This window comes from Eretmochelys imbricata, chromosome 1, assembly GCF_965152235.1.
Source record: "Eretmochelys imbricata isolate rEreImb1 chromosome 1, rEreImb1.hap1, whole genome shotgun sequence".
Classification (NCBI taxonomy): domain Eukaryota; kingdom Metazoa; phylum Chordata; order Testudines; family Cheloniidae; genus Eretmochelys; species Eretmochelys imbricata.
In genome coordinates, this window is record NC_135572.1 from 315,487,894 (window position 1) to 316,064,609 (window position 576,716).

Below are 576,716 nucleotides of genomic sequence, written 5' to 3' on the forward strand. Positions count from 1 at the left end.
CTGGTGATCATTTCTGGCAGGCGTCCTCCTCATGCAGGCATCAGGCTGCTTCTGTTCCCAGGATTTCCCCTCACCAAAAAAGGATGCAGGGCTCAAGGTTAGTTATAAGTACACAGAGAGCCAGGAACCTAGGTAAGCTCCTTGGGGGTTACATACATATAGCTAAAAAAATCTTATAATTTATTTTAATTTCCTTGGAAGGAGCCAATTCAGCTAGAATTTTAGCAACTCTCACTTTATTCCTACATTTTCTAATCTCCATAATGTACCATTCTTTGCTAATCAACCCCTTTTTCTTAGGCCCTCTTCTTACTCCTAACAACAATTTTAAGATGGCTATTCATCTACTGGGGTCTGGAGACTTCCCTTTGAAGTCTTTCCCCTTGCTTGGGTTGCAAATTTAAGATAGTTTTTGTATAATTAATTTGAACGAATTCCAAGCTTTCTCCATATTTATGTCCTTAAGTTCTTCAGTCTCAATTACTTTTTTTAACTAATTCCCTTAATTTCCCAAGGTCTGCCATTTTGAAATAAAAAAATCAGAGTTGACAAACTGGTTTTGTTTATTCTTCCATTTAATTTAAATTGAATCTATTCGTAATCATTTGATCCAAAATTATTTCCCATGACCAGATCTTCTATGATGTCCTCACTACATATCAAAACCAAATCTAAAACTCCATCGCCTTTTATTGGACTAGTGACAATATAATGAAGAAAACTGTAGTCTATCAGATCCAAGAACGAGTGGGCCCTAACGGTATTAGTAGCATTTATTCTCCAATAATAAAAAGTTAACGCAGTAATACAGAATTCATGTCACTTTGACTTTCAACAATATGACTTCAAATCAAAAATATCTTTTTATATTGTTTGGACTCCTATAATCCCATACTATTTGTTTTCTCAGATATGAAAAGTCTAAATTATGCAGTATTTGTTTAGATTCATGAAGTCATTCAGAAAACAACACAATCCAATGTTTACCTTTGAATTAAAACAGATGTCACCTGATTCCCCAGCATTTAACCATCACAAGAAAAAGGAAAATAATTTATGAAAAACATTTTTTGCACACGTAGACACTCACAAAAGAAATGAATGTAAATGTTTTCTGTTCATGTCATTTTAAGCTTGATTTCAAATACATTTTTACATAGCAAGATATACATTTCTTAGCAAAGAAGCAGTCATTGGTGCAGTACTGAAGTTCCCTTTTGTTTCCTTTTTTTACATTGCTTTTACTTTTTTAGCTTTTATATATAGCTGAAAAGCCAATAGTTTCACAAATAAAATAATTCAAAATGCTTCCACACTATTGCCACGATATCGCATGACTACCACCTTGTCACACAGCCCTGGTAGAACTCCCGCAACTGGACACTCACCAGGCTGTTGGGTTTGGGTCCCAACAAGCTAGACCTATGTGCTCTTAAGTTGCCCTTGGTCTGAGCAGGCTCCAGCAACGTCCCTTTCCTTGGAACTCCCTGGCACATTTCCTGGGCACAGGCTCTCTGTTACCCCTTCACTGAAATGGGGCCTCGTGGACCACTTGCTTTAGGCCTCCAGGACCAGTGCTGATTCCCAGTGTCCCCAATAGCTTAATCACACCCTTACAAAGTCTGTGCTTTCCTTATTACATGTCCCTAAGGAGGTGAACTGTAGGCCTAGAGTCCCCACATGGTTGGAGCTCATGGAAAGGGTGTGCTTAAGTTACTGGTGACTCTGGGGAGCAATTGAGCCACAAGGCCCCATTTCTGTGAAGGGGTAACAGACAGAGAGCCTGTCCCCAAGAAGTGTGCCAGAGAGGCAAAGGAAAGAGACAATGCTTTAGCCTACCTAAAAGAAGGGCAACTAAAGAGCACACAGGTCTAGCATGTTGAAACCCAAACCCAGCAGCCTAGTGAGCGACCAGCTGGAGAAGCTCTACTAGGGCTGTACAAAACCCATGCAAGCAAACATCTGTGAGTGCTTTGGAGCACCACTGACTTCAGCTGGACTCTGTCTGCCCACATTGTTCCCATTACAGGATCAGAGCCTGTTTTTGAAAGTGATGATCCTAAGTCTTGTCCTCTAAAGAGAGAGAGAGCATTACTGCAATATGTTACGTCTTGGGAACTCAACTAACAAAGCTACAGCAGACAGTTCGAAAATTCATCATTGTCTGAACTGTCCCTGTAACTTCACACTGTGCTGATCAGCTCATTCCATAGCAGGGAAGCCTAGTTGTGATCCAGTTCTGAAGTTCTGATCCTGCTTGTTTTACACATTTGAGAAGTTCCTTTGACTTTAACAGTGTGCGTAAATTTAAGCATCTGAGTCATTGCTTGCAGTAGCAGGGGTTTAGATTGGAAGTTCTTTGGAGCAGGAACAGTATCTCTCTCTATATTTGTAGAGTGACTTCTACAGTGTGGCCTGATCCTGGTTGGTCTCTAAGGCCTACTATAATAAACATAATAATCTAAGGTGGTTAACATTGATTATACTTCTGTAATTGTTATTCCTTTTCACTACACTCCTACTGTGTTAGCAAGGGCCCAGTTTCTAACCTGGCATGTTTACTCATGTCTCCCACAGAAGTCAACAGAATCTGGATACGCACAGCCAAGTCTAAAATTTCTCCCTGAATTGCACTATAAGTTAAACATCCTTGTCCACACACTATTTTTTCATGTTAAGCTCTATTGAATTTCAGGAATTGGATTATTTTATTGTTCAGTGAAAACTGTGGTAGCTGACACAGTATCATGAAACCTATAGTACAGTAGAATAACTTATTATTAGTGGCAGTAGGAAATAGTAATTATATTTAGCACTATATATTGCATGTTATCTATTATATTGCTACATAGAGCTTTACTTATGTAAAGTGCTGTACAAATATTAAAAATCTAATGCTTACAGTGTCTCTCTATATATTCTATACGTTCAGTGGAGCCATATAAACTCTGGGCCAGATTTTTCCACCTTTACTTGCAGAGTAAAGTATTATTCAGTATAAGGGCAGCAGAATCAGGCCCAGAGATACTGAAAGACTTATCAAAGAGCTCACATTGAGTCAGAAGTAGATCTAGGATTAGAATCAAGCACCTACTTCTATGATGAATCCTCTAGGTTATACTGCCTCTCAATCTGCTCGTCCTATTTTTGTTGAATTGGTATTATGTAAAAGAATCATTTGTGATAAAAACGTATTTACTCATATTCTTAATTATTTTAAAATGTTAGAAAATGATGAATGATGCATTTTTATTTACTAGATTCTTTTTTTAGTCATGATTTGTGTCAAATTGCATTAGGATAGAAAGTGGAATTCAATTAAAATGCACAAAAACAACATTTTAAAATTGTTTTTGTTAGTTAGATAAAATTACCTTAAATGTGCTGGTTACAAAAGAAAAAATAAATTTATCAAAACGTGTTTTTTCATTTAAAACTAATTATTAAGGCAAATGAATCAATCAAAATTAGGAACTGAAATACCTTGGAGAATCTGGGCCCACATCCTTCAAGATTTTAGAACTAATAGATCTCATTCTCTCACTCCTAATTTTTATTCGTACATTGAAAGAGGAAACAAAACTTTCCTGCTTTTTTCAATGAGATGAATTAGTCATTGAGCTGAATTAGCTGAAGAAACTGAAATGAAAAATTCTCTTTGCACCTGCAGAAGAGGCTAGTGCTATCAAAAGCTGGTCTAACAATTAAACAAACTCTGGTTCCAGGTGCTTAGCCAGTGACTTCCACTATTTCAGTAGTTTGACTTTCTTTAAAACTTCAGCAGTAAACCTGTATTGCTTGCATTTTTTAAATTTAAATTATTTTAATAAAGTATCATATGTTTAGGCCTTCACATAAATTGTCATCATTCATAATTTAATTCTAAAGACATTTATTTTTCAAAAGAAAAATATAGTTTATTTAAATTAAAATATGATTTCTTTTTTATTTAAAAAATCATTCATTTTTATGTACCCTGATTTGAGCCAATTTAGAAAAGGCAAGTTTCAACTGGTTTAAATCCTTTTAAACTGCCCAAACCTTTTCATACATATAGCCATTACAGATCAGTTGGCCTACATGAGATTTAACATATCGGTCAGTCAAATCAGAGACTCTAATGAGGTATCCAGTACCCAGGTAATAATGTTGATTTGTGACCCTGTGTGAAAGGTTTAAGTTCCAGAAACTAAATTATAGTTTACACAGATTCAGCAAAATAGCTTTTGTTTCTATTTGTGAGAAGTATAGTAATGTTAATATTCCTCATTTTACTGAATTGTTTTGGAATATTATGTGTGAGAACTAAATAAATTGCAAATTGTTTATTCAAAATGAAAGAGGGAGCTGCAGAATTTCATGGCATATGAAAAGCATGTCACAAGCATGGACTTTCAGTCTGTGGCAGCATACTTAGGTTGTGCCAAACTGAAAAGTAGGCAACATACAACAGCTGAAAAGACTAAGTGTGACATGCATATAATTTCACCATGAGGATTGTCATATGCTGTGAAATACTTTAACTCCTACAACAAAATAGCAAATTATATATTGCTTGTTCAGATATATTGTATTGCTGGATTATAGGTACAGTATATTGTGATTATAAAAATTATAAAATCTAGGGAGAGTTATGTATGTGTATGTATATGAAATTATCCAGTGGCACAGGTAAATATATGGTCTGCTGCATTGGTAGTGCACAGAAATCCACTGATATGTTGCTTGGGAATTACAAAAGAACTATAGAACTCTAGGTATCTATTTGCTTTTAAAGCCTACTATTCTTTCAACAATAAAGGAAAAACAAATCAAAACAGATGTTTATGAAAAGCCTAGAATTCTTTCTGCTTTGCTATTGAAAAGTCAGTCAGCAAAGGGAGCCCAAGTCATCTAAAACTCATTTCTGATGTGCTGACATTAATGAAACCAACAACAAAGCTAGTGCACAAAGACAGAACCAAAACAAAACTGAAAAAGTTATGTTAAATTTGCACTTCATTGAAAATAACAGACAAAACAATGCTCTTGCTAAATAGGAAAGGACCGAATTTGTGAATAGGCAATATGAATGTATCAGCAGGGCTTAAAAAAACCCTCAAAGATATTGCGCGTTTTAAGCCTAAATTAATTGTATCCAGTTTGCAAATTAATTCCAATTCAGCAGTGATAATCAAGGTGGGCCATTTCCAGCAGTTGACAAGAATGTGTGAGGAACAATAGGGGTTCAACAGTCTGAACTGGAATTAATTTGCAAACTGGATACAATTAATTTAGGCTTGAATAAAGAGTGTGAGTGGATGTGTCTTTCTACAAAGTAAAACTATTTCCCCTTGTTTATTTCCCCCCATACTGTTCCTCACAGGTTCTTGTCAACTGCTGGAAATGGCCCACCTTGATTATCACTACAAAAGGTTCCCCTCACCATCCCCCCTCTCCTGCTGGTAATAGCTCACCTTTCTGATCACTCTTGTTACAGTTTGTATGGTAACGTTTCATGTTCTCTGTGTATATAAAATCTCCCCACTGTATTTTCCACTGTATGCATCCGATGAAGTGAGATGTAGCTCACGAAAGCTTATGCTCAAATAAATTTGTTAGCTCTAAGGTGTCACAAGTACTCCTTTTTTTTTACATTTATGGGACGGTGTGATGAGCTTGTCCCAGCCCTATGGCGCAAGGACATGAGAATGAGAGCTGGGAGAAGCATGTGGCGATTGCACCATGGAAGCTGGCTACTCCAGACTGCTACCGATCAGTCGCTAACCAGTTCGGAGTGGGAAAGTCTACTGTTGGAATCGTGTTGATGGAAGTCTGCAGGGCCATTAATCGCATCCTGCTCCGAAGACTGTGACTCTGGGCAACGTGCATGACATTGTAGATGGCTTTGCACAAATGGGCTCCCCTAACTGCAGAGAGGCAATACATGGCACACATATTTCAATTCTGGTACCAGATCACCTAGCCATCAAGTACGTTAATTGCAAGGGGTATTTCTCAACGGTTCTCCAGGTACTTGTGGATCACAGTGACATTAACGCAGGCTGGTTCAGAAAGGTGTATAATGCATGCATCTTTCGGAACACTGGCCTGTTCAGGAAGCTGCAAGCAGGGACTTTCTTCCCAGACCAGAAGATCACCGTAGTCAAAATGCCCACTGTGATCCTGGGAGACCCTGCGTACCCCTTAATGCCGAGGCTTATGAAGCCATACTTGGGGCAACTTGACAGCAGCAAGGAGTGGTTCAACAACAGGCTGAGCAAGTGTAGAATGACTGTGGAGTGTGCTTTTGGCTGTTTAAAAGCCTGCTGGCACTGCCTCTATGGGAAGCTGGACCTGGCCGATGACAATATTCCTGTGCTTATAGCCGCGTGCTGTACGCTCCATAATATCTGTGAAGGGAAACGTGAAAACTTCACTCAGGGCTGGACCGCAGAGGCTCAGCGCCTGGAAGCTGAGTTTGAACAGCCAGAGACCAGAGCTATTAGAGGGGCGCAGCGTGGAGTCATAAGGATCAAAGATGCCTTGAGGCAGCAATTTGAAGCTGAAAGCCACTAATATTTGTTGCAATTGTGAAGCAAAGAGATTCTTTTCCCCAGGAATCAGGCAGGCACAGACAATATTGAAGGGGGTTTATTTAAGGTACCGGGAAGACTGACAAGCACCTTCCAAGGCGCGGGGTTACGGTGACTGATTATATACCTTTCTTTTATCACTTCATTTGCATTTATCTTGTTCTTACAGAGACAGACATTGTTTCAGAGACAGAGAAACGCATTTAACATGACAGTGACAGGAACAGAACATACATACCAAACTGTTTTGATTACATCAATTATTCATGACTACCTTAAGGTGGGGGTGAGTGTTTACAGATATCCGGAGGGCTGTGAAGGGAGGGTTTGTTCTGTTCTAAGAGCCGAGTTACTGGGCGGACATTTGACCATATAAGTTTATCAAGTGTTTACAGTTGTCAGTGTCCTTGGGCTTCCGGTGTTCCTGCTTGTTAGTTACGTGGGTTTTTGTTTCAGCTGCTAACTGAATTTTAACTCTTGCCTAACACTGTGCTCAGGAGTGCAGTGCTTGTAATGCTAGGAGGTGATTGTGATTGGTGCAGACGATGCAAAATGTGGGTTTAATATAATTGCCTGTTGCTTTGCAGGGCTCTTTTTGCTTTCAATTAATAGATTAAAGATTGCTTTCAAACCAAAACAATTCTTTTATTACAAAACAATAACCGGAGGAGAGAGTCAAACAAAAAAAAAAAAACATCAGCAGTGAGGAGGACGCTGGAAGGAAAGGTCCCAGGAGGAAGAGGGATACCGGGACGGCTAAAGATTTGTGTATGTCCAGGGAGCATATCCAACCTTCTCCTTTGGAGTATAGTGCAGCGGGTACTGTACTTCAGCAGGGCCAAACTGCAGAGGGATGGGTGTTGAGTGCAGAGGGTACTGGGAGTCTGCAGTGCTGGACTGTGGAGGTGGAGGAGTGGAATGCCACGGGTGTAGACTGGAGCCAGGATGTCAATAAGAGTGTGTTGGCGGTGTCTGTGGGAAGCATGGTAAAGAGTTTTGCGACAGCAGCTGCAGGGGAGGGTGGGCGCAGAGTTGCTCAGTTTGAAGAGCTAGTATCACTTGGAGCATGTCTGCTTGGCACACCATAACCTTTAAGAGCCACTCCGTGGCTTCATTCTGGCATGCCACAAGCTCTTTTCAGTCCCTCTTCTCACTGTCCCGCTACTCCTTCAATTCCTGTTTCTCAGCAACGAAGTGCATCATAACATCATGCAGAAAGTCCTCCTTAGTTCTTCATGGCCACTTTCTAATTCTGCACAGCCGTTTAGCCGCCGATAATGAAGAGGGAGGCTGGGCTCCCAAGGTCATCTCTGTGAAGTTTAAACATAGCATTTTACAGAAGCAGTATTGTTTGCAACACAAACTGATTCAGTGATTGAAAACACAGCCAGTGCTCTCACACCTGACACTAGTTGGCTGACCCCAGGCAAGCACACGAGCCACAAGACCCCCAAAATGGTGAGTAGCCACAGGGGCATGGTAAATCATTCTTCCCAGTTCCTGCTGTAAACTGGGCACGTGGCTCTTGGGGAGAGCCAGCACTGATGTGGGGCCTGATAATCACTCCTGTCCCCACACTTTCCACAGGATGTGATCATTATGGAAGATATTTTGCTGCTGAAGGGGAGCAGGGACTCAAGGGAGGGTCTTCTCCAAGACTGCGGCTTCCACCCTGACCCCTATGCGGCTCGCCTGTGTGCAGCAATGGTCCCCCTGCCCTCCCATGATGGCACAGTGGTGTGGGAAAGTTACCATTCATGGGGCAAGAAACAAAGCAGCTCTGCTGAAGAACCTGCAGCAGTGGATTGCCCAGTATCTCCACGAGAGTTTCCTCGAGATCTCTGAGGGAGATTCCCATGAAGTGAGGGAGTCAATCAACAGCCTTTTCCGCTGCTCAGACTAGGCATGTGGTGGGAGACAAGCCTGCTTTCTGCAACACTCCTGCCCCCAACAACTCGCTTCAGCAATTCCCAAAATCAGATCCACTTACCAGGGGCCTCCTCTCCTGTTTGCGCTTCGCCAACATCCGACAGCTGTGACTGGCTAGTCTCCTCTGGGGTAGAAAAGACTGTATGCATCTCTGACCTCTGAGTCATCCTCTGCCTCTGGGTCCCCATCCTCCTCCTTGTCCAAGATTCCCTCCTCCTGGCTCAGTCCACTCTCAACTGGCACATGAGCCACTGAAGCATCCACAGTGGTCTTCGCAGTGGAGGTGGGGTCACCGCCAAATATCGCGTCCAGCTCTTTATAGAACCGGCAGCTCATGGGCACAGCACTGGAGCAGCGGTTTGCCTCCCGCACCTTGTGGTAGGCGTTCTGCAGCTCCTTCACTTTGACCCTGCACTGTAATGTGTCCCGGTGATGGCCCCTTTCTGTCATGCATCGTGGAATCTGTCCATAGGTATCATAATTCCTATGGCTGGAGTGCAGCTGGGATTGGATATCTTCCTCTCCCCAAATGCTGATGAGGTCCAGCAGCTCAGCATTGCTCCAAATGGGGGATCGCCCAGTGCATGGAGCAAGCATGGCCACCTGGAAAGATGCACTGAGACCACTGCACGCATCACCGAGCAAACAGGAAGGGGACTTTCAAAATTCCAAAGGAATGTATGGGGTGGGGATGATGGTTGGTCACCCGAGGGCAGGGCAGTAAAGTTCAAACTGATGACCAGAGAGGCAAGAACAGGCATTGTGTGACACCTCCCGGAGGCCAACTGCAGCGCTGTAATCAATCACAATGTCTACACTGGCACCGAGGCACTGTAGCCCCAGAGCAGAAAGCTGTACGCCTCTCATCGGGGTGGTTTTTCTAAAGCGCTATAACTCCCCAGTTTCTGCGCACTAAGTGGCTTGGCAGCGTGTACACGTCGGGAGTTACAGCACAGAAAACTGCTTTACTGAGCAGAAACTTGCCATTGTAGACTGGGCCTAACTAACTCTGGGCCTAGCTATGCTATGAACCTGGGCCCCTTCCACAAACAGAAATAAACACAAGATTTCCCCTAAAAGAGGAAAAACAGCTCTTTACCTAGAAGCCTTTTCCTCTCACTGCCCATAACCCTTCTACAGCTTGCTTCTCATTCCTTCATCCCTTTTCTCTTACTGGGAGAGATTTTTAAAGGTCACAGTCTGCCCTTAATTAGAATCAGGTGTCCATAATTAACCTGAGGTAACCTCTTTCAGTTTTTAGAAAAAAGGACTTTAATCCTGATATACCTGCCTTCAGCCTTCCTTCCAGATGTCAGGTCTGACTTTGTTATGCTACCTACATCAAATTTTCAATAATCTGGGAGTCAAAGCAAAGGTTCTCTTTGAAAGCACAACCATAAAAGAGTTTTCTGAATTTGGAGAAGCAATATGTACTTTGCTGAATCACTTGCCTTTAGAAGAGCGACAAGATACAGAATTAAACTTCCATTTGTTTTACAAGACCTTGTATGACAATAGCATTCCTCCCTGGCCAGAAATATTTCATCTCCTGATTTGAGATTTGAGAACAGCTCTACTACATTGTTGTACACAGCACAAGTAACTGATCCATTTCGAAAGGTGGAATTTTCTCTGAACTTTTCAAACTACAGACTTCTGTTTGATCACTTCTCAAGAGAGAAAAAATCCAGCACAATTTGCTGAATACCATTCAGAAGCAATTCTGAATAGCACCCATTTAACCATCCTGATTTCTGGAAAGGAACACAGCCACAGTGGCCTGAATTGACTCACTCTGTATTGCAAGTGTCAACTTTACCTGTGTCCAGTGCGAATGCTGAGCAAACATTTTTAAAACAGTTGTGAATGAAAGCAAGGAGCATGCTACTATCCATGAAGACGTATTCAATGCTTTATTACAGCAAGTTAAACATATAGCATTTTATTTTTATTTTTGATACGTATAGGATTGTGATGCTTGAATGTGGCACTGAAAATTCTTCATCAACAATTTTCTCTTTCTATCTACCAGTGGAAACTGCATTTTTTCCATAAACTTCCATTTTCCTTGAAGATGGAAATTACATCCTTTTCCATCACATTAATATCTCAATGTAGTCGAAAAGCACATTTATGAAGAACTGTAATCTCTTTGGATAACAATATGTGCATTCTTATTACATTATTTGGTATTTAATATTAGCTGCTTTTTATGGTAAATATGTCATCAAAAATGTCTGGCTAGTACCAGGGAGAGGTATATGAAATGCACTAAATATTAAATGAGGGGTTCAATAACAAAGATACAATGTTTAAACTAACATGTAAGTAATTTTTATACATATAATAAAAATTAAAGTAGATCCTATTTAGACAAGAATTTTGGGTAGTACCTGAAGAAATGTTCTCATTTACACTATGTAAAGAGGAAAAAAATTCCCAATTTTTGGACATCAGAGAACTCAAAAATTGTCAGAGTGAAATTAATTAATACTGAAAAAATGGAGCTCTAATTATAATTTATATGAAAACCAGGCAATATACCAAATTCCATGCAAAGAGGTAATGGGTTAGGAAGAATCGTAATAGGCTCGCTCATTCTGGAAAGGAGAATGCTTGCTATGTGAAGAAAGATTTTAGGATCCAAGTTTCCTGTAAGTTTATCACTATTTCACATTTTCTAGTCAGTGTGTCTCATACCCAGTGCAAACAGCACTAGGAATAAAAAACACACTACCCCTTTCACTTCTTTCCAACCAAAGGCCAGTAGACCTAGTTTCATTAAAAAGAGAGTCTAACCATACATTAGAACAAAAGTACTATTCAAGCTAACACCTCATGGGATTATGCGAGTGTCTAACTTCCCCAATTACCACATAATTCCCTATTTGTGCTACATAACTCCACTATTTTGCTATTACTGCTTCTCCACCCAACAATCTGCTCCAACACTTCTGCAATGCAGAAGGATATGAGAACTGTGGGGCTTCTATTGTGGAGCTAGGGAAATGGGTAGTGTCATAGCAGGCTGTAGAATCTGCAACAAGCCTAGGGATATCTGTGCCAGAAAGTACCAGCCCAGAAGACATGAGCAGTCACATACTGTCTTCAGCAAGTATAGGTTCCTAGAAGGTGCGGGGCTGTGGATGAGATGGACTGGGAGAACAGTGGCCTGTGGACTTGAGGGATAGTGAAGGGGAGACAGTCTTAGAGAGATGAAAGGAGATTTAAATGTAAACTGTCTTGTGAACTGGGAGCTATTGAAATGTAAACTAATTTGTTTTCTAACTTGAATACTTATGTACTAATAGTGGAAAAGGCAGGAAACAACCTGATTTTAGTTGTAATGGCTTCAGGCTGCCAAGTTGGTTTAAAATTTCAGTGCCTCCCCCAAACCCCTTTCAAGGCCCCTTACTAGAGTCCAGTACTCTGTTTCCTGGTCTACTGCTGCCCTTAAGTTAGACCACTCACTTCCTTCCTACTGCTTCTGGATCTCTGCACATACAACAGCTCCGACACTGCCGAGCTTAGAGTTCCATTAGGTAAGTACCTTTTGATACAAGACTTCATATCCTCTGTCTTGCTGACCTTTAGGTTCCCAAGCTATTCCCTTCACTTCCCCACCTCAATCCCCTGAAAGTTTAACCATATAAATCGAGGGCCCTTGCTGCATAATTTAATTCTAACGTGCTGCATAGGATATTAGGCCTTAATTAAAACAAATTGGCCTCTCACATCCCACTCTTGTTAGGAGTGTGAAAAGAGTTCCGTTAATCCTTCAGCACAGTCAAGCTTTCCTTGTGCATCAAGAGAAATGGATAAAAGAATGACATTGATTGGCCTGAAAATGGTATATTAAGTATTCTACAGCTATTGCCCATCTGTTATCACACATAAATTCTATTTGGTCTTTACCAGCTCGGGTAAAGGAATTTCAGTCGTGCCTGATACATATTTTTCTCAAAAGTTTAACCAGGTGATAAGAATCATATGTTGGGGGGTCCTTTTTAAAATCAAAAACATGTTGCTCTAAGCATAGGGGGACAGCAAATGGCCCTGGAAATACTGTATTGTATATCTGTGAAAAAACACTGTAAGTGGCATCTTGTTGGAAAGTTAAATGGACCCTGTGATGTTTCATTCCATATTCTTTATGACAATATGCTTATTATATGAATATGACATAACTAAGGTGTACTTTATGCAAGACAGGTCTTGTAAGATATCATTGGAAAGGTTATAATGTACTGAATGTGATTATCCAATTTGTGTTCCTGTATCATTTCTGTATCTGAAGTTAGGAAAATTGAATATGTATCTGTATTTCAACTATGCTACTTTGGGTGACGCCCACTGCTTAAACTTCAGGTACAACAATGGAAAAGCCAGACAGGGCTGATGACCCATCAGTGAGGACAGTGGACTGTGAAAAGGCTTGGCCTTCTTGCGATGCTCCATACTGCCACTGACTCATGGACGCTGTGACACTACAGAATCAGGTGGTCTTGTCACCTAATACTAAACATTATCTGGGACTAAGTGTGGGATTACAGTGGACAAGAAGCTGGATATGAGTCAGCAGTGTTCCCTTGTTGCCAAGAAGGCCAATGGCATATTGGGCTGTATTAGTAGAAGCATTGCCAGCAGATTGAGGGAAGTGATTATTCCCCATTATTCAGCACTGGTGAGGCCACACCTGGAGTATTGCATCCAGTTTTGGTCCCCCCACTACAGAAGGGATGTGGACAGATTGGAGAGAGTGCAGCAGAGGGCAATGAAAATGATTAGGGGGCTGGGGCACATGACTTACAAGAAGCGGCTGACAAAACTGGGGTTATTTAGTCTGCAGAGGAGAAGCATGGTGGTGGTGGTGGGGATTTAATAGCAGCCTTCAATTACCTGAAGGGGGGGTCCAAAGAGGATGGAGCTAGGCTGTTCTCAGTGGTGGCAGATGACAGAACAAGAAGCAATGGTCTCAAGTTGCAGTGGGGGAGGTGTAGGTTGGATTTTAGGAAATACTATTTCACTAGGAGGGTGGTGAAGCACTGGAATGGGTTACCTAGGGAGGTGGTGGAATTTACACCCTTGGAGGTTTTTAAGGCCTGGCTTAACAGACCCTTCGCTGGGATGATTTAGTTGGTGTTGGGTCCTGCTTTGAACACGGGGATTGGACTAGATGACATCCTGAGGTCTCTTCCAACCCTAATATTCTATGATTCTATTACTCTTAATGAATGAGGGAGGCAACCTAGTGTCAGACGATGTGGAAAAAGTGAAGTATTCAATGCTTTTTTTGCCTCGGTCTTCACAGACAAGGTCAGCTCCCACGCTGCTGTCCTGGGCAAGGGGATTGTGTAGGGAGGAGGTACACAGTGTAGGGAGGAGGTAAACAGCCCTCAGTGGTGAAAGAACAGGTTAAGGACAATTTAGAAAAGCTGGACATGCACAGGTCCATGGATCCAGATCTAATGCATCCGAGGGTGCTGAGCGAATTGGCTGATGTGATTGCAGAGCCATTGGCCATTATCTTTGAAAACTCGTGGCAATTAGGGGAGGTCTCAGACGATTGGAAAAAGGCAAATATAGTGCCCATCTTTAAAAAAGGGAAGAAGGAGAACCCAGGGAACTACAGACCAGTCAGCCTCACCTCAGTCCCTGGAAAAATCATGGAGCAGATCCTCAAGGAATCCATTTTGAAACACTTGGAGGAGAAGAAGGTGATCAGAAACAGTCAACATGGATTCACCAAGGGCAAGTCATGCCTCACGAACCTGATTGCCTTCTATGATGAGGTAACTGGCTCTGTGAATATGGGAAAAGCAGTGGACTTGATATATCTTGACTTTAGCAAAGCTTCTGATATCGTCTTCCACAGAATTCTTGTCAGCAAATTTAAAAATTATGGATTCAATGAATGGACTATAAGATGGATAGAAAGCTGGCTAGATCGTCAGGCTCAATGAGTAGTGATCAACATCTCTATGTCTAGTTGGCAGCCGGTATCAAGCAGAGTACCCCAGGGGTCGATCCTGGGGCCAGTTTTGTTTAACTTCTTTATTAATGATCTGGATGATGGGATGGATTACAAGCTCAGCAAATTTGCAGATGACACTAAACTGGGGAGAGAAGTAGATACACTGGAGGGTGGGGATAGGGTCCAGAGTGACCTAGACAAATTGGAGGATTCGGCCAGAAGAAATCTGATGAGATTCAACAAGGACAAGTGCAGAGTCCTGCACTTGGGACGGAAGATTCTCATGCACCGCTACAGGCTGGGGACTGGCTGTTTAAGTAGCAGTTCCGCAGAAAAGGACCTGGGGATTACAATGGATGAGAAGCTGGATATGAGTCAGCAGTGTTCCCTTGTTGCCAAGAAGGCTAACGGCATATTGGGCTCCATTAGTAGGAGCATTGCCAGCAGATTGAGGGAAGTGACTATTCCCCTCTATTAGGCACTGGTGAGGCCACACCTGGAGTATTGCGCCCAGTTTTGATCCCCCCTCTACAGAAGGGATGTGGACAAATTGGAGAGGGTCCAGCGGAGGGCATTGAAAACGAGCAGAGGGCTGGGGCACATGACTTACGAGGAGAGGCTGAGGGAACTGGGCTTGTTTAGTCTGCAGAAGGGAAGAGTGAGGGGGGATTTGATTGCAGTCTTCAACTACCTGAAAGGGGGTTCCAAAGAGGATGGAGCTCAACTGTTCTCAGTGGTGGCAGATGACAGAACAAGAAGCAATGGTCTCAAGTTGCAGTGGGGGAGGTCTAGGTTGGAGATTACAAAACACTATTTCACTAAGAGGGTGGTGAAGCACTGGGATGTGTTACCTAGGAGGTGGTGGAATCTCCATTCTTAGTGGTTTTTAAGGTCAGGCTTGACAAAGCCCTGGCTGGGATGATTTAGTTGGTGTTGGTCCTGCTTTGAACAGGAGGTTGGGCTGGATGACCTTCTGAGGTCTTTTCCAACCCTAATGTTCTATGATTCTATGACTTATTGTAATTTTCCACTAAAAGGGAAGGCACGGGGGTCAATTTTGGGAAACAAAGGATTCCCACCTTATGTAAATCCTATTTAAGAGTGGGGAGGAAGGCAAATGGGACTCCTCCTCTCCATGGCCTGTCTGCCCAAGATGAAAGACTGCTAAAGCCACCTGAAGGGAAGGCAGAGGGGAGTCCATACTGAGACAGGGGTCCAGTCTGAAAAGGAATATAACTGGAACTCCGAACCACAGAAACTTTGCAACCTGCCTAAAATAACATTTAGGGTAAGAAATTACATTGTGTAGCCTGTTTCTTAAGTATATTGAGCTTAGCTTGCGTACATTGCGTTTATTTGCTCAATAATGTGCTTTGTTCTGTCTCTCTTATATTCACTTAACATTCACTTTTTGTAGTTAGTAAACTTATTTCTTGTTTATAATATAACCCAGTTTATGTAATGTCTATCTGGGGGTTAAGGGGGAGCAAGAAGTTGTGCATATCTCCCTCCACATTGAGGGAGGGGGTGAATTTCATAGAACCTTTGAGTTTGTACTCCTTAAAGGGAGTGGGCATTAGAGTTTTGGAGCAAGCCCCTTAGGCTGAATCTTTCCAGAGTGGATCTCTGTCCCTCTGTGTAGTTGGGTGTGGAACTGCCTGTATGCTTGGCTGGAAGAGGCTTGTAAGCCTAACCCAGCAAGGCCAGGTAAAGGGGGCCCAGGCTAGCAGAATAGATAGGCTCAGTGGTGTCTCAGCCCATCAGGTGACATCACAAAGGGCCCAAACCCATCACAGACCTTTATTAGGACGAGAGATTTTCCAGCATTGAGTACTTTATTAGCTTGTTAAACTGCTGTTAGAGAAGAGGGTGGCTCTGATTGTTGGTGCACATTCTAAATAAAGATCTTTTATTTGTTTTGTTTTAAAAAAATAATTGTAAAGTGAAAATGTGATTAGCTGACAGCACCAGAGACTGCATTCATCACATTTGAAATGTGGCTTGTATCACTGGCAATTGCAGCCCTTTAGCATAGAACAGGTCTGGCAAACTACATGGATTTCCTATACAGACTTCCCAACTCTGATCAAAAGGTACCACCCCAAAGGCTGAGATGGTTCAGTTTCTGTGTTCATTCAAGCTTTAGCTTCTTTTCACTAAGGACCTGGTCCAAAGCCTGTTGAACTTGCACCCAATAGTTTTAAAAGAGCTGGCTGAGGAGCTCACTGGACCATTAATGTTGATTTTCAATAAGTTTTGGAGCACTGGGGAAATTTCAGAAGACTGAAAGAAAGCTAATGTGCCAATTTTTTTTAAAAGGGTAAATGGGATGACCCCGGTAGTAATAGGTCTGTTAGTCTGACATTGAACTCAGGCAAAATAATGAAGCAGCTGATATGGGACTCGATTAATAAAGAACTAAAGGGGGATGTGAACCTAGGACCCCTTTATTCACCCCCTACACATTAGTGCAATAATATTTGTATAAAATATGCCTTGGGAGGTATATGAAAGCTAATAACAGACTGGTTATTAATATTATTGTAAAATGCATGTGTTATATATGAAGTTATTAGTTCCCTCTCTAGGATGTGACTGGAACATTTTTAAGACCAGACAGCCTAGTACGGAAAAGATGATAAACAGGTCTGTTCTAGAGAAAGGAATGTGGGTTTACATCAATTTACATATTAGGGGTAAACAAAGCCATTGAGTTAAACTAACAATGGTTACCCTGAGCTCAAGAGACAGAATTAACATGGCTCCTGAACCCCAGAAAGACACAGGAGACTGAATCTCCAGGAGGTCTTTTGGACTTGTGAGAGTTAGGGCAAGTCTACATTCAAAACACTGCATCAGCACCAATGCAGCTGCACTGTTGTAGCCCTTTAATGTGAGGAGAGAGCTCTCTCGTTATCTTAGTTAATCCACCTCCCCGAGAGGCAATAGTTATGTCAGCAGGAGAAGCTCTCCCACCAACATAGTGCTGTCTACACAGGGTGTTAGGTTGCTATAACTTTTTCACACCCCTGAGTGACGTCATTACACTGATATATCTGTAGCGTAGGCCAAACCAAAAACATCCCTTGATGTCTTTGAGAGAGAGACTCTATGTGATGGGCTGGAGGGGTACCCCATCCAGTGCGGGGTAAATGCACCCCATGAGTAAGTGTCAGACTGCCGTTGACCTCAGGACAGTAAAGCTTAATGGTCAGAGACAAAGGCGTTGTCCCTCTTTTTGGGGTACTAAGGCCTAATGGTCAGAGCCAAAGGAGTTGTCCCTCCTTTTAGGGTTGTAAGGCCAAGTGGCCAGAGTCAGTAGAGTCACCCTGGTTCTCAGGGCTGTAAGACCTAGCGGGCGGTTGGGCAAGTGAGCCACCACATAGGGGTGGGTGACGACTGGAGTAGGGGGACCTGGGCCCTCTCTGCTCCACCGGGTCCCAGCCCAGGGCTCTAGCAGTGGCAGAGTGTTCCACCACTGAGTCAGCAGGACTCCAACCAAAACACGCCATTTTCCTGCAGGACTATAGCTAACCCCCTGGGCTACTTCCTACCATGTCTTTTGGAGCTGCCATTGAGGTGTTGACAGGGTCCCTGGGCTTATCGGTGTGTGGGGTTCCTAGTGACTCTGATCCTGCTCAGGCACTTGGGTGTCTGTCTGGTCTCGGTTCGTCTGGCTTCCGCGATCAGGGGTTCCAGCTGCTCCTAGACTGGAGCCAGCAAGGAGCATCCTTCCTCCTCATCAATCAGCCCAGACTGAGCTAGGCTGCTTCCTTTTATACTAGTGCTGCACCTGGTGCACATCCGGTAGGGACGTGGGGGTCTGTGCATTGCAGAGAAACATCTCTGAGGCGCTTAGGGGCTGAAGTTCACTGATTGCTAACTAGTAGGCACGGCTGGGGACAGGAGAGCCTTGAGGAGTTTGCTGGTGAGGAAGAGAGACTGGTGTGGCAGGGAGCTGACACAATCTAATTGCCAGTAAATCTCATTCTTACCGAGGCAGAGGTATAATATGGTGGTTTACAAGTGTGGCTATCCCTACCAGCATGTTACACAAGGTAATGAAATTAATGCAAATGAACATGAGTTTATGGAAAATAGATATTGTCAAACCAACTTGATATCTTTTTTTGATGCAATTACAAGTTTGGTTAATAAAGGTAATAGTGCTGACATAATGTATTTAGACTTCTGTAAGGCTTTTGATTTAATACCGCATGATATTTTGATTACAAAACTAGAATGATATCAAATTAACATGGCACACATTAAATGGATTAAAAACTGGCTAACTGATAGGTCTCAAAATGTAACTATAAACCAGGAATTATCATCAAGTAGGGTCCCACAGGGATCAGTTCTTGGCCATATGATATTTAACATTTTTATCAGCTGACCCGGAAGAAAACATAAAATCATCACTGACAATTTGCAGATGACACAAACATGGTGGGAATGGTAAATAATGAAAAGGACAGATCACTGATCTAGAGCGATCTCTATAGTTTGGTAAAATGGCTGCAAGCAAACAATATATGTTTTAATATGGCTAAATGTAAATATGTACATCTAGGAACAAAGATTTTAGGCCATACTTATAGGATGGGGAAACTCTACCCTGGGAAGGTCTTCTCATGGTTAAAAAATAGGAATAAATGGTCAGTTATTACAATGGAGAGAGTTTTAATAGTGGAGCCCTCACGGCTCTGTATTGGGACCAATGCTGTTTAACATATTCACAAATGATCTGGAAAAGGGATAAACAGTGAGGTGGCAAAGTTTGCAGACGATACAAAATTACTCAAGATAGTTCAATCCAGAGCTGACTGCGAAGAGTTACAAAGGGATCTCACAAAACTGGGTGACGGGGCAAGAAAATAGATGATGAAATTCAATGTTGATAAATGCAAAGTAATGCACATAATCCCAACTATACATACAAAATGATGTGTTCTAAATTAGCTGTTACTACTCAAGAAAGATATTGGAGTCATCGTAGCTAATTCTCTGTAAACATCTGCTCCATGTGCAGCGGCAGTCAAAAAAGAGAAGGGCAATAAAAATGATTAGGGGTATGGAACAACCTCTGTATAAGGAGAGATTAAAAAGCTAGGACTGTTCAGTTTAGAAAAGAGACGGAGGAGAGATATGATAGAGGTCTTTAAAATCAGGAATGGTGTAGATTAAGTGAATAAGGAAGTGTTATGTACCCCTTCACATAACAAGAACCAGAGGTCACCCAATGAAATTAATAGGGAGCAGGTTTAAAGCAAACATAAGGAAGTACTTCACACAACACACATTCAACCTGTGAAACTCATTGCTATGGGATGTTGTGAAGCCCACAAGTACAATTGGGCTAAAAGAAAATTAGATAAGTTCATGGAGGATAGGTCCATCAATGGCTATTAGCCAAGATAATCAGGGATGCAACCCTATGTTCTGGGTGTTCCTAAACCTCCAACTGCCAGAAGCTGGGAATGGAAAAAGGGGATGGGTCATGCAATAATTGCCCTGCTCTGCTCATTTCCTCTAAAGCATCTGGCACCAGTCACTTTTGGAAAACTGAATATCAGGCTAGATGAATCATTGGTCTGATCCAGTATGGCGAGTCTTATGTTCTTATGAAAAAGATTTGGGCATCATGGTGGATAATCAGCTGAATGTGAACTCCTGGCCTGGCACTGTAACCAAAAAAAAAAAGAAAATGTGATCCTGGGATGCATAAACAGGGAAATATCAAACAATAGAGAGGTTATTTTACCTATATTTACACTGGTGCAACCACTGATGGAATATGGTGTCCATTTCTGCTGTCCACTACTAGTAGGCATCCTTCAGTCTCGAGGAGAGACCATGGGTACGTGCCCCTGAGAGGTAAATTATTTACTCAATTGGTTTTATAGACACCATGCTGTGGCTGAAGAAACCCACTTGAGAGAGACAATCTCTGCCACATCTGATTTATTTAAAGATGGTGTTTCGGCCCTTTGGGCTCTGCCTTCTATGAGCCCTTTTCTCCTCTGCTAAGCTGGACTGCTTCCTCTCATAACTCCGGTAACTTTGTTAAGCTCTTGTTTCCAAAAGCTGTTGTACTGAGTGTGATCTTCCCAGTTATCCACATCCATGTCCATTTCTTTGAGGTCTCGCTTGCACACATCATTGAAATGCAAATTTGGGTGTCCTTTGGGTCTTTTTTCCAGATGCCAGTTTGCTGTAGAGGATGTCCTTTGGGGTGCATCCATCATTCATTTGGCACACATGCCCAAGCCAGCGGAGGTGTCTCTGTTTGAGGAGTGTTTGTATGCTGGATATACTGGCCCGCTTAAGCACCTCAGTGCTAGTGACTCTATCCCTCCAGGAAATTCCAAAGATTTGAGGAGGCAATGCATATGAAAGCTGTTGAGCCTCTTTTCCTGATAAGTTTCAGAGTAACAGCCGTGTTAGTCTGTATTCGCAAAAAGAAAAGGAGTCCTTGTGGCACCTTAGAGACTAACCAATTTATTTGAGCATGAGCTTTCGTGAGCTACAGCTCACTTCATCAGATGCATACCGTGGAAACTGCAGCAGACTTTATATATACACAGAGAATATGAAACAATACCTCCTCCCACCCCACTGTCCTGCTGGTAATAGCTTATCTAAAGTGAGCAACAGGTTAGGCCATTTCCAGCACAAATCCAGGTTTTCTCACCCTCCACCCCCCCCACACAAATTCACTCTCCTGCTGGTGATAGCCCATCCAAAGTGACAACTCTTTTCACAATGTGCATGATAATGAAGTTAGGCCATTTCCTGCACAAATCCAGGTTCTCTCACTCCCTCACCCCCCTCCAAAAACCCACCCCCATACACACACAGACTCACTCTCCTGCTGGTAATAGCTCATCCAAACTGACCACTCTCCAAGTTTAAAACCAAGTTAAACCAGAACATCTGGGGGGGGGGGTAGGAAAAAACAAGAGGAAATAGGCTACCTTGCATAATGACTTAGCCACTCCCAGTCTCTATTTAAGCCTAAATTAATAGTATCCAATTTGCAAATGAATTCCAATTCAGCAGTTTCTCGCTGGAGTCTGGATTTGAAGTTTCTTTGTTTTAAGATAGCGACCTGATAAGAGTATAAGGTTCATGCCTTGCTCCCATACAAAAGTGTGCTGATAACATATGCACGATACACACAGATCTTTGTGTGTTCTGTCAGTTTGTTGTTTTGCCAGACCCTCTTGTTCAGTCTAGACACTGTTGTGGCAGCTTTTCCAATGCGGATGCTGAGTTCCATTTCAAGTGAAAGGTTGACTGCAAGAGTGGACCCCAGGTATGTGAACTCATTTACTACTTCCAAGTTCATAGTTGTTGATCTTGATGGAGGGTGCTTCCTCAACTCCTTGGCACATTATGTTAATCTTTTTTAGGCTTATTGTAAGCTCCAAGTCTTGGCAGGCTTTGGAAAAACTGTCCATGAGGTTTTGGAGATGGGCTTCTGGGTGGGGTGTCACTGCGATGTCACCAGCGAAGAGGTGTAGAATGAGGGCCTCCTGAGTCTTGATTTTAGACCTGAGTCTTGCAAGATTGAACAGGTTTCCATCAGATCTTGTGTGCAAGTAGATTTCCTCAGTTAAGAAACCAAAAGCTTGTTTCAGTAGCAAGGAGAAAAAGATCCCAAACAGAGTTGGGGCAAGCACACAGACCCCTCTATGAATCTGGAAAGCCTCGGAGTCTGAGCTATCATATTGGACGGTGCCATATATGTTTTCATGGAATGACCGAATCATACTTAAGAACTTGGGGGGACATCCAATCTTTTTTAGAAGCACAAATAGTCCGCTTCTACAGACAAGGTCAAAAGCCTTTGTGAGATTGATGAAGGCTATGTAGAGGGCCTTTTTTTCATTCTCTGTATTTCTCTTGTAGATATCTTAGACAGAAGATCATGTCAATAGCAGACCTTTCGGCTCTGAAGCCAAACTGTCATTCAGAATGGATTCTGTCTGCAAGGGTTCGAAGTCTGTTCAGGACAACTCGGGCAAAAGCTGGTGTCCACAATTCAGGAATTATGCTGATGTAAGGGACCATGGCATACATTTTGGCCTAGCAGTCCCTGCTCTGCTGGGGTCTGCACATCAGGAACTGAAGTCACTGAACAGGAGTCAGATGAATCGCACAAGGCAGGTTCAGGAAGCAAGAGTTATGGTCAGAGTGAGGCTAAGGTCAGAGACCAGAGGTAGTACCAGGCTGGAATCAGGAGGCAGGAATCAGGGTCAGAGTCCGAGAGCAGAGACAATACCAGGCCAGAATCAGGAGGCAAAAGTCAGGGTCAGACTCAGGCTGGGATCAGAAGACAAGGTGAAGTCTGGGGTCACAGCAGCCAAAGTCTGCATTTCAACTTTGTGGGCCAACCCCTGGGGTTAAATAGGGCACTTGGCCAATCAGAGGGTTGCAGGTTATTGTCACTCTGGCTCCCTTAGGTGGTACTTACTGTGGCACTTACTCTCCACAGTGGTCCCTGGCTGGGGCTCTGCACGGTCTCCTAATGGCACTGTGGGAAAAGCAGGCTCTGTAGACTCAGGTTATAGTCCATGGACCCTAGCAGCTGATAAATGGAACAGGGTTTGGAGAAGAGACATGAGAAGGATTAAAAGCTTAGAAAACCTGTCTTATAGTGAGAGACTCGAGGAGCTCACCCTACATAGTTTAACAAAGAGAAGGTTAAACAGTGACTTGATTACAGTATATAAGCATCTACATGGGGAACAAATACTTAATAATGGGCTCTTCAATCTAGCAGAAAAAGATGTAAACAATCCAACAGCTGGAAGTTGAAGCTAGACAAATTCAGATTGAAATAAGGCATACAATTTTAACAGTCTGGGTATTTAACCATTGGAACAATTTACCAAGGGTCATAGTGGATTCTCCATCACTGACAATTTTTAAATCAAGATTGGATGTTTTTCTAAAAGATATACTTTAGGAAATATTTTGGGGGAAGTTCTAAGGCCTGTGTTAAACTGGAGGTCAGATTAGATGATCATAATGGTCCCTTCTGGTTTTGGAATCTATGAAACTTAATTGCATGCTTGCCCTTCAGGAGATCAGGCCCCTAATCTGTATATAAATGAGCCTTATGTATCATTTTGAAGATATGATATCAGATAAATTACATGCATTTAAAATTAGAAATATCTATTAATCTATCGTTATATATAGTGGATAAAGTTTAAAAGTTTGCTTTTATCTTTTCACTATTAGGTAAAATATTACTCGTTTCAACCAGTACTTCCTATGCACTTACTAAGTGTAATATTTATTCTGGTTTCCAAAAAATTCTAGAACTCACGGTATGTAACAAACATTATGGAAAACTGATTAAATAAGTATTTCTTGGTTGAGAACAGCTTCAGTGCAAATATTTGGGGTCAGATCATCCTTTCTAATGGAAAGACATGGGGAAGATCTTTGAGGTTGTCCTCAGTGAAATTTCCTCCAGATTACTCCATCCATGGGAAAAGGGGATTGTCCTCTCACCCCTGTGCAGAAATGACAAGGTAGTCAGTTCCCCAGAACCTGCAAAATCTCCAAGTTCATCTGAAGCTCTGAGGCTTCTAGCTCACTCACACTACCCTAAACAGGGAAAGGGATGTTTCCAAATCATGGAAAGAGAGCACAAAATTAATTGTGGTTACGTTCAAGTAGACTTCTTGAGGAATTGGTGGGGAAATAGTGAATGTAGTGCATTTTCCCCTATCCATGTCATGCCTTCTCTCCATACATCAATCCCTGACTCCATAGAAGGCCATTTACAAGATCCAGGGATAGTGCTGCAGATTCAACTGTTCTTTTTCCACATGGAAAGTGGGAAATCCATGCACATAGATTATCCTTCCTGCATAGATCTCTGGGGAGTGACCTGAGCCTTGCTTAATAATTTTCCATTATTTTTTCCCCTTTTTATAAAAGTTATAATCCAATTCAAAATATTTTGCTGATCTTGCTATCAGGGCTACAGTCAAAAGACAAACTAGATTTTGATAAGGTCAGAAAATTGCAGATTGAGCTGATATATTACCATAACTATCAGTATTAATCCCAGTCGCCGACTTCCATTTTTCTGGGTGGGTGCTCCACCCCATGGCCTTGCCCTGTTCCTTCCCCCAAGCCTCTCTCTCTCTCTCCACCTCTTCCCACCCCTGAGTGCTTCCAGCCCACTGCTGAACAGCTGATGGGCGGGTGGCTGGTGAGCTCACACTATTTTTTTTCTGTGAGTGCTGCAGGCCTGGAGCACCCATGGAGTCAGAGCCTACGATATTAATTGTATATTCCAATTATTTTCCTAAAATATGATTTATGTGCTTTACTTCAGATCAGATCAGACAGTTTCAACACCCTAACCTAAAGGGGAGACACAGTCACGTGGACGGTGGTTACAACTTATTGAGACTGAATAGGTCCAGCTGCCCAAACAATGGAGCAGCCATTAGAAGGGCATTCTCCTGGATAGACCCTGATGAATGCTCCTGGTCACTGGAAAAACAAAACACAGACCCAGATGAAGAGACTCTCAGTGTCAGAGACAAGCAGAGGTGTGGAGAGAAGAACAGTACATCATACTGTGAATGGTGACCAAGGTGGGTCACAGAATCTCTGAGCTTTCTAGGAGAATGTAAGTCAGGTCACTTCTGTTTCTGTAATTTAAGAGGAAAGCCCATGTTGAAATGTTTGAAAGGAAGAGGCACATTAGATGAGGCTTCTTTACATGTAGGCTTTTCAAAAAAAAAATCCTTTTATTTTTGAGCAAAATATTTTTGAGTAACACTTTGAGCAAATGCTAAATAAAAATACATTTTTTAAAGAAAGCTGTTTGTCAGTCTTATCTGTCACAAGATCCTGAAGGGAAGAAATGCAGGTACCCTGCAGGGTGATAAATTGTTGGTTTCCAAGTCCTGGCCTAAGAGTAAAAGAATCACAAGACTCCACCCCAAGATGGGTGACACCTCAAGGGGTGCCAGAGAGACCAGAAAGGAGGTAGTGGTGCTACCTCACAGAAAAGCTGACAATGTGGCTTTAAATAATTCCATTGTTTTTTATCATAATTTTGTGAGTTAAGGATTGAGTATTAACTTAATACTAAATGAATTATTAAGTGAGAGACCATATGATTTTGTGTACCAAAGAAAGCTTTTGGTGTTAAAACTCTAACTATATCAAGAATGCACTAAAGAAAATCAACAAGTAAATGCAATAATTCTTTGGCATCACAGGCTTTAATCTGCTTAATCCATAGAGACCTCTTGGCACCTCATAAGAAAATTTTCAAAAACTATTTAGAAGCAATTTATTTTATATTTTATTGTTATAATCTCTAACACCATTTACTTCCACATTTCAGTTATTATCTTTAATGCTCCTCCTGCTTAATTCTTATTTGAAGTCATAATTCCTTTTATCACGCCATGCCAATCATGCCAATTTCCCAGTAAGTGATAGTGATGTCACAGAAAGAGGATTATGACTTCAGGAGACAAATTGATTATATGGTAGCTTTTACTTACATGAAATTAGTCTTCCTGAAAGTGCTGGATTAAGAATACTGGAGACTGAAATTCTCTATGTACAGAACAGGTAGAACACAAGTAACAGTTCAAGCTTCTCTCTAAATGCCTTTCATAATATTTTTAATGGATTTCATGGCTGGAATGAGAAGGCAGTAGAATATGCTTACCCATATAATCCTTAGCTTCTCTTCTGAGGATACTATTTCTGAACAGTACCATCATTTCTATGATGTGGACACCTATTTAATAGGAACTGGACTGAAACCATAAACATTTCACATCGTCAGAGTTCTCTGAAAGACATTACTTTCAATCACTTTTGACCTCAAACTTATGACTTAAAAGTGAAAGTTTCAAGATGTAATTATCCAAATATCCTGACTTACCCTATCTTCCAACTCAGCTGGTTTTAAATATATTTGTTGTTGTTGCATCTTTAAAGCAATGTCAAATGTCAGTGAGTTCTTCAAGGGAACCTATCCTCATCCGTGTCTGTGTATGTATATATGGGGAGAAGGGGAGTATGAGTTCTGATTGCACAGTTTAATTTTGTAAGAAAACAACTGCAAAACAAAAATACAAGTAAAGATTACAAAAAGGGCTAACCATTTTATAGGCAAAGGCGGTTCACGTTAAAAAAGGAGATCTATTATATGACTCGCTGCTGAACTATTGAAAACGTCAATCAGATGTTTTGTTAGTGGTCATAATATTACCTTTTGACATTGCTAGATCAGAGGCCATCCCTGTCATTTAGCATTGGGAAATGGTATCACTGACATTTAAAGCCCCTTATATATATCTTGACCAACCTATTGCAAATTGGATATCAAGTCTTTTTATAAGAATAATCATTAACTTATTGCTTTTTTAATAATTAACATGGTGTTAAAGCATTGTCTTATAAAAAGCTCACAATGATTAAGACTTTCTAAAAGGCAAAATATTGAAGATTTTGAAAGCTTTCTCCAACACTAAAAGTCAAACTTTATTTTAAAAAAGCACTGTTACTTCTGCATACATGTTGCTAACAGCAGAAAAATGTAGGATTAATATACTGAGCATTTAGATTTGAATCATAACACTTCTAATAAAATAATGGAAAGGCTCCTTTTCCTTTATCGTTATTTTAGTAAGCTTGATTTGATGCTCTTGATCCAAAGTTCTCCTAATTTAGAAATTAGACAGGTTATACATGTCATGATCCTTATATCTTAATTTATGTAAAAGACTCACTTTTTTCAAATATTTCTCAGGGGAACATGTAGATTTTTCATGCTAGAGTACTCTCTCTCAATAGGAATAAAAAAAATTATAGTTTTACTTATTAAAAGTTAACCGTACTATTTAAAAAATCCAAGTCCACTAAAAAGTACAGTATATACTGTTTTAGACTCTGCTATACTTCCTACTTTTTAATGATTTGCCAGATGTGGTGATTTGTCTCTCCTTCTTATAAGCCAGACTTCTAAGGCTGAGTCCAAAGATATAACAACAGTGAAAGAAGTAGCTAAAAATGCACTGTTTCAGATATTGAAATATGAAGGAAGAAAATTACTATATGACAGATTTGTAGCTCTTCATGTTATTACTAAGCCAAATCAAACATTAGTGAAGAAGAGAAATAACCACCTTTTTGTAAGCTCAGTGAAAACGACTGATTGTTTTAAGCATTTTAATTCTGAAATACAAAGCATTCGTTTCACTTACAGGATACTAGTAAATAGCATTTCAAAATTAGGAAATCATATCACTAACCTCTGTACTTTTTACTGAAAGATGCACAATTTTCTTAAATTTACAATCTCTATTTTTAAAAAAGCCACACCCTTAAAAATTACTGTAGATATTACAAAATAAAAACCTGATGGATTTTTATAATCACTGGACAATTCCTTTCCCCATTGGTAATTTTGGTTGTAACTAGATCTTCTAATAAGAAGGATTAGTGGGGTGCAGATTGCTTCTCTCCCTCAGTCCCTGCAGCAGGGCCGCTTTAGGAAAGGTGAGGAATTAACTTCTCGTCATCCACACGCCACCTAGTGATGAGGAAAGGGTGGATTGTCTTAAAAGGGAACAGAAAGGACAGAAGGATGAAAATGCTCACAGCACCCGTCCCACCGATCGCCTTTCTTGAAAGCTAGAAAAGCAATTTGGATAAGGGATGCGATGGGAACTACAAAGAGGAATGAAGCGGCTATTAAAAAGTCTCGCAACACTTCACTTCCAGTCTGTAATTTGATTTTTTTCCTTAAGCAACTAATTTCTCCCCTTTGTTGCAAGGAACTGGCAGTTCAAAGAGATCACCCTAATTGCCTCTTCTAAATCGTATCCAGAGCTTGACCTCCGCCCCAGGCAGCAGTCAACTAATTACGCAGCCAATGAGGGGGTGGACTGAGCCGCACGGACACGAGCCACACACACCCCCACCCCATGTTCTCGCCTGCACCGCAACCCGGCGTGTAACGATTTGTAATTCTCTTTGTTCCTCTCTCGGATCGATGTCCTCCTCCTTCACGCCACCTCTCCTGGCTGCTTCCTTCGGTGGCATTTGCAGGAGCGGAAAGGAGAAGCAGCCGCCTGGAAAATAACAACCTGCAGCCGCCGCAGCAGCCGCTCCTCTCCCAGCTTTGCGAGGCATGGCCCACCCACTGGAGGGGCAGGAGAGAGAAGCCCTGCTGTGCCCTCTGCCTCACGAGTGCCTCCTCCCCACCCAGTCCGCGGCCATCTGCAGCCCCTCAGCCGCCCGGCGGCATGGGCAGCGGCGCGACTCCCTCCTGACAGGGGCCACCCCGCCGCAAGCTCCGCTCCTCGGGGAAGACGCGCTCCATTAACTTGCCAGGCGCGATTACGCTGCTTCCTCCCCCCCTCCCTGGAACTTGTTGCTGGTGGTGCTTGGCGGCGGCGGGGGAAGCCCCGGTAGCTCTGGCCCCTGGGCTCGGGGCTGGCTTTCCCAGTGGCTCCCGTCTCTCCGCCTTTCCCGACAGGGCCCCGCGGATGAAAAAAAAGTCTCTATGCAAGTGAGCGCTCTGGCCAGACTTTGCCAGGTAGGTACCGCGGGCTGCGCCCGGGCCGGGGGAGGGCGAGCCGAGCCTGGGGCTGGGGGGGTCCCTGCCTCTAGCCAGCAAACTGCACCCGGCCAGGGGAACCAGGGAGGCTCCCTCAGCCTCGGGTCCCGCTCCAAACCTCTCCCTGACACCGTCCGTACCGCGAGCCCCCTTCCCCCTAATCGCACACGAGGCTCACTGATCCCTTCCCTGGCCCCCTCCTCTTGCACTATGGAGACCCCCTCATCCCCCTGCCTCCCTAGCCTCAGCATGCCCCCCCCCTCCGTGCACTGTGCAGACCCCCAGTTACCCTGCCTCAGCATGGCCCCCTCCCTGCACTATGGAGCCCCACTAATCCCCTGCCTCCCTAGCCTCAGGATGCCCTCCTTCGTGCACTATGGAGACCCCCAGTCACCCTGCCTCCCTAGCCTCAGCATGCTCCCCCCTCCATGCACTGTGCAGACCCCCAGTTACCCTGCCTCAGCATGGCCCCCTCTCTGCACTATGGAGCCCCCCAATCCCCTGCCTCCCTAACCTCAGCATGCCCCCCCTGCACTATGGAGCCCCCCTAATCCCCTGCCTCCCTAGCCTCAGCATGCCCCCCCTCCGTGCACTATGGAGACCCCCAGTCACCCTGCCTCCCTAACCGCAGCATGCCCCCCCTCCGTGCACTGTGCAGATCCCCAGTTACCCTGCCTCAGCATGGCCCCCTCCCTGCACTATGGAGCACCCCTAATCCCCTGCCTCCCTAGCCTCAGCATGCCCCCCCTCCGTGCACGAGGGAGACCGCCTAATTCCCCTGCCTCAGCATGGCCCCCTCGCTGCACTATGGAGACCCCCTAAGCCCCCTGCCTCCCTAGCCTCAGCATGCCCCGCCCTCCGTGCACTGTGCAGACCCCCAGTTACCCTGCCTCAGCATGGCCCCCTCCCTGCACTATGGAGCCCCCCAATCCCTCTGCCTCCCTAGCCTCAGCATGGGCTCTTCTTACCCCCGCCCCTCGCTGACCCCCCTGCACTACGGAGACCCCCTAAACCTCTATTCCCACCCAACCCGCGCTTCACTCCAGACTCCAAAACCCGTGTCTCCCCTCCAGGCTCCACAGTCACTGTAACGCATCCACACGTCTCTCCCTCCCCGACCCCAGCCCCACCCCGGCTTTCCCCAAACTTCTCTTCTCCCGCCCCAGCCCCCCCATAAACCGGCAGGCTCCTCCCCCCAACCGCTCCTTCGCCTGGATGCTTAAGCGCCCCACTGGCTAGTCCCCTGCGCCGGGGCCCTTCTGACCCCCCCCCCCCCCCGCCCCCGCCCCCGCCCCCTGGCTCTCCCCGGGCTCTGCGCTTCTCTCCTCCCGGCTCTGGACCCCGCCCCATCACCACAGTCCCGATTTCCCCCTCGCCAGCAGGCAGGCGCCCCCTCCGTCGGGGGTTCCCCCGCGCGTCACTCTCTGCTCCAGCGTGTTTTCCTGGAAGAAAACTTGCCGTGAAGTTTAAGGCTGTCGCCTTGAGCTCCTCCCCCGGCCGCGGGCTCCCCCTGCCCCTTCTCCCGGGGCCGAAATCCCAGGAGCAACCGGGCGGGGGGGGATCAGTCCCGACGTCGCGCTGGGGCTCTGAATAGGAAAGGGGCGGCCGCCTTTGCCTGCCCACTCCCCTTCCAGCCGGGCCACTTAGCGTTGTGCAGAGCGGGAGGGGCTGGGGAGAAATTCTGCGGTAGCCCCCGGCTGGGAACTGTTTGGCGGCTGCCAGCGCCTCCCTCCTGCGCCCATCCCGCCGCCAGCGGCAGCTGCCTGGCTCCTCCGGCAGGAACAGGTGGGCGGAGAGTCGGGGTGGGCGCACATCGCTAGGGCAGAAAGATCTTCCCCTAGCTCCAGGTGGCTGGCCCTAGCTGGCTGCTGGGTGCACATCCTTCGCAGGCTGTGTCTGTATGCAACAGACGGACCTTTCTTCACAGGAACCAGCTGGTAGGGAGGGTGAGGTTTTTTTGGACACCAGTGCATGATGAATTTCCCAATACTCTGATTTATTATCTTAAGCCACTGGGAGGGAAAAGGGAGGAGACAAGACAAGTCTTTAAATAAATACTAATACTAATGAATAAATGAATAATAATGTTCAGTACTTTGATATTGTGTGAGCATTTTTATTTATTCATTTTTTAAAAATTTATATTTTAGTGGCCAAGCCTAGATTGGCTCTGAAGTGATCCCTCAGCAGCAGCTGCACTAGCAGGTTGGACCATGGCAGCAGGAGTAGCAGCTTGGTTGCCATTTGCGCGGGCGGCAGCCATAGGATGGATGCCAGTGGCCACGAATCCCATGCCAGCTGCTCCCCGGCAGGAGAGAAAGCGAAGCCAGGACTCTCTGATTGTGTTGAACGTGAGTGGTACCCAGTTCCAGACATGGCAGGACACCCTGGAGCGCTACCCTGATACACTACTGGGCAGCTCGGAGCGGGACTTCTTCTACCATGCAGAGACACAGCAGTACTTTTTTGACCGGGATCCTGACATCTTCCGTCACATTCTCAACTTCTATCGTACAGGGAAGCTGCACTACCCCCGCCAAGAATGTATATCAGCTTACGACGAGGAGCTGGCCTTCTTTGGCATCATCCCTGAGATCATAGGTGACTGCTGCTATGAGGAGTACAAGGATCGCCGACGTGAGAATGCTGAGCGCCTGCAGGATGATGCAGATCAGGATCATGCGGCTGAGAGTTCCCTGCCTTCCATGACAACTCGGGAGAGAATGTGGCGGGCCTTCGAAAATCCACACACAAGTACACTGGCCCTGGTCTTCTACTATGTCACTGGCTTCTTTATTGCTATCTCTGTCATTGCCAATGTGGTGGAGACAGTGCCCTGTGGGGTAAACCCTGGTCGCATCAAGGAGCTGCCCTGTGGGGAGCGCTATGCTGTGGCTTTCTTCTGCCTGGATACTGCCTGTGTCATGATCTTCACTGTTGAGTATCTGCTGCGTCTGGTGGCAGCCCCCAACCGCTACAAGTTTGTGCGCAGTGTCATGAGTGTTATTGATGTAGTGGCCATCATGCCCTATTACATTGGTCTGGTGATGACAGATAATGAGGATGTCAGTGGGGCCTTTGTGACACTGCGTGTCTTCCGTGTCTTCCGGATCTTTAAGTTTTCCCGCCACTCACAGGGGCTGCGCATCCTGGGTTACACGCTAAAAAGCTGTGCCTCGGAGTTGGGCTTTCTCCTGTTCTCACTGACCATGGCTATCATCATCTTTGCCACGGTCATGTTCTATGCAGAGAAAGGTTCATCGTCCAGCAAGTTCACCAGTATCCCTGCGGCCTTCTGGTACACCATTGTCACTATGACAACGCTGGGGTAAGTGCAGATTTGCTTTGGCAATGGCCAACATTTTAACAACTTTACTGTCACAAAAGAGCAAGTTTGATTTTAAAAACTTCATTAGAAAAAGTGGGAGTACCAGTATTTGTTACAAAAACTTTATAGACACAAGTGGGTGCTTTATACATTCTATTTTAAACCCATGTGAATAGGTAGGTGTAAAAGTGTTGCCAGAGGATAAACGTGAATAATTTATTACAAAATCAAAATTATATGTAGTTTCTTTACTCTTTGCTTTTGCAGATGGGACAGTTAAAGTATTTTTTGTAGTCTCCAGGAGGTGTCAGTGGGTCTTTAATGATGTGATATAAGTCCTAGAAAGATCCTTTACAATATTTGCTAATGTAGTGGCAATTAACAAAAGCGCCAAGATAATCTTACTATATAGAAAACAGTGTAGCTCTGCCATTTTGTTTAAACCAAAGTGATATATAGAAACAGACTTGGATACTATAAAGTCAGTTGAATTCACAAAAGTATAAGTAAAGCTTTAAACTTCACAAAGGCCAAACCTTGATCCCATTAAGTCACTGGCAAAAGTCCCTTTGACTTCAGTGGGACTAGGAATTGGCCAAAAGTGAATGACATGTGTCAACCTACATACACTTATGAAAGTGCCTGTGAAGCTGACTGAGAAAGTATGACTAACGTGACTAATTTAATTCCAGTATATATGTTAAAAGTTGTTCTAGTTATAAATTAAACTTCCCAATAATTTGGAATTAAAATATATCACAGTTGACATTTAAGATCCAATGAGTTTTGGTGGTTAGTTAGGAGACTTCATTGTTTAAAAATGATATTTATGTCATTGTAGCTGTTTATTCTATAGATAAGGTCATGGAAATGTATTTCTCTGTGATGCTAACAGAGATTTAGAAAGGTTGGTTAATTTGAGGAGGCAATTTGTCATTCTAGTCTTACTTCTGTGATATATAGCATGTTGTAATAGCTATTATATTGAATCTGAATAGGAGTTTATTCATTGTAAATTTCTAGTTCTTTTATGACTGGGCGTATTAAGAGACAAAACTTTTCTCTGTCACTAAGACCATCCTTTCATTAATCAAACATTTAATCACATCTTATTTAAATTGTCTGGGTTTATGGAACATGCCTCTTTTTTTTACTTTACCAAAATGAAAGTAAACCTGTATAATGAATTAGTTTATTTATTACCTATTATCATAATCTAGATTTGAAAATCATGTAAAAAACTTTAAAGATAAAAGGGCTGTATTCTTCCATCAGTTTTTGTACAGAGCTTTTATCTTTAGTACAATATAACAAACGAAGATAAACACTGGAAATATTTCATATGTCTTCTGGTATCGGTGTATAATGCCAGAAATGTGTTACAAGCTGTCATTGGTAACAAATTAAGGATTTGTTGTTATATTAGGTAAAATGCTCTTATTACTATAGTTTTTTAATACTATTACATTATTAATTATTATCTAAGCTGTCGATAATTTCAGCAAAATCAGTCATGATCAATTAACATCACTGAGAACATTTACCACTGGAGATGAAATAACAAATGTAGGAGCTGATCTGTATTTGCTTATAATAACTGATATCTCTTCGATAATTAAGGTAGTCAGTATTGGTTGGTAGTACTTGTCCAAGGTACTGAACAGTACATTGTTGTTAACAGTTTATGTCCACCTTATAATTGTCTATGTTTCTGATATAGGAGCCTGTTTGGCACTGGTAGGAAAAAATAAATAAGAAGTGTATTATGTCATGATTCTAGATTATAAAAGTATTTTAGACTGGGTAATGTTATCAAAGCACCTAAGTGATTTAGGAACCCAAATGTCATTGGAAACTAGTGAGACTTTGGATTCTAAGCAATTTTCAAAAATTGGATTTAGGGTCCTAAGTCACTTAGGCTAGATTTTTACAGGGATTTAGGTGCTTGAGGATGCAGGTAGAAACACAGTAGGATTTTTCAAAAGGATTTAGGTACTTAACTCCCATTGGTTTCAAGAGGCCACTTAATAGGTGTTCTGTGACAGAATCTGTAAAGAGGCATTCTGGTAAGGGGCCTAAAAATTAGGAGGAATAATTCTCATGTGTAATCTCCATGACCCAGCAACAAGACCTGTGCATGCTATTTGTGCTACTGCCATGCAGAAGCTGCATAGGACCACTGCTGGACAAAATACATGTTCCAAATACATGTACATATAGGGGCTAGATTCACTTTAGGCACCTAAATCCCAGAATCAGTCCCACGGGGATTTACATAACCCCCAGTCAGCCACTGCTGAATCCCATAGCACCTAAACTCTCTCAGTGCCTAAGTTCCTTAGGCACCTATATTTCTGCCTTTGAGCATACAAACTGCAGTGACATACACGGTGTCTCCATGTCCAAGTCCCAGCACAATGTACAATGAGGGGGAAGTTAAGCATTCCTCTGTCTAACTTGCTTGTGGGACCCAATCTGGCAAGCATGCTCAGGACTCACCTACTAGATCAGTCCCAAGTAGGCAAGCTTAAACAAATGGCAGGGTTGGTTGTGGGGGTAAAAAGGAGAAGGAGGAGGACCACCTCTCTCATAACTTTTAGCCCAGTGGTAGGGACTCACCTGGGAGACCTGTGGTTTAAGTCTCCCCTCCACCTGATGGGGCAAAGAGATTTGAACAGGGATCTTCTACCGCTCAGATGAGTGCCCTAGCCAGTTGACTATGGGATAATCTGATGTGGGGTCTCTCAGGGTCTTTCTACAGTGAAATTAGACATCTACAGCTGGCCCATATCAGCTGACTCTGGCCCGTGGGGCTCAGGCTCTCTTTGGCCTAATGACTCTTTCATTATTTATTTCCTCCCCTCTTTCCCCACCCTCCACATGCCAGTTTCTTGCAAAAATGGTATAGGTACCTAATTCCAAGAGAGGGTTGGCAGCTGAGAATCCCAAGCAGAGGGAGGTGCCTCCCTTCAGGCTGGACTTAGATGCCTATCTCTGAGAGAGGGGTAGGGTTTAGCATGCACCTCTCAGCACCTCCTGCTGGTTAGTTTAGGTAGGAGCCACCTAGCCTAATGGCTTGTGTGAATCCCACTCTGAGGTACCTGTCTCTCCTCATTCATTGTATAGGGAGTCAAGGTGCTGAATTCAGACTTTGCAAATTCCAGTGATAAAGGTTAGGCATGGTGATATTCAACATCCCTACACCTATGTTCCTTTGTGAAACTAGCCCTTACATGCCATTTGGGGGATAGCTGCACAGTCATCCTGAATTTGGCCATTAACATTTATGATAACACATAATTCTGGAGAAGTTTTAAGCAGCATGTTAACTGAATAATGTTGTCCTTTTAATAATATCTTGTTAGCCACGTAAAGATTGTGATTAAATGTTAAATAGTGATGTATAACTTGAGTAGCATAAAAGGCTCAGAACTCTTCTCAGTTTGATAGAGTAAGTGCAGGAAAAGAGAGGAAAGTTACAAGGGAAAAAGAGTAAAGATCAGTGAAAGTTGATTGTTATTTTTTCTAGTAACTTGGATTAGGGATTAGACCCTGCCACCCTTACTTGGGCTACGCTCCCATTAATTTAAATTTGAAGTTTTGTTTGAATAAGGACTGCAGAAACTGGTCTTACATGAACCAAGTTCTTCACCTAGGAACAAAACTAGCTGAACTTGCTTATATTTTAGAGGATGACTGGCCCAACAAGTTATCTGAAATGTTATAAAATTGTAGGAAAGCTAATGCTAAATAATAGACTAACTTTATTTGAGTTTTGAAGACTGGATATTGTCCTTACAATTTGTGAGATAGCTACGGTATTGAGTGTCAACCTTAGCAATTTGGGTAGTTATCTTGGAAGCACAGCCATATTTCTCAGTTCTGCATAAGTGGTAAGCAAGTAAACCATCTTTTAAAAACACAGATTACATTTTTCTCTGTAGAATGCCAGTGACTTCAACTATTGCTACACGTACAGACTTGTACTCCAAGTACATCACAACTATTAACTCTCCTCAACTCCAGATATCACAGTGGAAAGGGTTGTACGTGAGGTGTAGTTATACCAAAAATAAAATAAAAAATGAAAGGAGAAATGTAGTTCTAGGAGTAGAACACGTGCTCACAAACAAGCTGAGAAATGTGCATTAAAGTTTCAAGTCAATATTTTAGTGATTTTTCACTATACTACTACTTCGGCTCTATAAACCATGAAAGTCCTTGGCCGTTCTCACAATTTGCCGCCCCCCCCCCTTCTGTTATGGGTTTGCTTGTTTCATCTGCATCAGTTTTAATTATAGAAAAAGGTTACAAGTGAGACAGAGGTGAGTAACAAGCACAGGGAAAAGCAGAAGGAGGTTGTAGAGATGTGGGGAGGAGGGTTCAAGCTGGCAATAAGGACCAGAGAAGCTTGGGGCCAGCAGCACAAATGAGGCACAAAGGATAAGCAGCTGTAGGGTAGGAATGGAGTCAGAGCAAGAACTGAGGTCTATTGAAACTGAGGCTGACAGATTTACACAGGTGCTTATCAGACATGCACAACTACAATGACTGAATTCTGCCACTTTCTGCTGTAATCCCCTAATTTACTGGTTTTCTTCCTGGCGCTGCTATAGCCAACAAATGAGCTGGAGAAGCCTGGGCCAAGTTTTAGTAGAGTGGGAGTGTATGTTTGTAGATCATACAGCAGTATTTGTACAAATGTATATATGCTGTTATATATTGTGCTTTAAATAAAGAATGTATTGATCTTTTGTGACTGGTTCAAAAACAATGACACAGGCATATGAAATAGTACCTTCATATTTATGGGCATGACATTATATAGTTTTGTCAGATCATATAGCACATCAATAGGTGAATTATAGACTTTGTGGAGGGCTATTTAAAAATGAGGAAATTGATTTTTTGCTTTCATAATGTAAACTAGATGTACAAAAGAAAGTAACAAACAGTTCCATTAATTATTATTATTAATTTATTCATGTGCTAAGCATCTTACAAAAGATTCCCTGCCCTGAAGAGTTTACAGTCTACTAGATGACATGATGATGTAACATGAGAAGGCTACAAATAACAGATCAGGGAATAGGATGATGGGTCTAATGCTATTCTACACCTGCTACTTCCATCCCCTACCTTCATCATTTACCTCCCATTCCTTTCAGGTCCTTGAAGTATGCTTCCTTTAGTTCTTTTCTCCTCACAACGCTGTTCTCTATAGTCCTCCAAGCTCTGATTTTCACTATTGGCTTTCTGTGTTCCTCTATTCCCGCTCCCTTATCCACAGCCTGGGCAAATTTAACTTCCACATGAAAGACCCCTCTGACTTTTGCTTTCATTTGTGTCCTCTCCCTAGCTTTCTCATTCAGCTGCCAGAACTGGATCAAATCCTCCATTCATCACCATTGTCATTCTCCTGACCTAATCTTTACCCATAATGGTTCACTCTCTGACCTTTTCTTGATGAATTGCCTCTTTACAATCATCACATAATCTCCTTCAGCAATGCACAATTCATACCTGATCTACACACTATCTTGTGTTCTTTCTGTGACCTCCAAGCAGTCAATGTCTCCTGTGTCTCTGATCTTTGTCTGCTCAGAAATACCCAAATATCAAAAATAAAGAACCAATAGTTAAGTAAAAATACAAAAAGAGAGCACAATCCTGCAAACCCCTACATCATGAGTAGTTTCATTAAAGCCTATGGGACTACTCATGGGAGTGAGGGCTATTCATGTGAGAAAAGATTTGCAGAATTGGATCCTTATTTCTGTATTTTTACTTAACTAGTTGTTTCTTTTAGTATTTGTATGCTTGATATTTTTTCAAGTCTGTTTCAAATTGAATTTTTCTATTTTTATGTACAATCTTGTGATGGTGCTAGACTCTGTCCTTCCCATTTTATGTATTCTAGCTATTCAGATCCCATTGTGAAAAAAATAGATCAAAACATCTAATGTATTTGCAAAGTGTAATATAACCACCTTCAAAGTATGTTACTTGATATTCAAAATGGGCTCCAGAGAAAATATGAAGTATTTGAAAATAAGGGTCAGTTTGGTGGCAATGAAAACAATTTTTGTTTATTTGCTAGTAAAAAGATCCTTAAAATTGCATTGTGCTATTGGGTGCCTTGTTAGGAAACAGAAGTCATTATATCTGCTTTAGTTCTCTACAGATAGGTCAACTTGCATGACTAAAAGATCATGCAGATTTCTTAAAGGGAAGGAACATTGTTTACTTCATGCAGTTTCCCTGGAGCATGAATTTCTTTACCACAGATACAAGCATGGATGTGGTGGGAAGATGAGTTTTCTGTTGAGAATCTCATTTATTTACTTCTTTTGGTGGAAACAGATGGAATTTGGTTTTCTTGTAGTTACTGTGAGTCAAGAATAACAACACTTGGGTTGGTGCTGAGGAGGTGGCAATAACAAAATATATGCCAGTAGTACCCTGTAAGTGTATAAATTGACATGAAGAATGATCACCACTGACATCTGATTTATTGATTATAGCCCATCATATGAACGGTCCTCAGCTAGTAATGCGAATATGAACTATATGAATGGTTTGACTGAAGTGATAAAAATCCAGGCATTTCAAATTGCCTGGTGACACAAGAGTTAACTCAAACCATTGTGAACTTCTGTACCCCTGCCCAACAAGACATGTTTATAGGGTTTTTTTCCCAGCATTTTCATTGTAAATATTTTTATAGTATCTATAAATACTGTATCTATAAATACAGTAGTAGAGATAGCGGTGCTACATATGAAGCTGTCTGGGAAACAAAATTGTAGTACTGAATACAGAAACTGGTAAAAGAGCTCAAAATCCATCTGAAATCTTGTTGTTATAGAAAACATTTCATAAACACAAGAAAAGACCCTCAATTTACTTTATTTATTTTCCATAATAAACATTTGAAATAATAAAAGTCTATGGGCCTGTTTCTCATTTTATTGAAATTTTATTCCATATAATCCCGTTACTCCTCGTTTACACCAAAAAAAATGAGAGGAGAATTGGATTCTATAAGTCATAAACTGACTCTTTGTTTAAAAGAAGACATATAAAATACAAACCCAAAGACATAATTTAGATTCAGGTGCAGATTCAAGTTTCATCAGTTATCTGACAGCAAAGTTGACACAGTGCTAGAAAAGATCCTGTATATTTCTGTACCTATCATTCATCAAGCGGTGAATGAGAACACTGATTTTTATTTAAGACATAGTCTATAAAACAGTTTTCCTTCACTTCTTATGAAGTGTAGAAAATATTTTTAAATGCCTAGACTGTGCATTAGAATGATAGCTCTATGTTCGGTTACATTTCTCTGAAACAATAATAATTACCATGCTTGGACTGTCACCTGTATCGCAATTACTGGTCAAATTCTATCAGTGGATCTGCAGTACATGGCTTAACTAACATCGTTTCTGGCTGCAATATATGAATGAGAATCTCTCATACTCCAAATAATATTTCTATAATCACCTTGTTTGGTATTAAATGAATAGATCTAAAAAAAGGAGCATTTTGACCAAAAAAAGGAGCATTTTTACCACAGTGCAATGAGAAGTTATATTATTTTTTCCCAAACTGGCTTAAATAAGGGTCAGTTAAGGTGACAAACATATTCTACCTTTTAAGTAGAACAACTGAAGTGCAACAGATGTGAGAATCATAAGAGAGATTGCTGGACACAAGTCTTCACGTATATACTTACTGACATAGGGTCAAAATCAAAACATTAGCACATATAAAATTATGTGGCTTCTGGAAGATTCCCTGAAAGATTTTAGCTCAATTTAAATAGTAATAACCATAATTAATAATAACAATTGATAATTAGTAACTAGTAATTAATAAATAATAATACATACTAACTAATAAAGAGTGTCTTGAGACAGAGATAACTCAGATCCATCAAATTGCAGACTTGCTAAAGGGAAATACATTAGTTTCTTCACACCAGCACAATGGCATTTCAAGAGATAAGAAGCAGCTTGTAGCAGAGATCCCCAGATCTCTGGAAGGGATACCGATACCTTAATGGTCTAAATATCCAGATCTGAAAGTTCATCTGCACCCTACAAACCCATACTCAAATAGCAGCAGTTTTAACACTTCCTATTTCTAAAAGCTGATAAAATAATCATAACATATTATTGTGGCTGTATGAGATCGTAAAAGCCAAGTTCTGTCTATGTGACTATTAAAGATCCAGAGGCGCTTTTCATAAGAGCAGTGCAGTGGTTTGCTCTGAGGTCCTTGATAAAACAATATTTCCTTTCTCACATTGCTGTGTAGCATACTGTGCACTGGTTGGCTACAACCCTCCATCCCTGAGGTGTGAGCATTCCCAGGGTTCTGTATGCATGCTCTTAATTTGAGCCTGATCCTGCACCACTGAAGTAAATGGGAGATTTTTCATTGGCTTCAACAGGGGCAGGATCCAAGCCATTGTGAAGATGGAAGATGCTGTAAAAATATTACTATGAATAATCTCATATTTATGTAATTTGTAATATACGGTCATGCCCACATTTCCAAATCTGGGCCCAGATCCTTCCAAGTGATACATGCGAGTAGTCCCTTACAGCTGATTGGACTCCCACTGGAGTCAATGAGACAACTTATGAGCAAAAGGATCCTCCTGCATGGATCAGATTGCAGGATCAGAGTGCTGTGAGCCAGATTTTAAAGATATTTAGGTGCCTAAAGACACAGGGAGACACATAGTGGGGTTTTCAAAGGTGCCTCACTGCCACTGAAATTAAAGGGAATTATGTGCCTAAGCAGCTAGCTGCATTTTAAGTGCCTAAAGGCTTTTAAAAATCATACCCTTACTTTAGGTTAAGCACCTAAACCCATACTTAAGAACCTAAATAAATGGCCTGATTTTCAGAGCACCAGCTCTGAGCACCAGCTGCTGGTATAGAAATAAATGGGATTTACAAGTGCTCAGCATTTGTGAAAATTAACATTTCTTATGTTCCTATGACGTTAGCAACGCAGAAAATTGTGTATGTGTGTGATATTTTTTATTTCATTTCTTTAGGAAAGGGAGGTAGATAGTTTAACAGGTAAAAGAGGGGAAATAACTTAAAGAGAGATTTTTCTAAAGGCAAAATCTTCTCTTTGATTTTTAATTTTTGCAGTAATTTTCTGTAATTGATAATTTAGCAAGAAGATAATTGTAAGAAGGATTAATTTTGTTATGCAAGTTTTACAAATTCTTGTTTGTTATTCTTGAACCAATTAAAATGTTTTCCAGTAACTAACTGCAACATTTTAAAATGGAGCATATGCAAGTATCCAGTTTTGAAAACTGTCATAGCCTGAAGATCTGATTGACTTCAGTGAGATCAGAATTTGGTTTAGAGACAGTCATTTTAATGAAAGGTCCAGCACAAGCACTTACACAATTGTTGTTACTTTTTGTTACTTCTGAGTTTTGGAAAATATTATGGGCTAATCCATGTGGAAGACTCTTTCAAGTTAACATTTGTGACCATGGCCTTCCAGGAATTCTTTGTGAGGGGATGAATCTCAACCCATCCTAATTGTGCCAGCCTGTAACATTAGCTAGTAATTTACCCCCTACTAATTTCTTTTGAATCTCTATTGTTAGCTTCCTCCAGTAAGCCAAACCAGAAGAATTTTCTATACAAGAAAGGGCACTTAATTTATTTTCAGTTTTATTTTTATCAATCTGTTTTTTTCCTAAAAGAGGGAAACATATTATCATGTTTGAAACTTTACTTTCCATTTCTGTAACCTGCATCTATATCACCTGTAGCCGGTTAACAATTTCTTGAACTTCCTTATCAGTTGTGGGCAACAACTACTGCACTGTGCTGCGCTATTTAGGAATAAAGTGGATGGATAGATTATATGGTGGATTACAGTGGCAACATGCTGGTTCCTAAGCTCTCCTGCTTCCCACAGTGGGCAGAGGGGTTGAAGATGTGTTCCCCTGATCAAACTGTGAACAAAAGTTTGTTTTATGAAGTCTCAACTTTCGTTGAATGAAAAATAAGAGGTTTAAAAATGAGTCTCTTTGTATTGAAGGTACAGCAAAGTTAAGAAATCCGTGTTTTTAGGAGAAGCTTCCTTGTTAATTTACACGAAGAATTATTCTGGATTGATTTAGGGGATTTTCATTTTATAAGCTTTTTGGAATGGGTTTGACTATATTGATTACTCATTTACATCAATAAATCAAATCCAGTTGAGACAAAGATAATAAGAAGTAAGGACAGAGTGGAATAGGTAAGCAGAAGCTACATATACCAGATGGTAGATAGACAAGTTAGGGGTGTTTAAATAATTCAGATAATAAAAACAACCAAGTCATGTTATAATATTTATTAGATGTATTGTAATTAACTAAGTTAATTTTTGTGTGTTAAAACAACTGCAGTGGAGAATTTAGTTAACCTATAATCAGTAGAATTGTTCTTTTTTACCTTTGGGCATAAAACCTCACAAAAATACAAACAATATTCAGACAGAAAGTTAAGAATAAACATATTTACAAATTGCCTTAGTGGTTAGAAGAACTAGATTTTCATTACCTGACGCATGAAAATGAAGTAAAGGCAGAAAAGGCCCTTGATTTGAGTTGCTAGGAGAAGCCTCAAAAAGGCCAATAAGATTTTGGCTTATTTCAAAAGAAACATACCTCTAGGGATACGGTGCTATCAATAAAGCATTACCTACACTAATTTTGGAGTACAATACCCCAGTTTCGGTTTATATGAAGAGAGAGGAGGCAACTGGATTACCTCCTTGTGATTAGAAGCATCCACAACCTTAGTTTCCTGTCTGACAAGTAGTTTCCTGCTCAATGACCACATTGAAAAGGTCCTCTACTTCCAGGGTAAACTGAAGTCCAGACACAACAAAAAGGCTTCCAAACAAGACCTTTGCCCTCCCTGTGCCATAGCCCTTCCCCTTGGTTGTGAACATACAACCCCACAATCTTTAGGTAGTATCTTAGAGCCATAAGGGAGCCCATGTCTGCCCTCTGCCTAGGATTTCTGCCTTGGGACCATAAAAAGTGAAGTAGTTATCCATTCCAAATTCAACCATTCTTGATTCATTTTTGCATCAGGTCCACTTCCTATGTTTGCCTGTTGTTTAGGCCTTTCCTTGTGAATGCAAACAAAATACCCAGTTAAAATCAAGTTTTCAGGTTTATGGTTTTTCAAAGAAAACCAAAAATCTTTTGAAGAAAATTATAAAGAAAATATGTTGAAAGTTTTGTGTGTGTGTGTGTGGTTTTTTTGGGGGGAGAGGGGTGTCAAAATCCCAAGCAGTTCTGTTTCTTAGTCAGCAACAGATCTGAAAGGGATGTGAACTGTTCCCATTTCATATGAATGAGAAGCCTGCTGATGGAGATTTAAATGTCAACATTTTAGCTATTTACTGACCATTTTAGAAGAATCACCAAACTAATGTGCTTATTTGACAATCTAAACTTACCTCCCACACCACTAGTGCCACTAGTTCTGAATCTCCTCTACTGTGATGTCAAAATCTCCAGCTTTTACCATATAGTTGTGCATTGTCAATACAAAATTGTGCAACAGACTGGAAATTTAGAGGAACTTACAATTTTAACTTTACTTAAAACTGCTGCAAAAACTCCAGTCTGTAGCACTGGAGAACTGCAGAATCCTGAGTCCCTTGCCAGGAACTGAAGATAAGTTTACTGCAGAGTACATGAAGCTTTACTCATTTGTCTTCTGACTTTGCCTGCTTTTCTACAAAGTATGTGAGCCTCCCCAGTAGGTGAACTTCTATAATTTGGTCTGAATCTTGTTATTGATGATGGCCTGTTTATTATTACTTGAAAAACTGAAACTTCCTCTTCATGTTTGGCTTCTCTGGAGAATCAAAACTTTTCCAGCTGGCATATTTTTACCATATTTCTATTGTTGATAGGTCCCGTAAAATTACATGTTTCTCTCAAAGTGCCTGTCTTTCTTTTTGTCAGACTTTACCAGTTGAAAATATATGTTTCTACATTAATTTTGTGTATTAATTGGAATTTTATTTTTCCCATCTCTGATTTAAAAGAATTGGAAGAATACTTCCTTAAGCTTTTCTTAGTTTACCTATTCCCGCTAGTGGATTTTTTTTTTTTTTTTTTTTTTTTGCTATTTGTTAGAAGAGTGTGTCCTGGATAAGTTTCTCTCAATGACAGAATTGTCATAAATTTTTAGCGCGAGTTCCAAATCTAAGGTACCAAACTGCAGCTTTACCTTTGATTAGAGGCTAGGAGAGAAATGTGAAAAAATATCTGCTTCTCTGGTGAGCGTGGACAATGTGTACTTCATGACTTCTGGGAAAATACAGTAGAACGTAGTTACGAACACCAGAGTTACGAACTGACCAGTCAACCACACACCTCATTTGGAACTGAAAGTACACAATCAGGCAGCAGCAAAGACACACACACAAAAAAAGTAAATACAGTACTGTGTTAAACATAAACTACTAAAAAAATAAAGGGAAAGCAGTATTTTTCTTCTTCATTGTAAAGTGTCAAAGCTGTATTAAATCAATGTTCAGTTGTAAACTTTTGAAAGAACAACCACAGCATTTTGTTCAGAGTTACGAACAATTCAGAGTTACGAACAACCTCCACTCTCGAGTTCATAACTCTGAGGTTCTACTGTTCTGGGAACCTGCATTAACATTGACCCTATGCCAAAAGAGATAGTAGGGATATCAGCACATACTACTGCTGCTTCTCTTTCAGTTCTTAGGTGCTTGAATCTTGACAGATCTTTACAGGAATAGAAGGATTGTTCAGACAGATTGTTTCTGAATTTGGAGGGATTTTTTTTAGCACTTTTCTGATATCTACAGAGACAAAGTGGGAGTGGGGGAGAGGAAGTGGAACTGTGTAGTGTCACTAGAGAAAAATTATTTTAGCTAACCACTTCGTTAGAAATAAAGAAACAGAGAAAGAAAAACAGTGCTGTAAATCTGAACTGCTTGTTTTACAAGCAAGCAACCTGCTAGTGACAGATTGATAATATGATGTGGAAGAGAAATACATCTTTTTCTCATATTTTGTTTACTATGGTGTTAAAAACTGATAGTTTATTTACTAATTCTGTTTACATAATTTGATCAAAGCTCTAAAATATAAAAAAATACCAAGAGCTTTTAAATTTGTTTTAAAAAAAGTTCTGCTTTCTAGATTTCCTGCCAGCCTATGAACTACATTTTCAATTCAGCAACTAGGATTTTGTTCAAGCAACTCTTGATATCACTTATGGATATTTCTCATAAAAAACTGTCAAAAGCTCTGTCCTTTGACATGCAAGTTAATAGTAGATCTGGTCAGGAATTTTTAGACAAAATGTTTTTTTATTGGAAAATGCCAGTTCATTGAAACCATAATCATTCGGGAGAAAGGGCCAGTTTCAATGAATTTCTTATTTGGAAAAGTTTAAAAAGAGTTGAAATTGTCAAAATGTCCCATTTCAACATTTTCAAAATGAAAATGTTCATTGTTTCTGGTTGAAATTACTTTTTGTTTAGAAATAGAATTTATAGTAATAAAATGTAATAAAAAGAAAATAATGTTTGAAATCAAAACAGAACATTTTAATTGAGCCAATTCAAACTTTTTTGGGGGGGGGGTTGGTTTGTGAAAATTTTTGAAATTTTGACTTTTGTTACAGTTTGGGACAAGAACACATTTTGAAATGTTGACAGTTCTCACAGGATGGGAAAACCACTTCCTGCCTAGCTCTAGTCAATAGAGAGAGTCTCACTGACACCAGTGGGGTTTGGCTTAAATTCAGATTGAGGAAACAAACAGACTATCTAAAGCAAAAGTGTTTTGTAAGTGTGTGAACAAAAATGTTCACATGAAGAACTGATAACTGTAGTGAAAAGGGTTTCTATTGCAACAAAGAATCAGAGGAACTAAGAATGATGCTAGATTTTCAGAAATCTGAGACATGCATCAGGAAAAGCTTGGTGAAAAACCTGGCTTTTAATCACAACTTTAAAGTGCATAAGTTTTGCAAATATCTATCTGACCATACTCATATGCTTGTGGACCCTAGTCTGCAAAGTGATGAGAAAACCTGTGAGGTTCTGAGCATGCACAACTGATTAGGTTTTCAGTGGGAGGTGAAGGCATTCAGTGTCTGCTGGGAGAGTTCAACAACTTGAGGAATCAAGTCCTATAACCCTGATCCAAAGCCCTTCGGAGTCAGACAGAGTCTTTCCTTGGACTCCACTGGGCTTTGAATCAGGCCCCTATATGAACATGGCTGCCAGGATGATGGCTTGAACAGCATTGACTATTTGGGTTGTCAGAAGCCCAAGAGTTTTTAACCAAACTCTTCAAAGTAGTGGCAGCACAGCTGAGATCTCTATTGGTAACATGGATCTTTGTCAATTTAGGTGACATCATCATTCATAGATTTACCATGGAAGGCAACCAACAGAGCTCTGTTCTCTCTGCTGAAGCAGAGTTTATCATCAGTGGAAAAAATTGATAAATGGTTCCAATTCATAATATAACAGACTGTCTCTGCAAATTACCAAGAGGAGGTGGTTCATTGTGGCCAGCAAGTAACACAGTCTCTTTTCTGGTAATTTAGGTAATTTAGTCATATACGGGACTCTTTTTCAGGGTCAAAAATTGGTAATAATGGACACCTGTTGGGAAACTCACTCAAACTTCATGACTGCACAAAAATGATGGGTGGAGTAAGAGAAAAACATCAAAAATAAATTCTTTCCTAAGCTTAGAGCAGTCTAGTTAACTTACCTGAACTTTCAGGGATCCTTGAAAGGACATCACATGATAATACTATCAGACAACATCACAGCTATAAGCCTGGTCAGTACACACTTTTTTTTACTGGCGTGACCGTGCTTGTTGGGGTGTGATTATTTTAAACCAAAATATTTATACTAGTACAATACCTAGTATGAAAGCAGTTATATCTGTATAAAGGTGCCTTATACTGGTATATCTTATTTTCCTTCCCATATGGGATTAGCTGTAAAGCATCTTTATACTGATATAACTGTATCCATGCAAAGGAGTTGTACCACTTTAAGTATACCGGTATACTAGACTTTTATGTGTAGACAGGCCTATAGGTTATATGAACAGACACATAGGACCAAACATTTGGTTTACCATCAGGGACAATCAAGTAATCGATGAGCAGAAAATATAGCGTTCTAAGATCTGTACATATCAAAGGCACTTAGAATTGTATGAACTGATAAGCTTTTTTTGTTTTCTGCAAAATGGGAAATTACTGCCTAGGAAGGAGTACTGTGGAAAGGGATCTGGGAGGTCATAGTGGACCACAAGCTAAATATAAGTCAACAGTGTAACGCTGTTGCAAAAAAAGCTAACATCATTCTGAGATGTATTAGCAGGTGTGTTGTAAGCAAGACATGAGAAGTAATTCTTCCGCTCTACTCAGTGCTGATTAGGTCTCAACTGGAGTATTGTGTCCCGTTCTGGGTGCCACATTTCAGGAAGGATGTAGACAAATTGGAGAGAATCCAGAGAAGAGTGACAAAAATTATTAAAGGTCTAGAAAACATAACCTATGAGGGAAGATTGAAAAAATTGGGTTTGTTTAGTCTGGCAAAGAGAAGACCGAGGGGGAACACGATAACAGTTTTCAAGTACGTAAAAGGTTGTTGCAAGGAGGAGGGAGAAAAAATGGAGTTTTTTGACCTCTGAGGATAGGGCAAGAAGAAATGGGCTTAAATTGCAGTAAGGGAGGTTTAGGTTGGACATTAGGAAAAACTTCGTAACTGTCAGGGTGGTTAAAAACTGAAATAAATTGCCTCGGGAGGTTGTGGAATCTCCATCATTGGAGATTTTTAAGATCAGGTTAGACAAACACTTGTCTAGGTAATACTTAGTTCTGCCATGAGTGCAGGGGACTGGACTAGATGACCTCTCGAGGTCCCGTCCAGTCCTATGATTCTATGATTAAGATCACTGTGATTGTGAAAAGGATCCTATTTTTGTATCCTACTCCCATTAAGAATGGCCACTATTTTAAGAAACTGTTTTGTGACGAATTCATATATTGGTATGTCTACAGAATTTTTGATCTGAGAGAATGAAAATCTCCAGTGCTCTGGAAATCATGGAAGAAGAGCTGACAGGCTGTAGTTTTTATTTACAAATCATGAAATGTTGCAGCATTATAAATGCAGATAAATTATATCAATAAGCAGGCTCTATTAACAATTGAAGTTTTGGAATAGCCTTCCAAGGGAAGCAGTGGGGGCAAAAGATCTATCTGGCTTTAAGATTAAACTCGATAAGTTTATGGAGGAGATGGTATGATGGGGTAACATGGTTTTGGTAATTAAATTTTCATGGTAAATAGGCCCAACGGCCTGTGATGGGCTATTAGATGGGGTGAGATCCGAGTTACCCAGGAAAGAATTTTCTGTAGTATCTGGCTGATGAATCTTGCCCATATGCTCAGGGTTTAGCTGATCGCCATATTTGGGGTCGGGAAGGAATTTTCCTCAAGGGCAGATTGAAAGAGGCCCTGGAGGTTTTTCGCCTTCCTCTGTAGCATGGGGCACGGGTCACTTGCTGGAGGATTCTCTGCTCCTTGAAGTCTTTAAACTACGATTTGAGGACTTCAATAGCACAGATATAGGTGTGAGGGTGAAGTTCAGTGGCCTGGGTTGTGCAGGAGGTCAGACTGGATGATCATAGTGGTCCCTTCTGACCTAAATATATATGAATCTATGATTTGTGAGAGTAAAAGCCTTGATTATTAGAAACTAACCATATAATATATGCCTAAATGAGTGTTGTAAACCAACACAAAGCACCTATCTGAACTGTGGTCATCTTCATCCTAGCATTTTCCATTGACTACAAATTTTTTATTTGTGGTGATTATTTTCTTAATAGTGGTTTCACAGGTGGGAAATCTGCCAACAGAAAATCCATATTGTAGCTTCCATGAAAGAGTTATTCTATACATCTTACTTTCCTTCTTTTATGCCGAAGAAAAACACACACCCCCACACCCTTCCCCCCCCCCCACATAGATTCTAGGAAAGTATTAGGGATTTACCCTCAAATGAACACAGGACATTTGCAAATCTACAGATTTACTTGTATTTCATCCAATTTTTTAGGTTTAAAGATCAGAGTCCAGTCTGCATAATAATGTAATGCAGCTTAATTCTTCATAACTGTTCCTTATTTCCCATTCCAAAATGTCTTGCATAAGATTATTTCTTCTAACCATAATGTCTGATCAACAAGACAAATGCTGTGCCCTATTCACTCAGGAAGATATCATCTGCTGAGGAGGTTGCCTAAGACCTTTAATGTAGTCATCCATGTACTGGCTGATACTCACAACACATTTATGCATTAGGTCTGCAATACTCTATATACACATCTTTAAGCAGAAGGGCACTCCCTGCAGTGATTTCTCTAAAAAAAGTTGGGATGTTAGTGTAAGAATAGGAGTACTTGTGGCACCTTAGAGACTAACCAATTTATTTGAGCATAAGCTTTCGTGAGCTACAGCTCACTTCATCGGATGCATCTGATGCATCCTTTTCTTTTTGCGAATACAGACTAACACGGCTCTTACTAGTTTAAGAATATTTTTTCCTACTAAAAGAATAGTAAGAGGGAAAACATACACAGGAGTGAAAAAACCTATCACTTACACTTAAACAATGCAGAAGTACAAGTGAATTGATATACTAAGAAGTGAAATAGTACTGGGGGAGGTGGGGAGGAAGACTCCAAAGGGCCCCATAGACTTAATAAAATTAATCGGGAGAACCTACAAAACTTAAAGATAAGATATCATATGGTGAACAAGACAACATATTATGAGGAAAAGCTGCTAGAGACTTCAGGGGAGTAGTGTTTATTACAAGTGAGAAACGTGTATTGGTAATTTTTTCTCCCTTTCTAATTTTACAAATAATTTCATGCTAATTAATTGTGACTTTTTTATGGATATGGCATAAAAAAGATATAAAAAGGATGGAGAAGTTAATTATTTTAGAGTCTGATGCAAAGTCCATTTGAATTGATGAAAAGTTGTCCACTGAATGTATCTGATGAAGTGAGCTGTAGCTCACGAAAGCTTACGCTCAAATAAATTTGTTAGTTTCTAAGGTGCCACAAGTACTCCTTTTCTTTTTGCTAATACAGACTAACACGGCTGCTACTCTGAAACCTGTCATTTACTTCAATGGGATTTAGATCAGGCCTCCAGTTATGTTTTACAATATAAACTAATATTTTTATGTCATTAGTTCACGGCTTTCAAAGAAATCATTCTCATGGGAATTTGTGATGTTACATTTCCCACATGAAACCCACAACTAATAGTTTTGAACTGCCTTCCTTATCATCATAGAAGAAGTCAACCTGCTGGAGATGCATTGGTAGAAATGTTAATCAGAGAAAATAAAAACAGTTAAGAATCTTTCTTTTGATCAATATTAAGTGCATCAAGGAAAGCTTTATCTGGTTTATGTAATCCACTTCAAAACGTATGTCATGTCCATCGGATTGGAACATATCAATGTGTAAAAAATGCAATTTCTCCTCAGGATTGAGGCAAGCTCTAATAGTTAGATGCTGTGCTAGCTTCTCAGACTAGATACCATGACAATTTCATAGGCCATCTCATTAACAAATTGTAGCTCTGCAGCATACACTGCTTTACTTATTTATTGAAGAGATAATAGGAAATAACTGGTTTCTTTGTGAAGTCATAAATAATATGACAGAAGGATATTAAGTGCACTGAAATGTGACAGAAAAGCTAAAAACTTGTGAGGTTTAGTATTTTATGGTGTCAGTTCTTTTTTTACTAGTATATGAAAAACAAACAGATATGTTCTAGGTGTTTTTGTGAACAATTATCATTTTAGTGTACTAGCTACTGAAATATGGATGTCTTAAATTATGAATTAAATGTAGTCTTGCTATTTTTTTTTTAGTAATTTTAAAAAATTTAACCAAAGAGGAAATCTTTCTTTTTTTTGCTTCTTCTGATCTTTGCTGTATTTGGGATACACAGAAAGTCTTGGTCTATGTCTTTGTTGTTATACGTTCACTCTGTGGTTGTTTCATTTTCAGTGTGAGTTTTCTCTCTCCCTCTTCACTCACACACACATAAACACAAGCACACACATCTCACTATGTTATTTCAGTGTCTTACAAAGGTAGTTGAAATGAATTTCTGTTTTTCTCTTTTCCCTACTATTTTTTTCTTTTTATGTGGGAAAGCCAAAGAAGGTTATTATGAAGATTTGTTGTCACTTGAATCTCTTGTGAGTTTCACAATGTTGGGCCAGTTTCTAACAGAGCACTGTCTCATGTTCACAAGTTTAACCCTACTGGCTGGGTGACAGATCCACTGTTCCTGATAGTGTAGATATCCTAGGAGATCATGATCACAGAGGAAGTAGTAGTCTGTCAGGTTGCTTGTCCTGTGAAAGACTTTGAATATCATGACTGAAACCTAGATTTGACTCTGGATTCAGAGAGAGGTTAGTGCATAAAGTAGAGCTAGAGAATTATGCATTCTATTCAGGTTTTATATGTTGTTACCATCACCATGGTACCTGTGTGCTTGCTTTGTTAGCATACTGCTAAATGCGGAACCAATTATTTACTTGCCCAAGTGGAGTTTTGTCAGGGTTGGTGACTTCAGCCCTAGCTAAAGACTAGTATTATTGTCACTAATCTGATCACTGTGGTTATGCAATTTTGAAGTCAGTCTTCTATTTTTTACAGTTTTTATAGCACCCACTACCAAAGTACCTAAGGACTAAGGTGCTGTTCTTAGTTCTAGTCTTTTTATTGAAGTTGTTCCAAGCTTTCATAAATATAAAGGGAAGGGTAAACTCCTTTAAAATCCCTCCTGGCCAGAGGAAAACTCCTCTCACCTGTAAAGGGTTAAGAAGCTAAAGGTAACCTCACTGGCACCTGACCAAAATGACCAATGAGGAAACAAGATACTTTCAAAAGCTGGGAGGAGGGAGAGAAACAAAGGGTCTGTGGGTCTGTCCTTATGCTGCCTTTGCCGGGGATAGACCAGGAATGGAGTCTTAGAACTTTTAGTAAGTAATCTAGCTAGGTACGTGTTAGATTATGATTTCTTTAAATGGCTGAGAAAAGAATTGTGCTGAATAGAATAACTATTTCTGTGTATCTTTTTTGTAACTTAAGTTTTTGTCTAGAGGGATTTTCTATGTTTTGAATCTAATTACCCTGTAAGGTATCTACTATCCTGATTTTACAGAGGGGATTTCTTTACTTCTGTTTACTCCTATTTCTATTAAAAGTCTTCTTGTAAGAAAACTGAATGCTTTTTCATTGTTCTCAGATCCAAGGGTTTGGGTCTGTGGTCACCTGTGCAAATTGGTGAGGCTTTTTATCCAACATTTCCCAGGAAAGGGGGTGTGCAAGTGCTGGGAGGATTGTTCATTGTTCTTAAGATACAAGGGTCTGGGTCTGTAGTCACCTAGGCAAATTGGTGAGGCTTTTTACCTAACCTTGTCCAGGAAGTGGGGTGCAAGGTTTTGGGAAGTATTTGGGGGGAAAGACGTTTCCAAACAGCTCTTCCCCAGTAACCAGTATTTGTTTGGTGGTGGTAGCGGCCAATCCAAGGACAAAGGGTGGAATATTTTGTACCTGGGGGAACTTTTTGACCTAAGCTGGTAAAGATAAGCTTAGGAGGTTTTCATGCAGGTCCCCACATCTGTACCCTAGCGTTCAGAGTGGGGGAGGAACCTCGACACATGCACTGGATGATGAGCCTATTGCTGATCCCACTTACATAAGTTTTAAAGCAGTGTAAATCCATTGACCTCAATTGCCACTTATTTTACACATGTATTAGAATAGAAAAAGGCCTCATATGTTATCACTTTTAGTGCTATCACCAAGGGGTCCTTCATAATTCTTTTTGAGGTAGTTGGGTGTCGGGGCAGGGGTTCCAATTATATTGACATATTGAATCAACTATTCAGTTTTTACTGTACTTACAGTATGTGTCAAACATCACATTGTATGATGTTTACTATCGTAACTTAACATTTCTCTTCTGTCACCCTGACTCAGACAGTTTTTCTACTGAAGTAGATGAGAATTTTGCCTGAGTCAGAAATGTAGGATTGGGCTTTTTATAGGCAAAATAGAAAATAGCTACGCTATCTTCTCACTCTTGTCGGTCAGAGTGGAGTTTCCCAGTGTTGCAGATTGTAGTGATGTTTAGAAAAGATTGTATGAATGCCTTCCTGGTTGGATCCTGGAGATGTGTATCTCATGAGACAACCCCATTGAGCAAAAATGTTTGTTTAATTTTCTTAGCGTGCTACTCTATTCACAAACGTTAGCTTAAATTTTTTGTTTAGGGGAAAAGAAAGAATATTCTGGCTTCAGTAAGCTTTTTTATCTCAATTAAAAATACAATCTAAAAACTGTAGGTATAAAACAGGAGCAGAAATGAGAAATTACTATATAAATATATTTTATAACTATCAAACTTCTAAAGGTGAAATGAATGCCTGTGGTTAGGTTTTCAAAACCTTTATTTAAGCAACTAAGTGACCTGATTTCAAAAGTGCTGAGCACCCAGCAACTCCCATTGAAGCCTACTTTTGAAAAAGTTGATCAAGTTAAAATTGACTACTTTTTGTACTAGTCTGTAGTAAGAAAACTGCATCATTTCCCATGAGGTTCTGTTTTTTTCTTGATGAAGGCATGATGAAGTGGGGTTCACAGGATGCAATACTGGACTAAATGCACTAAATCAAGGGAATGAATTTCAACTGTGAAAGCTGGAGTTTCACCTTCAATCTGTCCTAAATGTGACAAGCCACTAGATTATAACTCATTGCCTCCTAGAAAAACAAATTGTGGACACCTTTTTCATCCATTTCAGGGGGCTTGAAAATACCTGGTTGAAGTTTCAATCTAACTTGTGAGTTACCATGTCAACGAGCATGATATCAGGAATGTAGAGAGAGGTTCCATTTGTTTTCATTCATAGGCATATACAGCTTGTCATCCTTTTCTTGTTTATGACCTTGATTGTTTTGAAGTGGTTAAGGAGACAGTAGCATCCTGGCTTCTTGGATAGCTCTGATGTCCTCCCTTTAATTTTTTCCTAGCTGCATCTGATGCACTGGCTCTTTAGATGGTATCCATGGCAAGGCTCAGTTGTACCTTATAGGCTCAGTCCTGAGTTTGGGGAGGTACAGAGCTATAGTGTTTGAGCAGAATATCTCTTGGAGCCCTGGAAGTGCAGAAGCAACACAGTTACTGCTACATACGTATATAAGGTGCAGTTTAGTACCTCTCAAAAGGGGCTGGCCCTAGACCAAATGGTGTCCCCCTTCCATTTGTTAAACTTTTGAATACCTTATTTTTATTGCATTTGTAGCCCATTTCATGACTTTGATGCATGATTTATTCCTGTCACATAAGATGATAAATTTGCACACTAGGCTCTGTAAATCTGTATTTATTCGTGCCAAATATAAACAAATAAAATATACATTTTCTCTAAGCTTATAGAAACTTTTTAATTTTAAGAATAACTGAGGTGTACTAACATCAAAAAATTGAACTGTGCACCAACATTGGGTGGACCAGTATTAAACAGTGGTACAGTGACAGACGTAACCCTAGTCCTTTAGTCCAAAAGGTTGCTTTTCTTGCCTTTGCCCTTGCGAACTGAAGGACCGTGTAAGAGAGATTAAAAGACTGGCCAATGGCATTTTAAAGTGATAAAATAGCAAGTGATGTCAGTCTCTCGTTGGCCATCATCGACTGAAGATATGTTTTAATGATCCTGAGCTTTGAAAAGTTGTGCTCATCACTCATGACTGTGACTGGCAGTGTGAGCAGAATCCTCAAAGCTATCCACACATTAAGAAAAATGTCCTTCAGCTCTGCTCATGAATGAACTGGAGAACTTGGAGTGGAGAGTGCTTCCTGTGTTGCAAAATGTGATGGATATGTCTAATTCGACCTAGAGGTCTTTATCATTGATGTCCAAACATTTTCCATGTGTCAGCATCCAGTGAACGTCTGTAAAATAGGTAAAGATTGTTTTCCTGTCTGCTGGCAGCTTACCAGGTCTTTTCGTGGTGCTTCATTTGTCCAAATGGACACTCGAGCAGCGTCAACTTTGATGAACGCTCCAGCAGTGTCAACGAGTGAGGAAAAAAACTCCCTTTTGAATTTTTCTTCGGAACTTCCCATCACCTAATCTCTGCCCTTGTAATCAAATTATCTCTTCTTCTGATGAATACAAGTTTCCTTGAAGACAGGCTCAACTCCTAAGTTTTCTGCCACTTCTTTGGCAGCACTGATGACATCTTCAAATCTGTTGTCGCTGTAGGCAACAGTGAGATCATGGCAGCTTCTCCTCAAAGTAATAGCGGTTGTGATGTCCATCGCCTGAGTTTGTAATGCCTTGCTTATAACATCTACTTGGAACAGGATATATTGTATCAAACCACAGCTGAGACCAGAAATTTGAAGCCAGTGATCTGGTTTGCCAGGCTTTGCACCTCGTGTCTGATTCCGACCTCAGCTTTACTCAACTGCTCCAGTTCCATTAGGGAATAGTAAACCTCAAATCACTTGGTACCTCACTGGCCTGATGCTGTCAATGGGCTTTCCCAGCGTGTGTCACTTCGTGGCTTCACACTCAGATTTGTAACTTTTGTCTGTGAGGATCTTCCACCTGAAAGTTGATGCTGAAAACAGGACATATATCCTTCTTTGCGATAAGGTCAATCAATTTGTTTTGAATTGTTTTGCTGCAGTAATGGTCCATAGCTTCTTTCTGAACTACTCCACGTAGGTGCTCATGCGTGACACCATTGTATTTCCCAAGGAGCTCTACCAAACTGGGGAGATTACCGTTATGCTCAGTGAATAACTTATCTGCCGAGCCCCGGAAAGCCAAATTATACTTTTCAAGGAAGGGTAATTGAGATCAGACTCTCGAGCATGTTCCTTCAGTGCTGGGTTTCTGCATTAATAATGTGCTAGTTTTCTGAGTCTATGCATTTATTCAGCTTGAGCGTGGACTCACCCTCCATCCACTTGGAGTAGGCTGTAAAATGGCCGGGTGACTTTTCATATTGCTTCAGAGCATTAGCTATGTTATGCCAGTAATTGTACCCAAAAAGCAGAAGCAATGATTTGGCATTCTTATCAAATATTTTGCAACAAAAATAGAACACTTTGTCAGTTGATTTTGCGTAAACTAACTAACGTCGATTCAGTTTCTCACTATTCTCGAGCACTATTTCACAATATGACTTTGAGAAGTGTTGCTTCTGCTCATTTATTGGAAACATCATATCCTTGATTTTGCCCAGACTGTTCAAAGGCAGAGTTTAGGATCACCAGCCATAAAGCAGGATCTGATGTATCGATTTGTGGTGTGCAGTTTTTCTCACTGCTGTTTCTGTCATCATGCAAGGCTGATTGTTCTTTATCATTTCTCTTCTTTTCAAGTGAGCCACATTCTTCTTTGTCATCACTCTCCTTTATGCTGCCAGGGACGCTGGACAATTCTCCATCACTTTCCTCACATTTTCATTCCTTATCTTCAGGTAAATCTGCTAATTCCTTCATAATAGGATTTCCATCATTTACGCTGCACTCCTCAATTTGTTCTGTACTGACACGATTGCTACTGCTGAAAGTATGGTCTATGTTGTTCTGTTTCAGATATTTTCCCATCAGATTTGCCCCTTGCTACTAACTAGATGTCAGCTGAGCTTTTTGTTTCCTATACTGAGCTCCTGAAGGCTTCTTCAGGGGCATCTTTTATTTTCTGTAGGGGAAAACTGACAGTATTGGGGAGGAGCAAAAGTTTATGTTCCACAGTCTTAAAAAGTCATCAAACATTACATGTTAAAACAAGGTTCACAATGTAGCAGCTGTGGTCTCACTTCACTTCATTCTTATATCTCACTCACTGACTGGTGGTACCTTGTCCCTTATATACCCGTGAGGGTATGTCTGACAACATTCTAGGAGGTTCAAGGAAAATGTAGTACTCAGAAAATCTAGAAGGTTCCAGAAGATTCTACAAGGTACAGAAAATTCTAGGAGGTTAGTGAAAAATGAATCCACATATGGAATACCTGAAACGTTTTATTTCAAACATTCTATTTTCCCTTTTGTTGCTAACAACAAAAACAGCACCTCGAGCTACATAAATAACGTAGCTGAAGTTGATGTACTTAGACCTACTCACTGGTGTCTTTACTGAGGTGAGTCGACGGCTACCGCTACCCCATCGACTATGCCCGTGCCTCTCGTGGTGGTGGAGTACAGGAGTCGACGGGAGAGCACTCGGGGGTCGATCTATCGCGTCTAGTCTAGAAGCGATAAATTGACCCCCGCTGGATCCATCGCTGCCCGCCAATCTGGCAGGTAGTATAGACATACCCTTAAAATACAGGTAGAAGCTCTCAGAGTTTGTAGGGTAAGCTGTGAAGTGCCATTCTGAAATAGGCAGTTTTTTTAAGAGTTGTCAGTAAGTTACATCCTTGAGTCCATTACACTCTATTATAAATTAAATTATCATGTGGGGATTTAACTCTGATGAGGATCCTCCTTTTGAAACTACATAGGAGATCTCTGAGACATTTCTATCAGCAATGTGTTCAGAGAGCCACATATGTGCAGGGGTCCTTGTTTGGTGTTTCACACAAGATAAGGTGGTGGTTAAAACTATGTTGTTGTTTTTTTTTGCCAGAAGTAGCCTGTGATGGAATAAAGCACTCCACTACTTTTTATTATTAATACTGTTGCAAGGTATTTTAACAGACATTTAGGAATATTATGTTCAAGAAAAAGCATCCTAACATATTTTTGTAAAGGTTAAGCTATTTTTTCCTGTACATACCATTGAATATCTGTTAAAATACAGTATATCAGTTTTAATTATATAAAGTAGTAGATATACTTTAATCATATAAAGTAGCAGATGTACTTTTTGTAGTACCCCCTTTTGCTCCTTCCCCTGTTTTTTGAGACAGCAATAATAAGACTCAGATAGCCAATAGTCACATTAGATTAAACCACCACACTAATCTCCTTTAAGCAGCTATACTTTGAGCAAAAGCTGGTAAAAAAGGTGAATACACCGGATTTTACTTTGGGAAGTGAAACATATTTTACAATAGTTTAGAAGGTATGTTCTTCATGGAAGTCCTCAAATATATTTACTGATTCAAAACAAATGGTAGACTTTGATTTGGCATACATGATATATAATAAATACAATAAACTCTTTTAAAAATTAATTGCGTACATTCTGCCTTTATGCGGAAAGTGTAAACCCGCAAGGATTAATTTTTAAAACTGTTAAATATGAATGATTCATTAACATTTTCTCAGAGTTATAGTATCTTTCACAAATAAACTGGGGAAGAATTAATGTCTGCCATGAGAACATGGATATCTGGACTCTTTTGACTCTATATACTAAGGAAACATATATACAGCTCTGTTCTGCAGACCTTTATTCACAAGGCCATATTCTGATACCCTTGCCCATGCTGACTAAGGCTCACTGAAATCAATAGAACTACTTAAAGAGTAAGGTCCCTCTTTACGTAAAGGTATCAGAATCTGGCTCATGATTAGTCTTATCTCAGTTGTAAGTAAATTTGATGTTCACAAAAGAGTTTGGTGGATCAGGTCCTGTATTATCTTTTGTTTGATTGATTGAATTAATTTCAATGGCACTTTTTGCATGACTAACAAGCACTCATGTGGATAAGGGTTTGGATTTCTAGAATAAGGCCCAAAGATATTATTTGAATAGTAACTCCTTTATATAGAGTCTATTTTTTTCTTTCAAAGTTGGCACAGAGCCCAATGCTTTTTTTAAACACAAAGCTTGTTCACAGTTTTTAGCCAACTTCTTGTGCTACTTGATCCCAAAGTTAATCGAAATCTCTCCCGTTGTTTAATTCTAAAAGTTAAGCTATTACAAAATCACTTTGAACATTTTGACTACAAATTAAGTTGAACATAAACGACACAAAAATAATTACTTTTAAAGTTTGTGTTCTTCATGCAATTACTAAGTAAATTAAGTCCTGATACAAAGTCCATTCAAGTCAGTGGAAAGACTCCTATTGACTTTAGTGAGCAGTGGATCACACCTTTATCGTCAGTGATAGTTTTGCGGTATTAGCTGCATCACAGCTCCCTCTTCAACCATTGGTTATAATTAGAGTTGGAAAAAATATATTTTAAGAATGTGTGACGTTTGGGCATTTTTACATTTCACAGTGAATTCAAAATTGGTTCCATTTTTATGAAATTTTCATGCTAAAATTTGGCTATTTTCCAGCAATTATTTTTCAAAACATGCACAATTTGCCATTCCTCAGTTTTTTGCAGCCAAGTTACTGCTTTCATGGCATTTAATAAAAATATGAAATTCAAGGTAGCATGAAATGAATGGAATTTAATTGTGGAAAAGTTCAGAAAAGAGAAGGGGAGACTGAGAAACTTCAGAAAGGGGATTGAAGACCTTGGAATAGGCAAGGGAGAGGAGATGCCTGTGGAGGGTTGATTTCCATTTGGTTGCTGAAGACCCTGAAGGAACATAGCACTACTGAGCCTCCTCCCACAAGAACATAACAGATTGGAGAAGAGACAAGGCCCACTGAATGGAAGAAGGATGTTGCAGTCATGATGGTATGGTGTATGTCACCAGATGATGCTGTTGCTCATAATCTTCCAAGTTCTTTACTTCATTGGAAAGCAAATGTTCAGTCTTGGGAAAACCTGCTGTGTCATATTTAATTTTGAGTTATGCAAGGTTTTGTGTGGAGGGAGCTGGTGAGCAGCAGGAGAATTTGCTCTCTGCCTTTGTGTCTTGTTGGAGACAATTCTTGAGACAGAGTTGCTCTCCAGGAATGGGGCATTTTTGTTGGGCTGAGATTCCTAAAACAAGGGATTGCTTGCATGCTGGTTTAGTCTCTCTGTTCCAAGAGAGAGTCCCATTCTGACAACAGAATTGTCCCTCTGCTGAGTGACAGAGGTCATAACAGGACACCGGGTGTCGGAAGAAGAGGCAATAATAATATAGGTTGTTCCTACATTTGCAAAAGCAGCCTGAAAACTACCTCAGAATTGTGTCCGTTTTAAAGGCCTGATCACTAAGATATATTAAAATACTGAAAAATAAAAATCTAAAATTCTCTCTCTCTCTCTCTTGCGCACACCCCTCCCCCATCCTCTGACACAAGGGGCCTAGAGCATTGTCCCTTGAACACTTTTTCAGATGCTGGCTTATTCGTAGATAATATGACTTTGACAGGCACTGTCAGTCAAGCTCATGATGGGAAATCTTTTATAGTAATTAGGAATAGTATTGCCTTATTGACAACAAAACTGGTCTTAAATACAGGTCAGAAATAAATGTGACAAATATCGTACTTGTACTGGAAGTGTAAAATTGATATGGTATGATTAGAAGGTACTTTAAATCCATTTAGCCAGGTTAAATGTTTAAGAATTTGTTTCTTTTAATCTTTCAGTTACAGTAACTGAGTTTTGCATCTAAGTTTTACCCATAAATATCGTTAGGGGTCTAAACATTAAGAAATCTTGGTATAAATTCTATGGAAAGGAGCAAAGCTGTTCATAATTTTTTTCTGTCAATTTTAGGTTATATGACTATGTATGTTTTAGTGCTTCATTAACCCTTACATTTATCATGCATTATAGGGCTTGGTAGTTTTTATAGCTATGTAACACATTACAGCATAATGTGCTAAAATGTAATTATATCCTTCTCAGGTGGGTGAATATTTTTATACTGTCTTTTTCATTATCTTTCAGGTGTATACATAGTACATTGTAAACTTATTTTAAGGAACATTTTGCTGTAATTAAAATAACAATTTACTTTGTTCTATTATTGCTTAAAGTTACAAGGTATACAGAACTTAAAGATTGGTTAGGAAGAAGTGAAAATGAAACAAATAGTGTTAGATTCTTAAACATCATTCCAAATTGATGTGTTTGAAAATGTGATTGGCTCTTAAGATTACAGAACACGTTTTTCAAAATTAAATTGTTTTGAGAGGGTAATGCTATTGTATAAGTGCAATTAGATATAGTAATTCTATAGTAATTATGTGATTGTAAAGCCAATGATTTAAAATCTATCAGTTCAGAAAGAGTTTTTAAAAATTTAAGCCATTAGTTTAACGAACTTTGACACATGTTGCTTTGTCTTAATATTACTGACACAGCTATCAATAAAGTAAAATAAAACAACTTTTGAACATGGGGATTTGGTTAAACCAATATAAATTCTAACATGTAGCAGTGTTTTATTTAGTGCAACATTACATAGCTACTTATAGATAGTATATCTCAAGCTTCATTATAATAACTTGTTTAGCATAGTTTTAGCAACTGCAAAATAATTAGAATGTTACATTAAAATATAATATGTAAAACCTAAATTTGTACTTACAATCAATATGTATATTTATGCCCACCATCAGGCCCATTTACACTCCCATAGCAGTGTAGATGGGCCTTAGTATAACTGAAAATCAGGCGCACTAACTTTTTATTTGTTGCTTAATATTGAGAGGTTGAGCATTAGAAACCTGGGAAACAGAGTTCTGCAAAATATTCATGTGAAACTGAACATATCTAAACTGCCAGTTTTTCAGTTCACAGTTGTTCCATGTAAACAGGGTTTTCTGGAAAATGTTCAAAGTTGGGAAGACAGTCTTTCCATTCCCTGGATGTCAGTGAAAATTTGATTGCATTCTCATGAGGCATTTTCAGATTTTGAGTTTGGTTGGTTAAGATTCCTCACATGGTATTACTTCAGGCTTCCTGATTAGCTGAACCTATGTGCTTAGGAGAGCATCATGATCAAACATGCATAGTCTGCTAAGGACTTTTTTGGCAGCGACAGTGGCCACGGTTGATGGCATTGAATCAGGCATTGCATAGTGAAATTCCCAGATCTGGCTCATGTGAATGCATGAATCTCTAGGGCAGTCTTGCTGGCAGCTCGAGATAGGTTCAGTGAGTGCATATTGGTAGAGAATTTGAGCTCATGGTGTGCTGGGGTGTTGTTGGCCATTCTGGAAACATGGCCAAGGAGTATGCAAAACTGCTTTTTAATTTAATGAGTGATTGAAGGAAGGCCAGCTCTTTGAGAGATGGTGACATTTTGTACAAAGTTAAACCAGTTTATGCTAAGGATTTGGCATGGACAGTGCATATGGAATGCTTCTAGCTGCTCCAACTCTGCCTATAAAAGAATACAGGTTTCTGATCCATATAGCAATAGAGGCACCGCACAGGTTTGATAGATCCTGAGCTTTGTCTAAGTGCAAAGACATTTTTGCATCCATAAGCAAGATATGGACTTCATGCAGAAAGTGGCAAGACCTACTTATTGAAGAACATGCATTTTCCTGCAACCATTTGACCTCTACTTGCAGTGTGGGTGGATGAACTCTCCACAGTACTTGACCTCACCTACACTGCAGGTTCTTGCAGCCCAGCTCTGACATTCTGGACTTTGGTCTTTTGCCATGAGATGTTCAACCCCATACTGAGGACGTGCAGCTGGAATTCTCTGATTGTGTATGAAAATTTATCTTTATCCCTTTTCAGATTCTGCTAGATTCTGTTTTCAAGCAGATGTGTTTTGGGTTTTGGTTAGTTGAAATTTAATTCACAATTTGAATAAAACTTTCCTGAAAGTTCAGACCAAGTGTAGCCAGGAAGTTGAGGAAATAGTTCCCCAAACAATTCCTTTTCTGTTTTAGACTCTTTGCTGGACACCAATTTTCGAAGGGAAAGACATTATTATACAAAATCAGGAAACATTTATTATCTATCCAAATTCAGAGAGAGTCTTCCACTTCACAAAAGGAGCTTTTGACAACATTGAAGACAGATATTTTGACATTGCAGACAGTGATTGCCTATGTAAATGAACTGCTAAAGTTCTAGAATTTTCCATTCTCTCTTCCAACCCAGGATAAAATCTCTGTTCTCAAAAGGGGAAAAAATGAGAACATCCTCTTCATGTTGGAAAGCAGTAGGTAAAAAACCTTCATATACAGCCAGACTGAGGCACTTTGCATGGAAAGCACTCCCTGCTTAAGCTTCTGTATAATTATGTAGACTTCCCAAAGACTGTCTACAGACAAAGAAGGTGGGGGAGAACTGGGCATCAATCCATCTGAAACCTGTTATACTACTTTTGCTCACAATCCTGTTTCCACTGCAGTCTAATGGATAAAGTTAAGCACATGCTTAAGTGTTTGCAGGATCAAGGCCCTAGAGAAGGTCTTTAGAGACTAATGGCATGATTTTTGAATATGTTGAGCTCCCACTTCTGTTGAGGTCAGTGCCAGAGTGCCAGATCAAAATCTTCCACCAACATATTCAATTGAGAGGAAAATGGAATCTTCCATATGAAAAAAAGATGTGAAATGTCAGAGTTCTAAGAATGCTCTACTCGTTTATGCCTGTTGGACAATAATGGTAAGGCTAAAAAAGTTTAATAAAGTAAAACTGAAAATAGGACAGGAAACCTAAAACTTAAATAGATTTCAAAATGTATCTAGTCACAGATTTCCTCAGTCTCACTATAATACCTCAAAGCGACAAATAGAATTTCAGGTTGAGAAAAGTTTTGTAAGCCTTGAAATGGTTGAGGGGGTTTGCTTGCAAACCCAATTGACAGCCTTGCTTGTAAGTGTCTATACAGAGAATATTTGGAAGAACCCTGAAGGTTATATCATAAAATAGATTTCAGTGCTGCTAGACATACAATCACATAATATAGATTTGTTTATTAAAGATCCCTAGCATTTTTAGTTCACATAGGAACCGAAACCAAGTATGTGTAATCAAACATTATTTTTCCTTTTACTCTAGATTCAGTTTGAATAAACACAAGGCCATATCATACCATTTATTTTTTTAGCAGAACCCTTCCCTGACATGGCCCAGGAAGAATTTATTTCAATGTAAGATTATGAGAATATCAGATCAAATTGTGTAAACTTTCAATCTAATTTTTCTTTACTTTTTTAAAAATTGAAAGAAACAAATTTATTCTATACTTCTATTGGAAATTGAAATTCGGAAACATTTATAAAGTCAAAAGTTACTATGGCAAATTTTGCTGTCATTTACATGGCAGCCCACAGATTTCTGTAGTTTCTGAGGCCAGAATTTGATTTCCAGAGCAACTGTAACTTGTCATGTATTCATAGAATTGTGTGTTCCGCTGTATAGTCTGGCTGTCTGTGTGTACTCCAGGTGCTCCTGGGTAGCTACTGCAACGATGCTCCCCAGCTGTCGCCTCTGTGCTCAGAGGCAGAGGTTCACCAGGCACACACATAAAGGAGCAGCTCACACTTGAAAATGACACAAAGAAAACTTTTACCTGCCCCAAAACTTGGAAAAGACAGAACATTAAAGAACAGTTCTAAACCTGGGGGAGCTACAGATTTTTCTTCAAGTGATGTCCCTATTGGTGCTCCACTGTAGGTACAGCAGCACCCCTTGCTCCTGGGATTCAGAGATATTCATCAGCAGTGCCTGTTGGACCGCATATGCATACCTTTCCCCTCTCACGCTGTGAGTTGGACATATATATAGCGTTGTATATATGCCCCCCAGTTTCTTCTCTACCACCTTTGGTCTGAGACGGAATCCGCAACAGAGTCCATTTCTCCTTTTTCCCTCATTAGAAAAGTGCCTTACCTGTCACTGTTTAGTACCTGTTTAGTACTTCTTTGTCTTCTTCTTTCCTCTATCATTTTTGTTTGTTTGTTTCCGCTTTACCTTTATTGTTACCTCATAGATTAGGTTTTTGTTTCCCTGTTTCCTGCCATTCCCACCAGCCCTTCCTCACCCTTATGCCTGGATCTCCTGCCGTTCCATTTTCTTCACTATCTGGAAGAGGGACACATCCCACAAAAGTGTTCCCACTGCCACAATTTGACTGCCATGGCCAGAAAAGACTGCGACATTCAGTTATAACTTACATTAGACCCAGGCCAGGAGTTTCCCCCATGGTTCTTTCAGGCTCTGCCAGGTAATCAACTGTTCTCCATTCCTTGCATCCCTCTAAGACAAAGTTTTCCCTTTCTCGCTTTGATGAGAAAAAATGGACTCCCGGACACAGGCCACCAGAACACCTTCCCCTGTGAGGTCAGTCACCTCAACATCATCTGACAGTGGACATAGCTCCAAGGCCCATCTGAGTATCTCCAGTACTGGCATGAAGCTATGGGCTAAGTCGACAGACCTACAGCCCTCAGTACCGTATCTTAAGTCCAGAGGCTGAGACAGACTGACTTGGGAAATATGGCACCGACAAAACTGGCATCCTTTTCAGCACCACCGAAGTTGTCAGCACCGACCAAGTCCTCTGCACCAATGAAGCCATCAGCACCAAGCAAGTCCTCGGGGATTCTCCAACATAGATCTTTTTGCCACTCTGCAAAATGCCCAACGCCATCAATTCCGCTTCAGAATGGCACTGGGGCATGGAACTCTGGGAGGCGCATTTCTCATCACATGGGATACATCACTGCTCTATGCCTTTCCCCCCTTCCCCTTTTGTTTCAAGTACTCCACAAGATTCAGGGGGCTGAGGCTATGTCATCCTTATTGCTCCAACATGGCCATGACAGATCTGGTATACCTACCTCCTTTGCATGACGGTATGCCGACCGATCTTTCTCCACCCAACTCCGCAATTTTCTCCACCCAACTTTCACAGAATGCGGGTTGTATCCTCCATCCCAATCCACAGATACTCCACCTCAAAGCCTGGCTCCTCCATGGTTCCAGGATTTGGAAATAACCTGTTTGGATGCAGTTAAACAAATAGTCTTGGATAGCAGACAGAGCACGACCAGCCACACTTCACAAATGCACTAGGTTCCAATGCTGGTGCACCTCCCATCAGATTGATGCACTAAGAGCTCTACTACCACTTATCCTGGACTATATTTTACACCTTAAAAGAGCAGGATTATCCCCCAGCTCCGTTCATGTGCATTTGGAGCCATCACCACTTTTCACTGCCACATAGATGGCCATTCTGTCTTCACACACCCACTCATGAAACATTTTCTGAAGGGTCTCCAAAATCTTTCTCCTCTCATATGGGATCCAAACCTGGCCTTGTTCTACGCTCTCTTACTAGACCACCATTCGAACCACTGATGGTGTGTTCCTACTTTTACTTATCAGTGAAAACAGCCTTTCTTGTAGCTATCACCTCTGCCTGGTGGGTCAACAAAATTGGGGCCCTTATGGTGTATCCGCCATACACACTTTTTCATAAAGACAAAGTGTGTAACGTCCACATCCCAATTTTTTGTCCAAGATTCCATCATCTTTCCACCTCAGTGAACCTATTCACCTTTCTTCCTTCTTCCTGAAGTCTCACAGCAACAAACAGAAGGCAGCAATGCACACCTTGGACATCAGGCAAGCCTTTCACCTGGACAGAACTAAAACTTTCCAAAATTCACTAAGTTGATTCCTTTCAAAAAGGATCCAAAGGCTCAGACATCTCTAAACAATGCCTCTCCAAATGGATCTTGCAGTTTATACCTACTACACAACTGACAACCTCCTACTGCAATTAGAGCACATTCCACCTGCTCGCTTTCCACCTTTATTGCTTTTGTCAATAATGCCTCCATTGATGACATTTGCAAAGCGGCCGCCAGGGTATCAGCCCATCACCATGACATTACTCAGTACACTTCAGCAGATACTGTCCTGGGAAATCTGCAGTAAATGCTGCTCTGAAGCTACTGCTTTCCAATCCCCTACAATGGAGCACCCACAGGGACATCACTTGAAGAAGAAGAAAAGGTTACTCAACCTGTGCAGTAACTGAGGTTCTTCAAGATGTGTGTCTCTATGGGTGCTCCACCACCTGCCCTCCTGCTTTGGAGCTGACAAACAAGTTCTGCAGCAAGAAGGAACTGGGGGGCAGTTGGACTGCACAGTGCTATATATACGTCCTGCTCATGGTGCATGAGGTGGGAGGTGCGCATGTGTGGTCCAACAGGCACTTCTGATGAAGATCTCCAATCCCACGTGCAGGGGGTGCTGTCACACCTACAGTGGAGCACCCATAGCAACACTCATCTTGAAGAACCTCAGGGGGAGTAACCTCTTCCCATGTAATTGTACAGTTTCCTTTCATTTAACCAAACTTCTTCGGTTTTAAAATCGTCTTTGAAACTGTTTTATGTTAATCTCATTACTCATGGGGGTTTAGTCTCTGACTTCATGGAGAAAATAGGTTATGGAGAGAAATAGGAATTTCTCATTGGCCATATATAGGTTACCTACTGAAATGTGCCCACAGCTAAACACATCCCATATAGCTATAAGTAGTACTTTATATTACTACTTTGAAGTTGAGAGTAGTGAGTATCTAAAGCACCTCTGGACCTGCTTAGTGCTTATGAGCTTAAGCCAGAGATACTCCTAGGCAATTATAAAAGAGCAGATTGGACCCTTGGTTTACTGTATATATTTCAAAATATAAGGATTGAGACATAATAATTTGCACCTCTAAAATAAATAAATCATCTGAAATATAGGGTCAGCTCAAAATTGAAAAAAAAATGTTTAGACACCCTTGAAGCTTAAAAATAAAGCCCCAAATATTTGCAACCAATAATTAACAACTTCAAGTTAAATATGTGAGGGATTCTGTTGCATTTATAATTTAGTGTGGTTATAAGGCTGAAAACTGATTCACAGTTAAATATTTAGTCAGGAGAGAGGATTTTTATGTTCTGTGTTAAAGCTTCTTTGGCAGGAGCACAGCTTGTACTGCAGTGTTAAATATAATGAATGATTTCAGCATGGACTAGCTAGTTCATAAGCATATAATAAAGGTTACAAAACAGACTAAGAAATTGAGAGTGAAAGCCAAATAAGTTCTATTTTGAATTAAGAGTAATGTGAAAAGATGGCATTGCAGTTCTCAGTTATGATTACATCTGGCTGTTATATTATCCCTTATAATTTGCTTTCTAAGACAGAAGTGAGAAACTTGTGTTTTGGATGGATGAATGGATAATACTGTCAAAGCCATGAGTCTACAGACACTCAGTGTTTTCAGTTGGGAGACAAAAAGCTAAGGCACGTGTGAAATGAAGTTGCAAAATCTCTGCAGAAACATTAAGAATTGTAAAAAATGAAGGCCTGATGATACATTCTTATTTATAACAGATTTTCTGTTTGCAAAAGGCCAATTCATATAGTTCTTGAATTGGAGTGAGCACTTAATTGATGAAAATAGAAGTTTTGCCTCAGTGAGGATTCCAGATAGATCCTAAGAGATTAAAATAGTAGCAGTTAGGGATTTAGGAGTTGTCTACATGCAAAATTGCACTGTTTTAACTAAAGGTGTGGTTTAAAATGATTTAGAAAAAAATGCAGTAAAAAGCTTTGTAGGCTCACTTATTTTTTATTTAAACTAGGTTTAGGTGGGTTTAGCTTAAGTATATTAGAAAGCGGTTTAAAGAAAAATGAAATGAGTGTCCACATAGCAGTTTGTATTGGTTAAACTAAAAAGCTGGTTTAACTAAACTGGTGCAAATTTGTGTGTAGCCAAGGTCTTAGTGGGAGACTTTTAAAGGCAGTTTGGGCACTCAGGCAATGGTAGTTGCATGCCTCGGTTGTTCTTTATGCCTTTGAAAATCTCCCCCACTGGCCTAAAGATGTGTTATAGGAGTTTGGAGTAATTTGAGTCTTATGGGAGTTTGGAGTAATAAAAGCAAAGGGTGCCAAATTCCTTAAGTTAAACCACCCGTTCTACATACACCAATGAGAAAAAAATTCCTTTCTAAACCAACATTAATAGGGGACATTTTTTCAAACTGGGAGGATGCTGTATAGGACTGAGCAAACCAGGCAATCCTTATTGACTTTTTACTCTGGCAAAACTGCCCTGAGTGAGGACTGCAGGATTTAGTTCATTTACTTCAGTGGGCATTTTCATGAGTAGGGAGGAAAGAACTGAGTCCAGAGAAAGGGTGATCTGCGGTAAATTCAAAACAAAGTACCTTTTCTTTTTCCCAGGTTAGACATCTACAGCCTGATCCTACAGCTTGAAAATTACAATTACGATTTGATAATGTTACTCCTTTCAAGTCAAAGTATTCCAGTTATCAGGTTTATACATAAACATAAAGGAGCAGAATGAGAAAAAAAGGAATATTATTTTATGAAGCAATAGCAAATAACTGATTGATGAATTACATGACTAGAGATATGAAACAGGGTTGCTAATTCATGGAAAACAGTGAAAAATGTTGCATTAGTCTGTATTAATGGTGCCAGGCTTCTGGATGGTTTTATGCAAATAAATAAACAATTGGCTTGCTCCTAGACCCACTGAAGTCAATGGCAAAACTCCAATGGCTTCAGTGAGGGAAGGACTGGGGCTAATATCTGATCCACTTGGGAGAGCTTGATAGTGGGACCTAAGTCTAACTAATCCAAAAGACTAATCCCATGTGGAAGTGGTAGCAGGAATGGTAGACACTTCTGATTGTTTCATATACATTAGACAGCAATTGAACCTGCTGTCTCTCAAGACAGATCTTATCTTAATTGGTGACTTTGATTTCTCTCTATCTCAGTTCAGAATTCCCCTAGCTCATGAATTTTTGGCACTCTGATCAAGCCCTAGTCCCATCCCAAGTTCCATTCCAACTGCCACAGCTCAGCTCCCCCTAGAATCTTCTCAGTCAGTTATTTTCAGTCAACAAAGGAGCTCCTGTCAGGGGCTGTGCACTAGATTTTTTTCCTGGTTTCTTCAGCCCTTACTAGGACTCAGTCTTACTTTAGTCTTGCCTTATTCAGTACTTCTAATTAATCAGGTTTTTATCTGGTTGGACACCTTTGGTCTCAAAGTTTAAAGGTGTTCCTCTTTTAACACGTTAGGTTTTCTTTAGTTAAACATGTGGTCTGATGCAAGCCTGAAGCCTGTGGGAGAAGCAAAGTAACTGAGTAAGCTCTCTGTTGGTATCTGTTGGAGAGCAAGGGGAGTTGACTGAGTGAGGTAGTACCTAATTTAAATATTAACTATGAATAGTTTGGAGATATTGGGGTATAATTTGGTTAAAGTTTTATACTTGGGTCAGATATTTTGGAAATCATCCTGTTAGGAACCACCTGTGCAAGGCCTGGTTAACGGGGTTGGGATTACCCCAATTAAAACCGGTGTTTGCCGAGGTTGGGTGAGAGGCCCTGGACAGAGCCAAAGAGTGGGAGAAAAGATGTCTGTTATCGATTTGTTGCTGGGAGCATCTCTCTGTGTGGTAGAGACTCTGCGTAGGGTCCTGTATATCAGTGATGTCTTTGTTAAAGAACTGAGCGGAGAGTAGCAGCTGTATGCTGTGAGGAGGGCACAGCAGCTAATCTGATCCAGATTTGAGAGCTTCCGCCTCAGCAGAGCACCAGATCTGGTCCCCAGCTGACAGCTACTGTATACAGACAGAGTGGAGTAGGAGTTCCAGGCCAGGTGAGAGCTACCAATCACAGCTAAAGGATGGAGCAAAGTGGCAATTTGGCCCATTAGCAGTGCTTAGTGTGGAGCAGCATTACTGGGGGCTGAATGTATGGAGAGTAGCAGATTGGCAATGGAGGGAGCAGATCTCCATCTGCCTAAGAACTCTGGTGAGAACTCCCTAACCAAGCATTACAGATGAATGCCACTGTAGCAGGTCAGGTAGCAGAGTCCCAGATGTACTTCAGTAGTCTGGACCCAGGTTCTCCTTGTGCCTTCCTGACCAACTAACTGTGAGAGGGAAGTTGGGGAGATGACGATGCTGCATCAGCCACTCATGGCTATTCTGAGGACGGGCATAGGTTGTAACTGCTACTCATGTGTCTTGGGGTAGAAGTGGTAGAAATTGTAAAGGTGTAAGGTTGAAAACAAGCTTACCCTGTCATTGTCCTTCCCTCTTCCTAATAATGATTTCCTGTTAAAAAACCCCTGGTCACTGTGCTTGTAAGTGAGGAATAAATTGCCTATCAGTGGCACCTAGAGTGATTTATATTCCAGGTTACTGGGTTGGGGCTTGAGCCAGAGTTATTTAAGTGTTAGAAAAAAACCTAGAAAGTGAGGACCCGCCCCTTTATGCTGCCAGTGCCACTGGCAAAGGAGTTACATCTTGTTGGGTTTTCGGTTTAGTTGATGCTTGGGAAGATTCTTTAAGTGCCTAAAAGTTCATTATGGGTTGTTAGTACTTTAGGTACCCAGCTCCTGCAGACGCTCTTTGGAAGGCTCCACAGCTGGAGCTCCAGAACTCAGACAACACAACTTTAGACACACACGTGTTCCAGAGGGAATGTGTATATCACCTCTGAATCATGTCATCATGGAAATTGCTTTCAGGAAAAGATACCACAGGAAAACCAATCTCTGCTACCAAACAAATTAGTATTTAGTCTAAAAATAAATAACAGACCTTTATGTGCATAGGGCGGAGTACTTCCCAAGCACTGAAAGTGTCATAGATTCACTCCAGAAGAACAATGCTGTCAATTTGTGCCTCACCTTGTGCACTAATACCAGTGTCCAGCATCTTCCTGAGTCAGTAGCAGTATTCTGAGTGCTCAAGCTTGAAGGCCATGTGCCTCCCTGCAGGAACACTGGCTGATCAGGGACACCACTCTTGCAGATGTCAAAAGGTAATCTGTGTCTAAGTTGGATGTTGGAGTCACTAGGAATGATGATAAACTCACCAAAGTCCTAGCTTGTTGCCAGCAGATAATTGGAATAGGAGTCCTTCTAGACAAGGCTTAACTCAACTCTTAACTTAGTATCAGATACAGATGAAACATTATCTGTTCTTAGTATAGAATTGTATTCAAGACCCAAAGTGGGACAATTATAAAATTATTATATTCTCAGTCCTAGTGATCCAGTCTTGCTGTTCCTCTTCAGACTAACTCCTGCTGAAGTCAGACAATTATGTAATAACCATTTACTGAAGTGGTAGTGGTAATAAGTTCAAGGCAAGAGGGAGAATATTCTCTGCAGTGTGGGCCGCTGAAAATTAACATGTGACTTAATTCTGGATGCCAGAGTACAGGGAGATCTTTGAAGGAAGTGACATTGACGCACTGTATTGTTTTGCTTCTGGTCATGTAGCATCCCTGCACTTTGTTTCATATAGGAGCGTAGCTGTTCATACATAGCTGTCATGCAACAAAGGATTGGAGGAATGACACTGTAAATCTCTGGTGAAATTAGGCAGTTCATGCTTTCCAATGGCCTCAAGCTACAGTTCTTAAAAGATACTATTTTGTGGATGGTATATGGTTCATTAAGGATTTATCCAGGTAAGTGGCTTTTCCAAATGCACATGTAGTTTCCAGCTATTCTAAATAAATAAAAGTGTTGTTTTTTGGCAAAAGGAACACCTGCCTATGGATGTCAGTTACTCTTCCTCTTTGTTGCCTTTAACAAACATACTCTTCTGTACTGAATAACCTTTTAAATGTAGTATCATTAATTAATGTTTCATTGCTGTATGTTAGAGGACAGATCAGGAAGAGGGTTTTTTTGTTGTTGTTCATTGACATCTGGTCAAACAAAGCAAAGTGGAACCTTCTGACATTACCTATCCAAGGATTTGAAAGGGAAGGGCTGTTTCACACAATAGACCTCATCACGTATTTCTGCAACTCACTATTCTGGCTTGTCTCAAAATAAATAATCTGTACTGATTAATTATCTTCTTAAAAATAAACTGTAATTATAGCATGAGTCATTTTCAATGTTATTATTATAGTGCTTACTGTAATTCACCTGCGTGTACATGTATTTATATGCTCTCTATCGCTGTTACATTGTAAACTAAACTTATCTTCTTGACCTGTGGGTTAGTTTGCTGGCCAAGTGGACCAATTTAGGAACATTTGTCTTTTTATTAACTCCATCACCTTGGGGCATCATTTCCTATATAAAAGGCCCTATTATACCACCCATTCACTGCTATTCTCTGCCTATAAGCTGAAAAAAGTGTTCTTAAGTGTTTTCTGTACTATTATTATTGTTTATAAAGTGTTGTGGAATCTACCAACTAGTATCCCAAATCTGAAGAGTATACTTCAGGGTCACTGGTAGCTCACAGAGGTAAGTAGTTTGACTCAGGTTGTAAGGACGTCTCTCTGTGAAAAGTATAGTCTGCTTACTTTTGTCACCTAGCCTATGTCTGAATGTTCAGCTTCTGGCAATATAACCCTGTTCCCCATGTGATTTCAGGCAATTTCAGGAGTGGCAGTCAGGGTAAGATGTTTAAAAAAGACCAGGGTCTGGATCCTGCCCTGTGGTAAAACTGCTGTGCCCAACTCTACTTTTATGTAAATACACTAAATTGTGTTAAAGTTGAAAAATACATTGCACTATAGAATACAGAAATCTTATGCCTATTTTTACCCAGAATTGCTTTTGTATTCTGAGATCTTTCTTGTTTAAGAACATGGCTATACTTTTTAAGTAAACAACACATCTCAGGCTAGTCATATTGCTGCTGATCAGAGTAAATTAAATAAGAAAATATTAACAGCTATTTTTAAGGAAATCTAATTGTAGATAAAAATGTATTTGTATATTTAGAAATTATGTTGATGTCAGTCACTAAAACTCCTGGGTTAATTATATCAGTAAAATAATCAGTTAAAATTAGCCAAATGTAACAAAGCAAAATCTCCTGCTTGTTAACAAATCCCTTTCCTTCTCATTAAAGTTCAGCCAAAAAGCTGGCCAAAAATAAGTCTTAAACTATGACTTGTAGGTCGCTAAACTCAGGGGTTGATCTTGGAAACAGTTTTGCACATAGTTAACTTTTTGCACAAGTGCTCCCTTTGAAGGTAATGTCAAGTCCTACTGAAGTCCCATATAGTTGTGTGCATAAAATTAAGCATGGATTGTAGCTTTGAGCTCTTGCAAACCACAGAAGAGTACAGGCTCCAGAGGTGTTGGCCTTGCACTGACAACTATGGTTAGCTGTAACAGTACATATCTTTGGATTATTTATGCATGCTTTTATGTAGTCCAATATTCGTTTCTGCTGTTTTGTTATTGTTAATTGGTGGTTTTGGTTTCTGACATTACTTTATTCATTTTGTTAAATGTTACTTTCTACATTCAGTCAGTTAATTCATTTAATATAAATTCTACATTAGGTTAAATATTTGAGCAGTTATGATTCTATTAAAAATTCAGTTTATCTGCAGATATATCAGTTATTGGATAAACACCAGTCTGTTATTGTGCAAATAAAAATAACACCATCAAAAATTAAGCAACTAGGATGAGGAAATTACAGCTGTTAGGTCCTTTTGTAAAATTGTTTCTTACATAATTAAATTCCTTGGATATTCTTATCTATTAGTCTAGATATTTGATTATAATTTCTTTGATGACAATAAATGGATATGGTGGAAGTATGATTTTTGAGTGATGTAGTTCCCATATGTAAAGAGAATTTGCCAGTCCATAGTCCGTTTCTGTCTGGGTTTGAGTCTCCACTAGCCTGCACATGGTATAATCATTTACAGCTATGTGAAGTAATTGCAAATTGGGTGTACAGTATTACCAGTCTTCTTCACTCACACTTGTTGTGGCATTTAACATCCACTTTGCACTCATAAAGACATAAATTTTAAGGCCAAACCCCACTACAATGTACTAGTCTGAACTCTTGTATAGAATTTCACCCATTTTCAAACCAGTCATAGTCATGGTTTATATCAGTGTGTCACATCTGTGCTAGGGGCTTACATGGATGCGTCTAGCAGAGTGTAGCACAGTGTAAACTCTGCTGATGAGACATACCTTCTTGTAGCCTATTTTGTAGAATTTTTTCCTGTAACCTAATTCAGGCTGCTTATTCCAGTGGCTTTGGCATAAATCTCTTCCTCTTCTTGCTGCATTAGATTAGGAGTCTTGGTAAATGGCAAAAAAAAAAGAGAAAATATGCACAAACCGTGAAAATTTGCATCTAAGGCTAAACAGGTGTCATCAGGGAAAAGTCATTCAGATTTGTCGGGAATTTTATCTGGACTACCGGTCTGAAGAAGAATGGAGAGTACACAAGCATTACTGGGACACTTTGGGTATCTTTACTCTGCATCTGGGATTGAGCCTCCAAACCTGGGTCGACAGATTTGTGCTAGTGAGGATCACACTAGCATGTTAAAAATAGCAGTGTTAACATTGCTTTGATGTTGTATCTCGAGCTGGAGCTTGCCTCCTATAAACAGATGCATACCTGTGTGTTTGTCTAATTGTTAATTTTGTATGATATACCTGGTCATCAAGAGAATTTGTATGTGAGTGAGAAAAATCTTTGATAATTCCAGTGCTTCTTGAATAGAGGTCAGGTGTTCATTCAGACGTGCAGACTTCATCTCCCAATGCTGCAATATGGGGAGGAGAATAAGGGAAATCTTCGGGCCTGCAAGGGGCAGCCCGGAGTGCTGGACAGTCTAGTGGGTAGAGCGTGTGGCTGGGGAGACAGTGCTTTCTCCCAGGTGGCTGCCTTGACAAGCAGGTTAGAGATCCTTCCCCTCAGCTAGAGAGGCAGCTAGCTCCTGCCCCTTTATCAGTCAGCCCTGAACTGACAGGTTTTCTTCTTTTATCTCCACTCCAGGCCTGGAATTTGCTGCAAGCATAACAGGATGGGGCTAGCTGAGTTCAGAGGCTCTCATTAACCCCTGATGTGCTGGCTGGCAGTTGCTCTGTTTCATTACAGGGGCTTTCTGTACTCATGTGTTGTGTGAAAACTTGGGTCTGCCAGTTCCTCACCACCCATTCTACACTCCAGTTTAGGGAGGAGGTGGCAGTCTCAGAACTTTCATCTCCTGATTGGAGTGATGCAATAAAGGGTGTGAAAATCTCCAGTCCTACAGTGCTGTGAGAGCATTTGAGTGTTGCCCAATTTTATAATCCCAAATGTTTACCTTCCGCCAGCAGGTGTCTGCTTCCTGGACTTCCCAGCCCTTAGGTCACCCTACCACAGATCACTATTCATGCTCCCCGGGTTGAAATAATTTTCTGTGCCATGTCATTAAAGGAGTGATTCATAATGAGGAAGCAGAAACATCTGGTAGCTTTGCCTTGTTTCATAAGAAGCGTGAGTAGCTTCTGCTTTTCTCTCTCCACATTGTCGACATTTTTCACCATGGTCAGATGATGACTATTGTACTGAATGCTTAGACTGAAACCAGGTGTATAATCTTAGAGTTTACACAAGTAAATACCAGTCTGTCACTCATAAGGTGAAAAAAAGTACATTCCTTATTTCTGATATTATTTTACTCCATCTGACATAAAAAAAGACAACATGAAAATTCTACAGGTAAGAAAGTATGCTCATTCTTGGTATGGATATCAATAGAGGCTCTCCATTTACTGTATTTGAAGCTTCTGGTCTTTGCATGACCTTTACAGCAATATGCTTCAGAAACAGCAGTGTTTGTATCGAGCATCACTTTTACCAAATACTTTTTATTGGTTGTTTTTTCATGGTTTGGATAAAGAACTTTGTTGAGAGAGCCTGGAAAACCTAGGATGCTAGGTAGCGGGCCAAGGCTCCTCTGCCGAGTCATCTTGGAACCCTGTGTGAAGTGGTGCAGTTGGATTATTGCAAAATCATACAGATAAAAGGGTTCAGTTAGGTGCAGCCATGATATGAAATGGAAAAGACCCTGACTCAGGGGCTGTAGGAGAGAACTAGGGTCTGTGACAGAGAGGTTATGGAGAGAAAACCTTAGGAGCAACCAAACTTTTAGATAAAGGTTATGTTGAGCTCCCAATTAAGCAAGAGCCAAGAAAGAGGGTATATGTTCTCTATATCAGAAGTTTGTGTACTTTTATTAAGAGAAGGATGGCAATGGGACCTCTTTACAATAAATTTTATTCAGGGGCAATATTTTTGAACTTAACAAACTTTGTTGTATCATTTCTATTTTTAAATTCTATTCAAAGTGTAGTACAATGGTTCTCAACCCGCCACCCATGGGCTGCTTGGGGCCCAATCAGTACACAACTGCGGCCCATGTGACATCCTCAGGGCCATACAGGTAGTATATATATTGTGTAGATGCAGCCCATATAACACAGAGAGAGCTGCATATGCGGCCCACAAGGGTAAATAGGTTGAGAACCAGTGGTGTAGTAGCATACTCCAGGGTATATGATTATTATACAATAATCATATTTCCAGGGTGGTAAAGGAAGCAGCTTCATCTTAAACAGCTTGCTACTTGAATATCTTTCATAATATCCACATGGAGCATTCTTTGCTGTTTTTTTCTTTTTTTTTCTTTAAACAAACATAATTTAAAAATATTGATTCTATAAACTGCTTGTACTGGTTTTTTGTCTAATAGTATTTTTTTTAATAGATTGCTCTTGTTTAAAGATGTCAACTTTCATTTGATTTAGGAAAGATACCTGTGTGACCTTGTCATATAATTTAGTAATTTTTAAACCATGTATACATGGTTGGCTTTGAACTTCTCTTAGGATTATTGGAAGTTGATGATCATACCATATGTCATTCAAGAGGACATTTTCCATGAACTCAAAATAAGGTATTATATTTTACCTGTGACCTTAATGTCACAATACTTTTGATATTCTTAATATCCATCTTCTTCAGTGAGTATTTCTACTAGGATAGAGAGATTTCGAACAAGAGGCAAATTGATTCTATATTATTTTACTCGTGTGGTGGATCAACAGAGTGCTGTGACCCAATGACTCTTAATTGTCATCACAAATTACTATGAATTGCCGCTCTGAATGACAATGAATAGTCCTTCTCATCCTTCGCCCTTTTTGTGAATCTAATCATGCTTTGCATTGCTTTTCTCAAAATAACTGAAAATCTAAATGAAATTTTTTGGATTGAAAAAAGGTGTTTTGTTTTGACATTACCAAAACATTTCAACTTTTTCTATTCAGTTGAAGCTAATTTGCAAACTCAATACAAATTTGTGAATGGTTTTGGTCAACCTGAAACTGCACTTTTCAGTGAATAAATTATTTTTCCAAAAAATTTCACACAGCTGTAATTCTGCTGTATTTGTGTTTAAAGTCTCAACCTTAAATTTCCATTAACAACATTTTTCTCTACAGGAAATTACTTATTTGAGTTATTCCTATGTTATGGTTATGTTCTTTCCATCTGCTGTGAAATGCATATCTAAATTGGCTTGATTTTAGTTTTCGAAAGTCCAAAATTAGAAGCAAAACCACTTGTGATACAGTGCTTCATAAGCTTATTTTCCATGATGATATCTCTTCTGAAACAGACATTTCCTGACATTATTTGCTGCTTGTTGTTAATGGGATCTCTGGACTGACAGTAATGATAGATCATTGCTTTCCTTTGCCTAACAAGTAATGTGCATTTTATTCTAGCTGTTCAACCTTAGAAAATACATACATACTTATGCAAACATTTTGTTATATGGTGAGAGAATATTATGAATCAGTTTCTATGATGATGTTAATTCTTGCATATGAAGTTATTTGATTTAGTTTTCAAAGGTATTTGTGGAAGCTGGAATCAAAACTGCAAGATTCAAAGAAGAAAGGTTTACACTGGGTGAAACCCTGGCCCCACTGAAATCAATGGGAGTTTTGGATCAATGAAGCTAGGATTTCACCCACTGCGTGTTAAGTATTCATGATCATTAATATTTTACCTATATAGCTGTCTATGGATGTGGCAAAAAAACCCAGTACCAACTAATCAGCAAATAGTATAGTAACTCCTCATTTAATGTTGTCTCAGTTAATGTTGTTTCGTTATTACATGGCTGATCTATTAGAGAACATACATATTAAAAGTCGAGCAATGTTCGGTTATAACATTGTTTGGCCACCGCCTACTAATAGGTAACTATTTTGTGATGTAAGCCATGTGACGCTCCCACTTCAGTGTGGCAGCCATTGTTGTTTATGTTGTGTCGGTACAAGTATTCCCTGAACATTTCTAACTCGTCGTGATTGTATCACCAGCATCATGAGTCAAAAACACCCAGCAGGTGATAGTGAAGTGCCTAGCAGTAGCAATAACAGTAAGAAAACCAGGAAAACCATTAGTTTGGGTACTAAATTAAACGTTTTAAGGCGTTTTGATGCAGGCAGCAGGTGGTAGACTTTGGCATTGCTCTAGGTCTTACTCCGACCACTCTGAGAAAAATTCGGAGAAATGCTGACAAGATCAGGGCTAGTGCTCAGTGTTCAACACCACTTAGTGCTACTAAAATAAGTCGATCAAGAAATAGTTTGATGGAAAACGTGGAGTATCTTCTCTCAGTGTGGATAAAGGAACAAAACCAGCGGAATATACCTCTAAGTTTTCTAGTGATACAAGCTAAGGCAAAAAGTGTGTATGACAATTTGAAGAGAGACAAAGGTGAAGGATCACAGACAGACACGTTCATGGCAAGTCAGGGATGGTTTGATCAGTTCAAGAGGCACTTCCACCTGCATAACATCAAGATGTCCGGTGAGGCGGCTAGTGCAGCAGCTAAAAAATTCTCCAACTATCTCAAGAAAATAATTGAGAAAGGCAGCTATTCACCTAAGCAAGTCTTCAGTGTCAATGAAATAAGCCTCTACTGGAAGAGGATGCCTGAACGGACTTACATTTCCTGAGAGCAGAAGACAGCGCCTGGATTTAAAGCAGTTAAATATCGCCTAACCTTGCTTCTAGGTGGTAATGCTGCCGGGGACTGGAAGATGAAACAGCTGACAGTGTACCACTCCGAAACGCCAGAGGCTCTCAAGGGATTTTCAAAGGAACACCTTCCAGACATTTGGAGATCCAATAAGAAGGCATGGATAACTGGAGCTATCTTTTTCAGAATGGCTGACTCTCTATACCAGTGGTGGACAACCTGCGGCCCATCAGGATAATCTGATTGTGGGCCATGAGGCATTTTGCTGATGTTGACTGTCCACAGGCACAGTCCCCTGCAGCTCCCAGTGGCTGCGGTTCACAGTTCCCAGCCAATGGGAGCTGTGGGAAACGGCGGACTGCAGGGACATGCTGGCTGCCACTTCCTGCAGTTCCCATTGGCTGGGAACGGTGAACCGCGGCAACTGGGAGCCGTGGGAGGTCGTGCCTGCGGACGGTCAACATCAGCATAATGTCTCATGGCCTGCAATCAGACTACCCTGTTGAGCTGCATGTGGTCCGTGGGCCACAGGTTGCCCACTACTGCTCTATGCCATCCCTGCATGGAAGGAATAGTGTGCCAAGAAATATCTTGATTTTAAGATTTTATTACTTATTGATAATGCACCGGCTCATCAAATCAACCTGGATGACCTATGCGAAAACGTAAAAGTTGTCTTTCTGCCACCTACCACCACATCAGTCTGTGATGGGTTGGGTCACATAAACCCCCTTAGGACTGTGACCTGATGTGCTAAGACTACCTCTGAGCCCGTTTTCCCTGGCAGCTTGGGACTTCAGAACCCTGCCTTGTTGAGCCAGACATATGCCAGTCTGCTCCAAACACAGATCCAGGTCTGAACCATGTCCCCAGCAAGTTGCAGACTTAACTGAAAATGGCTTAGAAAGTGCTCCTGTATCTAGCACCCAGATACCCAGTTCCCAATGGGATCCAAACCCCAAATAAATCTGTTCAACTCTATATAAAGCTTATACAGAGTAAACTCATAAATTGTCTGCCCTCTATAACACTCATAGAGAGATATGCACAGCTGTTTGCTTCCCTGGGTATTAATCGCTTACTCTGGGTTAATTAATAAACAAAAGTGATTTTATTAAATATAAAAAGTAGGATTTAAGTGGTTCCAAGTAATAACAGACAGAATGAAGTAAGTTACCAAGCAAAATAAAATAAAACACACATGTCTTAAGCCTAATACATTTAAGAAACTTAATGCTGGTAAATCTCACCTTCAGAGATGTTCCAATAAGCTTCTTTCACAGGCTAGACTCCTTTCTAATCTGGGCCCAATCCTTCCCCCTGGTCCAGTCCTTGTTCCAGCTCAGGTGGTAGCTAGGGGATTTCTCATAACTGCAGCCCCCTTTGTTCTGTTCCACCCCCTTTTATAGCTTTGGCATAAGGCAGGAATCTTACATCTCTCTGGGTCCCCACCCCTCCCTCTAAATGGAAAAGCACCAGGTTTAAGATGGATTCCAGTACCAGGTGACGTGCTCACATGTCCTGTGAGATGCAAAGCCTTCATTCTTCCTGGCCTGACTCACAGGAAGGCTTGCAAGTAAACAGATCCATCTACAGTCAATTGTCCTCGTTAATGGGAGCCATCAAGATTCCAAACCACCATTAATGGCCCACACTTTGCATAATAACAACAGGACCTCAGAGTTATATTTCATATTTCTAATTTCGGATACAAGACTGATACATTCATAGATATAGGATGACCACACTCAGTAGATTATAAGCTTTGTAGTGATACCTTACAAGAGACCATTTACATAAAGCATGTTCCAATTACATTATATTCATACTTATTAGCATATTTTCATAAAATCATATGGAGTGTAACGTCACACACTCATCCAACCCATGGACCAAGGAGCAATCACTGCATTTAAGATGTATTACTTACGCCATACTTTCTACCAGCTCATCAGAGGCATCAATGGGGAAGGGAAGCCTATGATTCAGCAATTTTTGTGTGACTACAACATCCTCAAGTGCATTGATAACATTGGTGAGTCCTGGGCTGAATGCATGCATGCATGAATGGTGTGTGCAGGAAATTGTGGCCTGAATGTGTAAATGACTTAAAAGGAGTTAAAGATGTTGTACCTGCTATGAAGAAAGATATCCTCGTCTTGGCCAAGAACGTGGGTTTTGATGACGTGGAAGAAGCTGATGTTAGACAACTTCTGCAATAACACAGAGAAGAGCGAACCAAGGAGGATCTGATGCAGCTATCAGTGATGAAAGCACCAGAAGAAGAGGGCCAAGAAGTAGAAGAAAAACCAACCCATCGAATTTTGACTACCCAGCGTCTTTCTGAAGCTTTCCAAATGATTGAAGCTGGCTTGCAGATCCTTAGTGATGACAATCCTAACAGGGAATGCAGCTCCAAAGTAATTAGGGGAGTTGGTGATGTAATAAATTGCTATAAAGAAATTTTCAAAGAAAAAAAAGGAAAGCAAAACAACAATCTCTAGATATGTTTTTTCGAGTTGGGAAAGTTCAGCAAGAACAGCAAGAGGAGCAGCCGGACGATCCACTCTCTTCCACCCTCTGACTCCATCACCTCAGCCAAGCTTCACAATCATCACTGGTGAGTACAGTATTAAATTTTTTTTTAAATTATTTAAAACTTACACTGTATATGTATATAATGTCTTTTCTCTGGTGAAAAAAAATTCCCTGGAACCTAACCCCCGCCCTCCATTTACATTAATTCTTATGGAGAAATTGGATTTGCTTAACATAGTTTCACTTAAAGTCACATTTTCAAGAACGTAACTATGACATTAAGTGAGGAGTAGCTGTATGTTTCATATCTATGAAGTTGTTAATTACTTAAATGTCACTAGAGAAAATGAAATACTAGTGGTGATTTTATTGTGAAGTAGCATTTTTAGGCCAATAAAAATGGGTGCACCCACAGCTTCCATTTCACATTTCATGGCTGCAATCTTGGATGTACATCTTTCTGTCTATGTAAGTTTTATACTACCCAAGTCATATGCTGCGAATTGTACAAACACATAGTAATAGTCAGCCCCTGCTTCAAAGCACTTACAATCAAAATAGAGAAGGCAGATAAATGGTAGGACGTAAGAAATATTAACTACATTTTATAGAGTGAGAAATAGAGGCACAGAGAGATTAAGTGGCTTGCCCAAGTTCACAGAGAATTTGTGGCAGAGCCATGAATTGAATCCAGATCTTCTCAGCTACAGTTCAGTTCTTACCATCTTTTCTCTCACAGATGAAACTAATCCAAAAAGGTGTCATGCTTTTAGTTGTAAAATGCTCTTCAAGCATTTGGAAAGCTTTACAGACAAATACAAATGTTAATCTTATGATATTTAATATTTTTACAATAAGTTTAAAACAATTTGTTCTTCTGTCTTTTAATTATAAAGAACACTGCTCAGGAGATTTGTGATAAGAAGCCTGCAATGATAGAGACTGGTTTGAGATTCCATTGAAATTTTTGCTATCAAGGCAAAAGGGAATAGAAATTAATCTGTGCAACTGTTCCCAACCACAGAGCCCAGACTGTGTCCATCATAATATATGTTCATTTGTAGTGACTGAAGAAGCCTGACCACTCGATCCTGGAGTGAAATTCAAGAAATTTTCTCTCCAACCACTGCAATCTATAAAATTCCACACAAATATATTGTTGGGCTGCTCAAAATAACTAATTGCTCAAATAAGGGCCAGATTTTACAACATGTTCAGCTCCTCCCACAAGTTGTTAATTGGCCTCAACTCCTATTGACTTTAGTAGACATTGAGAGTGCTCAATACCTTGCATTACTAATCCCTAAGAATGGCTGTGTGGACCATCTCTTAGTCTTTTGCATAATTTCAGTGCACCAATTTTTACATACAGATATATTTTATCTTTGCTAATGTTTGCTAATATTGGGCTTTGTGCTTCTTACATTAAGTAGCACTTACTTGCACACGAAATGCCACTGAAGTCAATGGAGAAGCTCACATGAGTATGTGCTACTCAAAATGAGCAAGGATTACAAATAAGGCATGCTTTAACTAGGAATCTTCCATCTGTTGAACTGAAGCTAAAAGCACTCTTTAAACAGACATTTCAACTAGCCAAAAATTGATAAACAAAATTTACTCTTTAAAGTTATATATAAATTATGCGTATAGTGAGTTTAGAATACCAGAATTTGAACAACAGTATAAGGGAAATTTGTGACTGAATGGTTAAATTTGGGTATTGATTGATTGAATAATTTTTATATCTCAAAAAGACACATGGATGAAATATTTGTAAAACCTGTAATCATACATGTTATTCTGTTCATAAAGGACCACAAATATAGGCATTCTGACCACACTTGATTGTATATTTTCTTATTATATTAAGTATATATATTCTCTGTTATAAAATATATCCTGTTAAAAGAAAATTTTGAAACAGCAATAACAGTCTTTTCTTACAGAAATACTCGTGCTTCTTCCCACTGTTTGTAGATTATCTTCAGTATGAGTCTGTCTGTTCACTTCTCTGAGTCTTGAACAGCTGTGTTCTCCTTGCAAGAATATCTGTTTTTATCCATTTTATCATGTTTGGTGCAGTTCTGAGTAGGAGGTGTAGTCTGTTTTTCACAGTTTGTTTTGAAATGCACATCTTGTTTTTGTGTCATCTTTGAAATTCCTATGCTTACTTATCTCTAGATAAAAGAAAACTGTTCATTTAAGCAATAATACATGGGATGCAGTATATTTCTGGGTGATAATTGTATGCTTTGTAGGGTATTGTAAGGCAATAGACACAAGGCCAATAAAATAATAACCCAACAAAGTGAAATCACATGCTAGAAATATATTGCCTGTGGTGTCTAATGGCCACTATGAAGTAATAAGGATATATTTTATTCAAATTGTTTATAGAGATTTACTTTCTGCAATTCCCATAAGAATGGAGTGAATGGTAATATTAATAATAATTCATAACTACCACCCAAATAATTCCGTCTTTCGGCTATTTGCTTACTCTGTGCACGTCTCTACTCCGGAGATTTCAGACATTGGTGACCCACTGTCAGTGTAGCTGCACCAATACCTACCCTAGGGTAGACAGAGAAATACCGATAAGCCATGATTTGCACCAGTTCATTTTATCCCTTCTTGAAACGGGGGTAAATTGCACCAGGCTAAATTGTAGCTTATGATGGCCTTTTGTCTATACACTATATCTTTGCACTGGTGCAGGTACATCAGTTTCGGCTCACCAATGGCCGAAATCTCCACTGTAGACAAGAGCAATGAGTAGACAAGCTTCCTAAAGTGACAGGGGATGCAGCTGCACTGGTGGCTGTAACTAAGGCAAATTCCCAATATAAAAAAAAGGTATGTGTCTGTCTTGTTTAGATTGTAAGCTCTTTGTGGTAAGTTTCTCATGGGCAAAAAGTGAGGCCTGTCTATTTCTTGGGTATTATTAACAGCTTGTCAGCAAACTCCATTTCTGTGTGGAATGTAAATCTGCATTACACATAAAATTCTGTTACAAGGACAATGTTAAAGTTGCAAAATAAAACACTCAGAAGTTAAGAAATGCCAGAATTAAGGTTACCTGTTCAACCTAAATCATCTGTCCCCTCCTTTTGCTGTTTGTTTGCCTGCCTTCCCTGTCACGCCCTGGCCTCATTTGCTGTTTATTTACCTGCTTCCTTCTCAAACCCAAGCCCCAGCCTTTGGTGGTTGTCCTCTGCCCAGGCCCCTTCCACTTACTTGTTTGTCCTCTGCATCCCCAAGCCCCACTTGCTCCATGTACCTGTGTACTCCATGTGCTTGTGATTACCCCCATTTTGTTTCACCCCTATTCATTGCACACACTTACATCACCCCATCACTCAGTGCAGACAGAGGAGCCAGTTCCCTGCAGAGCAACTGCCTATTGTGATCCCCGCTTTCTTTATTTGTTTCATAAATCCCTTCCTAGTTTTGTTTGCCCCTTCCTCCTCCACCCACATAGCTTACCAGGGAGGAGCAGTTAACCTCCATTTTTCCTATCCTCACCCTTCCCTTTATCATTCCTATCCCTCCCTCTGGTGGCTGTTCCCATCCTACCCTCAATAGGACACTGTGCTCTGGCAGCATTGTCCATTGGGGAAAGTGAGGGGAAACTGTTGTTGCCTCACCTCAGCTTTCTCCCCCATTGGCCCAAATGGCAACCACCACCACCACCACTGTTGCCAGTACCAGTACCATCAGCGCCCCCTTCAGGGCACTGGCAGCAAACACAGGAAAGGACTCTGCTGCCAAAACTTCTACCTCTACTAAGGGAGCCCTCTTGGTCAGCAAAAAGGACCAAGGTAAGAAAAAGGGTAAGAGCCTCACCTGGAAAATCTTTCCATGGTGGCAGGTGCTATTGCCATGGCCATGCTATTGGCCACAGCTCTCTCTGCCTTCAATTCCACCAACTTTGGGGGTGCTCCCTCTTGAGCCCCAAGAGAATACACCCAGGTGGCCACAGCCCGGCCCGCTGCCCCACTGCCATCTGCTGCAGCAACTCTGGCCACCTCTGCTGCTGTCGCCGCCATCTCCTCTTCTAACGTCAGCAGCAGCCGGGACCTTTTCCTTACCTTGAACAGAAGGCACAGCATCTGTTGCCTCCTGCTGGCTGCCTCATACCATAGCAAAACCTATGTGCGGGCATTGGCATGAGTGATGCGCCCCTTGGCCATAGTGGTGGCCCCCGAGATGTATGTTGTGACGCTCTGTACCTCAAAGTAGCACCCTGGAAACTCCATATTCACCACCGTCATATAACTATGATATGTTTTGTACAAAGTATGCCATGTGAGGTATCATTTTAAAAATCTTGATCTGTTGAACATTAATATCCTGTTGGACTGTATTTACTGTCATTGTAAGTGAAGTTATGAAGCATTGCTATATGTTACTGAACTATGTTGTGAGGCTGGGAGATGCCCACAGCCAGTTGCAACAAAGGATCAGCCAGACATGCTTATAGCCCATTAAAGGGAATCCACTCTCCCAACGCCCACCCCAGAGTTTTCTCAGAGAGAGCATGTATGCAATGGAGGCTGCTTCACCAATGGGGACTGTCTGATCCCCATGTCACAGCAAAGATCTTTCCAGCAAGCTGGAAGAGAATATAAAAGAGGGGACGTGACATCATCACTTGCCCTCACTCCCCCGCATCTCCATCTCAGTACCTGGAAACCCACTCGGAAGACAAAGATTTTGAACTCGGGAAGTGTGGTTCCAGGCTGGAAAAGAGTCCCAGCCCCATGTATTGAGGAACTGTAACCTATTTGTATCATCTGTCAGGGTGAGGCACTGCTTGATTCAAATCTTGTTTAATTTGTTGAACACAGACTGCGAATTTATTTTTGTTTCTTAAGTAACTAACTTTGGCCTCTAAACAATCAATTAAAATCTGTCTTTCCGTAGTTAATAAATCTGTTTTACCTAAAACAGTGTGTTTTGGTTGAAGTGTTTGGAAAATCTCAACTCAGTTTATAAAGGTTATTGTGTGTCCACTTCACACAGGGAGTGGCGAACTGGATAATGACCTTACACTGACCAGGCCTCTGACCAGTGTAAGATGGTACAGTTCTGGGTGCAGGACTAGGGAACTTGGGGAAATTGGCTGGAGCCTCTCTGTTGTTGGGTCATGAGTGGCTGGGAGAGCATTTATGTAACTCAGTTGGGTGTGTCCCTGCCTGTGGCTGGCTGTGTAAGTGCAGTGCCTGTCAGAGGTTTGACACCCAGGCTGGTGGGACAGAGGGCTCAGAAGTTCTACAGTCCTGGTTGCACGCCAGGGACCCCATCACATACAGGCAGGTCGCCTTCCTGGCATCAGAGGCCACTGCCCACAAAGTGGTGAAGAAAGGCATCTTGGTAGGGGACCTCTTTGCTCCTCTTGAGCTTCTGGAGGACCTGGGTATACAGGTGGTCCTTAACTCTGTCCTTCCTTTCCTCCCCTGTGCTGTTCTTCTGCTTCCCCTCTCTACGTTGGGAAAGGTGGTCTCCACCATCCGCCCTCTGCCGTCCTGTGTCACGTCCTCTTATTTCACGGACAATTCATCATCCAGCTGCCAGCACCTACTTCTTGAGGAGGGGGGAAGAGGCCTCCTCTAAGGCATCCACGGCAGCCACCACTGGGCCTGCTTCCATGTCCCCTCTGCCCCTGCCAAAAGTCCTGTGGATGGAACTGTCCATGGAGGCTCTGGCAGAGGTGGGGAATGAGTCCTTTACGGAGGAGGTCTCAGAGGGAGCTTCCCCTGCCTTCCTGTCATCCTGTTCCCCGTTGGTGCTGAGGTGGAACTTGACTTGTCAGTGACTGGAATGACCCCCTTTTGGCAGGCAGAGGCCTCCAGGCCATCTTCCAGGTGATTGAGGACCTGGGTCTGACCCTGCAGCCCAGTGGGAGGATGACACTTTGCCAGCAGACTTTGGTCTGGACACCGTGTGGCTGCCAAGCCCATTGAGGTGATGGGCACCAAGCAGCCAGGGTTAGAGCTTTCTGTCATGCATCCTCCTGAGATGGGGTAGTTGTTCCTGAAGCAGTAAGGGGACCCCAACCCACTCAGTGTCCTAACTGATGCCAAGGTTGCAAGCACCGAGTCCATCATGGCATCCAAACCCGCTGTCACAGAGCGACCCCCTATATCTGCCCAATCAACCGCTGCATCTGGTGAGGTGGTGCCGCATCCTGGCAGCTCAGCTGGTGGGGACCCCAAACCCACTCCCCATCCATCCTCTCTACCTCTAATGCTATTGCCGCCCCTGACGTTGTCGTCTTCCCTTTCTAGAGGGGCAATTCTTGGGAGGCGGTATTCGTATTCCCCTTCCTTGCTCAACTGTGTGCTCCCTCCACCGTTCACTCTTACGTCAGGGGAGAAGGTGGACAACGTGATGCAGTTGGTGCTGTGCTGAGGTTCTGCTACCATTGAGGGCAGGGCACAGATGCCCTTGCCCGAAGGCTGGGGGGCTGCTTATGGGGCCCAGCTGGATGATGACCAGGAGCCCAGGGGCTCAGTTGAGGCTCTGGAGCTCTTGGCCTCCATTGCGCTGTGGTATGAGTTGTGCTAGTTCCTGGCAGACACACGTAGCTCGAGGGGGAAGCCTGGCCTCTCATCCTGGTGTACCATCCCCTCTGCAGAAACAGTCGGGAGAAGTGGGATGAGCTCCAGGCCCTCAATGACCATCAAGCATAGGGTGCTTTTGTTTGATCCTGTATACAGCTCCTTCGAGAGATCAGTCAAGACTCCACTTTTTCTACTCTCTGGAGAAAAAGAGGAGTGCCAAAAAAGCATATCACATGCCTTCTGGCAGAGGATGGCACCCCTCTTATGGATCTGATGGATGTATGGAAGGGTCATGGCCTTCTGTGCAAGTCTCTTTTCTCCCAAGATTTGATTGATGCCAGTGCCTGCAAGGTCCTGTGGGATGGACTTCCCACGGTCAGCATGGGGGACTGGAACCAGTTAGAACAACTTCTCACTCTGTCTGAGTTCTCAAAATCTCTCTGTCTGATGCCCACCAATACATCTCCAGGCAGCGATGGGCTGACCATGGAATTCTACCATGTATTCCAGGATATCCTGAGCCCAGACCTCACCACCATCTGTGCTGAGTGCTTGGGGAGTGAGATGGTTCCCCTGTTGTGTAGGCAGGCCATGGTTGCCCTATTGCCTTATAAGGGGGACCTCTGCAACCTCAGGAACTGGAGCCCAGTTTTGCTCCTCAGCATGGACTACAAAGTTGTAGTGAAAGTCGTCTTGCTGTGACTGAAGTCTGTGCTGGTGAATGTGATGTACCCTGATCAGACCTACACTATCTTGATCTGGCCTATTTTCGATAATCTCTATGTGGTCCAGGGATGGTCTGTCACTCACCCTCCTGTCCCTGGACCAACCGTGTTTGACATGTGTATCACAGATATCTCATGGGCACTCTGAGGGCATTTGGCTTCAGACCCTGCTTTGTGTGGTTTATTCAGGTGCTGTACATCTCTGCAGAGTGTTTGATCAAGCTCATCTGGGCCTTGTCAGAACCAATCACCTTCCATCGAGGGGTACACCAGAGCTGCCCACTGTCTGGCCAGTTCTATACGATTACTATCAAGTCCTTCCTCTTTCTCTTCTGCAAGAGAGTGATGGGATTGGTGCTTTGGGAGCCGGACTTGCAGGTGTTCCTGTCAGTGTATGCAAATGACATTCTCCTCATATCCCTGGATCCAAGAGATCTGGCGTGAGTGGAGGCCATCTATTCAGTGCCCTCCTCTGCCTGGGTCAGCTGGGGGCCTGATGGTCAGGGACAGGTGGCAGGTGGGAACCCTTCCACCCATGCTCCATGCCATCCTGTGGGGTGTGGGGCCACTTCTCTATCTGGGGATGTACCTTTCTGCCACCAATCATTCTCTGCTGGAGAATTGGATTGATCTAGAGGCCAGGGACTCTGAGCAGTTGTGGAGGGTGCTGGAGGAGGGTGCTGGTCATCAACCAGGTAGTCCTGTCCATGCTCTGGCACTGGTTCTCCCCTAGAGACTGTGTCCAGTGTCCAGAAGAAGATCCTGGAGTTTTTCTGGCTGTGGTTGCACTGGGACTCTGTGAGTGTCCACAGGGCATGGTGTGCACTTATAGCCAGGCCTTCCGCCTTTAGGCCCTGCAGAGACTCATTTTCATAGTCCAGCATGGAGCACGCTGGTGCACTCCTTCCATCACCATCTCCAAGGGCTCTGATATAACCAGTAGCTCTTTTATAACCGGACTTTTACCAGGACCTTCTCTGGGCATGGAAGCTAGTTTCAGCAACCAAGTCAATAGTGGCTACCCAGTGGGGAGAACCTCCTTATGGAATCCCAGCTACACAACCTCTATCTTCATGTGCAGGTGGTGGAGTCCCCCTTGGTATGCCAGAAGATGGTCCTGGCTCATACCATCAGACTCAGAGACCTACTGGACTGTGATCAGAGGGACCGCCAGCTCATGGGGCTGTATACCATGGGCATCTGCTGTTGTGTGCTCCAACAGGTGAGAGTAACCTTGCCTCCTGCTTCTCTTGCTTTTCCTTGAGCAGATCCTGTGAGAGGGTGCTCTCCACCCACCCACCCCTCATCCATAGCCTTCTAGAACTTTCCATCAGGCCTCTGCCTCACAAGCCTCCCTCGCTGCTCCAAACACACCACCTGAGCCAGCTGCATGACATCCAGCCAGTTCACCACTAAACCACCTCCAGAAAACGTCTGTATGTGCTCATGTTCATACCATCCACTTCCTTGTCTTCATATCATGCCCCGACATCAAGTGGCAGGAACCTGTTGCCCCCTGCAGAGGGCAATGAGCCCTGGTTGGCCAGTTTGCAGTCTACTCCATGACCTGCCAGGGATATTAGTTGGTGACTTCTCCATGGTGCTGTGAGCATGGGTGTATACCTGGAATGATTCACAGACTCCCTGGCACCTGTCTCTTCTGTGGTGAGTGGGACAACCTGGTGCACTGGCAGGCTTTCTGGAGTGGTTCAGGATCATGAGTACCAGCCTCAGGGCAAACTGTTACAAAGCAGGGCACACACCCCCGGTTGTATGTGAGTTCTATATGTAGATTTCATCAATCAAGTGTGAACTCCTCAGGCACTACAACAGCCTTAACATGGAGTCACAGACAATCCCGTTGAGTATTCTGATCTGTCTTGCCAGGCAGACACATGTAAACTCCTCAACCACTATAACAGCCTAACCATGGACTCACAGACAGTCCCCTTGGGTGCCCAGGTATATCTTGCCACCTATGGAAACCTGCCTTTGTGATAGATGGTCCCTTACACCAAAAAATCACAACAATATTCAGGTTATTCCCAGTCCAAAAGGACCAGTCACTTACCCCAGGTCAACTGCATCTTAGGGAAGGTCTACTCTACAGACCTGCACCAATGCAGCTGCGCCGCTGTAGCACTTCTGGTGAAGACACTCTAAGCCAATGGGAGAGCTCTCTCATCAGCTTAATAATTCCACCTTCATGAGAGGAGGTAGCTATATTGGCAAGGAAAGCTCTCTTGCTGACATGCCGCTGTCTACACGGGGTGGCGGGGGTTTAAGGTTGGTATAACTATGTCGCTCAGGGGTGTGAATTTTTCACACAATAACAATTTCCCTCAGGCGCCCAGTCTCTCCCCCTCTTCTCATCCTGTTCCAGTCTTTTTGACCACTCAGTTCTGGTTCCCTGCTCCTGTCCCAACAGACTCCTTCTTCCAGCCAATCCCAGTTCCCTCCTCTTGGCTCCTCCTTCAATCTGTCTCTCACCACCTCCTCCCTGGCTCCCAGTCTCAATATCCCTCCCCAGGCTCCTCATCCAATATCAGTCTCTCTTCCACCTTTTCCCAGGCTGCTTTTTCTAGTCTCTTTGCTTAGTCCCACTTTCCCACCCTGCACTCCAGTCTTCATTAGGTCGTTTTCTCCTCCTACTGCTCCTGTCCCCCACACCACCCTGGTTCTTAGTTCTAGTCTCCTTGTCCAGTCTGTCACCCCCTGCCTGCCAGGTCTTTGTTCAGTCTCAGTGTTCCCCGTACCCACAGCCAACTGCTACCCCCCCTTCCCGTTTCCCTCACTGGCTTCTAATCTTCCTCCACGTTCAGCTCCCATTCGTAGCCTCCCCTCCTAATCACCAGTCTCATCCTTCAACTCCCACTTATGGTGTCCCTCCTCTTCCTGGAAATGACTGAACTGTGTGACTGACATTTTCCAAAAAAACACCCTGTCTCTGAATTTCAGACCAAATGGTTAAAGTTTAGCAAAGTTCTAAGCAACTGAAAACAGGGTCTTCTAATGGGAAGGGTGCATCAAAATTAATATAGGCGGAGCTACTAGCCCTACCTATAATGCCATAATCAACTCTGTAGTTTTAATTGAAGTCTGTAGGAACTGAACCTACTTACACAAGGTATGAATTAGGTCCCCAAAGTTAAAGCAGTATTGAACACCTTTTCCCCTCAGCCCCAAGAAGGTATCCTACCAAATAATGTTGACTGTGACAGAATAAAATAAAAACAAAGATATTGGGAATTAAGAGTAAAAATGTGCTGTTACATGAAAAAGAGTGCCTAAGCCACAAAAATAATTGAAATTCACATCACAGAAAAGTTACTTGTATCTATGAAGCCATGCATAATCCAGCAAATTACCCTACAAACCCCAGCAGGATTCAGTGCTCTACACCATGGAAACTTGTGCTTTTAGTTGGCCACATGCTGTTTGGCATCTAAACACTATAAAGTGAATTAGAAGAGCCACTTAGGTGCTGTCTCCTCTTTCCTCAGTGACACAGTGTTTGTGACTCATTTCACTTTCAGTGTAAATGGACTTGCTTTTATTGTTTTCTGTGGAAACTATAACATTTTTAAGTATCAGGAGGTAGCCATGTTAGTCTGTATCCACAAAAACAACAAGGAGTCTGGTGGCACCTTAAAGACTAACAGATTTATTTGGGCATAAGCTTTCATGGGTAAAAAAACACTTCTTCAGATGCCTGAAGTGGTTTTTTACCCAAGAAAGCTTATGTCCAAATAAATCTATTGTCTTTAAGGTGCCACTGGACTCCTTGTTGTTTTTACAACATTTTTAGATTTAAGGCCACTTAAAAACAAAACCTCCAAGCCTAGAGACACAATTCCCTGCAGACCAGGATGACAAATTTGCATCTATAAATCAGGTGGTCAGATGTTTTAAAAACTACCTCTTTCTCCTCGCTGAGGTTAACCCAACCTTAGAGTTGCAGTAACTCTTTTCTGATTTCAGCTGGAGGAGAGATAGTACCTGGCTCCCTACTTTATTATTATCTAAAATGTAAATTTCCTATAGAGAGAATATTTTGGGTTTGAGGAAGGGTCAGGGTCACCAAGGATACTTGTTTTCTTCTTTTTCCCTTTCCATTTGTGAGAGAAGGATGTCTTTGGCGTGGGGTCTGTCTTTTCCCTGGGAACTTCTTCTGTGCAGATAGCTCTGTTTCAGGGGTATTCACCAGATCTGAATTTAAGACTGCCAGTCAGTTGGAAAAATTGGGAGAAACATGCCTCCCCTAATGTTATCCCAGTGTCCAACTGAAAACAGAGGGGGAGATGAAAGCATAGGCCTTTTATGCTTATCTTCGGGGGTGGGAGGCTTACCTTCCCCTCAGCATCTATTTAAACTTCTGTGGCTTTGGAGCCCGGCAGGCTGTGCAGCTCCTGCAGGCTTCACTGCAGATGCTGCTGGGGCCAGGATATAGCCCTCAATTATCAAGCAAGTTAAAATTTACCTTTTTCAAAAGAATGTTTTTCAAATTGAGTATATCACTTGTTTAGTCCATTCATATTTGATTGTCTTCTCCTCTTGAACTGTTATTTTTTAAGTATCAGAGGGGTAGCCGTGTTAGTCTTGATCTGTAAGAGTGGCAAAGAGTCCTGTGGTACCTTATAAACTAACAGACGTATTGGAGCATGAGCATTCGTGGGTGAATACCCACTTTATTGGATGCATGTTTAAATGTGATAGAAGGCATTTATCTGCCACTGGATTCCTCTCTGCAGTGTTTTACAATTCCTACCTATAACTTCACTGGCAGAAGCAATCCCACCAAGGCTGGAATAATTTATACTTTGATTTGTATTTTGATTTTTTTTCAGTGAAGGAGCCAAGTTGCTGTAGGCAGTTTGACAACCATAAACATGTTTAATTATCATAGTGTTAAATTCTCCTTTTTTTGTGTAAGGTAATAGCTTCTGAATTTAGAATGATCAAAAATTACCAATCCGTTTCCTTCAGGGAGCTTTCAATAACTTCGGTAATTCATGTACAACACTTTTGAAGTACTAAAAAGATCTGCAGTTTCACCATGTCCCGATACTGCCAAGAAAAAGACAAAAGTATAATCAAGGATAAGGACTTTGACTATTAAAATACAGAAGCTAATTTTGTCATTGGAAATTTTTGGCAACGCTCTTATACCATCGCATCCCCATTTAATGTTGAGATTATGGCATTACTTCACTTTCAATCTGCCTTTTTCAGGAATTTAGAGAGGATAAAAGAAAAATACAACTTTTTGTTGAGGGATTTATACTGGAGTTTGTTTACTTCATTTTTATGATATTGAAGATAAATAATTACACCAAAATATGCATTTTTTCACTGTTGGTTAACATAATTTAGGCCCTCATCATGCAAACAGCACCATATTGGTGGACCCAAGCCTTAAGGGCCTGCTCATTAGGAACATACTGCAATATTGGAATCATGGGATGGAAATATTTTAATTAGTAAAAACCATTTAAGATAAAAATGAGTGGCTCTCAAATAGTCTTCTGAAGATTTCTCAGCAATGAGAGCATGTCTTAAGTTTCTTTTTTAAAGTTATAAATTCAATTAATGTTTCTAACAGATTGAAATTATTTTATTCTGTTTCTAGAAGATATAAATTGCTACCCATTGTCCAAATTTAATTTCCCTTCTTTCCCCCCCCCAAATCTGATGAGAAATCTTTTTTCATCCCCATAAATCAAAATCCTTGATGATAATGAGAATATTTTACAAGTCAAGGAAAGTAGGCATTTAGCACTATTGTTTTAGTTATCACATGGAGGTTTAAAATCTTCATCCTATTGGCTGAGCTGTTGGAACAGATTAACGAAAGAGTGACAAAAGAGGCAAAACGGTAAAACAGGTTATTATAGCATTAATCTCATATTATGACCATAGATTCCAGTGGAGCTTTACATTTCGAGTGTAGATTGGAAAGAAGAGAAACGTTAGGTATATTGCTGAAGAGGTTATGGGGAACTCAATTTAAACCACACAAGAAGCCTTTTACTGTAATTTTTACTAATTGCTTGGCATTAAATAGAATATACTTTAATGAGTATATTGATGAGCAAAGAGCTATAACCCACAGGAGAGAGGGCTGTGATTAAGAAATAAGATGACAAAATGTGTGGTAGTGCTGATTAATACATACGTCAGACACAAAGAGGACTATTAACAATGCAGAGAGTCCCTAACACACCGGAGGTAAGCATTAATCAGTGCTAAGACATTGTTTGACTGAGATCATCACCTGGCATTTTTAAATCAAGAGGTAACATTTTTTATGCTTAAAAGAATCTTCCTAAGTAATAACTAGTCCCAAGAGAGGCTTTTGTAAATTTTCAGTTCTTTGCAAGAATTATTAGTTTAAATGTTTTATATGATGTAATTATCATTGTTTTAAAGGATCTTATTCTCTCCCCTGGATTGTGGTTATGAACTTTTTCCATCTAGAGATGTCTGCTAGACTTCCATGTGGTGTGTCTGTCATGTCAAATTAATTTTAGAAAGACAGGGTAGGTGAGATAATATCTTTTATTGGACCAATATTTGTTGGTGAAAGAGACAAGCTTTCATCTCTTTCACCAATAGAATTTGGTTCAGTAAAAGGTATTAACTTACCCACCTTGTCTCTCTAATATCCTGTAACCAACAGGGCTACAACTGCCCTGCAAGAAATTAATTTTATGCTGACAAAATTCAACAAAGACCTACTTTGTTTATTCATTACAAATTGAAATTAAGCTTCTGATCAGGCTATGGGAGTTTAACTAGGTGTAATCTGTAATTTCCAGAAAACAAGCTTAGGGAGAGGGAAAAAGCTACTCTTTATCTACCTCACAGGGTAGAGCTGATGTATATTTGTAAAGTGCTTTGGTATCCCTTCTCTCCCTAAACCAGCTAGACCTACTCTTGGTACACGTCACCTTTTCAGGGCTAGCATCAGGTACATGATTACATTTACCAGTTTCCCAGTGCTATCCATCCACAATCTTAAACTGCAACTACTGGAACATTTTCCCACCAAAAGTTTCTGTCAGAAAATATGGTATAATCAGAATTGATATTTTGCATAGGAAATATGCTTTCTGGATTGTAAGGATTGGCATATTTTACACTTAATATATTTGGAGCCCATGCATGAATGCTTTCCCTCAGCCAGTGTATCCCAACCTGTGACCCGTGGCTCCCCAAAGGAACCATGACTGTTTGGGAATTTTATTTTTAATTAAAAAATAACGCCTTTGTTTCTTATTTTCCATGAGCTATTGTACATAATGGAGAAAACAAATGATATTTCATTCTGCCACTTATATTTATTTTAAGGATTACATTAATTATCATAGTTTATTCTATACAGTTATAATCATAGCACTTTGGGATATATTACGGGGCTTTTCTGTAGTATAATTTTCTTTGTAAGCTATTACAATTTAGAGTCTGTTGAGTAAGTACAACTCATTGACTACTTGATTCTGGTTCTGCAGTCCTTATACATCCAAAATTCAGTGATACCAACAAGAGGCTTGGGTGTCGAAGAAATGTAATGATACTCTGCTCTCCTTATACAAACAGAAAGTAGAAACTGGGGAAGAAACTGCAAATGGGAAGTGGTGGCTCTACTTCATAGAGTCATAGAATATCAGGGTTGGAAGGGACCTCAGGAGGTCATCTAGTCCAACCTCCTGCTCAAAGCAGGACCAATCCCCAATTTTTGCCCCAGATCCCTAAATGGCCCCCTCAAGGATTGAACTCACAACCCTGGGTTTAGCAGGCCAATGCTCAAACCACTGAGCATGGTCTTAAATCTCTTGGAACCCCTCTGCATGAGTTGCATATAGTTGGAGCTCCAAGTCTGGAGGAGGCATGTTGGGTCTGGAGATGGATGGAGCCAGTGAGCAGCCATTATCCAAGTAGATTCCCTTTGGTATCTGAGTGAGTCTTCATGGGAGTTAACATTGGTGGAGACATTAATTTATGCTGTAAGCTGTTTCCCTCCCTATGGAGTACAGGCACAGCAAGGATAGTAAAGGCCATATCACTGCACAGTGTATCATAGTATGGGGTAGGAGGTGGAGAGCAGGCAGCACTGCAGAGCAGTAGCCCATCACTCCAGTTGGTGTTTGCTTTCCATATAAATCCCCAAGTTCAGTAGACATGGGAGACCATATCTTCATTGTCCTCCTAGCAACAACCCCCAAAAGACCCTTTTATTTCTGATAATTGTATCCTTTTAGCATGATTCTGTGTTACAAAAGTTGGGTACATATATGTATAGAGTAAGGGCTTGATTCTGCAGTGCCTTGTGCCTGGTGTAATCATTAACATCTTTGCAAAGTGGGCCTGGTTCTCTGCTGCATCCATCTTATGCTGAAAATAGCAAAGTGTGTGTGTGTAAAGGTTATGGCTAGTAACAGCTTCATCATTGTCTACCCAATTTAGAGCAGGAGGGTGCAGGAAGGGAAATGTAGGAGACAGCTTCACCAGTTCTTTGACTGCCCAGGACTCAGCCCTCTAGGAGTCAGAGTAACAGCCATGTTAGTCTGTATTCACAAAAAGAAAAGGAGTACTTGTGGCACCTTAGAGACTAACCAATTTATTTGAGCATAAGCTTTCGTGAGCTACAGCTCACTTCATCGGATGCATACTGTGGAAAGTGTAGAAGATCTTTTATAAACACAAAGCATGAAAAAATACCTCCCCCCACCCCACTCTCCTGCTGGCAATAGCTTATGTAAAGTGATCACTCTCCTTACAATGTGAATGATAATCAAGTTGGGCCATTTCCAGCCCAAATCCAGGTTTTCTCACCCCCTCCCAACACACACACACACAAACCCATTCTCCTGCTGGTAATAGCTTATCTAAAGTGACCACTCTCCTTACAATGTATATGATAATCAAGGTGGGCCATTTCCAGCACAAATCCAGGGTTTAACAAGAACGTCTGAGGAGGGGGGGTGAGGTTAGGAAAAAACAAGGGGAAATAAGTTACCTTGCATAATGACTTAGCCACTCCCAGTCTCTATTCAAGCCTAAGTTAATTGTATCCAATTTGCAAATGAATTCCAATTCAACAGTTTCTCGCTGGAGTCTGGATTTGAAGTTTTTTTGTTGAAGAATTGCAACTTTCATGTCTGTAATCACGTGACCCCCAGAGAGATTGAAGTGTTCTCCAACTGGTTTATGAATGTTATAATTCTTGACATCTGATTTGTGTCCATTTATTCTTTTACGTAGAGACTGTCCAGTTTGACCAATGTACATGGCAGAGGGGCATTGCTGGTACATGATGGCATATATCACATTGGTGGATGTGCAGGTGAACGAGTCTCTGATAGTGTGGCTGATGTTATTAGGCCCTGTGATGGTGTCCCCTGAATAGATATGTGGGCACAGTTGGCAACGGGCTTTGTTGCAAGGATAGGTTCCTGGGTTAGTGGTTCTGTTGTGTGGTATGTGGTTGCTGGTGACTATTTGCTTCAGGTTGGGGGGCTGCCTGTAGGCAAGGACTGGCCTGTCTCCCAAGATTTGTGAGAGTGTTGGGTCATCCTTCAGGATAGGTTGTAGATCCTTAATAATGCGTTGGAGGGGTTTTAGTTGGGGGCTGAAGGTGACAGCTAGTGGCGTTCTGTTATTTTCTTTGTTAGGTCTGTCCTGTAGTAGGTGACTTCTGGGAATTCTTCTGGCTCTATCAATCTGTTTCTTTACTTCCGCAGGTGGGTATTGTAGTTGTATCCCAGGTCGGAGTTCCAGGGGTGTGTCTGTGCGGATTTGATCTTGTGCTTTTTCAGGGAGTTTCTTGAGCAAATGCTGTAGTTGCTTTTGGTAACTCTCAGTGGGATCAGAGGGTAATGGCTTGTAGAAAGCGGTGTTGGAGAGCTGCCGAGCAGCCTCTTGTTCATATTCCGACCTATTCATGATGACAACAGCACCTCCTTTGTTAGCCTTTTTGATTATGATGTCAGAGTTGTTTCTGAGGCTGTGGATGGCATTGTGTTCTGCACGGCTGAGGTTATGGGGCAAGTGATGCTGCTTTTCCACAATTTCAGCCCGTGCACGTCGGCGGAAGCACTCTATGTAGAAGTCCAGTCTGCTGTTTCGACCTTCAGGAGGAGTCCACCTAGAATCCTTCTTTTTGTAGTATTGGTAGGGAGGTTTCTGTGGATTAGTATGTTGTTCAGAGGTATGTTGGAAATATTCCTTGGGTCGGAGACGTCGAAAATAGGATTCTAGGTCACGACAGAACTGTATCATGTTCATGGGGGTGGAGAGGCAGAAGGAGAGGCCCCGAGATAGGACAGCTGCTTCTGCTGGGCTGAGAGTATAGTTGGATAGGTTAACAATATTGCTGGGTGGGTTGAGGGAACCATTGGGAGAGTGGGCACTTTAGATAAGCTATTACCAGCAGGAGAGTGGGTTTGTGTGTGTGTGTTGGGGGGTGTGTGTGTGAGAAAACCTGGATTTGGGCTGGAAATGGCCCAACTTGATTATCATTCACATTGTAAGGAGTGATCACTTTAGATAAGCTATTGCCAGCAGGAGAGTGGGGTGGAGGGAGGTATTTTTTCATGCTTTGTGTGTATAAAAGATCTTCTACACTTTCCACAGTATGCATCCGATGAAGTGAGCTGTAGCTCATGAAAGCTTATGCTCAAATAAATTGGTTAGTCTCTAAGGTGCCACAAGTACTCCTTCCTCTAGGAGTGTCACCTATGGGGCAGTTTTTGTAGATTTTCATTTTCTTTGGGAATGGAGTGGGTAAGAGAATCTGATCCAGGAACTGCAATATCAGAAAATGCTACCTTTCTGATTTAGTTCTCATTTGTACAGGTACACACATTTGTCAATCAGGCCTTGTATTTGTAAACAGTTTAAGGAATACTATATGAAAGGACAATATATAATTAAAGATAATAATTATAAACTGAAAATCTAAGTTATATTTCTAGCATGATTTTTTTTTCTCATTTCCATTGTAAATACTTCAAAATATGAAATCTGGTTACTACAGAGAATTAGTGTGAAAAGACATACAGTATGCTGTGTAACATCTGTCTGCACAAATCACATTCCATTCAACAGCAAGAAGATAAATAGTATTTTTTTCTTTAAATTAAAGGGGCTGACTTTAAAAAAAAAAACTGTTTTCAGATGTATTACTATTGATTGCCCAGGTAAGGTAGATTTATTCAGAGCTTCAGTTCGTTGTTGCCATTATGTCAACGGAAAGTGTATACAATTGCATTCCTTATCCAAGTTGTATACCTAGATTACAAATGAGATTACATTTTAATAGTTCAATTATATAACACTTTTATGAATTTCAGAAGGAGAGTATTTTTCAGGAAAGCTAGTGCATTCAAGACATTACCTTAAAATTATTTGGTAAATTAAGCACCCTGGATTTCTGGGGAGCTGAATAGTTCAGAGCATTGGAAATGGAGTCAGGAGTCTTTTCATCTCAAGGTTAGCATTTAAATTGCCTACAGTTGGTATTGACCACCAGTCATTGCCATGTGAGGGCTATTTAGTGGCCCATTGTCACGGCTAGGTCATGGGCAGTCACACCTCGTAGTCAGAGCCAGAGTCCACAGTCACAAGACAAGAGTCAGGAGGGTCAGGATACCAGGAGGTGAGAAGCAGGAGACAAACTGGAGATTAGAACCACAAATCAGATGCCAGGAGTCATGCCAGGAAATCATGCAAGGGGTGCAGGAGCAGGAAGCAAAAAGGCACATAATGCAGAACAGGGTGAAGCCCAGTTTTTGATACAGCTTCCTCTTCTTGTTGCTGGTTTAAGTAGGGCCAGCAGGCCAATCAGCTGCAGCGGGACTTATCCAATAAGACAGTAGGGGAAGCGCCTAAAATTAGGGCTGGGCTCCCAGGTACATAAGCAGCAGCCAGCTGCTCGATGGAGGGTTGGAGTGTGGCTGCTACTGTAGACCTAGATTTGTGATCGTGGGTCATGACACCCCTGTAGAATGAGATAAAGGCCTCAGTCAACTCTTTAGCATATAGGTGTCCACATCACCCAGGAGGGGTTGCAAGAACTTTGGAGGTCTGAATTAGAATTCACACTGATCTTGATAAATCAGATAATTGGTCTGAAATCAGTAAGATGAATTCAGTAGAGACAAGTGCAAAGTACTTCACTTAGGAGGGAAAAATCAAACTTGCACAAATACAGAATGGGAAAATTGTCTAGACAGTAGTATTTGGATTACAAATTGAATATGAACCAACAACGTGATGCTGTTGCAAAAAGAAGCAAATATTATTCTGAGATTTATTAACAAGAGTGTCATACGTAGACATGGGAGGTAATTGTTCCTCTCTATTCAGCACTGATGAAACCTCAGCTGGAGTTCTGTGCCCAGTTTTGGGCACCACACTTTAAGAAAGATGTGCACAAATTGGAAAGAGTCCAGTGGAGACCAGCAAAAATTATAAGAGGTTTAGAAAATGTGACCTATGAGGAAATGTTGAAAGAACTGGACATGTGCAGTCTAGAGAAGAGAAGGCAGAGAGGGGATATGATAACTGTCTTCACGTATATAAAAGTTTATGTTAAAAATGACGATGGTTAGTTGTTCTCCGTGTGCACCAGGGATAAAACAAGAAGTAATTAGGTTAGTTTGAAGCAAGGGAAATTCAGGTTTGATTTTAGGAAAAATTTTCTCTAACTATAAGGTTAGTTTAGCACTAGAATGAGTTACCTAGGAAGGCTGTGGAATCCCCATCATTGGAGGTTTTCAAGAACAAGTTAGACAAACGGCGGGGGGCGGGAGATTGCCTTTTGAGGTTCATTCCAGCCCTACATTTTTATTATTCCAATATTATTCCAACACTACACCCACAATCGCAATGGGCATAGTTCTGGGCAGTCTCAATAGAGAGGCTGAGTATAGGCCTGGAGGTTGAACTAAGACTTTCACTTACACAGTCTTTCCACTAGTGCAGCAATGGTGTGCTTCCTCCAGTTCTACTGCTGGTGTTGTATCTCTTCTTTGGATAGGTAGGGATTTCAGGGTCAGTCCCTAGCCCCTGGAACCCATCTCTTTGTACCACTCTGGCAGTGCAAAGGGGATGGAGACCTACCCTAAGAGGGTAGCCAGGGATTCCCCAATGTAGAAAAAATACATCTACCTTTCATGTCTTCATCTGTCTACAGTTTTATACTGTGCCTATCAGCATAGTATCTGAATGCCTTCCGCACAGCATCAGTAGCAATAATGAAGTCCCTAGTGAACTTTGTGAAATCCCTGGTTCTTCTTCCTTTTCAGGTATGGTTATACTTGTTTGGTTGATTATTTGTTTGTTTGATCGTTTCAGGTCTTTTGTTTGTTTGTGAGAACAGAAAGCGGTTAGTGCTGTGAATCATTCTTGTTATGGAAGAAAGGTTTCATGAGAAAGGAAGTTTTCTCAGCATTTCCTAAGGACAGTTAGACTCTGGATTTTCGCCCAATCTCCTCTAGAAGTTCATTCCATAGCTGGATGCCCTTGACCAAGACCTCTTTGGCATCAGCTCTCACACACTTCATAGATCATAGGTTTTAAGTCCAGAAGGGACCATTATGATCATCTAGTCTGACCTCCGGCATAACACAGGCCATAGGATTTAACCCAGTAATTTCTGTATCAAGCCCATAATTTCTGGAGGGTTTTGTAATCTTCTCACATCATAATGAAGCAAAAAAGTGAACCCCCCCATTTTCCACTTTGTAGGTCACCTGTAAAGCAGTTTTGGTGGTCTCGCACTCCTTTCTTTCCAGGATGGGAATATTTTTTCCTCAAAGAGAGGGTGGCAGAAGGAGAGTTGGAGAATTTCAAACAGATAAAATGATGAAATAATCAAATTCTTTAAAATGATCTCTTTTCACTTTTTATTACTTGCAGTTATATGGAGGAAGCCTGAACTCCTAATTCCAGTACTGCCACTTTCTTGCTGTGTGGCTTTGGGCAAGTCACTTAGTCCTCCATTGTCTCAGCTTTCCTACTGTAACATAATAATACTGTTAGCAATAATGCTTACCAACTTTGCAGAGAGTTGTTGTCAGGATTAGGTATTGTTTGCATAGTTCTTTGAAAGTGTTAAGTGTTAATTATAATTGAGATACTGGTGTTTAAAACGGTCTCAGACATTGAGAATTTACTGTTTTATTCTTTCAGCAGTAATTCTTGGGATGTAAATAGGCTTCACTGTCTTTGATTTGTACCCTAGCTCTTGAAGAGTACTTAAAAAAAATTACTCTCAACTATTTTCCAACTTTGCTTGCTTCAGATATGCAGAATCATTCTTCCTTCATTTTATTTATTTGGTTTATAATATTTTGTTTTTCTAAATCTCACATTGATTACATTGTACTGGTCTTCCACAAATGTCCATAGCGTACATCTCAGTTTTGCAAAGCTTTGTTGAGGTCAAATACAGCTGTTGTGTAGGTGGGTGAAAATCCTTTCTCTTCAATAGTGAACTTCTTTTGTTGAGCATTTGGTCCAAGGAATAACTTTAAAATATTTAAAAGGGAGCATTATCTGCCTGTTTTTGGTCTCATTTAAGTCAAAAATATTTCAATCGGAACAGGATTTAGTCCTTAATTGGTAGCAAATTAAATATCAAATAGCTCTTCAATCTTATTTTCTGCTGAGTGGTCTAACACATAATTGCAAGCACTAGTCTACTTAGTTATCTTTAAAATTTTGCCTGTGGTACATTTTACAGCTTTGTGAAGTGCAAAATATGTCACATAAGTGACTAGCTTTCATGGAAACATAGCTATTTTTTCTAATCTTCAAAAAAAAATCCCTAAAAGACAACAGCTTGTGGTGGTCTATCTTTTAAAGTATATGCTTCAGTGAATGTAATTATAATTAGGTCCCTTTAGGAAAATATTAAATTAAGTATTAAAGTACAGATCTAAATAGTGTTAAGAGCCCGGAGCTACTGAGTTCATAGTTTCAGCTACATTTCACTATGAAATAATTGACCTCCAATGCAAATGTAGAGTTGGCATAGATATAAAATGACTCATCATGTCTCTGTATTTAATCTTCTTTGTTTTTTTTCTTTTTTGAGCCCATCCTTCAAGTTGTTGAGCATCCTTAGCTTTCACTGAGGTCTCTCTGGAGGGGCTTAGATTTGAGTCTTTTTAGCTCTCTCTCCATTTTTAATAAGCATGCAGTGTTTTGTGAGATGACTTTCACTAATATGACAGTTTACTCGTAAACAGATATAAAATTCAAGTCAAATAATATGTGAATGATTTGTTTAGAAAATATATTTTAACAGTTCGCCAAGACAGTTAAATTTACTGAGCTGGAAAATTGTGCTTGCAAGACATGAGTAGTGTGAGGACTGTAAGTAATGCTAAACAAGCATTGCTCCAAAATTGTGTCAAACATGCATACAGACGCTGAACAAACAGGACAAGACCCCAATGTAAGATTATTGATCATCCATAAAGTGTAACTCTCAGAATACAATTAGTATTTTGTTATTAATGATTTCTTTTAATTATATTTTAATATCCACCAATTTAATATTTTGGCATTTCCACAGCACTGCATGATTCCAGGTACCTTCACCAGGCATCCTGCTGATGGCATCGGATAAGATGGGCTCTGCATCTTGCTGCTCTGGTGAAGTGGGCACTAGAGGCAATAAAGAGGGAGTGTTCCCCATGGCCGCAGCAGCTTTTCACAGGGGAGGGAGAGATGCTCATGGATAGACATTGGGGAGGTGTGCTTAGGAGAGGAAGGATGGTGGTTAGGTCATTAGCCAGAGACCTGGGTTCAATTTCCTTCTTCACTATAAGGTTCCATTCTGGCCTTGGTCAGGTCCCATATTCTTTCTGCATCTCCATTCCCCCGCTAGTAAAGGAGGATGACAGAAAAGCTGGTTGAAAAATGCAATTTCCATCCTGCAAAAAATGTCAAGATCTCAAAAAATATTTAATACCGAATGAGTATGAAAAGCCAAAATTTCAATTTTTTTAGCAAAATTAAATTCTGAAAAAAAAATCAATTTGGGTCAATTGAAATAAATTCAATAAATTCAAAATGTTTTGTTTTGAATCTGACCCTTTAACATTTTTTTAAAAGTCTTTTTATATAAAATAAAATAAACTTCTGAAAAATAAAGGTTATTTCAAATGAAAACTTGAAACATTTAATTTCAAAAATGTCAAAACAGGATATTCAACATTTTCAAAATGTATTGAGTTTTTTTCAGATTTTTTCCCCTCAATAAAATTTTGTTGAAATCAATACAATGTTGGTTTCGTCAAAACATCCTGGGAATTTCTAAACATTATAGATGATAATTTCCTAACTCAAAAAGAGTTGTAACCAATACCGGGGAAATCTTTAGTAGACTTGTCTTAACAACATAAAGAGGAGCTGATCACAGAATTAATTATTAATGGTAGCTTAGGTACAAGTGATTATGACTTCTCACATTTATAATGTGCAAGCTGAATAAAGTCCAGATAAGAAATACAAATATATTTGGTGTTTTAAACAGGGGGGATTTCACAAAGTTCAAAAATGATTATGAGCCAAGTCAGCTTTGAGGAAGAATTTAATCATAAAAATGTGAATGGTATTTGGGAGTCATTTAACAACACCTTATTAGATGCCCATAAAGCCACAATCCTACAATTGAGGAAGAAAGCTGTATTGGTTAAAAAAATGACCTGGTTTAGAGGAGAAGTGAAGGTTAAAAAATTTAAAATTATATATAAAAATTGGAAGAAAGGAGTAGTTTGTACCAATGAATGTAAATCAGAATTTGATAAGGGAAGCCAAGAGACTCAGGGAAAAATCTACAGCCATCAGGATTAAGGACAATAAAAAGGAGTGTTTAAAAATATATTAAGACCAAAAATAATCCTGATAATGGTATTGGTTCATTACTTGATGGAAATGGTAGAATTATCAATAATAATGCAGAAAAGGCATTATTCAGTAAATATTTCTTGGCTGCAGTTGGGGAAAAAACAGATGATATAGTCTCATCATATGGTGATAACACTTTTTCCATACCGCTTGTATTTCTGGAGGATGTTAAAGAGAAGTTACTAAAGGCACACATTTTTAAATCAGTAGGTCCAGATAACTTGCACCCAGTAATTTTAAATGAGCTGGCTAAGGAGCTTCCTGGACCATTCGTGTTGATTTTCAATAAGTCTTGGAGCAGTGGGGAAGTTTCAGAAGACTGGAAGAAAGCTAACATCATGCCAATTTTTAAAAAGGGTAAATGGGATGACCTAATTAAAGGCCTGTCAGTGTGACATCAATCCTGGGGAAGATAATGGAGCAGCTGATATGGGACTCAATTAATAAAGAATTAAAAAAGGGTAATTAATGCAAATCACCCTGTGTTTATGGAAAAATAGATGCTGTTGAACTAACTTGATATCTTCATTTGATGAGATTACAAATTTGTTTAATAAAGGTAATAGTGTTAATATAATATACTAGAACTTTTGTAAGGTGTTTGACTTGGTACTGCATGACATTTCATTAAAAAAACTAGAATGATATAAAATGAGCATGGCCTACATTAAATGGATTGAAAACTGGCTAAGAGATAGGTCTCCTAATGTAATTGTAGATGGGAAATCATCATCTAGCACATCTGTTTTCTTTGGGGTCCCACAGGGATCAGTTCTTGGCCCTTAGCTGTTTAACATTTTTATCAATGACCGAGAAAAAAACATAAAATCATCACTGATAAAGTTTGCACCTGACACAAAAAATGGGAGAGTGGTAAATAATGAAGAGGACAGGTCACTGATTCAGTGTTTGGTAAATGGGGGGCGAGTGAACAATATGTGTTTTAATATGGCTAAATGTTAACACATACTTCTTGGAACAAAAATCATAAGCCACATGTACAGGATAGGAAACTCTCCTGGGAAGCAGTGACTCTGGAAAATTTGGGGGTTGTGGTGGATAATCAGATGAACATGAGCTGCCAGTTAGATGCTGTAGTCAAAAGAACTAATGTGATCCTGGTATGCATAAACGGGAATCTCAAGTAGAAGGAGAGAGATTTTATTTCTATATTTGGCACTGGTGTGACTGCAGCTGGAATGCTGTGTCTAGTTCTGGTACACACAATTCAAGAAGGATGTTAATAAATGGAAGAGAGTTCAGAGAAGAGCCAAAAGAATGATTAAAGGATTAAAAAATATGCCTTATAGTGATAGACTCAAGGAGATCAATTTATTTAACTTCACTGAGACAAGGTTAAGGGGTGACTTGATTATAGTCTATAAGTACCTACCGGGGTAACTCATATTTAATAATAGGCTCTTCAATCAAGAAGAGAAAGGTATAATATGATCCAATGGCTGGAAATTAAAGCTAGACAATTTCAGACTGGAAATAAGGAGTGATATTTTCAAGGTGAAAATAACCATTAGAACAATTGTGGATTCTCCATCACAGACAATTTTTAAATCTAGATTTGATATTTTTCTAAAAGAGATACTCTAGGAATTATTTTGGGAACGTCTAGAGCTTATTTTATACAGAGGTCAAACTAGATGATCACAATGACCCCTTCTGGCCTTGCAATCTTTGAAAGCACTTCCCTACGTCACAGGAGCACGGTGAGGATGTATACATTAGAGATTAAAAGGTGCTCAGAGCCTACAGTAGTGGGGGTCATATAAGTACCTGAGATAGATAAATATGGTTTCAAAGTACAATAGCGTGTGTTGATGGCAAGAAGCAATGTAACTATGTCTGCTTGTCATGGGAACATATGGAGAACATGATTGGGTGGCTTTAGTTCATTCAGTTTTCCCTACTTGATTTCATCCCCTTCAAAAGCAGAAAGTGGCTCCTGTTCCAGTAGCTTTCGTTTCTAGAGACCCCCATTCTCCCCTGAAACCCTCATGCTAACATCCTAGGAGCTACAGAGGAGCAGATCTTGTGTTGTTACCACATCTTGAACAGGGTGCTTGGAACAGGGAAGTACTGGGAGCTTCGACACTATGAAAACCAGGAGATAAATTAATTAGAAAAAAAGTTATTTTTATGATAACCTACAACATTTCTACAAATGTTGCCAGGGCTGAGAGCAACACTTTAAAGTTAAAATGATGATTATAGGCAAAGAAAAGCCCCACGTACAGCAGTAAATGTCACTGCAAATCAACAGGATAGTCTCATGGCGCTCAGAGATTCAGATTTCTGATGAGAAGCTTATTCAGGTTGCAAAATTTCTCTGAGTGTGTCAAACAAAGACTCACCATAGTCTTCCTGCTACTCTTGTTGATAAGCGAGTCAGGAAGCATTGTGCCAAATCACTCCATGGTATTCATTAATGGAGTTACAAAAGGAATAAATTTTGTCTACTGCCTTCAGTGACTGATTCAGCATAGCAACAGGACATAAGAAAAGCTTGATTTAAAGAAAAGGATTACAGTTGCATGAACTATAAGGTACAATTCAAATACAACTACAGAAATTGCAAGAAAGGCTATGCCTTTTTTTAGACCAAATAAAAGCATATTTCAGGAGTCCCATAATTTCTTATTAAAAAAAGACTCAAAAACTAACAGTATTTTTTTAAATACATCAGAAGCAGGAAGCCTGCTACTGGATGATCGAGGTGCTAAAGGAGCACTCAAGGAAGATAAGGCCATTGCAGAGAAACTAAATGAATTCTTTACATCAATCTTCACTGTAGAGGATGTGAGGGAGATTCCCACACCAGAGCCATTCTTTTTAGGTGACAAATCCGAGGAACTGTCCCAGATTGAGGTGTCATTAGAGAAGGTTTTGGAACAAATTGATAAATTAAACAGTAATAAGTTCACCAGGACCAGATGGTATTTACCCAAGGGTTCTGAAGGAACTCAAATATGAATGACAGAACTACTAACTGTGGTATGTAACCGAAAAATTTAAATCAGCTTCTGTACCAGGTGACTGGAGGATAGCTAATGTGATGCAATTTTAAAAAAAAGGCTCTAGAGGTGATCCTGGCAATTACAGGCCAGTTAAGTCTACTTTCAGTACTAGGCAAATTGGTTGAAACTATAATAAAGATCAGAATTATCAGACACATATATGAACAAAATTTGTTGGGGAAGAGTGAACATGGCTTTTGTAAAGGGAAATCATGCCTCACCAATCTACTAGAATTCTTTGAGGGGGTCAACAAACATGTGGACAAGAGTGATCTAGTGAATATAGTGTACTTAGACTTTTGACAAAGGTCCCTTACCAAAGGCTCTTAAGAAAAGTAAGCAGTCATGGGATAAGAGAGAGGGATCTCTCATGGATCAGTAACTGCTTAAAAGATAGGAAACAAAGGGTAGCAGTAAATGGTCAGTTTTCAGAGAGAGGTAATTTGTGGTGTCCCCCAGGGGTCTGTACTGGTACCAGTGCTGTTGAATATGTTCATAAGCGATCTGGAAAAAGGGCTAAACAGTGAGGTGGCAAAATTTGCAGAAGATACAAAATTACTCAAGATAATTAAGTTCAAAGCACACTTCAAAAAGTTACAAAGCGATCTCACAAAATTGGGTGACTGAGTAACAAAGTGGTAGGTAAAATTCAGTGTTGATAAATGCAAAGTAATGCCCATTGGAAACATAATCTCAACTATACATACAAAATAATGGGGTCTAAATTAGCTGTTGCCATTCAAGAAAGAAATCTTGGAGTCATTGTGGAGTTCTCTGAAAACATATCAGTGTGCAGTGGCAGTCAAGAAAACAAAAAGAACATTAGGAACCAGGAGGAAAGGGAGCAGCTCCCATTGGCCAGGAATAGCGAACCGCAGCCACTGGGAGTTGCACATTGCGATACCTGTGGACACTCAGGTAAACAAAGCGTCTCGCAGCCAGCAGGGGCTTACCCTGAACAAGCCACAACTAAGTTTGGGAACCCCTGACCTAGAAGATTTTAATGATGTGTAACCAGCATCTATGATAAGTATAATTGGAGCATGATCTCAAATTAATATATTATCAATAGCTGCTTCTAGGCATGCAGGTATCAGTTCTGAAGACACAAGAAAAAACTCCGTCCAGGAGTAAGATGAATGTACTATAGAGAAATACATATAGTCATGCTCCTTAGGGTGTCTCAGTCTCCATATATCTTTTAAATCAAGTTCAGTCATTAATAATGAGAGTTGGCCTATTGTCCTTTGACAGCTTGGTCTCATGTAATTGGATTTGTCCAGATGTCTATCTAGCATAGTATTCCAGTTGCCCCCTGAATTACAGGAATGTCTTTTTTTTTTTATTAGAAAGAAAGTCTGTTGTATCTTTGGAAAATTCAGAATTACCTCCGCTTGGATTGTAAAGGCTTCCTAGAAATAACTTTTTTTGAGTTGAAAGGGGATTCAAGAAGAATGCATCTTCCTTCAGGATCAGATCAAGACTGTATATATTGCAAAGTTACACTTTTATGAATTAAGAGGTATGTGCCTCTGCCCTTAGAATTCAATGATGAATGATATTCAGCACCTACTCCCATCTTTTTAATTCTATTTGCATCTATTTCTGCTAGTTGAGTTTCCTCAATGAGTAAATGAGCTACTTGGCACTATTTTGATCTGAGATACTTCAGGATTTGAATTCTTTTGGAAGGCTGATTAAGTACCTTCACATTCCAGGAGTACACTAGAAAATTCCAGACAAAATTTTAAATGATAATAATATTAAGACATAACACCTTATTCTAAATATACAGATTTCTACACTGATATTGTAAAACCATATTTCTAGGATATGGTCTGTATTTACACATATTAGATACTAGTTAGTTTTGAATGAATTTATGTCTTCTGTTGAGCCTCTGAGGGTGTCATGGATACAAAAAGATTTATAGTTTATTAACAAGTGTCTTCCAAAGTACATTTGCAACAGAAAACAAACAAAAATAACAGATTTAAAACTAGTCATTGTGAGCACATTCAGATTCCTGATGGCTTATGTTCCATCTGCTCAACCCCTCCCCTATTATCTAACAATAATAATAGTCCAACACCTCTACATGCAAATATATTTTAAGTTAAATGTTACCCTGCAAATACCATTGGGTATTTTAGAACATGTATAATATATTCCTATATACAGAAGTTTTTATGTGTACATACATATGTGTATACATATATACAGATTCATCACATGTAAATTTACAATTGATTTGGTAAATCAAATATAAACTAGTACAAAATCTAAATATGAAAAATACAACAATATAAAATTATATTCATATTATGTCAAATGCCCTCCACAAATTTAATAAATAGTGCTATTTAAGGTTTAGATTATAATCTACTTTACATGTCAGGAGTACTGACTGTTCCAGGTGACTTGTGGTTACCATAACAGGATCCATCAGAGGCAGAACTAGTAAAGATTCTGTCTGGCAGTGGAAGTTGCGATGATTACTGCAGACAGTACTTCAGCCAGTAGATGGTGCTCTAAACCCCAGCTTACTGGTAAACTGTTACTCTATGCATTGCAGTGCTATAAAGTTGTTAATGCTCAGTTCCAAAGGAGATCAACACAAGAGTTCAGCTTAGCTAGTTATCTGCTAGGAGCTGGAAAATTATATAAATGAATATTACCATATCTACAGGATACATAGGAAAACAAACTGATTTTTAAATTTGTTTAGGTATGCTTTTTATGATCATAGAATCATAGAAGATTAGGGTTGGAAGAGACCTCAGGAGGTCATCTAGTCTAACCCTCTGCTCAAAGCAGGACCAACCCCAACTAAATCATCCCAGCCAGGGATTTGTCAAGATGGGCCTTAAAAACCTCTAAGGATGGAGATTCCACCACCTCCCTAGGTAACCCATTCCTTCACTACCCTCCAAGTGAAATAGTGTTTCCTAATATCCATCCAAGACCTCCCACACTGCAATTTGAGACCATTGCTCCTTGTTCGGTCATCTGCCACCACTGAGAACAGCCTAGCTCCATCATCTTCGGAACCCCCCTTCAGGTAGCTGAAGGCTTCTATGAAATCCCCCCCTCACTCTTCTCTTCTGCAGACTAAATAACCCCAATTCCCTCAGCCTCTGCTCATAAGTCATGTGCCCTAGCCCCCTAATCATTTTCGTTGCCCTCCGCTGGAGTCTCTCCAATTTGTCCACATCCCTTCTGTAGTGGGGGGACCAAAACTGGATACAGTACTCCAGGTGTGCCCTCACCAGTGCCAAAGAGAGGGGAATAATCACTTCCCTCGATCTGCTGGCAATGCTCCTACTAATACAACCCAATATGACGTTGGCCTTCTTGGCAACAAGGGCACACTGCTGACTCAAATCTAGCTTCTCATCCACTGTAATCTCCAGGTCCTTTTCTGCAGAACTGCTGCTTAGCCAGTCGGTCCCCAGCCTGTAGCGGTGCATGGGATTCTTCCTTCCTAAGTGCAGGACTCTGCACTTGTCCTTGTTAAGGTGCTATGTTCTGTGGTGGCCTTGTGGTCTCCTCCTTCAGCGCTTAGGTGATTCAGGCTTAGGTATTTTTGCCTCTCACTTTTTACATTGGAATCCATATTCACCAGTTCCTAGTTTATCCAGGGGATTAATTTAAACTTTTATCACAGAAACTTATTGCCAATTTGTTAGGAAAGTAATTATTAGAGATAAATTGATATGTGGGAAGTAAGGAGTTCTGGGACAAGGCAGTCATCTTCCTCCTGGATATCATGTAACCCCTACTTACTACTTTCAACAACGGCTGATCAGCTGTAGCTAAGCCACAATGCTTTAGCTTGTGGAATGTTTTCCAGCTGACTACTTAAAAATTACTTGTATATTGGGGGAAAATTGATAACATATGAAAACAGATTTCATTGTTAAAAACCTGTAATTTGAGCTTCAATAAGGACTCTCTTCCTCCTTACTAAGCTTCTCCTTGAAGCTGTGGTAAAGTCATAATCTTGTGTTTGTGACATCAGTCAGATCTGAGTATGATGAAAATTACAGAAGTTCACCATTATGAGTTTCATGCTCCTCAAGGTCCACAGCAAAGGTAAAGCAATACCTCTGTGAAGACTGGTAGCTTCAGGGTGTGTGGAAAACCTGTGGAATGTTTCCTTCGCAGCTGGATGGGTATTGCAGATATTCACACAGACACAAATGCTTCTTGCAGTATTGATTTCTGCTCTGTGCCTTACCCACTCCCTTAGAAGGGATCTTTGAGCAGCACAAATTGGAGAGTACAGCTTCTAAGAAAGCGACTCATCTAGAGAGAAATGAGGAAAAGTTCATCAGTCGCTCAGCCCTGCTGAGAAGTGGGGGGAACCATACGAGGGGGCCCAGGGCTGTAAAATCCATTGTGGGAAGTGGATCTAGAGTGGAGCCTGCTGAAATGGGTCACTGAAAATCATCATCAGCAGGCCACCCGACAGCAACAATAGCAACAGCTCGCCGCCCAGCAACCACAACAGCTGGTGCATCACCAGCAACAACAGCTAATCAGGGAATTAGCCCCATGCCAGCAGGAGCAGTAACAGAACATACTGCAACAAATGCTGGCTGTGCTCCAACCTCAAGGGGTGAGCAGGAGGGGGACAGCGAATTCCCTCTACGCAATTCCCATTCCAGTGAAGCTGGAAAAGATAGGCCCAGATGATGACCCCAAGGCATTCCTCGCCACTTGCGAGAAGGTTGCATCTATTGCAGGGTGGGCCCTGGAACACTGGGCCATGCTAATGGTGCCCCATTTGTCAGGACAAATCTAAACCACCTATCAGGAACTTGACTCAGCGTTGGTCTGAGACTATGCAAAGGTAAAAGAGGTGATCCTTGGTCATGTAGACATCACTGAGGAGACTCACTGGTGGTGATTCCGGAAGAGGTGTACCCTCTGGGGGCACATATACAAACAATAGCCTAGAAGTTGCAATATCAGTGGTGGCAGTGATTGAAGTTGGAATCCCGGACGGGGTATAGGTATCAGAGAGCACACTTGTAGAACAGTTCGTCTGGATTTTACCACTGCGAGGACAGGTCTTGGTGTTCAGGCATTGGCTTTAGACAATGAAGGACACCGTGAATCTGATGGAAAACTTCTTAGCTGCCTATAACCACTCCAAGATCCCTGCAGGTTGGACCCAGAGAAACAGAGAGATCTGCCAATAGCCAGTGACATGGGGCACAAGACCTGATGGGGTCTCACAGGGACCCCTATTGCAGAATTAAAGCTGGGCCTCCATGCCAGAACAGCAAGGAAGAACGGCAGCTTGACAGAACCCTCTACCACCCCTAAAGAACCTTCAGTCCCACATGGTAGAACCTCTGGCACAGTCCCAGAGAATCCAGATAGACAGGGCACAGTTGGTTATGCCACCCCAGATATCTACACTGTCCATCAGGAAGTGCTGCTCCCATGGACAGGTGGGCCACTTCTGTAGGGATGACCACTATATGGAACGTGACTCTGGGTGAGTGTGGACTGCAGAATCCAGGGCCTGTAAGAAAAGCCCCACCAAACTAGTTGTCCTGGTGTGGGTGGAGGGTAAAAAGAAATAGAGCTGGTGGACTCAGGATGTAATCAGATCTTGAACTGCCAGCAGGTCGTAGACTCAGGGATACGATATTCCTCCAGTGTGTCCATGGGGATGTAAGGCCCTACCCCACATAGCAAGTACAACTGGAGGTAGAGGGACTATCAACGAATATGTGGGTGGGCTTAGCATTCCTGTTGGTCTACCCTGTTATACTAGGCAGGGACTAGGAGCAATTCAATGAGTTCTGGCAGAGCTAGCAAACCCACAACCTCCGGCCCACCTGAGTCACTCTGATATAGTCTTATCGGATAAGGGGAAGAGTCAATGGAGACTACACCAAATATGAGCCCCAGGAAGATACAGGATGGGTTGAAAAGGATTATAAGGGAGAAAAGGAATGGAAAGAACTTGCAGCCAGAGGGAACAGGGGATAGACCAGAGAATCGCACCATCACCAGGAAAAGGCAGGTCTACGTGATCGGGGACGCCTTACTGAGAAGGATAGACAGGCCTGTAACCAGAGCTGATCCAGAGAATAGAAGGGTGTGCTGTCTTCCAGGTGCTAAGATACGGGATGTGGACCTGAGGTTGAAAAGGTTCCTAAAGGGAGCGGGAAAGAATCCACTGATCGTCCTTCATGAGGAAACAAATGATACCGGTAGATTCTCGCTGGAACGTATCAAGGGAGACAGTGACAGGCTAGGGAAGACACTTAAGGAAATCGAGGCTCAGGTGATCTTCAGTGGGATTCTGCCTGTTCCTAGAGAAGGGCCACAAAGGTGTGACAAATTATGACTATCAACAGATGGCTCAGGCAGTGGTGCTATAAGGAGGGCTTTGGGATGTATGGCCACTGGGAGGCATTCATGGACAGAGGACAGTTCTCTTGGGATGGACTTCATCTGAGTAGGGATGGAAATAGACTTCTAGGATGGAGGCTGGCACAACTGATTAAGAGAGCTTTAAACTAGGAATTTGGGGGATATGGTTGGGAGATGTCCTGGTAATCTCCCCACTGGATTTTAGCATTGAGAGGGAAGAAAACAAAGTAAGAAAGGATACAGCCGTGGGTAGGAGAATGGACATAAGGAGGAAGGGCAGTGTGGATACTTGTCTAATAGGTCCTACTGGCTGTAGAACGTCCGTGCCTAATCGGCTAATTGGGTAAAGAATGTGAGCGTGGCCAAACAGCAAAAATTAAGATGTTCGTACACCAATGCGAGGAGCCTACATAAAAATATGGAGGAACTAGAGCTACTGGTGATGGAAGTGAAACCAGATATTATAGGGATAACAGAAACATGGTGGAGTAGTAGTCATGACTGGACTACAGCTATTGAAGGGTATGTGCTGTTTAGGAAAGACAGAAATAAAGGTAAAGGTGGTGGAGTAGCATTGTATACCAATGATGAGGTAGAATGTAAAGAAATAAGAAGTGATGGAATGGATAAGACAGAGTCCGTCTGGGCAAAAATCATATTCAGGAAGAAAACTACTAGAGCCTCCCCTGTGATAGTGCTTGGGGTGTGCTATAGACTGCCGGGATCTAATTTGGATATGGATAGAGACCTCTTTAATGTTTTTAATGAAGTAAATACTAATGGAAACTGTGTGGTCATGGGAGAATTTAACTTCCCAGGTATAGACTGGAGGACAAGTGCTAGTAATAATAATAGTGCTCAGATTTCCCAAGATGCGATAGCTGATAGATTCCTTCATCAAGTAGTTGCTGAACCGACTAGAGGGGATGCCATTTTAGATTTGGTTTTTGGTGAGTAGTGAGGACCTCATAGAAGAATTGTTTGTAGGGGACAACCTTGATTCAAGTGATCATGAGCTAATTCAGTTCAAATTGAACGGAAGGATAAACGAAAATAAATCTGCGACTAGGATTTTTGATTTCAAAAGGGCTGACTTTCAAAAATTAAGAAAATTAGTTAGGGAAGTGGATTGGACTGAAGAATTTATGGATCTAAAGGCAGAGGAGGCCTGGGATTACTTCAAGTCAAAGCTGCAGAAGCTATCGGAAGCCTGTATCCCAAGAAAGGGGGGAAAATTTATAGGAAGGAGTTGTAGACCAAGTTGGATGAGCAAGCATCTCAGAGAGTGATTAAGAAAAAGCAGAAAGCATACAGGAAGTTGAAGATGGGAGGGATCAGCAAGGAAAGCTACCTTATTGAGGCCAGACCATGTAGGGATAAAGTGAGACAGGCTAAAAGTCAAGTAGAGTTGGACCTTGCAAAGGGAATTAAAACCAATAGTAAAAGGTTCTATATCCATATAAATAAGAAGAAAACAAAGAAAGAAGAAGTGGGACCACTAAACACTGAGGATGGAGTGGAGGTAAAGGATAATCTAGGCATGGCCCAATATCTAAATAAATACTTTACCTCAGTCTTTAATAAGGCTAATGAGGATCTTAGGGATAATGGTAGCATGACAAATGGGAATGAGGATATGGAGGTAGATATTACCATATCTGAAGTAGAAGCGAAACTCTAACAGCTGAATGGGACTAAATCGGGGGGCCCAGATAATCTTCATCCAAGAATATTAAAGGAATTGGCACATGAAATTGCAAGAATTTTTAATGAATCTGTAAACTCACGGGTTGTACGTATGACTGGAGAATTGCTAACATAGTTCCTATTTTTAAGAAAGGAAAAAAATGTGATCTGGGTAACTACAGGCCTGTTAGTTTGACATCTGTAGTATGCAAGGTCTTGGAAAAAATTTTGAAGGAGAAAGTAGTTAAGGACATTGAGGTCAATGGTAAATGGGACAAAATACAACATGGTTTTACAAAATACAACATGGTTTTACAAAAGGTAGATCATGCCAAACCAACCTGATCTCCTTTGAGAAAGTAACTGATTTTTTTAGACAAAGGAAACGCAATTGATCTAATTTACCTAGATTTCAGTAAGGCGTTTGATATGATGCCACATGGGGAATTATTAGTTAAATTGGAAAAGATGGGGATCAATATGAAAATTGAAAGGTGGATGAGGAATTGGTTAAAAGGGAGACTACAGCGGGTCATACTGAAAGGTGAACTGTCAGGCTGGAGGGAGGTTACCAGTGGAGTTCCTCAGGGATCGGTTTTGGGACCAATCTTTTTATTACTGACCTCAGCACAAAAAGTGGGAGTGTGCTAATAAAGTTTGTGGATGATACAAAGCTGGGAGGTATTGCCAATTTAGAGAAGGACCGGGATATCATACAGGAGGATCTGGATGACTTTGTAAACTGGAGTAATAGTAATAGGATGAAATTTAATAGTGAGAAATGTAAGGTCATGCATTTAGGGATTAATAACAAGAATTTTTGTTATAACCTGGGGACGCTTCAGTTAGAAGTAATCGAGGAGGAGAAGGACCTTGGAGTATTGGTTGACCACAGGATGACTGTGAGCCGCCAATGTGATATGGCCATGAAAAAAGCTAACGTGGTCTTGGGATGCATCAGGTGAGATATTTCCAGTAGAGATAAGGAAGTATTAGTACTATTATACAAGGCACTGGTGAGACCTCATCTGGAATACTGTGTGTAGTTCTGGTCTCCCATGTTTAAGAAGGATGAATTCAAACTGGAACAGGTACAGAGAAGGGCTACTAGGATGATCCGAGGAATGGAAAACCTGTCTTATGAAAGAAGACTCAAGGAGCTTGGCTTGTTTAGCCTAACCAAAAGAAGGCTGAGGGGAGATATGATTGCTCTCTATAAATATATCAGAGGGATAAATACAGGAGAGGGAGAGGAATTATTTAAGCTCAGTACCAATGTGGACAGAAGAACAAATGGATATAAACTGGCCATCGGGAAGTTTAGACTTGAAATTGGATGAAGGTTTCTAACCATCAGAGGAGTGAAGTTCTGGAATAGTCTTCCAAGGGAAGCAGTGGGGGCAAAAGACCTATCTGGCTTCAAGATTAAACTCGATAAGTTTATGGAGGAGATGGTATGATGGGATAAAGATCAATTAATTACCAAAATCATGTTAACTATTCATGGTAAATAGGCCCAATGGCCTGTGATGGGATGTTAGATGGGGTGGGATCTGAGTTACTACAGAGAATTCTTTCCTGGGTATCTGGCTGGTGAATCTTGCCCACATGCTCAGGGTTCAGCTGATAGCCATATTTGGGGTCAGGAAGGAATTTTCCTCCAGGGCAGATTGGAAGAGGCCCTGGGGGTTTTTCACCTTCCTCTGTAGCATGGGGCATGGGTCACTTGCTGGAGGATTCTCTGCACCTTGAAGTCTTTAAATCATGATTTGAGGACTTCAATAGCTCAGACATAGGTGAGAGGTTTATCTCAGGAGTAGGCGGGTGAAATTCTGTGGCCTGCATTGTGCAGGAGGTCAGACTAGATGATCATAATTGTCCCTTCTGACCTTAATATCTATGAGTCTATGAGAACCTGCGTGGGTAGAGGTGATGAATTCGACAACCCTGGAGAGGGACCATAAACCAAAGGACTCAACCCTCATCCCACACAAGCCCTCCTCCCAAAGCCAAGATCTATAATGCCCACACAGATATCCTCACCATAGACACCAACTTTTTGCAGGAATAGCAAGTGGACCCCACATTCTCCCACGTATATGACCAGTTAGCCATAGTAAATGGGAAAGTCATAGATGCCTTGTCATAAATATAAAGGTAAGGGTAAACCCCTTTAAAATCCCTCCTGGCCAGAGGAAAAATCCTCTCACCTGTAAAGGGTTAAGAAGCTAAAGGTAACCTCGCTGGCACCTGACCAAAATGACCAATGAGGAGACAGGATACTTTCAAAAGCTGGGAGGAGGGAGAGAAACAAAGGGTCTGTGTCTGTTGGTACGCTGCTTTTGCCGGGGATAGACCAGGAATGGAGTCTTAGAACTTTAGTAAGTAATCTAGCTAGGTATGTGTTAGATTATGATTTCTTTAAATGGCTGAGAAAAGAATTGTGCTGAATAGAATGACTATTTCTGTCTGTGTGTCTTTTTTGTAACTTAAGGTTTTGCCTAGAGGGATTCTCTACATTTTGAATCTAATTACCCTGTAAGGTACCTACCATCCTGATTTTACAGGGGTGATTCCTTTACTCCTATTTACTTCTATTTCTATTAAAAGTCTTCTTGTAAGAAAACTGAATGCTTTTTCATTGTTCTCAGATCCAAGGGTTTGGGTCTGTGGTCACCAATGCAAATTGGTGAGGATATTTACCAAAACTTTCCCAGGAAGTGGGGTGCAAGGGTTGGGAGGATTTTGGGGGGGAAAGACGTGTCCAAACTACGTTTCCCAGTAAACCCAGTTAGAGTTTGGTGGTGGCAGTGGATATTCCAAGGACAAAGGATAAAATTAATTTGTACCTTGGGGAAGTTTTAATCTAAGCTGGTAAAAGTAAGCTTAGGAGGTTTTCATGCAGGTCCCCACATCTGTACCCTAGAGTTCAGAGTGGGGGAGGAACCTTGACATGCCTAGAGAGAGAGAAGCAATGGCCCTGGTTTGAATTACAGGAAGAATGGCTTTATTGTATAAAGTGAGCAAGGCAGACCTTGGAAACTAGAGTCCAACTGGTAGTCCCCAAAATGTATAGGCAGGAGATACTCTGCTTGGCCCATGAGGTCTCTGCGCAGGACATCTAGTGAGGGAGAAAACCTTTGATCAGCTTGTGGACCGCTCTTACTGGCCTGGGGTATTGTGGGACATTGCAGACTACTACACTTCCTCTCTGGACTGCCAATTGTCAGGGGCCAAGAGGGTCAAACAGGCATCTCTTGTCCCTCTGCCTCTAGTAGAAACCCACTTTGAGAGATAGAGTTAGATCTAATGGACCCTTACAAAAGAGTTTGGCAGGCCATCAGTATATCTTGGTAATAGTTGATTATGCAACATGTTACCAGGAAGCTCTTTTCCTGCCATCTACCAATGCAACCACAATAGTAAGTGAGATAATTAAACTCTTTGCCAGGGTAGGCCATCCAGTCTGATGTGGGACTTATGTAGTCTCCAGAAGACAGACAAGTTAAAAACATCAGTCTACCATCTGCAGACTTATGGCTTGATGGAACAAGACCCTTAAGGGGATGCTTAAGAAGTTTGTCAGCACAGATGCCAAACACTGGGATCAACTGTTGCCTCTGTTAGTATTTTCTATCTGGGAGGTTCCCCAAGCCTCCATGGGTTTCTCTCACTTTGAGTTCCTATCTGGCTGACAGGCCCAGCATCCTTGATTTATTACAGGAGTTCTGGGAAAGCCAGGGATCATTAGCAAAAAACCTAGTCCAATATGTCCGACACTTGCATAATTAACTTAAAAAGTAGAGGGCCTTCACCCATGAGAATCTGTAGGAGGCCCAACAACATCAGGAGATGACATACAACAGCAGAGACCAGTTACAAAACTTCAAGCTGGAGGACCGAGTTCTGCTGTTGCCCAACACAGAGTCCAATCTACTGACTCAATAGCAGGAGCCTTTTGAGGTGTTGCGACCATAAATTATGAGGTACGATACCTGGAGAAAAGAAAAGACACTCAAAATTACCATATCAATCCTTCTAACAGCCTGATGTGACAGGGAAGCCTTCCTTATCACTTCCCTTGCCACCAACCCCGAACTAGGAACTGGGATAATTACAACAGAGACTGATAACACTGTTAAGTTGGGGGAGACACTTGGGCCTGAACAAAAAGCCCATATGGATTACTTGGTACAAGCATTCCCTCAGGTATTCCCCGCCCTTTCTGGGCATATCCACCTAATCACCACATTGAAACTATCGTCAAGACCAAACTCCAAGTGATTCTAGACCTGGGCAGAGTGGAGGACTCCCACAGGGAATGGCGAAGCCCTGTATTTGTCATCTTGAAGCCCTACAGCACAACAAGCTTTTGCACTGATGTCTGCAAGGTCAACACGATCTCCAAGTTTGATGCATACCCCACACCATGGGTGAACGAGCTATTGGAATTGTTCAGGGCAGCCAGGTATCTGTCCACAATTGACTTACAAAAGGTTACCAACACAACCCATTGACCCCAAAATCCAGGGAAAAGACAATGTGCACTGTACCACTTTCTGACAATGCCATTCAGGCTGCCTGAGGCAGCAGCAACCTTTCAGAGGTTAATGGATTGGGTGCTCCTTCCACATAGACATTATGCCACAGTGTATCAAGACGATATAGTAATATAAAACCTAGATTGGGACTGCCATCTAAGCCATGTCACTGCAATACTAAAGTTGTTCACCAAATCTGGCCTGACTTCCAACCTGGCTATGTGTAGATATGGAAATAGCGAGACCACATACCTGGGGTCCTTTGTGTTCTTTGTCCATGAGTAGGTGAATATGCTTACCTCCGACCACATACCTGAGGCAAACTTGGGGTATGTGGTTGGAGGTAGTCATATACATCCACTCGTGGACAAAGTACAGACTTTGGCCAACTACCCAATACCCATGACAAAGAAACAAGTTAGGCAGTATTAGGGCATGGGTGGATACTACTGGCAATTCGTTTCTGTCTTTGCCACCATAACAGCCTCCCTTACGAATCTGACAAGAGATAAGAGACTTCAGAAAGTGCAGTGGTCAGACAAGTGTGATATGGCCTTTAAAACATTGAAGGAGGCATTGTGTCATGATCTGGGGCTCTTCAATCCAGATTTCTCAAAAGAGTTTATACTCCAAACGGACAGATTGGACGTGGGACTTGGGGCGGTGCTCTCCCAGACCTTTCAGTGAAAGGAATGCCCCATATTCTGTTTAAGCTGAAAGCTGTTCCTGCATGAAAGAGAATAATAGAAAAGGAAGCCCTGGCCATGAAGTGGGCCATTGGCACCTTGCGCTGTTAGCTACTGAGGAACCCCTTTTTGCTCATCTCAGATTATGTGCTTCTCTGATGGCTATGAAAATGAAGGCTCCAATGCAAGGATCATGCATTGGTACCTGGCTCTCCAGCCATGAGCAGAGCTCATGCTAAAGCTCATTTCTTTTTGTCGAGACTGAATACTGGCGTGGAAAAAAGGAGGCACCCACCACAAGAAGCAACATCCTCATGTCATTTTTGAGGGAATGGGGTATATAGACCTTACACAGACAGAGAAGATGCCAGAGAGGTCCTGGCAGGAGGGCTAGCCCCATTCCTCTGGCCCTGTTATGCCTGATAGTGAGGAAAATGCCGTCAGGGAGGAGAGGGATTGCCCTAAGAGCAGACTGCTGGAGTGACTCCTGAAGCCGTGGAGAGAACCCCTAGCCAGGAGACATTCACCCTGGCCCTGAGGAGAGTACAGCAGAATCCCAGGGTAAGATGGACAGGCTGAGCCTAACTCAGAGGCCCAGCTACAGCAATTTCCCCAAAACCCACTATGTTGTTGCTGGATTGTTGGCAGCGCTGAAGACTCTCCACTCCCCTCCTCCTCCCATTTTGCTCAAGCTACGGGGAGGGATTATCTCTGAACACATTGAGGTTTGTGACTTTTATTTTAATACCCCATCAGGAGAGATTTAAGAAGGCCAACAAAGCACAGAGCACTCCCCTTGCAAATCGTAAGGAGGTGGGGCCTGTGCTGGAACTTCCAGTGTAGATAAGTGGGAATGGTCAGGTTCACCTACCTTCCGAAGGGGGACCCACCATGGACTCTGTTACAGTGAGGCTAATCAAATGTGGATTCTACCATCAGGAATATACACAGCCGTAAAACTCTTTAATGAATAAGAGATTTGTATCCATTTTGTTCATTTAGGATTGGAATTTAGGGTTACTATCCAGCCCTAACAAGGGGCTAAGAGAGTCCCAATATTATCCTTGCTTCCCTTTTGCTCCAGAAAGGGACTAATCTGCACTAACAATTTTGCTGGGAGTTGCTTATACATTTTTATACTGTTCTCCTCACTGTTAAGTGTCTGAACGTCTTCCAGTAGTGCCTTAAGTTACATGATTACACATCTGTTTGTTCTCTCATCCTCTCCATAGGGCGTTGGGGATTGTGTGTACGGTAGAGTGTCTTGGTTTGATAAGTTTGTTTTAAAGGGACAATTAAAAATAAACCTACATTCAAACAAACTTCACCCTCTCTGACAGCTTTGGTGTTTGGGCTGCTGTTTTGGGAGTGGAGGCACAGAATCAAGGCTTCACTCACCTCTCACCCCTTCCTGCCTTCTGGGCAAGACGGAGTAGCAGCCCACTAGTGGCTACTGTTGCCCTGCGTAGTTCCAGTGAGGCAGATAACTATCTAGGGAGGCAAGGGTACCTTTTCCACTCCCCTTATTCCCTATGCAGACACACAGGAAAGCTCACAATTGAGCTTCAAATTTTGTTATTTACTTATCAATTATTTACTTATATAGGGCTTACAGTATTTAAAAAATATGCCGCATTGAAAATCTTATAAACCTTATCTCATAAACCTTATTTACTCTGACATGTAGATGTAATTTTTTAAACATATTACTCTTTTTTACATTGTGCACTGAGTTTTATTTTAGAAATTTACCCATTCTTTGCTTTTTAATACAATGAACCAGAACAGCACTATAGATAGAAACTTTGCCAGAAAGTTTGTTTCCTATTTCTCTGACAGGCTCCTTCATTTTCTCTCCCATTTCTCCTGTAAAAAACACACAACATAACCACTAAACTTAGCACTGTCGAATAGTCCAAGATCAGAGAGAGATGCTGTGTGCCAGAATTGGATTTGCTGTCAAAGATCTTTTAACTAATTCACTGGATCCAACAATCTGAATCTTTTTATTTCTCATTTTTTTTAAAGATGCTGTTAGCTGGCTAGGCATTAAATCCTTCATTATAAAGTTTTATTTTAAGATAGAGTGTTTGATTTCAATCATTCAGGTATTTCCCACTAAGCCTCCCTTAAATTCACTAGATCAGGATGATGTATGTTATTTTTTTAGTGACATATTGGGAAGTCCTATTGGAATGGTCATGTTGTTGCCAGTATTCGTTTGGGCATTTACAGGATTGCTCATAGCTTTTCTTGCCTTCATGTCTAATGTGTTATTAACATTCAAGATATGGTTTTACTTATTTGCTTGACGATTTCTTCTTCCTTTCCTGCAATCTTCCATTCTCTCATTCTTCCTTATTTCTTCAGTTCTACTAAACAATCATGAAGGAGGCAGCAGCTATGTTGAGGATAGTGTTGGAAAGCAAATCAATATTCGTATTTCCCCATTAATGAAGGGGAGGGGGACAAAGAAAATAATAAAAATGACGTCTTATTGTGACACTAGCCTGTATCAGAGCATCTCAATTTTCTTGTCCACAATGTACACACACGAATTTTAATATGAATGACATCACCTTCAGGATTGACTCCAAGGGTAATTATAAATGCCATGGTTCTCTTCAATTCCCTTCAGTAGAGGCAGGATTAGAACAACATAATTTCCAACAGCAAAATTTTTAGGATGACTCAGTCTAGGTCCTGCTGAGGTCAACTGGCAAAGAATAATCTTCCTCTCTCAGTTATAACACAGAAGAAAAACCTTTTCAACATTGAAAAAAATAATCCAGAAAAGTTCTTAGTGGAAGGAGTTATAGCTCATGTGTAGTAGAAAGATTATTTGAAGTTTAACTATGAACTATAGGGATGTCAGTAGAGTTATACCACTGTATGTCTGCTTTAAGTGAGTGGGGAATCAGGCCCAGATGCTGCCCAGGGTTTAATAATTCCAGATTTTGCACTCTAGGGATTTCCTTATACAGGAATGAAAAAGAAAACCCTATTTTTTCCTTTTATAAGTATTCTGTGGATAAGATTTTTATGTATTCCTTTCATCTGCCTGCACATTCTTTACTCACCTAATCCCTTAAATCAACAAGTAATTTTACATTAAAAGCAAGAATTCAGTATAGTCATGTTCACATTTTGTGTGCAGACATTTTGCTGTTGTTTGAATCTAGCTAACAGATAAAAGGCAGTGCAAGAAAACCTTTTCTCTATTAAGCACTAAGGGAGATGTTTCCAAGGTTGTGTAGGGGATTTGGATGCTAGGTTACCATTAGAACTGAATTGGAATTAGGTATTCATATCCTGCTGAAGGTTTTGGAAATTCCACCTTCCACACTAAGATCCAGGAATTCTGCATGGAATCAGGCCAGTTAATGGACCAGTTTACGTTTTAAGTTTCAAAGATCAGATGATGTTTGAACTTTCCTACTCAGTTAAGGGAAAACAGGCCATAAAATAAGATCCTGAATTGCTAAGAATAACTACAGGATTTTGTACAATTTAAAGTTTTACATTTCCTTTTTTCACTGGGGATCCTCATAGCATCTTCAGTCTTTTGTTGGCTTTTAATAAGATTTTTCAACATTCCTAAGATTCTACCTAGATTATAGCAAAACTTTGGATACATTCTCTTAGGAAATCACATTTACAAATTGGTTCAAAATTAGTGGAAAGGTTTGTGTATGTGTCCTTTCACCAAGAGGGAAATGATATGAGGCAGTGTATTGAGTTTTACATAGTGGAGTACTGCAGATGTTAGTTTTAGGTTTAGTCTTATTTCGCATCTTTATTAATGATCTGGAACACCAGGCTAATGACATTTGCAGATGATACTGTATTTGTGGTATTGCAAACACCTGTGAGGATAGACATACAGCAGAAGCTTGCCAGTTCCCACTGTGTTAATGTGCATATGCAATAATTCTCACAAGAGAGCCTTCAGTTTCACCCCATTTCATTAGGTGCTGGAACCAGGAGTATTGGGGGTGCTGCTGTACCCCTAGCTTGAAGTGGTTTCCCTCATATACAGGGTTTACAGTATGGTTCACTGGCTCTCAGCACCCCCACTATAAAAATTGTTCCAGCCCCCCTGCACCATTTTTTCAGCAAAGATTTAGACATACCAGGGCTAGCTTTAATCTAGCTAGTTGGGGTATGGGCGCATGAAGCCACGGCAGCACAGGCGTCAGTGTGGGCTAGCCCAATGAGCAATTACCCAGGGTCCCTGGTAGGCTACTAAAATCTGTGCTGAAGCCCGTGTTGCCACAGATTTTCTGCTCTGGTTGCCAGCTAGTGAGGTTAAAGCTACCTTGATTATGTAGCATAGCTCCTGACAGCAGTGTGGACCTACCCTAAAACGTCACTATTTTTTTTCAAAATATAGTCCACAATACTTACCATGTTGATGACGTGTCATCCCCTGGAGCAGGAGAGATAGACAGGAGGCTAAGAGTCTCTTTACTCCTTCCCTCTCTTCAATTGCAGCTGAAGATTTGGCTCCGTGCATCCAAGATACACCCTCCATCTTTGTGATTGTGAACTGCTTTGACAATCAGCAAGCAACTCTTTTTAGTTGAGGGAGCTATAGGATGTAGTCTTTGCCAGTTCACATAGAAGAGGAATCTTGATCTGAGGGCCTCACAGTTTGCTAACTTATTTTTCCAACTTGTGGTCTTGCTGATTGAGAACACGAGGCCATTAAAAAAGGGCATTTTAAGTTGACTGAAGTCTAAAATGCTGCTGTAATAAACAGACACAAGACAGGTAAGATAACATCTTTCACTGGACCAACTTCTATTCTCTGTGCAGCTCGAAAGCTTGTCTTGTTCACCAACTGATGTTGCTTCACCTGCCTTGTCTCTCTAATATCCTGGTAGCAACATGGCTGCAACAGCACTGCAAACAAGCCGTAATAAGTAGTCTACCAAATGTATACATGTGTTTTTGTACTATAAGCACTAGTGTCTGATAAAAATGTAGTTTTTTGCTCAGCTTTAATAATGAATATTTCTCGGATGCAGAAAATCACAGTTTGCAATATTTTGAAGTGAAAATGATAGTTCCTTTGATGCCATAGTTTGGAATATATGCACCAAGAACATGTGGAAATTTAGCCAGATCAAGATCTTCCTTTCTGTTTTACTAGAGAGCAAGTGAAAACTGAATAGATATTAGCCTTCTGGAAGTTTCCTGGCATCTGGGCTTTTAAAGAGGCACTTTGATATGTTTGCTTGCCTTTTGTCATTATCTCACTTTATGAAACACCATTGCACAGCGGTTTGAATTTGCTATTTGCTATTTTCATCACTCTTTGCTTATAGTGAACAGATTTTCAAATTGGCCCACATATCAAGAGAATGTTCCCTCCCACTAGTTGCGAAAGCATGATAGTAAATATAACCTTTTCACCAACAACCCAGGCATACTTTGGGGGAGGACTAGAAATCCTTGGCCTGTTTTTAAGTCTACAGGTAGTTCTCCCGCGCATCTCAACACTCTTTTTATATTAGTGTGGATGAAAACATTGTTTTATTGTACCATATAAGACATTCTTCCTCTTAGTTTTCAGCCTCCAGGATTTCAAAAAATAAGAGACTCACATATCTTCTTAAAACAAGGTAACCGTTTTAATGAAGCAAGTTGAACATTCTGGCTGTCTGGTTACTATAGTCTACTGAGCTACCAAAACGCACATTTTGGTGCTAACCTCTAAACCTCGATGTCCACAAAAAATTCTTGGTGCAGCCTTTATGAAATATGAAAGTCAGAACTTTCATTGTGAGTTCTGTCCTTTCTGCATCTGTCTTCTCATACCAACCTCATCCTTCTTTCTCTGATTATGCCTTCCTTTCTTTCTTTCCTCCTTCTTTTTCTACTACTGTTTTTTCCCTCTCTCTTTCCCTATTGTTTTCTCTTGTCTCTTCCCCTCTCTCTCCTTTCTCCTCTCTTGCCATGGTGCTAGCTTTAAAGGGAGCTAACTAGGATTTTTACAAATAACTATTTTAATAAATTACAGTACAGTTGCCATAAAAATATGTCACATATACAGTAGTGGGAAATGTTAATAAAACAAATCATAAAGAGCTAGATTTCTTGCTCATGTTGTGTGATACTTTACTCTGCCAGCAGTTGCATCAAAAATCAATGGGAGCAAGACTGGGCCCTTATGCTATTATAGTTAAACATTTACTATGCATATACAAAGTGTAATTTTCAGTGGGTTGTAAACAGTGATGAGCTGCCAAAATCTTAACAACGGGTTCCCTCCTCACCCCACGAGGGGGTCGTTGCCCACCCCCGTCCCCCGGGACTCCTGCCCTATCCAACCCCCCAGCGGTTCCTTGATGCTTGCCCCCCAAGGACTCCTGCCCCATCCATGCCCCTCCCCTGTCCCCTGACTGCCCCCAGAACTGGGCAGGAGGTTCTCATAGGCCATCATAGCGGGTGCCCACCCCACCCCTAGGAGCCAGAGGTACCTGCTGGGGGGCGAGGTGGGGAGTCCTGGAGGTGCTTACCTGTGGCAGCTCCCAGGAAGCATCCAGCAGGTCCCTTTGGCTCCTAGGAGCGGGGGAGCGTAGCTTGGGGGGGGAGCAGTCGCTCCCCCACTGATCACATCAAAAGTGGCACCTTAGACGCCGACTCCCTGGGTGCTCTGGGGCTGGAGCACCCACGGGGAAAATTGGTGGGTGCAGAGCACCCACTGGCAGCTCCCCACCCTGCGCCTGGCCCCAGATCACCTCTGCTCTGCCTCCGCCTCCTCCCCTGAAAGTACTGCCCCCCTCTGCTTCTCTGCGCCCCCCCCGGCTTCCCACGAATCAGCTGTTCGGCGGGAAGCCGGGGCAGGCTGACATGCAGGCAGCAGCTTCCTGCTCAGGCCCAGGGAGGCGGAGGTGAGCTGGGGCGGGGAGTGGTTCCCCTGTGCGCCCCTCCCCCCCGGGTTACCTGCTGTGGCACAGGCGGTCCTCCGCGCCCCCCCCCCCCCGCCCCAGCTCACCTCTGCCTCCCTGGGTCTGAGCGGAAAGCCGCGGCCTGCTTCTCAGCCTGCCCTGGCTTCCCGCGCAAATCAGCTGTTCGGCAGGAAGCCAAGGGGGGTCAGAGAAGCAGGCGGCGGCTTCCCTCTCAGGCTGAGGGTGGCGGAGGTGAGCTGGGGCGGGGAGCGGTTCCCCTGCATGCCCCCCCCCCCCGGTTACCTGCTGCAGCATGCCCCCCCCGCTCACCTGGGCATCACTGGGCCTGAGCAGGAAGCCGGCGGCCTGCTTCTCAGCCTGCCCCAGCTTCCCACGCGAACAGCTGATTCGCGGGAAGCCAGGGGGGAGGGGGCGGAGAAGTGGAGCAGGGAGGCGCATTCAGGGGAGGAGGCGGAGGCAAGCAGAGGCTGGGGCGGGAAGCTGCCAGTGGGTGCTCTGCACTCAGCAAATTTTCCCCTTTCCCTTCATGGAGTCAGTGCCTAAGGCGCCACTTTTGGCTGGTTAAATTTAGAAGCCCTTTTAGAACCGGTTGTCCCTCGGCGGAACAACTGGTTCTAAAAGAACTTCTAAATTTAACAACCGGTGCGAACGGGCTCCAGCTCACCACTGGTTGTAAAGCAACTAAATCAAAACCAGTTTTACATGGAAAACTCAAAATCAGTTTTGAGTAAGGGAAACTTCCCTGTCAAATTTAAACTTTATGTCCCCCACCATTTCACTCCTAGCATTGTTAAAATCATAAGAGGTTTTTTATTTCAATGGGAAATGTCTATTTTTTTCTTGAACTAACAACATTGAACTGTGTTTAGTTTTTCCAAAGTGCAGTTGAACGGGGCCTGATTCTGCTCTTCTTTGCACCTTGTATGATCATGTACACTGCATTGCCTTCTGTACAAAACATTACCAATCAGCAGGTTACATTTTACACCCAGTTTGCATTCACTTAGCACAGACGTAATTCACTACAGTACACAGCAAGAGAGTGAAGACTCAGGCTCCAAGTCTGGAAAAGTTAATCCCAAACGGTGAAAAAGTTTCAGAAGGTTTTACTGTGTGAAAAGGGATGGTGGAAGGGAAACCATTAAGCAGTCTTAACTCATAGTGGTTGAAGCTGCTGCTGCTGGTCGACTAAAAAGTTAGGGCCAGATCCCCAGCTGATATAAATTAACATAGCTCCTTCCCATCAATTTACACAAGCTGAGGATCTGGCCTATTGTCGGTTAAGATAGCAATTAATTAATTAATTGCTAATTGATGGTTTTGTGTTGTTACAGAAATATGAAGATAAAGTATCAGCTGTCTAGTTTCAACAAAGGTTACAAATTGCCACTACCTTGTGAAAGACACTATTAAACTGATGTGCCAAACAGAACTATAATGAACCATTTCGAAATTACTTTGAATGAATAGCATGTGCCAGATACAAATGAAAGCAAGCCAATGCATTTTCACCTTGACATAATGCAACAAGAGAGAAAGAAAACCAAGTTAATCTCAAAATGAGTTAAACACAAAGTGCCAGTTAATCAAATGTAGCATCTGATTTGCTTTTGGTCTCACAAATCCAGTTTCTTACCCACTTCTAAAAATTAATGTTCAAGTCAAGCATCTTCAGTATTAAACAAGTGGGTTGAAGAGAGAGCACGATGGCAGCTAAAGGTCTCCTTTTATATTCTCTCCTCTTCCCCATTCTCTCCAGTCAGCCAGTGATGGTCGGCTCACCACACCTTTCATCTCCTCTCACAACTCAGTGCCTCCCTCCATCCTGTCTCTTTGGCTTCAAGTGCCCTCTTCATCTGTTCACTGATCCTCCCTAGTTGCCTCATTCAGATTTTTTTCTAAAAATTCACTTCTGCCATCTCATCTGTGAAAAGCGAGGGAGCATTTTTTTCAAATATATCAACTGCACCATCAAGATACACACATGCCTTACAGAATAACCACAAGCCCAATTACTGTTACCCTCCTCTGTGCCTACATAATTTTTGAAAATGGGTTTTCGATGTCTAAGTCACTAAAGCACTTTTGAAAACTTTACCAGATGTCTCTCCTTTGTTTTGTGACATCCCTAGCACAAGTTTGGATACACAAAAGAATAATAACAATGAGCTCAATCATGGGCTACCAAGGCTGGGAGGCACAGGGCAGAGCGTACAACACTCTGCCAGATCCTCAGGTCTGCATCTGCTTGATGTAGGTAACATAGGTTGTAGCAGCCTTGTAGCTGCTCTAAAATTACACCAGGGCTGTTTTAGCTTCCAGCTAGTGCAGAATTGGAGAAGTAGAGTTGGGGTGTAGAGCTGCTTTCCCTCCCCCTCACTTCTCAGGGCACCAGTGTAAACTTGGCACAAGTGACGAACATTACTAATAATCTACTCCCACTTAGCTCATTGTGATGGAATCCTTGAGACTATCCTCCCCATCCAGGATATAGCACTGTTCCACATGCACAACTGCTGCCTGTGGACTGGGGAGTTGGAATACTGTAGCAGAAGGGTGCATACAGATGCTGGGAATGAAGAGGGATGGTATTCAGAGAAGAGTAGAAAGAGCACTCCTCTAGCTGGCTCCTGCTTCGCTCTTTGGGGAGAGAGGTAATCACCAATCCCCAGATCACGAATGCTGATTCTCCTCCCCATTCCAGAGGGACGGATGCAGAACAGAGGCCTATGCAGGCTCTCTCTTCCTGCCATGCAGAGAGTGACAGAGACAATTATTGGATGAGATTTCAAAATTCATCCATTTCTACCAGCTCTACTTAACATTGTTAACTATTTCACACCCCATCATTACTGCACAGGTATGTAGCTAAGTGGCTTAGTGCACAATCCCAGAATATATAACACCAGGTTACTGTAATGTCTGTATATTTAATTTTTATATCTAATTCAGCAAATCCCTTAATTTTAAAATGTACGTAACCCTTCTGCCCATCAGAGTTGGCAGCAACAAGGGCCGGGTTTAGTATCTAAGGGTTCCATTCCAATAACACAATGCAAAACCATCTTGAGCCCCACCAGTGACCTGGGACAAATATATACCACCCCCGCTGGGTGCCTCTAAGAGGCAACACTTCCCCTCTCACAAGCACAGAGTCTGAGTGTAGCAAAAGCCTTTTAATAACAGAGAGAAACAATGTGGCATTATGTTGGGGAAACACCACCAACAGGATTCATAACGCAACCCATGAGCAAAAACCCACCGCAAGCAAATTGGGCCATGTCCTTTCCCTTTGGTTCTGGAGTCCAGCAACCCAAAGTTACCCAAAGTCCCAAAAGTCCAACAACCCAAAAGTCTCTGTCCCTGGTCAGTGCAGCCCCAGAGTTCAAAAGTTTATCTGCAGGGTTTTACCTCCCAGCCTGGGTGGAAATGGGGGGTTGGGTTTAAGGGGCACCTTACGTGGTCAGAAGCTGACTGCTCCACCTCTCCGTGGGGGCTCCACTCTGCTCCACCAACCATCTCACAAATTGCTCTGCTCTGCCAGCCGCTTCGCTCCACTCCACCAGCTGTCCCGTGAGCCACTCCAGCCATCCTGCAAACTACTCCGCTCCACCAGTTACTCTCCTCCACTCACCATCCCATGAGGTGCTCCAGCCATCCCACAAACTGCTCCACAATATATTTTCAGCACCCTCCCACTACTTAACACAACACTCAGTGATTTCAGCTCTTAATAATTTTAGCTCTTTAGTAATTTCAGCTTGTAGTAGGGGAGCCTCAGTGCTGGTGTATCATTGGCCCAAAGTGAATTCAGCTCAGCAGCCTGTAACTTGACTCCTAGTAGAATCAAAACTAGCTTTGGTATTACACAGTGGGGGAAAGGGGTGCAATTAGCATGTGGCACCAATACCACCAGATATGAATATCTATCCCCAACCTCTCTCTCAATTCACTGGGTTTTGGAACCCATTACCCTTGCCTAGTGAGTGCTGCTTAGTTGATGGTGAGCCCCTCCATCATAACAAAAGGCCAAGTACAGTTCCACTGTCTTTGATTCACATAATCAGGATGATAACAGATTATTCTTTCTGCCCCAGTAACAGAGAAACTGGGGCTCCTACAGCAGCCAAAGTGACCATCTAGGTGGGGTGGGTGTGCCTATGCAAATGAGATCAGCCCCTGAAGTTCTTTTCCACAACCTGCCACAACTCGCCACCAGATGTCAGGGTACAGCTCATCCTGACTCTGCTTACATGTATATGCTGCATAATTTCCAGCCTTTTTACCACAGTATCACAGAATACAGCGACTTTGCCACAGAATTTATTTCCAGCTGGCTGCAGAGTACATAGGCCCTTGTTTAAAAGCACAAACTGCTGCTACTTGAACCAAAGAAGGAGCTTCTTCTCCATTAATATTGTCTCCTTGGGCTCCCAGTAAGGAGAGTTATCTATGAAAAACTCGGAGCTGTTCATTATAAAATACATTTGTCTCATGCCTGTTTCTCAGCAATGACCATCGTATATGAGAAAAAGGTTGCAAAATATGGCTTGGGTCATTGTCTCCAAGTCAGGAAACAGTATGTTCCCTTTGTAAAAAAAAAAATCTTTGTTGTGTGGTTCACCTAGTAGTAATTATAATAATAATGTCTATTTGTAAAAGTATCCTGGAGTCCTCAGAGTGCTGTACAAGTATAAGGTCAGGACAAAAATGTTGAAAAGAGGCCAATAAAAATGCCAAACTGGCCATCACAGATAAAGAGCACAAACAAAAATGGCATGCTTTTAGCTAACATTCTCCTTAAAACAAAATCTGAAATTGCTTGATAGTCCTGCTTGACCTTTTGTAGATCTTTCACAACAAGCCATATCATCTTCTGTAAGGAAATGTAAATTCTCAGGATCTAACTGCTCCAAAAAGTTTAGGTGATTTTTTTTCTTATTATTAAAAGTAAATTGAGTATAAATAAATTATGAGTTTGGAACCAATTATCCATGAATTCCAGATGTTAAGACATCTTATACATAAACAATCTGGAGAAAGGGGTAAACAGTGAGGTGGCAAAGTTTGAAGATGATACTAAACTACTCAAGATAGTTAAGACCAAAACAGACTGTGAAGAACTTCAAAAAGATCTCACAAAAGTAAGTGACTGTGCAACAAAATGGCAAATGAAATTTAATGTGGATAAATGTAAAGTAATGTACATTGGAAAAAATAACCCCAACTATATATACAATCCGATGGGGCCTAATTTAGCTACAACTAATCAGGAGAAAGATCTTGGAGTCATCGTGGATAGTTCTCTGAAGACATCCATGCAGTGTGCAGCGGCAGTCAAAAAAGCAAACAGGATGTTAGGAATCATTAAAAAAGGGATAGAGAATAAGACGGAGAATATCTTATTGCCCTTATATAAATCCATGGTATGCCCACATCTTGAATACCGTGTACAGATGTGGTTCTCTCATCTCAAAAAAGATATACTGGCATTAGAAAAGGTTCAGAAAAGGGCAACTAAAATGATTAGGGGTTTGGAATGGGTCCCATATGAGGAGAGATTAAAGAGGCTAGGACTTTTCAACTTGGAAAAGAGGAGACTTAGTGGGGATATGATAGAGGTATATAAAATCATGAGTGGTGTGGAGAAAGTGAATAAGGAAAAGTTATTTACTTGTTCCTATAATATAAGAACTAGGGGCCACCAAATGAAATTAATGGGCAGCAGGTTTAAAACAAATAAAAGGAAGTTCTTCTTCACTCCGTGCACAGTCAACCTGTGGAACTCCTTGCCTGAGGAGGTGATGAAGGCTAGGACTATAACAGGGTTTAAAAGAGAACTGGATAAATTCATGGAGGTTAAATCCATTTATGGCTATTAGCCAGGATGGGTAAGGAATGGTGTCCCTAGCCTCTGTTTGTCAGAACGTGGAGATGGATGGCAGTAAAGAGATCACTTGATCATTACCTATTAAGTTCATTCCCTCTGGGGCACCTGGCATTGGCCACTGTCGGTAAACAGGATACTGGGCTGGATGGACCTTTGGTCTGACCCAGTATGGCCGTTCTTATGTTCTTAGTTCGGGCTTTTTTAACTGTCTTGAATCAAAAGTAAGTAAAATGTTTTTGTGGCTTGTGCTGTTGTTCTCTTCTACTTGAGGAAACTTATTTTCAGTGATGTTTACATAAATCTCCCGGTTATTAACCTAGGCTATCAGATGATCAATTTAAGTATCTGGTTTACTTTTGCTCACATGTACTGTGTCTGATTTCTTACCTGGTCTTCAGCTGTGGCCTGAACTGAGTATGAGTACTTCTCCTTGAGGCTGAACTTCAGGATTCACTTTGTTTGCTTGGGCACATATTTGTTCACTGTTATTATTCTGCGTTGCTAATTAACCCATTGCATGTGGCTGCATGCTTTAGGAAAAGGTGGATAAGGCAAGGGAATGGCTTGAGTTCCAGTCTTTACTATAGATTTCTTGCATTATCTTGAGCAAATCTCTCAGGAGTAAAATTTTCAAAAGTGACCAAGTGATTTAGGAACCATTTCCAAAGCGACCTTTAGCACTTAGGGCCAGGTGTGTAAAGGTATTTAAGCACCTAAAAAGCAGATAAGTGGGCTTTACAAAAGCGCCTAAATGCCTAAGTCCCATGCTTTTGAAAATCCCCTGGGATGGGATGTGAATGTAACTGTAGTAATGTTTGAGACAAACTCAAGTACTGTTCAACAAGAGCCAAAGATGCAGCTTGGCTAAAGTCTTATTGAACAGCTTTGCTTTATTTTTCAGCAGCGTGACAACATAATTAACAGAATGCAGTTTCTCAGACACAGTTCATGTAAGGTAAATTTTTGCTTCAAGTTAAAAAAAACATTGTAAAAACTTTTCACGGTCACTGCTTATAAACATGCAGACAGCTCTATAGGCCTACAACTTCTTCCTCAATATTAAATAAATAAATATAGTTTGGTACAATTTCTCAAAGAAGAATTAGGATGTCTTTTCTGCCACTATCTGTATGTAAATTATCTTATCAAAGAGCTGGCATTTATCTGGTGGTGGTCTTTTAACTTCCTAAACTTTATGTCCACACCTCAATACTTTGTAATCCAGATTATCCACTTTTAGTACAATTTAGATGACAGGAGAGCATTATGAACCACTGATAAATCTTTAAAGGTCTAAGAATCATTAATCAATCCTTTGTTATTGTAGGTTTAAAGCAATAATAAAAGTATGTCTTGGTAATGCTTCCTTTAAGAAATTCTAACTGAATTCATCATAGAGATCTTTTATTTGTGTAGCCAAAAGGTAATAGAACACATTTTTGTGGGAGCAAACATTCCCTTTTCTATGACATGTATAGTTACCAGGTTGTTAAAATTAATGCTAATGGAACATTGGCAAGCATTTGAAAAGCCAGTCAACAAGCCGTTTTCCTTCAGAAGCTTGTGCAGAGTAAATTAAATGAGTTTAGTTTTTGTGCTGAAAGTATCCTGGAATTATGTCTACACATTAGAGAATCATCATTAGAGACTGTCTAACATGCATATAGATTAAAGAAACGGATCATGTTCATTTAATCAAAATAAGACATATGTCTTTAAGAAATAGTGTGTTTGTGTGAGATAGAATTTTCCATAACACACATTTCATATTCAGTGTCTGAATTCCAGTTAGATACCAGTATTTTTTGAAAATTATTTGCCAGTAAATTGTTCTGTGGTACTTGAGAATTTAAGAATTGTTTCAAGGGAATCTATGCCTTTTTTTAGAATGTACAATTCTAGTGCTATTCTCTTCTATATAGATACTTAAATTGCCCTCACGATCGAATTATCTTGAGCTCCTGAGTAGTACATTAAGTGATGTGACTAACATCTCATGTGTGGTTTGTTCTGTTCATCATTCTTTCCCAAGGAGTAGAATTGTGTGTGCAGCAAAGTGTTGTTTTGTGGTGGTAGGTAGTATGTACACACTGGTATGTATTTATGTCAGAAGAGGCAGGTTAAAGAAGTTTGCCTTGCATTTGGAGTGGAAGGCGGTGAAGTTTGTGATGTCCTTTAGTTCCTTGAGGAGTTTGTTCCATAGACTCAGACCAGCCTTCAAGAAAGCTTTCTCCTTGGGTAGAAAGTTTCTTTGTGTCTGAGAAGCAGAGTTGTAGACCACACTCCTCATTCCAGGTTAATTTACATATTCTGCTCTTTGACTTTTGATAAATAACAACAAACTCATGGTAGAGAAAGAGCAACTAAAGGAAGATGCTCACCTTGATGGCCCACCTTGATTATCATACACATTGTAAGGAGAGTGATCACTTTAGATAAGCTATTACCAGCAGGAGATTGGGGTGGGGGGAGAGAAAACCTGGATTTGTGCTGGAAATGGCCCACCTTGATTATCATACACATTGTAAGGAGAGTGATCACTTACTTAGATAAGCTATTACCAGCAGGAGAGTGAGGTGGGGGAGAGAAAACCTTTTGAAGTGATATGTGTGTATAAAAACATCCGCACTGCATTTTCCACTTTTATGCATCCGATGAAATGAGCTTATGCTCAAATAAATTGGTTAGCCTCTAAGGTGCCACAAGTACTCGTTTTCTTTTTGCGAATACAGACTAACACGGCTGTTACTCTGAAACCTAAAGGAAGATGAAAACTTTGCAAATTCTGGCAATAACTTACCCCACACTTTAATTGCATGTATTTACTAAACATAGGTAGCTAGTAAATAACAATGGTGCCTGCATTGGTCTGAGTTATACTGAAGAAGGAAAAGGATAATGAAATGGACACCCAACATAGGCCTTGGCCTGAATGTAGTGAGAGCCCCTCCTTAATTCCTTCATTTTCAATGAGGAATTATAAAATATTGTTTTACATCTCATGAACTATAAAGAATTTAGGAATTTAAATACCGAACAGCTTCATTCATACACCAGTACACCTATATTATTATGATTGTGGTCCTAATTCTTAAAGCACAGAATCCCAAGGCCAGCACAAAAAAAAGAGTGTAATTGTGTACATAATTTGTACTAACTACCATTATTGCATGTGCAAAATGGATATTTAATGCAAAAATAACCTGTTAGGCTATACATAATTAATTTGTGAAATACCCAGTTTGCCTATGCACACATGGCAGTTGTGTGTGCAAATCTGGAGTGTAACTGTGCATGGCTCTGGGTTTCTGTGCTTCTGGAAAAAAGGACTTGTATTGCTACTTACCATATGCAAGAGAATCATGTTTCTTTCAGCAAGAACATACAAATTAGATTAAGGGCTTACAATATCCTTTCAGTCGTCAGCAGACTACTATACTCAAACCACGCTGTGATCTGATATCAAAATAGAATGATAAACAAAACAAAAACACATAAGTCATGCAAAGACCATAATGCCAACTGAATAAACCAAGCAATATTTATTCTTTTAACATCTTTACTAGATCTAAAATCAGATTCCCTTTCCTGTTCATAACAGTTCATAGTAAAACACAGTTCAGTCCATAGTAAAACAAAGAACACAGCAGACTCCTAAAGAGATTAATTAGGCAATGTCTCCTTGTCACTCTCAAGATCAAGTCAAGTTTCAGCCTTTTTTCCCCTAGCAACCTTGCAGTAAATTTCCATATCCCCCAAAATGGAAATTACATTTCTTTTTCCATGTAGCTTTTTATCAAAGTCATTTTGATTAGTCTTTTACAAATCTACATAGTAATACATATTACCATGATCCATTCAATTTGTGCATTAATCTTGGACTCCTAGGGCCTGTGTCTCTGTTGCTCTGCACTTTGAGTAGTCATTTACACCGCTGCAAAGTGAATATAAAATGCTAGCACTCTGATTTTGTTGAACAGGGGAGAACAGGGATTCCTAGTTTTTCCTTTTGTCATAACATCCTTGTTTTGTATTTGTAAGAGATTCACCATGGTGGGAAATTGAGTGTTGGATTTATTCTTTTGAAAAAATCAAAGAACTCTAAATCTGTGTGGACTCCTTTCTCTAATTGTATGGGAAAACATCCACAAGTTCTGTGGAAGAAGAGAAGAGGGAGAAATGCAGTGTCCTTACTGGATATTATAACATGAAAAGTGAGAAACCATACTTCAGGTTGAAGTGCCTTCATCTCAATGGTTCTGGACTTGACAAAACAAAACTCTTCACAAATCAAAATTTTTTCAGTAACTTCTCCCATTCTGCTTGGCCCCAGAAAGTCTGCTTTCAGTTGCTTCATGAGTAGAAGGCAGGCTTAAAATTGGCTTAATTGGCCAGGTGAGGATTCTGTGATGTTATTGACATGAACTGTGACCGTTTCACCAAATCTTGTACAAAGGAGGTCAAGTAAGGTAAGTAAGGCACCAGTAAGGTGCCTATAGAAAGGTTGTAATTTGCTGGTTATGATTATGCTGTCTGTGTGTGTGAATCGTTTTTGTATTTGAAGTTATGAATACTGGCTATGTACTTGTATCTCAATGTGTTTGATTCTAAGTAGCCTCAATGAAGTATTTGGTCAGCTTCTTGAGAAAGGACTTTTCTTAGTAAGTGTCCAATTAAGTAACACTTAACTGACAATGGACTTTGGGAGATGCCAATCCACATCTGAGCTTTCCTGGGAACGTTCAAACTAACATGTAAACAATGGCATTGGCCTGCAAAGAGCTGAATCATTAATGGACATGTGACTTTCCCAGGTGGCTACAAACTGCATCTTGTTGTTGTGATTTTGCACAGAAGAACAAAGGGGTTTCTGCCCACAAGAGAGAGAATATAAAAGGCCCTGGAACCCCCTCCATTTTGTCTTCAGCTGGCTCAAGAGATGGTCTCTCCATCCCAAAGAGATGCCTGAAAGAAACTGGGACAAAGGACTATAACTAAGGGGGTGTGAGTGATTGCTGGACACAGGCCATACACCACGATATTGGTCTGAAAAAGATTGGGCCCAGACTAGGAAGGAGTCTAGTCTGTGAAAGAAGCTTATTGGGACATCTCTGAGGGTGAGATTTACCTGTATTCAGTTTTGTTTGATTTTGCTTGGTAACTTACTTTGTTCTGTCTGTTATTACTTGGAATCACTTAAATCCTACTTTTTATACTTAATAAAATCACTTTTGCTTATTAATTAACCCAGAGTAAGTAATTAATACCTGGGGGAGCAAACAGCTGTGCATATCTCTCTATCAGTGTTATAGAGGGCGGACAATTTATGATTTTACCCCATATAAGCTTTATAAAGAGTAAAACAGATTTATTTGGGGTTTGGATCCAATGGGTGTCTGGGTGCTAGAGACAGGAGCACTTGCTAAACCGTTTTCAGTTAAGTCTGCAGCTTTGGGGGCATGGATCAGACCCTGGGTCTGTGTTGCAAGAGATTAGTATATCTGGCTGAACAAGACAGGGTTCTGGAGGCCCCAACTGGCAGAGAAAATGGGCTCAGAGGTAGTCTCAGCACATCAGGTGACAGTCCCAAGGGGGTCTCTGGGGCTGAACCCATCACAGATTCCCCCACTATAAGAATGTGGTTGGGGAAAAGACAGCATGGTCAGGGTTACTGCTGCATTTGACCAAACTCTGGTTGCAGAAATGGTCTCTGGGGCAGTTCCAATTTGCACCAGGGACTGGAGCTAGAACTTGCTGGCCCAAGGGTTGGGGAGTTACAAAGATGGTCTACCTGGACTGATCTCAAGGACCTGGGCTTCTGTTTTTCACAGGAGCAAACATAGGGTTCCCTAAACAAAGGGAGAGAATGCAACCTCCATAACCTCAAGGCTGGGGGACTTTGTCTGGACTAGTGAAAAAAGGATAGTGGCTTCTTTTAAGGTCTCCCACTTCTTTTGGAGTTGGGAGGGGTGGCGGCTCAGAGTGAGGGACAAGGCATCAACTAAGCTGGAGGGTGGGCCAGTGGAGCTCAGTGGAGCTCCTTGTTCTGTGGGGGGGGGGTGTCCTATTCATCAATGAACCGGAGTTGGAAGTGGACTTAGGGGAAGACATCCTGTAAAGAAGCTGGGGAATCGGGTTGGGACTCCTAATGTCTGGTACAGTGAGGAGACAGCCCACTTTCCTAGCCAGCAGCCCTGCACCAGGATGAAGTGATTAAGGAAGGAATCATGACTTGCACTGTATAGACTATTGCTGTTTAGTTCCCAGATGAGTTAAGGAATAAAGTTGTGGTCTAATTAGGTTGTGTCTTGTCTTTCTTTTTGTGTGTCTGGGACAATGGCAAGAATTCCCTTCCTTCCATGCATTATCTTGAGTGTCTTTCCTCTCCAAAGCATAGTGAAATCCAAAACAAATACACATTTTCTCCCAGAGCTCATTCTGTTGCTATAGTTGACTGATGTTAGTTGACTGGTATTTTGATAAACTTGAACTTTTTAATAAATCGGGGATTTTAAAAGGGTTTTAGAGACTGAGAGGGTGATATAATTTTATCTTTAATATTATATTTCTCTGTAGTAAAAATGGATCATGTCTTTTGCTTTAATCTGTGCAGAAAATTTATATGCCAGTTTAAATGAGCAGCTCATTTGTAGCTATGAATAAAATAAAGCTGAAATAAATGGCCAGTAAATTGTAACAGGTTTCAGAGTAACAGCCGTGTTAGTCTGTATTTGCAAACAGAAAAGGGGTACTTGTGGCACCTTAGAGACTAACGAATTTATTTGAGCATAAGCTTTCGTGAGCTACAGCTCACTTCATCGGATGCATCTGATGAAGTGAGCTGTAGCTCACGAAAGCTTATGCTCAAATAAATTGGTTAGTCTCTAAGGTGCCACAAGTACTCCTTTTCTTTTAGTAAATTGTAAGTCACTTAAAGAAAGTAAGACAGACTTTTCTACATGCAAAATGTTTTGTTTCAGTAATGTTCAATGGGTTTAGTACCATAAGGTGATCTACTCTACCTAAGCTAAAAGCAAGTCAAGCCTGTTTCATGTTCATGTTCTATGCAGTGATCCAGATTGTGATGTAAATGGAGATTGTAGACATATCAGAGCATTCAGGACTTCTGTGCACTGAAATCCTGTTGAAGTCTTTGGCAATGTTGTATAGTATCCATGGAAGAATATAGGCCAGAATGCAGAAAGAACACAAATAAGAATATTCATCTGGATAAAAATACAGAAAATGGAAGTGAACTCTAAAAATCACTTTTGGTGGAATCTAGCCTGGTAGTAGTATTTTGTTATGCTAACTCTGGAGCTGCTGTGCAGAAGAATGTGTTATAGAAGCAAGCTCACTATTTCCTCTTCTGGGTTAGTGGAAGCCCTTCCACTGTCTTTGATATTTACAAAAACATTCTCCTGACGCTGGCAAACACTTTCTTAAATAAATAAATAAATAAACAGGCAAATATTGTACTGTTTAACAATCTAGCATTAGCTCCTAAGTCGTTACTTTTCTCATGCAATCCATTAATTATGATAACTTTAATGCCCCAGTCTTGTAGACATTACTCTGGCAAAATTCTTATTGAATGAATTCCTGGAAACTGAGGATGATATTCTGGCCCCCTTGAAGTCAATGGTAAAACTCTCACTGACTTCAGTAGACCAGAATTTCATCCTAGATTTCAGCAGTTTAGTGCAATTGGGGTTTTACCTGCGTAAGAACTAAAGGGTTGGATCTTATAATATAGTAAATAAAATAATATGCATTTGTTCCTTTACACATTGCAAGCTAACACTTCTATCTCATAAATTTGTAAATGTTTAACTAGTTAAAACAATGAACATAAAATACTACAACAAAATTAGGTTCATTAAAAAAAAAAGGCTCAGCTATTAAACAGTAAACCAGTGATGTCAAACAACTGGCCTGTTGTTGTTTTTATCTGTCCTGCTTTCCACATACTAGTTCTGCAGAATGCAAATGTTCATGTTAAAACATAATTTCTATCCCTTATGGCTGCAGGAATAGTTTTCTGAAAGTGATGTAGTATAGCCCTGTTAGGGTTTTCTCCTCACTTTGAACTCTGGGGTACAAATGTGGGGACCCGCATGAAAGACCCCCAAAGCTTATAAATACCAGTTTAGGTTAAAAATTTCCCCAAGTCACAAATCCTTTTCTTGTCCTTGGACGGTATTGCTGCCACCACCAAGTGATTGAGACAAAGATTCAGGAAAAAGACCACTTGGAGTCCCTATTTCCCCAAAATATCCCCCTAAGCGCCTTCACCCCCTTTTCTGGGGAGACTTGAAAAAAATATACTAACCAATAGGTTAACAAAGTGAGCACAGACCAAACCCTTGGGTTTTTAGGACACTAAAAATCAATCAGGTTCTTAAAAGAAGAATTTTATTATAAAGAAAAAAGTAAAAGAATCACACTGGCAAAATCAGGATGGAAGGTAACTTTACAGGGTAATAAAATATTTAAAACATAGAGGAATAAAACTACCTCTTAGCATAGGGAAAATTCACAAGCTAAAACAAAAGATAATCTAACGCATTTCCTTGTCTTTACTTACAATTTCTGTAATTTATAAATGTATCTTTTTAGGAGCCTGGTTTACCTGCTTGGTCTCTCTCTCTGTCCTGAGAGAGTATAAAACAAATAGAGCATCAAACAAAACCTCCCCCCCCCTCAGATTTGAAAGTATCTTCTTTTCCCATTTGTCCTTCTGGTCAGGTGCAAACTAGGTTAATTGAACTGATTAACCCCTTACAGGTAAGTGATTCTGTACCTCTGGCCAGGAGGGATTTTATAATACTGCATACATTAAGGTTGTTACCCTTCCCTTTATATTTACGACAAGCCCTGTTTCAGACAGCCAGAAATTACAACTTGAAGAAAGGAATGAACTGTCCTATTCATCTCAATGGAGAATCTCAGTCTGAAATCTAACAATGTCACAAAAAAAGGCTAGATTTTTTTTTCAAATAGATAAGGTGTTTTAAATTTATTCTGTCTATTTTGGGCCATAGTATTACAAAAGACTTTCTTTATACTGGTAGATCACAATGAATTCTGTGCATAAAGCAGTGGCATGGCTAGAAAGTACTTTCTAGTAAGGGTTCTTTCTACCTTCAACAGTTATGGGTAAAAAATGTAAAATGGAGAACATCCTGGCAGTTTCAAAATTAGTAACACAGTATTAAATGCCTGGTTATACTGGAAATAATTAATTTGGGTCAGCTTCTGATATGCTTACTCATTAGTATAACTACCCTTCAAGTAGTCTTATTGAAATCAATGGGACCATCTGGGGAGAAATGTGAAAATTATTAGCTATGGGCCAGAATGTGATCTGTTCTGTCCTTCAACTAATTATTTCTACCTGTGACATTTTCCAAAGTATCCCAAATTTGAGCTGATGACTTTCTAAATAGTTTCCAGCTTGCATCATGAGGCAGATATTATTTTCAACCATGTGAGAACAAGTTTATATTTAAATATGCTTTATGTCTCACTGAAACTTGAAACTAACAATATGTGAAAGAGAGTTGAGAATTTGATTATCCTTTGAGGCAAAAATCTGAGTCTGCCTTTTTTACAGGAAAAAAAATGATGTGTACTGTATGGTTTTTATTTAAAATCTGATCAGCTTCATATCCTCTGTCCATCTCTCTCAGTTTAATAAGTTTGCAAAATATACACAAGTATAATTCTGGCTTTAACTTTAGTTTAAAAATGCAAATTATTTTTCTCTCGTGAATTATTTTCCAGATATATTTCAAATGTATCAAATGTAAAAAGAAAAAAATTCAAAAGGAGATTATTTGCTTCACAATGTATGTGTATATTTCCTGTATGCTTATGGAGGGCAGATGTAGTCAGAAGTGACCTTTAATGGTTCTCTTAATGACAAATCGAAGTTTGAAGAATCTAAGTCAGCCTCACCTCAGTCCCTGGGAAAATCATGAAGCAGGTCCTCAAGGAATCAATTCTGAAGCACTTAGAGGAGAGGAAAGTGATCAGGAACAGTCAGCATGGATTCACCAAGGGCAAGTCATGCCTGACTAATCTAATTGCCTTCTATGACGAGATAACTGGCTTTGTGGATGAGGGGAAAGCTGTGGATATGACATACCTTGACTTTAGCAAAGCTTCTGATACGGTCTCCCACAGTATTCTTGCCAGCAAGTTAAAGAAATATGGGCTGGATGAATGGACTATAAGGTGGATAGAAAGTTGGCTAGATTGTTGGGCTCAACGGGTAGTGATTAATGGCTCCATGTCTAGTTGGCAGCCGGTATCTAGCGGAGTGCCTCAAGGGTCGGTCCTGGGGCTGGTTTTGTTCAGTATCTTCATAAATGATCTGGAGGATGGTGTGGATTGCACCCTCAGCAAGTTTGCAGATGGCACTAAACTGGGAGGAGAGGTAGATACGCTGGAGGGTAGGGATAGGATACAGAGAGACCTAGAGAAAAGATTGGGCCAAAAGAAATCTGATGAGGATCAACAAGGACAAGTGGAGAGTCCTGCACTTAGGATGGAAGAATCCCATGCACCGCTACAGACTAGGGACCGAATGGCTAGGCAGCAGTTCTGCAGAAAAGGACGTAGGGGTGACAGTGGACGAGAAGCTGGATATGAGTCAATAGTGTGCCCTTGTTGCCAAGAAGGCCAATGGCATTTTGGGATGTATATGTAGGGGCATTGCCAGCAGATCGAGGGACGTGATCATTCCCTTCTATTTGACATTGGTGAGGCCTCATCTGGAGTACTGTGTCCAGTTTTGGGCCCCACACTACAAGAAGGATGTGGAAAAATTGGAAAACGTCCAGCGGAGGGCAACAAAAATGATTAGGGGCCTGGAACACATGACTTATGAGGAGAGGCTGCGGGAACTGGGATTGTTTAGTCTGCGGAAGAGAAGAATGAGGGGGGATTTGATAGCTGCTTTCAACTACCTGAACGGGGGTTCCAAAGAGGATGGATGTAGACTATTCTCAGTGATAGCAGATGACAGAACAAGGAGTAATGATCTCAAGTTGCAGTGGAGGCTATTGTGGCGGCCTCCAAAATGTACGGGAAGGTCGTCCTTTTCTTAGCATCGGAGGCTGCCACCCAGGAGGTGGTGGAGAAGGGCCTGACTGGGGGGGGGGGGGTGTTCTTCCCCCTGGAGCCACTAGAGGACCTGGGCATCTGCCTAGTCCTGACCTCCGTCCCTCCTTTTCTACCCAATGCCGCCCTGTTACCCGCTCTCTCCACCCTGGGAAAACAAGGAGTAATGGTCTCAAGTTGCAGTGGGGGAGATTTAGGTTGGATATTAAGAAAAACTTTTTCACTATGAGGGTGGTGAAACACTGGAATGCGTTACCTAGGGAGGTGGTGGAATCTCCTTCCTTAGAAGTTTTTAAGGTCAGGCTTGACAAAGCCCTGGCTGGGATGATTTATTCGGGGATCGGTCCTGCTTTGAGCAGGGGGTTGGACTAGATGACCTCCTGAGGTCCCTTCCAACCCTGATATTCATAAGAATATGTGATTTAATGTGATTAAAAAAAGTTACTTTTGAATATTCTGGTTAAAGAGCTGGTTTAAATGCTAACAAAAATGTTGACAACTGGAAGTTGCACACACACCCAAACATATATGAAAATAATACATTGCACATTTTAAAACAATTAGGATACACTGATGTAGATCAGATAATTCTGTTCTATCTAGGAATTTACATGGTATTCATCAGTCTAGTATGTGAGCACTTCACAATCATTCATTGATTTTATACTCACAACACCACCTGTGTTATCTTCTTTTTACAGGTGGGGACTGAGGCATACAGTAGATTAAATGTCTTGGCCAAGCTCATACACCAAATTGTAGGTAAGATGGTAATTAAATCCATAACTCCTGCATTCTAATTCAGTGCCCTATCTACCAGAACATCTTTAGTAAGATGTTAGTATTTATAGAACAGAAATACCAAGCCTAATGGCTGATTCTTTATTGGCTAAAACTAGGGGTGATGTATTGGAATAGGGGGGAAATATGCACATCTGAGCAACTGCAACCCTTCTCTCCATCCTCATCACTGCCAGATGCTTGAGGAGTGTATCATCAGTTGTCCATGCAGTAGAACAGGAGTGACTACTTCTATGGAAAATGAATGCTTTGGGGGATTGGGATTGGGCATAAGGTAGCCTGTCCATAGGCACTCCCCTCTTACCATTTGTGCCAGTGAACAAGCAAACCTGGAGAACTTAGTGGCAAAGGAAGGCTTGTTCATCTTGTATGGAGACTTGTGCAGCTGACAAATCTGTACCTGTTGACTCTTATGCACCTGCTGTGATATGCAAAGTGCCTCCAGACTTTGCAGGTTGATGCAGCATCAGATGCATACATGTATATGCCCCTTCTTGGGATTACCAAAATGAAATTTTAAAAAATGCACACATGAACCTCATTAAAACCTCTTTTATTCAGCTTTCAACCTTCTGATTCTCATCTCCGTTACACTGATGTAAATTTAGAGTCATTCCACTGATGTCAGTAGATATACACTGGTGTAAAACTGACAAGAGAAAAAAATCAGATCCATATTTTTTCCATGTATTTTGTTGTATCATTGGAAATTCACCAATATTTTTTTCAAAATGTGTTTGTGATTTCTTAGAGACAGATAGAAGACATCACAAATGTGTCTTTCATTAAAGTTACAGGCTCTAGCAATACCAGTCTTCAATGTATTATGATTAAGGCCACATTTTAGTCACTGGTATTTTTAGTAAAAGTCATGGACAGGTCACGGGCTGTAAACAAATATTCACAGCCTGTGACCCGTCCATGACTTTTACTAAAAATACCTGCCCGGACTAAAACTTGGGCAGGGGGCCATGGGTACTCTGGGTGGGGTGGTCCGGGAGCGCCCTGGGTCCAGGGGGATGTGGCCTGGGACCCATGCTGGTACTGGGCGGGCAGGCCACAGCATGCGGCCTGGGACCCCTGCTGAGGGTGGGGGGTTGGCGGGGCTTCCTATCCAGCTCCGTGTCCCTGCAGCTCCTAGGTGGCAGAGGGAGGGGCCAGGACAGGGGCTCCGCTGCTCCCGCCACAAGTGCTGGCTGCCACAGTTCCCATTGGCTGGGAACTGCAGCCAATGGGAGCTGCGGGGGCATGGCCTGCTGGTGCAGGTAGTATGCGGTATGGAGCACCCAGAAGTAAGCGTCCCTTCCTCCTGCAATCCCCAACCCCCTGCCCCTAGCCCTGGGGCCCCTCCCACACTCCCAAACTGTTGCTGCTGGCCCAGGGGCTGACCAGCTCGGGCAACCCCGAGCTAGCACTAGCCACTGCAAAAATGATGGAGGTCATGGAAAGTCATGGAATCTGTGACTTCTGTGACTGCCGTGACAGACTCACAGCCTTAATTATGATCCACACCCAGTTCATCAGCATCTTCTCATACTTTGATTTTGATAATCTCAACTGGGCTGTTCACGTGAATTAGGTGAGCCAGCTCTCACACTAAATTGATTAGTTTGCACCTCCAAAACAATTAGTTCCTTATGTTCCTTTCCTAAAGGCAATTTGTGTTACATTCCAAACAGCCACAGTTTACTAACCCCCTCCAGGTTACTGTCCAAAGTAAATTCAGCTATAGAATATTTGCTTCCCTGCATTATAGCGATATAGGCTAATGAAATATACTCTTGGAAGAAAAAACAAGCAAAGATCTGAAGTACAGCTAAGAGCAGTGATGAATGTAATTACTATTGCCTGTGTTATTCAGACCCTTTTGTTCTGTTGTTTAGTTCCAGTTCAGATTATTAACATCTGCTCAGACCAAATTCCTATATAGCTGGAAGGGGGGTCGGCACAATATAAACACTTGGATAGATAGTTGGATGCAGTATGTTAGGGCCATACTTCTGGCCTTTTACTTCTGAAATGAAAACATTATGAACTCCAATATACAACTGTACATTTATTCTGTTATATCTTTCCCTTGGACAGTAGGTACTTACAGACATCAGTTGTATAAGTAACAAAGATTAATTTACTACGAAGGCTGCTTAAAGTAGTTGTGCTGTGATTGCTGTGGCAAAGGAGACTGAAAACTATATTACAGTGCACGATTCTACAGCAAAAGCAACTATATGGAGGCAGCTTTTGTGGTAAATGGTATGATGAGGTCACCTAAAGATACATAAAGCAAGCTTTAAAAATTGGCATTATTCTGTAGTAATGTAACAGTTACTGATTTACAATTTCACAAAAATTACAGTAAGAATCAAATTAAGGCTGTCTCTTAAATTACTGAGGCTTAATAAGATAAGAAATCTCTAAGTGAGGTCATCTTTACTGGGAATAGTAATACCTGTATATTAAAGAGAAGGTCACTTTTAAGTAATGATAATCACATAAATCCCTCAAATATGACTGTTACAGTAAGTAAGGCACTTTATGGATCTTAGCATTTTTGTAACATTCATTCTTATATGACCTTTATTTGTATTAGTATTAAAACTAAAAATCCATTAAAATATGTGACCATAAAAAAGTCATATTTTAGTCTTTGAAATATTGGATTTGAAGATTTATTTTCATCTCTATTGCATATCCTAAAATCACCATAAGCCTGATACAATACTCATGCTGTGATATTGACTCTGATGTTTGTACCACCTCATAAGCAGACTTCCTAGATTCAGTTCTGAAGTAAATTAACATTCCATTTATTCATGTTTTCACATCTAAATTACCCTAGAAAGAAGATAACCAAGATGATGGCTCCATAAAAGTCTGTTAGTTAAAAGATAATCTTTGTCCCACCATTAATTTACTCATTTTCCCCCTTAGTACATTTAAAGAGAGAGGCTGGTTATTCTGTTTGAATTGTACCAAGTATTATGACACATGAGCATAATATACACATTCCCACAAACCATTCCAAGAAGACCGTAAATTCTTGTGGTGATATTCCTGTGGTTTTTTTATGATGGAAACTATTATGAAACCAGCAGGAAATCATAAGAGTGTTTTATGGAATGATTACAGAATATTTTTCTCCCACATTACTTCTGTGACATGGCTAACTATAGATGTTTTCAGATACACTGTAAAAGAAAGGGAAGGGCTAGAACAGATTTTGAATCTGTAATTTTCACCCAAATTTGCTGAAGTTTTCCTTGAGTACTGGCTCCAGAGATTTTTTTATAGGGAGCAGAAAGTCCCAGGAACATCATGAAATATTTTGACAATAGATGTGTTTTTTCTAATCTTCTAGGAAAATTATGTAAAATACACTATTAAGCATTTGCCTAGTTGGATATGAGAGTACAGTATAGCATGCTTTTGTACTGTATCTTTCATAAAAAAAAGGATCGTAAAATTCTTGACAATTAATTAGTCTGCGTATGTCAAGTTCATTTCAGAAATGTTTCTGAATGGGACAATATCTTATTAGTTATAAATACGGGGTTAAAGTAGTTAATTAAGGACCATTGTTGTTGATGTTTATTATTTTGAGTGCCCAAAAGTGTGCTAGACAGCAAGTAAAGACTTGGGGCCTGATTCTCAGCTGATGTAAGTGGTAGGGTTGCCAACTTTCTAATTCCTGACAACCAAACCGCCCTACTCCACCTGTTCCCCTCAAAGCCCCACCCCTGCTCCGCCTCTTCCCCAAGACCATGCCCCTGCTCTGCCTCTTCTCCCAAGGCCCCTCCCCTGCTCCGCCTCTTCTCCAAAGCCCCGCCCCTGCTTGCTCCTCTTTCTCCCTTTCCCCATCATTGCTCCCGTCCCCTTCCTCATAGCTGGATCCTCTCCACCTCCCTCCTGCCTGCCCATGAGATGAGGGTAAGAGACAGCCCCTGCTCAACTGGGGTTGATGACCTCGTGCCTCCCCCACCCACTCACAGTGACTGAACTTTTGGTGTCCAGTCAATACATATGATCGGACACTGGCAGTCTCCTTTGTGACCAGACTTTCCAGTCAAAAACTGGACACCTGGCAACCTAGTAAATCAGCACAACAATGTTAAAGTCAATGTAGCCATGACAATTTACTCCAGCTGAGGATCTGCTCCTTGGTTCCTGCCCCAAAGAGCTGACAGTCTGTAACTGACACGATACAACAAGTGAGGTTCATAAAATATCAAAACAGAGAGGAAATCAAGGGTTAAAATAAGCAGGTGACACAGTTTAACTCAGCATGGCATAAACCCTTCTTGGTGGCTCTGTTACCGGGAGGCAAGGGGTTGGGTTGGTTTGGTTTGGTATTGGGTATCAGACATGGTCAGGCTGGGTTTCAAACATTGTGTTTGATATTTCTAGATGCATTAATCTAATATTCCGGGAGACATTTCTGTGGCCTTGAGTCATAGGAGCTCTTCTTTCTGATTGGATTAATTTGTTTTCCTTTTGTGTGTGTCTGTTTCTTCTGTTGTTCTCTGTCTCTTCTTCCATTTTTCTTTCCCTTTTTGATGTCTTCTTCCATTCTCTATCTTTTTAGCACCTCCTCTACCTACCCCTCATCATATCCAGGGGTAATTAGCAAGCATCAGACAGAGCAGGTAGGATTATTGTTAGAATGTGGAATCCAGAAACTGGATGAGGTGTGGAGCAGAGTGCTTATACAAGGAGCATTTCAGGAGCTGAATATTTCTAGTGTCTTATGCTACTAATGTTTCGGTAATGCTTCTGCTTTCTCCTTTATTTGCAACAAGATCTTATTGTATTATTTTGTGTAATACCCAGACTCCCATGTCTCCTTTCCTATATCAGCCAGCACCATGTACAGCTAGGTGGCTTTTCCTCCTCCACATGCTGGGCAGTGTCAGGAGGACCCACTGTTCATAGACTTTTGACATCATAATTCACCCAAATCTGAAACCTGGCTTGGGTTTTTTATTAATTGTAATGCCAGTGGATATCGATTCCCCCTTCCACACAACCTTCTCCTACCACTGCAACCCCCTCAGCTGCCCTGCCTTACTCTCCTTGTCCGTTATGCATCCTACCCTCCTCCTTTGCCTCTTCTCTCCCTCTTTCCCCTATTTACATTCATCTCTTTGTTCCCTTCCCCTTTGTCCACTCCCGTTTCTTACTCCTGCATTCCCTTTCTGTCACCTCTGCCACTCATACTTATGCTAAGTAGCACCTTATTCTTCAAACAGACTTTATGGATAGCAGAATCTGCTCCTAAATGGTGTATTGTCTGGACTTTCCGCCAAATTTTCTTTTCTTTTCTTTTCTTTTCTTTTCTTTTCTTTTCTTTTCTTTTCTACCATAGATCAGCTTATTTTTTGCTAAAATGAAATGTATTTAAACCATTCATTTGACTTCAGATTATGTAAATATATGAAGATTTAAAGCTTGAGGATGATTGCTTGATTTAATTTCAGGTCACAGGATGGTTGCTTAATTTTTTTTCAGGTTACTTTTAAACTGTTATCAGTGCTGAGTTCCTCCATCCCTTGCTGGAGTATCTCCAGAAAAATACTAAATGCATAGCCTCTGTTTTGAATTTTAAAAAGGAATAGGCCAGATCAGGCCATCAATTTTAAGGCAGAATTCTCATAGACTCATAGACTTTAAGATCAGAAGAGACCATTATGATTATCTAGTCTGACCTCCTGCACACTGCAGAACACAGAATCTCACCCACCCCCTCCTGCAGTAGACCCATAACCTCTGGCTGAGTTACCGAAGTCCTCAAATCATGATATCAAGATGTCAAGTTACAGGGAATCCATCATTTACTCTAATTTAAACAGCAAGTGACCCAGGCCCCATGCTTCAGGGGAAAGCGAAAAACCTGCCAAGCTGACCTGAGGGAAAATTCCTTTCCAACCCCAAATATGGTAATCAGTTGAGAATGTTGACAAGATCCACTAGCCAGATATTTGGGAAAGAATTCTCTGTAGTAACTCAGAGTCCTACCCATTTAGTGCTCCAGGTCTGGCTGTTGGGGATTTTTGCTACTAATAGAGGCAGGTGGGCCACATGCCAATGTAGGAAATTTCATCATACCATCCCCACCATACACTTATCAAGCACAGTGTTAAAACAAGTTAGGATTTTTGCCCCACTATTCCAGAACTTCACTCCTCTGATAGTAAGAAACCTTAGTCTAATTTCAAGCCTAAACTTGTTGATGGCCAGTTTATATTTCTCTATTTTTGTGTCATCATTGTCACTTAACTTAAATAACTCCTCTCCCTTCCTGGTATTTATCCCTCTGATGTATTTATAAAGAGCAATCATATCTCCCTTCAGTATTCTTTTGGTTAGGCTAAACAAGCTAAGCTCTTTGAGTTTCCTCTTGTAAGCTAGGTTTTCCATTCCTCCGATAATCCTAGTAGCGTTTGTCTGCACCAGTTCCAGTTTGAATTCATCTTTCTTAAACATGGGAGACCAGAATTACACACAATATTCCAGATGAGTTTTCACCAGTGCCTTGTATAATGGAAATGACACTTCCCTATCTCTACTGGAAATACCTCGCCTGATACATCCTAGGACTGCGTTAGCCTTTTTCACAGCTGCATCACATTGGTAGCTCATAGTCATCCTGTGATCAACCAATACAGCCAGGTCTTCCTACTCCTGTATTGCTTCCAACAGATACGTCCCCAGCTTATAGCAAAAACATTTGTTAGTCCATAAGTGCATGACCTTGCACTATTGAATTTCATGCCATTTCTATCACTCCAGCTTTTGAGGTCCTTCAGATCTTCTTCTATGATAGTCTGGTCCTCTTCCGTACTGGCAACCCCTCCCAACTTTGTGTCATCTGAAAATTTCATTAGCACACTTCCATTTTTTGTGCCAAGGTCATGAATGAAAATGTTAAGTAAGATTGGTCCCAAGACCTATCGCTGAGGAACTCCACTAGTATCCTTCTGCAAGCCTGACAGTTCATCTTTCAGTATGACCCATTGTAGTCTCCCCTTTAACTAGTTCCTTATCCACATTTCAATTCTCATATTAATCCCCATCTCCAATTTAACTAATAATTTCCAATGTGGAACTGTATCAAATGCCTTACTGAAATCCAGGTAGATTAAATTTACTGCATTTCCTTTGCCTAAAAAAAGCCAAGTATCTTCTCAAAGAAAGAGATCAGGTTGCTCTTGCATGGTCTTTTCTACCCTTTGTAAAACCATTTTGTATTTTATTCTAATTCTCCCTTAATACCAATGGAGATTTCTGCTTAAAATTGACTATAAGTTATGTCTTAATAATTTCAGAAATAGATTGGCTCACTTTCATAACAGATGTGATGTAGAACACAAAAGAAATTGATGGATTTTATATTTTCAAAAGCAGTTATTAAGAGGTAATAGAAAATTCATTAATTTTTCAGCTTTTTGAACAATGGTGATCATTATTAAGCAAAATAGGAAAACCTGTGATTTTTAGTTAAAGATCAAGTGTAACTTCCCAAAACTGAGACATATTATATTTCATGTCATAAAATTAATTAACAATAATTAACAGTAACAATGATTTGACTGGCAGAAATCGGTTCCAAACCAGTTTTCCCAAAGAATGCCTTTCTGGGAATCTAAAACTGCTTTTGACAATCAAATCAACACTCACCTCGACAATATACCATTTAAAAATCCCATTGGAAAAGGTGTTTTCATGTAAAAACACTGTTCGTTAAAATATCTGGGAAGTTTTTTACAGAACATTATACAACATGGAAAACACTATTTGATTTCTTGTTTGTTTGTTTTGGTGTAAAGAAAAATATGCTAATGCTGCAAAAGAAGCATTAACGTGGGTCTATAGATAGTGAGCAGTGAAGTGAAGTAATGCAGTGAAGTAATTCTGACTCGAAAGGTGGGTGGAAGGACAAGAAGCTGGCTTTACAGTTGCTCATGGTCTCTGCTGCTTCCTCTTTAAATTCTCATGGTCTGCCCAAATCTCTCTGGTTTTCCCCTTCATGTCCCCCTATCTCCCACCTACTCTCCAAGACTTCGTCCAGTCTCCTTGTAATTTATTTCTGCCCCTCCTCCCCACACACTCACTGTCTCTGGTTCTTAGTTTCCCTCCCCTCCACTTCCGTACAGTAGCTTTTCCCCTTGCATTTTGGTATCTCTTTTTAATCCTCCCAATGTGCTGGAAAGCAGAATCTCTTCCCTACAGCCTGCTGGACTTGGGAAGTGGCCTTTTCTCTGCTGCTCCCCCTGGTGACCAGCTGTGTGCAGAGCCAGAGCTCTCTGTGCTGCTGAGCAGCTGTTGAGTGGCTCTGTGAAGTTGAGGTGGAGAGAGAGGCACCTGAGCAGTGCAGGCCACCACACAGGTCACTGCTTCTGTCCTCCAGATCTTTTGTCCTCTTCCCTTCTACAAGGCTCAGTGTGGGGGAGAAAGAAACTGTCATCACCCCCTACCTGAAAATTGTAGGGCTGATGTCCCCTATCACAATATTTATTCCCATGTTCATACTTAAAAAGTGTTCTCCATTTTGGGAGAGATTACTGGTTGCAGTGATATCATCCTTTTTACGGTTAGGGAATATCTCTCAAACTGGCAAAAACTTACAAAACAGAGAACCTTTTTTAAGCACAACCACTGTACTGCCTGAGTTCTGACCCAACAAGGCCCATAAGGAGCACCTTGTACAGATTATTCCTGCACAGAACAGGGACAGAAGCAATCTATGATATTTAGGGCAGCCGGGTGAAAAAAGCATCCTGGTTGGCCACCCCTCTGGCCCCAAGTAACACTCCAACACAGCCCCTCAGGGCTGCAGACAGTGATTCCCCCATCTTGCAGACAACACCCACAGCAGGAGGCTCAAAGGGAGGAAATGTCCTCAAAGTTTCCCTTGCATAGTTCCTCCCAGCTTGTTTTCCTAAGGGCATCAGGGTTTGCTCTCCTAATAGAACTGGTGCCAGTCCATTCCCTCCCCCCAGACTTCCTTGATCCCCTTATCTCTACAGAAGTCTAAGGCCATCTTTGTGGAGGTTCTGCCCCTGGCAGTGAATGCAACTCAGGGCTTCTCCAGCTATTATTGCCGCAAGGAAGCCTGTGTTCTCAGGTGAATTTAGGGTTCTAGACTAGCATTTTCCAAACGTTAATCTTCCAATGTACATGAAAATTTTCATTCTATTATGTAGGTGGGGATACTGGGGCAGATAGGATAAGTGACTTGATTAAAGTGATACATGAAGGTAATGTCAGGGCCAGGATTCAAATGCAGGAATCTTTATTTCTCAGTCCTGTCTTTCATCCTCTAATGCTCAAAAGATGATGGGTGCTAACGAAAACTACAATAGCCCCTTGCTGTGGCCAAAAGCTACATTGATTGCTCAGCACAGAAGTCTGCTCAGCTGTTGGTAGCCTGTCAGTGGCTGGTAGGGAGATTATAACCATCCTGGTGGTATCAGTGGCAGCTCAATGTTGTGTGTTATTGCCTGCTTGCAGGGATACCTTTAAGGTGCAATAGATAAAGATTTTAGGGTTGTTTTTTGCTTGACTTATTATCATCTCTGGGAAAAGCTAGCTGGATACACTGGCATTGCAAACAATCAGTGCAGACTTCTTTTTTGTGGTGCCATGGAAAGAGCCAAATTCTGTGCTCACTTACACCAGTGTACATCTCAAGTAAGTCTGTTGGCTTAAATCCAAAGTTAGTGTGTTGACTTACAACGAGGACAGAATTTGGGCTCATTTAATTTTGGAATTTGGGCTCATTTTGACAGCCTGATTGTCTACAATATATTACCCTGATCAAAGTGAATTTCACACCCCGATTCTCAGTGTATGTCCCGTTCAACACCCTTTATAAGGCAGAGACATAGAAATGAATTGAGTAACAAAATGCATCTCAAATTTATGAGTGTAGATATATTTATGTCTCAGTATAATGAAATATTATTCAGTAATTTTCAGAGCATTCAGTAATATTTTGCTGATGGATTTTGTTCTGTATTTTTGTGCACATGTTCTCTGATTTGACTTGCTTTTTTCATCATAGGATGCTGAGTGCAATTTGTATGCTACATCTGAAGCGTGACCTTGGCTTCTCATGTGCTTTGATTCAGATAGCAAAGATCTCCAAGTGTTTGAGCTTTTGTAGGTCATTTCAGCATTACATCCATTTCAAACAGTTTTAATATGATGTTTTATATAAATATGAAGTCACAATCTATTTTAATTGTCTGCAGTTCAGTTTTGTGAGACAGGGACAGTCTGCAATTAGCCCTCATTCAGGTGTGTAGTGCCAGGAGTGGGGAGGATGTGTGCAAACAACCTTAACGTCTCCCTGCCCCATACATAAAGGCTACAGCCCTTGTACACTTTTCATTACCCATTTCCCACAGGAGCAGGCAGGGAGGAGATGCTATAGCTCAGCCTCCCCATGCACATGGTAGCTGTGCTGGCCAGGTACCATTTAGGAAATAAGCAGCACCCTATGAAAAGTTGTGGCAGCAGAGTGCCTGGAAGCTCTGAGAGGCATTCTGCTTCTCTAAGGCAGGACATGCCCTAGAGCTTCCCCTTGCAGGGGTACAGCTTTGCGCTTCCCCAAGCAAAGGATTGTGCTGTACTGACACAATTAAGCCCACATTTAATACTTGTATTTTATGATTCCTTTGCTTTCATTATTCGCCCTGTATTTTTAGCTGTTTCTTATAAATATCGTATGGCATGATGGAGAGAATTAATTTTTAAAAGGGCATCTGTGTGCGGACATGAGCTGTATATCCAGCCAGACCATCGTAAGGACCTAGCCAGACGTTGGTCTGGGTGGCGCTCAATTTGAGGGGAAGTTATGTCCCTTTGGGATTTGCCAAGATGATGATGACTATGTCTGTTTTCTCAATGCTTTTTTGTCTGGTTAGTAGCACTAAAAGCAACCTGATGTGAACATCAGGGCAAAATCCTGGTTTGTCTTGCTTGGGTGCTTTGTGGGGATGAGGTCACCGGGAGCTTCATTCCTCTGTGCAGTCCGCCTCTGCAGGAGTAGGGCAGGATGGTTTCTTGTCATGGAAGCCATTTCAGATTTTAGGGGAGCAACTTTAACCTAGATTCCAGGGACTACTAAAGCACCTGAAAACTCTAGTTTTTTTTGCAGATGATAACTTAGAAATTAGCTGACAGGAATACTGTATCTAATTCCTGTATAAAGAAAGAAAAAATATATATAAAAACACCAACTGAAGCCGTATTTTAATTTTATCTGTAAATTTAGAACAATCAGGAGATAATATAGCAAGATACTCCCAATCCCAAACCTTGAGGTGGAGTCAGAACTGTTCAGCTGCATCCTGCCATTAAGCCATTAACACCCTCCTTCAGCTCAGTCAGTGGTGGGGAGGAGCCTGTGCTTTGGGAATGGGAGAAGTCCATTTAAATCCCCATGCAGGATAAAGTCCCATATGAGGAAGGGGTGCCACGGTCACTGAGGGGCCTGCAGCTCTTGAGGGAGAATTCTGGATTTGTGAATAACAGGCCCCAAGATCTCATCTCAGACAAGCCTAAGAAAAGACTGTGGAAGTTATGGGGTGGAAGCACATGCTTCCACATAAGAGATTTCTTATGCCGATGTCAGAAGTAAGATCTGAACAGCTGGTTCTGAGGGCAAGCTTTGTCTGTCTAGGCAAGTATATAAAGAGCAGGCTGGTGTGTATGTGCACCATGTACCTCTTGTGGTTCTCCTGACTGCCATGGGCCCTATACTGCTAACAGAGATTCTCCGTTACCGCAGGCATCAGGGCCCTGTGCTTTGGTATAGGCGGTTCCGCCCCAGCCACAGCTGTGAAGCTCTCCAAGGCTGCTGTGTGCAGTTCCAACTGGCTGTGGAACTGTTATAACATCACAGTACCTCCCTGAATTATTCCTTAGCCATCCCAGTGCCCACTGAGCTGTTCAATGCACTGAAACGGTTGTTACAACATAGAACAGGGTACAATAAAAACTGGCCATTGTAATTTGAAATCCATGTGTGAGTGACAGGGGCCATGATTTCATCAACAGCTGTGAAAAACTTGAGTTGCCAGACCCCTGAGCTGGAATTGCAGCCTAAGACTCCATGGTTCCATGGAGCTGAGTGAATGCGAGTGCCAGGGTGCAATTGCTGCTATGTGGGGCTCTAGGAGGCCTTTCGTCCTTGCCACCGCCATATAGTTGTGTCAGGCTCGAAGATCTGTCAACAGCCAAGGGACAGAGGTTAGCTCTGTGTGCAGCAAAGGCCCTGGGACGACACTGACCCTCTGAGTGGCCTGAGCAGTGCCCATGGGTATGTATCAATATGATGTTCAACCAGCCGTCCCAAGAGCCACAGCTGTGCAGCTCAGCACACTGGCTTGTCAGCAGAGAAACCCTGGCCAAGGATGAGTCTGTTTAAATTCCAGACATGCTCTGGTGGGTACAATTGGTGATTAGCAACTTTAATGAGAGCTTTAACCCCAGGTGGCCTCCCTCCCCCAGCGCTGGGAAGGACCAGGCCCCAGGCTGGCAACACTGTGGTCTCATCCCACTGCCTCCATTGGGACCACTCAGTGCTCAACTGCTCTGCTGGATCAGGACCTTTAGGAGTAAGAAGCACATGGGCACTGTGCTCACTCTCCCATGCCACTGTGTGTCTTGTTACAGCGAAGCCAAAATGTTGTTCTTCAACCTTCATGCAGACTAAAGCAATGATGTAATTCAGCCTCATAAAAAATACTTGATAGATCAGCACTATCACAACGTTTTTACATCACAAAATTGATTTGTTTATATATCAAATGTGATTTGTTTATAAAAAAACACATCAGTCAACAATTTAACACTCATTCACACCATACTGTAACAGCAGCAGCAGTGATTTTTAAGCTTAAAAAATGAGATTAAAAGTTGCTATGTCACATTGTTGGACCACAGAAACCCCCTTGGCGATGCCAATTGATGTGCCAAGACTACTTCTGCCCCTGCTTTCCCTGCCAGCTTGGGACTCCAGCACCCTGTCTTGCTGAGCCAGACAAGCCAGTCTGCTCCAACACAGACCCAGGTCTGAACCACGTGCCCCAAAGCTGCAGACTTAACTGAAAGCAACTTAAGAAGTGTTCCTGTCTTCAACACTCAGATGCCCAACTCCCAATGGGGTCCAAACCCCAAATAAATCCGTTTTACCCTGTGTAAACTTTATACAGGGTAAACCCATAAATTGTTCACCCTCTATAACACTGATAGAGAGATATGCACAGCTGTTTGCCCGCCGCCCCCCAGGTATTAATATATACTCTGGGTTAATTAATAAGTAAAAAGTGATTTTATTAAATAAAGAAAGTAGGATTTAAGTGGTTCCCAGTAATAGCAGACAGAGCAAAGTGAATTACCAAGCAAAATAAAATAAAACATGCAAGTCTAAGTCTCATACAGTAATAAAACTGACTACAGATAAAATCTCACCCTCAGAGATGTTTCAATAAGTTTCTTTCACAGACTGGATGCCTTCCTAGTCTGGGCACAATCCTTTCCGCTGGTACAGCCCTTGTTCCAGCTCAGTTGGTAGCTAGGGGATTTCTCATGATGGCCGCCCACTTTGTTCTGTTCCACCCACTTATATATCTTTTGCATAAGGCGAGAATCCTTTGTTCCTCTGGGTTCCCACCCCTCCTTCTAAATGGAAAAACTCCAGGTTAAAGATGATTCCAGTCCAGGTGACATGATCACATGTCACTGTAAGACTTCATTACCCACTTGCCAGCCCACAGGTATACAGGAAGATTTACAAGTAAAACAGAGCTATCTACAGGTAATTGTCCTGGTTAATGGGAGCCGTTAAGATTCCAAACCACCATTAATGGCCCATACTTTGCATAACTACAATAGTATCTCAGAGTTATATTTCATATTTCTAGTTTCAGATACAAGAGTGAACATTTATACAAATAGGATGACCACACTCAGTAGATTATAAGCTTCGTAATGATACCTTACAAGAGACCTTTTGCATGAAGCATATTCCAGTTACATTATATTCACACTCATTAGCATGTTTTTATAAAATCATATAGAGTGCAACGTCACACACATCATTAAGCATCAACTAAATTATCACCAAAATAATTTATTTTAATTACATTTTTGAATATGTACTGTACGTATAACAAGATTGAGAAAACAATGAACACCTAGGTTAATAAAAGGGCTAAAAAAAACCAACAGAGAAGGAGGAAGGATTATCCAACTAAGTTATAAATGTACGCTGATTTAGCAGCACATCTAAGGTGTGGACCTGCTAGAAAGAGTATGGAGTCAGTCCTTTGGTGCACTCAGCACAGGTGAAACAAAGGAGTTGGTTGCAGCTCCCAGATCCTGGGGTCAGGTAGCGACTGTCTGCGTCTTAGGGATTGCCAGAGGTGCAGCATGCTTTAGCCACACCCATCCCTGCCTTGGCCCTGCCTCTAACATACCTCCTTATGCTATATGGAGAGAATTGCCAGCTCGCTGTTTCAAGCCAGCTAATTGGACCCTTTGCACCTCATTAGTCCCACAAAAAGGCCATAGCCCTGCATCTTTCTAGAGGGACTTGTAAATTGGAGCTGTGAGAACAACTGATTTTTTTGGTTTGCTGGCAGTTCTGAAAAATCAAAAAAAAAAATTCACTTCATGTTGCATTAAACATTTTGTTCAACTCCCAGAGAAATGTTTTGTTTTGATTTTGGGCTTTTTAACCCTTGTTTTTTAATTAAAAGCAAAGGAACTTTGGAAACATAGGTAGATTCACAATGATACTATGCCCTGGTCTAAACTACAGAATTACTTAAGTATAACTACGTTGCTCGAAGTGGTGAGTAATCAGGGATGTAACATAGTCATGTAGACAGTGCTATGCTGGCGGCAGAGCTTCTCCCGCCGACATAGCTACCAATTCTCACAGAGATGGATTAACAAAGCTGATGGGACCTCTCTCCCGGCAGCTTAGATCATCTTCGTTGAAGTGCTACAGAGGCACGGCTGTACCGATGCAGCGTTTTAAGTGTAGGCCTGCCCTTAGATGCCTAATTCCAACATTTAGGGATCTTTCACAAAGCCACAGAGGAGCAGGTGCCCCACCGTGAATGCAGTAGTTAGGGCATTCACCTGGGATGAGGGAAACCTAAATATAAATCTCTGCATAGGAGCAGAGACTTGAACCCTCTGTCCTCCTCCTGCTAAGGTATGTGCTCTTGTCCTCAGGCTATGCAGGCAGGGGTGGGGCATGAGGGAGAGTTGCTCTTGTCTCTTCTGTTGAAGTTGTTCCACATTGTATAAATAATTAAATATTTATTGAAGCAGGGATTGGGGAACCCGGGTGTCCCCTCTTTCAGATGAGTGCTCTAATCACCAGGTAATAGAGTCATTCTCTCATTTTCTGGCCTAATAAATAGTTGTTTATTATACAAAGTGTACCAACTTCACCAGAAGAGATTCCCACCCCAGAGCAGCCAATACCCTGGTGATTAGGACACTCAGCTGGGAGTCTGGAGAATGTGAGTTTAAGTCCATGCTCCAGAGCAAGGAGACAAAGCTGGGTCTCCCACATCATAGGTGAGTATCCTGACTATTGGTCATGCGGACAGGGAGCATACCATGTCCTCCTCCTTAATTTTTTGAGTGGTACATAAGCCTCCTTTTGACTCTAACCTGAAAAATCAAAACATTTTATTCTGAAAATACCAAAATGAATGAAACAATTTGTCAAAATTGACATAAATTTGCAAAATATTTCAGTTGACTCAAATCTGTATTTTTGTCTCCAAAAAAAGTTTTAGCTAAAAAATTTTGCCCAGCTGTATTGTAAATATAATGCTCACTGGTAATATCACATACATATATATATTTAAATTATTTAGGAAAAAATGCGTCCTGGATATTGAATATTTTTCTAGTAGTTTAGAAGGGAGATTTTCATAACTACTGTACTCTGTGTTCGACAGTGTGAATATCACAGGCTAAACAGTTCATTAATCAAAAATCCACAGGAGGAGCAAAACTGCTTTTCTTATATGCTGTTCTGATCAAAGCCCTGGCATCACCTAACTGTATGAGATCGAACCCTCTAGCTGTGCCTTTGACCGAGACTCCAAATGCAGTGTGGGAACAGACTGTTTTTGCTACATCTCTCAGAAGTGAACGTTGTCATGTATCTTGCCTCAAGAAAAAGGCTTTGCAGGAATTACTCCAAAATAGCTTAAGGCCTTCATGTCATAAAATATACAGATTTGTGAGAAAATCATATTAAACCAAAAGGAAAAAACTTGAAGTTTTATCTGATGTAAGCCTGGGCAATCAGCTTACCTAGAGAAGGTAAAACTTATATCAGTACAATAGTATCAGTGCAGGAAATAAAAGTATCCAGAGTCCTCCTCATGGTGTCAAAATTGCTGCCTTTTAATTGATCTCTGAGTGTCAAGACTTGCACAGGCACATGCATACTTACGTGCTCTGTGATCTTCGTCAGCCCCCCACTCTTCTCTTTCTCTCTTCCTGTTTATATCTCTGAGTGTCATTGAAGGAAAAGGTCTGATTATTCATTATACCAGGCATGAATGCATCATCTATTTTTAGCATCCTGAAAAAGCTATTTGCACAGGTGCATCTAAGAACATTGTGATTTCAAGCAATTGTTATCTATTCCGTTTTCATCTGTATGGTACCATATTGTATGGCACCATGTTTCCCTGAGTAAATTGGAGTCATCTGTTTCTTGTCACTTCCCAGGTGAATTTGAGAAGTTTCTTTGGGTTCATGGAAGTGTTAACTCATCATATGTATCCTGATTAGACTAAGGTATTTTTGTGTACCATAAGGCTGATTCTCCATAGCCTTGCACTTTGTGTAATCCTTTATGCATGGGCCCAATGGCTGTAAAATGCTACCAGATCATAATGCACATGTATAAATGCGACTACACCAGGGGTGAGGCACTGGTGAATCAGACCCTAACGGTTCACATCCTCTGGAATGAGGCCTCTAACTTTTCTTGCATAGAATCCAGTCTAAAACTCATTGAACTACATGGAGAGGTCAAGGTCTTAATTGTTAGGAATTAGGTGAGGATCTTTCAGTCATGGGTTTAAAATGAGAGTGACTGTGGGTTTTTTTTTTAAATAATTCTATATGTCTCAGTACTACTGAGACATATCCAGTAGGATTCTTAATAAGCAATGCTCAAATCTATAAAAATCTGTTCTCTTAATACTCAAAGGAATTCCATGAGTAATTTCCATTTCCATTGAATGGCAATACCTTGGTAAATCAACTGCACATTGCTAGTAGAATAGTTTATTCAGAAGAAAGCAGTGTCAACAATTGAGATCTGATCTTGCACTCCTCTCTTAGGCATAATCCTGTGAAGACAACGGGAGATTTACATGAGTATGAATAATAGGACTGAGATTTAAGAGCCTGATTCAAAGCCCAATATGACTCCATGAACTCCAGTCAGAATGGGAACAAGCCCTTAGTAACTCCCTCAAAAGTAAGCCCTTCATAACCCACTGCATCCTCAGATAATACAAATCAATATAGTTCTATTAACTTTAATGAGGTATGTTGATTTACACCAGCTGAAGATCAGGTTGTTAGTGTCTGATGAGTTTGACAACTCAAATGTTACCATAATAAGAATTTGCTTCTAGGGGTGGAACCTAGATTGGAAACCAGCAGACAAAGCTGAGTAGCTATGGATGCACTGACCACAACAAAAAAATGAAATAATACTACTTGTAGTTAAATCCGTAGGTGCCAATGGGTCTGAATACTTCATCTTCAAGTATCAGGGAGTCAGCATGTCATACAGGGTCAGAGATTTATCTGAAGAGGTCCTGAGGTAACTAGTATGTTCTGTACGTCTTAAATAGGGTCTAAGTACTGTTTGTACGTACCCAATGGAAAACATTTACTTAACCTACTAAATCAATGTGCCAGTTTCAATGTAAAACATTTTTTAAATGGTCTAACATGATTTTAAATAATCTATTCTTACTCAAGAATCTGTTCTTAAACTAACAAAGGAAAATTATGCTAACATTCTCAATTATATAGATATTGCTAAGGGTCTCAGACTAAAAAATTTAGAATCGTTACTGTACTTTTGACGACAGCATAGAGACTATCCCGATACCGTGAAAATACGAATAAAAATAGTTTGGGGGCTTTTTTTGGTTATAACATATTTGTTTCATGTAGATGTTTCAGATAGCCACTGGATTGCTGATATAATATTAGTACTGATGGCAAGAGACACAGCAGCAGCATTGACAGTAGAAATTCTGGAGCTTTTTTGCCTGCCTACCAAGGCTGTTTTGTGTTTTGATCCATGACAGTTTAACTGACAGAGCTCTGGTGTCAGCTGTAGCAGTGTCTTCACTTACTGTACCTCTTAGAAGGAAGTGAGACATTCAAAATTTTACTAACAGTGGTATGATCAACATGACACTGTAATGAAACCTAGGAGGATATTGGTATAATATATCAGACCACAAACCATCATTAGTGTCATAGCTGTTGCTGGTATATATCTTTTTTCCTAACCCTTATAACATTTCAAATAGAATATAGTAAGGTGCTTTGTTCCTCTAAGGACTGCTAGTGTAACAAGGCAATCTTTTGATTTAATCCCTTACAAGTCTGGCCAGAATAGCTTGCAGAATAAAGCATATTGATTAAATAATTCAAAGTACTGTAGTGGGAAATGATGTGTAATCCCCATTCTCATAACCCTGTTTCAAATGAACCAAGGTAGAGCAGAGAAGTGGATAGAACTGCTGGATCATTTAAGGCCTAATCTTGTGAAGTTCTGAGCATCTCCTAAGAGGAGCTCAGCACCTTCAGTTCTTTTTGAAGTTGAGAGTGCTGACTGTCTCTCAGCAATGGGCCTTTACTTTCCAAATACAGAGTTTTATACCATTCTTTTGTTCAGGAGATTTACTGCACTGCATTCTGTAAGTAGTGCTGTTACTTTATTTGGATTGTTCACTATGGGTCCACTCACTTCTAAGTATTATGTATTATTTGATTAGTAGATATAAGAGAATAAATAATATTTTATAATTCCTTAATATCTGCTAGTAGGTATGATAACAAAAAGAACAGGCAGTACTTTGAACTGTGTATAACGTAAACATTTTAATCTCTTCGTGTTAAACTTGGCTTCTTCTTTACAACAGGAAGAGAATCAAAAGACATAACATTAGCAAATGGCTAATATTTGAAATTACTTGGTTAGTTAAGAGAGAGTGAAGCGTTAAGATTTTTCCTATAGGGTGGCTTTACTGCTAGATTTAAATACACCACTTTCATTTTATAAAATTAAGTCAATAATCAATTGAGTAATATTTTAATTCCTTTTAGTCATGTTGCTGAGTCATGCATAACCTTCAGTGTGACACCTCCCCCTCTGTAATGTTTTACTTGTGCATTGGCATTAGAAGTGTGTATACAAATTGTAGATGAAGTGATTGGGAGCTGCAAAAACAGGCCATTTTTGCTTAGAGAGCCTTAATATGGGTTTAGGCACAAACATTCTGGTAGCCAGCTTTCAAAGTGTAGACTTTTGAATCTATCTATACTTTATACAGAAAAAAACTATATAAACAGATATTAAGGATGCATAATCAAGAATTCAAAAGTTAGGAAATGCTAGGACTAAGGTTGCTTGCGCACCCTAAATTCGTACCCCCTTGTGCATATGAATTATGATGTAGTCTTATTTATGTGATCACGTCCCATTTTCCCAGGACTTTTGCCTTATTCAGTAAATGGATAGTTACTCAATATTTTGTTTTATCCTCACCATTGAATGTGTGGTCCAAGGCCTTATTTACTGTTCAAAACCTGCTCTGAAGACAAAATCATTCATTTACTCATGGGCTTTCCATGGCACTCATCACTATAGTATCTGAGTGCGCCACAAACATTAATTATGTTCACAACACCTTTTTGAGGTCAAGTGATGTTATTAGTCTTCCCATTTTACAAAACGAGAACTGAGGTACAGAGACATTAATGTCAAAGGTGTCCACTAATTTTGGATACTGAATTTGAGACACCTCGGTTATGATTTTTCAGCGTACTATTGTGTAGCACTTTTTATGTTCAAAACACGCAGTGCGAGAGGGAGTACGGTCCAGCGGTTAGGACATTGGCCTCAAACTTAAGAGACCCAGGTTCAATTTCTTGCTGTCTTTCAGACGTCCTATGTCACCTTAGGCCTCAATGCACAAAGTGAGTAAGATGTTGTGATATTGTGCATTGCTATGCCTGACTTTTAGGTGCCTAGAAAATCACTTATTCACAAAGCGTGACCTAAACTCCTATACAGTGACTGGGGAGAGAGTGGGGTCTTGAATGGGATTCACACAAGCCTGAATGCTAGGCAGGGAACTGCCTATGCTAGCCAGTGAGAGATGCCAATGACCGGGGTGTGTGCTAAACCCCACCCCCTCCGATATAGGCACCTAAGTCTGAGCGGGAGGGAGGCACCTATCTGTGCTTGAGATTCTTAGCCGCAGACGGTCTCTTGGCATTAGGCACCTATGCTATTAGCAAGAAGCCCGTGGGGAGAAAGATGACCTGCCATGTAACTTTGAGCCCAGTGGTTAGGGTACTCACCTGGTATGTGGGACACCCCCACAGCACCCTCCAATTTAAGTCTTGCCTCCACCTGAAGGGGAGAAGGGACTGAAGGGATCTGCGCCTCTCAGGTGCATGCTCTAACCATTGGGCTATAAGATGTTCTGATGAGGAGACGCCCTCGGTCTCTCCTGTTGAAGCTGTTGCACTCTGGATAAATAATTAAAGAGTCATTGGAGGAGGGGGACTGGGGACTGGGTCTCTCACCTCTCAAGTGAATCCGTTACCCATTTGAGTAAACGTTATGAGAGAAGGTCTCCTCCACCTCCTCCCAGCTGTTTTTTGTGAACTCGCCTGAGGGATCCTACCTGGTAGGTGCCCTCCCAGCATGCTTGCCAGATGGGCCCTGCACCCAACTTAGGTAGCTGAATGCCCATCTTCCCGGGGTTTGCGAATCACTCTGGGGCTTAGGCAGGAAGTAGGTGCCTGGGCACCAAGAGGGAGGCAACCCTGCGCATGCTCAGAAGCATAAACACAGGTGCCTAGGGAACTTTTAATGCAAAATGTAGGTGGTGAGTGAGTTCAGGTGCCTACAGGGTTCAGAAGGAGTTTTGTGCATTGCAGTGGTCCTGAAATCAAGATCTGGGTGCCTCCAAACAGGGACTGAGGGCTTGTTTACATGGTGGGTTTAATCCGCAGAGTTTTGCCACTTGTCCGGTAATGCTCATTACTCAAGCCACAGTAATAGTGTGCTCACGGGACAATGTGCTCTCTGTCAATGCACATCCTTGTGTACGCTCGACAGCAATTTGCTGCAAACTGAGGGTGTGCCATTCTCAGGGATGGGGAGGCATCACATGTGTCTTTGCTTTGCTACTGAGCCGTGTGCATTCAGGCATTTTTCTTGCTGTGCATTTTGAGATACATAGCAGAAGCCAGGCTGACTCAATTTTTTTAAAAAAATCCCATGATTCATCAGTCTCCCCCATACTTCCTTTAGGGTGGACTAATGCCATTTTCAAATTACTGATGGCCAGCCTGGACCCAACAATGCTACGTGGCACTATGCTGGCAAACTGGAATATGCAGAGGCTTCTTGGGCTGTATAAGGGCAATCAATGGTCTTCTCAAAAGCGTTGCAGGAATAGAAGGGAGTAGCGAGCAGTATCAGAGGGGAATACCTATGCAGCTATTCCTCATAATCTCTGAATAAAAATATGAGCAATTTCTCAGGCTTAGATTTTGCTTTATCTCCCCTGCAGACATGTTGAAAGTGCAGAGAAAAATAGATAGGCTTCTGCAATAATTGCCTGAAGCATTTACTGTTACCAGTCTGTAAGAATGTGTGTCATCAGGGAATTTGTACTCTTTGTAGCTTCATGGGCATGCAATGTTGATTTCTACCTCATATAAATTGAGAACACTATCCAAACTTCTTTTCCTATCATCACTGTCTCGAACTTTTTCATTTCACATAAAAATATGTTTCCCTTATTCAAATCTGCTGCAGAGTGGACAGGGTGAAGCAGAGACGGTGACTTTGCCATCCTGCCAGCCAACATTTTGAGGTGGCGAACACGGCTTGGGGCTGGGGAAGTAGTGTTCTGCAGGCAGGGCAGCTGAGGACAGGGTAAGGAAAACAGGTACATAGGCATGTGCTTTCCATATTGTGGGCCTGAAAAGGTCAGTAGTTGGAACTTTAGCTTGAGATAGAGGGTGATTGCCCAGCTGGAGCAACTGCCATTTTGAAAAGGTGTATGGAGAGCATGGGCCAAGGGGTGTGTGTGTGGGAGCCAGGGACCTCAGACTCAGAAATGCCTCTAGCTCAGATCCTGTGACCATAAAACAGAAGCTAGCATGGCAGTATAGCGTAATAATAAGACAATAAAACTTAAATAGTAAATTATTTAAATTTTTTAATAAAAACTTACACGCTGAGGTTCCTTCCATAGGTTGCTGCCCAGCAATCGGGGTTGGTTGCTACAGTGCATGAATCAGGCTCACTCTCCATCTGGCCAGCATCAGAGCCCTGAGTTCTGAACAGATTCTGTGAGATGTCTTCACTGGCCTCCTCATGCTCATCCCTCAATGGGTCAACCTTGGCGGGGACGGTGGCCAGCAGGCTCCACAAACTGCCTGGTTTGGTTGGCCGTGTTATTATATAAAGGCCATGTAGTTATGTAAATTCCTGTCCAGCTCCTCAAAAAATTAGCAGATTACATGTTTCCTACCAGATGTTTTTCCTGATTTCCCTCATTTTAATGTAAGTGCTCATGAGCTGTTTTCTCTTTATCCGACACTGTTTGGCATGCCGGCTGTGGATCCTCATGGACATCTGCCTAGCAATGTCCACAAAAAGGTCTTTACTGTGGTACTTGGTGTAACTGTGCCTTAGTGGGTCACAACTGAGGATGCCAAATTGCTGAGAAATAGGACAGATACATCCCAAGACTGATGAATAATCCTCCATAGGATATGCCAAGCCAGCAACAAAAGTAAACTCCTGTTTCACCACACTGGCTAACAAGACGTCATAAAAGCAGTTTCCTTGGGCTTTCCAGTTCTTATATCACCACCAAAAACACTGGATTCAGAGATGAGTTGTTCTTTATAACCAGTTGCATCAAATAATAGGTTCTTCTGATTCCAAAGGACTAGCCACGCACCCAGGTCAATATGTAACTTAGATCTTATCCAGAAATCACGCTGATGCCAGTCCTTTAGTATCTAAGGTCTAAAAGTTTATTTATAAAAGAAAAGAAAGATGACAGTTAAAATTGGTTAAAGAATCAAATACATACAGTAATTGCAAAGTTCTTGGTTCAGGCTTGTAGCAGTGATGGAATAAGCTGCTGGCTTATGTCAAGTCTCTGGAATATATCCACAGCTTGGATGTGTCATTCAGTCCTTTGTTCAGAGCTTCAGTTTGTAGCAGTTCCTCCAGAAATAAGAAGCAGGACTGAAGACAAAATGAAGGTGTTTCCAGGGCCTTTTATAGCTTTTGTCATGTGGAGGGAATCCCACTGTTCTTACTGTGGAAAATTACAGCAACAAGATGGAGTTTGGAGTCACATGGGCAAGTCACATGTCCATGCATTTCGCCTGGTCACAGCAGGAAATTCCATTAAGTGTAGATGGGCGTCTCCCATGATCCATTGTCAGTTAAGTGTTCTTTTGATGGGCCACTCAATTTGAATAGTCCCTCCCAGACGTGCTGGCTAGCTACCTTATGGGCAGTACCCCAGGAGCAAACATTTGAAATCCAGGTATAGAGCCAATACTTATAACTTCAAAGACAAAAATGATACATGCATACAAATAGCAAAATTATATTCAGGGAGCCATAACTTTTCCACCGACACCCCATTTAACAACCTTTGTACAAGATTTGTTGCAAATAGATAACAGTGATCTAGATGGTCGTATTATAATCAAAAAACATCACACTTGGTCACAAGAGCTTCCTGTGCCAATGCTTTCTTTCCCCCAACCCTCCACCCCCAGGAGCGATGAGATCCAGGGTCTCAGCACATCTTCCCGTGGCTGCTCAAGGCATGTTATAGGACTTCTGGAGCTTATTATTATAGGGCTTCTTATTGAAGCTATTGTGATAAAGTAGAATCCAGAAGTAAATGCAAAAAATCTGGCTCTGTGCCAGCTTATAAATAGAGATAGGGAGATCTTGTCAGCTTGACTTCAGAGCTGGGGAGGAAACATAGATAAACAGATGGGTCACTTACAGTTGCCTGCAAGCCAGAGTGGGATATCTGTTAGAAGACTTCCAGCAAGCATGATTCCAGTTTCCTTCCTTAGTGTTCCCCTTCCCAGCTCTGACACCACAGAGCCTTACCTGTGTCCCTGTTCCCATTTCCCCCCTTAGCAAAACATGTTTCCAATTTCCCCACCCCCATTCCCTGTTCCCATTTCCCCCACCCACTTCCTGATTGACTGCAGACTATATAGTAAAACTTTCTGCTTAGCTATACCTTAACCTATCATTTTCCTGAAATTTAATTAACCAATCTTAACATATTGTAACATGATTATTTAACCAATTATATCCCACCACCTTAATTAGTTTACACCCAGCAAAATTAATTATACAGCAGACAGAAACAATCACAGAACCAGGCAGAGATTATACAGACAAACAATAGGGAAATGGGGACTACAGTGATAGAACAAACACAGAAATGAGGATTTCACATCCCAGCTATTGATAAGTGAGTTCTTGCCAGACAGGATGCTATCAGACTAAGTTTCCTTTTACATTTTCTAGGCACTTCCCTTTCTCTGGAGGCTATAGGCATTATCAGGACAGGATTGTATTCCTAACAGCCCCATAGCACCTTATTTCAATGTGACTAGTTTGGAATGTGAGGAGGTGACCAGTCGCTTCCCAGCTTATGGCTGCCTCTGCTGCTTAGCCAAAGGCCTTAGCCTAAGAACAAGACCTGAGACTGTCACAGTGAGAGAAGGCCCTTACACCAGCAGACAGTGATTTTGACTCTCTCTTTTATACCTCTATAACTAGCTAAGTGATAAGAATACACCTAAATTAGAGTACAGGCCTTTACAGACAGGCCCGAATATCTATATCCTGATATACAGCTGAACCAATTTTCCTAAAATTTTTCCCAGAAAAATTCAGCCTGAGGCAGACATCCAGCATGAAAAATGTCAGGCCAAATGGTTAAAAGTGTAAAGCAACTGAAAACAGTCTTATTCTAGAAAGTGGCAGGCAATATTAACTACAGGTGGCACCTTTAATACTTTGTTGTAGGATTATTTAAAGCAATGCAGTATATAAATTTGATTAATATAAATGTTTGTTAATTGATTTTGTATCTGATAAATATTTTTAGTCTGAATTAGCGAAATCGCTATACGTTTTGATGTTCCATCTAAAACCCTGTGTACTCTGCATTAATAGGAGCCTTAATTTAGAAAATTGTTTCTCTAAATGGATCCCAGTTGGCTTTTAATGGCTCCTCTGAACCTTCAGCAATGGTGAGTTGTTAATTTTGTAGGTCAAACTGCAGAAGATAGGGGTGTGAATGTTTTTAAGTATTAGAAGTAGTAAGGAGTAAAGAAAAAACGATAGGATTCCTTGAATTACTTTAATCTGGTATAGTATTTGAAAGACTTTATGAAAACACACACATGCTAGCTTGGGAAATCAAGGTTATTGTTGTTTTAAAGATAGACCAGGCATACAGAAATTTAAAGAAATTTAAATCAATCAGATGTTAAAGAAAACTATTATTGTTTTTCACTGCATCTCAAATAAGTACATATTTTATAGCTCGAGAAGGTTCTTACATTAATCCTAAATTATATAACATAACCAAATTTTTAAAAATCTAGACCAAAGCAATAAACCTGCATTGCAACTGTACAGAACAGCTCAGACTCATCTGACTTCATCAGTTATCAAAAGTAGTTGTCATCGTATGACTAATTTGTCTTTTTAAAGACAGGATCATGACAGATATGAAATGTGGAAAAGAACTGGGGTATTCAATATATTTTCACTGAAACATTTTAGATCTCAGAAAACAAACTCCTGAGAAAACACCATATAGTAGAAAGAATATAAATTGCATTGAACCTTTATTGGAGTTTGTCATGGCTTTTTAGGTATTGGCTAGTGATCCACGGGACACTCTTTTTTTTATTTTCATTTTTCAGTTACATGTTTATTCTTGTGTACCATTATCTTCTAAAATATAAAAATATTGGGCCAAGTCTTGTACTTACCCCACTCAGAACTTCCCTTAATCAGTGAAAGAGGTGAGCCAAAGACTCCATGAAATCTACTGTGAATGACGCAAGTATAATTAACTTTAGAAGTGTTTGGATTCTACAGAGATGAGTGCTAGTATAAAACCCTAATATAGATATATCCTACTGAAGTTGTCTTCACTTAAGTTTCCTGAGTGAGGATTTCAGGATTTAGCTCTTTGACTGGTAGTTCATAGGGTAGAATCCTTATTGAAATCAATGGGAATTTTGCATAGATTGCAAAGGAGCCAGGATTCCAACTATGGATTTTAAGATTAGAAGGTACCATTATGATCATCAAGTCTGACCTCCCCTCTAACATGTGCCAAAACACTTCATCCAGTAATTCTTGGATGAAGCCCATACCATGAGTTTGAGCAAGAGCACATATGGTAGCTGGAAATAATATTTTATTTACTTATTGCATTTTTATTTTTTTTTAGTTTGGGTCAAGGGGATATATAGGTTAATTAGTGGGATTGATAGAAGATATAGTTAATTAATTTTCTTTCTTTACTTCCTCAGTACAAAATTTTGGTTTACTATATTAGTGGTGTCAAAATGGTCATTGTTAGAAGAAACATCTTCAAAATTTTCAGATTTCCGTTTACGTATTAAGAATTTATCCAGCCCAAATTTCCGTTGGTCACCAGTAATTCCAGAGAGTGATCCTGATTCCTAGGCAGAAATTAGCTGGTACATAAATCTCCCTTGTTAGTTACGAAACAACTTCCTTTGGCCATCTCTGTTCCCATTTATAACAACTAATGTCAGTGATAATGGCAGGAATTACAGAGTATATTCTGTGAGAAGTCCCCCTATGTCCAAATGCAGTGAGGATGGAATGTTCTTCTCTTCCTGACTGAATATGAGCCAGCCTCAGAAGTAACTTAAAGGAACAAAAGCTTTAAGCAGGTTTTCCTTGGCTGAGCTTCAAGATGGCGCTGTGAACATAGGGAGGAAGAGAAGTCAGAGGGACAAAGATTGCTTTAAACTAATAGCGCACAAAAATGGTGACTGAAGCAGACAGAGTTCCCTCCCAGCTATTTGGGAGGCCTCCTTTATCTTTCCAAATCATCCCAAAAGCAGAAGAATTTATCTAGTACACTCATCAAAGCTTCTCTGCCTGGGTGAGTGCATGGACCAGCTACTCAGGTTTACACATCACACCAGTTAAAACACTGGCAGCTGCTCTACAACAGCACTCCCACTGTTTCTACCCCTAGTAGACCTGAATGAGATGTAGAAACTGTGTGTGTGGGGGGGGTGGGAGAAGGGGAATTAAAATTCTAGTGTAGACAAGATCTTAATGAATAAGAGACTGTGGAAAGGAAAAAGAAGAGAAGCATTTACCAGCTGAGGTAATAAACAAAAACAAAACAAAGTAAATCAATATATAAATTAATAGGAAAAAAGAAAATTACACAGAAAAAAGGAGAGAGGAAGGAAAAATAACATGAACAGAATAGGAGCAAGAGAAAATGGACAGACAGTGGAGAGGGTCACAGTTGTGTTAAGGCCTGTCATGAGAGGACATGGGTGGAAGTGGAGGTGCCCATCCCCCAGTCCATCGCAATGAGGCATTCAAAAGGAAGAGGTTGTGAACACAGGCCTGGAATTACGTTTTGTTTTGTTTCAAGAAAGATCTAAATCATCAGTGTTTATATAGCAGGTAAAATTCATATCAGACAGGCTGGACCCCATCTGTCACAACCAGGTTTCCTCAAGATGACTGGAAATAGATGTTGGCAGCCTCCTGCTTAAAAATATCTGTTTAAATATTCACAAGAAATGTGTCTTTGCTGTCAGTCATCACTTGGGTTTAGATTTTTTTAATGTAGACAGTAGAAATACATCAGTATATCTTAAGAAGGTTTGAGGAATAACAATAAATGGTTCTGTTTTATTCTTGAAACTGATTTATTATGTTCCAAATCCTTCCAAAGGCAATTTCCTTTTTCTGAACATGCAGTAAGTTAATCTATTAGATTCAAGTCCTGTTTCTTTCTTTCCACACTAAATCTGATGATGGGGTTATAATTCTCCTCTGCTTCCAGGAGAAACAAAAAGTTTTTTAAAAAGTGGTTGTTACAGGAAACCTCCTCAGACCTTTATGCAGAAAAACGGAGAAAAATTTGTATTGGAAAAGAGTACAGTGGATCAGTTCATACCACATTTTTAAAAATCATTAACCTCTACAACAAATATCATAATTATTCTTAGCTTCATATACTCTGTATGCATAAATAGAAAAGCTAGCTGTTATATTGCTATGAGTTTGTATGTATCAAAATCTGATTCTTTAACAAGCCAGCCATCAACATTTCTGGTTTGCTTACTGAGTCTGTGAATGAGCAGATACATGAATGAACCTGTGAGCATTCGCATCAATTGTTTCTGATCCCTTTTGGCTCAGTCCTGCACCACTAATCTCAGTGCACTCTGTACTCAATTTTCAAAATAGCAGAAAGCAACCAGTACGGTGAAGAAGAATCAATGTATTATGTATATATATATTTATATGTTAAATACCAGCCAGTCCATAACCCACACATATTACAGTGTGTTCGTGCATGGCATACCAATAAAAGTATTATGATACTCAGTTTACTCTTTATTCCACCAAAAAATATGTGCCATGACACTTGTCCTAATAAAATGGGCTCGAAGGTTTTCAGTGAGAATAGTAATCACAAGACAGATTGTGAAGGGTTTAATTTAAAATTGTATCTCTCAAGCAAGAAAAGGTCTTGGCATTAGGTAATAGTAAAATTTCAAATAAAAAAAATATGAAGTCACATATTGCTTTTCCTGAATTGTTAGAGTAAATTTGATCTTATTACACTGTGCTGAAGAGTGCAAAGGTATATCAGGGCCTTAGGGCTATTCACCTCTTAACAAAGTTCCCCCTCAGTCATCCTGGTAATTTGATTTACTGATCTATTTTTTTTTAAATTAACCTTCGTACACAGTGGTTTTTGAAACAGCCTCTAGTCTTGTGACTATTTCAGAGCCACTGAGAGCAAATACAAGGCTGGAATAAAACTAAATACTATTAAGAATAAGATTCCTGAAGCAACATACAACACCATATTGGGGCTATCGCAGTTTACACCACCTGATGATCTGTCCCATTAATTGTATTGACTCTATGTCTGTTCTTATCCTTAGTTTAAGAAGAAACCATCTTTTCTAAAATATTCAGACTTTCCTCATGTTAGTTTTACTGCATCATGGTTGCAGTTGAATGTGACTGAGAGATGGAGATTTATATAGATTAAACAGATTAACTTTGTTATGCTGTCAGAAGATTAGTTAACAAAGTAATCATTTAATATGGGAAAGCTGTAATTTCAGTAACTAAAAACTATGATGGAACGAACACTGAAGTTAATGGAAAGACTTCAGTTGGCATTGGATTGGGCCCATGGTCCTTGCCCTAGTTACTGACTACATTTCCAAGAGCCTGTCGAGGCATCGAGGTCCCATCGCTTGGGGACTTTTCCTGGTATAGAAGATGAGCTAAATAATCTAAAACTATATCATGGCATTATGACCCATAGAAAGGCATATGACTCCCATTTCAGTTCCCTCTGGACAGTGGTGTAATTATGTTTGGAATGGAAGCCCAATCTTTCAATCATGCCCACAATCAATCAAGTGTTGATGATTTTCTACAAAACTTTCAGGACTCAGGATGTTTTGGGCTCCTGACTGACTGGTTTGGGAGGTATGAAACTGATGCACTTGTATCATTGTCACTTCCAAATTTTAGCAAGGGCCATCCAGCACACATAATAACAACTCAGAAACTGCAGTGAAATGGCAACTTGAGCAACAATGCTCAAGAAGTTTATAATTTTTTGTAATATGAGATATTAAAACACTATACAGTGGGAAAAAGATGGAACATTAGTCCATCACAGAATGTTCAATGTCATAATAGTAGAAAAAAAAAACAACGTATGAAGTAGATGAAAACTCAAGGGCTGTAGCCTGACCAACTATGGAAAACTGCCTACGCAGCAAGACAGTGATTAATGATAAACAGCATCTTTAATGCTATGATGAAAATTCAATTAGGTGGGGATAAAATCAATCAAATCTAGGTGAAACTATCTTTGTTTGTAGAGGCAGGACAGTATCCAGAGGGAATAAATGCTAGGCCTTCTCTGCTTGAGTCAGTCAAGGAGGTTCTAGCTGTGTTAGGTACTTTGTTGGTAGAAATTGCCAAGATCATTTTTTAAGAAGGACCAGGTGCTGATTATTTTAAAAGAAGCATTATTTAAGTCTCTGGCCATCTTTTGATGCTGACATTCTATCAAACTATTGACCAGCATCTCTTCATTTCTGGTTAAGTTTCTGAAAAAGATGGTGCAGGACAATCCTTTCAGTAGCTTAAGGTCTCTGTCTTCCTTGAACCTCCTCATTGGGGTTCCAGCTTGGCTATGTAACAGATGCACTTACCTCATTGGTAGATTATCTTCTCTTGGTGTTGGATAAAGATCTATGTTGATTTCAGTATTATAAACTCCATCATCTGCCTTAAATACTCTGGATCATGATATGTTATAGGTACACATGCAGTCTATGAAGGATATGGACAGCGTTGCCCTCTGCTCCCTTCCCCCCAAATTCTTTTAATACAGAAGAATGACAGAATTTCATCATCTTAGTAGCAGGAGTTTTATCAGTGTAGCACAGTGTAGCCTGGATGGATCAGGGCAGAGAATCTAGACCTTCAACCCTCCAGTTCTCATTTAATGTAATGGATATAATAATTTTTGGTGTTTTTCAGTAGAAGATATCCCAGCTGTGCACAATTGTGGGCTGATGCACAAGTCTGAAAGCATCACCAGAGCCTAACTGTCCAATCAGAATGTGGCCACACAGAAAATAATTGTCTAATGAGGATTAGAACCCAAGTAAGTTAGGCTGATTCTCAACACCCTTAACGACCAGCCCCCTTAGTATCTTTAAAAACAAACAAGTGTGCACACATTCTGGTTCCATAAATTCCATGGGAAACTGTATTACTCACTTTTTAATAAACCTAACCAAAATTCCAAATATAGGCATCTCCAGGAAAGTTGCTAAAAGAAGCAAATGGTCATATTTCTATAATTCTGAACCAGCGTAGTAAGTGGCTAAAGGCAAATTCTGATAAACTAAAGCTGTTAAGCAATAGCAGTTCAATTTTACCATAAACATCATAGCAACCATTTGCCAACACATCACACACTACCATAAGCTTAAATAGCATGAGAGACCTGTAATTTCCAGCAACTGGCTATTATCTGCTACACTCCACTAACCATACCGTAGTGTAGTACAACCCTGACTGACTGCCAGACCTCTTCAGCACTCCACAACACTTTGCCTTCAGCTCAGAACTCAGCATTCCAGCATCAGGACACCATAATGGACCTCACTGTGTGAAGAAGGATTTAGCACAGCTGTCGAACGATGCAGCTGGCACTCTTGTTGTGACCCATTACCTTATACAAGCATTAATACACACAAGACAGGAAATGAAATCAGCTGGTCAGATCAGGGTAGGCAAACTAGCCCCCACCATTGTCCACACTGATATCTCTGTAACAAATTAACGTATCACATTTCAAACTGGTTCTTAGAAGCTGAAAATGTGATGAAACGTCATATGTAAAAATGTATTTCTCAAGCCAAATTCTGTCCTCACTTTTACCCATGCAATACTACTGAGTTCCATGTGCAGAGTTACTGCCTATAGATGTGTCAGTCTCCCCTAAGGAGTCTGGGTCATGGTTATACCTCCCTCCCCACTAAGAGCACAACAGGCCCTTTGGGAGGGAGGATACATGCTGCACCCTTTCAAAGTGTTGCAGTGGTTACAGCATAACCCCTGCGACCTCAAAAACTTTGTCTGGACTGATAGGACAAAAGGGTAGTGGCTCCTTTAAGGGTCTCCCCTTGGGAGTTGGGACAGAAGGGCATGCGGGAGAGGGGGAAAGGAAGTATCACCTGAGCAGGTGCACAGGCCAGTGGAGCTCAGATAAGATACTGGCCGCTGCACACCCAGGGGAGGGTACATCAACCATATCCCTCCAACCTGAGCTCCCTCTCACACATGGATTAGCAACTCCCACTCTCTGGATGAGTATAGAATTGTGTTCTTTGGCAAATAAAGTGATTAGTCAGCTCCAAAGCCCTTGTCAGCTGACCTGGGCCAGCTGTGGGCCTTTTATCCCTGTGTAGACGTACCCATGAACTCTAAGGCCAGAAAGCACGATTCTGATCATCTAATCTGACCTATCTAAAACTGGCCAGAGAACACCCTCAAAATAATTCCTAGATCATCTTTTAGAAAAACATCCAGTCTTGATCTAAAAATTGCCAGTGACGGAGAATCCGCCACAATCCTTGGTAAAATGTTCTAATGGTTAATTATCCTCACTGTTAAAAACTTACACCTTATTTCCAGTTTAAATTTGTCTAGCTTCAACTTCCAGCCATTGGATTGTGTTATACCTTTAATTGCTAGATTGAAGAGCCCATTGTCAAATATTTGTTTCCAATGTAGGTACTTATAAAATTATCATCACACCTTAATCTTCTCTTTGTTAAGCTAAATAAATTGAGCTCCGTGAGTCTGTCGCTGTAAGGAAGATTTTCTAATCCTTTAATCCTTCTTGTGGCTCTTCTCTGAACTCTTTACAAGTTATTAGCATGCTTCTTGAATTGTGGACACCGGAACTGGATACAGTATTCCAGCAGCGGTGGCACCAGTGCCAAATACAGAGGTAAGGTAACCTTTGTACTCCTACTTGAGATTCCTGGTGCTTATGCATCCAAAATCACACTAGCCCTTTTGGCCACAGTGTCTCACTAAGACCTTATGTTCCACTGATCCCCAAATCTTTTTCAGAGTCACTGCTTCCCAAGATAGACCTCACCATTGTGTAAGTATGGCCTATGTTCTATGTGCCTAGATGTGTATGTTTACATCTACCTGTATTAAAACACATATTGTTTGCTTGTGCCCAGCTTACCAAGTTATCCAGATCACTCTGCGTCACTGTTCTGCCCTCTATTATTTACCACTCCCCCAATTTTTGTGGCATCTGCAAACTTTATCAGCAGTGGTATTATATTTTCTTCTGGGTCATTACAAAAATGCAGGATACTACTAGAAACACACCTGTGTGATGATGTTTCGCCGGGTACATTTACTTTTTGAGATAGCCAGTTTTTAAACCATTTAATGTGTGCCATATTAATTTTGTATCATTTTATTTTTTTAATCAAAATGTCATGCAGTGCCAAGTCCAGGTCAGGGTTTACCAAAAGTTTACATTAACACCTGTGCTATAACTGTCCCTTTCTGCTAGGACTTACATGTCTTTGGCGGAGAGGTGGGGGCGGTGAGAGTAGGAAAGAATGTGTTTATGAAAGAAGCATGGAAAGGATCATTATGAGGGCAAAAGTGGTCTATACAAAGCCCAATTCCAGAATTCCACACCAATGGCTTTGGCATTTTCCATAGGCTTTTAAGTGCAGCCTGCACTTAAAAGCCTATGGAAAATTGTTTCTCTGTTGTGTCTGGTGTCATGAGATCACATTGTTGGGCAGAGCAGGGGACATTTGCTACTAGGCAGAAGGAGCAGATCTCTGGCAACAGGAGCACTCCCAGCTCTTCCTGATTGAGCAGGAAGCCCCAGATCCTCCAAGGTGATTAGCACTGCTTAATTTGTAATGAAAGAGGTGCCAGGGGGCTCAAACTGGGTGGCTGGAGAGCAGGAGTTGCTGGCCAGGTGCCCAGCTCTTGATGTATTGCCACCCTTACTTCTGCGCTGCTGGTGGTGGCAGTGTTGCCTCCAGAGCTGGGCAGCTAGAGCACGGTGGCTGCTGGATGAGAGCCCAGAGATGCTGGGGCTCTGAACGGCCAAGCCTAGAGGTGCCAGGGCCAGCCCCAGCAAGCCCTGGCACAAATTAAGCACTAGTGATCAGCAACCTAAAATGGAGGTCAGGTGCCTAAATACTTTTGAAGATCTGGGCTGAAGTACTCCTGGGAATAGCAGTCAAGCTGAATAGCAAATTTCACTAAACAAAATAGCATCAATGGGAGCAAAGCCAAAGATAGATAAATTCTGACTAGAAATAAGATGCAGATTTTTAATAGGGAGGGTAATTACCCATTAACTTACATAGGGATGTAGAAGATTCTCCATCACTTGAAATCTTTAAATAAAGATTGGCTGTCTTTCTAAAAGATATGCTATACCCAACAAGAAATTATGGGCTTGATGCAGGAATCACTTAGAGAAATTCTGTGGCCTGCCTTATAAAAGACATCAAACTAACTGATCATAATGGTCCCTTCTGGCCTTGAAATCGATGAAACAGTGAAAAAATCTCCAAAACTATAGTTAGTCTGTGATATGAGTTGCTAATGTAGCATAACTGAGAGAAGAATTTGATCAGATTTCTTCTCAATCTATGTGTGATATTCTCAGTCATATTAATGTAACACTGAAATATTATAACAAAGAATGTACGGTTAGACTCAGCCGTACTTTACTACAATTCAAGAAATGGTTTGATTTTTCGTAAGTATAACTGGCTGTTAAATATAACTTCAGGCTATTCAGATTAGGCAATATGTAAACATCTTTCTACCACTATATTCTTTCACACAATGGTTACTTTATCTGAGAATGTTGATTTGTAATAATGAATATTGATACATACATTTCAGCAGATCTACAGAACCCATATTATGTACTAGTCTGTCAAAACAATAATTTAAACATGAACTATATAATACAGAATTCTTTTTGTCATGTTTTTGTAATCCTATTTTTTAAAATATAGTGCTACGCTATGAATAATAAAATATGAATAATAATGGCCATGATCCAGAGCTGATTGAATTCACCTGGTCTAGGATTGGGCCCATATGAACATATGTTTTATTTTAAATTATCTTTGTAAAGTTATATCAGGTTTCCTTAGAATGGTGCCTTCAGAACACTTTAGAAGATAAAATCTCTCTCTTACATACCGTTGTCTTAATTTCCAAGATCATTATCAGTTCTACCATATGTGAAGCAGAGACATTGCCTAGAGCAGCCAAATAATAGTCGGAGACATTTTTTTTATTTTTGTATAATTAAAATATGTGGGTGACTGCAGAGTGGTGAAAGATTAAATTTTCCAATTTGCTTAGAGTGGTAAAAACTTTACTGGCATTGCCCAGGTACTCATGGGTCACTATTCTGATTGACTTCTAACTGTTCGGAAACATCATATAAAGATGCATTCTAATGCTGGCTGTGTTGAATAAAATATACTTACAGTTTTTATGTTGGAACATTTTGAAACACTTTGGTCCAATTTGATTCTAGGCCCTGTTTTGATTCAGTGCAAAACGGTGAAGTTTTGTGAGAACAGGATTTTTTTCTCCCTGTATTTGACCCCATTCTGCAGTCATCTTCGTTCTAGCTGAGGACTGAAGGAGAACCTCTTCAGAGCCCACCTGTGCTGCTCTTTAATTAGCCAGAGAAGTCACTGCTGAGCAGTGCAAGAACTCCCGTCCTCATCTGCAAGGATGAAGCATGCTTCCTTAGCTCAGGTTTCAGAGTAACAGCCGTGTTAGTCTGTATTCACAAAAAGAAAAGGAGTACTTGTGGCACCTTAGAGACTAACCAATTTATTTGAGCATGAGCTTTCGTGAGCTACAGCTCACTTCATCAGATGCATACCGTGGAAACTGCAGCAGACTTTATATATACACAGAGAATATGAAACAATACCTCCTCCCACCCCACTGTCCTGCTGGTAATAGCTTATCTAAAGTAATCTTCAGGTTAGGCCATTTCCAGCACAAATCCAGGTTTTCTCACCCTCCACCCCCCCACACAAATTCACTCTCCTGCTGGTGATAGCCCATCCAAAGTGACAACTCTTTACACAATGTGCATGATAATGAAGTTAGGCCATTTCCTGCACAAATCCAGGTTCTCTCACTCCCTCACCCCCCTCCAAAAACCCACCCCCATACACACACAAACTCACTCTCCTGCTGGTAATAGCTCATCCAAACTGACCATTCTCCAAGTTTAAATCCAAGTTAAACCAGAACATCTGGGGGTGGAGGGTAGGAAAAAACAAGAGGAAATAGGCTACCTTGCATAATGACTTAGCCACTCCCAGTCTCTATTTAAGCCTAAATTAATAGTATCCAATTTGCAAATGAATTCCAATTCAGCAGTTTCTCGCTGGAGTCTGGATTTGAAGTTTTTTTGTTTTAAGATAGCGACCTTCATGTCTGTGATTGCGTGACCAGGGAGATTGAAGTGTTCTCCGACTGGTTTATGGATGTTATAATTCTTGACATCTGATTTGTGTCCATTTATTCTTTTACGTAGAGATTGTCCAGTTTGACCAATGTACATGGCAGAGGGGCATTGCTGGCACATGATGGCATAAATCACATTGGTGGATGTGCAGGTGAACGAGCCTCTGATAGTGTGGCTGATGTTATTAGGCCCTGTGATGGTGTCCCCTGAATAGATATGTGGGCACAATTGGCAACGGGCTTTGTTGCAAGGATAAGTTCCTGGGTTAGTGGTTCTGTTGTGTGGTATGTGGTTGTTGGTGAGTATTTGCTTCAGGTTGCGGGGCTGTCTGTAGGCAAGGACTGGCCTGTCTCCCAAGATTTGTGAGAGTGTTGGGTCATCCTTTAGGATAGGTTGTAGATCCTTAATAATGCGTTGGAGGGGTTTTAGTTGGGGGCTGAAGGTGACGGCTAGTGGCGTTCTGTTATTTTCTTTGTTAGGCCTGTCCTGTAGTAGGTAACTTCTGGGAACTCTTCTGGCTCTATCAATCTGTTTCTTTACTTCCGCAGGTGGGTATTGTAGTTGTAAGAAAGCTTGACAGAGATCTTGTAGGTGTTTGTCTCTGTCTGAGGGGTTGGAGCAAATGCGGTTGTATCGCAGAGCTTGGCTGTAACGATGGATCGTGTGGTGTGGTCAGGGTGAAAGCTGGAGGCATGCAGGTAGGAATAGCGGTCAGTAGGTTTCCGGTATAGGGTGGTGTTTATGTGACCATTGACCACACCACACGATCCATCGTCTACAGCCAAGCTCTGCGATACAACCGCATTTGCTCCAACCCCTCAGACAGAGACAAACACCTACAAGATCTCTGTCAAGCTTTCTTACAACTACAATACCCACCTGCGGAAGTAAAGAAACAGATTGATAGAGCCAGAAGAGTTCCCAGAAGTTACCTACTACAGGACAGGCCTAACAAAGAAAATAACAGAACGCCACTAGCCGTCACCTTCAGCCCCCAACTAAAACCCCTCCAACGCATTATTAAGGATCTACAACCTATCCTAAAGGATGACCCAACACTCTCACAAATCTTGGGAGACAGGCCAGTCCTTGCCTACAGACAGCCCCGCAACCTGAAGCAAATACTCACCAACAACCACATACCACACAACAGAACCACTAACCCAGGAACTTATCCTTGCAACAAAGCCCGTTGCCAATTGTGCCCACATATCTATTCAGGGGACACCATCACAGGGCCTAATAACATCAGCCACACTATCAGAGGCTCGTTCACCTGCACATCCACCAATGTGATTTATGCCATCATGTGCCAGCAATGCCCCTCTGCCATGTACATTGGTCAAACTGGACAATCTCTACGTAAAAGAATAAATGGACACAAATCAGATGTCAAGAATTATAACATCCATAAACCAGTCGGAGAACACTTCAATCTCCCTGGTCACGCAATCACAGACATGAAGGTCGCTATCTTAAAACAAAAAAACTTCAAATCCAGACTCCAGCGAGAAACTGCTGAATTGGAATTCATTTGCAAATTGGATACTATTAATTTAGGCTTAAATAGAGACTGGGAGTGGCTAAGTCATTATGCAAGGTAGCCTATTTCCTCTTGTTTTTTCCTACCCCCCACCCCCAGATGTTCTGGTTTAACTTGGATTTAAACTTGGAGAATGGTCAGTTTGGATGAGCTATTACCAGCAGGAGAGTGAGTTTGTGTGTGTATGGGGGTGGGTTTTTGGAGGGGGGTGAGGGAGTGAGAGAACCTGGATTTGTGCAGGAAATGGCCTAACTTCATTATCATGCACATTGTGTAAAGAGTTGTCACTTTGGATGGGCTATCACCAGCAGGAGAGTGAATTTGTGTGGGGGGGGTGGAGGGTGAGAAAACCTGGATTTGTGCTGGAAATGGCCTAATCTGAAGATTACTTTAGATAAGCTATTACCAGCAGGACAGTGGGGTGGGAGGAGGTATTGTTTCATATTCTCTGTGTATATATAAAGTCTGCTGCAGTTTCCACGGTATGCATCTGATGAAGTGAGCTGTAGCTCACGAAAGCTCATGCTCAAATAAATTGGTTAGTCTCTAAGGTGCCACAAGTACTCCTTTTCTTTTTCCTTAGCTCAGTTACATCAGCGGGTGGCCATAAGAGCAAGATGCTGAGAACGGGAATAAAAATTCAGTCTCCTGCAAAACACTGTCAAGTGAGTAGCAGGAATTTAATTCCATAAAGAAGCATTTCATTAAGAACCACATATTTCATCATTAATAAATGCAATGGGAAAAAGTGTTAACGTGACCATAATAAATATAGTCTTGTCCCAGAATTAAGATATTTCAGACTAAAGGGATTAAGATTATCAATACAATTTGAGATTACAAATTCCTTTCCTGAACATGATTGTATTTGTTTAATATTTTCTAGGCAATTAAAAATACAAGTAAAAACTTCACAAGATAGATGGCTGTTGCCACTGGATATATTATGAGACCAATTTGGGGGAGGTAAAGGAGTGTGAACATACTGGTAATGAAAGATTAGTATATTGAGATGGCTGAAAAACTGTCATTCCGAATTAATGGTAGATTGGTGGGAATTTGATTAATTGTGGTTAGAGTATGTGCACTTCATTAAACAGAAAGAGATTCTATATACACTGCAGGTGTGCGTAAATTAGATTTTCCTGGGTAATGAGGGGAAGCAGAGCATTCTAGATTTAGAATCATTGTTGTGTGTTTTTTTGAAGTGTGGATTATTTGCTATTTTATGTAACTTCGTACATTGAAAATTTCTAAATATGGTAGCTGGGACTTTTTAGCTGTACTTTATTATTAGACCTGAGTTCTGTGAGATATGAGTGCTGGATCCTCTTCTTGACTTTGCCACTAATTTGCTGTGTAATGTTGGAAAAGTGGACAAGGGCTAGATTCTGATACTCCTACTCACGCTGAATAGCAATTTATCCTATTTTATTCTATTCTGGACAGATTCTTTTACTGCACTCGTCACTCTAGTACTAGTATCTGAGTACCTTCCATTAGTCTATTAAAACATGATTACACATCTGTCACATGTTTGTTCTCTCATCTCTCCAGGAGGAGAATTGTGTGCTGTGGAGTGTTTCGTTTTGGCTTTTTGTTGAAACTATCGATTTTTTATTAACCTACCTCTGCCTCACTATTTCTGTCTGCAAAATGAGAACTCTTCTTGGAGCGCCACTGTTAATGGCTCTAGGGAAGGCTGGCAGTGCTGCCGCGCCACCAGCTTGAAGTTGTAATAACAAACACCAAATACGTGGTTTCCATAGTTTCCATCATCATCACCCCCACGATACAAATTGTTCCAGCACCTCTGTTAAGGGCCTCTGTGCATTCACACTTGAGGGATATGGCACTTCTGATATGACCGCAGAACTGCCTTCAAAAGCTGTGTACTTCAGGCACACTTGAGATGTTGTACGAAGATGACATCATCCCCGACAGTAATGGAAATGAGTGCCCCCCAAGCTGCCTCAGTTCCTTCTTTGCCATGGCAGAGAGAGAATGGAACTTGCTTTTGTGTTCTCAGGCTAGCTCTTTCCTTAGTGTAGCTTTTTTTTTTTAACAGTTAGTTGTGGTAGATTAGCATAGGATATATTAGTGTGCATAGCCTACTGTTGTCCTGGGAGTCTGCAGCCCCTGGTTGGGACTGTGTTGGGATCAGAGCTCTGTAGGGGTTTAAAGAGGTACACCTTTTGTCCAAGGATCATACCAGAGACCAGCACCCACATCTAGTGACCTCTGTGTCTGGGTGAGACCCACTCAGTAACCCAGTCTATGTTGTGCCTCACCACACAAGAAGGGAGAGACACTCAAAGCTCCAGGCTCTCCTGGCTTCTTGTTGCTTACAGCCTGCTACTCCAATGGGCCTGTTGAGGGTACTGAGACCGGTCTCTGTAACAGATTCCTCTGATACTGGACGAAAGATGTGTTTTCCCACTCTGGTCTCAGTGCTGCTTTCTCTCATGGGCCTGAGACCAGAATCTCCTCAACAATACAGTGGGAGTGAATTCCTTACCCAACACTACTCCTGCTGGCTGAATCAACACTGAAGATCAAACTGGCACTGCTTGTTAAGGCCTCAGTAGCCTTGGTGATAAACACAGGAAATGCACTCCTCCATTTCTATTCCTCATCTGTTGCTCTTAGCATGGACTCCAGACCTCTCCTCTGGCACCAATGCCTCAGGCTCAGCACCACAAGTAAATGCAGATAAAGACCATGGAGAAGCTGGCTCTAGCTGTCAACTCAGACCTTCCCAATCCAGTCAGAATATCTGGCTCTCTCGGATCTCACCCTCTCTTCAATCCAAGAACAGAGTGTGTGTATCCTGTATAGGCTGAAGGACATTAAATTTTGCTACAGCACCCTAGGGCAAACTGCATGCACAGAAAAGAGTTAGGGGCAACAAAGTGTTACACTCCATTCTAGAGCACATCTACAATTTTCTGATGGAACAGATTTTCATTGGAAAATGCCTGGCTTCCATCAAAAGTTTTGACAGAATCAACACATTCATGCAAAATGTTTCAATTCCATTGCTTTAGCAGTTTCCAATTCAACAAAATCTATGTTATGTCTATCAATTCAACAAAATTTTCAGTGGAATGTGTTGAGTCTGTCGAAACTTTCTACAGAATCCAGGTAAGCAGGCAGACTGGTTTCCTGGAAGCCCAGCTAGCTCCCCAGGCTGTGCAACTCCCCGGCAGCTTACCTGATGGGTTGCCCACCTTCTGTGGTGACTGGCTCCCCAGCTTCTCTGCTCCAGATGCTACTGGGCTCCTCAGGGATTAGCTCCTCCAGTTGCCCTCTGGAGCTTTCCCTCCCTCTGTTCTTCCTCTGACCCTACTTGGACCCAGGGGACACTTGTCTCCATACCCTCAAGGTAAAGAGGGCAATCTCATTTTACTTGGAAGAAAACAAGCCTTTCATAAAATTACCAAACAGAGACGTCCACACTGGATTAGGACATGGATAGAACATTGTTACATTTTAGAAAAACTAGTACCTCCTGGTTTAAAATCCCACTCCACCCCAGTATCCACAGCATGACTTAGGCAGTTTCCTCTGATCAAGATCTGCAATACAGCAACTTGGATTTTGGTGGATACTTTCACCAGACACTACTCCTTGGATTTAGCATTGTGCTCTGATGCCCAGTTGGGAGATCAGGGCAACTTTCCATATTTAGCTCTGAACTCCTGACCTACCATTCAACTAGTGCAGTACCGCACGAGTGGGAATACACAGAGACCTTCAAAGAAGAAAGAGACATTACTTACCAATAAGTGTTGTTCTCTGAGAGTTGCCCTTGTGTATTCACATTCCCTACCTACCTTCCATTCTGCCTCAGAGTTCTATTCAACAACAGGACTCGGTGGTTAGGGAGAAGGAAGTGAGGTGTCTGTGGGGTGTTTGTACTCCCTTATACAGAATAGGGTGGTGATGTCACCCTCACACGAGATCTCATTTGCACTCTGCAAGAGACAATGCTTTCCAAGGCACTTTCACAGCTCTACACCAACGGTGCCATATCCAGCAAGTGGGAATGCACTGAGGCTACTCTTGAAGATCAACAGTTACTGGTGAGTGACCTCTCTTTATAAACTTACCTTATTAATAAGACATTATGAGCTATTAGTTAATATTTGTAAAGGGATTTGAGGTCTGAAAGGCAAAAATTAATTAAGTTGTTATTTTATTAAAGATGTAATGTTGTTGCCGGCATGTCAGACTGCACTATGTATACATACCCCAGTGTGCACAGATAGATGTGAGTAGTGAAGACCCATTTGTGCTTTTAATTAAATTGTTTTCACTGTCAACAAATTTAGTTTGTATATCAGTTTTGTGCATCTTGTTTTAGGGTCTTAGATTCTAGTGTTACTTAATTAAATCTAATGTAAGCTAACCTTATGATTATGTTTGAATAGTTCAAAACCTTTCTGCTAGAATTCCTATAACATGTTTCCTTTCAGTCCCTGAAACTTGTCAATGTACTTATTGTGACAGGGTCAGGCCAGATGGCTATAGGAGAGTAATTTTTTTTTTGAAGCAGAAAAGAATTTTATTTGCATAACACTTACAAAAAATCACCAAAAAGGAAAAAACAAAACTATGCAACAAAACAAAAGCAAACGCAAGGTATAACACAGCAGCCTTCAGGAGGGAGTAGTGTTCAGGCTAGCCTGGGCCCAGAGCAGGGGGGCTTCCTCGACACTCGTGGTCTTCCACCCCTTCGAGTTACCTAGTGCCACGCCCAGTGTCACCGATTATTCCTCTCCTGTGAGTGCCCGACAAGATGGGCACGGCTGCGGGGTGGGCAGTTTGGGGGGGACACATACACCTGCGTGTGATAGGACCCCTCCTAGGTGATGGTGATGATGGTATCTACAGTGGCAATGGCTGGGGCTGGGGTCTCTCGCTCTTCCCCTCAATTAAAAGGTCAGACGGAGGTAACCAGACGGGGTCACCGAGCAGAGAACCTCGGACAGCACCCACCGCTTCTCGAAGGCGTCAAGGGAGTCGGTGGACGCTGCCCAGAGGAACTCCGCCCGGATACGTGAATGTACTGAGGATCAGAAAACGGCCCTACAGTCACAGGATGCTTCATTGGCCAACCTCCTCTCTCTGTTTTTATAGATGGCTGTTTTAGCTAGGGCTAGGAGGAGGTTAACCAGGAGATCCCGCGACTTTGTGGGGCCATGGATGGGGAGTATGTAAATAAAAAAGTGAGGGGAAAAGTGCAGCCAAAAGCGTAATAAAATATTCGTGAGGAGCCGGAAAAGGGGCTGCAGCCTGGCACACTCTAAATATACGTGTGCCAGGGTTTCCCTCACGTTGCAAAAAGGGCAAGTATCCAGGATGGGGGTGAACCGCGTCAAAAACACGCCTGTGCTCACAGCTCCGTGAAGGAGCTGCCAACTAATGTCCCCGACGGGCCTCAGGACCAAGGTGGAATACAGGCTGGCCCACCGGGGCTGCTCACCCTCCAAAGATGGCAGGAGGTCCCGCCACTTTGTATCAGGGCGGGACACCAGGGTGAGGGCGTGAAGTGTGTGAAGCGTGAGTGTGTATAGATGTTTCCTTGGCGCGGTTTGGAAGCTGTCCAGCTGCAGTTCGTGCAGCTGGCTCACAGTGAAAGGGTGAGGGGTTTGTTGGGATCTATGGGGTAGGGGCCCAATTGAAAGGTCTGGTGGGCCTGGGGTAGAGGGTGGGCGGGGTACGCCCTCACGCAGGGCTCGGCTGAGATAAGCCCGAGCGGCAGGCGTCAAAACAGCCTTCACCTCCTGAAGTACGCGCTGGGGGGTACGAGGTCTGGAGAGCCCCATGCGCCGAGCGAGCGTCAGGGGATCCAGCCAGTCTCCCCAGTCGTAGTCTAGGAGGTCTCCGACTCTCGTGACTTCCACCAGGACCAAACTCTGGCGCACCGAGCGGGTCTCTGCCACCTGCACACGGAGCTGGGGGTTGAGTAGCAGGGGCTCCACGAGGAGATCCGCTCCCACGGTGGCCGCCGCGGACCTGGTCATTGAAATCAGTTTCCAGGTCCGGAGGAGGTCCTAGTAGAAGACCGGCAGTGTGGAGAGGTCTCGCGGAAAACCTCTCGGACAGAGATAAAAGAGCTGCCGATCGTATTGGAGCCCTTGGAATTGGCGCAGGAAGGCGTGTGCTAGTATGCTCCACGTCGAACTACCTGCACTATATAGGAGCCTCTGCAGGGCCTGGAGGCGGAAGACACGGACCTGAGTGTGCAGACACTTCAGCCCTGTCATCCTTCCTTCAGGGGTAGATGAAGAACCCCAACAGGGGCCCAGTGCATTCCTGACCAAAAGAACTCAAGAATCGATGTCCGGAGGTTGGTCAGGAAACCCGGGACCGGGACCAGGGGGTTGAGCCGGTACCAGAGTATGGACAGGACTAGTTGGTTAAGCACCAGCGCTCTCCCTCGGAGGGAGAGACATCGGAATAGCCTCGTCCATTTCCGGAGCCGCTCTATCACCCCGCCTTCTAAATTTTGCCAGTTCTCCAGCGGAGAAGAGTGCGTGGCAGAAAGGTAAACACCTAGGTAGAGCAGCGGACCCGAGCTCCACCGGATGGTCTGAAGCGCGGGTGGGAGGGAGCTCACCTGCTGCCAGTCCCCCACCGCCAAGCCAGAGCTCTTGACCCAGTTGACTCGGGCGGAGGAGGCTGCCGAATAGATGGCCTGGCAAGCCTCCACCTGCGCCAAGTTGCCCGGGTCCTGGACCATGAGGAGCATGTCATCGGCGTACGCCGACAGGACCATCCACAGCTCCGGCTCCCGCAGCACCAACCCTGTCAACCTCCTTCGGAGGAGACAGAGGAAGGGCTCGATCGCTAGAGCGTACAGCTGGCTGGAGAGGGGGCACCCCTGCCATACTCCTCGCCTGAAGCTGACCGGTTCGGTCAGGGCCCAGTTGAGCCTAACCAGACACTCCACGGAAGCGTACAGCACCCGGAGAAAACTCACAAACTGAGGTCTGAATCCAAATGCCTACAGAGTACCCAGGAGGTACCCATGGTCCACTCTATCGAATGCCTTCTCCTGATGAAGAGACAGGAGGGCGAACGACAGACCGTCTCTACGCCTGAGTTCCAAAAGGTCTCGGACTAGAAATAGGTTGTCAAAAATGCTGCGGCCCGGGACAGTGTAGGTCTGGTCTGGGTGGATCACGTCCGCCATCACATACCCTAGCCGCAGCGAGATTGCTTTCGCTACGATTTTGTAGTCCATGCTAAGGAGAGAGACGGGGCGCCAATTTCATAAATCGCGGAGGTCCTCCTTCTTTGGCAACAAGGCGAGCACCACTCGCCTGCACGAAAGAGGGAGGACCTCGCCCTGCAAGGAGTCGGCCCAGAGAGTGGCTAGGTCTGGGCCAAGGATTTCCCAGAACGCGTGGTAGAACTCTACGGTCAGCCCGTCCATGCCCGGAGATTTATTGGTGGGCATGTGACGGAGGGCTTCCGAGAACTCGGCCAGGGTGAGAGGCAGCTCTAGTCGGTCTCGGTTGCCCACGCTGACCATAGGGAGTTCCTCCCAGAGCACCCTGCAAGTGCCAGGATCGGTCGGATCCGGGGAGAAAAGGCTTGTGTAGAAGTCACGGGCCCTCCCACACATCTCCACCAGATCAGTGAGGGGGGTGTCGTCTTCTGCTAGAAGGCAGGTGATATGTTTCTTGGCCCCCCTCATTTTCTCCAGGGCATAGAAGAAACGGGAGCTGCGATCCATCTCCCGAAGGAGGCGGATGCGGCATCGAACAAAGGCACCTCAGGCGCGATGGTCCTCAAGGGCTTGGAGCTCCTCCCACTTCTCCCAACACGCGCCGCAGAGGAACAGGTCCTCGGGGCTGGCGGTCAGACGCCTCTCCATCTCTAAGACCTCCCTTTCCAACTGCTCTATCGCCGCATTTCTCCGTCGGCTGGTGCCCCGGGTGTAGTCATGGCAGAAGAGCTTGGCACTCACCTTCCCTAGATCCCACCTTTGACGCGCCGAGGGAAAGGCACGCCGCTGCTCTCGCCAGGCCAGCCAGAACTCCCGGAAGGACGTCACAAAGCCCTCATCCTCCAAGAGGCTGTTGTTAAAATGTCAATAGGCCGGCCCCGGCCTCTCTGCACGGAGGGAGGCTGTTATCATGGCTAAATGATGGTCGGAAAATGGGGCCGGGCGAATGTTGGAGGAGTGGGCTCGTGAAAGATGGAAACGGGATAAATAAATACGGTCCAACCGAGAGTGGTGTGACCTATGGGCCTCCATCTGGACAAAGGTAAACGTGGAAGTGTCATCTGGGTGGTGGTCACGCCAGACGTCCACTAGGGAGTGACGTTCGACTATTTCTCTGAGAATGTTCATGGCAGCCGAGCTCAGCTCGGCCCCTGAGCGGTCCTGCTCCTCAAGGGTGGTGTTAGAGTCCCCTCCCAGGACTAGGCACTCGTGAGAATCTAGGGTGCTGAGGAAGTTGGACACCAGCTGATAGAATTGTGGCCGCTTCGGGCTCGTTGTTGGGGCATAGATGTTAATGAGATTGATCACGAGCCCCTCCATACGGACCCAGAGATGCAGCAGGTGGCCCGGCATGGCCTCAGTGACCCCTACCACCTCGGGCCGTAGGTTGGGGGAGAACAGGGTTGCCACTCCAGCCTGTCGAACCGTGAAATGGCTAAAGTAGACCCCGTCCCCCCACTCCAGCCGCCAGCTGTCCTTGGCGGTCGGATTCGTATGGGTCTCCTGCAGGAAAACCACAGAGTACCCCCTCCCCCCGAAGGAAAGAGAGCACCTGGTACCTGCAGAGAGCCATCCTACAGCCCCTGGTGTTCAAAGTTGCAATAATGAGAGGCGTCATGTGGAGGGCTGGGGGGGGGTGGGGGTTCCTTGTTGGTGGGGGTGTTCGCGGTCCCCAGCGGGTCGCGCAACAATCCGTGACCCGTCCCGTAAGTGAGTAATTTATCACGGAAGCTGCGGACCCCCCAGTAGGCCGCGGCACCCTGCCTTCCTGTCCCTCTACCCTCTCTTATAAGGGCCCTTGTGGCTCGGAGGATTTGGTCAAAGTCCCCCCATAGCTGGAGAGCTAGCTGTGCCTTGTTGCGGGAGCCACGGGCGTCTTCTAAAAACTCCCGCAATGCTTTCCGCAGCTCATGGCGGGGGTGGGGTTACAATTTCTCAGTTATTCCCTGGTGGGGCTCTTGGTGCAGCCTCGTGGTTGTCTGACAGGCCAAAGCTATTAGGTCCGTCTCAAGCCTTGGAGTAGAAGGGAATGGCGGAGGGAAAATTGCAGCTCCTAATGGGTCGCGGCAGGAAAATGCAAAGGCTGCTCCTTGGGGGGGATCCACAAAAAAAGGGAAAGAAATAACCCCGGGGTGGCAATAGCATTGCAGGAGGAGGTGAATTGGGCAGGGGTGTGGGCAGGGGTGGAGGCGAGGCTCTGGGCTTTGGGGGGCAAGCAGCTGAGAGGTGACGCCTCCCGAACAGATTCGAGGGTTAAGGGGGTGGGGAGGGGGCTCCCAGTGATGCTAGGCGCAGGCTCTGTGGTGGATTTGGCAGCCACGGCATCAGGTGGTGGACTACCTTCTGTAGGGTGCTCATACATGGAGGAGAGGTCGCCTTCCGCCACCCCAGGGGTCTCCCCTCTGGCGCCCGCCTCGACGGTCGCTTCAGGGTTCGCGAGGGTTTCAGGAGATGTCCGGGCAGAAGGGGCTTCCTCAAGGGTCTCGGAGGGGAGGGTCTCCCGTGGAGGGGAGATTCTACTCTCCAGTGCTATCTTGTCTTCCCCACCCGACACCGGCGGATGGATTTCACTCGTGGGCAGAGCGGAAGGCTCGGTGTCAGTGCCCTTCTTCCTGGTCTTCCGGGGGGCCTCGCCTTGGATGGGTAAAGCGGAGCTCGAGCCTTCCGCTTGCCTCGCTTCCCCTGGACTAGGGTCCAGCCCTCCATAATATCGTCTTGGGACTGGTTAGCAGGGGTCGTGTCGGGGGGGCAAAGGCGATGGTTCAGGGGTTCGGGGGGTAATGGTGAGGCAGCATGGGGGAGGGGGTATGCCTGGTATTATCTTTGCTGCACCCTCCTCCATGGGTTCTGCTGGATTGTTAGCAGCGAGGGCGGGGCTCCCTCACTTGTCTGGGCGTTGTAGGGGAGGTGTCCCTTGGGCCCGGGCGGAAGTAGCGGTGGATCGAGCAGGAGGAGAGGTGGTTTCAGGTGCCAGGCGGCCAGGGGCATCGGCAACAACGGAGGTCTCGGGGGTCTCGGGTGCCCCTCCCTGCCGGGCCAAGGGGCAGTCTCTTCGGACATGCCCCGCTGATCAGCAGAGGTAGCACCAGGCCTCTCCCGTGGAATAAAAGACCCGATAGCGGGCTCCCTGGTAGGGGACTAGGAAGGACCCCTCGAGCACCTCTCCGTCACGTGCCGCCGGCAGCGGTAGAATCTGCACTTGCCAGCGGAAGGAGAGGACGTGACGGAGGGTGGGGTCCTTGCAGCCCACCGGGAGAGGGCTGATGACGGAGACGGGTTTCATAGAATCATAGAATATCAGGGTTGGAAGGGACCTCAGGAGGTCATCTAGTCCAACCCCCTGCTCAAAGCAGAACCGATCCCCGAATAAATCATCCCAGCCAGGGCTTTGTCAAGCCTGACCTTAAAAACTTCTAAGGAAGGAGATTCCACCACCTCCCTAGGTAACGCATTCCAGTGTTTCACCACCCTCATAGTGAAAAAGTTTTTCTTAATATCCAACCTAAATCTCCCCCACTGCAACTTGAGACCATTACTCCTTGTTTCCCCAGGGTGGAGAGAGCGGGTAACAGGGTGGCATTGGGTAGAAAAGGAGGGATGGAGGTCAGGACTAGGCAGATGCCCAGGTCCTCTAGTGGCTCCAGGGGGAAGAACACCCCCCCACAGTCAGGCCCTTCTCCACCACCTCCTGGGTGGCAGCCTCCGATGCTAAGAAAAGGACGACCTTCCCGTACATTTTGGAGGCTGCCACAATAGCCGTGGGTCCTACCACCCTCACCAACGCTTGCCCGTATATCTCCATGTGGGGTGAGGCGGGCACCAGGAGGCAATGGACGCCGTGCTTCCTGGTCATTGTGGGAAAGGGGCCCCGGCCGCTATTGATGGTAGCGGAGGCGGTGGGTGGGCGAGATGACAAGGCAGCAGGCGGGGGGGCTGCCGCCGCTTGGGCATACACCCTGGGGGCCGGGGGCAGAGCTGGTGGGGGGAACAGCAGGGAGGGACGCCATGGTCAATGACGAGGCCACAGCGGTAGGGGCAGCCCCTGCCATGGAGGGCCTGGTGGTTGTAGCGGGGCCCTTTCCCTTCTTCACACCCTGGCCTTTCTGGCCAAATGTGGGGGGTTTCCTAGAATCTGAGGGGGCGGTGGGCGTGGCATCGGCAGTAATTGCCCCAGTGCCTCCTGCTGCCAATGCCCCAGTGGGGGCGGTGGCAGGTGTTTTGGCAGCAGTGGTGGGGGGAGAGGCTTGGGGGTTGGGCGGGGGGGGTAGGTGGGGTAGGTGGGGGAGGGGCAGCTGAGGTTGTTAGAGGGGCCTCACCCTCTCCTTCCCCGCCATCATGAGCAGGGAGAGACTGGGAGACACCAGAAGGGGGAGGAGGAAGCAGATTAACCACTTCTCCCTGTTAGGCTGCAGGCGGAGGGGGGGGGCGGCCAAATGGATCGGACTGGACAGGGGGACGAAACAGGAGTTGGGGTCAGGTAGTAGGGGCAAACTGTGGGGTGGACAGTCGGGGGGGGAGGGGCGGGAGGGACATGAACCCACGCGTGTTTGTCCAAATAGTCTCGTTTGGTCGGCTGTTCTTTCTGGTCCCGACGGTGGAATCAGGGCGAGCAGCTGAATCCAGAGGCAGATGGCAAGTTGCCAGCAGGGATGGACGGCGGGGGGGCCGTGACGGTTGTAGTAATGTTGGGGGGGGGCACCGATGGATCGGGGGTCAGCTCCGTGCCACACCCCCTATGCCCCTACAAACACAGTCAAGACATAGTCAAACCTCCCCCCACACTAGAGTACAGTTCAAAAGTTATTCAGTCTTACGGCCCCCTCCATGATGGTTCGTAGCTTCCCTGGGCGATTTCTCTGTTGGCCGTCTTCTCTCCCGAGCTTTGTGGAGCATTCCAGAAATACCAAACAGATAAGAAAAGTTCCTCTCGGCCGGTATGGGTCCAGAATTAAACAGCAAAACGTTTGGGTCTGGGGGCTTCCACTCCCCTCCTCTGGGGAGCTGGTCGGCAGTCCCCCCATCCCCAGGGGTTTCAGCCGGAGCAGTAGCAGCGTCCAAGGGCAGGCGTGGGGGGGCTGCCAGCTAGCTGGCAGCTGACCAGCACTCGAACGGCAGTAAAAAAAAAACAAAACGAAGAAAAAGCGTCTGGCCCGGTCGGGAGGGGAACTGAAGCAGGGTCAAAAAGTAAGAAAAGTCCAGGCCAGGGGGCTTTAGGAGAGAATAGAAAGCAAATAGAGTAGCAGCAAGCGAAGGAGGTCCCTTTTTCCTGGGTAAGGGAGCAGGGAAGTTTCCAGAACAATCAGGAACCTTCTGGAGACAATTAAGACAGGCTGATTAGAACACCTGCAGCCAATCAAGAAGCTGCTAGAATCAATTAAGGCAGGCTAATCAGGGCACCTGGGTTTTAAAAAGGAGCTCACTTCAGTTTGTGGTGTGCGTGTGAGGAGCTGGGAGCAAGAGGCACTAGGAGCTGAGAGTGAGAACACGGACTGTTGGAGGACTGAGGTGTACAAGCATTATCAGACACCAGGAGGAAGGTCCTATGGTGAGGATAAAGAAGGTGTTGGGTGGAGGCCATGGGGAAGTAGCCCAGGGAGGTGTAGCTGTCGCACAGCCATTCCAGGAGTCACTCTAGACAGCTGCATTCCACAGGGCCCTGGGCTGGAACCCAGAGTAGAGGACGGGCCTGGGTTCCCCCCAAATCCTCCCAACTCCTGGTCAGACACAGGAGGAGTCGACCTGGACTGTGAGTTCAGAAAAATGGCCAAGCTGAGAGCTGCCATGAAGCTCCAAGGTAAGCAAATCTGCCAATAAGTGCAAGACCCATCAAGGTAGAGCAGGAACTTTGTCACATTATGTGCAATACAACTCACAGAAGCTCTGCTATGTGCTTTATTGTTGAATCCCTGAGCAATTCACTGTTCTCACTTTGGGCTTTGAATTTAGTGTTTCTTCCCATTCATGTGATTTTTCCCCCCGTCCTCTTGCAGTATAATACTCAGGGTGAAATCCTGCCCCGTTGAAGTCAGTGGCAGTTTTACCATTAACTTCAATGGAGTCAAGATTTCGTCCTAGAAGCTTATATGTACTAGAGATGGTATATGTAGCATAGCTATAGTGGGAGATGTATGCAATGTTTCTAAGTGTACGCGCTGCTGTTTGGGGGTGATATTTTCTGTGTTAACATCCATTTTTCTATCCCTCTTTTGTGGAGTTTGGCTGAACCATTTTTAAAGAGCTAGGTTTAGATTTATACATAGAAATTGTCTGGGCAAATATTGGTAAATTTAAACCAAGGACAAAATCCTGTATGCCTTATTCTTATGAATATTCCCATTGATTTATATAGGAATATTGCACAAAAAGGGCAACCATTAAGTCTATCACTTGCAATTTTCACATAATGTTTTACATATTATTTCTTCTGAAAATGAGCATTTCAGTTACACAAAGACACTTAGATATGGACAATTAACTAACACATATCTGAGCAAATACAGATGCAAATGTTAGTTTACAGTATTTTTATATGAAATTCAACATCTATATTACTTCTGTATTTGACACTGATGTGGCTACTACTGGAATACTGTGTCCAGTGCTGGGGTCCACACTTCAAGAAGGATGTTGGTAAATTGGAGAGGGTTCAGCAAAGAGTCATGAGAATTATTAAAGGATTAGAAAATAGTGTAATAATGGAAGACAGTCTATGTTATAGGTTTGAGATTGAGGGGTGATTTGATCACAGCCTGTAAGTACCTACATGAGGAACAGAAATTTGGTAACAGAGGACATTTCAGTCTAGCAAAGTCATAACAAAATCTAGTAGTTGGAAGCTAGACATATTCAGACTAGAAATAAGTTATTTTTACAGTGAGGGTAATTAATGATTGGAACAATTTATGAAGAGTTGTGGTGGAGTCTCCATCACTAGAAATATTTAAATCAGAATTAGATGTTTTTTCTACATGACATGCTCTTGTTCAACCACTATTGGACTTGAAGTGGGAATTAATTCAGGGAAGTCCTGTGGCCTAGGTTACACAGGCAGTCAAACTAGATTATCAGAATAGTTCCTTTGTCCTGAAATCTATGACTCTATGAACAGATGGATTTTTTTAAAAGTAACACTGTTTTATTTTATGACTCGAAACAACTACAGTAGTCAAAATAAAACAAACTAGAAATGCAGGTTCAAATGCTTTGAGAATTCCAACTCATGCAAACTCCTTGACTATAATAAGACTGCAAGCATTGGAAATCAGTGCAGAATTTATTTCAAAATACGTGTATCCTTTAATTTTTTAAAATCTTTTCATATCCTCTTGTTTTGGGCATAGAATTTTCATCCTCCACTAGCATTCACATTTTAAGTGAATTGGCATAATAATGAAACGTCAAAGAAGATTGCATTATTGTAGCTCTACTGATACTACTTCTAATTCTTTGCTTTCACTCTAGCCAACGTCATCACCTGTGTTTTCTTTGCTGCTGATATAGTTTTTACTGCTTTTGTAGGTATCATGAAGAAAAAGCTAATTTTACTGCCCAAATGACTCAAGTATCAGGCTATCACTTTCTGTTTTGGACTTGAGATCTGAAGTAGGGCACGACAAGGAAACATTGATTTCACATTTTGTATGACTGTCCTTGAATACGTCAAACCAAACTTGAGAGCATTAACACTCAAATAGTGAAACCACTAAAAGACACTGGAAAAAATGTTACCTCACAAATCCACTTTATGCACTGCTTACAGAGGCCTTTGCTACTTTACCACTTCATTATGGATGCGAAGCATGTGGTAGCAGTAACATTTTTACTAAGGATAGTCACAGAAATCATAAAGATTAGGGGTACCTCTTTCAAAAGCACCAAAGTGATTTAGGAGCCTATGTCTCATTTTCAAAAGTGACTTAGATGGTTATTCAGGGTCAGGTCCACAAAGGGACTTTTACAACTAATCCCCAGTTTTAGTTGCCTACATCCCAGTGTTAGGCACCTTTGTGATCCACAAAATTCCTTCTCAGCAGCTGTGTAACCTTGTAGGCACCTAAACTGACTCAGCACCTAAATTTCTGCTGTAAATGTTCCCTAGCCCCTACATTTCTGTGTCTGGGTATGCATCCCACTGCCTTACTCTAGGTCTCTCGCTGAAACCCCAGAGCAATCCACAAACAGCTCAGACCAGACACTGGTCTGTTACAGCAGTGTAAATCCAGAGTAACTACACTGACTTGGTAGCTTTTTTCCGACTACTTGCAGACCTCTATGCTCTGAAGAAGGCTTTGCAAAAGATGGAAAACTATGGCAGATTTCATAATTAATTCCATACCATCATTGAACTTGTCATTAAAAGGTTTTTATCTTCATATTAATAATGGTTTCATCTTCTATTTACTCTCTCATTTAACCTCTGCCCAGTCCCAGCTCTGGGAGGGAGTTTGAGTGCAGGAGGGGGCTCCAGGCTGGGGCAGGGGGTTGGGGTGCAGAGGAGGTATGGGGTGCAGGCTCCAGGAGGAAGTTTGGGTGCAGGAAGGAGCTGGGCATAGGTGTGGGAAGGGTTTCAGGGTGTGGGCTCCAGGTGGTGCTCACCTCAGGTGTCTCCCAGAAGCGGTGACATGTCCCTCTGGCTCCTAGGCGCAGGGGTGGCCAGGTGGCTGCGTGCCACCCCCATTCGCAGGCACTGCCCCCCCGCTCCCATTGGCCATGTTCCCGGCCAATGGGTGCTGTGGAGACAGCGCTCAGGTAGGGTGGGGGCAACGCGCAGAGCCTCCCTGGACACCCCTGCACCTAGGAGCCAGAGGGACATGTCACTGCTTCCGGGAGCATCGCGAAGCCAGGTAGGGAGCCTGCCTGCGCCACAACCAGACTTTAAATGGCCCAGTGAGCAGTGCTGACTGGAGCCACCAGGGTCCCTTTTCGATCGGGCATTCTGATCAAAAACCAGACACCTGGCAACCCTATGCAGCCCTCGAAGTGTGCTAGGCACATTTATAGTACAGATAAATTGCTCATGATACCTGCCAGAGTACACCAGTTACCAGAATATATAATTTAATTTCATACATGATGCAATGAAAGAGCTACAAAATAGCATGGGTTGATCATTTAATTTATTTATTTATGTTATAGTAGTGGCTACAGGACCCACCCATGGACCACTCAGCTAGGTGCTGTTCAAGCATGCAGTCCTTGTCCCTAAGAGCTTACAGTTTAGCACACAAAGGCAGACAACAAACAAAATCTAACAGTGAAAATGAATTATATATGATATAAGATCCAGGAAATAGCCTGACTCTTTTGCTCTTTAGGGCGATTGCAAGCCCACTCTGTTTTTCTGGTATCTGTGGCGGGGGAGGTGTTAATGCAGTGAGGAGAAATGGAATGTTGAGTTGCTGATTCATTTATTGCATAATGATTGCAGTATTTTGCTAAGGAGTGAGACACATTTAGGATGTCTCACTATATACACTTTTGTATGATGATTTTATGTGTTGACAGGTTGCCCAGAGCTTCTGGATGGGTGCCTTTTTTGGTATTTTAGAAATCAAATTAAATAATTCAATTAATTTAAAGATCTGTGTCAAATGAAGAGGAGGGTGGGCTTATGAACATGGTCAGTGCTTTTTGGCCAAAACGCTGCACTTCTTTGGATAACTGCTGTTTGAATCCTTACCATGTTCAGAGGAAGGCAGATCTGGGAAAACCCTCCCATAGGCAGTCACGCTAGCCAGACCTGCCTACAGGCAGAAGAGGATTCAAAATTGCTTCTGTAGCTTTGCTGGTAGGCAGTGCTCTTCAATTTGAAAATGATCTACATTCAGATCCCCAACAGACTTACTGAAGATTTACTATGCTTTGACCAGTTCCGCACTTCGCTATGTAAATTCTTTAGGTGTTGAGCATGAGTAGAGCACAAAACTTAGATGAATTACATCCTCTTATTTGTAAAGCTTAGCACTTCATCTCTGTCTTGCCACTGTTATGAGATGGATACAGTTATTAATCTTCAAATAATTTATAAGATGTGTATTTCACACTAGACTATTTAACATTACTATATAATTGTATTGTGCTTTCATTATTGCACCGGTAAGAAACGTTTTAATTGAATTCTGTTAAAAACCCCAGTAAAATCATGTACCACTGATAATTTTTAAGTACATTACTTACAGTAGATTAAAGGTTTGCTCAGGCCCTTACAATCCCATGGCTAAATGTAGAACTTGGTCCATGGAATTTAGAACCTAACTTGACTTCAGATGATTTCTTGGTTCTATGTGAATTGTTCACATAGCTCTAATATTTATATACAAAATATTACTTCTCTATGGAATAGAAAGGCAAAAAGCAGTATAACTAAGTTAATATACGTATTTTAATGTGCATTTTTGCTTGTATTTGCACTTGAAAAACAAAAGTTGATTTGTTTTAATGTTTTTGCTCTGGTATTTCATCTCAGCATATGCTAATTTTTTCTCCCTAATTAGTACTGTTCAAGGATCAATATACCACTTCAGTTCACTGTTGTTTGTCAGCCACCTGTCTTACTGTTGAAGAAAGACATCATTAGTTTCCTCTTACATTGTGATCCAAAATAAGATAAAGGTATTTGATCTTGGCAGATGGACAAATAGTGCTTATTAGTTTACTTGACTGGAATATGAATTACAGGAAATGAAAAAAAGGGTTTTAAGTTTTTTTTAAAAATCTGCAATATAGGGGATATTTATTTTGATACAATAATACGTGAATCATTTATATTGTCTATTATCTTTAATGTGAAAACAAAATATATATAAATAGTATCTCAACATTTCAGTCCTCTTCATATAAAATGTAGCAAAATATTTCAGGAGAGTTTTTTAAGGGGCTGAGAACATATTTTTCTGGGACTCAAGGAGCATGATTTTTTTATTTCTGATAATCCTGGCCAAAATCCTTATTTAAATGTTATCCTATATAATGTTATCTGAAAGTTAAGACTAAAAATAACTCCACCATCACTGACTTAAAAATGCATTGAACAGAATGTAATTTGTTTCTTCCTTTGTTTCGTGGTAGACTAGCACCTAAGGGCCTGGTCTTAAGATCTTTGAAGGCAATAGGACTCTTTCCATTGACTTCAGTGGACTTTGGATCAGGCCCTCGGTATACCTTTCCTGGTTTAAATGTACTGATACCTTTTTCCATTTACTAGAAGTTTATATAATAAACATTGACCCAGACCGTTTCCTGAAGACCCAGAAAAGAGGAGTCTGTACATGTATGGATCTCCCCATTTTCATTTGGAAGAAGGAGCGTGCCACCCTTCTGTATCACCTGACTGCAAAGGACTCTCCAGATTTTCTATTGTGGGGGTAGGAACTGTGGTCAGGAAGGGATAGAACATGCTCCACAGAACTGTCCATTTTTCTGTGCCTAATATCCTCTCCTGAAGATTATCTCGTAGGAGGGGGCAAATAGCTCATTTGGACCCCTTTTACAAGTAACAGTCAAAACTAATCTATTGATATTAATGATTTACACTTAACTACATGCTATTTTAATTTAAAATTCATGGTTGTAATGTTGCAGATGTATTATTTGTCAAAACCGTGAGACCTGGAAAAATCTATATCCCACAGGCACTTTATGAATTAACATACTTCATGAAAATGTAATTTTGCTGATGATTACATTTTTGGTTCTGTAATATTCCATCAGTTGTCACCACTATCACTGAACACAATTGGTTTGCATGTTGTGAAAACTACATTGCATAATTCTGACCAAAGAAGTAATTTTTAACTCTAATATCTTCTATCCAATTTGTTATTTTTTGTTTGTTTTTCATCTTTTCACTTCGAGTGTGTAATGTTGTCATAATTATATGAAATGTCAATTGCTTATACGTTCCTTTTTTATTATTTGTCATCCATTTGATCTGGGCACATGTAAATTGAAAATATATAGAATAGAAACATTCTTTTCTAATTCGGTATTATAAAATCAACCTAGGATAAAATAGAATTTTGTTTTCCAGGACTTGAAATGTTGTGTGGTGGTTTGACCATTTGATATTACCTGCTTGTTTCTTTAGGACTTCTGGAAATGTGGAAATCTAAAGTGGTCTTCCACAAATTTAGGCAGATTCGGGCTGCAGTTTGATGTGATGGTATTTAGGAGAGAGAAGGGTGGTAAGCGAGGTAGACCTGTGTGTGAGCAGATATCAGAAAACCACTGCACACTGAACAAGCAGAGAACACTAATCTTCCAAAAATAGGAGAAAAATCCATACACTTGCAGAGTGTGTCAGTATATGAAGATGCAGAAAGGGACATGTGAAACCCAATGTACTGACACCTGTAGATCCTATATACAGAGCCATCCCTTGGGTATGACGAATTGGGGCGACTGCTCCAGGCCCGTGCTTTGGGGGGCCCCACGGGCTGGTACGATTGACCAGCACAGTCAGTTCTGCAAGTGATGGGTCGGTCCCAGAAGTGACAAATTTGTCACTTCCGCTTTGGGCCCCACATCCCCCTAGGGACGGCCCTGCCTGTATATATTGGTCTGATCAGACTTAGAATCATAGACTCATAGAATATCAGAGTTGGAAGGGACCTCTGGAGGTCATCTATTCCAACCCCCTGCCCAGAGCAGGACCAATCCCAATTAAATCATCCCAGCCAGGGCTTTGTCAAGCCTGACCTTAAAAACTTCTAAGGAAGGGGATTCTACCACCTCCCTAGGTAACACATTCCAGTGTTTCACCACCCTCCTAGTGAAAAAGGTTTTCCTAATATGCAACGTAAATCTCCCCCACTGTAACTTGAGACCATTACTCCTTGTCCTGTCATCTGCTATCACTGAGAATAGTCTAGATCCATCCTCTTTGGATCCACCTTTCAGGTAGTTAAAAGCAGCTATCAAATCCCCCCTCATTCTTCTCTTCCGTAGACTAAACAATCCCAGTTCCCTCAGCCTCTCCTCATAAGTCATGTGTTCCAGACCCCTAATCATTTTTGCTGCCTCTCCAATTTTTCCACATTGTAGTGTGGAGCCCCAAACTGGACACAGTACTCCAGATGAGGCCTCACCAATGTCGAATAGAGGGGAATGATCATGTCCCTCGATCTGCTGGCAATGCCCATACCTATACAGCCCAAAATGCCATTGGCCTTCTTGGCAACAAAGGCACACTGTTGACTCATATCCAGCTTCTCGTCCACTGTCACCCCTAGGTCCTTCTCTGCAGAACTGCTGCCTAGCCATTCGGTCCCTAGTCTGTAGCGGTGCATTGGATTCTTCCATCCTAAGTGCAGGACTCTGCACTAGTCCTTGTTGAACCTCATCAGATTTCTTTTGGCCCAATCCTCCGATTTGTCTAGGTTCCTCTGTATCCTATCCCTACCCTCCAGCATATCTACCACTCCTCCCAGTTTAGTGTCATCCGCAAACTTGCTGAGGGTGCAATCCACACCATCCTCCAGATCATTAATGAAGATATTGAACAAAACCGTCCCCAGGACCAACCTTTGGGGCACTCCGCTAGATACCATTGATCACTACCTGTTGAGCCTGACAATCTAGCCAACTTTCTACCCACCTTGTAGAGCATCCATCCAGCCCATACTTCTTTAACTTGCTGACAAGAATACTGTGGGAGACCGTGTCAAAAGCTTTGCTAAAGTCGAGGAATAACACGTCCACTGCTTTCTCTTCATCCACAGAACCAGTTATCTCATCATAGAAGACAATTAGGTTAGTCAGGCATGACTTGCCCTTGGTGAATCCATGCTGACTGTTCCTGATCACTTTCCTGTCCTCTAAGTGCTTCAGAATTGATTCCTTGAGGACATGCTCCATGATTTTTCCGGGGACTGAGGTGAGCCTGACCAGCCTGTAGTTCCCCGGATCCTCCTCCTTCCCTTTTTTAAAGATTGGCACTACATTAGCCTTTTTCCAGTCTTCCGGGACTTCCCCCGATCTCCATGAGTTTTCAAAGATAATGACCAATGGCTCTGCAATCACATCCGCCAATTCCTTTAGCACTCTCAGATGCAACGCATCCAGCCCCATGGACTTGTGACATCCAGTTTTTCTAAATAGTCCCGAACCACTTCTTCCTTCACAGAGGGCTGGCCACCTCCTCCCCATGCTGTGCTGCCCAGTTCAGTAGTCTGGGAGCTGACCTTGTTTGTGAAGACAGAGGCAAAAAAAGCATTGAGTACATTAGCTTTTTCCACATCCTCTGTCACTAGGTTGCCTCCCTCATTCAGTAAGGTGCCCACACTTTCCTTGGCTTTCTTCTTGTTCCCAACATACCTGAAGAAACCCTTCTTGTTACTCTTAACATCCCTCACTAGCTGCAACTCCAGGTGTGATTTAGCCCTCCTGATTTCATTCCTACATGCCCGAGCAATATTTATATACTCATCCCTGGTCATTTGTCCAATCTTCCACTTCTTGTAAGCCTCTTCTTTGTGTTTAAAATCAGCAATGATTTCACTGTTAAGCCAAGCTGGTCGCCTGCCATATTTACTATTCTTTCTACACATCGGGATGATTTGTCCCTGTAACCAGAGTAAGGATTCTTTAAAATACAGCCATCTCTCCTGGACTCCTTTCCCCCTCATGTTATTCTCCCAGGGGATCCTGCCCATCAGTTCCCAGAGGGAGTCAAAGTCTGCTTTTCTGAAGTCCAGGGTCCGTATTCTGCTGCTTTCCTTTCTTCCTTGTGTCAGGATCCTGAACTCGACCATCTCATGGTCACTGCCTCCCAAATTCCCATCCAGTTTTGCTTCCCCTACTAATTCTTCCCGGTTTGTGAACAGCAGGTCAAGAAGAGCTCTGCCCCTAGACTTCCTGCGCAACTTATTCTACCTCTGCAATAGAAGAAGTTGCGCACATGAATACACTTCAGATTTAAGGTGCAGTTATGCAGATTTGTTGAAACACTGTCCTTCAAATACAACAAAATCAGTTTGTGCCTATGTCAAGGTTCCTCCCCCACTCTGAACGCTAGGGTACAGATGTGGGGACCTGCATGAAAACCTCCTAAGCTTATCTTTACCAGCTTAGGTCAAAACTTCCCCAAGGTACAAAATATTCCACCCTTTGTCCTTGGATTGGCCGCTACCACCACCAAACTAATACTGGTTACTGGGGAAGAGCTGTTTGGAAACATCTTTCCCCCCAAATACTTCCCAAAACCTTGCACCCCACTTCCTGGACAAGGTTTGGTAAAAAGCCTCACCAATTTGCCTAGGTGACTACAGACCCAGACCCTTGGATCTTAAGAACAATGAACAATCCTCCCAACACTTGCACCCCCCCCTTTCCTGGGAAATGTTGGATAAAAAGCCTCACCAATTTGCATAGGTGACCACAGACCCAAACCCTTGGATCTGAGAACAATGAAAAAGCATTCAGTTTTCTTACAAGAAGACTTTTAATAGAAATAGGAGTAAATAGAAGTAAAGAAATCCCCTCTGTAAAATCAGGCTGGTAGATACCTTACAGGGTAATTAGATTCAAAACATAGAGAATCCCTCTAGGCAAAACCTTGAGTTACAAAAAAGATACACAGACAGAAATAGTTATTCTATTTAGCACAATTCTTTTCTCAGCCATTTAAAGAAATCATAATCTAACACATACCTAGCTAGATTACTTACTAAAAGTTCTAAGACTCCATTCCTGGTCTATCCCGGACAAAAGCAGCATATAGACAGACAGAGACCCTTTGTTTCTCTCCCTCCTCCCAGCTTTTGAAAGTATCTTGTCTCCTCATTGGTCATTTTGGTCAGGTGCTAGCGAGGTTACCTTTAGCTTCTTAACCCTTTACAGGTGAGAGGAGTTTTCCTCTGGCCAGGAGGGATTTTAAAGGGGTTTACCCTTCCCTTTATATTTATGACAGCCTACAAAGGTTTTCCCATGTGGATTACCAATCTGATTCTAATTTTGAGGTAAGAGAAAGCAAAAGTGATTTATACCTCTAGTTTTAAAAATGTAACTTGGCATAAAGATTATAAGGTACAACTTAGGGCTGAAATCCTGCTCTGTTGAAGACAAAGGAAGTGTTGCCATTGATTTCAGTGGGGATAGGATTTTACCTGAGGTCTTAGTGGTGACTATGGAGAGCAGGAGTTCAATATCATGGACCACATCTTAAGAGAAAGTGTCTTTTGGGCCACTTCCTTTTCCATTCATATTTGCATGGATCTCCTCCTTTTTCATTCACAATTGTGTGGCATCCCTATGGGAGCAACTGCAACAATTAATAAGAAGGAGAAGTAATGTCAGACAAGTACTTAGTAAATTTTATCTATTCTGGTGTTGGCTGTGGTCCTTGTATGGATTCTGTTTCCTATTGTAATTATTATTATTAATAATAATAATAATCATTATTTATTTGTGTTACTGTAGCACTTATGAACTCTCTACTGACGGTTTCCTCCTCCTTGCTTCCAGTATCTTTTACAGGCATCTATGCCCCTTTTTGCCGTTAAGAGCTTGGACATCAGTAAAAACAGTTGGAAGCATGCATGTAGTACCAGCACCCTCTGACCTGCCACAATTGAATGGGAGCCACTGAAGAAAAGTAATTGGATAGGAGCTACGGCAACCAATCTCCACACTCATGTGTGATAGAGACCTTTTATTGGCTGCAGTTATATATGGAGAGTAGGAATATAAAAATAGGCTTGAATTTCCTCATAAACATAAAAGTTGTTTTCACTAATATGCAGAATGCAATTAACACCATAATGTTTACATATCCCGGGCTTGCAGACATTTTAAGTAGTGACCACTTCTTGGGCTAGCCCTCCATGCTATCAGAGAGTTCCATCTGGTTAATCTGTAACAGTACTGCAACTCATTCTCATGCAGCCATAACCAATTATTAACCATACTTGCCATGACACAACCACTGCTGCTGTGGCTGCAGCGTAGACTTGTACTTGTACTCTAGCCCTAACCTGTATTTCCCTACCACCACATTTCCTATAAAATCTCAAAAATAGGCTGTGCTCTAAACCTTTCTTAAGTTTAGAGCTTCTGCATTCTTTACTTCTTCATGCTCTACTACTTATTTGCCTTTCACTTAGAAGCTATTCTTATTTTTCACCTTGTGTAGCCAAGAATACTTTTCTCCTTGAGGTAATCAGAGGGCTACATTAATTATGCTAGTCAGCCAAGCATCTGACACAATTAGCTCTAATTAGTGGATTTGTTTACTCATAAACCATAGTAGGCAGGTATAGCATAATTCATATAACTAGCAGGCAGATATCATTAGGTGGCATGAAGATTTTACGTTTACACACTATGTCTAAATACTTAAATATCAGTGAACAACAAATCACTCTTCTCACACTACAGTCCCTTCTCAGAGACTACTATCTTGTAGCCTTAAAGCACTAGACACAATCATGTATCCAATAATGGTTCTTTAATTCAGTGGTTGGCCTGATTAGGATTAAATTAATGATGCCTTCTAAGTCTTCTGCACCATTATTCAGATTGTACCATAAAAAGAGTGTTAAACGTTTGTCACAGCCTTCATATATCATCTGAAAGACCACTATTACAATGCTGATTAATGTGTTTGTTAAATAATCAATCAATACATTATAGACAGAATAAGCAGAGAATAACTAGTCTCTGTAGATACCATAGTAATTAGTAGTTAGTGCACACTCGACTGTACACAAATTCAGCACAAACACATTTCATTTTCTCTGAGTATAGATTTCTCAATTATAAGGGCTAGATCCTCTGTGGATAACCAGGATTGTGGGTGTGCAAGAAATTCTTTTTCATTAGTGGAGAATCCCAGCCTTTAAAATATGTAGATCAACTAAACCTCTCCTCCTCCTTGAGAGGAAAGATGTTTTTTGTGGTTAAGATGGGGTGTCAGGAGATCTGGGGTTCTCCTACAGATTTCCTGTGTGACACTGGGCCTGTGTTGGGAGAGTCACACCATTGCCAAGGCGAGTATTGGAAAGAATGTCTTTGAGAACTCCTAGGCACACAGAAAATCGGTGTGCCCTCTGCTACGCCCTTTTTGGTGTCCATCCTCTTTCTGCACACATAGCCAACCAACTTTGCAAGCAAGCACAGCTGCTTGAAATACTACCAAACTGGATTTTTTTCCTAAAATTTTTCATCAACATTTTGATTATTGACCAAAAGATTTTTGATAAACATTTTTGTGAAGATTAAGGCTAATTTTCAACCAGCTCTGCTAGCAAGTGGCAAGTGAGAAGCAGAGCCATGGCCCTGTCTCCTTCCCACTTTCCCAACCCCTTTCAGATTGCCATGCACCCAGGGGAGTAGGGAAAGAGCAGCCTTTATGGTCTCCAGCTCTGCCTGGTGCCTATGTGAGCCTCACTAGTGGGGAAGGCCTTCCTGTCACTGTACATCCACATCAGATGAAGACAGAATATCACCGTAAGAATATCAATATAGTGCTGGTGAAAAGTCCCAGTTTGACAATAATGGAAAGTAAAGTCCTCTGATTAGCCACCAAATAGATAAAGTACAAGCAGCTGCAATTCAAGTTCAGTCACGCTGTAGTGTTGATGTGCCTCATCCCTGGCTTGGCATGTACACTGTCAAAAATGAAACCATAGTTTAGTTTCTGTGCCCAGAAATCCTTACCCTTTTCGCTCAGGCTGCCATTGCAGCTGCAGTCGTTCCAGTTGTGATATTTGTGAGAGTTTTAATTACATGATGCCCAGCACATCTGTCCCATAGACCACAATATCATTACATCACTGCATAACTGCCAGTCAGTAATTATTATTAATATTTATTATTTGTATTACTATGCTGCCTAGGAGCACTAGTCCTTGACTAGGACCCCACTGTGATAGGAGCCGTACGAACACAGAACGAAAAGGCAGTCCCTGCCCAAAAGGACTTGCAATTTAACTATAAAACAGCAATAGCAGATGGATATAGCCATAAGGGGGAGTATGAGTAAACAATGAGGTGGCCTTGGTCAACATAATAGACAGTGGTCTCTGCACACTAGAAGCCTAACCATTGTCAAGTTTTATGTAGGGATCATGGCTAAGAAGAGGAAGGATGTGAAGGTGGATAGTGAGATAGCTTTGCAGAGGGTTACAGGGAGGATGTGGGGTGGCATAGGAGAAAGCACCAAGGAGTTTATTTGAAAATTTAACAAGTGGGCAAGGGAGGCTGGCTTCATGGACAGATTGGAGGCAACCATCTACATCTCTATAGTAAATGAGAAGTGGTAAGGAGGCAAAGTTTAGATACAGCCTGGATGTGAGGCCCTAGAGAGAAATCCAAGTCAAAGATGACAGGCCTGAGTGACAGGCAGGATGATGATGGTGCCCACAGTAATGGCTTTCATAACTATCAACATGGTCTGAATTCAAGCCAGTGACTTGAATGTGAAGATGCCACCTCCTTTCTCCAATCCCATGAGTGATCAGCTTCTGTCTTATCTTGTTTATTTTTTATGTAGTTCTTTCTATTTTTAACGCTAGTGTAAAATGGGAAAAGAAATTAAGAAACTAACAAGTAATATATTAGTTTGGATACTGCATAAATGGATTCTGTTGAGGTTTGTTTCGATTGTATCTTTGCTGCAGGTTTGGAACAGAACAAATATTTCTTTTGTTATCATTTCAGTACTGTTAGGGCTCAGGTCCCTTGAAATCATTGTCTACAGCTGCTGGCCTATGGAAACTCCATTTGTGTGCTCTACTCTTTGCAGTCTTAGAGACACTCTTTTCTCAGAGCAGAGCCTTCAGCAACCCTCTCTACTTCCCCAGCCCAATAAGGCAGTCAGACCTGTTGGGAATGGGAGGGGAGGGGGTCCACCAGATGCCCTAGTGTAAAGCAGATTCTTTCCTGGCTGGCTAACATCAGCTAGAGATGGCTTTAGTTTAGTTTAGTTTAGTTTAGAAGAGACTACAGCCAGAAGTTTACTGGAAAACTTTTTAACATCATTGACACATCTGTTCCTGAGGTCACCCTGGAAGAGCTATATACGTCAGCCTTTTGCATATAACTCCCGTTACTGATGTTGAGGCCAGCTGGCAGAAATTACTCTCTGTAGCAGAGCTGGGCAAATGCTGCAAAAACTATTCATGAACTTTTAAAAAAAAATTAAACAAACTTGGTTTGACTGTTTCTGTGTCCCTTGTGAATTCACTTTCCACAAATATTCTAGCAAACTAGTTTAATAGCAGACATATTCAGTAAGGCCCCAATTCAGTAAGGCTCCAGTTCATCCATATTTAAGCATGTGCTTAACTTTAATCACATGCTTATGTCCCTTTGGGCCTCAATGAGACTTAAACGTATTCAAAATTAAGCGTGTGATTAATTGCTTTGCTGAATAGGGATTGATTTAAGCACATGCTTAAATGCTTTGCTGAACTGGAACTTAAAACAGCTAATTTTAAGTGAATATTGGAGACTACCGGCAGAATGAAATTTATCCCCTGTGCAGTGGGCCAGTCTGAGGCCTCTGCGCTTACTGAAGTCCCACTTAAACCCTCAAAATAAAGGTTGGGCAGGCCTCAAGTTTATAGTTCTTGACTGACACTGTGCATAGGGGTGAATTTCACAAAGAAAATAAATTTCTACATCAGTTACATTCCGTGTAACTGAGAGCCAAATCTGGCTTTCTTGGAGATTCTTTAGTCATCTGATGAGATAAAGATCAAGAATGGAGATTAGTATGAAAAGGCTTCATGGCATTTTTGATTTTGAAAAGAACACCAATTTTCCCTGATTTCCAACCCACTTAAGTTCCCAGAAAGGGGTTTGTGGCAATCAAAATGAAATTCATCTCTACAGGAATAGATAAAGAAGTTTTGTTTTCTATAAAATTATGCATATTTCTAAATAGGCATTTTTTTTCCAGGTTTGATAATGTCCATCAAATTTGATTTCTTATTCCCCAGAAGAAGTTACTGAAAACTTGTTGTGCAGTTTGTCTGTATATGACAATGATTTGATTAACTTTGCTATTCCTGAATTTTGCTTGTGTTTGTGTTATCTACCCTAATATACTGTTCTATATTGATTTTGATGATGTGTTGCAATATGGAGTTATCATGAGTTATTTACATCTCTTTAAAGTTGTTTGACATCTTAATTTATTTTGGTTGGATGTATTGCTGGAGGTTTCATCATGACATAATCTTTAATTAAAGACTTACCTTACCTGGAGACTCCAGGACAATCCTGAAGGGTTGGCAACCCTGGTTGTTATAACAGTTGATAATCATCTTTGTTTCTTAATTGCTCAGTTTATACTTCTGCTCCGCTATTTTGAATACCCCTCTTGTGATAATGTTTTTTCACTCAAAGGGGTTTACAGAAAACTGAGAAGGAATAATTGTCCCCTCCTTCCAAGTAGGAGCTTAGAAATAATATTCTTTTTCTGTGTTTCTAGACCATTACTACATCTGTATAATACAGTCTTCGAGCTCGTCTACACTGCCCTGCAGTTTAGTCTATGGGTATGGGGTGTAGGGAAGAATAGCAGTGTGAACACAAAGCTGTGCTGTGACGCTCCCGAGTGGATGCTGCAATGTGGGTATGAACTAAAAGATTCCTAGTTCATATTAATGTAATCCTCTTCAAACTGGATTACACCAGTATGCACTAGGAACCTTTTAGTTCAGGTCTGCAGCATCCACCTGGGGGAGTTACAGCACAGTACTTTGGTGCACACTGCTATTCACACCTCCATATTCCGAACTGCGGGGCGTTGTAGACACAGCCTTAGACTCTACTACAGTACCTCGTACAATAGGGCCCTGATTCTGGTTAGGCCTTCTTGGCACTGCAATAATACAAATAATAATAATAACAGTAAGAATGTGAATTTATTTAATATGTTTCAGTTGCATTGCTATTATTAATTATTACTATTATTATAATCTGAAAAGATTAAGTACCATATTAATCAGAAAACTTACCTTCTTTTTTAATTTTTATTTTCAAAAATGTTAATGTTATACACACAGAAGAAAAAAGGAAACATATACCAACCATGAAATCTGGAAAACCATTCACCCCGGTTAAATATCTAAATTGCATTCTATACTCTATAAAAAACTCAAAGGGAATCAGGAATTCTAGCTGTTCATTAGACTCTTTTCTTCAAATGCATAAACAATCAGCAAGTCCTTTCGTAATGTCTGCACTTCTTTCTTCTATAGTCATTTGAAAGTAGGAAACGTTAGATCACGTTGACAAGTTGTCGATTACAGTTAAATGTTGCCAGCAAGTGCCATTGAGTGCCCTAATTAAAACTACCACAGCTCTCTTAAAAGTTACTTGTATCTATCTTGAGAAACACATGTTAATATAGCTCAGTACAGAAGAATAAAGAAAAATATAGAATTGTGTCCCAAATACTCCAATGTGTGCTTGAATCTATGGCACAGCATATGTTGGAAATAAAACAAGATTAAAAGCTCAGTTCCCCCCAAAAAAGAATCATCATTGTAAGAAACACAGAATATAGAGAGAGCTTTAAAGGTAAGGGTAAATAATTAGACATAGAATTGTGTGACTTATACTCTCTTTAAAATGTGAATAAAGATCTGGGTTTACACAAAAATACAAGCTATATGTATTCTCGTGAATGCATTGGCATGCAGACTTGTAGAGTCGGCCATAGTATTCTGAGGTTGTCTTGTGAAACAGATTTTCTGCCCTAAATCTGCCCAAACTTAACTGATTCTATCTACCGTGGTCACACACATCTATCACAAGATTTTCCTGAGAACTGTCCTCAGGATTTTAGGAAGATGATTTGGGAAAAGAAATTAAGGACAGTTAGTGAGATAATTTTCTGCCTTCTATGGCCCGTAAAGTCAGTGGCATCATTTTTGTTATTTAAAGGGAGAAATACGAATCTTGGAGCCACCACAAGTCTTTTCTGCAGCAGGGTAAGTTGGGCCCGGCTACTAATGTATGGGTATTGGATTCTATCAATAATTGACAACATTTTCCCCCCCTCAAGGATGATTCACTTTTTCTGAGTATGATGAAAGTCTCCAAATAATTCTGGTATCTAGGGCCACTGAACTCTCAGCTGCCAGAGGGTTTTCTGAGAATTTTAGGCTATTTTTTCTGTTCTTTCCCACCAATTATTTAATTATCAAATTGAGATATTAATATCACATAAATGCTCAAAATGCATCCCTTTTGCCAAAAATAAGAGATGGAAGAGGTCTGACAGGGAAATAGCACCACACAAAGGGGGAACATTAATTAAGTTAATTAATCTAGAAGTTGAATGTAGCTTTGTGATGTTGATTGTAGCATGGGAAGTGGGCTGCTGAATGGTGTTTTGGGCGATGGATGAAAGTGAAATTAATTTTGAAGAGTTTGTTGTTTATGTCCTCGCCTGTGTGCCGTTACTGGTTATTATAAGGTGAAATAAATTACAAGTAAGAAAATAGGAGTTTTTGAAATAAAGCAACTAAGATCAAAGAAGGATAATTTCTTCAGTAACTTGATACACTAAGATACAGCAAAATAACATTAAGGATGATATACTGTTACTTCTAGCTTTATATATTTAAGCCCTGATTCAGGAAACCACTTGAGTGTGTTTAGTCCAGCTGACCTCAGTGGGACTTAGAGAATGTATCTAAAGTTAAGACAGGCTCAGGTACTCTCCAGAATAGGCATGTTTTCCTGAATCAGTGCTTTGATACCTAGAGCTCTACTCAGGAGTGCACGGAGAGAAGAGGAAGAGAGATTTGCACATGTCAATCCCATGTACATGGAGAGATGAATAGACTCACAGATTTAATGTGTTTGACTCACAGATTTAATGCTCATTTCATATAGTTTTTGTTGTGTTAATTAGTTATTGGTTTCAGTAAACTTTGTGTATTACCATCTATTTGTGTAATTGGTATAATTACATAATTAAGGTTAACAGATGTAATCATCATTAGACTGTTTTGGGAATCTTGTAGTGTCAATGTAACTCAGATGCTTGTGATACAGCAGTTAGTAGAGCAAATAAGGGAAGAAACAGTGTGGAAGATACATAATTTCTTCTTTTTGTTTTGGGGACTCTGTATCTGTAGTCTTGCCAGACCCCAGAGGGGTTACTCCACTGGAAGAGTTAGGAACAGCCAGAATCTGGTGTGTATCAGTCACCAAAGGTGCTCAGTACCCATTTTGAAGCTATATAGGAAGCTTTCACTGAGTGCAAACCACTTGGCAGGCTACACCTATAGTCAACATCTTACAACATTAGTAAGCGTGTAAGTTTTAGATGAGAAACACCAAAGGACTGTCACATAATACTTGTGTCAAGGTTCCTCCCCCACTCTGAACTCTAGGGTACAGATGTGGGGACCTGCATGAAAAACCTCCTAAGCTTATCTTTACCAGCTTAGGTCCAAACTTCCCCAATACAAAATATTCCACCCGTTGTCCTTGGATTAGCCGCTACCACCACCAAACTAATACTGGTTACTGGGGAAGAGCTGTTTGGATGCATCTTTCCCCCCAAAATACTTCCCAAAACCTTGCACCCCACTTCCTGGAGAAGGTTTGGTAAAAAGCCTCACCAATTTGCCTAGGTGACTACAGACCCAGACCCTTGGATCTTAAGAACAATGAACAATCCTCCCAACACTTGCACCCCCCCTTTCCTGGGAAATGTTGGATAAAAGCCTCACCAATTTGCATAGGTGACCACAGACCCAAACCCTTGGATCTGAGAACAATGAAAAAGCATTCAGTTTTCTTACAAGAAGACTTTTAATAAAAATAGAAGTAAATAGAAATAAAGAAATCCTCCCTGTAAAATCAGGATGGTAGATATCTTACAGGGCAATTAGATACAAAAACATAGAGAACCCCTCTAGGCAAAACCTTAAGTTACAAAAAAGATACACAGACAGAAATAGTTATTCTATTCAGCACAATTCTTTTCTCAGCCATTTAAAGAAATCATAATCTAACACATACCTAGCTAGATTACTTACTAAAAGTTCTAAGACTCCATTCCTGGTCTATCCCCGGCAGAAACCAGTATAAGACAGACACACAGACCCTTTGTTTCTCTCCCTCCTCCCAGCTTTTGAAAGTATCTTGTCTCCTCATTGGTCATTTTGGTCAGGTGCCAGTGAGGTTACCTTTAGCTTCTTAACCCTTTACAGGTGAGAGGAGCTTTCCCCTGGCCAGGAGGGATTTCAAAGGGGTTTACCCTTCCCTTTATATTTATGACACACCCCCCAAATCTCAGCTAGGGTGAAACACTGGCTGGGATTTCTTCCTGGAGCTCTAGGAAAAACAGAGTTAATAAGACACATGCATCTCTAAATATACTACCAAGTACATAAAGTCTAACAATATTTTCCACGTCTCAAGGACGATTTTAACCAGTTGATTCTGGGAAACTTTCACGGGAGAGTGCATCAGCCACTTTGTTAGAAGCTCCTGAGATGTGTTGGATGTCGAAATCAAAATCTTGGAGAGCTAAACTCCACCGAAGAAGTTTTTTGTTAGTTTCCTTGATGGTGTGAAGCCACTTCAGTGCAGCATGGTCGGTTTGCAGGTGGAAACGCCGTCCCCAAACATATGGGCGTAGCTTTTCCAGAGCGTAGACAATGGCGTAACATTCTTTTTCAGTGACTGACCAGTTGCTTTCCCTCTCAGACAGTTTTTTGCTGAGAAACACTACAGGGTGGAATTCTTGATCAGGTCCTTTCTGCATTAAAACTGCTCCCACACCACGCTCGGACGCATCTGTGGTTACTAGGAACGGTTTGTCAAAGTCTGGGACTCTTAGTACAGGGTCAGACATGAGTGTCGCTTTAAGCTTGTTAAAGGCCTTCTGACACTTTTTGGTCCACTGAACAGCATTTGGCTGTTCCTTTTTGGTTAGGTCTGTCAGTGGGGCGGCGATTCGGCTGTAGTGCGGTACAAATCGTCTGTAATAACCGGCCAAGCCTAAGAAGGATTGAACCTGTTTCTTTGACTTTGGGACAGGCCACTTTTGGATAGCATCCACTTTGGCCTGTAGGGGCTGATAGTTCCTTGACCCACCTGGTGTCCAAGGTAAGTCACTCTGTTTAGGCCTATTTGACACTTCTTAGCCTTAACAGTTAGTCCTGCCTCCCTTATGCGCTCAAGGACTCTTTGTAGATGTTCCAGGTGGTCTGCCTAGGAATCCGAAAATATGGCCACATCGTCAAGGTAGACGACTGCATATTCTCCTAATCCCGCTAGGAGACCATCTACAAGTCTTTGGAAAGTGGCGGGTGCATTTCGCAGCCCAAAAGGGAATACATTAAATTCATACAGCCCGAGATGTGTGGTGAAGGCTGACCATTCCTTGGCAGATTCATCTAGCGGTACCTGGCAGTACCCCTTGGTTAAGTCCAAGGTAGAGATGAACTGGGCCCGTCCCAGTTTCTCTAATAGTTCATCTGTGCGTGGCATTGGATAGTTGTCTGGGCGAGTTACAGCATTTAGCTTACGGTAGTCCACGCAAAAACGTATTTCCCCATCTGGTTTGGGAACTAGAACCACTGGAGATGCCCATGCACTTTCAGAGGGGCGGATTACACCCATCTGTAACATATCCTGGATCTCCCGTTCTATAGCAGTTTTAGCTTGAGGAGACACCCGGTAAGGTTGGACCCTAATTGGGTGAGCATTACCTGTGTCAATGGAGTGGTATGCCCGTTCAGTCAGTCCTGGGGTGGCTGAGAACGTTGGCGCGTAGCTAGTGCACAGCTCCTGGATCTGCTGTCGCTGCATACGCCCAAGGGTCATGGAGAGGTTCACCTCTTCCACACCACCAGCACATTTCCCTTCGTAGTAGACACCTTCGGGCCACTCAGCATCATCTCCTTCCTGGGCTGTAAACTGACAAACCTTTAATTCTCTGAAATAAAAGGGCTTAAGAGAATTAATATGGTACACCTTAGGCTTTCGGTTGGAGGTGGGGAATGCTATGAGATAATTAACAGCTCCCAGGCGCTCCTGGACCGTGAATGGCCCTTCCCACGATGCTTCCATTTTATGGGCCTGGAGCGCCTTTAAGACCATGACCTGGTCTCCTACTTTGAAGGAACGCTCTCTGGCATGTTTATCATACCAGGCTTTTTGCTCTTTTTGAGCATCCTGTAAGTTTTCTCTAGCAAGGGCTCAAGAGGTTCGGAGGGTGTATTGTAGGTTGGTTACGAAGTCCAGAATGTTAGTTCCTGGAGACGGTGTAAATCCCTCCCATTGCTGCTTCACCAACTGCAATGGCCCCTTCACCTCATGGCCATATACAAGTTCAAATGGGGAAAACCCTAAACTGGGGTGTGGTACAGCTCTGTAGGCAAAGAGCAACTGCTGCAACACTAGGTCCCAATCATTGGAGTGCTCATTTATGAATTTACGTATCATGGCCCCCAAAGTTCCATTAAACTTCTCCACCATGCCATTTGTTTGATGGTGGTAAGGAGTGGCAACCAAGTGATTTACCCCATGAGCTTCCCAAAGGTTTTCCATAGTTCCTGCCAGGAAATTAGTCCCTGCATCTGTGAGGATGTCGGAGGGCCAACCTACCCGGGCAAAAATGTCTGCTAGTGCCTGGCACACACTTTTAGCCCTGGTGTTGCTTAGAGCTACTGCTTCCGGCCATCGGGTGGCAAAATCCATGAAAGTCAGTATGTACTGCTTTCCTCTGGGTGTCTTTTTCGGAAAAGGACCCAGAATATCCACAGCTACTCGCTGAAATGGAACTTCAATGATGGGGAGTGGCTGGAGAGGGGCTTTGACCTGGTCTTGGGGTTTTCCCACTCTTTGGCACACCTCACAAGACTGGACATAGGTAGAACCATCCTTGCCCATTCCCTCCCAGTGGAATGACCCCCCCAAACGGTCTTTGGTCCTGTTCACCCCAGCATGGCCACTAGGGTGATCATGGGCTAAGCTCAAGAGCTTGGCCCGGTATTTAGTTGGAACTACCAACTGTCTCTGAGGATGCCAGTCTTCCTGGTGTCCCCCAGAAAGAGTTTCCTTGTATAAAAGTCCTCTTTCTACAACAAACCTGGATCGATTAGAAGAGCTGAGAGGCGGTGGGTTGCTCCGTGCTGCCGTCCAAGCTCTCTGGAGGCTTTCATCTGCTTCCTGTTCGGTCTGGAACTGTTCCCTTGATGCTGGAGACATCAGTTCCTCATTGGATTGTGGACCTAGGCTTGGTCCCTCTGGAAGCGATATAGGGGATGGAGCTGTTTCTGTTGACTGTGAACCGCTCTCTGCTGGTGCACTATGTTGGGATTCAGGCTCCGGCTGAGCCTCTTGGGTCGGGTTATCGGCTGCTGCCAGTTCAGGTTCGGTGGGGCCCTCTGGTGTTGAGGTTGCAAGTACTGGATTCAGTGCTGACACTGAGTCTGGTGTTGGTTGTTCGGCTGGTTCCGGTTCTGGGACTGGTTCTGTCTGGGTCTCTGGAACTGGATCCCCTACTGCTGTTGCAGACATTGGCCTGGGGTCCGGGTCCATCACCTCTGACTGGGTCCTGATAGAAGTTTCCGGAACAGAGCTAGGCCTCACAGCTTGTTTAGCCTGGCTGCGGGTGACCGTTCCCACCCTCTTGGCCTGCTTCACATGATTGGCCAAGTCTTCCCCCAACAGCATGGGGATGGGATAATCATCATAGACTTCAAAAGTCCACATTCCTGACCAGCCCTTGTACTGGACAGGCAACTTGGCTGTAGGCAAATTGAAAGAGTTGGACTTGAAGGGTTGAATCGTCACTTGGATCTCTGGGTCGATTAAATTGGGGTCCACTAAGGAAGCATGGATAGCTGACACTTGTGCTCCGGTGTCCCTCCACGCGGTGACCTTCTTCCCGCCCACACTCACAGTTTCCCTCCACTCCAAGGGTATCTGGGAGGTATCTGGGCCTGCAGACCTCTGGTGTGATTCCGGTCCAATGAACTGTAATCTGTTGGGGTTCTTGGGGCAGTTGGCCTTTACATGCCCCAGCTCGTTACATTTAAAACATCGTCCAGCTGACAGGTTACTGGGGCGAGGTGGGTTGCTGGAGAATGGGGTGGTGGGACGATAAGGGGTCTGGAGGGTTCTTTGGGAGGTAGGTGGGGCCTTGGGCGGCCCCGGTAATAGGGTGTGGTCTGGGGTTGTCCCTTCTGGTCTCCGCTCCAACTGCGACCAGTTTTCTTCTTCTCTGCCACCTCCACCCATCTGGCTCCAATCTCTCCTGCCTCGATTACAGTTTTGGGTTTCCCATCTAGGATGTATCTTTCTATTTCCTCAGGAACACCCTCTAAGAATTGTTCCATTTGCATTAGGAAGGGCAAATTTACTGGAGATTCAACACTTGCTCCTGATATCCAGACATCCCAATGTTTCACAATGTGGTAGGCATGTCGGGTAAATGACATGTCTGGTTTCCACCTTAGGGCTCTGAACCTCCGACGAGACTGCTCGGGTGTTATCCCCATTCTGACTCTCGCCTTGGATTTAAACAGTTCATACTTGTTCATGTGTTCTTTAGGCATTTCAGCTGCCACCTCAGCTAAGGGTCCACTGAGCTGCGGCCTCAGCTCTACCATGTATTGGTCAGTAGAGATGTTGTACCCAAGGCAGGCCCTTTCGAAGTTTTCTAGGAAGGCCTCAGTATCATCGCCTGCCTTGTAGGTGGGGAACTTTCTAGGATGGGAAGTGGTACTTGGAGAAGGATTACTAGGGTTTGTTGGGATATTCTGCTAAGCCTTTATCTTCTCCATCTCCTCCACATACTTCTTCTCTTTTTCCTTCTCCTCCAGTTCTTTGTCCCTTGCTTCCATAGCTCTCCTGTGAGCAGCTGCTTGGTGGTGTTCTGCTTCTCTCACTGCCTCCCTTTCTTGTTCCTTCTTCAGCCACATGAGTTCTATCTGTCTTTCATGTTCCCTTTGTCTTTCCTCAGCCTGAAATTTGGCTAATTCCAGCTGTAGTCGAGCCGCGGATTTTGTCATTCTAACCTCTCTGTTTTTAACTAACTTTACACCCGAGGTTAAGAAATAAACAAACAAAACTTGGCTGTAAAATTTTGCTGTGCTGGAATAGAATACCTATTCTCTGATAGTGATTGTCAGCCTACAGAAAAAGACAATTCCCTTGTCTCTGCTCTGGGCCCAAATTAAAGCAAAAAACCTCCAACTACTTGGAAACCTGCTTACCCAGCCCAAAGAAAAAGCAAATGGGTAGAAAAAAAAATAAACTCTGGGTTGGAATACTGAATTTCCCTGCAGGAGTTAAGTACCCTGCCTCCAGGCAAAGAAAACCTGCAATTCACAAAGATAATCCCCTTTTGTCTCTGCTTGGCCACAAAGCAGAGAAAAAACAAGCTGCTTTCAGTTTCAGCTGCTTTCTGGACTTCCTTTCCAAAGGAAAAAAAATTTCCTTTTTAAAATCTGTATTTCTAGTTCAAAAAATCTCAACTGGATCTCAAAATGATTTCAGGTTAATCCCACCACTATGCCACCATGTCAAGGTTCCTCCCCCACTCTGAACTCTAGGGTACAGATGTGGGGACCTGCATGAAAAACCTCCTAAGCTTATCTTTACCAGCTTAGATCCAAACTTCCCCAAGGTACAAAATATTCCACCCGTTGTCCTTGGATTGGCCGCTACCACCACCAAACTAATACTGGTTACTGGGGAAGAGCTGTTTGGATGCGTCTTTCCCCCCAAAATACTTCCCAAAACCTTGCACCCCACTTCCTGGAGAAGGTTTGGTAAAAAGCCTCACCAATTTGCCTAGGTGACTACAGACCCAGACCCTTGGATCTTAAGAACAATGAACAATCCTCCCAACACTTGCACCCCCCCTTTCCTGGGAAATGTTGGATAAAAAGCCTCACCAATTTGCATAGGTGACCACAGACCCAAACCGTTGGATCTGAGAACAATGAAAAAGCATTCAGTTTTCTTACAAGAAGACTTTTAATAAAAATAGAAGTAAATAGAAATAAAGAAATCCTCCCTGTAAAATCAGGATGGTAGATATCTTACAGGGTAATTAGATTCAAAAACATAGAGAACCCCTCTAGGCAAAACCTTAAAAGTTACAAAAAAGATACACAGACAGAAATAGTTATTCTATTCAGCACAATTCTTTTCTCAGCCATTTAAAGAAATCATAATCTAACACATACCTAGCTAGATTACTTACTAAAAGTTCTAAGACTCCATTCCTGGTCTATCCCCGGCAGAAACCAGTATAAGACAGACACACAGACCCTTTGTTTCTCTCCCTCCTTCCAGCTTTTGAAAGTATCTTGTCTCCTCATTGGTCATTTTGGTCAGGTGCCAGCGGGGTTACCTTTAGCTTCTTAACCCTTTACAGGTGAGAGGAGCTTTCCCCTGGCCAGGAGGGATTTCAAAGGGGTTTACCCTTCCCTTTATATTTATGACAACTTGTTTATGAGAAATATTTGCAGTCCACTCAAATATTGCTTGTAATTTGCTTATACTTGTAAAAATAACATTTAATAAATTATGTCATTCTTTTTCTCTCAGAAATGAAACTCTTTATAATTTTAAACTTGTATCTTGAATGGACTCAGTTCTAGCCTGTGTGTCAGCAGGAGAGTAGGCTGAGGTGCAGATAAAGGGAAGTAACCACTTATAATATTATCTAATTTTCTTTATCCATTACATGAAGAAGATGGCTAAAATACAGCAACTTCAAACCATTTTTTCCTCAGAATTTCATAGTGTATTAATCCACATTACAGACAACAACCTGTATGTCTGTATTGTCTGTTATATTACAATGACCGAAATGCCATATGCACTTGTTATTCAAGCAGTATCTCAGACCTTCTACTAGGGCATCAATCACAAAATAAAAATGTGTTTTCTGCCACCACAGGAGTGGATACAAGAACTCACATATGAATCAACAAAATATACAAGAGCTCAGACATTAGGCAATCACTTGTTGAAATGTAGAGGGTTTTTTTCTTTAAAAAATGTCACTTTAGTACTATTAAAATGGGCTGTCTTGAAAATCCCAGAGATTGAAGTCCTCTATCTATCAATAGAGAAGATATAGTGTGACCAAGGTAGTGCAGGGTAGGTTTCCACAGACTGTTCTATTACAGTCCATCAGTGATCTTCCTGAAAACACCATCCTAGCCACTATGGATGTAGAAGCCCTCCACACCAACATTCCACACAAAGATGGACTACAGGTCATCGGGAACAGTATCCCCAATAATGTCACGGCAAACCTGCTGGCTGAACTTTGTGACTTTGTCCTCACCCATAACTATTTCACATTTGGGGACAATGTATACCTTCAAATCAGCGGCACTGCCATGGGTTCCCACATGGCCCCACAGTATGCCAACAGTTTTATGGCTGACTTAGAACAACATTTCCTCAGCTCTCGTCCCCTAATGCCCCTACTCTACTTGCGTTAAATTGATGACATCTTCATCATCTGGACCCATGGAAAAGAAGCCCTTGAGGAATTCCACCATGATTTCAACGATTTCCATCCCACCATCAACCTCAGCCTGGACCAATCCACACAAGAGATCCACTTCCTGGACACTAGGTGCTAATAAGCGATGGTCACATAAACACCACCCTATACTGGAAACCTACTGACCGCTATGCCTACCTACATGCCTCCAGCTTTCACCCTGACCACACCACCCTATCCATTCTCTACAGCCAAGCTCTACGGTAAACCACATTTGCTCCAACCCCTCAGACAGAGACAAACATCTACAAGATCTCTATCAAATGTTCTTACATCTACAATACCCACCTGCTGAAGTGAAGAAACAGATTGACAGAACCAGAAGAGTACCCAGAAGTTACCTACTACAGGACAGGCCCAACAAAGAAAATAACAGAACGCTACTAACCATCACCTTCGGCCCCCAACTAAAACCTCTCCAGTGCATCATCAAGGATCTACAACGTATCCTGAAGGACGACCCGTCACTCTCACAGATCTTGGGAGACAGGCCAGTCCTTGCTTAAAGACAGCCCCCCAACCTGAAGCAAATACTCACCAGCAACCAAACACCACACAACAGAATCACTAACCCAGGACCCTATCCTTGCAACAAAGCCCGTTGCCAACTGTGTCCACATATCTATTCAGGGGACACCATCATAGGGCCTAATCACATCAGCCATACTATCAGAGGCTCGTTCACCTGCACGTCTACCAATGTGATATATTCCATCATGTGCTAGCAATGCCCCTCTGCCATGTACATTGGCCAAACTGGACAGTCTCTATGTAAAAGAATAAATGGACACAAATCAGATGTCAAGAATTATAACATTCACAAACCAGTCGGAGAACACTTCAATCTCTTTGATCACTTGATTACAGACCTAAAAGTGGCAGTTCTTCAACAAAAAAACTTCAAAAACAGACTCCAATGAGAGACTGCTGAATTGGAATTAATTTGCAAACTGGATACAGTTAACTTAGGCTTGAATAAAGACTGGGAGTGGATGGGTCATTACACAATGTAAAACTATTTCCCCATGTTTATTCTCCCCCCAACCCGCTGTTCCTCAGACATTCTTGTCAACTGCTGGAAATGGCCCACCTTGATTATCACTACAAAAGGTCGTGTGTCCCCCCCACTCTCTTGCTGGTAATAGCTCACCTTACCTGATCACTCTCGTTACAGTGTGTATGGTAACACCCATTGTTTCATGTTCTCTGTGTATATAAATCTCCCCAGTGTATTTTTCACTGAATGCATCCGATGAAGTGAGCTGTAGCTCACGAAAGCTTATGCTCAAATAAATTTGCTAGTCTCTAAGGTGCCACAAGTACTCCTTTTCTTTTTGTTCTAAAAAAGTGTCTCAATCCTGAGATGGGGAAACCATCTCATTCAGCCCTTACCCCTTCTGCTGACACTGCCAACAAGGATGTCATTTGTGCTAGTAGCTTTTGAGATGTGGACACTTGTCTACTATGAACCAGACGAAGATCACAAATCTCACTTCATATAGAACAGTGAGTAGCTACGAGGTGGTAATGACTCTTTCATTTTCAGTCTGGCCTGGGTTTGATGTAGCCATCCAGGGGTGGAAAGCTCTGAATCCCAGTAACAACCGTCTGAAACAAATTTACAGTTTTAAGACTTGCTTCTGCTATCCCACATAGCACCCTTAATATTTTTAATTTATTTTGAGATGGTGGTTTATTTTAATACTACAGTTTGGGCACATAAAAAAGCATATTTCTTGTGCCTATGTATGCCTTGTGATAAACTGGGGCAAGATAAATAATTTCTCATTAAAATTATTTATTTTATATATTTTAAAATGATTTTAATATTCATGGAAATTGAGAGATGATAAATGTGCATTAGAGAGGCAAGGTGGATGGGGCAATATCTTTTACTAGACCAACAAAAGCTCTGTATAGCTTGAAGGCTTGTCTCTTTCATCAACAGAAGCTGGTCCAATAAAATATATTACCTTGCCCATCTTGTCTCCAATATCTTGGGACCAACATGGCTACAACACTGCAAACATATATCTGTGTTGTCAATTGTATGGTAGATATCTTACAAATAATAAACAACAATTTTTAGCAGTCATAGGGGAAGAGTCTATCCACAAAAGACATGCAACACTGATTCTGTGTACCATTTCCCACAAATGTGAGTCAAATCTGACTTTTGGGTATATTCTCTCAGAAGGAAAAACTAGTTTAATCTTAGAGCTGTTCAAATAACTGATTTTTGGTTCCCTGGCCAAATAAAAAATCATGAAGAAAATATTTTTTTCGGGTCAGACAAAACATTTTTTTAACCCAAAATGAAACATTTCATTTTGGTTTCAGGGATTTTTAAAATTTGAAATGAAAAGTTGTTTCAAGTCAGAAAATGAAAGATTTCATTTAGAAAATACCGAAACAAAATGTTTTGATTTGTTCAGAATTTTTTTTTCTGTTTTCTTCCAGACACAACAATGAGGCAAATTTAACTGGTATTTCCAAATTGTTTCAGTCAACCTGTGTTAACATTTTTTTGGTGAAAAAGGGTTTTGGATGATAAATTTTTCCCATCTGTATTCAATCTCCATGTCATATTAATCCTTGGCCTGCTGAGAATTTCTGCAAGGGCCCAGTCCTGCAAAAGATCTCTGTGAGCAGCCCCCTGTGCCCATGTAGAGCCCTGTTGACTTCACTGGAGTTCCTCAAAAGCAAAGGGACCCACACGGATCCAGTTTCAAGATCGGGCTCTTCATTTTCTATTTAAAATGTATCATACTTCTGCAGGTTTTGCATCTGTTGTTCTGGTAGGGTCTGGTGCCGCTTTGAGTGGCTGCGTCCTGGGCTATGGGGAGCTTACTTCTGATGATGAGCTTGGAAAGGTTGATGGTCAGAAGAGGGAGTTCTGGAAAGATTTCTTTCTGGAGGGGATCACCTACCACTCCACACTGGAACTCCTTATGGAATATCATCAAACAACTACAACCCATGCTCAATGAGGACCCCATCCTTCAAACACTTTGTATCTGACCTGTCAGTCCCCATCTTTAAAGGAAACCTGCACAACACTTTCAAAAGAGAAGTCTGGGAACTTACATTCGTAATTTTGCTAGACACTGAAAATCATGGTCTTAATAAAGACACTGGATTTATGGCTCATTACAACAATTTGTAACCCTCTTAACTCTCCCTCCCCAGCCCAACCTCCTTGAATGGTCCCTTAGAATATGTATTAACTACTTATGCTAAACAACCTGTTTGTCTTGTATTTAGCTGTGACACTCTGAGTACCTTCCCCAGACCTGAAGCAGAGCTCTATGTGACTCGAAAGCTTATTTCTCTCATCAACAGAAGTTAGTTCAATAAAAGATATTCCCCCACCCACCTTGTCTCTCAAGTATATGCTGTCTGTTGAGAACAATAGGAGCTGCTAGTTACTAGGCATTTTTGAAAATCTGACCACCTCATTTAGGCATCTAAATCAGAGCTGAGCTGTTTTGAAAATCTGGCCCTGAAAATGTTACATTTTGCTGTGCTGAGGGCCATATTGGAAAACTTTAATCACATTGAGCGGTATTTATTCATATGAAAAGTCCCACCGCTTACACTGAATTGTACTTAGTTGTGCAAAGAATTCCATTGTTTAGTGCTGCTTCTCACCTGAGTGTTACTCTAAACAAGTAAGCATTGCAAAATTCGGCCATGAGAAAATACGAAGGAAATTAAATTTACAAATTTTGTTAATGGCCAAAAACCTAAAGTCCTGACTCAGATAAAACACCTACGGAAAGTCAGTGGCGTTTTGGCTGATTAACCTTAGAAAACATGACGTATTTGAGTAAAAGAATAACTCTTGTTCCATGTTATATTTAATATTTTTGGAATTATTGTAAATTATTTCATTATTGAGATTTTAAAACTTTATCTTGATTGAATATTCTGCTGATGCAGACATCTACCAATGCCTACTTTCAAGAATCACATCACTAAGGTTAAAATCTAGAATGGTTAATTAGATCTAAGATTATACAGTTTTTCAAATCACAAGGGGGAAAAAATCCATTGATATAACAGTAGAATATTATCCTGTTAGTATAGAACCAAAATGTTAATTTCATATCTGACCACAGACACGCCTGTGTTTTTACCTTTTGACAATCTTGTTTTCACTTGTATCTCAGCATTCTGCTCATGTTTGTGAATATTTCAATATACTGTTAAGCTAGGTGAATGATTTGGATATTGTCATATCTGGGAGTTGCCAAATATGTTAAACCTGTACAGGAAGCTTTCAGGTGGAGTTAAAGTGCACTCTTTTGAGTATGTATTACATTTCAAAAACTTAAGCGTTAATAAAAAAAATTGTTAGCCCAAATATTCCATGATAAGGTGCATTTCCAGAAAAAGCCACAGTCATACTTGTATGTTGTTTTCACAGTTCTGTTCAAGAAAATCTTTAAGTTAGAAAAGTTTGGTAAAACAGTGATGATGAAACTCTTGATCTCATTATGAATCAGTTGTCCAATTCTTGGTATGTATGTCTGGCATGGAAAGTTATTTCAAATTGTTTTCTATTAGTAAGTACCAGCATAATAAAGTCCAGATACCTATAATTTGATCAGGACACAGAGACCCATGAATGACAGACACAAGGGATGGCTATTAAATGGCTGATCACAACTTCATTAACACTGGGGAGAGGCACGATACACCCACTGCCTAGTCTCACATTCCAGGCATTTAACTGGATCCAATGTGGAGTTGCAGAGCTCTCACCATATACCGATAACTTGAGGCAGGCTCAACTGATAACTTGAGCCTAAGACTAGGCTCATATCTGAATCCTCTCACCCTTCCAAATGTGAAGTGAGGGGCAGAGGTTACTGAGAGGGACCTTCATCCACAAAGACTTCTGGTCTCCCCTTCTCCTTATCGGCAAATGGTCCAATGGCAAAACCCTGCATTTCATTTACTTCTAGGAGCTGGTCCTTTTAGCCTTTATCTGCGCTAGACACCGGCTACTGGGGATTCCAGCCATTAGCTTGGTTGCACTCCTCACCCACACTGCCTAGTCTAGCCCTTAAGATCTATGAAGCCAAATGTCAGATCCTGCATCCAACAGATGGACTGCATCATCCTAAAATACTTCAGGCCTACCATGTGTTCTTGCCTACTTCCTCCTTTCTGAGCACTGTGTTTCATCCCAGCTGGTCCAACCAACTACCCCTCACTGAGACTGGTGTGGGGAGGAGGGGGCATTTTACCATGTAATGAGGGGCATATGGTGCCATCATCCATTTCTATCTTGATGTATGACTTACCTTATATTCACAAATCTCAGGAGTTGAAAATGGCTTTAATACCATGTCCTGTAGAACCACTTCTGTTGTGACACCAACAACGAACCAGCCAACGAATGTTAGTTATGTTGAGTCACTTGGTGATAGCTCAATACCAGGGCAGTTGATGATAGCTTATACTTAGTTATTTATATTTTAAAAAAACTTGTAAATGATGCAGAACCATCAACATAGCTAGTCCTGTTACTACTATCCTCATCATCCTGCCCAGCTTCCTCCTGTTGCATGTTATACTAATGTTGGGCCTGATCCTGAACCAGGGAAATCAATGAGCGCGGGATCAGCTCTTTTGTGGGTCATGTCTTAAATTCCATTGTTTGTTCTATGTTGGCCATTGCTGCCCACTTCTCTGCAAGCAACTGTTATTACTGAAAAGCAACATGCAGGTGTAGATCATACTTCCTTCCTGCTGGCCAGCATTATGGGTGCATAGCAAGGAGAAAAATGATGCCACCAGTCAGGGAATAGATGATGCAGGTCTGTGGCACTCCTAATGCCAAAACTGTTGAGGAATGAGAGTTTATTTGAGTCAGATACTGTAGTGAATGCCTCAGAGGATTTCTCTGCAGTTTGGATGTCACATTCTGGGACTCCTGTTTGTTAATGGTACCACTTCCTGTATGTATGGAAAATCTCATGGGTAGTAGGAGGTCTCACCATCAGTTCTATCTGTCTATCTTAGATATTATGGTAATGACAGTCATATAAGCATCTAAGTGTCTTACAATCTTTAATTTAATGTAAGCTTACAGAACTCCTATGAGGTAGGGAAGTGTTTTTATCCCCATTTTACTTTACAGATGGGGAACGGAGGCACAGAGAGACCAAGGCACAGAGTTTTAATGGTATTTGGGAATTGCTGTGTCGCAAGGCCTAAGAGACTTAGATGGCTAGGTTCCATTTTCAAAATTACTTCGGCACTCAGGAGCCTAATTCTCATTGAAAGTCAGTTCCTTTAAAAATGTGGGCATAAGTGACTTGTTCATGGTCACACACCGGAAATCAATGGCAGATCGAGGAATTGAACCAAGGTCTCCAAGTTTCAGCCCTAGCCATTGGACCATCCTTCCTTTCTAAATACTGATACCAACCATTTGGTATTCAGATAAATACCCAAAATAGTTACTTCATCACATTTTCTAATCTGAACTAGGCTGACTGTGAATGAATAGCTCTCTGCTAGTCATGCAGGTTAGAGAGTATGGTTATTATGAAGGATATATTACATCTGAAACACTTACATGCTGTGGAGTACCTCTCACATCAGGAGGCCAATACATAAGCTTGTATATTTGGTTTACATGTATTTTTGTTGTCTGTTATTTTACAATAAATATGTAAACTATATTTCCAGACTATCAATTGGGTTATATGGTGACAACACTCACCCATCGCAGTTGCCACTAGTGTCTTTGAACATTGCCCCAGGAACACTGTAAAACGTATTGTCATATATTTTAGTTCTATCATAGGGAAACATTCCTGTGTGTGTATGTGTTGACACTCATCTAAATCCTAGCTGCACCTCTAAAGAAAAGAAAAGAGTCTTTCTTTCTTTCCGTTTCTTTCCTTTTATAATTTGGGGTGAAATTTAAGGCTGCCAATTATATTGACTGGAGCCAGAAATAATATGAAGCTTCTCTCCCAAGCTTGGCAAATGCTCCTTAGTTATGATCTGTGGGTCCCATTGCTGCTCCACTTCCTAGTATCTTCTGACCAGGCATTGTCTATTATGCATCTCAATGCTATTATTTCATAAAGCTAACAAATCCCTACCTGAGACAAGGTTGTGATATTAAACTAATTCCATTAATGACTGATTTAAATCAGGTTTTTCCAAGGTGAAAGACTATATTGACTCTCTCTGCCATGAAGATTTCTGGAGAATGTTTCTTTATGAAAGGTACAGCTAACCTGTGATTTCACCCATATATTCAACATTATGGGAAGAAAGTGGCTTATCTGCATGAGGCATCTTTTCATAAATCATGTCCAAATTGCCTAATATCCTAATGTTTTATTATCACTAGCTTTTCATCATAAGTTTTTTAAAAACCTCCCTGTTCTATTTATTGTATATTGGTGTTTCATAGAGTTCGGTTTTACACAAAACTATTTCCTTTCCTAGCTATTGGTTTATAATAATCTTGCCTCAAAGGCCATTTATCTATAAGTTTTATTGTTTATATTTAAAATTTAAAAAAGAAGAAAACAAAACAAACATTTAGTTTTCCCCCCTTCTACTGGAGAAAAAGGTCATTTAGTGGAAACCTGCCAGGAAAGAGGAATAGGCACAATCCTTGTGTGGGTGCATAAGCACAGAAAGCAGCTTAAAAGTAGGGTTTTGGGCACATGGAACTGCCATGGGAATGCCTTACATGAGTTCTCTACCACCATGGTCACCACAAAGAGCTCTGCAGCTCTCATCAGAGAGGGACATGCAAGGGTGTCAAAGGCATGGCCATTGATTATACTCACAGCACAGATCTATGCAAATTATAGGATGAGACAGGGAGTTAAGTCCACTACTCCCCCCGCCAACCAGAAACAGACACAACCCAGCTAAGTAAGTGCCCCATACCTTATGTTTAGCTTGGAGGTGAGGGTACTTCCTCAGGTTCCCTTTGTAACTTCTACGAGCAAAGCCCTGTTACTCAGGTTAGCTCACAGGATAGGTTTGGACTGCATGCAAATCCAATCATGGAATCCTTATTCAGGCAAAATTAACATGAAGTTATGAATACAACCACAGGGAGAGGCTCTTAATTTGTATCTATTCGTATCTATGGTGTTGTATCCCTGTCTAATAGCATTTAAGACACAATAGCAGCATGTAACTTTTTAAGGTTATTTCAAGATATTTCTTTGCAATATGCACCTAATAAATGATACCCATGTCACCTCTATCAACACAGTATACTTTTTCTTCCTGTGTTGGTTTTAAATGTTAAACCTCATTCCATGGGTATAGTGAGAAAACAAAGAGTAATTCTTGTGTGATATTCTGAACCAGCACTTATGATATCAGAAACAAAATGTTAGTTCTATGAGGTATCATCAGCAATTGTCAAACTTTTCTTCATTTTTTTAAAAATATGGTTTGATCTATTGTTTGTTAAAGATGTAAGACTGCTTACTCTGAAATTTTTTTATGCTGCAGTCTCCTTTTTATCCGATTCATCCATCTCTCTATTTTGACATATGCTGTCTTGCTGTAGAGGCTCACAGAGCCAAGATGACCTTGCCAAAGATCAAGAGGTGTATCTGGAAGAATTATAATTTCTTGGAGCACGATTTATGTGATTACTGTATAAAACAGTACTTGTTCTGCAGTGATTGATGAGAATGCTGGCAGTATTGACTAATCATTAAAAATATTTATAGGGCAGGTCCCTTAAGGTGGTAGTAGACTTGTAGGGGAGATTAGCTGTATACTGAAAGGAAAATAGTTTCTGTGCGCACTAAATGAGGGCATGTAGTTCTTTTGTAATATCTTTAATTACTTTTTTCATCTTTGCCTTGCTTGACAGCCACAAATTTACCAAATGATTGCCTCCAAAATGACACATAGACTCCACAAAATTAATTGTTCAGAAGATGTCTTCATGTATTTCAAAAGCAATTAAATTTTATTAGTGTAATTAACATTACTAAATGTGTTAAAAATCTTCTTAGGTATTGTGCACAATATATAAAATAGACTGTAGAAACAAACAAATATACTACAGAATCTGCCCAGCTCTTTTTTCAAGATTCTTAACATGAACCTTAATCAAATAAAATATATGCACACTTTGTGGCTTGTGGCTCTGGTATATTTTTAGAGGTTAATTATCTACTATATTATTTAAAAGATTAGTGTTTTGTTGACACATTAATGACTGACCTTTAGTAAGTATATGCATGTATTTTTAGCTATTTATAATGATTAAAAATAGATGGTCTATTTAGATAATGATATAAAATACAAATGGGCCTGGTTCTGCTCTCATTTACATCATGAAAATCCAGAGTAACTCCATTAAAATCAGTGAGTTGATGGAATTACACTGAATTTACACTGGTGTAAATGAAGGCAAAATCTGTATGTCTGTGTGTGTATATAGAGATATATACAGAGAGAGCGAGAGAGAACATTCACATATAGCAAACATAAAATTCTATTGTCTTGTCACTATGTGACATTACCTTTCTGAACATTTATGTGATTCTTTGAAGTTGGGCTAATATATCAATTACTTTTTCCTTCTCCAGTTGCTATGTTATGGAGCTCATGAAAATGATTGCACTTTCTTGAGAGATGAGTTTTTGAAACATCTAATACCAAATAGACCATTTTAGTGTTGCTAATAAATTCCATTCAGCACCTAATATGAAATTACATAGTTCTTTAGGTATTCATAATTCTATTATTTTAATATATTGACTTAAAGACAGTGTTGCACTTCTTAGTTTATATTTTAGCAATTTTACACACACCTCTAAGATGATAATCCCAGAAATATTTAGCCATTTTAATTTTTCATTAAAAAAGGGTTTTAAAGCTGCTTATGGTATAGAGCTAAATTTATCATGCTTGTCCTTCATGTTTCATTTGATGGGAGTTAATTGTTAGTTGTTTTTAATTATACATCATGGCCTTTGTCCTGGAGACAATCCAAAGAGTAGATCATCTTGGTGTGTAATTTACTGAAACAGTTTCCAGGCATCATGCCATCCCCAAAACCATGTGGCACAATTGTCATTAAAATTAGGGAAATATTAGCATACATATTTGAATTAAGAATAAAAGGGGAGAAATGTTTCATAATGTTCTGTAAAGTGCTACTAATCTGATGAAAGTTTTTTTTATCAATGGCCTAATTTCTGAGTATCTTTAAAACAGGACTGCATGTCTCAGAATAGTCTTTGATGTTTGCCTCTTTGGCTGACAGAAAGTACAGCATCTCATGAATATCTGTGAATCTCTTTAGCAGGTGCATAGATGTGTAAGCACCTCAAGCACTGTTTTGGGAGTTGCCATGAGACAAAGATGGTCCTGTTACATTGTAAGCCATATTTCTTTTCAGCTGAGATGTCCAGACCTTTAGGGTACGATTAAGTAAAACTGCTTTATATAAATGTGTGCTGTGTAAAGGCATAGGGGATAAAACCTACCCCTTCAAATCAAGGGCAGCCACTTCATGGCCGGCACTCCAGCCTACAGGTTGGAATAGCAGTTGCAGCTCCTATAAAGGATTCCTAGCTACTGTATCCATGTAAGCACATCACACATCCCACAATATCATTCAAAGCAGACATGGAGGGGTGGTGCAGGGGGTACAGTGACCCTCTGCACAAATGCTTCACCTGTTTCACCAGTACCGTGCAATGCTTTCACAGCAGATTTTCCCTCTCCAGGACCTCCACCAAGTGATTGCCTTCATCCATAAAGTTCCTGATCCTGCAAACACATAGTAGAAAGATCTATTTAATATAATTAATTAATAATTTAGATTATGAGGAAATACATCAGTATATTAAAAATCCTGACATTTAAACACATGGTTCTGTTGTTGAAACATTTTATTGATGTCCAAAGGCCTGATCTTGTGAAGATTAAGGCTCCCAATCTTCCAAACACTGTATTCACATGAGTTAAGTACTTCTTTTAATGTGTGCAGAATCAGGGCCTTAAAAATGTTTAGAACCTTTTTTTTCTTCTTCTTCTAAATTTGTAAAATATCTGTAAGATATTTTAAAACTTCTACCACTGCTTTTATATATTAATAATATGTATACAAAACCAAAAACTGTTACCTTTGGAAGTCAAAATCACGGAAACATTTAATAAGCTTCATAAAAATATTTTTTTAAATTATATTTAAAAAATTATACTTGGGGTCAAATTTAAACCAACAGTACTCCTTTTCAATTGTTTTTTTTTCAATTGACAGTTTCTTTTAAAGAATTTTTGCCTCAATTTCCATAAAAATATTCTGTATTCTGCACACATACAAAATGGGGGGGGAAAAAAGGGAAATGAGTACTGTGGAAAGGGATCTGGGGGTTATAGTGGATCACAAGCTAAATATGAGTCAACAGTGTGTTGCAAAAAAATCAGACATCATTCTGGGATGTATTACCAGGAGTATTGTAATCAAAACACAAGAAGTCATTCTTCCGCTCTACTCCACGCTGATTAGGTCTCAACTGGAGTATTGTGGTGCCACATTTCAGGAAAGATGTGGACAAATTGGAAAACGTTCAGAGAACAGTAACAAAAATGATTAAAGGTCTAGAAAACATGACTTATGAGGGAAGGTTGAAAAAATTGGGTTTGTTTAGTCTGGAGAAGAGAAGACTGAGAAGGGACATGATAACAGTTTTCAAGTACATAAAAGGTTGTTACAAGCAGGGCCGGCTCTACAGTTTTTGCTGCCCCAAGCAGTGAAAAAAACTGCCGTCGCGGAAGGCAAAAAGAACAGAGAAGCTGCCACCGAATTGGCGCGGCAGCGGGCGGAACAGAGAAGCTGCCGCCGAATTGCCACCGCAGCCGGAGGAACTGCTGCCCCTTTCTAACTGCCGCCCCAAGCACTTACTTGGAACGCTGGTGCCTGGAGCCGGCCCTGGTTACAAGGAGGAGGGAGAAAAATTGTTCTTCTTAACTTATGAGGATAGGACAAAAAGGAATGGGCTTAAATTGCAGCAAGGGCAGTTTAGTTTGGACATTAGGAAAAAATTCCTAACTGTCAGAGTGGATAAGCTCTGGAAAAAATTGCCTAGGGAGGTTGTGGAATCTCCATCATTGGGAATTTTTAAGAGCAGGTTAGACAAACACCTGTCAGGGATGGTCTAGATAATACTTAGTCCTGCCTTGAGTGCAGGGGACTGAACTAGATGACTTCTCGAGGTTCCTTCCAGTTCTATGATTCTATAATTATTGTGCATTTCATTTACATACTGCATATTTTCAGTGATATATCTGTCACATTGGACTGTAAACGTTTTGTAAGTTTTCATAGCTGTTTTCTCTACAGCTTTTCAGTACTGCTTACATCTCAAAAACATTTTCTGCCAAATTCTGCCATTTGGGGTTAAATCTCAACCTCATTGATCTCAGTGGGAGCTAGATCAGCCAGTAGGCCTGCCCTTATTTAGCAAACTGTTTAAACATGGCTTAAGTCCATCCCTGTTTAGCCAAGTACTCACACGTGTTCTTAAGTCCTATTTCTTCTGCAAAAGTTCTTTGCTAAACCAGGGCTTTAAAGAACCATGTGATGAAGAGAACAAATCTGATAGATGTTTGTACGTTAAAGATATGTTGCTGACTACTTTTATTTAGATCCATGTGGCTCTGAGTAGTTTTGCACTTTTGATTTTGTAAGCCCAGTATGTTGTGTGTCACTTATATGGATGCCCATATATTGTCTTCTGCTTCCCCATTATTGTATTTGCATGTTTTGTTTGTACTGTTCAATGTAGGCTGAGTTTACTAGCAATTTTTACTTGGTTTTGCACTGAAGTTATCATAGTAATTGATTCACACTTTTAAAATAATTTTAATAAAGGCTTGTAAAGATGATCTCTGACTGTCCCTCTGTCTATTGTGTTTCTCAGTCACTCATAGGTTGAGTTATCCAGCTGTTTTGATCCTGAGTGTGGAGTAACGAAAAAGTGCTAATCAGCATTAGTCTTTGTGGTTTCTAGATTGCCAAGAAGAGCTCTCCTAAACTCAAGGCTGGGCATTGTCCTAAGATTTCATGAGAGTTTAAGTAATAGTTTTTGCCTAATTATAATTAGCATTTCATGAGCTGAAGTTAATTGTATTAGCAGTCAAACATATATTTTAATTTGGAAAGTATTTTGCGAATAAGTTGTCTTTTCTTGATTTAGGTAATTATGTTAATGGCAAGGACTGTTCAGGCTTTTAAAAACATTCTAGCTTTCTGTGGAACAGTTATTAAGAGGAGTGGGGAGTATGTAGTTCTCTTCGATCACTTTAATGAAACTCAGTGTTTTTATTGTCTATTAACTTACATGCAAACCATGGCACATCTGTCTATAAGCTACTAATTAGAGTTTTATTCCAAAAAGATAGAAGCAACCAATGTCATGATTAAGATTTTTTTAAATGTATTTACCAATGGTTATCAAAGAAGAGAGCAAATCCTTTTTAATTACTTTTAAAATGCACCTCCTTTATTATGGAGATTTAGTCTTTGACTGCTCATGTTCTGTGAAGTAGATGCTTCATCCTAATTACAGTAAATATGAATGTTGGTCTATATTATCTAGGATTTAGGTCGTTTTGGTTAGATATTCCATTACCTTTTTTGCTGAGGGCAGTTCATGGTGCATTCGATTAATGAGTAATACTTACACACATGGCCTTTCTATTGGAAGGAAGTTCTGAAATACTCCCGCCATTTTTCTAGTACCAGTGCAGCTCCAATGGTGTAAGTGCCAGTGTAGAATGGATGTTGGTGCTTTTGCCACCATGTTGATTAGACTAACTTTACTATGCCTCAGTTCCTACGTGTAAAATGTGGGAAATATTACTGATCTTCCTAATAGAGGTGCTTTGAGAACAAATTCATTTAATATTTGTGAGTCATTCAGTGTGACAGTGGTGATAAGTAATAGACATGATAGAAATTTGAGAGAGAGGTTTTTTTCTTCAAACTGAAGAAAGCATGGATGTAACCATAGGAAAAAAACAAGAGAAAAATGCTATGAAATGGCCTCATATTCTGAGAAAAAAATGCACTGAGAGAGCATTAGGAAGCTGTAAGCAACCTTATGAAACATCATGGGAAATGGGCTGTGTAAACAGAACAACAACAAAAAATAGCACAGGACATCCATTAGGTGATGCAGAACTCTTAGCTTTGGACATTTACCATGCTTTATATAGTAAATTGTGGGGTGGGAGAAATGTAGCACTTAAAGTTCGAAATTCACTTTTGAAGCATTAGAAACTTCAGCTTCTTTGTGAATCTAGGGCTAAATGTTCCCATTCTGTCAATCAACCCATAGTCACAAAAAAACTCTCTTCCATAGGGCAGGGGTGCCCAACATACAGCTCGTGGGCCATACACAGGCCACCAGAGCATTTCATAAGGTCCATGGCCTGCTTCAACACAATATACTAATGGCCGATTCATTAGCATTCTGTTGTCATGTTTACATCATGTTTACCCAAGTGTGTAAATAGATAATACAGTACATAGAAACAACTTATCTAAATACATCTGAAACAAGCTGAACTTAAAATATAAATCAATACAGGTGACTTTAGATCTTATTAAAATATGTAGAATTGTTTGGTCCACAAAAGATTGTGCATAGGTTTATGTGGCCCTCCTGTGTAATAAGGTTGGGCACCACTGCCATAGGGGAAGTTATTTGCAGCTGTTAGGAGGGGCCATTGAGCAAGGCTTTCCAACCTCAAGGAGAAAAGATGTACAGTACAAGGAAATGAGGCCCCAATCCCCTGGCCCGTCTCCATGGGAGACTGAGGAGGTGCGGGCTGCATTCTAGCTGAATGTTCTCTTTTCTGCCACTAAAGAGCTGTAATGCTATTGCCCCTAAAAGCAGTTGTAAATTGCCCCCTACTCTGTTATTGGCAGTGGTGGAGATAAAAGTTGTAATGAACAAGCTGATTAATGCTATTTGATACTTCCCTCCTTTCCAAAGTGCTTTGAGGTCTACTGATGAAAACTGTTATATAAGAACTGGGTATTATTATTGGATTTGGAGTAGTAAAGCTATATGAAGTGTAATGCTGTTTGGAGTGGTATTAATTTCTGCCCAGATTTCCCTTTGGACTTGTTGAGGGAAGCAGGCTGCTCTTCGGCTCCATCCTATACAGCCCCACAAAACCAGTATATCCACAAATGTGTGGGAGAAAAATACCACCACTCCCACAGTTAGCTGATAGTCTCCCCATAAACAATGTATATTTCAAGTACTTAAAAGAATACAGATGAATGTTATCCATCTACAAACTCTCTGTGTGTTGGTTGTTGATTTTTCTATTCCACACTTGTCCATTGATAATTTCAGCACATCTCCAGCAAATGACCTACATTAAAAGAGGGCACAGATGTTAATTAGATGTATTAATTTGAGATGTAGTTACTTTGGACCCTGCACTGACATTACTGAGAAAAGTACTCTGGCATATCTTTGCTAAAATACAAGCATCTATTAATATTTTGTCTGGATTTAACAAATATATGTATGTACTTTGTATGTAGCAGCATCAATGAAAATAACTGAAGAAATAATTTTATTAATTGATTCATGCAACCTGCTAAGGCTGAATTCACTTCTTCCACCCAATGCTTGTGTGATCAGGCTTTGTGGCAGGGCACTCCTAGCCCATAAGGAGTCACTGAATGGCAAAGTGGCCCATTCTGGCCATGCTGCACCCTTCTACACCTCCTCTTTTAGGGTCTTATCCAGGGCTCTTTGAAGTTAATGAAATTCTTTCCGTTGACCTCAGTAGGCATTGTATCAGACCCTTAGGGCTAGAGACACAAAGGTACTTAGGCACTTAACTAAGTCCACTATTTATGTGCCAGTCATTCTCAAAACCACAATTGACCAGCTGCCTAATCCTGTATGTGCCCCAGTTTCTGTCAATAGGCGTGTACAAAGCTGCCTAAGGAGTGATGCTGTCCCCCAGCTAATGAGCTGTTCACAGCCCTTGCTGAAGCCCTGGTAGACCCAAAGAGAGATTCTCAAACTAGGTGTTCCCCTGTCTAGCTCACTTGCAGGACCCATTCTGAAGGCTTTCTCAGAGCACGCCTAAGACCTGGCACAAAAGACAGCTGGTACTAGGTGCCCACTGGTAGAGCATTCATCAGGGACACGGGAGATCTGGATTCAAGTCCCTGCTCTGCTGATTGGACCATATCTTCTTGCATGAATGCCCTTAGTCACATGTAAGAGAATATAAGTATTCAGTCTTCAGCTGGCAATGTTCTCTCCATTTAGAAAGATGAATTCATCCAAATGAGAAACAGAAAGAATATCATGTGGCTTAACTAACCCATCACACACTGCAAATAACCACTAGTCAAATATGTCATTGAGTTTCCAAAGAACCACAGGCTGAGATATGTTTGGTAAGAGTTATGAATAGCAAATTCATAATTGTCAAAATCTGTTTGTAGATAATTCAGAAACAGACAAGGGCTAATTTTGTAATACAAAGCATTTACTATGAGTAGTTTCCCCAGCTCAAGTTACTAGTCCTTTGAAATTCAGGTTAGAATTTGAAATTTTAACTCATTTCCTTATTTTTATGTCTTAATTCTATTTTCTGTTTAACTTCCATACAATTAACAGATACATAGAAAGATGGTAACAAACAATAAAAAATCAAACCAAGATTTTCTTAATGTTTGTACAAAGAAAAGGTCATGTATGTTTTCAAGGAGTTCCATATTAGCAGTTCTCCATAGTGTGGCATGGACCCTGAGCACATGCACGGTGTCCCAGCCCTGAGGGCAGCTCATGGGCTGCTGCAGTGGTCCATTCACTCTCTTATTCCTTTCATGCAAGTAGGAGTTAATGGACCAGCCCGCCTCCTCGTAACTGACTGCTCCCATGGTGAGGGGTATGAGGAGAACCAAACGTTAAAACTGTGAACAAATGTGATACATTTGCCCAATGAGAATTTGGATCCACAACTCCCATAATAGTTAGAGGTGCCCTATTAGAGCCTGCTCTGTCGTGCACCTTTGTAAAGTTGACCCACATGCATTGGAGGGAGGGAGGAGGAAGCAGAGCATGGTAGTGGTAGTTTGGGCAGTTAATAAATCATATACCAGACTCCAGGATAGCAGCACGTGTACAGTTAAAGCCATTACTCTATGGATGGTGGTGAAAAATTCTAGTGCTTTGTATTCTCTGTCCATTCCAAAGTTGGCTGTTTTTACTTGCAAAACTTCTCAAAAATTCACACAGGTATTTTGAATATAATTTGGAGAACCCATAACCAAAACACATATTCTATATAATGCAGTCAGCTCTCTGGAACTACCCTCTGCATTTAGTGCACTGTTAGTAAACAAAAGGTATTAATATATAAGTAGTAATATTCCCAGGTGGCATGAGCTCTGTCTAACCTTCAGAAATTAGAAAAGGTAGCAATTATACCCTTAAAAAGTCACTTTTGAATTGACTAATTAATCATTCATTGCCCTCGGCACTAATAAGTCATTAGACTTGTAGTGGCTCATTATAAGGTGCAATATGTAGAAGGGCTCATTTATACGACTCCTGGCTGAATGTTGATTACGTTATTTATAGATAATACGTGCTTGTATGATCAATTATGACTTACATCAGTGAGGATTTTTTCTGTTGAAAAGCAACAAGATTAAGACTTAGTTAAAGCATCTGTCCAATTATAGCTTTGTAAAAGACTCTGTTACTGTCTTATTTCTTTCACTAATAATGGCCTCTACCCTTGGTAAAAGGAATCTAGCATACTGCATTTCTTAAATTAGTTCTCTGTCACTATTTAGTTTGTTTTTCAATTGTTGGTCTGTCTACTAGAGTTACTCATGGTTCCTGCAGAATTCAGGAATATAGGAATTGAAGTAAAATACTTCAAAGTACTGTATTTGAAGCAACATACTTGCAGATAGACTGAAATGTATGGAGGCAGTTAAGTTGAATTGTTCCTTTTTATATGCTAATTTACAGTGCCTTCCAAAAAGATGCCATATGAAGTCCTGAAGTGAGCTGTAGCTCACAAAAGCTTATGCTCAAATAAATTTGTTAGTCTCTAAGATGCCACAAGTACTCCTGTTCTTTTTGTGAATATACACTAACACGGCTGCTATTCTGAAACGTAGCTACTGGGTATATTAAGCAGGGTTTCAAAAACATTGTCTGATTTTAAAAGACACATAACTACAAAAAAAAATAAGGATGATGACTGGCATATTTAATATGTGCCAACATTGCTAATTTAAAACCACTACCATATTTTTAATCAATTCTTCTTTTTGTGTGTGTCAAGAACAGAATTTGCAATCAAACAATTAAAAAGCATGACTTTCCCCTAAAAGAGACATAAGTGAAATGCAAAAATCATGTAATGGATTTTTTAAAAATTCAGGAACAAATTCTATCTCAAGATATATGCACAGAAATCCATATGTTCCAATAAGAATTGTGATCATATATAGATCATCTGTGGGGATCAAACTAAGCATTTCTGGACTGAAAGAATAAACTTCTACTTCCTGAGCTTAAAGACCAACCCTGTTAGCTTGTGAACAGTAGCAGACTCATAAACCTCTTTGCATGAGATAGCCTCTAGGTGGGGCAAAAGACTCACACTGGTATTAATGCAGGTTACATATGCATATTTGAATTCAGAATTTGGCCAGTGTGTAAAATTTAGTGCTATATTAATTTTAGTGCAAATGTAAGCATAATAAACACATATTTAATGAAGTTTCATCATAAAGCAGGATAGTAGAACCTTATTCATCCGCATTAATAACAGGGAGAGCAATTACAAATTATGTAATTTTGCTGATTAGTTTAAAGAAAAAATAAATAATTTTAGAAGCAAGCAAAATGCACAATAGCATGTATTTGGCTCATTGTAACAGAGTATACTACCGCTTAAGGCTAGGCTGTCATATAGCCCTGCCCAGAGCTAAAAGGGAATGATAGAAGGTGTTGTTTCCAGAACTGAGAAAACTGTAGGCTGAAAGCAAAGCCTGCTGGAAAAAAGGAATCTAGATAGAAGATCCAGCCTTTCTCCAGTAAAGACGAGAACACAGGAGAAGCCATAGCTATGCAGAGTAAGAAGGAAGCACCTGAAGGAACAGGATCTGTCCTGGTTCCATCTGGTACAAGACCTCCTGAAAAATTAACTTCTGGTGGGTCTCAACAGTGAGGCTGTGATTGGGGTCTGGGCTAATACCTGCAGAGGGCAGCCTGGAAACGGCTGGAGGAAGAAGTCTGGAAAGGTGCCAGGAAGGAGGCCTAGAGACTGGTATAGAAGTGATTAGTAATGGAAGGACACTGATCACTGAAGCCTGCAGAAAACCTAGGATGAAGATCTATTTTCTTTTAAATGGCCTAGGATTAGGACTTTCAGAATAAGGAGGGAGGAAGTCCCCTTCATTCAGTCCTCAGTGCAATCAGGCAGGAGTTGGTCATAAATTCTCCAGACACCCTGGGACCAGAACAGCTGAAGAACTAGCTGGTTGAGACCTCTGAAACCAAGGGGAGAAGGACCTTCTGGAACCTCTGCAACTAAGATGAGGAGGCTGCACAGGCTAGGGAAGGAGCCCTAGATGCCTAGGCATGGCAGAAAACTGTTTTGTTTTGGATGTTTGTTACCCCAGAATGGGTGGCTTTTGCAAGTGTGGCCAAAAGGCTAAACTAAGCAAGTAAGAAAGGGCACTCTGCTTCCACAAGTGACAGTACAGGTGAAGCTGTACCCCAGGAGACAAGCTTAAGAGACACAAAAGCTCACTCTGTGGCATGCTGCTTCTTCCTCAACACCATATATATCCCAATATGAATGCTTTGCAGAGTGACACCTCAAGGGATGGGAATGGGCCAGAATGCCTATGGCCTGTGCCAGTGTGATCCAGTCTCCTCTGATTTGCACAGTCACCAAACCCACCATGCAGAGGAAGAATTAGCAGGAAATTTTATGAGTGCAAACTTACTGAGGCCATGATGCAGCAAGGTACTTAAACACATGCTTAAGTCTGACCCTATTCAAGGCAAATTTCAAGCACATACTGGAGATTGGAAGCACATACAGGGCCGTAAGCACTTAAGTAGTCCAGTTAAAATGAATAGTAATAGAGACATGTTTAAGTTATGCCCCTTCCTGGATTGGGGTCTGGGATTCCAGTCCTTCACATGGAGACTGAAGAAGGGAGAATGGAGCTCCGGTAAGTAATGTACTGTATATGCTCAAATCTTAGTTTTAGGTCAATAAATGTTTCTGAATTATGAAAGAAAAGTTGTTTAGCCTCGTCTCAGACTTTTGCTATGTAACTTTACAGCTAGTCAGAGCCTTCCCATGGACTACAGACAAAATAGCAAAATCAAAAGTATAACTAAAAATCAAAGTAAAAAACCTTTCCTAATCCAGTTAAATTAAACTCTGTTGTAACTTGTTCAGTCACCGTCATAACTGTTTAAAATCGTGATTGTGCAATACCTGTATGATCAAAGTTAATGTAATATTTATGCAATCAAAGTTAATGTTAAGACATATCATGATTTTACTAGTTGAGCCATGAATATAAATTACAAATTAACATAATTATTAAATATCATAGTATTTGCTCAAATAAAAAATTGAGAAAAAATTTGAGAAAAAATATTTTTGTAGAAGTAATGGTTTGTTTCATTATCTCTAAGAGGATTCGGCATATTATTTATTTTAGGAGAAAGCTTCCATATGTTTGATTTGACCTTTTGGGGTGATTTTAAACATCAGCATTTGGAGAGTCATTTTGAATAGAATGATAGTTTCATATATGCACAATACAACCATCTTCTCTTTTTACTACCCAAACCTGAAACTCAATCCACCTTTGCCATTGTCTTCAATGGGAACACAAATTAGGCCCTTTAAATAGGTCTACGTCTTCGAGGTTCTATACTGACCCATTTTGTGAAGCTTCTCTACTTCAGGGAAGCACATTCCATCCCAGAGCCTAAAGCTACTTGATGAGAGTCCACCTACTGCTTGCTACATCCTTTCAGGGCATGCAGTATGAACACTCCTTTATATATTGTACAGTGTGACGATGAAGGTGGGACCATAGCCTAGACTTACCATATTTGAACATTCAAAAAAGAGGACACTCTGCCGGGGTGAGGGGGGGTATTTGCTTGGCCCCCCCCGCCTCCAGCCACGCCCCAACTCTACCCCTTCCCCACCCCCATTCCAACCCCTTCCCCAAATCCCCACCCCGGCCCTGCCTCCTCCCCAGAGCATGCCGCTTTCCCACTCCTACCCCTCCTCCCAGCTGCGCAAAAGCAGCTGTTTCACGGCCAAGCGCTTGGAGCTGGGGGAAAAAGCGGGCACTCTCTCGAGTAATCAACATTCACTTTCTTTCTTGAATGATCAACATTCACTCTCTTTCTTGAATGATCAACTCTTCTTTAGGGAAAAATAATAATGGCAAAATCCCAGACGTTTTTAGATATTTAAAAATTCCTCCCTAATGGCGATTTAAGAACCAAAAAAGCCGGACATGTTTGGGAAAATACGGATGTATGGTAACCTGACCGTAGCCTTGCTCCGTCTTGCTCCTTTCTACTCGCTTTGTGATTTCTTCTGTCCTGGAGGGTCTGAGGAAGGATCTGTCCCAGCATTTAGGGAAATACAGGGACTGCTCTGTGCATGGGCTTAAAGTGTGAGTAGCTGCTTATGCCCCTTCCCACACACATCCACAACAGTCGGACACAATCTGCCCTTTCTTGTTTTTTAGCATATAAACACATGGGTGAAAGCTAACCAAATACTAAACTTTCCTAGGTTTCAGAGTAGCAGCCGTGTTAGTCTGTATCTGCAAAAAGAACAGGAGTGCTTGTGACACCTTAGAGACTAACAAATTTATTAGAGCATAAGCTTTCATGGGCTACAGCCCACTTCATCGGATGCATAGAATGGAACATATAGTAAGATATATACATACAGATAAGTTGGAAGGTACCAGACAAACTGTGAGAGGCTAATTTAGTTAAGATGAGCTATTATCAGCAGGAGAAAAAATCTTTTGTAGTGATAATCAAGATGGCCCTTTAGACAGTTGACAAGAAGGTGTGAGGATACTTAACTTAAGGAAATAGATTCAATATGTGTAATGACACTGGCCACTCAGTAAAAGATTTAAGGGTGGCAATTTTGCAACAGAAAAGCTTCAAAAACAGACTCCAAGGAGAAACTGCTGAGCTTGAATTAATATGCAAACTAGATACCATTAACTTGGGTTTGAATAGAGACTGGGAGTAGCTGGATCATTACACATATTGAATCTATTTCCTTAAGTTAAGTATCCTCACACCTTCTTGTCAACTGTCTAAATGGGCCATCTTGATTATCACTACAAAAGTTTTTTTTCTCCTACTGATAATAGCTCATCTTAACTAATTAGCCTCTCACAGTTTGTCTGATACCTTCCAACTTATCTGTATGTGTATATATATATATATATGTATTAATATTACTATATATTACTATATGTTCCATTCTATGCGTCCAATGAAGTGGGCTGTAGCCTACGAAAGCTTGTGCTCTAATAAACTTGTTAGTCTCTAAGGTGCCACAAGTACTCCTGTTTTTTAAACTTTCATAAGTGTCTTCATTTTATTGATGTTATTCATATACATGAGGTTGAAAGTATCAAAAAAGTAAGAAATTGCCTTTCATTGTAGGACACCTCCACATTACTCATCTCTACTGGCTATGTGACAGTATTTTTAGTTAATTCTTCACTATGCATTACTTTCTCCTGCAGTGTTTTAGATTGCCCCCAAAGGCTGAGTACAGGAAGGACTAATGTGATTTGACATTACTTGAAACCACAAGAGGCTTTCAGCACTGTGTAGGATCAGACCAATAGTATTTGGTCTTACCTCTCAACCTGCTGAGGCCCAAATGTGGGAACAAATATGTGTGTATCCATCATTTTGGGTCATTATTTAAGCAAGAAGCTTAAATTGCTGTGGGATTCATGTTTCAATGTAAACAGGACCTCTGTTTTATGATTCTGCTTCTCTGATTCTCAACTATAAAAATGAGGGGACATCAAATCTGTGTTGAATTGAGCTAATTTTGGTACTAAAATGAATGACAGCCCTCAAAATGGACAACAGTTGAGATATGCTCCTGATTCTACTTTCAGCGTAATGATTTGATAACAAGTAAGCTTTAATAAACATAGACTCATAGAATTTGTTATATTTAAACACACATATGTCATACAGCGTAGTGAGAAGGGTGAAATAAGCACTCTTCAATTATACAAAGTTTGTTAGGATGTGTAATAAATAAACACACACAGAGAAACAACACAAATAGTGTGTCTTATCATTTCATGCTGATGATAAGGCCAGTAGGCCATGCTGTTCATGAATTTACAATCATATGGTATGTGCATTACAGCATAGTACCCATACCAACTTTATTATGCTCCAGCCAATCAAACATGAGGTTCTGTACTATAATTGTGTAATTTATTAATGGCACAGTTATTTCAGGTGATTCTTTGTCCTCTCTCAAAGTATTTATATGATGCCTTGTCATAGTGTATATTTTGTAATTAAACTGAAATCATGGAATGTCGTAAAGCCTGAATATCACATACCAGCTGTCTCATTCAGCTGACTTGTCAGTCAATACAAACTGCAAATCACAACTATATTTGATCCTGATTGGGAAGTTATTTTGGGACCCATGCCAGTACATGAAAATGTTGTACCAAAGGGATAGCATCCTTTGTAATTGGTTCAATGAGGACCAAAAAAGACTCATGGCTGCACAGTTTTAATGTATTCCGTTTTTAAAAACATGTACAGTAGCCAAGAGCTTTTTAACAGCCCCATGAAGCATGCCTCTGTTCCTGTTTTTCTCTCCAACCCTCCTCTCCCGCTGTTTTTGCTTTCTCTCCTCCCCCCTCTGTTGCCCTATTTCTCCTCTGCCCTCTAACACAGCTGCTCCTTCCTCCTGCTGTCTTGAATCTGCTGCTGGTCAGGCATGAGTTTCTGTCATACTTACAGACCACAGCTCTCGCTTTTAAACTCACTCTCCTTGTTGTTCGTTAGTTAGCTGGTTTGTTGACTGGAAGATTTGGATGGATTGTAATTTTTTTTTAAAGTTTTTGAATCAGCGAGGCCTGGGGTGTGCTGCTGTTACATTTTGAATCATTGTTGGAACCTTCATGAGAGTTATATTTGTTTTTTTATCTGCTATAATAAAGTACGCTCAGGATCTTGTTTATTGTGTATGTCTTCATCAGGGACTGCTACCCTGGTCTGATTGTAGATTGTGCTGAGAAAATGTTCTCTTTTTTCAAATGTAAATATCTCAACATATTGTTGGTATTTTACCTAATCTTTACTCTGGTTACCAGGTGCTTTCTGCTGTTAATACAGTGCTGCACACCGGGGTATTATTAATACAACACAGTTTTACTTCCTTTGTGCTTCGATTTTTATTTCCTTTCTGTCCTTAAGAATCACATTTTAGCGCTAAGCAAAGACAGAACCACTTGCTCTTGTACTTATGCAAACATCTCTCTCTCTGTCCATCGGATTTGCTTTAAAAATGATTTTCCTTAAATGGTTTCACCTTCAAAATTTCAGCTTCTAGAGTATTCAAAATTCAGAATTTTCCTGTAGTTATACCTTCCCTTTCCCCCTCCCCCCATACAGTATAATGTTTTCTTTAGTCTGTTCTTGGATTTCCCTTGAAAACTATCAGTATTTGCAGGTGCAAGGGCGTTCGTGTTTTCCTCATTTCAAGAATATCCTGTACTGAACCTCTGTTCCACATCTCTCTCCCAAAGCTATTTGTTCATGGCAGTGACCCAAGCTGCTCTCCTTGTTGCTGAACTTGAATTGCTCTCTCACCTTGGCAATGTTTCAACTATGTCAGTTAAATCACAAAGAGGGACACTCAGGCCAAGATCAAAAACACCTTTCCTAGAGAGATATGGTGCTGACCCAGAAATAACTTAGAGGTAGCCAAAGCATCATTGCACCGTCCAATACAGTTTTAATAGAGAAGGAATCTGTTCCTGTGCATATTCAATCATTGCTGTGCTGTGTTCTGTCTCCCTGTGTGTGCTTACTAGGAAGATTTAAATATATAGATGGGGAAAATATCGTATGGTATATGAAACATTCTGTTTGCTACTCTGGAATGCAGTGCAGTACAATTTTAATGTGACGGGGAAATGCCAGATGGCTACAGAAAAGTGGTGGGAGATAGATATATTAGCTCCAGGCTAAACAAATTCCTGGTACCAGGATAAGTTAAATGGCAGCTACTCCAGGTCAATTAACTCACCTGGGGCCAATTAAGAACTTTCCAGGAGGCAGGGAGAATGCTAGGTTGATTGGGAAACCTGAAGCCAATCAGGGACTGGCTGAAACTAGTTAAAAGCCTCCCAGTTAGTCAGGTGGGTGTGGATGTCAGGAGCTGTGGGAGGAAGTTGTGCTGTTGGAGAGACTGAGCAGTACACACCATATCAGGCACAAGGAAGGAGGCCCTGAGGTAAGGGTGAAGTGGAGCCTGAGGAAGTGGGGGCTGCTGTGGGGAAGTAGCCCAGGGAATTGTATGTGTCATGTTTCTAAAAGGTCAGCTACCATAGCTGATGCTATTAGGGTCCCTGGGCTGGAGGCCGGAGTAGAGGGCGGGCCTGGGCTCCCCTTTTTGTCGTCCCCCCCCCGCTCCCAATTAATCACTGAGACTGGGAGACAACAGAGACAGTGCAAGGGAGGATAGCTTCTCCTCACCTCCCTCGCTGGCTTATGATGAAAATGGCTCAGTAGACTGTGACCCTTGTCTCTAGAGAGAGAAGGGTTATGTGGAGGGTCACAGTGAGCCTCTGAGGCTAGCAAAATCCGCCAGGAAACACAGGACCCACGGAGACAAGGACAGAGCTTTGTCACAACTGGTGTTAGCAGTGGGATTTCGTTCACAGCATGGTGGAAGAAAGAGGTTTAAAAAAAAAGTGCACTGGGGTTTTGGATTTTTTGTTGTTTTGGTGTGTTTTTTTGCTTTGTACCACAATGGAGGAGGTGGTAAGAGCTCTGGTACAAGACCCAGCAGCCCAGCAGGAGGCCACCCGGGTTCAGGCAATGGTGCAACAGGAGTCTATGTGGCTACCACAGGAAACCAATTAATTATTGATGAGCCAGGTGACCCAAGATCGTGCCCTCTTGAGAGAAGTGGTAGACCAGCTGAAGATCCTCACCACCCAGGCCCGGGGGTCCAACGGGACACGAACCCTGAGGGCCACTGGTTGTCTGCCAAAGATGACGTCAGGAAATGACGTAGAGGCATATCTCCTCTCTTTCAAAAGGACTGCTCAGCATGAAGTGTGGCCCCAGGAGCAGTGGGCCAGCATTCCTGCCCCTATTTGTGTGGAGAGGCCCAGAAGGCCTACTTTGACTTGCCTGCCATGGATGCCACTGACTATACCCTTCTGAAGCAGATATCCTAGCGCAATCAGGGGTGACGGCAGCGGTAAGGGCCCAGAGGTTCCGTGAGTGGAAGTACCAGGAGAACAAACCTCCAAGGTCCCAGCTGTTCGACCTCATACACCTCACGTGGAAGAGGTTACAGCTCAAGGTGTGCAGCCCGGAGGAGATTTTGGAGACCCTGGTCATGGACCATTACATGCAGGGACTGCCGCCAGATCTCCACAAATGGGTAGGTCAGAACGATCCGTCCACGTACGATGAGATGATCACGCTGGTAGAAAAACGGATGACAGCCAGGGGACTGACCCGACTACCCAAGGAAGGACCCTTTTGAAGCAAGCACGCAACGCCAACCCTGGAAGGTTGGGCAGACAGACCCCCGGGGAGTCCTAGGTGGAAGAAGGGGAGTGGCTGAAAACCAGCAGGGACCCCAGAAGGAAGGGATTGTCCTGAGTGGGGGGAACCCCGGGACTAAACCCCCTAACCCCCGGGATAGGGGAGTGATTAAAAGCAATTCTAGGTGTTATGCATGTGGGGAGTGGGGGCACATAGCAGCACAGTGTCCCAACACTGAGGAGCCTATGCAATGTAACTTGGGGGATTGGGAGGTCCCATGCTCCCTTATCCATCTCGCGGGGGTCACATTAGCCCCGCATAATTACACCAGGCCAGTGAGGATAAATGGAGCAGAGACTACAGCGCTTGTGGACTCTGGGAGTGCTATCACTCTCATATCTGATAAGCTGGTAAAAAGTAGTCAGCTGCTACAAGCCAAATGTGTAGCAATGACGTGCATGCATGGGGCCGTGAGCCATTACCCCACCATCCCGGTAGAGATAGAGGTTCAGGGGAACCCCATTGAGGTGACTGTGGGTGTAGTTCCTAAACTCCCATATCCTGTAGTCATTGGGAAGGACTACCCAGGGTTTGATAATTTACTCCCCCCAGGGAGGCTGAAGGGAGGTGGGGACCCTGAGGACAGCGACTCATCACCAGGGGAATGTCAACCCCCGATGTTTGCTGAGATTTCTCAGGATCTGTTCTCAGCCCCCTGAAAGACCCGGAAGACAAAAAAAAGAGAGGAAGGCCGCGAAGGCTTTGGGAACCCGGATCCTGACCCAGGGCCAGAAAACCTCTGTAGTAGGCAGATGAAAGCGAGCAACCAACAGAGAAACTTCCACCACAGAAGGTGAGCCAGAGGCTGCCCCCAGCCATGACAGTGGCGAGCAATTGGAAGAAGCAGAAGCCAGCCCCTGGGAGCTTGGGCAGGGTAGTCCCAGGAGAGAGACTTTTCGGCGGGACCAGGCGGAGGACCCCAGATATGATAACGCCAGGAAAGAGATGGCCGAGATTGATGGGATACCTGTGGATGGGAAGGTCCGGGGTCCCGGACCTTACTTTATAGTGAAGAAAGATCTCCTGTACCGCATGGTGCAGATGCAGGAGCAAGAGGTACAACAACTTCTGGTGCCACGAAAACATTAAAAAGCCATATTGAGTCTTGTACACAGTCACCTGTTTGGAGGACACCTAGGGGTAGAGAAAACCCAGGCACAGATCCTGTGGAGGTTCTTCTGCCCAGGAGTACATGAAGATGTCCGGCGATACTGCACCTCTTGTCTGGAATGTCAGTTACATAGCCCTCGCCTGCACTTGCGGGCTCCTTTGATACCTCTTCCAATAATAGAGGTTCCTTTTGAATGGATAGCCATGGATCTGATAGGGCCCCTAGAGAAGACAGCTCGGGGCCACCAACATGTGCTTGTTGTACTGGACTATGCAACCTGGTACCCGGAAGCTGTTTCACTACGTAACACAGCTTCCAAGACAATAGCTAAGGAGCTAGCACAGATCTTTGCCTGGTTTGGACTACCCAAGGAGTTATTGACTGATCAAGGGACACCTTTCGTGTGCAAGTTGATGAAAGATCTCTGTTCATTGTTCCATGTATAAGCCCTACGGACCTCTGTATACCACCTGCAAACAGATGGCCTCGTGGAAAGTTTCAATAGGACCCTCAAGGCCATGATCAGGAAAGTGGTGAGCTGGGATGGGAAAGATTGGGATACCCTATTGTCTTACCTCACATTTGCCATCTGGGAGGTTCCACAAGTCTCCATGGGTTTCTCTCCATTCGAACTACAATATGGGCACCACCCCCGGGGCATATTGGATATAGCCAGAGAAGCCTGGGAAGAGGAGCCAAATCCCGGAAGGAACATAGTTGAGCATGTACTGCAGATGAGAGATCGGATAGCCCGAGTTATGCCCATTGTATGGGAACACTTGGAGAGAGTACAGGTGACCCAATGAACCCATTATAACCACCAAGCGAAGCTTCGATGGTTCCAACCAGGGGATCGGGTGATGGTACTGGTGCCCACAGCAGAAAGTAAACTGTTGGCCCAGTGGCAGGGACCGTACGAAGTAATCGAAGCCGCGGGAGAGGTGAATTGTAAGGTGCGGCAGCCAGGCCGCCGGAAATCGGAGCAAATTTACCATATCAATCTTCTAAAACCTTGGCACGATCAAGAGGCATGCTTAGTCATGCAGGAGACCCTTCCCCAGGAGGAGAACTTACACGAGCAAGTGAGGATATCATCCGACTTGACGCCGATCCAAAAGATCGAGGCAGCTGACATGATTAATCGCAAACGAGATGTGTTCTCTACAAAACCAGGGCGGACGACTGAGACCTATCACCATATCTGCATGATCCCCAGAGCCAAAGTAACACTGAGATCCTACTGAATCCCAGCAGTCAAAAGAGAAGAAATCAAGGCCGAAGTAAAGAAAATGTTAGAATTAGGGGTTATTGAAGAATCTTAGAGTCAGTGGTCCAGTCCAATGGTTCTAGTGCCTAAACCTAGATGGTACCACGAGATTCTGTAATGACTTTTGCCGACTGAATGAAATATCCCAGTTTGATGCATACCCCATACCATGCATTGATGAACTGGTTGACCGACTGGGTAGCGCCCGATTCTTGACTACACTGGATCTGACAAAAGGATACTGACAGATTCCTCTGACCAAAGAAGCTAAAGAAAAGACAGCATTCTCCACCCCAGACCAGCTATTCCAGTACACCGTCCTCCCTTTTGGGATACATGGGGACCTGGCCACATTCCAGCGCCTCATGGATAAGCTGCTACACCCCCATACTAGTTATGCAGCCACATACCTAGATGATGTCATCATCCATATGCCAGACTGGGGAACCCACTTGGCAAAATTTGAGGCAGTACTGCACACCTTAAGGAGGGCTGGCCTCACTGCTAATCCTGTTAAATGCGCCATAGGGCTAGCAGAGGTTAGGTACCTGGGATATATTGTGGGAAGGGGCATAGTGAATCCCCAAACGAATAAGCTAGAGGCAATTCAAAACTGGCCCCGGCTGACCCAAAAGAAGCAGGTCCGCGTGTTCCTAGGCATAGTAGGCTACTACTGACGTTTTATTCCCCACTTCACCACTAGGGCAAGTCCCCTTATGGATCTGGTGAAGGCCCGAGGTCCAGACATGGTAAAGTGGACCGATGCAGCAGAGGGGGCATTCACAGACTTTCAGATGGCCCTCTGTAATGACCCCGTACTCATAGCCCCGGACTTTAACAAGGAATTTATTTTACAAACAGACGCTTCTGAGGTGGGGTTGGGAGTGGTTCTATCGCAAATGGTGGGAGAAGAGGAACACCCGATCCTCTATGTAAGCAGAATGCTTCTCTCAAGAGAACAGAAATATGCAGTAGTCAAGAGAGAATGCCTTGCTGTCAAATGGGCTATGGAGACACTGCGTTATTACCTCTTAGGCCGGTGATTTACTCTTGTGACGGACCATGCACCCCTCCAGTGGATCCAGCGGAATAAGGAAAAGAATGCAAGGGTCACCAGGTGGTTCTTATCCCTCCAACCATTCCAGTTCTGCATACGGGACAGGGCTGAATGCCACCATGGCAATGCTGATGGTCTGTCACAAGCATACTGCCTGGCGTCCCAAGTTGCCCAATTCTATGGTGTTGAGCAGAGGGGGGGATATGTGACGGGGTAAGGCCAGATATCTACAGAAAAGTAGTGGGAGATAGATATATTAGCTACAGGCTAAACAAATTCCTGGTACCAGGATAAGTTAATGGCAGCTGCTCCAGGTCAGTTAAGACACCTGGGGCCAATTAAGAACTTTCCAGAAGGCAGGGAAAACGCTAAGTTGATTGGGAAACCTGAAGCCAATCAGGGACTGGCTGAAACTAGTTAAAAGCCTCCCAGTTAGTCAGGTGGGTGTGGATGTCAGGAGCTGTGGGAGGAAGTTGTGCTGTTGGAGAGACTGAGCAGTACACACCATATCAGGCACAAGGAAGGAGACCCTGAGGTAAGGGTGAAGTGGAGCCTGAGGAAGTGGGGGCTGCTGTGGGGAAGTAGCCCAGGGAATTGTATGTGTCATGTTTCTAAAAGGTCAGCTACCATAGCTGATGCTATTAGGGTCCCTGGGCTGGAGCCTGGAGTAGAGGGTGGGCCTGGGCTCCCCTTTTTGTCCCCCCCCCGCTCCCAATTAATCACTGAGACTGGGAAACAACAGAGGCGTGCAAGGGAGGATAGATTCTCCTCACCTCCCTCGCTGGCTTATGGTGAAAATGGCTCGGTAGACTGTGACCCTTGTCTCTAGAGAGAGAAGGGTTATGTGGAGGGTCACAGTGAGCCTCTGAGGCTAGCAAAATCCGCCAGGAAACACAGGACCCACGGAGACAAGGACAGAGCTTAATCATTAACAAGGACCAGTCCTTTACTATTAGTGATGGCTTAATGTGGCAAGAGTGTTTGTTAGCAGAAGCAATTTTGCTTTATTTTAACCACATATTTTAATACATTTGGGAATAATAATAACAATAATACTTTGCACATCTATAGCACCCTTCATTCAAAGATCTCAAAGGAGTTTATAAACATACTATTGTGTTCTTTGCTTTATGTTTAAATTAGCTATAGGAAGGATCTGAAAACAAAAATCTCTTTGCATGTAGTGTTTCTCAATGCACATTTCATATTGGCTTTTCCTGTTAATGTCTTGGATACACACAACAATCCAGTAGCTTTATCAAAAGTGCCTTTTTATTTGTGTATTTTCTTTATGTTGTACTGAGTGCTAACAGGCCTTTGGTTATTGGGTGCCTTGTAAATACACAATAATGGTTCTAGGTTTGGGGGTCATGATGGAAATTGAACTAAACATGAGCTCCAAGTATGACGCTATCGCCAAAAGGGCTATTACAATCCTTGGATGCATAAACAGGGGAATCTCGAGTAGGAATAGAGAGGTCATTTTACCTCTGAATTTGGCACTGGTGCAACCGCTGCTGGAGTACTGTGTCCAGTTCTAGTGTCCACAATTCAAGAAGGATGCTGATAAATTGGAGAGAGTTCAGAGAACAATTAAAGGATTAGAAAATGTGCCTTATAAGGTATTTCTACACAGCCCTCGGAAGCAAGCCTGGGTCAATAGATTCAGGATAGCGGGGCTCACACTAGTGTAACCCACACACCTCCAGGATGTGGTGTTCTGTCCCATTTAGTGGCACCAAGACCACTTAGAGAGAGAGATAAAATGAGTCTGCTCTACAGCCGTAGCTAACAGCCAGTTGGCTTTTAGCTCATGCACTAAGCTTCAGAGGTCCCAGGTTCGATCCTGCCCACCGACAGCCGGGGTCTGTTGGCATTACACTAGCACTCTAAAAATAGCTGTGAAGACAGCGCTTTGAAATTGTGGCTTGCACTTGGGCTCTGAAGCCTAGGCAGAAGGGTGAACTTCAGTGCCCTCCCTGATCTTCAGAGCCTGAGCCGTAACTTCAAAGCACTGTCTGCACAGCTATTTTTAAAGCCTTTGTAGGAGCACCGGTAGCCCAAAGCTATCAACCAGCTTGCTTCCATGGGCTGTGTAGACATACCCACAGTGATAGATTGAAGGAACTCAATCTATTTAGCTGAACAAAGAGCAGGTTAAGGGGTGACTCGATTACAGTCTCTAAGTATCTACATGGGAAACAAATATTTAATAAGGGCTCTTCAATCTAGCAGTGAAAGGTATAACACTATCTAGTGGAGTAATTAACCATTAGAACAATTTACCAAGGGTTGTGGTGGATTCTTCATCACTAACAATTTTAAAATCAAGATTGGATGTTTTTCTATGCTTTAGAAATTATTTTGGGGAAATTCTCTGGCTTATGTCATACAGGAGATCCGACAAGATGATCACAATGGTCCCTTCTGGCCTTGGAATGTATGACTGTAGGTGCTAAGTGTAATATGCAGATGACTGTTGTACACCTCTAGAAAAGACAGAGCAGAAATTATCAGACTGAAAAATAAGTACATCTGTTCTCATGGAATCAGTCTGTATCAAGGGTGTAATTTTTAATGCGCTCAACATAGGGCTAACTTTGATCCCACTGAAGTCAGGTTTGCCATTGACTTCAATGGGAGCAGAATAAGGCCACTGCTCAGTGCTTTTGAAAATGCCACCCTAAATTAAAAAGAAACAGAAGAGATACTATGAAATCAAAGGTTTCAGAGTAACAGCCATGTTAGTCTGCATCCGATGAAGTGAGCTGTAGCTCACGAAAGCTTACGCTCAAATAAATTGGTTAGTCTCTAAGGTGCCACAAGTACTCCTTTTCTTTTTATGAAATCAAAAATCAACATGTTTTATATCGTGGTTATTACCCCTTTAGAAACCTGAAAGTCAAATCTTTTTACAAATCAGAGGTGTCTAGCAAATTATTATCCAATACTTATTTTATACTAATTCAGTGCACATTTAGGAGCTTGATTAAATATTCAAGAACTAGCAGTTGATATGTACCAAAATGATGCACCCAGGTGGTGTGGCTTTGGCTTTCTGCCCTGGGCCCCAGCAAGTATAATGCTGGCCCTGCTTGGCGGACCCCCTGAAACCTGCTCGCAGCCCCCCAGTGGGCCCCAGACCCCTGGTTGAGAACCACTTCTCTAGAGTGTCTCCAAGTGGTGGAGGAGGTTCCTCTGAAATCCAGGTCTTGTGTAGGGCAGTGCAATCTGCTGTCATCACATGAGCAGCCTGGTTCCCATATTCATTTGATACATACACTGCTTATGGGATTTCCATCACCGAGATCAAATGAAATGCGTACATGCTGTGTATGTTTATGTACTGTAATCTCAACCTGAATATTATTACCGGAATATTTGCTTTTTAATTTAAAACCTTTTATTCCCAATTTATCTATTCCGGTAATTAAGGTTGTGGCCCGCCCTAAAGGAGTTTCCAGGGAAAGCCACAGTTAACAAAGCTAACTTCCCATTGAAAGGACACGGATACAGCCCTCCAATCAAGAATAGGCAAACAAGCAGCAAATTCTTCAAAAACAAAAATAATATTTATTTAGAAGTGAGTGAGTATAGTAGAAGAGTAGAGATACAGATAATAGAGTTACAATTAAAAAGGAATGGAGCGGCACAGCAAATAAAGACACAACACTACAGTTATAGTTTATATTATTGATATATGCTATAGAGTTAATTGAATCATTCTATTAATACTCTATACCTTAGAACAAGATAGCAGTTAAACATATAACAATATATTAATTAACATTCAGTATTAAACACTTAAAACTAAACATCCAGTAAGCGCTAGCTTACTAAATGGGCAGGGACAGATCTCACTCAGTGCACGAGCATCCAGCTTTATTTACACTTGAAACTCACACACTCTAAGATGATAAAATAGATGAAGATTTTGACTTACAAAGGCCTCTGATTCGTCACCGGAAGGCCCCTCCTTCTCTGGCACAGTGCTGGCGTGCGATGGTGTAGTGATGGTCAGCTAGTCGCTGAGCTGGTGCTGCTGGCTGCGATGTTGTTGTGCTGCCTTTTCCTGAGCTAAAGCAGTTCCCCAGGCAGGAGAGACGGAAACCCGCTGGGTAACTGCTGCAGTGGCTGCTGCGAAGGGCCCCTGCTGGCTGGGTGGCAGGAGCGGACGTCCTGGGTAGGCTGCTGCTGCAGTAGCTGCTTTTCAGAGAGCCTCTCCCTTGTTGGGTTCCGCTGATGATGCTGCCATTGGTCTGTAAGCACCTTCTCCCTTGCAGGTGTCTGGCAGAGCTCCTCTCTCTCGCTGGTCCTTGCTCCCTACGAGGTTTAGCTCATTTTCCATCATGACCACCAAACCTAGAACCATTATTGTTGCCTTTATATATGGTTTGCAGCTCATTAGCTGTCATTTATTATCGTAATTCAGCCTACCATCTTTCAGAGATTAGCGTATGTTAATAATATGCTAATTGGTGACATGTACTAGTAGCTCCTCCTCCTCCCATGGACTTCTGTGGGCTCAATGTATTCCTATGGAGTTTTTCAGCGGACCTTTGGATGAACCCTAGCTACTTCCTATCTGGCAGTCCCATTTGTTTCTATGGGCAACAATGTATTTCTATGGGATTTTGCTGAGTCATTCCCCACAGGAAGTGATGCAATACCTTGCCTTGATTGCATCATCCCTATTCATTTCTATGGGCTCTCATATATTCTTATGGAATTTCCCACTACATTACATAACCCTACAGCCGCCATTACTATATTTTCTAATTTAAACTATTCTTAATTTTTGATTAAAGCTTTATTTTTAAAACTAATTACTGTTCTAAGCATGTGAAATGGTCCTGACACTTGCACCACTCATTTTATATCCAGTTAAGAGAATTACAATTTCTCCAACTTTAAGCCCCTTCACAGGGGTTTTCTGCAGACTTTCAATTTAAAGTGTTCTAAGGCATTTCAGGCAACTGAGGCAAAACCTCTGACCACAATACTAGCAATATATTCAATATTCTGCTTCAATCATTCCATTATCATGTATTTGTCAAACATATTAATTCGACCTGACACTCACAAGGACAGAGTAGGCTTTTTTCTTGTACCAGTTGCCCATTGGGAGCAATGTATTATATGGTGAATTTTCCCTGATGAGGTGATAATGATCTTGAGCTATTTTAAAATCTGTTTCCTAGTCTTTTAGGAAGTGCAGGAATGATTGGATAACAATACAAATGCTACTTTACACAGAAGTGAGGTTTGAATTAGAATAAATTCATTGACTCAGCATTGTAAGCAACATAAATTAAGAAGTCATTAAGAGGTTTGACTCAAAAAGTCTGTGATTAAAATGTATCAATTGACCATGCTTACATCTGATTGCTTAAATGTGATATCACTGAGCTTTGTAGTGAACACTTTCAATAACATTTTTCATCATCTCTGGGGAAAAAATGACCAGAAATATCAGTGTTTGTTTAGGATATTGTTGCAATAATTTGCGTCACATCAGGCTAAATATATATACACTTTTGTAGTATGTAATTATATAAATACATTCATATATTAATATTTTATTTTTTTTAAAAAATGTGTATGCATGATAGGATTAAAGTTGTTGTTCAAAAATTCTGACTATTGAATTGTTGTGTAATAATTTCTCTGATCATAATATTCATCAGCCAAGCAGATTGGTTCATTATTATATTGAACAAAACACATGGCATTGTATGTGTTGTTCTGGAATATATTTACGTATCTGGTGTGATGCTAAGCATTCAGATATTATATTATAATATGAGTTACGAATTTGAGTACCTTATTCTGATTATATAATGAGCTCTATGTAACATGACAGCTTCAGTGACATACAGTGCAAAAAGAATTGTACATAGTGGAGTGACAAGCTATTTAATGACACTTTCATTTTAGGACCTCATATGGGAGAGATCAAAGGAGAGAAAGTGAGAGAAGTAGGCAGCAATTAAAAAAAGAACCATTTTATGGAGGAAGCAGGTAGGGATATTTCTCCCTATTAGTGTTCCCCCAAGAACCTGCACTAAGCAGCCAGACTGGATTTTGGTGTAGCCTTATGTTTGTTAAACCAGACCAAGAAGTCTCAACATACTCAGGAGAGTACCCTAATTATATCATGAGGGCAATGTGACATTTTTAAAATATCAGCTTAACAGGAGCACCTATTTGTGATTGTTGGGGAATGTGGATCCTTCCAACAATAGCCAAATAATTTGGGGTATCTTTTTAACAGCCATTCAAAAAGTATTTTGGTGGATAGTTTAACAAAACACACTAGATTTTATGGCTCATCGTATAATACAGAAATTTCTTAATGACACAGGAAAAACTAATTATTAATAACAAATTATAAGAACTAATCAGGCGCTCTATTAATTAATTTCACTTCATTTCCCATCGCAATTTCTCCAAATCATTTATACTTGATTTATATAAATTGTTGGACCTTAAGGGCTATTTTAATTAGACAAAAAGAGAAGTTTCAAAAATTCAGAAATAACTAAACTATTTTATTAATTACCAATGAGATGTGATAACCACAGTATTTTTTTAGTTCGGTTCATAATAGATGGCCCTCTAATATTAGGCTTCAGTATGCTTTATATCAATATATCTCAGTTTAAATAAATTAAGCTCTAGCCTTAAATGTGAATCCTTTATGCTGGATGTAAAGGGACCCTAGTTTCTGTAGTAATCCCAGACCATAAGTAGGTTTATACATGGCCAATAAAGGACTCTACTTAAGTGTCAATATATTAAAGTCTTTTTATGCTCTTTAAAGCCCACTAAACTCTGTTAAAAATCAGCCTGTCACTAGAACCTTTCCATTTCAATTAATATTGTTTCTTGTCTCATCAAAGTCAGAATGCCTGTTCCCTCTGGATTCGGGTGTTTATAATGGGTAGACACAAAGGAACTTTCTCCCAATAACTAATCCCTTTGTGGGGCATTTTGCAATTAATTTCTCACCTTGAACAAGACAGTATCTTGGCTGTTGCCTTCTTGGATCTGAAGCTATGACATGAATTTTCTTCAGGAGAGTGTTACCACTTCTCCCTTGAAGATGATGAAGCTGTTAGGAGTTTTTTGGAATGGAGAGTCCTGGAAGATCTTGCCTGTAGACTCAGCATCAGTTTAATTATCTGGGTTCTACTAGCTGCTGACTGCAGAACTCATGTTCCTGGCCCCCAGCAGATCTTTTCTCTGATGAATCATAGGCAGTTCATCAGAGCACTGGCTGTATCTTGGAGATGTCTTTCCCCAAAATATCACCGAAGCACTACACCCCCCTTTCCTGGGGAAGGCTTGATAAGAATCCTCACCAATTTGTACAGGTGAACACAGACCCAAACCCTTGGATTTTAAGAACAATGAAAAATCAATCAGGTTCTTAAAGGAAGAATTTTTAATTAAAGAAAAGGTAAAAGAATCACCTCTGTAAAATCAGGATTGTAAATACCTTACAGGGTAATCAGATTCAAAACACAGAGAATCCCTCTAGGCAAAACCTTAAGTTACAAAAGACACAAAAACAGGAATATACATTCCATCCAGCACAGCTTATTTTACCAGCCATTAAACAAAAGAAAATCTAACATATTTTCTAGCTAGATTACTTATAGATTACTTACTAGCTTTACAGGAGTTGTAAGGCTGCATTCCTGATCTGTTCCTGGCAAAAGCATCACACAGATAGACCAAACCCTTTGGTTCCCCCCATTCCAGATTTGAAAGAATCTTGTCCCCTCATTGGCCATTTTGGGTCAGGTGCCATCGAGGTTATCTTAGCTTCTTAACCCTTTACAGGTGAAAGGGTTTTGCCTCTGGCCAGGAGGCATTTTATAGCACTGTATACAGAAAGGTGGTTACCCTTCCCTTTATATTTATGACAGTTACAATTTCTATAGTGGAAGTTCAGCATAGAAAAACAGCAAATCCTAGTGTCCTAATAAAGCAGAAAATCCTAGTAGCTATACAAAAGCCAGAAAACAAAAATCTGCAGAGGAGCTAAAATAGGAGTTTTCAGTAAAAAAAATACTTCCGTTGACTAAAAGAAAATGGAAATTGAGTTAAATAACTTATTGTGTTAGCACCTGATGAATAAACATCATAAAACCGAGACAAATATAAATTATTTCATCAAACTAACGCTATGCATTATTCCTATCCATTTTTATACCACTCTAATGCAATTATAATTAAACATAAGTGTAAAATCCTGCCCCCACTGATCTCTATGGGAATTTTGCCATTGAGTTCAGTGGGGACAGGATTTAATCTCGGGTAAAGATGACTCTTCAATCACATTGCTAGACAATGATGCGTTGTGTGAGACAGAAGCAGTAGGCAGTTCAACTTGTAAGGAAAAATTTTTTGCAAGATTCATAGGCCTGCTCCATTGCACTGTACTTTGGAGTCACAGTAGAGTCCCTGGTTTCCCTCCTTCTTCCAGTGTGTGCAGGGAGAATCTGCAAACCCTATAGCTAGATGCACTGGACAGCATGAGCCAAGGGTTTGCCTACTCTTCACTCCATCAACTCATGTCTGCTCACCCATATAGGAGGGGGAATAGTGATCCTATGCAGGGTACTTCCCCAGTACACCTACTCACAATAAGTGTAGCCTGTGTAGGAGAATAAGGGCTTATCTACACTATCACATGGGGTCGATCTAAGATGCACAACTTCAGCTACGTGAATAGCGTAGCTGAAGTCAACGTACTTAGATCTACTTACTGCGGTGTCTTTACTGCGGTAAGTCGACAATCGATGCTCTCTCATCGACTCCACTTGCACTCCTTGTTCTGGTGGAGTACCAGAGTTGACAGAAGAGTGCCCAGTGGTTGATTTGTCAAGTCTATACTAGACGCGATAAATTGACCCCTGCTGGATCGATCACTGCCCGCCAATCCGGTGGGTAGTGTAGACAAGCCATAAGAGGGACCTTACATCTGCTCATCTTCTCCACCCAGTCTTGATCACTGCCCGCCAATCTGGTGGGTAGTGTAGACAAGCCATAAGAGGGACCTTACATCCGCTCATCTTCTCCACCCAGTCTTGACCTGTATTTGCTTAAAATTTGTTTGACAATGTAGAGATATCTCAGGCCTAATCCTGCTGTCCATAACCAGAGTACGGACTATTAGATCAGGCTTATGTTTCTTGATATTAAAACAAGTAAGCTTTAAACATTAACTGCTGTCATTTAATCTCAAACTCCCACTTCAGAGTAATTTCATTTAACCATTGTTTTGTGGTGCCCCAGATGAAAACTAAACAACAAGTGTTCTTCTAAAAAGCCCTCATAAAACCATTATACATACTGGACTGCTGTGAAAATGGTCGCAGTATTGAATAGCTGAGCTTTTGAAGAAGAAATCTGACCTAATGAAAGACAATACTAAGGTGAAACATCCCATTCCAAATTAGGTTTAAATGAATTTTTCATATGCATGATTGGCCTTGGATATCTGATTCTCTTTTATTAGTGAGCTCTAAATGTGACTGTCTTTGATCAAAGGCTAACATTAAAAAAAATAACTACAGCTCTTGGTTAGATACTTTTTTGGGTTCTTAGAATTTATTTTCTATCCCAAAGTGAGTTCATAAATAATTCAATGTTGATATAAACACTGCTACTTTCCATAGAAAATCTTTGTTCCTGGGTCCCAAAAACATTTACTGTGGAGCATTTTACTACATAAAAACTTGCTGAAGATTAATCAACAAAGCAGAATTTAGGAATTTAGTTTAATGGTAACGCTTAAAATGCTTGCAGGTTTGTTATGTTTTTGCACTGTACACAGGTGAAATGTTAAAGAATTGGAATGTTTTAAAGTATTAGGTTTATTTGAAAGTCTCTACTCAAATGATCAATTAAAAATCCAAGAAGCTTCTACAAAATGAACTCTTGAAAAAAAGAAGTTATGGCAATCTCTCTGCAAACAATTGGAACTTTAGCTTCGCGGTTCACAGCTCAGGATGCATACTTTAAAATTATTCCAGACTTAAGCTAAAGTCTCTTGTGGTTGTGGAGGTATGGATATCTTAAGAAATGTCAGCAGGGTTTTGTTTTTTTGAGAAATAGAAAGTGAGCTATAGATGTTGAAAGCTGGGAAGTTAAATGTGACTGCTTTATAGTGAGAACAAATAATATTCTATAACATAAAAAACCTAGGTTACAAGAAAGTTATTTGGATGCACAGTCAAGCACTTGAAAGCTAGTAAATGTTAATTTTAGAATTACCCATGCAACCTTAGTTCTGCTCCCTCCTGCGTCCAAACTGTCCACTGAATGAGGCAGAAGTCCTGTGGAAAAAATAGTAGGTGATCATGTACTTAAACACTGTGCTGGATGTGCACAACGCAGCAGAATTTCAAAGCCCTGTTGCAAACAGTGGAAGTATTTCAACTTCTCAAAAAAAAGATCGCAAGGATATTTGATAATGCAAAATGTTAGGCAACCTAAGTATTGAGGTCACCTCCAGTTCACCCTACAGTTTAGAATAATAATAATAATAAAGTAATCATTCATAATGTGTTGCATTCAACACAAATATAAACAAGCTTCTCTTTTGGGAAGTGTGGGGGAGGAGTGATATCCCATCTGGTACACCTGTATTTGTTGCCTCTTTGCCTCTCTGGACATTCCCAGGGTTTTGTTCCTTCCCTTCATGTCTATATCAATTGTTCTTCCCCAAAAATAATTCTGGATGAAGAACGTTCTCTACCAGAACTGATGTCATTCCCATACAGCTCCCCAGTCGTGACTCTTAGTACTCTTAGTTTTTATTTCACTTCTTCCTTTTCTTTCCTGGTGGTTGCAAGATTGTACAGAGCAGTTTTAAATTGATAGCATGCTGTTAGCTGAAGAATATCACAAATTAGTGTAAATTACAGGGTTTTTCAAAGCATTTAGCAAAGTATCTTCGAAGTTCTAAGAAATATACTAAATTCCACAGTACCATCACAAACCGCATTGAAACAATCAGGTGGGATTACATCCTAGAAGCAGGAGACGACCTTGGAAGCCAAATTCCATTCTCGTGTACATCCTGTACAATGTCACTAAGGTCAAAGCGGTCTTATGGGGTGTTCAAAATAGCCTAGAATTACTAACATTACAAGGAGCAGTGGTGTGGGGAATAGAGGGGCAAAGGGGAAAAGGGAGGAATAGGAAAAGGAAAGAGCAAGAATAGAGGACACTGTGAGAGAAGAATAGCAAAGGGACATATTTGGAATGAATGTGTAGACTAGACTAGAGCAAAAAGAGGGCAAAAGAGACCAAAGACAACAGGGGATTAAAAAAAACAGACAATGAAAAATAGAGACACAGGAAGACTGAGAAAATATATCCTATCAAAAAAGGACTTATTACGCTTCTCCAAAGGAGTTGGCAAGACCAGTGAACCTGTAATTGAGAGGTACTGTTGCGATTGTATTTTTCCCCTCTTGAAATTATCACAGAGAATACAGAAAATAAAATATGACAGTAATTTTGAGGGGGATTTTTTATCCATAAGTTAGCTCCGGGCCTAGGCATAAAGGCCTGGATCTACAAAGGATTTATGTGTTGCAACATTGAGCATTGCAATGCCTAACTTATAGTCACCTAGCAAATCACAGGAACACTGTGATCCTCAAAGCCTGAGTTAGGTGCCTCGGCTCCCTATACAATGAATGGGGAGAAAAAGGTGCCTTAGAATGTGATCCACAAAAGCCAGCAAGTTAGGAAAGGAGCCATCTAAGCTAGCCAATGGAACATGCTGACAACAGTGGTGTGTGCTAAGCTCTGCCTCTTTCTTAGAGATAGGTGCCTAAGACTGTGTTGCAAGGAGCACCTATCTCTGCCAGCAATCCACTAATGGGAACCTACTGCATGGAGTCAGGAAGCTTAGGCACCTAAGACATTTCTTGCAGGGATGAGTTTGTCACCTTCCTGGCTCTACACACAACAGCCAGAGGAGGAGAAGGTGATGCCCACATTATAACTTTTAGACCAGTGGTTAAAGCACTCTCCTGGGTTCAATAAACCCTTTACCCAATAACCCCTAATTGAACAGGTTCAACAACCCCCTTTACCTGATGGAGAAAAAGGATTTGAACAGGGCTCTCCCACCTCTCAGATAAGTGCTCGAATCCCTGAGCTATGGGATATTCTGGTATATGGGCTCACTCAATCTCCCTGCTGATGCTGTTCTACTGTCAATACATAATGAAAGTGATTGGAGCAGGGGGACTGGACTCTGGGTCTCCCACTTCCCAAGTGGGTGACCTAACTGCTGGACTTCTCTCTCTGGCACAATGATTGTTCCACTGTGCATAAATACTTAAATCGTCATTGAGCCAGAGTGAGAGAAGGGCTCTGTAGTCGAGTGGGTAAGGCACCCACCTAGGAGGTGGGAGACTCACAGTGCTATCATAGAATCATAGAATATCAGGGATGGAAAGGACATCAGGAGGTCATCTAGTCCAACCCCCTGCTCAAAGCAGGACCAATCCCCAAGTAAATCATCCCAGCCAGGGCTTTCTCAAGCCTAACCTTAAAAACTTCTAAGGAAGGAGATTCCACCACCTCCCCAGGTAACGCACTCCTGTGTTTCACCACCCTCCTAGTGAAAGAGTTTTTCCTAATATCCAACCTAAACCTCTCCCACTGCAACTTGAGACCATTATTCCTTGTTCTGTCATCTGCTACCACTGAGAACAGTCTAGATCCATCCTCTTTGGAACCCCCTTTCAGGTAGTTGAAAGCAGCTATCAAATCCCCCCTCATTCTTCTCTTCCGCAGACTAAACAATTCCAGTTCCCTCAGCCTCTCCTCATAAGTCATGTGTTCCAGTCCCCTAATCATTTTTGTTGCCCTCCGCTGGACGTTTTCCAATTTTTCCACATCCTTCTTGTAGTGTGGGGCCCAAAACTGGACACAGTACTCCAGATGAGGCCTCACCAATATCGAATAGAGGGGAATGATCACGTCCCTCTATCTGCTGGCAATGCCCCTACATATACATCCCAAAATGCCATTGGCCTTCTTGGCAACAAGGGCACACTGTTGACTCATATCCAGCTTCTCGTCCACTGTAACCCCTAGGTCCTTTTCTGCAGAACTGCTGCCTAGCCATTCGGTCCCTAGTCTGTAGCGGTGCATGGGATTCTTCCATCCTAAGTGCAGGACTCTGCACTTGTCCTTGTTGATCCTCATCAGATTTCTTTTGGCCCAATCCTTTAATTTGTCTAGGTCCCTCTGCATCCTATCCCTACCCTCCAGCGTACCTACCTTTCCTCCCAGTTTAGTATCATCTGCAAACTTGCTAAGAGTGCAATCCACACCATCCTCCAGATCATTAATGAAGATATTGAACAAAACCGGCCCCAGGACTGACCCTTGGGGCACTCCACTTGATACCGGCTGCCAACTAGACATGGAGCCATTGATCACTACCCATTGAGCCCAACAATCTAGCCAGATTTGTATCCACCTTATAGTCCATTCATCCAGCCCATACTTCTTTAACTTACTAGCAAGAATACTGTGGGAGACCGTGTCAAAAGCTTTGCTAAAGTCAAGGAACAACACATCCATTGCTTTCCCCTCATCCACAGAGCCAGTTATCTTGTCATAGAAGGCAATTAGATTAGTCAGGCATGACTTGCCCTTGGTGAATCCATGCTGACTGTTCCTGATCACTTTCCTCTCCTCTAAGTGCTTCAGAATTGATTCCTTGAGGACCTGTTCCATGATTTTTGCAGGGACTGAGGTGTGACCTGTAGTTCCCAGGATCCTCCTTCTTCTCTTTTTAAAAGATGGGCACTACATTAGCCTTTTTCCAGTCGTCCGGGACCTCCCCCGATCGCCATGAGTTTTCAAAGATAATGGTCAATGGCTCTGCAATCACATCCACCAACTCCTTTAGCACTCTCGGATGCAGTGCATCTGGCCCCCTGGACTTGTGCTCGTCCAGCTTTTCTAAATAGTCCTAAACCACTTCTTTCTTCACAGAGGGCTGGTCACCTCCTCCCGATGCTGTGCTGCCCAGTGCAGCAGTCTGGGAGCTGACATTGTTCGTGAAGACAGAGGCAAAAAAAGCATTGAGTACATTAGCTTTTTCCACATCCTCTGTCACTAGGTTGCCTCCCTCATTCAGTAAGGGGCCCAAACTTTCCTTGACTTTCTTCTTGTTGCTAAAACATACCTGAAGAAACCCTCCTTGTTACTCTTAACATCTCTTGCTAGCTGCAACTCCAAGTGTGATTTGGCCTTGCTGATTTCACTCCTGCATGCCCGAGCAATATTTTTATACTCTTCCCTGGTCATTTGTCCAATCTTCCACTTCTTGTAAGCCTCTTTTTTGTGGTTATGATCAGCAAGGATTTCACTGTTAAGCCAAGCTGGTCGCCTGCCATATTTACTATTCTTTCTACACATCGGGATGGTTTGTCCCTGTAACCTCAATAAGGATTCTTTAAAACACAGCCATCTCTCCTGGACTCCTTTCCCCATCATGTTATTCTCCCAGGGGATCCTGCCCATCAGTTCCCTGAGGTTGTCAAAGTCTGCTTTTCTGAAGTCCAGGGTCTGTATTCTGCTGCTTTCCTTTCTACCTTATATCAGGATCCTGAACTCGACCATCTCCTGAACTGCCTCCCAGGTTCCCATCCACTTTTGCTTCTCCTACTAATTCTTCCCTACTAATTCTTCCCCTGTCACGCTGCTCCAGTCACTATTATTATTTATTATCCACAGTGGAACACCTTCAGCAGGCAAAGACTGAGGGAACCTCCCCTTCCTGTGACTCCCTCCACATCAAACTATCTCATAGGCCAGTGTTTAAAGCAAGCTCAAGAGAGATGGGCAACCCTGGTTCAAAACCTTTCTCCTCCTCTGACGGAAATGAACCTGGAACTCCCACATCACAGGTGTGTGCTGTAGCTACTGGCCTAAAAACGATAAGGTTGGCACTAACTCCTCCTCCTCCAAACAGATTTTTAATGAGCCCTGCTCCAGTAAGTGTCTCTGAGCCCACCTACCAGCTCAGGCCCTGCACACTACTTAGGTGGATGAATGCCTATCTTCCTCCAGTTTGTGACTCTCTCTGAGGCTTAAGTGGGAGATAGGTATGCAGGTGCCTAGAGCGAGGCAGCAGTGTGCATGCCCAGAGGCAGAACCTTAGGCATTGAGGGAACTTTTATCCTGAAAATGTAGGTGCAGAGTCAGCTTAGGCACCTACAGGATTTGGTGCACGTTTTGTTGGTTGCAATAGAGCCAAAACAGGGACTTAGGCACCTAAAACCAAGACTTAACTGCCTAAATCTGTATCATGCTGGTGGGAAACCACCCATCTGTAGGACCATATATGCGCTTCAGAGCCATGTTTAATTCAGCAGTCAGCACAGAGCATTTGACAAAAATATAAGAATGTGTATTTTCCTACATAACGTCTAATTAACATAAGTAGGGTGACTTGGATAATAAGAATAATTCATAGAATTTAGCTTTTATAGCTCCTTTCAGCCTCAAAGTATTCCCCAAACTTGTACCAAACAGTTTAGGTACTGGTGATAGTACAGGCCACTGTGGACAATAGTCAAATAAGACTTCTCAGCAATAGCTCACACACAATCTTGGTCATTATTAGAACCTATAAGTCAAATTGAAACCAAATTGCTCTCCATTGCAATGTAGAAGAGATTGCTGGAGAGCTGAGAAAGTAGCAGAGGCTTGGCCACTGGGGGTAAAAACTGCACAAATCCACAATCCTACATAATGGGCTTGTAGTCCATTGTCTATAACCTATAAGGGATGCTTCCAAGGGGTTTATATGCTCTCGGCTGGTGGAAGATTCCACCACTTCCCAACACCTACATAGTTCCCAGGTCCAAAGCCTATTTATCTGGGTTTTTCACAAAGGACTAGAATTTCAAACTATGTTACTGATATGGGATTTTGTCCAACAAACCAGGGGGATTCCCTACTCTTTTCCAAAATGCCATTGGATTTTTTACCAGGACAGTCACTAGACACACACAGAAGGGACTTCACTTTAATAATTCCTATGTAAAATAACAACCTTAACAATATTGCCCTGCCAGTATGAGCACACATCTGGCAGTGAGATAAGAACCCTGGCAGTGAGATAAGAACCATCATCCTTCCTAACTTGGGGACAAGAGTTCTATCATCCAAGAGATCAGTCCTATATTTCTACTATGTATACTTTGTCTGTTCAAAGGCTTTGTTGTGCCGGATTGGCACAGCACTGAGGAGCTGCACAGAGACACAAGGCAGTGCCTTGACCAAAGCAGGTTGCATAGAAAGTCAGTGGAAGAGCCAGAACTAGAAATAAAATCCCCTGGCTCCTAGAGCAATGACCACTACACAAATTCAAATGCTCTTTTACTGTGTAACCAATGGACTGAGCATGGAATAGGAAGCTATGAATCCTGAATTATAATTCTGGCTCCAACACTGAAACCCAGTGTACAGTTGGTTATATCATTTAATCTCTCTGGGTCTGATTTTTCAAAACCTGAGAAGTCCTAAACCATTCATAAAGATTTGTACTCAAATGTGTGCCTAATTTGCACATATAGTTATTGCATTTATATGTGCAAATGAAAGACGAGTTGGCAAATACTTCATGCCATTTGCATTGGTAATTGTGTGTGCCAGTTATGCATGAAGTTGCACAGGAGGTTTTGTACACAGGCCTGATTTCAGGTTTTGAAAATCAAAGCCTCTGCCTCTCAATTTGTTATAAAACAGGATGGGCCTACAGAAATTTTTCTGGGTGAATAGGAGGCCCCAGTGGAAAGACAATGCCCTGAGTCTCAGGGGAAAGAGATCTTCACCCTAAAATGCCTGTGACAGGGTATACCAGGCATTTGATGCCCCTTTCTGGAGGCCTTGCTGCCTTGTGCCCATAGAATACTAGGGTTGGAAGGGACCTCAGGAGGTCATCTAGTCCAAACCCCTGGTCAAAGCATGACTAATCCCCAATTTTTGCCCCAGATCCCAAATGGCCCCTTCAAGGATTGAACAAGGGTTTAGCAGGCCAATGCTCAAAGCACTGAGCTATCCCTCCCCCCTTTGGTGTCCTTTGTGGGAGGAAGATCACTGAGTTTAAACATCCAAGAGCTGCCTAAAGAGGTTATCCAAGATCAACTACTGTCAGAACCAATGAGAATTGTTCCTCCAGCATCTAGAAAGGCCAGGAGCAGGCAGAAACCAATCAGGGCCCAGCAGGCAAGGTAAAAAGGGCTATCTGCTTCTTCCGGGGGGGTCAGTTCTGGGTGAAGCTGGGACAAGAGAGGAAGGATCTTCTGTGTCTGAACCAAAAAGCCCAGTCTGGTTAAAGAGCCAACTCTGACTGAACCTTTTGATTGGGCCAGTGAAAGACAAATTTGGTTTGCATTATGGAATTTAAAGCCCAGGTGGCCATCTTGAGTTGGACATCAGTTGGCTGCTGTACAACTAAAGAGAGCTCACTTCATGGGATGTTCCACTGGTTCTAGTGAATCTGTGCCAGTCCCATAATAGGATTAACTAGATAATCTTTGAGATAGTATTATATCAAATTCAGGAATGTTGAATGGTGTTTTTAAAAAAACTATTGTTTGTCTTGCATCTTTTGAAATAATAATAGTGTTTGTTCAAGTACTCTCTGCCACACTGGAAATGGAGAATGGCCTGGGCTGGTGGATTCCTATTGAATTCTGAGTGAGTGTCCTGGTTGTTTTTGGCTTTTCTCTTAGGATCCCAAAGTCTCTTTAATCTTCTGTTTGCAGCTGTTCCATCCACCCAATGGATTGTCCTTCCAGTCTGGGTCCATCTGTGGTCACGGCTATCTGTTTGATATCTCAGCCCCCAGGTAGTCCGGCACTTGTTGCAGTCTCTTCCAGTGAAGATATATAGTGCTAAGCACACCCACGTTTGTACCCTTCCAGGAAGACTTTCCAAGAACTTCTCTATTTTTATGATGTCCATTAGATCACTACTATCCAGATTTCTTGCTTGGGTTAATGAGTTACCTAATCTGTCTACTGCCAGCATCAGAGAACAACAAACAGAGAACTACCTGGAGGCTGAGCTGCCAGAATAGCTCCCATGGCTACAGTTGGTATCTATAATTGAAGCCAAAGAGTCAACATTGAGCAGAACAATAGGATACTGAGACTCTAAAGGAGAGTTAGTAAAGATCAAGGGCACTCACCAAGAATCTGAGCTGAGGGGCCTACAAATCCAGCTGGAATCTGCTAGTGTAAACTATTGAATGTTTGCCGTGCAGCACAAAAAAGAAAAGGAGTACTTGTGGCACATTAGAGACTAACCAATTTATTTGAGCATAAGCTTTCGTGAGCTATAGCTCACTTCATCGGATGCATACTTTGGAAGGTACAGAAGATCTTTTTATACACACAAACCATGAAAAAATGGGTGTTTACCTCTACAAAAGGTTTTCTCTCCCCCCACCCCACTCTCCTGCTGGTAATAGCTTATCTAAAGTGATCACTCTCCTTACAATGTGTATGATAATCAAGGTGGGCCATTTCCAGCACAAATCCAGGGTTTAACAAGAACGTCTGAGGGCGGGGGTAGGAAGAAACAAGGGGAAATAGGCATTGGCACCCTGACAGCAGGATTGTCTGGCTATGTAGACTCCCTCCTCAGGCCCTACGCTACCAGCACTTCCAGCTACCTTCGAGACACCACTGACTTCCTGAGGAAACTACAATCCATCCTGGCCACTATGGATGTAGAAGCCCTCTACACCAACATTCCACACAAAGATGGACTACAAGCCGTCAAGAACACTATCCCCGATAATGTCACGGCTAACCTGGTGGCTGCACTTTGTGACTTTGTCCTTACCCATAACTATTTCACATTTGGGGACAATGTATACATTCAAATCAGCGGCACTGCTATGGGTACCCGCATGGCCCCACAGTATGCCAACATTTTTATGGCTGACTTAGAACAACGCTTCCTCAGCTCTCGTCCCCTAACGCCTCTACTCTACTTGCGTTATATTGATGACATCTTCATCATCTGGACCCGTGGAAAAGAAGCACTTGAGGAACTCCACCATGATTTCAACAATTTCCATCCCACCATCAACCTCAGCCTGTTCCAGTCCACACAAGAGATCCACTTCCTGGACACTACAGTGCTAATAAATGATGGTCACATAAACACCACCCTATACCAGAAACCTACTGACCACTATTCCTACCTACATGCTTCCAGCTTTCACCCTGACCACACCACACGATCCATTGTCTACAGCCAAGCTCTGCGATACAACCGCATTTGCTCCAACCCCTCAGACAGAGACAAACACCTACAAGATCTCTATCAAGCATTCTTACAACTACAGTACCCACCTGCAGAAGTGAAGAAACAGATTGATAGAGCCAGAAGATTTCCCAGAAGTCACCTACTACAGGACAGACCGAACAAAGAAAATAACAGAACGCCACTAGCCGTCACCTTCAGCCCCAACTAAAACCCCTCCAACGCGTTATTAAGGATCTACAGCCTATCCTGAAGGATGACCCAACACTCTCACAAATCTTGGGAGACAGGCCAGTCCTTGCCTACAGATAGCCCCCCAACCTGAAGCAAATACTCACCGGCAACCACATACCACACAACAGAACCACTAACCCAGGAACTTATCCTTGCAATAAAGCCCGTTGCCAACTGTGCCCACATATCTATTCAGGGGACACCATCACAGGGCCTAATAACATCAGCCACGCTATCAGAGGCTCGTTCACCTGCACATCCACCAATGTGATATATGCCATCATGTGCCAGCAATGCCCCTCTGCCATGTACTTTGGTCAAACTGGACAGTCTCTACGTAAAAGAATAAATGGACACAAATCAGATGTCAAGAATTATAACATTCATAAACCAGTCAGAGAACACTGCAATCTCTCTGGTCACGCGATTACAGACATGAAAGTTGCGATATTACAACAGAAAAACTTCAAAACCAGACTCCAGCGAGAGACTGTTGAATTGGAATTCATTTGCAAATTGGATACAATTAATTTAGGCTTGAGTAGAGACTGGGAGTGGCTAAGTCATTATGCAAAGTAACCTATTTCCCCTTGTTTTTTCCTACCCCGCCCCCCCCCCCCCAGACGTTCTTGTTAAACCCTGGATTTGTGCTGGAAATGGTCCACCTTGATTATCATACACATTGTAAGGAGAGTGATCACTTTAGATAAGCTATTACCAACAGGAGAGTGGGGTGGGGGGAGAGAAAACCTTTTGTAGTGGTAAACTCCCATTTTTTCATGGTTTGTGTGTATAAAAAGATCTTCTGTACTTTCTACAGTATGCATCCGATGAAGTGAGCTGTAGGTCACAAAAGCTTATGCTCAAATAAATTGGTTAGTCTCTAAGGTGCCACAAGTACTCCTTTTCTTTTTGCGAATACAGACTAACACGGCTGTTACTCTGAAACCACAAAAAAGAAGTCCATGGAAAAAGAAATGCTGCAGGCAGCAAGGAGACTGGATCTTCTGGAGTATGGAAGTTGGGTCCAAGCTAAAATTATATGTGAAAAAAATTGAGATGAATATGCCCTGGGGTCGCTCTTGGTAGGTGATATGTCAGATGCTAGGAACCGATGTAGAGATATATAGTTATTTTTGCCTGATTCACCAGAGCAGATGAGTCCTATTAGCTTTACCCCCTCAGTATAATATAAGGGTTTGTGCCTCTCTTAGAGGTACAGGACAATAGGGACAGAGACTGAGGGGCCATGAAGGGTGAAATTTGAGAGGCACCCTTGCAACAAGCCAATCTCAGAAGAAAGCTGGGTTGCAATTCATGTTTATTATGTCATCAATAATAAAAGCAAAGACTCCAGGGAGGAAGTAAATTGGTGCTAGGTTGAGAGTGGGGTAAATATTCTGCACATTTTTAATATGACATAAGGATTTAACCTGATTTGAATGCTTTTATTACTCACAAGTTTCAAAAGCCATTAGTGAGTTGTGCAGATCATCCCAAATGATTCTCACAACATTGTTATATCACCCCATACCAAGGGATAATCTGTATATGCCACATTTCAGAAAGAAAACAATTTCTCCAATCTGGAGATTTTTAAATGACAATTTTTGAAGTCCTACCCTTGTAAAGCTGGTGAAGTTATTATGAGCACTGCAAAGTACTTAGAGGGAGTCGTTAAAACCTCTTAAAATGACCTAAAAAGCTCTTCTAGACAAAAATATCACTGTTTGAAATCTGGTACCTCTGGAATTGTCAGTTACCAACAAGTACCGGCTCTCACTGGAAAGTGGTATTGTCCCCTTTCCACCAGTAGGACTGAACACTGTTCATGCTGGGTCTCAGGCATATATAGTTAGATGGTGTAAATAAGTGATACCCGGCAAACCAACTGATTGTCCTTTCATCTGCAAGAACTTGAATTCATTGTGTCACAATTTTTCTATATATGTCATGATGGCTTGTCTATAAATATAATTATTATTCTCACTGTCAGATGCTGGGACTGGACTACAGGGGATGGATCACTTAATGATTGCCCTGTTCTGTTTATTCGCTCTGAAGTATCTGGCATTGACTGCTGTCAGGCTATGGGGCTGAATGGACCATTTGTCTGACCCAGTATGGCCATTCTTATATTCTTATATAGGGATAATAGCAGGTCCCAGATGAGACTGGGGACTCATTATGCTAAGTGCTGTATAATAAGAGCGTCCCCAAAAACCTTACAACCAAAAGAGACAGGACAGAGAATGGGAGATAAGAAGTAATATCTTCCTTGTTTTACAGATAGGCAACTGAGACACACAGAGATTAAATGATTTAGATTATAAATTCTTCTGGGAAGGGACTTCCTTTTTGTTCTGTGTTTGTACAGTGCCTGCCACAATGAGGCCCCGATCTCTGATTAGGTCCCTTAGATACTACCACAATGCAAATAAAAGTAATAATTCATGCAAGGACACAGGAAGATTCTGGAATCAAACCAAGGGCTCCCAATGCTCAGACTAGGGCTTTAGGCACAAAGCCCTCCTTCCTCTCTTATGTTCTTTTTCTTAGAGAGTTTCTGTGTTTTTACACTGCATAGCACATGGGCTCCTCATCCATCACTGGGGCTCCTCGTGCTATGATAATAAATAACAACATGAAACTAAAAAAAAACCATTTATGATATTCTCATGACTTCCTGTTTCCTATTAATCTATGGACCCATTTCCCAGACAAACCTTTAGACAATCTGAGTAAAGATTATAGATGTCAAACTTTTTTTAATCTTCTAAGAAGAAGGAAATTGCACCTGATATTTTACAGTTTGAAGGAAGAGCACCCCAGAATTCCTTTTTAAGCCCCCAATCTTGTGAAGATTTATGCACATGCTTTACTTTATGCTTAATTCATATTGCAGTGAATTCCCACCCCAAAAAAACATTCAACAGATTGATACAGGACTGTAGGTAGAGATTACAAGAACACTGATTTTTGAATATCATTGCAGTTAGTAATAAAAATTCTTGAAAAAGCACTAAACTAGTAGAACTGGATAATTTTTGCATTTCAATTAAACATTTTCTTTTAGATTCATTTAAATGTATGGAGTTATGCCAAGAAAATATTTGTTGCCGAAAGTATAAAGAATATTTGTAAATAATTTAGCATAGTAAGTCTGGATATTATCTGATTAACAAAAAAGAAGGCAGAAAACCTCCAGCCCTGGAATGTTGTTACGCAATTATGGCATAAATGATCTTTAATTGTTCTCCCCAAAGACCATTTATCTAATTTGCTCATGATTGCCTCCTTCTATTTATAAACTGCATCTAGCTATTAACAGTATTCGCTTTTCCTCTGTAAATCGCCTCAATTTTACAAACCAAAACAATGGGTTTTATAGCAACATCTAATATTGTTTTTAATACAATTGTTGAAGTTTTCAGTTGCTGGCCTATTTAGCACTTTTTTAGAAAAGCCTCACAGGTGACATTTCATTTTTATAAAAATTGGTTCTCAGTGCCATATTTCCCGAGGAGGGAAACATTTCTAATACTCTTACAGTAATTACCATTTCAAAAAAGAAAAACTTTGATTCCCCACCTTCCTCCTCCTCTTTGCTTGCGGTGTTCAATACAAAAAAAGAACAGAATATTTAATCAAGAGGAATTTCTTAACACAGTACATTTTCTGTTGAGAATGCTGCTACAATGTCCTTTAGAAATGCTGATATTAAAATACAAACTGAAAGAAGGTTACCCTCATGGGCAGCTCCCATTCTTTGATACTGAGAGAGTTTTGCATTCACTTCAGCGGGGCCCGGATTTCACCTGTACTGCTTGTTATGTGGCTGCCACATTCCACAACGGGTTGTTTCCAAATGGGTTTTGGGTGTGGTGTCATAAAGTCAGGTTTCAGAGTAGCAGCCGTGTTAGTCTGTATTCGCAAAAAGAAAAGGAGTACTAGTGGCACCTTAGAGACTAAATGCTCAAATATATTAGTTAGTCTCTAAGGTGCCACTAGTACTCCTTTTCTTTTTGTGTCATAACGTGTATTTCTTTATTCTAAGCTCAGAGTGACAGAGACATGGATTTACAGAAGCATCCAGTAGAAAGTGGTTGCAAACTCCAGGCCAGAAGTAGATATAAAAATCCAACAGCCCTGCCACTGAGTGTGGTAAGAAGGGTGTGAAAGGATACAGATTTAATTGCCACTCCAGGGTGGGAGTGAGATAGGAAGCAGAGCTAAGTTTTATTGGATATACTAACTCCTAAGCACTTTACAAACAAATTACTGTATTAAGCCTCTTAGCACCCAAATGAAATAGACAACTACTATTATTATCCCTGTTTTCTGGATGGAGGAACTGATGCAAAGTAAAGTTACGATATTTACCCAACATCAACACAACAGTGTAAATGGCAAAGCCAGGAATACAGCCCTGATTCACAGTTGTATACTCTCATATTTTGACCTGCAGTAGAGAGAGACAAGTTCCTAGACTGGTTTTATTGCAGACATCAGGAAGTTGTCTAAAACTATTTATAAATATTTCCTTTAATTTCTTGGACTAGCAAACTACTGGGTAGCTGATTTTGCTGCCTCCTCTGCAGTTTAATGCAGCTGCATGAAAAATAGCTCCAGTAAATCCAGCTTTGTTTAGTAGTTTGGACTTTGCATAGCACAATACAGATTTGTCCAGCATCTCTCTCTGAGCTCTGTGTGTCTGTGTGTGTGTGTTCAGAGAATCGTGTTTATTATACTTGACTAGTGAGGCATATAACCAGTTGAAAATTGTTTTTCAAACAGATATAATAGGTATGAGTACTCCACTCACTGTTGCTATCTAGATGTCATTAGCAATGCTAGAATGACTATCAGAGCGTGGCTCGAGTCCCAACTATTTTCAGTGGCAGTGCTATTTTTTGCAGCCTGGCCAGCTTAGAGCACTATTTTGTAATACAGAAGGATAAAAGATATACTAACTGTGTTCTTGCTGTGTGATATACACAGGATACATAATTTGTCACATAGAAATGAATGTGGCCTCATAGCATCACTTTCTAACTCTTGGTAATTAATTTTGACCTAGTTCTCAGTTGCATTATGACTACCTGGCTGCTGCTTGTTTGTCATCGTCTATCCCCTACCTTTCTTGCATTTGTATTAATGGCAGTCAGGGATGTTACCGTAGGCTTCTGTAAGATACCCTTTGCAATGCTGTCAGTTTAGTGTACTGGTTAAATATTATTTAGAAGCTCCGATTCCAGTATTCCCACTCCTGAAGAGAGAATTGTACACAGAATGACTGCCCTGCCTGTTATAGATCTGTATTAAAAAAAAAAAAAAAAAGCTTTATTTAATGCGATTAGGACTTTTCTCCCAGGAAGGTGGATCAGAAATCAAGATGCGTGCTGTTATGAGCTCTTTGGACGCTGTTCTTGTTCTGTCCTTGCTCAAATCACAGCCTTTCCTGAGGGAAAAGGCACAATAGGCAGTTTGTAAGCAGGAGCTTAATAACTTGTGTATTGTGCTGTGATTTCTAATCTGTCCTGGACTAGTTTAGTTTTGTGAATGTATAAAAGTAAATTACACTAGCAGTCCTGGGAAAAATTTTGCAGCTCACTGCACTTTCAGCAGCCTTCCATGTAACTCACCCATTGCTCAGGTTAAAAGCTTTTAATTGGCTTCAGAATTCTGTTGACATAAAATGATTCAATTCAGTTTGCATTTTCTTACAATTTATTTTAAATTGCCTAGTACCTTTACAGTTAAGTACAGTACTTTATATAGAAAGCATTTAAAATATCTTTAAGTTTAATAGGTAGGTGCACAGTAACGCACACACACTGCATGATCATGTGAGGTGCATGCATTATGAATAATTGGAGAATGGTAAATAAACCTTTTGTACTGAAATTCTGAGCAATTTATGGTAGACTGTAAAATGTGAAGCAAAAGCTATAATGAGAGATCTCGTCTAAAGCAGGGGCATTAGGGGGCTGCAGCCCAGAGTCCCTGCTCAAGGGGGGCCCCGCAAAAATAAATCATAGGCAGCGATCTCCAACTCCGGGCTGCTAAAACTCCTGCGGTGCAGTGGGGCGCTCAGGCAGGCTGCGTGCATGGCCCACACCGCTCCCAAAGGTGGCCAGCTGCTAGCATATCTCTGCATGTACGGTGCTGGTGGTGGGGGCAGCGTGCAGAACCTATTGCTGCTGCCCTCTCCATATATCACTACTGTTCTTTTCCTCATTTTGTTTTTAGGTTTTTGAGGTAGAGGAGTTCATAAGCAAACAGACTTAGAAGTCAGAGTGAATGAAATAAAATATGTGGAAGAAGTTCATGTTAGCTTCCACCTGAACAGAATTTTGTGTGTTCCTGTGGTTCTGGCCACTTCCGGCTGTAGGGTTACCAAGCATCTCCTAGATCTCAGTACCTGGCAGAAATGAGTTATGGTAGTACATCCAGGTAGGTTTGGAGTCAGGTCTGTGACTGGGAGCTGTAGGGGAGTTAAGTTAAACTGTGGGGCATGAATACACAGCACCTCAATGGTGCTCACTGAGTGTAATGCCTTCTGGAGTACCCATGGTCCAACTTTCTAGTCGCAGAAAACTGAATTGGTTCCTGGCCAATGGGAGCTGTGGAGCCAGCTCTCAGGGTTGGGGCAGCACACTGAGCCCCTGTGGGCACCCCTGTGCATAGGAGCCAGGCATGCCAGCTGCTTCCAGGAGTCACATGGAGCAAGGGCAGGCAGGAATCCTCCTTAGCCCCACTGCGCCACCAACTGGACTTTTAGTGGTCTGGAATGCAGTGATGACCAGAGCCACCACAGTCCCTTTTCGATGGAGTATTCCAGTCAGAAACCAGATACCTGGCAACCCTAAACCTTTCAAGTGGGTGAAGTGTGCACTCCCTCCTATAAGCTCTGCTGGCCAGTAGAGGGATGAAGCCCTAACCCTACCTCTTACTTTTCCTTTTCCTCCCCCTTTGTACCAGACCAGTGTCAATAGTCACACTAGCTCTCCTAATACAAGGAGTCCCATTGTACTCTTCAGGGAGAAGAGGTTTTTTGTACTGTCTTCTCATACCCATAACAAGGCAAAATCTGGGCCACACTGAATGTAATAGATAAGTCTGTAAGACTGCTATTCCAGTGTCTTCATGGGGTTTCAAGTGGCCACACCCTTTGCAGGGTCTTTGGAGGATGCTACCAATTAAGGTCCAATATCCCTAAAAAATCATAAAGGCTTGTCAAGTGAGTATCATAGAATCATAGATGATCTTAGCACACAAAGAAGGCAGAAGGAAAGGGGAAATGCTTCCATTGCTATCTGCCAACTATACTGCTGTTGATTGTGCCTCAAAATCCCTAGGTTCCTGAGTAGTGGCATTAAGGGTTACGGAGTGCAACCAGTAAATGGTACATATAGAATAATATGATAAGGTTTCACCTACCTTTGCTATTTGGGGCATTCAATACATATGCCTATAATTAACTAATATAAAATATATTTGCAGGTCATCTTTATATTTTCAGTGGCTATCTTATTGTGTTAAGGTACTTCCAAGAGTCTGTGATAAAAGTTGTGTAATGTATGATGATAAAATGTATAATGATAAAAGTGAATGTGCATGCTGAAAAGACAATTTTCAAGCTTAAACTCTTCTTAGCCATTTTTCTCCTCTCATTTTAAATACCAAAACCCATTAGATGGTATTTTGTGTTTTTTAAATCAAAGTGCTTTATTATGAGATACAACATATTAGGAGAAAAAGCATGTCAGATTGTTAAATGACTTGTTTTTAATGTCTACAATGTAAACAGCTGAACTGGGTTTTATTGAATACTAAATAAAGCAATGTTGGTCCTAGGCATAGAACTTCTTGGCAACATTTTTTAATTTTAGAGCACAAAACTCCACTAAAATGATATAATGGTGTGGAGAGAAGTTAATAGTATAATGGGGGGAAATGAATGCACTACAACAAGGAAAGATAAGCTACCATGGGATGCTGAAGTACAAAGGGGAATGATGTTAAAAGAAGTAAGAAAGGTAGAATCAGTAGACCTTTATTAATAGTAGGCTGTTAGAGAAATAGAAGTATAACTAGGTGCCAAATATTATGGAACTGAGGGTAAGAAGGGCTATTATAGAGTATGGAAATGGAATGGTTGATTTTTCTTCATTTCTCAGATAACTGGTTAAAAAAGAGCAATGGTATGTTGCTGACATCTCAGAACAACAATGCACAGAACAGTAGCAAAAATGTATAATTGAATCTTTGATACCAGAATCTTCTTTAGATTTTTTTTTTTGCAATAGTTATACATTTACAACTTTATTCTCTTAAATAATAAGGGGATATAACATAGTACTGGGCCATTGGGCACATCTCAATGCACCTATTACAACCTTTGGGCCCTTTAAGAACAGATGTTCTTGGAAATGTCATCCCCCAGGAAGGACTGAAAATCCAGAGGTCACATGACAGGTAATTAGGTGACTGATTTGGGAACTACATAAGAGATAGCGTTAGCTCAGTAAGAGGGAATAGGAGGGAAGATGAGGGTTGAAGTAAGGCCCTGAGGAAGTTCCTCCCTGGGGAACTGTCAGGAAGAATGGGAGATATCCAAGAAAGCTTACCTTGGGAAAAGAGGTGTCTTCTCCCCATTCTGGCTTTCTGAAAACTCGAAAGACCCCTCCTGGCTGAGACCAAGTGCTATGAGTGGCTTTACTTTTGCTTTGAATCCTTTTGTGATAATAAAGCCCTGAGGAAAAGGCTTTGGATTGAACTATAGTTTGGATTTTATTTTACCTTCCCTATCTGGTGTATCTGTCCACCAGCTTACAGGGCCAGATATTACCCTTGATCCATAATGACTCCCGCATTGGCATAAATTGGAGTTATGCATAGACACTGGCGAAAGCCCTATCGGAGAGAAATTCTTCCAAACTATTTCTCTTTAAAGAATGATACAGCAAGACTGAAAAGATCAGCCCCCAGCTACTAAGAAACAACTGAAAGTAAGAGCAAAGAGGCAACTTTTGCTGTATTTAGCAAGATAGGGCATGATTCTGATCTTACTTACACTGGTATAAATTCAGAGTAGCTTCATTGACAATGGAGTTACACCACTCTAAAACTGTTATGAGTTGTATCAGAAGCACGAACAGTAACACATTAAAGTTAATGATGATATTTTACTTGACATTTGGTAGTTTACAGGTTCTCATTTGGCTTTCCCAGATAGACTATAATAATGGATGTGGTAAAGGGTGAGATAGAGTCTAGCAATAGTAATACTTGAAAAGGTCATTATGATTTCTCTTGCTTGACTCCTGCAAGTACCGAGGTATGTTCATTTAGATTAAATGGACGTGTTCTAAAGTATATTGCATTGGCATATACATCATGTCTAATATACTGTTTATAGGTTTCAGAGTAGCAGCCGTGTTAGTCTGTGTCCGTAAAAAGAAAAGGAGTACTTGTGGCACCTTAGAGACTAACAAATTTATTAGAGCATAAGCTTTCGTGAGCTACAGCTCATCCGATGAAGTGAGCTGTAGTTCATGAAAGCTTATGCTGTAATAAATTTTAGTCTCTAAGGTGCCACAAGTACTCCTTTTCTTTATACTGTTTATAGTATCCCTTTCAATAGCAGTTGATATTTAAACAAAGTAATCTTCCTGCTAGACCTAGACAGACTACATGTTTTCTGTCTACATCTTGCACTTTTAGCTGTCTTTATACAGTCCATCACTTGAAACACTAAGCCTCATCAAATGCACCCTAAAATTTAAGGTGTGAGAACAGTTTTCCTTCCTTTTTTCCAGACTGATTTACAAGGTCGCAAATGGGTGAGTGATCATAAAAACAAATGATAAACATTGTCATCTTAAGATCCTGGGATGATATTTTGTCATTGTAAAATGCTGCTTTTCAGTACAGGCTTATATTAAGAAGAGAAACACATGAAGGAGATTTGAATCTGCTGTCCTGTCCTAACCCTGAGTGACTTGTGAAGGTGACTTGAGTTTTATAAAAACCAGTCTTGGTGCATAACTTGCTCCTTTTATTCACAAATTCCGTTTCAAAGACACTGGATACCTTTAATTAGCTTTTCGCATAAGTCATGGATCCCCGCAAAGTAACACCACTCAGGTGGATATTCCCAGATCATTCTAAACAGCAAAACAACTAGTTGCCAGTTCTTTTTATTTTTTTCTGAAGTTTAAAGTATATTGGGCCTGATGTTGCAGTTCAAGCTCAGGCAAATCTCCCTTTCACTATAATGGGAGAGTCAATTAAGTAGAAATCTTCTATATCTTCACTTGAAGACTTTCTGACAATGAGATTGTCTCATTGTGTGCATGCTAGTGGGGGTGGAGTGGAGTGTGGTCTTTATGCCCGCATAGAGAGAAAAAAGGCTGGTTCCTCCAACCTTGCAAAAGTCTAGAGATCCATGGGAAGAGGGGAAGGAAAGACATATCCATAGAGAAGAGCTACCTCTCTGTGCAACATCTCAGCCACTTCCTCCATAGCAGCACAGCTTCTTACAAAGCCTATTGACTCTCAGATCTGCTTCCTAACCCTCTTGATCTGGAGCAGGCTTTTCATGGGACTGAATATTGCCAGGTTCAGCATTAAATTCTACAGAAATTTCTGCATGTTAACATGGGGTTGATGCACTGCCTCGGGACTCCATTATCTCCACTTACTTCTGCCTGTGTATGCTCTAGAACCTCTCTTTTTTCTCTTAGTTCATGGCTTTCATTCGGTTACATTTAATCTTTCTAAAGGAATATAATTACTTGTTAATATAAATGGGGCATCACATAAGACACATGCACTTCAGCATGGTGCCTTTTGCGTCCTTAGGGGACTGAGAAGTTATGTTTTCATTCTGTGGGAGACAAAAATACATCATTTTTTCTATAGTCTAATAGAAGGAAATACTTTACTATCCTTTGAAAGCTTAGCTGGAAGATGTTCCACAACTCTTATATTTTTATGTATTTTTGCAAATGAGATATTACTCTGAACAATTGCTCAGGATCAATTGAAAATACATTGTGTGGTCCAACTTAGAAGTTTTCATAAGAACATTTTATGTTTCAGCCTTCAAAAAATTTATGGGCTGTTAATCATTGCTACTTTTTGTTCCCTGGAGAAGCAGTATTGAAACTGAAGAAAACACCTAGAATGAACAATTGACTGACATATGTTCAGAATATTTTAATAATATGAAAAGGGTTGTGTCATCTTTGAGGTACATGAAACATAATTGAAATTATGTCTAAGAGCATATGCTACCCTGGTGATCTGTTGTATTTTGGCTTTCTGATCAGATCTATATGCAAAAAATGTTTAGTTCAGCCAGGATCATTTTATTCATTGGCTTTGGTTGTGCCCATTATTGTTCAGTTCTGGTCACAGGTTGAGGGAACTTCTAATAGTAATAGTCTTAAATGTTTCTTTTCAGATATACCTACGGCTGTTTCTAAAGTGAGTTACATTTCAGTGAGCTGTGTGTTATTGTCTGTGGGACTGGCTATATTGTGAGTGAGAGCTGTCTACAGAGACTTCACTGTGTGTGATTTAGTAGTAGCAGCTATTTGTGCTCCAGAGAGGATAAGCTTCACAAGCTCAGGAAGGGAGCTGAGTCAATTTCACCACATCCTCTCAGGCTGCTCCAGTCTCCTGCTCCCAGTGGTGGAAGGGTTGGGATGCACTGTGTGATATACTTCAGTGGATAAGAATGAGAGACTCATGATAGAGAAGGATTCACTGTTTCATTAGGGCCATGTAGCAGATCACAGACTCACTGGTGCAGCACCTCCTGCTGGTCATCTTGGGAATTAGCTCTTTCCAGCCACACAGCACCTCCTTTTGGCCAGCCTCTCACCTGCATCAGGCCTTGTGTCCCTCCCATACCCCAGTGCCCCTTCTCTTGGGGTGCTGCCCCCTGACCGGGCCCCCACACTCTGGGTCTCCCCTCCCAGGGGAGCCCCCCTCCCTCTAGGTCCACCTTGTCTCAGTGGCTACTGCCAGTCATCATCTAGCCCCCATTCTCTGGGGCAGACTGCAGTCTATAATGGCTATGCATCACTGGCAAGGGGGTAGGACCTGCTGCCTTTGCCTATCCTCGGTCTGCCCCTCTGCAGCCCCAGTACGTTTCATACACCTTCAATAAGGCCTGCAGCCTGGGGGTTTACCACGCTGGAGCTCCACAGCTCCCTTTGCCCTTCCCCAGCACTACTCCACTTCAGGTACCTTGCTCCCAGGCAGCTAGCCCTTCCCACTCCAGGACTAGAGTGAGACTCATCTGTCTCCTGGCCCCCAGCCCTATTATCAGGGTCAGCTGGGCCCTGATTGAGCTGGCCCCTCCTGTAGTCAGCTACTCACTCAGCTGCTCTGGCTGCTTTTCCCAGCCGTAGCCCTCTCCAGGGCTGCTTTTAACCCCTGCCTACTGGAGGGGGGCAGCCCCCCCACTGCAGGCCAGCATGACTGATGTAGACTCTTAGGTGTGTGCATGTGACTCTCATTAAACTTAGAGGAGTTTAGGATTTCCTACTATCACCTCCCTTCTCCAACACTGGAGGCAGAAATGGGGGAAACCAAGAGAAGATATGTCAAGGATTATGAAAATCCTGGTTTTTTTTGGGTGAGGGAGACACAGTCCACTTGAAGAAAAGGAGTACTTGTGGCACCTTAGAGACTAACCAATTTATTTGAGCATAAGCTTAACGATGATCACATAAACACCACCCTATTCCGGAAACCTACTGACCGCTATTCCTACCTACATGACTCCAGCTTTCACCCTGACCACACCACACGATCCATTGTCTACAGCCAAGCTCTGCGATACAACAGCATTTGCTCCAACCCCTCAGACAGAGACAAACACCTACAAGATCTCTATCAAGCATTCTTACAACTACAGTACCCACCTGCAGAAGTGAAGAAACAGATTGATAGAGCCAGAAGAGTTCCCAGAAGTCACCTACTACAGGACAGACCTAACAAAGAAAATAACAGAACGCCATTAGCCGTCACCTTCAGCCCCCAACTAAAACCCCTCCAACGCATTATTAAGGATCTACAACCTATCCTGAAGGATGACCCAACACTCTCACAAATCTTGGGAGACAGGCCAGTCCTTGCCTACAGATAGCCCCCCAACCTGAAGCAAATACTCACCAGCAACCACCTACCACACAACAGAACCACTAACCCAGGAACCTATCCTTGCAACAAAGCCCGTTGCCAACTGTGCCCACATATCTATTCAGGGGACACCATCACAGGGCCTAATAACATCAGCTACACTATCAGAGGCTCGTTCACCTGCACATCCACCAATGTGATATATGCCATCATGTGCCAGCAATGCCCCTCTGCCATGTACTTTGGTCAAACTGGACAGTCTCTACGTAAAAGATTAAATGGACACAAATCAGATGTCAAGAATTATAACATTCATAAACCAATCGGAGAACACTTCAATCTCTCTGGTCACGCGATTACAGACATGAAAGTTGCGATATTACAACAAAAAAACTTCAAAACCAGACTCCAGCGAGAGACTGCTGAATTGGAATTCATTTGCAAATTGGATACAATTAACTTAGGCTTGAATAGAGACTGGGAGTGGCTAAGTCGTTATGCAAGGTAACCTATTCCCCTTGTTTTTTCCTACCCCCCCCCCCCAGACATTCTTGTTAAACCCTGGATTTGTGCTGGAAATGGCCCACTTTGATTATCATACACATTGTAAGGAGAGTGGTCACTTTAGATAAGCTATTACCAACAGGAGAGTGGGTTTTTGTATGTGTGGGGGGGAGAGAAAACCTGGATTTGTGCTCTAAATGGCCCAACTAATAGGAAGTGAGCTGTAGCTCACGAAAGCTTATGCTCAAATAAATTGCTTAGTCTCTAAGGTGCCACAAGTACTCCTTTTCTTTTTGCGAATACAGACTAACACGGCTGTTACTCTGAAAACAGTCCACTTGCTTTTATTTATTTATTTTAATGTCTGTCACTCTGCGGTTTGGTATTTACATGAACATAATATAGTTTGAAAGTTTTTGGTACTAGCAATTTTAGGTTCTAATTTGCATCAGTGAAACCAATAAACACTTTACCTATTCTAAAAAGTTTAAAGGTTGGTGATGAGAACATGACGGTTTTCTAGGTTATGCCAGTTGGAAAATGGTAAGACAGATGTAGAACTGTCTAGACACTTAGCAGTACAGGGAATGGGGTGGTGGAGTAATTGGTGATTGGAGAGAGTGGTGTGTTAATGGGTGGGATCAACTGTTATGAATGCTGGAGAAGCAGCAGTGGTTGGACTGATGAACTGTTAGGCTAGCTTGGTTTTCTAGAAACTTTTAGAAGATAGGCTCCTGATAATATGGTTTCAATATAAAGCTGGATTGCTTTGGTTCATTTTTCAGCCTTCACTGTATTGACTTCCCTTGGCGGTTGTTCCTCCTTATAAATCTAAACATAAAATCTTCTGATCAGTACTTGGTGATTTAGTTTCTAGTGGTTACCAAACTTCAGTGAATGAATTATTCTTATCTTAGGGTTTGTACTGCTATCCATAACAGCAGTGTCAGATCTCCTTCCTTGTTAATAAGATTGACAATAGTGAAGACCCTAATACAGTGGAGTCTCTTGCTTTTCTTCCTTTTTCAGTTACAGAATGCTGTAGAGGGGGGTTTGGTTTGGGGTTGGTTTTTTAATCAACATGCCTAAAGTTGAAGGACATTCTACGAAACAAGGGATTGATGAACTGACTGAAGCAATGGGAAGGGGAGAGTGAGATGGTACTCCTGGGATCAGGGCTTCAAGGCTATCAGATCAAGGACATGCATCTTCCTGGGGGCTGGAAGTGCTTGAGGGGCTCTCATTTTGTTCCCTGCTGGGGTTGAAGAGAACAGCACAGCTTCTTTGGGTGCTGCTCATACATATATCCTTGGTAGGAGTTTTCACTAGTCTAGGAGATACACAGCAGCTTTTCAGCTCTCCTCCAGGTTGCAACAACGGTTATGTACAGTTCTGTAGGTGGGAGTGTTGAGGATTTTTTCCTTTATGCTAAAAGAAGAGGAGTACTTGTGGCACCTTAGAGACTAACCAATTTATTTGAGCATGAGCTTTCGTGAGCTACAGCTCACTTCGTCGGATGCATACTGTGGAAACTGCAGAAGACATTATATACACAGAGACCATGAAACAATACCTCCTCCCACCCCACTCTCCTGCTGGTAATAGCTTATCTAAAGTGATCATCAAGTTGGGCCATTTCCAGCACAAATCCAGGTTTTCTCACCCTCCGCCCCCCCCCTCCCCCACAAACTCACTCTCCTGCTGGTAATAGCCCATCCAAAGTGACCACTCTCTTTAAAATGTGTATGATAATCAAGGTGCTGGAAATGGCCCACCTTGATTATCATACACATTTTAAAGGGAGTGGTCACTTTGGATGGGCTATTACCAGCAGGAGAGTGAGTTTGTGTGGGGGGGCGGAGGGCGGAGGGTGAGAAAACCTGGATTTGTGCTGGAAATGGCCCAACTTGATGATCACTTTAGATAAGCTATTACCAGCAGGAGAGTGGGGTGGGAGGAGGTATTGTTTCATGGTCTCTATGTATATAATGTCTTCTGCAGTTTCCACAGTATGCATCCGATGAAGTGAGCTGTAGCTCACGAAAGCTCATGCTCAAATAAATTGGTTAGTCTCTAAGGTGCCACAAGTACTCCTTTTCTTTTTGCGAATACAGACTAACACGGCTGTTACTCTGACACCTTCCTTTATGCTGTTCCTGCTGCAGGGAAGGAGGAGAGAAGTGAAACCACAGTGCCTGCACCCAGCCTTTTAAGTTCTCCTCAAGCTGCTACAGCTGATTTTTACAATTCCTTGGTGAGGGGTGCGGCAGGGGAGAGTCATCCTTTCCTTTGGGCTGCCTGTTGCTACTAGAAGGAAGAGAGAAATGAAACTGCAGAGGCTGTTCTGAGCCTTTTACACTCTTCATCCTCTCATGTCAGCTTGAGTTCAGTTTTTCGGACACTCTTATCTCCAGCCATGTATCCGCAATACCTTTCTAGGGTGTTTACATGCAGACTGCTCATGACCCATTCTGTTTTATGTTTATCACAAGTCATTCCCTGTTTCAGGGTGTATATCAGCGGGTGGTTATTTTCCTTTAAAATGGCAGAAATTTGATTTTGTGCATAATTCCGCTTTGGTCGGTTCTGACACAGATTCCAGGACCCAGAGCTGTCTGTCTCCAAGCTTGTTGGAAGGGATGATTTTATAAATGTTTTGCTTACTGGTTGCTTGTTTGTGTACTTGTATTCATAGGTGCTGGACTAGGGGTGCTGGATTGAAGTGATTTCCATCATATGCAGGGTGTACAGTTTGGTTCAAGGCTCTCAGCACCGCAACTATACAAATTGTTCCAGAACCACTTCTTCTATTTCAGCTACAGAAAACGTTGGCACCCACCATTGTTCTGATAACTACCCTATTCCTCTTTCTGTTTTTAGATTTTTGGTTTATAAAGAACTAATTGAAACTGTATCGGTTATCCACTTCTTATATTACTAATACAGTATTAATTATTTATGGCTTTATAACTGTATAACATTTCTTCAGATAACCTTTTAACATCTTGAATGGTTACCATTCTCCAATAATATATCAGACATTAGACACGGTTTTTACCTTTAAGACATAATAATGCTCAACTCCTTGGCTAGTGTTCTTAATATTTTTATTCTGGGCCATCCATCTTAGATAGCAGCAAGAACATTTTTTAGACATTCTTGCTACTGGAAAAATTACATGGATGTTAAAAAATTGAAGACTAAAAAAAGACCCAACATTTGAGTAAATTTAGTGTTTGTGAAAGATGCTGTGCAGGCATCTCTAGGATGAAGTCTGTTCTTTACCCACAATTTGGGTGTAGCACAGAGGCTGGCAATATAAACTTCTCCATTGCTTGTTCAGATTACTAGCAAGGTGTCAATTTTTATTTGTGACATTTGTTTACTAGGAACTGTACCAATTCCACCAATTTTTTTAAACAACCATCAGTTGTTAATTGCTTTCAACACTGTCAGAGGAGACTGTGTTTGAACAAGTGACTTCAAGAGGAATCCTTGGAACCATTCACACGAGGACAAATGTGGCCACTGTGGCTTTATGCGGCCACCAGGGGGGTTTCCCTGCGGCCACGACAGCTCCCTAGGTGGCGATGGGGAGGCAGCAAAGCATCGGCCCCTTCTCCCCTCCCCTGCATTGCTCCTGGATGTGCAACTCTGCACCTCTCCAGAGACAGGCTGGGCACAACGCTGAAGGAGCAAGAGGAGTTCTCTACCCGGGAGGGATGGGGGGACTTAGAGGAGTTCGGACTTCACCCCTGGGTTGGTTGAGCAGTGGAGACTCAGGGAGCCTGGCTGCAGACTAGGGCTCCAACCACGGTGCTTTAGTTTCCAACTCCTGGCTGCTCAGTGGTGGGCTCCGATCCCTGGCTCTGGCCGCGTGGTGCTGACCCCCAATTCCACCAGCAGCTGCTGGTCCCAGGCACTGACCCCCATCTGTGTGCTCCAGCCTCCAGCCCTAGTCACTGGCCGCAGGTGCCGGCTCCAGCTGCTGCTGGCCCTGGGTGCAGATCCCCGGTGCTGGGCTTGGGCTCCGATGGGTGCTGACTTTGTATTACCAACCCCTAGCCCTGGCCATGCAGCAGCAGGCACAGACCCCAAGTGCCAGCCCCAAACCTGTTGGCAGTCAAACCCTGGCCACACACTCTGACCCCCAGCCCTGGCCACTGTCCAGGGCACTGCTCTGGATGTCGACCCTGGGTTCCAGCAGGCGCTGTCCCTGGGCACTGATCCCCAGCCCCAGGCACCAGCCCCAGGTGCAGATCCCCAGCCCCGGTTCCGCAGCAGCAGGTGCCGGCTCCAGTTGCTAACCCCCGATTGCGTGGCAGTGGATGCTGATCCCTGGCTCTAGCCACGCAACTGCGGGTGCCGACCCTGGGCTCCAGTCGATGCTGACCCAGGGCACCGACCCCAAACCCCAGGTGCTGACTCACACCTCCGACCACGCGGTGATGGGGCCCCCCATCCATCGCCCTTGGCCTCTGCTGCCTCACCCCCAACTCCTCCATCCAAGTCTTAACTTGCCAGGACTCGCTGTCAAAAGTGATATTAACAAACACACAAATATCACTTTTCACAGCATTATTTTTATTATTGAGTCTGCAAAGAAACCCTACATAAATAAATGACATGATGTGGATGTGTACACAGACATATTCATTTGTTTTTCCAAAGGTAATCGAGTATTTTAGGGGAAAATGTCAGTGTGGCCACCAGCAAGTGTTGGTGGCCGCACTCTGAGGCCACCAAAAATGTGTTGTGAGAACCCCTGCACTAGGAGAAGTGGACTGTTTGTTCTCTTACTATGAAACTATTGATAGACTTCAGTTTCAGAGAGCCTTCTTGAGACAACTTTCTCTCCCACTGGCTTTAAATCTGGGGACTAAGAACCTTTTCAATTTGAGCCCTTTTCCCCAGAGGTAGAATGTATTTAATAGCTTAAAAATACGGTGTTTAAGAAGCTGTGCATCCTGGAATCCCACATGGCAAATACTGTTAGTTTTCCAAATGAAAATAGACAAAATACACTGCCATTACATACCTTTTGTATTAATTTTACGTATTTTTAATTTAATTACAGTAAAATTAATTTTGCAGCATTTTAGATTTATAAACTTTAAAAGAAACCAAGGGCAGAATATATATTTCTTTCCTCATTTTACTTTTGTCTTGGCTTTTTACTTTTATAAAATTTCTCTTTTTTTTAATGGGAATAATATAGTCCATATTGCTATATTTATTTGTTTATTTATTTATTTATTTATTCGCCTTTCTAATGGTCAAAGAAAAAGCTCTCTCTTCATATGTATCATTCACCAAAACATTCATTCACAACTGGGTTTGTGTGGTAGTGAGCAATTAGCAAAAGCATCGTAAACTGCACCTTTATTAGGAATTGTTAGGTCAACAGAGGGAACATCCTGTCATATATCAAAACCAGCAATTCATTATGTCTCTCTTGCATTATACTGTTCTATATAATTATGTGTTTTGTATGCAAACTATCAAATATCAAAAGAAAAGTTACTGTTGATTCATAACATTGTTAATGTCTCTAATGCTTAATACCAGCATTAAGATCAGCTTTTCTTAATGGTTTCCTGTCTTTAAAAGCTGTTATTTTTCCTCCATTTCCTAGTTGAGCAGAATTTTAAGTTGCTGTTCCAAATCTTTGCCAGCAAAACATTCATAACCCCAGCTGAATGCTCTTTTTGAGCTAATTAGCCTAGCACTGTTGTTACTGTTCAAGTCTCTAAGATCTCTTTTGTGTAAATCCTTCCTAGTTAGAAGATTCTACATTTTAATATGATTAAATTGTGACAGGTGACTTTTTTATCTAAACAAGATCCATAAGGTAAAATAATTGCTTGATTAGTACTGAAGACTTGTGTATTTCTACTGGCTACAGTGCAAATATATCATCACAGAAATTAGGGGGACTGTTATTTAGGAGGCAAGGTCACTCAAGTTCTAGTTTTTTAGAGTCTATAAAAACAATTCTATTTCAATGTCTACTGTAGAAATATTAGATAAACTACCTAAAAATGTCAGTGCTGTACTGTATACAGGAAGTCTCAAGCATTTTACTGCCATGTAATTGTACATATAAACTGTTCTGTTTGAAGCACTGATTCCATCTAGTGACAGGTTAGGTGACTTATAGATGTATGTTTCCAAAAATATTCATGTTTAAAAATATCTGATCAGGTAGAAACTATAAAGAATTATTTTAATTTCTTGTGCAGTACTGTATCATAATTCTTGGAATTTGAGCCTCAAGGCAGATATATATCTTTTTACTGGATGTGTGTTAAAAACAGTAAGAAGAGTTTATCCTTGTGTGTATTGTGAAGGATTGCCTGTAAGCTGTAATGACTCTGTTTTTTTTATATACAGATTCTTTTACATACAGAGCCTTTAGGACAAAAAAGACCCAAGGAAATCACAATGAGAGGACCCTTTTTTCTTTTCAAAGTTACTCCTGTAACACAGGAGATACTTTTCGGATACCAAATGAGGAATGAATACCGTTATGTTTAGCAAAAAGGTAGTTTTCTTAACGGTTGCCCTAAAATGTAGACGCTATTGTTACTGCTGTTATTGCTAATGGTGCTATTGTTACTAAGGCAACTTAGTTCTTTGTGCCCTTCTAATGGCATTTATAGACTTTACTACTGCACCTCAGCTACTGCATCTGATTGTGTAGCTTGGGCCGCGCAGAGTGGCCCTAATTTTCAGTCTTCTTCCTCCAGATGGAGAGGTACGATTTTGCAGCATCTACATGATGTAGATAACACTGCATTACTTCAGCTGCAACACTGCATTGCTTTATGTTCCTTTGTTATAAAAAATGACCTATGGATAAAATTCAATGGATACTCTTTGTAATTAAATTAGCAGGAGTCTAATATGAAAATTCTGTTGAAGCATTATTTTCTACCTTTCAGCACAAAAATCTCATTCATAGTAGAAATAAGTGGAATGTTAGTAAGAATAGATCTTGTGTTAGATCGTTAGGTTTGATATTAGGCCTAGTCCAACAAGTCCATGAGTCATGCAAACACTTCTTGTTTTGTTCCTAGAATTGAACCTTCCTTTCTTCATAGCAGCTGAATCAATCAGCATATCAGGATAGACTGATGACACATTTATTTTTTCAGTGTCTTTAAAGCACTTATCCAGAGCTCTGGGTGCTTTTACAGAAACATACAAAGTCAGAGGTAAAATTCACAAACTGCATAATGAAGTGCCCCCAAAAATATTTGCCTGAGATGATTAACGATGATGAGATCAGATCCACAGAACCTCAGTATGGAACTAATCCAACTCTCATTCTACTCAATGGAAAGACTGCTGTTGTTTACAATGGGAGCTTGAGCTGGCCCCAGATCCACTCACTCAGTACCACATAGGGAAAGACAGTGTCTTAGCTCATGCATTGTACTTTCTTTGTTGGAAAAATAACTGAAATCACATCCTATAACTTGTTCATCATATTTAGATTACCATTTTATATTTAAACTTTATTTAAACCTCTCTGAACAAAAGGGTCTGACAAATTTTGTCAGATTATCTATTTTTTGCCTTTTTAATGCCATAATCATGTTTAGCGAGAAAGGGCATTTGGAAATGTGTACATGAGTATATCATCTTCTGTCCATACCTCACCCCCTTCTGACCCTCATGTGAAAGGTCTCACCGTTCTCCTGCTTGATGATATTTATAACCTGAGGTTGTAAAGCACTGGTTAGAAAAGTCTCCTTAAAAGCTAGGCACATTTTCCTGCAGACCAAGGGTCAAAATGAAGCAAATATTAGTTCTCTGTAATGTCCAGAGACAGTGCATTTTTGTGGTCAGATTATAATTTCAGTGCTGAATTTATTGTGTAAGTGGTAAACTCATGTCTCTTTAGAACACAAGAATTTAAACCAAGAGAGTTAACTGGGAGCATTATAATGTATATAAGGCAAATAGGAGAGCTGAGGAAGTGAACTCCATTTTAAAAAAACACTTACCATGTATGTACTGTACAGGACATTACAGAGCTATCAGATCAAAGGTTTGATTATTGAAGTTTTAATAATCATCGCTGAATAAAACCCACACCTAATTTTAACTAAAAAATTGTATTAACTGCTTTTGAAATATACAGAACTGTTGTAGTGTATAAGGGATTTAGTGCAGAATATTGAATCATTCAATCCCATAAGAGATTCAGCCTACTTATAATAAAGTTAAGCATGTCGCAGGATCAGTGCCTGCATTGGTAGATGCCTTGGAAAACCATAAGGACCTGATCCTGCAGTGTCTTGTATGTGGACATAAGGGTCTAAACTAGATATAGACTGATTGCAAAAAAATTGTCAATAAATAACCTCACATTGCCAACGCCAGCTGCTCAATGCCATAAGTCACCCCCCACCCCCCGGCCCCAAATTATAATATTAAAAAACCAGCCTTTGGATTCATCATTTCCCTTCTCAGTTTTGAACTTTTAAGGGTCAAGTTTTCACATTTTTTCTCTGCAACCATAAGGATTAAAAACTGACTCTTTTGTAATGAAAGCTGAGATTTAAACAAGGAAGAAAGGGAAATAATACAAATAAAGACAATATTTTGTATGTTACATGTTAATGGCTCAGCTGGTGGTGTCCAGAAACTTACCCATCTATATTTTTAAGTAAAAAAAAAAAAAAAGGTAATAATTGAATTTTCTCTTTGTGTGTATGTTTGTGGGTGGCACATATAGCAATAACTACAATTAAGGTTGCTTAACACTTTCCATTATAAGACCCTGTTTTCAGCTATTTATAACTTTGCTAGTATTTAACCATTCAGGCTGAAATTTTTCATTTGGGGGGGTCTGCTTCAGGGCGAATTCTTTGGGAAAATTCAACTAAAAGGTTTAGCTCTAGTGCCTCCATGCTTTGGATGAGGGACTTGAAATTTCCCAAGGTGGTTGCTTGGCATCAGGGATGTGCCTTTTGCTGTCCTTGTGAAAATCCACCCAAATTTGGCCAAGTTGTGAGCCTCTGAAAATCACAACTTGCACATGCTCAATGGAGTTTTGTTAGAATTTGGTAGCCAACTTCTCTTAAGATTCTGACTGAGTAGGTTCCATCCCTCTGCAGCTCCTACACAGTGACTGGACTGCACATACACTATCCCACAGAGTGACTGATCATGCTCCAGCTCAAGGCTGCAGGGGCTGAACTGGACTTTCTCTGCAATTGCTCCTCATGGCTGCTTGGGGTTGGGTATGCTGGGCACAAGAACTATGTTAACACAGAGGTAAGGTTGTCCACTGGTGCCTCATGCCATTCCAGAATATGGAGAGTGGCTTAACTTCAACCTCTGAAAACCAGGAAATACAGAATTAAGATATATGCTACCCTACAAACCAGAACCTTAACTTTGTCTTCTTTGAACTAGTACTCTACCCTCACAGATCCTATAGAACAGCGGTTCTCAAGCTGTGGGTCGGGACCCCAAAGTGGGTCATGACCCCATTTTAATGGAGTCACCAGGGCTGGTGTTAGACTTGCCAGGGCCCAGGGCAGAAGCCCAAGCCCAAGCCCCACTGCCCTTGGGATTCGACTTTGTCCTCCTCCGGCAGGGCGGCGAGGCTTGGGCTTCAGCTTTGGACCCCCACCTGGGGTGGTGGGTCTCGGGCTGGCTCAGGCTTCAGTCTCCGGTCCTGGGGTCGTGTAGTAATTTTTGTTCTCAGAAAGAGGTGATGCAATGAAGTTTGAGTCCCTGCTGTAGAACAATTTGGGAACAGAGCGCATAAGCGCTGCAGGATGAAGTCTAATATCTTTTCTGTATTAAGACAAAACTCAGGTTAGAATCAGATGTAGCAAACAGGGGATGCCTACACCTGGCATTCACTCAGGCACAGCCTCCTCCACACAAACCACTCCCCACTTTCCCAGAGAATTCCTTCAGAAATATTACCTTCACTCACTCCTCACTAAGACCACTCTTATGTATGCCACAGCACTTCTCACGATTCTCATGGAAGGAGACATCCCTGTTCACTCCCACTAACATAAATAATCAAATTCAGCACTGAAATGAGGCACACATGTACCTCTCTTCATATCCCAGTCACAGCTCTGCTAAGCTGTTCCACCATTCAATCCCTCCACCATTTAGCAGAGCTACACCCTTACATAGTGAACGCAGCTGTAGTGCATGCAGGTAAATGGATTTCAAATCTGAAATACCATCAAAATCAATGGCGTGTTCACTTAGTCCTTCTTCATATCCACTTATTATAGATTCATAGCTTTTAAGGCTAGAAGGGAAAATCTAGTTTGACCTCCATTATAACTCAGGCCATAGAATTTCATAGATTCATAGATTCATAGATTCCAAGGCCAAAAGGGACCATTGTCATCATGTAGTCTGACCTCCTGTATAACACAGGCCATGGAACTTCACAAAATAATTCCTACAACTTATCTTTTAGAAAAATATCCAATGTTGATTTAAAAATTGTCAGTGATAGAGAATCCACCATGACCCTTGGTGAGGTGTTCCAGTGGTTAATTGCCCTAATTGTTAAAATTGGATGCCTTATTTCCAGTCTCTATTTGTCTAGCTTCAGCTGTCAGCCAATGGATCATTATCTCTTTCACTGCTACATTGGAGAGCCCATTATCAAATATTTGTTCTCCATGCAGGTACTTATAGACTGCAATTAAGTCACTCCTGGACCTTCTCTCTGTTAAGCTAAATTGATTGTGCTCCTTGAGTCTGTCACTATAAGTCATGCTTCCTAATCCTTTAATCATTCTTATGGCTCTTCTCTGAACCTCACCAATTTATCAACATGCTTCTTGACTTGTGGGCACGAGAACTGGACACAGTATTCCAGCAGTGGTTGCACCAGTGCTAAATACAGAGGTAAAGTAACCTCTCTACTCTTATGTGAGATTCCCCTGTTTGTGCACCCAAGGACGGCATTAGTCCTTTTGGCTGCAGCATTGCACTGGGAGCTCATGTTCAGCTGATTATTCACCATGGCCCCCAAATCTTTTTTCAGAGTCACTGTTTCCCAGGATAAAGTCCCCTATTGTGTAATTATGGCCATCACTCTTTTTTCCTAGAGGCATACATTTACAGTTAGCCGTATTTAAAGGAATATTGCTTGCTTTTGCACCCAGTTTACCAAGCAATCCAGATTGCTCTATATTAATCTTCTGTCCTCTTCATTATTTATCACTCTTCCAATGTTTGTGTCATCTGCAAACTTTATCAGTGATGATTTTATCTTTTCTTCCAGGTCATTGATAAAAATGTTAAATAGCATAGGGCCAAAAAATGATTCCCATTGGACCCCACCAGAAATACAGCCACTTGATAATGATTTCCAGTTTACAATTACATTTTGAGATCGATGTCAGCTTTGAGTCAGCTTTTAATCCATTTAATGTATGCCATGTTAGTTTTATATCATTCTAATATTTTAATCAGAATGTTGTGTGGTACCAAATGCCTTTCAGGCGTCTAAATATATTACATCAACACTACTACCTTTATAAAACAAATTTGTAACTTCATGAATAAAGATATCAAGTTATTTTTACAGAATATTCCATAAACCAATGTTGATTGGCATTAATTATATTACCCTCCTTTAATTTTTTTTATTAATTGAGTCCTGTATCAGCTGCTCTATTATCTTGTCCAGGATCAATGTCAGACTGACAGACCTATAATTACCTAGATCATCCCATTTACCTTTTTTAAATATTGGCACAACATTAGCTTTCTTCCAGTTTCTGGAATTTCCCTGTGTTCAAAGACTTATTGAAAATCACCATTAATGGCCCAATCACCTACTCAGGCAGCTCTTCTAAAACTCTTGGGTACAAGTTATCCAGACCTGCTGATTTTAAAATGTCTATCTTTGTAGCTGCTGTTTTGAGCTTAATAACTTATGTTCTACTAAAGCATCTTCATCTGCTTGATGTGAAGACTTCAAGAGATGGAGAATCCTTGGTAATTTGTTAACTTTTGCACCACCCTTAATGACCCATTCCCAGTGGCTATTGCCAACTCCAAGTCACGGAGTTAAGGTTGTGTTGTGAAGCTGGATTGTACCTTAAATTTGAATTTCTTTATTTTCAGAGGTTTAAATTTGCATTACCTTAATTGTGTTTCCTGGTTTTCAGAGATTTTAAGATTGGCCACTCTTCACATTCTGCAAGGGTAAAAGGCAACCTGAATGAGGTTTTGGGGCATATAATTCCCTGGTGTACTTTTTTAAATGATTTCTCAGTGTGACAAGTGTGGAAATCTGTCTGTGCAACTTATGAGTTCTAGGTGATGTATGAAGTTTTTATGATGTTGTTATAATGAAATTGCTATATCATGAGAAGCTCCTACGTGGATGTGTATCCACCATCTCTCATAGAACCTGCAACATATGCACATCAAACTGAAGCCCTTGAGGAGTACTTAACTTTAATGACTGTGCTTTGACTGGGAAAAAAAGATATGCTAAGGTGGCTTGCTTGAGGTGGGAAAAGGTACTTCCTCCTCCTGTCTGAAGGGAGAGGAGAACAAAAAATGAGATTAAACTAGCTAGGGACATAAAAGGTAACAAGAAGGCATTTCATAAATACATGAATAGCAAGAGAATGACCAAAGGCTGGGGAGGCCCATTACTCAAAGAGAAGGGAAAAACAATAATAGAAAATGCAGCAATGTGAAATGACTTTTTTGTTTTGGTTTTCACCAAAAAAAGCAAGCAGTGATTGGACAACTAATATAATGAACATCAGTGTAAATGGGGTAGACTCTGAGGCTAAAATAGGAAAAGAGCAAGCTAAGAATTACTTAGACAAGTTAGATGTCTTCAGGTTGGCAGGGCCTGATGAAATACATCCTAGAATATTTAAGGAACTGGCTCAAAACATCTCTCATCCATTAGTGATTATGTATGAGAACTCATGGAGGATGGGAGAGATCCCTGAGGACTGGAAAAGGGCAAATATAGTACCTATCTATAGAAACAGGAATAAAGACAGCACAAGGAATTATAAACCAGTCTGTTTAACTTCAGTACCTTGAAAGGTAATGGAGCAAATAAGTGAATCAATTTGTAAGCACCTAGATGAAAATAAGGTGATAAGTAGCACTCAGCATGGATTTGTCAAGAACAAATCATGTCAACCCAACCTCATATCCTTTTTTGACAGGGTAACAAGCCTCGTGGATGGGCGGAAGTAGTAGATATGATATATCTTGATTTTAGTAAGGCTTTTGGTATGGTTTCACATGACTTTCTCATAAACAAACTAGAGAAATATAGCTTAGACAAACCTATTATAAGGTTGGTGCACAACTGTCTGAAAAACTGTACTCAGAATAGTTATCAATGGTTCACAATCAAGCTGGAAGGGCATATCAAGTGGGATCTCTCCTGGGTCTGGTTCTATTCAGTAACTAGATAAATGATTTGTATAATGGCATAGAGAGTACACTTACAAAGTTAGCAGAGAATACCAAGCTGGGAATACCAAGTGCTTTGGAGGACAGATTAGAATTCTAAGTGATCTTGACAAACTGGAGAAATGCTTTGAGTTGAATAGGATGAAATTCAATAAGAACAAATGCAAAGTACTATACTTGGGAAGAAATAATCAATTGCACAAATACAAAATGGGAAGTGACTGCCTAGGAAGATGTACTGCAGAAAAGGATCTGGGGCTTATAGTGGATCACAAATGAAATATGAGTCAACAATGTAATACTGTTGCAAAGCAAGAGGTCATCATTTGGGATGCATTAGTGTTAGTATTAGGAGTGTTGTAATAAGAACACAAGAAGTACTTGTAAGGCCTCAACTACAGTACTGTATTCAGTTCTGGGCACCACACTTTCGGAAAGATGTGGACAAATTGAATAAAGTCCAGAGAAGACCAACAAAAATTATTAAAGGTGTAGAAAACATAAACTATGAGGAAAGATTTAAAAAAATGAGTTTGTTTCGTCTGAAGAAGGGAGACTGATGGGGGTCATAAGTCTTCAACTATATAAAAGGTGGTTATAAAGAGGAGGGTGATAAATTGTTCTCCTTATTCACTGAGGACAGGACAAGATGTAATGGGATTAAATTGCAACAAGGAGATTAAGATTAGACATTAGGAAAACCTTCCCAATTGTCAGGGTTGGTCAGCACTGGAACAAATTGCCTAGGAAGGTTGTGGAATCTGCATCGCTGGAGGTTTTTAAGAAAGATTAGACAAACACCTGTCATGGATGGTCTAGATAAGACTTAGTCCTGCCTCAGTGCAGGGGACTGGACTAGATGACCTGCTGAGGTCCATTCCAATCCTACATTTCTATGATTCTCACTTTCTAGAACCGACACACTTGGTACTGACCAACTGGGACTTATGCTTACAAGTATTTGCCTGTTTTTTCAATGACCCTCACAAAGCCCACCCATAGAGACTGCCTTACGAAAGCTCCAGCAAACAATAGGGTTGACCCCTTCCTATGTTGCCCAGGTCAGATGTTTGGCTATACCACTTGAAATGATGCTGCACTCCTCCATCAGTTTTGGCTTGGCCTTTGTGAAGAACTAAAAGGAGAGCTGGCAAGGTTGGAAACACAGTTGCCAACTTTCACACAGTAAATAAGCACCCCAACTTTCACAATAAACCAAAAATCAAGCTAATCCCATTTCAAAACAAGTGCAAAACAAGCCAATCCCTAAGAACTTCAACACTCTATGTGACTAGATCCCCCAGGCGTGCAGTCTGGGACTGTGGTGGGCCTGCTGTGCACCCCTGACTCTCTCCCCCCTTTACCCCTGCTTGCCCCTTGTCCCTGTTTGCCCTCCCTTGCCCCTGCTTGCTGGGAACTGATAAAAAAAAGAAGAAGCAACAAGCTACAAGTAAAAAACTAGCCAACAAGCAACTCACACACCAATTAAGTCAAAAACAAGCCCAATTTCTGTGTGGGGGCGTTTTCTGCGGGTTTGGCATGTCTATTTAGAACCCCCACTTTCCCCCATTCCAGTATAGAGGCCTTCATGGACCTGTGCATCCAGATTGACACCAGACTGCATGAAAGGCAACTGGAATGTAAGAGTAGCCTGCCTACCTCCCACACTTACCCCGGGCTCAGTCCTCAGGGCCAAGTGTGCTTGACCTTGATTGAGTCTGGATGAATGAGAGTGCAGAAAATGGGAGAACCTTTGTTTCTATTGTGGAGGAGCAAGGCATGTATAGTCCACGTGCCCTGTCAAAACTCCTGCTAACCTGATGACAGGCAGGAGACTAGCACCACACAAGGTGTGGTACCTGAGCCTGGGTACTGCCAGAAAGAAACCTTGAGATTAGGCTATGCCAGGAGTTCCTCATCTACCTCTGCTTCTACAGATTCCCCTGGCCGCAGGTAGTATGGACCTTTCTATAAATGGGCCTTGAGTGATTATGGAGCAGGGGACAATTTGACAGATTTTTTTCCATGGCCTAGGCCCTCAGTTTCCCAGTACAACCCAAGGTTACCCTGGACCTGGTAGAAACAGTAGATGAGTCTCCACTGGCATCAGGCCGAGTTACACAGGAAATCATACCACTGGAAATGGTGATTGGGGAGCATCAGGAAGTCCTACAGTTTAACCTTAGTGTACAGAACAGTAATGTATTTAGAAATAATTATAGATCCTTCTAAATTAACTGTGCTACCCGAGGCTACTTTCCAAATGATGTAAAACCCTCTTCCACAAGCAGAAATTATCAACATGCCCAGCAGTCACTCTCACTTATCTGCATAGACCGTGTGTAAATTATTATCTTTCAGAAAATAGTTAGAGCTTCTTCTAAAGTAGCTATACTAAGTGCATATGTTCCAAAGTATGAAACTACCTTGACAGAGGTAGATAATAGCAAGATGCCCACCAATCATTCTCAGTTTTTCTCTGAGGGAAGGTCTTGAGTTGAGTGCATGGATGCAGCTCAGGTTCAATGGCTACAGCATGTCACCTTGAGCCATCTGGTTCTTGTGACATCAGGATGCCTGGAATCCTCCATCCTACTTTCACCGCGGCGTCTTGCTACACGTGCTCATTTCATTCTCTTTACTCCAGGTAGTAACGCTCTGAGTTACTAACTGATCCTGAATAATTTCTTCAATATGACACACCAAAGGCTCAGATGGAGGCATGCACTAGCTGAGGAAAAATCCCAAGAGACTGAGATCAGTTTGGGGTGGATCTGAACTCTAGTTTGAGCTCCAGCGGTGGCCAAAAAAGTTAGAGGAATGAGTTGATTTTGTAAAATGCTGGGTTTTTTAGAAGAGCTGTATTTTGGTAATTCTTTGCTCAGATGACCCCAGATTTGGATTGGTAATCCTACATTACACCATCATGAGATACAGTACATTTCAGGACAGTCTGAGCAAGTTTGTGATTTTAGAGCACTTAGGAAAAATAATCTTTAAACAGAAAGCAATGCTCAACCCAAAATATACTGGAACTAGCATCTTGCTATCATACACACAGATGTAGTACTCTTAAACATATTTTTAATATAAAATGTAGAATTTTTAGATGTAGCTACTAAAAGAACAAAGCAAAGTTAAGATCAAGCAAAATTATTGTTATATTTTGATTAATGAAAACATTATTGTGGCCCAATTCTGTGTTTCTTATGCACCAAAAACTTTAATTGAAAATGAATGGGAGTTGTGCATGTTCAAGGTATACAGAATGGAGTCCTCTCTGGGATACCTATGCACACACAAAATCAAAGCACAATTTTCTTATTTTTAATTTATTGTATTTTGATTGTAATGAATATTTAAAAGTGCCTATTGTAAGCTCTAGGTGCACTTGCCATAAATTATACAGTCACATAAAAAATTGAACAGCTGCTCCTCACCCCAAAACCAAAAAATAATTAATTAGGAATAAAATCAAAACCCAAACAAGTTCTTCTCCCATAGAAATCTAATGGTAGCCCCAGGCTTGATTCTGCAAGATGTTGAATGTGTCCTATATGGATACTCAGCACATATAACAACTCCAATTATTTCAGTCTGTAGAGCGCAATCCAGCTCCTATTGTCAGTGGGTGTCTTTCCATTGACTTCAGGGGAACTGGACATGACGTTTAATTCCTCCTGATTTAGGGAACTGGGGGAACACAGCACCTCACATGATTGGGCCCTTAATGTTTGTACAGCTTTTTGAAAATGAAGTGCTGTTTACTCCAAGGGCTAATGTATTATACTTAGCACTTACATAGCACTTTAAATTCAGAGCTATTGTAAGTATTTTCTGATGTGTGAACTCAGTTGGACTACTTATCTGAATAAGTTTCGTGTGTGCTTAAGCATAGATCTAGTTGGAATTTTTGAACAATTTTGGGGGGGTTTTAAAAATGGTCTTTTTTAAAACAAAAATTCACTTTTTAAAAATCCATGGCATTTTACAATTTTAATTATTGTTTTACATGGGTCGATTTTGAAACATGCAAACAGAAACAACTTCAGAATTTTGAAAATGGCCATGATTTTTTTTTTTTAAACTTTTTTTGACCAGCTCTATTTAAATGTATGGAAGACCAGACCCTAAGACAGCTTTTTATTTACGGAGTGAAAGCTGATTGGGAATACATCTGAAAGTAAGATCTGAAAAAGGGGTAACAGCTGATTTTAAATGTAACATAGCAACAATAATAGCAAGATTAAATTATGTATTCAGTTAAATGGAGAATTCCAGTAGCATCTCCGTTTGATGGTTCTGACATGAAAGGCAATTAAACAGTTAAACAATTGCATTTTAATGGTTTATTCTCAAGTTGATATTCAGTGCTTTAGTCAAAAGGCTGCCATTAATGTTAATAGAGGTGAGACAGCTAAAGCCAATTCCATCAAGTTAAGAAAATATTCCTAAATGTAATACATGTCATATGACAGAACATGGGTTTTGTAATTAATGAGATTTTAGGTTTCAGTGGAAATGGACTGTGTCCTAAACTGAAGAGAAGAAGAAACATGATAAAGAACGTCCACCCACATGGACACAGCCTCAGAGGTGGGGAGCCTTTGTCTGGGCCAGCAGGGGAAAGAAAACCTTGGCTCCTTTAAGGATTGCACCCCCCCACACACACACACACTCTTCTCAAGGGCTTTCAGGGAGAGAAGAAAGACTGATAGGTTGGACAGAAGTGTGCAGCATAAGCCTATTGGCTCCCTCACACTCATTAAGAGATCTTATAAGCCCTTTCCCCTGTCTGGGGTATACCATTCTGCACTGGAATGAAGGGAGAGGAGCCTGCTGCAGTTACACGTGGCCACGGCACTACCAGTTGGGGGATAACCAGGAGCCTCAGGGTGACCAGTGGGGGCCCAGTGAGGACTGTCTGGAAATCAGCCCCAGAGCCACAGCAGAGGTGAGCAGAGCAGCAGTGGAGAGCCTATGCACTGGGCAGGCAGTACAACACTGGCCCAGTGGTTGAACCTCTATCACACAGCAGAACCCAGAGCTTTTCTCTTGCGGAGCAGCATGAACCCTGCCTGCTCCTGACAGAAGCAGAGGCGAATGGGAGGTAGTGCAGGTGTTTCCCCCAGTGGAGCTTTCTCCTTGGCTGGGGGTGAGTAGTGGGGTGAGCAGAGTAGTGGGGTGGCAGATACCTTGGCTGAGTTCTTCCCCCACACTCCTTTCCTCAGAGCAGGGCATGGCAACTAACAGAGTAACTTGGATCTGGGAGAATGGGCGTGTTGCCTCCCTGATATGTGCAGTCTGTTAGACAGATATTCAGCCTTGTCAAAATACAGCAATTGAGTCTGTTGGGCCCACAATCCATTTAGGGCTATGGCATGGGCCCATTTAGAGGAACTTAGACTGATGGCTGCAAAGTGCATGGGCATGAAGTGGGACAGGATGATACTGAAATCTGGTGAGAACTGATTGTACAGTTTCATCCTTTTTACTTTTGGTGGTTTATAGGTTCCACAGCAGGCTAGCCGGAGACCTGATGTTAGCAAGCAATTATGCTGGGCCCTCATGGGCAAGTGTTGTTGGAACTTATGCAAACACAGTTTACAAACACAGAGGTAAACACAAATGGCACCCACAGAGCACACATGTGCCCCAGCCCCAAGGGAGGTGATGGGGTCAGTCAGAGGCTCCCCGTCCAGGCACAGGTCCAGTAGTTGAAGTATGCGAATGGCCTACTCTGCAGTTGAGCTCCAGGTGCTCTAGGTTCTCCTGTGGGATTGCCATAACAAGGGAGAGCATAGTGTGGGAAGAGTGTCCAGTAGAACTAAAGACAGCACTTTGATGTTCTTAGAGAGTTTAAATTGCAAAGTGAAAAGTAAGATTTACGCTCTGCAAGCCTGCCTTTTGAAGTGGATGCCCAAAAAGATATCTTGATGAATATCACTTGAACCACTACCTTCATATAAGGTCATTAGACGAGAAAGATGTGTCTTTTGTTGTCCCTTCATCCTGCTGTTAACATGGTGAGGGCCTGAAGATTAGGAGAAAAGTTCACAATAAGCAGCTTTTTGGCTACTCCAATACACCTTCAGGCTTTAATCTTCTGAGGCTTCTTTTAGGGAGGGTCAAGTTATTTTGTCAGACCAAGCCCATGGATGTTTACGATCATGCTCAGCCTCCAAAGGTTCAGTATGGTGTTAAAGAGGATGGTGAGATGTGGGTCAGGTTTGTGATTTACAGGGGGTGGACCACCTGGATGAAATTTTTATTTGCAGCAAGGATGGATTCAAGAGAGGAGACAAGTTTGTTGGCCTCTTGTCACGTTGGCTGGTATGTTAGAAGTACTGCCAGCAAATTAAAAACAGAGGACTTCCCCCACTTTTTCCAGTGGCGGGAGGCAGCCCAGCAAAACTGATGGTGCCTCCTACTACCAGGTGCCCAGTGCAGGTAATTAGTCAATAGGGGGCCAGGTTCCCTGATTAATTTGGAATTGGAAGCACGCATCTCCTGAAGAAGTTGGGGAATGGGATTGAGGCTCCTAATGTGTGGTACAGTGAAGGGGTTAAACCTCCCCTTCCCCACCCCCTTAGCCCTCGTATGAGGGGAGGCATTGGGGTCCCAGCAATAGTACTAGGGCCAGGTTAACAGGGTTGGGAGGCTGATGGCAGCTCTCTACCAGGTGGAAGAGATTATAAAGGAAGGGTGACCTGCATTGAATGAGTTATCAGCTAGTTCCCCAATGAGTTACTTGATAATCTTAAACAAAATTCCTGGTGTCTTTCTTGCAATGTCTGAGACAAAGGTACTTTTGTAACAAATGTCCCTCTCTGCATAAGCCTCATGCAAAACCTTAGCATCAATCCTGTACAAAAGGTTCAGTCCTAGTGCATACTCTGGGAGACTGCTAATGATTTCAGTGTGAACAGTAGGATCAGTCTCAAAATGTGGCTATTTAGGGATGTGGCTTTTAAAAGGTTAATGCGACGAAATGTACAGTTCTCCACAGGAGAAACAAAATAGCATGACTCCAAGCCAAGTACCCTAACCACAATACAAGAAGCTCCTGTAGTCTTACACAATAGTGTTCCTTTTACTTACATAAAAAAGTAAATGAAATGTAATGTTCCATTAACTTACCTTAGGTATAATAAAAAGTTAAATTAACAGAAAAAATGGGGAATTTTCTTGTAAAGTCTGTGAGAGCTGCTTATAGCATCAATCATCCCTTAATTCATATATCCCTTTACTACATCTTACAGCTGGTTGAAAGTATTCACATGACTTTTAAAGAATAGTAGGTATTAACCTTCCAGGTTCACCTCTGCCTATAGAAGATTAAAATGCAAGCTCATTTGAGACTGATAGCTCTATTCTAAATCTGTTCCCTATTTACAAAAAAAAGCAGTTTACAGAGGCTTAAGAGCTTTTCTGACTAATTAAAAAAGGAAAGAAAACTTCCAACAGGGTCACAAAATGTCCCTGGGGACACCCTTAAAATAATGTGAGTTTGTCTTTTCTAAAGAAGTTTGGCAATTTTTGCCTTCACAGGAGTGATCATTCAAACGCATAAGCAAACAGTTTTTAGTACAGCTTCAATAAATACTAGCAATCTCAAACGTTGACGAAATGCTTGAGTACACTGGAAATGCTGTTCTGGCTGCAATAGCTGGGAAGAATTTCTCAAGAATGATCTCAGATAAGCTTTGCAATAACTATGTTTCAAAGCAAATCATTTTATTTTAATGTAACCAGACATCTTTCACCCTTTAAATTGTCGATTTGGGTCGGGCTGCCAGATGCAGCTATTAACTCCACCCCCTTATTCTGCCAAACAAATGAGGTGTGTTGTGGCATTCTACAGATGTCAATGAAACATCAGTTGAAAACATCACTGCCGGAATTACAGCAAAGGAAAAAATAGCACCCCTTACGCATAAACATTAAAAGAGTCTGTATTTCACTGCTTACCACTGTAGTGCCACGTGATTATAACTTGTGCTTGTACTCCATGTCATCACATCGGAGTTCAACTAATACACAATGGTGTCTCTATTGATAGGTGAATTCTGTGTACTTGTTAAACAGTAAGGGGAGCCACATTCCTATTTTGCCTATAATAAGAAGGATCCATGCTGATATTTGCCACTGATCCAACCATGAGCATCATTCAGTTGTGCGATGCCATTTGGAACTTGGTGTGAGAAATATTTCATTTTTTAAGATGTGTGTATGTTGGCTTTCGTCTGTTAGTCAAAATTAAAGCTAGATGTGTGAGAATGCACTCGGGGTGGCTGAGCGGAAGCAGGCCATACTCCACCAGTTGTAGAAGCAGAAACAGTAGCTGGACTCATTGTGCCATTCTTCTCTGACCTCCCCAGAATAGTAGCAAGATTCTTCTGGTATGACTACACGGCCGCTGGGACGCTGTCTGCTCAAGCTAGGAGGCTGCCTTGTGCCAGCAGAGCTCACGCTATCACGCTAAAAATAGCTGTGGACGTTGCCGCAGCAGCAGAGGCTCGGACTAGCCCCCCAAGCTCAAGCCCACATTACCTGCTGGGTCCAAACTGGGGTGGCTTGCCCGAGCCTCCACCAGTGCTACAACCTGCGCACAACTATTTTTAGAACACTAGGGCAAGCCCCACTCCCATAGGTGCTGGAGCACCCGTGGAAAAAAAAATGATGGATGCTTAACACCCACCGGCAAGCCCCCTGTCAGCGCCTCCCTCTCCCCGAAACGCCTCCCACCCACCATGGACCAGCTGTTCCACAGCATGCAGGAGGCGCTGCGGGGGAGGGGGCAGGAGCGCGGGCTGGGTGCACTCGGAGAAGGGGCAGGAAGAAGCCAGGCAGAGGTGGGGCCTTTGGGGAAGGGGTGGAGTGGGGGCAGGGCCTGGGGGGAGCACCCCCTGGCACATTAGAAACTTGGCACGTATGCCTTCTACAACAAATCTGTCTGTCCAGGCTGGTTGGCTCGTTCCCAGCTGCAGTGTAGACATACCCATTGACTCAGAGAGAACACCTCCCCCTGGTTAACATTCTACCACATATTCTGAGAGCTAACCTATTCCCTTTGCTGATATATTCACCCTCATTTGAAAGGCTGAGAAGTGTTGATGGTAAATGCTTATGTATTCTTTATCATTTGCGTTGCAGTAGCACCTCCAGGCTGTACATGAATGTAATGAAAAATTAACCCTTGTCCCAAAGATCTGCCAAGAGCATAGCAGAAACCTACTCACCCCACCATGCTCTTGCCTCAGGCTGCCATGAGGCTGGCCAAATAGAACTGACTTATGCAAAGTGTAGCCCCATCCCAACTTCATTTGCAGGACACATGCCCGCACCTTGAATACTGTGTGCAGTTCTGTCACCCTATCTAAAAAAGATATATTAGTATTGGAAAAGGTACAGAAAAGACAACAAAAATTATTAAGGGTATGTTATTTACCCCTTCACACAACCCAAGATCAGGGTGGTCACCTGCTTAAATGAATAGGTAGCAGGTTTAAAACAAACAAAAGGAAATACTTCTTCACACAAACACAGTCAACCTGTGGAACTCTTTGCCAGGGATGTTGTGAAGACCAAAAGTATAACTGGGTTCAAAAAAGAATTAAGACACAGTCATGGAAGACAGGTCCATCAATGACTATTGGCCAAGATGGTCAGGGACCCAGTCCATGCTCCAGGTATCCCTAAACCTCCAACTGCCAGAAGCTGGGACTAGACCACAGCAGATGGATCACTCGATAATTGCCCTGTTCTGCTCATTTCCCTCTGAAGCATCTGGCACTGGCCACTGTCGGAAGATAGGATATTGAGCTTGATGGACCATTTGTCTGACCCAGTATGGCCATTCTGATGAGAATAGAAATTCACTCTATAACTTTTTCAATCTTACTGAAGCTCAGGAATTTAAAAATGGCCTCTCTTGTATAGCGTTTTACACAGGAGCCTTTAATGTACTGAAATAGCATCTTGGTCTAATTGTGGTTCTGGTGCAACAAAGCTTACTTTTTAAAAAAAACTTCATTTGAAACTCAGTTATTGATTCTGCTTTCCTAAGCATTTTGGAAGGGTTCTTCCTTTTGGAATCTTCTTCAGATTTCCTTCCAAGCTCCTTGTACATACCTGGAATTTAGTTGTAGCTAGTGCCTCCTTAGTTTGTGTTCTGGTTCAATCCAATAGTCACTGGAGGGAGCACAAAACAATGGAGGATGCCAGATAGTTCCAAGGGAACTTCAGACTTCATTAGTTTTTAAATTCACATACTCTCATAAATGTCCTTTCAAAGGGAAATCAGACTATGGAAATAAATTGTAAATTGATTTTTAAAAATAGAGGAGGGAGGTTACAAGTATGTATCAAAAGTGACTAATCCGCAGACAAGCGCTGTTATCTTCCAGTAAGACATTGATGTGAAATTACCACCATTTATTCTAGATTTAGGGCTCTTTACTTGTGTGGTCTTTTGTTCTCTCCTTTGTTCCTTCAGGATCCTCTATGTGACTTTCTCAGGGACATTGTGGATGACATTCTACTTTTCTTACAAAGAATATACGTGAACACATTAAATATAGGCCTCTAGGCTATGATGTACTCATTGTGAATTATATCCATTACCTTATATAAAGATTTAGTGATGTACCCTGTTTTAATTTTTTTTTTTTTTTGGTCAAGTTGAAAATGCAAATCCTTTGGTCTCTGCCCATCATGAGAATAAGGACAGAAAATCAGCAAGGAAACATGAAAAGTCTGTTCCCTCAAAATTCTGTTCAGAAACAAAATAACCCCTTGTGAGTCAGTCTCTAAACTATGGGATGATGCTGCAGCAAATACTTTGGCAAACACTTTGTGGAAGCAGAAACGCTGTCAGCACTCAGTGCTCCATTCTTCCCTTAGCAGTGAGATTATCTGATGCCTTAATCAGTGTTCTTTATCACTTAAAATGTAGACTTGAGGTAGAGCATTAAGACTATAAACAACACTGAATTAATGGGGGAAGGAATAAGGAACAGCACATTACAAACTATTTCATTTTTACCTTGTAGGTGTGCTTAGCAGAATTACCTAGTCAGAGTCTTTGCCCTTAGAAAGGCAGCAGCTGTCCAAAAAATAGCATTGCCATATTTGAAGCAGTGGAGAACAATCCTTGAGAGAAGACCCACACTCTGAGTTGTTTTCTTCTAGTAAGTATGATGGGGCCAGTGGGGCTAAAAAGAGGCTTTAACTGGAGGAAGGAAATGGCCCACAACTGTAAAAAATTGCTGTCATATCTTTTTGAACTAGGTAATCTCTCTTCTATGTAGGTTTCAGAGTAACAGCCGTGTTAGTCTGTATTCGCAAAAAGAAAAGGCGTACTTGTGGCACCTTAGAGACTAACCAATTTATTTGAGCATGAGCTTTCGTGAGCTACAGCTCACTTCATCGGATGCATACCGTGGAAACTGCAGCAGACTTTATATACACACAGAGAATATGAAACAATACCTCCTCCCACCCCACTGTCCTGCTGATAATAGCTTATCTAAAGTGATCATCAAGTTGGGCCATTTCCAGCACAAATCCAGGTTTTCTCACCCTCCACCCCCCCACACACAAATTCACTCTCCTGCTGGTGATAGCCCATCCAAAGTGACAACTCTCTACACAATGTGCATGATAATCAAGTTGGGCCATTTCCTGCACAAATCCAGGTTCTCTCACCCCCCTCCCAAAAACCACACACACAAACTCACTATCCAACGGCCGTGTTGGTCTGTATTCGCGAGGAGAGGGGGAGTGCTTGTGGCACCTTGGAGACTAGCCAGTTTGTTTGAGCATGAGCTTTCGTGAGCTACAGCAGGATAGTGAGTTTGTGTGTGTGGTTTTTGGGAGGGGGCTGAGGGGGTGAGAGAACCTGGATTTGTGCAAGAAATGGCCCAACTTGATTATCATGCACATTGTGAAGAGAGTTGTCACTTTGGATGGGCTATCACCAGCAGGAGAGTGAATTTGTATCGGGGGGTGGAGGGTGAGAAAACCTGGATTTGTGCTGGAAATGGCCCAACTTGATGATCACTTTAGATAAGCTATTACCAGCAGGACAGTGGGGTGGGAGGAGGTATTGTTTCATATTCTCTGTGTGTATATAAAGTCTGCTGCAGTTTCCACGGTATGCATCCGATGAAGTGAGCTGTAGCTCACGAAAGCTCATGCTCAAATAAATTGGTTAGTCTCTAAGGTGCCACAAGTACTCCTTTTCTTTTTTCTCTTTTATGTAGTAATTATGGTATGAACCCCATCGTTAACAATTCTCTTGATCATTGGGGAAACATCCCATTTCCATTATATTCAAGAAGGCTCCAAGGAAAATGGGAAAGTCTGCTAATTAGGAACAGGTCTGGAACAATGTCAGATATGCGGATTGTTACTAGGTATAAAAGGGAGCATGCACAACTGTGCCTAGAGATTGGCAGCCCCTCAGATTCTTGCTGCCTACCCAAGTTGTGTCAGGAGTCCCCTTATCTGCCCATTTTCAGAATATCTTCTCCTACACAGATCTAAATGAAAACTGGCTTGCTGAGATAAACTGATGAGCTGCCAGGACCTCAGAGCATTCCAGAAATGCTACTAGTGGACCTGGGCAATAATAATTGGGCATCACTGTCTTACAAGTTTTGTTCTTTTATGCTTATTCTTTTCTTGCTGCAGGGGCACCTGTATTGACTTCCTTTAGCTCAGTGCTAATAGCATCTCTCTGGCTCATTCTCATTTGAATTTCCTGTGTCTGCCCACTGTAATGCTATTATCATGCATGATGGCAATGTCATTTAATAAAGCCACAAAGCATGCACACACTGAATATGTTAGGAGGCCATAAAAATATACCATCAAATGTATTTAGGTGTCTATTTTGATATTTAGTTATTTATTTAGATTTAGTAAATCTAAAGCTCAATTTTAAAGTGTCATAGTTTCTTTCAATAACCAGTCGCGTGAGCCTTAATAATAAAGCATTATCATTTTCCTCTCAGGGGGTGTTAGAATAGGAACCAGGAGCCATGTTTTAAATGTAACCAATATCACATAGACAAATAAAGAGTGCAAAACATTAGAAATAGATCAAGTAAATTGGGATAACATAGCAAAAAGGGATTGATTTATCCATTAGCCAACCACCTGCAATCTCACCAGACTGCAGTTCAGATAGATTATTTATTTCAAAGAAAAGAAAACTAGAGAAAACAGAGCACAGAAAAATATATCCGTAACTAATCAAGTCTATGAAAATGATCACAGGAATGAGAAATGGAAAAGACCTCTGAGGTCATCTAGTCTCTCTCTCTCTCTCTCTGCTTTTACTGATGTTTTTATACTATACATTTGCTTTTGGTTCTAGTCCAATTTTTATTTACATATTTAGATGTTTAAATATCCACTACTTTCCTCAGGAAATAGATTTCTTCCCTCCACAAAGCCCATTTTCCAGGCCCTTTGTGTGAAACTGTAACATCCCTGTGTGCACCTGTTTGAACTCCATGCACTGAGGCAACTTGCACACACTTGGACAAAAATCTCTTTATATTTACATGAGTAGCACAGGTAGAGACTTCTGACTGTCTGGTCCAATATCATCCTGTTGTTTCTGTTTCAAGAAAATGTGAGATTTTCAGCACAGAGTATATAAGTGATGGTAGAATATGGCCCTTAATGTCTTAGTTCATTCATTCTATGGTTATAGTTAAGGCGAGGTTTTAGTCACGGGTATTTTTTGTAAAAGTCATGTAGGTCATGGGTAGTAAACAAAAATTCACAGCTCATGACCTGTCCATGACTTGTACTATAGACCCCTGACTAAATCTTGCAGGGGGTGGTCCGGGGATGCTGCTGGGAGGCAGCTCGAGGGCACCACGGGTGCTGGGGAGGGCGGCCTGGGACCCCTGCTGGTGCTGTGGCGGGCAGGTGGCAGCACGTGGCCTGGGATCCCTGCTGGTGTTGAGGGTGGGGCGAGCGGCGGCGGGCGGCCCAGGACCCCCACTGGTGCTGGTGGGGATGGGTTGCTGGGGCTGGCAGGCTCCCTACCTGGCTCTGCGCGCTGCCTCCACCCCAAGTGCTGGCTCCGCAGCTTCCACTGGCCGGGAACTGCAGCCAATGGGAGCTGAGGGGTGGTACCTGAAGGTGGAGGCAGCATACAGAGCTGCCTGTCCACACCTCCACTTAGGAGCTGAGGGAGGGGGATGTCGCTGCTTTTGGGGAGCCCCCCGAGGTAAGCACTGTCCAGAGCCCTCACCCCTCCCGTGTCCTAGCCTTGAGCCCCATCCCACACCCAAACTCCTGCTGCTGCTGGGGGAGGAGGCTGCGGTGGCCCGAGACTGCCCCAGCAGCGGCTGGCCCAGGGGCGCCTGTGCACTGTAGAAGTCCCCGAAGTCCCAGAATGTCATGGAATCCATGTCTTCCATGACCTCTATGACAAACTCGCAGCCTTAGTTATAGTAGACAAACATGCTAAAATGCAACAAAACTGTAAAAGCCATATCTAATTATAAAATGATGCTATTTTACTATCAAAATTACTTACCTTTCCAAAGACTTCTAGCAATGTAGCACAAGAAATTGTATGGTTTGATATAATGTGACACAACGTTTTGCATTTCCTTTCTTATTATCCTAAGAGAATCTTCAAATAATGGAAAATTTAATTAATCAACAGCAAAACTGAAGTAGTAAATAAAAGGGTGCATGTGTACAAACTTAACAATTTTCACTGCTATTAAATATTAATTGCTTTTCAGTTTAGTATGGAACATTCACTAAGTATATCACAGTGAAAAATAAAAGTCTAATTTGGAGTGTAGCATAATTTTTATGCTAGCGATATTCAAGAAAAAAATAAGACAATATTTTTTTTATCAGAGTTCACTTCGGCCACAAGTATTAAACCGTAAATGCAATTCCTCCATTAGCTACACCTTTTTCATTTACCTGTTATATATATATATATATATATATATATGTATATATATGTTATTTTATTAACACTAAAGGAAGCATTATAGATAATATACTGTTAGATTTGCCTGTTTAATTGTAAAGGTCAAATTGGTTCTATTTATTTTAGGACTGTGAGCGCAGTCTGTCTGGTTTGAATTCTTGGGGTTGGGCTCTTGTCCTTTTCACAGAAGTCTGTTTTTGTTTATGTTTCAACATTAACCCAAGGGCTGATGGAGCTCAAGAATGTTCTGGTATGATGAGGGAGGGTTATGAGAAAGGTAAAATCATAGTCACTCAGTACCTCATTAGCAAACTACTGAAAAGTTGTGCCCAGAACTGGACACAATACTTTAGTTGAGGCCTAATCAGCATGGAGTAGAGCTGAAGAATTACTTCTTGTGGGATCTTGCTTAGAACACTTCTGCTAATACATCCTAGAATGATGTTTGCTTTTTTTGCAACAGTGTTACATTGTTCACTCATATTTAGCTTATGATCCACTCTGACCCCCAGATCTCTTTCTGCAGTACTCCTTCCTGGGCACTCATTTCCCATTTTGTATGTGTGCTACTGAGTGTTCCTGCCTAAGTGAAGTACTTTGCATATGTCCTTTTTCAATTTTATCCTATTTACTTCAGACCATTTCTCCAGTTTGTCCAGATCATTTTGAATTTTAATCCTATCCTCCAAAACACTCGCAACTCCTCCCAGCTTGGTATTGTCCGCAAACTTTATAAGTGTACTCTCTATGCCATTATCTAAATCATTGATGAAGATATTTGGCGGAACTGGACCTGGGACTGATCCCCGTAAGACCCCACTTGATATGCCTTTCCAGCTTGACTGTGAACCACTGATAATTACTCTCAGGGAATGGTTTTCCAACCAGTTATGCATCCACCTTATAATAACTCCATCTAGGTTGTATTTCCCTAGTTTGTTTATGAGAAGGTCATGTGAGACTGTATCAAAAGCCTTACTAATGTCAAGATATACAACACCTACTGCTTCCCCTCCCTCCCCCCAATCCACAAGGCTTGTTACCCTCTCAAAGAAAGGTATTAGGTTGGGTTGACATGATTTGTTCTTGACAAATCCATGTTGACTGTTACTCATCACCTCAATATCTTTTAGGTGTCTGCAAATGTATTCCTCAATTATTTGTTCTATTATCTTTCTGGTCTGACTGGTCTGTAATTCCCTGGGTTGTCCTTATTTTCCTTTTTATAGATTGGGAATATATTTGCCTTTTTCAGATTCTTTGGAATCTCTCACGTCTTCCATGACTTTTCAAAGATAATTGGTAATGGCTCAGATATCTCCTCAGTCAGCTTCTTGAGTATTCAAACAGGTTTCAGAGTAGCAGCCGTGTTAGTCTGTATCCGCAAAAAGAACAGGAGTACTTGTGGCAACTTAAAGACTAACAAATTTATTTGAGCATAAGCTTTCGTGAGCTACAGCTCACTTCATCAGATGCACTATAATGAGAGTGATCAGTTAAGGTGAGCTATTACCAGCAGGAGAGAAAAAAAACCTTTTGTAGTGATAATCAAGATGGGCCATTTCTAGCAGTTGACAAGAACGTGTGAGGAACAGTATGGGGGGGGAATAAACATGGGGAAATAGTTTTATTTTGTGCAATGACACATCCACTCCCAGTCTTTATTCAAGCCTAATTTAATGGTGCCCAGTTTGCAAATTAATTCCAATTCAGCAGTCTCTCGTTGGAGTCTGTTTTTGAAGTTTTTTTGTTGTAATATTGTGACTTTTAGGTCTGTAATCGAGTGACCAGGGAGATTGAAGTGTTCTCCGACTGGATTTTGAATGTTATAATTCTTGACGTCTGATTTGTGTCCATTTATTCTTTTACGTAGAGACTGTCCAGTTTGACCAATGTACATGGCAGAGGGGCATTGCTGGCACATGATGGCATAGATCACATTGGTAGATGTGCAGGTGAACGAGCCTTTGATAGTATGGCTGATCTGATTAGACCCTATTATGGTGTCCATAGAATAGATATGTGGACACAGTTGGTAACAGGCTTGGTTACTGGTGAGTATTTGCTTCAGGATCTACAAGATCTCTATCAAGCGTTCTTACAACTACAATACCCACCTGCTAAAGTGAAGAAACATATTGACAGAGCCAGAAGAGTACCCAGAAGTCACCTACTACAGGACATGTCCAACGAAGAAAATAATAGAACACCACTAGCCGTCACCTTCAGTCCCCAACTAAAACCTCTCCAGCGCATCATCAATGATATACAACCTATCCTGAAGGACGACCCATCACTCTCACAGATCTTGGGAGACAGGCCAGTCCTTGCTTACAGACAGGCCCCAAACCTGAAGTGAATACTCACCAGCAACCACATGCCACACAACAAAAACACTAACCCAGGAACCTATCCTTGCAACAAAGCCTGTTACCAACTCTGTTCACATATCTATTCAAGGGACACCATCATAGGGCCTAATTACATCAGCCATACTATCAGAGGCTCATTCACCTGCACATCTACCAATGTGATCTATGCCGTCATGTGCCAGCGATGCCCCTCTGCCATGTACATTGGCCAAACCGAACAGTCTCTATGTAAAAGAATAAATGGACACAAATCAGACGTCAAGAATTATAACATTCAAAAACCAGTCGGAGAACACTTCAATCTCCCTGGTCACTCGATTACAGACCTAAAAGTCACAATATTACAACAAAAAAACTTCAAAAACAGACTCCAACGAGAGACTGCTGAATTGGAATTAATTTGCAAACTGGGCACCATTAAATTAGGCTTGAATAAAGACTGGGAGTGGATGTGTTATTACACGAAGTAAAACTATTTCTCCATGTTTATCCCCCGCCACTCCCCCACTGTTCCTCACACGTTCTTGTCAACTGCTGGAAATGGCGTAACTTGATTATCACTACAAAAGGGTTTTTTTTCTCCTGCTGGTAATAGCTCACCTTAACTGATAACTCTCATTATAGTGTGTATGATAGCACCCATTGTTTCATGTTCTGTGTGTGTGTGTATATATATATATCTATCTATCTATCTATCTTCCTACTGTATTTTCCACTGCATGCATCCGATGAAGTGGGTATTTCATCAGACCCTGGTGACTTGAAGTCATCTAACTTGTCTAAATAATTTTTAACTTGTTCTTTCCCTATTTTAGCCTCTGATCCTACCTCATTTTCAGCAGCATTCATTAAGTTAGTTGTTCAATTGCTATTATACTTTTTGGTGAAAACTGAAACAAAAAAGTCATTCATCACTTCTGCTATTTCCACATTTTCTGTTATTGTTTTCCCCCTTCATTAGGTAATAGGCTTATCCTGTTTTTGGTCTCTCTCTTGCTTCTAATGTATTTGTAATATGTTTTCCTGTTACCCTTTATGTTTCTAGCTAGCTTAATCTCGTTTTGTGCCTTTGCCTTTCTAATTTTGTCCCTACATACTTGTGTTTTTGTTTATATTAATCCTTTGTAATTTGACCTGGTTTCCACTTTATGTTGGATGCTTTTTTGAGTTTCAGATGATTGAAGATCTCCTGGTTAAGCCAGGGTGGTCTGTTGCCATACTTCCTATCTTTCCTAAACAGTGGGGTAGTTTGCTATTGTGCCCTTAATAATGTTTAAAAAGCTGCCAACTCTCTTGAACTGTTTTTCCGCTTAGTCTTGCTTCCCTTGGGATTTTACCCACCAAATCCCTGAGTTTGCTGAAGTCTGCCTTCTGGAAATACATTATCTTATTGTGTTGTTTTCCCTCCTACCATTCCTTAAAATCATGAACTGTGTCATTTCATGATCACTTTCACCCAGGCTGCTTTTCCCTTTCAAATTCTCAACCAATTCCTCCCTATTTGTTAAAATCAAATCTAGAACAGCCTCTCCCCTACTAACTTTCTCCAATACATTCCAATAACTCGTTGGATAATCTGTGCCCTGCTGTGTTATTTTCCTAACAGATGTCTGGTCTTGGAAGTCCCCCATCATCACCAAGTCCTGTGCTTTGGATGATTTTGTTAGTTGCTTTAAAAAAGCCTCATTCACCTCTTCTTCCTTAGGTGGTCTGTAATAAATCCTACCATGTCATCACCCCTTTTATCCTTACCCCGAGACTTTCAAGACTCTATCTCCTAATTCCATCTCAACCTCAGTCCAAGTATACATTTTTGAAATATAAGGTAACATCTCCTCTCTTTTTTCCCTGCCTGTACTTCCTGAGTGAGCTGTACCCTTCTATACCAATATTCCAGCCACATGTATTATCCCACCTAGTCTCTGTGATGATAACTGTGTCATAGTTTAACTAGTATTTCTAGTTCATCCTGCCTATTTCACATACTTCCCACATTAGTATACAGACATCTAAGATACTGATTTGATTGTCCTCACATGTTCTCTCTTTGTCTATCCCTTATCCCTGCTATAACAGCCCATGCTTCCCCCAGAATCCAACCCTTCTCCTAGGTCTCCATATTTTTGACTTACCTGTGGGTTTTTGTCTCCTGCCCCATCGAACCTAGTTTAAAGCCCTCCTTACTAGGTGGCCAGTCTGTATCCAAATATACTCTTCCCCTTCTTTGATAGGTGGACCCCATCTCTGCTCAGCTGTCCTTCTTCCCGAAACAACATCCTGTGGTCAAGAAATCCAAACCCATCCTGGGGACACCATACTCACAGCCAGGTATTCACTTCCAGGATGCATCTGTCTCTGCCTGGGCCCCTACCCTTGACTGGACGGATCTAAGAGAACACCACCTGCACTCCCAACTCCTTCACCCTTACTCCCAGAGCCCTGTAGTCACTTCTGTTCTGCTCAGGGTCATACCTCGCAGTATCATTAGTGCCAACATGGATGAGTAGCAAGGGGTAATAGTCAGAGGGCCGGCTGATCCTCAACTATCCCTCCGTAACATCTCAGATAAGGGCACCTCGCAGTCAGCGTATCTCCCAGGATGCCATGTCAGGGCAACAGATGGGTGCCTCTGTCCCTCTCAGAAGAGAGTCACCAACCACCACTGTCCTACATTTCCTCCCGGGAGTGGTGGCTGTGATCCTTCCAGCCTTGTGGGTACATGGCTTCTCCTCCTTCACCTTTGGGGTGATTCCTCATTGCTCCTTGCCAGGGCAGCATGACGGTTCATCATTTTGGTGGGTGGGTTTGGAGTAGGGGTGGAGCACTGCCTGCTGCCAGAAGTAACCAGCTGTCAGTGTCCTCCCTGTGACAGAGCCACATCCTCCTCCCCCTGTGACCTGACAGCAGTCCTCTGTATTTGGATAGCTTCCTCAGGCTTGGATGTCTCCATATGAATATTGTCAATGAATTTCTCATGGGCACGGATGCTCCTCAACCTAACCACCTCCTCCTGTAGCTCTTCCACCTGCTTCCTGAGAGATTCCACCAGAACATACCTTTCACACTTGATAGTCCCCCCAGCCTGGCTTTCTGAGAGTGGGAAATGCAGGCCACAATCCCTGCAAATCCACACCAGGATCTGGATGGAGGCATCCATGGTCAGGTTCTATGTCTGGCTACAGGTGCAGGTTCAGGAGACAGGAGCAGCGTTGGCAGTGGCGATGCAGACCTTCCTAACCATAGAGACTATATTATGACTCCCTCTTACAAATTCCTTGTCAAACTCTCCTATTTGTGGTCCCCTTGGTTGCTTAGTCCTCTGGCTTTTAAGGCCTTCTGTTGTAGGTCAGCCCTATCCCCTCTTTAATCAGACATGGGGAGGGTGATCACAAGTCTGACTGAGTCTGATCAAAGATGATCAAGGCTGATCCAGGGAACAAAAACTCAAACAGTTCCCCCCTCCCCCACTCACACACAATCTCAACTGACCCGGTAACTTTAAAATACCCTGAAAGAGAAAGAAAAACATGAAAAGCCAAAAACAAACAGACAAACAAACTCACTCACTCCAAGATTAGTACTCGCAGCTTGGTCTTTCAACAAGGAGACCTCCTTCTCTCCCTCTCAAACTCCCCTATTTGTGTTTCTTGGAGCAAGAATTTCCAGATAGCGGCACATATTTACTGGGGACATTCTGAGTAAGTAGTAAGAAAGAACTGGAGATAAATATTATCCAGTTTTATTATCCAGTATACCAACATATTATAGGGAGAAGTAATAATTTAACTCTGTGGATGCTGAGCAGCTATAGATATACAATTTATGTCCATTCAGATAAATATTACTACACTCAGTAAATGGTTCCCCTAGGTAACAGTTTCAAAAGTACCAAAGGAATTTAGGAGCCTTAGCCCTATTTTCGGGCACTTAGGCCCATATCCTTAGAGGTATTTAGGCTGCTAACTTCCAAGTTACAAACTTAAATACCTTGCGGTTCTGGGCCTTAGGGTATTTAGACATATAGTGTAGGTTGACCAGGTGTCTGGTTTTTGAACTGGAACACCTGGTCAAAAAGGGATCCTGGCACTCCGGTCAGCACCGCCAACCAGGCTGTTAAAAGTCCAGTCGGTGGTGCTGCGGAGCTAAGGAAGACTAGTCCCTACCTGTCCTGGCACCGTGCTGCACTCCGGAAGCGGGCAGCATGTCCGGCTCCTAGCCAGGGGGACCACAGGGCTTCGCACGCTACCCCTACCCCAAGCACAGGCTCCGCACTCTCATTGGCCGGGAACTGGGGGCGATGCCTGCATGTGAGAGCAGCATGCATAGCCACCTGCCTCACCTCCACCTAGGAGCTGGACCTGCTGCTGGTCGCTTCCAGGACGCAGCACAGTCCACAGTGCCAGGACAGGCAGGAAGCCTGCCTTAGTCCCCGCTTTGCGCTTGCTGACCAGGAGCCACCTGAGGTAAGCCCATGCCCCAACCCCCTCCCCAGCCCTGAGCCCCCCAAACCTGGAGTCCCTTCCTGCATCCCCCCTGCACCCAACCCCCTGCCCCAGCTCAGAGCCCCCCCAGACCCTAAACCCCTCTGCCCCACCCCACAGCCTGGAACACCCTCCTGCACTCCAAACCCTTCATCCTCAGCCTCACCCCACACCCCCAGATGGAGCCCTCACCCCCTCCCACACCCCAACCCCCTGCCCCAGCCTGGAGCCCCCTACTGTACCTGGAACCCCTCATTTCTGGCCCCACCCCAGAGCCCGCACCCCCAGTTAGAGCCCTCACCACTTCCCACACCCCTGCCCCAGCCTACTGAAAGTGAGCAAGGGTTGGGGAGAGCGAGCCACCGAGGGAGGGGGAATGTAGTGAGCGGAGGGCAGGGCCACGGGGAAAGGGGCATGGCCTCAGGGAAGGGGCAGGGCTAGGGTGTTAGGTTTTGTGGGATTATAAAGATGGCAACACTAATCTAGTGGGATTTACAAATGTATCTAACTGCCTAATTTACACTGATGGGAGTTAGATGACCAGGCATGCTTTTCAAAATCTTACTACACTACGTGCCTTTCTGCATCTTTAAGTGCAGAAATTCCTTTATAAATCTGGCCTTTAGGAGCCTTAGGGTAACATTTTCAAAAGCACCTGGATAATGTAGGAGCCTAAGTTCCATTGAAAGTGGATGGAATTTAGCAGTGCTTAATTTGTAACGAAAGAGGTTCCTGGGCTCAAGGAATATTTTTACACTCTTAACTGATGCAGCAAGCCCAGAGGTGCCAGAGCTATGAACTGTCAAACCTAGAGGAGCCAGAGCTCAGCCCGGGCAAGCCCCTGGCACAAATTAAGCACTGGAATTTAGGCTCCTAAGTCACTTAGGTACTTACGAAAATTTTACTCTAAGTCTCACTGAAAGTCAATGGGATTTAAATCCATAAATCCTTTTTGAAAATGAGATTTAGACTTTTAAGTTACATAGGCACTTTCTAAAAATTCACCCTATATGAGTACTGTTTTAAGGGATTAATTTACTGTATTGAACAATCTAAACAATTTAGTTTCCTTCCTCTTAAATTTCCTAGACAGCAGGAAATTTCTATCTGAGCCGTAATTGAGTCATGATGTAATTAACATTTCTTCTGTAATTTAAGTTCCATTACGAACAAAAAATGTATATATAAAATGTAAAAGCTTACTCAATAGAACTGCTGCCTATGTGCATTCAGTCATACTTTTAGTGTCAAAAACACTTTTTGTATTTCCTTTTTTTCCTGTTATCACTGCAAAGACAACTCATCTATGGGAGAATGAGTTGGATTCCATTCTGGCTAACATATCATCAACAGAACTGTTAACTAGGCCCCAAACTGCAAATTCTTTATTACTATTTGCATGCAAGCAGGAAAGAACACAGTTTGAGTTTCAGCTTCAAGATTGAATTTGGCAGTTAAAATCCCCTAATCTTTTCTTCGTAAAATGAGGAGATTTGATATGTATTCAGAGAGCCTATAAACACAGAACCCTATGATGCCATTAGAGGGTCACTTTTCAGATTATAAATGCACTTTAAGTAATTAATATTAAAAAAATCCTATATGCCCTACAGCAGTCTCTCCATAATCATTCAGCTGTGAGTTTCACTCTTTTTTTAATCCATTCGTATTGTACTAGTACTTGGAAAACTCCCAAAATTTTGAAACCATGTGTGTAGCAGACATTTCTGAGACATTCTGAAGGATCTGTATAATTTTTTAAAGCAAAGTTCACAGTAAGCATAAAGCACAGATTTCACCATACACAAAAGGGCAGAAAGTGCAAACACATTCCACTGTGTGTGAAAATTTAGAACTCAAAAAACCAAAATAATGAAAAATAAACTATTTGAAGTTATGCCGATTTAAAAAAAAACAGAAAATGATTAATCGGTTTTTATCAGCCTGACTGATAACCTATTTTTATATTTTTTTTTAATTAGGAAATTTAGAAATGTTCATTAAGGTACAAGCCATATAACCATGGCAACTGGAGTCAGTTATTTATCCACATAACAGATATAGTGCAGAATCCAGTAGTATATATTGCTCTGGCAATATGCCTCAACACACGCTCTGGAGGAACCACCAACAAGATTGAATGTTTCCATGGCCATTCAATCCTTGGCCTTTCTGAGACTCTAGAATAAGTATCAGGTTAAATCATAGTTTTTATGCTGTGAGCAACTGCCCATTGGAAACTGGATGAAGACGTCCAATTTTCACACATTGTTGAATTCACTGTGGATCAGCCAATCCAAGATCCCTCACATGTCTGGGATTGAGGTCTTTTGGCTGAGCCCTGCCATGTGGGAGCTCTTTACATGCACTTAATACATCACTAGGTCCACATAGTGCTTCTACTCATCATCTCTACTCATCAATTCTGCAATGCCCAATTCCAGAGTAGAATACCAAGCTGATCCAAACTTCCAAGAGCAGGCTTAGAGGACTTCTGCTCATCTGTAATGAATGAATGAGGATACTCTGCACTGCTACTCCTGCTCTCCAGAAACAGGTCAGAGCAAATTTCCAGCCTTTATCTGTACAAATGTCACATATCCTGTACCACTAAGCAAGCATTACACATTAATGAATTTCATTCACCCCTGACCTGGGCAAGAGTTGAACAAGGGACTAAAGTTGAAAGGCTGCCTATCCCATTACAGTTTTTTAGAGCCAGTTCCCTCTTCCCCATAAATCTGCCTTTCTTGAAAGATGCAGCTCTGTGACGCTTGAGTTTAGTAATGTCTTCATTGTATTTCCTTGAACTTAATGCAAAACATTGTTTGCATTTTGTGAAGCACTTTAAGTAGTGCTTAAACGTACCTTAATAGCACAGATTTGTACAGCATCAGATAAGGTAATATGCTAATTCTGAGGTTTTGATATTGTCTCACAAGGAGATAATATGCTCATAATTGTATCCCATATTTAAGTGTTCACTTGTCTGAGGACCACAATAGGTAGTCATGGAATATAATTATGGGTTGCATTTCTTAAAATTAATAGCTACACAAATATTAGTTGTAAACATAAGCATACACCTTTAATTTAACTGAAACGCATATCCCCAACTAATTAGTATTTTATATCTGAAAGCTGATTTCTTAAAAAGCTTATTTTTAATCGCTAATAGGTGCTTTCTTAATTTGTTAGATTCTAACACAGAAGGAAGGCTTCTCTTCTGCCAACTGATGTCAGCTGAATCCATCTCATGACACACTGTTTACATCAGGATTAGATGTGCCTCATCTGGTTACATTTATTTTAAAGTGATTAGATTACGATGCTAGGATCTGAATAATTTGAAAAGGTCTCTCTTTTCTCTTGTTTTTTTAACTTGACAAAATCATAAATAAAAGATCATTGAAACTCACATTTACAACTCATTAATGACACTTGGCTCATAGGGTAAGGTATTTCAGGAGGAGGCTGACGAAGAGGAGGGCTGGACAGTAACCTTAATGTCTGAACCACTTCTCATTTCCATACTTTAAATAGGAGAGCAAGGTAAATCCAGTGTTTCATAAGAAAGACTGAGAAACTGTGTCCAGAACAAAATATTTAAAAATGCTTAAGGGTTAGATTGTGATTCCTTCCTATACTACCATCCAGGGCCTCAGGGAGTATAATGCTCCCACCCACTTCATTTGTGGCCATTTAGGAACTGAGTCTGCATGTGTGAAGGAACGCAAGCTTTGCTGCTACTCCTGCAAGCAAGGAGGGAATGTGATGAGAACAGAGAGTGGTTGCTGCCAGAGTTCCAACCCTACCTAACCCCCACTCATGGCCGTGGCACTTAAGGCATGTTGAGGGTACACGAAGGGATGAGGTGTAGCTGGAACCTTGTTATACCCCAGTGGTCCCCAGCTGCAGAGCAGTCCCAGATCCACTTAGGTAGGAACAATCAGTAGCACACATACAAAATAAGAATATAAGAACATAAGAACGGCCATACTGGGTCAGACCACAGGCCTAACTAGCTCAGAATCCTGTCTTCCAACAGTGGCCAATGCCAGGTGCCCCAGAGGGAATGAACAGAACAGGTAATAATCAAGTGATCCATCCCCTGTCACCCATTCCCAACTTCTGGCAAACAGAAGCTATGGGCACCATCCCTGTCCATCCTGGCGAGTAGCCATTGATGGACCTATCCTCTTTTTTGAACCCCGTTATAGTCTTAGCCTTCACAACATCCTCTGGCAAGGAGTTCCACAGATTGACTGTGTGTTGTGTGAAAAAAATACTTCATTTTCTTTTTTTTAAATCTGTTGCCTATTAATTTCATTTGGTGACCCCTAGTTCTTCTGTGATGAGAAGGAGTAAATAACACTTCCTTCCTTACTTTCTCCATGCCACTCATGATTTTATAAACCTCTATCATATCCCCCTTAGTCATCTCTTTTGCAAGCTGAAAAAAGCCCAGTCTTATTAATCTCTCCTCATATGGAAGCCATTCCATACCCCTAATATTTTTTGTTGCTCTTTTCTGAACATTTTTCAATTCCGATATATATTTTTTTGAGATGGAGCGACCACATCTGCATGCAGTATTCAAGATGTGGACGTACCATGGATTTATATAGAGGCAATATGATATTTTCTATCTTTTTATCTATCCCTTTCTTAATGATGCCCAACATTCTGTTCTCTTTTTAGACTGCCACTGCACATTGAGTGGATGTTTTCAGAGAACTATCCACAATGACTCCAAGATCTTTTTCTTGAGTGGTAACAGCTAATTTAGATCCCATCATTTTATCTGTATAGTTGGGATTATGTTTTCCAATGTGCATTATTTTGTATTTATCAGCATTGAATTTCATCTCCCATTTTGTTGCCCAGTCAACCAGTTTTGAGAGATCCTTTTGTAGCTCTTCTCAGTCTGCTTTGGACTTAACTACCTCGAGTAGTTTTGTATCATCTGCAAATTTGCCACCTCACTGTTTACCCTTTTTCCAGATCATTTATGAGTATGTAAATAGGACTGGTCCCAGTACAGACGCCTGGGGGACATGACTATTTACCTCTCTCCATTCTGAAAACTGACCCTTTGTTTCCTATCTTTTAACCAGTTACCAATCCATAAGAGGACCTTCCCTGTTATCCCATGACAGCTTACTTTGTTTAAGAGCCTTTAGTGAGGGACCTTGTCAAAGGCTTTCTGAAAATCTACATAGACTATATCCACTGGCTCCCTCTTGTCCACATGCTTGTTGACCTCCTTAGAGAATTCCAGTAGATTGGTGAGGCATGATTTCCCTTTACAAAAACCATGTTGACTCTTCCATAGCAAATTTTGTTCATTGATGTGTCTGATAATTTTGTTGTTTACTATAGTTTCAACCAATTTGTCCGGTACTGAAGTCAGATTTATCAGCCTTTCTAAAAATGGCATCCCATTAGCTATCCTCCAGTCATCTGATACAGAAGCTGTTTTAAATGATAGGTTACAGACTACAGTTAGTATTTCTGCAATTTCCCATTTGAGTTCCTTCAGAATACCATCTGGTCCTGATGACTTATTACTGTTTAGTTTATCAGTTTGTTCCAAAACCTCCTGTAATGACACCTCAATCTAGGACAATTCCTCAGATTTGAATGGCTCAGGTTTGGGAATCTACCTCATATCCTCAACTGTGAAGAACAATGCAAAGAATTCATTTAGTTTCTTTGCAATAGCCTTATCGTCCTTGAGTGCTCCTTTAGCAACTCAATCATCCAGTGCCCCCACTGGTTGTTTAGCAGGCTTCCTGCTTCTGATATATTTAAAAAAAATTGCTATAACTTTTTGAGTCTTTGGCTAGCTGTTCATCAAATTCTTTTTTGGCCTTCCTAATTGTATTTTTACACTTCATTTGCTAGAGTTTATGCTCTTTTCTATTTTCCTCACTAGCATTTAACTTCTGCTTTATAAAGAATGCCTTTTTGCCTCTTGCCGCTTCTTTTACTTTGTTCTTTAGCCATGGTGGCAATTTTTTGGTTCACCATGTTTTTTAATTTGGGGTAAACATTTAAGTTGAGCCTCTATTATGGTATCTTTAAAGGTTTCCATGCAGCTTGTAGGGATTTCACTTTTGCCACTGTACCTTTTAAAGTTCTGTTTCACTAACCTCTTCATTTTTGTGTTAATTTCTGAAATTAAATGCTACAGTGTTGGGCTGCTGTGGTGTTTTCCCCACCACAGGGATGCTAAGTTTAATTATATTATGGTCACTATTACCAAGCAATCCAGCTATATTCACCTCTCAGAAAAGATCCTGTGCTCCACTTAGGATTAAATCAAGAATTGCCTCTCCTCTTGTGGGTTCCAGGACTAGCTACTCCAAGAAGCAGTCATTTAAGGTGTCAGGAAACTTTATCTCTGCATCCCATCCTGAGGTAATATGTACCCAGTCAATATGGGGATAGTTGAAATCTCCCATTATTATTGAGTTTTTTTTATTTTAATAGCCTCTCTAATCTCCCTGAGCATTTCACAGTCACTATCACCATCCTGGTCATGTGGTCAGTAATATGTCCCTAGTGCTATATTCTTATTATTAGAGCATGTAATTATTATCCTTAGAGATTCTATCATACAGTTTAGTTCATTTAAGATTTTTACTTCATTTGATTCTACGCTTTCTTTCATAGATAGTGCTACTTCCCCCTCTACCAGCACGAGCTGTTCTGTCCTTCTGATATATTTTGTACCCTGGTATTACTGTGTCTCATTGATTATCCTCATTCCACCAAGTTTCTGCAATGCCTATTATACAAATATCCTCATTTAATACGAGGCACTGTAGTTCACTCATCTTATTATTTAGACTTCTAGCATTAGTATATAAAAACTTTAAAAACTTGTCACTTTTTAGCTGTCTACCATTACATGATGTAATTAAATAACACTTTTTTCATTTGACTGTTTCTCATCAGATCCTACATCTTTTTTTATAATCTTCTATCCTTTCCTCCGTACTAGGACATAGAGAATCTCCATTAATAGATCGTCCCCTAAGGGATGTCTCTGTCCAAACCACATGCTCCTCTGTACCTGTCAGCTTTCCCCCAGCCCTTAGTTTAAAAACTGCTCTACGACCTTTTTAATTTTAAGTGTCAGCAATCTGGTTCCATTTTGGTTTAAGTGGAGCCCATCCTTCTTATATAGGCTCCCCCTTTCCCAAAAGTTTCCCCAGTTCCTAATAAATCTAAACCCCTCCTCCCTACACCATCGTCTCATCCACACATTGAGACCCTGCAGTTCTGCCTGTCTAACTGGCCCTGCATGTGGAACTAGGAGCATCTCAGAGAATGCTGTCATGGGGGTCCTGGACTTCAATCTCTTACCTAGCAGCCTAAATTTGGCCTCCAGGACCTCTCTCCTATCCTTACCTATGTCATTGGTACCTATGTGTACCACGACCACTGGCTCCTTCCCAGAACTACACATAAGTCTATCTAGTGTCTCAAGAGATCCTCAGCCTTCGCACCAGGCAGGCAAGTCACAATGTGGTTCGCCCGATCATCACAAATCCAGCTATCTGTGTTTCTAATGATTGAATCACCCATTACTATACCCATCTCTTCCTAATAACTGTAGTTCCCTCCCTTAAAGAGGTATCCTCAGTGTGAGAGGATACCACATCATCGTTTGGAGGGAGGTTCCCAACTATGGGATCATTTCCCTCTGCTCCCATTGAATGTTCTCCTTCCCTGAGACTTTCATCCTCCTCAACAGCACAGAGGCTGTCCAACCAGCGATGGGACTGTTCAACTGTGTCCTGGAAAGTCACACTATGTACTTCTCCGTCTCCCTTAGCTCCTACAGTTCTGCCATTCTGGTCTCCAAATCCCATACATGGTCTCTAAGGGCCAGGAGCTCCTTGCACTGAATGCACACATAGGCCACCTGCCCAGGGCAGGTAATCGTACATGGTGCATTGGGTGCAATAAACTGGATACCCCCCACTCTGTGACTGGACTTCTACCTGCATTATCTTTTAACTCCTGAAGCTTGTTCCTTTGTTGTTTTATTTTCATTAGGGGGTGTTTGGGGCTTTAAGTTTAAAGAAGTTTAAGGGATGTTAAGTATACCTAGCCACCTCCACTCCCCCTGTAAACTCCCTTGCAAAACTCCCGTTAGCTGCTCCTGTTTGCTAGCTTCTCTGGTTGCTTAGGAGCCAAGAGAAATGAGTGCCCAGGAAGGAGTACTGCAGAAAGGGATCTGGAAGTCAGAGTGGATCAGAAGCTAAATATGAGTCAACAATGTAACACTGTTGCAAAAAAAGCAAACATCATTTTGGGATGTATTTGGGATGCAGGCAAGACCCAACAAGAAATAATTCTTCTGCTCTACTCCACTCTGATTAGGCCTTAACTAGAATATTGTGTCCAGTTCTGGGCACCACATTTCAGGAAAGATGTGGACAAGTTGGAGAGAATCCAGAGAAGAGTAACAAAAATGATTAAAGGCCTAGAAGACATGACCTATGAGGGAAGATTGAAAAAATGAGGTTTGCTTAGTCTGGAGAAGAGAAGACTTGGAGGGGACATAATAACAGTTTTCAAGTACATAAAAGGTATTGTTACAAGGAGTTGGGAGAAATATTATTCTCCGTAACCTCTGAGAATAGGACAAGAAGGGCTTAAATTGTAGCAAGGGCGGTTTAGGTTGGACATTAAGAAAAGCTTCCTGTCAGGATGGTTGAGCACTGGAATAAATTGCCTAGGGAAGTAGTGGAATTGCCATCATTGGAGATTTTTAAGAGTAGGTTAGACAAGGGATGGTCTAGATAATACTTAGTCCTGCCTTGAGGGCAGGGGACTGGACTAGATGACCTCTCGAGGTTCCTTCCAGTCCTACGATTCCATGATTCCACCATTGGAAGAGGGCCCCACCTGCATGGTGGTTTCCCAGCAGGAGGTGTTGGCACCTGAGTGGCCAAGTAGCCCCAGTTTCCAGGTAGCCCCAGCAGATGAGTGGGAACTCCCGGTCTGAGTGAAGAATCTGGAGGGTTCCTAAGAGGAGGAGATGGGGCTGGTGTGGAGTGGAGAGTAGAATCCCCACACTGGAAATCAGGATGAGGTTCTTTGAGATGGGGCAACAGCCATGGGGAAGGAAGACTCCTGAGGTGATTAGGGGCAGGAGAAAGGGAGTCCTGAGGGAAGGAGGGATTCATGGCTCCATGTCTAGTTGGCAGCCGGTATCAAGTGGAGTGCCCCAAGGGTCGGTCCTGGGGCCGGTTTTGTTCAATATCTTCATAAATGATCTGGAGGATGGTGTGGATTGCACTCTCAGCAAATTTGCAGATGATACTAAACTGGGAGGAGTGGTAGATACGCTGGAGGGGAGGGATAGGATACAGAAGGACCTAGACAAATTGGAGGATTGGGCCAAAAGAAATCTGATGAGGTTCAATAAGGATAAGTGCAGGGTCCTGCACTTAGGATGGAAGAATCCAATGCACCGCTACAGACTAGGGACCGAATGGCTAGGCAGCAGTTCTGCGGAAAAGGACCTAGGGGTGACAGTGGACGAGAAGCTGGATATGAGTCAGCAGTGTGCCCTTGTTGCCAAGAAGGCCAATGGCATTTTGGGATGTATAAGTAGGGGCATAGCGAGCAGATCGAGGGACGTGATCGTTCCCCTCTATTCGACATTGGTGAGGCCTCATCTGGAGTACTGTGTCCAGTTTTGGGCCCCACACTACAAGAAGGATGTGGATAAATTGGAGAGAGTCCAGCGAAGGGCAACAAAAATGATTAGGGGTCTGGAACACATGACTTATGAGGAGAGGCTGAGGGAGCTGGGATTGTTTAGCCTGCAGAAGAGAAGAATGAGGGGGGATTTGATAGCTGCTTTCAACTACCTGAAAGGGGGTTCCAAAGAGGATGGCTCTAGACTGTTCTCAATGGTAGCAGATGACAGAACGAGGAGTAATGGTCTCAAGTTGCAGTGCGGGAGGTTTAGATTGGATATTAGGAAAAACTTTTTCACTAAGAGGGTGGTGAAACACTGGAATGCGTTACCTAGGGAGGTGGTAGAATCTCCTTCCTTAGAGGTTTTTAAGGTCAGGCTTGACAAAGCCCTGGCTGGGATGATTTAACTGGGAATTGGTCCTGCTTCGAGCAGGGGGTTGGACTAGATGACCTTCAGGGGTCCCTTCCAACCCTGATATTCTATGATTCTATGATTCTGAGGTGATTGGGGCTAGGAGAAGGGGAGTCCTAGGGGAAAAATGGGTCCTCATGTGATGGGGGGTTGGGACAAGGGGATTCCTGAGGGAAGAGGAGGAGATTTTGAGGTGATTGAGGGGGGGCAGGAGAAGAGGAGTCCCGGGGGAAGGGGAGGAGATCCTGAAGCCCGGTGTCTGATGGCACGAGAGCCAGGAAGGTGGCGGGGTTCAGGGGAGAAGATCCCACCAGTGTGCAGACACACACATCAATGATGCTGTGGTGGGCTCCTCCAAATCTGAAAACAGCAAGAGCCAACAGGCCAGAACAGGGAGGCAAGCACAGGCCCTCAGGACAGGCGGCACAGTGAGTGTGGATCAGGCTCAGCCCCCATGCCACAAACAATATTTTGACTAGCCAACTATAGGATGCACCCTTAACAAAATGATAGAAGGTAAAGATGAAAAGGACCTGCTTGGTTGTCTGTCCATTTATTTCCCATCAAACACAGTCTGCCTAACGACACCTGCTTGCTTTCTCTTCAGAGACTCATAATGGAGTGATTGCTACAGGTTTGTTACCACATAGACTTTATTCTTAAAGTTAAAAGCACTACCAAGAAAACAAATTAAAAGCAATAAAAGAACCTGCACGCATGCTAATGAGCTGATCAGGAACCCCACCCCTAACATGGTTTCTGACAGGATAAGTCCTTCAACCCCTCCTCTCCCTTTAAGAGATTCCTTGTGATTACCAGCTCATAACAGTTTCAGTTCAGAACAAACATTCAGTCTTATATGACTAGAGTAGGCCAGGTCCTCCCAACCCTCCTACAAATTGGGGCCCTCCATGTACCAGAGGTCCTGTCCATTTTTGTATCACTAAGAAGGCCTTGAGTCAGTTTAGACTCCCACAATTTATCTGAAAGTCTTTGTTGGGCGCTAGAGAATCCAGTTTGAACTAGTATATGGGTATCCCTCCGGGGGTGGTTTCACAGGCTGATAACAGAGGAAGTTCATTAGCATCCCCCTCCCTGTGAGAGAAGGTACATTCAATGCCACAATAACACATGCACAATTACATTTTAATACAATACACCCAAAGGGATTAAAACTATTTCACTAAGGTTTATCTTAATTCCATGAGGTTCGTTCAGGCGGTTACAGGTTATTGTCAGTCTGTCACATCTCCCCACTGCAGAAGTGGGTGTATGCAGGTGCTGACTGGCATCCTAGGGGATTGTTGCCTGGACAGATTTATTCCCTGGATGGTGGCTTTACCATTACTTTTCACAATTTCACATTTCACCTGTTCAGATAACAAATATTTTGGTAGCAATCCAGCATACATCCTTCAAAAATCCCCACATGCCCCCTTCTTATCCTCAAACCTTTGAGTGTAAACTTGAGACCTAGTTCTCCCACTCTCACCTCCTGTCCAGTTTCTAGGGAGTGTGTGTGGTGTCCCTTTGTCTCCCAAGGGATTAACTGCTTCAGCAAGGGATTGAGGTTCCCCACTCCTGGAGAAATATTACAAGCAGCCATTCTGTGGACCAAAGAGAGAACTCTGTCAGAGCTGTCTCCTTGTGAAGCAGCTTTCAGCCATACAGTGCTCTTAAGAGCAGAGTTGTCAAGGCAGGGAGAGTCTTCAAATCTCTCCCAAAGCCAAATTCCTTTCTCTTCCCCATCTCCCATGAGCTTGGGACGCAGAGACTGTGGTGGCCTCACTCCACCTCCTTTGGGTGAGAGGGAGGATTATTTTTCCCCATACCCCTTAGATTCCCCACACACTGAGTCAAGGTGAGCAGAAATCTTTCTCCCACCTGGCTGAGGATCCTTTACATTTTCACAGACCATCAGGCACTCAGAAACTGCAGGAAGTAGTCCTCCTTCCTTTCTGGCTGTAGTTATCTTTGTCATTTTCCAAGTACCTATCATACCCTTTATTTGGGCATTTCCCACCCTTGGGTGGGTGTCAAAGATTTGGCAATGTACTGCAGCTGCCTCAATGTCCCTACTTTTGGCTGGAGACACTGCCATCACCATGCACGGCCCCTGAGTCCCTTTGAAGGGTTGGCAGAAAGCTCAATTCCCTGATCTGGGCTTTAGGAACCGGAGAGTTCCCCATCAAGTCAATAAGTCCTGTCTCTTCTCTGGAGAAGCAGGTGATCTCATCCCCTGCCTAGGTATTTCTCTCCATAGGCTAGGGATATAACCTGACTCTTCTTAGACACTGGCAGGAGGAATGTGACACACACCCACATCCCCCTATTAGCTATTCTATTTGCACGTTTGCTCACACACTCTCCTGGCTGTCTGAGGCTAACTGAGCAGGCCTCGTCTACCCTTTCTGTTTTCAATGCTCTAACATTGCCCAAAAATCAAAGAATATGGAGTGTCTGACAACACACCTACAACAAGCAAATTGACCTTTCTTGGGTCTGTATGGAAATCTGTGATGGAGGTAGAGCGATTGCTTTCATATCAGGATCCTTAACCAACATTTCACACCCTAGGAGCATTTGATGGGGTTTCACAACCTGGGGCTTAGCTATAGTTTTAGCAGTCCCAGTGTCTCAGCATCTGGGGAATGACTTGCCATTAACCACCACCTTCACTCCCACTGCTGATTGAATGGGCCTGCATCCAGGAGGGTGCAGCATGACATGCACACAGTGGTCTGCGTGTGAATGGTTCAGCATGAACATTATACTCCATTGAAAAACCGGCTGTGTGACTGTCCCCCTTCAGAGGTTCAGTCACACAGTTAACTGTGTGAGGTTAGGATGCAGCACTGCACTGGGACATAGTGAGCATTGTGGGTGGTCTCGGGCAAAATGACTCCACTGGCCACATACAGAACATCGCTTCTCCCCAACCGTCCAGGGCTTCTGGGAGGTGGTTTCCATCCCCACTGAATGCGGATCTCTGCTTGGACCCACTACCTCTCCTCTGGTCCCATTCCCTCCCTATATTAGGTTTTCTCTAACAACCAGGACAATAATCCACATACTAGTCTTCCAGTTTGCCAACTATCATCACACCTCTTGGATTTTTGTCTATTAAGCATGTTTTCAGGTTAAAGGTGCAGAATTTATAGAATTGTTCTATACCCATTAACTCGTAGGCCTCATTAACTGTGCTAACCCCAACCAATTCTCCATTTCTTTACATAACCCTAATTTGAGTTAAAACCTCAGCATATGTCATTTACCCTTTTATGAATTCCCCAAAACCTTCTCTGATACATTTGAGGTGTCAGTTTAAACTTTTGCAACAAAGCTTGTTTACAACAATCATAATCTTTATAGTCCTCTCTTCTAATAAAGGTAAAAATGTCCAAGGCCTTTTGTCTGAGATCGTAGCTGAGGCAGATACCTTACCATGGTCCCTTTTCCCACCTTATTCAATTTCAAAAGCATGCAGGAACACATCTGTGTCACCTACCTCCCTTAAGCAAGCAAGTAATTTGGGGTCTGTACCACCCACTGGGACAGGTACCTGGGGGCTGGCTCCACCTACTGCATTCCTGTTCTACTGGTGTAGTCTATCTTCAGCTGATATTGATGCTCCCTGTCCTTCTCTCTCTCTCCTCGTGCTATCACTGGCGCTCCTCGTCCTGGTGCTGATTCTCTTTCTCTTCTCTCTCATACTGATGCTGGAATCCCCTCTCTTCTCTCTAGCACTGGGTGCTGCTACTCCCAGTCTGCTCTCTCTTGCTCCCAACCTGCAAGCTGCTGTGTTTCCAGACACACTCTGTCCCTCTCCAATTGTAGCCTCTCTCCTGCCCTAGCTGTTGGGCTGTCCACCAATCCTGTTGCAGTGGTGTGCTTGGTCTAGATTGAACATAGAACTGTAAGGGCAAGGAATAAAAAATTATTAGTGGGCCAGTTTCAGATCCAGGAACTCCCTGGGAGTAGCTCAGCAACTTCTTGGCAACATGATGGGAGAGGAGGTCTCCCCTGCCTGCTTTTCAGCTGTCCTATCTTGCATCCTTCTGCAAAGGCATATTCCCATGCCCAGATTTCCTGCCGTGGCCACACTCTGCTCAGTGCAAACCTGGGGAAAGGAAGAAAGGAGGAAAGTGACTTTAAGACACCTGAGGCTGAATGATCCTGAAGCCAAATGAGGACTTTTTGGGGGACTGTGTGCTGAGCCAAGCAGCCTGCTAGGCTAGGCCGAGAGTTTATTAATGAGGCTCTAACCTGCTGTCCTTTGATCCCTAATCCCTGTAGGATCCCTTGACAAGGGGGCATGGCTAACTCAGGGAGAATGGGGTTTAAAAAGGTAGCTTTTAATGGACCAGAGGCTCTAGCAAACAGGAGCAGCAAACCGGGGAGTTTTGTGAGGGAGTTTAGAGAGGGAACATGAGAGCTAGATACACCCAACAAACATTCTCTAAACTTTGACCAATAACGTACCCAAAAAGTAGAGAACAAACAGACAAACAAAGCCCTGCAAAAGTAAAAATAATGCCAGCAGAAGTCCCGCAGCACAGTGGGGGTTATCCATTTTATTGCATTGAATGCAGCCTATAAAATTACCTGCCTTGTGGGCAAGTGGCATATGTGTGCATTCAGTGCAAGCAACTCATGGCCCTCTGAGACTGATTATGGGCTCGAGCCCAGAGTGGCTGAATGGGAAGAACTAAGGGAGACAGAGAGGTACATAGACAAGACTTTCAGGGACACAGTAGATCGGTCTCACCCCCAGTCTGACAGCCTCTGTACTGTTGAGGAGGATGAAAGTTTCAGGGAAGACCATCATAAAACTGGAGTAGAGGGAAACAATCCCAAGGGAATTGATCGCAGCCATCCTTCCAGATGATGAGTCAGCAGTGTGCCCTTGTTGCCAAGAAGGCCAATGGCATTTTGGGATGTATAAGTAGGGGCATAGCGAGCAGATCGAGGGACGTGATCGTTCCCCTCTATTCGACATTGGTGAGGCCTCATCTGGAGTACTGTGTCCAGTTTTGGGCCCCACACTACAAGAAGGATGTGGATAAATTGGAGAGAGTCCAGCGAAGGGCAACAAAAATGATTAGGGGTCTGGAACACATGACTTATGAGGAGAGGCTGAGGGAGCTGGGATTGTTTAGCCTGCAGAAGAGAAGAATGAGGGGGGATTTGATAGCTGCTTTCAACTACCTGAAAGGGGGTTCCAAAGAGGATGGCTCTAGACTGTTCTCAATGGTAGCAGATGACAGAACGAGGAGTAATGGTCTCAAGTTGCAGTGGGGGAGGTTTAGGTTGGATATTAGGAAAAACTTTTTCACTAAGAGGGTGGTGAAACACTGGAATGCGTTACCTAGGGAGGTGGTAGAATCTCCTTCCTTAGAGGTTTTTAAGGTCAGGCTTGACAAAGCCCTGGCTGGGATGATTTAACTGGGAATTGGTCCTGCTTCGAGCAGGGGGTTGGACTAGATGACCTTCAGGGGTCCCTTCCAACCCTGATATTCTATGATTCTATGTCATGATCATTGTTCCCTCTAAGCTGCGCGCCTGCGTGGCTGCACAGCACTTAATCAAGTGCCGCACACTTCAGGTGCCCCTCCCCCGCTGCTGCGCTGCTCCTGCCAGCTGCCTTATAGCCCCTGGCCCACTGCTCCCGGAGCGCCCTGCTTGCTGTGCAGAGTGCGGCAGGGAGGGGGGCATTGATGTCAGGGGGTCCTTCCCCCACTCCCTGCCCATGTATCCCATCTCCGCAGAGCGGGGGGGAAGGGGCACGGCAGGGTTTAGGAGTGGGATGTGGGACGGAGCTGCTGGCAGCTGCTGCTATGTCTGAACAAGCAGCCTTCAGACTGGTGAGTGCCGATCTACTTAAAGGGGCAGCACGTGTCTCATACACTCCCCCAGCACACACACTCTGTCTCTCACACAAATACAAACACACACTCAGTCTCTATCTCTCCAACACACATACACACACAGACTCTAACACACACTCTATCTCTGTCTCTCACACATATAAACACACACACTGTCTGTGAATGTGAGGTGAATATAGCTGAACTGCTCAGTAATAGCAACCACAGTGTAATTAAATTTAAAATCCTGGTGGGGGGAAAATACAAAAGAAACCCACCACAATAGCATTAACTTCAAAAAGGGGAACTACACAAAAATGAGGAAGCTAGCTAAACAGAAATGAAAAGGAACAGTCATAAGGTTGAAATGCCTGCAAGCTGCATGGAAACTATTTAATACATCATAATAAAGGCTCAAACTAAACGTATGCCCCAAATTTAAAAAAGAAAAGTAAAAGGACCAAAAATTGACACCATGGCTAAACAGAGTTGGAGAGGAAGATAGAGGCAAAAAGGCATCCTTTAAAAATTGGAAGTCAGATCCGACTGAGGAAAATAGAAAGAAGCATAGACTCTGGCAAGTCAATCATAAAAGTATAATTAGGCAGGCCAAAAAAGAATTTTAAGAACAATTAGCAAAAGATACAGAAACTAACAGGATTTTTTTTAAGTACATGCAAAACAGGAAGCCTGCAAAACAATGAGTGGGGCTACTGGCTGATCAAGGTGCTACAGGAGCACTCAAGGAAGACAATGCCAATTGCAAAGAACTAAATGATTTTTTATTGGGATGTGAGAAAGATTCCCACACCCAACTCATTCTTTTTAAATGACAAATCTGAAGAACTGTGCCAGATTGGATTGTCAATAGAGAAGGTTTGAGGATAAATTAAACAGCAATAAATCAACAGAATAAGATGGTATTCACCCAAGAGTTCTGAAGAAACTCAAATACGAAATTGCGGAAATATCAACTGTAGTATGTAACCTATAACTGAAATCAGCCTCTGTACTGGATGACTGGAGGATAGTTTATATAACACTGATTTTTTAAAAAGGCTCCAGAGGCAAACCTGGCAATTACAAGCCGGTAAGCCTAAACAGTATCAGGCTGATTGATTGCAACTATAGTTAAGAACAAAATTATCAGACATAAATGAACACGAAATGTTGGGGAATAGTCAATACAGCCCTTGTAAAGGGAAAATATACCTCAGTAATCTATTAGAAGTCTTTGAGGGTGTCTGCATGCATGTGTACAAGGGTGATCTACTTGACAAGGTCCAACAATAAAGGCTCTTAAGCAAAGTAAGAAGTTATGAGATAAAAGGGAAGATCTTCTCATGGATCAGTAACTGGCTGAAAGATAGGAAACAAAAGGTAGGAATAAATGGTCAGTTTTCACAGTGGAAAGAGGTAATAGCGGGGTCCCCCAATGATCTGTGCTGGGACTTGTGCTGTTCAACATATTCATAAATGATCTTGAAAAGGGTTGAACAGTGTGGTGGCGAAATTTGAAGATGATATAAAATTACTCAAGTTAGTTAAGTCCAAAGCTGACTGTAAAGACTTACAAAGGGATCTTATACAACTGGGTGACTGACCAACAAAATGATAAATGAAGCGCAGTGTTGATAAGTGCAAAGTAATGTACATTTGAAAAAAATAATTCCCAACTATACACACAAAATGATGGGGTCTAATTTAGATGTTACCACTCAAGAAAGATTTTGAAATCATCCTGGATAGTGCTCTGAAAATATTGTCTCAATGTGCAGGCAACGGCAGTCAAAAATGCTAACAGAATGTTAGGAGCCATTAGGAACCATTCATGTTCTCATTGGCTAACTGATGGCCAGGAAGACTGAAGTGCAGAGGGGCCCCATCCCCCTTTCCAGCCTCAATTCCAGCTGAAATAGAACTGCCAAACACTAAGATCAGACATTAGGGTGGAAATTACTGCTCCCTTTTTACCACCTCAGTCTGTTATATGGGGAAAGGGACTCTGACTGAATCCCTCCTGATCCTTGCCCTCCTCTCTCTTTCTATATTCCTTTCATTCTCTCTCTTCCTGCAGACAATGAGAAATGAGATGCTGCAGAAGCACCAGCACCAGTCTCCAGCCCTCAGCACTTGTTGTTTTGAGGGTCTCTGTCTGAAGAATGCCACATTTCTGGCCTTCCACCTCTGCCTTCAAGCCACAGTAGTGTTTCCTTGTCCATCTATACTTCTGGCCCATCCTCCTTGCAGCTGGCTGATCCCTAACTGCCAAAACAGTACCTGACGGCTATTTATGGGCTGACATAAGATAGGGCAGCCTGTTTTGCACCTTGAGCCTGGTCAGGCCCAGAGATTGGAGATCTGCAAAATCTGATCTGTGTTTTGCCTTCTCCCCTCCAGACTTGCACTAAATTCAGTTTTCCTGGTCCAGGCGGTATGGATCCAAAAATCTATTTCAGACTGCTGCCTTTACTATCATATTTGCTGATAAGCATTTGTTTTTAATATTCATTGTGCTTCCAAAACCCTAAAACATATTTTTAAAACCACTGGAATCAATACACAATCATCCTGAAAAATAACCTGTTTTGATTAATCAAATTCCCCAAGTTGTTATTAACAGTAGCTTTGCCTCCTTCCTCGCAGGCATTTTTCTTCCCCTTTCATATTTCTTTATTTTTAGTATCTCAATACCTACAGCAATAGAACAGAATGTTTTTGTGGGGTTTCAGGCTGAAGATTTTAGGTTCTATGCATGATATTTCAAACAAGTTCATTGAAAATATAAACTCTTTTCCCTACATTTTCCCTTTGCTGTGTAAAGTAAATTATATCTGATCTTCCCTATATAAAAGTAGTTAATCCATATACTAGATGATGTTGAGGACTTATTTCCTGACTTCTCTCAGCAACTTCCTGTTGTCACTCAGAAACATTTCCATAAATAAAAGAACTACAGCACCACTTAGTGCTGCATGGTGTTTTTATACCAACAGTTTTACAATTACCTATAAGTGAGTACCTGGGGGGCGGGGGGGAGAGGCTTTTAGTGGAAACCTAGCATTCATAGATTCTGCACTATGAAGTTGACCTAACACAATATCTTGCTTTTGTCCACACTGGATTTTAGAGGCACAGATTATGCTGATTTGAGGTGTCATTTTCCATATAAAGAACAGACATTCAAACTTGACCACTTAGTACATCTGAAAGGATGAGCTAAGAGCAGTGGGGACAGCAAGCGTGAGTGTGGGGGCAGGTGTTGGAAGGCAGCAAAGAAAATATAAGGGATAAATGTTTTTAATGTAGACAAATAAATATACTTTGTGAGTATGAAGTAAAATATGCAGATGTGATGGTAGCATTCATATAATTGAATGTTTCTGAGCTAATGGTTGGGAAATGTGAGCATTTTTTTTAATTGTGCTAGATTAACCTCTATATTCAGAAGGCATGCAGTATTGTCGGAGATAGTACCCTGAGCTTTGCACCTTGATAAAACATTCTCAGAACCACCACTTAAACAAACCTATTAATTAATGACAAGTGGAGAATACTGAATAAGCAATTCTGAAAACTTGCTTCAGTGAGTTATTCACTTTATGAATGTCAGCCATGCTCCCATGTGAGCAGAAATTTACTGGTCTATTTATGTTAAATGCAATGGAGTGTTAATTCATGGAACACATTTACTTTTTTTCTTTTCCCATTTAAGGTCAATAGCCATCAATAGGTCCCTATTTAGCTACTTTCAAAATAAACCTGTTTTGATTCATTTATTTCACATAAAAATATAGCAGAACTTGCAGCTGTTTGTAAACACTATTGGATAGTGATTGATTTGATTGCTATATAAGCACTGAGTAGCCGCCACTTTCTATTAATATCCATTTGCTTAGTACTATTGTAGAGGTATTTCCTGTTTTTACACAACACACTATACAGAAATAACTGCTAGAACAGCAGATGAAGATTAATTCTATATACAAGAAAGAGTGGTAAGAATATATTGTATTGTGAGATTAAAGCTAGAACATAGAAGATCTATATCATGTTATTTGAGATGAAAAAAATAAAAATATAACCATTTAGGATTTGACCTTCCATTGTCTCCCTTATTCGCATGTCACAGAGTAAAGAGCAGGCACAGATGGAGAATGGTTGAAGAAACATTGCCACAATCCTTCCTTAAATGAACTTCAGGGGAGACAATTATCTGTGAAGATAACATTCCATTTTCCCCAGTTCCTCACTTTGGAGCCATTAAGCTCGCCAGATACCGTACAAAATAACCAGAAACTGAGACACAGGCTTCTCTGGAGACCAAGCTTGGAAAAACAAATAAACCTTTGGTTTCAGAGTAACAGCCATGTTAGTCTGTATTTGCAAAAAGAAAAGGAGTACTTGTGGCACCTTAGAGACTAACCAATTTATCTGAGCATAAGCTTTCGTGAGCTACAGCTCACTTCATCGGATGCATACTGTGGAAAATATGGAAGATGTTCTTATACATACAAACCATGAAAAAATGGGTGTTTACCACTACAAAAGGTTTTCTCTCCCCCCACCCCACTCTCCTGCTGGTAATAGCTTATCTAAAGTGATCACTCTCCGTACAATGTGTATGATAATCAAGTTGGGCCATTTCCAGCACAAATTCAGGTTCTCCCCCCTCCCCACCAACAAACCCACTCTCCTGTTGGCCCACCTTGATTATCATACACATTGTAAGGACAGTGATCACTTTAGATAAGCTATTACCAGCAGGAGAGTGGGGTGCGGGGAGAGAAAACCTTTTGTAGTGGTAAACACCCATTTTTTCATGGTTTGTATGTATAAGAACATCTTCTGTATTTTCCACAGTATGCATCCGATGAAGTGAGCCGTAGCTCACGAAAGCTTATGCTCAGATAAATTGGTTAGTCTCTAAGGTGCCACAAGTACTCCTTTTCTTTTTGCAAATAAACCTTTGTCATCCTTTGAATGTTTGTTTAGCGCAGAGAACTTAAACCTACTTCCTTTATAATGTTATTATTTAGGGATACTTGTGGCATTTTATATTAATATCCAGTATACTTCCTGCATTCTCAATGGAAAGAAAAGTTTTAATTCTTTAAACTTGAGCTACTTATACATTACACACTGACAATCAGAAGCTTCAGCTCCAGCAGAGCTCTCCATGGTACTGGTTTTGGTTCTCATTGTCTGGGCAGCAATCCAAGCACTGACTTAAATTTGTGTGGACCAGTCTATGGAGTCACACAACGTCTATGGATTAGTTATCAACAAAATGATATGATCATAAAGGGACCACAATTTACCATTAGTATCTGGAAACTTTTAACTCTGCTCAATCCTCAGAAAGACCAGGAACAAAGCAATTTCAAAGAAATGTGACGCAGTATTACAATAACAGCATTACATTAAATCCTCAGCACCCATTGACTTCTTTGGGAGATGAAGGCTCAACATCCTTTGGGGTTGGGCTCCATGAAGCTGATCCCTGAGGAATCATAGAAGCTAGAGATGAAAAAGACCTATTAGGTCTTTTCCAGCCCACTGTCATCACTGCAGAATTGTTCCTTATGTTACACTGTCTGGAATGGCTCATAACCATGAATGCCTACCTCAGGGAAGACTGTCAAAAACAGGGCAGACACCCCATTCTGGTGGTGTAATGGGGCACAGACTCACCCAGCGGCGCCTCCTGCTAGCTGTCTGGGAATTAATTCTTTTTACCAGCTCTGGAGCACCCTCTGCTGGTGTCTCACCATCACTGGCCACCAAGTCCCTCCCGGACCTCGGTACCCTTTTACCTGGAGTGCTGCCCCTCCAGGCAATACCCCAAAGGTCTGGGTCTCCCCTCCCCAGGGAACCACCCCCATCCCCACCTTGCCTCAGCCTATGGGCTACTGCCAGTCACCATCTAGCCCCCTTTCACTGGGGCCGACTGCAGTCTGTATAAGCCAGTCATCATAGGCAAGGGAGGTTTGGACCTGCTGCCTCTGCCTACCCGTGGGCTGCCCTGTTGCAACCCCAGTACCCTGTCTTAGGCTGTCTGCCAGGCCTGCAGCCTGGGGCTTTTCCAGTCTGGAGCCTCCCAGCTACTTTGGCCTTCCCCAGCCCTGCTTCACCTCAGGTACCCTAGTATGTTCCCCAGCAGCCAGGCCCATCTCCCTCCACAGCTAGAGGAGACTCTGTGCTCCTGGTCCACTGCCCTCTTATAAGGGCCAGCTGGGCCCTGATTAAGACAGCTGCAGCCTGACTGGGGCATGGCCCCCAGCTGAGGCTGCTTCTCCCAATCAGCCCCGCTTTTCCTTCCCTGCCACAGCCCTCTCCCTGGGCTGTTTTAAGCCTTTTAAGGCAGGTGACCACCCCGCTACAGGTGGTATGTTATATAATTAGATTTCACCAACCCAATAACAAATGTGAACTTCCCAAGTACTAAAATTGCCTTATAATGGAATCACAGGCAATCACCCTTAGACACTCCAATCTATCTTGCCACTTAAGCAAGCTGGACTATGTGATAAATGGACACTTACACCAAAAATCACAAGATATTCAGGTTACACACAGTCCCAAGAGACTAATCACTCACCCACATCAATTTGCATCTCAGATCAAACACCAAAGACAATGCTGGTAGCCAGCTCTATAGTAAAAGAACTAAAGATTTATTAGCTAAGAAAAAGGAACAAGAGGTTGAGAGGTTACAAGAAGTAAAAATATATATACAGGTGAATCACAGTTTATAATTTCAAAAGGTAGTAGAAATGTAGTAAACTTCCAGTTTCCTGAAAGTCTTTTTGGGTCACTCAGAGTAAATCTGGGGATCTCCATCTTCTTGTTCAGTTATTCTGCCCTGTTAGAAGCCAAACAGTCCAGAGATTAATTTTTCCTTGTGTCCATATTTATAGCTTCTTTCACAGAAACCAGGCTGACAGCAACAGTTCCCACGCAGGTCTCTTCTTCATGGGGGGTGAGGGGATGGGAGGAATGCACTTAATAAAGTATTTGATCTTTGACCTTGCATTATGGCTCATTTGCATGTAATGAACAGGATTTAATATCTTGTTAGAGACCATCATTTGCATCACACAAAGCTTTTTCCCTGTTTGATGAGTTACTTAGTCACTGAGGTTTATAATGCAAAAACTTGCTATTACTTTATAACATGGTGTATAGCTGAGAGAGAACAATACATGCAGCAGCCTATAAGCATTTAAAAAAACACTAAACATATTCTTATCAACTTAACACCTAATGTTTATTTTGATAAGGCTACACACTGGTAAGAAAGACTGGCTTCCAACTGTGTATTTGTAAGTGAGCAGTGAGGCCTGGGGCCTTGGAATGAGCTGGCATCTAGTCTGCCAGTATCACACCCTATTTATATTTTGGGAACACCAGAAAGAAGACATTAGGTAGAGAAGCTTGAAAATTGCATCCCTGGATCACTACTGTGCGCTGATGGTCCTTTAAGCTGAATTCAGTTGAGTCCCTTAGTGTGTGTTAAAACAGAATAAGAACAGAACATAAGAACCTAAGAACGGCCATAGAATCATAAAATAGAATCATGGGACTGGAAGGGAACTCGAGACGTCACCTAGTCCAGTCCCCTGCACTCAAGGCAGGACTATGTATTATCTAGACCATCCCTGACAGGTGTTTGTCCAACCTGCTCTTAAAAATCCTCAATGATGGAGATTCCACAACCTCCCTAGGCAATTTATTCCAGTGCTTAACCACTCTGACAGGAAGTTTTTCCTAATGTTCAACCTAAACGCCCTGGCTGCAGTTTAAGCCCATTGCTTCTTGTCCTATCCTCAGAATTTAAGAAGAACAATTTTTCTCCCTCCTCCTTGTAACAACCTTTTATGTACTTGAAAACTGTTATCATGCCCCTCTCAGTCTTCTCTTCTCCAGACTAAACAAACCCAATTTTTTCAATCTTCCCTCACAGGTCATGTTTTCTAGACCTTTAATCATTTTTGTTGCTCTTCTCTGGACTTTCTCAACTTTGTCCACATCTTTCCTGAAATGTGGCGCCCAGAACTGGACACAATACTCCCGTTGAGGCCTAATCAGCCGAGAGTAGAACGGAAGAATTCCTTCTCATGTCTTGCTTACAACACTCCTGCTAATACATCCCAGAACTACATTTACTTTTTTTGCAGCAGTGTTACACGGTTGACTCATATATATATAGCTTGTGATCCACTATGACCCCCAGATCCCTTGCCACAGTACTCCTACCTAGGCAATCATTTCCCATACTGGGAGGTCTGTCTAGCCCAGTATCCTGTCTTCTGACAGTTGCCAATGCCAGGTCCCCCAGAGAGAGTGAACAGAACGGGTAATCATCAAACATCAAGTGATCCATCCGCTGTCACCCATTCCCAGCTTCTGGCAAACAGAAGCTAGGGACACCATCCCTGCCCATCTTGGCTAATAGCCATTGGTGGACCTATCATAAAAAGTTAATTGCAATGACTCTGAAGTGACCACACTAGTCTTGACTGCACTGAAAGGATATTTCTGAATCAATGTTCTCCTGACATAATTAATTAGGGTAATATTTTTGTATCTCTTTTTTATAGACTTTTAGGCAACCATTGCTGAAACCTCTGGCTGCTGGTCAAAATCTAAAACAATAATACATAATATTTTGTATTCAGTTGTTTTGACATTTTTCTTTTTTTGGACTAAATCTAAGTGGGGGACTAGGCGTGGTAAATCAAGTAAAATTGGAAACAAAAATGGCAAACACTCATTTGAAACAAGTGCAAAGTGGATTGCACACCTGGATGGTTTTCAGTCATATCTGCACTTATACAAGAACTATCAGCAGAAACATTCTGTACTTTCTGCATCTGATGGAAACAGATACATATATGAAGGTTAGCACCTTAAAGATATAGGTGGCAGCTGTCTAGGTTCTCAGAGAAAAGAGAGCCATAATTTAGTGGTTTGAACCTCGGGCAGGAAGGCAGGAACTCCTGAATTCTAATACTGGCTCTGACCCACTGGGGCCTTGAGTAGCCTTTGTGACTTCCTGACATACGGTTTGTGGTTAGGTTTCACCATCTGTAAAAGGGAAATAATAATAACATGTTCCATACCTATCTCCTTTTGATGACTAATTAATGTTTATAAAGTGTTTTGAAGATGAAAAATGCTAAGTAGTATTGTCATTATCAGCAGGAGTCTTACTCCATTTGCATTCCGACACAGCTTTTTCTGTGTAGGTGGCTCAGTTCCTTTGATTCAATAGCAGAACTACTAACCCTAGGAAAAGAAATGATTCATACTTTATTTTTATTTTATTAGGTTATTGTAATAGAGCAACAATGTTCTCTCTCTATCTGCTCTCCTAGCAATAAGCAAATTATATCAATCATAGTATCAGTCACATTGAATATTGATCATTGCACCATCCTTTTCACAGACAGAAAGGAACGAGCAACCAAAAATGTCCTGGCTATTTCTTACTAGTCCTTCCACTTAGGGTGGGGAGGCACAGGAAAATAAACTCAGGAGCATTTATAATACTCTTTAAAATATTGTGCAGCAAACAGTGTTTGTGCTGGGGACAGTATGAAAGCTTCTGTTTAAACATTTGTACCTTATGTCTCTAAAATCAAAAGTGGAAACGTTAGGTCCATTTTTGGTGGAAATTCTTAATACTTTCATTAGGGAGGGCAGGGTTCCACCAGCTTTTATGTGTGTGATTCTAAGGCCCATGGTCAAGAAAGTAAGGGTGGCAATTCAGATGCCATTGATATTGTCATTGATAGGACAAAACTGCCCTATCTCTCTTTTTTATAGAAAAGTTTTTTGAGAAAGTGGTCATGAAGGAGCTTTGGCATTATCTGGAATTCTGAGCCAGACAACCTGGTTTTAGCCCTGGGTATGGAATGGAGAATGCACAGGTCTGATATGTCAATTAACTCCCTCTGGCAATTTACATAGATCAGGTGATTAGGCTGATTCTGTTGGATCTTTGATATCATTGGTGATAATGTTGAGTTAACCTGATTGAAGACCCTGGCAAATATAGGTGGGGATGAGCTTGAGATAATCTTTCATTTCTCTTTGAGAAGACCCAGAAGGTAATGAATAATGAGTAATTGATCATTTGCCCTGAGGACTCCACATGGCTCTTCTGTCTTGTGACTTCTCCTGTCCAACCTCTATATATGGCAGTCACAGATACACAGAGTTATTAAGTGCTTCGTTGTGCATTCAGGATTCAGCTCATATCTACCCCTGTAGGTGAGATCATGGATTCAGTGCAACAATTTTGCATTATGCTGCCAGTGGGATATGCTTATAAATGTGATGTATCCAGCCTAGGTAGGATCATTCCAGTGGAAGGAAGATTCTCTGGTGGTACAGAGCCAGCATGGAGGCTCCTATGCCACTCTCATCCCTGGTATAAGGGAAGGGGCCAGAGTATAGGGTATGTGTCCACAATGCCCTACTCTGCAGAGATTCCCAGCTAACACTTCTGCCCATGTAGCATGTTAGGAGCCATTAATCGGTTATAGCAGCCCTCGGGTTGCTCTAATTTATGACAGGGAAGTAGTCCTTCATGTACTGGTGCCAGGATTGGAGGAGTGAATACATGAGATTTATAGGTTTCAGTGGTACGATTTTTCCTCCTTCCTGTTGCATGTTCCTCAGCTGTAGATGAGAATTTGGCTCTGTGTCTCTATTTCATCAGACTTTGAAAGTGCAGTTGTTTGTTTTACCCAATGTGACTAGACACTGGGCATCTGGATCAGAGTTGAACTTCAGTCCAACTATAACAGAGATAATGCTGGTATGCTGAGGAAAACAAGCGGAGGAATAGCAAATGGTATAGCAGTTTTCTTGAGTGAGGAAGGGTACCTTCCTTTTGTCATGCTGATTCACAGTCTAACGGAACTTGGCTGCTTCTGGATGGCTAGATTCCTGATAACAGAGATGGCTGAGAGTGCTTTTTAAAAAATCTGCGCTTGACAAAGAGGCTGCAATCGTTCCTTTCAGATACAAAGCTCACTACAGTTATTTATGCCATTGCCATCTCCAGATTGGACTTACATTATGTGCTCTACATCAGTGCTTTCTCAAGCTATCTGATGTGGGGGACTGGCAATTTTTTTTCCAATGTGTGCGCAGACCGGCAGCCAATCGCTTGTGTACCGGCACCAGTCCGCGGACCACCACTTTGAGTAGCACTGCTCTACATGAGACTACACCTGCAATCCACATGGAAACTTCAGCTGGTGTAGAATGCAGCTGCCCGCTTATTTAGTAGAACTTCTCCCTGATGGCACATTACAACTTCATTCAGTAGCCTGGACTGGCTTCTAGGGTGGATTTTTTTCCAACCTATTATACACAGGCCTAAATGGTTTGTGTCCTGGCTACATTACAGAATGCTTCTCTCTGTGTGTGCAGCTTCATCAGCCAAGATCAACTAAGGGACTTGAAATGATGCCCTCCTGGTTTAAACAAAAAGAGGGCTGCAAACAGAGCCTTTGTAGTTATGGGGAAAGATTTTCAAAGGCACAAAGAGCAGTCAGTTGCCCAGCTCCAATTGAAAACCAATGTCTGTTCCCTTTGTGCCTGCAAAGTTCTCTCCCATATGTCCTTGATTCTGAATTTGCTTCATATTTGCATATGAAAGGGCTTATAATTATCAATCTTCAGCCCCCTGCAAGGCTTGTCTCTTTTCTTATCTGCGCTCTCTGTCTGTTTCCTCAGGCTTTTCCTGAGGTGGAGTTGAATGGTGGCAAGAGGGACTGAGCAGTAGGGGAACAGCAGTTTGAGGCTTTTGCATCAGTTTAGGTTTTTGTGTAACTTTTTTATTGTTACTGTAAGTTCAGCTGTGATTTGTGTTAATTGTATGTGCACCCAAAGCAATGGATGGACACATTCTTAATAAAACTAAAGAAATCATATGAAGTATTTAAATATCATCTCCATAAGGAGAGAAATCAGTCTGAGTGTTGTAAAAACCAAAGCACCGCTCTTCTTTTAGATTTTATAAGCCAGCACAGTTACAATGAACCGAAGAAACAAGTAAAAAGAGAAAACAGTTTATACCCTATTATGTGGTGTTAGGTAGCATTAACGTGTAATGTTGCATATAACAAATATAGAATTAATGATGGTGTTTCAGCAGTAGCCTTAATACTCAGTGACCAGCATCAAGTGATTTAGCACATCCCGTCTCTTAGAACCAATGAAGCAAATTAAGTAATTGAAGAAACACCAGCAAAAAAGCAAAGCAAAGCAATAGCTATTAATAGCGCAATTTAATAGTCTCATTAAACATGTCCCAGCAAAAATTACTCAGTTTAACATTCAGTCCCTATCCAAATCTTCTGACTTCATCCAGTCTCTCCTGAATCTGAACAGTAGCTGCATAACAGATACATGTGTCCCAGAACAAAAATGGATCAGTATAAATCAGAAGTATGAAACTGATCTGTGACTCCCTCCTTAATAAAGGTGTGGCAAAATGATCTGTCCCAAGCATCTGAAACAATCAGAATTACAACCTTTGCCAATACATCCCTAGCCATCTTCCTTCTCTCTAACTCCCTTTTGCTGTTTCTCTCCATGTCCAGTATCCACGCCCTGTCCCATATAAATAGGGCCCTACCAAATTCATGGCCATGAAAAACACATCACAGACTGTGAAATCTGGTCTCCCTCTGTGAAATCTGTTTTTTTGTGTGCTTTTACTCTATACTATAAGATTTCATGGGGGAAACCAGCATTTCTCAAACTGTGGGTTCTCACCCAAAATGTTACGAATTACACCTTGTAGGACACGCACACAAGTGCTACGAATTACACCTGGTAGGACACGCACACAAGTGCTACGAATTATACCTGATAGGTCACGCACAGTTCGAATCTAGGCTGAGGCACAGAAACAAAGTCCACAACTGCAGAGTTCCCAAAAGACACTAAGTTTATTACGCTCGAGCGTGGTGCCCCCCTGCTAGCCAGGAGGGGACCCTGAATGCAGATTATACAAAGGTTATATACCTTTTAGCAAAGCATGTTGCCCTCGTGCATCGGAAACCTTAGCCAATAAACAAACCCTTGTCTTATCTACCACCTATCCCTGCTTGGTGCATTCCTCGTGCTATACCAGTATGTTAATTACACAGCATGGTCCTAAAGCCATGCATCAGTAACTTTTATTATCAGGATGGGAGGCCTCACATCAAGGCCAAGAGACAGGGAGTTAGAGACTGACAAAAACCAGATACTGGGAGTCAAGGCAGGCTGGAGACAAGGAGGAGGATTTTCACAGGGATTCAATATCTAAGGATTACTCCTCCTGGTGTATGATGTGCTGGCATTTAAACAATGGTGGGCCCCAAACCAAAATGGAGTCACATGTGCTAACTTTTCCTTAACAGTCCTCCCTTTTTTTTTTGTACGTCAGTAAGCTATATCAGGGCTGAGTAACCGTGCTGCAGGGTTAGCAACTGCCGACAGCACATACTGCAGCATTGTAGGCATACAAAAAATAACGCAAAAACAATAACAGTCAAAAAAAGTAAATACAAAATACGCCGTCCCCAAGTCCCCACATCTGGTAGCCATGAGGTGAGCCAGTCCCAGACCTTCTGGAATCTGGCGTTGGTAGTGTCGAGGCTGATGTGGTGGAATAGGGCTGCCTGTTGCTTGAGGATGTGGATGTTAGTTTCTATCCTATGGTGCTGATTTACAAATACACAACAGCTTGAATTGACCAGAGCACAAACCCCGCCCTGATTTGCAAGGAGATAATCCAGGGCTAGGCGGTTTTGCAATGTAGTTTGGGATAGCTGGGTGACTTCAATTTGAAGGGCAGAGAGAGCATCTGCAGTAGCATTTGCCATTAGTTACAAAGCAGCTGAAATGTTAACTATAGCTTTTTCCAGCTCGCTTACTCCCAACCATGGTAGAAACCAACGCACAAAGGAGTGAAAGCCTTTGGGCCGATAAGAAAGGGGGTTTAAAGGAATACTTTGTCGGTCCCTCCATACTAGATTGCGGATCTCTCCCCGGGTCAGGGTCTGGTGTACTGTCACGGCGGGTACTATAGCCCCTAAGGTACATGTACCACACCATCCTGCTGGGAGAACCTTATAGGCTGTGTGATTGCATAACCAATACCAGCCAGACCCCTCGGGGACCGCCACGGGGTCCTGGAGTAGGTAGAGGGGCCTCCCGCACCAGAGCTGATTTGGATGGTGTCCTTGCACCCTACAAAATTCCCTACAAAAACTGTATTTTCTATGCCCTTACGTTGTGACACACATAAAGCATAATTACTCTGGGCCACCATATCAATAGACCATATTTGGATTGTAACATTCCAGTTAAATGTAGTGTTTGCCCATAGCTTAGCTTGGAGTGTTCGATTAAGGGGGATAGGTACCCCTACCAACGGGACGCCCTGACCTAAATATGTGGGGGTACGAATACAAATCCAACACTGCGTTCGATTTACACCCTGTTTGATAGCACGGGTTAAATTCAAGAAGCTATTGCCCTCCCATCCTTGTACTGGACTTGGGAATAGGGAGAGAACCCCTCCCAGGCAAACCATACCAATGTCGACATCCCCCCCTGTACTATACAAAAAACACTACCCCCAATGTAAGTCCAATAAACAGGAACACAAAAAGTCCTGGTGGGCTGTGAAGGTCCCAGTAGCTGGAAAGCTTAGTCCATGGGTTGGTCGTGGTGTTCATTCGTGAAGTGGCTCATCCAATGGCTTGTCAGGGTCAGGTGGGGGTCCCAACGCCAACTTAACATAGCTATGATGGATCCAGGAACCTTTACCTGCAAAGGAGTGGTGGCAGATGGTGGGAGTAATGTTCATGGCTGTAAGGCGTTTTTGGTATTTATACTTGCCTACAAGCACAGTTCCAGCCTCTGGAATAAACCCACCCCACCACTTTACTTCACATTTCCAAGAATACATTCCGCAACTTTCTCCCTGCCAATGTACAATGCTCCGTCTTTGCCATCAAGGCCAATTCTCAGTGTCTTTTGCAGTCAGGAATTTTTGGATTTTGGTGGTTTTAGCAGAGCAGGCATTCCTTCTCTCTTGGAACAGTCATGGTTTTGCATTATACAGGGGAGAGGTTACTAGCACGTCACCCTGTAGTGCTTTGGTTTCTTTAGCAAATACTGAATGCAGGTTAGCTTTGTCAGTGGACAAGGGAGAGGTTACTAGCACTTCACCTTGTTGTTTTTTTTTTTGTTTGTTTGTTTGTTTTTTTTTTGCTGTTTAAAAGGAGGAAAGAAAAAAAAAAAAAAACCCAGAAGGAGGGACAGGCTGATCAGTAGTCGAAGTGAAGTCACCTCGAGGTGGAGGGGTCTTTTTGCAGTAAGAAGCATGGGTCTAGGCAGTCAGTCCTTGGCACTTCACAGCGGTGTTGGTAGTTAGCAGGACTTAATAAGGGCCTTTTCAACATGGGGCCAGAGTAGTATTTTGTCGAGGGACCTTTATGTAGACCCAGTCACCTGGTTTTAACAAATGGCAGGTTTGCTCAGGATTCTTGAAGCAGGACTTCTTTTACCTGTAAATACAGAGACCTAACACATTTCATTAATGTCTGGCACTGTGTTGCAGATTTCACAGCTGTTTGGGCACATTTAAGCCCCCCTCTTTCTTGGCTGTTAGCCAAATCCTAGCTGTGAGTAGTGTCCTTGGGCAGGCCAGTGTCTTATCTTTGGACCGAGCCTGCCAAGCCTGCCAGCTACAGCGTTGAATTAGCTCGTCCTCCGTTTTATTTTTTATTTTTTTTTTTTTCCCCTTCTTGGCTTTTATTAACCTGCAAAGGAAACTTTCACCTTTTACTTATACATTTTTGTTTAAAAAGGAACACATGTACATTGCCCATTATACAGCACTTTAGTCTTATTGTATAATGTATGCCACATATACCCTTCTAGGAAAATGACTTTATTACAGAGCTTTGGAGCAACAAGCCAGGACAAGCACACCCCACTTTTGAGGAGTCCACTTGGTACAATTTCTGGTGCCCAATAGCCTTTTTTCCCTCCCCAGCCCTCTGGCTAGAAATGTGAGGTAGCCAGAAGGATCTCATGTATAATATGGGGAGTGGGTTAACCTTTGATGTCCTTGCTTTCAAAGACTGTTGGTGTGCAAATTTTAACAACAATTTTTTTAATTAAAAGATCTGGCCAATGAATTTTTTTTTATTATTTTTTTTTTTTACTTAAGCAAATGTATTAAACTTTAGTATATCACATTTTTTTTATATTATCCAAACACTTTGTATTGCAAGTTGAATAAAACAAGTATCTGCATTTTGATTTAACCCTTCTATTTAGTTTTAAACTAAACTGTCCTATGAAAAATTAAACACAGCAATTCTGGCCACAAGACAAACACCACAAGACAGGACATAGAACACAGAACAGAATTTCTATTGTGCCAGTAAATTCATGAGATGTTGAATTGCTTTTCAGCTGGCATCAGTTTTCTCTGATTTTCTGAAAGACAAAAATAAAACACAGATCTACCCCTTTTGGGCAGTCAGTCATTGCTTAAAATATTTCTTTTTTATACAAATACCCTTGTTAATTGCAGGCAAAACAGAGGAATTACCCATATTTTCTTGTATTTGTTTTATAGGCAGCCCAGGTTTCAGTGGCCTCTACCTTATTAGTTAGGTAATTTACATTAAAATAAATGCTTTCCGGCTTGCTTTTGGATCCACAGGTTAAAGATTCTTACTTTAAAAAGGGCACAATAAACTTTACCAGACTTTTGATTGCCTTTTACTTTTAACTCCTGCTGTCAAACACACAGCGACCTGAAAAGGAAGACACCACCTATTGTAGCCTCTTGGAACCTAATACGATATTAATTAAGTAGCACTGTATAATTGCATTTCTTTGGAAAAGGGCCCATTTTTTTTCCAAAATGGCTGCAAAGAAACCAAGCATTTTTTTTTTCTTTTCAGTATTTTACAAAGTTTAACTGTTTAATTCTTTCCAGCAACTAAAGAGTTAACTTTTTACTTTTCTTTTTTTTTTAAAATTACTTGCTTATTTTTCAAAACGACACCCAATTACTTAGATTTTACCATTTTAAGTATTATTCCGGGATTTACGTTTTTCATTCCTGTAATTATTTACTTTTCTTTTTCACTATGACCTTTAAGTTTTCAACCTGTTTTCCAATCTCTCTATCTGTTGCCTGCCCGCTTGGGCCCGATCCTTTTTTTTTCTCTGAACTGTCCCTTCCATGAGCACCAGCTTTGTTTCACTACCAAATTAACAAGGAGGGTGGGCTTCTTAACTAGCCCCCAGCCCTCCTGGTCTCTTTTTTAAAATATTTTTACTTACAAGGGCTACCCGAGTCCTCCCCACATGAGGCTTGTCACCTGGACAGAAAGCACAGCTAATTGGCAAGCAAGGAGGTGACGGGCATAAGTCAGAAAGCCGAGGGTAAGCTGGAGGAGGGGCAGAAGCAGGCATAGCACAGAGCGGGGCTGGAGACCCCTGAGATGAATAAGAAAAGGAGGAGAAAAGAGGATGTCCTTTTGCATGCGCATAAGCCCAGTTGTCCCATACATACCAATAATCCATCTGGGCTGCAGCTTTGTCCTCCAGCCTCCTTTTAAGCACTGTTAATGTATCCCCAGCAAAGGACCCATCCGGTGGCCATTCAACAGATGTTTGAGTTGTTAGTGCTGGCCACTCAACCTTACATAAAATAACAGCTTTTTTTTCTGCCTAACCCATGGGTGCCAGAAATATTCCCCCAATTCTTGAGAATTTCAGCCAAAGGGGTCCCCTTACTTACACTCTGCCCAGAACCTATAACGGGCTACCAAAAGAACACAAAATGTGCCACCTTATCGCCTAAGCGACGGCTCACACCCCCCCCCCTCGGAGTTCTCAAAGGTGAACTCACCCTGTGCCGGCTGGAGCTGTCCGAGAGGAGGAGTGTAGTCTCGCTTATTGGGGCGAGCCTAGAGTCCCTTCGTGGTCGCCAAAACTGTTACGAATTACACCTTGTAGGACACGCACACAAGTGCTACGAATTACACCTGGTAGGACACGCACACAAGTGCTACGAATTATACCTGATAGGTCACGCACAGTTCGAATCTAGGCTGAGGCACAGAAACAAAGTCCACAACTGCAGAGTTCCCAAAAGACACTAAGTTTATTACGCTCGAGCGTGGTGCCCCCCTGCTAGCCAGGAGGGGACCCTGAATGCAGATTATACAAAGGTTATATACCTTTTAGCAAAGCATGTTGCCCTCGTGCATCGGAAACCTTAGCCAATAAACAAACCCTTGTCTTATCTACCACCTATCCCTGCTTGGTGCATTCCTCGTGCTATACCAGTATGTTAATTACACAGCATGGTCCTAAAGCCATGCATCAGTAACTTTTATTATCAGGATGGGAGGCCTCACATCAAGGCCAAGAGACAGGGAGTTAGAGACTGACAAAAACCAGATACTGGGAGTCAAGGCAGGCTGGAGACAAGGAGGAGGATTTTCACAGGGATTCAATATCTAAGGATTACTCCTCCTGGTGTATGATGTGCTGGCATTTAAACAATGGTGGGCCCCAAACCAAAATGGAGTCACATGTGCTAACTTTTCCTTAACAAAAAGGTAGTTGCAGGGCGATTGTAAGGTTATTGTAGGGTGGTCGCGGTATTGCCACCCTTACTTCTTTACTGCCTTCAGAGCTAGGTGGCCAGAGAGTGGCGGCTGTTGGCCGGGCGCCCAGCTCCGAAGGCAGCACCCCGCCATCTATACCATCCCATGCCACACTTACTTCTGCGTTGCTGCCTTCAGAGCTGCCAGAGAGGGGCAGCTGCTGACTGAGGGTCCAGCTCTGAAGGCAGCAGCGCAGAAGTAAGGGTGGTAATACTGCACCATGCCATCCTTACCTCTGCACTGCTGCTGGCGGTGACTCTGCCTTCAGAGCTGGGTTCCTGGCCAGCAGCCACCCCTCTCCAGCCGCCCAGCTCTGAAGGCAGTGCCACCATCAGCAGCAATGCAGAAGTAAGGGTAGCAGTACACCAACACCCCCTCCCCCCACATACACACCCTACAATAACCTCGTGACCCCCCGCACAACTCCTTTTTGGGTCAGGACCCCTACAGTTACAAAACCATGAAATTTCAGATTTAAATATCTGAAATCATGAAATTTAGGATTTTAAAAATCCTGTGACCATGAAATTGACCAAAATGGAGTGTGAATTTGGTAGAGCACTACATATAAAAGTGCCTTCCTTTGACTTCAAATCCAGCTGAGCTGATGGTTCAGATTTCCTAAGTGCTACCAAGACAAGAGTTTTTTGACTTAACCCTTTTGGGACATTTAGGCCAAAACATTCAAATGTAGCCTCTAATTTTGGATGCCTCCATTTTTGAGTTCTCAACTTGAGACATCTTTGTGTTGATTTCAGATGCTGATGAGCTCGACTCCAGCTGAAGTCAAAAGGAAACTGTGGGTGCACAGTACCTCTGAAAATCAGGGTCATGGTGTTTTAGATTGGGTTTCAGAGAACAGGTGTATATCTGGTCTCCAGAAACCACTCCATGTGCAAAATGACTAGCACACAACCAAGCCCAAAGTACAGTGGGTGCACTTTAAAAGTTCATTCCAGTTCCAGAAATATTACACTCATTCCCCATTGTGAGTGTGGAAACAATGATATCTCTAAAGCAAGAATGAAATTTATCAGATTGTTCATCAATTTTCTGAGGAAAGTTCCTGTGTTGACAACTCAGGAGAAAGGAATGCTCAGTTACTGCACCTTGACCCTCTGCCTAGATGCTGTCTGTGGCACTGGAGTTCAGTGTATCGCTTTTAATGTTCTCTTTGGTCATCTTGATAGGTTTACAAACACTTTCTTATTTAGCAACAAATAAATATATAAATAAAAGGGACAAAAGAATAACTGTACAACAACTTAAAATACCTGCAGTGCCAGAAAAATAACTAATCCTTACCACAAAGAGATTTGTCATTGGTATGCTAACCATCACTTGATGGTTGTCTTTGTCTTTAAGCATGTAAAGAAGCATCATTTACACATTCAGTTTTACAGAACGAACTCTCTCTCTCTCTTTTCTGTGTGTCCATCAAAACTATCTTTTGGGTGGTGATGTCTTCTGTGAGGAGAACTTGTGAGCTACAAGCTCTGTCAGTGTGGGTACTTCTTGCTTCACTTCCACAAAGACAGAATAGTTTCTTAATATTAACTTTCTCTGACACAAAGCAATTGCACTCCCATCCTCTGGCCCTAAACTACAGAATCTAAAAGCAAAGCCTCTCCACACACTAAATGTCAAGAGAGTTCTAACATTTTATTTGGAAAGAGTCTCTTCTATGTAGGATAGACTCTTTGTTCTTTATAGATTCTCTAAAAAGATTTTTTCCACCTGCTTCCAAAGCTTCAGTTGCCAAGTAGATGGTTTTGTACATTAAAGCAGCACATTAAGGTAAGGGTTGTCAATTGACTTCACATATCAGAGTTCACTCCAAGAGGTAATTGGCTACATACTGGGCCTTTCACAGGAAGGTTTAATACAAGACCTGTGTAATGCTTCCATCCAAGCTCTCTCTTGTTACTTTACAATGGGTGTTTGATCTTTGACCAAGGTGACTTTTGGAAAAAGAGTCCTTCAAGTTGTAGGGCAATGGAGGACTTACCCCTCTAAGATACTCCTTTATACTCTCTGGAGACTTCAGTTACAAGGAATACTATAGAAAATAAAATTAAATAGCAGCAAAGAAATTTATTTTCTTTGTGTTCCTCTGTTTGAGTCTTCTCACTTTTCTTAGCTTACTGCCCTCTCTGGGAGGATGTTTAGATTATTATTCTACATCTTGTTTTGGAACTATTATCTTTTCTCTCATCATTAGAAGGAGTTTAGTTTTGCATGTTTGCTACAGCATAAGGGACCAGACTAAAGATTTTGGCCACCAAGAGATATAGCTTTATGTTTGCTTCAGAATTTGTCTCCTTTTTTGACAAAACTTAAAGGCCTCAAACTGATAAAGAAACCTTGGTGGTCACATCTGAAACAAATAATTTTCTGGGTTTAACATTGTCTGTTTTCTTGAAGGACAGTTGACATTCAAGAGGTTGCAATGTCTCATGCAAAAAAAGCAATTTAGCAATCCATTTTATTTACTTATATATGGCTCACCCTATTTTGTGAGAACATATACGAATGAAAACACATTAGTTGCATAACAAAATAATGTCCTGTTCCGTGTGTCTTGTGTTCCAAAGTAGTGTCTTGTGTATGAGTTGAAACCCTGTGTTCATGCAGAGCCCCACTGAATGGGGACCCACACAGACATAGTGATCGTATTGCAAGATTGGGGGCTTACAGTTAATGCTGATGTAGGCAAACTTTTTGGCCTGAGGGCTGCATCGGATTTCTGAAATTGTATGGAGGGCTGGTTAGGGGAGGCTGTGCCTCCCCAAACAGCCAGGCATGGCCCAGTCCCCGCCCCCTATCCGACCTCCCCACTTCTCACCCCCTGACAGCCCCCTGGGGACCCCTGCCCCATCCACCCCTCCCTGCTCCCGGACCCCTGACCACCCCCGACCCCCCCATCCCTAACTGCCCTTGCTGCCCCATCCAACCCCCCCCGTCTCCTTCCTGACTGCCCGCGCGGGACCCCTGCCCCATCCAACCACCCCCTTCTCCCTGACCGCCCCTGGACCCTTGCCCCTAACTGCCCCCACCACCCCATTCAACCCCCCCTGCTTTCTAACTAACCCCCGGGACCCCTACCCCTATTGAACCACCCTGTTCCCCACCCTCTGACTACCCCAACCGCTATCCACACCCTGACCACCCCCCGGAATCCCCTGCCCTCTATCCAACCCCACCCCACCCCCACTCCCTGCCCCCTTACCGGGCTGCCTGGAGCACTGATGGCTGGCAGTGCGGCTGCACCAGGACAGGCAGCCGTGCCACACAGCACAGAGCACCGGGTCAGGCTGGGCTCTGCAGCCCTGCCACCCAGAGTATTGCACCGTATGGCGGCATGGCTGCAGGGGAGAGTGTACAGCCTCCCGGGCCAAGAGCTCAGGAGCCGGGCAGGATGGTCCCGCTAGCCGGATGTGGCCCACGGGCCATAGTTTGCCCACCTCTGAGTTAATGCATTAATACAAAGACCAACAAATGACCCAACTAAAATCCAAATAAAGGACATACCCATCCCGCCCAAAAGCCTTCACTACTTCGTCAGGCAGATGCCTCTCCAAAGGCATCATAACATTCCTTGAAGATCAGTAAACTTGATCTCTGTTGCATCAACAAGGGGAGCGAGTTCCAGAGTAGAGGGCATTTCAGTGTGAACATCTTACCACCAACCCCCAGACATTTAAATGAACAGGGTTTTATCTTGAATGTTTCATCTGATCCCTACTGCCATGATAGGACATAAGGGGAGAGGTGGTCTCTTAGATAAATAGGACCCAAAGCATAGAAGACATTATGTGTAAAAAAATCAACATTTTGAATTGTGGTGATTATTACATATTATGTCTTTTAAAATAAATTCAGTATGTTTGGACAATTTCAAAGTAAATTTTTACATCTCCTTTTCATTTTTAGTATATTAATATGCAAATGATACTTGCCAGTAGCAGACTTTTAATATAATCTCATATGGCAGAATTTGAAATTAGGTGTATATGACTTAATGAGAGTGCTACTAACTACATCTACTAACTTAATCTATAAATTAGAAAATCAGCCTTAAGGAATTGCCATTTAAAAGAGATTATATGTATTTCTAACAACTGTTTCTAAAGCTGTTGACAGAAAGGTAATGCATGTCTAATATCTTCAGGTATATCTGAAAACAAGATCAAGGTAACATTTTGTTCTATTTTCATTTAGATAGTGTTAAATCAAATGTAGGGCATCATAAAATATTGTTTGTGCAAGTTTAATGTGTTTATGAACTTTATCTACTGAGTCATTCCTATACAGGGCCATTTACAGAGATGCTAATACTTTTTTAATGCAGTTAAGCATATTATCTGTTTCTAAATACAAAAGCTGATCCAGCTTTAAGTAGACAGCAGTAGTATTTGCGTACGGAACTCACTGACATTTAAAACAAAGAGATTAGATGGTACTTGAGAAAATTATTATCTACATTGTACAATATAAATATGCTGTAATGCACAGATGAGCAGGGATTTTTTAATATTTGCACCAGCATTTTAGGAATATGTGCACAGAATACTAAACCAACACCTGAAAGTACTAGAGCTGCTGTCACCTAGACCCAGTGCGGATTGCTCTGTTGTGCGAAGTGAGTTCTATTTTTAAGAAAAGGCACTGCTATATTGACTGTGTGTATCTAAATAACTTCGAATAACTGATCCTGCTGTCACTGAAGTGAGTGGGAAAATTCACCTTCACTTCAGTTGGGCTCCAAGTGAGAGGCTACATCTCATTGTGAGATAAAAATATTTGAGGTTTTTATATGAAGAAACACTGTGCCAGATCCTAGCCCCTGTTAAGGCTGCCGTGCACTGTTCCGGTGGCACAAAGCAGCTGTAAAGCCCACCGATATAAGTATTTGAAGACTTACTTTGTAGAGAATCCCCTGATGAGATAGAGCCAGTGCATAACCAGTGGAAGAAGGCCATAGCCAATTTGCTACTGCATTTCAGCTGTGGGATTGGCCTCCTGGGGGCTGTTGCAGCCATTGCAATTCAGAGCGGCTCTAAGTCTGTCCTAAGTTGCATCTTGGGACCAGCCTGATGCCCAGTGGCATGAAGATCAGGAAAAGGGCAAAGGTAAAATACCCTATATAAGTAGCAGATGACATTTCTTCAGTTTGATTTGCAATTTTTTTAAATGTGCCTTGAAGACCATAGTTATGGAATTTTCTAAAGGGAGGGCTGTGTCCCAGAACTGGGAGACAGAACCAAAATCGTATTGTCAGATGGCTAAGAGGTTACTGAAACATGGATAGCTTTGAAAACTACCCCATTTTTGTTTGCTTTTTTTGAATTCTCAACCAGTACACAGTGTCCTTTCACACACACAAAGCTGTGTTGTTCCTTGAATGACTGGTAGAGAAGGGGGAGAGCAGACTCAAAGGACTATATAGACTAATTCTGCCATTTTGTGTTGGATGAAGTGACTGGGAAGCAGTGCACCTATATTGGTGTTTTTATCCCCCCTTGACATTTGTATTTTCCCATTTCTCTCATCATCTGTCTCTGAGGCCACCTTGCATTTTGTAATTGATTTTAATTGCTAGGATTCTCATTTCTAATGCTAATTATGAGGCCTGAGAGGATTGAGGTCATAGATGACGCGATAAGCGGCCTTACTTTCACAAATGTGGAGCATCCAACAGCTTCCACTGACTTCTGTAGTAAGAATGCTCTGCTACCATTCAGGAATTGTCTGAATTTAGGAACCCACAGAAAGAATTTAACAGACAATCTGAATTGAAAATATTGTTCCTTCTGCAAGATTTCACAGTGCTGAGAAAGAGATGGTCTGAATGTCAGAGCAGGCCGAGTCATTTCAGTTAAGCCAGGGTGGATTTGTTTGTGCTTTGAATACCTGAGAAGCATTGGTTACATTCCTCATATGGTGGCATTGATTCAAAATGGCCACATAGCTCTGCTTCTCCTTACACTGAATATCATTAAGACAAGTTCTAACTCTCCTTTGTTCTTGAAACAAAAGCAAGACCTTGGCAATGGAACCCATTGCTCTAAGCCTGACATCTGGACAAAAGTTAATTCAATACACAGAAAACTGAAAATTCTGAAAATAAATTGTTAAGACTTAAATCTAAAAGTTAACCAGATAGTTTAATTCCTTATAAAATGTTCTTTTGAAGTTAGCTTTGTGATGGTTTAGGTCAATTCTTATTTAATCTGAACCAGTTTGCTCATCTTTCTAATACCAGTAGACAAAATTCATCCCTGTTCTAACCATCAGTAGAGTTAGAGCAGGGATGAATTTGGTCTACCAAGCGTATGTTCCTGTCTTGCTCAGTTACTTCCTGTGCTTGTTGCACATGGATTTATTTTCAACCAGCTAGCAGTAAGTAGAAACTGTCAAACACTTAATACAAAGGAGTTGTCTTTACTTTTTTCGGGCCATGACCCAACCTTACCATTGCTAAATCAGACCATGCTTCACACTAAGTACTTGGTGCACAATACACTTTCATTTTAATGTTCATGAAGCAAATGATCTCTGTTAGAAAATGAAAAAGAAAAACCCATTCTCATGTCTAGCCTAAAACTCTAGTGTATGCGCCATTCCACTTTTCACAAATCAAATTTTAAATTATGGATATCTTAAATGTGTTTTTTTTTAAACAGTCACTGCTTTCGAAGATTGATTACTCAATAGTATTTCTGTTTTTCCCTTTTGGCACTTTGAGCCTACCCTGTGGAGTTTGTTGATAGAACTCTGGTAATATATTGAGCCTTCAACAAAATTTATTATCCTTTTTAGGTGACATATAAATATCTTAAATAAAACTTAGGCATCAACATCAAAGCACTAAAATATGCCTTCTGTTCTCTCCAGCTATTTCATATTTTATGTATGTTTGATGTTAATGTGAATGTGATATTCAAGATTAATAAATATGTGGTATAGGGAAAAGTAAATGTCAATAAGCTTCACTGAACACTTTCATTAAATGCTTGTGTTGTGTGAAAAGACATCTTGAAGTTTAGAGATGCTGTAAATTCGTTATGCCAACATTCTGTGGTTTTGTGTATTGTAAAAAAATTTATAATACACAATAGAAATTGCCAAAGTAGTAAGTTGTTTTGATATTTTAATAAAAAAGAATTAATGTATTAATATTGTTCTTATCAATGACGGGTTTTCAGCTACTGCTTTTGGGTGCCTTACACTGAAAATGCTGCATTTTATTATGACAATTTCATATTATATGAATAGGTTCTTTAAATCTTCTCATTAAAAAAATACATTAATTAAATCTTTTTCTGCATCTTTTTACCATTTGCAATATATTATATTTGTAATAATAAATAGCCAGGATCTTCCCTGGGTTAAACATCTGTGCATTAAAAATATTCTGTACTTAAAATATATTTTTATCTACACATTCTGCACAAAATAAAGATGACACTCACTCCAGGCATATACTGGCTTCTGCCAACATAAACCCCAGCACAGATATCCAGGGTCAGCAAGTCTGCCAGGGAAGGAGGTTGCAGCAAGATACCATCTCCCTTCTTACATACTTAGTGTTTTGCACAGTCCAAAGAGTGGGGGGCACTGGCTGAGAAGTTGGCATGACCAGGCCAGCAGGGGAATGCACTGTTTCACATTTTGGAAAATGTTATAAATAATAATAACAATAATCCAGTGTTTCCCACTGGCTCCCACTAGCTTCTCAGCAGAATTCAAAGCTTTCCCCTCAACGTAAAGGGAAGGAGGGCATCAAGGGAGAAATACCTTCACATAATGAATCTCGCTGGGTGCAAGGCAGCTTCGTATTGGTCTACTGTAGCCTGCACCATCTTTGGTGCATCTAGCCTAACATGTTTGAAGTCACAAGCAGCTGTTCAGCCTTTCAGTAGGAAGTATCCAGTAATGCAGTTTGCCCCATGAAACAACACAAGTGGCAAATTTCCCCTGCTATAATTATTCAGCTTTAGCTGTTTAGGTCCCTCTCCTGCAATCCGAGACCCCTTTTCTCAGGGACTTTGAGAATTCTTAGATTACCAATTTTGACTTTATTCTTCATCACCTCCACCTATGCGGAATTCGCTCATTTTTTTCCATTTCAACCTCAATTGATCTGGAAGCCTGGAGACCTACATCTCCAAATCAAATATTCTTGTTTCCATCCACTGCATTTTACTAACTCCATTTTCTTTCCACTACTGGAATAGAATCTTGGATTAAATTTACCTAGTTTTATTTGAGAACTAAAGTCTTTTTGATTTCTTTTTTTTTTAAATGTTTTCTCTAAATCCATGTTCCATCTTTATGAAGAAAAGAGGGGAGCACAGAAAGATGTCTTTGCACAGCCAGGAACACTTGAATAGGCAGGGGCGGCTACACCAATTTTGCTGCCCCAAGCCGTCACCGCCGCTGGCGGAGCTGCCGCCGAATTGCTGCCATGCCTGCAAGAGCGGCGGAGCTGCTTCCGAATTGATGCCGCAGGACATGGCCTGCCGCCTCATTCTGAATGCCGCCCCAAGCACCTGCTTGGAAAGCAGGTGCCTGGAGTCGGCCCTGTGAATAGGCCCCAAAACAGTTCTGCTAACCTCCATTGCTTTATGCATGGGTGGGTTGTTATGGTTGACTCCTCTTACTAACTGCCAAAGAGAGACAGAGAGAGGAGTCTCTAGAATAAATTCTGAATGAGAAGCAATACAAACATTAGATTTTTATCCCTCTGAAATGTTAATTGTTAGAAATATGACACTGTGTTTTAAAATTATATCTTGGTTGATGCTACTTTGCAATATTTATCTCTGCCTCCTGCCCTCTCCTTCCCCGCCCCCTGGTAATATCCCCATTGAGATTTGGTGGGGGGTTAATATGCTGTAGCATCAACATATAGATCTGAGCCACATTTTCAAAAGTGACTAGTGATTAACTCATCACTTTTAGGGTGTCAAACCTAAAATGCATTAATGGGGCCTGTTTTTCTGAAACTGGGTTCTTAGCACTTTCTGGAAAACCAGACCCCTTTATGGAGTGTTAGGATGGACTACCTAAAATTTTAAAATAGAACTTTTAGGATAGAATCTGAACTGTTTGGGTGAAATCCTGGCCCAACTGAAGGGAGTTTTCCCATTGACTTCAATGGGACCAGGATTTAACCCTATAATTCTTTGCTTTATGCTTAAATTTTGATCCGTAAGTTCCAAAGACCAATAGGAGAGGTTGAAAAATGGCAGCTGCTTAGCCAAAATTCTCAGCCTCTCTGTTCCTGCAACATAAACCAAAATCTGATTTCAGTTTGAGTTTGAACTTCAGAGCAAAGGGAATCAAATCACTATGTAATTAAAATCACCGAACAAAACAGAAGCAGGGAGACTAGGCCAGACAGTACCAGAAGTGTTAGAAGCAAAGTGATATAGCCTGCCTATTTTCTCCAATAAAGTAGAACAGTTTCTTATTTATGATGTTTACCTATGATATTATGATAAATTTAAACTAGCCCACTTTCTGACTGAAGCCTGCTATTGGCTTGCTGGTAATCCTCAGCTTTTATTAGCTATTAGGCTTTGTGAGACTCATTAGACATTCACTGAAATGTACATTTTTAGCTTTTGGGAGTAAATTTTTATTCCCAGTCTTTTGTTACTAACAGCATGGGAGAATAATTAGTACAGTATATTTGATCTTATTAATGAAGTTCCTGTTGGAATTTTGAGTCAAAGCTAATGAAAAAATAAGCAGTGATAAAGAACAGTAAAATGTTACTCTATTTGTATGATCAGGATATTTAGCTCAGTATACATTTTTATCTTGCTTTATGTTTATTATACCAGAAATGCATCATTACCTGAACATTCATGCTAATGTACTTTTTTATTCTATGGGAGAGAGTAGCAATATCAATGCACTGTAAACCAGAACTGATTCCATGAACATAAAAGTCATAAGGTAAGTAATAGAATAGTTCTCTAGAGCTAAAGAACAAAAGCTTCCTCTCTGTCTTCTGTCACGTCACAGGGCCAAATTCTGCTCACACTTACACTTGTTAAATCCTACTGAAGGGAGAAGGTCAAATTTGGCTAACAAAGAACAAGGCAAGAGTCAGAATCATTCCCGATGCTGAAGTCAATTTATTGCCAGAGTTGAATTTGGTACCTTTTCCATGTAGGTGATTGTCTTTCACTCGGGAGATGAAGGAACCCAACTTATCAGTACTCGATTTATGCAGGTTGTTTGCCTGTGTCCACAAAAATCAAATAAAGTAATGGGCAGCACCGCAGCAGTTGTCTCAGCAAGCATTAGACAGCTACATGTTTTGAGGTCAGATTTCAAACACAGATAACAGGAAATTCCTATTCTGGTTGGGTAGTTGACCAATGTTAAAGCAGAATGTACTATATGCCTTATCAAGAAAGATGCAGAGTGTGTCAGCAAACGGAGGGCAGCCGGAGGTGGGTTTAAGCAGAATCTGCTCAGGATCCAAGTCTTGCTGCTGACACATTTAATGTTCTTCTAAAGGCTGTTACTCTCATAGTCTCTGCTGTGACTGCCATTGTGCATTCTCAGGTAATGAGGCAACGACAAACTCTGATCTTTGGGTTTTAAAACAGGAGATACTGAGGGAAGGTCTCTGTGAGCTCACATAAGTCTCTAAATACTATCAACTGGAGGAGCCACTTGCGAGGGATAGTGCCCCTGAGAAATATCATGTGGCTGATTAATAGAGCTTTAAGTAATAATCTAGGGCTTGATGTTCTGGAGATACTTGGAGGAATACAGCGTGAAAGAGCACCACAGCTGATTTGAGAAATGACTCTTGGAAGAATTAGAATTAAATGCTGAAGATAATCCTTTGTGTGTGGCAGTAGCACACAGTATATAACAACCAGTATGTCTAACCAAATCTGTGAGGAAGGAGAATCAGGATTTTCTGTTTGTACTTGAATAATAAAAGATTTTTGCTCGAAAGAAAGGCCTGAACTTTATTGAGTAGGATAGTTTAATGTTGGATCCCCTAGACACAAGCAGGGAGGCAAGTTAGTTTCTTCTGCACAAAAAACCAGAGGTATCAATCCAATACCATGCAAAATGTAAATTAGAATACCAAGGTACCAGTTATATATTTTGGAATTTGCAATCTGCTAAACTATGAGACAAACTGAATGAATGTAAAATGCCTGATCTCTGTGTGATAGAATCGGATTACAGCTTACTGGCCTCATACTAGCGTGTTCTATTTAACAGGCTCTGTTAAAATTAAACCAAAGCTTCATATATAAAATGTACATTGCTGTGTTTGTTATTAACATTCACCTCCCTTGAGGCATTTTGATTATTGTTTAACTGGAAGTTTTTTAAGGCTAAAACCCTTTCCTGGGTAGCCAGGAGCCCAGCAGCTGCTGCTGCTAGCACTTTGGGTTGTCAACACTCCCCTCAAACCACTCCTTCTACCTTAGCAGGGCTAACTGGCAGTGTTCCATTTGACAGTGTAGACGTATAAACCAACAGGGAGGGTATGAACTATGAAATAATGTGTTGGGAATTTGAGATTTCTAATTGAATGTGTCTTATCTTATTCTCATGTTTCGAAACTACAGGAAGCATTACCCTTTCCGGGTGATATAAGCCTTATTATACATGGATAATAGGTGAAGGAAGCCTTAACTTTATACTGAGACTAGGCCTAGTTACCCTGCTAGCTGATTCACTGAACAAACTGTCACACTGATGTTAAAAAAAGTGCATTTATGGCTATAATTAAATGCTGGAGAATGGTTCATCTCAGTGAAACATTATATCTGTTTTCTGTTCCAATACACACCCCATTGTTGTGCCACAGGGTATTTTCCAGTCATTAAAAGACAACTGAATAGATATGGTTTTAGATTGTATCTGTTTTTTTAAATACTTTTTCAATTCAGCTGCTTGTCAGCCTTGACATTTATTTGGCTATCATTGTGGAAAGCATAATGCAGGAGTAGGTGGCTTAACACGTTTCACTTTCATGTGTTAGTATATTTCTCAGTTTGGAGCTGGTAGTTTAGTCAGATCATAGGTGTACTCTTATGCAGATTAGAATGCTTAGAAAATTTCCCTTTACTAGAGTGTAATTTAAGTTTCATAAGTCACAGTTTGTATGAATATCTTAATTAAATACTCATTCATCTTGTGACTTTGGAGATGAAATCTGAAAGCATGTCAGTGATGTCCTTTCCAAATGTAACTGCAGTAACTGACTCTGCAGATATATTGTCCTCTCTCTCTTTAAGTATCATTAATGAAAAGGGTACTGGAGCCATTTTCACACGTTTGTATATGAAAAAAGTGGGGATTTTTTTCCTCACAGTAAGAATGTTTCTGAAATCCTTTACATTCCTTTTTTTCCTCCATCATGTCAGTGAACTGCAATTACTTTACTCCAAAAAAGGCAGTGTCAGCTGTTGGGGAAAAAAGATGATTCCTATTTTTGATAGCATAAATGAGGCCTACTAATCAAAGTGAAAACTTTAGAAAAGGAGGATGTATGTAAGGCACTGGATCTGTGGGACAGTAGTAATTTATACCCCATTACTTAGTCAGTGTTGCATTTCTAATTATGCCTTAGAAAAAGATAATTATTATACTGCAGTGATTATTCCTTTCATCACATGGTGAAATAGTGTTGGTACAAAGTTCTTTCTTAAAGAAGCACATGCCTTTTAGAGGAAATACTTTACATTTTGCAATGCCTGAAATAAAAGGAATATGAATAATAGTAGGTTTCAGAGTAACAGCCATGTTAGTCTGTATTCGCAAAAAGAAAAGAAGTACTTGTGGCACCTTAGAGACTAACCAATTTATTTGAGCATAAGCTTTCGTGAGCTACAGCTCACTTCATCGGATGCATTCTGTGGAAAATACAGAAGATGTTTGTTTTTATACACACAAATCATGAAAAAATGGGTGTTTATCACTACAAAAGGTTTTCTACTCTCCTGCTGGTAATAGCTTGTGTAAAGTGATCACTCTCCTTACAATGTGTATGATAATCAAGGTGGGCCATTTCCAGCACAAATCCAGGTTTTCTCCCCACTCCCCAAACCACTCTCCTGTTGGTAATAGCTTATCTAAAGTGATCTCTCTCCTTACACTCCTTATCACTCTCCCCTCCCCCCCCCCGTTGGTACCAGGGGAGTCGGGGGGGGAACCTCGATTTGTGCTGGAAATGGCCCACCTTGATTATCATACACATTGTAAGGACAGTGATCACTTTAGATAAGCTATTACCAGCAGGGAAGTGGGGGGGGGGGGAGAAAACCTTTTGTAGTGATAAACACCCATTTTTTCATGGTCTGTGTGTATAAAAACATCTTCTGTATTTTCCACAGTGTGCATCCGATGAAGTGAGCTGTAGCTCATGAAAGCTTATGCTCAGATAAATTGGTTAGTCCGTAAGGTGCCACAAGTACTCCTTTTCTTTCTGGTAATAGTAGACATTCTGTTACAGAGCCCAGCATTGCACTCAACTAACCGTGAGCTCCAAGATGACATAAAGGCATACATGGATGCTGTGGACACATACATACTTGTGTCAGACAAGGGACTACTCCAGCAACAAAAAACAACATCAAAAGACACGCAACTTCAGGAAGTTCTGAGTTATGTTAGGGTTGACTGGCCCAAATATCTAAAGGACACCAAGGAAGTGACAAGAAACGACTTTGCAGTGCATGGGCAATTAAGCAAGGCAAATGGATTCATGACTAAAAGCATGTGTACTGTTGCAGAAGAATATGACAACTGTGGGGAATCTACTGATTTGGTGCTTCCCCTCACCCCTTCCCATGACGCCAATCAGAGTGCTTTCCTTCTCCACCTGCACTGGTAAAGATGGGTCCACTGAAGAGGAAGAGATTATGGCAGCTTTCCACCCCTACAACCTCCCTGCAGATTTTCACCCCTGGGAGCTTCCAACAGGGTCTACTGTGGCAGAAGCAAGCATGATTTTAAGACCCCTTTTTCTGTTAGGGCTGTGTAAAATGGGTTTGTGAGGGACTTATCCTTCCTTCAACACTGTGACTAGCACTTTTGTTTATTCCTTTTATCTGTGTTTGTTTGCTGGTTCTGAAGTAGAAACTGTTCAGTTTATATTGGCGGTGCATTACCCCTTAGCAGCATTTATATGTTTTGAAACAGTGGGATGATTTAGGGAGAATTTTACACATGACATATACTTAATAACCAGGGACCCAAAGTTGCAATGAGTGACATATGGATGAAGAGGTGCACTCACAGAGAGGCTATTGCAAGAGCAAGGCCTAAATTTTATAGTGGCATTGCAGCACCACCATACTTAGATCTGAGTTACCCAGGAAATAATTTTCTGTAGTATCTGGCTGGTGAATCTTGCCCATATGCCCAGGGTTTAGCTGATCACCATATTTGGGGTCGGGAAGGAATTTTCCTCCAGGGCAGATTGGAAGAGGCCCTGGAGGTTTTTCGCCTTCCTCTGTAGCATGGGGCACGGGTCACTTGCTGGAGGATTCTCTGCTCCTTGAAGTCTTTAAACCACGATTTGAGGACTTCAATAGCTCAGACATAGGTGAGAAGTTTTTCGCAGGAGAGGGTGGGTGAAATTCTGTGGCCTGCGTTGTGCAGGAGGTCAGACTAGATGATCATAATGGTCCCTTCTGACCTTAGTATCTATGGATCTATGAATCTATACTTAAGGTTGTGTCATGACATCTCTTTAAAGGTCAACCTTTCTAAGTCCTCTTAAAATTGACATGCTCAGTCAGATTCCTTTGAAATGTGGTGTGCTTTAGGAGAGACCAGGGTAGGGTTAGTGACTTAAATTTGGGGTCATTTGAACTGGAGGTTGCGTAGATACAAGCTTCTCCAAAAATAACCATTTTCCAAAAAGTTTCTAGATGGCTTGATTTTACACAGAGCTAGGGATCAAATTATTAATGTGATGCAGACGGGGTGAAAGTAACTTAAAGGACTTACCGGTACGCCGGAGTCCTGAGGAGGGCGTGGTCTCAACCTTACACATTGTAAGGAGAGTGGTCACTTTAGATAAGCTGTTACCAACAGGAGAGAGGGTTTGTTTTTGGGAGGGTGTGTGGGGAGGAGAAAACCTGGATTTGTGCTGGAAATGGCCCACCTTGATTATCATACACATTGTAAGTAGAGTGATCACTTTACACAAGCTATTACCAGCAGGAGAGTGAGGTGGGGGTAGAGAAAACCTTTTGTAGTGATAAACACCCATTTTTTCATGATTTGTGTGTATAAAAACAAACATCTTCTGTATTTTCCACAGTATGCATCTGATGAAGTGAGCTGTAGCTCACGAAAGCTTATGCTCAAATAAATTGGTTAGTCTCTAAGGTGCCACAAGTCCTCCTTTTCTTTTTATGAATAATAGTAGGAAGCCATGTGGTTCCCTACTATGTGGTTTGTGTTCCAGTTAAGTCTATATTTGGGCATAACATTCAAAGTCTGGAAAACAAAGGAATCCTGTGTCGTAATTTGCTGTGTTGAAATGAGACATTGCTATCTCATAACCTTATTATATAAATGTTTATATATGTCCAACTCATTGATCCAAATGCAGCTCAAACTGCTCCAAGATTTATTCAGTTCCTATCACTAGGGTGATCATATCTACCAACTGGAAATCATTACATTTATACCCAAATTGAGTGGCTGCTTTAAAGAGAAAAAAGAGAGAACATATTTGTTATGGAAAAAGTCAGAAAAAGGAGACTTCATGTGACTTGGCAGCTATCGTGGGACAACACTGAAAGAGACCCAGGAGTCCAGAAACCCACCTCCTTCCTTCATTCAAAGATGTATCATTGAGAACTTCCTAAGGCTGTTTTGCTAATACCCATTACTCTTCTCCTGTTGTTGGTTCTTCCCCTGTCTATTCTGATGGCCAGATTCAACCCAAGCATCTGCTGGCTTCTATTGGCAGAAACCAAGGAGAAGATTTCTGATTCAAGAAAATCTGTTCTAGGGGAGGTTACAGCAACATAAACTGGCTATTGCTTCCCTTCCAAAAAAGGGCCTGAAAGAGGCCAGTATAACTTTGATCCACAAAGTGACTTAGATGTTGCAGCACTGAGTGTTACAAAGCCGAACTTTTACGTGCCTTGAAAAATCACTGGAATCTACAAACCATAGGTTAGGTCTCTAGGCTCCCTGTATGAGCATGGGGAGACATATGTGCCTGAGAATGGGATCCACAAAAGCCAGCATACTAGGCAGAGAGTTGCCTAATCTAGCCAATGGGAGATACCATTGTCCTAAAGGAGTGTGTCCTAAATCCCATCCCCTCACAAAGTTGGATGGCTAAATCCAGGCTGGAGGGAATCTCCGGTTGCAACCCACAACCAGGAACCCTCTCCTGGAGTTAAGCAAGCATTAATTCGTTCTCTCAAGAATATCTTAGGAGCCTGCCGAACACCACACAAAACAGGGGTGGGGGACAAAACTCCCCCTCAGAACCTTTTAGCCAATGGTTAGGACATTCACCGGGGATGTGAGAAACCCCAGTTCAATTCCCCCCTTTGCTTGATGAGGAAAAAGCATTTCATTTTAACAGGGATTGCCCACCTCTAAGGTGAGGCAGTGTGGCCAGGGGATTGCGCTGTGTCAATGTATACAGTCAGCAGCTTTTCCTATAGAACCTTTGAAGCTAGCCTCAAAGGCCTGACGGAGGGTATTCAGCACTATCCCCATCTGAGCCCCCCCACCACATGTGTGAGTGGTCAGGTAAATAGCTCAAATGCACCTAGTTACCCAGGTCCTGTTTTTAATCTAGTAAATGCTTGTTCCCATTCCATGTAATTTTGCCAGACACACAATTCATTGTTGTGCCTTGTTGGAGTTTTTTTCTTTTTGTTGTTGGCAGTTTTTGTGCTCTGCTTTTCTCATGCTTGGAATGCTTGCATCAAATGACTTTTCCTGCCATAGCTTACTCCTAGATATTATCTTATATTACCTACAGTATGGTATAATTTAGCCCAAATGTTACCCCTACTTAAAGGATGAGTGTTGTTTAAAGTATACCATCATTCTATGAGTTTTCAATGTTTTCAGGGATCCAAATCAAATAAAAAGTTCAAATAAAAAACATAAATATTATTCAAGCTTTTATTCCAAGGATTGCCTGTAGCTACTTCAAAAATATTTATCTCCTATCACATTCCTGACAAAGTTTACTTTAGATAAGTGCCTCAATTTCAGGTTGGCATTTCTGGTTCAAGTTATATCTGGAGTACAAACTCACATTCTCACTTAAATATGATCATTATTTTTTTGATTCATTTGTATTAGAGTAGCTCCTAGAGGCCCCTATCCATTGCACCAACAGCTGTGCAAAAACACAGTAAGTGGCAGTTCTTTGCCTCAGAAATCTCCAGAATCAGGAAAGCATTTAAGCACATACATAAGTGTATCCATATTCAGGAAAGCACTTAAGCAAATGCTTAAAGTTAAGTAGATGCTTAAATGCTTTCCTTAGGAATCATAATTTCCTGATCTGAGGCCTATGGCCTGGATCCTCAAAGACTTACACCCATTCTTAACTTTATTCACAGGATCTGGGTCTATTGATGTAAAAGATATACACATTTGAGCTGTTTGCTAGTGAGGCGTGTCATACCATATTTATCATACTCTTTGATGTTATGAAAATAAAAATCTATAATTAGTAATTGCATAAGTGTTACTAAAGAATTGATCATTTGTACTGATTCATTTCTTGATGAGTGAAGATTTAAAATTACCCTATTTTGGGGACTGTGTGCTGAGCCCAGCAGCCTGCTAGGCTAGGCTGAAAGCTTGGTAACAAGGTGGAAACCTGATTATATTCTTTGATGCCTAACGCCTTAAGAATCCCTTGACAAGGGGTGGGGACTAGCTCCAGGAGAAAAGGGGTTTAAAAAGCCAGTTCCTAGGTGACCAGAAGCACCACAAAGAGGGGAATTTTGTGAGAGAGTTTAGAGAGGGGATGTGAGAGGCAGATATAACTCACAAACATACACTGAAATTAGGTCAGTAATGTCCCCCTTCCAAAATAAATAAATAAAATCCTGCAAGAGTAAAAGTAAAGCAGGCAGAAGTCCAGTAGCAGAGTGGGGGATAGGCAGTTTATTGAACTAACACAGCATGTACAATTACCTGTCTCATAGACAGGTGGCATATATGTGCGTTCCATGCAAACAGCTCTTGGCCCTCAGAGAAACAGTATGGGCATTTGTGGCTGAACTGGAGGAGCTAGGGGAGACAGAGAGGTACACAGATGAGACTTTCAGGGACACAGCAGAGAGGTCCCACCCCTAGCATGACAGCCTCTGTTCTATTAGGAAGGATGAAAGTCTCAGGGAAGAAGAACATCAGCCTGTTGCATAGGGAAACAATCCCATAGTGGGACCCTCCTTCCTAATGATGTCATGGTATCCTCTCGCACTGAGGATTCTCCCCTGAGGGAGGAAACCACAGTTACTAGGAAGAGTCAGATAATAATAATGGGAGATTTGATTATTAGAAACATTGATAGTTGGATTTGTGATGACTGGAGAACTACATGGTAAAATGCCTGCTGGGTGTGAAGGTTGTGGATCTCATGAGACATCTAGACAGACTTATGTATGGTGCTGGAGAGGAACCAGTGGTTGTTGTATAGGTAGGTACCAGTGATATAGGGAAAGGTAGGAGAGAGGACCTGGAGGCCAAATTTAGGCTGCTAGGTGAGAGATTAAAGGCCTGGACCTTCATGGTAGCATTCTCTGAAATGCTTGCAGTTCTATGCTCAGGGCCATTTAAACAGGTGGAACTGCAGGATCTCAATGTGTGGATGTGATGATGGTTAGGGAGGGGGTTTTTAGGTGTATTAGGAACTGGGGAATCTTTTGGGAAAGGAGGAGCCTATACAGGAAGGATGGGTTTCACCTAAACCAAAACAGAACCAGATTGCTGGCATGTAAAATTGAAAAGGTTGTAGATGATTTTTTCAACTAAGGTCTAGGGTAAAGCCAACAGGTGCAGAGGAGCACAGAGTTCAGGCGGAGACTCCCTGATGGATGAATTTATTAAAGGGGGAATTCTAGATCCTAATAAAGAGGAAAGGAAAGAAGTTGGTAAAGTAGAGGTAGGAGTTAGTGTGGAACAGTCACATGTAAGAGAGCCCCATTTAATTAAAACACATGAAGGCAAGCAACTGAATATTGACAAAATATACAAGTGCTTATCTACAAATGCTAAAAGTCTAAATACCAAGATGGGTGAACTAGAGTGCCTGGTATTAAATGAGGATTTTGATATAATAGGCATTGCGGAAACTTGGTGGAATGAGGATAATAAATGGAACACTGTAATTCCAGGGTACAAAATATATAAAAATGACAGAGTAGGTTGCGCTGGAAGGGGAATAGCACTGTATATGAAAGAAAACAGAGTCAAATATAGTAAAAATATTTTATGTATCAAACTGTACCGTAGAATCTCTATGAATAGAAATTCCATGCTTGAACAATAAGAGTACCGCAGTAGGAAAATACCTCCGACCATCTGACCAGGATGGTTGTGGTGATGATAGTGAAATGCTCAAGAAGACAGAGAAGTTGCAAAGGCAGAAAACACAATAATGATAGGGGATTCAATTATCCTCATATTGACTGGGTATATGTCACCTCAGGAAGAGATTCAGGGATAAAATTTCTAGACACCATTAATGACTGCTTCTTGGAGCAGCTAGTACTGGAATCCAGATAGTGAAAGGCGGTCCTTGATTTAGTCCTAAGTGGAGCACAGGATCTGGTCCAGAAGGTGAATATAATTGAACCACTCAGTAATAGCAACCATAATGTAATTAAATTTAACATTCCTGTAGGGGGCAAGTGCCAAAGAAACCCACTGCAGTGGTACTTAATTTCAAAAGGGGGAACTACACAAAATTTAAGAAACTAGTTAAATGAAAATTAAAAGGTCACAAGGGTAAATGCCTACAAACTGCATGGAGACTATTGAAAAACGCTATTCTGGAGGCTCATGATAAATATATACCCCAAATAATAATTTTAAAAAACAGTAATAGGACCAAAAATAATGCCACAACAGCTAAACAACAGAGTTAAAGAGGTGGTTAGTGGCAAAAAGACATCCTTTAAAAATTGGAAGTCAAATCATAGTGAGAATAATAGAAAGGAGCATAAACTGTGAGGAGTCAGATGTAAAATTATACTAATCAGGCCAAGAAAGAATTGAAGAGCAAGTAGTTAAGAACGCAAAGACTAACAGCAAAATTTTTCAAGTACATCAGAAGTAGGAAGCCTGCAAAACAATTGGCACCCAAGAAAGAGAAGGTCATTGTGGAGAAGCTAAATGAATTCTTTGCATCTGTCTTCAATCAGAGAATTATGGGGGTGATCCCCACATTCGAGCCATTCTTTTTAGGTGATAAATCCGAAGAACTGTGCCAGATTGAGGTGCCAATAGAGGAGATTTTGGAACCAATTGATAGATTACACAGAAATAAGTCACCAGGATCAGACAGTACTCACCCAAGAGTTCTGAATGAATTCTAATAAGAAATTGCAGAACTATTAATTGTGGTATGTAATGTATCACTTAAATCACCCCCTGTACTAGATGACTGAATGGTAGCTAATGTAACACCTATTTTTGAAAAAGGCTCCAGAAGTGATCCTAGCAATTACAGGCCAGTCAGCCTAACTTCAGTACCAGGCAAATTGGTTGAAACTGTAGTAAAGAACAGAATTATCAGACACATAGATAAAATGATATGTCAGGGAAGAGTCAATGCAGCTTTTGTAAAGGAAAATCATGCCTTACCAATCTATTAGAGATCTTTGAGGAAGTCAACAAGCATGTGGACAAGAGTGAACCCATTGATATAGTATATATAGACCTGTGCTGTTCAACATATTCATAAATTATCTAAAAAAGGGGTTGAATAGTGAGGAGGCAAAATTTGCAGATGATACAAAATTATTCAAGATAGTTGAGTCCAAAGTTGACTGTAAAGACTTACAAAGTGTTCTCATTAAACTCGATGAATAAGCAACAAAATGGCAAATAAAATTCAATGTTGATAAGTGCAAAGTAATGCACATTTGAAAAAATAATTCCAACTATTCATACCAAATGATGGGGTCTAAATTAGCTGTTACCACTCAAGAAAGAAATTTTGGTGTCATTGTGGCTAGTTCTCTGAAAACATCCACTCAATGTGCAGCAGCAGTCAAAACAGCTAACAGAACAATAGAAATCATTATGAAAGGAGTAGATAATAAAACAGAAAATATCATATTGCTACTATACAAATCCATTGTATGACCACACCTTGAATACTGCCTGCAGTCCTGGGCACCCCATCTCAAAAAAGATATATTAGAATTGGAAAAGGTGCAGAGAAGGGCAATGAAAATGATTAGGGGCATGGAACAGCTTCCATGCAAGAAAAGATTTAAAAGAATGGGACTATTCAGCTTAGGGGGGATATGATAGAGGTCTACAAAATCGTAAATGGTATGAAGAAAGTGAATAGCAAAGTTTTATTTACCCATTAACATGACACAAGAACTAGTGGTCACCGATAAAATTAATAGTCACCAGGGTTTAACAAACAAAAAGAAGTACTTCTTCACACAGTGTGGGCAACTGTGGAACATGTGGCCCTGGGATATTGTAAAAGCTAAAAGTATAACTGGTTTCCAAAAATAATTAGATAAGTTTATGGAGAATAGTTCCATCAATGACTATTAGCCCAAATGGTCAAGGACATAACCTCACGCTTCGGGTGTCCCTAAACCTCCAACTGCCAGAAGCATCTGGCTCCAGCCACTGTCAGAGACAGGATACTGGGCTAATGGACCATTGGTCTGACCCAGTAAGGCTATTCTTATGTTCTTATAAGAACTACAGAGGTTTGTTTAGCATGAATTGACCAACACAGCTCTTCGAAATTTTTATGTTATTATCCTTTGAGTTAGGTCATCATTTGACAAAGTGTATTCCTTTCAGTGAAGATTTAATTACTTTATATTAATCTCATGGTGGCTTTAGTATGCTGGAGAACTTCACTGTATATTTATATTTTTATGTGATCATACATTTGCATTTAATAGCTTTTCCAAGCCAAGTTGGTGGCTATCCTAATTAATAATAATGATAAAGTTGCGTGTTTTATAGCAAATTAACTAACCAAAAAACAAGACTGAATGACAATAACATAAAAGTTATGGTTTGTGCTTCATTCCAAATCCAATTTACAGGGAAGAAATTGTAGATTACAACATACAGAACATTAAATAATCCATTCATAAATCAACTTTCCTCTTCATTTCCAACTTTATAGCAGACCAAAGCAAACCAAAAAACATTCCGTGAACTAATCAGTTGGTTTTTTTACTATCACTTATGCAAGTGTTCTATTTTTAAGAAATGTATACACATAAATATTAATTTTGTTCACTTTCATCTAAGGATCTCAAAGCACTATACAAACATTGCATTAGTTTCACAGCAGTCCAGTGAGATAGCTATGTATTACATGCACTGTACAAAAAGCTCTACTGAGGCGCAGAGAACTTAGATATCTTTACCCAGAGCAGACAGTGGAGGAAAGTCAGTGGGATCCAGGAGTCCTGCCTGCCAGCTCCATTCCTCGAACCACTAGATCACACTCTCTTTCACACAGCTATCCATGACCAAAGCAGAAGCTCTTTTAAACATTTGGTGATCGAATATTCAAAATGTGTAGTATGGGCACACCTGACAATGAGCAACCAGGTGCACAAGGTGATTTGTAGAGTCCTTCAAAATGACACAGAGAGCCCATTATTTTCCAAAGATCATAGAAATCATAGGGTTGGAAGGGACCTCAGGAGGTCATCTAGTCCAACCCCCTGCTCAAAGCAGGACCAATCCCCAATTTCTTTGCCCCAGATCGCAAATGGCTCCCTCAAGGATTGAACTCACAATCCTGGGTTTAGCAGGCCAATGCTCAAACCAATGAGCTATCCCTCCCCCCATATGAAAGTGCCTATCCAGCATCACACAATGAAACCAATACATGGCAAACACAGGTGGAAGGTGCAACAGCTCTAAGGGCCTAGAATTTAAATAGATTTTTCTAAGAAATTTAATGTATGCAATGGCCATTCTGCTTATTATTATTTATTTCTGTGTGACAAACATGTACAATATAACTAAAAATTTGATATGACAAAAAATAATGGAATAGGGCATAGGTGACTTAATTGCCATCAAATCAATGCTAAAGTTCTTCAGGGGTTTTGGGCTAATGGGGAGTGAGCTCTCCTGATACTCCATGGACAGACAAATCTATCTGTAAAATTACTGTAGCTACTCCAGTTCGGACCTTGGAAAGATACGTACAAACTAGGAAACAGAATTAGACCATTTTGGTTTTCAGTAAGGTGACTTAAGAAGTCAGAGATACAGCAGCTGCCAAGCTGCATCTGTAATGAAAACAATGCATCAGTCATAACCCTTCTTGTAATAGCTTATTGAATACACAAGCAACATAGTTATTGTTTCAAGGAGAACTGGTCAGCATAGTTGTAAACTTTCTGCTATACAGCTGCCACTGTGAGCCCTATATGACATAATTCTATTCTATCATTTCTGTGAATTGTATATTAACTCACATAGATAACTGGCTCCATCTCCCCATAATGAATGCCGGACTACAGCCCGCATTTCCCTTCTAAAAATGAAATGAAGATGCGATTTCACATATGATCTTAGTGCCTGCACAATACTGAGCACGTTATTAGTCAAGCTCAGTACACTGTATCAGCACAGAATCCTAGAGAGTAGGGCAGGGAAAAAGCACTTAGTTTGTCCAATCCGATCCCCTGTATTTTGAAGGTTTCAGAGTAACAGCCGTGTTAGTCTGTATTCGCAAAAAGAAAAGGAGTACTTGTGGCACCTTAGAGACTAACCAATTTATTTTAGCATGAGCTTTCGTGAGCTACAGCTCACTTCATCAGATACATACCGTGGAAACTGCAGCAGACTTTATATATACACAGAGAATATGAAACAATACCTCCTCCCACCCCACTGTCCTGCTGGTAATAGCTTATCTAAAGTAATCGTCAGGTTAGGCCATTTCCAGCACAAATCCAGGTTTTCTCACCCTCCACCCCCCCACACAAATTCACTCTCCTGCTGGTGATAGCCCATCCAAAGTGACAACTCTTTACACAATGTGCATGATAATGAAGTTAGGCCATTTCCTGCACAAATCCAGGTTCTCTCACTCCCTCACCCCCCTCCAAAAACCCACCCCCATACACACACAGACTCACTCTCCTGCTGGTAATAGCTCGTCCAAACTGACCACTCTCCAAGTTAAATCCAAGTTGTATTTTGAAGGACAATCACATAGGGCTACACTGTGCCATTTAGGCACAGCCCTCTTTGTGGATGGTATGAACCTGCACCATCCCATGGGGAACACGAGATGCACTCTGGACCAGAGCTTCCCTGTGTGCAGTGGTAGTGTGCTCACTCTGTTGGAATTTTCAAAGGAGCCTAAAGGAGTTAGGTGCCCAGCTTCAATTGGGAGCTGTGTGCTTAATTCCCTAGTTAGGCTCCTTTGAAATTCCCAGTCTCAGTGATGAATGTTCATTGTTAACTCCATTTACATACTGTCTTTTTATATGTAGTTTATAGATGCTAGTGCAGTGGTTCTCAAACTTTTTGTATTGGTGACCCCTTTTGAACACCAAGCCTCTGAGTATGACCGCACCTTAGAAATTAGAAACACATTTTTTATATTTAACTCTATGATAAATACTAAATTTAAACCCTGTTGCTTAAAATGAATTTACCTTTTCTCACTGCTTTTAAATTAAGACTAAAACACAATTTTATCAAATTAAATATAAGCGGAAAAGTTATTTTAAGTAGAATTTTATTTTAATTCTTGAATAATGAATAGAGACTGGGAATGGATGGGTCATTACACAAAGTAAAACTATTTTCCCTTGTTTATTCCGCCCTCCACCCCCAACTGTTCCTCAGACGTTCTTGTCAACTGCTGGAAATGGCCCACCTTGATTATCACTACAAAAGGTCCCATCCTGCTGCCCCCCCCACACTCTCCTGCTGGTAATAGCTCACCTTAAGTGATCACTCTGGTTACAGTGTGTATGGTAACACCCATTGTTTCATGTTCTCTATGTATATAAATCTCCCCACTGTATTTTCCACTGAATGCATCCGATGAAGTGAGTTGTAGCTCACGAAAGCTTATGCTCAAATAAATTGGTTAGTCTCTAAGGTGCCACAAGTACTCCTTTTCTTTTTGCGAATACAGACTAACACGGCTGCTACTCTGAAACCTGTCATTTTAATACTTGACAGCAATTAATGTCCTGAAGGAGCCAAAAATCAGTGAGATGGATGATGCTGTTTATTTGACACAAGAAGTTTTATTCTTGGCGTTGTTTTAGAAAGGGCACATCTGATGTCATCCTTCACATCAAGCTGGTTTCAAGATTTCGTCTTTATTGTGAGAAGGCTGGAGAGTCCACTCTTACATTCGTAGGTAGTGGGAAATGGCAGAAGGACTCTAGGCGCCATTTCACACAAGTGGGTATTCACTTGCAACTGAGCACCAGAACAGGTTTGGAGGCAGCTGTGTGAATTTTGCTTTCACTTCATCATCATTGATCATGTCGACAAATTGTTCCTGTGTGTGAATATCCTCAGTAAGTAACTGTTCAGCTACTGGGGAATGAAGTGCTTCTGGTAGTGCTGGGAAGTGGTGTCAGAACTCTTCAGGAAAGGCTCTGAAATGTTCACTGATAGCTGACTTGAAAGCAGTATCAATGTTAACTTCCTCCTCCTCACTAAATGAGGAAAGTGTCAGAAACATGCCATATCTATCTGTGTCCAAATTCCTCCACCGCAGATCCAACTTCATCTGGAAGGCTCTGATCTTATTAGTCAGGTCTATTAATGTTGAACATTTTCCTTGAAGCGACAGATTGAGATAATTAAGGCTATCAAAGATATCAACTAGATATGCCAAGCAGAGAATGCCATTTCTTGTCACTGAACTTTTTGTTCAGCTCTTGTTTCTCTTTTCTCAGGAAAAACTCTGCCATCTCTTCACAAAGTATAAAAACGTGTTTTAATGTGCATCCCCTAGAAAGCCATTGGACTTGCGTGTGGAAAAGCATATTCATATTCATCACCCATTTCATTGCAGAGCTCTCGAAAGAGACGACTATTCAGAGCATGAGCTTTAATGTAGTTCACTGCTCATATAACAACATCCACCACAGCATTAAGGCATATTGGCAATGTCTTTGCAGCGAGGACTTGACGATGGAATCCACAATGTGCGACAGTCACATTAGGTGAGACACACTTTACCTTCTGCTGAAAGCCAGACCATGCACCCATCATGGCTGGAGCACCTCTGGTACAGATGCCACAAAGGTTTTTCCACTCAATGCCATTGCTTTTGAAAAAGGCATTCACCTTATTGAAAATGGCCTGTGCTGTTGTGGTTGTTTCAAGTTGTTCACAGAATAAGAACTCATCCTTAACATCCCGGCATTAACATACCGTACGAATGCTATCAGTTGTGCGCAGTGAGTAACATCAGTAGTTTCATCAAGTTGCAGGTTGAACAAACTGAAAGCAGAATGTTTAATGTCATGCACAACTTGTTTTTTGATTTCTTCAGACATCTCACATATTCTGCTTTTCACAGTATCATTAGACATGGAGAGCATATTCAGTTTTTTGGCAGTATCATTGCCAACCATAAGTGCCACAGAATCTTTGCATGCTGGCAGAATAAGCTCCTCACCTACTGTATGTGGCATTTTGGTACAGGCAATTCGTAGTGACACAACATAAGAGACCTCCATAGTTGAGGACATTTGCTGTTGGAAACTTCCATCAGCATCAAGCCTGGCGTTCTTTGTTGCTTCTTCTCTGTGTTTGAAAAAATCCACCTTTTGATTTTTATGCTCAGAATGTCTAGTTTCAAGATGTTGCTGCAGTTTGCAATGGTTTCATTGATTCAGCAGACAAAACTTCACAGCAAATGGCTCATTGCTGTTTTTCAATACCAGAGGTGATGATACTGGTAAAACCGAGTTTAATGTAAGACTCAAGATACTTTCATTTTTTAGCAGTTTTAGCAGTACAGGTGGCCATTATTTTCAGGAGAACGTTTGCACTTGTGTGTCTGACTGTTAATTAATAAAGTACTTGTTCAGCTGCTAAAGAATCAAGCCCTCTAATGTTGCCAGCCATAGGAAAAATGGTGCCCTGAGCAAACTTCTATTTGGCGCCCTTCCTTTAGAGGTGGAACAGGTTTTTGATATCTTCAGATAGCTCTGGAGGTGGAGTGGAGTTGGCTGTGAAGCTGGGCTGGAGGAGCTTGGGGCTCTGAGGTCCACACATGGTGGTGATGGGGGCTCACAACCAAGCACCTGGCTGGACTTACAGCAGGTGGGGGGGCTCAGGGCTGACAACCCTATGTGTGGCAGGGCTGGGGGTTAACAACCTTGTGCCTGGTGGAGCTCCCAGCTGATAACCCCCGGCATGGCCGGGCTCCGCCTGACAACCCCAGTCCATGGGTTGGGACTCACAGCAGCCTGGATGCCTCAGCTCAGGGCTCACAGCCCCTCTCCCGGTTGGGGTCGGGGATCACAACACCGCGCCTGGCTGGGGTTGGGGCTCACAGTCCCACACTGGGGTCAGGGTCAGGGCTCGCTTGTAGTCCTGCTCCTGTCCAGGGTTGGGGTTGGGGCTCGCAGCCTCGCAGCCCCACACGGGGGTTGGGGTCGGGACTCGGAGCCCCATGACAGTGTCGGGGTCAGGGCTCACAGTTGCAGCCAAGCGCAGGGATCGAGACTCATGGCTCGCAGCCCCGCTCCTGGCCAGAGCTGGGATCGGGGTTCACAGCCCCACGCGGGGGTCAGGGCTCGCAGCCCAGCACAGAGTTCGGGGCTCATGGCTCACAGCCGCGCATTGGGGTCAGGGCTTGCAACCCCCAGTTTGAGAACCAATGTGCTAATGTAACACATCAGGTCAAATTATGGCAGTAAAGTAGCATGATCAACAATGCCAGAAAACAGCATTTGAAAAGAAGCACCAGGGAGAAAGCTCTGCCTCAGAGACAATAACTTTTCAGTATGTTTGTATTTATTACAGTCGCACCTAAGGCTAGATTCACAAGGAGGTCTTAGCCACCTTATTGCCACTTTAGGTGTTAAGTCCAACATGTAGGTTCCACAGGCATTCACAGAACTACTGCTCAGCTGCCACCTAACCCTGTAGGTTCTGTAAGTCCCCCAGAGCCTAAGTTTCCCCCAGTAAAGTCCACATAGCACCTCAATTTCTGACCATGGGCATACACAAAACCACCTCAGTCCTGACATGAGCTTGCCTCTTGGTGTCTAACTCATGGCAGGATTCTCAAACTAGGGATGGTGATTCTCAGTCTATAGAAGGGCAGTTCTGGGATGGATCTCTCTCAGTTTCTCCTGCTAAAGCCGTTCCAGTGTATATGAAATATTTAAATGTCATTGGTCCAGAGAGTGTGAAAATGGCTCTGGAGCCATTTTGTTAGGGCATTCATCTGCATTCTAGTCTCTGCTCTGAATTAGGCAGAGTGGGGATTCAAACCCAGGTCTCACACATACTGGGTGAAAGCTTTAACCCCAGGCTAATGGGTACAGGGGGGCACAGCTTCCTTCTGTTTGGTTTCTCTTGAAAAAGGGCTGATCTGACTTAGGCTCTAACTCTCTTTGAGGGGCAGGGAGGACACACCCCTTTCCTCAGCATTTCCTATTGCTAGTTTAGACAGCTCCCTGCTCACCTTGCTGGCTTTTGCTAATCCCTTTTTGAGGTGCCTAACTCTTCCCATGCATTGTATAGGGATCATGGGCATCTAACTTGAGATTGTGAATTCCACTACTAAAGGCCCTTTGTGCTAGGTGATGTACGTACACATACTAGGCAGTTCCTGCCCTCAGGAGCTTACAGTCTAAGTAGTCAAAAAAGTTATATAGGTTTATAATTTAGATAATAACTACTCAAAACCCCACGATGGTTGTGCTTTTACTCTTGTTACAGAGAGAAATAAACGGTGATTATTTCACCTCTTCAATTCTTATAGGTGTCTTCTTGGGATTTGCATGGCCCAACATGTTCTTAGAAAGTCTCCTTTGCTTTCTATATCAATGCAGAATCCTGCTTTACTTGATATATCTGTGCAATTTTCTCTATTTTAAATTGATGTAACTCCTCATTATCTAATTTTATTATTATAGAATTTTTTGCCTGCGTAGCACAAAGAGAAACAGAATGGATTTAAGTCATAAAGCTTGTTTCATCATGTTTTTCACAGCTTTGGTTCCTTTAGGGCATGAGGAAAAGGTGTTGCATATGAATGCAACCTTGTTGCCAATAAAGCTGTAGCAAAATGAGTTAAGAAAATACCAGGGAATTCAGAGTTTTTATGGGACACCTTTACAATTCCAAAAAAAATACTACAGTTATATTATTTCCATTCCTATTTATATTCAGTGCCTACCAGATTGTCTCCTGGTGAATCTTTACATGATTTATTTCTCCAGAAATCTTGCAAAGTCAAGAGAAAGGCAGATGGAGTATACGCTAGCTCTTTAGTTTTAATAAATTATGTGGCTAGAAAGTTCAGAGGAATGATTCAACCCCAAAATACAAATGGGCCCCATAGTGTTTGGCACTGTACAGCGGCATAGGGGTGGGCGGCCTTGTGTTTAAGGTACTGGCTAAGGACCAGGAGATCTAGGTTCAATTCCCAGCTCTGCCATAGAAATCTTGAGTGATTTTAAGCAAATCATTCAATATCTCTCTACCTCACACCCTTATCTGCAAGATGGGGATAACAATACTTCCCTACCTCAAGGGGTTGTTATGAGGATGAATTCATTCATGAATCTGTATGGTGCTCAGATACTATAGTGATGATGGCCATAAAAGCAAATACAGAGTCCCTGCTCGTAATAGTCCTTCATCCTGAAAAGACTCACGCACTGTGAATATTCCTATTGACGTCACACACCACGCAAAACTGAGCATGTGTGTAAGACTTTGTCAATTCAGGGCCTAAGAACACATACTATATATGCAGAGCAAAGTGTGGAGGGACACAATCAAATATATACATATATTATAAAGTGTGAACTATCTCCATCTGCCTCTCAACTCTAACCATCCTTAACTGATGTGATGGCAGAAGCAAGGCTTAAGGAGGAGTTTGACAGCAAATGGGATTATGACCTTACAGTTCAATTCAGGGAGAGCATGCCATGCATACTGGGGAGCATGGAAGAATGCATGTAAATCTATGAGAAACTGACAAACAAGGCTGGTGTCATTGATGACGAGGAGGCAGTAAGGGGACATGATAAGAGACAAGAGTGGCCAATTAGGGATGAGCAGGGGTGAAGACAAGAAGTTTAAACTTGGTTCAAATGAAAAAAGAATTGTAAAAGGATTCTAGATTATGAAAGATACGTGATGACTCCAAAAACTCTTTCCTTGCAAATCAGTGCTGTGTACAATACATAATTTTTGTTTTGTACAGAATTTTTCATCATTTTACTCAATTTCTCATTCCCAATTTTGCTTTAATTACAAAATGGCTTCACTGCAATAGTTGTGGATTTTTTCTGCTTATCATGCAAAAGCCATATTCACTTGAAAATGGACTTATCTTGGCTTTGAGATAAGTTATTGTTGTTTGAAAACTGTCCCATTGTTCACTGGATAATAATGGGAGGGATTTTTGCTTGAAAAATGTGCATACCTCAGTGAAATTTCTTCCAAATGTGGGCCCTTTTTAAGTTTCTAATGATATGAAAAACCTAGAATTTCAAGTAGTTTTGCACATGGCTGTTAATGCTTCACACATACATATTCTAATGCAATGAAATCCTCTTAATTATATACCTGTCAAGGAAATGAAACAACAGATTTTCTTGGCACTGAAGTAAAATATATAGGTTAGAATGTAATTCAGCACCTATATACTAATAATTTCTAAAGGTATACACCTATTTAAAAATTGACCAAAGAATTAATTTGCAACACTAGGTTGACCTGTTCGCTATCTGCTGGTTAAAAGAATATCCTTTTGCTGAAAAAAAAAATCATAATACAAAGAAGCACTCTCAGATGAATACCTGGTAGAGAAATAAACGTGTTCAGAATCTATTCTCAGTGTATCAAGGTTATCCATTTAACTGCTGTCTCCTTTACTACCTAGGAGCATGCATTTTCAAGCCTCGAAGATTTCACACTTGAATGGCAATAACACATTGTGTAATTATCTTTCATCTTACGTCTTTGTCACATTGTAATACAGCCGTTTTTCAACATAAAAAAAATCTGGGAATTAAAAACTTTGAAACACATTTTACACATTTATTTCTAGCATTCATACATGTATACGTGGAGAGCATGTTTTAATTAAGTGAATAACTATTTACAACCAGAGTGAGGAAGCAAAAGTGTCAATACCTCACAAAGTATTTGTGTTGAAAATATCATAAAAAGCCAAATAACTATAATTTTAAGATTATTTTGACTATTTTCAGAACTATTTTAAAGAACTTTTCAAGACAAATAAATAGGATTCAGTGGTTTAGTGGATAAGATAAAGCGCTTACATTTCCAAAAATTGGTTCAGGTCTACCAGGGTTTTAAATGAAATGACTGTAATGGTCTTAGTTAATTTTTGAGTGGTTAGCGATAGACAGAATTGATACCATATAACTTCAGTAATAACAGATAAGCACATAATCTTTTGTAAAAGATATTTTCAAGATGCCATTAGAAACAGAATAGGTATAGCAAATCAATAAAACTACAGTGCCAATTTCATTCTCTTTAAAATGATGGAGCTTTTAGAAATATATGATGAGATAGGTACCACATCATTTCATTCTATTTTCCATATATAGTCATTTCTCTGTTATCTAGAATCTCTTGTGAAGCATAATCACTTTCTTGTAGAAATACTTTATGAAGCTCAAAGTTTCAAACCATATGTTCAAATGGAAGATTTTTAACTTTTACTGCTCATTCTTTACAGACAATGTACAAACACATTGGTAACCCTATTCTTGTGAGGACACAGAGTCATTGCAAAATATAATGGAGAGAGGTGAGAAAAGGGGTGGAATTTCCAGTTGGATATTGGATTATTTTTGGTGAACGTTTACAGTGGATCATTTTTTCTATTTCCCACTTTTCAGAACTTCATCTTTCAGAACTTAAGATGCATTCAAAATTTTAATATATCTTTATCATATCAGCCTGATTCTTATTTCATGTGCAATGGCTTTATCCTGCTTTATCTATTGACTTAAACAGAATTGTTTCAGACTTAGGCCTGGTCAACACTAAAAAATTAGGTTAGTGCAACTGCGTTGGTCAAGGGGGTAAAAAAATCCATATCCCTGAGCCGTGTAGTAGCTACTGCCACTCAGGGAGCTGGATTACCTAAAACGATGCGAGAATCCCTCCAGCTGGCATAGGTGGTGTCTACACTGAAGTGCTACACCGGCACAGCTACAGCGGCGCAGTTGTGCTGCTGTAGCATTTTAAGTGGAGACAAGACTGTGCACTAGTATAACAAAGAAGAGAATTGGGCCCTCTGACCCCAATCCGGCAAAGACTTATAAACTGTATTTACTGTATAATTGATTTCAATGGGAGCAGGAGCAGGCCAGGAATGAGCAAATTTTGTCATCTACTTTCATATAAACTAAGGTGAAATGTCAAAGTTCCATATTATCTCACATACATAAAGCCAGGAGCAAAAGGGCATATAATAAAACACTTCTGTTAGATCTGGAGCATTTTCAAGTGAAAGAAAACAAAACTCTAACATTCAAAGTATCTTCTGAGTTTTTCCATCATTTAACATTTTCTTTTTTCTTAGATTTGCTAATGCAGGCTGTATGCCTTATGTTATCCAGCCCACCAAATAGGCCAGAGGTTTGATTTACAGAGCTTCAACGTACCCTGCTTCTGAAGTTATTGCAGTTACGGTACAATGCTCTTCTAGCTTGCCAGTAACATTTTCTTTTCCAATAAAAGAGAATGTAATACAGAAGCAGAAGATAAAAAAAGACTAAGAGAGCAGGGTTTTGGGTAGTATCCACTCAGGTTGCTTCCTCTGGAAACAAAGGAAGAAAATAATGGCTTTGGCTGGGAAAGATCTACAAGCAGTGGCACTAGATAAAGCTGCCAAGTAGTGGAAGCTCCTGCCATTTACCAGGAACTTCAGGACGGAGTTGTGCTGCCATCAAACATCTTTCTTGTTACAGCAAATTGAAAGCAACATAAAGGAGCTGAATAACTCCCAAGACACCTCCTTTCTTTTGTCAAGGGACACTATTATAGAAGCTGCAAACTTAGTTCACTGGCAGTATCTGACAAAAATAAATAAACAAATAAAACTTACCTGTGTAAAGTCTGAAACAGAACAATAGAAGCTACTAGATCTTAAGGCGTCTTCAGGCTCTGAAACAACTGACCTACAAGAGAGAGAACAATTAATTAGTTGCTGAAAAACCAAACATTTGTGCAGACTGAAGTCATATTTTGAAGAAAAGTTCACAAGGTTAAATAGGCTTTTGATTGGCCAAATTGAAAGATATCACTGCAGGGGCACTGGATGCTTCAGGAAGTTGATAATGAGAGAAACTTGTGACCTAAAGTCAAAAGTGAAATTCAGTTTAGTTTAGTAGTGATCAAATATCATTGTCATGTGATTGCTATTTGGCATTCTGTTGATCTCAGTTTAGTTCCTGGTGGACCGGTTTACACATCATAATTGTCTCTCTTTGCCAGAGACAGCAAGTATTATTGAGTGGGTTTGGTGGCTGAACTATCATAGCCAGGCACATTGCTGGAGTCTACAACACTGGGGAAATTTTTATTGCACATGCTTAAGCCCATTCATTTTCCATTTAAACCGATTTTACCTGAAAAATTCCTGGGTTTTACAAAAAGTATTATTCATTTTTTTCTCTGATTTTCAACTTCCTTTTTTATCATTCAAATATATAAAAATAAGGTGTTCTATTAGAAAAATACAGTATATTGCATGAGATACAGATATATGTCTGAGTGTATTTGCAAAGCTGCCTGTTGAAATATTAGTCTAGAAGATACACACAATTAGCAAACAGGCCCGCTACAAGTTCTGAAGTGTGTGCGCATCTGAAAGTACTGATGAATCTCACGCTCACCACGTACACATTTCAAGCTGATAACGGTTTAAAGGTTTGACACATTAAAATGGGAAGAAAATGAAAAGCTGTATCAGAATATGTTTCAGAACACAACAAAGTATTCAAAAGTTTTAAAAAAACAAAAACAGGAGAAAAGAATGAAGTTGAGTGTATGCACTGCAAATGGTGTGGTCCAATTATTAAATCTAAATATTTATAGGTTACTAGTTCTAAGTCTACGCCAGTAAACTGTTTATTCAAATGTAAAGTTTTATTTGGGGATTAGGGGGATTAGAGATATATTATTTTCTTAAACTCAGAGGAGGCATTGTATTTTGAGTCTGTTTCAGTTCTGCAGCAAACCACATGGCTGAACGGAGTTCAAAGCATTAATCTACTGAATATTTTACCCCTGTTTTTCTGTCCACCAAAATAAACCCCGATATTTACCCATAAAAATTATTAATAATTTTTGCACTGATTTTCACCTGTTTTTGTTGTGGTGGTAATAAACACTGATAAATTCCCAGGGGAAAATAAATAAAATAAAAACTGAAAACGAGGGGTCCTGCATGTGCTGTACTTGTACTATACATAGAGACCAAGCCCTATCAATCTTGGAGCCTGTCACAATTTCTGGAGTCACTTAAAGAGGGAAATAAACCAACAAAGTAACTCAAGGAAAATAAGACATGCCCCTCTCCATGATAAAAAATATCCAGGAGTCTAAAGGAATTCTACAGTAAAAGGCTTTATATACTTCTTAGGATTGGGTAACAGAGGCTGATCTTCAGTTTGACTGTACTTTGAAGAAGCCTGAAAATTAGATTAATCAGTTGATCAAAAGCTAGGTGCACTTATAAATTAATTACATGTACAGCAGGCTCTCAAGTCTTCATCAGGATAGGTACATTTACAGTTTCAAAAGGGCTTCTCAATGGAATTTTTAATACCCTACACTAAATGCAAGAATATGGCAATAAGAAAAGCACTTCTGTAGGAGCTATTTGGCTGTATTGTGCTCTCCTTTTTACTTATGCAATCCATGCAACCACAGTGAAGTAGAAGAGTTGCATGGGTATATATTAGAACAGCACATCTGGCCTACTGGTTAAATAAACTGACTATTCCTAAGAAATCTGTAGTTTCCCACATGTACAAAACAAGGAGACAGCAGTGATTTTTCTCCAAAAAGGTTCATCTTTGTTGACAAAGGAAGTGTAAAACAGCAATACAGTTATCAATAATAATAATGATAGTAAAAAGAAAAGGAGGACTTGTGGCACCTTAGAGACTAACCAATTTATTTGAGCATAAGCTTTTGGTTAGTCTCTAAGGTGCCACGAGTCCTCCTTTTCTTTTTGCGAATACAGACTAACACGGCTGCTACTCTGAAACCAATAATAATAGTGCTTACCTCTTGTATCATGGTGCACTTACTTAGAAATTTCCTTTTTTCTCCCCCATGTTATTCATATAATCAGTATTATTGTAATTCATGAAGCAAAGCAGAGCAAAAATCAGCTGGGAAATATGTTACACAGGCCCATAAGGATATTTCTCCTCCATGAAGAGTTTGATATTTCCTTGTTGCCTGGCCTTTATGGTGGTACTTCCAGAAATGCTGATTTACTGCAATCAATTGGGAATTTCTAGTAGGGTGTGTATATGCACTTTCAGAAGCAGCATGTACAATAAGTAGTACTTCCAGAGTTGTTAGTGCATCACCATCATTTGCAGTGGAGTTATGCCAGCATAAAACCGGTGAATCAGGCCCATTGTCTTTTAATTTTATCGAGTTAATATTGAGCCCTCTTGTTCGTGTCTTATTGGAAACAGTAAGTAGGAGCCAATTGGCCTTTTCTCCATCATTCCATTTTTTACATACCCATAATAACATCTTCTTCATTTATCTGAGAGCCCATATGGGCATGCTTTGTGGTACTTAATTGCACTTAATGTCATTTCAAACCACTGTGGTTTACAGCACAATTTATAGTTTCACTGCAGCATTAAATAAACTCCCCCAGATTTCTATAGATTTCAAAGGGGCTATTTTCTTTCTGTTAAATGGAGAAGTACTAGAGTATACTGTATATTTCTCTCAAAGTAAGTATTTATGGTTTTTGTAAAATATTTTGCCCATACCCATGGTTTTATGTTATAATCCTTTGTATGTTTATGAGCTTAATCTACTTTATTTGAAGACCAATATGTGCCAAAACATCACAAATGAGTTAAGAAATAAAAAATAACATGAATCCTGATCAATGACTTACATTTCTCCCAGGAATGCTAGTGCACATATTTGCCATGGTAACCATACCTGTTTCATATTTTTCATACCACACTTTCCTCCCTTTGTCTCTGTCCAACTGAAAATATAATGAATCACAATGCTCACAGATGCTGGTGTCTGATAACAAAGGGCTTGTAAGACTCTTGTACTTTAGAATGGTCACAACATGAAAGCTCTGTAGAAAGGGAAAATTTATACCAACAATTAGTCTCAAGCGGTTACTCCAAATTGTTAAATGACAAAAGTATAAGCCCAGTAGAAATCAAGATTCATTTTGTTCCACCTATGCTTCTAATGGCATCAGTTTTCTGCAGCTGTAAGTGCTGATGACCAGGTAATAAGCAGGTGTTGTACTGCTGTACATCTACATTCTATGTAGTGATTACCATTCTGTCAGAAGCAGATTTTCTAAAATAAGTTTAAGATTGCTATTACTGAAATGTTGGCAAATCATAGAATCACAGAATATCAGGGTTGGAAGGGACCTCAGGAGATCATCTAGTCCAACCCCCTGCTAAGAGCAGGACCAATCCCCAACTAAATCATCCCTGCCAGGTCTTTGTCAAGCCTGGACCTTAAAAACCTCTAAGGAAGTAGATTCCACCACCTCCCTAGGTAACCTAGTCCAGTGCTTTGCCACCCTCCTAGTGAAAAAGTTTTTCCTAACATCCAACCTAAACCTCCCCCACTGCAATTTGAGACCATTACTCCTTGTTATGTCATCTGGTACCACTGAGAACAGTCTAGATCCATCATCTTTGGAACCCCCCTTCAGGTAGTTGAAGGCTGCTATCAAATCCCCCCTCATTCTACTCTTCTGCAGACTAAACAATCCTAGTTCCCTCAGCCTCTCCTCATAAGTCATGTGCTCCAGCCCCCAAATAATTTTTGTTGCCCTCCGCTGGACTTTTCCAATTTTTCCACATCCTTCTTGTAGTGGGGTGCCCAAAACTGGACACAGTACTCCAGATGAGGCCTCACCAATGTCGAATAGAGGGGAATGATCACGTCCCTCGATCTGCTGGCAATGCCGCTACTTATACACCCCAAAATGCCATTGGCCTTCTTGGCAACAAGGGCACACTGTTGACTCATATCCAGCTTCTCGTCCACTGTCACCCCTAGGTCCTTCTCTGCAGAACTGCTGCCTAGCCATTCGGTCCCTAGTCTGTAGCGGTGCATTGGATTCTTCCATCCTAAGTGCAGGATTCTGCACTTGTCCTTGTTGAACCTCATCAGATTTCTTTTGGCCCAATCCTCTAATTTGTCTAGGGCCCTCTGTATCCTATCCCTACCTTCCAGCGTATCTACCTCTCCTCCCAGTTTAGTGTCATCTGCAAACTTCCTGAGGGTGCAGTCCATGTCATCCTCCAGATTATTAATGAAGATATTGAACAAAACCGGCCCCAGGACCGACCCTTGGGGCACTCCACTTGATACCGACTGCCAACTAGACATGGAGCCGTTGATCACTACCCGTTGAGCCCGATGATCTAGCCAGCTTTCTATCCACCTTATAGTCCATTCATCCAGCCCATACTTCTTTAACTTGCTGGCAAGAATACTGTGGGAGACTGTATCAAAAGCTTTGTTAAAGTCAAGGAATAACACATCCACTGCTTTCCCCTCATCCACAGAGCCAGTTATCTTGTCATAGAAGGCGATTAGATTAGTCAGGCATGACTTGCCCTTGGTGAATCCATGCTGACTGTTCCTGATCACTTTCCTCTCGTCTAAGTGCTTCAGAATTGATTCCTTGAGGACCTGCTCCATGATTTTTCCAGGGACTGAGGTGAGGCTGACTGGCCTGTAGTTCCCAGGATCCTCCTTCTTCCCTTTTTTAAAGATGGGCACTACATTAGCCTTTTTCCAGTCGTCCGGGACTTCCCCAATCGCCATGAGTTTTCAAAGATAATGGCCAATGGCTCTGCAATCACATCCGCCAACTCCTTTAGCACCCTTGGATGCAGTGCATCCGGCGCCATGGACTTGTGCTCGTCCAGCTTTTCTAAATAGTCCTGAACAACTTCTTTCTTCACAGATGGCTGTTCATCTCCTCCCCATGCTGTGCTTCCCAGGGCAGCAGTTTGGGAGCTGACCTTGTTCATGAAGACAGAGGCAAAAAAAGCATTGAGTACATTAGCTTTTTCCACATCCTCTGTCACTAGGTTGCCTCCCTCATTCAGTAAGGGGCCCGCACTTTTCTTGGCTTTCTTCTTCTTGCCAACATACCTGAAGAAACACTTCTTGTTACTCTTAACATCTCTCGCTAGCTGCAACTCCTGGTGTCATTTAGCCTTCCTGATTTCACTCCTACATGCCCGAGCAATATTTTTATACTCATCCGTGGTCATTTGTCCAATCTTCCACTTCTTGTAAGCCTCTTCTTTGTGTTTAAGATCAGCAAGGATTTCACTGTTAAGCCAAGCTGGTCGCCTGCCATATTTACTATTCTTTCTACACATCGGGATGGTTTGTCCCTGTAACCACAATAGGGATTCTTTAAAATACAGCCAGCTCTCCTGGACTCCTTTCCCCCTCATGTTATTCTCCCAGGGGATCCTGCCCATCAGTTCCCGGAGGGAGTCAAAGTCTGCTTTTCTGAAGTCCAGGGTCCATATTCTGCTGCTCTCCTCTCTTCCTTGTGTCAGGATCCTGAACTTGACCATCTCATGGTCACTGCCTCCCAGATTCCCATCCACTTTTGCTTCCCCTACTAATTCTTCCCGGTTTGTGAGCAGCAGGTCAAGAAGAGCTCTGCCTCTAGTTGGTTCCTCCAGCACTTGCACCAGGAAATTGTCCCCTACACTTTCCAAAAACTTCCGCTGTATTGCTCTCCCAGCAGATATCGGGGTGATTGAAGTCTCCCATGAGAAGCAGGCTCTGTGATCTAGTAACTTCCATTAGTTGCCAGAAGAAAGCCTCGTCCACCTCATCCCTCTGGTCCGGTGGTCTATAGCAGACTCCCACCACGACATCACCCTTGTTGCTCACACTTCTAAACTTAATCCAGAGACTCTCAGGTTTTTCTGCAGTTTCATACCGGAGCTCTGAGCAGTCATACTGCTGTCTTACATACAAATTCCTCTGATCTTGTAACTTTAGATGGAAAATGCAATATGAAATGTATCTCTGTTGGCTCTACAGTACTCTACATGTTACCCAGATAAAAAGGAATATTTGCCAATTTACTGGAGCCTTTAGAAATATTTTTAGTGAGTACTATTTCTGGATGCGTGAAACATGAATCAGCATTCCACATACTTTAATCAGTTCCATCTGTATCCTTTACTGAGAGCATATGCATTAATTTTGGAGCCATTTTTGTTGAACTGTCAGTGCAATAGATGGCTTTTAGTGAACTGTGACTGAGTCTCTTCCTCAGCTCCATTTATTGAAAATAAACCTTATCTGTGCAGCACACATGCACTCTGTTAGTGTGCACTACATTTAAATTTCATTCTAATTCTTGCATATTAACTCTGAGAATGTTATCGTGATAGCTAAAACATCACTGACATTTACATTAATGTTTAAATAAATGCAGTTTGTTTGCATATAACATGTGGCTGTTCTTTGTTTGTAGGCGGATATCGTATTTGGCAATATTATCTGCTTCTGTTATTTTTCAGCCATCTCTTTCTTATTAAAAACATCTAAATACATTATAGTTTCATAAGAATGAGAGCATGTTGAAAAAGGAACGAAACAGAATTTTAACCTGTTTCATTGTACTTAGGTCTAAGAGGCCTGATACACAGAAATGTTTCCACTGAATTCTGTTCTGTTCCATTGTCACCCCTCTTCCAAGCAGTTGCAGATTTGGGGTCCTTACAAGAAATTTTCCTGTTGAAGGAGAATCAGGGATGTAGAGTCCAGGTATTTTCTGAGAGTAACTTGCTTTATTTATTCGGTTGGCATCAGTCCTTGAAGAGAGGTGATCACAAATGGCAGACAGGAAAATCTTTTTTAGAAATCTCAGCTCCAACACCAATGACCAACTCTGCCCCAAGAACTCACTCTGGTTAGAGAGACTAAGGCAGAGAGCATATTCCCTTGATGCTTGCCATAAAATAAAGTGCATCACAAAACTAACAGTGCCATATTTCTTCAAAGACTATAAGCTGCTTACATGATAAGAAAAACACTTGTAAGAATATGTGCTACAGTGCCACTTTGTGACTCCCACCATAATTATGTGTGTGTGTGTAAAATGTGTATGTACTTATATATAAATATGCATGTATGCATCTGTCTTCATATAAGTGTCTGTGTATGTATATAGATGTATATATTATATACTTTTTTTCCTTCAGTGATGTGAGGTTCATTTTCCTTCTGGAAATGTTTCATTGTCTTGAAACTTATTCAGCTTCCTTACTGACTTTGAAGACCCTTGTAATGTATGCTTCAGAACTGTGGTAACTGTTATTTGGTTGTGGGTTTCTTTCGCTGGAGTACAGGATGTTCTTACATATTCACTGAGATTTCCCCCCCTCCTTCCCAGTTTCTCAGGACGGCTTTCTCTTCCTGCCTTTCAGTGATTGCCAGCTGCTCTTTGGGCCCTTTGCACTGACCTTCCATCCTGCTTAGCTGATTCTCTCAATTTTTTTTGCTAATTCTTTGTTACTCAGCTCATCCAGCTTTCCATTTCTAATGCATTCCTGCCTACATTCTTTTTGCTACATATATTAGGATCCTTCAGTCCTGCAATATTCTGGTTACTGGGCCAAACACAGTTGGGGTAAATGCATCCCATGGAACTCTCTGGACCAACTGAACAGGCATTTAAATGATAACGTGGGGCCTGAATCTGATTTTACACTGGTTTTACATCAGTGCAACCGCACTGACTTCAATTAAATTCCTCCTGTTTCCCAATGGTGTAAGTGAGAGCAGAATTAGGTCCATAAGTTACATGTATGGCCCAGATCCTGGTCTTAGGTTGCACAGTGTAGAGCACAACTCAGAAGAAAAGGGGTCTTGCATTTGCTGACTTGGAAGCTCACTTTTGCACACCCCCAGTCCAGAGCCAACTGTATGTCAGGTACAGGCTCTTACTGAGGGGTAAGTTAGAGCAGACTTCAGTAGGAGTTACTCCAGATTTACATCATTATAAGTGATGTCAGAATCCAGATAACTCTCCTACTTTCCTTCCGTCCTTTGGTATTTTTTTCCAAAGTTTGCAATCAGATATTGGATTTGACTTGTGATTCCCATGGCAATCTCTACGTATGTAATCTTCAGGCAAACAAGCCATGGTTGCTTTTGTACATTTGCTAGAATTTTTTTAATTTACAAAGATGGACTCAATTTTGAGAGCTCAATAACGTGGAAACTGTAACTTATTTTCACTGACTACACACATTCCTTCTACTGCTCCATACAGCAGTTCTTTTCTTTTATCATCTCTGATGCCCTGTACTTAAAATTCAATGGCAAAAAAATATGTTAACACAGAATTAAGTTTCCTCTTGCAGAACATTGTGTTGAGCAAAACTCAAACTTCTGAAAACCAGGAAGTGCACAGTTAAGGTTGCCCATGCAGCCTTAACTCTGTCCACTTTCAGCAATGCCCTAATATGTCCCATTAATATACATACCGTTATTCTGCCAACCCACCATTGCTAAAGCTCTTCATCTTCTTTTACAGCCCAGTCACTCTCGCCCACAGAATTCCGTCTAACACTATTAAAGGACAAAAAGATGGGGAGCGAGGTTGCTCACACACCCTTCCCTCTCTTCCTCTGGACTTGACCTACTCTGGTTCACAGTCTTTGGTTCACACTGTTAGTTATGCCTACACTCCAGCAAGGCCTACACGGCTGTGTTCACAGAAAATCTGCCCATAGAATAACACATTATATTATAGCAGAGACAACATGTAGCAAGCAACATGAGTTATTAAATCTTTATTGCACAGGTGTACAAAGGTTCAGACTAGAAATGTCAGTGGTGGATTATCCACCGAGGCAATGATATTGGCAAATTCCCTTGAAGCAGGCAAGCATAAAGTGGTGGTATACAAACCCTCTCGTGGGTTTTTTTCTTGTATGGGCACATGTGCATAGTAAGCCTTCTAGACTACACAAGCGGAGACATGAACACGTTCTTAAATGCCATTCTCAGTTTGGGTCTCCCCTAACATTTAGTGGGTTTCAGACACTATCTTAGGTAAAACTTGACAGACGGAGACCATTTTGACCTGATCACAGCAAAGGTTTGATCACTAGGTCTGAGCACAACAAAAACAACCAAAACTAGAAACATTTTGAAAAATTACTATTGGGTGGGGAGGGGGGCGTATAGCTCCTCTACCCCTAGCTCCAGTGACCCCACCTTTGGGTCACTAACCCTACCCTGCACCCTCATGAGACATACCAAATTTCAAAGGAATCCATGCAAACATGTCCATTTTAGAAGTCATGATCCAACCTTAACTAAAGTGGTGCTGCTTCGCCACTATAATCACAGAGACACTCCATGCCCAGAAGAGCTCCCAGCCTAAGTGAATAGATGGATGTGTGCAGAGCTTGTGCAGGGCTTGGGGTGCATTGGCAGAGCTGGGGGTGCAGAGGGTTGGGGTGCACTGGCAGAGCTATGAAGTGCAGGAAGATTAGGATGCAAGAGGGCTGAAGATGCCCTGGGAGAGTTGGTGGTGCAGGAGGGGTTGGGATTCACTGACCGAGCTGGGGGTGCAGGTGGTTGGGGTGCATTGGCAAAGCTGGGGAAAACTGGCAGAGCTGGGAGTTCACTGAAAATGCACAGGTAGAGCTGGAGCATGCTATCCCTCCCTCATCTAGGTCCCCTGTCCCATTCATGCCCATTTATCTCCCCATACCTCTTTCTCTCATTACAGCCACAAACTCTTCTCCGTCAATTCCCCCATCCTCCACCCCTTAATACTCCTCCCCTCCCAGGAAGCATTTGTATGTCTAATTTTCCCCCTAATGACTTTGATTACATTCCCTCCAAAATAAGATTGCCACTCATGACTCACAAATGGCAGCAACTTCCAACCACTCAGTTCCAAACCTCTTTGGTGTTAGGTGTGGGCTCGTGATTAATTTATCCTGAGTTCTTTTCATTGAAGGATGAGTTCATAGCCATCAATCTCAGCCAGGTGAGCGATTCATTCACTCATTGCTATCTCTCAGTTTAACAATACAAGGCAGCAGAAAGAAATTGGGTTTTTTGTGGGGGGAGAGCTAACTTGGGAAACCTTTTGTCAAATGACCCCAAATTTGGATCACTTATCGTACCCCAAGACCTCCTGAGGCACACCAAATTTTAAAGCAATTCAACCAACCATTTGGATTTTAGAGTATTTAAAAGAGCCAAGCTTTAAAGCACATAAAATGAAGTTTGGAACCCTTGGTCTGTTTTTTATGAACTGGTGCATGTCCACTGAAAAAATATACATTTTCTTAAATACTATTCTCAGTTTGGGTCCTCCAAAGATTTGTACCATGTACTATGTTAGGTAAAACTCAACAGATTGAGACCATTTTGCTCTGCATCCAGAGGTGAAAGTAAGCCTGTACGGTCCAGTATGGCATACCAGCAAGAGGGCTTCCCCGGCGGTGATTTAAAGGGCCTGGGGCTCCAGCCGCTGCAGGGAGCCCGTGGCCCATTAAATCACTGCCGGAACCCTGCCACCGCTACCCCAGGGTAGCGGTGGCAGGCTCTGGTGGTGATTTAAAGGGCCTGGGGCTCTGGCCACTGCGGAGAACCCTGGGCCCTTTAAAGCATCACTGGAGCTCCCCGCAGCGGCCGGAGACCCTGGCCCTTTAAATCCCTGCTGGAGCTGGGCTCGGGTGGGGATTTAAAGGGCCCGGTGCACCTGCCACTGTGGAGCGCCCCGGGCCCTTTAAATCATGGCCGGAGCCCTGCTACTGCTACCCCGGGATAGGAAGCGGCGGCAGGGCTCCGGCGGGGATTTAAAGGGCCCAGGGCTCCCCACAATGGCCGGAGCCCTTTTAAATCACCACCAGAGCCCTGCCGCCGTTACCCTGGGGCTCTGGCAGACAGGCTCGGGTGGAGATTTAAAGGGCCCGGTGCTCCTGCCACTGCGGGGAACCCGGGGCTCTTTAAAGTGCCACTCAAGCCCCACTGCCGGAGCCCCAGGGTAGTGGTGGCAGGGCTCCTGTGGTGATTTAAAGGGCCCGGACCTCCGCGGCAGCCGGAGCCCTGGGCCCTTTAATTCACCCCTGAGCCCCAGGGCTCTCAGCCGCTTCTGCAGCTGGTAGCTCCGGGGTGATTTAAAGGCCTCCCCTCTTCCAGTTGAGACCACGCCCTCCTCAGGACTCCTGCATACCGGTAAGTCCTTTAAGTTACTTTCACCCCTGTCTGCATCACATTAATAATTTGATCCCTAGCTCTGTGTAAAATCAAGCCATCTAGAAACTTTTTGGAAAATGGTTATTTTTGGGGAAGCTTGTATCTATGCAACCTCCAGTTCAAATGACCCCAAATTTAAGTCACTAACCCTACCCTGGTCTCTCCTAAAGCACACCACATTTCAAAGGAATCTGACTGAGCATGTCAATTTTAAGAGGACTTAGAAAGGTTGACCTTTAAAGAGATGTCATGACACAACCTTAAGTATAGATTCATAGATCCATAGATACTAAGGTCAGAAGGGACCATTATGATCATCTAGTCTGACCTCCTGCACAACGCAGGCCACAGAATTTCACCCACCCTCTCCTGCGAAAAACCTCTCACCTATGTCTGAGCTATTGAAGTCCTCAAATCGTGGTTTAAAGACTTCAAGGAGCAGAGAATCCTCCAGCAAGTGACCCGTGCCCCATGCTACAGAGGAAGGCGAAAAACCTCCAGGGCCTCTTCCAATCTGCCCTGGAGGAAAATTCCTTCCCGACCTCAAATATGGTGATCATCTAAACCCTGAGCATATGGGCAAGATTCACCAGCCAGATACTACAGAAAATTATTTCCTGGGTAACTCAGATCTAAGTATGGTGGTGTTGCAATGCCACTATAAAATTTAGGCCTTGCTCTTGCAATAGCCTCTCTGTGAGTGCACCCCTTCATCCATATGTCACTCATTGCAACACTGGGGCCCTGGTTATTAAGTATATGTCACGTGTAAAATTCTCCCTAAATCACCCCACTGTTTCGAAACGTATAAATGCTGCTAAGGGGTAATGCACCGCCAATATAAACTGAACAGTCTCTACTTCAGAACCAGCAAACAAACACAGATAAAAGGAATAAACAAAAGAGCTAGTCACAGTGTTGGAGGAAGGATAAGTCCCTCACAAACCCATTTTACACAGCCCTAACAGAAAAAGGGGTCTTAAAATCATGCTTGCTTCTGCCACAGTAGACCCTGTTGGAAGCTCCCAGGGGTGAAAATCTGCAGGGAGGTTGTAGGGGTGGAAAGCTGCCATAATCTCTTCCTCTTCAGTGGACCCATCTTTACCAGTGCAGCTGGAGAAGGAAAGCACTCTGGCGTCATGGGAAGGGGTGAGGGGAAGCACCAAATCAGTAGATTCCCCACAGTTGTCATATTCTTCTGCAACAGTACACATGCCTTTAGTCATGAATCCATTTGCCTTGCTTAATTGCCCATGCACTGCAAAGTCGTTTCTTGTCACTTCCTTGGTGTCCTTTAGATATTTGGGCCAGTCAACCCTAACATAACTCAGAACTTCCTGAAGTTGCGTGTCTTTTGATGTTGTTTTTTGTTGCTGGAGTAGTCCCTTGTCTGACCCAAGTATGTATGTGTCCACAGCATCCATGTATGCCTTTATGTCATCTTGGAGCTCACGGTTAGTTGAGTGCAATGCTGGGCTCTGTAACAGAATGTCTACTATTACCAGAAAGAAAAGGAGTACTTGTGGCACCTTAGGGACTAACCAATTTATTTGAGCATAAGCTTTCATGAGCTACAGCTCACTTCATCGGATGCATACTGTGGAAAATACAGAAGATATTTTTATACACACAGACCATGAAAAAATGGGTGTTCATCACTACAAAAGGTTTTCTCTCCCCCCACCCCACTTCCCTGCTGGTAATAGCTTATCTAAAGTGATCACTGTCCTTACAATGTGTATGATAATCAAGGTGGGCCATTTCCAGCACAAATCCAGGTTTTCTCCCCGCCCCCCGTTGGTACCAGGGGAGTGGGGTGGGGGGTGGGGAGAAAACCTGGATTTGTGCTGGAAATGGCCCATCTTGATTATCATACACATTGTAAGGAGAGTGATCACTTTAGATAAGCTAGTACCAGCAGGAGAGTGGGATGGGAGGAGATAGAAAACCTTTTGTAGTGATAAACACCCATTTTTTCATGGTCTGTGTGTATAAAAACATCTTCTGTATTTTCCACAGTATGCATCCGATGAAGTGAGCTGTAGCTCATGAAAGCTTATGCTCAAATAAATTGGTTAGTCTCTAAGGTGCCACAAATACTCCTTTTCTTTTTGCGAATACAGATTAACATGGCTGTTACTCTGAATACTATTACCAGATTTTTCCCAGGAGCATATTTAGCAATTGGGTTAAATCACATTACACTTAGCAATAGATGTTGGCATCTTAGTGGTGCTTGAATCCAGTAAATGAATACAGTCAACACAGATATCTGTAAAAGATTCTCACGTGCCCATATGTTTGCCATACACTCCTTTTCAATTTGTGCATATCTTTTTCAGTTTCTGTAAGTGAGGAAGAGCAAATATAGCTGGCTTCCACTCAAAACCATGTTGTTGCAACAATACATCACCTAGACCATAGCTACTTGAATCCACACTGAATCTATGTGTTTGTACTTGAGAACTGGAGCTGTTGAGATTATTTATTTAACCTTTTTAATGTAATTTTGTGTATGTATTACACTGTGTGCCTCTGGCTCAACATAGTCAAGGTGTGTTGGACTTTAACAATTCATTCAGGGGTTTTTGTCAGTATAGAAAATTCTTGTAGATATCACCAAGGTAATTTACCATCCCCGGTAAAAATCTCAATTTGTGGTAGGCGGAAAATTCATTTTTCCATGTTTAGTTTCAGTGAAGACTGACTGATTGTGCTTAGGAGTTTGTTGAGGGTTTGGGTGTTCTTCCATCAAAGATTCATATATCAGAATATTGAATGTGAAAACTGCATCTCCATTTGTGTTCATTAACAGTTCTGACAATTTTCTTTGGAAAATTTCAGGTGCACTGCTAATCCCAAAAGGTAATCTTCAAAAGGAAAATCTCCATGGTATGCATCTGATGAAGTGAGCTGTAGCTCACGAAAGCTCATGCTCAAATAAATTGGTTAGTCTCTAAGGTGCCACAAGTCCTCCTTTTCTTTTTGCAAAATGGTGTGATAAATGTAGTCATTTTATCATTTTCTTTGGCTAAAGGAATTTTCCAGAATCCAATCGACACATCCAGCTTGGAGAATACTGTAGCTCCTTTCACTTTGGGGAGGAAGTCATTCAGTGTTAGGAGGATATATTTTTCTCTCACAACTTCTACCTTAGAGAGATAAGGTGAGTGAGGTAATATCTGTTATTGGACCAGCTTCTGTTGGTGACAGAGACAAGCTTTCAAGCCACACAGAGCTGACCTCACCCACCGTGCCTCTCTAATGTCCTGGGACCAACACAGTTACAACTACAATAAATACAACTGCTTCAGTAAGCCTTTTAAAATCCACAAAGATTCATATTTTTCCATTTTTCTTTATAATTGGTATCATTGGGGCACACCATGCTGTTGGCTCAGAGATTTTCTTGGTTATGCCAATCTGTTCCATTTATTGTAGCTCAGTTTCCACTTTCTGAAGTAATGGAACTTGAAAGGTGTATGTACACGATATGGTTCAGCATTGTCTCTTAAAGTTGGAAGATCTCCTTTCAAAAGTCCAATATCAACAAATATTCCAGCAAGTTCTTCCACCTTTCTCACTAGGCCCACCATGGCTACCACATTGTGTCTGAGAAGGTTGTTGGTCTGTGATCCTTTGGTCAGATGCACTCATCTATGTTACTGTCTTCAGTAAAGTCAAAGGACTTAAAGATATGCTCTGTTTGCTTCCCAATAGCATAAATTAAAGAAGATATCGGAATATCTCTAGTTTCTTTGTGCAGCTTGGTAGCAATGCAAAAATCTTGCAAAATATTGTTTTCAGTCTGTCTGTTCTGCAGGTTTTACAAAGCTGAAATTCTCCGGGGCATTTGAAGAGTAGCATGTTGACAAGTGCTGAAAACTTTGTTGTTTTGTTCCTTCTGTTTGCAACATTTACTGCTATTTTCCTTCTATTTCTGTCTTTATTTTACTCCTGACACCATGTTATGGCCTTCTATAGCTGAAATGGACTGGTCACAGAGCTTGCTTATATGCACCAGATGGGTTCATTATAAGATTCTTTAATACTCTGCCAGGCATGGCTAAGGTTCATGTAAATAAGGTACTTTGTGCCACTTTGTGGCTGAGCAATATAATACCATTCAGTATTGCATTACATCAGTAGCCCTAATCATAACTTAGTGTTTCTCCCTCTGGTGGGAAATTCTAAATGAAGGGGGTGGCTAGCCAATCTCCTGATCTCCCAGAGAGGGGATTTCCATCCCGTCCCCAGGAGCACAGAGGAGCAAACTGGTGCAGGGAAGGTTCAGCTATGCCTCCCTGCATCTGCTTCAATAAATTTTACCAATTGTGTTAAAGATAAATGAAGAGAGGCTCCATGCATGTACTACAACAGTGGTTGTTTTTCCTCTAAGGGATTCCAGAAGGCTTTTGGACAAATAGAAATATTCCCCAGCTCGAGCTGGCATGCAAACATTTGCATTCCATGCACAGAGTAGAACACACTTTCTGTGGTGCTCTGGTAGGCAGGAAAGCAGGCATAAAACTGAAAACCTTCAAGCACAGACAAAACAAGTGCAGGCAAATACAGCCTTACATTCTTGAAAAGAGATAAAGGGCTTGGGAGAAGAAGCTTCACAGCTTACCTCAACTTTTCCTTTTTGTTACATGTTCAAAAATGTTTCCATCAAAAGTAGGAATATAATTTAAACTGTCCGAGAATTATTTGCAGCATTATTATCCCAGAAGGAAGTAATGTCAGTGACCTGTAACATCTGATGGCACCTAACCCCCATTCCTCACATGTGTACACAGAAGAATTGTATGTCTTGCTTGTGGATTTTGGAATAGTGCTGGATATTTGTTGAACTGAATCTATTTTGAATTAGGGATGCATTATACTACTGCTATTAAGTGCATCTTTGTCATTCCTAGGACTCATCATTAAAAAGGAATAATGGGACAAACTGGATGTAGAGGTAGGGTGTAGAGGGGGAATGTCTGGAATGTGGGAATTGATAAATGTTTAGGAATAGGAATAAGGAAGGGGAGGAGGGATGGTCACAGCTCATCATCTCCTTAGCCATGAGTAGCAGGAAGGATTTTGTAGGCATCCTGGCAGAGTTAAGCCGTAACCAGTGATTAAAAGAAGAAATGGAAGGGGCTATATGGTTATTATTGAGGTTATTCCCATGCACAAGGGCTGGTGCAGAAAAAAAGTGCAGGGGTCTGTAATGCAGATGCCAGCTACTGGGCAGTAGAACACAGTATCAGAGAAAAGAAAAGGGGCTAACAATGGCTGGAAGTTGAAGCTAGACAAATACAAACTAGAAATAAGGAACAAATTTTGAAGTGAGGTTAAATAACCATTGGAACAACTTAGCAAGGTTTGTGGTGGATTCTCCATCACTGAAATTTTTAAATCAAGAGTGGAAGTTTTTCTAAAAGATATGCTCTAGTTCAAACAGGAATTAATTCAGGGAAGTCCTATGGCCAGTGCTATACAGGAGGTCACACTAGATGGTCACAATAGTCTCTTCTGGGCTTAGAATCTATGAACCAATTAAATATTTTAAATTAGCGTATTTAGCAGTAAATTGCAAACCTTGACATGTTAAGATGTGCATATAGTTAGAAAAGGTTCTCTGTCAAATAATATTGTGGGGCTCCATAGTTATTCCCCTTTCAGTGGCTTCCATATCAAATTTGCTCAGTATATAAATCAAAAGAAGATATTTTTATATCTGGCAGGCCTGTAAACACCTCCTGGGATCCAAAACTGAAGCCGAATTCTTTCTGCTTCCTATATAACCTATATTACCTTTCTCTGTCTCTCTATCTATTGTATATTGGTACGTATATGATCTCATTTCCTTAGTGTCTGAGTGCTTCCAAAGTATTATGAAATAGGAATAACTATAACAATCTATCTTCTTTTCCTCCGAAGACTGCAGAAAAAACAGCTTGTGTCTGGATGGTTGCTTGTTTTTGTTTGTTTGTTTGTTTGTTTGTTTAGGTGGCGGGGGGGTGAGTGGAGGCGTTGTGCACGGCTGAATGAATTATTGAGGGAAAGCTAACTTTAATTTTTAAGTTTTAACACTGTCGTTATTTTCATCTTCTGAGGAATTGAGTGACCGAGTCCAGGCTGCCATGGAAGTTTTGTCTCCTGTACTCAGAAACCTCCTGCTATTGGTCAATAGTTTCATTGTTGCAGTGGAAAGGAGCTGTTGTAGGAGGTGATGACTGTGTCTGGAGAAGCAATATGGCAGCTAACAAGAACAAAGTCCGATGGAGGGTTTTTGAAAATCAGGGTAGAGACACTGAATTGAGTTCTGTAATCAGTGGGGAGCCAGAACACAGAGCATGACAGCAAGGTGATGGGCTCCAGGGCCAAGAGAAACAAGAGCTGCTGATTCTTTACCATACTCTGACCTGAAGTCTGACTGATAGGGATTGAAGATACTGGCAGCTAATAGTTGGTACTGGAGACTGTTTTTGATAGTTTCTTAATTAGGAAACTTAGAAAATGGAGATTAAACACTGGGTGGTAGTTTATGTCTAGCAATGGGGTATTCAGTACTGGTCAAACTACTTCATGTTTTATGGTGAGTGGTAGATTCCCCTCATAAAACGAGATGCTGCCAGTCTGTAGAGGCCTCAGGTATTCTCTGCACTGTGTTGCCATCCGGGAAGAGTAGGGGTTAGAGTCACAACAGGTGGCACTGACTGCTGGCATTGCTTCCAGAACTCATTTTTTGTGTGAGCTGAATTCTTGGAAAGAGGGCATTGTATTTCAGGCCCTACTCTTGGCTTCTTTTCATGGTCACCTTCCCGGAGGTGGGTGATCTTCTCTGTGCTTTGTTCTGGGAAAGAGTGGAGGCAGATAGGGTTAACAAAGAGATTAATGATTCAGAACTATTATATGTCCATGACTTACCTCACAATTTTGTTCATGATGCCTAAGACTGAATAGAATCTTCCATTGTTATGTTGTATTGTACTTATTGTATGTTGTATTGTAAATTTATTTGAGCATAAGCCTTTGTGAGCTACACTTCCACTGAATGCATCCGATGAAATGAGCTGTAGCTCACGAAAGCTTATGCTCAAATAAATTTGTTCGTCTCTAAGGTGCCACAAGTCCTCCTTTTCTTATTACAAAGAAAAATATTCAGAAATCATGAAAGCAACAGGACATGCATTCAATCACATTTCTTTCCATTGCTCCCCTTCGGCCCTGCCCTCTTGTCTATATACTATCTACTTACACTGTAAGCTCTGCGAGCATGGCACTGTCTTCATCTCTATCTGTAGGTATACACTGTGCCATACCAATTATAAATCATCATCACCAACATTTGGCAGTTTATCTGCTATCTCTGTCCAAAAAGATATGAAGCACGTTAGGTGACAGAGGTTTGCTTACAGGAACAAATTCACAGCTTCATGTTCTCTGGTGCTGCTCCAGTGATTTCAACAGGATTTCACTGATGTAAATTAGAGAATAATTTAGCCTACTATGGATATTTAAGCCTGCTTCATATAGAGGCTTTATTTCTCTATAGTTAAGATTGCAACTAGCTTCTGTTATAAAACCCTGTTTTAGCTCCCCTGTAACTTTGGCTTGGAAACTTGATTTGAACTAATAAGTGCCAGAATTTTATACTGGAATCAAAGGAAAATGTTCCTCCAGAGTTCAAAGAAAATTCATCAAATGGATTTTGAGATGTAGGTCATTAGAAAATTACTCTGATATGAAATTTTGACTTTTGACTCAAAAACAGTTTCTTACTTCACTTTTCAAATATTCTCTCCAGTTAAATCTCATTGAAAATTCATGTGCTGATTATTTCTGACGAAAATGGATTGTTATAGTTAGTTTTAGACCTAATCTACTGCCTGTTGATTTCAAAGGGAGTTACAGTGAGCAGAATCAGACACTATAAGTGTGAGCATGTTGACTTTATGTGAGTGTGAGCTATTGAAATACCTTTCTCTTCTTCCTAAACTGCTCTTGTAGTCCTTCAAACACTACAGATAGGATGTGGAAGAAGGTCTTAGGCCACATCTCACCGAAGTTTGATGCAAAAGGTTCTTCTAGACTTGCTTACATCATTGTTACCCCCAACTGAGACCTTTAAAAAATGGAAATTTGAAAATAGTTTGATAGCAGCATAACAGCAGGATTTTTGCTCTAAGTGAGATTATTAATCTGTAGGAGGAAGAGGTAAATATTGTAATGAAGTCTCCACCCCCAAGGTCATTTATTTATGATGCACCTATGGCTCTTAGCAAAAACTATTCTGCAGCCCTGCTGCCTTTCCTGTTTAGCAGCTCAGCTAGATGAAGGAGCTAGATATAATATAGTACGCACTATACACTGACCTTTCACAGCATCAGCCCTTTTCTGAGAATAGCTTCCACTAAATATAAAAGTAATTATTTTTGACAAGTCTAAAATATTTTTAGAAAGAAAAACAGCATTTTATAATATTTTATGTCACATTCTAATTTATTTTCAGAGGATACATTGTATGGCTTTGTAAACTTCTTAAAGTTTTTTTCAGAGGATTAAATAAATCCTCTAAATCCTTTAGCTACAAGCTAAAATGCATAAATTACTTTGATTGTCAAAAAGTTTTGATTGTCTTCACTGTTTCTCCAATGCAGTTCAGGACTCCTGAATTGCAGCAAACACTTGCATCACAGATGTTTCATTCCAAGTTGTATTTTAATTGTCTCCATCTTTCAGCACATCAGCATAAGTCGATTGTTTCTAAAGTAAATATGTAATTATTATGTCAGAAGGGGAAACAATCTCCCTGTAAAACATCTGAGACACAGAGTATTAATTCCATTTTATGTAGTTGTAATAGTCTATATCAGTGCCATATACTTCAAAAAATCAAAGAATTTCTCTTTATATTATTTCCCCCAGTTGTTGCTACTCTTCAGTATTGTGAATAAAGTTTAATTACACAGTTTAAGTAGTGTTGGCTCCTCACCAATAACACTAGAGAAAGCAGCAAACATACTTAGTCGTGCTGGGGGTGCTGGGATTCCTGGGATGCTTTCCTTTTTCTCATCTTTATTCCGTCTATTCTTCACCCTCCCATCGTTGCTGTGTAGAGCTGTTTGTGGGTCCATCAGCACCACATCATGCATCATCAGCATGAAAATTTCTAAGAAAGCATGCTGTAGATGCTAGAAGGTCATGAGTTTATAAGCTAAATCTTGAGAGTGAGTGAATGAATGGCTGGCTGGCCAGTTGTTGCTTTCATCTGTCAGAAGATCTTGGATTATCAGAGAGTTAGGCTATTTTAGGTTTGGGGTAGAGCAAAGTAGAGTAGTAGAAAGTAAGAAAAGGGGGAAAAAAGCTGTGTTCCTGCTCTGGATACAGTATTATATTGCCTCACACAGGGGTTGCTGTTTCATTCCTTAAGAAGCTTCCATTAATAGGTGCTTATATTTTCTTTCTTGGGGAAATCCACCTCCCAGGGGAGCCTTTACTGGAGCAGGGATGGCAACATATTTTCTCCCCAGTTTATTAGATAAGTGATTATTAGAGAGAATTAAAGCTGGGATTTCCTAGTTCCTAACACAAACATACTCCCTGCTTAATACTGAAGAAAGGAAGGCTTAGAGAGCGAACTTAAAGAGTTCCTTTACAGATGAACATGCAATAGGGAAGGGAAACTTTCAAAACACTGATGACAAAAATTTGGCCTAATTTAAGTTTACTGGAATTGTATATTATTATGTATTAGCTTTGTAACACCTAAAAGTGAGCTAGGCACTTAGCAGTATATCAAGAGACAAGGCTCCTGCCTTGAAAGTCTTACAGTCTAAGTTTAGATGTGTGATAGATGATTCAACAAACAGCAGAGAGGGAATGGGGAAGTAAGACAAGGCCTACAGTAATAAGATTATGTAGCTACTCAGTTTAGGTGTGTGTCCAACTAGATGGATTGTTGTCACTGTTGTTGGTACGAGTCTTAAGGCGGGATGTGAAAGAGGAGAGGATAGTGGGTGGGCACACCAGAATTGGGATGGCATTCTGTGAGTAGAGAATGTGATGGTAAACGTATTGGGAACCACTATGGAAATCCAGGACTGACAAGTGTCACTCATGTTGCATCTCATTCATTTATTTCTGCAATCCAGTTTGCTCCTCATGCATCCAGGAGCTGTAGTTCCTCCTCCAGTCACCAGCCCCTTCTCTCTCTCTCACTGTCTGACTGCAACATTTACTGGCTCTAGGAGCCCAAGGAAGGAAGAGAGGCAGTGATGGCAACTGAGTGGGAGCAGCCCGGGCAGACAGAGTGGGAGTCTGAGAAAGGACATGGGAGAAGGCGGGACTGCCTAGGAGGCTGAGAAGGTTGGGAGAGACTAGGACAGCAGCTGAGAGGTGGAGATGGAATAGGGAAGGGTCTGAACAGGGTTGGGGAGGCAACGGGAAGGGAAGTTATTTGCAAATATGCAAATTATCTCATTAAATCACATAGAAAAGCATGAAACTTGGCATCTGTGGGGATCTGTCCCACAATTAGTATGTGATCCTGTCCTCTGAGCCAGACTGTGAACCCCAGATACTCACAACTGGGGAAATACTAACACAAGCAGCCCTGTTGAAGTCACTGAGCCCACTGGTGTGAGTAGAGGGTCACAGTCTGATCCCAGATAGGCATATACTATAAACAATCCAACTCTTTCATGGGGAAATAAATGTTTGAAAAACAAACTCTTCTGTCAGGTAAGCGAAATCTCTTCATTTCACACTGGGGCCAGGATTGCAGCTGTAGCTAACTCTCTGCTGGGCCAGCATTAGCAATTAATTAACCAACCCTGTCCCCAGAGCAGTGCTAACATTGTATTGTGGGCACAAACAAGAAGTATCCAAAATTTTAAAAAAAGAACCACTGGGGGAAAAAAATCAATATCTGACAATCAGAAAAGGACAAACATGGCAACAGAAAAGGACAGACGACTTGTTATTTTAAGGTTCTAAATGGATTGTTTTAATGGAATGAAAAAGAAAATTAAAACATATAAAACGGAGGGGGGTTGACAGCCTGGATTTAATTGATGCTGTCTTGTGTCCAGAGCATGTTGTCACTGAGATAAAAGAAACATGGTTTGAACCAAAACACTGAGCAGAAATTTAAAACACCGAGACAGATTGTATACTGAATCAGGGTGGGCAAAATAAAGGAGGCAGGCTTTCAAGTATTGATGAGGGCTCCTGATTGACTCTGACAAATGAAAAGATCAGTATTTTGGCTGATAGAGCTGAAGCTTAGGCAGGTAGTGGTTGTCAGTATATTCTTGCATGGTGCTACATTCCAGGGCAGCTAGAGAAAATAGTGCAGGAAGTACTCCTTCAAAGATGTGCAGATCTCTGTTTATGAAGGGTTTCACTTGCTTAGTTATTATCTGGGTTATTGATTCCTCAATAATTAAGGAGGGGAGAACACATTTCGGAAGTACAGTGGCCACTCGTGAAAAGTCAGCATTTACCAAGTTACCACATTATAATATCTGACGCAGCACAGTATTACCCTGTATTTGCTATAACTCTTGTTTTAAAAAGGGTTATTTTAATTATCCATAAAACTACATCTTTCAACAGTGATGCTGTAATATTTAAGGTCATTATTCTAGCATACTGCAGTATTTTCTTTTACTAGAGGAAATAGCTGTGGTCTCAAAGGGTATGTCTACACTGCAATTAAACACCCACAGCTGGCCTGTGTCAAATGACTCAGGCTCAGGCTAAGTTTAATTCTGGTGTTGATGTTTGGGCTCAGGAACCTTTCTCCCTCACAGGAGTTAAACAGCCCCATAGCCTGAGTACTGTGAGCCCGAGTCAACTGACACAGGTCAGCCATTTGTGTTTCATTGCAGTGTAGAAATACCCTTAGATGCTGTGAAAAGTGGTGACGTTTTAATGGTTATCACTTTATGGATAGTATAGCTTTTCCGCTCAGTTTGTTTAGCAGGCTGCATGGTCAGAGATGTTAGTGATCATTAAGAAGTAAATCTGGCAGGATAAGAAAAGTTGAATTTGGGTATTATCTAGGGCTTTGAGGAATAATTAGCAATGGGCAAACCTCAGAATATCTGAGGAACATCCATTTGTGTTGGGAGCTAGATGCTCAGCTGGTGTAAATCATCATAACTCTAATGACTTTAAGGGAACTATGCCTATGCAGGAGATCTGGTCCCAGATATTTATGCAACCCACTGATGAGTATGTTATAGGTCCTGCCCTGTGGTGATCCCAAGAAAGTGAGCATTGTTAGAGTTCTTTAGCTCAAGATGCACTATTTTTAGGTCTGGAGGTCTCTCTAGTTCAATCTCCGGTGGGCCAACCAAGAGAGCAGCCACCACATAAGGGAGGGCATGTTTGTGTTTCATACTGTAGTGGGCCTGAGATGCTTGGGAAAGTTTCCTTTGAACAGAGGAAATATGTAACCCACTGGTGAGGTGTGTTACAGAGGATATGAAGTATTATAGCCCCCAAAAACAGAGATTGTCATCTTTAGCTCAAGATGTAGCAGTTTATGAGTTTAGCTGTAGAAATCCACGGTTCAATCCACGGTGTGTCAGCCAAAAGGACAGCTGTCACATTTATACACAACTTGCCCAACAGAGCCCTTCAGATACAAAACTGCCTACCATGCTCTGGATTCTGTCCATCCCCATGCAGCCCACAGAACAATCTCTCTTCATCCCCCGTTCCACACCACAAATACCCCTTAAAGAAGAAGATGTTTTCTGGGGTGGCCACATGGCCCACTCCCCATCTCCACTGCAGGTTAGCCTTGAGGGTGTATGCAGTTTTTTCCCTCTCCAGAAAGGGATCATTCTCAGAGCAGTTCGGCATTCTCAGAGGAGACTTGTTCTTCTCTTCAGTGGAGGCAGGAGGTGAATGGCAAGACACAGTAGCTGATTTAAGCATGTACACAGTGCATGCTGGGATTGAGGTACCAGAAAGCCCAAGAGCATGTGACACTTTCTATGCAGGAAAGGGTTGTGTCACTGTCTTCCCTGTAACCCTGGGTGCATCTGTCCAGTACCAAGGTTCCCCAAAACCGTCTCCTCTGAAGTGCTCAGCCCCTTTGACGGTAGCACTCACAAAATTTTATCAAGTTCACTGCTCCTTTAAAAAGATACTACACAGCACCAGCTTGTTAGTTTGGCTGACAATTCATTTGTAACACTGTCCTGAGATTGTTGAGCAATAAAACAAGATTAAGTTTATTAACAGAGAACAGATATTTAAATGATAACAAGTAGAAGGAATTGGGATAGAAATGGCTACAAACAAACAAAAAAGCAAAACTGTGCATATAAGAATAAAATCTCTCTTAACTAGAGTCTTTTGTTCAAAGTAAGTTTGTCACCACAATCAATCTTCTGGCATGGCTGGCTAGATCTTAGTCAGAACCAATCAGAGAGCTCAAAGCATAGGGTTTCTTTGTCTCCTCAGGTGAAGAATAACTTAGGAGTTCTCTCCCCTTCCCACCAAAACTGGGGCTTGGTAGACATCTGTGTTCTTATACTCAACAGAGAACTAATCGTACATTTCTCAAGGTATTCCATTAAGAACACAATGAAAGGGCACTGAGGGAAAGCTTTCATTGGCAATGCCTGTGTGTCAGGGTTCCTTCCCCACTCTGAGCACTGGGTACAGATGTGGGGACCCACATGAAAGCCCCCCTAAGCTTATTCTTCCCAGCTTAGGTTAAAAACTTCCCCAAGGTACAAACTTTGCCTTGGCCTTGAACAGTATGCTGTCACCACCAAGTGTTTTAAACAAAGAACAGGGAAAGAGCCCACTTGGAGACATCTTTCCCCAAAATATCCCCCCAAGCCCTACACCCCCTTTCCTGGGGAAGGCTTGATAATAATCCTCACCAATTTGTACAGGTGAACACAGACCCAAACCCTTGGGTCTTAATAACAATGAAAAATCAATCAGGTTCTTAAAAGAAGAATTTTAATTAAAGAAAAGGTAAAAGAATCACCTCTGTAAAATTAGGATGGAAAATACTTTACAGGGTATTCAGATGCAAAACACGGAGGATCCCCCTCTGGGCAAAACCTTAAAGTTACAGAAAACAGGAATAAACCTCCCTCTTAACACAGGGAAAATTCACATAAAACAAAAGATAAACTAATCCGCCTTGCCTGGCTTATCTATACTGGTTGCAATATTGGAGACTTGGATTAGGATGGGTTGGAGAAGATGGATTTCTCTCTGGCCTCTCTCAGTCCCAAGAGAGAACAACCACATAAACAAAGAGCACAAACAAAAGCCTTGATTTGAAAGTATCTTGTTCCCTTATTGGTCCTTTGGGTCAGGTGCCAGCCAGGTTAGCTGAGCTTCTTAACCCTTTACAGTTAACAGGATGTTGCCTCTGGCCAGGAGGGATTTTATAGCACTGTATACAGAAAGGTGATTACCCTTCCCTTTATATTTATGACACCATGTTACACTAGTTTTATAGGACTTAGGTGTTGTGTTGCTGAGTGTTGCAATGCCTAACTTTTAGGTGCCTAGAAAATCACAGGAACAACGTGATCCACAAAGACTGGGATAAAATTTAATAGTGCAAAGTGCAAGGTCATGCGCTTAGAGACTAACAACAAGAATTTCTGCTTTAAGCTGGGGACTTATCAGTTGGAAGGAACAGAGGAGAAAGACCTGGGTGTATTGGTTGATCACAGGATGACTATGAACTGCCAGTGTGATACAGCCATGAAAAAGGCTAATATAGTCCTAGGATGCATCAGGCCAGGTATTTCCAGTAGAGACAAGGAAGTTTTAGTATCATTATACAAGGCACTGGTGAGACCTCATCTGGAATACTGTGTGCAGTTCTGGTCTTCCATGTTTAAGAAAGATGAATTCAAACTGGAACAGGTGCAGAGAAGGGCTAATAGGATGATCCAAGGAATGGAAAACCTACGTTATCAGAGGAGACTCAAAGAGCTTGGCATGTTTAGCCTAACCAAAGAAGCCTATGGGGAGATATGATTGCTCTCTATAAATACATCAGAGGGATAAATACCAACCAGGGAGAGAAGTTATTTAAGTTAAGCACCAATGCTGACACAAGAACAAATGGATATTAACTGGCCATCAACAAGTTTAGGCTTGAAATTAGGCGAATGTTTCTAACCATCAGAGGAGTGAAGTCCAGGAACAGCCTTCCAAAGGGAGGAGTGGGGGCAAAAAAATCTAACTGGCTTCAAGACTGAGCTTGATAAGTTTATGGAGGAGATGGTATGATGAGACTGCCTACAATGGCATGTAGCTGATCTGAGACTGCTAGCAGCAAATATCTCCAACAGCTGGTGATGGGAAACTAGATGGGGAGGGCTCTGAGTTACTGAAGAGAATTCTTTCCCAGGTGTCTGGCTCATGGGTCTTGCCCACATGCTCCGGGTCTAACTGACTGCCATGTTTGGGGTCAGGAAGGAATTTTCCTGCAGGTCAAATTCATAGAGATCCTGGGGTTGGGGGGTGTCCTTTCTCGCGGAATGGGGCATGGTTTACTTGCAGGTTTAAACTAGTGTAAATAGTGGATTCTCTGTAACTTGAAGTTTTTCTATCATGATCTGAGGACTTCATTAACTCAGCCAGAGATTAGGGGTCTATTTCAGGAGTGGATGGGTGAGATTCTGTGGCCTGCAATGTGCAGGAGATCAGACTAGGTGATCATGATGGTCCCTTCTGACCTTAAAGTCTATGAGTCTGTGAAACAGCATTAGGCACCTAGTCTCCCTGCACAATGAATAGGGAGAGATAGGCACCTAAAAATACGAACCACAAAAAGCCAGCACACTGGTCATGGAGCCGCCTAAACTAGCAAATGGGAGATCCCAATGAGAGGAATGTGTCCTAAGCCTCCCCGCTTCCCACAGAGTTGGATGTGTAAGTCCAGGTTACAGGGAGACACCTATCTCCTCTGGCAATCCACAGCTGGGAACCCCTATCCTGGAGTCAGAGAAAGAGAAAGGCACCTGCCTCATTCCACACAAAACAGCTGGCGGAGGTGGCTTTAAGTCCCCTGGTTAGAATACTCACCTGGAATGTAGGAGAACCCAGGTTATATCCCCTCTGCCTGATGGGGAGAAAGGATTTGAAGAGGAGAATTGAAACCTGGGTTTCCCGCTTTGCGGGTAGGTGTCCTAAAGAGCAGACTATAGACTTATTCTTATGTGTTCACTCTCTAGTCCAGTGACTCTTTAAGTATTTATTCAAAGTGGATCAGCTTCAGCAGGAGAGAATGAGGAAGACTAACATCACACTATCCCATAATACAGTGGTTAGCATAACCTCCTGAGAGGTGGGAGACCCTTGTTCCACTCCTTTCTTCCCCATCACATGTGGGAGAGACTGAAACCAGGTCTCCCATATCCCAGGTGCATGCCCTAATCATTGGGCTAAAAGTTATTAGGTGGGTACCACCTCCTCCTCTGGCCAGAATTTGAATGGCACCTGCTCTGGTTGGCTGCCTCTGAACACACCTCTTGGATTGGGCCCCTCCTGGATTGGGCCCAGCGGAGACGGGCACGTCTCTGCCAGTCTGCCCGCTGTTCGTGGATTGCACTGGGGCATAGGCGGGAGGCAGGCATCCAGATGCCTAGGTTGAGGCTGGGAAGGGAACTTTTACAGCAAAACATTAGGCACCAGGTAAGTTTAGGTGCCTACAGGGTTAGGCGGCAGCCAAGCAGGAGTTTTGTGGATTGCAGTGGCACCTAAAAGTGGGACTTTGATACCTAAATACCTTTGTGGAAATGGGCCTTAGTCTCCCAGTTATCAATGCAGTACTTCTTGTGAATTTATAAATTCCTTTATTCAAAATTCCCAATTTAAAATATATAAATTATTTTAAGGAGCACTGTGAGTTTGTGATCGGCTGTATAGACCCTATCCAGCAACTGGCAGGGAAAGAGTTAACTCTCTCTCCATAAGCAGAATAGGTCACACAAGTGTCTGCTTTTATTACAAGGAGGGGAATGTGGCTGGGCTCAGCTGGAGTGAATTACTCTGTCAGGAGGGACTATAAAAGGATTGAGCTCTGTAGCATTCCCCCTTGTTCTTTCATGGTTTGGGAGCTGACCTAGGATGAGTGGGGAGTCTGGCTGTTCAAAGCACTAATTTGTTTTTTACCAGGTGAACTCTGGCTCTGAGCAGATTTTGCTAAACATGAAGCATGTGGGTTGTTTCTTCTTTCTTTGGCCCTTGGCTTATCTGACCTGGCACAGTGACTGATAAAAATACAGAGAAGAGAATGAAATAGATAATTAGAGCAGGGTTAAAACAACAACAACAACAAAAACCTGAACATTGAATTGCAAGAAGCATCTTGGCTCATAATGGGAGGTTTTTCAAATATACTCTCACTAGAAAAAAACATAGGGAAGAGAGGTAAGTAAACTATTGAGGTCAAGAGGCAAAATAACAATAGTCGTCCTCAGAAGAAGTAGTGATTGTGTCGGGGTGGAAACAAAAATAGTGGACTTTTAATCAAGTTTTACATCTGAACATAGTAAATGGGGGCAGGTTGTACACAACAGTTTATGCAAAAGGCTCCACTGGCTTAAAGGGGACATTCTTAATTGTTACCTAGATTATAACACCTGTATTGAGTAATTCCAGGGAGTCTAGTAGTTTTTATTATTTTCATTCCCTTGAATATAATGGACTGAGAATTAGCGTTCGGGAACAATTTGTTTCCTGCAAAGAGTTATTCCAGCATAAATATCACACTGGCACAAACCGTATAGTGTTTTGACTAGTTTTCCCTAGAGGATGAGGGGGGGAAAAAACACCCTGGAAATATTATTTTCCATTGAGAGTAGTGTTAGTAAGTGAAGCCCCTACTCTACTTGCGCTATATTGATGACATCTTCATCATCTGGACCCATGGAAAAGAAGCCCTTGAGGAATTCCACCATGATTTCAACAATTTCCATCCCACCACCAACCTCAGCCTGGTCCAGTCCACACAAGAGATACACTTCCTGGACACTACAGTGCTAATAAACAATGGTCACATAAACACCACCCTATACCGGAAACCTACTGACCGCTATTCCTACCTGCATGCCTCCAGCTTTCACCCTGACCACACCACACGATCCATCGTCTACAGCCAAGCTCTGCGATACAACCGCATTTGCTCCAACCCCTCAGACAGAGACAAACACCTACAAGATCTCTGTCAAGCTTTCTTACAACTACAATACCCACCTGCGGAAGTAAAGAAACAGATTGATAGAGCCAGAAGAGTTCCCAGAAGTTACCTACTACAGGACAGGCCTAACAAAGAAAATAACAGAACGCCACTAGCCGTCACCTTCAGCCCCCAACTAAAACCCCTCCAACGCATTATTAAGGATCTACAACCTATCCTAAAGGATGACCCAACACTCTCACAAATCTTGGGAGACAGGCCAGTCCTTGCCTACAGACAGCCCCGCAACCTGAAGCAAATACTCACCAACAACCACATACCACACAACAGAACCACTAACCCAGGAACTTATCCTTGCAACAAAGCCCGTTGCCAATTGTGCCCACATATCTATTCAGGGGACACCATCACAGGGCCTAATAACATCAGCCACACTATCAGAGGCTCGTTCACCTGCACATCCACCAATGTGATTTATGCCATCATGTGCCAGCAATGCCCCTCTGCCATGTACATTGGTCAAACTGGACAGTCTCTACGTAAAAGAATAAATGGACACAAATCAGATGTCAAGAATTATAACATTCATAAACCAGTCGGAGAACACTTCAATCTCTCTGGTCACGCAATCACAGACATGAAGGTCGCTATCTTAAAACAAAAAAACTTCAAATCCAGACTCCAGCGAGAAACTGCTGAATTGGAATTCATTTGCAAATTGGATACTATTAATTTAGGCTTAAATAGAGACTGGGAGTGGCTAAGTCATTATGCAAGGTAGCCTATTTCCTCTTGTTTTTTCCTACCCCCCCCCCCCCCGATGTTCTGGTTTAACTTGGATTTAAACTTGGAGAGTGGCCAGTTTGGATGAGCTATTACCAGCAGGAGAGTGAGTTTGTGTGTGTATGGGGGTGGGTTTTTGGAGGGGGGTGAGGGAGTGAGAGAACCTGGATTTGTGCAGGAAATGGCCTAACTTCATTATCATGCACATTGTGTAAAGAGTTGTCACTTTGGATGGGCTATCACCAGCAGGAGAGTGAATTTGTGTGGGGGGGCGGAGGGTGAGAAAACCTGGATTTGTGCTGGAAATGGCTTTTAGATAAGCTATTACCAGCAGGACAGTGGGGTGGGAGGAGGTATTGTTTCATATTCTCTGTGTATATATAGAGTCTGCTGCAGTTTCCACGGTATGCATCTGATGAAGTGAGCTGTAGCTCACGAAAGCTCATGCTCAAATAAATTCGTTAGTCTCTAAGGTGCCACAAGTACTCCTTTTCTTTCTGCGAATACAGACTAACACGGCTGTTACTCTGAAACCTGACATATTAGAGTATTTTAATATGCCAGGTGCTCAGCTTGATCTAATATTCCATTTCAAATAATATGAAAATCTTTAAAGCAAGAACACAACAAACAAGGAAAAAGTCAGTATTTTTACTTGATTGTTTGTTTCTTAAAGGGTGAGGAAATTCTGCTTACTATTTCAAGATTACTGAAATACTATAATTAGAAGCTAACATATAATAAAAAAGTACAATGGTGCATAATAGGGATGCATTTATGACAGTTTGTATATGATAGTTTTTAAAAAGGTAGAAGACAAACCCATACTAAAATTAGGTGTGTGTTTTGATAATTTACCCTTTTGTACCCAGCAAAACTAATACTTACAAATCTGTTTAGAATCATTAAGATGCAACAGTAACAAACCTGCATGAAATCATACATAGTTCCAGTTCCAGCCATGACAGCGCTGAAATGCCCTAGTGCAAATAGAGGCAAAATCAATTTCAAGGCCTTCAGAGTCTCTGTGAGCTTTATGCAGATTTGGGATCATTTGGATTTGGGTCAGAAGTGAAGTAACTGTGGTGATCTCAGTTCAATTTCTAACAGGTATTAGTTAATGTACCACAAAACAGCACAATTATATTTGTAAACAGCTCTGTACATGTATAATGCCAATGTATGTGGTATGTGATTTTTTTAAAATAATTATTTGGCAATATGTGCTCAGGAGAAATTTAGGAGAGGAGGAAATGTGTTGGCCAGGTCAGTACTGAGTAGGTTTGACCTTACTACCCTGTTTAATGTATTTTAGTATACCATACTGTACCCTAAAGGAAATCTGAGGGAGCAGGTGATTAAGAAATGGGGTGTAGATGACATTCCCGTGAATATCATTGGGCCTAGACTAGAACACTGGATGGTCCCCCTACTGAATCGAGCAAGCAGATCAAAAAAGAACACCCACAAACTTTGGAGAAGTTCAGTTTGGATCTGAGTCTGGATCTGAACTTCACAACTCAGGCCCATTTTTAGTTGCTCTACTTGGGAGTTGGCCTACACAATGCATTCCCACCTGAGAATAGATATGTGAATGTAATATTTTTAAGGTGAACAAACAGCATATAAATAAAAACAAAATCAATCTAGGGAAAGGTCTGTTTTTAGCCTTTGTAGCTTGGATTTGGGGTCAGCTAGTATATGTAACAAGCCTTATTCCATAATGAAAAGACTTAGTAAAGCCTAGAACTGGCTTCTCTTGCTGTATGACCCTGGGCAAGTCAATTAATATTGAATAGTACCCAACTCAGGACCCCACTTAGATTCATCTTCCCAGTTTATCAGCAAACCATTGATATCTACTCTAGGAGAATGTTTTTTCAAGCAGTTTTGCACCCACTTTATAGCAATTTCATCTAGACCATGTTTCTCTATTTTTATGAGAATATCTTGAGTGGCAAAGTCAAATGAAGTGAGCTGTAGCTCACGAAAGCTCATGCTCAAATAAATTGGTTAGTCTCTAAGGTGCCACAAGTACTCCTTTTCTTTTTCCGAATACAGACTAACACGGCTGTTACTCTGAAAAAAGTTTTATTAAAATTGAGATAAATCAGGTCTACCCCACCCCCAACCCACTAGGTCAGGAACTCTGTCAAAGAAGGAAATTAGGTTGGTTTGGCATAATTTATTCTTGACAAATTCATGTTGGCTATTACTTATAGACTCATAGACTTTAAGGTCAGACGAGACCATCATGATCATCTAGTCTGACCTCCTGCACATTGCAGGCAACAGAACCTCACCCACCCTCTCCTGTAATGGACCCCTAACATCTGGGGAAAATTCCTTCCCAACCCCAAATATGGCAATCAGTTAGACCTTAAGCATGTGGGCAAGATGCACCAGTCAGACACCTGGGAAAGAATTCTCTGTAGTAACTCAGAGCCCTCCCCATCTAGTGTCCCAGGTGCTTACAAATTGATTGTTTAATAATTTTATTCCAGTATCTTTCCAGATGTTAAAGTTAGGATCACTGGTTTATAATTCCCTGATTCCTCTTTGTTCCCTTTTTACAGATAAGTGCTATGGTTGCCCTTCTCCAGTCCTCTCGGAACTCACCCGTCCTCCATGAGTTTTCATAGATAATGACAAATGGTGCAGCGATTGCTTCCGCTAGTTCCTTAAGTACCCTAGAGTGAATTTTATCAGGCCCTGCTGACTTGAATACCTCTAATTTATGTAAATATTCTTTAATCTGTTGTTTCCCTGTTCTGGCTTGTGTTCCTTCCCTCTTGCTATTACTATTAATCATGTTAAGCATCCAAAAAGAAAAAGAGGACTTGTGGCACCTTAGAGACTAACAAATTTATTTGAGCATAAACTTTCGAAAGAGCTGTAGCTCACAAAAGCTTATGCTCAAATAAACTGGTTAGTCTCTAAGGTGCCACAAGTACTCCTTTTCTTTTTGCGAATACAGATTAACACGGCTGCTACTCTGAAACCTGTTAAGCGTCCAGTAACCATTTTTTTTTAGTGAAAACTGAAGCAAAATAAACATTAGACACCTCAGCCTTTGTGTCAGCTGTTATCTGCTCTCCTTCCCTGCTAACCAGTGGACTTACACTTTTCTTTGCCTTTCTCTTTCTCCTAATGTATTTATAGAACAATTTCTTATTGCCTTTTACATCCCTTGCTAGAAGATTGTGCTAGTCTTTTATACTGATCCTTAGCAATTCATCCGTGTTTCTGCTTTTGTAAGATTCCTTTCTGGTTTTCTAGTCAGTAAAGAGCTGCTGATGCAGTCATATTGGTCTCTTACTATTCTTCCTCTCTTTCCTTTGCATCTGGATAGTTTGCTGTGATGCCTTTAATGTTATCTTTTTGAGAAGTTGCCGGCTCTCCTGAACTCTTTTATCCCTTAGACTTTCCTCCATGGGACCTTACTCACTAATTCTCTGAGTATGTGAAAGGCTGCTTTAACTTTAACCACCTGAATAGCTCCACTGAAGTCACTCTTTTTGTCTTGGAGTCAATGGTGCAGCCCACATGCCTAAAGTTAAAAATATGCATAAGTGTTTTCAGGGTCAGGGCCAACAAGACATATATTTTTATTATTATTTAGACTGTGATATCTTCCAAAATGTACTAGGAGCTTTCAATGTACAAAGGAAGAGGCAGAGCCTGTCCCAAAGCACTTACAATCTAGAGTGTAGATACTGCAAATGGATCTATCTGGGCGGATCTTTGCATGGAACCCGATTAATTTCATGATTGCATGGATCACTCACATGAAACAGCTTATACACATTGTGAGAATAAAATCCATTAATGACAATGAAGCACTGAAATATTATGGTGATGAATATAGCCATAAGTACCAGGTAGATAGATAACTTGCAGGACTTGCGGGGGCGGGCCTAAATAAGAAAATAGATATAAAAGCAAAAAGCATTGTTATATTATATTATACTATAGTATTAGTTATCATGTACCACTTCCAGAATGCGTGCATATTAGAAAGCCAGGTTACAATGTCCATCTCTCTCTTTCATCCTAGTTGTTCTTTCCTTATCTAATGTAAAATGTTACCTCCTTTTTTCTTTTTTAAAAGAAAACAAACAACCAAAAAATTAGTTTCCATAAAACCAAAACTATGCAATACTTTTACCCCTCCCCTGAAACATTGATAAAATGATATTAAGTAGGACTACCCTTTTTATGGTAAAAAGAAAAGGAGTATTTGTGGCACTGTGCCACAAGTACTCCTTTTCTTTTTGCGAATACAGTTTAACACGGCTGTTACTCTGAAACCTGGTGAGGCTACTCTGCACCACAGTGTTCCTGAAGCATATTTTACAGAGGTATAGTAAATAGTGTAAATATTGATTTATTATCGAATGGCATAGGAGTCACAAGAAAAAAACTTTATTCACATTGTAAGCCACTTGCCAGTGGTGAGGATCCCGGAACTGCCAATGAGTACGAGATCAATATTTCCAGTTCCAACCAGTACAATGCTGAAAATTTAGTAAGGACGTTGGTGTGAAATAAGACAATGTCACTTTTAATATGTCTTGCTGCACCAATGTTTAATACATCTCATGACATGTTGTGGTTTCATATAGAAACAGCAGCTCTCTGCTGCAGGTTGCCGCAAGAAAAATATACTATTCAAACCTTGTCCACATCTCCATTTTCAGTTCATTGCTGTATCTTGAAAGAGCTAGACAACCTAACCCTTCTGTGCATACGTCTGTGCTCTGTGTGTGTGTGTGTAATACACACACATGCATATATATAAAATATACCTATTGAAAAATCGTGTAATGACCATGTAAGTAATAACTACCATGTGCAAAGTCCTTGGAATATTTTCTGTTAAAGAGGTAGTTAAGTCAGAGCTGCAATGGAAAAGATCCAACTAGTCCTCTGATCTTTTATGTCATTTTTTCTTTGACTTATTTATTGTTTGCTTAGTATAACAAACTGAAAAATTAATTTCCCCCACATAGTATAGAGCATTTGAGCTACAGGAGAAAAATACATTGGAAGGATTGCTAACTCTTGTACTCATTATATATGTTCTATCAATAATTATCCAACCAGGCCTTTATCCCATGCTCATCACCATGGTATCAGAAAATCTGAAAGTAAACACGATAAAGGTTCTAGTTTTTGAAGTTAAATATATATTTCATAACAATCAGATATCATTTTCTTAGTATGGATAAAGACTTTTAAAAAGAAAACACTTTTCCCTACCCTTTGTTTTGAAATGGAGGAAAAATACTTTAATTTTATATTTAATTTCCAAATACCATAGCCCAAAATCATGCCATGTTAATGTACAGTATCTTTTTAAAAAATGGAGATAGTCCCCAATGACAACTTGGTTAATTTTTAAATGGTAAACTCAAACTGTTTAGCAATCCCCAAGGCAACATAGTTGAAAGGCACATGGATGCTGCTTAAACTTATCACCAATGGCATTTTAAATTATCTGTTGTAGGATGCAATACTGAGATAAAGGACTAATTAGTGTCCACTTGCCAGTGTTTAGTCACCAAGTAGCTTGGAAGCACTAAAGAACAGCTTTATAACAATTTACTGCATCCTTCTCAGACAAAGAGGGATAGCTCAGTGGTTTGAGCATTGGCCTGCTAAGCCCACGGTTGTGAGTTCAATCCTTGAGGGGGCCATTTAGGGATCTAGGGCAAAAATTGGGGATTGGTCCTGCTTTGAGCAGGGGTTTGGACTAGATGACCTCCTGAGGTCCCTTCCAACCCTGAGATTCCATGAATTGATTCTATGAAAAGAAACCATTTTGCAATTGTCAAACATAATCTGACATCTCTATAATATTGCTTCATGTTTGGCATTTTTGTTCTGCTGTCAAAACAGTTTCTGTACTTCACTAAGGGATTTTTCTTAGCTGATCTCAAAAGGAAGGTATTCAACAGTGCATCTTGCGAGCACTGGAGAATTATCTTCATCTTCTACATTAATTGGGCTGGTTAGAACTGATTTGTGAATAAATAGTGTCTAGGCAGCATGTTTTAGAGTTAAGGTAAATGGGGAGTTCCCAGTTAGGCTCTCCGCATTTGGACCGGCATTAGTTATTCTTTGTTCATGATTTCAAGTTTGGTTTTTACATGCATAAGAGCTAGAAACATGGTGTGTTTGTTTTTTTTAATGAATTGTGGGATTCTGATCCATCATGTGCCCCCAGGAGATGGCACCTCAGGCATAGGCCTTTAGTGCCTCTGCCTTAATCTAGCCCTGTATATAAGGATACTGCTAATGTTGCTATTCCCAAGGGTCTGTCAGCATTGCCAGAATTATTATTTTTAATTATCAGAACAGCCCCTTGATGCAAGCACTTTAGAAATAAAATTAATCATAAACAAGCAAAGATTATCCATTCTTCGATGCTGGTTGTGTAAGCCCCTCCTCTCAGACAGACCATTTCAGTGTCTCTGTGAATCCACATGGGCACAGGATTCCATTCTCATGAAGCAGCTTGCAGGAGTGGGGACATAGAAACTCTTCAGGAAAGGCCCACATTCCTCATATGTGTAGACAATGCCTAGCACACTGTGGGCACCCTGTACTATAAGTAAAAATAATGATAAGACAGACTGGTAAGTGCTTTTCTGTCAAAACTGCTGTTTCCTGTGGAAAATTGGGGTTTTGACTAAACAATTTATGTTGTGAAAATTTGTGTGAAAACTGCCTGCTTTCCACAGAAAAAATAGACTTTTCAACAAAAACTAAAATGCACATTTTGGGGGTTTTCAGCTGAAAATTGAAAAATTTAACTTAAGAAATGCTGCCACCGTGCCATGGGGTAGTTGCTGTTTGAGATGTCATGCCTCCAATCTTCTCTATAGGCTGGGTTCCCCAGATGAACTACTCTTCCCATGACACAACATGGCCTGGGACTTCCATGATGCATCACAGCAGCTCAGCAAGTTCCAAAAAAGTTAAAATTTTCCACAAGGGCGGGAGGAGGGGGACAATTTCAACCAGTTTTAGTAGTGAGGTGAATCAGAGAACTACAGGTCAGGTGACCTGGGTTCTTTTCCTGACTGCCAGAGACTCATTGTATAACCTTGGTCAAGTCTTTTAGCCTTTCTGTGCATAATTTTCCATCTACAAAATCAGAATACTTATACCCACCTTTACAAGTCACTTTAGGGTTCTAGGCTGAAAGCTCCTGTATAAGTGTAAATAATTACTATTTTATTAGAAACCTTCTATTTGAGAAATGTTTACCTCAGCCAACCTGGCAGTCCTAGGGGCAACACAGTGCACTACCATATGGCGATGTGAGTTTGTCTGTCTTGCATTTTAGGTTAGGAAGGCCTGAGCACATCAACACTAGAGAGGAGGGAGTGCTTTCATCATTTATGAGTGATCACTCTGGCCAATGCTTGGAGCAGAATTCATGGGCTCTGGAGGGAACATTGCCCATCACTATTCAGCATAAGAGACTGTTATTGCAACATAGGGCCTCTGAAGGCAGTGAAAACAAGAAGAAAAATGGTTTACAACTCCATACAGAGTCTCTCTAGGTTGGAATAAAATTTGGGATCATGCATATAATGTTCTGGATCTCGCTCCAACAGCAATCTATTGAATTATTAGAAATTACTTTTTCAAGATCATTAGGCTATTTTTAAGGTCTAGGTAAGGGTGCAGATTTATCATGGCAATTGCCAGTCTCTTAGAGTCCAAGAACTGCTTTTCTTGCTTCCCCCATCTACAAATACGTAAAAAAGCTGGCTGGCTAAATGAATGGTCAGATGAACAACTGTCACTGAGAGTCTTAAGAGAACAGCCTTTGGGGTTGTGGATGAAGCTACTGTTGAACATAGAATTGGCATTAATCATGATAGGAAGCAAGCATTATTCATGAACTCACCATGGAGATTGGAGGAGGGAAATCGTTAGACCACTTTGGCAGCTTAGGCGAACCAAATAAAGAGCAAGAACAGCCCTTACCCACTAACATTTAGGACAGTATTTGTGAAAACTAGAGATGGTCTAATTCAAAAACTCAGATCAAAACTTTGCTGATGAGTTTAACAATCCCCAGTGAAAGAAGCTTGGGCCTGAAAGGAAAAAAAGGGTCAGGGATAAGTATTCCAAGGGGGCATGAAATTCCTCCATGTCCAAACCAAACCTGGTTTTGACAAAGGACATTTAGATTCTACAGTCTACATCTGTAATTTTTTTTGGTGGGTGGGGGGGTGGGGGGCATTCTTTAGTCAGAAATTACCTTGCCTTTTAAAAGGAACACTACCAAGTTCATTTTAATGGCCTGCCATTTATTTTACGACATTCTTTGTAATGCCTTTTCATAAGTTTGAAAAAAGAAACATTACTATTCCTTTTTCAGTAAATAAGGAGGAAGTTAAACAAGAAAACCCCACACAGTATAGGACTTATATAGATAATATAAGTGAATTGGAACTGTGTGTTTGTACGCAACATGTGTAGCAATATAAAAAATGACAGTTTTCTAATATCAGAGGTGTAGCCGTGTTAGTCTGTATCCACAAAAAACAATGAGGAGTCCACCATCCCTAAGAAACGGCAAGAAATTCTGAAGTGGAATGGATGGGGATGTAATGACTCTACATTTATATTTAATAAATATAAGGTGGCACCTTAAAGACTAACAAATTTATTTGGGCATAAGTTTTCACGAAAGCTTATGCCCAAATAAATTTGTTAGTTTTCTAGTGGTGTTTTATGCCCTCTAGTGGGTTTTGAGTTTATTACACTTATTATGCCTGGAATGCTGGCCATTTTTTAACTTTTTGCTTTAACAACATTTAGTTTGTGTAAAACGCATACACTAGATTTATTCCTAAGTAATATACCCTACAAATTTAGAAGGATGCCTATTATGCCCTGTTTAATTCTTTCTGGGAGTTTTCTATCACAGCCTAATCTTTGTTTAACATTTCCTTCTGTAGCAAACTTTATGTTCCTAACACATATTTACAGTGTTAAGCAACCACAAAAAAGATTGCTGAGTGATAGCTTCATGCAAGTGATATTATTGCACCAAAATAAAAAATTACACTTCTGTTGCACTTTTTAAAAAAAGACTCTTATGACCAGATAAATAATTGTAAGTGGAGTATGCAGAAGTGTCTCTCTTCTCCATTTAAAATTTTGAGCATTACCCGCTCCACTCACATAATGGAAAAATGGCAAAAATGATTTTTTGAGTTGCAATGCAGAACTATGACTTCTCCATACTCGATCTCCACAGGGATTTCCACAACTTCCGCCTTAGACCCAGCAGAGGACCAACCTGAGAAAACAGTCTGCATTAGATTCAAAATGAGTCAAAGAATGGTGATGTTAGCTCATGATGCCACAAATATGGACAATATTGTCTGATATTTCTTGAAATGAGGCCATGTCAGCAGAAAATATGGTCCACCCATTAGGCAGCATAACTGGTATGCAACAACCACTACTGACAGAGCTAATAGGTATTGTAGATGGATGGATACATTGATAGACAAATACTGATCTACTAATGTTAATGTTACAGAACACACAGTAATAATCCCACACATTACACCAGCTGTGGGAATTCCCTAAAGCCCATATTATCCAAGATGGCACAAATTTAGTTAGCTTGTAAATGGTACAGTCCCGGCTCCTATGTGTCTCATAGGAAATCACACCCATGTTCCTCAGACCACCACTTAGAAAGGTCCAGTGTTCTATCAGCATAAGGAGACAATCCATTAACTTGATATTATCCCTTACAATGAGGAGTCAGACATGGAACGATGGTCTGTTAGTTGTTGAACACAAGATTAAAGCTAAATTTCATCCGTTTCCCAATAGGTGTTCATTTGATAATGAAGTTTTGACTTCTGGTATGTTATAGCTTAACTGACACACCACAAATGCACATCTAGTCTGTCATATCCTTTTCACTTCACTTTCTTGGATAAAAAAGGAGAGCACATGTGATTAATACAGGAATCAGTGGTACTATTTTTGTTCAGTCAGCTAAAGTATACAATCTTGTGATGTCCTTTTGTTATGTTACAAAATTAGGTAGAAAGTTAATACAAATAATGAGGACCAAAGCATTGTTCCACAGTTGTTCCACAATAATAGGTTCATATGTGGTATATGCAATTTTGATACAGAAACTTGCAAATATTGCAACTGAAAAAATGTAGAGAAGGAAAATGCACTCGCTATTATAATTTGTATAACTAGAAGAGGAGAAAGAATCACACATTAAGGTTTTAGCTACTACCTAATTTGAAAAGTCAGTGTGTAAATGGCTTCCATGTTTGTTGTATTTCAGTGACTTCAAGATCAAATCTGCTCAGTTGTCAAGTAACAAGATAGTTTTTCCACTTTATAATACAAGCTTTACAAAACTCACCCTCCCTTGTCTTCCCTTCACTTGAGCTTTCAGAGACAACCCATGCCTACAGATAGTGGGGGAGGAGGGGCAGAGTGAGGACAGCCAGCTTTAGCAGTGTTACTGAGCATGCTCGGTCTATGCCAAGGAGCAAATCTGAGGAGACACGTGGCAGGTGCCCACAATTCTTCATCACTTCTTCTGGTCCCTTGCACGGGTTTCTAGGTCTTGGAGATGCAGTCCTTTTCTCTTCAGACTCCTCTTGACAGAGCTTTCCGTCATATCCTCAGTCTTCCACATTCTTTCTTGCCGTCATCTTCCTCCAAAGATTTCTTTACTGGCTGTTCTTCCATTCTTTTCACATGTCCAGCCCACCTCAAATGCATGCTCTCCACCATATCTATGATTGAGAGTCCCAAATTCATCTTTCCCCTAATTTCTTCCATGCTCATTTTATCTGTCCTCTGGTCGCCTGCCATTCTCCTCCTCATACTATTTTCTATTACCTGTATCTTCTTTTCTTCCATCTCCATAAGACTCACCATTTCCAAACCATAGAGCAGGCAGGAACAAATACACGCAGCCCACACTTTTCCTTTCAGTTTGTTACTTAACTGCCGGTCTCACAGTACTCTTTCTACCTTTTTCACTACTACCCATGCTCATTGGGTTCTTCTTTTCAGTTCCAGATCTCTCGCCAATGGTACTAAGTTTACTTCCCAAGTACTATAAACAAATTCTTTTTTCTGATTCAGCTTCTCTCCTAAAACTTTGATCAACATCTCTTCTTCCACCTTCCCTTCTTGCATAACTTCAGTTTTCTTTATATTTACCTTCAAATCATGATCTTTAAACACAGATGCCCATTCTGATACTATATTTACCAATTCCTTTTTGCTGTCAGTCAAAAGGGCCAGATCATCAGCATATGTTATTTTTCTTGTGTCTCCACTTGCTTGTTTTTTCTATTAATTAACTCCATACATAGGATGAAGAGAAGTGGACTCAGCACACTGCCTTGTTTAAACCCTGCCATCATCTCACAACTCTCTGAAATTCTATGTGTTGTTACCACCATAGCTCTGGACCTCCATATGGCTCCTCTTATCATCTGCATTTCTTGAAGTCCCCCGTCAATCCCTCCATCTCAATAATTGAAACACCAACTCCCGCTGAACGAAGTCATGTGGTTTCTCAAGATAAAAAAAAACTAAATACCAGTTAACCCATCCATTTATCATTCTTTCAAACTTCTTCTCTTTGCAAATACTGTGTCTATAACATTCCTTCCTTTGCTAAAGCCATGATGCTGCTCTCCTATATTTTGCTACACCTTGCACCTCAACCTTGCCTCCAAAACTCTCTTAAGGACTTTGAGGTTGATGAATCCGATGAAGTGAGCTGTAGCTCACGAAAGCTTATGCTCCAATAAATTTGTTAGTCTCTAAGGTGCCACAAGTACTCCTTTTCTTTTTGATGTAGCCACAGGTGTGTATAGAATGGACTTCCCTCTTGAACAGCCCCTTGCAAGTGTTCTTCCTTTGGTAAAGGTCAGTATGGGAGGATTGAGGTTTCTTAAATCCCTCAGAATTGCATCTTCCAACTTCATCTGTGGTCAGCTTCATGTTCTACTTCCTTTGACCTCAGCTCTATAGACCTTTTGTAAAAGCATACCTTCTTCTGCACAGTGTACATAACCCCACTATTGCAGTCATCCTGTTCTCAACTGGTACAAGACTGCAACTTGCCAGGAACTTCTACATATCTCCTCATTTGTGACAAAATCAAACCAATGGATGTTAAGAATACGCCATAACTTTCAAAACTGAAAACTGTTTAGTTTCCTTTCCTCGGCTGTTTTATAATGGTCATGTTTCTGCTCCATGTAACAGAGTTGATGTTACTACTGCATTGAATACTTGTATCTTAGTTATCACACAACATCACGCCACCCAAACAAAGTCCTTTGAAGATATTGAAATGCCATTCATGCAAGACTGATCCGATGTGTGACTTCTTCAGATATAGAACCTTCTACTGTCAACTGACTACCAGACAGATAAAACTATCCACCCATTCAGTATAATTGCCATATACATGCAGCATCAGCAGGTCATTTCCATTTTATAGGAGGCATGAATAGCTTTGGTTAATCACCACTGATATTAAATCCCATAGATTAAATCCCATAGATCCCATAGCAGCTCTTCCAGCATTAGCTATAGTTGGTCCATAGTCAGTCCAAGTAAGGCAATATCATTCACATACTCGAGATCCTCTAACGATGAATCTTTAAATTTCCCACCTCCTGCTTTGGCCTCAGTCAGCTTTGTCATCAAATAGTCTATTAGAACATTAAGTAAGGTGACAGAACTCATCCATGCCATACTCCTGAGTCTACTGAAAACCAGTCTGCAATTAACAATCATTTACCTTCACACAGCTAAATGTAGCATGGTACAATTCTTCCACTAAGTACATTAAGTCCTCAGGCACACCATATGGGCATAAAAGTATCCACTGAGTCAAAATCGGCTATAATCTATAAACGCGATGAAACTTTCTTCTCTTGCTCTAGTCATTTTTCAGTAACATTCCACAGAACATATATACCATGGATTCTAAATTGAGCTGTACAGAAACCACACTGGATGTGCAATTTAGGAACTTCATAGTCTCAAATACACATTTCTGATTATGTCTTTCGGAGGCTTTCTGAATACACTGTGCCATACCATTCCACCATTGATTATGATCATTCTGACAGGCCCTCATGACTGCTCACTCAAGACATTGCTTTTCCTCTATTGCCCATTTCCTCTTCCATTCACTGACTTGATTCTGACCTTCCAGTTCATCCATTCTGCACCATGCCTCTTTTTTTCTCACCCATACTTTGATGGTATCATTTGTAATCCAGTATTGCTTTTTCATTGTCTTTAGTCCCAGTTGTTCTCCAGCTATCTGTGTGATAGAATCCCAGAAGAAAGCCCATGCTTCTTGGGTGTTAGACAGCTGGTAATGCAATATAGAATATTTGTTGGAAATTGCTACCTGTGTAATTATTAGCAGTTCATTCATCATGAAGCTTATCAACATTTACACGTTTCAACGCAGTAGATACCAGTCTTTGGAACTTTATTAAATGGAACATCATTGTTGCTGTTAGGAGTTGATTATCAGATTCCAGAGCAAGATCAGCACTCCTAAATATACATACATCTTGTTCCAAACTAGAATGTGATCCAAGGCTGTATTGTTACCCAATGGATATTGAAATATATACTTATAGCAGTTCTTGTGCTGAAACCAGGTAGACATTAAAAATAGTTCATGTGTGGAAGCAAATTCTAATAGATGAAAATAATTATCTGGTCTCTCCTCCGGTAAGCTGTGTGGTCCCAGTACAAATTCAAATCCAGTTCTATCATGGACAATTCTCATGCTCATATCTTCTAAGTTGGCAATATGAAGTCAGGATCACATACTACATACAACGTCCTCTAACCTGGTATAAAAACCATCCTTTTCAGCATCAGGCCTTGTGTCATGTTGAGCATATCCACTAATAACTATCATACATCCTCCATTCAAACTCAAAATGGTGGCTATCAGACATAGAGAATAGGCCTGCCAAGTCAGTTGTGCAGATTGCGCCACAGGGACAAAATCAAAGCAACACCAGTGTGCCCTTCAGATGTGTCATTAGGCATGCAACAATTGAAAGGTCTGACTGCTACAAGTCAGATTTGTGCTGTCAGTGTTTAAATTCCACCGTGTCTCTTGCATGCCACATACAACAGTCACCCTTTCCAGTTCTTCAGCCAAGAGAGTCCTTTTTCCAACAGCTGTTAATGATCAGACATTCTGTGGTCCATCCTCAGATACTGATGTTGCTTCAGAAGGCGACATATCGTCTTTGTCAGGTGCTTCCCTCCCATTTCTGTTTATGGAAGAATCATCATCATACAGTGTGACTCCTCTGCGTGCAGTAGAAGATTTAGATGCATCCTGAAGCTTGGTTCCATTGTGAGTAGTAGACAAAACTGCCGAAGCAGATAAAGCAGATGAAATTGCTAACGTTGTACGTTGTACGTGTTTTTCTTCTGCATGTCAAAGCTAGAGACGTTTTACAGGGATGGCTTGCCAAGCCATTGCCCAACCCTTCCACTTTATCTGGGCTTGGGACCAGCACTAGGAACAAAGACATTGTGGTGTGGTTATTACAAGTATAATTGAATGTAAAATTTGGCCCTCCATCTGGAACTTAGTTAACTATTTTGTTGATGCATATACCAGAATAGAAACCAGGTCCCATAGGAGAGGAGACCTAAACAGAATAAATGTAGGAAAACCTTTAGTTTTGTCACAAAACTGAGCAGCTATGATTCTGACTACCCACAGGGTTGATTAAGAAGCTGTCATTTCTCCATACTACTCTTCTGAATATAAGTGCACTTTAACATCTTCAGCACAGTGTTTATCAGCAGGAGAAAACTTAAATTAGACAAGTTACTGCCTGTCAAGGTTCCTTCCCCACTCTGAACTCTAGGGCACAGATGTGGGGACCTGCATGAAGAGACCCCCTAAGCTTATTGCTACCAGCTTAGGTTAAAACTTCCCCAGGGCACAAAGTCTTTGCCCTTGGATTAGGTAAAACACTGCCACCACCAAGTGTTTTAGACAAAGAACAGGGAAAGGACCACTTGGAGTCCTGTTCCCCCAAAATATTCCCCCAAGCCCTACAACCCCTTTCCTGGGGAAGGCTCGATAATAATATCCTCACCAATTGGTACAGGTGAACACAGACCCAAACCCTTGGATCTTAAGAACAATGAAAAATCAATCAGGTTCTTAAAGGAAGAATTTTATTTAAAGAAAAGGTATAAGAATCACCTCTGTAAAATCAGGATGGTAAATACTTTACAGGGTAATCAGATTCAAAACGTAGAGAATCCCTCTAGGCAAAACCTTAAGTTACAAAAAGACACAAAACCAGGAATACACATTCCCTCCAGCACAGCGAATTTACAAGCCAAAACAAAGAAAAACTTAATGCATTTTCTAGCTAGGTTACTTACTAACTTTACAGGAGTTGAAGGGCTTGCATCCTTGATCTGTTCCCGGCAAAGGTATCAACCAGACAGACAGACAAAAGCCTTTCCCCCCACACACACACTCCAAGATTTGAAAGTATCTTGTCCCCTCATTGGTCATTTTGGGTCAGGTGCCAGCAAGGTTAGCTGAGCTTCTTAACCCTTTACAGGTGAAGGGATTTTGCCTCTGGCCAGGAGGGATTTTATAGCACTGTATACAGAAAGGTGGTTACCCTTCCCTTTATATTTATGACACTGCCATGCGCAAATTAGAGCTATCAGTAAGGTGGAGGCTATTATTAACACTAACTAAGGGCCAAATAAGATTACAGTTGGAAAATGTTTCATTGTTTTTCCTTATTCAAGTAGAAATAGGAAAGGTAGTCAGAACTGGGATACTTTATAGCTGAAGTTAAATCCAGCTCTTTACTGTCATTTAATACAACAGACACAGAGAAACATTTTCACTATACAAACAATCCTAAACATTTTATTTCCAAATTTTATATAACACTTTTGAAATGCAATAGAAAAATATCATCCTGTGTCACAGCCTGGGAATATATACATGGCTACTAAAATATTGGAGGCTGACTGGCCTAGAATCCTTGTTACCATTAACATCAAACTGCAGTAGACTTTCACAAACATACAATTATATTACGAACAGAGTGTTTTATTCTGCAACAAATGCAAACAAAAATGGAACCAGAACTGCCTTCTGACTGTCCAAAATGATCCATTAGTGACAATGGGAGCTTCTAGGTGCTTTGCACTTTTGCAAATCAAGCTGTTTATTTAGGGGCCTAATGTGGATTTAGAAACCTAATTTTAAGCACCATCTTGAAATTTTAGATCATGCATAAGTATAAATGATTCTTTCTAAATATATAAATATGTAGTCTACCTGATGTGTTTGGGTTGTGTTGTATTGGGGGGAAATATAAAGATTATACCCCCAACAGGTATAAGGTAGGTGGTGGAGACACCTGTATTGTGAGATACAGTTGCTAATGTAATGGAAAGTGTGGGTCTCTCGCTGGTCTCTTTCCTGTCCTAAAATATCCTGCTCCTCACACCATCCGCATGTAGTCTTTAAAAGATAGAACCCATCCTATACTACTCTTTCTGCCCATCTCTGCAGGGTCCGTATTGGTGTCACTAGTTTTTAGCAAATGTGATTAACAAAACTAAAACTACAGTAGGTGTTTTAGTATCTATCCGTGTGACACACTATTTTACATGTTGTTCTGGCCAGGTCTTGTAAAACCACTAAACAGTTCTTTTTAGATAACATAAGTATGGTCATTGCCATCATTACATAGGTTGTTCCAGGCTACAGTATCACCTGCTTCCTTGATTCCCTCCATTAGCACTTCATTTCAACCCTATAAAGTCAAGCCCTCCTCCTCACCTTAAAGGCTGCTGAATCTTGCCCTGACACATACCTCTGCTCTCATTTCTACTGTTACCCCCTCCTGCTCCCTATGCCCTGCCCCCACCTCTGTGTTACTCATCCCTTCATCTCCTTCTCTCATTCTTGTGTTCGGACCTCCCACATGCCTAGAAGAGTCTCCCTGTTTTCACCCACTTCTCTCTTATCCTTCAAATCCCTGCGTAAAACATGTTTTATTCTCATCAAAGCAACTCCCAAACATTGCATCTCCTGCAGTGTTATCCTACATCTTGCTTTTGTGTTCGGTCTTGTCCTATATCGACTGTAAGATCTTTGGGATTGGGAGTGTGTCTTACCTATGTTGTGTAACATGCTATGCAAATTTACAGTCCTATGTAAATGTTTAATAGTAATTAATAACCCAACCAATTAAAAAGCAAATGTAACTTAAAGATATTTAGCTTATTCTTGAACTCAGTAGCATTTAGTTACACATTTTGCCCATACAACAAACTACTGAGTGTAGAGAACAGAGTCCTCTTTATAAGCTGTCAGTTGAAATTCCTCTAGATAATTCTTAATGTCACTGTATTCCTCCTTTACTAGAAAATCAGTATCTAGCATCAAAAAGAGGTGTCTGCAAGTCCCAGCAAGTCTGTGGATTGACAGGAGGTTTGAAGGAATGAAAAAAATATTTAGATCCAGATCTAGGAACTGTGTTGACTTAAGCACTAAATTAAAATGGAAATGATACACATACATACAGCACATAGACATACAGATAAATGTATATATGTATGAAATGTTCTTTGCAAATTATAGTAAAAAATAGTTTCTAGCTAGTTTGACTTTAAATCTGATACTTAAGAGTAGTTAATGTTTTTAAATAGATTTTGTTTTCTTTAACCCAGGTATGGTGACATGGTGCCGAAGACAATAGCTGGGAAGATATTTGGTTCAATATGTTCCCTGAGTGGGGTCTTAGTCATTGCTCTGCCAGTTCCTGTAATTGTCTCCAACTTCAGTCGTATCTACCACCAGAATCAACGAGCAGACAAGCGCAGGGCACAAAAGGTGCGCTCTCACTTCCATCCCACACTCTTGATTTGGTGCAAAGTAGATAACAGATGGCTTTTTTATATGCTGTATGTCATCCAAGGGAGCATAATTTATTAATAGGAGGGCTGCTAAACATGCATGATAGCAGGGGCACTAAGGCAAATTTACTAATTTAAAAGTACATTTCAAGTTTGTTTTTTTTATGCTGAAATTGCTCCTTTCTTCTTCGTGGTAATATCCACAGATCCACGACAATGGGTACTTTAGCCTGCTTGCAGATTGGAGGCAGAACCAGCCCTGTCAGCCACTGGAAGTAGGGAAGTGTCTTACCTCCTGATGTTCCCTCCAGGTTTCTCTGCCTCCACACTGGCCAGCGGCTCAGCCAGACCTCCCTGCAGATTTCTCAGGAAAATTCTAAATTTATTTCAAATTTCTAGACTAATAATTTGGTTCTTTCTGATTCCCAGCCATGTCCCAAGGCTGCATTTACTTTTGGGGACATTGTTCTGTCAGTTCTCCTTCCCTGGGGCATTTACTGCAGCTAGTGCTCCTGGAGGCTTCAAGGACAGAGATAAGCCAAGAAAAGGCAGAGACAAAAGAAAGGGTCTGTGTCTCATGCGCCCCCACATTATAGAGTGTCTTGTTAAAGAATTCAGCCTGCACTGTGGGAAGAGTGCGGTTTCCCTCATAGTCCTGTCTGGGCCAGATCACCTCGCCCTACCCTTCCCTGGGTAGAATAGGAGCCAGGCAGGACTGGAGAGGCTGGCTGTGCTGAATAAGATGCAGTCCAGGCCCAGCGGGGTTACCATAGCCCTCTCCCCCAGCAGGAAAGGTGTCTGGCAGGATTGGACAAGAACTGGCTCCAGAACAAGCAGACATCCCCCAGGAGGGAGTGAAGCCAGAAGGGCAGAGCACCAGACAGAAGATTGTGTCTGAGTCCACATAGCCCGCACCACCAGCCAATGCTTAATTTGTAATAAAAGATGTGCTGGGGCTCATGCAATTAGGTGATAGGGCTCAAGCAATTTTTTTTTACTTTCATAACTGATGTGGAAGCCCAGAGGTGCTGGGGATATGAACTGCCAAGCCTAGAGGTGCCAGGGCTAAGCACCGGCAAACCCTGGCACAATTTAAGCACTGCCACCAGCCACACCTCTGACTGCGGGGCCTAACCACCTCCTCTCCATCTGTTTCCCAATGGGTCACAGATGGAGGGCTCCGGACGCAACATGACTGAGACCTCCAGGGGAAACATGCCTACCTAGCTCATGTGAATTCCATTCAACAGAGAGGAATGGAGCTTCTAGGGAGCCCATTCTTGAGCTCCAGGCCAGTACCTTCCTTGAGAGATCCAGAAAGACCCCATGTATGGGAGGGGAGACAAATAAGCCCAGCCTCTTGGAGGACAGAGGTATCACTAGTCTCTCGAATATTTTCAGAGAAATCTCTGTGTCCAATTTTACTTGAACAAGTGGCCTCTCACTGTATAGGCGCTTTACAGGCATCCAAACCCAGGCAGGCATTGTCTCCGCTCCCTTCCTTGATCATGGAAACTCTGAGATCCGTTTCACACAGATACATGGGGCTTTGGTCTTTGGGATCAGATGCTGAAACAAATTGATTCCCAGCTGGTGATACAATGGAAAACTTTATGGAAAGACGAGGAGATTCAATGTCATCAGAACAGTCACCTTATAGTTCTGGCTCCTACCATACTCTATAGAAAAGACCACAGAAACCATCAGGTGACATCAGACTACCACAACTAAATAAATTAACAATTTGGGACTGTCATCGGACACCCTAAGTGCCCCTCCAGGCTTTCACAAGCAATGTTAACACTTGGGTTGGGGAGGCAGATTCACATCTGTTTCACACAGGTACATGGGGTATTGGTATTTGGGATTAGATGCTGAGACAAATCAGTTCCCAGCTATCTTAGTGATTTGTAATGAGCATTACAGACACCATACAGAGTTTAGGCTGAAGGGAGAAGAGATCCTTCCCTGCTTACCTGTAATCAGGCTGACCACACCCCCACACCGCTCCCAGAACTGCCAGTCCTGGAGACATGCACCCACAGCTGTGACCAATAAAGAAAATGAAGCCAGCTACAAAGGAGGGAGAACAGAGAGGGAAGGGAAGTAGAAAGGGATAGCAGAAAAGTAACAATCCCGCACCAGGCTACCTCTAAGAAACTGACAGGGAGACAAAAGAAGATGTCAAGCCCTGGAATTTAAAGGCTGATAAACTCAATTTAGTGAATTCCTAATTTCAATAAATTCCTAAAAGAGACTTGTCTTCAAAGCATTCCCATTTTAACCCTCCTTAGACAATTCGTATATTTTGCAGAGGGATGGCAGCATTTTTCTTTTCCCAACTTCAATCATTACTGTTCGTCCTACATGTGCTTCCAGGGTCTCTCGCCAGGATCAGGGCAGCGATAATATTGGCTTTAGGGAAGAAGGAAATTGCTTCTCTTTTGACACACAATTTTTCTGATCAGGGTTCTGTGCAGAGAGAAAGATTATGGAAAAGCACTGGTTCCTGGAATATCTTGGATTCAGGACAAACAAACTCACATGGGATTGTCAGGGATATCAGTCTCAGAAGAATGTTAGCAGAAATATCTCACTCACCATAAGACATTTTGGTAGGCTGATGATCAACACCTTTGCATCTTGGAACAGTAAAGTACCCTATGGCCTCTCTGTGTGTGAGGACACAGGATAGGAGTTGGTGAATGGTATCTTGCAAAGCTGGGCAAGGTCACTGATATGTGTCTTACCAGCTATTACACCGTTCCCCAGGGCAGAAATGGGAGAGTGACAGTGACAATGTTTATGCCTTTCTTGATGTAGAGACTATGGCTCTCTGGCCTGATGAACCTAGTGTTGCATCTTTGGATGTCTCCGTCTCACAGAAGAGGTTTGCAATTGCAAGACCAGTCCTGCATCTGGGATCAGACAGGTTTAAAATGGATACTTGGATAAAGTGATTATTGCTGTCGTAAACCTCAGAAGAGAAGTCAACAAATAGAACATATTCTACTGGCTGATACAAAGACAATAGTTTAACTACCCTGTTAAATAAGTGAAACATAGCCTTGAGTTCTTCCGAGAGGATTTTACTGTGGGTGTATAAATGTCCAAATTAAAATGTAAAGTCTCTGTAATATGTTGTCAGCATGTTCAAGAAAAGGAAGTTTTGTACAATTATCAACCCTAAACACTTTTTTTTAGAGCATCAATCTTACTCCAATGCTGCAAGGTGATAGAGCATAAGAAAATAAAAATGGCCTTACTGGACTAGACCAATGGTCCATCGAGTCCAGTGTCCTGTCTTTCAAAGTGGCCAGTGCCAGATGCTTCAGAGAGAATGAACAGAAAAGGGCAATTATCAGTTGATTCATTCCCCATTATCCATTCCCAGCTTCTGGAATTCTGAGTTTTAGGGTTAGTTTCTGACCATCTTGGTTAATAGCCATTGATGGACCTATCCTCCATGAACTTATCTAATTCTTTGTTGAACGCAGTTATAGTTTTCACTTTCACAACATCTCCTGGCAATGAGTTCCACAGGTTGACTATGTGTTGTGTGAAGAAGTACTTCAGTATGTTTGTTTTAAACCAGTTGTCTAATAATTTCATTGGGTGATTCCTGGTTCTTGTGTTACGTGAATGGGCATATAACACTTCCCCATTCGCTTTCTCCACAGCATTCATGATTTTATAGATCTCTATCATATCTCCCGTTAGTCATCTCTTTTCTACACTGAACAATCCCAGTCTTTTTAATCTCTCCTCGTATAAAAACTGTTCCATATTCCTAATCATTTTGTTGCCCTTCTCTGTACCTTTTCCATTTCTAAAATAACTTTTCTGAGGTGGAGCGACCACAACTGCATGCAGTATTCAAGGTGTGGGTGTGGCATGGATTATGTAGTGACACTGTGATATTTTCTCTCTTATTATCTATCCCTTTCCTAATCGTTCCTAACATTCTCTTAATTTTTTTGATTGCCACTGCACATTGAGCAGCTGTTTTCAGAGATTTATCCACAATGACTCCAAGATCGCTTTCTTGAGTGATAACAGCTAATTTAGACCCCAACATTTTGTATGTATAGTTGGGATTATGTTTTCCAGTGTGCATTACTTTGCATTTACCAGCATTGAATTTCATCTGCCATTTTTTCTCCTGGTCACCCAGTTTTGTGAGATCCCTTTTTAATTCTTCACAGTCAGCTTTAGATTTAACTATCTTGAGTAATTTAGTATCATCTGCAAACTTTTCCAAATTATTTATGAATATTTTGAACAGCACAGGTCCCAGTACAGAGCCTTGGGGGAACCCCACTATTAACAACTTTACATTGTGAAAACTGACCGTTTATTCCTACTCTTTGTTTCCTATCTTTTAACTGATCCATGAGAGGAATTTGCTTAAGACTCTTTGGTGAGGGAGCTTGTCAAAGGCTTTGTGGAAGTCACAGTACACTATATCAACTGGATCACCTCTGTCCACATGCTTGTTGACCCCCTCAAAGAATTCTAATAGATTGGTGAGGTATGATTTCCCTTTAAAAGATCCATGTTGACTCTTCCCCAACACATCAGCTTCATCTATGTGTCCGATAATTATGTTCTTTACTGTAGTTCAACCTATTTGCCTGGTTCTGAAGTGAGGTTTGCCAGCCTGTAATTGCCAGGATTGCTTCTCGAGCCTTTTTTAAAAATCAGCATTACATTAGCTATCCTCCAGTCATCTGGTACAGAGGCTGATTTAAGTGATAGGTTATATACCACAGTTAGTAGTTCTGCAATTTGATATTTGAGTTCCTTCAGAACTCTTGGGTGAATACCATCTTATTCTGGTGACTTATTACTGTTTAATTTATCAATTTGTTCCAAAACCTCCTCCACTGACAATTCTTCCATTTTGTCATTTAAAAAAAATGGCTCTGGTTTGGGAATCTCCCTCATGTGCTCTGCAGTGAAGACAGAAGCAAAGGATTCATTTAGACACTCTGCAACAGCCTTGTCTTCCATGAGTACTCCTTTAACACCTTGATCATCCAGTGACCCAACTGATTATGTGGCAGGTTTCCTGTTTCTGATGTACTTAAAACATTTTTTGCTGTTAGTTTTTGTGTCTTTTGCTAGTTGCTCTTCAAATTCCTTTTTGGACTGCCTTATTATTCTTATACACTTGATTTGCCTAGATTTATGCTTCTTTCCATTTCCAAATCAGTAGGATTTGACTTCCAATTTTTTAGATGCCTTTTTGCCTCTAATCACCTCTTCTTGTCTGCTGTTTAGCCATGGTGGCATTTTTTTGGTCCTCTTACTGTTTTTATGTTTGGGGTCTACAAGCATGACCTTGGACCTTCATTCTTCTCCTTATAGCACTACCCAGACTGAGTTCCTCCAGGAGGTGTCGTTATACTTCCTATCCATTAGAGTAGGTCACTCAATGGCTATGTTCTCCAATCAGATGAGTTTAGTTTAAATGGGAGCTTTCTCCAATAGGATACAGTATTGTACTTTTAATTCAGAAAGGTAGTCCTCTCATAACTGTCATAACATTCATTCCCTAAGTAAATTCAATAAATGTTCATCCTTTGCTTAAGCATTGAGGTCCAGTCCTTAGGAGCACTGACAGGCTCAGGGCAGAGTAGTCATCTTTCCTGCATTAAGATATATTAGACAGCTACATGGCCATCAATACATAAATTCACCAAAGTCTGCGTATTGGTCATCCAATCGTAGCCAACGGGAAAGGTAGAAGAGATATTAATATATTATCTATTTCATTTTTGACGTCTACTTTAAAATAATGATCCTGCTTCCCACCCTGAATGCACACTGCTATTAAAATCCCATTGTAGCGAGTCTGTGGACCTTAGCATGAATAAGAACAGTAAAATGTATCTGAACCTATGTGAAAATTTCCTTTCTTCAAGTAATAAGGTCCACAGATATGACCCACCCTGGAGATCAGTGTATCATCCAGAATACAGAAATTGACATCTGAAAACTTGAGTTTCATAGGCAGAATTTACCATGTTCTGCCATAGAAGAAATGGTTGTGCTTTTTCTTCAGAGTATATTTACTGCAATCTGTAATGTAGGAAAGTAGATTTGAATTATCCTGGCTGCGAAACTTACCTCAACTGGAGGGAACTTCAGAAGGCATTCCCCTGCTGCCAGTGACTGACAGGTATAGTTCTGCCCCGAAGCTGGAAGCAGGCTGAACTACCCATTGTACCTGATCTATAGACTATATTACTTAAAGGACATTTTCAGTTAGGCACAGGTTTTCCTGTTCCATACTTTCGGGGTATCATGGGTTGAATGTTAACAGTCGTTTATAATAATACTATACGCTTCTCTTTTCTGTGGACCCAGTGTTTCTCCCTAAATGCCCTCCCCATTTTCCATCCCCTCTTTTGCTTCACCTTTTCTATAGCTATCCATGAGTCCCTGTGCTATGTTTAATGTTCTCTCAGCCAAGGAAATCTGAGGCCTTGTCTACACTAAAGGGAAAAGTCTATCTAAGCTACACAATTTGAGTTACGTGAAGTAGCTTAGATCTACTTACCATGGGGTCCACACTACACGACATCGATGGAAGACGCTCTCCCCATACTCTTCTCGATCAGCTGGAGTACAGGAGTTGACGGGAGAGCTATCAGTGGTTGATTTAGCAGGTCTTCACTAGACTGCTAAATCAACCGCCGATGCATCAATCGCCACAGCGTCGATCCTCTGGTAAGTGTAGACAAGCCCTGAAAGTAGCTCCTTCAGTGTCTATCAACACTGGTCCCTAGATATATAGAGGAGTCCTTAATTGCCAATCTCAATGAGCACTTTCCCCCAGAAGAGCTTTTCATGATTCCTTAATAACGTCCAAAGAATTAACTGGTACCATAAATTAAGTGTATGGTCTTTCATGTGATCATGATCTGATCAGGCTTTTACACTTTTATATAGCAACTTTTATCCTGAAGGTTGGCTGATCTCTTATTTTACTAACTGATTGTGTACATAATGTATCTATCTGTCAAGTTATGAATAACTTTAGATATTACTGAAGTACAACTAGCTCTATAAAGTGCAACAACTGCTTAATAGCACCTGGCAGCTCAGGGAGAGCATTTCCATTAGGGCATAATGCCGGCTAACATAGTTTAAAACTTAGGTGAAATGTTAACTTCAGTGAGGTTAGAGAGATATAACTGATGTTATAATTCAGCCCAGATTTTTGAATGTAGTACTAAAGTATGTTAAGCTTGTGCTCAGTGAGCAATTATTTATAGAACCACCATTTTTTAAATGCAGAATATTGATTTGAATATATTATTGAAAAGAAAGGTAGTAGGACTGAAGAAATCTCTGGATCTTATTTAATTCCAGATCCACTGACTGTACAAAGTAAACAACACTTCCTTCTTTACTAAGTGTTGGTGTCATTTAAATTCTCTTCACCAATCTAAAGTAAATTATGTGCAATTACTGGAAAACAATAAAGCAAAGCAAGAAATATTGGCCTGAACTCTGTTAGATATAAGTGTAAATTACACTTATACCCACTGTAAAGCCCCTTTACACTACCAGAACTGTGTAAAGGGCCCTTAGTGGAACTGAGAATTCAGGTCATTTAGTCCATTGTTCTTGAATCCACAAAACATATTAAGGCAGTGATACTCACCCCTCAATGGTTCAGGAGCCAAATTAGCAATCAACATTACCCCAGAGACCACAGTAGTGTGAATTCATTGTTTCATTTACTGTTTACAATTGATACTAATAACATAATAAAAGTATCCTGATTCTAATAATTGAATCACAGTGGTTTAATATCATGTGCTGCAAACAGCCGCAGGAGACACATTAAAGAGCCACTTGCAGCTCGCAAGCCTCAACGTGAGTATCACTGCATTAAGGTATTGTTCTTATCTTTACATTAGAAGACCATGAAGGTACAGATGAAACACCAGCTAGAGAATTTGTACTGTTTCCATAGCAATAAGAAGAAAGGTAACTATCTTGGTGGCCAGCAGAATAGACACAACACTATTAATGTTGCATTTTGTGCTATTGAAAAAGCTCATTTAAATGGACCAAATGTATCTCTTGGTAAATCTGCTAGAGCTAATTTCCAGTAAAGCATAAGAAGCTTCCATTTTGCAGAGTTCCTACCATGGAATAATAATATTACTATGTTTTGTGCTGGTGCTACATCTAAACATCTATGGAAATTGGGGGACTAATCTATAAATGTAAATTCAAAAGCCAGAAGAAAAGCAAAGAGCTCAAAAGAGATGTATGGAACCTTTATCATTATGGAGGAAGAAGATGGACACCCATAAAAATGTGAGCTGATGGTCCATTTGTTGGAAAGTTTAAGATAGAAGACTATGGTGGAATTTTACCAAAGCAGCTAAAAGAACCTTCCTAGTTCAGATATTTTTTACTGTCCCCAAAGATTGCAAAAATTCACAGAGCGCTTCTACTGCTGCAGCCTTATTTACAAAACTTCAGTATTCTAGGGACTAAGGGAAGAAATGGAAAGTTTCACAGTAAAGAGGATGGTTTTCTGTGGAAGAGTTTAGTCCTCTTTTTTTCCAGGCACTGCTGCTCAAAAGGAGAGTTGGATGGGGTTTGTGTTGTCTACAAAAAGGAGTATCTGACAAAACGTTCTGGTGACAGGCACTAATGGAAAAATGTTGTCTTCTCTTCCTCTTGTGACATACAGAAACCATTCATTCTCCACCTGGCACCTCTCGGGGACTAAACTTATGTTATACTTCTATTAAGTTGCATCAGTGCACTCTGTCAAAAACAGCCAAATATAAACATCTCAAAACAGTTCCTTTCTGGCAGCATATTTTATGATCACTGGTGCTGTGACACTTTTAAAAAGAAGCAGCAGGATTAATTACTAGAACAACCAGCAGTATTTATTGGACACGCATTTGCTTGGAAATCCACGTGGAAATGAAGAGAGCATGGTATGAAACAAAGCTGCCCCCCATTCCTTCGCCTAAAACCTAGCACCAGGGATTATCTATTCCATAGAGTGTCGGCACTAATGCCCTCTCAGTGTCGGAGGGGCAGGGGAAAAATACAGAGGAGCCACCGTTCTCTCCTTTCTGTGAATTACGTGGCACTGCAGACATATTTTCCTACCCTGCACACTCTATAGTAGATGGAAGTGTATGATCCCATTTTTGGGAACCACTCATTTCTGTGGCAGTCTCCTCTTACTCTTCTCAGTTCCTTCTTCATGCAGAAGACATGCTGTGAACTTCTGTGCTCAGACTCTTCTCACTCAAGCTCACACTTACCAACACAACACCACTTAGAAATCTTCTCAGATATTGGTTGGCAAACAAAATCTATTTTGTTTCACATTTCCCAGGAAGATTGAGTATGGCAGCTGGAAGGCCGTTGCCCTGACAAAGAGAGGGAACACAGATGAAGGATTAGTTTTTAACATTTTGAGCCGAATATCTTCCCTCAAAGGTCCAAACCAAAAGATCTGAATTTTTAAAAGGGGGGTTTACATGGAACCTGCCTGAGTGATTTATACAAGCAGTTCCCTCAAAGAACATTGTAATGGACTTGAGGACTAGAAGCTATGACATTTATTATTGTTATTATTTTATTTGTATTATCTTAGCACATAGGAGCTCTAGTCATAAAGTTCCCCTCAACATCCAATGACACCCAGCATTTGACAGCATTCAGAGCTACCGAAAGTGGACATTCCCCTACCATAGTCCATATGCCCATAAACACCTTTGAATGCATCTTGTTATTTAAAAAAAACCCTATCATAACAAATGTATGTAATTTTCCTGTCCTTGGATGTAGGATTTTTTGTTTTTGTTTAAATAACAAAAGACACTTTCTCCTATTTTTACAAAGACACAAAAGTGTGGAAGAATTTAGGGCATCAAGTTTCAGAGTGGAACTTAGATTTTATTTTGTTTTTTATCTATACTAGCAACCAGCAATTTATAGAACTGGTCTTGAATAAGCATATCTTCCATTCTGATAGTTTTGCAGCCTTTTCTTAGACAATGAAATTATTCAGCCTCCTCCATGAGAATTTATTGCATAATGTACAGTGCTTATAATCCTTTGGCTGGCCTAAGCCTTTATTAATTCAGTTGTGGGGAGGGTGTGAAGCCACCAGAAGCAGTGAACTAGTAATCTCTTAGGATCTGATCCGAAGCCCATTAAATGCAATGAATGGACTTCCATTCACTTCAGTGGGCTCGTGATCAGGCCCCCTGCAAGGAGCATTTTCGAGAAGTTAAAACATTAGAATGAAAGTCAGGATATCTGATTTCTGGCTCTGTCACAGATTTGCTGTGCAATCTTGGGCTCTCCAGTCTATCTTGCCACCCATGCAAGTTGGACTTAGTGATAAATGATCACTTACACCAAAAATCACAAAATATTCAGGTTGCTTCCGGTCCCAAGAGACCAGTCACTCACCCCAGATCAATTTGTACCTCAGATCTTATACGAAAGACAATGCCTGTAGCTAGTCCTGTAATTAACTAAATGTTTATTAACTAGGAAAAAGAAATAAGAGTTATTTACAGGTTAAAGCAAGCAATCATGTAAAGCAAGCAATCTGTGATTCAAAAGATGACAGATATGTAGTAATATGTCAGCATTGAATGTCTTTTTAGGGCTTAACCTAGGTTGACCCTGGGGATCTCTGCTTCCTGTTTCTCAGTGCCAGCCTTTGTAAGAATCCAAACAAAGATGATAAATCTTCATGTTAGCTATTTTTATTTCCCTCTTCCAGCATTCAAACCAATGAGATAAGGCCTTCTGCACGTACTGTCCTTGGGTAGAAGGGGCAATCAATAAAGCTTTTGTCCTACAATGGCCCACTTAATTTTTAATAGTCCTCACAGATGGGCAGGGAGAGCAAGTCTTCCCATGTGACTTCACAAGTTCAGAGCAGGATTTTTACACTTATAAAACAAACTTATATTTTACCTAGTAGCATGGAATACAGACATTACAAGTAAGATTAATGGATGCAGCAACTTACAAGCATTTCATATAGTCTAAATACTTAATACATTCTTATAAGACTAATACCTCTTTTGAACAGAATTAACATACAGGTGAGCTGGTTTGGTTTTCAGCTATGAGTTTCAGTTCTTATAAAATGCCTGTGTCCTTGGCCAGAGCTGGCACTTGGTTTACCAGCATCAGACCTGTAATTATGTGTCACATGCTGCAAGCAGAATTGTCTCCATAGCTCCTTTCCACTCTATTTCTCGGATTCCTTGGATGGCTGCTGAGAAGACTCTCTCTCCCTTTGGAAGTATGTGGCAGAAAAAGAAGAATAAGTTCATTCCTCAAAACTGATCCAGATCATGATTGGAGAAGATATTTGGCTAATGCAGTGACCCTGTTGTCTTTCCCCATACACACTATTCCAGGATCATATTATACTAGCAGGAGTAAACAAACGGCTTTATTCTGTAATGTCATAGGAGTTGGAGAAGAACTATTCCCCTATTTTGTGAGAACTTCAACCTAGTAATTATTGAGAATGGAAAAAGTCATATTACCTCAAAACAAAACATTGAACTCTCTCTTCTACTGCAGTAGCTCAAAGCTCTTCACTTGAGCTTATATTCTACAGCTGAAATTCAGGTTTGCTAAATCATTGCTCTGCACTTGGCTTTAGGAACCAGAAATCCGTGGATTGAGCAGAGGACAAAGTCAAGCACCCTTTGATATACAGGGAACCAGTCATAAAAATTCCTGCAGGAATTGTACTGAGGACTCCACACTTTCCAGGAAGCCAACAAAGCGAAGACTATTCTGGAACTTCTGCTTTCTGTATTATTGATCTTGAGAGTCTTTTCTTTAAACATAGGATATCCCCTCTATTGTTGGCTTCCCACTGTTCAGTCTACACTATGTGACTCAATAGTTCAAACTGACAATTTTACCAGAAATGTCTTAGGGAAGTTCAATCATCTTCCATCCATCATCCTCCACCTACAGACCAGCACCTCCTCTGGACAGCTACCAGAGACTGGTCGTACTGGATTCCTGGGAAGTGGGCAAACATAAGCCTGCACACGGCTAAAGGACCCTCCCCCAGCCTATGGGGAGGATCCACTGAGCCCGGGACTCAAATAATTACTGGGGGAGGGGTGGGGAGGAACAGAAAAAACAACAAGAACATGGTGTGATGGTCAAAGGGTCAAAAGTTGGGAACCGGAAAGGAACACCAAGCAGAGAACCTTGGACAGCACCCACTGCTCCTTGAAGGTGTCAAGGGAGCCAGCGGACGCTGCCCAGAGGAACTCTGCCTAGATACGAGAGTGGATAGAGGAACGGAAATAGGAATCCCTTCAGCCAACATCCTCTCCCTGTTGTTAGAGATGGCCACTTTGGCCATCACTTGGAGAAGGTTGGCGAGGTGGTCCCATGACTTTGTGGGGCCACAGATAGGGTGTGCATATAAGAAAAGGTCGGGGGAGAAGTTCAGCATCAGTAGGTCTAGGAGGAGCCAGAAAAGGGACTGCAACCTGGTGTACTCAAGGTAGACATGCACCAGTGTCTCCCTCACGCCACAAAAGGGACAGGTATCGGGGACGGGTGAACCATGCCAGGTACATGCCCATGCTCATGGCTCCATGCAGGAGCCGCCAACCCATATCCCCAGTGGGCCATGGGACCAAGGTGGAATATAGGCTGGCCCACTGAGGTTCCTCACCCTCAATAGGTGGCAGTAGATCCAGCCAGTTAGTATCAGGGCGAGACATGAGGGTGAGGATATGGAGAGTATGGAGCATGAGTGTGTACATATGTGCCCTTAAAAAGAAAAGGAGTACTTGTGGCACCTTAGAGACTAACAAATTTATTAGAGCATTCTTATTATGCTCTAATAAATTTGTTAGTTTCTAAGGTGCCACAAGTATTCCTTTTCTTTTTGCGGATACAGACTAACATGGCTGCTACTCTGAAATATGTGCCCTTGGCGCAGTTTGAAAGTGAACTGGCTATAGGTCACACAGCCGGCTCTAGGTGTGTGGGTGGGATGGCTGGGGGGACTCATGGGTCAAGGGCCCTATGAACAGATCTGGAGGGCCTGGGGCGTGGGGTGGGCGAGGAGCACTGTCCCGCAGGACCCGCTTGAGGTAAGCCCGAGAAGCAGGCGATAAAGCTGCCCTCACCTTCTGAAATATACGCTGTGGAATTCAAAGGGTGTAGAGCCCCATGTGCTGAGCGAGCAACAGGGGATCCACCCAGACTCCCCGTTTGTAGTCCAGGAGGGCTTCGATTCTGGTGACTCCTGCCAGAACCAGCCTCTGGTGCACCAAGGGGGACTCTGCCACCTGCACACCGAGTTGGGGATTGTGTAGCAGAGGCTCCACGTGAAGATCTGTCCCCTCAGCAGCTGCCATGGACCTGGTTGCTGATACCAGCTTCCAGGTCCGGAGAAGGTCAAAGAGCAGCTTTGAGATACCAGCAGCTCAAAGAGGTCTCACAGAAGATCTCTCAAATGGAGATAAAGGAGCTGCTGGTGATATCGGAGCCCTCAGAAGCGGCGCAGGAAGGCACGAGCCAGCGTGCTCCACGCCGGGCTACCTGCACTATCAAGAAGTCTCTGCAGGGCCTGGAGGTAGAAGACACAGATTTGAGTGCGAGGGCAGTTCAGGCCCTGTCCTCCTTCCTCCAGGGGGAGACTCAAGACACCTGCAGAGACCCAGAGCAGTCCTGACCAAAAGAACTCCAGAACTACTTCTGAAGGTAGGCCAGGAAACCTGGGGCCGGGATCAGGGTGTTGAGCTGGTGCCAGAGCATGGACAGGACTAGCTGATTGAGCACCACTGCCCTCCACCACAGGGAAAGGCACTGAAGTAGTCCTGTCCACCTCCACAGCTGCTCAAACACCCTGCCCTCCAAATCTTGCCAGTTCTTCAGAGGAGAAGGATGCATGGTAATAAGGTAAACACCGAGATAGCGCAGTGGACCTGCGCTCCATCGAATGGCCTGAAGCGTGGGTGGGAGGGTGCTCGCCTGCCACCCATCCCCAACCACCAGGTCAGAGCTCTTGACACAATTGACCCGGGTGGAGGAAGCCACCAAGTATATGGCCTGGCAAGCCTCCACCCATGCCAGGTCACCCAGGTCTTGAACCATGAGGAGCACGTCATCGGCATTTGCTGACAGGATCAGCCACAACTCTGGCTCACAGAGCACCAACCCTGTCAACCTCCTATGGAGGAGATGAAGGAAGGGCTCGATGGCCAGAGTGTACAGCTTGCCTGACAGTGGGCAGCCCTGATGCACCCTTCGCCTGAAGCTGACCAGTGTGGTCAGGGTTCAGTAGCGCTTGCCCAAACACTCTGTGGAGGCATACAGCACCTGGAGAAAACCCACAAACTGGGATCTGAAGCCGAATGCCCACAAAGTTCCCAGGAGATATCCATGGTCCACCCTGTCGAATGCCTTCTCCTAGTCCAGAGACAGGAGGGCAAACAACAGACCATCACTACACTCGAGCTCTAAGAGGTCCCGGTCCAGATATATATTATCAAAGATGGTGCGGCCTGGGACAGTGTAGGTCTGGTTAGGGTGGACCACGTCCGACAGCACAGACCCCAGCCGCAGTGAGATGGCTTTCACTACAACTTTGTAGTCCGTGCTGAGGAGGAAGACAGGATGCCAGTTCTGAAGACTGTGGAGGTCCCCCTTCTTTGGAAGCAAGGCGAGCACAGCCCGCCTTCATGACAGAGGGAGGACCATGCTCCCCAAGAACTCGGCCCAGACAGCAACAAGGTCCGGACCAAGACACACAGTAGAACTCCACAGTCAGCCCGTCCATGCCCGGAGATTTATTAGTGGACATGGGATGGAGGGCTTCTGAGAACTTGGCGAGAGTGAGAGGTAGCTCCAGCTGGTCCCGGTCGCCTGCGCTGACTGTCGGGAGTCCATCCCAGAGCACTCTGCAGGCTTTGCTGTTGGTCTGATCCGGGGAGAAAAGAGCAGCGTAGAAGGCCCTGGCCTTTCCACACATCTCCTCCAGATCCGTGAGGGGGGCACCATCCTTTGCCAAAAGACAGGTCACGTGCTTCTTAGCCCCCATGTTTTTCTCCAGGGCACAGAAAAAGCAGGAGCCACAATCCATCTCCCGAAGGAGACGGATACGGGATCGAACAAATGTGCCACAGCCCAATGGTCCTCAAAGGCTCAGAGCTCCTCCCACTTCTCCTGGCACGCTCCACAGAGGGATGAATCCCCGGGGATGGCGGCCAGACACCTCTCCAGGTCCAAGACCTCCCACTCCAGCTGCTCTATCCCTACATCCCTCTGCCAGCTGGCCCCCCAGGTGTAGTTGTGACAGAAGAGCCAGGCACGCACCTTCCCCACATCCCACCAGTGCTGCGGTGAGGGAAAGACACATCTCTGCCCTCCCCAGGACAGCCAAAACTCCCAGAAGGATGCCACAAAGCCTACATCCTCCAGCAGGCTATTGTTAAAGTGCCAATAGGCCGGCCCCAGCCTCTCCAAAGTCAGAGAGGCTTTCACAGCTACCAGATGGTGGTCAGAGAACAGGGCTGGCTGGATGCTGGAGGAGGGGGCCTGCAAGACGTGACAGCGAGATAAATAAATGTGATCCAACTGGGAGTGGCGCGACCAATCTGCTTCCACCCAGACATAAGTAAAAGTAAACTCATCGGCCAGGTGGTGGTAGCAGCAGACTTCCACCAGGGAGTGATGGTCTATGTTCTCCTGGACGATGTTTGTGGTGGTGGGCATTGCTCGGTCCCCGAGTGGTCCTGCTCTTCGGGGTGGTGATGAAATCCCCGCCCAGGACCAGGCACTCATGAGGATCCAAGGAGCTGAGGAAGGCGGACGCCTGGTGAAAAAAACTTACCCGCTCCAGGCCCGATGTCACGGCGTAGACGTTGACGAGGTTCAACGTCAGCCCCTCCACCCGGGCCCGGAGGAGCAGTAGGCGACCCAGCACAACCTCGGCAGCCCCCAGCACTTTGGGCAATAGGTTGGGAGAGAACCGGGTGGCCACTCCAGCAGTACTAACTGTGAGGCAGCTAAAATACACCCTGTCCTGCCACTCCAGCTGCCAGTGAGCTTAAGTGGCTGGATCTGTATGGGTCTCCTGCAGGAAAACCACAGAGTACGCCCCGTCCCGAAGAAAGAAGAGCACCTGGCACCTGTGGAGACCCATTCTACAGCCCCAGGTGTTTAGTGTGGCAAAGGTGATCGGCACCATAATGAGGGCTGAGGAGGAACGCTAACGGCCTCCGTTGGACCCTGCAGCAATCCGTGGCTGACCCTGAAAGCCCTCAGGGAGTCACGAAAGCTGTGGGCGCACTGGTAGGCCATAGCGTCCTGCCTCCCAGTCCCTTTACTCTCCCCCAAAATGGCCCTTATGGCCCGGAGGATGCGACGGAAGTCCCCCCCAGCACTGGAGAGTGAGCTGCACCTTATTCTGGGAGCCACAAGTGTCCAGGAGAAAGATGCGCAGCTCGTCTCGCAACGCATTGGAGCTGGGGTCGCAGAACTCTGGGCACCCTCCAGCCAGATCCCCACGACATCCTCATGGCCTACTGAGACGGGCAGCCAGGAGCGACCCTCGGCATGGTGCCCGTTCTGCCGGTGCCACACAGTCCATCTCAGACCCCGGCACAGGAGTGGGGGATGGAGGGAAAACAGCAGCCCTAAGGGGTCAGGTGAGGGGAACACAAAAACCGCCCCCTGAGGGCTATCAAACAGAAAGGGAAATGACACGACCCAGGGGACAGCAATAACATGGGGGGAAGGGGGGAAGCAGGAACAGCATCAGGGACAGGAACGGGACCAGGATCAGAGATGGGGGCAGGATCAGAGATGGGGCAGAGCTGAGACTGGGAGCCCTGGCAGCCAAGCTACTGGGGTGTGGCACCTGTCCACTGGGCACGGGGGTCGAGGGAACAGAAACGGGAAGAGGGGCCTCAGTGACGCCGGGTTCGGGTGCCATAACAGACTTAACACCCACATCCATGGCATTAGGGAGCGGGGTATCTGTAGTCAGGCTCCCGACTGGAAGGGAAGGCAGCTGCCCTGCATTGGTAGGGGGTGTACCCAGTGGCTTGAAGCCCAGCTGCTCAGCACTGGCCGTTACCTCAGTGGGCTTGGCAGCCATGAGTGGAGTGCCATCCGCAACTGGGCAGGTGGACGAACCCAGGGGCACCACCAAAGTATGAGCAGTAGCAGTGGTCAGGGGGATGGGAGAGTGGAGAAGAGGGGGCGGTGTAAAGGAACCACTGCCCAGATCGAGGTCAGACCCAGGGCCTCAATCGCCTCAAAAATGGAGTGGAAGTCCCCATCCACTATCCCAGGGTCCTCCCTGCCAACAACCGAGTCAGCACTCGCCTCAGTACCGCTGGGGAGTGCAGTATGACAAGGGGGCAGGGGGGCTCCATCTGAGGCCCCTACAAGGAGGGACTCCAGAAGGGGGCCGATACTGCCCCCTGTTGCTGCCACGACTTCCCCAGCTGCCTCTAGTTGGTGGGCCCTATCGGGGGTGCGACAAAAGGCTCTGCAGCAGCGGCCCCCGTCCACATCGAGGGGGAGGTGCTGAGCCCGTGCCTTCTGCTTGTCTCACTTCCCCTGGACAAGGACCCAGAGGGCTGGTGAGCAGGGGTAGGGCCAGGGGGCAAGGACAATGGTACCAGAGGTTGGGGAGGTAATGGGGGGGGCAGCGTGGGGAAGGGAAAGCTCCCGCTGGGGCAGGCCCTCTGTGGCTTTGCTGCCCTCTCCTCCACAGGCCCTGCTGAACTACATATGATGGAGGTGGGTGCAACCTGCTCTTTTGGGTGCAACGGGGGGCTACCCCCATGGCCCAAGTGGAGGCAGTGGCAGGCTGGGGGGGAGTAGGGATGACTACTGGTGCTTGATAACTAGGGTCGCTGGCGGTGACAGGGCCAGTGCCTTCCCGGGACTCGGGGGTCCCAGGAGTCCCTCGGTGCCAGGCCAGGGGGCAGTCTCTCCAGACTTGCCCCATTGCCCAGCAGAGGTAACCCCGAGTCCTTCCCCAAAGAGTAATACACCTGGTACTGGGACCGTTGGTGGGGCACCAAAAAGTACCCATCACGCACTGCCGGCGGCAGTTGAATCTGCATCTGCTGGCAGAATGAGAGGACGTGACGGAGGGTGGGGTCCTTGCAGCCTCGCGGGAGAGGACTGATCACCCCAGGGAAGAAAGGCAAAATGGCAGCATTGGGAAGGAAGGGCAGGTCAGAGGTGAAAACCACCCGTACCCCCAGGTCTTCCACGGGCTCTAGGGGATGTACATGCCCCCACGGCCAGGCTCTTCTCCACCGCCTCCTGGATGGCGGCCTCAGATGCAAGGAAGACAACTACCTTCCTGTACATCTTAGAGGCCGCCAGCAGGGCCATAGGCCCCACCACCCTCTTCAGTGCCCGCACATAGGCCTCAACGTGGGGCGAGGCAGGCACCAAGAGGCAGTGGATGCTGTGCTTCCTAGTCAGGGTGGGAAAAGGGCCCCGGCTGCCAGGGATGGAACCGGAGGCGGTGGCAGGGTAGATGACAAAGTGAGGGGCCGAGGGACCACTGCCACCTGAGCGTATGCTCTGGGGGCCAGGGGAGGGACACCCTCAGAGCTGGTGGAAGGAACGGCAAGGGATAGGGCATGGGGAGCCGTGGCTGACGGCAGGGCTGCGGCAGGGGGGGCAGCCCCTACCACAAGGGTCTTGGCCTTCCGGGTGAGGCTTTTGACCTTTTTCTTCCCCTGGCCCTTTCTGCCGGTCGGGGGCGCTCCCCCAAGAGCAGAGGAGATAGGAGTCATGGCAACAACAGAATCATACCCGTGCCTGCCGCTGGTACCCACAGCGGGGGCGATGGCAAGCAGTCTGGCAGCAGCAGTCAAGAGGGAAGCTGCAGGGACAAATGGGAGAGCAGGTGGAGGGGAGGCAACAGGGGCAACCCGGGTGGGGGAACCCCAGGGGGGCTCCACCCACCGTTTCCCCCACCATTCGCAGAGGGGACAGGGATGAGCACAAAAGAGAAGGGGGGGGAAGAGAGAAACGGGAAGGGGTAAAGCCAACTACTCCTCCCACTAAGTGGCAGGCAGGGGAGGAGGGTGGCAAGGAGAGTGGGGGATCGGGGACATTGATCAAGGCAGGAAAAGGGTGGTGGAAATACCAGCTCCTCTGGCTGCACTGGGGAGGGGAGTGATCACAATATCATAGAGGGGTGCAGTCAACAAAGGGGCTCAAGAGAAAATGGGAAGGGGCACAAGCACATGTGGGGGACATGGGTGCATGGAGCAAGGGGGCTGGACAAGGTGTGGGGGGACAACAAAAGGCGAGGGGAGAAAGGAACAGGCTGGAAGCAGACCGGGGTCAGGGTAGGAAACCCACAGGGACCAGCAGCAAGGGCCAGGGCAGAGCAGGCAAAACTAGCAAACACCAAAGGACCTGGGCAGGGTAGGCAAACAAACAGAAACTGCCTGGGGACCTGGGTCGGGAGGCAAAAATAGGCAGCAGGGATTGTGCGGGCGGGGCAGGCAACACCGGGAAAGGAGGCAAACTGCTGGGAGGAGGCCTATGAGCAAAGCAGAGGGTGGGGGAAGTCCACCTGCCAAAAGTAGCAGAGGAAGGGAGGGCAAGTCCAAGGGGACAGGAAAGGCATGTGCACTTGTGGTTCAAAAGCCCTTGCTCAGTGTTGCCAAAGCCAGGTGGATAAAGGCCAGGTGAGCAGCCAAGTCCAGGAGTGGAGAGCAGTCAAAATGGTGAGCAGAGGTAATGGAGGGGGGGTGGCAGCGGTGGTGGTGAGGGGGTACATGGACTAGGGGGAGGGCTCCACATCTCTTCACCCCCACTCCCCCGCACAACAAGAATCACCACCATGGGAGTAAAGATGTTAAAGTCACTCAGTCCTGTGAAAAACCCCCTCCACAATGTCCTGCAGTAGCTCCAGGTGTACCACGCTCTGCAACTCCTCTTCCTCCTCCTCACACCAGCAGCAAGCTCCACAGCAGCAAACAGCCAGCTGAGAGAGACCTCACAGATGGTAGCAGGATCCCTCACTCCTTCTCTGGGGAGCAGGCCAGCAGGACTCCCCAAGGAGCAGCAGCAACCAGCTGGTGAGGTAGCCGGGGGTGGGTCTGGCCCAGACAACAGCTGAAGAGGGTGCTCTGTGCCCAGCAACAGCAGCTCCACGCCCACAAGAGAGTGATAGAAGACAGGCATATCAGCCCTAGAATCAGAGGTGAATGTAAGCCAGTCCAGTCCAGTACAGCTTCCCCAGGCTGGCGATTTAAAGGGCCCGGGGCTCCCGGCATGGCCGGAGCCCCAGGGCCTTTAAATCGTGTCCCGAGCCCCGCTGCCAGAGCCCTGGGGTAGGGCGGCAGGGCTCCTTCAGTGATTTAAAGGGCCTGGAGCTCTGCTGCGGTAGTGACCGCTGGAGTCCTGGGCCCTTTAAATTGCCCCTGAGCCCCGGGGCTCCCAGCCACCTCTGCAGCTAGAAGCTGTGGGGGTGATTTAAAGACCCCAGGTCTCCTAGTAGCAGCCGGAGCCCTGGGATCTTTAAATCTTGATTTAAAGGGCGCAGGTATTTAAAGGCCCTGCCTTTTCCGATTGAGGCCATGTCCCCACTCAGGACTCCAGCATACCGGTAAGTCCTTTAAGTTACTTTCGCCCCTGCCTAGAATGGTAAAGACCCTTGTCCCCAGGAGCTGAAAACAGCTTATCTCAGGTCAACAAGGGACTCCCGAATCCAATTAAGGATCTTTAAAAAAACCTTTTTCTGGTGAGAGAGAATGAGGAGAGATGGAAGATAAGCTGCAGGAGGAGGAAAAGGTTTCTCCTAGATGTAAGGCTGCTCTCTTCCCTATAGGGGAAGCAAACATGCTAACAGACTGTTTGGGGAAGGACTGGAACCCAGAGGTCAGCATAATGAGGCAATATCCCCCAGGGAAAGGTCTTCTCTTTTTGTTTGGCTGAAAAGTACTTCTTGGCCTACTCTGAGGCCCACCTTGTCAATACTGAAGAATAAAAACTCTCCAGAGTGGGACTGATTTGCTCCAGGTGTACCCCGCCCCCCCTCCGCCTCCCAGCCCTCCCAGAGAGGAAATTGCTGAGCCGGGTGAGGTAAAGGAGGTGCCTTGCCACACTACACAAACAAGAGCTCATCTGGCCCATCCTCTCTCAACAATTTGTTGTTTAAAATTTCAAGAGAATGCTCAGACTGGGACAAGTGGTGATTCATATTAAGTATCTTTATACAAGTAGGCATAAACAAGATGTAACAAACACCTTGTAGCAAGTAGAATGCTTTAGAAAGGTCTGTCAGGAACTCAGGAATCTAGCTTTTCCGTGTACTGACGCCTTTCTCTCTCATTGTTATACATATGTTTCTCTGAAAATTAGAATGCTCTGAGGAACTATGGAGGCTCTTCATGGCTCATAGCAGCTGAAATGTTCTCTTGGACCATAGACATTTCTGTTGAGGAACTTTTACTTGAAGGATTAGGAATGACATAAATTGAGATGGAAGCAATATTCCTGACCTTCAAGACAGATATAGAGGTGACATGATCACTGCCACAGACAAAGGAAAATATAACTTGCCTAATATTGTGAGAATATTTATAATCATTTATCCAAATCATTGTTCCAATTGGCTGATTCATGGAAGGAAACAAAAGCTGCTAGCTAATTTGCAGTTTAACAGGGAAAACACTCTTGATTTGTTGCCTGAATGACCATCACTTTAGTGATTATGACATCGGTATTCATAAACAGCAGATTCCAGTTAGCTGCTTTCTATAAACAGACTAATGGATACAATAAGTAGAAGTGCCACCATTTCTTTTTGTCTCCTCCTTTGCACAGAAAGCCAGACTTGCTAGAATTCGAGCAGCAAAGAGTGGGACTGCTAATGCTTACATGCAGAGCAAACGAAATGGCTTACTGAGTAACCAGCTTCACCAGGTAATATACTTATGTAATCCAGCTCCAGAATAGCTACTTAATAATAGCACAGCAGCCATTTATTCTATTTATCATCGGGACTAGTCAATCTGACTCGATAAGTAATACTATCAATAGAAGTAGGTTAAAGAAGGACAAACTGAACAACTATTATTGTTTAAGCAAGATTACAGGATTGGATGACAGTATATAAAATAACAAAGGAGGGGATGGTTCACAAACTCTGGACTGAAATACATCCCAAATTTAAACTGAAGTTTGGTTCAAATCAAAAATCCATAGTTATCACCATCTCTCTGAGCCAAACCAAGACACTGCATCTGGGCACCCTGAGATTTTGGGAAAATGTTGATCTAGATCTGATATTTATGGTCTGAGAAATAACATTTTAACTGCAAATGTGCTCAAGCAACTAAATATAAATCTGGATTTTATACATCCCAAAGTTTGGAGTGTTGGGACCTAAAGGATGTTTTATGCCCATCTCTAAGTTCGACATTTGATATAGTCCCATTTTCATCCCGATTTAGTTTAGTGCCCTCTAGTGAATAATGATGAAAGCATTTAATAAATCAGGAAATGTTTTCTACATAATTCTTCATTCTGTGTCTGTAACATCTGCTGTACACTTTCTGAACTCAGCGGGTTGGGATCAGTCAGTGACGTGATTTTTTTTGTATAAAGGGTAATACCACAAATTCTTCAGCATTATTAAACAATCTCAAGAGGAAATAAGACAACTATATGCAATTTCTTTTTTAAAAAGGCCGATACACAGGGGAAAATGTTTTACCATCAGTTAGATTTATGACCATTTAAGTGTGTGCTGATTTTACACTCAGCACCTTAACATGATGATTACATCTGTAGGTTGCATTGTTCTAACTATACACAAAAGGCCACCCAGTTCTGGGCACCACACTTTAGAAATGATGTGGATAAATTGGAGAGAGTCTGGAGGAGAGCAACAAAAATGACAAAAAGCTTAGCAAGCCTGAGCTACGAGGAAAGGTTATAAAAACTGGGAACGTTTAGTCTTGAGAATAGAAGACTGAAAGGGAACCTGGTAACAGTCTTCAAATATGTTAAGGGCTGTTATAAAGAGGTCAGTGATCAATTGTTCTCCATGTCCAGTGAAGATGGAACACAGAAGTAATGGGCTTAATCTGCATCAAGGGAGATTTAGGTTAGACATTAGGGAAAACTTTCTAAGGGTAGTTAAGCTCTGAAATAGGCTTCCAAGGATGGTTGTAGAATCCCCGTCACTGGAGATTTTTAAGAACAAATTGGACAAACACCTGTCAGGGATAGTCTAGGTTTATTTGGGCCTACTATAGGCCAGGGGCTGGACTTGATGACCTCTTGAGGTCCCTTCCAGCCCTACAATTTTATGATTCTGTGGAAATGCTGAGGTATGGGACATTCAGGAAGGGTTGCAAGGAAAGGAGAGAAAATATTTTGATTAATAAACCAAAAAGTCATCATGCTCAAACTGATTTATTTTATACCATGTAGTTTTTCCCTGATAAAGCACTGCAGATATGCTGCAGTATACACCCTGAGTCTGTTTTCATCCAATATTTGGCTGAGAGACTTTTGTTCACAAATGAAAATAATAGAGAATTCTATGTATTTACAGTCCACCAAGGAGGAAGAACAGAACTTTCTTAGCAAATCTGGCTCTTCCTTTGAAACACAGCACCACCACCTGCTTCACTGTCTGGAAAAAACCACGGTAAGAAAATGGAATCAGTTTCTTCTGTAAACCTAATTTTTGTTTTGTAGTAGCTTATTTATACTAATTCCTCATGGTACAGTCCTTATCCAGGACCAAAGGCTATTTTATAGATTGAGCTGATTTAGAAATTTTCTAGTTTATTTTCATGCAATGTACATAGTAACATTTAAAGATCATAGGTTGGATCCTCAACTGACATCAGGACATTAACCTTAATGGGGCACCCCAATAGCACCAGTTGAGGATCTTGATTTATATATATTTATACAGAGAGAGAGAGTGAGTTTATGATTTGCATGTTTACTCACTTTGCTACCGTAAAGTTTCTAGGACTCCAACCTCCAGTCCTTACTCATGCAAAATTCCCAATTCAGGCAAAGCCTGAGCAAGGATTGAAGTTCTGGGTCCTCACGTCAATCTTATGAGTTGCTGAGCACTTCCTGTGATATGGGCACTCACCTCCTATTTAAGTGAGTGCAAGTTGAGAGTACTCACCGTCTTATTCTGCAACTTCAACTTCATCCTCTGAATTGAGATACAGGTTGTCAAGGTTCGTTCCTCACTCTGAACTCTAGGGTACAGATGTGGGGACCTGCATGAAAACCTCCTAAGCTTACTTTTACCAGCTTAGGTTAAAACTTCCCCAAGGTACAAACTATTTTACCTTTTGCCCTGGACTTTCGCTGCCACCACCAAACGTCTAACACTGGTTACTAAGAACGAGTCCGTTTGGAAACGTCTTTCCCCCCCAAATCCTCCCAAATCTTACACCCCCTTTCCTGGGGAAGGTTTGATAAGAATCCTCACCAATTTGCATAGGTGACCACAGACGCAAACCCTTGGATCTTAAGAACAATGAAAAAGCATTCAGTTTCTTAAAAGAAGAATTTTAATAGAAGAAAAAGTAAAAAGAATCACCTCTGTAAAATCAGGATGGTAAATACCTTACAGGGTAATTAGATTCAAAACATAGAGAATCCCTCTAGGCAAAACCTTAAGTTACAAAAAGACACAAAAACAGGAATATCCATTCCATTCAGCACAGCTTATTTCCTCAGCCATTTAAAGAAATCAGAATCTAACGCATATCTAGCTAGATTACTTACTAAGTTCTAAGACTCCATTCCTGTTCTGTCCCCGGCAAAAGCATCACACAGCCAGAGAGAGAGGCTTTGGTTCTCCCTCCCCCCAGCTTTTGAAAGTATCTTGTCTCCTCATTGGTCATTTTGGTCAGGTGCCAGCGAGGTTATCCTAGCTTCTTAACCCTTTACAGGTGAAAGGGTTTTTCCTCTGGCCAGGAAGGATTTTCAAGGTGTTTACCCTTCCCTTTATATTTATGACACAGGTGTAGTGCTACAGAATCATTTAGCCTCAGCTCTGACATTTAGCCCCTTACAGGAATAAGTGATATAATTCCCAACCACCAAAACACACTTGCTTTGGTTAAAAACTTCCAAGCAGTCAAAAACAGATGATTGAGTGCAGGTGTCTACTGCTTAATATCTGGATAACTATACAGTCATCATGAATGTTAAATTAAAACATAATTACACGTCAGTAATATTAATAAGAATGAGGTGTGGGCACCAAGTGCTTAAGGCACTTGACTGCAATCCTGAATGTTGTGGGTTGGAATCTCACTTGATCTCACACTGAGCGATCACCTCAAGTTCACCCAGCTGCAAAATGGGTACCTCTAAGTTAGGGAAGTCCAACGCAGTCGGATATGATGCTAGCCATACCATTCCCTTGTTTATCTTATGGCTGTGTTAGCCTGATGAGCCATATTGACTTTGAATATTAACAAGCCATATGTTTCATTCACAGATAAAATATTTCTGGCCAGAAATGTCACAAAGGCATTTCTGTTATCTGATCATTATTGTTTTTACATCATTTCCTGTTTATTATTTCCTAAGGAACCTAAGGACATGAAGAATAATTATATTGAGTGTAACCTTTGTAAATGTAATAAGTTCACATTGGGAAATGGTAAAATAATCTATATTTGTCCTTGTATTTTCTCTCCTGTCACCATATTGCCATGTAGGGTTTATCTTATGTTGTGGATGATCCCATCTTATCAATAAGCTGTTCAACACCATTTAAGGTACAATTTACAAATTTAGCTCTGATTTTATCATATGTAGATGCACCTAACTAATTCTCTGGCAGTGACTATCAGTATATATAATACTTTGCCATTTCCTAACAAAGAGTTTAGATCATGTTGACCAGACATGGACCCAAATTCCAGATTCAAATACTCAAATTTTAGGTGCTGAAAATCAGAATTGGGATCAGAATTTTGTGGCTGGTGCCCATCTCTGTGGTTGACATGTTACAGACTAAATGTATGAAGGTGCATTACAGCAGAAAAAAATCAGAGATTGTCTATATGTGCACAGGCATCATGTCTCATCGTTCGGAAATTTAGTAAGCTATGTTAAATTTCCTTCATACATTGCTCAATGCTCATCATATTCATGGAATCACAAGGTTAGAGAATCATGCATTTGATTTTCATGAATCAAAGGTTTCCAAAAAAATCTTGGGGTCCATTTTCCCTCAAAAAATGTAACAGGTTATGACATATGTGACTAACTTTCAAGATGAAAATTGCCAAGTGGCATTTTCTAGTCATTGTATAACTTCTCTGTGAGGTATGGACACACGGCACAAAGTTTCAATGTTTTGTCTTAGCTTTATTGTTTAATGTTGGACTTTTATTAAAAGACACAGCGCTGCATCTGCTGTATTCAAAACAGAAAGTATATGCAGCAGCTTTTCTTATTGCTCCTGTTCAAGTGAGAGCATAACAATTTCTCCATTACACACGTTATTAAATTAAAATACAACTTATGTACGTGTATAACGTCATATTTTTATTTTCACAGCCTGTTTATTCAATTGCCTTGTAATTAACATGGTCCAGTTGTTGTTTGTCATTTAGTTACTTATGTGTCATCTTTCAGGTGCTTATGCTTTCTACATGCTGTCTTTTTTAATATTCTTATCTGATTTAAAGTATAGCATAAACTGTCTAGCTTTAAATGTCTATTACAAAGGACTCGCTTGACAACCTATCTCCCCTACTACAGTTTTAACCTTTTGGAACACTTTTGAGGCATACCATGGTAGAACTATGGGCATGTCTACACTACAGTCTAAGTCGATCTTACTTACATCGCTATGGGGTGTGAAAAAGCCTCCCTTCCCCCGAGCAATGTAAGTGTCATGCTGTCCACACCGGCGCTATGTTGGCAGGAGATAAGCTTACGCTTCTCGTCAAGATGGAGTAATTATGCTGATGGGAGAGCACTCCCCTGTTGTCACAGCATATCTTCACCTGAGAGGCTACAGTAGCACAGCTTCATCAGTGCAGCTACACCGCTGTAGCGCTGTAGTGTAGACTTGCCCTGAGTCATAGCCATCTGCTTTGGGCATTGCTTTCCACTTGAACTTTACAAATGAATTCGCAAACTTTCACCTTAGCAACAGGCCTGGTCCAACTCTCAGAAAACTGAATAGAAAGACTCCCATTCACTTGGATGGGACTTGGATCAGGCCCGGAAGCTCTTCCATCTCCCCAAGTTATTCATGATGAAAAACTTGATCCTTTTTTTCTTTTTTAACAGTGGCTCTTCAAAAAATGTATAGTACAAGCCTGGTCTTATTTTATGGAATTATACATGACATTTATTTACTTTTCAACAATTTTTTGAGAGACAAGGTGGGTGAGGAAATATCTTTTATTGGACCAACTTCTGTTGGTGAGACAGACAAGTTTTCGAGCTTACACAAAGCTTTTCTTCAGATCTGGGAAACTAACTCAGTGTCACTGCTAAATACAAGGTTTGAAAAGATATGCTATACTATCTGTTAAAACCTTGTATTTAGCAGTGACACTGAGTTTTTTCCCCCAAACCTGAAGAAGAGCTCTGTGTAAACTCGAAAGTTTATCTCACTAGCAGAAGTGGGTGCAATCACCCACCTTGTCTCGCTAACATCCTGGGACCAGCATTGCTTCAATAACACTGCATACAACAATTTTCTTGGCTGTTGAGTCCTACCTCCCAGATATGTGCACACCTACAACACACACAGGTAATTGCTTAGGAGCAGGGGTATATATTCTATTTGTAACTGATCAATTGATGAAGTCAGATGGCCAGATCATGCCTTCCCAAAAGTTAAGTGAGAAAATGCAAATTTGGGAATCTTCACCTCAAGGGATGAGGAGTGTTGGTTATTCACGGTGGAGATAAAACTAGCCACACACCTTCTAAGCCTCCCTTCCTTCTTTGAAGACAGCGGACACTAGCCACAAGGGGGTTTATGCAGAAGGACTTCTTCAGCATCAGACAGAGGCCACTTTGGCTCTTCTACCCTCTTTCCAACATTTTTAGGCCATTGAGCCTTTCATCTCTTTTCATCTTCTCTGAGAAGTGCAGTGGATGCCAAGCTACAAGCCTGTAGCTTTCTTCTTTGAAATTACTTTTGTAATGGCAACACTTGTATTCAGAGAGGTATTTTATAGGATATCTTTTCAGCTAATATATAACAGTTAATTTACAGCTCACAGAAGAAATCTGGACTTCTTAAATTTTAATTATTTTAGGCTTGAATTCCCAAATGCAGATTTTAAATCCAAATATGTCAAAGTTCATTGTATGACAATAAATGAATATATTCCATATGCTAGAAACTTGACATGTATAATTCAATATATTTGTTTGAGCCATTATATAATTTAAAAATATCTCCAGTCTATATTAAAAGTTCACTCAGCATCACTCGTTAATAGACTATGCTAATTGAATTCTGTTTGATAGCTCCATAATAGCTTCAGGAAGCACAAAACTGTTTTATGTTGGAAAACTACCAGAGATCTTGGCAAACATACTGGACGCCCCTATACGTAACCTGAAGACAGTTATTAAGTAATTTCTCTCTCTGCATCCCATATCCAGACTCTAATTGCATTTGGAGTCTTGTTTATGAACATAAACTGTGTAAAGTCAATTTTCAAGGAAGTTACACAAGCAGTTCTGTCTCCTTGTGTCACTTGAAATCATTATTCGTTTACACCATTTCCTTCCACACAAGATGACACCTGACTGTTAAATGAGTCAAGGAAGGGACAAGGGAGAGCAAATAGCAATGGTATGCTGAACAAGTTATTTCCAGTTGTACCAAACATTCAGCTGCCTTAGGAAATTAGTGTGCTGGTGCTCACTTTGCTGATGAGTGTGTACGTACTTTCTTCTACGTATGCGATGTTTCTTATGGAAAACATGAATGTATTCACAGAGTACCTATTGGCATCTGAATGACATTCCATGTTAGTAGAGCCTTCTTTAGGGAAGGAAATAGTTTTCCTTATCCTAGGGCTTGTACACACTAGCACGTACTTTGGTATAATGTAAGTTGCTCGGGGTGTGGAAAAGCCTCCCCCCCCCCCCCCCCCGAGTGACGTAAATTAAACTGGTATGGACAGCGCTGTGTCAGCGGGAAATGCTCTCCTGATGACATAGCTACCGCCGCTGGGGGAGGTGGACGAATTATGGCAATGGAAGAGTTCTCTCCCCTCGGCATAGAGTATCTGCCCTAGCATTGGTACAACTATGCCACTGTTGTTGAGTGCAAGCCAGTGTTTCCCAACCCAGTGTCAAAGCATCCGCAGTTGGGAATGTGGAAACAGAAGTTGTCTCAAACAATCCAAAACAATGGTATTATAAGCATCAGCATCCTGCTGTCCATTTTGTCTTGGGATTCTACCTTAAGACTACTGCATTTATTCTTACAGTGTATATTCCTTTTATTGAAAACCACGCCACCACTGTAGCCTTCTTGCAGTGCAGAGAAACTGTGGCAGTCGCAATTTTGTGAGTCGAGCTTCATAATCACATACTAAGTGTCAAAGTACAATGGCTATTTCTGTACTTGGAATTTCCATAGGACACGCACTATGATGTGCCTATAGGATTTCTGTCTATGTGGGGATTAAGCAAACAGCCCGTGAATAAATACTATTTCACTGAATTAAAGGCTTTGTCTTATGAACTAATTTAGATATATCAAGCTACTATAACTGGCAATAGTAATCTCTGTAGAGAATGTTTGGTATTTATTTTAGCTTCTTCTCTAACGGAAACTACAGTTAAGGTTGCATTTTATTTTTTGATAAATACAGGCTTATTCCTGGATCATGCAATGTATTGTTTCAAATCATGGTTTCACACCTTTATTTTAAGACGACATTTTACAGACTGATACAAAAATTAAAGTCAGTATTATTTTACTATATTTAAACATAATCATGATGCTGTTTCTCCCATTTAGAGCATTTATGTTTATATAAACAGAATTGAAAGAGCCTGGAAAATGTTTCTAAATTTTTTCATAGATTACACAATAGCCCCTAGTAAGAATATCTGAGTAATGTTTTGCCATCCTACAAAAGATTTTGCATTAACTTTTTGAAAAGTGAAGTTAATGGTTTGGTAATTTTGACTTTGTACTGACACTTTTAATATATTCAATCCATCCTGATATGGGTTGAACATTGCAATCCTTGTCATTTTCCCATACTCTGGTTGTGTAAAATTAACACAGTGGATTTTGACAATCAGCATCATAAATGTTTTCAATTATAATCCTATCTTTTTTCTGTGTGTGCTTTTACCATGTATTGGATTGCTCTGGACCAGAATCACGAGTTTGTGGATGAACACATCTATGAAGACAGCTGCATGGAGGTATCCACAGTCAATCGATCCTCAAGCCACAGCCCCTCTCTCTCTTCCCAACAAGGTGTTACCAGCACTTGTTGCTCAAGACGACATAAAAAGACTTTCCGCATCCCAAACACCAATATAACTGGCAGCCGCCCAGGCAGCATACAAGAACTTAGTACCATTCAGATCAGATGTGTGGAGAGAACATCTCCATCTAACAGGTATTTTAGTTTTACCAACAATCTGAGATGCAATGCTATGGCAAACCTTTGCTCAGTAAGGAAGAAGTATAGATTGTGGTCTAAGTGGGAAGGTGTTATTTGATGTAAATTCAAAATAAGTAAGCCGCGTTCCTTAGTAATAATGGACAAGTGGCTGACCTTTCTAACGAGCACTTATTTTTTTGAGTCTTATTGGGTAGCGGTTCTTAAGCCACACAAGTCTTGAAATGGCAGATCGAGGTAAACAGTTTGTCCTAATATGAGCCCAGAGCCTGAGAGGCTTTGACCTGCAACTGCCATTGGGATTTGATCCTTGTTTAACAAATGCTTATGCAAACCACAGAAAAAATATTGTAATATTTATTATTTGTATTGCAATAGCACCTAGAGACCCCAGCTGAAATTGGTACCCAGGTGTTCCACATCTTGTACAAACACATGATAAGAAACAGTCTCTACCTGGAAGAGTGCACAATTCAATTATACAAGACTGAAAAAGGGGAGAGTATTATTATTCCTATTTTTAGATGGGGTACAGAGACACAAGAAGACTGTGACATTGTGAAGTTCACACAGAAAGTCTGTGACAAAGCTGAGGCTTGAAATGAGATCTCCTGAGTCCCAGTCCAGTTCCCTAGTCTGAAGACAATCCGTCCTCTCTAAAAATATATAATGAATGAGAAAAATATAATCCCTGGCTAGGGGAGTTATTGGAAAAAATCAGGAAAGTCATGCTAGACTTAAAAATGTTTGCATGTTGAACTGAAATATACCTCTATTTTAAAAAAAGCATAGTTTACAGCACAGGTTGCTATAGAGATTCAGCCTTGTTGAGTGAAATTTTGAATAGTTGGCAGGTGAAAAATTCACTGCCATAAGCAGCTCAGCAGCTCCTTGACTTGCAGTGGAGGTAATTTTTTCTGTCATTCCTCAAAGGAGGTGGCGGGGGACATACTCCTGGAGATTTAATCACATGACCTAATATTTAATTAAAGATTAATCTTTAATTCTTGGAGACTCCAGGACAATCCTGGATGGTTGGCAACAGTATGTGGAACCAGCATCCATGGCCCAGGTATTTCATGAATAATTCTGTCTGGCTCTGACCTGTTCTCTGCTGGGTGACTTTCCAGCACACCCTTCCACTCACAGCATGAACAAAGAAGAATGAAAAGCAACAATACACATGTACAGATAGGAGTAAATCTCACAATTCAATGAATTTAGATTTTAACTGTTTCTCTTACTGCTTAGGAACCACCCCCTAGAACAAATATACAGGCCACCCAGCAGCACAGCGTGCACATGACCCCAACCTCAGGTGCATGTCTAAACTGATAATTGTGACTACAAAACACTGAGTCACTGCTCATGTGATCATATAACTAATATACAGATAGTAGGTCAGTAGCCCACAAAGTCTGGCACAAAGAGCAAGGGACTGGGACTTCTGCTCTGTTACTGACTTGCTGTGTGACTTTAGATAAGTCACTTAACCTTGCCAGGTGTCACGTTCCCTCAGCTGTGGCCCAGATATACTTCCACCCCCCCACCCCAACCTCCTTGATGGACAAAGAAAGCGTTAAATGCAATGGAACTGTTACTTTCTAGTGTGCAGGAGGGGGAAGGGAGGAAGCAGGGGCTTGCGCAAAGCTTAAGGTGGGGGAGAGGGCTCTGCATCACTGGACAGTGCAGATTGGAAGCGGAGGGTCTGGAGCACAGGAAAGAAAGGCCAAAGGCATGCCCAAGGGAGCAACTACTACACAACTCGTGAGCACTAAGCTAGAGGGTGTCCAGGATCCTAGCTATTGTTACAACCCATGCGGCTGTAATGGTGACTTTGCAGCTGCTCTGCATGAGGTCTTTGAGGTGGACAGATTCCTTCATCCCAGTCCTTCCCCATCTATCTTACCATTCATATTTGTGAGCTAGCTATTGTTAGTTGGCCCATATTGTTCCAGTCAAGTAACCAGTTACTGGCTGCCATATTGAGATGCCAGCTGAGCTAATGAATGTCACCGCCTTCTCCTACTCCGCCCAACAAGGGCAGAAAACTTGCATTTCTCTGCCCTACCTGACCCTGGTTTCCTTCCACCCTCACCACTCTTCCTTAGACACAGAGCTGGTGAGTCACAATTGTGCCCAGCAGCATGAAAGCACTGTTGGTTGTACCTCTTGAAGCAGTAATAGGTGGCGGTGGTTGGGACATAGGCCCCAGAGACGGTGGGGGGAGGGGTGCGAAGGGGCCATTGCCTTCCCTTATTTTTCAAGACCTGGCTGAGAGGGTGCATGCTGCAGCCTGGCCCAGCTGGCCAGCCAACACCAAGGTCCCACTCCATGTTGTGGCGGTAGCTGGGCCCTCCCCTGCCAAAACTGCAGCTCCTCTTGGTACCAGGGACTGGCTGGATCCAGGCAGTGGGATGGCACCTTCATCCCGGGCCTTGGTCAGGCCATGAGGGAGGGTAAGGTTTGGAGCCCCTGGCTCCCCATCTCCAGGAGGGATGGGCTGGTGGCGGGGAGGGCTTGGCCCCCACACTTTTGCACGTGTGGGTTGGTGACAAACTGGAACAGACATCTACACTGCCAAGAAAAACCCATAGCTGGCCCCTGCCACCTGACTCAAGCTCATGGGGCTCGGGCTGTTGGGCTCTTTCATTGCAGTGTAGACTTCCAGGTTCAGATTGCTGTCTGAGCTGTGGGACCCTCCCAGCTCACAGGGTCCTAGAGTCTGGGCTCCAGCGGAGCCCAGAAATCTAAACTGCAATGAAACAGCCCCGCGTCCTGTGTCAGATGGCACGAGCCAGTTGTGGGTGTCTAACCACAGTGTAGACATACATAGGGAGTCAGCACAGGCCAGTGGATAGGGTTGGGACTCAGGCAAGGCTATTTTTAGGACTACATTTGAAATTGCTGATGTCTGTCTTTTATGAAACGGCAATGTAGCGTCAAGGCCTTGTAGGTCAGTGCACCTAGCAATATTAACGCTATTGGTAACACCTAATGTGGGTCTCATTTGTAAAGGTTTGGGGGGCACAAAACTACTGTTCTTCTGGAAGCATAGGAAGGCAAGGTGGGAAGGGTGCCAGTGAGGGATGGAGGATTTCTATGGTAATGGGGGACCTAGCTGGATTCCTCCTGTTCACTTTCAGTTACTGTGACTTCCCCACCATTCTTTAAAGGGGCAGAATTTGTGTAAGGAAAGAGTGACCGCCTTGTAACCAGGGTTCAAGTCAGCTTTGTTTTGCTTCTTTGGGCACTGGCCCTCTTAATGCCTTGTCCAAAGTGTCCTACCTCCCTAAAACTAGGGTGCAGGTCTTCCTCTCACTTTCCTACAATTACATTCCATTTAAAAGCTGCTCCACAAAACTACCCTATAACGAGGGTTAAGGTTTTGTCCTTCACACTGATCTATGATCGTGTCCTACTGACCACTGACCCTGGATTCTCTGCAGCCAGGTCTCCTGCTCTCTGTCACAGAGTGTTGTGGAAGACTAGGAGTTTGGGTAAATTATAGAAGACCAGAGTTCCTCAGCAGTTTAATCTTTATTCATCCTGTAATCTACTCAGCCCATCTCTCGCCTCCTTTTGTACAGTTCAAGATTTTCCTGAAATTCACCCACAAAAAGGGGGCCCTTGCTCCAGAGAGCTAAAAATCAAAATAAAACCTCATGATTGTTAAGCTCAACTCCTGGTTTGTTGTGTCTGATTGAACCACCTAGTGTTGGCAAAACTGCAAATAAGAAAATAATACAATGGACCTACAATAATCAAAAAGAAAGTATCTGGATAATTGTACGTATGGAGATAAATTTATGAATAGGTTTATATGATGAGGTTGTCTGTGATAGCCTGGGACTGGACTTGATGACCCAGGAAGTCCCTTTCAGTCCTGTGTTTCTGTGAAAAACTCCAAGAGAGCAAAGTATTTTAATAGGAGTCACAGATCTTTCTTCCTCAGCCACATTCTGCATGTCTAATGACCAAAAGAGCAGAGGCCGTGTTTGCAGTGTATCTGTGTTTATCCTACGTGATAACAAAACAGACTTTAAGCTGGTTGGCTGGGATAATGGAATTGAATAAGGAGAGAAGTTTATAACAATGTAAACATTTACCTCATTGATTTTTCTCCCCTTTAGCCGATCCAGTTTAAATGCCAAAATGGAAGAATGTGTTAAACTAAACTGTGAGCAGCCTTATGTCACAACAGCAATAATCAGCATCCCAACGCCCCCAGTGACCACACCCGAGGGGGATAATAGGCCAGAATCTCCCCTGTATTCAGGAGGAAATATTGTCAGAGTATCTGCTTTATAAAACAATTAGAATAGAGACCACTTGCCAGCTGAGCTTTAGCGATGAGAAGACTTCTGGAGAAGGAGAGAGCTGGAAAAGACAATACCCCTTGGTCAGTGTTACCGCAGCCACAGCTTGAAGGGATCAGAAGAATTAAAACATTTTGGGTTTCAGTGTTGTAGCGTGTGAAGCAGGCAACCAAACAGAGTTTCTACACAGCGTCTGAACAGTTATACAGCGCAATCTTCTGTGACCATTTTGACTTACTATATGAGCACAATGAAATGTCCCCCATTGATGCTTCTTATTACCATGGGAACTTTTTAAAAAAAATAAACAAACAAAACAAACAAAAAATACCCCACGTTTGGACATTACATTCCGACTGAATGCAAAACAACAATGAAAAACATTTTGATAACGTCATTTTTTCTTGTTGATAAACCATGAACTTGTTGACAAACTCCCTATTGTTAAAAAAAAAAAAAAAAAAGGGAGGGAGGGAGGGAGGAAACAAAATGCTCATATGAAATATGTTTGTACTGACTGGCAGAAATACAACCATAGTGCATGCTGAAATTCTTTGGAGCTGTGATCTCAGTTTACTTACGTTGTTTTTCAGATTAGGCATGATGAAATATTACTGTAGAAAGGGGCATTTCTGTGCACTTACTGCTGATTGTTCATGTTCCATGGTAGTTGTACAAATAACTTACCTTTGGAAAATGCAGTATTTCTTACTCAAACACTCATTAGTGAACTCAAGGTGTTCAGTTAGTTTCAATATTTATTATTGTTTTATCTTGCTTCCTTGGTACTGCTACGACTGCAATAATTCATTGTATATCTGTTGTATCAGGAATCAGGATTAATTTGTTTAAATATTTTGCACAACTTCATCTGCAACATGAACCCCGTGGATAGAAAATGTTTTCTCTAACGTGAAGAAGTTTTAAATAACCATATAATCAAAACTGTGTCGCACAAGTGTACTTTTCAGTCATACTTCTTTTTGTCCACTGTAATCTCTATTTTCAAGATGCAGCACATTTATCTGGTCTAACATTGCTTTCTTCTTTGGGATTTCAATTCTTCATGAATTGGCTTAATCTTTTGTTTGCAAACACTTGCCTACCTTTGTATTTCCTGAACCAGTCTTCTAGTGTGGTGTTACAGTGTCAATCCCATTTGAAATTAAATGAAAACAAAGGGGTTTTGTGACAAATTAACACTTAGCTTGAAACCTCTTTGTTTTTCTGCAGTATCCAGAATATTGGCTATGTTGAGCACTGGAAGACATTTAATGAAAACAGTTTGCTAAAACTCTCTTTGTAGTTATCTGTAAACCTGCATCCAAAAATTTATTTGGGGCTTCATATCTTGTAAGACTATAACCAAGAAACACTGATAAACTAGAAATCTGAGATTTTCTGCAAACTTTTGATTGACTCCAATGGGAAGTTAGCTGTACGATCGGACCCATAAATGCATATAAAGACTTTACTATTTAAAAATGCCTTTTTTCTTCATTGTCTTACAGAAATCTAACTTTTCTTACCAAAAGGTTTCTGCTAACTGCAGTTTTCTTTACTAGAAGACAAGAATGTTAAGAGGTTTGTCATCTTGAAAATGATGTGCACATGAAATAGTAGGTGTTTATAGTAGAAATACTGTATCAGCAGAAATTACCGCATGGCTCCATATAAATATATATATATGCCAATCAAAAGGCACTATGCATTAGAAGACATTACCACAAGTGATAAACATAGTTATTTAACAGTTTGAATATTGTATGTTTCATACTTTATGGTACCAATTACTAACCACTCTCGTGACTGAGCTTAACATTTATAGTAAGAGGAAATACACCGTGAAAGTAGAACCTTGCTAATTTGCACCCTTTTTACTTCACACAACTAGTTGGTCGTCTCGCCTTATCTGTAAGCAAAGATTTAAAAACAGATGCTGTGATGAGGGCTGAGATTTTATTTTTACAAAATATGCTACAGAATATTCACTACTATGCTATTATCATAAATTAAAACTCAATTACACCTGACAAAAGAAGAGAGTATATTGTGCAATGAGTGATCCTTGTTTTCACCAAGTTTGTTCACTTACTCACAAACTTGGTTAATTTACTATGCCGTTCCCATTCATTTGTGCAAATTAGCAAGTTTCTACTGTGTTTATAAATGAAATCAAAACTTGAATTTCATTTAAGGAATCAACACACTGAATTTTCACTGACTGATACCAGTGAACGCGTCAAGTAATTGAATTGAAATCAGTTATTTTGATCTCCTCTCTTACAGTGTTGTAAAGCTGGGTTCACATTAGTTTTTACTTGCTTCCTACGTCTACTCATAATTACTCATGAAAAAAGAGACTGGCTTTGTTCCTAGTGTTTGCTGAAGCAGTTACTCATATGAAAACTGCCCTGATATTAACAATCTAATACAGCTTCTTCTTTGTCACATGGTGCTTCTTAATTAATTACATCCAGAAACTAATATAAGATGGCAGTTGCTGAAAACCATTTGGGATAAGCCCTGAAGTGAGTTAGACCTTGTGCAATCCCATGGACTCCACTGAGATCACACAGGGTTTAAGAATTTGGCCTCTTAATTTTATTTTTCATATGGACTAAAGAGACTGCAATACAGCAATATTTGCATAGCGGTTACATCCCCGATTACAAGTTTTATTCATTTTTAAAGTACAGGTTAAGAAATAATTTGGCAAGATTTTTCAGAATGCCATTCCTGTCTCCTATTTCCATATATCACTTTGATTAATTTATTTTGAATTTGGAAAATAATCATTCTTTTGGTGTTCGAGGTGATTTAACTGCTGTTTGGTAGTGAATGACTGTTGATGACTGTGTAAAATGCATCTGTGCTGTAAATGAAATGTAATTATTTCTGTGTATCATACAAAGAAACCAAGGTTGTTGTTTTGGACAATTTTGTTTGAAATTCATTTAACATATTTCAGAAGACAGCATAATACATGTGTTATGCTGAATGAATAGACAGCAGAGGAATATTTAAATAAAAGATCTGCATGCTTCAACGGGACAACCTGGTTTTTCAGTAACTTATTATTCATGGAGCACATTTTCCTGTCCAGATTCAAGGAACAGCCAACTTGTGTGCAGCAAACCTATATGATCCAACTGAAGTGCAAGGTGTACACAGATTTACATCACTATAGAGACAACGGGCCCAGTGATTCTTTGGTACAAAAAGCTACACATAGGGACTCCCTTGCCACCCCATTTGCCAGCCAGCAGCACAGGGAGTGGCCAGGTGGAAAGAGGTACGTGGGCAATGTATTCCTTGGCTGCTGACACGGCCATGTGGAAGGTCACTGACAGGTGGTGAGGGTTAGAACAGCCTGTTTGCTGCTCCAATTTATGGCAGGACTAGATCATGCACAGCTGGTCAGCTAGTCAGGTGGACCATAGAATTGGGACTATTAAATTACTGTCAACAAGGTGAGCTCTCTCTTACCTATTTTTAAAACCACCCTTTAAAATGACAATTTTTGAAAACATCTTGGCAAGAACAATTCTGCTGAACCTGCCTGGATGCCACATTATTTCAGTGCTGGCATCAAGCTCTATTCTTACAATCTTCTTGCTAAGATGGTCAAATTCTTTTTAGTGTAATAGCAGATGGCAAACTGTACAGTTCTCTTCTAAAAGAAAATAATGCAAATAATTCCCTCTTATTAACCATTTATATGGTACTATTGATGTGCATGCCATTTTACTGGTTCCAAGGAGTTAACAGTCTCTTCTAGACTGCTCCCCTACAGAAAAACCCTTAGAATTTAAGAGGGTGTCCTTTCTGCAAGCTTTTTTTTTTTTAAACCAACCCATAGAATTTAATAGACTGATTGTCCTGCAATTTAAAAACCCCTCTTGAAAGCATAGCACTCTCTGAGATTCTATGCATTTGAAGTCTCAGTTCCACAGAAACATTAAATTCCTGAGGACTTTCCTACATATAACATAATGAAAAGGACATATATATGGGAGGGAAATAGTCTTCTAGGTAGGTGAGTAAATAGCAAAAATATGGATATTGGGGTCAGTATTTATTTGTTTTTCCATGGCACGTAGACTATTTTTCAGAACACATTCACCTATTTCCCTCCAATAATACACATTTTGCATAGAGCAACCATAGTTACTGAAGCAAACCTCTACTCATACAACTGATCAGATGGCCAATAGCAGTGTATTTTGCATCCTTTCTCCTGGAGCAGCAACCAAATGCAACTACTGAAGGGAACTGACACTAGATCTTTAAATGTAGTCATTAGACATGAGTAGACCAGAGAGGGGAGTGGGTGATACAAGTGCCTACATATCTAGAATTGATATAGATTGAAAGATATACTCGGTTATCTATCTAGCTTACAGAGCCCTCGTCTACATTGGGGGGGCGGTATCAATCTAAGTTACGCAACTTCAGCTACGTGAGTAACGTAGCTGAAGTCGATGTACTTAGACCTACTCACCGCGGTGTCTTCACTACAGTGACTTGACTGCTGCTGCTCCCCCATCAACTCTGCCTGCACCTCTCGTGGTGGTGCAGTACAGAAGTCGATGGGAGAGCACTCGGGGAATCGATTTATCGCGTCTAGACTATCGCTGCCCGCAGATCCAGCTGGTAGCGTAGACATACCCTTAGTTACCATCTGTCTGTCGATCTTGGTTATTTATCTATTTCTAAAGCATCCATTTTTGTGGCATCTAGGCACTGATATCTAAGGAAGATATGGGAATTGTGTCCAAAGTGAACAGATGGGTGTGAAGTATTAAGACATTCCAAACCATCTAAAGAAACTCACTCAATCAGAAGCAAGATTTGCAATGCTATATTAAATATCTCATTTCACCAACAGTGCTTCACACATGTTATAATATTCCAATGGTCAAAACATCAAAAGTGATACCAGGATTCTCATCTGTATAAGACATTTAATTGTATAGTGACAAAAGGCCTCTGTTGTTGTTACTGCTTATTACCTAAAATGTATGTGGCACTTTACAAAATGAGTTAGCTATGTTTACTGCAGGCAGAGTTTATAAGTATTCTCCCTCCAGCAAAAAGACTAAAATACATAAACCTTGGCCAATACTTATGGCCAAGAAATTAAAGCTTTGGCAGAACCCTGGGGAAAGTAAATTTCAGCGTCAAGGGCAGTCTCATGAAAATACCCTGCCTTTATCACTATTTATGTTCCAGTAGAACCCAGATACTACAATTGAGATTAGGTTCCCATTATGCTACATGCTGTACAAATACAGGGCCTGATCCTGCCCCGTGTAAATTTACCCATGTGGTTTCTTCAGTGTCCCACTTGACGCATCTCCACAACTTAAGGTCATCACTGCACCTTTCAGACATTTATGCACGACTTACTGTCACATGTGAGTAGTCCCACTGACTTCCCACAGAGGTGTTTGTGTGTGTGGCTTGCATAGGTAGGGGCTGTGGAACTTTGGGGAGTAGTGCTGCATTGGGGAGACGTGGACAACAGAATGCAGGAAAGACGAGGGGTTGGCACACTGAAGAAGGAAGGGTTGGCTGAGTGTGGGAGGAAGAATCTTACCAGTCAATATTTGCCAAGAGTCCAAAAACTGAAGGTAGAAAAGTTAAAATGCTGGCTCAGACATGAGGATTCACTTAAGTGCGTGCACCTCCTCGCCACTGTTTGGTTTCCAGGAGGGCTGTGATGTTAAAGCTTCATTCTTGGAAGCCTGATGCTGGGGCCAGTAGTGGCTGCATGGCTGTGTAATGCCATGGGACGGGCCCGGTGTCTCTGAGTGAGTTCCCGGATGCTCTGATAAGGGAGCAGGCCGGGGAGGGCACAGATGGCCAGATGCCCCTCCACACTTCCTTAAATCACTTCTACTCCCACCACTGGGGAGTTTCCATCACAGCCACTTTCAAATATCAGCAAATCCCAATATAGGGACTGAATACTCATCTCCATTGGCAATGGTGTCCAGGGAAAGAGGTGGTCCGTCCATTAGCATGGATTTAATTGATGTAGGGTTTTGATATAGATCAACACCCTCCCCCTGTAATTAGGATAAGGAATCAGTGAAGTCTATAAAGCACAGGTGTAATGTCCTACACACGGAAAGATCCTGTAGCAGATGACCATGATGTGCACTAACTGATGCTTCTGAGGAGCTGCTGAGGGTAGCCCACCTGCCACTGCACAATTTGCAGACTATATGCGCATGGATAATTTTAGTAAAGTGCACACCTGAGAAGAAAGATATCGCTGATGCTGCTTCGGGATGTAGAAGCTGGTGATCCAAAAGGACTCCCAAGACTGTGACCCTCACTGAAAAAGAGGAGAGAGCAGCTATCACCCAGCAAACTCCTCTGAACCTTTCCCCTGAACACAGGCCTCTCCTCCACTATATGTATTTATTATTATAACATTATTAAACATTAAACATTATTAAGGCTGCAGAGTCAAGAAGTCAGAAGTTAGGAACTGCCCAGAATTATGGTTGCCTGATCAACCTTAATCTGACCCATGTATGTGTTTGCATTATGATACAGACTTCACATATGACTTTTTCTACAGATGCCAAAGCCGACAAACAGAACAACAGACAAACTGACACAGCCAACTGACGAACAGAATCCTTACTGATCAGGGTCAAATCTGGTTATGGCACAGAGACCCCTCTCATTCTATTGGCAATGATCTACCCACATTGAATTAAGAGGAGGTGTCCATACCAGTATTAGCTCTACCAGCTGCCTTAGGGTACATATACACTGCAATAAAAAACCCACAGCACCAAGCCTCAGAGCTTTGGTCAATTGACTTGGGTTCACAGGGCTCAAGCTGCAGGGTTAAAAAAAAAAAAAAAAAGCAATATAGATGTTCGGGCTGGAGCTGGAGCCCAGACTCTCAGACCCAACCCCATAATGGCATTTCAGACCCCAGCCTCCAGCCTGAACCCAAATGTCTACATTGCAATTTTTAGCACAGCAGCCTGAGCCCTGGGAACCCAAATCAGCCGGCCTGGGCCAGCTGTGGCAATGTAGAGGTACCTTTAGAAACAATCACAATCACGCAAGAGCCATATCAAGAATATAAGGCACCACGCTTTGATGGCTTCATTCTTTTCTGTCAGAAACAACCCAGAGGGAATTTTCTGGCAGTAGTTCTTCAGCCCTGCAGATCCACTTGTGTGGGGAGCCGCTGGGAGCCTTTCTTACACCAGCCCCTGTTCAACCTGTATATGAGATCACTTGGAGAGTTAGAGAGACACTCTGAACTAAAGAGTGTTCTTTATGTGGATTTCCCACCTATTCAAAAGCATGTATTTATTCTACTTATAGACTTCCCTAAGGTGTCCATCTGAGTGCCTCAGACATTAATAAAATAAATCCTCATAACACAGCTGGAAAGGAGAGAAGCATTAACTTCAGTGGGACTAAGCCTGGTAGAAAGTGTTTGCAGGATCAGGTTCTAAATTAAAAAAAAAAGCATTACAGGAAATGCAATAGAGAATACAAAACTGAGGAAAAGAGAAAACTGCTCTTAAGAGAGCATCATTTCTTGGACAACTTTGATCTCAGTCATCCCCCTTTGATCTCAGTCATCCATGGCCCTTAGTAATGGCAAAGTGCTACCGAAGAAACCTTGACTGACGTGGGACTAGGGGGAGTGGGCTCAATAACTTCCTTGCATCACAGTGACGTTCCAAAACCTACTTATTTCCCTCCAGCATTATCTCCCGATATAAACATGATCACTCAGAAGGTGGAGTCCAAAAACTACAATGTAATTTGGCTTGGGACAGCCCATAGCAGGAGCTTCACCACAGAGAGTGATGCCTGCAGAGGAATTAAGCACACACACATATCAGTGACAAAAGGTTAAACTCTGAACTGGCTCCCTAGCTTCCCATTCACTTGAAACTTTTATGAAAAGGTCAAAAAACAATGAAATTCACAGCTAATATCTACGTTTAACATTTGTGTGTTTAACATTAAACACACAATACTGACAAACTGACAGCAGTAAGGACATTTAACATAGAGCTTTTTAAAGTTAAATTACTAGGAAAAAAGCACCCACTCTCTTTAACTTTAAAAAGAAAGAAGCCATCACAAAATTCTGGGCAGTAGTGATTTTATTGGCTGCCATAGAGCACCTCTTTTTTTTTCTTCCTACACAGTTCCAAAACAAGTGGAAAAAACTTTAAAATTTCAATACTGTGTAAAAACCCCATTTGTCACAAAGCACTGTTATTGGAATAAACACATTTTTCAAGAACTTGTCTGACTGTAAAAAATAATCCTTTGAAATAAACATTTACATAAAAATACAGTAAAATGCACTTTTCCCACCTCAATAAATAGATTTTAACTCTGTTGCCATTTGGCAATTTGAGTGAACAGCGAACTTTCAATGAAGAAAAGGCTAGAGTGAAATTTCTCCTTCTTTACTCTTACATTACATTTATTGCAATTGCATCCAGAACAATAAACCAGTAGATCATTGATTTCCTTATAGTCTTTCATTTTTATCTGGAGGGCAGAAAGGAGGAGGAGGAGAAAGAGGGGTCTATCTATAAAGATTTGCTACTCTCATACTGATCCCTAGTTTGGAAAGAAAATATGTTTTATTTTTACTAAATTTATCCAGTCCAAAGAACATACTGTTTTGAAAAACATTTTCTACATATTAGGTCACATTTAGAATAATAAAGTATACTGATCATATTCATGGTTTTTAAAACCTCTGTTTAACGTATTTTAATTTAAAAATTAAACAATCATCTTAGGATAAAAATAGAGGTTTTTAGACGATCTCTAAATGAAACAGCTAAAGTAAAGGTGCTGTTAAAAAAAAGAAAAAAGAAAAGAAAATTTTACTCTTTTTACAGATGTTGCCATTTTTAAACCCATTTACTTGAATTGTAGCTCTACTATATATACACACACAAAACCCCCCATATATTTATATTCACATATATCCCTGAACATTTTCTCAATGGTTTAGTAGACGTGTTCAAAAGTCCATTTTGTTTGCCTCTCAAATATAGACATTTCTATGGAAGACCGTTATCTTTCTACTTTCTATGATGTTTTCTTTTTTTTTAAAGTGTCATTAGTAGTCTCTATCTACTTGTGTAGATATCAGTGTCTTATTATGCTGTACATCTTGTGGATGAGCTAAATATTGCTGCATCCAGTAAATGGTGCTTTATATGCAAAACAATGGTTTCATAGCTCGAAGAAGCTGAGAGACAGATCTTTGATCAACTGTCCTTCCATGGAGCTATCTCCATGTCTGTTCATTAGCCATTTTCTGAAACAGAAAGGTATACTTAAAAATGCAGGAGACAGAACAGGGGAAAAACAAAAACAAAACAAAAGCCCCATAACTTTGTGACTTCACACATTCATTTGTATCTCCTACAATTCCTCCATTTCAAAGTGTGTGTTAAAGCTGTTTGCCATAGAGGTATGTTCAAAGATCCTTGTCAGGCTGGGTTTCAGCAGCTCGACTGAATGACATGACAGGTGTTGTGAGGTGTCATTCTTCAAGGACATCATTTGATCCGTCCCAGGATCCCTTCTGTCATAATATAGAGCCCACAGCAAAGTAATAGTGAGGATCATAGCCAGAATCTGTGTAACTCCGATAGAGATTCCTAGAAATCGCAGAACTTGCAATTGTTTCGTTCCTCTCAAGAAAGTGTACATTTTTTTACCACAACCCTATGGAACAAAAAGATAAAAAAGACAGTCAACATTATTTGGATCTGCCTCAGAGTTCCAAATGCTTATTTTTACACATAGATAGTATCTACTATTGTCCTTTTGACCCATCAAGGGTCGCATTTCTATTCTTCAAACCACGCTTTGTAATATTGCTTTGCTTGCTTGTTTTCCCTTTCCACAATCTTGTCTCAAAATCCTTTCATAGATTTAATTCACATAACCTCCCAGAGATCTGTTTGTTCCATATTTCTCTCCACTCATGACCTCTGCTCATCTGATCTGTGATCCAATCAACCTTGCTTATTTTGAAAACAAACTCAATTATTTTTTCCAATATTTAAGACAGCTCCATCAAATCTTTTCTTACTCCTCTTTTTTCTAAACGACAGACTTTAGACTTTTTAAGTCCATTGCTATAAAGCTTTTTTTAAAGCTGTTGCTATTAAGCTTTTAATAATGAGATCAACGTTTTAACTCCCTTTTGATTTTTCCAAACAGAACATATTTTTATAATACCATGAATCAAAATTAAACCAATATCCTAAACAAAGATTTGCCAAACTGTATAAACTCATCATGGCGTTCCCCAGACTCTTCAAGTTTTTTAGCTACATACATTATGTATCATATTCTTATTCTGAGCTCCTGACTTCTGTAGAAAGAGCCTAGACAGTGGATAAAATTAGTTACATTAATGCTTTTCAGTCACAGTACAAAGCCAAATGGTCTTTCCGACTGTGGAAACACTAAAGGGAGGTAACCTTTACAGAAGGATTTGTGATCAGTTTCTCCAAAGTATTAGATACAAGTAGTTTTCCTTACTCACAAAGTACATTTTTACTATTCCAGCTCTTCGTTCTTCAACTAACAGCCTCTGTTCATTGCAAAAAACCCACCCATGTATGTTTTATACTTATGGCAATTCACCAGGGCTATACTCTAAAACTAACCAGACTTTGTGCTCATCTGTACATAAAAGCATCTTTGTGATTTTTAAATTGTGAAGTCATGGACCGTTTTTATTCCTATATCTTGTACTGGGCTGAGCATCTTACTGCTACTTACCATATAGTAACATATTCAGTCTATTTGAAAACATTTTGTTCTTGGGTCATAGAATGTTTAACGCAAACTGTCAGTTACTGTAACTAAAAAACAGCAACGAGAGCAATATTGTGAAAAATTGCACTGATGAAGTTTACCAGTCCATAGCAAAGTAGCCTCCCGACACACAAAGCACTGGTGCTCATCCCTCCCCCAAAATCACTCTTCTTCCTCAGCAAACTGGTCTGAATGCCTCAGTGCTGTTCTGTCAACCAGAATTATTTCAACATTTTATACTGAAGGCCACATCACCTTCTTATTTATTGTATCTATTACCATAGCACCTAATAGCCCCAGTCATGACAAGGAGCCCATTGTGGAAGTTGCTGTTCAAACACAGAACAAAAGATGCTCCCTGTCAAAAAGAACCGCAATCGAAGGCCTTGTCTACAGTGACTAAGTAAGTCAATCTAAGTTACGCTAGTTAAGTTACGTAAGTTATGTAACAGAAGTTGACATAGCTTAAATTAACTTACAGCGGTGTCTCTACACCGCACTATATCGACAGGCGAGTGCTCTTCCATTGACTTATCGCATCTTCACCAGACCCACTAAATCGATGCCGCAGCATCGATTGCAGCAATGCCGATTTAGCTACACTGAAGACAAGCCCTTAGCATCTTATTGAGGTGATCTCTGCATGTAGCTCCTCTCCTCCCATTCATGATGACATAATATCCCAGCATGCAGCTACAGCCATTCCTGACATGGAAAAGTACTATTAAGAAATTATTGCATTTCACTTGTTTTTAAAATGTAAAATCAAGGCAGAGTCCAGATCACATGACCACTGAGCTCTCTGCAGACCATCACCAAGTGCTCCTTGGACCACAGTCTGATAACTGCTGATGCAGACAATTTTACAGGAAAACACCCAAATCAAAATATCCAAGGCTAACTGTCTTCTCTCTGCAGAAAAAATAAGTAAGTAGCCTTGCAGAATCTTCCTTGAACCAGTCTCTCTTGAGAAAGAGGAGTTTTGGGGAGAGTTGATCACACAGATTTTTAAGCCCAGGCATCCAGTCCCCGGTCCTGGCCAAGCATCTCATGGATCTGTGGGAAAGGGAGCTGTCCTGCAGGGATGGCCATTTTACCCTAGCAGGATGTGTCCAGGAAGAGCCACAGGCAGGGCCTTTCTGAAGCGGCTCAGTAATAACTGTACACAGGGAACCAATAGGAGGTAATACAACTGCAAACTATATTTCATCCCTGCCCAGATTTCTACATTAAAATCAATCCCAAGGGAAAGTGCTGTAGAGAGCAGCACTTCAGCTCCTTCAGTCCAACCCAACTCTATTCCACCCCTGAACTCTACAGAGATTTAAAGGTGGGTCTTCTGCACAGGACAAGTGAGGGGAAATTCACAGAGACACAGGTCTTCACAGGACAGTGTGATGGAAGCACACAGCCACTAGTACCAACAGGACACTTTGATAAGCCATCGGGTTGGTCATGTTATTTTCAAAATGTTGTTTCTGTGATTATGACCCTACTAATCTATTCCACATAGTCTTATGACAAATAAGTAACTGTCCAAAATAACAGGCTTTTAACACTGAGCATGACCACGTTAGTATTCCTGTCATGTTAAAAGCTTCCAGAAACCAAAATTTATTTCAAATGCCACCGTCATAGATGCCAGCTTACTTGACTAACAGCCTGATTCTACAAGTGCTTCACATGCAAACTCACACCGACGTCAACAGGTCCCTCACTTCGGATCTGTAATGAATAAACTATTCCATGTATTCTGAAAACATTATGTCAGAATACATTAAAGGACTTTGACATCTTTCCAGTATTAACCACAGTAATACAACACAGACTTTCAACAGTTTCATTCGGTCAATGCTTTAACAGAGGTGAGACTCAGAGCAGAACAAAAAGCAAATTTAGGCTTCTAAGAAATTTTAAAACAAAAATCTTTGCAGCAAAAGACCTTTAATTCAAACTGATACAGAACAAGAAAGTCATTTGGGCACGTTTTCCTAAGCAAAATATATTGTTTCAATTATGCTGCTCCAAATTTGTTTTTAACTGTGAAGAAACTAGCTGATTTAATATTTTCTGATCACTTATGAGGAACTAAGTGCATGCTGGTCACAGTTAAAAAATGCTTACACACAGTACTCAAATTCAGTTCATCTGCTGTCTAGAGGAAACATCAGCATCAGAGAGCAATAGCATTAATCTGTACAGCTCCTGCAGTACAGACATGTAACTAAGGCAAATTTATACCAGATCTCTCCAGGCTGCCTCCTTCCACTTAATGATGCTCTTACATTTCTGCTCTGGTTCACATTCAAATCAGTTTCCAAAACTAGACCTATCCAGCCATTCCCATTATCCCCAATTTATACATTTTATTTATGCATATTTGATATACTCAGAGTTTTTAAGTTGCAATTAAAGGACATATAAATATACTCTCCTAGGCTGAAGTAAAAATCTATGTCAAGAAGAACAGCTCTTACATTAGTGACAACACAATACCAACTATTACAATTTGTAACTATCATTCAGTATAGTATTACTTTCTCAAGCTTGCAAAGCTATAAATTTAGGGCCTTATTCTCATTTATACTATGGCCATTTTACACTGCTGGCAGTGTAAAGGGGCCCTAAAGTAGGCATAAAATACTTTTACACCCACTTTAACACTCAGTGTTGAAAAGTGGCCATAGTGTAAATGAAAATCAGATTCAAAAAGTTTAGTTCTACACCGAAAGTGACTATGTACAAATGACATCAACTTAGCTAACAGATCTGCTTCCTATATGTAATCAGAGTCCATCAGGTTATAAAAGGGAAGGATATTTACCTGTAATTTTGCTTCTCTGAAGATAACATCTTTCAGGATTCTTATGCCTGGGCCTTAGCTTCTTACCGTTAGAACAGCTGAACTCTCCTACCTCTCAAGATTATATTTTTTTAACCTAGTGAAGGCAGGTAACGAGCACACCAAGCCCACTACTGTGCTCTTACATCACCCTCTGATGACCGCTGATCTTCAAATGTTCTAGTCTATTCTTTCAATTGTACAGGAAGTGAAGCTCCCAAAAAGAAAACCAATTCACAAAGATCAACATATGCAAAAAATAATAGCTCAGAAGGCAAAAAAAAAGTGAGAGAGGAAAAATAACTCAGAAAAAGGTTACTTCCAAAATCTGCAAAGCAATGGGTGGGGAAGTAAGATTCCGGCAAGACCATATCTTCTGTGCAGCAGCGTTACAGGTAACTCATCTTCCTTTCATTAACAATGCCATCTGTGCAGGATTCTGACTCTTCAAGAATAAGACGCTCAAGACATTTCTCAAAAGAAAATTATAGCACAGCTGCATTGAGCAGCAGCTATGTCAATGACGACCATCAATCCAAACACAGACTTTTTTCAGCATAAAAAAAGACTATTAAGTTACCTCTAAAAATGCAGCATCCGGTGTTAAAGTACAAGCCTGCTGAATGAACCCAAAACTAGAGAATCAAACTCATGGGGAAAATGTTTTTGCCAACTGAAAATATGGTGCCACTTAACATGAAGCAAAAATATTTTTTGTGGTGAAAGAGAAGAAGCATGGCCTGCCTTAACTTGGAACCAATTCTGCAGCAAAGACTCCAAAATAGGATTCCTTCCTGGAAGATGAATTAATCCAATAATGTTTTGGGAATGGGGGTGGAGGGAGAACCATGTAGCGGCCTTTCAGATGTCTGTGATGGAGACAGCCACAAGCCAGGCAGTCTTGCCTTGGCATATCCTGTAAGGTTCAGATCACAAAGGTCATTGCAATGGAAAATTAGTTGCCCTATCTAAGGATGTTAGTCTGCTCCAAGTGAAACCAAAAAGACTGTGGACATCAAGCACAGGGAGAAAGGACTCATCGAAAAGAGGACATGGGAGTGGAAAGAATGTTGGCAGAACAATAGGCCATTGATGTTGACTTCTGACCCCACATCAGAGAGGAGTCTTTGATGAATCCTTAGCACCGCCTGATTCTTCTTAATTGGGTATAATAAGGTGGATCAGGCACTAGGGCCTCAAGCACTCTCATTTTATGAGGCAACGTATTCCAGTGTACAGGACAATGGGCTAAGAGTCAGGAGACCTGGTTTGTATCCTGTTTCTGTCACTGCCCTGCTATGTGACCTTGGCAAGACACTTCATCTTTCTGTGCTGCATTTTCCCAGTCAGTAAAATGGAGATAATGATACATAGCTTTCCTTTCTAAAATGACGTGAGATCCACAGTTGAAACTCTCTACATAATAGTGATGTATTGATTCTATAAATCAAGACTGGGTGTCTTTCTGAAAGATACACTTAGTTCAACCATCAGTTACTGTGCGTAATGTCGAATGACATTCTTTGCCTTGTGCTAAGGAGGTGGTTGGACTAAATGATTATTATGTTTCCTTCTGGCCTTCCTCCTAGGAATTCATGAATTGAACTGTCTCCAGGAAAATAACCTTCCATATCTTAGGAACTCAGTTCCCTGGAACTGAGTGGCTCAAAAGAAGATTTCATCAGGGTTGCATTAAAAGTGTCAAGCTCCAAATGAACCCAAAACATACTGCAATTAAATAAACCTAGTCAAATAAAACAAGGTGGTGGTACTCAAACAGTTTTTGTACAAGGCAGATCTGATTCCACCACATGTTAAACCTTTTCCACTCAGAAAAGAAGATCCTTCTGGTAGATGGCTTCTGAGATGTCTGAAGGACAAGAGACAGCTATCTACTCAGACACACCATAATTAAAGACTCAGTCTTGCCAGGAGCCAAGCTGTAATAGACTGGGATGGGGTGATGTGCCCTGATTCTGAATAATGATCTGAAGCCAGATTTTCAGCCCGGTGGGATCAGCATGAAAGCAGAGTACTATACCTGTCTGGGCTAGGATGGCGCTCTTAGAATCAATATAACTTTTGGCTAATGAGTTTTGTTCAAAACCTTTGGTATCAGAAGGAAAAGCACACAGGAGACCATTTTCCCCAGTGAGTGGAGAAAGCTCCTCCTTGCTAATGCAGTCTTTTCTCAGTGACATGAGCTTCCTGAAGCTGCTCTAATTTACACCAGTTACACTTGAACATCCTACACCATTCCCATTTCTGAACTGAGTGTAGCTTGAGAGGAATGGAGAATTTTATGCTAGATTTTCAGTTCAGCAATGTCACTAAATTAAACAACAAACAAAAACAGGCAAAACTTTATGTAGGCCAGACAATGCTTTGTACCCTGCTCTGCTATAGTCAACAACAGAAACCTAAGTTAACTATCAATCCTAGTCTCAGAAGAGTATTAATATTATTGATGATGACGATGATGCTAAAGAGAAGGAAGTAGCCAAAACAGAGACCATACAGCTTCTGTCTCACTGAAGCACAAGATGCACATTGGGGGAAGATCATTGGCAGCAGAGATAGTGTTTGCCAAATAGCAAAAATTGCACCTTTAAATTTCTAAAAAGTCTATTGTAAGTAATGGAGTTTTTAAAAACCATGATTTTAAAAAGTGCTTGGCAAATGTTTCTTCATCATCCTCAAAGTGGAAAAAATCTGATTTCACACTTCTTCCAAAGGAGAACACATTTAACTACTCATTTATTCAGATTTAAATGTGCTTTAACTTCAATGTCCTGGCCAATAAATATATTCACTTTACAGGGTCCCTCCCTCCCCCCTTCCACTCACAGAAATTGTAAAAGAACTCTTGAAAGAGGACTAGTCTTGCTTCATATTATTATTAACATTAGCCTTGATTAAACCTTATAAAAATGCAAAGGCAGGTCTGTTTCATGCAATATTTATAATATTATTTTAATATGCATAATCTTTGCTCAAACTCTCCAAATGTCCAAAGTGAGCTAACAAAAGTAAAGTGCCAAAAGAATGCAACATCACCAAGAAATCCTGAATAGTAAATTACAAAGTTATTGCTATAATTTTATGTCTTAAGTGTAAAGTTAAAAGTTACTCTGACTCTTAGTATTTTTTCATTGTTTAAAAACAAAAACAAAATAAAACTTTTACATGCTTTTAATATTTGGTTGTTTTTCAGACAGAATATGATTGTTATGTTCAAATAGAAACTACAACCATTCCAAGATACTGTCAATTCTAAGAAATTCAAGTGATCTAAGTTTTGAAATAGGATCAAATGCTATTCCTGACTGCCACAAACTCAAACTTATTTCACATACCTAACATACACATGGAGGCAAATGTACATTTGTTCTCCTCTCAAAGCCTTTTTTCACATTTAAATATACAACGTTCCCGATGCCTCCATCTTGGAGACATCAATCATAGTACTATTGAGAGCACAACTAATGATTTTCAGCTTTCTGCCAGCGTAAGTGATAATGCCTGCAAAAACAGCATACTTTGATGAGGCAGGCTCAAGAGCAAGTCTGCATGAGAAGAGATAAGAGCATCAGTAATGAAAGTATTTTCTTAATTTTAACATATTTTGATCTTGCACACACTGATGTGTTTGTTCAAGTGATGCTATCAATCTCTTCAGGTTCAAATGTATTCCCTCTCATTATCCATTTTTTATCCTTTTAAAAAAATATTATATACAACTCAGCAACAATAGTGTAGACCATAGAAAACAACTGCTTTGGCATAAAGTCTCCATTTATGTTCACATTGGAGTGACTGTGTTATTTGTCTGTGTGCATGATCCCTGCTGGCTGAGGCATCAACAGAGCTCTTGGATTTTCAAAGGACTTGACAGAGGCATTTTCCTGTCTAGGTACTTATGTGGTCATCATCACCATAGTATCTGAGAACCTTCACAATCCTGAAATCTCTCTCCAGCCTGGTGCGTTGGAGAAACGGAATTTATCAATTAGTGTGTGGTCTTCTATGTCCATAGCCATTTGGAAGTTCAGTAATCAGCTTGCCAAAACTGGGAGACTCATGTGACTATATTATTCAATATAAAATAGCTATTTCAGGGCTTACACATGTGCAAGGTGCTAACTGCATTGCTAATGCCTTATCTCATTTCTAGGTGAACAGATATTTTGAAAGCTTCAACTGAAGGCAGGCCACAAATCCACTGATTCTGTAAGACTTTTCTATTACCTCAGTAACCAAAAAGAGGAAGTCAAATTCTTACTCTTTAAGATGATGATACCACCCTTGTAGCTTCAATTGAGTTATACCAGGAATGAATATGGCCCACTATATAAAATCTCCCCCTCCATTTCCACCCACCAACAGAATCTTTCTGCTTACCACAGCCTTTCATGAGAAGCATACCAACAGATCTATCTTTCGGAGTCCATTTGTCAATATATGCTCATACATTTGGAATGCACACCTCCAAAGTAGGAGGAGTTTCCAAAATATACAGAAGTAGGAATGGTGTGAATGTTTGAGGGCAGGGGAGAGGGAAGACATCTCTCCCTATGGTGGGAGATCCTTGCCAGAAAAGAAGGTAAAATTCCAAGGAACTCAGCAAGAACGCCAAACATTTTTCAGATTTACATGTTATGAGTTTGGAAGTCATAGGAACATGTAAGTACATACCCTTCTGAAATATTTAAGTGTAGCACTATTTTTTCCTCCCTACCTCTTGATAAAGATCACTAAGGTCCTCGTGATGTGCCTGCTTGGAGCATCCCGGGAACTCTCTAACACAACAGGAGTCAGGAGGCCAGTCCATCTCTGTCATTTCCAGCCAATCAGTGAAGTACACCACTCCACAGCACTTAAACTGTAAAGGAAACATTAGCCAAGATCAGTGACTGCAGTGTGATGCTCCCTGGTCATAAAAGCTAAAAACTGAACCAACTTTTTAAAACATGTATCTAGAACCAGACATACACAGGCTATTGTTTTTAGGTATTTTTTCTGGCAGCTCCTGTACAGAGCCTCATTTTATGGATGCCTCTGTTGTCCCTGGACATAACCAAGCCAAAAATCAGCCAATCACATAGATCTGTGATCTGTCCTTTCCCTCCCCACCAATCCCCTAGTTCAGTGGTTTTCAACCTTTTTTTCTTTTGCGGACCCCTAAAAAATGTTGACTGGAAGTGCAGACCTCTTTGGAAATCTTAGACATAGTCCATGGACCCCCAGTGGTCCACAGACCATAGGCTGATAACCACTGTTCTATGGTAACAACAACCTTTCGTGGATCACATGTTGAAAACCACTGCCCTACTTGGTGCTTCACAGAAATTGTCCTCGCCTGCAATGCTGCTGTGATTATGGGGGTAGCCAAGAGAAGTTTAATAAAAGCCAGTGGAATGGAGAATCCCTACAAAACTAGAGCAGAATAGAGGCAAATCTGGGGGGGAGGGGGGAAATGCACAGGAAGAGATGTGTCAGAGCAGGGAAAGGGACAAAAATAAGGGAAAGGAAAGAAAATGAGTAAAAAGTGAAGACAATAAAAAAGTGCTAAGAAAAATACTGAAATGGAAAAGGAAAATAGGAGGAAGGAAATTTGGGGGAAAATAAAGTATCACAGGAGACTATAATCTGTATTAGAATCATAATAGTAGGAACTCTGACCACAAAACAGGTCATAATAGATCATAAAAATCACAGTAACAAACTTACAACCTAGTGATGGGATTTCATTTTCTAGGCTGCATTCACAACAAAGAGGGCTGATGCAATGGCTCCAGATTTACTTCGTGCAATCCCCTATCCTCTATCCATTGCCTGCACACCAACACACACATTCTCTCCCACCATACCTTAGTATAGCTGTCAACCAGCACTTCTCTTTTCTTGTTAATTTTAAATTCTTCCCCCTCCCCCCACCTTCTGCTTCTCATCAGAGTCCCATTACTAAATTCTTTCTTGGTTTTCACCTACCTTTTCATTCAGGCCAAAGTCTTACTGAATTGCTGGGGAGTTTTGCCTGACTGAAGACTTCAAGCTTTGGCCCCTCATGTTATCTGCTATCGGCTTTTTTCCCTATTTGTTTTTACTTTCATTCTTCTGCTTCCCCACTGTCCTTCTCCCAACCTCAATTCTCCCTCTCTGTACCTTCCTAGCCACAAGTTCACCCTTTCTGGTTATTGGATCAGCAATTTGCTCTTAAAAAAACATAACGAGGTGGTTAGGAAAAACAGATTTCACTTCTCTCCCAAAAAGTTATAAAACACAGAAGACAGAGCTCACAGCTGATAAAAAACCTGATCCTTTATGAACTAAGAAGTTTGCGTTCCAACTTCATAAAAATGGCCCAATACACCAGTGTTCATTCATGCAGAAAATAGGTCTGATGATCACACATCCAATATCTGAGTGAGAGCAGACAAAAATAATTAGCATAGGCCCAGATATTTAGGCATTTAACTTCCATTGATTTCCTTCTTTTAAAAATCTGGCCCATAATGCTCAAAAACTGAGAACCCATCAGTTAGTGAGGCAGTGTGCTGTACTGCTGAAAGAGTTTGTCCAATTAATCTCAAACTTTCCAAAAATAATTTCCTCTGGCTATGGACAAAACACAAGAAATTTCTATTATAAAGGGCTCCTTCCCCCCCCCCCCCCCAGAGAGTCAGGGCTTGTTCTTTGGCAGGGAAGTGGATTTTTCATTTATTTAAAAATCAGCCTTTCTAGAGGAAGAGTCATTTAAGACTTACAGGGTCATTGCTGTGACACTATAATAACCAATACATAAAGGCATCTTTTTTATCTAACCAACACATACATTTAAACCAAGATATCATAAGGCAGAGTGCATGGAAATCCCAGGAATTGTTTATATTGGTTCAGCTATAGACCATAGACAGACTCTCTCAATCTACCTAAACATGAAGAACTACTGTTTCTAGTAGCATTTGAAAAGCTTTAGCAGAAAATATATTAAACTCTTCTAATCCTTTATTTATTCTTTCCTTCAGGTTCTAACACAAATACAGACTAACCAAGTGTAGCCAGGAAATGTTTAAATAAACAGGAAATCTGCAACAATGATAGATTTCAGCATTTTAACAAAGGCAACATAATGACAAGCATTAAAAAGTTCTTTTCCTGCATGTGAACATGTATCTGAAGCTAATGGTTTTTAGCTTGTACATGTCCCTGTTTCTGTGACATAATAGTTCATTCTTTAAAATGAATACAGTTCTGTATTTCAGAAGGCTATAGAGCAAATATGTGAATGTTCAAGCCATGTTGGGTTTTTTTTCCTTGTGACAGGACATAAAACTGACCACTTTAATGAAACTGCAACCAAAGAGACAGTATTGGCAACTGCTTAGAAACACCCTTTCATGCTCCTTTCCAACCAATATAATGTCTCAAATATGGCAAATCCATAGAAAGGACACAACAAATCAAAGCATGCAGTAAGAGGGGAGGACAATAATACTAAACTACCATAGGACGTTCACTTTACTGTATATGCAGTGAGTCAATTTTTAATTCTTCACACTTGTATTCTTCATTTAAATAAAAATAAAGGCCTGGGTGCTCCCATCTTTGGCAGAGGAGAAGTGGTTAACTGAAGATATTATTTAAATTCAGGAACATTCTTATTTTGTATTATTGGTGGTATGTACAAGCAGTAAGTTTTAACACACACTGGCACAGATTTTTAATTAGGCCTCAAATATTGCATCCACAATTAAAGGAGCCTTCAACTGTACCTTTTTTAGACACCTATCTGATCTACAGGTGTAATCAGGTAGCTAGGTTTCTAAATCAATGCAACTGCACTCACAACGCTGGAGGTGGTTTTTTATATTGTAAGTCAGTGGTTCTCAAACTGTGGGTCAGGAACCCAAAGTGGGTCATCACCCCATGTTAATGGGGTCGCCAGGACTGGTTTAGACTTGCTGGGGCCCGGGACTGACGCTGAAGCCTGAGCACCAACACCCAGGGCCAAAGCCGGAGGGTTTTAGCCCTGGGCATTGGGACTCAGATTACAGGCCCCTGCCTGGGACTGAAGCCTTTGGGCTTCAACTTTGCGTCCCTCACCACCATGACCTCCAGCGGCTCCGGCTGGCTCAGGCATCAGTCCCCCATCCTGGGGTCATGTAGTAATTTTTATTGTTGAAAGGGGTCGAGATGCAATGAAGTTTGAGAACCCCTGTTGTAAGTCAATGCTTTTCAACCTTTTTTCATTTGTGGATCCCTAAAATATTTCATATGGAAGTGCAGACCCTACTGGAAATTTTAGACAGTCTGTGGACCCCCAGGGATCTGCAGACCACAAGTTGAAAACCACTGTTCTATGGTAACAACAACAACCTTTCATGGACTCCTTAGACATAGTCTGCAGACCCCAAGGGGTCCACGGACTCCAGGGTGTAAACCTCTGTTGCAAGTCTTTGTCAGTCCAGTTAATGAAATATGATATGTATACAGAACTAATGCAGCTATAGTGCATCCTTGGAATTATATATAAATAATGTAAGTTACAAGAAAAAGGGAGTGAAATTATGAAAATACACAATTCCTGTGTATTTGTCTAGAACTTACAAGAATTTGAGAGGCTGTGTGCCAATAGCTTTCAAGGACTACACCAAAATATAAGCCCTCAGTTAGCTTGCAGAAAAAGCCTCACCTTTTTATTTATAACTAAACCTTTTTCCATCAAACAGATAAGTAGCACTTTGTGCATACGTACCATTACATTTCATGAACTGACTATCTTCTTACCTCCCTCTGAAAGAAATTCCAAGCATGAGTAAGCCACTGGTATCTAGGTAAGCCATAGTTGGTCATCCTGGCTTTTAAAGTGACCATATCTGACCATTGTACTGGGACCTGAAAAGAAGAGACAAAGTGTTTCAAATAACTAGAGAGATTGAGAGTTCTGCAATAAATCAATCATCTTGTGCCTACAGAACCAGTGTTTTCATCTATGCTGAGATTCTAAATACAAGTTACTTTGGATGTGCCATCTCAATAAAAAAAGAAAATAAATGTTTCAATTTTAAACATACATAGCTTTATTTGCATTAATAGAAATAGTGAGAAAAATATTGTTTTTGTCATTTGCTTGTTTAGAAATACATGTATGGCAATAGGGGATCTAGATATCAATAAATAAAAATCATACATTTTAGAGCGTTTCCAAGGGTTATGTGGAAATTTCAATTAAATGATTATCAACTTGTATCTCACAAAAGTCCAGTGAAGTCAGTGAACCCCAGTGAAATCAACAGGCAGCAGCTTTAAAACAAACGTAACAAAGTACCTCTTCACACGATGCACAGACAACCTATGGAACTCGATGTTCTGAAGGCCAAAAGTATAACGGGATTCAAAAAAGAGTTAGATAAGTTCATGGAGGATAGGTCTATCAATGACTATTAGCCAAGATGGTCAAGGATGCAACCCCATTCTCTCTGGGTGTCCCTGAACCTCTGACTGCTAGAAACTAGGACTGGATGACAGGCAATGGATCACTCAATAAATTGCCCTGTTCTGTTCATTCCCTTCGAAGAATCTAGCTCCAGCCATTGTCGGAAGACAGGATACTGGGCTAGATGGACTATTGGTCTGACCCAATATGGCCATTCTCCCATTCTTATTCCATTGACTTCAGAGAGTTTTGAATCAAGTCCAGCGTGTACAAGTGCATCCTGCTTCAAGAAATTAAACATTAACTTTCTACATGATAGTAACTTCTGTTCAGTAAGCCTTTTTTCCCATTTTTTGGAAATATTTTCTTGTCAAACAGTTATTGGGAATTTTTTTTTTAATTGGACTATTTTAATTGCATGTCTTGCTTCCTCTTTTATTTCAGACCCAGACATCAGGAACATTGTGAGAATAACAAAGTAAGCAAAGGTTGTTATAGTTGACATAAAAGTAGTCAACGGTAAGATTAGAAATTGACTTCTGTTTCAGCTGTTTCACCAATTTTATTGTGCACCAACCTAACAAAGGAGTTGAGTACTTTAATGTAGTCCTTCAGATACACATACCGTTCATGTTATTTTTAACTTGCTCTCATTAGATTTAATAGATGCATTTAAACACCTCAGTTTCAAAGTCAGCTTTATTTTCACATATTTTGTGAAAAAAATATCCAGCTACTCTAAAGCCATTAATGGTACAATATCATGGGAGCTAGTTTAGCTACCACTAATCAGGAGAAAGATCTTGAAGTCATCGTGGATAGTTCTCTGAAGACGTCCACGCAGCGGCAGTCAAAAAAGCAAATGGGATGTTAGGAAACATTAAAAAAGGGATAGAGAATAAGACGGAGAATATTTTATTGCCCTTATATAAATCCATGGTACGCCCACATCTTGAATACAGATGTGGTCCCCTCATCTCAAAAAAGATATACTGGCATTAGAAAAGGTTCAGAAAAGGGCAACCAAAATGATTAGCAAAAAGAAAAGGAGTACTTGTGGCACCTTAGAGACTAACCAATTTATTTGAGCATGAGCTTTCCTGAGCTACAGCTCAGAAGTGAGCTGTAGCTCAGGAAAGCTCATGCTCAAATAAATTGGTTAGTCTCTAAGGTGCCACAAGTACTCCTTTTCTTTTTGCGAATACAGACTAACACGGCTGTTACTCTGAAACCTGTCAAAATGATTAGGGGTTTGGAATGGGTCCCATATGAGGAGAGATTAAAGAGGCTAGGACTTTTCAGCTTGGAAAAGAGGAGACAAAGGGGGGGGATATGATAGAGGTATATAAAATCATGAGTGGTGTGGAGAAAGTGAATAAGGAAAAGTTATTTACTTGTTCCCATAATATAAGAACTAGGGGCCACCAAATGAAATTAATGGGCAGCAGGTTTAAAACAAATAAAAGGAAGCTCTTCTTCTCTCAGCACACAGTTAACCTGGGGAACTCCTTGCTTGAGGAGGTTGTGAAGGCTAGGACTATAACAGGGTTTAAAAGAGAATGGATAAATTCATGGAGGATAAGTCCATTCATGGCTATTAGCCTGGATGGGTAAGGAATTGTGTCCCTAGCCTCTGTTTGTCAGAGGGTGGAGATGGATGGCAGGAGAGAGATCACTAGATCATTACCAATTAAGTTCACTCCCTCTGGGGCACCTGGCATTGGTCACTGTCGGTAGACAGGATACTGAGCTGGATGGACCTTTGGTCTGACCCAGTATGGCCATTCTTATGTTCTTATGGTAACTGTTAGGACTTAGTTATCTTTTTCAATTAATGCTTCCAGTAACAGTTCTCTGTGAAATTTTACATGGCCTAAATTATTATTTATTAACTTATTTCATAGTAGATCCCAAAGGAGAGCCTCATGCTTGGTGCTGTACAAACATAAAATAAGAGATTCTCACTGCCTGAATGACCTCAGTCCAAAAAAAGGGAGTTTTGTTAAATAATATTTACGTTATATCTGGATTAGTTATAACTGCAATTTCCGCTTATTAGGAAATTAACTTGTCTTCACATTTCCACTTGTTAGCTTGTCTTCACATGTCATTTCACAAATCAAATGACGTCTCAGAAATACAACAATGCCTTTGACACACTGGAGATTCTATTAGCTGTTATTTTTTTTTTGTTCTCAGAGGCTATGATCTCAAGAGGTTTGCAAGTGTCCAAATTAAAAATACATCTTAGCAGCAGAGTGCTAAAATAAGCATTTAGAAATGTATGAATGTCCCAGAGATGCAACTCATACTTCAAACATTTATGCTGGTCACTAGAATAAAATAATTCACTTTTGCACTCAACACATTTTTCTTTATATTAAATTAGAAATCGGGACTTTGCTTTCTTTGGATAACACTTGATACCACTGCAGTTCAGATCACACTTGTTAGACTTTTTTTTATCTTATTTTAGTTGAATCTAGTCCAAGGTTATGCACGTAATACAGGGCATCCAACTTTTTTTTGAAGACAATGAAAAGCAGACACAAATTAATGCAAAGAAGTGAGAGAAGGAAGTTAAAAAGTAAAACAAAACCAACTTACAAGGCAGTTATGACTGAGCTAAGAAGGAATTTTAGAATCTATACCTTTGTCACCTTGACATTCCAGAGGTCAAACGAACATATCTACTATCTAAATCCCTAATAACCAATTCACTTAGTAGTACATATATCATCTGTTCATGAAAATCATTTGCCTGGCTTTGTTCCTTGAGAGACACTTTCATGTATGGTGTAGGTAAACTAGAATTCAAGTTTATGATTTGATTTTTGAGCATGAAAGTTCTCTATGGTCTTGTCTGCTGTTTAATTTTTGCTTGCATTAATATGTTACTATTTTTCTAATAATATCAAGCCTTGACTGAAGTTCAAGTAAACTGAGAACCTGCTCTGGCTTCTCAATCTCGTGGATGGAAGAAATTAGTCATAAGGCACTTTTCATTCTGAGAGCTATCATAAGCTGGAAGCAAAACTATTTATACAGGGACGCTTTTGGCAGTCTAATATATATGCCAAACAGGACTCAAATTGGGATAGTATAGGAGTTATGCCTCACTGAGGCTTTAACAGCATCACACACACCCCTATAATAATGCTAACTAATTCTCTGAACCTCACCTCATTCTATGATTTCATTATAAACTGAATCTAACATGGCAACAGGGCTCTCCCAAGGAGTTCCAGGGAGTCTCTTCACTGCCCAGTGTGGAAGACAAAGGGCCTGCATACTCTGCATTCTTTGGATGGGCCAGCCCCTGAAAGTGACCTGTAGGTATTGTAGAACCATTCTGAAGTGCTTTGCTTCAGTGGGCTTGGTCTCAGAGCCTGACAGTCAGTAGCGGGACTTGGGAGTGGAGGGCCTGAAAGACTTGTGTTCCTGGCCCACCCCACCGTGTGAGCAGTAGTATGATGAGGGCAAATGGGGGCAGGAGGATCACAAAGACTGAAGACAGAGGAACAAACAATGGGGCATACGGGGAGAGAAGAAAAGAAAGAGAGCAGTAAGAGAGTAACCTGGAAGGAAAAGAAACAAAATGGTAGAGCATAGAAGGAGGGGAGGGAGCGGGAGAGAGAGCGAGATCAAGACTCACAGATTTTAAGGTCAGAAGGGACCATCATGATCCTCTAGTCTGACCTTCTGCACATCGCAGGCCACAGAACCTCACCCACCCACTCCTGTAATAGACCCCTAATCTCTGGCTGAGTTACTGAAGTCCTCAGATCATGGTTTAAAGACTTCAAGTTACAGAGAATCTACCATTTACTCTGCTTTAAGCCTGCAAGTGACCCATGCTCAATGCTGCAGAGGAAGGCAAAAAAACCAGATGGTGTCTGCCAATCTGACCCGAGGGAAAATTCCTTTCTAACCCCAAATATGGCGATCAGTTAGACCCTGAGCATGTGGGCAAGACCCACCAGCCAGACACCTGGGAAAGAATTCTCTGTAGTAGCTCAGAGCCCTCCCCAACTAGAGTCCAATCACCAGCCGTTGGAGATATTTGCTTCTGGTAGTCGCCGATGGGCCACATGCCATTGTAGGCAGTCTCATCATACCATCCTCTCCATAAACTGATCAGACTCAGTCTTGAAGCCAGTTAGGTTTTTTTGCCCCCACTGCTCCCCTTGGAAACCTATTCCAGAACTTCACTCCTCTAATGGTTAGAAACCTTTGCCTAATTTCATGCCTAAACTTGTTGCTGGCCAGTTTATATCCATGTGTTCTTGTGTCCATATTGGTGCTTAATTTAAATAACTCCTCTCCCTTCCTTGTATTTATGCCTCTGATGTATTTATGGAGAGTAATCATATCTCCCCTCGGCCTTCTTTTGGTAAGGCTAAACAAGTCATGCTCTTTGAGTCTCCTCTCATAAGATAGGTTTTCCATTCCTCAGATCATACTAGTAGCCCTTCTCAAACCTATTTCAGTTTGAATTCATCTTTCTTAAACATGGGAGACCAGAATTCCACACAGCATTCCAGATGAGATCTCACCAGTATAATGGTACTAACACTTTCCTGTCTCTACTGGAAATACCTCACTTGATGCATCCGAGGACTGCATTAGCCTTTTTCACAACCGCATCACACTGGTGGCTCACAGTCATCCTGTGATCAACCAATACACTCAGGTCTTTCTCTTCCTTCATAAATGATCTGGAGGATGGTGTAGATTGCACTCTCAGCAAATTTGCAGATGATACTAAACTGGGAGGAGTGGTAGATACGCTGGAGGGGAGGGATAGGATACAGAAGGACCTAGACAAATTGGAGGATTGGGCCAAAAGAAATCTGATGAGGTTCAATAAGGATAAGTCCAGGGTCCTGCACTTAGGATGGAAGAATCCAATGCACCGTTACAGACTAGGGACCGAATGGCTAGGCAGCAGTTCTGCGGAAAAGGACCTAGGGGTGACAGTGGATGAGAAGCTCGATATGAGTCAGCAGTGTGCCCTTGTTGCCAAGAAGGCCAATGGCATTTTGGGATGTATAAGTAGGGGCATAGCGAGCAGATCGAGGGACGTGATCATTCCCCTCTATTCGACATTGGTGAGGCCTCATCTGGAGTACTGTGTCCAGTTTTGGGCCCCACACTACAAGAAGGATGTGGATAAATTGGAGAGAGTCCAGCGAAGGGCAACAAAAATGATTAGGGGTCTAGAACACATGACTTATGAGGAGAGGCTGAGGGAGCTGGGATTGTTTAGTCTGCAGAAGAGAAGAATGAGGGGGGATTTGATAGCTGCTTTCAACTACCTGAAAGGGGGTTCCAAAGAGGATGGCTCTAGACTGTTCTCAATAGTAGCAGATGACAGAACGAGGAGTAATGGTCTCAAGTTGCAGTGGGGGAGGTTTAGATTGGATATTAGGAAAAACTTTTTCACTATGAGGGTGGTGAAACACTGGAATGCGTTACCTAGGGAGGTGGTAGAATCTCCTTCCTTAGAGGTTTTTAAGGTCAGGCTTGACAAAGCCCTGGCTGGGATGATTTAACTGGGAATTGGTCCTGCTTCGAGCAGGGGGTTGGACTAGATGACCTTCTGGGGTCCCTTCCAACCCTGATATTCTATGATTCTATGATTCCTCTGTCACTTCCAACAGATACATCCCCAGTTTATAGCAGAAATTCTTGTTAGTCCTTAAATGCATGACCTTGCACTTTGCACTGTTGAATTTCATCCCATTTCTATTATTCCAGTTTTCAAGGTCATCCAGATCTTCTTGTATGATATTCTGGTCCTCCTCTGTATTGTCAATCCCTCCCAACTTTGTGCCATCTGCAAATTTTATTAGCGCACTTCCATGTTTTGTGCCAAGGTCAGTAATAAAAATGTTAAATAAGACTGGTCCGATCCCCAAGGAGCACCACTGGTAACCCCTCTCCAGCCTGACAGTTCACCTTTCAGTCTGACCTGTTGTAGTCTTCCTTTTAACCAGTTAGAACACTCAACACTCAGATTAAATATTTAGTTCTATTTATTCATATGCTAACAGTCCACATTACTGAATTTCCCTGGCAGATGTGGAAGAACTTTGGACTGATTCTGGCCTGGTTAGGGAAGGGGACAAGGCAGATCGACAAAATTCCCTAGAGGTTGATGGATCTATCACTTCTTATTTTTGTTTTTTAAGTCACTGATGTCATAACCTATGGTAGGATGAGTGCCAGCCCCAGGCAATACTGGCTTCTGCTAGTGTTATGGGTCCCGGGTCCCACTAGCAGAATACCTGCCTGGACAGATGAGGTCACAATCGGCCAAAGTGCCCAAAACCCCGATCCAGCAGGGGGCCTAGCCCATCTAGGGTATCCTGAAAGATGGATGGTTTTGGCTGGGAGAGGGGGGCGGGTGTAGCTGGTGAATTTGAAGGATGCTCCATTTCAATGCCTCCTTTTGGCAGCTTCTACTGATAAGACTTCTATAGAGCCATGGATGTTAGTTATAACTGTCACCCCTGGCAGAATCCCTGAGGATGGTGGCTGTGGCCAGGGTATGAGTCATACCTATGATCTACCTTCCCAATTTAAAAAAATGTATCATATCAATGCAACCTGACATTTAAGCAAAGTGATATCTTTAAATGATGTTATATTAGGAGCATAAAACATCGCTCTGGAATCTGTATAGCAAGGGAATGAGTTCTGATACAAAATGCTGCCACATAATTTCAGAGTACAGATCTGCCAGAAATTCCTTTGGTTCTAGTACTGTACAAATACCAAATGAGCTCCCTCCCTTTTTACTGCAGTATAATTGCTACACACTGGCTGCTGTTGAAAAGACCAGTGTCGTGGGCATATCTCGGCAGCTTGGAGGAAATTTGTCACTCTGTTCATAAATAGGTATCAAACTGAAAACTAGACAAGAAGATATAAGAGCAAGCAGAATAACATGATAGTTTGTTTTCTGTTCAGTACTTAGCCATTTCCCTTCATAATGGATTCAAGTCTCCAGTTTGAAAATTAAAGGCTGGTGCAGTTATAAATACTAGTTGGAGATAAAACCTCCTGAGGAGTTTACAGAAATCAGTTTTATAGCTGAGACATGTTTCACGTTAAAACACAGGCATTTATAGTTTAAGGAGACATTACTAACGACCTCAGCAAGCAGTAAGTCATTTATGGAATGAATGCACTGTCTGTTTACAATACAGCACAGCAAGATCCCCTCCCAAATCCCCTCAAAACACAGAATCTAAGCCTGCAATCCTTATTGAGTCAAAACTCCCACTTGACTTCAGTGGGAACTTGTCTAAGCAATAAATGAAACAGGACCTAAGGATCTGACCCTGAGAAAATTTCAGACTGGATCCTTTTAGAAAGAACTGGTTTCCCAGAATTCCCTATATTAACACAAACCAAAATGCCTGAAGTTAATACTAGACTGACAGAAAGCCATAACCAAAGATGCACACTACAGCAGTTGGAGAATAGCTAGCTAATGAAAATCTTTGTTTTCTTCTCTATAATAATGTATCCTCCTTTTCTGACTCACCATAATTTCCTGCTCATAGGTCCAAACCCCGCAGGCCAGTTCAACACAGAATATCACAAGCAAACTTCCAAAATACTGTGGAACACAGAAAATATATTTTTACAATGAAGTTAACACTGTGAAAAAAGCTATTAAGTAAGTAATTTTAAAACATTTCAAAACACCATTAATTTTTCATATAACTAAGACAGTGAAAACCAAAGTATTAAGGCATGATGATTCATGAAATAAGCCCTGAAGTTTACCTTTTGACTATAAACATGTTTAAATAATGTGACATGGTGAAATAAATATGGTTTATTTCTACTTGACTTAATATGAAATATGTCAAGCGTTGCTATGGGGATATTAATTAATTTCCAAATTACCTCATGAAACAGGAATATCATGACATTTTACACAGAAACAATTCCAAAGAGGCTAATATTTTTGTTACACACACACACAAAACTCATCATTTTCCACTGTTCCTTATTTATAATAAATAAGTACAGGAATTGCAACCAAAAACCCAAGTAGAGCTAACAACATGAACATATGATAGATGGAAAAAATCTTCAGAATGTTTGTAGCAAGAAGGAAATTCTATAGGTCTATGTAGTTAATAAAATATTAAGAAAAAGTATATGCAATATCAAATAAACCATTGAACTTGTGGGATGAAGCTGCACAGAAGGCACAACCCTGCATGATATGCAATTGCTGTAACTCTAAAAGTTAGTTCAGTTTGCTTTTATTTGAAGAGTACCTTTTGTCCACTCTTGCATGGTACCACCTTCTTCCATGTAGATGGGCTGAGCCCCTCCCTGTCCTCAATAGAGCAGAAAGACTCCATTTCCAAACTCACACCCTTTCTAAGAGTTGTCTTTATTTGGAACTCAAAAACAATTAACACAACAGAAACCTCCCACTAAATTTTCATCCTGAGCTTACCTGTTCTTAGGACTTTCCTTCCCCACTTCTTCCCTCCTAGCTCCTTAGATCCCTGTCTCCCAAGGGCCATTCCCACTTGCCTATTTTCTAGGGTGGAGTTAAAAATCCATTACTTTGTGACACAATGACCTAGAAAACCATGCGGACACCACACCAATTCCTCCTGATTCTTTCCAATAGGTCTTCAAGTTCTATTTCCTTCTCTGAGAAACACAGAGCCAATAAGGGTTTGTCTATATGTAGAGTTGTTCTTGATTAATGGTTCCTGATTAACTCCATGTCTGGACACTCTTACAGGACATTAGGAGTGGAAGGGACCTCCTAGGTCATCAAGTCCAGTCCCCTGCTAGCACAAGCAACTCTGTCATATAATCCATTCGTAAATATATCAAGCTCCATCTTAAAGCTAATTAGGTTGTTTGCCCCCACTACTCTGGAGCGATTGAAAGGCTGTTCCAGAATCTCACTCTTCTGATTGTTAGAAACCATCGTCTAATTTCCAGCCTAAGTTTATTCATACCTATTTGTCCTTCTTTACTGTTAGGGAAACCCACCCTATACCCATTTGTTCTTCCACCAACATTCTCCTTCAGCTTAAATTGCTCTTCTCTCTCCCTGCTGTTTACCCCTTAATGTATTTATAGAGAGAAATCCTATCCCTTCTCAGCCTTCATTTTCCTAGCTAAACATGCCAAGCTTATTCCAGAATAAGAATGCTTTGACTGCCCACTTTGAAAGTGGGTTAAACTAAACAGAAACAAGGCACTCTTGTTCTGGAATAAGTGAGTGTACACATGGAATTAATCAGCAACAATGCCATGTGTAGATAAGCTCTGAGAAATAGAATTAAAACACTGTGGAACTAAGACGACACATGCCAAACGCCACCACTCAGTCATCTCGCAATCTCCCATTTCCTACTCATTTTCATATCTGATCTGCTTGGATTGTAAGCACTCTTTGCAGGGAACCATTTATTCTTACCTTCTCTGCACAATGTTATAAACTTCAGCTGTGAGACATGTTCTCTGCTGTGCAGACATAAAGCCAAGAAAATAAATATAATTAAAAATGATGACCAAGTATAAACTATATGAACTTCTCAAGTTGTCTCATAGCCAGTAGGAAACTGGGGGAAGAAAAGTGGGTGCTAAACTAGCAGTGTTGGACCTTTAGTTCATTCTCATGATATAGGACAGGTGGTGGAGAGGATTTACACCATGACATGCAAAATTCCAGTAAAGAAAAGTATCAGAAGCCACTAAGGAAAGTAAATAGAAGCTAGAAATGACACATTTGGATTAAATTAACTAAAGGTGCTCAACATCTTTCAGAATCAATCCTTTTGACTCTCTCTTAAGAAGTCCATCCTCTGTTCACAAAGGTGAGAGAAGAAAAGAAGAGACACAACATGTGCAGAGTTAATTTGCAAAATAACTATACTGCAATAATTAACTACTGCAATGATATTAAAAAGAAAAGGAGTACTTGTGGCACCTTAGAGACTAACCAATTTATTTGAGCATAAGCTGTAGCTCACGAAAGCTTATGCTCAGATAAATTGGTTAGTCTCTAAGGTGCCACAAGTCCTCCTTTTCTTTTTTTGAATACAGACTAACACGGCTGCTACTCTGAAACCAATGGTATTAAAGTATCTCTACAACCTCAGATGTGCTTCAATTTCTTCCTCCTATTTTGGGGAAATCTTATAACTCTCCCTGAATTCAGTGAGTTCCAAAACAAAAAATTCTTACAGAAGTTGTGTGGAAAAACTCCTGTAATTATTATTTATTATTATTATTTAAATTTACTTCCCATAATTTTCATCATCCAAGCCACACAGATCGTTGCTGGCCACAATTCCTACCTCTCCGTTCCCAAACAAATTCCCAGTAGAGTCTGAATTCCAAAATAAATGCAACTTCTCACAAGAAGCAAATTCTTGCTTTTGTCAGTTACAAGAATCTGGTTTCCACAGCAAAGGTTTAATTAATTCTTCCCTGCTATTGTCGGTTGAGCGGTTGAGTTCTGGGGAAAAAAAGCTCTTATTCCCCTGATAGAAAAGATCATGCTCTTTCTATGCCACTCTCAAACTCTTGCCACAATTGCTTGCATGATATTCCCACAATTCTAATTCCTACATTGCTCTCTATAATATTTGATTCCTTCCAAGGTTTTTTCTGCTATTCTGCTATCTTCTATATCGATAATTAATAATGCAAAGCATCCAGTACTCACAGAATCAGAAACTTCTGAACTAGCAGGTATCATCAAAACTCTGACATTTCTCTCTCCTATACGTTTGGTAACCAGTTTTCTCCCTATTAGAGTTGTGTAAAATCTTCATAAAGTTCACATGGTTCGTAATCTTGAAACTGGCCCAAGAGCTGTGTTTGTAACTCCATGAGGTTTCTATCATCAGATCTGAGGGAAAAAAAGCTCTGCTTCCTTGACAGAAGCTGAATGACCAAAATACTGGAAGAAAGTACCGTACTCTGTTTAAGGTAATACGCCATAAAGTAAGGGATACAATGTGTGCTGCTGTGCCAAGCATGAGTGCCAGAACCGCAGCCCCCATGAAGCAGCCTGCATGAATGCTAACAACCCGCAGTACTTTGTTCTTCTGTTACTCCTGTCCTGAGCTGTTAATGCAGATTGGCCACAGGCAGATACAGCAGCTAAGCAGAGAAACTGCCTCTCTACAGGAGGAAGCCCTGACAATACCTAGACACAACATAGGTAGCTGAATAGTTGTGCAGCAATGGATGGATGTGTGCACTCAACCACTCCCCACCCACTCAGGATAAGCAGCTGCAGTGAAAGTGGCCTATGGACCTTTAAGAATCCTGCCTTTTCAGTATTGCAGCCCTGGGAAAGGGGGAATACATACAGAGGGAAAGAACTGAAGACTCAAGAGTTCTGAAGATCCTCCTTTCTGATCACTTTCAGTGCACAAAGCAAGTTGGGGTATGGGGGGGAGGGGCACAAAGAGAAACTGAGTATTGCAGCTGAGGGGAAAGAGAAAGAAAAAGCCATCATTGGGAGCTCCAGACTAATAGAGATGGGGAAAGATACAAAGGGAGAAGATGTTAGGACAAATCTGGCCTGAGGCACAAAAGCAACAGGAATTTCCTGTAACTAAGCTGCTGGGGATATCCCCGAAGGTGGGGAGTCTCCAGCAGATGTAAAAATTAGGGCTGTCAAGCAACTAAAACAATTAACGGCAATTAATCGCAGTTTTAATCACACTGTTAAATAATAATAGAATACCATTTATTTAAATATTTTTGGATGTTTTCTACATTTTCAAATATATTGATTTCAATTGCAACAGAGAATACAAAATATACAGTGCTCATTTTATATTTATTTTGATGACAAATATTTGCACTGTAAAAAATAGTAGTATTTTTCAATTCACCTAATACAAGTACTGTAATGCAATCTCTATCTTGAAAGTTGAACTTACAGATTTAGAATTATGTACAACAAAGTAGCTACATTCAAAAACAAAACAATGTAAAACTTTAGAGCCCACAAGTCCACTCAGTTCTACTTCTTATTCAGACAATCACTCAGACAAACAAGTTTGTTTAAAGCTGCAGGAGATAATGCTGCCCGCTTCTTGTTTACAATGTCACCTGAAAGTGAGAACAGGTGTTCACATGGCACTGTTGTAGCCGGGATCACAGGATATTTACGTGCCAGAGGCGCTAAAGATTAATATGTCCCTTCATGCTTCAACCACTATTCCAGAGGACATGCATTCATGCTGATGACGGGTTCTGCTCGATAACGATACCAAGCAGTGCCAACCGATGCATGTTCATTTTCATCATCTGAGTCAGATGCCACCAGCAGAAGGTTGATTTTCTTTTTTGGTGGTTCGGGGTCTGTAGTTTTCGTATCGGAGCATTGCTCTTCCGAGACTTCTGAACACATGGCTCCACACCTCGTCCCTCTCAGATTTTGGATAGCACTTCAGATTCTTAAACCTTGGGTCAAGTGCTGTAGCTATCTTTAGAAATCTCACATTGGTACCTTCTTTGCGTTTTGTCAAATCTGCAGTGAAAGTGTTCTTAATATGAACAACATGTGCTGGGTCATCAGCCAAGACTGCTATGACATGAAATATATGGCAGAATGTGGGTAAAATCTCAAAACAGAGGACATACAATTCTCCCCCAAAGAATTCAGTCACAAATTTAAATAAGACATTATTTTTAATGAGCGTCATCAGCATGGAAGCATGTCCTCTGGAATAGTGGCCAAAGCAGGAAGGGGCATAAAAATGTTTAGCATATCTGGCACGTAAATACCTTGCATTGCCAGCTACAAAAGTGCCATGCGAATGCCTGTTCTCACTTTCAGGTGACATTGTAAATAAGAAGCAGGCAGCATTATCTCCTGCAAATGTAAACAAATGTATTTGTCTTAGCAATTGGCTGAACAAAAAGTAGGACTGCATGGATTTGTAGGCTCTAAAGTTTTACATTGTTTTGTTTTTGAGTGCAGTTATGTACGGGGAAAAAAAATCTACATTTGTAAGTTGCACTTTCACAATAAAGAGATTGCACTACAGTACTTGTATGAGGTGAATTGAAAAATACTATTTATTATTTTTACAGTGCAAATATTTGTAATAAAAAACAAAGTGAGCACTGTACACTTTGTATTCTGTGCTGTAATTGAAATATATTTGAAAATGTAGAAAACATCCAAAAATATTTCAATAAATGTATGCTATTATTAACAGTGCAATTAAAACTGCGATTAATCATGATTAATTTTAATCGCGATTCATTTTTTTTTTTTAGTTAATCATGTGAGTTAACTGGGATTAAAATCGACAGCCGTAGCAAAAATCAGCATAGCGAACTGCTACACCTCCCTCCCCACAATCTCTGGTGCAGAAGGTGTATCAGGAAAGTGTCCAGAGCACAATCCACTCCATCTATCCCAAGTCCATAGGAGACCATATTCAGCTGGTGCAAGTTACAGCAGCCCTCAAGGTACCGTAAACTTTACCAGGGCCAAAGCACAGAATCAGAGTGTTAGAAGCAAAAGCTGAGCAGAGCAGAGAAACTGTCCAGTATAATATATAACAGGCCAGAGGAAGAATATGGACTGGAGATAAGATGACAATGAAACTGGGACATAGATGAGGAGAAAAAGGGAATAAATAATAGAAAAAGAAAGAAAAGATAAGTACAACATGAAAGGTGGTAGTAAATTTACTTTGTTTATGCTAATTCAGATGCCCTCCATTTTGTTTTTGCTATAAGGCTGGTGGAGTATCAGGGAGGAGAATGGGAATCAGTGTAAAGATCACAAATTTTCACTGTGCACACATAACGATCACTGAAGTTAACTGAAAACTAATGCTAGAAAAACCTTTCTGGTGTTATTCTTAAAAACACAAACTCACCATGGCCCCAAACATATGCCTTCCTGTTTTTCCCTTTTGCCTCCATGTAATGTTAAAAATAGAGCAATGAAACTAATTTCTCATTAGCTGCAATGTGCCACGATTTTTGCTTCCTTTTACTAAACTAAATGAATCAACAACAAGCATGGAATACATTGTGGGAACAGGTGTTTTCTTAGTCATAATAGTCATTCAGTTGCAAATGCAAGAATAGTGCTGGCAAGCAAAAATCACTGTCCCGTGCATCAAATCTAAGACATTTTGTATCACTTTCAAGGTGCTCGTGCCAGCTCTTCCCATTTTGCAGCCAGTAACTAATGCTGAATGTGTCACAGTAGAAATACCTCACAATATAAAATCATTCTCCCGCTGCTTTTGGTCCTACAGAGAGAGATAGGGCTTTTTCATGCTGTAATTGAGCGCAATTGCAGAAGAGGATATAAAGTACTGATACAAAATAAAAAACACAATAAAAATGTTTTATTCAGAGGAGGCATCACAGAATATATCCTTCATACTTCTACAGATTTCTACTTGTCTTGGACATTCCCCATGATGCTCGTAATGAACAGCATCATGAATACCAGGATTTTTGTTTATGCTTTTCTGGCAACAGGTAAAACCCTGGTGACTAAACTCTTCTCTTCATTACTGAAGTATGTCAAGCAGGATTGTGGAGGGAGATTGCGGGGTGGGGGGGTGGAGGTAGGAAAGGGAAGAGAGGAGAGGGAAAGATTTCAATTTTATTTAAAACAAAAACAAACAAACAACAAACAACTGAATGGGTTTTTGCTGAATTGCTACAGATTATTGTTCTTATTTTGAACCATGTCTCAACCATTTACATGAATATAACATATCTGAAAGATTTTTGAGATAGAAATATTAAGCTCCAATTTCAATCTGTGAATAAAAGAAACTAACTAAAGAGTTTAAAGGGAAGTGTCATGGGGTAGTTTCCCTCAGTAAAAGGCAAGAGCCATGTAAACAGCTTCTCAAATCCTTCTCTTCTGCCAGGGGACAAGTCCCATAGCACAGGTACTGAGTAAGACAGCCACCAAACTGACTTCTGAGGACCCCCCACTCACAAACAATGGAGGGGGTGGTGCCATGTTGGGCTGGGAATGGGAAGAGAGACCCAAAGAGACTGCCATGATTTAGGGTATGTCTTCATACTGTGGAGTTAGCCTGTGTGATTGGTGCCTCGGTCTGAGCAGTGGGGTTAGCCTAGCCTGGGTGTTAGCAGCCACACCGCTAACCATGTGTGTCACTATATCCCACGGTTCTCTCTGCAGCAGTAAGCTGAGCCATTTGCAGTGAGGACACAGGGTAAGTCACTGGAGTGCTGATAGTCCTCCAAGTAAAGTGGGCATGTTACCAGCCTAAGTGAAAACAGAACCTGGGCTCTAGAGTATACCTCCAGTCATTGCCAGCTAGACGGGTTGAATCACCTCCCAACTTGGGTGACAGAGTTTTTGCGTGTGGAAAGAGGAGGCATTGAAGAAAACACCTGGGTAAAAGCCAGGGCTAGCTGCATAGTGAAAACATCACCTTATATAGGCCCCCAGGGCTGTCTAAATCACACCAGGAGCCACAGAACAGCCCAAGATTAAACGGTCACACAAAGGTGGCTTAAATTCACTTAACCTTCTTCCCTTATACCTGGGCTACAAGTTCTGTTCTGTGCCTCTGATAGGTGCAGGTCAGAATCTCACCCCATTTGCAATCTTAACTCTGGCCTTGCAAGCCAGAATCACAAGGCTTACAATCTTGCCTCCTACACAAATGATTAAATGTATCCCATCACATGAAATGATGAGAACAAGAAACTTGTCCATTAGCAAACTATAAGAAAACTATCTAGATTCCTGGGATAACAGGAAATGGATGGAGTCATGGGTGATTGAAGAGGGAGTGTGCTAATGAATGGAGTCAGCTGTCAGTGGGTGTTGAAGAGAGGGGAGAACAGGTGGTATCTTGAAAAAGTTTTCCATTTTGGGGGAATATGTGTCTTTTTATTTGAGGAATAAGTATGTTTATTAGTGAATCACACTGTGTTTTGTGTTTCATTTAATGAAATCTGCTGTTTTTACAATATTTTTTTTCCTTTTCCCAAGTGGCTTTTTCCACCAGAAGAGAGACACCAGGTTTTTCAGACTTCAGAAAAACTGCAACCCTAACACTACAAAGACTGAAGGAGCTAATCAGCATATCTGACCTCCTCAGAGGCTCTGCCTTGTTTACAGCACCTTTTTGGGCAATGTGTTCCACATGGAAGCAATGACAGGAAAGAGCTGAGAAAGAAGGACAAGGGCTGAGAGGAGATTCCAAGGGTAAGCAGCTGCAGAATGAAACCTTAAGGGAAACTCTCAAAGACTGGTGTACATGGTATGTGAAACAGATGCCAAAACATTCTAAGAGGTTATGTGTAGTATTTCCCAATGGCTAACAGCCTGAAACCATCAGCCTTTGCAAGCCATCCAGACATCTGTCTGCGTCATTTGACCACCAACAAAATGTGTTTGATTACCAATGGGAACCAGACCCCTTCCATGAAAAGTCTAGTAAAAAAAACCTTGCAGTCACTTGTTACTTTGTTATAGTTTGGAACTAATTAGCTATAGAGGCTATTGAAAGGATTCACCCCAGTACAATTTTCAGACATTGATTTATTACTTGTAAAAGGAGTCAGACTGACAGCTTAGGAAACTGAAGTCCCCTGTTTATCTATTCCTGCAGTGAAAGCTTCTCCCATGCTGCCCCAGCTATGTCCTCAACCCTGTTTTGAGGGGATTAGCGGTTAATTTGGCAATGTTTTGAATGGGTGATGGGGACACATATCAACAAGGAAGTGGACTGAAACTACTAATTCACAACTTAGGCCACTGAGTGCCATCCTGTCCTTCAAAATAGATACTTTCCACAGCCAAATTATCTGATGTCTGCAGAGTTTAGATGTCTCAGTTTACCAAGTTCTATCAGTATGTACAAATAATCATTTAAAGCTTGTGTCCTTTTCAAAATCACTTCATTCTACACAAGAGGAGTTGTTGTTTTTTTCAATTTTACACAACTCTATTGCACTATTACCATTCATTTTCTTATAATTCAGAACTACTTTTCTGTAGCTAGATCAGTATCCCTGTGTTTTTAATTTTCAGATATATTTGAAATATTCAGATATATCAGATATATGTTCTTTTTCTGATTAGTCCTTCTGCCGTTATTATTGAGTGTATTTTTCTAATTAGACCAACACAAAATTCATTATAAAGAGTAAACAGCTTCCCCCATGCATATTCTCCTGTGAGACATCAGTTTGTTCTGTTACCAACATTTACTTTACCCTTATGGTAAGGAAGAAATTAATAAACACTTAGGAATTAGATTAATGCCTTCAAATACTTATTATTATTATTCACTAGCTAAAGCTCAGATGCTGTAAGTCAATGGGGCTTCATGTAGGCACAAGTGTCCCTGAAAGATCAGGTTTAAGCATTCAACAAGACATAGTTGAAGACAGTACCCCTGCCATGAGGAAATTACAGCATAACGTCTCTTTCCCTTTCAGTATCATAGGATCTGTATTAAAAACTAGTCATCTTTTTCTGCACAACCCAATGAATCAAATTATTCTTTTCAATAGGTTTTTCCTTTTTCACAAAGGCAATTCATACAAAAATGCTTCTTCGAGCAACAAAAGCCTCTTTCCCCTGATTAACAACCCAATTCAGTACTGATATAGGGTGCCCTTTGCCCCATGCACCCCCAAGGTTCTTGAAATGTTCCTTGATTCCAGGCAAGTCTCCCAGAAATAAGTAAACTTAATGCTGTTCCACAATCAGCACAGGGTTGCAGAACCAGCTGTGCAGCCCCTATGTGCTCAAAGGTGTGTCTTTCTGTGCAACTGGTGGAAAAGGCAAGGCTGGGCAGGAAAAAGGGTGTGGCCAGCCTGAGGGGACATCACTCCACATTCCATACTTGCCAAAAGGAATGCATAGTTGGAGCACTGAAGCTAGCTTCACTGCAGCCTCAGAGTTGTACTAACAATAGAGCTGGGTGAAGTTTTTTGACCAAAACTTTTTTGGCACAAAATATCGATTCAGTAATATGGAAACATTAAACTGAATTCATGGTGGTTTTGCCAAATATTGTTTCGGTCAGAAAAAAAAACTAAAGAATTTTCCAAAAATCAAAACATTTCAAATTTTCAATTTGAAACCACTTTGATTCTAAAATGTCGTTTGGTTTTATTTAAAAAAATTTAAAAGTTTAAAAATGCTCAAAAGTCTAAACAAAACATTTTGCTTGGGGTTGAACTAAATGTGTCATTTGACCTAAAACCTTTTTTTAGACTTTTTGACGCACCAAAAATTTTGGACATTTTTGTTTTCACGTCCACCCAAAATATATATTTTTTTTAATTTTCAGAATGGCCAGCGAACCAAAAAAATAAATCAGTTATTCACTCTGCTCTAATTACCAGGCTAGACACAGACCTAGACCCTGAGTCCTTCTAAATACTGTTACAGGGGACGATAAGCATATCACATAGGGCAGACAAAATATCCCCACTCACCTGGCTTTTCTGGGCCCACCGCCACAGTTTACAAATAGTTGTCACAGTGACTCAAAGTGTCCAAAGCTAGAACCACACTATACATTGCTGATAGAAACACAAGGTGGAAAGTGCAGCCATTTCCAATACCAACAGACAGGCGTGTGGCTGTTTGCTACTGCACAGATGTACTGAGAAGTCCAGTGTGATGTACAACTGCCACTGTGCTGGTGGCCATATCACACAGTCATCCCTGCTGCCACAGTTAGGAGCCATTTTCCTGCAGCGCCACCTGACTATGAGTGGTTACTGGATGGCTCTTTCCTCTCTGACAGGCTGGGCAATAGGGTCCTGACCTAGAGCATCAGCTCTGCCCATGCACTATGTAACAGAGTGTTCAAGACTGATGTTAGTTGCAAGAGGTGGGATGAACAGAGCATATGCACTTGCATCAATCCCGATCACTCACAGGAGGATTTGGGCACTCCCACCAGCTGCACACCTGCTCCTCTGGAAAGGGTGGGAGATGGGCCACTAGAATATGCAGCTCCTTACGTTAGCTGCCTACTTTTACTGATCGAGGGGCAGGAGTTATGCCAGCAGCACTGTATAGTCAGAGCTCTGTGCAGAAAAGTAATCCCTACCTTGCCATACAGTTACTTTTCCAGTGCTACAGAATGCTGAGCATCCTCATTCCCCAGCTTCAATGGGTATTGAGACGGAGGTACAGAGCACCCTTTCAGAATTGGATCCCACCATATCTTCTGTCCTTCATGTCTTTAAGCTAACCTAACCCAGATATTTCCCTTGCTGGCACCCTGATGTCTCCATCTGGTTTAGCCAACCTTCTCACATGGTTCTGGCAATGAAGTCTTTGTGGCTACTACCCCTGATGATCCAGATGCAGTTCTCTTTGGATGGTTCCATATGGGTGACTGAAACAGCTCTAATGTATCATCATCTGTATCCTATATACTTGTAGTTGCTGTGATTCCCAGTAGCTCCATAAGATGCTCAGCACTTCTACCATTTGTGATACATGCTTGCGCGTGTGCACACACACACACACACGTATGTTGTTATGTGTTTATGAAGGCAAGGACAAAGAAATGTGCCTTGCACTTAGAACAGAAGGTAGTGACATTTGTGATGATCCTTAGTTCTCGTGGTAATTCATCCCACAATCTCAGGCCAGCCCCCGAGAAAGCTCGATCTCTGGACAGATGAGCTTTACCCTCTGGTGAGGTTATGCAATGAGGTCACTTCAATGTTGCTGTTTAACTTGTCAAAATCCACCCATGCGAGTTATTTGAATGAAAAACACTGGTCAGAACAGGAAATAGATTAACTCTCCACCCTATTCTAATACAAAAATATCTGAACTCTATTCACTCAAACATCAGCTCAAAAACTTCATCTTAGAGATGAGGCCTTATATGGAAAAGGTGAATTGTTTCAGCAAGTAACAAGTATCTAACAACAGGGGTTTAAAATAAAAACTATGTTGCAAACTTTTAAGGAAAAAATTAGTAAAAGAAAAGTAGGACTTAAAAAATCCAGAACCAGTAAAAGCTCCATACATATGTATATATATATTTCTCAAATACAAATAATCCTTATTTTAATCTGAATTTAAAAATTTAGGTGCAGATCTGGCTTCCCATAAATATTATACTACAACAATCAAAAACACTTAAATCCATCTTTCAAAAAGATAGGCCAACTTGCTTGAGAAATGTACAATGCGTTAACCACAAAAGTAAGTTTATAGTTTAAAACACTGGAGAATACATTTTGAGAGACATTTACAAAATTGTTTGCCCCTTACTTCCCCAGCTACACATTAGGCACCATGAGTTTTAATAAACAACAAGCTGATGAAAGCCATGGTATCAGAAAACAATGAACTCCAGTCTTTGCTCTGTCTAATGCTAAACTCTACAGACCCAATGCTAAGTACCTCTGTCAGTTATTTATTTTTTCTCTTTCACTGGCTGGTTAATAATAATGAAATACTTGGAGTTTGTAAATAACAAAATTCCTGTGCCAAATATTTATACAAGGTAATGGAGCAGCTGTGATTTTGTTAATACTGTACTTGGGTCACAATGGATTCTTCTATAACTACAGCAATACCTGCTGCCACAAGACAGACTCAAGTTCAATTATCAAGAGGCTGACTCTCACTAACCCATGCTGGCAGGAGCAAGGAGAGCTGCAAAGAGCCAGGTGTTGCTATAGATTTTTGTAACTCGTATTCCATAGAGAACAAGATTTCCTTCCAGAGAAAGCCACATTTGTCGTTACAGTAGACTTCTTACATTGTAACAAACAGCCAAATTCAATCCTCTAACACCCAAGCATCCCAACCAATGTAAATGGGATTGTATGGATGTAAAAGAATCTGTTCCAAAGTAAGCAACATAAAACACTGGTTCACACTCCGGGCTGTGTTTGTCAAGTAATGTCTACAGTTTCTCTTAAGCTGCTAAGTGCTCAGATACTACAGTGATAAGTATGGTATAAAAACCAATCTAGAATACAATTCTACTGAGAAATATAAATCCTTGGAGCTTATCTGCTATCCTTGCACATTTGGCTGCATCTACACAACAACTTAGTTTAACAATGGTTAAACTCATTTGTTGTTGACCCCAACTCTTACACAGCTTGGTCTGGCTGGTGTGGATGGGGTAAAACAGATTATATCCTGGTTCTATCATAGCTGAGTTAAAAACATACTGTTAAACAAGTGTTTTGTCTGCATAGAGAATGTCTTACTGTGTTTATCCTCCAAACAATATTTATTTTCCCACCATTTTTGTGGCAAATGCTATCCGCAAACAAATTAACCCTAATATCTATCAAAATCTTTCCAACGGCTTTTCCTTTCATTAATTTAGTCAGGCTTTTGACACAGTCCCACATGACATTCTCAAACAACCTAGGGAAAAGTGGTCTAGATTAAATTAATATACGGTGGGTGCACAACTGGTTGCAAGACTGAGCTCAAAGAGTAGTTATCAATGGTTTGCTGTTAAACTGGGAGGGCATATGTAGTGGGGTCCACAGGAGTCAATCCTGGGTTTGATACTATTCAGTATTTTCATTAATGACTAGGATAATGGAGTAGAGAGTAAGCTTATAAAATTTTAGATGACACCAAGCTGGGAGGGACTGCAAGTACTCTGGAGGACAGGATTCGAATTTCAAAACAACCTTGACAAATTAGAGAATTAGTCTGAAATCAACGAGATGAAATTCAATACTGATAAATGCAAAGTATTTCAATTAGGAAGGACAAATTGGAGAGAGTCTAGAGCAGAATAACAAAAATGGGCAGAGGACTGAACCAGATCTCCAGAGCCCTGGGCTAGCTCCCTACTCATGGAACCATCCTGCAAAATAATCATATGGAAAAATGAATTTGTTTTCAAGATCAGTAACCTTGAATGCTGGTAAAGGAACATTACAACACAAACAATAGGAAATGCAGAGAATCACTGTACTGGAAAATATATTCCTTGTACTCAAGAAAAAAAAAAAATAAAAGATGACCTGAATGCTTGATATTGAGGGGAAACACATTTATATTGTTTTAGCTGAAAAATAATGAAGATTTTAATTTTTATATGTAAAGATTGTGCCACTAATGCTATCCAAATTAATATAACCTTGCATGATAAGTGTCAGATGCATTAATTAAATTTGCCTATTAAAAGGTTTTCCCACTTATAAATCTAGTACCTTATTTGCAGTATTCCCTTTCTTTATCCCTCCCCTCTCTTTAAAAACAAACAACAACCACCACCACCCACAGTTTGGGCTCCATCATTTCAGAGGGTGAGTTTCCAGGCACAAAGGGCAGTTAGGTGAAAGACTTGGAGTTAGGCACCTAAATGTTTTTTGTGCCTTTGAAAATCTCCTTTTCAGTTTAGGTCATATGGAAGAGAAATAGACGATTTTCATTTTTAACTTAAACACAAAAGTAATTCTTACATGAGGCGTAAGTTAGTTTAGAAGAAGACCTGTAAAGCTGAAAAATGAAAAATTAGTGAAATCTACTACAGCATCCTGATATCCTCCTCCCATGAATTTATCAACTTGAGTATTTTTTTAAATCGTATGCCTTTCAAATGTTTTTTCATAACCAGATCCAGCAACAGTGTGTTTCAGACCTAAATCTTTAAATGCCAGCATCTTTCATTCTACATTCATTACGCAGGAAACTAGTCTGCTCTCTTAGGGGCTACTCTAGTAAGCGATCAGTGCTTCAATTCCCATTGGCAACAATAAAAGTTAAAGTCACACTGTATCCTTCAGGATTGGGGCCCTAAATTGTTAACATTGTTTCTCATTTGCCTTTACTTCTTACATTTGCTCCTATACTGAAATTACAAAGGAAACAGGCTATACAACAAAGTTGTATTGCACTAAATTGTGAATGACTGGACTTACTTGCTTAGAAATATCTGTTTAATTTTAGAATGGCACTGATTTAAATTCACAGTATAAAAGATTGTTCTTTCATCGTGCCAAGGCTTCCATTATAGGACTAGTGCTGTTAAACTGCATCAGCTGAATGCTATAGTAAATAACTGGCTGTTTCATCTTACGGGCAGCAATCAAACCTAACTGAAATTAATTTAGTAGTCTCATCTTACTGCCTAGCAGTAAACAGGCCATTCTACAAACACCACACAGATACTATCACAATAGGCAATCTCTGATTAGGAGAAATCCTCAAGAGAGGTGATAGAAATCCTGAATCATTAAAAGTATTCATCTCCACTCAGGGCTTTGGTCATTATTAACAGAGAGCAAAGAAATTTACATTACAGCTGCTCATAATGCACATGGTATCTTTATAAGAGACATCTTCAGTCACACAGTCCACTAACCTTCATGAATATAAATACTAAAGACAATTTAAATTAAAAAATAAAAATTATATCTACATAACAGTCAGATCAACAAGAGATACTAGAGACTAAGTTTCAGAGTTAAATTAAGCAAATGTATATAGTATATACACCCCGAGAAAGAGCAGAGATTGCATATGCATATGTAAACATATAAACTCTTAATAGATCAAATCTACATAAACAGACCAAACTCCATTTTAACCAACTTAAAGTTTTCGCAGTTTAGATCACTGTCAAGCGATCACACGTAAGTTACAGAAGATGATAAATTATGATCTTGTGGTTACATTCTGTTGTTATTAAGCAGGGTAAACATGTCAGTTCAGTTTATGTGTCTAGCTCATATTAAGCTGAAAAGCTTTCAAATATTTAACTGCAAGTAGAATTTTAAGAACAAATGACTGCAATTCGCTCAGAGTGGTACAAATTTACTAATGATTGCTAGATTGGCTCTTCATTAACAAGTTTTACTTATTCAGTTGTATTATTGTATTCATTTTGGGGGGAATCTACATTTTAAGATTCTTAAATGTTATTAGATTTTTTAAAAAACATTCAATTAAAAACACATTGCCTAAGAATTTCAGGCCTTGGTTCCAAACATTTTTGGGTTTAGTCATTTTAGCCGTTTGTGTATCTTGAAAGGAAAAATAAAAGCATGACAGAGAAGGCTGTTAATGTATTACACCTGGTTTCTTTCCTTATCTTTCACTTAATCTGGTTTTTCAAAAGCTTGTTCCGTTGATACATCACTTTTCTGATTAGTTTGATGAATGGAGTATTGATTTATGGCTGCGCATCTCTGCAGTACAACAGCACTCTGCTTATTTAACAATTAGTCAAAGAGTGTGTCATACTTAAGAAGATATCATTTATTTTTTGCTTATCAGTCTGGTCAGCAAGAGCCAGTTCCCAGGCTCTTGAGAGTAAAATATTGCAAGTTAAGCTGTAGGAATATTTTGTTTTGATTTAATGTGATTTGACTGTTTAATACACATTAAATTAATTTGTTTCCAGATTGTATTAAAAACTATAACCATTTCTTCTTCTTCTCAGTTGGCATTTTAAATAAAATGTTGCACCTCCTATGTTGCCAAGGTTTTTTTTGTTTTTTTGTTTGTTAATTCTGAAAAAAATGAAAAGGATTTTTTTCAAATTTGCAGCCACATATAAAATGACAATTAACAGGGCTTCATAGTGTATTTACCTTCATTTTTGTCTTAAAATCATAGCAATTAGTGATTTTTTTCATACAATAAAAGTGTTTTATATATAAAAAAAACTTAAAAACTCTGGCAAAAGTATAATTTGACAATGTAATAAAAACCTAAAGGGTCTCATGATGTCAACAACTTTTCTGTTTACATAAAATAAAAATGATTTACCCCTTTATTTTATAAATTCATCTAATGTAATAACTAATGCTTGAGAGTTAGCTCCGCCTCGAAAAAGCTACAGAAGACTGTCTTCCCATGTAAATAATATAATTCACAAAGTAATTATGCAGTCACAAATTACAGAAATCTCTTTTTATCACTTTCCTGCCAGAACTAGTAAATCTGTAATTTACTGCTCCCATTGACTTCGATGGTGCAAGATCAAGCCGGGAAATAGATTTTTGTTTTTTTTAAATGTATTCCTATTCTATTACTGTAGGCTAAAATGAGCATTTCTCTTAAAATACACAATCGTAAAACAATAATCCCAATACTGAGATTTTAAGAAATACAGCAGAGGACAAATGATGCTTGCTACTGTTGCAACTAGCAGAACACAATAATAATTAGTGCTACAGAACTTTCAATGATAACGTCAAATACAAATTCCAGATACAAATAATAGAATTCAAACCACACAGTCGCAAATCAGCTAGTTAGACATATAAATGCTGTTATTTGTGCCTACAATTGATTGTGGGTGTAGAAGTAGAAGCCAGGTTAATTAAAAAGTTAGTTCTAAAAGTCAGGCCTAGAATATAAGGGTTTGTTTCAGATCACTCAGACTCATTCTCCTGCACTGATTAGTACTAGAATTTTTCTGAATGATTCCTCCACTACTATCATCAACTAGGTTTTTGCAATTCACATTGCTTGCCTTTCAATCATAACTTAGTGCACCCAAGGGGTTTGTCTTCACTACGGTGGTAAATCGACCTAAATTACACTACTCCAGCTACGTACCTTAGGTCGACTTACCCCAATGTCTTCACTGAGCTGTGTCAACAAGAGACGCTCTCCGGTTGACTTACCTTATTCTTCTTGGAGAGCTGGAGTAGTGGAGTCGACTGGAAAGCGCTCTGCTGTTGATTTAGCAGGTCTTCACCAGACCCGCTAAATCGACACCCGCTGCATCGATTGCGGCAGCATCCATCTCCCCAGTAGTGAAAACAAGCCCTGGTATGATTAATTCTTTCCTGCAGTGAGCTTTGCAATTATAATACAACACTGACATCATAACTAAAAAAGATTAAAAAAATAATCACAAGATAGGACGTTCATCTAGGGGCAGGGATTGCGAACATTTTTCTTCCTTGCTTAATTAAAATAGAAGTTAACTGTTTTTGAAGGTGAAAACATACCCATACAAGAAGCAAGAGGTTTCTTTTCACTGTTCCACAGTACCCCAACATCCCCACAATGATAAGGAAACAGCAGACTGCAATCATGACTGGATGGACCACAGGAAAATAAGTCAAAATGACAGCCTCCTCCACTCTGAAATCAAATACAACCCAGAATTAAAATAATAAAGTACTACCCCAAAATCAAAGTACCTAAGTGTAAAATAATAATATTACAGTCTAAAAAGCAAACAACATTTACTGTTTGCTACGTAATTTAAAATGTGTTAGCAGTCTGGGATCATGGAAATTATTTAAATGGTGTTTTTAAAGTCCTATGATTCTCCCAAGTTATGGAAGGTTGGATACTTAGAGTGTTGCTCTTTGGGGCAGAGATTTTTTGTTGTGTGTTTGTATAGCACCTAGCTCTTGGGTCCTGATCCCTGACTGGGGCTTCCAGGTGCTACAGTAATAGAATATATTATATATTCCATGTGCTACAGTAATAGAATATATCCTGTGACAGATGGGAAAAGACCTGTTAAGCAATTTCCCCCCCTTACCGAATCCCTTTTTGATCTCTCTGCGTCTCTTTATTGTTTGTTTGGGCTACTACCCTGCAAGTATATTAAACTAGAGTATATTTTGACTGCTTCGCTCAGTGTTAATGAATTATTATAATGCTGAATTCACTAACGCTGAGTGAAGCAGTCAAAATATATTCTAGTTTAATATACTTGCAGGGTAGTAGCCCAAACAAGCAATAAAGAGATGCAGAGAGATCAAAAAGGGATTAGGTAAGGGGGGGAAATTACTTAACAGGTCTTTTCCCATCTGTCACAGGATGATTGGCCCCTTTAAGAGGGAGCAGGGTCCAGGGCACCTGTGGCTGATTGCCTGCTGCCCAATTTGGCTTAAGGGAAGGCACATGGGCCTTATAAAGAGGAAACAGGAAGAGGAAGGTGGGGGACAGAATGAAGCTGAAGAGGAATACTGCTCAAAATGCTGAGGAAGGAAGTAGCTGAGGAAGCTGCTGGAGGAATGGCCCAAGAGTTCAGCCAACTGTCCAGGAACCAAACAAGATGCAGGGGCCTGAAATGATTCTGAAGAAAATCCCAGTGAGATGCTCTGAGTGACAGTAGAATTCCCTGACTGGGGTTGTCAAAGAAAGGGTGGAATTTGTTACATAGGATCTGAAAGTTTAGGAAAATGCTGATAACCAGCTCCCTGAGACAAGCACCAATTACCTCTACAAACTACAGAACCAGATGAAGGCTCTCTGGCAGAAACTGGATGGCAGGATGAAGGTTCATGAGGCTCAGATCCAGGAAATAAGATGGAGGTGCTCCCAGGCTATGGATTGGTTCACTCCCGTTGCTCAGCCAACCTAACAACTAGAGGCAGTCCTTAAAAAGGTAAGAAAACTTTCACAAGCTAAAGGCATCAATGCTTTGGATTTGAGATCCCTCCTTCAAGAAGCACACTGGCAGCCAGTCCAAAACACTGCCCATGGGTATAATGGGGCTTGGATACCCTGTGGTACAAACACAGAAGAAAGTGCCAGATAGCAGCTATAGTTGGAGAAGGCTACAACAGACACCCAGGAGAAGTCTAAGAGTCTCACTAAACTCAAGAACGGGCACAAAGCCATGGTCACAACTCTGTCAGAGTACCTGCCTCATGGAAAAAAGCAGATGCCAGAGTTGGAGATAACTTGAAAGCTTGAGGGGAACTCCACCAAGCTGCACAACCACAATACTGAGCTGCAGCCTCTGATCACAGTACTCGAGAGACAACTGGCTGAGAAAGAGGAGAAACTACAATGAGCCTTGACTAAGGTGGCAGAAGGAGCAGCCCAGAAGAACATAGACCAGCAGGAAATCCACAAGCTGGAATCTCAGGTCACTGAGATTCACATAAAAGAACTCCCTCAGGTCCTGCTTCTGGGTGAGCTGGAGGCACTGAAAACAGAGCCAAAAGACACAATAGACTCCACAACTGCACAAGGGGAACTCAGGTCAAACCAGTAACCAGAACTGACTTTTCTGATGACAACCCTAGATGATGAGGCACAAATCCAGAAGCTGAGGTAGAAACATTCACAAGCTGTGAAGGAGCTGGTACAGCATCTGAAACAAACTGAGCAGGTGAAAACGAACCATGAGGAGGCAAAGTAGGTTCTGGAGAGCAAGCATATGGAACTTTCCGAAGAGGTGAAGATGCTTCTGCAGGACAAAGGGGAATCAGAGCACAAGCAGAGGAAAGAAGAAGTCCAGCTCCAAAAGCTGCAGGTAAAATTTTATGGAAGATGAAAGAGTGAACAGAGCTGGATGAGAAAATCAGCAAACTGTAGAAGGAAATGCATCAGAAGATGAGTGTCGGCACTAAGCTGAAACAGAAAGAAGATGAGACGAATGGCCTCAAAGGACAGGGAAAAGAAGAAGGATTCAGCCAGGAGGTCCACCTGTTGACTGAAGATCCAAGTTGCCCCTCTCTGGAAATGAAAGAGCAAATCCTTGAGGAAGAGGAGATGGGGAAAGGAAACCAGTGACTTGACCGAGGAAAACATAAAACATTAACAAAACAATGTGGATGGAGGAAGAACAGAAGTGGGTTCAGTTAAGAAGAATCCTGAAAGCCTCAGGTAAGGCGGTCAAAACATTAGTTATTGGAAACCCCAAGAGGGAGCTCGATATTATGGACTTTCCCAAAGGTGAAAGAGGCGCGTGTGTGTACATTCAGGGATGCTCTTTCCAAAAAGGTCATGAAACAGCATTACATAAAAGTAACCAGGGTAACAGCCTGACTTGCTTGACTATTCCACAGATAGCCCAAAGACTGGACATTCAGAATGTCTGGCATGTTATAAATTATGAGATGCCAAGAATTCTTGGTAACTACATGAGTCATATAAAGTGTATTGGGCATAGTGCTAGATAACCTTTGGTTATATTGTTTGCGAGCAGGGTATCCACAAAGGGTATCAACAGAGATTTGCCAGACTTCCTGATGTCTGCAGAAGAGGTAGTAGTGCCCACTTGGTTGGATAATTTGACCAAAAGATGACCACAGAGCTACCTTTGGGCATAGGAAGGCTTGGGAGAGAGAGGGGGACTGGCTACCTGCTGCCCAGTTGGTCATTAAGGGAACCCATGTTGGCTTTATAAAGAGGGAAACAGAAAGAGGAAGCTGGGGAGCAGAGTGAAGCTGCAGATCCTAAGAAGAGCTGATCAGTCCAGTGCACGGCTTAGAGCCAGTCAGACCTCAGGAAGGAGGGGGCTCTGCCCAGTGGGAGATGAGGGGGAAGAGATCAAAGAGACTTTGCTTTGGGTTTAATTTCATGTTAATAAACTCGCTTCTTGGAGTGGTTTGTTAATAGACATAAGCCTCTGTGGATCATGCCCGAGAACCTATGAAGGGGAAATGGAGGCAGGATGCCAGAGAATTTGGCCAGGAGGGGGCACTACAGGCAGATGTGTCCTCTGACACCATCTCTGATTCCAATGATTCAAAAAACATCACATTGTGTGCTAAAATGTGTATTAACTGAGGGGTTCTCAGATGCAGCATAGAAAATTTAACTAGGAAACCCCACTAAATTTGATAAACTGTAACACCATCATTCAGCTACATGGATAATTAGGTTTAAGGAAGAAAGTTTACCTTGTTTCTGCAGTTAAAGTGAGGACATTATTCAGGTAGTCCCTCATCCAAGCAGAAACACCCAACACACTGATGGACATCAACTAAAAGAAAAATGGTGTTATTTATCAAGCATTTAAAAATTCATGTAGGATCAATCATCAAAAATATCCATTGTATCATTTATTCGAACAATATTTTTCCCATGGTGTGTTTACACGTGCTTGGAGTTGGTTATCTAAGTATTTAGAGAGGCAGTTACAATTATCATCTCCCTTCCAGTTTGTATAACTGATACCAAGGAAGGCCTGCTCTTTGCTCTTCTGTCAAAAGGTGTAATCCTAATATTGGCTGACACCCCTATCCTGCTTCCAGTAGTAGACCCTAAGGAGGGCAGAAGCCATGGAGGGGAGTTACTACTGTTTCCAGCATCAATAACTCTTTCAAAGATTTCCCATCAGAACTCCAGTGGTTATCGTGAAACATATGAAGCCAGCAACCTGTGAGGCACGATCCCAGATCCCGGTGAAGGGGACAAAAGTACTAATCAAATCAGCTTATTATGATTATTTTATTAGAGAAGGACGGTGATCATTTTGCAGTTAAACTCAGAAGACCTGGGTTCAATTTCTCACTCTGACACAAACTCACTGTGTGGCCTTGAACAAGTCATTTAATCTCCTTGCCTGTTTCCCCATCTGTCACATGGGGATAACAAGCCTTTGTTTAGATTCTGAGCTTTATTGCTCTTTGCTGCTTACTCTGTATCAACAGCACCAACCACAACAGATCTCAGATGCAGCCAGAGCCACTACTGTCATGCAAATAATTAATTGTGAATAGCTCACCAATCACCACGGATCCCCTGCAAGCCCCCGTGGCAACTTTGTGCAGTTGGGGTGCCACACATTAAGAGGGGGACTTTCAAGGGAAGAGCCATGGAGCAGCCATTGCCCCACAGCAGGCTCTCCTCCTAGCCAGTAGGTTTCTGCTAGGAAATCTCTGCAGCATGCTAGCCAGTGGGCTGCCATGGTCCTCCACCCCACCTTTCCCTCCACACGAAGGGAAGTGCCAGCCCCGGCAATGCTTCTACTGAGTGGTGCATCTACGATGCCCTCATGAGTAATACTGTCTCCTTTTGAGGGGTCTCAGATTTTCCCTTATCTAGTTCAGTGCTGGCTTCATGCGTGCCCTGACAGCGAACAACAATACTTACGAGAAATTAGTCAACTGGCACAAAACTAATGCATTTGAATGGTTTCTCTGTGTCCTTATGACATTCTTGGGATTCTTTGCCTGCAGCACACTTATAGCAGGCTATTTCTGCTTTTAAAATTTCATGGGAAGTCCCAGCGGTTACTTCATCCCTTCTTTTCAAAATCGCTGCACTTAATAGAGAATTCAGTCCTGGTTCTAAGCAACATCACCAGGAACTTCAGGTGGACTGTATGCTGTGTTTGTATTCCTAAAAGTCAGTGCATGTTAAAATTCTACCACGTCACTGCATGTTTTCTTAAAGCTCTGTGGGAGATCTATTTTGGTTGGGGAAATGGAGAGTAGAGAGCATTTTCTTCTACTGTTTAGACCTGCTGTTCAGGAAGCTATTAACAAAGTAAAAAGAAGAAAAGAATTGGGATCATTTCTGAGCCAAAGTCCAGGAAATCCTGCCTGGGAAGAAGAGACAAGCAACATAAAATGTTGAACAAGCAATGGACCTCTTGTTTCTAGCATTTGACGAAAGGTATTTACAAAAGCCACAAGACTACTGTACAAGCGCGTGTCCCTGGCACTTCTGACATTATGAATGAACCATTTTCCTACGACATGATCAACAGGCAAAACCCCCTTGATAAATATGTGTGACAGAGATAAAGTGTTTGTAAATATTACTGTCTGGTTTAAAGTATAGTAGAAATATTAAGATTGGGATGCATTTGGCTCATTCTGTATTATTGGAAAGGCCAACACAAGTGCTCAATAGAGGTGGAGAAAACCATCAAATCCTTACTCCTCAACAACTTCCAGATGAAGTTAAATAGATACTGCAGAGGAAACAGCAACAGAAAGAAATTCTCATTTGCTAAACAATGCAGTGCTTTTTTCAGCACTAGACTAAGGGAAGTGTTTGGTTTTATACCATGTGGACATTTGTTTACTATGCATTGGAAGAAAACTACCAATTCCTTTTACTTACAGCTGATAACCTATACCAACAACTTTATCACTGCTAATGCTAACCAGACTTATAAGGACAACCTACATATGAAAAGTTTCAGATCTCATTCATAGTCCCATGAGCATCCAGTTCCCCTTTGCTGCTCTCCTTTAATGTGTATCTTTAATGGCAAAGCTAACATACCTTTTGCATGACATACACTACATATAAGAAATTCCTCTTCTTAAATTTGCATCAGACAGTGGATATTACACACAGAGGAAATGCCCTTTTTTTTTTTTTTGGGGGGGGGGGGAGGTGCAGGCACCACTCTAAATTGCAGTCAGCATAAATTGACATTATATTAAGAATCAGGCAGATCCTCTTCTCTCATTCCTGTTATGATGAAATACTGACAGAGACACATTCCCCATATAAAGAACAGATATCATGGAAGGAATTCTTCTAGCTTCAGTTTCACACTCTAAAGTCCAATACCAAATATACTGATGGAAAACTCTGATCATAATTCTGTGATAAAAATCTACAATTATGATAATGACAGTCCTTGAATTAGCATGTTCACCTACACAGAATAAAATATTCCTTGTATATTTCATTTCCAAACAAACTCAATTTACATATCTCCAGATTTTTTGTAGAAAGGAATTGCAAGAGGGTACAGACAATGTCAAGCCTAGAACTGTATTAATTTCTTCTCCCTCTCTAGCCACCCACAAATAATATTTCTTTGATAGGTCTCAAAGATTCACTAAAAAGACCATTGCCCTTAAAAAACACAGAACACTTTAATGTCAATAATTATGGATGGCAACGCTATGTGTACACAATACTATGCATAGTGACTCCTATTCGGAAACAAAACCTTGTCTATTTCCCTACAAAAAAAGGGAAGGAGAAGGAGGGAAACAGGGGATTATAAGTGGAAGCCATCTGGCAGCTAGATTATGTATATAAATATAATGTGAACTTTTGGCTTTTTGACTCCAGGAAAAAAAATCATCAACCCACACAGCATCTGTGCTTATAATGTATTTGTTCTCCTCAGCACCTCCTCCTCCTCCAGAATTCTGAGGATTTCCAGATCAACTCTCTTTGTCTGTATCTATGGACTTGAATATGGTGCACTCTACTGTTACACATAAGTCATTTTAATTTAGTATATTAAAAAAAAAGATTCTTCTAGTCATCGTTCCTCCATCTCTTCAATATAACATGCAAATTTTAAATCTATGCACCATAGAAAAAAAGAATCCCATTTTCCCACTATTTTATACACACAGGCTATGTCTACTCTCCTCGGTAGGGGTGTGATTCCCCACCTCATGCACAGCTAGTTCAAGTCCATATAGCAGTGTAGCTACAGTGCCATGAGAAGCAGAGGCACAGCTGAACCTTGCTGAGTACAAACCTACCTGAAATCAGAGTTTATGTATACGGCACGTCTCAGCAGCCCACGCTGCCTCAACTGCACTGCTTATGCTCATGCTAGCTCGAGGAGAGCTAGCGCAAGTACATGTACACAGGCAGGGTAATCACACCTCTAATTTGCAGTGTAGGCATAGTCACAGAGAGAGAGGAGAGAGACAGACTCCATAACATTCTAACTTGGAAGAAGGAGGCTGTTGTTCAGCATAGGCCTGATCCTGCAAAGTTCCCAACTGAAGTTAGTGGAACTGAGATCACTTAGCATCTCCCAGCACCAAACCCTGGACCAGATCCTGAGTTGGTGTAACCTGGAGTTACATCACTTGACACCAGCTGAAGATCTGGCCTCATGTGTTCGCAATCCCCTCAGGAAGGAGCCACATCAGCCACCCAAAAAAAATCCTGGGGTGCAAATGAGCCTTACGGGGCAAGCAATGGCAGTCATATATCAACAGCCTGCTGCAATCCAATTTCCAAGGAGAAGTTGAAAGAGGCAAGGTGATGTGTTTTGTTTTGTTTCTGGAGGGAGGCCAAAAGGAATTAAAATTGGCAGATCCTATTTCAGCCAATTGTTTGCATTACGAATTTAGCACTGAATTATCAATCAGCAAGGAAGCTATACCAGATAGTATTTGACTATCAAAGGCTACAGTATAATGGGGGGAAAAAGCATCAAAAATAATTTCAACTACACTAGTAATAATATCAGTACATCAATAAGTTTTTAATCGACAATTTCTCTGTGGACCCCACTCTGTGTCGTAAGCATAACAGTAAGCTTTTTAATATTTATTTGTTACATTATATATTCATCAACATGAAACTGAGTTTATAAAATTTCCTATCATATTAAATTTATTTTCACCTTGATAAAATAAAAATAAATAATGTTGTTTTCAAAGATCATCAAAATAAATGTTTAAATCACATACTGACATTCAACTTTCAAATTAGTTTTATTCATTTTGAAGTCTGATTGTATCCCATTCAAACAACTAAGAAATTGGATGTACAAGAACATATTCAGAGAGTTAGGAATGGCCATGCACAAGTTACGTCTTAAATTATCGTTAAGAGGCTTTATTTAAATTGGATATTACATGTCTTAAAAGAAAATATCAAAGGTATTTTTATTCATTAAGCATGCCTGCAGAACTTCATTCATGACTCTGCTTCTTATGATGTCTGAAAGGTCATGGCTAATTTGGAAAAATAAATTTGATATTTTCAGTTAAGCTATGTACATATGTTTATATAAAGAGAGGGGGAAGAGCATTGACCCTTGTGACTAAGGTTGCATTCGTTTCCATTCTTAGCAACTTTTTGGTCACTCAACCTAAAAATTACTTGTTGGGCTGAAATTTGCCATGCTTACAATCTGCTTGAAGGAGATTTTCTTATTAATTATTATATTATTTTGAAAATTTGAGCAACAACATTTAATCCATTTGGAAATATGTGGAGAAGGTAGGAAACAATTTTCTACGTTATTAAAAAATATGTTTTAAAAAAACAAAACACCTCTTGCATCAAAACAAATGGATGGGGGTAAAAATCTTAGTGTCAGATTCTGATTCCCTTACTCATGCTGAGTAGCATTTTACTCCACACACAAAAAATTACTGTAATTTGAACGGGTTTACTTGGACAGTAAGATTCCATTCACCCTGAGTAAAGGTTTCAGAATCCGGGCTTTAATTTTAGTATAAAAATAACCCTCACTAAGGGGTCCTTGAGTGGTCCAGTGAAAACTGGCTTGGGTTTGACTAAGGTGCAACCTGGTAAAAAAATCACTTAGTGCATACACAGAACATTCTGGCATGGGTTTTCATCATTAAACTCACAGCTCAGCACAGCATAACTGTAGCTAACTTAGCTATTTACTGTTTCTTTTTTTCCTGAAATACTCAGGGACCAATTTCCCCCTCACATTCCAACACTATTGTCCTTTGGCATAAGAGAATGTAGAGAGAGGACTGAGTCCTCAGTTTTGTACCCATCTCCTCCACGACTACTCTCAACACCTGTACCTCTTATTAAATAAAGCCTCATACTGCTCCTCCAGGAAGCAAGCAAATATTATTTCCCTTATACAACAGGCGTAACTGAAATCCAGAGAGGTTAAGTGACTTGCTCGAGGTCACATAGGAACTTTGTAGCAAAGCACAGATCTCTGATGTGAAAGACTCATGTCTCATGCCCTAGACAACCTCACTTATCAGAAAAATTGCTTCCAAATGACAATGTATTTTGTTATGCTGTCTAAACTACTGATATGTGCCCACAGACCTTTGTCTAGTGCCGTTAGAACTACAGATAAAGGACAAAATATTATTAGGCCCATTTTATAGATAAAAAGGAAATAGTGAATTACTTTCTGGACACCAGTGTGGGTTAGGCCTTACCTATGAGCCAACAGACTTAGACATGACAATTTGTTGTGACCTTCATAACATTAACCTCCTTGTTTCTCGCCTGTCAAATGCGGTTATCAATAGTTGCATATACCACTTGTGAAGGTTAATAAGAAATGCTATGCAATTCTTTTAAGTAATAATAAATATTTACAGAGATATATTATTGGAGCTTGGAGGAGTAGAAAGCTACATAGGAGAAATACAAGTATTCTTCTTTATAGCCTATGTCTGCTGCCTTCCACAGAGCGTTGAGTCAATGGGAAATTCTCAGGCTATAGCAACAGAGAAGGGATTGGGGAGCATTGGCAAAAACATTTTCTGTAAAGAGAGAGGTCAATTTAAAGAGAAAATGAGAGAAAGTACCCACAAGAGCAATGGACCATTCATGCTGTTGGACGCCATGGCTTAGTGTTCTAAACATCGGTTTTGAAATATTTACTCTCCCTGGAGCCATCAGTCCAAATATAGACAGAGCTGGCTCACACCTTCACCCTCAAGGTGGATGCACTGAATTTCATGCAGTTAACTGTGTGGATTTTCTAAATCAGGCCTTAAAAGCTATATTTCCCTTGGCTGTCCATGGCCAGTAAGGAGTCTAGTGCCTTTGCTAACAGGAACTTCTCCCCAGTGTCACTGTCAAAATTCCCTCTCCCCACCAACACCATTTTGCAGAGGCTGAGATATCAGTCAGTCGCTGTAATTCCATGGGGCTAGACATATCTAATGCATAAAGAGATTTGGGATGAGTCAATACACACATCTACATTATGAGTGCCATCTATTCTACCTTCAGTGAGACACAGTATACTAGGATCACTCTGTCAGAGAATTCCCGTCCCCTCCCATTTCCAAAATGGGGGGCAGAGACACCAACCCGGAGCATGAAGCTCAATAGTTTTCCCTCCCTCCTCCCGTTACCCATTCACCTCTTACTCTGACAGCCCTGCCTCTCCCACATATAAATCCAAATGCCCCTTCACATTCCCCACAAAAAAGAGACCCAGGACTATCTTTCTATAGTATGTCTTTGTACATCCCCTAACCAGAGCCCTGACGGAGGCCTTTATGCACTACAACAATCTAAAAATATTAGATAACTAATATAACCTAAGGATTCCTTCTTAATTGGGAAAACATTAGCACAAGTATAGCTATTAAATAATACACTCCTGTCCCTTTAAAATCCAGTCTTGCTGTGATTTCCTGCTCTGCAGGATAAAGTCCACTGAATAACCCTGAGTTCTGTAGAAAGAAGTTCCCTTCCTACAGCACTGCTGGAATATTCTCTTCATATATGGGAGCTGAGAAAAGTCTCTTCAAGAGAACAGTCCTTATCTAAAGCCAAAGGACTGAATCCATAGGTGCTCCAACTCCTTGCAACACCCAATGAAGTCATTTGATGCTGGAGAACGGTGGAAACAGCTTCTCTCAGGATTTGACTTTAATGAAATGAGGATACATTGATTTTGCTGTCATAACAATCCAGTTTAAGTATAAAAGACAGAAACTGAAGTTACAAGATACTACATGTGTATTTATTATGGTAACCGCACTGGATTTTATTCTGAATCTCACCTTAAAACATGAAAGGAGATATCAGGTTAAATGCCATGAGAGTCTGGCTTGTCTTCAGCTTTAGCACCAATCTGCAATCACAATAGTACAAGTATGTGCACCAACCTCAAAGGCACTCAAGGAAGAAATTGACTGATTTTATAATAATCTACAGAAAACAATACAAGAAATTTCACATGTTATTGGTGATGGGAAATTTTAATGCAAAAGTAGTATCGGACTGGAATTCCGATTCGATGGCAGATTCAGACTCAGTGAAGAAAACAGAAGAAGAGAAAGGTTAACAAATTTCTGCCTAATCAACAACTTGGTGAAATAACATGTTTATTATCACCAAAGAAAGTCATAGAAGAAATGGACTTGGATATCACCAGATGGGCAAATGAAGAACATGATGGACTCTGTACTTGTGAATCGCAGATGAAAATCATGTGTGTTATCATGCAGGTTACTTGCAGCTGATATTGGATTAATGCAGGCATCAATAAGGTTGCAGCTGAGTGCTAGGAACAAAGATTTGCATGTCACAGTTTCAGGGTACCTTACTTTGTGAAGGTTGGTCGGTGAGTGGTGTACATTGTTATAGCCCCTGTGGAGATTTCAACCAGAGGTGCTGGACCCCAGTCAGACCTGCTGGGGAAACCACAGTGAGATGCAGAGGGACTGTAAGACTAAACTTCCAGTCTGGAAGGAGAAAGATGTGGGTCTCCGCCCAAAAGAGATGACTGATGGGAGCCAGAAACCTTAAGAGGGTGACCTCAAGGAAGACTGGGGTAGGGGGAGGGTCAAAGGTGCAGTTAATACTGAAACTGACACCATGATGTGGAGAAACTGAATGAGCCAGATAGCAGGAAGAAATACAATGAAGTTGTGAGGAAAAAATATCATGTCTCTGGTGAAAGAAAAAATGAACACTGAAGAGACATGGAATAGTGTAAAAGATAGGATTACAAAAGCAACTGAACAAGTGTTGGGCTACAAGGCCACAACAAAGAAACCAGGGTAGATAGCCTAGGTTGACCAGAGAGATAAAACAGGATGTGAAGAGAGCCAAATGTCTGGATAAGAGAAAAATGTAAAGAAACAGAAGAATACGCAAAGAGAAATGACACAGGGATTATATTGCAAGATAAAGGAACTGGGTGGGACATACAAGTTGAAGATGTCAGCAGTAAAAGAAAATCATAGGCAAATAACTGTGGACAAAGAAGCAAAGAATATTTTGAAGAGCTGTACAATGGGCAGAACACAATAGATGAAACAGTCTTGGAGAAGCTTCCCAGTACAAACAAGGGAGAGCAAATATTGGAATTCTTACAAGTAGTAAAGACCTTGATAGAACATTTGAAAAAGGTGCTGGGCAGGGACAACATAACTATAACACTGCTGCAGGCAAGCAAGGAGTACATGGTACAGACAATGCACAGGCTATTCAACTAGATTTACAAACAAAAACAAGTGCCAAAGGAATGAAGGAAAGCAATAATAGTACAGTATCGAAAAGGAGATCAGAGTGAATGCAAGAACTACAGAGGAATCAGCTTATTGAGCGTGCTCGGAAAAGCATTCAGCAAGACATTGCAGAGGAGAAAAGAAGACATACATGGAAGTGGCACTTGCAGAGGAACTAGCCAAATTTAGACCAGGATGAAGTACAACAGATCACTTACGTGTGATGAGACAGATATTGGAGAAGTGCACAGAACACAACTGAATCTGCTACCACAACTTTACAGACTTCAAACGGGCTTGTGATAGCAGTTGGTGGGAAGGGTTATGGTAAGTTTTGAGAATGTATGGGATTCTCAAGAAACTGATCAATCTGATAGAACACACCTATGGCAAATCAATGAGGACAGAGAGAGTAGACAAGAAGCTGATGGAATGGTTCAGGACAACTGTAGGAGTCAGACAAGGATGCACATTGTCACCAGATTTGTTCACCTTGGTACTGGAAGCAGTTATGGCTGTAGCACTGAAAGATGAAACGGGAAGAGTCATGTTACGTGGGAGAGCAGTGAATAACCATAGATTCACAGACAATGTTGACTTCATAGCACTGACCCCTGAGCAACACAGTTATACCGACCTAATACACAATGTAGACAGCACTATGTCAATGGGAGGGCTTCTCCTGTCAACATAGCTATCCCCTCTCATGGAGGTCTTCACTGAAACAGTACATTGGTGCAGCTGCACCGCTGCAGTGTTTTAAGTATAGACCTGCCTGAATACTCTCAGTTATTGAGCAGGCAGACCAGCAGCTGTAACAGCACTCCAATTGCTTCTACTAAGCTCCTACAACCAGACTACTAAGCTCCTACAACCAGACTAATAAGTTATGACCCAGCTGACCCTGACTGAAAGTTATTAAATGGGATAGCAAGTATCATCAGGCCTACCACCACATTACTGTTTAGTGCTACAGTAACTAAGGTACTGGCAGTAGATTTACTCCCATCTCACATATAAAAGGAAAGAACTTTCAGAATCTGAGGGCAGCTGCAGCTACATGTTAGTAAGTGCAACATCATTCCCATCCTCCTCTCTTACTAAGACTGCCTCAGAACTTTCTGAAGCAGTAAAGACAAAAAAATATCATTCTTTTGGCCAGCTGTGAGAGCTGGATGGTATACCTCACTACGGACTTGTGGAGCAATAGGCCATTTACAGATTGCATAGGTGTTGGTGGCCAGTAGGTCAGCAGTGGCAGAAACAGCTGCCTCTATCAGCGTTTCTCAACACAATTCATGAACTAAAGCCAATAAAAGGGCTTTTTCAAGCACAAAGCATTAAACTGTACACTATGGAGAAGCTACAAGCGATCATAGCAAAGTAGCTGACAAGCTCCTTTCTCTCCCCCTGCATTTGGAGTCCCTGACAGCAGCCAAAATGTGAAAATGACCATGTCTAAAGGCAACTTTCCACATTTGCAGTTTCCCAGTAAGACCAGTGGTTACTTTAGCCAGTACTACTAGGCATGACATCTTCTTAAAGAGCTTCACATGCACAATGGTATTCTCTTTGAAAAGATATAGCTGCTGATGGCGATGTGGTAGAATTCCATGCTACACATGCTGGTATGGCTCAGGGTACTGCAATGGATGGCACACAGCATCATAACATTTTTGTGTTTGCTCCTTCCAGACCCAGGCCATCCGCCTGCACCTAGCCGAGAGGATGTAGGCAATCTCATGTTCATTTGATGATGTCTCAAAAGTAGAGTTCAGGAATGACCATGCTATCATCTTCCTACAGGAGAAAAAAATACCTATCTCCATAGCGTAATCTGCCTGCTCAAATAGACACAAGGTAATCCCACCACCAGCCTGCAGCCAAACAGCAACTCAGTGAACTAGACAGAGAATATCACTGAATCCTGGCTAGGTCCCTCAAACCTTGATTAAAAAAATATAATTGCTGTATTTCTTAGTTATTGCAAGCAAACCTTGACCGGCCTTTTAGCTGGGCACATTAAGGACAGGCTTCTCCTAGTCCAGGGGTTCTCAGCCTTTTTCCTTCCTCCACACAAACATGCTATAAAAACTCCAGGGCCCACCTATGCCACAACAACTGGTTTTCTGCATATCCAGTAGATTAAAAGCCAGAGCCAGCAATAGGAGACAGAAAGCAGAGCAACTCCACAGGGCTCTACGCCACCGGGGGCCCCACAAAGCTAAGTTACTTGGGCTTCAGCTTCAGCCCCAGGTGGTGGGGCTCAGGCTTCAGCTTCAGCCCCGGGTGGTGGGGCTCAGGCTTCAGCTTTCTGCCCTGGGCCTCAGCAAGTCTAATGCCAGCCCAGCTCTCTGGTTTATTTTGGAGGACTCCCTGAAAACTGCTCGCAGCCCCGCAGCGGGCCCCGGACCCCTGGTTGAGAACCGCTGTCCTAGACCACTAGTCATGAAGCTGTTTGGTGGCAGCATCAGCATTCGTAAGGGACACCAGTCCCACAGCAGCCAGAGTGAAAAGCCCCTTTAGGGTTGCTTGGAGGCATTGAGACCTGTATATCCCAGAGCTTCAGGTTGCTGCAGAAGACTAGAGATATACAGATAGCAGAAAAATTATCTTTGAGACACCTCTATTGTGTCTGCTAACACAGATCTGCTACTGTATTAACAGCTCCAAAGTAATGTGTGCCCTGCACATTTACAATAAGCTATTCTTGTCTAAGCTTCCTGCCATCCCATGCTTACTCTGAGGTGGTGTTTATTATAACTGTGACCAACCAGCAAAAAAGAACCCTCCATAGAGATCCCCCACTCCATCTTTATTCAAGTGAACATTTACTTCAATGTGTGTGGGTTCAAGCCCGTAGAGATAAGTGCTTGGGGAGACTCATAGAACAGTAACTTAACAATATCCACTATGTGCACTGTACCAAACATCAGCAAGCAACTCGCTTTCAAAAGACATTTTGTTAAAATTAACTTTAGTTAACAAATGTACATGTGGTCAGGGCAGAGAGGGGAGCAGAGCATGGCTGTCCACAAAAAAAGAAAGTGTGAGTATAATTTTAATGCACACCTAAGAGCCTATTTACCATCTACCCTTCCTCCAGCCATACAACTCTGCCTCTCATCTTCTTTTTGCTTTGAGTTGCTGAGCAGTTGTACTCATCTGCTTCTTTATATGTGAAGAATCACCACCACCAAATGGGCTGGACAATTTTTTATTTTAGTTCTAACTATTTTAATTTTATATATGGCACACATGATTTGTTGTAGAAAACTGCTTCAGTCTCTGAAACATCTGTGGTACACTCCTGCAACTCATCTGCGGACGCTGGCAACGTCTATTATTTGATTACACATTCACATGCTATTATTTTATCATGTGACTGCTTGAGTGCAGTGCCCAGGCCTCATTCAGCAAGCTTTGGTAACACACATTATTGTTAACAGTGGGAAGGATTCTTGTTCTGAGGATGAGGCTGGGCAGTTTGTTATGGTATAACAATAAGCTTTAGAAACTGTCTTGGAAAATCTCACATCCCTAGGGTGAGCAGAAAGATTTCCCAGTCAAGTCTACACCATCAATTCCCAAATAAGCTAGCCTTGGTTTAAAAAAAAAGGATCTAGCCCTTAAAGTTGTGAAGAAAATCTTAACATACGAATGGAGTATAAAATAGAGCTGCTGTCACACTGCCAGGCCTGTAGTGTACTGCCTCAGTTCAGCAGTAGACCCAGTAAAAAACCTGCAGTAAAAAGAGCTGCAATAGCTCCCAATGAATCTTCTAGCTTCCAGCATGACCAACCCCAAGCATTCAAAAATCAGGAGTCAGGCCCCCAAAATTCATGAGATTGACTTTCCAATCACAACATTTAAGAAGAATACTGCTTTCTTTTCATTGTTCTTTTTGTCTTCCAGTGTTGGAGACTTGACAGTTGACATTTTCAAGCTGCAGATATAGGAGCTAGAAATTTACCTTTTTTTTTTCTTTTTGTGAAAGTGAAAGCAGAGATTCTGAGGTGATAACATGACTTCAGCAGTTGGGTCAGCAGCAACACTGTGACAGCCAATCCCCCACTCCTGGGCCAGGCCTGCTTCCTCTCTACTCCTCAGAACACTCAGGCTCAGCCACCCTATGGCCTTCTCCTTTGAACAGCCCCAGCCTCCACTTAATGTCCCTTGTCAGCTCTCCAGGTCCATGGACCGGAACAAATGACACCCAGCTTGTTAGCCGCCTCCATGGATACCAGCAAGATTTCATAAGCAAGCGAAAAAGCCCAAGACTGAGGCAGAGGCATTATGAATGCAGCAATCAGCATGAGAGGCAAAACATCCACCATCAGGAAAAGATCTGCAGCCAAACGTGAAGTATGGGAGGTACCTAGCTGGCTGCTGCAGCTTTCAAAAACTGTTGCTGAGGTAATAGATTTGGTGGGACTGGGAAGAGAATGGATGCATTTGGGGAGGGAAGAAGAGACGAGAGTGGATTAAGTTGGTGGGAAGAGAGAAGTGAAGTGATGAGTTGAGGTGTGAATGGGGACTCAGTGAGTGGGGGGACTGATAGGTTAGGGGATGAACCAGTAGCTGCAGAGTGAGGTGTATGAGCAGTGAGTGAATGGCAGAATGAGGCCACATCCAAGTACATGTGTGTAAGATCTGTCCATCCACTCAAGTGTGATTCTGAATGCAGAAGGGGGATTTCTTATATTTCACTTTCAAACGACTACTTTCTAGGACCTTAAAGGAAATAATACATAGTATTGCAGCAAGCTCAACAGCACAGTGCTCCAGAAATCTCTCTATTTAAAAAAATAACAATAAAGCTCTGCGAAACCCGAATCTCTCAAATACGTTTAAAACAGTATGCACACCCAAAAAAATGCAAACAATGTAACATAGGAATTAGCCCAATGGTTCAACCAGTCCACTATAGTGCCCAGTATCAAAGAAGTGAAAGAAATCCAGTAATGGAATAACCTGTCCATTCAGGAAATTTCTTACTAACTTCTATTAGTTAGTGAGAGACATGTCCACAAGCACCTATTTAGGTGTCTATGGTATATGGCCCTCAACACCACAGTATCTGAGCACCTCTCAGACATTAACAAACTTATTCTCACAACACTGTTGTGAGGGAGCAGAAATGAAGTGTCACATGGGAAGTCTATGCCGGAGCTAGGATTGAATCCAGCTCTCCCAAGTCCTTAACCACAAGACCATCCTGCCTCTTGACCATGAGGATTTTTATTGGTTATAAATTACCTCTCATAGATTATTCTGTGCAATGTGTTCATGATTTGAGAGGAGAGGAGCAGGGTGCCAGAACTAATTACATGTACTTTAAAAAAAAGTTTCCTCATCAAGTTACATGGGTTTATTTTTTAACAAACAGCCCATAAAATAAAGTGGGAATGCACACTTAGGAAAATGGTGCAGAACAATCAAAACAGATACCAACTGATAAAGTTTGGCTAACATCATGCTCCGGCACCCTGGGAGCACTCCACAGTGTCAAAGAATGTACCACTTTACATCAAATACTACCTAACAATTTCCTATCTCACTCCAAACGCAGTATGGCCTCCCAGCCTAACTGTCAGCCATCTCAGGAAGGCTCTAAATTATGTCATTTAGCTTGTACATACTTCCTGCATGCCTGGTGAGTCTCCACACTAACTCCTCATAGGCCAACACAGCAGGCATGAATGAGGCTAGGATGAGCCAGTAACACAATCATACTATTTATGTAGATCCAATGGGTGCATTTTGCCTTTAACCCTTCTATGCTTAATCGGTGTAAAGCCCAATTATAAGGATGAGGTGCATTTCAATCTGTAAAATTGACTGAAGACCATGAGGAATCTACTTTATGCACTTTGGGCAGCAAAAGCTCCTGGAGCCAGAGCTGATCACACCCACTCCTGGGGCTAGTTTCAGAAACCATGATGCCTCTATAAATAGAGCTTGGACTGAAAATCTGTAAACAAACAAAAAAAATCACCCCATCCCTTGTGTGATAACAAGGTAATACAATATAGAATGTCTGAGCCATAGCCTGTTGAAGATAAGGGAAAGACTCCCAGGACTTTGGATCAAACCCTCAGAGTAAATCATAATGGGTGTGTGTTTGGGACAACCATGAGTCAATGCATTCATGTGATGTTATGAAACCCATGAAATCCAGCATTAGCCCATCACTGGATATTTTCCCTCTCTAGCTATAGATACATATGCACACAGCTGCACTTATTTATATCCCCAGGTTAAAATCAAGTCCAATTTTATTTGGAACTAGTTTCCAGGATCTTTTTGTCTTTCATCATCCTGCTTCCCAGATCAGATGTGACTGGCTGGTGGCCTAGACCAGAGGAGCCCAGAAGGGCAACTTCTCCCGGCTTTGAATGGAGGCCTGCTGCCGTTCCTTTAATGCATGCTCGGCGGTGCCCCCTGGCGCCCTAGCGGCTGGCTGGGGCTGTAACCCTAGCCGGGACGTTGCCACCTGCTTGGCTGAGCCGGGGCCGGCTCAGCCCGACTCACCCAGAAGAGCAGATTGAGGGCGTAGAGCAGGCTGCGCAGGCACTTCACCGAGTCCTCCCTGGCCATGGTGAGCCGCCGGCGGCAGAACGCCCCATCCTCTCACCACATCCTCCCACCCGAGGCGAGGCCGCCAGCCACCTGCAGGAGAAGGGAGAGAAGAGCACCGCTGTCCGTCGGCGGCCGAGCACAGGCAGCCGGAGGGGCAGCGGACCGGGCACGCCCAGGTGCGCGGCCGGGCTGCGGGCCGCGCTCGCTGCGCCCACCCCGCCAGCCTCCGAAGATTTGGCCGGGGGGAGGTCCCTCGCTCCCGGTTGTCAGGGCTGGAGACGGCCCCGAGGGGAGGCAGCCAAAGTTCCAGGTAAGTCTCCGGGCTGCCTCTCCCCCGCCCAGCCCCTGCCGGGGAGCCGAGGCTGGCAGCCCCAGCGAGCGGTGCCCTGCAGGCAGCCGCAGCCGCGCCGCCGGGGTAGGGCAGAGCGCGGACGCGGAGCCAGTCACCCTCCCCGCCCCCTCCGGAGATGCTGCTCAGCGCGCACCGCTTGCCCGGTCCCCGAGCGGCCGCCCCAGCTCCCCTGCCCCGGTGCCCGCTCTGGGCGGCGGGCGGAGAGGCAGGGGCTCCGGAGCGCAGGCTGCGGGGACGACAGGCTGGCTCCAACGGGGAGTTTAGCGCGCGGCTCGGAAGCGCCCTCAGTCCCCTCCCAGGGAAAGAGGCGCTCGCCGTGGGGAGGAGAGGCGGAGAGTTACTTACCGCGTGGGCTAGGGGCAGCCCTGTGCCCCCCGCTCGCTGGCTGGCACTCAGCGGGGCAGGGGAGGGCGGCACCAAGTCAAGACCTTCATCTCCGGGGAACGCGAGACGTTGCCTGCGAGCAGGGAAAGTGCTGGGCACTTACTGGAAAGTCTCTTCCACTCCCTCCCCCTTTCTCAGCCCTCAGCGGCTCTGCAGGACAAGGCAGCCGCCGCCAGCTGCACACAACCTGCCACGCATGCTCCAGAGCCTGCTCCGGGCGCTTGTTGGGTCCTAGAGGCCACTCAGCTGAGCTTCCCTCTCTTCCACCCCCGGCGTCCCTGTGACCCTGCTGGGGTGAGGAAACTTGTTAGCCACTGGCGGGCACCGCGCACCATGGCTTCTGCTGCTGTGCAGAAAAGATCATTTTCATGGTGAATTCAATTCTTAAAGAGTTGGGAACTCAGAACCACTGTCACCACTCCATGCAAACACAATTTAAATACAATGCGGTCCATTGCCAAGCGATGTATGTACTAGGGGGTTCCATCCTGCAAAGATACCGGCTTAATTTATGCCCTGCTAGGATTTCAAATGAGAACAAGTTGCTTAAAGTTAAGTGTGTCCCTGAGATACCCTAGGCAGGATGCAGGCTATGTGTGCCTATGGTTAGGGAAGAAGTAAAGGATATCTGAAATTATTATTATTTATTATATTCATTATGTATTTAAGTTAGATATGGGCCAAAAAGGAAACCCTAATTCTGAACTTTTTCAAATTTCAGTGGGTAAGAGTTTGGATTCTACTCCCCAGATCTGAACCTGCTTGTCTGGTTTTGGTTCTGAGTCAGATCCAAAACCTGAAGTGCTCTTTCTTTACTGGTTCTGCCTTGGATGCAGTTGAAATCTCAGGTGAAAAGCTGTTTTTTGTGACATTGTGCCCCAGAGTGGCAAAAATCTCACAAGAATAGATGTTCTTGCAAGATTGACTGAAATGTCACAAGATTTCTTCATTATTGAATCTGAACTTGAATCCTAGTCTAAAACTAGCCTAGATCGGCTTTCAAAGAGCCTAACACCATCTCCTCCACCCATCTCTAATTAAGAGAAAGGAAGCTCTTCAAGATTCAGAAATGAAATCCCCATGTGTAGATTGCTAGACTTAGCATCCTTGGACTGAAACCTGGAGTAGAGGGCTGGCCTAGGTTCCCCTACCAGTCATGGGGAAGTGGCACAGTCTGGGCAGTAGAATGGAAGACTGCCTGAGACATTTTGTCCAGAGAGACTTTGATACCCTGGAAGGGGAAGACTACAGTGGGCTGGTTGGAGGGTATGAAGATGAAGCACCCCTGAGTCATGAGGAGAGTATCGTGACACCAGAGAAAGAGATCGCAGCATGAGCAACCAAAGGCAGTGGTGTCAGACTGGTGAAGATCTATTCACCAGTTGGTCCCTAAGGAGGTGCCCCAACAATAAGTAAACACTGTGGCAAGGCCAAAGAAAAGTCTACCACTGGCTACATTGGAAACATGGCCTGAACAAATATTCAAACCCCAGATGTTTAAATGCCAGCTACTGTGGCTGCTGTTAGGGCCTGCATTAAGCTATCCTCAGATGCTTCCACAGTTTCACCTGATGAGAGGCAGTAGCAAAGGTTCAGGGGTCTGATGCTTCACGCTCACTTACGCCTGTGCAAAGTGAGTGCAGAATGGCTCTGTGCTCACTTTATACAGGTATAAAAGGTTATGCAAGTGCAGGGCATTGGTGAATTGAGCCCATTGCTATCTAAAGGTTATCTTTCTGCATTGCAGTCTAGGAATAGATGGGATACTTTACTGCAAGTCTCAGCCTTTTGGGAACCAAGGGCCTCCCCTTTCAAGGTGGAGAGTGCCTTAAGGAAGGTGCTGCAAGTTTTTAATTTTCATCCTCAGTAGATGTTGCTGACTTTATACCTTATATCGAGAAGGAAAACTGCAAGAAGAATGGTAATTCTTTAAAGGTGGGGTTGTGTGTCCCTTATGTTAGTGAGTGCTTACTCACACCAGTAGTCCCATCATAGACAATGGGTTAGATCCTCGGTTGGTGTATATTATCAAAGGCCCACTGTTTTCAATGGTGCTATACCAGTTTACACTAGCTGAGGATCTGGCCCAAAGGGACTTCTATACAGATACTTACTTATGTGAGTAAGGGTTGCCTACTTTAGCCTTAAAAAAAAAAAGCACACACTTTTGTTTGACTTTGTTACAGAAACTAGCTTGAATGGATTTATTTGCTTTTTCTTCTTTGGTTCTGACTCTGCACAAAGTAGACTAAGTGAAATGATCTGGTTTGCATACGGGAATTCTTGCTGCTTGCTGATGGAAAAACTTTATGTACGTAAAGTATCAGTGAATCCTCTGGACACTTTCAGATGTATGTTCACATTTAAATAAGCAAATACAGTACTTAAAATATCTGGTTGACTGCTAGCCTCCTGATATATTTTAACCCTTGCTGTGACTCAGAGTAGAACAAAGTTAAAAGGGAACCAAGAACATTCAAATAAAATGTTACATATGGGAAATCTCAAAGGAAATAAGAAATAATGATCTTGGTTGGGGCCTGTAGACCCTAGTGTAATACAAATTAATAATGTGTTTTGATTATACATGGAAAGAGGACAAGCCTCTTTAGCGCCAGAGGTTTTTTTAGAAAACAAATTGTAAAATTATTCCAGGTGTCTTACACTTGTTGATAAACCTCTAAACATTTCTTAAAATACAAAGTGCCTGCTTCTCCTCTCACATATACCAGATTTAAATTGGCCTAAATTCATTGACTAAGCCCTGGTATACACTACGAGTTTAGCAGTATTAGGTCGATTTAACCCTGCAGCCGTCCACACGGCCACGCCTGTTTTGTCAGCTTAAAGGGCTCTTAAAATAAATTTCCGGCGAGGGGTTTAGCGCTAAAATTGACCTCACTGGGTCGAATTGGGGTAGTGTGGACGCAATTCGAAGGTATTGGCCTCCAGGAGCTATCCCAGAGTGCTCCATTGTGACCGCTCTGAACAGCACTCTCAACTCAGATGCACTGGCCAGGTAGACAGGAAAAGCCCCGGGAACATTTGAATTTCATTTCCTGTTTGGCCAGCACGGCGAGCTGATAAGCACAGGTGACCATGCAGACCTCATCAGCACAGGTGACCATGGAGTCCCCGAATCGCAAAAGAGCTCCAGCATGGACCAAATGGGAGGTACTGGATCTGATCGCTGTATGGGGAGAAGAATCCGTGCAGGCAGAACTCCGTTCCAAAAGACGAAATGCCAATATATTTCCCAAAATCTCCAAGGGCATGATGGACAGAGACTACAACAGGGATACACAGCAGTGCCATGTGAAAGTTAAGGAGCTGAGGCAAGCCTACCAAAAAACACAGGATACAAATGGAAAAGGAGTACTTGTGGCACCTTAGAGACTAACCAATTTATTTGAGCATAAGCTTTCGTGAGCTACAGCTCACTTCATCGGATGCATACTGTGGAAAGTATAGAAGATCTTTTTATACACACAAAGCATGAAAAAATGGGTGTTTACCACTACAAAAGGTTTTCTCTCCCCCCACCCCACTCTCCTGCTGGTAATAGCTTATCTAAAGTGATCACTCTCCTTACAATGTGTATGATAATCAAGTTGGGCCATTTCCAGCACAAATCCAGGGTTTAACAAGAACGTCGGGTGGGGAGGGGTAGGAAAAAACAAAGGGAAATAGGTTACCTTGCATAATGACTTAGCCACTCCCAGTCTCTATTCAAGCCTAAGTTAATTGTATCCAATTTGCAAATGAATTCCAATTCAACAGTCTCTCGCTGGAGTCTGATTTTGAAGTTTTTTTGTTGTAATATCACAACTTTCATGTCTGTAATCGCATGACCAGAGAGATTGAAGTGTTCTCCGACTGGTTTATGAATGTTAACATATAACTTTCCACAGTATGCATCCGATGAAGTGAGCTGTAGCTCACGAAAGCTTATTGTCAAATAAATTGGTTAGTCTCTAAGGTGCCACAAGTACTCCTTTTCTTTTTGCGAATACAGACTAACACGGCTGTTACTCTGAAACCTGTCAGGATACAAATGGTCACTCCGGGTCACAGCCCCAGACATGCCGCTTCTATGATGAGCTGCATGCAATTCTAGGGGGGGCCCTACCACTACCCCACCACTGTCCATGGACACCTGCAAGGGGGGAGTCTCATGCAACCGGGATGAGGATTTGTGGAGGAGGAGGCGGTTGAGGATAGCACACAGCAGGCAAGCAGAGAATCCCTTCTCCCTGGCAGCCAGGAGCTGTTCATCACCCTGGAGCCAATACCCTCCCAGGGCAGGCTCCCAGACCATGAAGCTGGAAAAGGCACCTCTGGTGCGTGTACCTTTGTAAATATAATACAGTGTTTAAAAGCAAGCGTGTTTAATAATTAATTTACCCTGAAGACTTGGGATGCATTCACGGCCAGTATAGCTACTGGAAAAGTCTGTTAACGTGTCTGGGGATGGAGTGGGAATCCTCCAGGGACATCTCCATGAAGCTCTCCTGGAGGTACTCTAAAAGCCTTTGCAAAAGATTTCTGGGTAGGGTAGGCTTATTCCGTCCTCCATGGTAGGACACTTTACCACAGCAGGCCAGCAGCACGTAGTCTGGAATCATTGCATAACAAAGGATGGTAGTGTATGGTCCCGGTGTTTGCTGGCATTCAAGCAACATCTGTTTTTTATCTCTCTGTGTTATCCTCAGGAGAGTGATATCATTCATGATCACCTGGTTGAAACGGGAATTTTATTAAGGGGACATTCAGAGGTGCCTGTTCCTGCTGGGCTGTTTGCCTTTGGCTGAAAAGAAATCATCCCCGCTGTTAGCCACCGGGGGTGAGGGGGGAGGGAGAGGGAATGCCCGTTCATGCTGAGCTGTTTGCATATGGCTGACAGGGATCTTCCCTGATACTAGCCATGCAGTGGCGGGAGAGGGCAGCTGAAGCGATCATCCCAGAGAATTGTGGGGGCGGGGTTTGGATTGTGCTGCACATTTACCCTTAAACCACAGCCCCTCCTTTTAAATGGCCAACACAATGGGCTTTGCTTGGTATGGGAAAGGAGGGTGCTGCTGTTTGAAACTGTTCCCACATGTTACAAAGGTTGAAGAAGCCAAAACCCTTTGCTTTACAATGGCTGCCTGCAAGCCGAATTCTGTTGCCCAGCCGAGCATGTGTGATCTCTCACACCAAACCAGCAGGCACTCAATATAAGAGGCAAAGTGCGATCTTGTACCAAAAGCAGATGAGCTATGTAATGTGAATCACTTGATTCAGTGTGAAAGTCTTTCCTTTGTTCTCTAAAATGTATCTTTTTAAATACTACTCTCCCTTTTTTTCCTCCCGCAGCTGCAAATGTTTCTATGCTCCCCCTATCATCTCCATCCCAGAGGCTAGTGCACATTAAAAGGCAAAAAAAACGCACTCGCAATGACATGTTCTCAGAGCTCATGCAGTCCTCCCGCACGGAAAGAGCTCAGCAGAATGCGTGGAGGCAAACAATGGCAGAGTCCAGGAAAGTGTTAAATGAACATGATGAGAGGAGGGAGGAGCACACTGAGAGGAGGCAGGATGCAATGCTGAGGCTAATGGGGGAGCAAGCTGACATGCTCAGGCGACTGGTGGAGCTGCAGAAAAGGCAGCAGGAGCACAGACCACCACTGCAGCCCCTGTATAACCGCCCACGCTCCTCCCCCAGATGCCCAAGAATGGGGCGGGGGGGAGACTACAGGCACCCAGCCATTCCACCCCAGAGGATTGCCCAAGCACCAGAAGGCTGGCATTCAATAAGTTTTGAACTGTAATGAGGCCTTGTCCTTCCCTCCTCCCCTCATCCACCACCCCACCTGGTGCTTTCCTCCTCAACCACCCCTCCAGGGCTACCTTGTGAGTTTTCCACCTAATTGTGTGATGAATTAACAAAGAATGCATGATTTTGAAACAATAATAACTTTATTGCCTCTGAAAGCAGTGATTGAAGGAGGGAGGTCAGTTGGCTTACAGGGAAGTAGAGTCAACCAAGGGGGCGGGTTTTCATCAAGGAAAAACAAACAGAACTGTCACACCATAGCCTGGCCAGTCATGAAACTGTTTTTCAAAGCTTCTCTGACGCGCAGGGTGCCCAGTTGTGCTCTTCTAATCGCCCTGGTGTCTGGCTGCGTGTAATTGGCCACGAGGTGATTTGCCTCAAGCTCCCACCCCACCATAAACGTCTGCCCCTTACTCTCACAGATATTGTGGAGCACACAGCAAGCAACAATAACAATGGGAATATTGGTTTGGCTGAGGTCTAACCTAGTCAGTAAACTGCACCAGCGAGTTTTTAAATGTCCAAATGCACATTCTACCACCATTCTGCACTTGCTCAGCCTATAGTTGAACAGCTTCTGATTACTGCCCAGGGTGCCTGTGTATGGCTTTATGAGCCATGGCATTAAGGGGTAGGCTGCGTCCCCAAGGATAACTATCGGCATTTCATCATCCCCAATGGTAATTTTCTGGTCTAGTAAGTAAGTCCCTTCCTGCAGCTGTTCAAACAGACCAGAGTTCCTGAAGATGCGAGCATCATGCACCTTTCCCGGCCATCCAATGTTGATGTCGGTGAAACATCCCTTGTGATCCACCAGTGCTTGCAGCACCATTGAAAAGTACCCCTTGCGGTTTACGTACTGGCTGCCAAGGTGGTCTAGTCCCAAGATAGGGATATGCATTCCATCTATTGCCCCACCACAGTTAGGGAGCCCCATTGCAGCAAAGCCATCAACTATGACCTGCACATTTCCCAGAGTCACTACCCTTGATAGCAGCAGCTCAGTGATTACATTGGCTACTTGGATCACAGCAGCCCCCACAGTAGATTTACCCACTCCAAATTGATTCCCGACTGACCGGTAGCTGTCTGGCATTGCAAGCTTCCAGAGGGCTATCACCACTCGCTTCTCAAATGTGAGGGCTGCTCTTGTCTTGGTATTCTTGTGCTTCAGGGCATGGGAAAGCAAGTCACAAAGTTCTATGAAAGTGCCCTTATGCATGTGAAAGTTTCGCAGCCACTGGGAATCATCCCAGACTTGCAACGCTATACGGTCCCACCAGTCTGTGCTTGTTTCCCGGGCCAAGAATCGGCGTTCCACAGCATAAACCTGCCCCGTTACCACCATGATGTCCAAATTGCCAGGGCCCGTGCTTTGAGAGAAGTCTGTGTCCATGTTCTCATCGCTATCATGATCACGCTGTCGTCGCCTCCTCACCTGCTTTTGCAGGTTCTGCACGTACTGCAGAATAATGTGTGAGGTGTTTCAAATGCTCACAATAGCAGCGGTGAGCTGAGTGGGCTCCATGCTTGCTCTGGTATGGCATCAGCAGGAGAGCAGAGTTGCAGGGGAAGCAGTGGATAACGACAGGTGCCACAAGAATAGGTATTTATACAGAACGACGAGAGGACCTGCAAGGTGGATTCATGGCACCAGGAGAGCAGAGTTGCAGCGGAAGTGGTGGATGACGACGGTTAGCAGTCCTACTGCACCGTCTGCTGACAGCAGTATGGCATCTGCACGGAAAAAAGGCATGAAATGATTGTCTGCCATTGCATTCACGGAGGAAGGGGCGACTGATGACATGTACCCAAAACCACCCGCGACAATGTTTTTGCCCCATCAGGCATTGGGAGCTGAACCCAGAATTCCAATGGGCAGCGGAGACTGTGGGAGCTGTGGGATAGCTATCCACAGTGCAAGGCTCTGAAAGTCAACGCTAGCCACGGTACTGTGGACGCACTCTGCCGACTTAATGCGCTAAGTGGGGACACACACAATCGACTGTATAAAATCGCTTCCTAAAAATTGACTTCTATAAATTTGACCTAATTTCGTAGTGTAGACATACCCTTAGGAGTTATTCCTGATTCACCACAGACTAAAGAAGAATAAAATCAGACTCATAGTTTTCTTATTTTTTCTTACTAAAAATTATGCTTTTGAAACGCTCCTCTTTCTGAGTTATTGCTTCTTGATATATTTGGTGATGAGAGAATGTCTCAGACAATCTGTGATTATTTTTTTTTTAGAAATAGTGTTAAACGAACTGATCATTTAATTCTACCTGATAAAGAACAAATAACTTCAATTTCCTGTTCTGATCAGATTCTATGTTATAATAAGAAAGAGGGTAAACAGTCTGCTTTAAGATATTTTCCATCATTTCCCTCCAATTTGAATAGCAAAACTATCTAGAAGAGATTTGTTATAAAACATAAAGGCACTCTTCAAATAAAGAAAATAGGTTTCATTTATGAATGCATGCCAGACGCTGCAGTCCCAAAGAAAGGTCTCCTGGGAACACTTCTTTCTACCAGAACCTCAGCCTTTGCAAAATTTCCATGATACCAAAACTGGACAAGAAATATGCAAGAAGTTCCCACACTTATAAAGCAGTTTAGCTAAACCATAAATCTAACTGATCATTGCACCCCTCTGCCCCCCACCCCCACCCCAAAAAAGACCCCTCAGGAAAGCTATGTCGTTTTTTATTTTTTAATTCTGTTTTGCTTCTGGTCAATTGTAACAAACTTCATTCGCTATTCTTGACTTCCAGCTTGGGAGGGGCGGGGGTATTTATTTATTTATTTGTGGTGGGGGGGGGTACCCATTTACTCTAATTCCTTTTTAATTCTTTTAAAATAAGACTTTTCCACTGGCTAGTAACAATCCTTTAATTTACAAAAACAAATATAGATACATGTATGTAACTTCCCTTACATGAGTAGCACCACTGAGTTGAATGAAATTATTCATGTGTGTAAAGTTATATGTATAAATCTCTGTAGAATGAGTCCCTAATATTATGAGAAAAGGGACATTGCCTCTTGAATGTCAAGCATGACACACACTATTGTGCTTACAAAAACAATAAATTTCATTTTACTTGATGCTTAGCACTTAAACTTACTCACATGAGTATTTGTGCTTACGCAAATACCCGCATACGGTATATATATTCTGAAGCATGTGAGGTGTCCCATGGGACTCTGAGGCTGCTCAGGTGAATAGTTACTTGTATATATGTATTTGCAGACTTCTAGTCTGTCACAGACATGTTTTTGATAGCTGGATCTGTCCTTCACAAGGCAACTCTTAAACAGTTAACTGTAATATGTTACACTGTCTCCATCCATACTTCTAGGTTTGTAACTGTTCCAAGCAGAGTGGAAACTCCCTAGTCTCTTTTATCTATATAAGATTCCAGAGTTGTCACTTTGAAGCCTAGAATGTCTGGGTCAGTGTGAAGCAATGGAAACAGCTACAAGCATGGCTGAAAGCTCTTCTTGTTTAGACTATTACTAGGTTCAATCCTCACTGGGATTCATGGCCTGTTACTGTCCAATTCTTAAGTTCTCAGACATCTTTGGCTTTTTTCTACTTTATAAATCACACTCATAGAACAGAATGGGCTTTCACCAGTTTGTGATATTTGTGTAATTTTGAGAGCAGATTAAAAGTAAACTATTAATTTCTTTTTATATGTTTGTTTATAACTGAATATTATCATATTCTGGATGAATTTATGACAGGTTTCAGAGTAGCAGCCGTGTTAGTCTGTATTCGTAAAAAGAAAAGGAGTACTTCTGGCACCTTAGAGACTAACAAATTTATTTGAGCATAAGCTTTTGTGAGCTACAGCTCACTTCATCGGATGCATCGAATGTACTTCTTTTCTTTTTGGATGAATTTATGTACACTAACAACAAAAACTCAATTCAGCAAACACTTAGGCTCAGATTCTTCAAATAATTACAGAAATGCTTAACTTTAAGCACAGGAATAACCCCATTGGTAAATCAGAGTGGATTACTAATATGTAATAAGGCAATAAGAAGAAAGCCAAGGAAAGTGTGGACCCCTTACTAAATTAGGGAGGCAACCTAGTGACAGAGGATGTGGAAAAAGCTAATGTACTCAATGCTTTTTTTGCCTCTGTCTTCACGAACAAGGTCAGCTCCCAGACTACTGCACTGGGCAGCACAGCATGGGGAGGAGGTGGCCAGCCCTCTGTGAAGGAAGAAGTGGTTCGGGACTATTTAGAAAACTGGACGTGCACAAGTCCATGGAGCCGGATGCGTTGCATCCGAGAGTGCTAAAGGAATTGGTGGATGTGATTGCAGAGCCATTGGCCATTATCTTTGAAAACTCATGGCGATCGGGGGAAGTCCCGGAAGATTGGAAAAAGGCTAATGTAGTGCCCATCTTTAAAAAAGGGAAGAAGGATGATCCTGGGAACTACAGGCCAGTCAGCCTCACCTCAGTCCCCGGAAAAATCATGGAGCATGTCCTCAAGGAATCAATTCTGAAGCACTTAGACGAGAGGAAAGTGATCAGGAACAGTCAGCATGGATTCACCAAGGGCAAGTCATGCCTGACTAATCTAATTGCCTTCTATGATGAGATAACTGGTTCTGTGGATGAAGGGAAAGCAGTGGACATGTTATTCCTCGACTTTAGCAAAGCTTTTGACACGGTCTCCCACAGTATTCTTGTCAGCAAGTTAAAGAAGTATGGGCTGGATGGATGCACTACAAGGTTGGTAGAAAGTTGGCTAGATTGTCGGACTCAACGGGTAGTGATCAATGGCTCCATGTCTAGTTGGCAGCCGGTATCTAGCGGAGTGCCCCAAGGGTCGGTCCTGAGGCCGGTTTTGTTCAATATCTTCATTAATGATCTGGAGGATGGTGTGGATTGCACCCTCATCAAGTTTGCGGATGACACTAAACTGGGAGGAGTGGTAGATATGCTGGAGGGTAGGGATAGGATACAGAGGGACCTAGACAAATTGGAGGATTGGGCCAAAAGAAATCTGATGAGGTTCAACAAGGACTAGTGCAGAGTCCTGCACTTAGGATGGAAGAATCCAATGCACCGCTACAGACTAGGGACCGAATGGCTAGGCAGCAGTTCTGCAGAGAAGGACCTAGGGGTGACAGTGGACGAGAAGCTGGATATGAGTCAACAGTGTACCCTTGTTGCCAAGTAAGCCAATGGCATTTTGGGGTGTATAAGTAGCGGCGTTGCCAGCAGATCGAGGGACATGATCGTTCCCCTCTATTCGACATTGGTGAGGCCTCATCTGGAGTACTGTGTCCAGTTTTGGGCCCCACACTACAAGAAGGATGTGGAGAAATTAGAGAGAGTCCAGCGAAAGGCAACAAAAATGATTAGGGGACTGGAACACATGACTTATGAAGAGAGTCTGAGGGAACTGGGATTGTTTAGTCTATGGAAGGGAAGAATGAGGGGGGATTTGATAGCTGCTTTTAACTACCTGAAAGGTGGATCCAAAGAGGATGGATCTAGACTATTCTCAGTGATAGCAGTGGGCGAGGTTTAAGTTGGATATTAGGAAAAACTTTTTCACTAGGAGAGTGGTGAAACACTGGAATGCGTTACCTAGGGAGGTGGTGGAATCCCCTTCCTTAGAAGTTTTTAAGTTCAGGCTTGACAAAGCCCTGGCTGGGATGATTTAGTTGGGATTGGTCCTGCTCTGGGCAGGGGGTTGGACTAGATGGCCTCCAGAGGTCCCTTCCAACTCTGTTATTCTATGATTCTATGTTTAAAATTAAGAACAGGATTAAGTGTTTGCTGGATTAGGGCCTTACTTTGTATAATGGAACAATCACATGTGTAAAGTTAAGCATGTGCAAAGTGTTTGCACAATGAAGGTCTATGGAATGAAGAAAAATTCTGAACAAAAAATTATTTAAATAAGAAAAAAAAGGAAAACATGGGAATTATGTAGAGAGCAATTAGGGAAATAAAAAACTGAGCACAAATTTACTCTTAAAGCCATTTATCTAAGTAAGGAAATAAACTCTCTCTTTTTCCATACCTTTGTGTTTGTTTTTGTTACTTTAAAAAAAAAAAAAAAAAGGATGAATCATTATCTGAGCTCCTTAACAACACAAATGGGGGAACTAAAGCCAACCAGAAATAAATGGCCTCAAGCCCCAAATTAAGATGTCAGCAACAAATATGCCACCTCCGAAAGCCAGAAAAAGATAAAGTTCACACTACACTCTGAAGTTCCCCTGTGCCTAACAAATCAAATCCAGAGCTAAGCATGCTTGTGAGGGGTGCACATATTCCACATTAGACTAGACAGAGAAGGGCTTATCTCCCTGTTAAGAGAGTCAAGTAGAGGTCTTGCCCACCTCAAAGAACCATCTCAGTCTGTGGGTTAGAGAAGGGGATGTTTACTTGGGCTTCTCAGGGCAAGTATTTAAGTAGACAAAGGAAATTCTAGGGCTTTCTCGGGGGAAAGTAGGAAAGTGTCCTGTCACTCAATCCAGTAAAACAATAGAGCCATACTACACTTAGGTCTGATCTGGAATGAAGACTATTTTATTCTGATGAAGAGTAAGTGTGTGCATGCATTTTTCCTTCATGTCTAGCCCACCCCAGAATTAACAAGACAACAGTACTGACTTTTTATTGTTTTACTCATACAAAAAGAGGTAGTGGTACAACAAACAAAGGTAAAGTTGGCATCTGCTCTTCAGTCCCCTGAGGGATTAGGTGGTGGTGGTGGAGCAGGGAGGGGGGATGGTGGAGAACACTTTGGGTTTTGTTCCTAGGGATTTACCTTTTATCCTCCTGAGATCTCTTGATTAAACTTCCCTGGAGGCACTCTGCAACCCTCTTGTGAAGATTTCTAGATGGCGGCCTTATTTCTTCCTCCATGGTAGGACACTTTCCCATGCCGCTCAGCAATAAGTTTGGCTGGCACCCTTGCAGTAAACAGGCTAGCAGCATGTAGGCCCAGGTGGCTTCAGGATGCTAGTAGCAGCTGTGGTCTCTGTGCCTTTGTGACCCTTAGGAGTGAGATAGCAGCTAAAACCACCATTGTCTGTAGAAAATAGTGCCAGTGCCTTATACTCATCTCCATTGAAATAGGGACTGAAATTTTATATATTCATGCAACAGAACAGCCTTCCCCATTAACTTTGCACCTGGTGGGCCATATTTACCATGACTGGGGCTGGAGAGTGGTGCTTTGCTAAGGCACTCCAAATGTGAGGGATCAATAAGTATTTCTTATTGAGTGTTAATGGGAATAAGAGAAGGCCATTTTGAAACATATCTTTCCCTTTCCACTGTGACTATAAATCCAGTAGCACACCTGCATGTTTTTATTAGCAACTTCTGATGTGTGGTGGCTTTGAGGGTGCCCTCCACATCCACAGAATGTCTATTCCTGACCAGAAGAAGAAAGAAGATGACTAGAGATGACATGTTCAGTGAGATCCTGCAAGGCCGGTGCTGCATCGGACCATGAGGAAAGGGCTTGGAGAGCTACTATGACAGACAGCATGGACAAGGAAACAGGAGACAGGCCCAGGATTCCTAGCAGGACAAGGAAAGGGAAAAACACCAGGACATAATGGGTCTTCTCAAGCAACAAATCCAAATGCTGCAGACCATGGTAGACCTATAGGTTCAAAAATCCCAGATTTTCCACACTTTGCAGTCCTTGCAGAGGGGAGCGCATCTCACAGTTTTAAAACCTCTGTGTTAAAGGGAAGACTGAAATCTGGGGGGCACATGACCCCTGTGACCCCCTCCCCCATGTGTCACCTCTGAAACACTCTCATAATTATAAATGTAAAATGAGCACTACACAATTCTTTTCAGTACCCAGAGCTTCAGCTCCCAAAAATGCTCTGAACAGAACGCTACTGTGGTTGACTGGTAGTGCTCTTTTAAAGCCTCAACTGCATAGCTCCCCACTGGGCCCTTGTAATGGCCTGTATGTCTGGCTGTTCAAAGGCAGCACACAGCTGCTCCACCTCCACTCTGGTGTCAGCTTTTCCCCTTTTACATTACAGATATTCAGGAGGACACAACAGGAAGCTATAACTGTTGGATCTCAGTGAGAAAAATATTCCATCTAGTGAGTAAGCACCACCATCCTCTCTTCAATCTACCAAAAGCATGTTCAACAGTCATTTGGAACATACTGAGCTGATAGTTGATTCTTTCCTGGGTGCGGCTGTGTATGGACATGAGCAAGGGGTAGGCTGGGTCCCCCCAGTGCTTAATTTGTAATGAAAGAGGTACTGATGCTCATGCAGTTTTTTACTTTCACAACTGATGAAGCAAGCCCAGAGGTGCTGGGGCTATGAACTGCCAAGTCTAGAGGTCCCAGGGCTCAGCCCTGGCAAGCCCTGGCACAAATTAAGCACTAGTCCCTCCAAATCAGTGTTAACATTTCCATATTGCCAATAATAATTTGGTGGTTGGGAAAGAAATTCCTTGCTTGCAGCTTTCTGAACAGTCCTGTGTTCTTAAAGATGCACCTTCTCTGACTAGCCCACATTGATATTGGTGAAGTGTCATGGTTATCCACTAATGCTTGAATTATGACAGGAAAGTAACCCTTTCTGTTGATGTATTCACTGTGGCAAGATGAGCTGGTGCCAATATAGGGATGTGCATGCCATTTACTGCCCTACCACAGTTCAGGAACCCCACTGCTGCAAATCCATCCACTATGTCTTGCATATTGCCTGGAGACATGGTCCTGTGTAGCAAGAGACAATCAATAGCCCCCTGTGGATTTTCCAACTCCAAAATGATTTCCCACTGACTGGTAGCAATCTGGCATTGCAAGCTTCCACAATACAATCACCGCTCGCTTCTCCACTGTCAACTCAGCTCTTATTCTAGTGTCCCTGGGCTGGAGGACAAGGGTGAAATCGGCACACAGACCCAGGAATGTGGTCTTTTGTCTTGGTCTTTTACTATGTCCCTTAGAAAACTGTCCTTCAAGAAATCATCCTGTCCCCTGTTGTTGATGGACTGCCTATTGGTCTGTAACTACAGGAGAATTGTGCATCCTGCATTTACAACATTCATGAGAATAGTGCAGAGCTCTGCCCGCTCCATGCTTCTGTCAGAGATGGCAGACACAGAAAAGTGCCATGTGGCTTTGTGAGATTTTTTTAAAACAAGGTGCAAAAATTATGGGATATTGATGTTGTTATCAGATGGAGAAAGTTGCTTGTTGGGAACTTGAGCACTATTTCCCAGAGATCCCCAACTGAGTCATTTCTGTCCTACAACACATTGTGAAAATTTCCCGAAAGCCATTGCGCCAGACGCCCGCACATGGGACGCTGGGATACATACCCAGGGTGCACCATACATTGCATCAACACAAGCACTTCTGCTGAGTATGCGCAGAACCAATACATGCAGCCAAGTATGCACATGCCCAAGCGATATACAAACTTCAGTGGCTGTATGCTGGCCTAACTTGTCTCGATGAAAGTTAGTAGTGTAGACATGGCCAAGTTTTCACAGCAGAACTAAAACAAATAAATGCCATTTCTTTATTTACTGGGGGGAAAATAACCCCTTCTGACCCCCCCATGGCCCTCCCACACACATTTTTCTGTCTGTTTTCCATGCATTGTCTATATTGAGGTTGTGAGCTCTTTGTGACTGGGACTGCCTCAGTGTTATCTCTTTGTGTAGTACTTAATACATTGGGCCTCTGATTCTTGTTTGGGGTCTTTTGGTTCTACTGCAAGAGAAATGGTATATTTCATAACTATATACTTTAATATCTATTCTATCAGTTTCCTATGAACATAAAATATCACTTATCACAAATGCTATTATTTAAAATTCTAAAAGCTTATGACAAATGACTCAATGACATTTACTTGCAATAATTCTATCATTAAAAGTGTCTTTACTGTAATGTTTGTAAAACTGGCCCAGGTTTGAGTGGATGAATTGGCTGGTCACCAGGTAAACTACTTTACTGAAATCCTGACAGTTGTTCCCATGGACTGATAACAGTGTAGCGGGGAGCGTTGGATTCACATCCCAGATTGCCACTCCATGGTGTTGGTGATTATAATTTAATGTATTGCCACTGACTCTACAAAGTAGTACAGCAAAGGCAACCAGCTGGAGAAAACCGCAGGAGGCCAGGAGTGCGATACACCATTCAACTTTAGTAAAACATTAGAAACATTTCAGAGTCCTGGGATTATAAGGAAACATTGTAACCTATTCTGAAAACGATAATAGGAACCTATATGCCATGAATCTCAACTGTAATTTAAATTAAACATTATTTTTTGATATAGAGTTGTTTGGTCATAGACAGGATTTTCTTCATGCTTTGGGCCATTGTTTCCATGATTTGTGCACTTTTTTTTGCTATGATTTATCCATGATTTCCCCTGAAATGTACCAAAATAAAATTACTTTCCTGGGATATTGTTTATCAAAGGGCTTTGATTTCAGTACTATGCTGTTAAGATGCTTTAAATAACGCTATGGCATGCCTCAGTTTGAACAGCCTCCTCTACTTGCATCACAGTACTATGTATAGAATAGTGGACTCTCCTTTTTTAGGATCAAAGGGAAGCATGCTGTCATTTAATTACAAAGACAGATTTAATGGGTGTCTAAAGTACTTGGTACACTGCCCCGGCAGGTGCCTTTGAACTACTACTATGAACAGCTCAGCAGGACGTGTCCTAAATGTACCAAAGGCTCAGCTGAATCAGGAGAATGTGACTTGTTTAGTGTCCTTGGAAAAACCTGCTCTGGTTTATAGAGCTATACCAAAAGTGCACTCAGTGATATTTCCAGGACAGGCACGTGAATCTAATCATACTTCTATCAAATGGTTTATTTTAGACTATCTGAAAAATATTATTTATAAATTAATATACAGATAGGTATTATCCATTGTTGTCTTTGTGTATAAATATTTTCTATTCATTAATGTATCTGTGTTTTCTTATTCAGAATAATTGAATAATTGAATAGGTATCTGTGTAATGCATGCTTATATTGCTGCTTCTTTGTGGTTTATGACTATTTTGGAATGAATAAATAAAATCTTTTTTCCCCCAAGAACAGACAAAAACAAAGATTTATCAGATACTGAATACCAGCCCTGATAGTGACACTTCACAGTTATTGAAAATATCTAATTTATTCTAGTAACACTTTAAAAGTGAAATCAGTACAAATTATCTACATGGCAGTAATTTATAAGCTAAATAAATGAAACTACAATACTAATAAGCTTCCTAAAACTTCCTTATAGGGATACTGCACGCTCACTGAATTTAAAAGAAGCTATGCAATCTTTGAGATTAGTGAAAGGTTCTATTGTCTATTCTGCAACCTGATAAACAACTTCTTAGTAATAATACTAAAGTGAAGTGTTCTAGGCCAATCACAGAACAGGGATGTAATACAGTAAATGACCAACAACTATATATTTGGTTCTGTTGCCAATTTCCTGTACTGCTAGTGGGGGATTCTAATTTGCATAAAATTCTGTGGTAATTTCACAGTAACTGTGTATAGTATGCAAATACCTGTCCTAATTGCTCTAGGACCATTATTAGCCATTGAGCTCACAGGGATCTGCATAATCACTAAGTAGCTATTTCTTAATAAATAACTGTACAGTGGTCATGAACATATCATGCTGTCTTCTGAATTCTATAAATCCTTCTGCTTCAGAACTTTTTTTTTATATGGCCACCTCAACTAAGGACCACATTCCCTTGTCACCCTCTAATTCCAGATACTAAAACATTCATTTTTAAAGGAATTGTTTTCAGCTGGGAGAAGTTTGGAATTAAATTTTCCTCAAGGAACAAGATGAAACATGCTGAGAAGATTAGAGTTAGGTGGCGGTGAATGGACAAGGAAGGGATTAGAATTTGAGCCAGTCGTCTTTATTGTGTTCATGTACAGAACAAATACCATTATTTCTGATTCAGATGCCTAGCTCTTCCTCTTCTCCTTAGACTTCCACCCGCATCCTGGGTGCAGATAACTTCCATGTGGATATCTGGTCCAACCATTTAGTCTCCTGCCTCCTAGCCTTTATATCTCTTATTTGATTTTTCAGTTCTGAATTCATTCCTCCACTTACCAAAATTGCCATTAACTCATCCTTGTCTTCATTAAGTGCTATCCTCACTGATCTCTCAATATACAAGTTTCCTCTCTCCAGCCACCATTTTCTCTCTTCCATCATGACCCCCTCCCTATGCCACTACGCCAGGCCCTTCAAACACCTCCAGTCTAACAATATCCATGATTTTTCTGCCACCTTCAGTCCTCTTCTTCATACTCTTCTCTCATTTCTACTGACACAGTCATTAATTGCCTCCATTCCCATCTCTCCTCCACCTTTGACTCCTTTCTCTTTCTCCCGCCAATTCCTAAACCTAGCTCACCACCAACAGTAATTTCCTTTGCTTCTTTGCAGTTTGAATGCCTCTGGACAAATCCCATGACCACAAGCTCTGCTATATGTTTTTTTTCTTTTTTATCTTCTGGACTCCGTTTCTAGGTCCTCCACATGCCCCAGTAATTCCATCTCCTCACACTTTGACCTTTCAGTGTCTCCTACTTTTTTTTTCAAAAACAGGCAAATTTTAAAAAAACATTTAAAAAATCAGTTAAGGCTGCTGAATGACAACAGTGTATTTACCCCGCACATCATTATTTACAAAACCAAAGCAAGAAAATAAAATAAACAGTTTAAAGATACACAAGTCTTATACTGCCTCTGTAAATATTCTTATCCAGTGGAAAGTGTATATTTTATCACAACATTTTATCTGTCCCCAAATGGATTCTTTCACTAGTAATCTCAAAATGTAAACAGCTCTTTTGTAAAACATAACAATTAGGGATATTAAAAGGAGACATTCATACAATATGTTTTGCAAATGATGTGATAAGTACTCTGTTCCTCAACAGCCTTATTTTTAAGTTTTTGGGACCATATATGTACATGCTTTTTTGCATACTCTCATGTCACCACCAAAACCTTCAAAAAATGCATATGATATATATAGCAAACTAAACATGTGACCTTATTCTTGTAACCTTGTCCAACCTTTCTCTATTGTTTGTTGTTCTTGTCTAAATTTGAGAATATAAACTCTTTAGGGATGAGTGTCTTTTATTAGTACTGTTAGGTGCCTAATAGGCTTGAGTGCTGTAGTGAGTAACAAATGAAATATTAATCCTAATTGTATTAGACAAACTAATTTGGTACATTTGCACTAAGCATTAGCATTGTTAGGGAAAACTTGTCTTCAAGTCTAATATTAAGTTGCTCTTAATTTTTTCACATGCACTTTCAGTACAATACCCATGCATCTGCTCTGTGAAAGTCTTTGAATGAAAAAGTTTGCATGAGATGACAATAATGTTTGGAGTCCAGGTCATAAGGAAGGAGACATCATTTCACTAAGAACTTAGTCTGTTAGAATGGGAACATCCACAACTGACAAACATTCACAGGATTTCTGGAATCTTCAACTGTCCAAATGAGTCTCTGCCAGATTTTAATCTATAAAAAACACAGTGCAGCATCAAACTACAGTTCCCCTCTCTTTTTATGATCACTATTATTTATATAGTGCCTAAAATGTGCAAGTCTGTGGTCATGGATGACTCTGTGCAGATGTCTTTCATGGATATTCACACACACTTTTTCTTAAGTGAATAAATGCTTTACCTATCAACTGTCTTTTCTTTTGTGCACACATTTATACAAACACAAGGGATTTACTGACCTAACAGGGAGACATAGACTGGTAAGTTGTGAAAGTGGAGTGTGTCATCTTTCAACACACACATTTCTTATGTTCCATCCTTACTTCATGTCCAATATGGAAAAATACTTGAAACATATGGAAAAAATGGAAGGTAAGTGAGATAAAGCTGTTCTGGAGCTTGATTTTGCTATTCAATAGTGTTGTTTCCATGGTAACTATTGCATCAAATGACACCTGTTATACTAGGCAGAGCAATTTCTTAAAGTACACACTTGTCAATAAACCATCTGAACTTTTGTGTTTCTCTGAATGGTATAAAGTGAAATATTTCATTTCCATTACAAAGAAAGAAAGAGTTCCCCATAATTAAATGATCACTGATAATATGATTCTTAACAAACTGATATCTACAAACGGAAACAAAATGTAATATTTTTAAGGGAGAAAAAGACTAAAGATTGCATGTGGAGAGGAAGGGAATAGTGGATAAAAGGGACAGCTGGTGTGTGTGTGTTTGTCATCTGATATGGGAATTCTGTTCTGTGTTACTATTTTGTTGCTGCTGTGGCAAAGCAGAAAATGATAGCTACTAGTAATTTACTGAATAAGGCATGGGTGTAGTCCAGCTGTGTCCATGCTATTATTCCTCGTGTGAATAAAGAGTCCTTATAGAAAAGTCCTATAGACCCTAACATGAATGAAGCCAATAGAAATTACTGTAAAACCCATAGAATGCAACAGAGAATGTTGTCCTTTCTTTTGGTTTTTAGCTATTCTATATGATTCTATAGTAGGGATATTACTGTCTATTAAAATGTAAAAGAAAATTACATGTCTGTATTTAATTACTAGGATTTTCCTATATGTGATGATGTTTCACAGTGCCTACTTTTAAATTCAGTTTTCTGTCTAAAAATCTTATAGAAACTCCACCCATATGCCTGTAAGTATCTATTGTAATTATTTTTTTCTTTTGAGCTCACTTTCAAACTCTGAATCCTAAAGCATATACTGTATTAATTTATAAAAATGAACAAACTATTGATATAAAGGAGGAGGATATTATTAACACGTTCTGAATCATTAGTTTATCAAATTCCTCCCCAAGCCAAAGTATCTTATAAAATAATATAATGGCTTTGCACTGCAATTTATTTAGTATATTATTTTTTTTCTGGTGCATAGATGCCCATGACACAGACACAGATTGCACAAACAGAGCATCTCCATACTGTGCTTTAGTCATGCATGGAGCTATGTACTGACGCATTCATTTCAGGACTAGCTCTAGACTGGGCGAGGTGGGGGGCAGGGGACTTGTGAATTGATACCTCTGGAGACTCTTACCTTCCCCCTAACTCCTCTTCATACCCAGGTCACCTTCCATCAGACTCACACTTAAAAACTGTTTATATACCTTGTAATGCAAATACAGCTTATTTATTAATTCTACTATGTAGGTAACAGGAACTTGAAAATAGTCACTGAGTAGCAAGCAAAGAGGGGGGAAAAATATTCACCACACATAAATATCTGTTTAGGTAGCTTTTATGTTACACAAAGCCTTTCAGTTCTATCATGATAATTTAATTTTCTTCCCATTCTGTTCCATATTGTTTAAAACACTGTCCCACGTGGCACAGAAATCTTCAATTCTCTACTGGAAACTAAATATTATTCTTTCTAGGAGCAGACATTCTTCAGTCAAGTTCAACTAAGTGGCCCATGATGGAGCTGCCTCTGTTGTCCAAACTATTAGGATACATTTACGAGCCAGCATCAGTAAATAAAGAAGGCAGCTACATCTGTCCAACAAAACGTAAGGTCACTGAGCAATTCCAGCACCATAAGTCACAAGTCAAATGGAATTTCCCATTCAAATGTCAAAGGAAGATAGACTGCATCACAAGCTGGGATGGTGGATTTTAGTGCAGTACCACAAAGAATGTCACAAAGCAGTTTTTTCCATCTGATATCTCTCACATATAGTGATGGAGTGAACTCGGCCCAGAGGGCCCCTGCTGGAGACCTCAGAGTTCTGCCACACCCATTTCAGGAAAGGAACAGTGGAGCTAAGTCCTCCAAGTGGCCTAGGAGACTGTCCAGAAATCAGCCAATCAGGGAGGCTGCAAGGGGTAGTATAAAAGGAGCTGCAGTGCAGTCCACAGTCAGTTTCTTGCTGGAGCCAGAGGAGTGAAGTCAGTGCTCCTGGCTGGCCAAAGAGAACTGTAGTACCATGGACAGCTCAGTGCTGACAGGGATTGTGGGGAGCAAAGAAGAACTGCTGGTTGGTTGCTGGGCCTGAACACAGAAGAGCCCTGAGGTAAGGGTGAAACTTTGGTGAAGGCTGAGGTCATGGGGAAGTGCCCCAGGGAACTGAAAGCAGTTTTGCTAAAGGGACATTGTGGTATGTGGCTGCTATTCTTAGGATCCCTGGGCTGGGTTCTTGCATAGGCCACTGGGGAAGTGGCCTACAATTGGACAGTGATAAACCCTCTAGAAGGGCCTGAGAGGGTGAAACCATTGCCTCCAAGGAGGGAGCCGTCAGGGTATGGCCTGATACCAGGCAGGACTGCCTAACGACTGCAGACACACCTGACCAGAAGGGGTGCTTGTGAGAGGTGTGTGCCATGCTGTTACACATATTTGCTATAATTCTGTGCTGTACCAAGAGGTTTGGAGAAATAAATTCTTTGAAATATGAAATATTGTGTCCCTTCTTATGAACATCTGCAGCTTTTGGTGAGCTATCTACAGCAGAATCTCAAAGATAGGAACACCAGAGTTATGGACTGATGGATCAGCTAGACACCATGTGGAACTGAAAGTAAACAATCAGGCAGCAGTGGAGACAAACAAACCAGCAAGTACTGTACTTTGCCTATAGTGCATCCTAAAAGTTGGCACATCTGGGCTGCCTGTCCCCACCAGCACCCCTACTTGTCACATGCAGGGCAGTCACCTACAGGTAGGAGGTGAAGATGCTGAGGTTCCCAGGCACAGCTGTAAGCCCTGAGCAGGAGTAGTGCTGGGGTCTGCGCTGCTTTCCTGTAAGTCACAGGCGATATTCCTCCCCCCCAACTGGGAGGGGACAAGCTTGCAAGTTCAGTCCGAGCTTGGAAAAGAAGCTTCCCCTGTCCAGTTGTTGATGCTGCAAGGAAGCCACTGGCACTGGGGTGGGAGCTGCTGCTGGAACCTGGCCTGGCATATGAGCTGCTGGAGCCAGAGCTGCTGCCTGCACACTGCGCCCTGGAGGAGCAGCTCAGTTTTAAAGGGACACAGCCTGCACCATGTGCCCACTGACACCGCAGTGCCCCAGGATGCCTCCCTCATTACCCTTGCAGCCAGGGGGCTAGAACCAGCTGCCTGTCCCCACCCCCACTGGTCAGGCAGCCACTTACAGGTAGGAGGTGATGACACTGAGGTTCACATGCACAGCTGTGAGCCCCACTCTGAGCAGTCTGCCCTGAGGAGCATCCCATAACGTCTTGTTCAGAGTTATGAACATTTCAGGGTTACAAACAACCTCTATTCCTGAGATGTCTGTAACTCTGAGGGTCTACTGTATATGGGTATGGAATGGAGCCAAACAGTGGAGGAGGGCAGTTGGAGAACTCCTTTGTTGCCATAGCTATGGCTGGAGGGGTAGTGTTTGGTGCAGGAGGCCTACAGAAGTGCAGGGACCTATAAGGACACAGGCCAGCCCTGCTTCCAGGGGAAGTAACCCCCTGTGACAAGGTAGAAGGTGCTCCACATGCCCAGGGCATAAGGGGCTAACCCAGACCCCTCTCTGTCACATGGGTGAATGGAAGTGAGGAAATAAAGGTAGAGAGACAATGGCTACTTAGACAGAAGAGTGTTTTCTTTTCCCTCCCAGATTACTAGGAAACTGGAAATGTCTTAGATAACTGGAACCCACTGTTCTGAGTGGCTTATTCTTCTCTGGAATCCTCTGTTTGTGAATCAATAAAAGAAATCCCTGAGGAAAGGGTTTGAAACTCTGCCATTGTGGACAACATTAGTCATTGTCCTCAAGTGGTGGTTCTGCTCCCCAGCCTACACCCTCCACATAGAATAACCCTTGGGAAAGGGGGTGTTGTGAGAGGAAGGAATGTCCATGGAGTTTCCCCAAATCCTTGAGAGAAGGAAGGGTTCTCCCTAGGGCACAAATGTGGGGGGGTTCTGCCCCCCAGAACCTGTGTACCCCTGAAACAGCTGTATGGCTCCTGAAGAATAAACTGGCCAGGTTGTCTGAATCAAGGTCCTGTACTTATGCACCATTTCTGGAGTCCTCATGCTGCCATGGTTTCCTCTGCTGGCAGCTGCCCCAAACTGGAATGTTTAACACACTTTTAGTGCAGGTTTCTTTCTTAAAGATTTCCCATAAGGTGTAGTGGAAAGATGCTCACTCCTTTTCCCCCCTTCCAGTCCTGCCCAAACCATCCCAACCTATGGGCCCCACAGCTCTCGGATGACTCTCTTTGAGGGCCAGTGCAGAGGGCAGACTGGGAAGTTGTCAAACCACTCTCTTCAGAAGCAAAGGGTATGGGCATGGAGACACTTCTCATACATATCCCTTTAGGACAGGCCCTACTTGAAACCAGGTTCTTCTTCAATTGGTTTACTCACAGAGTAAACTGGCACCATGAGAAATGTTGGCAGAATCTGGCACTCAAGAGATTATTTTATCTAAGCAAAAGATGTAATTGACTATGTAGCCACTAGATGGCATTACAAACAATTAACACTGCGCTGAGCTTCTACATGTACTTAGTAGGGAACACAAATGTGTGAATTTAGAAAATAAAGCCAATTATAAGATACTATAATTTTTTTTAAATTATCTGTTGTAATGTAGCACTAGCCAATAGTGACAGCTTACAGAGCTCATGCCAAGAGTATGAGATCCATTACATTCTGCAGATCTATACTATTTAGAATCATTAATTATCATATTCTTTTGGCAGAACTACCTGTGTTAATCCTGTTTATTATGGAACAGACCTGCTAAGATACTATTCAAAGGTTGTCTTGTTCCAGTACATAAATTCTCTTTTTAAACAAGCATTAGTTTTCCATGCTTGTATTTTAACTCAGGTTTAGGAGTGAAGGAATGGCTCAAAATACCCGATTAGGAAAATGTTGATATTCAGGTTAGAAAATATTAAGGAATTTGGTTTGGGGGTTTTTTAAACTACTTCCTATTTGTTATTACTTTAGTTGCCACTTCGCTGTTATAAAATATCAACAAAATGTTGTTAGCTGAGAGCACAAGATTCAGGATTCTACAGAATACAAAGAATTTAGGGGTAGGTGAGTTGCTCTTTCAAGACCTTAAAATAGCTTTCAAGATAAATTGGAAAAAAGCTTAAAATGTTTTCTTTATTGAAATGAAAATTTCCTGAGCACCATGCTAGTGTTCTCTTTCCAGAGGATATGCAGTGACAGCCATAAACCAGACTTCGCTATGGCAGAGTCTGCCAGGCCATCTTGGCTGGTTGGCATTGGTGCCCTAACACCCTGATGAAAGAGAGCCCTCTAGGACAGGCTACCAGCAAGATTTAGTCCTCCAGAGGCCTTGAAAAGCCAGGATGTAACAGGAACCAATAAGAAGTCAGCCTTCCAATTAAGAAGGCTTGCCTACTGTTTCTGAGCATAGTGCTGGTTAAAACTGGGTCAGAAAAGCTTCCCACTGGTAACCCAGAACCTCAGGGCGAGGTTGGTCCTAGCTTAAAGTGCAGCAATCAAACCCCTAACTAAACAGTGATTAATCATTTATGCAAAATTCTGTTAATTTGTAAGTGGTACCTTAATGTATCGTGTGATTGTACTGGAAAAAAACTGCTTCATTAATCAACTAATCCTTGCAGAACCTCTATATCATGGGCAAATTTAAAGGACAAATCCCTGAATAACAGAAAAAACAAGACAGGCCTATAACCAGCCATGTGTGGGGGAAAAATGGGTGGACAAAAGTAGTCTATAGAACTTGATAACATTCCAGAAGTTTGAAGTCTTTTGAATGTCTCCCACATGAAAGGCCATGCTTGAACTGTTGCTACCTCTTTCCACATAAGAAATCTATTTATAGGGATGACTTCCACTCAACTTTACTCCAGTGTGACAACTCTCCAGTGTGACAACACAACTCCCACTTCATACTCTGCTTAAATACCAGGCAACTACTGCATCAATGAAGCAAAAGGGAAGTTTTACTTAGCAGATTTCCAATAGGCAATAAAACCAAAACACTTTTTAACTAAAGATTTAAATAATCCATTTGATAAGAATGGACTGTGGGACTGATCTGAGCTATGGATCAGTCACATTCAAGATGATGCTTCTAATACTATTGCACTGGACTTGAAACAAAATTTCTTTATTCTTTCCTCTTAAATACTGCAGATAAAGGCATGGGCCTGATTTTCTATTATGCTTTGGTAGTACAGTTTCAGATGATTACTTGGGACTTGATTACATCTGGGATTTTTGCAGTGGTGCAAACCCAGTGTAGATTCCTGCATCATTATGACATATATTGATGCATATATGACACTATGCCCCATATTCTTCATAGAGATATGCTTCTGATATGAATATGGCATAATTAAGATGCATTTTATGCAAGATTGGTCATGTGAGGTATCCTTGGAAAGATTATGATTTACCGAATGTGATTATCCAGTTTGTATGCATGTATCATTTCTGTATCTGAAGTGAGGAATATTGACTATGTAACCATTACAACTGTGTTTTCACCTGGGGAACGCCCATCAGACTGTCTGAACAGCCTGGATGTGCAATTAGGAAGGACAATAAGACTTTGAAGATCCTAATCTCCCACCTTCCTGAGATGCTGCTTTGACACTACAGGGTCATGTGATCATGTCACCTGGTACCGGACACCATCTTGGACTGCTGGTATTTTTCCCCTAGGAGGGGGTGGGGGTCAAAATGGGAAACAAAGGATTCTTGACATATGCAAATCCTATTTAAGGCTGGGGACTGTTAATCTTGATTCTTCTCTACTGCTTCACCGCCCAAGAAGGAGGGCTGCTGAAAACACCTAAGAAACAAAGGAACTAAACTGGGGGTGGTGGGGCAGGGGCTGAGCCCAGGCGAGAAAGGTCTAGCCTGTGAAAGGAATACATGGAGATTTAAGATGCAAGCAGTGCAGTTTATTATTAAACTCTGCAACCTGCATAAAACAACATTTAGGGTGAAAATTTGCTACTATTAACCAGTGAATGTAGTGTATTAAGTTTAGGTTGTGTGGTTTTTGTTTTCTCAGTAATCCGTTTTGTTCTGTTTGCTATCCCTTATCACTTAAAATCTACCTTTTGTAGTTAATAAAAATTGTTTTTGTTTATTCAATAACCAGTATGTGTAATTCATAACTGGGGTGGGGTGCAAAACGCTGTGCATATATTCCTCCACATTGAGGGAGGGAGTGATTTTTCATGACCTTATGCTGTATAGATCTATATACAGCACAAAACAATATAATTTTGGGCTTACACTCCAAAGGGTATGTGCACTTGAGTGCTGGGCAATCCTCTAGCAGAGTCTTCCCACACAGAGCTGATCTCTGTGTCAGTGTGTCCTTCTGCAGCTGGGTGTGGCCCTACCTGTGTGTGCTAAGGAAGCTTGAGAGTCTGGCACAATAGAACAGGGAGAGGGAGTCTAGGCTGGTGGAACAAGCAGGCTGAGTGGGACCCCAGTACATTATGTGGCACCCCAGAAAGGAGGGGCAACCCATGACAGTATAATCCCTGACATAGGCAAGCCCCAAATCAACTGAAGCTGTTGCAGGTTGCACCAACCCAACACCCTGGAAAAGAAGAACAAGTTAAACATCAACTCCACCATTAACCTTTAACTCTATGTTTTGTCCAACACCTATGTCATAAATATAAAGGGAAGGGTAAACCCCTTTAAAATCACTCCTGGCCAGAGGAAAAATCCTCCACCTGTAAAGGGTTAAGAAACTAAAGGTAACCTCGCTGGCACCTGACCAAAATGACCAATGAGGAGACAAGATACTTTCAAAAGCTGGGAGGAGGGAGAAAAACAAAGGGTCTGCGTCTGTCTGTATGCTGCTTTTGCCGGGGACAGAACAGGAATGGAGTCTTAGAACTTTTAGTAAGTAATCTAGCTAGGTATGTGTTAGATTATGATTTCTTTAAATGGCTGAGAAAAGAACCGTGCTGAATAGAATGACTATTCCTGTCTGTGTGTCTTTTTTGTAACTTAAGGTTTTGCCTAGAGGGAGTCTCTATTTTTTTGAATCTAATTACCCTGTAAGGTATCTACCATCCTGATTTTACAGAGGTGATTCCTTTACTTCTATTAAAAGTCTTCTTGTAAGAAAACTGAATGCTTTTTCATTGTTCTAAGATCCAAGGGTTTGGGTCTGTGGTCACCTATGCAAATTGGTGAGGATTTTTACCAAACCTTCCCCAGGAAGTGGGGTGCAAGGGTTGGGAGGATTTTGGGGGGAAAGACGTGTCCAAACTACGTTTCCCAGTAAACCCAGATAAAGTTTGGTGGTGGCAGTGGAAATCCAAGGGCAAAGGGTAAAATTAATTTGTACCTTGGGGAAGTTTTAACCTAAGCTGGTAAAAGTAAGCTTAGGAGGTTTTCATGCAGGTCCCCACATCTGTACCCTAGAGTTCAGAGTGGGGAAGGAACCTTGACAACCTAACACCTTGAAATGATTCTGTAATACAAATAATTAATAATAGTTATGGTCTGAAAAGTGACTAAAAATGGCCTTGTTAGTTTCCTTCTTTATTGCTTCCTACAAATTTGTTCATTCTGCAAGTTTTTAAACTTGTTGCTATCTGACAGCACAGCCAACTCAACCTGGTATCTGTAAGTCAAGCACTTTCCTTTTTAGCTTGTGCAGTATCTCCAGCAATAAGGTGTTATGGGCCAAATTCTGCATTTTCAGATGCAGACCCATCATGTTTTTGAAGACCTTAGCAAAAAAGGTGGGTCTTACATCAAAATGTGGTCAAGTTGAGTCTCAGTCTCATGTATCCCAGTTAGAAGTTCTAGTGTTTAGGTTCTGCCGATGAGATCTCTCTTCCAGTACAATCTCCGAGTCCGAACCATGACTGCTCTAGCTTTGCCATCCTTGTGATGAGGTGATCTCTGTGCAGTTCTCACATCTCTTATAGTGTGTGTCCTGGAGTTGTGAATACTCCAGCATGACCCCAAGGCTGCCATCATCTTGTATGTGCAGCTGTGTGCCTTCAATCACTGTCAGCAACTTCACAAGCTCCTCAGTGTTTCCCTTTTTTGTGCTATCACTTTTGTTTTCTCTGGATTAAGTTTGGAGGCAGAGCAGGGTGTGTGTGTTGGGTGGGGAACTACCACACCACTGAGAGTAGCCTCAGCACCTCTTTTTGTTCCTCATCTACAGAACCAGGTCCCTGTAAGGAGCTAGGGGGGAAGAAAGGTGACAACATCAAGGAAGCACTTTGCTTCTACTGTGCCCTTCTGGGAGAGAGCTACCACTTCTGAGTCCCCTTCACTTACAGAAATTAAGTGGATGAGCTGGTCCCATGTAAATAGGTATGAATATGAAGTCTGGTAACTCAGATAAGAATCATTTGCACTTCTGAAGCTTTCCACATGTCTGTACCCACCTTGCTGAAAAAGTGACCTGTATTATACTGGGCCCCCATGCTGACAAGGTAATTTTAAACAGTTTCCAAACTGTCATGCTGCTTGAACAACCATTTTAAAAAAACCCCTTAATGGTTAACATAAACAGTGACCAGTCATATCCTGCAGACTTGCAGGAAATAGCTGAAATCTGCAAGGAGATTCAACCGAGCCAGTGGCAGATGAAATTAACTAACAGATGAAGATGTAATTGCCTGAGTCGGTACACAAAGTTGAACTTAAAGATAAACGGCAGTTCCATTTTCCCGTTGACTGTTAAATTATCTGAAGCTATGTATTCATTTCCAGAAATAGCAATGTGAAATAAAGGATATGCATAATTTGTAATATTCAGAAAAGGGAGTGAATTTTTGAAGCAGATTACTACATAGCCACCATACTAATGGCCCAATTCTGCATTTCACAGAGGTATGAACTTTCTGCAGATCACAGCACAGGACAAGGGCAACATTATTTATTTGATATTCTCCCCTTTCTTTTTGTAAGGTCTGGCTTTGGAGGGGATTTTTCATTACACAATGGACCCCCCCCCCTTCCCCCAAGTATGATCATGTTATAACCCTTGCATGCTGTCTCAAGATAATCAGTTTTTTTTTAAATGTCTGTCTTCTAATAGCCCTGTAGTGAGGTACAATGATTTCCTCTCAGAGGCTTTAGGTGATGTCTCTACACAAGACAAAGGGATGGAGTGTTGGAAATGGAAGGATCCATAGCAAGGGAGAATGGCAGCTGGATGGCCAGAGAAAGAGGGAAACTGTAACTGGAAGAGTGGAGTGTCAGCAGCAACGGTAAGGCCCCTGGGTAGGAGATAGACAGGAGGGACCAGAAAGTGAGGGAGAATCAAATAAATCAAGGGAAAGAGTGTGAGAAATTGTGGGCCTGATTCGGAGGTTCTTATTCAGGTAGAACTCCCAGGAAACTAGGGGGAATTCTGCCATCAGCAGAAAATGCTCATTGGAGCTGAGATTCAGTGCTCTGTAGGGCTGTGATAGACCCTGTCTTATCTGACAGAATTCTTAGAGTAGAGCAGTGGTAGAATGTTCTGAATGTTGCCAGAAAATACCTGCTGGTATTTTAAGAGCTTCTCAGCTTTTCACTTGCCTACAGGTTCACTTGCTCACTGCCCCACTCTCGCACTGCAGCTCAGCTATCTGTGTGCCTTTTAAAAGCACTCCTGAGACAGGGTTGCCAGCCGTTGTAGACTATGTTTGCTTATTTATCATCTCTATTATTGTAGAAGTTAGCAGCTCCAGTCATGGACCAGGACCCAATCGTACTAGGCACTGTACAAACCCAGAACAAAAAGGCTGTACCTGATGTTGCCCACATATCTCTATGTGAAACGGGGAGCAGATTAGGGGGCAGTTCTCAATGAGAGGTCTGAGCACAGCAGCAGTGATTCTCACACCCTGGCCTCAGGCCAATGGTGATCACGCAAGAAGGGAGAAGAGGAAATCAAAGGGGAGAGAAACTGTACAAAATGGGACTTTGAAAAGGGGAGAACGAGAAGAGAAAGAAGTTGAAGGGGAAAATAGGAAGAGAGGAGCTGGAGGCAGAGAATGGATCCAGAA

General features: G+C 41.7%; 2 protein-coding genes across 2 annotated transcripts; one reads left to right on the forward strand and one right to left on the reverse strand.

Annotated features, from left to right (window-relative positions):
* The first annotated feature begins 31,314 nt into the window (after positions 1–31,314).
* On the forward strand, positions 31,315–476,730 carry KCND2 (potassium voltage-gated channel subfamily D member 2). The gene is made up of 6 exons (XM_077807829.1): positions 31,315–32,429; positions 441,548–441,710; positions 463,619–463,717; positions 465,357–465,452; positions 472,169–472,416; positions 476,553–476,730. Exons 1-6 carry the CDS (start codon positions 31,315–31,317, stop codon positions 476,728–476,730), a joined length of 1,899 nt encoding a protein of 632 aa, XP_077663955.1.
* A 9,446-nt stretch (positions 476,731–486,176) lies between these two features.
* TSPAN12 (tetraspanin 12) lies at positions 486,177–545,153 on the reverse strand. The gene is made up of 7 exons (XM_077807830.1): positions 545,060–545,153; positions 529,499–529,581; positions 525,854–525,989; positions 507,432–507,506; positions 499,228–499,335; positions 495,176–495,319; positions 486,177–486,491 (listed from the first exon to the last, which is right to left on the reverse strand). Exons 1-7 carry the CDS (start codon positions 545,123–545,125, stop codon positions 486,186–486,188), a joined length of 918 nt encoding a protein of 305 aa, XP_077663956.1. The 5' UTR covers positions 545,126–545,153; the 3' UTR covers positions 486,177–486,185.
* Positions 545,154–576,716: the final 31,563 nt, after the last annotated feature.

Excerpts from the sequence above, each read along its gene's own strand:
- KCND2 (XM_077807829.1), top strand. The coding sequence starts at position 31,315 with ATGGCAGCAGGAGTAGCAGCTTGGTTGCCATTTGCGCGGGCGGCAGCC. Across the intron at positions 465,453-472,168 it reads ACTGTCTGGAAAAAACCACG|AATCACGAGTTTGTGGATGA; the intron begins GTAAGAAAATGG and ends GCTCTGGACCAG. Across the intron at positions 472,417-476,552 it reads AGAACATCTCCATCTAACAG|CCGATCCAGTTTAAATGCCA; the intron begins GTATTTTAGTTT and ends TCTCCCCTTTAG.
- TSPAN12 (XM_077807830.1), bottom strand. The coding sequence starts at position 545,125 with ATGGCCAGGGAGGACTCGGTGAAGTGCCTGCGCAGCCTGCTCTACGCC. Across the intron at positions 529,582-545,059 it reads CCCTCAATCTGCTCTTCTGG|TTGATGTCCATCAGTGTGTT; the intron begins GTGAGTCGGGCT and ends TTTTTCTTTTAG. Across the intron at positions 486,492-495,175 it reads TTAGTGATCTTTATCAAGAG|GGTTGTGGTAAAAAAATGTA; the intron begins GTAGGGAGGAAA and ends TTTGTTCCATAG.